Raw genomic sequence first — 576,716 nt, forward strand, 5'->3', positions numbered from 1 at the left:
AGAGAAAAAGAATCACTGTATGATTTCACTCATATGTGGAAGATAAATTAACACATGGACAAAAAAAACAGATTAGTGCTTACCAAAACGGAAGGAGGTTTGGGGGTGGGTATAAGGGGTAAAGGGGCACATTTATCTGGGGACTGAAAAACAATAATGTACAACTGAAATTTCACAATGTTATGAACTATTATGACCTAAATTAAAAAAAATTCCTTTTGAGAGATATTCTATTAGTTCCTAGTCTAAGTTCATTGGAAATAACATCTGAAGAAATCAAAAACACAGAGAACGCTAGTTCATTAACTGGAATTTTCTAGATTAAAAAATGTTCCACAGCATGTTACCTATATTAATCAGTTAACTTAATGGCTCTTACTGATAAACTGTATATTTTAAACAATGCTTCTGTTATTTTTTGCAAAACACCATTCAACATAAGCTTTACTGCAAAGTAGTTTTATCAGTTTGTCTCTTTCTCTCCATTACGTGTCCCAACTGCTTTTGGTTTTTTTTAAAGATTTTTATTTTTCCTTTTTCTCCCCAAAGCTCCCTGGTACAGTTGTATATTTTTAGTTGTGGGTCCTTCTAGTTGTGGCATGTGGGATGCCACCGCAGCATGACTTGATGAGCAGTGCCATGTCCACGCCCAGGATCCGAACCGGCAAAACCCCAGGCCACCGCAGCAGAGCACAAGAACACAACCACTCAGCCATGGGGCTGGTCCCTGTCCCAACCATTTTCAGGAAAAATTTTTAACCTTTAAAAAAATCCATTTGAGGGGCTGGCCCCGTGGCCGAGTGGTTAAGTTCGCGCGCTCCGCTGCAGGCGGCCCAGTGTTTCGTTGGTTCGAGTCCTGGGTGCGGACATGGCACTGCTCATCAGACCACGCTGAGGCAGCGTCCCACATGCCACAACTAGAAGAATCCACACCGAAGAATACACAACTATGTACTGGGGGGCTTTGGGGAGAAAAAGGAAAAAAATAAAAATCTTAAAAAAAAAAAAAAATCCATTTGAAACACTGTAACTTGTGACATTCTATTCTCTAAAAACTACCGTTTTAAATCCAGTCTTTTAGTCTTGGCCATGTTACTTACCTGGAATTTTGTTTCCCCATTTCCCTAACGATTTAAACCATGGCGACTGGTTGATGATTCTTCCATTATCATTAAGCATTACAAAAGGAAAACTGATGTTGGCATACTTATTCCAAATATAGATTTTAATGGCACCGGAGCGATATCTCTCTCTCATTACTTTTAATCTTTTATAGTCTGGAAATTTAAAATCAACCCTTAGATAGTACGAAAGTTAGAACAACACAATCTAATACAGAATCAATCACACTCAGCACACTCTGAATGCAGATACTGTTTTCATAATCCAGTTTTACAGTTTAACGGACATTGATTAGTATAAGAATCCCTCAGATCTGACATTATCTTGTTTCACTTAAATATTTGCCTCACGCTTCCATTTTACTTAAAGTTACCCTGTTGCCCACTCACCACAACACATATAAAATATTCTATTTTTCCTCTTAATAGTTTACAAACTGATGATTTTCATCATCAGTAGTGGATCTTTTTATTACTCACCCCACACCCCACTCCCAAAGTATACCAATAAGGATTAGATTAGGAAACTTAGTATCTTTTTAAAAAATGTGCTTTCTTCTCCCTGTATAAGAGCCCACTATACAATTTGTGAATGATACCTATTACACAGTATAGCACCTTTGTACCTGCCCCTGTGGGAATTCACCTTAGTCTTCCACGACCCTGCCCTGAACAGTTAGAAAAGTCAATAGCCAGAGTTTAAAGAAAAGCAGTTACCTTCATAAGACCAAATTATTGGATAAATGGTCTTATCATAATGGCTTAACATTAATATGGCTATAACATAGGGACCCATCCCTGTTTTCCTTTATTAACAATGTGACCTGATCACAACTTTTTAAAGTCTAGACTAGTTTTCCATATGTTTTACATATTTTATTCTGACATCATATCTTTTAAAAACAAAAGGACGCAAACATTTGCACTTTGTATCACTGACTTTTTCTTTAGATGTGGTTTGACTTCTTCTCTTCAGGCAAGATGTTTGTCACCAAAAAGCAAGGTCTCATTTTGATACTGCCCATTTGCTGTGAAAACCTCAGGTGTCATCTTCAAAGCAGTCCTCCAGTTGGGCTTATTCACTGATTAGCTGCATAATTTCTTCTAGGACATTTGTAACAGACACAACATATATAGATTTCAGTTTGGGTTTCTTTTCTGTATTTTCCTAGGTGTGATTCCTGCTTCTCGTTCATATTTTCTTTTCTTTGAATATATTGCACATATTTTATTTATTAAAAAAGGTTTTATGTCTCAGGCAAAAAGTTTTTCTCCTTCCCTTGGGAGGTGCTAATGTGTATTATTTTCTAAAAGAGGTAAGTGGTTGTCTGTGTGGCCATCCTCAAAGGGGACCTAAGGGAGAAAAAAAAGACCAAGCATTAATTTTATTCCTTACACTATTTCCTCTAAACATAATGCATTACTTTGGGCAATTTCTTTCTGGGCACCAAAGCTACTATTTAGATTTAACAAAGATAACATGACTTAGAGATCAGCACCATTTATACTATACCACTTACAGAACTGACGGGTTTGTAGGATGCAACTCTGAAACGACAGTAAATTATTTCAACAATAAATTTTCCAATTCCATGTAACATGCCTGTAATAAAAAATAAGTTTATGTTTATGTTTTTAATGAAACTATTTCCTAAATTGTTATGTAAGAATTAAAAACTCAACTAATTATAATGGAATAGATTAAGGAAGGAAACAAGGCAGCTTGCTTTATTCACTTCCACAGCTCAAAATAACAAGACACTGAATTTTAAAACAAATGGATTTCTTTTCAAAATTACAAAGCCACATAATTTATTACTTGACAAAGCAAAAGAGACTTAATACAACTCACACCCAGAAAATTTTGAAAAATAAATAATATCAGCACCACAAATTTAAATGAAGTTTAAATGAAGCAGTGATGAAGACTTTCATAAGAGAAGTTATTCATTCATTTGAAGAATATAATTCTAGGGCTCAGCCCCGTGGCCAAGTGGTTAAAGTTCCATGTGCTCTGCCTGGGCTCACATGATCCTACTCAACTCACCAGTCTTGCTGTGGAGGTGTCCCATATACAAAAAAAAACAGAAGAGGACTGGCACAGATGTTAGCTCAGGGCTAATCTTCCTCAAGCAAAAAAGAGGATTGGCAGCAGATGTTAGCTCAGGGAAAATCTTCCTCACCAAAAACATATATATATATAACATATATACATTTATATATATATATATAAAAACATATATATAATTCTAAGTATATAAACTACCCAGCTCCATGTAATACTGAATAAGGGTTGGGGATAAAGAAGAAACTGTTTCCTTTCTTTATCTACTGTACTTAACTCTCAAATTTTCATGATTACAATTCTGCAAGTTATCTTTGAGAGAATCCCGTGATCCCAGGGCAAAAAAGACCAAAAATCATAAAAACAACATTGACTGAAAAATTTGGTTTCATGTACTGCATAGTTCAAAGTACCATAAGATATGATTTATCATACTATACAGTTAAATTACCTTAAATGAAAAAGAAAATTTACATTCAAATGAAAAAGAAAATTTACATTGAAGTGTCTACTATTTCTAGGCATTTTCTCATCTAATCCTATAACACACTTACAAGTTAGATATTATTCCCATTTTTTTCTTTTTTTTTTTTATGAAGAAGATCAGTTCTGAGCTAACATCTGCTGCCAATCCTCCTCTTTTTGCTGAGGAAGCGTGGCCCTGAGCTAACATCCGTGCCCAGCTTCCTCTATTTTATACGTGGGACGCCTACCACAGCATGGCTTGCCAAGCAGTGCCATGTCTGCACCCAGGATCCAAACCGGCAAACCCCGGGCTAACGAAGTGGAATACTCAAACTTAACTGCTGCGCCACTGGGCTGGCCCCAATTATTCCCATTTTTATAGATGAGAAAACAATTTCAGAAAAGGCAGACAAGCTAATCAAGGTTACCACCATGCAAATGGCAGAATTTGGATTCAATTCTAGCATCTTTCTAGTTCACTAAGTAATTTCCCTTAAATCACTGAAGGCAGGAACTTAATTATGTTTAATGCTTAATCAATCCAATTGTGGAGGTTTGGAATTAAATCTTTTCACCCTGAGCTAACATCTGTTGCCAATCTTCCTTTTTGTATGTGAGCCGCCTCCACAGCCTGGCCACTGACAGACAGCAGGTCCGCGCCTGGGGAATTGAACCTGGGCCGCCGAACAGGTGCATGCTGAACTTAACCACTATGCCACCATGGCTGGCCCTGGAATTAAATCTCAAGGTAAAAGTTCTTTAAATATCAAAACATGAGAATGTGTATATTTCTTGCCTCTTTTAAATAAAAGCATCTGAATTTCAGGGTCAGGAAAACTTTTAGAAATTAGACAAAAAAGGAATGAATCTTAACCTGTTGTTGAGAAGATTCCTCCAACAATTCCACAGAGTCTTACAAAAAACTGCCAGAATGGCATATGCTCCTCAGTGACTGTCACCATAAGAGAACTGAGATCATATTTCATAAATATCCCAGAGACTCCATGGCTGCCTGCAGCATGGTTAATGACACGTTCCTAGAAGGAAGGCAAAAGGAAGGGGCGAGATAGGGGAGAGAAACAGGATTCACGCCATCTGGTTACTTGCACTCAGTCAATATGAAGCCCTACAGCCCTGACGCACGAGAGGGACATCCAAATCTCTTTATCAATTGTCCTATTAGACTAAGCTCTTCAGAGCAAATCAAATCATTCTGTATTCTTTGAATGGTTAGCTTTTGAAGCAATTAAAAGAGCAGAATCATTCTTTCCTATTTTCTTAAAAAGTTCCCTTCACATACAAGTTTTCTATTGAGCTCAAGAGCTTACAACCGTACGGCACATTCTTCGTTGACCAAATCAATAAAAACTTAAGTTCATATTTTGACATCATTTTTATAATATTTCTTTGCTAAGAATTTATAAAATATAATTGCATCTTGTCATTTAAATGGTCAGATTTAAAAACAAATCATTTCACTTTCTGTCCATTTTAAACTATATGAGATACAACACAGGAAGAAAACACAATGCATTAATTTGAAAGATATCAATATTTGAGCTACCGGTTCATTTTTTAAAAAAAATCTTTTTCTGAAAGGAATGTAGCTAAAATTATAAACCTACCAATGTGCACACTGAGTCAGAAAATATTCTATTTCATTCCATCCTGTTTAACACTTCAAAAATAAAGTTTGTAAACTTTCTAGTAAATTTCTATTATAGCTCAAAACACAAATGTAACAAAGCTACCACAGGGCTTTGTTAGGATTTTTGTGCCAGGCTCTATCTATTTTTGCTAAGACATCTAAACTGTAAGCTTTCAGAATAAAAATACGAGGGAAATTAAAACAATTTTATGTGGGGCATTACCAAACCTCTTTCCTTCTTAGTACCAAGAGCCTTGTAACCCACTGATCAAGTTTCCAATAAGGCAACTTCATTTTACAGCTCTGGTATGTTTGATATCATGCCAAAATTATAAACACATTGTCACCATCCATATGGGTGGAAGCTGTTTCAGGGATAAGAGTGCCTATGTAAGAAAAGACTAGCAAGGACTCACTTCGGGTTCCAGGACCAACGAAGGTCAGCTTTCCACCTCTCCATCCCCCTCATACTCCATTTTACCAACTCTAGTTACACTCCATTTTTTTTTAAAGTGAAACACAACTATTTTAGTCACTCTACTAGCACAAATACACCCTGCAAAGGTGAAATGCTCTTGGATTCTTTTTTGTCTTTTTGACTTAATTTTGTTATTTAAAATACATCCTAGAGACAATTTCATATCACTATATAGGTATCTCTCTTTTTTTTTTTAAGTTGCATGTTCCTCATCGTGTGGATGTGCCATTTGGGTTGCTTCTAATCTTCTACTATAACAAATACCACCACAGAGAATAGCTTCCTATGCACCTCATTTTTGTATTTTTTCCACTGTATCTTTGGATTCAATTTATAGCAGGAGGGTTGCCGGGCCAAAGGGTAAATACATATGTCATTTTTGCAGAGATTGCCAAACTCCCTTCCACAGAGAATATGCCATTTTGCATTCCCATAGCAATGTATGTGTTCCTCTTTTCTCCGAAGCCTTGCCACTCTGTAGACTGTCTGATGATCAGGTGTTGCCAAACTTAGTGAGAAATGGTAACTCTAAGATATGAAATGCTGAAAAGCACAATATATCCTTGTATACACATTACCTAGTTTCTCTCTCTCTGTTTATATACACACACAGTTACACATACTCGATCTTTCCCCTGAACCATTTGCAAAGTTATAAAAACATGACACTTCATTCCTAAAACTTCAGTATTTAATCTCCTAAGAATAACAAAAATCCTACAATTATTGAGGACATAGTAATCATAAGTTATAAGACTATCAAAAGAAAACTCCATATGAAAGAAAGCAAGTTTTTAAAAGCACTTAAGTTTTTCCTTGGAATTCTTCTGGATACTAGTATTTGAATATTCACTATTCTTCAATGCAATAATAAGAAAATATGACCCCAGAGTAGATGAGAAATCTGTCAAACTTTCCAATTCTAAAACTCTGCTCCTCATTGTCAGTATTTATTTCTAAGGCCACTCCATTCTGATGGAGCAGAACATTTGTTCTCTCAATTAGATGAATACGAAGCGCTAACTTAGGAAAGCAAACCCTCTAAACCTGCTAGCTGAGGCACAATAATCATGCATGTCCCAGGGTACATTAAATAAAAAATAAATAACACAGAAATCAGAGAGTCTGCTGGCACATAAGAACTGCTTATACCAATATATGAGGAAATGCTACAAAATTAAGATAATAAAAATAAAGTAATTAATAGTATCATAGTTTAATAATTTTGTCTTAATTGAATAGGATACATTCTCTATGTTAAAATGTTAAATACACACTTTTTAAAATTTTAAAAAATATTTCAAAAATATACTTTTCTTGCTCTAAAACATACTAATACCCATTTCTGATACTTTACTGTCTTAAAATAAAACATTAATACATTTCAAAACTTCCACAAATTCTAAATGGGGGAGGGCACCAAGCGAAACTCCATTCTTCTTCTGTAGCAGGACTAGAAAACACTGAAAACAATCATTTTGCCAGTTGGACTCAACTTACCCTTTCTGTCACAGAAAACTGATGGGTGTCTGCTGAAATTTTATACGTGTGTAGTTTTGTTGGCACAACTGTAATAAAATATTGGAACATCTGGTTGTCTAGAATAAAAACAAAATGTATTTTTTTCCTCAATCCGTAACAATTAAACTACTGCCAAGTAGATCCTCCTTCCAGTAAGTACAATTAACCTGAAATTTAATGGTACTTTTGATAACATCTAAAAAATAATAATTTTATAAGAATCAATGAAAACAATATACTCATACTTGGTAAAACAAGTTCTTAGTAAGCATAAAATAGTCGCACACACAGACATCTATTAGAAGATGTTTAAAAAGATGAACTAGTGACTTAGATATCCTTTATAATCACTTAATCACTATCATCCTTTTATCAAATATGGAAAAGAAAAGTAGCATTTCTACATACTACAGATATTAATAAGAATACAGTTATAGTAGTATAACCACCACAAGACAAATTTCAGTTTCTACTAATATCTTAAGATATATAAATAAACCAAAATTGAATTAGCCAGCCTTTGGATAAATATAAGGAATTGATACCCAAGCAGGAAGATAACTAAAGAAACTACTCGGGAATGGCCTGGGGTTACTGTGTCATCAAAAGGATCATATGTATATAGTCATTAGGCTTTTCTAGATTTAACACAAGTCATAAATATCATTATATTACCAATTATTAATTAATTTTAAACAAGTAACAGTTCACATAATACAAAACACGTTAATTCTCTAGAAGTAACTATATTCTAGAAAATTGAGAATTAGATATATCTATCTATAGTTTCAACTAGATAATAGGGCCTCATTACATTTGACCTGGAAAGACTTCACACCACATGGTAATAACTGGTTGTGAAAACTGTGTAAACAAATAAAATGCATCAACTTTAAACGTATGGTTTGACACATTTTGACAAATGTAATCACCCATTTGATCACAACAATCAAAATATAAAACATTTTCATCACCTCAAAAAGTTCCTTCGCACCCCTTTGCAGTCAATCCCTGCTATCTCTGGCCCTAGGCCAACCACCTATCTACCTCCTGTTGTCATAGACTAGTTCTGCCTAGCCTAGAATTTCCATTTATGGAAGTAGACAGTATGCGCTTGTGTGTATCTAGCTTCTTTTGTTCAGCATGAGTGAATTTTTATTTCCATCAATCCAGTTTCTCTCTTATTTCAGTGGAATTCAGAACAGGGGAAGGAGAGGTAAAACTGCAAACAGGAGGGAGAGAGCTAAGAGCCATGGTCTCTTCAAACACCAACATTAAACGACTTTCTAACAAAATAAAGCAAAGCCTGTTTCAGCTTCACAACTTCTTATTCCACCTACGACTTGCACAACTATAACTGTCAAAAACATGAACAGTTTTTGACTAGTTCTTCTACTAACTCCAACTAAATATCCTAACTATTATCACAGATAGTATTAGAGCAAAAGGGTGTTAACTTTGTCCACCACCAACAGACGGCTTGTTGGTTGAGAACGGGCTTCAGCGTTTTCCTTTGAGTTGCTCTTTGATGTAAGGTGAACTGCTTGATTCGTGCTTAGTTTTTAGGTGTTTTACAAATCAACTCTCCCTGTCATAAACAGAGAGAGAGAGCTGAAAGTGCTAGGAGAAAAAAGTATTCAAGTATTAAGTACTTACGAAAAAAAGATGAAAGTGAGAGTGGTGAAACAATAACCAATGCTGTACACACGGGCGGGATAATTACACTTGGGGGAAAAAACGAAGGACAAAGGCAATCTCACCACATATGACGACTGAGGTGTCAATGTAATAATAACTAACAAGGGTCAAAGAAACATAACAGGAAAAATGGGAAACCTTCTAAATGTGGCCAGAGAACTACTGAAGACTTATTTATTTAATGTTAATTCAAGAAAAGGCTGTAAGTTCATTAAGTAACTCAATGGCCAGGCCCAGGAAAATGCTACTGAATGAAATTTTGGTGCAAGCCACAAATTGTTCCAAAGGTTATAGGTCTGTCCAAATCTGCATAGCATTAAATATGTAACTGCTAAGTAATCCCCTCAAAACTTCTGGAAAGGGCTGGCCCAGTGGCCTAGCGATTAAATTCACACGCTTCACTTCAGTGGCCCAGGGTTCACAGGTTCAGATCCCAGGTGTGGACCTACCACACACCACTTGTCAAGCCATGCTGTGGCAGCATCCCACATACAAAATACAGAAAGACTGGCACAGATGTTAACTCAGGGCCCATCTTCCTCACCCAAAAAGAAAAAGAAAGGGTTCAGCCCCATGGCCAAGTGGTTAAAGTTCCGTGTATCTCACTTTGGTGACCCAGGTTCATGGGTTCAGATTCCGGGTGCAGACCGGCTAGGCTTGTCAGCCATGCTTTGGAGGCATCCCACACACAAAATAGAGGAAGACTGGCACAGATGTTAGCTCAGGGCTAATCTTCCTCACCACAAAAAAAAAAACTTCTGGAGAACATCAAGGAGTGGGTGGTTACCCGAACACAACAGATTCATAATGGTGATTTTCCTCTCTTTGGAAAAAAAGGCCTAATAGAACGTGTATTAGGAAGGAGAAGAGTATATCTGCTTTAAAGCTTTGAAAAACCTATTGACATTCATTTGGTGACTTTTTTTTTTTTTTTTGAGGAAGATTAGCCCTGAGCTAACTGCTGCCAATCCTCCTCTTTTTGCTGAGGAAGACTGGCCCTGAGCTAACATCCATGCCCATCTTCCTCTACTTTATATGTGGGACGCCTACCACAGCATGGCGTGCCAAGTGGTGCCATGTCCGCACCCGGGATCCAAACTGGTGAATCCCGGGCCACTGAAGCAGAACCTGTGCACTTAACCACTGCACCACCAGGTCAGCCCCATGGCGGCATTTTATAACATAACTCTAAATACATCTTAGTCTTTCGAATTTAGGAACAAGTAGCCTTAAAGGGAACCTTTTGAAAGATTAATCTGTTTATATTTAAAATTGCTTCTGTACAAATTTATAGCTCATTTTAGCATCCTGACACAAAGTATTAACCAATATGTTTTCAAACGAGCATCTCAAGTAATATTTAATGCATTTTGGTGTAAAATGAACATATACTTAGATTAAAGATGAGATTATACTGAATAAAGCTTATAATTCTCAGAATGTTTCTACTCACACATTTCCAAATTTAGTACACTCATGGTTCCCTAAGTGAAACATCCTCAAACAAACATAAAATATTCATGAATGTAAGTCAGTATTCCAAGTAAAACATCTTTAATGCATCTGATTACAACACTATGCTAAAAGAGTAAAATACTGAAAAGAATATTAATAAATCTATTTGAATTAATAAAAAAATAAAACCCTTAATTAAAGTTTTACAAAGGCTAGACTTCCTAGTAGCACAGGATGCTTTAGAGATCCTTAGAAGGTCCTACAGGCAGGGTGTATCGTACAATATGATTATTTAAGTAGAGGAAAGGCACTCAAAAACCTCCAGGAAGAAGGATTACAGATCTTCCTCAATTTTTGATGGGGTTATGTCATGAAAAACCCATGATAAGTTGAAAATATCATAATTCAAAAATGCATTTAATACACCTAACCTACCAAACATCACAGCTTAGCCCAGCCTACCTTAAATGTGCCCAGAACATTTATATCACCTACAATTGGGCAAAATCCTCTAACACAAGCCTATTTTATAATAAAGTGCTGAATAGCTCATGAAGTTTGTTAAATAATGTACTGAAAGTGAAAAACAATGGTAGTATGGGTACAAAATGGTTGTAAGGGTGTCAGTCATTTACCCTCGTGACCACGTGGCTGACTGGGAGCTGCAGCTGCTGCCACTGCCCAGCATCACGAGAGAGTACCGTACTGCAAGTCACCAGCTCAGGAAAAGATCAAAATTCAAAGTACAGTTTCTACTGAATGAGCACCACTTTCGCATCATTGTGAAGTCAAAAAATCATAAGTGAAACCGTCTTAAGTCAGGGACTGCCTGTACTTGCTACAAAAGTAAGAAAATAATCTATCCATATTTGGATAAACTGAGATTTTAAATGAAATGGTTAAAACAAACTGTGATAAAAGGTACCTGTGCTATCATGTACTGCTTCTGACTGTTAATAACCAAACCTTTCTAGAATAACTCTAGGTTTCTAATGTTTGTTAAGTTCTCCAGAGAGGTTTCTAAAATGGTAAATACACATTTTAGAACTTTGAACTGTACAAAGAACTATACAAAGAAGAATTCTTATAATGTTAAAACTTTCATTCTTAATTCTTTCTTTGGTGAATATGGAAAAGTAGTTATGCCCTATAAACACATTAACCTTTCATATATTTAGAGAGCTTTTAAATTCTACTTCTGCTTACTTTTACCTCTAATTTCTTATCCTGCTCTATGGCTCGTTTTTTAACATTTAAGTTTTATCTACCATTAGGACAAATTCTCTCCACATACAACTCTACCTAAAGATTAGCAACCACTTACACCACTTAAAGATTTATACGTTTGTCTGTTACAAGGGTGTGAGAAAGAGCATTATTAAAAATGCATTAATATTAAAGTTATAGGAACAATTGTCTACATCCAAATTCCAACAGTAATTATTAAACACTTACGATCTACAGCAATTTTTTCAGTTCCATCTAAAGGATTAATAATTCCTGGAACAAGCTCTCCAAAAGACAAATGATCTATTCTGTGAGAAAAGTTGTAAGCTAAGAGGCAAAAAATAAAACAGTTAAATTAAGTAGAGAAATTAAATTATTCAAAACTACGTTACAGATTGGTTCACATTCTTATCTATTCTCAAAGTACCTAAAATCTGCAGATATAATAGTATAATATTTAAAACATTATTTTGAGAAAAATGCATATAAATATGTGGGAATTAAATGTATAAAGATAAGTAAATTCTGATAAAAAGTAATATCTAACATTTTATAATTATACATAAATTAACTTCTAAGAAATAATATCACATCTAATCCTGATAACCAAAATAATAAGTCTTTCCTGGTCCAAATCATAACAGGATTGTGTTGTGATAACAACTGGGATGATGTCCATGTAGTCAAATAATGAAACTGATGAGATATATTTTTAATACACACCATTCCTAAATGTGACCAGATTTTTTTATAGAATTTATTACTTGGTTTTGTTCTCTAAAACAGACTTTAAAAACTAAGTTTTACGACAATTGTTATACAAAACTAACAAATACTTTATATGTACATGTCAATATTAGATTTACATATTGAAATAAATTTCAAATATATTTCCTTCATTATTGATAAAAACTAGCAGAAAGGTGTACAAATTGATATAAAGGACACCAAGGCTCTCCTCCCTAACCTCAGCAACTTCTGAGCTATTGACTAAATAGAAATACAGGTAGCTCAAAGAAAAGAGAAAAATGGATTAGAGGCAATAAATTCAATCATTTCTTTTCTCCTTTGGATATCTGTTTTTGAAATAGCCCACTTTCAAAGCACTACCTTGCACCTGTGCTAAAAATAAAAACACACAACACTTTTTTGAAGGATATCTTTAGGGAATAAATTTTCAGAAACTGCTTACAATCATGGTTGACAAGTGCTGCCAAATGTGCATGACCTCGAGGATGTGGAATTGCCCTGAAAGACGGAAAAAAAGATTAAAGTAATAATATTTAAATATACAGTAGTCTCCCCTTATCCGGGGTTTTGCTTTCCACAGTTTCAGTTACCTGTGGTCAATCATGGTCCAAAAACATTAAATGGAAAATTCCACAGTAAACAATTCATAAGTTTTAGATTGTGCACCATTCTGAGTATGGTGATGAAATCTTGCTCTGTCACACCTAGGATGTGAATAATTACTTTGTCCAGCTTATCCACAATGTATATGTTACTTGCCTGTCAGCCACTTAGTAGCCACCTCAGTTATCAGACTGCCGAGGTATCACAACGCTTGTGTTGAAGTAACCCTTATTTTACTTAATAATGGCCCCAAAGCACAAGAGTAGTGAAGCTGGCAATTCTCCTTTAAGTGAAAAGATGAAGTTCTTGACTTAGTAAGGAAAGAAAATAAATTGTATGCTGAGGTTGCTAAGATCTACAGTAACTTTTATTACAGTATGTTGTTATAATTGCTCTATTTTATTATTAGTTAATTTTTTAGTGTGCCTAATTTATAGATTAAAGATATCATAGGTATGTATGTATAGGAAAAACGATACAGTCATGCATCGCTTAACAAAGCAGATACATTGGATATGTTCCAAGAAATGCGTCACTTGGCGATTTCTTCTTTGTGCAAACGTCAGAGTGTACTGAAGGGGAACAAAATTTTCCACCCCAAAATGTGTCTCTTTAACATGAGGATTATTTCAGGCTGATTATTTTTAAGAAACAAAAGACTCAAAGTTTTTCTTGTTACCTCCCTGTTAACTGCCTAAAAGAATTCAGATTAAAAAAACCTGTCTCAGAAAGCAAGCTATCACCTTAGCATAACATGGACTAGGTGGTAGATAGGGAGGAATCTAGAAAAGCCTGTTTGTTGGACTCCCTTCTGCGTTCTTCTATTTGGCCAAACAAACTCTGGTTTTCCAAACATTTGCTCCTTTTCACTTACCTGTGAATTGCCTTCCTTTTCTTTGAAGTCTCTGACTTTCCTCTCCCCAACATTTTTTGCCTTTAGCAGAGGATGGTATTTAAGGTAAGGGCTTTGACCATTTTGGTGAGTTACTTAATTTTCCTGGGTTTCTCCCATGTATACATGTTATTAGACTTCCGTTTTTTTCCTGTTAAACTGTCTCATGTCAATTTAATTCTTAGACCAGCCAAAAGAACCCAGAAGAGTAGAGGAAAATTTCTTCCTCCCCTATAGTACTTACACAAACCTAGATGGTATAGCCTACTACACATCTAGGCCATATGGTACTAATCTTTGTAGTACTTTGTTGTAGTTTCAACACAACTAAATTTCCCAGGACACAGAGGGAACATTACACTTTGTTTTGTTTACAGTATTACAAACAGTTGTTCACTATTTCAGAATGTCATCTCATCAACAGAAATACTATTCATGATATCTGAGTGGCCAACACATCTGTTTCAGTCTGCATTTGCAGCTGGTGTATACCTAATGATTCTACATACAAGTGGCAAGCATCTGCTTACTTCGTTACCTTATCTAATGTATTCATGCTTAAATATCTGCATACTGAAATACATATTATTATGTCATAAATCATGCTCTTTTTATTTCTCCTTTGTATTACAGTTGAGAATGATATTTGTGCCTGAGAAGTAAAAGGAGATCTTCAAAAAGATCACTATTAAACTTGACAAAACTAAGACCAAAAAATTAGGAGTGGCTTTCTAGGATATCCCAGAGATGGTAAGGACAACATACAAACCAAATGCATTCCATTTGGCCTTTCTTATTTATGGAGAAAGAGGTATGGGCAGAGAAGTGAAACTGGGAACAAAGGCGACAATACAGACGCTTGTACAATAATTGTCAAAGTTTCCCTCTTTTGGTTAGTTTTGGAGTAGGATATTGTTTGGAGCCAAAGACGCAATAAAATCTTCTAAATTTCTTTGAGCCAACTATTATTTGTTGTCTGCATGATACCAAGAAAGCATAAGGTTCCCAGCTACAGGTTGGGGATGGAGAGAATGGGTCCTGGCAACAGTAACACATTAACAAAACACGAATGTTAAGAAGAGTAGGACAACAAAGACAAAGCAAATGTTTGATCTCACCACTGTAAACAGTGAAATAATTTTGCATAGAAGTCTAATGCTCTCTCTCTAATTATGAAAAAAAGAACTCCAGCCACACTCTTTCCTGCTTTATGCCCTTTCCCTCAGCCTGGATGCCTTCTCTCCTTTATATATAAAATTCCACTAATCATCCACTAGTGTTCAAAGGTTTCCTCAGTAAAGCCTTCACTGACTTGCAGAGTAGGTCAGGCACCTTGTTATATAGTTTCTTATCAGCCATACTTCTCCTTCATAGCTTCACTACAACTACAATTAAGTAATTATTAGTGTAATTCTCTGTTTAAAGTTTGGATTCTCTCATAGAATGTCAACACTGTAAGGGCAAAAACCCTTTCGTTTTCACTGTTTCATCCTTAGTATCTAGCATGGTAATTTGCATATAACAAGTACTCAAAAAATGTCTTTCACAATGAAGAATTGTTCAGCCCTGCAACTCTAGATGGAAGTGAGGGAGCGGGGTAGGGAGTGAGGGAAGAGGGAAGCTTTACTGATTCATTCAGAAATTTACCAAGTACTTATTGTACGACAGTTTCTGTGCTGGGTGCAGCTCATGAAGGAAGGTGGTCTGATATTTTTCCTTAACTTTTGCCTAATTTAACTTTATCCCAAACACTACTAATTTACAACCACATCAAAATAATTGTCTCAAATTAGTCAGGGATTACATTTTGATAAGGATCACCAAAAGGAAAAACAGAACCAAAACATAATGCCATCCAACAAAATGAACAAATTAATGAAATGTCTAGGGAAGAGCTTTATGGTTACTAAAACTTGGCAAGGAGGATGTTTTCATTCATATTTACCTACAGCTCTTTTACTTCAATATGTACAAAATATGACATGACTGTTTCACTTTTGTTTTGAAGTAGTTTTTAAAGTTAGTAGTCTTCTCTATCCTAAGATGGAAGCTCCAAGCAACAGTCTCAAGACATAAAAACACAACATTTTAAGAAGTCCTTTAGTCCTTAGTTATATATTATTTGATTAGCAAAGAATTTACTTTTAACCAAGCTGCCAACTTGTCTAAAGTATTTTCAGTAAGTGAAAAAGAACATACTTGCCCACAGTTATGTGAAAATTCCCTGCTACTTTATTGACATATAGATGACCACGGATTCTGCACGCGTCAGGGGGCTGCGATGAATCATCTTCCCTGTTACGACAAGATATGTTAGAACTGCTTACAGTGCATTCAATACAGCACCATTGTGTGGTGAGAAAATTTCATAGAGCGGAAAAAGAAAACCCCTAAAGATGAATTTTCAGGTAATGTTCTAAATGTCAAAAGTAGAACAGTAGTTTTTTGAAGTCTATATATTTATTAAAAAATCATACATCTGTAAAATGGAAAAAAATTACATAATTATTATATATATATATTATATTCACACAAATCCAAAATTCCACAGTTCTTCAAATCTAACCAGAGGACTAAGTCCGATGAGAGAAGAAAGATAAAAAGTAAGTAATTAATCCAACACAGATACACTTTCATGAACTGCTCCTGGCACTTGGTGGGGCAGGAGAGGACAGGAGTAGGAGTGAACTACGGGAAGGGCATGCCGTCCAAGCTCAAACAGACAAAGACCTCTCTTCTTGAGCAAATGGAAAACCTCTGCATGGCTTTAAACTTAAACGATCATTTTCATGATTAGAACATTTCCAAATATCTGCTATTCTAATCTATGAAAGAGAAAAAAGTGAAATAAAAGCACAAAATCCCTAACCAAACTCTACACATCCTTATTACAGTAAATGCAATTTATTTGTTCTTAAAACCTAATACGATTTTATATGGAGGTATGCCATACACATATAAAAGAGAAAAATTAAATGAAAATGAAATAATATTATTTGTGATAATTCTGAGCAATATCACAGGCTACAAATTTAAGAGTAAAATGACATCCTCATCACACATAATGATTACATTTCTCTAAGAAATATGAGATTCAGACAACTAAATCAATACTAAAATTATGTCAAAGTAAATTCATAATAAATACCTGTACCTCTAAAAAACACATCTCACCTTGGCGGAAGGGCTGTTGATGCACTTTTAAATGCACTTTTAAATATCACATCTTGAAGTGAATGTTCTTCTTGCAGTCTGCTCTGAATCACCTGCAGCATCCTAAACACAACACAAACAAACAATAGTTTAGAAATACAGTAAGGTATACAAAGAAAGTCAACACTTTAAAAAGAACAATGGATAGCTGACTTAGCTAAGCCATACATAACATTACAGGACTTTATTCTAAAATAAAGTACCAAGTTGTTTTTTGGTCATTTCCTTGAAAGCAGGGAATGTGAGGCAGGGTGGCTAGAGGTCTAAGAGCTGGGCTCCATAAGCCTGTCTGATTCCATCAATAACGGACATGCAGTCAGGGTCACCAAGAAGGAGCTTCTGCTCACGGGAGTATCTAATTTTATCTTTCATGTATACATGAAGCAATTACAAAATTCTTACTCTTTGTCAGCCGTTGAATAAAGCGTTACAGATACAAAGAATAAGACAAATAAGGGGCCACACAACAGACGTGGTAGACTTAACGTGGGAGATTACTGGGGTATAAACCCACACCACAAGCATCCAAATCTCACTACAAATTAAGCCACGATGCCATTTAATATCACCTGATGTCTCCTTTTCCAAAGAAACCTAACCTTATTCTACTGCAAGACCATTCTAAACAAAACATACTCTACCTATAATTTCTAAAAAGAATCCTAAGACATAGGATTATAAAGACCAAAGTATACATTTGAGAACCCACGCTTAGATTTTCTTTTTAAATATACCTAGCTACAAAGAACCAATCAGCTGTAGAAGATATTTTTTACAAAATTCTTATGTTCATGATAACTTATGAAATTATTTTTTCTGAAAAACAAAACCAAGAAAAAAAGCTTTTCTTCTCTCCAGCACTTCTACCATGTTATCTCCTACCATTTTCAGCAATAACTTTATATCTTTAGATATAATTCTATTTTACCTCCTTTAATCCTATATCTTTAAATAACATCCAAAGTCATCTGCATTAAAGTTTAAACTCAACAAGTACAAAAATTATACATAGAGGGGAAGGAGGGATGAACAGACAAAACAGAGGATTTTTAGGGCAGTGAAATTATTCTATAGATAATATAATGGTGGACAAATGTCATTACACATTTGTTAAAACTAATAGAATGTACAACACCAACAGTGAACCCTAACGTAAACTATGGACTTGGCATGATAATGATGTGGCCACGCAGGTTCATTGATTGTAAGAAATGCAACATACTGGTGCTAGAGGTGGATAATGGCAGGGGCTGAGCATGTCTGGGGGCAGGGGGTATTGGGGAATTCTGTACTTCTCTGTCAATTTTGTTGTGAACCTAAGACTACTCTTAAAAAATAAAGTCTTTTAAAATATATATATATATTTAGAAAAAATTATAAACAAATATGGGTACTTAAAAAAGGAAGCAAATGTAAATGTTAATATTTCACATCCCACCATAATGATAAAATAAACATTTTCTAGAAGTGCAAGTGAGAGATAAAACACTTAAGCACCATCCACCAAGAACACTGGTAAAACAGTCCTATTTAAAATAAAAAGTCATTTTTATACTGTAAATTTAGTTCAGAATAAATCTTAAATCTAGAAACAAAAAGCAGAAATCAGAAAGGCTATGTCCAGGGTTTGAGATTTACTACTATAGGAGAGAGATTAATTGGGGTCCTAAATATTTTAAGAAAGCAGAACACCAATTGAGAGAAAACTTTTAGCGAACTCTAAAGGTAAAGAGCATTTTGGTATGCATATTCTTCAGGATGTTAAGCTATGGGTATCTCTAGTCCATTCAAGAATATTTCTTCAGAAGCAGAACATGATAATCTAGGAAGTTTATGAAGCCAGATCTCATCTTCAGATTTATATGTCTAAATAGTTAAAATCTTTGGATCTAATGCCAGCAGAAATTCAAAGCTTCATATTTTTGTGTCTTCTATTTCCAGAGTTCAACTTTTAGTGTGGGGCAGTGGGAAAAGATGTTGATGAGACCAAATTGTGTGTGTGTGTGTGTGTGTGTGTGTGTGTGTGTGTGTGTGTAACTTCTGCCTCAAATATCCAGGCTTATATTCCATATATGAAGTTACACAGAAACTCTACTATGATGGAAAACATTGTCATTTAGTAGCAAAAATGCAATCTCTGCTCCCACTTATTACTAGTCTTGAACAACGAATAAGATTCCAGATGAAAGGAGACATCACTTTAATATTTCTGGATTTAAGTAACATATTTCATCTCTGGATAGCTTTCTACTAAAAGCACTAGAAGCCCAGAGACACCTAATATTCATTCTTTTGTTCAACTATATTTGATTTCAACTTTAATTTTAAAATCTCCCCAAATGGAGAAACTGGAAATTAAAAGAGAAAAGTCTGAAATGTACTTAGGAACTAGAAAGAGAAAAAAAAGAGATGTGTCGAAAAAAATTTTTTGGGGGGGCAACCCAGTGGTTAAGCACACACATTTCTGCTTCAGCAGCCTGGAGTTCGCCGGTTCAGATCCTGGGTGTGGACATAACACCGCTCAGAAGACCATGCTGTGGCAGGCATCCCACATATAAAGGAGAGGAAGATGGGTTCGGATGTTAGCTCAGGGCCAGTCTTCCTTAGTAAAAAGAGGAGGATTGGCAGCAGACGTTAGCTCAGGGATAATCTTCCTCAAAAAAAAAATTTTTTTTTGTAATAATCTTTACTTTTTTTTCTTCTTCTTCTCCCCAAGGCCCCCAGTAAATAGTTGTATATTCTAGTTGTAGATCCTTCTGGTTGTGTTATGTGGGATGCTGCCTCAGAGTGGCCTGACGAGTGGTGCCATGTCCATACACAGGATCTGAACTGGTGAAACCCCAGGCCACCTAAGTGGAGCAAGCAATCTTAACCACTCAGCCTCAGGGTGGGCCCCTGTAATAATCTTAAGTAAAGCCTTTCTAAGCACAAGACAGCCTGGAAACCAAAAACAAAAAAAGGGAATACATGGAAGTGGGGGTGGTGGAACCACTTATAACACAGGACTAATTTCCTTATTATAAAAAGGATTTATTTAAAGTTATTAAGAAAAAAACCCAACAACCAAGCAAAATAGGCATGGGGCATGAACAAGAGTTTAATAAAAAAAGAAATACAAATGAGAAAAAAAAATCCACAAAGATCTTTAATTGATTCACAAAAAAATGCTAATTAAAACAGTTCAATACCATTCTTCACCCATCAAATTGGCAAAAGTAAGAAAAGTCTGGTTATAGCCACTGTTGGTGAGGTTGCATAGAAACAAGTACTCTCATATAGTTTGGGAGTATAAGTGAAACTATTTTGGGAAGATATTTGGCATTATCTATCAAATTTTTTTCCAGTTTTACTGAGATATAACTGACATGTAACATTGTATAAGTTTCAGTTGTACAACATATGATTTGATATACGTATATATTATAAAATGATTACCACAATAAGTTTAGTTAACAAACATCACCTCGCATAGTTACACACTTTTTTCCTTGTGATGAGAACTTATCAAAATGTTAATTAAATATCCTTTGAAGGAGAAATTCCATTTCTAGAAACTTTCTTTCTCTATGTGTACATTCACATAAGTACATAAGGAATTAGGTTCAAGAATTTTGAATGAGCATTGTTTTTAATATTAGAATCTTAGAAGCAATCTAAATGCTCATTGATAAGGATCCAATTAAATAAACCACAGTTCATCCATAAAATGGACTACTGTATGTACTGAAATGAGATGTCCAAAATATCAGGTTAGGTGGAAAAAAGCAAGTTATAGAACAAATGTATGGAATGATCCCATTTGTATAACATACAGAAAATTACACACGAACAGGAAGTTTTTAGAAGGCCACATGAGAAATTTACCTCTGGGTATTACCGCCAGTCAGCAGCACTAGGTTTACGAAACGATGAGGAGGCTTTTACCTTCACTTTATATCTTTCTACTCAAACTGAATTTTAAACAATGATCATATATTCTTTTTAAAATCTTTAAATAGTTAATAAAATTTTAAATGAAAACTAAAATGCATTTACAATTCAAAGTGCACTAGAGAAAAGATTACACATAACTTCCTAAGACCTGACAAAATTTTTGAAATTGTAAAGATTATATTATATACTCTATTCTGCTAAGACTCCATCCAAAGAAATGCCTAGACAAACATGTTAATCTATGAATTCACAATAGACAAAATGTGTTCTAGATTTCTAAGGACCATAATACTTTGTTTACTTATTACCTCTGCCACTCTTTTTGCTGTGGTGAAAGATCAAATATTACCTGAAATAAAGGAAAATATAATTACTAGCACTGCCAATTTCCCCTGGCTTTTACATTATAATTTTTAAAATTTTTCTTTGAGCAAGAAACAAATTTATAGTGTTGTTAAAAACAAGTATTCATGATTTACATTTAATCTTCTGTAAGTCAAACTAAAAAATTTAAATATGATATTTTTACTCAAAAATAGTATAAAGAAATTCTTCTAACTGAAAATAATTTCCTGTTACAGTTATCTACATTTAGATAAATGGATACAAGTTGGCAATCTATCATATGACAAAACAGTATTTTAGGACTTAAAATCATTTAAATGATGCCAGCATAAAACTTACAAATATTTTAAAAAGATAAAAAAAAAAACACCTTAAGTGTAATATTCAAGCATCCAAAGCCCATATTCTTGTCGGGAAAACACTATGATGAAATCAACAATTTTTGAAATGAACTAAACAATGGCACTGTAATTCCCAAATGCAATAATCAATAAAGAATAAATCTAGAAATTTTATCTAGGGACCATCTTCATCAATTCAAGGTCAGACTTGGTTACTTGTAGAATCAGAGGAAAATATGCAAGTTTCTCAGGGTTTGTGACAATATCCATAATTTAATTTTGCAACAAAAAGTCCACTTTTGATTCTTATTAAGGCAACTCATAACAAAAGCATATTAATTCTACTTTCAAATTTATCAGCATTATTAATTATCCGTCCATAATCAGGCCCTAACCTACTCCTCTCTTCTTACAAATCCTTGTTCTTTATTCACAGTGGAAGAATCCCTCAGTCTATCAAAAGTTCTACCTCTGTGCCTTTGGTAATTTGATTATAGCAACCTAGAACCTCCCTCTCCTGTAACTGCGACCCCCATGTCTATCTGAATTCTATACACCATATGTTCCAGGATAAACTGCCTCATCTTTCTGATTACAATGAAATTACTTTGATTACTCCTCCCACTGAACTTGTCTATAGCATGTTTCCCAACCTTTTTCACACCATAGCCCACAAGGAAAATGCTAACATCTGTAAAACACACCACGGCAAACAGATGAGGCTGCATGCACCTGCTCCCCAGCTAGCTGTGAATAAAACTATTGACAGTAGGGACTACACGATTCTTCCTTTGACTTCCCCAAACTGCTTGGTATAGTGCTTAGCACAGGTGGTACGGAACTACCTTGAGCAGGCTACCTTGAGCTAGGCACTATACTACTTACTTCTTTACCTCACTTAACCTTCCTAACAACCTGGTCAGTCTGTTGTCATCCTCTCCTTTTTGCATATAAGGAAGGAGCTCCAAAAGTTAAAAACTTTTTTCAAAATCCCACATAATAAAGGTCAGTATATAAACCCAGCTCTGTCAGATTCACCACTTTCTCACATTTTTTAAAATAATTACTTCTTTAAGTAAAGAAATAGTAATAAAACGTAATAGTAAATAGCAAAATAGTAACTATCATAGCATACTGTGTGACCATGGTTTGGAAAGAAGTAAAGTTATTAGGGTTAAGTTTTTAATAGTCAGAGTGCATATTCAAACAGTAAGAATGAAAATTATAAACAAGCAAAAGTTATTTCTTAAATAATTTTACAGTAATAATAATTCTTATTTAAATATTTAATATAAATTAGGGCAAGGGAATGAATATTACTAGAAACACTGTTAAACAAAATTACTGATAAAAAGTATACAATTAAATATTTTTAAGTTCCTAACTTTCTGGCTAAGACATGACTTTTAATATTATATGACAGTTAAATTTAAACAAAACCTTCCTATTCCACAAATGATTAGAAGAGATGGCAGAAACTGTTTACAATGACATAATCAACGATCTTGTCACAACTATGTAATTCTAACATATTCATTGGTGTCTAAAGCTACAAGGCATTATGCTTTATATTTTGTGAACTATAAAGAAGAAAGAATAAAGTTAACGGTTCTTAGGAGCTTAAAATCTAGCTAGAGAGGCAAGCTTTCCAGAAAGAAAAATATATATATCAGGGAATCAATAAATGTGAAGAAAAAAGAGTGGGACTGACAGACATTCAGAATATAGACAGAATACTATAGAAACAACATAAATAAATTTTAGAGGATAAGTTCAAGATGATTAAGTCTCCTCATAACCAAATTCTCACAATGTTCAAAGAAACATAAAAATGAGGGCACAATCTACATCATCATATTATTTTATTTTGTTGTTGTGGAGGAAGATTCGCCCTGAGCTAACATCTGTTGTCAATCTTCCTCTTTTTTTCCCTTGAGGAAGATTAGCTCTGAGCTAACCCCTGTGCCCAGCTTCCTCTATTTCGTATGTGGGCTGCCACCAAAGCTTGGCTGATGAGTGGTGTGTAGGTCCGCACCTGGGATCCAAACCTGCAAAACTGGGCCACTGTAGCATAGTGCACTGAACTCAACCACTATGCCACGGGGCCGGCCCCTATATCATCATTTTAAACCATTTTAAATTAGCATCCACACGCTGGAAATTTTCAAGAACTTATGCCAGACAGCACATAAGGGAAACTAATTCAAGAAAAGAGCCCAACACACGTAGGCAGCAAGTAAAATCCCCAATTCGGAGTAACAGAGAAACAGGTGACAAAAGATAAGAAGACTTGAGGAAGAGGCAGGCTCCATCCCAGGAAGACTTTCAGGAATTCAATCAAGTGCCAGAGACCACACAGTGAGGGCATTCCACAGTAGTGTTACTGCCAGCTTATCTGTGGCTTAGATAGTCTTCTAAATTAAGCAAGAATACTGCCACAGTTGACTGCTAATGAGGACAGTCACATCAGTTAAAGAAAGGAGGAGTCACTCTAGCTAAATTTAGCCTGTCACCAAACACAGACAAGGAGATTTGTGGTGCCCCAGTGAGCCACTCTGCCATCCTGGACCCAATCATGACTTCCTCCTTTCTTCTCAAAAACATCTGAAGCTCTAATTTGACTTAGAAGAAATTCAGTATATCTAAACTAAATACCCTTCTCCTTTCATCTAGGTATGAAGAGAAAAAGGGCCGAGGGGAGAGAGAATAGGAACTGATACACTTCAATAGTCTATTTCAATTCCCAATCACTTAATGTGCCACTTATTTCCCCATCCTAAAGATGAAAGAGAAAATACATAAACAAATTGATACAGAAAAAGATTCATTAATTTGAAAGAAGAAGTCAATCTGAGGTCTAGGGCAAATTTTCCTCTATTTATGATACCATTGCTAAAAACAAAAAGAAAGTGTTAAGTTTTTCTAATTATTTCTCAATGAGATTTAACATCCTGAAGACAGAAAAAAAAAAAAAATGAAGTGATCTGCAATATATTAGAGGTGGAAAATATAATTACTGAATTTTAAAACATAATGAAGGCATTGAAAAGAAGATTGATCCTGCTAGATCAAGGTAATCTCCTTGAACTCAGGCAAAGTCCAAAAATATGCATCTAACGTAAGAATTGATAAAGATATTGAGAACTACTGGACAAAATTCAACATCATATTATGAGAATTTTAAAAAGTAGAGGTAAAAGCATTGTTCTGAACATCATTATAGCAAATAAGCAAGCCAAAAAGACTTAAGAACTCACATCATTCAGACCATCAAGAACCAAAAAAACTAACGGGGACCCACACTTGGATATATAGGATAAATATTTGAATTTCAAAAGGAAAAGAAAAAAAAAATTGAAGTAGATAAATATGTTACCTATGAAGAAAAAAATAACTGTGCCAGGAGACAACTGAAGGAATGTACTTAAAGTTTTGAGTGCAAAATACCATAAAGCAAGAATCCTATCTTTAGCGAACCTTAAATGAATGAAAAGCAGAATGATACAGTCAGTCATGCTAGAGTCTATAAAGCACAACCCACATATTCTTGCGGATAAAGAAGTCTCAAAAAGTCCCTTCACAAAATGATAAACAAATATAAAGAAACTAAGAATAGTAGAAAATAAAAGCACTAAAACAAAGTTAAAGCTGAATAATTATTATTAAAATAGTATGAATGTAATGCAAATTAAGTTAAAGTGTTTAATAACAATAATCTAGATCTAAATTTCCAGATAATAGTTTAATATGCAGTAACATGGTACCTGAACTTGCAAGGTTCTTAACCTCATAAAAAACTACTGTGAAATCAATTTTTTTGAGCAGGGATACAGGAGTTAGGAATTACAGACTTTCAGAGTGGCAATAACAAAGTTAATTTTTCTTTAGAAATTTCTATTCAAACAGTGTGCATCAAAAGGTATAAATATATTTTGTTTCTGTAAGCTAAAAGTAATTTGGGAATCAAAACTGACCTAAGGGCTTCCTTTTTTTCCTCCACACATTCAGTTACTTCTAATCCTCCTCCATCACCTTTAGTCTTCACTCTGCAATTGTGCTTACAGAAGGGTTCACAACTGTCAATGGTAAACAAAAGAACTCAAGAATGCACGGGTAAACATGAGTACCACTATGCCAACAGAGCAAGGAGCAACTCAAAGCAGCTGAGATTTCCATGCTTTATTCTCTATAGCTTCTCTAGAGCTAGTTCTGATCATGACTTGTTATCACATGCTCCTGTGATGTGATGCCTGCCCCTGTAATGTGAAGATGTTTTTGCATAAATCAGTTATACACAACTTGTGCTATGAAGACAATAAGAGAATGTATTTCCCTAGCTTTGGGAAATCGAGGTGTGAGGGAGAAAGAAGTAAATGCATATGAAATTTCTCCTCTTAGCTACTGCTTCATTCTTGATTATGATAAGAGAAATACAGCTCAAACATTTTTAAAGACTAAAATTTGATAAAAGCAGAATATAAATAGGACACAGAACTTCCAAATCATCACTACAGCAACTACAAGAAAAAAGAAAAGGAAACTATTAGGAAGTATTAACAAAAGATACAAAATAAGAATAAGGTTATAAAACAGGTTTTAGAGGCTTATCCAAAATGCTAAAAATGGTTAGCTCTAGGCGTTGGTATTAGATATAACTTCCCTCCTCTAAATTTTTTTAAAGAACATGGATTACTTTTGAATTAAGAAAATACATTAAAAATCTAGCTCTGACAAAACTAAAAGCAAATATCAAAACTGTCTTCAAGGGAACAACTCCTTAAAGCATACTATTTAAAAAATAACATGAATCAAACTTACTGGTTCATAAACTAGACCATCTGCAGATGCAACCATTGTTTCTGCTAAATCCAATACATCTGCTCCAACATCTGAAAAGAAAAATTAGAAGTTTTACATTCTATGTTCAGAGCTAAACTATATCTGATATAAATTAAGATGACAAACAGAAAACTCATAAATATGTAGGATCACTTTCCTATACTGCTTATTTGTTCAAAGGTTAAAAGAGTAGAATTTGGAGTTTTGGTGGAGATTTTTTGAAAAATTAATAATGCTCTTTTTACTTTTTTTTTCCTTGAGGAAGATTAGCCCTGAGCTAACATCTGCTGCCAATCCTCCTCTTTTTGCTGAGGAAGATTGGCCCTGAGCTAACATCCGTGCTCATCTTCCTCTACTCTATATGTGGGACGCCTACCACAGCATGTCTTGTCAAGGAGTGCCATGTCCGCACCCGGGATCCCAACCGGCAAACTCTGGGCCCCCAAAGTGGAATGTGCGCACTTAACTGCTGCGCCACCAGGCCAGCCCGTCTTTTTACTTCTTGCTCAGTAAAAAGGATGACGAAGAATCTCATGGTGAAAGCATAAACTTTACTGAACTGAAGAGCTTTGAAAAAATTGGCAAGAACCTAATCACAAGTACTAAATAGCAGCTAAAGAAAATATTAATTACAAGAATTATTTTTAGAGATTAAAAGAAATCTTAAGGCAAAGCTGACAACTTTTCAAAAATCAACAAATAGGAAAAGTTTATTTTGAAAAAGCTAAAATTTTAATGGTATTCAAACATGTAAAATAAAGCAAAATATGATATATTCAGTATTAACACTAACTCATAATTTAGATACAAAGTATTTCTTTTCTCTTAAAACCATCAACATAAGGAAAAATAAATGGAAAAGGAAGAGACTATTCCTTCTGAAATGAAATCTCCCAGAAATTAACCTCCTTAATTGGATAAAATTATTTCACACTTTAAAAAATTTTCTTTGAACTAGTGAATTCTCTACTTTTCAAGCAATAATTTAAAACATCTCTTTCTTGCAAAAGGGTCCTCAATTTTGAGAGCAGTATTAATTCAAACATTATCTATCTGGCATTTAACCTTTTTCCACTTCTACCAGTATAATCAAGAGAAGCCAGTGAAGAAACCAGAAAAGGGTAACATCACTATTAACTTCAAAGACTTGGATCTGTATGTTAATGAGCAAGAGTGAAAGCAAAGGGTGGTAAACCGAATCGGCGAAACCGGGCATGTCTGCGGAGCCTGGGAGGTAAAAACTGGTACTCCAAACAAAAACACACTAAAGGATATACCTCAGCTAGAACTCTGATTCACAACAACTTCCTCCAGCTTTCTTTTATTTTAACTGTACTAGTGTGAAAGTTAAATCTCTTCTCTTTATGGAAAAGAAATTTAAAGAATATAAGCTGAGGAGAAAAACAACATACATTATTAAATAACACTACAATAGCATCTTAAGATATCATAAAGGAAAAATAAAGTTAAAACATATCCAATGGTTTTACTAGCAATTGTTTAAACATAAACTATATATGGATTCATCAGGTTAAAGGTGTACTTACATTGACACTTCATGGCAACAGTAATATCTATATTGATTCTCAATTTGCTAAAAGACAAAAATGAAACAGTACCTGCCAATTAATCAACACAACATGAGGAATATAAATCAACTGATCCATGTAAAATTGATTTTAAACAGAATAAAATATGTCGACTAGAATTTGAATAGCATTTCTTATGGCCAAAACAAAGGTACTTTAAAAGTAAAAGTTCTATTTTGCAATTATTCCAAAACCCTTTCTGATTTCACAGGTTCTTAACACAGTATCTTTCAATTTAATAATGTCAACTCTAAATTAACAACTCCAAGCAACTCAGAAAAACGTCTTACCCTATTTACATAAACTTTATATAGAATATTCCTTTAAGAATGTAAAACTTTCAAAATCAAGAGTCAGGAATTACAAGTCTTTCTACTCTGTTTATCAAATAAATAGCAGACATCAGGCATTATGCCTGGTGCTGTACAAACACTATCTTCTTTATTCTTTACCACAGACCCATAAAGTGGACAGCTTCGCAGTTCTACAGACAAGCCAGTGGTGTTCAGGGGTGTGGAAACGCCTGGCTTAGGATCACAGAACCACTGAAGTGGCATATTCGAGACCAGGTCTGTGTGACTCAGGAGAAATGCAATCAAAGTGCCAAAAACATCCTCTGATACTTATAGTTTTCCACAGCCTTTCTAAAAGCCTAAATCAATACTTTATTTTCAAATGATTAGTCCAAATCAAATTAATTTTCAAATATCAGAATTAATTAAGCACCATGAATAACAGAATGAGTACAATTAATATCAGTCCTGTCGTGTGCTTCCTATCAAAATCTTTTTACTCTCACAATTTTCATCTAGTTTCAGAATACAAATTATTAGAGCTTCATAGGGTCCTGAAGTTGTCTAGAGTTCAAAGTGTGCTCCAAATAACCCTGGGGTTTGGGCTCAGGAGACACTGGAGGAAGCAGAGGAGGAGGCCAAGCAGACAAGCTTCTGGGCATCCCCACTACACTTATGAGGTGAACTACAGAAGACTTCATTTGGAAAACATAAAAAGTACTTCACTGTGCTAAAAACAAACCAAATAAGAAACAATAAATTCTTTGAAAACTAATGGTATCAAGAATAATATTCATGTTATAGCTGGAGAAACTGAGGCCCAAAAGAAGTCAGTTGTGTGACCTGCCCAAGATTACACAACAATTTACAAATGTTGACTGACTTAATTCTCATTAACCTTATGAAGAAGGTACTGTAATTATTACGTCCATTTTACAGAAAAGGAAACCGAAGCATCCGCAGAGTTAGATTTAGCAGTTTCCCCAAAGTCTCACAGCTAGTAGATGGCAAAGCTGCAACTGGAATTGAGAAGTGAATGTCTCCCCCTTATCTAGTGCCAATCTTAACATCACAAACCTGTTATCTTTCATCAATTAAAAAATCCAAATAATACAAATAAAATAAAGTATATTATGTCTCTTAATTATGGCACTATATTTTCAAAGGTTTAAAAGTGATGCTATTTACATTAAAATTTAGTTTAGATACAATTCATAAAAGTCAAGTTATAAATGTATAAAATGTATCTTTAAACAATTTATTTTCCAGCTCACACAGATCAGCAAGATATTTCAAAATCTAAAGTGTAAACAGTTTCAAAACACTAAATAATTTCCATCATTTCAACATCTAAGGAAAATATACTGTGTTCTCCTAACCTTTGTAAACAAGTGCATATTAAATCAGAAAACCTCTCTTTTAGAATTTACCCAGTATTCAAATGATTCTAATATGTTTCACTTACTAAGTGCAATTAATGAGAATTTTTCTGGACTATCTCTTCAAAACTAAAATAAACCAAGTATAAAAGGTTAGACTTTTTTGTTAAAGATATATTATCTTTTAAATAATTTGAATCTAAATGTATTTCAAAGAGAAAAAGATAGTTACCTAGAAAAATCCTTGTCTACTTCATATTCATACTTCATCCATGTATCTTGATATACTGAAAATTCCATTATGGTTAATAAAGCCATAGTGGTAAATGCTATTAGAGAAACTGAGAAATACAACAAAAACAAAATTAAAACAATTTTTAAAAAGTAAACAAGAAACTATTTTCAATGAGATTAAGATTAGCAAAGAATGCCCTAATATGATTGCCATGTGAATGAATACTCAAAAGATTTTTCTTAAAATGTTCATTATAGATTTTTTCTAAAACATCTTGAAAATGAAGATTTAATGGGCACAAACAGCTGAACTATTGAGAAAGCAGTTTATTTCTTCAATATTAAGAGCATCTCTCACTAAACAAATTTGCCAAAATTTTACAAAACACAAAACTTCTACTTTCTCATATATAGTAGTGTCACAGATATGATAAATGATGAAAGTAAGCACAAGTTTTACAATACAAATTTGAAAGTAGTATCCTCATAATTAAAAATGTATCCATGCCTGTAACCCAATTTGAAAAGAACAAGACTAGCCTAACTTCTTAGATCCTGAAAAGCACAAACAATCTATGTGCCAGAAACTCAAATAACATCTCCAAACCCCTAATAAAATGCTCATCTCCTTTGGAATCACCTAAATATATCACTTCATTTTATGAAAGCAAGTGAAAGATCTGACAAAAAGGAAAGAACTATTATATACTATGACAAAACACACTTAAAATGGATTGTGCAACAAGAACTTGCACTATTTTCATTAATAAAACAATCACAAATGATTATAAATAATAAGCAACCTATTACATACTCTAGCAAGTGAAATGTCAATCTTACGTGACAAATATATTATTTTATTAGCTCTTCATGGGGAAAGAAATAGTAAATATTGTTATAGTTGCCTATTTTTCCTATATATTTCACTATTTTTTTTATTTAACAAATACTTCTATCTGTACCAGGTACTGTTCTAAGCATCTCACAAATATTAACTTATTTAATTGCTACAGCAATCCTATTAGGCAAATACTGATTGATAGCATTCTCATTTCATGGAAAAAGAAATTAAAGCACAGATGAAGCGAGTACTTCTCAAGGTCAAATAGTGAGGAAGGGGCAGAGCTGGGATTTAAATCCAGACGGTCTGCTTCCAAAGTCTCACCTCTAAACTATTACCCCATGCTGCCTCTCTTCAATAATGTGAAACCTAAGAATTTTTATTATAATGTCTAAATTGATATATTCTTTTTTTTTTTGAGGAAGATTAGCCCTGAGGTAACTTCTTCCAATCCTCCTCTTTTTGCTGAGGAAGGCTGGCCCTGAGCTAACATCATGCCCATCTTCCTCTACTTTATACGTGGGATGCCTACCACAGCATGGCTTGACAAGCTGTGCCCTGTCTGGACCCGAGATCTGAACCAGTGAACCCTGGGCCGCCAAAAAGCAGAACGTGTGAACTTAACGGATATGCCACCAGGCCAGGCCCAAATTGATTTATTCTTAATTAAAATAAGACTGAGGCAGTTTCAACATCATTAAATAACTTCTTCCAAGTTTAATTCTATTTATATATAATCTTGTTAATATAATTATACAAAACTCAAGAGCACCAAAGCATTAAAATTGGATTAATTTGCACAGTAATGTTGTAATAAACACTGCTAAATGCACAGACTGCACTGGGTTAGATGCCAAAGAGAATACATATAAGAATACAATTAGAGGAAACAGTGTGACATGAGGACAGACCAGTTACAAAGTTACTGCACAATTCATTGATGAGTTCTTCCTCATGGCTACATTTCTGTACGTTGTTGACTATAGTACTCAGAAGTTGTACTTAGTGAAGGAGTTTTAACTTGAATTCACCTGTACCCCCACTGGCTGAAGTCTCTACATAGCTGTCAGGAACCTTCGGAAAGGCATCCAACTCTTTCACCAAATTCAAGGTTTTTTTCCGATTCAGTCGCCTCATCTTCAGGAAAACCTTCTTCTTCTTTCATATAGTCATGCTAAGGAATAAATAATAAATGAATCCTCTAAAAAGATTAAAAGGTTTCTTTTGTTTTTAGATAACTGACAAATGTCCTTGGAACAGCTTAACATTCTCATTCCTCCTTGAGAAAAAAACGTTAACGCTTATCCACACCTCTCCTTTCTCCACACCCACCCTGAAAGTACTACTGAAAAAAAAAAGAGTGAAAAGCAATTCAATCATATTCTTAATATTTAAATATACAAATTAAAATATGAAAATTTTTCTCCTATTAAATTAACAAATATCTAAAAATAATATATTCCTACTGAAGGAAGACAATGAAGTAAAACGGGCATGCTCACACACTGCTAACAAGAACATAAACATTCACCACTCCCCTTCTGACTAAGTCAATTCCTTTTTTAGGAATGTATCCTAAGGCAATAATCTGGGTTGCACACAAAAATTTGATTGTGAGGATATTTCTCAAACTGTTATTTTTAAATATTGAAGACAGAAACAAATTCCTGGTATCCAATATACAAATAAAGACAAATTAAAAGCTAGGAATCTATATAGGAACTGAAAACCTTACAGAAGAAAACAGTTAATGACATAAGAAAATACTTACGATACATTAAGAAAAGACTACAAGGCCATATGGGTCCAGTTTTAAGAAAGATGGGGAAAGATATACAAGAGATAAATTGAAAGTCTATACACAAAAATATTACAAGTAGATCACAGTTAGGATTTTAACTGTCTTCTCTAAAAAATTTTGGACATTTCAAATTATCTATTTTTACAATAAAAATATTATTTAAAAATTGACTGCTTGCTGTTCTTTTCTTGATTGCATGCCAAGTACACATGAAATGTTATAAAGCCATAAAAATAACTGAATCCTCAAATATTTATACACTTTTTATGACTGATTTAGATAAGTAATACTCTAGGTGATACTATAAAGCATTGCCAGAAATCAAAGTTGTATTAACAAAATCAACACCTAACAGCAGAATAAATCAAATGGCTGCAGAAGTTACTCAAAGAGAAAGAATGTCTCCAGAAGAAGGCAGAAAGACTTGTCTGAGATCCAACGGGTAGGATTAATACAGAAAGAATAGGCCATAGAAAGGGCATTCATGGAGAAAAAGGAGTCAGAGAAGTAAAAACTGGCAGCAAACATGAATGCTGTCCAAGAGAGCAGGCCCTAACCAGGGCACCACTAATTAGTCGGCGAAAGAGCCACTGCCCTAAAGTGAAGTTGGATGTATTAACAGGCTAATTTCATTTGCCATTAAAAACATCCAACTATCTCGCCTTGCTGATACCGTGCTCACAAAGTGGGCTTCAGATTCTAATTATGCTTCTCATGTGTATGGTTTCCCTAAGGAAAAAAGAACATATAGACAAAACACATGATAGCTTCTGATCCCCATGACAGTTATAAAACTGGTATTCTCATTTGTAAATTAAGCTTCTAACTTTTTGTTAGGCAAAAGCCATGCTCCCTAAGTTTGTTCAACTCAGAGTGTAATCAAATTTATTTTCTTTACCTACTTAGTAGTAACTGCATCAAGATTGATCTTTCTTCAATCTTTCAATTTCTATTCATTCTTTCCTATTGGAGTTAAATATCAAATATGTTCAAGCCTCTTCTCTTTAAAAGGAAACTCTCCACTTAAGCTCCAGTCCAACTATAGATCTCTAGCTGCATACCTATAGCCAAACTTAAAAGAATGAGCTGTCCTCATCCCTCCACTGTAACCACGTCCTCACCACAGGCTCACCTCTTAACTCAATTTGCTCTCAGCAAGGTCATTAGCAACTTCCTTAGTACTAAAGCCAATGGACACTTTTTAGTCCTTAACTAATTTTGCCTCTGAGAAACTACAGTTTATCACTTCTTTTTCTTCTTGAAACAGTCCTTTACCTTGGCTTAAGTAATACTAAACTCCTGATTTTCATTCTAGCTCTAAGACTTTCTTTGGCTTGCTTTGCAGACTTCTCAGATCCTCACTAGGCCCTCCTCCCAACCTCCACACTTTCCCCAAGTGATCTCCCATCCCTTCCATTTCCATCTACATGTTTATTCCTCCCAAATCTTTACTCCTACTCCAAAGCTTTCTGCAGACATGTCTATCTTCTTGCCTTCTACGCATTTTCATTGGGACATTCCAAACACAATTCAGATTCAACAAGTCCAAAAATGAATGCCTCACCCTACGAAACCTGCTTCTCCTCCTGTGTCCCTACCTCAGCTAATGATGACACTACGCACTCAAAAGCACAAACCAGAAACAAAGGTTCCATTCTTAGACTTGAGCTCTTCCTAAATTTCTCTTAAATCTGTCTTCTCTTTTCCAGGCCCATCGGGAAGTTCCTTATTTGGACCCTAGTCCCGCTGCCACAATCTATTTGCATTGCTTCGACAAACTCCAATCTTCAATCTTGCAATTCACTCCTCACACTACAACCAATAATCTTTTTAATAGTACATAAAACTGATCATATAAATTTTCTTTCAAAATCTTTGTATAGGTTCCCCTTACATTTAAAGAGTTTGGAATCTATCCCAACACAGTTTACAAAGTTGTCAAAAAACAGGTCCTGCTTATTTCTCTTCAAACCCAATCCCCCAAAGTCTTAAGTTCCAGCCAAACTAAATCACTTCCTATTCCTTAAATACACTGTTCTCTCAGCCAGAAATATGGTTGCTCCCCCCTCCCACCTCTACACTTGGCCAAGTCCTACTTACTCTTCAAGTCTCAGTCTAGACATCTCTCTTTTGAGGGGAAAAAAAAACCCTATGATCTCAAACATATTAGTTACAATATGTGCTCCTAGAACACTGTGCCTTTATCACACTATTTCTAATTCCTTGTTTAATTTCTATCTTCTCCACTGTTAATGTTAGGGCAAGAACCACGTCTAACTCGATCTTTTTATCTCCAATGCCTGGCACAGCAGGTATTTGATAAATACTTATGGAAGAAAGGAAAAAAGAAAGGGAAGGATAGAAAGAGGGAGGAAGGGAGGAAGGAAGGAAGTTTTCCCAAACAAGGAAGAAAGGAAGGAAATTTCCCCAGAAACACCCATGGTAGCACAGCTTTCCAACCAAAACAAACTGTCATACTTAGATAGGTAAATATATAAAAATATAAGATCCACCAGGACAAGAATTTTTCTGTTTTGTTCACTAGCACATAGAACGGTGGTTGGCACATAGTAGGTATAGCATTGTTGAGCAAATAAATAACATTGTGAATTTTACTTCCTAAACTTTCTATATTTTTATAAGCTTTATAAATGCTTTCTTTTTTTTTTAAAGATTTTATTTTTTCCTTTTTCTCCCCAAAGTTCCCCGATACATAGTTGTATATTCTTCGTTGTGGGTCCTTCTAGTTGTGGCATGTGGGATGCTGCCTCAGCATGGTTTGATGAGCAGTACCATGTCCGCACCCAGGATTCGAACCAACGAAACACTGGGCCGCCTGCAGCGGAGCACACGAACTCAACCACTTGGCCATGGGGCCAGCCCCTATAAATGCTTTCTTTTAAATTATATGTAAGTATAAGGATATGGCAAGCAGCTAGTTACTTTTACAAACCCTATAACAATTCATACAACCTATTCAGCATTCCTCCCTTAAAAGTGTAGCTAGTATATCCCATTTGGCTACCTCCCAGCCTTTAGCTTCTTCTTTCCCTATTTTCCACAATTATTATTCTAGAATGAGGCACCTTGCCACTCTGCTACTCCTCCTGTCCAATTCTTGTTAGCTCAGCACTAACCTACATCCAAGAAACCCTATCTCCACTACCTGCCACTCTACAGAGCCACTGTTCTGATACGAACAAGTTGTCCATAACTTCTAGCTTTTCTAAAAGCAATCCTTTTACCTGCTCTGTTTATGAAGCCTGACGTTCTCCTGGTGGTAATTCTCTTCGAGTCTTTACTTCATTTCTGAGACACACAGGTAAAGAAGTAGCATGTTTTATCATGATTTTTCAATCATCTTCCCTTTTCAAGTCTATCTTCTAATAATAATAATAAACACATATAGTACATAGAATTATAGCTTTCATATTATATGGTAAGTATTATTTGAAGCACTTTATATATTAATTCATTTAATCCTCTAAACGACTCTATGAAGTAGATAATATTTTTATTCTCATTTATACATAAGGAAACTGAGGCACATAACAGTCAAGTAATTTTCGCAGGGTCACACAGCAGGCAGTAGAACCTGGATTCGACCCCAGGCAGCTTGGCTCCAGAGTCCATGCTCCAAACCACAGTGTACACTGACTCTCACCTCAGTATTTATCATCTTCTCCTAACATCTGGATATATTTACAATTTCCTTAATGCCTTCAGCACCTGGATCATTCAGTATGCTTCTCTTCTTCCCCATCCCATCAGCATCCTTTGGAACTCACAACCCTATGACACTCATCCTGTGGCATTTATTCACAATGATAACCATTTTACCATGCAAGTGTAACAGATCTTCTACTCCTATGACTTCCAGCTTAATTCTACGCAAAGCCACACACAAGCAAAGCCATGTTTTGGCTCCTCTTAACTTTTTTTATTTTTGAGGAAGATTAGCCCTGAGCTCACATCCGTGCCCATCTTCCCCTACTTTACATGTAGGACACCTGCCACAGCATGGCTTGACAAGCGGTGCCATGTCCACACCCGGTATCTGAACTGGCGAACCTGGGCCGCCGAAGCAGAACGTGTGAATTTAACCGCTGCGCCACTGGGTCGGCTCCTCCTCTTAACTTTTAAAGGTGTTCCACTTGGGGCTGGCCTGATGGCACAGCAGTTAAGTTCGCACGTTCTGCTTCTCGGCGGCTGGGGGTTCACAGGTTTGGATCCCGGGTGCAGACATGGCACCACTTGGCAAAAAGCCATGCTGTGGTAGGCATCCCACCTATAAAAAAGTAGAGGAAGATGGGCATGGATGTTAGCGCAGGGCCGGTCTTCCTCAGCAAAAAGAGGAGGATTGGTGGTGGTTAGCTCAGGGCTGATCTTCCTCAACAAAACAAAAACATAAACAAAATAAAGGTGTTCCACCACTAAAATCCAAAACACTACTTTCCCTCTCTGAGAAGAGTCAATCATCCTTCCTGCACTTTAACTTCCTGAGGAGGACAGAATCTGCTCTGCCTTTTCCTTGGTCTCCTCTCAGTTACCCAGTTCCATTGCTCCCATTCCCACTCTACTTGGCTCTCCAAGCAACGTGGTCAGTGATTTTCAAAAATGCATTTAGAAATACCCTAGATCAGCAGTTTCCAGAAGTCACTGCCATTCCATTACAAAATTTTCTAGTCTGTACCTAAATTAAAAAACAAGGACAATGTAGGAATTTTTTTAAAAGCTAAATTTATTCAATTTAAAAACGTGTCCTTTATTCTGAGATTATTTCTCCCCTTTTTTGTGTGTCAAAATGTCCTTTCTTTTATGAAATAATAAAAGTAGAGAACAGAGGATTTTTGTTTGTGTTGTTTTTGAATGTCCTTCTTTAGGAAAATTAAAAACTGAAATTCGACATCAGTCCCTAAATACTGTCCCTTTCCCCGTTTTTTCTATATATTTTTTGTACTTGTCCACAAAAGCTAAAAATTTGGGAGCCACTGCATCAGATTCCTTTGCCCACTGGGTTGGTATTGCTCTTCATACTTTGACAATCTCCAGTACCATATCTGTTTTCTTTGATTTCTCTCCTAAATTGCTGTGTATATTAAAAAACAAGACAAAAAACTCCAGGAAGTCACTTGATAACAGCTGAGACTAAGACAAAGCTTCCAAAAACTGCATAAGACGTAAGAAATAATCTTTCATGCTGGAACACAGACACACATTATCACACCCAATCTAAGTCATGTCATACAGCCCATATTTCATCACTGTGTCCACTTGAATATAATGAGACTATCAGATGCTTTGCCAAAACTAAAATATAGAATTCATGATCCTTTTTACACTCTGCTCAATTAAGTTTAATTACTTCTCCAAACAAAAATGGAGACATAATTTATCTCCTGCTACCCACATTTTATGAGCTAACTTGTATTTTTAATATATATTTGGCAATATGAGAAATATTCAATTGGTTAATACATGTGGCCATGTTGTGGATTGACCTATGTTCCCCAAAAGGACATATTAAAGTCCTAACCCCTGGTATCTGTGAATGAGCCTTATTTGGAAATATTTGGTCTTTGAAGATACAATTTGTTAGGATGAGATCATACTGGATTAAGGTGGCACAAAATCCAATGACTGGTGTCCTTATAAGAGGGCCATGTGAAGACACACAGACACAGGGGAGAACGCCATGTCAAGACAGAGGCAGAGATCAAAATGATGCAAAGTCAAGATGCTCCCACATAGACCAAGGAGCGCTAAGGACTGCCCAGATGTTAGAAGAGGCATGGAAGGATTCTTTCCTAGAGCTATCAGAGGGAGCATGGCCCTGCCAACACCTTGAGTTCAGTCTACTAGACTTTAGAAATGTGAGAGAAGAAATCTCTCTTTTTTTAAGCCATCCAGTTTCTGGTGATTTGTTATGGCAGCCCTATGAAAGCAATACAAGCCATGAATAAGGATGAGAAAGGAGACAGGACAAATATTATCCAGGCCATCACTGAACTTCAGAAATGAAAAGCAAACTACAACTTAGCTGTAATTTTAAATTACTTAACTATACTGCATTAGGATACAATAAAAAAAATTTTATGAAAGATAACTTAGTTTCACTTTACAAACACTATATATCCAAAAGAAGCACTAATCCTTTTTTCTTTAAAACTTACTTTTTACAACAGTTAAATGTTTTTAAAATTGTTTATCCTAACATAATTCAAATAAATCTAATAACCTTCTGAGTGATAAAAAAGGTTTAGCTGGAAGCCAAATAAGAGTATAAATGTGAATTTTGTGATCAGAAGTACTTGGGTTACTATCTAGGCACTTACCAGCTGTGTGACAAATTTGGAAAGATCCTCAACTTCTCAGAATCCTTTCTTATAATTTTATTTTAAAAGAGGGGGGCCTGCCCCATGGCCGAGTGGTTAAGTTCGTGCGCTCCGCTGCAGCGGCCCAGGGTTTCACCAGTTCGGATCCCAGGCGCCAATATGGCACCGCTCATCAGGCCATGTTGATGCGGCGTCCCACATGCCACAACTAGAAGGACCCACAACTAAAAATATACAACTAGGTACCAGAGGGTTTTGAGGAGAAAAAGGAAAAATAAAATCTTTAAAAAAATAAAAATAAAAAGTAAAAGGAGGTGGGGCTGGCCCCGTGGCCGAGTGGTTGGGTTCGTGCGCTCTGCTGCAGGCAGCCCAGTGTTTCGTTGGTTCGAATCCTGGGCACAGACATGACACTGCTCATCAAACCACGCTGAGGCAGCGTCCCACATACCACAACTAGAAGGACCCACAACGAAGAATATACAACTATACAACAAAAGGAAAAAATAAAATCTTAAAAATAAATAAATAAATAAATAAAAGGAGGGGGGTATTAATGGTTATGTCATAGTTTTTAATCAAGAGAAAAATGATTCATTTGATAAATGTCTGTTTCTAATTCTGAAAAGAAATGCAAAGACTTGCAGGATATTTGAGATTTATGTTAAGGTCCTTGAGGATAGTGGGAGAGTATTGGAGGTTAGTTAATAATATCATGAATAGACCGAGGATGATATAAATTGATAGAATAAAAGTTAAGAGAAAAGACTGCAGAGCGATGGCAACACAACAATTTGGAAGCGCCTAGTAGCAATGTGAAGCAAGGACAAACACAATCCTCCTCAAAGAATGGCTTGACTATAGTAACTACTGGGGCCGGCCCGGTGGCACAGTGGTTAAGTGCGCACGTTCCGCTTTGGTGGCCTGGGGTTTGCCAGGTGGGATCCCGGGTGTGGACATGGCACTGCTTGGCAAGCCATGCTGTGGTAGGCATCCCACATATAAAATAGAGGAAAATGGGCACCGATGTTAGCTCAGGGCCAGTCTTCCTCAGCAAAAAGAGGAGGATTGGCAGCAGATGTTAGCTCAGGGCTAATCTTCTTCAAAAAAAAAAAAGCGTACAAAATTGAAGTAACAAGTATAAGGAACATGTGAGGAAAAGGTCCTGGACAAATGAAATATATTTACAAGAGAATGAACGTCCCCCAAAGCAAGGAGAATGGGATAACAAGGCATCTAGAGCAGTAGAACTGACGTAGACTGTGATAACACTACAGGGAGTAGTAGAAAGGAGGAATTTGTACCTTAGTAATTAAGACACGATAAAACGTTTAAGAAAGCAAGCACTTGGAAGATAGAGACTAAGGACTTATTAACCATACAGAACAAAGAGTGTTTAATCAATCTGGAGCCAGAAAGAAATTACTTTAAAAAGTGTCTTTTTCAGTCTATATTTTGACTGCGTAACAGGTCAACATTTTGTAACAACAGAAGTTAGAAAACAAAAATGATAAAATAAGAAGAGCTAACACTTACCGAATGCTAACTGTATGCCAGGCATGGTTCCAAGTACTCTGCATGTTTTAAATCATTTAATCTCACCAACCACCTTATGAGTTAGGTATTATTCTTATTCCAATTTTGCAGATAAGGAAACTAAGACACAAAGAGGTTAATGTGCCCATCATGACACCAAGGGGCAGAACCAAAATAAATATTGGAAAACTATGAAATAGAATTTGTAGCAGGCATAGACTGCCTAAAAGTAACTTCTGTTAAAAATAAGTGTCACTATTTTTTCCAATTAAATCACTAACCCCCAAAGAAAATCAATAATTTATGCTTTTTTCTAATTCTTTTGTTGTTGTTGTTGTTCCAGACTAGGCCTGAATTCTTTTGAGAGATCTTTTAAGCATGATATATTTTTATGATTTGCACCCACAAGCCATTACAACACTCAGTTGTGTACTAAAGTTTATTATTAAAAAGAAATTCCTCCCCCGCTCCCCTCCCATAAGTATGGAATTTCTTTTTCGCATGCTTTTCCTCTAACAGAAGTGGAGTAATCGCACGATTTAAATAACTTAAAGATATCGATAACCAAATTAAGCAGACAAGCATACCTCCCGAATTGTTCAGTGAACAACCCTGACTCATTTCTGTATAATGGCTGTACTGTGTACTAGAGTTCAATCTATCAGGCTAGGCAATTACTTGAAATACTTAAGTACAACTTCAAACAAATGAATAAATCCTGTTTTTAGTGTATGTTTAATTGCTTCTGAAAGCCAGTCTTGCAACATTTTAACAGACATTATGTAACCCTGCGTTAAGTCTCGGGGGCACTAAATCCTAAATACAAAAGTTACTTCAACGTGTCTTCTCAAGCACTGACCTATCCACTCTACACACTACCGTTACCCAAGGCTATGTGCTACCACGAGTCGACACGTTACCTTCTGAGGGTTTCTTAACCCTCGAGGGATTAGGAAAAGTCGCGACACTCGGAGCTGTCTCCTAAGCATCTCGCCCAGCCCTGCCCCTTTCTCAGCTTCCCAGGCGGCGTGCGAAACTCTCCTTCCCGGCGAGGCCAAGACCTCAGTCTTTCTTAAAAAGAGAGAGCAACTTGCTGCCAAGAATTTGGTGTTTGTATGAAGAGGGGTGGGGAGCCAGACGCCCGGGAGGATGGGGACACGATCCGGCTGCTCTGCACGCGGGACCCCCCTCGCCTGCGGACGGGAGGAGCCATCGGCCACTGTGAGAAGCAACGGGTCCGGGTCAGCAGCCGTCGGGGCAGCACCGAAACTCCTTCAAATTGCAAGACAGCGCACGGCCCGCAGAGACCGGGGCTCCCGGGCGCAGCGCTGCCCAGGGTCCTGCCAGTAACGCCCCCGGGGGAAGCGGAGCGGCTCCCGGGCCGGCCCGCTCTCCAAAGGAGAGCGATGAACACGGGGAACCAACGCCAGGACAGGCACTCAGTCCCCTTAACCACATTCATGCCCTGAACAGCCCTGGAACAACCAAGGGAACAGCACCCGGCGGGGTTTCAATATTTTACCTTGTGCTACGGTCCCAGCCGACCGCCATGTTTCACAGAAGCCCGGGTCGCCCGGGCTCCCGTTTGCCCAGAAATATCGCGAGAACAAAAGCGACTAACACCGCTGAAAACGTCAAATAGGAGACGATGCCGAGTTCTCGCGATAATTCCCTCTGCTGACGAAGTGCAAGTCAAGAGGTCAAGATGAAAGGGGCGTGGCTAAGCAGAACGGAGGTTGAAACTTACTTTAGGTGTAACCACGTGGCCGGTAAACAATCAGCTTCTCCAGGGAGGCCGAGGTTACTTTCCGACTCACACTTAGGAGGCCTTAGGATGAATCTCAACTCCTCATGCCGTACTTCATTACTAACGAGAGCCTTGGGCGCAGGAATTTATCGTTTACAACCCTAATACGTATCCTTCCACTCTGCACCACGTTTTGTGCCTTTTCTGTCTTTACACCCGTGTTTTCTCTTGTCCGAACATTTAAACTTCCTTTTCCAGGCATAGGTAACGCTCTTAATTATTTGTTCAATGTTTTTCTTGTCTTCCAGAGAGTAAGCTCCGTAAGAAAGCACGTCTGCCTTCCTCACCTTTATATCGCCAGCACCTACTGTGCGCTCAAGTATTTGTTGAGAGAGAAAATTAATACTTCATCTTTTCCAAACACTTCATAATATAAGTGATAGAAGGAACTTTGGAAAGAAGGGTTAAATGAGAACTGCTCAAGAATAAGCCCACCTGTCACCAGATTTTCCAAACATTTGAGATTTTAATTTTCTGATTTATTGACCAAAACAGTCTTAGAAAGGTATGACTATTGCTTATACAGTAAGCACTGTTTTAAATGCTTTACTTGCCTTATTTAATCCTTAAAACTGTAAGATAATACTATTACCTTCCTGTTTAATAAGTAAGCAAATTGAGTCAAATGGCAGCTAAGTAGATTTACCCAAAGGCACATAGCTGGGAGAGGCAAAGAAATCTTGACCACAACACTAAATTGTCCTTCAGAGGAGCAAACCACATCATTTTATTTAGTGAATTAATGTCTATTGAATATAAAATTTCACTAAATTGAAACTACCCTAGAAAATAAGGGCAGATGAAGAGTTTCCACTGATGCTATTTCATTTCCCGACTTTGATGTCAGGGTTAATCCAAAAACTTTAAAATGATTTAAACTTTCTACCTTCCTCACGTATTTAAGAAGCAGTATAGTGTAGTGGTTAAGATCGTAGACACTGGGCTAGGATTTCTTGGGTTAAAATTCCAGTTCCATCGTTTACTACCATGTGACCTTGGGCACATTATTTCATCTCTTTGTGTCGTTTCCTCATCTGTAAAATGTCATGATAATCTCATAACAATTAGGAGGACTGATATATATGAGTTAATACATATCTAAAGTGCTTCTTTATCTTAACCACAAAGACAGCAGCACCTCTTCCTGTTTTGTGGGTCTAGGATTGTATGGGCTCTTGCTTGGATGGAGGCTGGCTGTTCACTTAGTTCCACTTGACCTCTCAGCTCCAGAGTAGTCTACTTTCAGACTAACACCTATCCCACAAGAGTTGGATTTTCCAGTATTGTAGCAAAACTGACGAATTTGATCCTACTTATTTAAAAACAGCTCACCATCTTCCAGGCTACCAAATGAAGACTAAATTAATTTCCTCTCAAGGGTGAAACCCTGCTTAACTCTAAAGAGGGGTGAATACTTAATCCTATGTTATTGGTGATGTTATGTCTGGAAAACAATTTGCTTCCAAAAAAAATAAATAATAATCTGTTGCATTATGTATTATCTGCAGAAGAGAACCAGGAGATAGGTTTTAGATTGGGGATTAACAACTGGCGCTAAGCAACCTGTAGTTTGTACAGATGCTCAAAAGGTATTTTCAAGCTTTTTTTTCTTCTTCTCTATAGTTTGAGTAAAAGTTTTAGCAAATGAGGAGCAAAATTAAGATAAACAAATAAATTAATAGTTTTTGCTATATGAATGCCCCACAAACACCTCAAATTCAGTCTGTCCCAAGTGGATTTTATAGTTTACCCCAAAAATTTTATACGCAAAAATTATTTTTTCATATGCCAAGTTGGGACTTAAAAATCTTAAATCACTTTTTCACATGTCAAGTTTAGATTTTGTGTGTCAGCTTAATGGACCTTAAGTCTATGCATAATGGCACTATCTGCCATCTAACACCTCTGTGTCAGTAGAATTACCACCAGTGTCTGTAAGGCATTGTTTGTGCAGTATTTCAGTATGATTAATAAACGATCAAAAGGACCACAGATCAGTCAACTGAACCCGTGACCTGGCCATTCTTGTAACCAATATTCATTGAATACCTTCTATATGACAAGTGGTATTTAAGTATGGAGTATGACCTAGTAACAAAGTTGATAACCTTGCCCTCGTGGAATTTGTACTACATTGGGATAGACAGGCACCAAATAAGGAAACCCAAAAACAAATAAATGAGTGTGATTGGTGTCATTTATCTTAATAGTTATTAATACAGTAGTATCTTAATAGTTTGTTAATATACCAATATACAAATAGTTATTAATAATGTATTATTATATGTTTTCAATATGTCTTCCTATAGTCTCCAATAAATTTAAAAACAAAAACATTCAGCCTAAATACAGATCTTCCTCAACATGGGATCACATGCTGGTAAAGGCATCATAAGTTGAAAATATCCTAAGTTGAAAATGCATTTAATACACATAACGTATCAAACATCATAGATTAGCTAGCCTACCTTAAATGTGGTCAGAACACTTACATTAGCCTACAGTTGGGCAAAATCATCTAACACAAAGCCTATTTTATAATGAAGTGTTGAACATCTCATGTAATTTGTTGAATACTGTACTGAAAGTGAAAAACAGAATGGTCATATGGGTACAGAATATTGTAAGTATATTGGTTGTTTACCCTCATGATTACAAGGATGACTGGGAGCTGTAGTTTGCTGCTGCCCACCATCACCAGAGAGAATGGTACCATATATCGCTAGCCTGGGAAAAGATCAAAATTCAAAATTCAAAGTACGAATATCACTTTCACACCATCATAAAGTTGAAAAATTGTAAGTTGAACCATCTTAAGTCAGGTACCATCTGTATATATTTCTTACAATATTGTGTTCTACACTGGTTATAATATCTAAACCTGGTATTTTACTTTTCATTTCCAAATATTCTTTCATCAATATTCTCTATCCATCTTTGCATCACAGATGTATTGTTTCATCTGTTTGATTAACATTTTTATGAGCTCTCAATATTTTAAAATAAATTGTAGCTTTTTATATTTCTGAAAATTTATAAACACATTACTAATTTCATGCTAACAGTGGATGAAGTTCTTTAAATAAGTGCCCATGACATAATATAATAAATACTTTAATGGACTTACATTAAGTTAAAAAGAGACAGCCTATTTAACTCACATGCTGTAGGTAGTCAAATTTTAATTTCAATAATATGACAAATAGATGCTCACAAATGTCTACAAGTCTTATCACTTATCAAGGATCAGGGCCTTCAGGCATCAGGAAGATAGCATACGTGTCTCATCCAAAAGCTTTCAAATTCAAACTTCAAAACACGTGCTGGGGGCCAGTCCCATGGCATAATGGTTAAGTTTGCGCACTCAGCTTCAGCTGTTCACAGGTTTGGATCCTGGATGCAGACCTACACCACTCATCAAGGCATGCCATGGCGGCAACCCACATACAAAAAATAGAGGAAGATTGGCACAGATGTTAGCTCAGGGCTAATCTTCCTCAAGCCAAAAAAGAGGAAGATTAGCCATAGGTGTTAGCTCAAAGCGAATCTTCCTCACCTAAGCAAACAAACACTGTGCTGGCCTCTCAAGCCACAAATGTAGCCTCCCAGACCAACTGGCTGATAAGCCCTGGAACAATCACAACCTAATTTTCACTCGTTAATGTTAACATTCATAAATTCATAAACCCAGGTGAAGGTTGGAAGAGAATATTTTCCACACGGACATTTGTATGCCTTCATATTTGTGTGATTTTTATGTACATGACCAACTGTCATAATTACAAAGAAAGAAAAAAACAAGATACTATGAGAGAGAAAGAGAATCAACATTCAGCTAAGCAGAGGATATTTTTCCATTTTCTGATATGATTCTCTAACATTTGTATTGAGCTAAAAAGGTGAAATAATTTCCATCCCACATCTGGGATATGTCCCTACAAGTGATTTGTATCATGTAAAAAATACATAAATAACTAAATATATAAATAATATATGGTCAGAGTTCAGAAGCTTTGACTAAAAATTATGAATAAATAGATATCTTACTATTACTGTTCAACAAGACCTAATTTGACAAATCCTCTTATTTATTGAACTTGTTTTTCTAAGTGAAGGATAGTTAAGCCAACAATAGTGAGGTCTCCCTCCTCTCCGTCTGGGTCTTAGAAGGAGAGAAGCCAGTGAGACACAAGCATTCTCTCTTGCCCAACACACACTTTCTCATGAGCTAGGCTTTGAGGGAGTAAACTTGGTCAGGAGTTGATTTCCCTCTAATGGAGGTTGGGAGAAACCCCATTAAAGATCTGAGTCCTCAGCCCAGATTGGGGCTGCTGCTTTGGTATCACATCCATCCTATGAGGGTGATGCTCTATAACAAGTTGATCCCCTTTGGCACTCCCATAATAGTAGAGACGGGGGGCCAGCCCCGTGGCCGGGTGGTTAAGTTCACACGCTCCACTTGGGTGGCCCAGGGTTTCACCAGTTCGGATCCTGGGCGTGGACATGGCTCTCCTCTCGTCAGGCCATGTTGAGGTGGCGTCCCACATGCCACAACTAGAAGGACCCACAACTAAAAAAGAAAAAAAAAAAATATATATATATATATATACACACACACACACACACAGACAACTATGCACTGGGCAGGGGGTTGGGGAGAAATTGTGAAAAAAAAATAGTAGAGTTGGTGACTACTAAGCCTGAGTTAGGAGAAGCCATTAACATGATCTCTATCATAAACCAAGTCCATGCTGAAGGAACGCATAGGAACCCATTAAAGTCCTCCATTTAGAGACAAAAGGTGGAAAAATATGAGGCCGGGAAAGTAGTATCATTTCCATATTCTTCTTTTTGTCTAGGCACCAAGCAAATAGGCTTCAGTTAAGCTATGTAATTTGTCAAGGAAGAATTGAAAAGACTCTATTATTATAAAGTTTAAAAGGGCTATCAAAGGTCATAAAGGGCAGTGCAACTTCCCCGGCGTCGCTGTCTCTTAGATCATCCTTTGGCGAAATGCAGCTCTTCTGTCATGAACATACAAGAAACCCAGTGGAGAGGCCCACACAGCAAAACATCTGTTTGCTTTAAATATTCCTGATGAGAAGTCTAAAGCTACTCAGATTCCTGACCCATTGTATGTGACCTGTTTTTCTCTGGAATCTTATATCATTTTCTTGTCCCTCGTGCTCTTAAGTTCCACAGTGATGTCTCTGATATGGGTCTGTCTTCATTATTGTGCTGGGCATCCAGTGGCTCCTCTTGGCCTGGCAACTCATGCCCTTTGCTTTTAGGAAGGGTTCTTGATTGATTTCTCCCCTGTTTTCTCAGTCTGAAACTCATACAATTGTTATATGGGATCTCCTGGTCTATTAAAAATGTTAACTAGAGGAAATGGAAAAGGAGAGCAGTGAAATAAATAATTATACTTTTTGCTTTATACAAGCAAGGTATCATTTTTTAATTAGCCCTATTTCTTTTGCATTTATTTCTAGAAAAAATGACAAAAGTAAAATTAAAAGCAATGTATAATAATTAGGATGTGGGAGAGACTTCTGGTTGCCTATGGAAATATTCTTCGTTAGTACCAGAATCCCGGACAATAAGCCAAAGTGAAGAACCACACTCCCAGAATTGGCAGATGGGGTGGCCAGAGATGTAAGTAAAAGTCACTGAGTAGGGCTGCTATGAAAACCATTTATTCCCTTTTCTTCTTGCCCTCCCTCTTTTCCCTGCTTGGAATGTGAGTGTGATGGCCTGAGTCCAGCAGCCACTTTAAGACTGGACGACTGAGTTCATACACTGAGGATAGTGGAGGAGGAAGACAGAAAAAGCCTCAGGCCTTCATAACTCTGTAGAGCTGACTTCATTTAGGGAAGAGAATGAAATCCTAATTCCTTCAAACTACTGAAGTAACATCTTTTTAACCAGCAGCTGGCAAGTAATTCCTAATGGAGTCAAGGCAACTTATACTACTTTTTAAGCTCTCTGAAAACAGATCCTCCCTTATTACATATGTCTTATTTTTACCTCTGTACATTTTATTTTCATTCACATGTTCAACCGTGTGAATGAAGCTGGCGTACTTCCAATCTCTCCAAGCTTCCAGTCTTATCTTCCCAGTCCAAACTTCACATTTTTGCCTGTATTATTCTCTGAAAACACTCCTCAGCCATGGAGTATGGTGATTAATGTCTGTAATCAGAAAAACCTAAGTGCTGATTCTGCTCTGACTCCAGCTGTGTGATGTAAAACAAGTAGTTAACCTCTCTCTGCTTCCATCTCCTCATTGGTAAAACGGGCAAGATAATGCCTTTCTCATACAGTTGTGCTCAGAACTAAGGAAATCTCTGTAAAGTAATTGGCACATAGGAAGCTATTAAGGTAGCCTAATGGGATTGTCATTCCCCAATTAAATCCTTATGGACATTATGAAGAGAATTATTGAAAAAAAAATGGAGACATAAAGAACTAACTGGAAAGATACATTATATTCCTGAACAGCAAGACTTAATAAAATCAATCTTTCCCCAAGTAATGTGTGACTTAATCCTTGCCTCCCACATGTAACAGTTTATTGCTGGATTCTGACTACATTCAAATATCAGAGTTTAATCAGATTTTACCCGTCCTGATAAAAGTTCTGTTAGAGTAAGTAAAAACTCTAAAACTATTCCTAAAAAAAACTTTGTAGGTCTATAATTCAATGATTTTAGTCAATTTGTGGAGTCGCACAGTTATCACCATAATCCAATTTTAGAACATTTCCATCCCCCTCCTTTTGTTATTTCCTGCTCTTACCCATAGCCTTAGGTAACCACTGTTCTGCTTCCTGGCTCTATAATTTTGTCATTTTTAGACATTTTATATAAGTGGAATCATAAGATGTAGTCACTTGAAACTGGCTTCTTTCACTTAGCATGATTTTATCTTTCATTTAGCATGGTTTATCCATTTTTGTAACCGTTTTTAAACTGGTCTCTTTTTAAAAAAAAAAATAGAGTGGTTTTTCACTTTTCTGTTTTTTGAGGAAATTGGCCCTGAGCTAACATCTGTTGCCAATCTTCCTTTTTTCTCTCCCCAAAGTTGTAGGTCCTTCTAGTTCCTCTACTTGGGATGCCGCCACAGCATGGCTTGATGAGCGGGACATAGGTCTGCGCCCAGGATCCGAACCAGCGATCCCCAGGTTGCCAAAGTGGAGAACGTGAACTTAACCACCCAGCCACGGGGCCAGCCCCTTAACCATTCTCTTTTATCCAAAAAAGTTTTTAAAGGATTCAGGGTGGGGAGGAATTCTCCTTAAAAGCTTTATTTTAGGAAAAGGCACAAGATAATAAAAAAAAGTTTACTAGGTGCCAGCACTGTTTTAAGTGGTTTAAATTTATAAACTCCTTTAACTATAAGATATCTCTATGAATACCTTTCTCTTATTACTTCCACTTTATCGATGAGGAAATGGAAGTACAATGGGGCTAATTTGCCCAAAGTCATAAAGTTAGTTCATGATAGAGCTAGGATTTGAACCCAAGAAGTCCGGCTTCAGAAGCAACAATTTTAATCCCTATGCCCAGGGGTAATTAATATTACATTCAAAATATTTTCATAAGATTGGCTTTAATAATTAAATGAACTAACTGGAAATGTCAGGGATTATCTGGCACCTAGAACATATACAGACACATTTAAAATCCATTTCCCCTGGAAGAGAATGGATGGTAGGACGTGTAACTGCCAGTGTGAACTAAGCAAAGTTAATAAATAGGCTGATCGTTGCAAGTGACATCAGCAAATGCAAATCACAGTGACAATCTGAGCTTTCCAGGCAAAGGAAACTTGCATTCAAGGGTTTTTATTATAATTCTTCCCCTTTATTCTGCCTCTTGAAGAGTCTCTTAGATATCTTGGTCCCAGGAGTTGTTTATGTTGCCATTACTTGACAATTTGGTTAAAATTTAGTCTTATTTTATAAATATCTGTGGGGAATAGAAAAATAAAATAATGCTACTGATAATAATAAAGTTGAGACCAAGATGAAAAAAGCCGTTAATCTTTGGTGAGAATGAGATACTTATTAGACTTAAGTTGTTGACTATTTATTAAATTGACAAAGAACATGCATGAAATGTTGGAACTATATTATTGAAAATTGTACGAAAATGACAAGGTGGAGGATTAGAGTAAATGAAGTACCATAATTTTTTTTTTTAGTTTTTTTTCTTTTTCAGGAAGATTAGCCCTGAGCTAACTACTGCCAGTCCTCCTCTTTTTGCTGAGGAAGCCTGGCCCTGAACTAACATCCGTGCCCATCTTCCTCTACTTTATATGTGGGACGCCGACCACAGCATGGCTTGCCAAGCGGTGCCATGTCCACACCCAGGATCTGAACCGGCGAACCCCGCCGGGCCGCGGAGAAGCGGAACATGTGAACTTAACCGCTGTGCCACTGGGCCGGCCCTGAAGTACCATAATTTATGGTTTAAGAATGAACAAAAAAAATTTCCAATAATCCAGATGACAGGAGAAATTCACAGTATGTGAAGTTGTTGATAGGAAAATACCTTGCTATAGATTTCTTTAACATGAGAGATTGGTGTATAAAACATAAAAATCAAGTCAACTCATACTTGCACTTTAAAACTCAACTCAAATATTCCTTCTCCTGCAAAACCTTTATCCATGCCTGCAGAAAGTGTTGGTTGTTCCCTCCTAGGCTGCCAGCTCCCAGAGCATGTTGAATAGTTAATTATCTTTGTATATCGTTCTTCTCCACTAGAATGAAATTCTAAAGATGAGGGAAACTTCCTCTTTCTAGGTGCCTGTACCTCCCACACAGTAGGTGCTCAAGAAGGATATTTTTTAATACATGTATGAATAAGAAATTAGGTCATCAGGTCTCTAATTTCTTTAAGTTTGGTTATGTGATCCTTACATGTCAATTTACATGATTGATTGCAGTCTAATACACATAGAGCTTAACTTTGAAATGCAACGGAGAGTTCTTGAGAAGAAAATGTCAAAGCAAGAAATACAGCTTACATCCCTCCTCAACTGAATTGGTTTTCAACTAGAAGGGCAAGTAAAACAGTCTAACACAGTTGTATTCAATAGAGAAAAGATTAACTATAGAAGAATTTAAAAATTACTGCCTACTGGAGCCAAAACAGAGCACCCAATAGTCTCTTACACTCATAGGAAAATCAAGCATCTTCCCTAGATAGACTATGGAGGGCTAACCCTCCCTCCTTTGCTGACAGAGCCCCAAAGCATCACCAGCAGATCACTGTCCAGAAGGTCATGATGGAGACTGTGCCAGTACCAAAATTAACAGCCAGCAGATCATACAATGAAGAAAAAAACTTTAGACAGGCCTGACACTTTAATATACAGCCCCTCTTTGATCTCTTTTAATGTCATCTGATAAAGAAGATGAGAAAAATTTATTAAGAGACAAAGTAAAAATGGTCCAAAAGAGATTAAGACAAGAAATAGAGAATCCCTATTGCAAATTCCATTTTTCGTTTTACTTAGAGTCTCTATCAAAAAGTGTAATTTAAATCAATGAAAGCAGTTTAGACTAATATTCACGTAAGGGGTTTTTAGTAAATACTAGGATATTTATAACACTTTCCCTTTGTAGCACTTCCAAAAGAGAGGAGAGATTGAAAGAGAAAAAGAGAGGGGTGGGGACAGACAAGGGCATGAGAGAAAGGGAGAGCAGAGAAAGAGAAAAGTAAAATATTTCTGCCTACTTCTTTATGAGTTGCTCTTTCATTTGGTTACATGTGGGCTTACCTAAAGTTGATCTATACTCCCCTTGTGAATGCTGTCATCTTGGAAACCAAATGATAAATTTTGGTGGAAATGTATAAAATAAGAAAGAAAATAGTTGCCTCAGGCTCTTACTCATTGTATATTATATATTCCTGTGATGGACTTGGGCATTTAGTCTCTGGCCCGGGGCATCCTTAGCTCTTACTCCTTAATTCCTGGCTACAGCTTACAGAGATGAGGATATTGGTCAACCGAGGTTCAGATAAATGAAATGCTTTAAAGACAATTGAAATATCCTAAAATTGTATCAAAAATTTTCAAAATCAAGTGATATGCCTAATAATTTTTTTTTTGAAGATTGGCCCTGAGCTAACATCTGCTGCCAATCTTTATTTTTTTTCCTCCCCAAAGCTCCAGGACACAGTTGTATATCCCAGTTGTAGGTCATTCTAGTTCTTCTATGTGGGATGCCACCACGGTGTGGCTTAATGAGGGGTGTGTTGGTCCACAACCAGGATCCAAACTGGGGAACCCCAGGCCACTGAACGGAGCATGAGAACTTAACCACTCGGCCACAGGGCCAGCCCCAAATAATTGAACTGTTTATTGTGCATTGAAGTTGTGAAACTTACAGGGAGCTTTCCTACTTAAGTGTGCTCAGGGCATGGTTCTGGGTGAGTAAAATTAAGAATTTTATGGACTAAATAACATTTCCCTTCATATCTTCCAATGTTTACCAAACTAGAAAAAATAGTAAAAAGTGTATATGATGATGTTCAAATGGTACCCTAGGTATGAATTTAATGACATTCCAGATTGTAAATTCCCAGGAGGCATGAACCAACACTAACTTTCTGTGACTGATGTTTAATCTTGAATGTATGGACACACCAAATCCAAGCTCCTCAATGACAAGGGTTGGGGGAAGCACCACTGAGTTTTTTAGCACCGGCAAGAGATTTATTTTTCAGGTATAGTGCTGTGTATTTCCTTTCCCACTTATAAACACAGTTCCACAGTGCTGCTCTTTCAGTGATCATGCTTCTCCTCCAGTGACAGATGTGATCCAGTCCCTGTAGGCAGAAATTCTGGTGAAGACCGTTGGCGCGGTGGGATAGCAGTTACTGCTGCCCCAGCTCACGATACCGACGAGCTTGTACTGCCCGTCCCGGGTGCACTGCAGTGGTCCTCCAGAATCTCCCTGCAACCAGCAAAAAGAGAAGTTCTCCTGGCTGCATGAGTCATGGTTGACACTAACCCCAGCCTCAGAGGATGCTCAGACAATGCCTGAGTCACTCTCTCATCTCTAATTTCTGCTCCCAGCAGCATAGGGAAGTAGGGCCACTCAGGTAGTTGGCTGATGTTACAGATCTCTGAATCAGATCAAAATCTATATTTTCAGAGAGAGGCTGAAAGCTACATTTAGCATAAATTCATTTAATGCTGACAATACACTTTACCATGCAGAAGGTTTCCATCCTCTACTAAATATAAGTGATGGTTTTGAGTTATCTGAAAACGTTTTTACATTTTCAGTGCTACTAGAAGTAGGTACTTTGAGCTACCTAATTCAGCTGTGATGTTGAGCCACAAGAAATTATTTTTTTGTAGGTTGGAAACAGTTGAACAGCATCAATTTCACATAGTTCAACCGAGCATATGAATGAGTAATGCCTTTTGAGAATTGAGTCCACTTCAAGTATCAAATTAGCAATCGCAGTACATCAATTTAGCAAGGTGCTTCTTCTTCTCACTTTTCATTTTAAAACTACCATACATTTATACCTCGTTATGGTCAGCAAGCACCCATTCATGAGACACACCGAGAAGAAAACTCCTGTACTCATCCATGCCGTCCTTGAATTACCATGCATGAGGATGATCCTGCAGCCCCTCCACATATACTGGTGTTTTTAATATCCAGCCCCCAGTAGCTTCGACAAGATGTACTACTGATCAGTGGTACCTCTGCCTGCTGCACAATTTTAGGAAATTCATCTTCTAATAGAAAAGGCATAAAAACATATAACCTAGGCAAATGCTTTTAAAGGATAAAACAAAAATGCCCTGTATAAACAGACACCAAGGGTTCAATCCCACCCATTCTCCTCTCCTGGCACTGTAATGATGCTGTTGGGTGTTTGCCAAAAACTAATATTATTACTCCACAGTGCCTTTTATAACAGAAACAACAAAAAACTTTTTTTTTTTTTTTGAGGAAGATTAGCCCTGAGCTAACTGCTGCCCATCCTCCTCTTTTCGCTGAGGAACACTGGCCCTGAGCTAACATCCGTGCCCATCTTCCTCTACTTTATATGTGGGACACCTGGACAGCATGGCTTGTCAAGCGGTACCATGTCCACACCCGGGATCCAAACCAGCGAACCCCAGGCCACTGAAGTGGAACGTGCACACTTAACCACTGCACCACCAGGCCGGCCCCCAAAAAACATTTTATATGGATTCTTTTGCCCTTAGTACAGTCCCAAGAAGATAGAAAAATAATATCACTTTACAGAAGGAAAAAGACAAAGCTTACACCCAAATCAGCTGTTGTTACTCAAAGAATACAATCCATTTTTTACATGTTAAGTCTATACTTGATTCCATTGGTTTCATATTCTACTGGTTTCATGGTGCTCTCATTCTTTTGACTTCACTTTTGCTGAACAGACATCATGTTTAGGTGCTGACACTGTCTGGAGGCTGACAAATTGAAACTGCATTCTAACTTACTCTTTAGTTCATTGGATATTTGTAACTTGTTAACTCAGTTGTAGAAGACGGTGGAAGTGAGACCAGAGTCATGGGTTTGATCTTTATACGTATTATTTTCACATAATCTTTCTACCCATTTACCATTTATGCCAGCCTATTATTTCAGAAAAATGCCTCACATCTTTGGGGAATAGGCTCATATCTTCAAGTATGGGTTTTCCCAGTAGCAGCATCTATAGTGTTGTGAAAACAACTGTGTGTGTGAGTATGTGTGTTCACAGTGCAACTGTGGAGCAATTACATATAAAGGAGACAAACAGATATTTATTGGGTAATAAAATCACTAAATATTCTCCAACACAACTGTTTACAAGTATCAATGAACTAGAATTAATGAATATGATTGGCCTAAAACCCAAGTAGTCACCTTTAGATCTATTATGAAAAAAGACTCTTCCACTATCACTCCCATTAAAAAATGAAGAAAAAATGAAAATGAGTATACTCGGACTTCATATATATTTGGATTTTAATCTTGAAAGAGGTAGTAAATATACTCACGATGTGGTTCAGTTATTCCCCATCCAGCAGTCATACATTTGGAAAGTAAGTTTGTTTTCTCATCTTTCCTTGGCAAACAGATTGGAGATACAAATTCTCCTAATTAAAAGGATGAGAAAGGAAAAGGTAAATATCATTTATAGATTCATATTAACATTGTCTATATTGTTTGCTGTTCGGTGATAGCTTTAGAAATATCTACTTTGAACTGATAGTACCCTTTTTAACCCTGTAATTTAATAAGTATGGCTTCCAGAAGATTCTTTCTATTAATTACTCAGAAGGGATCATCCCGGTTTACATGTTACCTGTTTGCTCCAGGTATTTCCTTATCCCCTAGGACAATAGAGACACATGCCCTGCACCGAGATGTGGGGCTCCTGGTTTCTCATCATAACCATTTTTAAAAGTGCATTTGCTGGGGGCCAGCCCCGTGGCATAGTGGTTAAGTTTGCATGCTCTGCTTTGGCAGCCTGGGGTTCACAATTTCAGATCCCGGGCACAGACCTACACAGCGCTTATCAAGCCATTAGGTGGCAGCATCTCACATACAAAATAGAGGAAGATTGGCACAGATATTAGCTCAGGGACAATCTTCCTCGCAAAAAAAAAAAAAAAAAAAAAAAGCATCTGCCTTTTTGTCCATGCGCCTCCAGGACCTCGCCTTGTTGAATCTGAGATAGGTGTATTATAAAATATATTGATACATCATCCATTTAAATATTCGTATTTTTTCCTATCACTAGAATTTGTATATATATAAATATTGTGGGTTTATGGTGTAGGTGTGTCTATATACTACACACAGACACACACTGAACACAGTGCTCCTGTGTTTGTTTTCCCATACTGTTTCACTTCCTTTGTATCCAGACTTTTACATACTTAAATGCTTCAGCATATCTGCTATCCCAGACCATTTATTTCAAAGATTTGTTCTCTACTTTTACTGCTCTCTCTTAATAAAATCACATAAAACTCTTTGTAACCTGTCTATTCTTTTCCTACTCATCTCTCTACACAAGTACCAGCCGGTTCCAAATCTTATGTTATGCTACTTTCACAGATAATTATTGCTCAATCATATCATTTCCTGCCAGACTTTCTTGAGCTAAGACATTTTCCCCCACCAACATGTTTTTTTACTCAGTCATTTTCCTTGTTCTAATTTTCTTCATTTACTAGATTATGGTCATATCATTCACATCATTGCATACAGACCTACCACATCATTGTTTTGAATACCACACAGTATTCAGATAATGAATGTATCAAAATTTATTAATCCCATTGGGGAACATTTAGACTATCTTAATTTCTTTCCTCTATAAGATGCATCAAGCATCCCAGAAAACACATCTGTGCATCTGTGCCAGTATTTCTGGAAAAGCAAACTGGGGAACCATGAGGCACACACTTTAGAAATTGACAGATATTTCCACATTGCCTCTTCTGGGGAGAAAAAAAGGATGTATTGACTTGCACTCTACCCAGCCGTGTTTATAATTTTAAAGTATGTCAGGAATCTTGAAAATAGTTATGCCCTAAAGCCAGCAATTTTACTTCTAGGAAATTTATCTTAAGGAAATTCTAGACCTAAAAAAAAGTATACACAAGGATAGTCAATCCAACATTATTTAAATAAAAAAAGGAAACAATCTATTTTTATAAGAATTATAGAAAGCTACCATGTAGCCATTAAATTATATTTTAAAAGAATGTTTAATAATATGAAGCAATGCTGAGAATGATAAGTGAAAAAGCAGGATAAAATAAAACTTATAATAGGCATAACAATTATTTAAATACATACACACAGAGCAGTATAGGAAAGACAAAAAAGAAGTGGGCCCAAATGTTCACATGATGGTCATGGTGAAGTGGTGGGGATGAAACTCATAGGTGGAAAATTTACTGTCTCTAATGGGATAAAGGACATTTCTCACTGTTACTGTGAAAAGAAATGAATGGGTACAGATACAGATAAGCTACTAAATACTTAGGGGGAAGAGGATCAGAAAGTTTCATGTTGTTGTTGACATCAGGTGATGTTGAGTGGAAAGCAAGGTCCTCAGAGAACAGAAAAAGGAATAAAAGATGGAGGGTAAGTAGAGAAGGGCTGAAAAGAAGGGGGAATGTTGGTAATGACTCTTGTGGATACTGGAAGAAAGAAACATGCATGCATGCACACAAGGACTGCTGGATGGTACTGAAAATGGAAACCACAACTTTTTAAGGGCACCAAATCTCACCACTGGTCTTTTTCTAGAGCAGTGGTTCTCAACTTTGGCTGCACATTAAAATTTCCAGGGGAAGCTTATAAAATACTGCCCTAGATTTCGGAAAAGCCAGGGTACAAGACCAGCATACAGAAGTCAATGTCATTTCACATAGAATTAGAAATTAAAAACAATACTATTTGCAATCACTTTGAAGAAAATGCAATACTGAACTATTTATACACTTAGCAAAATATATACAGGATCTGTATGCTGAAAATTACAAAATTCTGGTGAAAGAAATGAGAGAAGACCTAAATAAGTACAGAGACATGTTGTGTTCGTGGACTGAAAGACTCAACATAGTAAAGATGTCAATTCTTTTTTTATAAAGATTGGCACCTGAGCTAAGAACTGTTGCCAATCTTTTTTTTTTTTTTTTCTGCTTTATCTCCCCAAATCCCCCAGCACATAGTTGTATTTCTTAGTTGTGGGTCCTTCTAGTTGTGGCACGTGGAATGCCTCCTCAACGTGGCTTAAGAAGCGGTGTCATGTCCACGCCCAGGATCCGAACCGGCGAAACCCTGGGCCGCTGCAGTGGAGTGCGGGAACTTAACCACTTGGCCACGGGGCCGGTCCCAAGATATCACTTCTTTAATGAGTGACAATGATCAATTAAACCCAAATTGATCTATAGGTTTAATGCAATTCCTAATCAAAATCACAGCAAGCGTTGTTGTAGACATAGACAAGCTTATTTTAAAATTTATCTGGAAAGGTACAGGCCTCAGAATCGCTAAAACAATTCTTGAAAAATAATACATTGGGAGGAATCACTTTCTGATATAAACCCTACTACATAGCTACAGTAATCCTGACAATATGGTATGGGAGACGGGATAGCCACAAGATCAACAGAATAGAGATCCCAGAAATAGACCCACACAAATATGCTCAGTGGATTTGGGGCAAAGGCACTAAAGCAGTTCAAAGGAGGGAAGACAGCCTTTTCAACAGAAGTTCTTGGCACAGTTGCACATCCTTAGGGGGGGAAAAAAAGAACCTTGAACTAAAGCTTAAACCTTATACAAAAATTAACTGAAAATGGGTCATGGAGTTAAATGTAAAATATATAACTTTTAGAAAAATAATAGGAAGAAATGTTCACATCTATGGCTAGGTGAAGAGTTCTTAGACTTGACACCAAAAGCACAATCTATAAAAGGAAAATGGAGAAATTAGACATCACTAAAACTAAAATTTTCACTTTGTGAAAGACCCTGTTAAGAACATGAAACACAAGCTACCGAATGGGAGAAAAATATTTGCACACCACATATCTGACAAAGGACCAGTATCTGGAATATTATACAGAATTCTCAAACTCCACAACAAGAAAAACAATTCAATTAGAACATAGGCAAAAGAGACATTTCACTGAAGAGGTTATAAAAAATGGTAAATAGGCACACGAAGAGATGTTCAATATTACTAGCCATTAGGGAGATTCAAATTAAAATTACAATAAGATATCACCACACACCTATCAGATTGACTGAAATAAAAGAAATAAGGACAACGGCAAATGCTAGTGAAGATGCAGAGAAACCAGATCACTCATACATTGCTGGTGGGATGTAAAAATGGAACCACCACTCTGGAAAAATAGTTTGGCAGTTTCTTATAAAACTAAATACACAACTACTGTATGACTCAGCAATTGTACTCTTGAACATTTATCCCACAGAAATGGAAACTCATTTCTGTACAATTTTTTTTACACAAAAAACCTTTACAAAAATGTTCATGGGAGCTTTATTGTAATATTCAAAGCTGGAAACAACCCAGAGTTCTTCAACAGATAAATGTTAAACAAACTGTTAATAAATGATTAAACATCCATACCACGGAATACTACTCAGCAATTAAAAGGAGTGATACATGCAACAACGTGAACAAATCTTCCAGGTGTTATGCTGAGTGAAAAAAAGTCAATCCCAAAAGTTTACATACCGTATGATTCCATTTATCTGACACTCTTGAAATGACAAAATTATAGAAATAGAGAACAGATTAGTGGTTGATAGAGTTCTTGGGGAGGAGGATGGAGTGGGGAGGAGGAAGACGGGTGTTGCTATGAAAGGGCAACAGCACAGATCCCTGTGGTGATAGAAATGTTTTGTATCTTGACTGTATCAATGTCAATATCCTGCATGATGCTACCATTGGTGAAACCTGGGTAAAAAGTACATTGGTGTCTCTGTATTCTTTCCTATAATTGCATGTGATTCTACAATTAACTCAACATAAAAAGTTTAACTAAAAATAATTTGAAAAAGCAGGATAAGGAGAAAAAAAATACTGATGTCAGTTCTCCACTCCTGAGATTGTGATTAATTGGTCCAAAATGCACCCTGGCCTACAGTTTTTTGTTTTCTGTTTTAAAAGCAACTCACAGAATTATAACGCACAGCCAAGGTTAAGAAGCACTGTTCTAGATGCTCTCACTGACTCAGTTATAAAAGCACAAAAAGCAAACTTTTGATTTGCTTGGGAGTTTGTAGGATGGATGCATTGTAAGGATATAAAAAGGGAGATGAGGTTATTGGCAGAGGAACAGTTGAACAAGGATAAACACAAGAGAGAGTTGCAGGAAGGCAGGAAACTGTCCAAGAGCCCTGTGATTCCATGGAAAGGTGCGGGCGTGAACGTGGGGGCCGTCCACAGGCATTCTTTGAAGTCTTCTCTAGACATCCATCAATTCAAAACACACAAAAGTCAAATATTTATGCAGGCACTTCAGCTTTTAGAGAAAGTATCTTAGCATATAAGAAAGTTTTGAAATAATTATTTAACTTCAAAAGTACATACAGTCCTTCTAAGCAAGATGGAAGATAACTATGGCAAAGGTTCAAAATATGGAAAGAAGTTATCCATACTGACCTAGTTCAACGGGTTTTTCCAGATGCAACAGGGCTAGATCCTCATTAGGAGGAAATTGTGTGAAGCCAGGGTGAGCGTATACAGCTTTCACTGGCATCAAATCACTGTTCCTTACGTTCGAGAGGTAACTTCTTCCTATTACCAGCTTGTCTGTGACAGTGCTTGTCATAAGAAAAGGGAGTGGAGAAATAGACACCACTTTTAATGAGGCCACGATTTTTCAAAATTACTAAAAATATATTCTTTAATGTTTCTAATTTACATTAAAATCTTCATTACCTCTGATTAGAAAATGGGAATTTCTCATTAATTCAATCTTTCTGAAAAATTTTAAAGTATCTACTTTCTTGCCTTCATAACATCAAACAAAATGATTTAGTATTTCTTTGATGATTAAGATTCATGGTGCCACAAGGTAATGATTCTATGTATTATTACAATCATAATATTATATATTATACGATGTACTTACATAAGTCACTGAAAGCTATTTTGAAAGTTATAGTTACTCCCTTTTTAAATATAGTGTTTCTCAAAGAAATGGTTAGGGACTACATGCATTAAATCTGGCATGTGCATTAAAAATGCAGAATCCTGGACATAACTCATCAAATCAAAATTCAGAATTAGGATTCTAAGATTCCATTTATACCAAACTCCGCAGTTAACTTTGAACATATGAAAGTCTGAAAACCATAGTAATAAGGATGCCTTCTTGTGATTTATCTATATCTAAAGTAAGAGTTGGGGGATGGTAAAGAAAATGCATTTTTGATTCATTGAAAGTTTCTGCTCACCAAGTTATTTGAGCAGATACTTTTATTATAAAACCATTTTAGATACACTGAAAACATTCTATCTACTCATTTAGCTATGGGACATGGTGCGATGGTGTCAACTGTCTCATGACTTCTGGGAGACCAATATTAAAAACCTCAAGCTAAGACTGCTCTGAGGAAGAAGTGTTCAGATATTTGCATTGAGCTCAAGATTCCCATGAAATCAAAGAAAAGTGTTTCTTTTAAACAACATTCTTCAAAATTCTTTACAACTTTAGATATTTATTTGGGGAGTGAGTATGATGATTAGACAGTCGGCAGAGTTGAGAAAGGAGGAAAGAAATCCACATTTGAGCAATCCTTGTGCTCTAGATATGGTGTTAAGAGACTCATGCAAAAATGTTAAGACATTATTATCTCCACTCTATAGATGAGGAAAGAGGAGAGAGTGTTGTTAGTTACTTATTAAATACCTAGAAGCAGGAAGCAGCTTTTAAAATTAAAAGCTATTAGTAGTGAGTGCATTCGTGAAGTACAGAAAGTTTCATCAACCTAATGTATTCATTCATTTGCAAGATGGACTGAATCAGTGGGAGCTTAAAGCTTAATGTTTCTTGTGGTGTGGGGAGAGTAGAAGGAGTCCACCCGCTGTGGGCCCTCGGACAGCTCCAGTGCCCCCTGCACCACACAGTACGTACCTAAAGTTATAGTGTGCCGCGGTTGGGACCCACTGTTTTGCAATCAGAGCACCTCCGCAGTAATGTTGTACTTGGTGCTGCAGACTGACCAGCCAGGGCCACGACATTGCAGGTGCAGCACGGCCACCAACCACCCTGGGCTCCCCAAGCTCGGCTGGCAGTACATTTGGATTTCTCTCAGACCCTTCCCTTAGAAATGGGTCAACAACTGGAATGCCACGTCTGTCTTGGGTTGGCTGTCTTCTTGTCTTGTTTCCTACTGTTACCCCTTAGAAAAGTAACAACAAAACATTAGATAGAAATACTTTTGAAAGTCTATTAAAATCTCAGGATGGAGGTGTTTATTTCTTTTTTAGGTTCAAAACTAGGATTCTTAGCAAAAGATGAGACATGTTTTCTTTCATGGCTTTCAAAATGAGCAAAAATTCAATAAAGTTAACTAAAAGATTAATACACACATATTTAGACAAATCAGAACATAAATTACTTTTTAAAAAGTAAATAAAAATATAGCACGTAATCAAGAAATTACTGGACGTTGTTCTTTCTGTGCTATTATTTGTGTTATCCCAATAACATATCTAGACATATCAAAATACTTTATACTACGTGTATTCAAAAACAATGTACACATAAAGAAAAAGCATAAGGAAAATTTCTAGCAATGTGTTTACTCCATTCTCAGATTTAAAAAGAAATCCACCAGCAAATAAAAACAAGAGACTCATTTAAATATTTCCTCAAATATACAGAAAATTAAGCCTCTCCATAGCCATATAATTTGGGAATTATAAAATATGCTCATTTGTTAAGTTCTCTACTTGAGATTTCATTTTTATGCCAGAAAGCTATTTAAAACCAAAAGTTTCTAGCACAGTGGATTTGTGTTTGTTTATTCAGTACTTATATCAAAACTCATTTCTACTTTCTCTTCAGATATGTATAAAACATGGATTCCCTCCTCCTTTTAAATACATATGCCAACAAATATGCACACTCTTCAAAGTTAAGACTATCCAAGATCTTAGAAAAGAAACCTACGAAAGGTAATTATTCAAACATGTTTTTAGTGCATTAAAGTTTACTACATTACTGTGTGTGTGTGGTTTTTTTGTTTTTTGGTTTTTTTGAGGAAGATTAGCCCGAGCTAACATCTGCCACCAATTCTCCTCTTATTGCTGAAGAAGACTGGTCCTGAGCTAACATTCATGCCCATCTTCCTCTGCATTACATGCAGGATGCCTGCCACAGTATGGCTTGCCAAGTGGTGCCATGTCTGCACCCGGGATGCGAACCGGCCAACCCCGGGCCACCAAAGTGGAACGTGTGAACTTTGCCACACCACTGGGCTGGCCCCACTGTGTATTTTTACTGCATTTGTAATCCACGTTACACATGGTAACTCTTAGACCCTTGGGCTGTTTGTATGCATGTATAACAGACATATTTTATTAGTATTCAACTTACTTAAAAAAAAGAAATACTTAAAAAAAGAAATGAAGCAGTCTAAGTATTTTAACCACAAGATTGAAGGGTCAGTTTAGAGTTGTAGAGATGGAAAGATAAAAGCAATGGAGTGAGAAGAAGGATCAATTAGGTGAGCATCCCTTAGACAATTAGCCATCACATCTATGGGATGATGTGGTTCACTGGTCTATGATTCAAATCAAGGACTCTGCAGAGAGCCCCTTCACTCCCCGAGCTTAAGAAAGACAGAGTGACATCAAAAAGAACTTTGCATTGCAGTTGATTATTAGAATTCTTCCTAGAATTACACTCCAATTGAGAATCTCCTAATAACAGATTCATTAGGTTTTTAAATCTTAAGCACAACTAATGAAATTCTGGCTTAAAAGTAGATTGGATAAGTAGAAAAATCATTACATTTGTTTCTACTTTATACAGAGAAGTTATTATACTTTCAGCTAAAATATTCTTTTTGGGGGTCTTTATAGGAGTGGGGGTGGTTACTTAATAAAAGAGATTTGGTTACAGAGACATGGAAACCCTCTGAACTCTGTTTCAGCTTGAATGTCCCCATTGGATCTTTTAAACAGCAACTGACTGACTTCTATGGTTACCATTATTTCTTAAATAAAAATAACACACACACATACAGACACAGACATGTATACACACACACCTGGATTCACTTTATTACCTCACATGCTCCAGCTAAATTACCAAAGTCTTACGCCTTAAGGAATGGTTTGAAGTGAAGATATGTTTTTAGTATTAGAGCAGGGTGACTACTGGTGACCCTTAAACCAGTGGTCCTCAGGTTCTCCTCTAAGGTATATGTGGTACCTGCTTTATTAAATATTTTTACTTACCACTGATAGGCAGTTGGGCCCCAACATTGCTTTCTTGTGATTGCTTCTGAATCGTATCTTCCAAAATAAGTTTAAAACCTCTTTCTCCCACAGATTCATCAGTCTTAAAATTCATGGTCAGGAAAGCACCACTGGATATCAACACAAATTCTTTCTTGGAGCCACAGAAGTGAGCTGCAACACTCAATAATTAAAATACTTGTCTTGTGCTGAATGGTATTAGTGCCCTTATAAGAGAGACCCCAGCTCTCTAGCCCCTTTTTCGCCATGTCAGGATGTAACAAGAAGATGGGTATGAATCAGGAAGCAAGCCCTTACCGGACACCGAATCTTGGAGTTCTCAGCCTCCAGAACTGTGAGAAATAAATATTTGTTGTTGAAGCCACCCAGTCTATGGTATTTTTGTTGTAGCAGCCCAAACTGACTAAGACGCACAGGCTGCCCAATCCAGACTAAAGATCATCCTTTCCTAATTCAGAAACACAAAAGCTCGCACAAAGGTGGTCCTGATGGTGATAAGACATTTGCTGTAATTTATGTATACATGCTGTAATTCAAATTCTCTCAAAATAAAAGAATGACATACTATCGATTTGTCTTAAAGGTAATGCTATCTCAGAAATCTGAGAAAGGACAATGGGGAATAGGGGAATAGTTAATCTCTACATCATTCGTATCCTCAAAGAATCTGGTGAACTGGATGTGATGGGGAACTTTTGGGATGCACCATGTCAAGTAAAGGGATTTGGGGTAGAGTCAAAAAACGCTCTACAAGTTTTAAAATAACGGAAGTGGGAAAATGTTACTTTGTTTTTCAAAAAGGAGATTTGGGGGTGGAGGGCGGTAGGAGACAGAAAAGAGAGGGTAGAGGACTTTCAAAGTCATCTATCAGTGAAGTAGTGTAGCTGAGTGCTTACAGGCACTGATTCTATAGCCAAACTGCTGGTTTGGACTAGCTCTGACATTTTTTAATTATGAGGCCCTGGGCAAGTTATCTAACATCTCTCTGTGCCTCAATTTTCTCATCTGTATAATCGAGATAAAAATAATAGTCACATGAAATGATATGAATTGATGTTTATAAAGTATAAGTGTTTACTAAATTAAAATAAACCTCAGCAATATTTTACAGCAAATTATAAGAAAGATGGTTTTTGAACACGTGGAGAGGGAATCAGTGGTCATGAGAAGGCAGTGTGGGATCTTTAACATGCCACATTAGATTAACCCAATTTAATTTTTTGAAAGAGCTAATTAGATGGAGGCTAGGGGCAATGAGATAAACTTAATGAATCTTGATTTCAGTGAAGCACTTAATAAAGTATCTTATAATGTCCCTGTGAACAGATATAAAATGTACGTGGATAATTATATGGCTAGGAAGTTTCACAGCTGATTAAATACCCATACAGTGTTAACCTGGAGGGAAGGTCTTAATGGTATGGAAATGGTTTTATCCTCGGTTCTGCCAAGTACAGTATTTGTATTAATGACTTAGACAGCAATACAGGTAACACATTTACAAAATGTGTAGGTTTAAGATGGGAGGCTGGATGAGAAGTAAGGGACTAGTTTAAATATAGACTCTTAGAGATCATTCAGTTCAATCTTTCATCTAACACTGAGTTCCTTCTAAAATAACCCCGGATGTATGATTACTAGCCTTGAAGTTATGACATGAAACTTATGAGCATTTTTTCTTTTTGAACAGTTTTAATTGCTAGACTGTTCTTCCTCATGTTGGATCAAAAGGCATCAATGTAATGACTACCACATGGTAGTGCTGTGGCCAAGAATGTGTGTTTGAATCAGAGTTCTTAGGTTTGAATTTCACTCTCTCTACTTATTAGTTATGTCACTGGGGATAAGTTACTCAATCTTTTTGTGACTTGGTTTCCTTATATTTAAAATGAGGATAATGTAACCTCCCTCGTAAAATTGTTAAGAAGATTCAGAGTTATAAGTTCTTAGGACTATGCCTGAATAATGGTAAATACTCAATAACTATTACATATTAGCAGAACAAGTTTCATGCACAGCCTGAGAGCCTCTGAGAATTCCATATATATTTGAAACGAAGAATTGTGATCCTTCTGTCTTCTCTCTTTTCCAAGGTAAACATGTGCAAGTGTTCACGCCCTTCAGCATCCTGGTCATTATGCTCTAGGGATGTGTTCCAGCTTGTCAATGTGCCTTAAAGCTGTTGCTCGACCAAGGATGATATTTAATAACCAGTATGACAGGAGCAACAGTCAGATAGATTGGACACTGACTGAACGTCTGTGAGACTGAGCTAGTGAATGCCAGCTAAGTGCCAACACTTAATTTGACCATACAAGGGAACCGATTCCCTTTATCTTGTAATTCTTTACTAACACTGCTCTGAAATTTTGTAATCATTTGACACCTCTGAAGTTTTTATTTCAAACATCCCACATTCTAAATCATCACTTTCTATCTATCCAACTCTATTACTATTTCCCTGCTATAACTGTTTGACCTCCTCATGACCTTCCCGCCATTAATCCCATGAACTTTCTAAATCCATCAGCCTATAAGTGAGAGATTTTGCTGTAAAGGAAAGTTGAGAAATGGGGCAATTGCTAAATTTCTTGTCCTACTTTGTTTTCAATGATGGGTAATACTACAACGTATTTGAAACTGATGAAAATGATAAAGGAGACTGATGATGTTGGAGTAAAGACAACTAAAGGAAATTTGTGAGAAGCTGATAACTCTCAAATTTATATCTGTAGCCCAAACTTTTCCTCTAGCTCAAGAGTTCTACCTCTAGCTATCTATTGCCAACTCAACCTGGACATATCATAGCATTAAAAATGTAACATGGCCCAAACAGGTCTCTCCCCAGCAATCTATTTTTCCCTTTAGTATTTCCCAACTCTGTAAATGCCACCACCTCCAACCTCTCACACTATAAACCTAAGAGTCATCCTTGATTTGCATGTTTAATTCCATATGCAATCCACATCCTATCAGTTCTTTCTCTGATCTGTCCACTTCACTTGCACTCCATTGTTGCCATCCTCTTGTAAGGCAACATCATTTATTGTCTGTAACAGTACTAATAGGACATTCTGCATTGATGGAACATTCTATATGAGTTCTGTCCAATATGGTAGTCACTCACTGCATATAGCAGTTGAGTGCTTAACTAATTTAAATTTAAATAACAACATGGATTGGGCAGTGTAAATGTAGATTACCACACCAGCCTCATAACTGTAGACATAAATCACCCTGTCACCCTAAAACCCACTCCCAACACAGAAGTCAGAGCAGCCTTCAAATTACTCGCTTGTCAAAAACCTTTAATGAGCTCCCCTTGGATTGGAATAAAATCCAACCTCATTACTATAGCCTGAGCTGCACAATTGGGCAAAGCCTCCATCTTCCACAACCTCACTTCATTCCAGTCTACGCTTGCTCAGTCTCCAGCCATTCTGACCTCCGACAGTTGACAGCTCCCCAAGTTACCAAGCTTTTCCCACATTCAAGGCCATTTTCTCACATTTTTCCATCAAATATTCACTAAGCGTTAGGTAGTACTCTAGACACTGGAGGTACAGCAATGAACAAGAGACTTAAGTCTTGCTCTCAGGAAATTTTCATTCTGGTGGAGGGAGACAGATGATAAACAAACAAATATATACTCTGCCAGGTCATGATAAATGCCAAAAAGAAAAGGTGGAGGGGGGTGACTTAGATCATTTGCTAGAGGGGGCCTTAGATAAGGTAACATTTGAATAGACTCCTGAATGAACTGAGGAAGTGAACTTTGAGGTCATCTTGGGGCAGAAGCAGGAATTGCTTGGTTAGTCTGAGGAAGTATCAGGAGGCCAGTGTGCCTGGTGTAGGGTGAAGGAGAGGGTGAATGGCAGGAGATGAGGTCAGACAGGTGTAGACACCTTTGCACCTGCTATCCTTGCCTTGCCTGGCTGTTTCCTTTTCATTCTTTGGGTCTCAAATGCTCCCCTTTGAAGAGGCCTTCCATGATCATCTTAACGAAAGCAGACGCCTACCCACTATTATCCATACCTCTGCAACTTATTTCCTTCAGATCACTTTTGACAATCAGTAATTATTTGATTATTATTTATTGTTAAATAATATGATTTTCTTATTTATTGTCTATCTTCTCAAGAAGTGGTAGCAATCATTTCCGACTTATTCACTGTTGTGTCTCCAATGAGCCTAACGTGTTAGGAAATGCTCAGTAATGAATGCGTTTAACCTGTACATTTAACATGGTGTTTACAAATTACTGATGTCTTACCTTCATGGGGTAAACGGAAGAAGAAAGTCCAGATGAAATTTAATTTTGCTAATTTATTTTCATTAAAATATTGTAAAAGCATTGGAAACTGTTTGGAGGCTATGTAGCTCTGCATTTACATTCACACACATAATTAAAAACTAGCTACAAACTGGCGAATTCTACTTAGGTAAACAAAAGATTTAGTAAGACAAGATAACTAAGTCAACATGGACAATATGGTTCCATATATGGGATAGGCCTTCTGGGAGAGTAGCAATGGGGCTCCATGTGCCATAGTTTAAAAATGCTTATAGAAATTGCAGGATTCATTGAAATAAACCTACATAAGTATATAAAATTGTATGAAATAAAATTGCATAAATTAGCAGAGAAATGGTAGTTTCCTCATTTTCATATAGAATTAGATAAGCTAATTATGTAAATATGAGTAGTCTCATTAGTAATCATTTGACACCTCTGAATTTTTGATTAATCAAAATTTTAAAGAGGAATAATGTTGCCAGGTTGAAGACTACAAAAGAGCGAGAAAGAGAAAAGCAGCCCCTGACATTCAGAAACCCGTCTGGTGCTTGCTGCTAGACCATGTTTTTCTCCTGTTGGACCTAAACAATTTCACAGAACATCAACATCAGACAGGACTCTCTGAGTCTGTGATGAGGTGAGACAAAAACAAGGTCATGTGCTGCCACCAAAATACCAAACTTCTCTCTTGGCTAAAATGAGGGATCGCTGCTTCTTACCAATTGCAGTTTTATCCTTACTCAAGTCAGACCTTCCTGTGATTGAGATACTCAATCATAAAATTGCCCTACTTCCTGACAGCAACCAATCTACAGCAAAGTCCATTTCCATAGACCCTCTCCAAAATTACCCAACCAAAGCCCAAATCCTACAGTAGCTTCCTTCTAACACTCTCTTACTGAGACTCTATGGTTTTCCATGATGTGTGTTCTCCCTCTCCACAATGAGTAATAAATCTAACCTGTTGAACTACAGGTGTGTTCCAGGGGTCTTTGGCTGAAGGTCATTGATGAGAGTTAGAGTTGCAGGGTCTGATGCTATAGATGACTCATTAATCTTAAGGAAAACAAATATCTCCCTCTCCCCATACTCTAATTGCTTTAGAATCCTTGATAGGAACCAAACTCATTGATAAGAAAAAGTTAGGTAACTATGGAATTTCAAAGCAAATTGCTGAACTTATTGGTGCTATAAATCCTGGAATATCACAGAAGAGATCAAGTTCCCTGGAACAAGATAGTATCAAAAACTCTTCTTGCCCTTTGTGATAGGTGGATTGTAATAGAGTCCGGAGTGGCAGAACTGGGAGGAGATTGGAGAAGGTGATGCAAGAGTGGATTACAAAATCTTTGGACAAGTTTCCTTCTATGAGTCAGTCTCAGAACATATTGCCTAACATCCAGGCATGATAGATACTATGTGGCCAACGAATCTTTAAAGATTATTCAAGCTAATTGGACTTCTCCTCTGTAATTTACCCTGGGTCTAAAAAGGGCCACTGTCACTATGAAGATGAAACCTGAGTAAACAAATTTTCAAAAGAGTTACCTAAAAATGCAGTTTAGAAAATGAAACCTCTTAAAACATATGACCTCTTGAGGAAAGCAAAATTAGAGTTCATCTTAATGGTAAAATGAGATAGGAATCACCGGACTAAAACCAAGAAGAGCTGGGATTGAAGGTCAATATCTAGTCAGTGTGGTCTCATCTCATGCTCATCTCACTTGGCTCAATAATACTCTGGGATTCTGATGAAGGATCTGATGGAAAACCACCAACAACAAATGATATTGTTCCTAAGGCAAATGTAGGTCACATTTTCCACACATATGCATTATATAAATGCCACTTAACGTGGGCCATTTAAGAAAGATCAGTTTACCAAGTAATCTTGATTGCTGATCTGGTCCATCATAAATATTGAAGTAATCCCATGCACAGTTCCAAGATTCTTCTGTTATAAAGTCTTTAATCACTGCCTTCATTTTATTTCCTGACATGCAATAAAAAGTCCAAGTGCAGTTCAGCATGTTGGGATAAATATTAGGGTAATTAGGAGATGTGATCTCAACAGAACAAACTGGAATCAAATCCAATACTGGACATCCTTGAGGCAAAAAGAAAAAAAAATTTAACACAATAATCAAGGAGCTGAGTTACTTCTTGAATCTAGTTTTAATGTCTACATCTAGGTCATTAAAATCTAATCTATAGTGTACTTTTATTAAATTCTGTTCCTTTGCATCCATAGTTCCGTATATATATGGACACATGGTTTAAATGACTTTTGTTTTGAAAACCTGACCACTCCCAAAAAAGACTCAAGTTCTTGACTTTAACTCACAAACTGTGAACCACTAGGTCACCCATATCTACATTTCACTGTAGTTTTGTTGCTCATATTAAATACACAATCTTATTTAGTGTTTACAATCATGAGAAATAAATTTTATCATCTTCAGTCTAGAAATGAGTGAACTAACACTTGACATTCAACAAATGTGTCCTAAGACTTTCAGGACTTCGTTAAATTTGCAAATACCACAGAAATATTTCATTTCCCCCACAAATGCAAAAAAAGATAACTTCATGTTTTTTAAAATAGCTAAGGGGGTTAAAATAGCTAGGGGGATTCCCATAAACAAAACAGATGCATTTCTAACCCATTAATCAGATAAGGTGCTACGTTCTTTCTCTCTACTCCCTAATCTGTCCCAGGAATCCGCTAACCTTAAAGTTTGACACTAAGAAAATTAATACGAGTCCATATTTCACTATAAAGCAACTAGAATCAGGACACAAACATCTGAAAGTTTTTGACAGAAGTCAGAGTACATTTCTCACTAAGCCATGGTTAGCAGCAAGGGTACTCCCCACTCTATTCCCATAATGTCATGTAACCAAGCCACGTCAACTAGATTCTTTACCATCTTTATGGTCTTACCTTTATCATTAACTTTGATCTTTCCTCTCATGGAATCTAGAAAAAGAGAATATTCAGGGTCAATATATCCAATTAAATGCCTTATCTTTCTTTATTCTTCTGATTATAAAAGTGATACATGCACATTGTCAAAAATTTTGAAAATACAGAGAGTTCAAGGAAGAAAAGAAAAAGTGTCCTGTAGTCCCATTCTGTAAGTTACCAATACTCATATTTTAATGTAAATCCTGCCAAGCCTTTTCCTATGCTATATGTACATTTTTAAAACAATTGTATGTCACTTTACACCATTATAACCTATTTTCCCCCACGTCGTTTATTTTTGACAATTTTCTCATATTAAAAAATTTCTCATATTCCAAATAAATTTTAATGGTTCTATATTTTTTGTTCACATAGATATAACATAATTTCTATTGATATATTTTAATTTGTAATCTCAAGAATATCAATGATGGGGCCGGCCCTGTGGCCAAGTGGTTAAGGTCACATGCCCTGCTTTGGCAGCCCGAGGTTTTGCTGGTTCAGATCCTGGCTGGAGACCTAGCACCATTCATCAAGCCATGCTGAGGCAGTGTCCCACATGCCACAACTAGAAGGACCCATAACTAAAATATACAACTATGTACTGGAGGGCTTTGGGGAGAAGAAGGAAAAATAAAAAAATTAAAACATCTTTAAAAAAAAGAATATGAATAATGAGTCAGATCTTTAAAAAACCATACACAAGAAGTGTAAATTTATTACATTCCTGCTGTCATTGGAAAAAGTCTCACTAAAGGGTCTTCATGTTTATCTGAAAACAGAAATTGAATATGGGTAACAATAGTCTTCTGAGTTGACTCTTACTTCTACTTTAGCTCGTGGCCAGGGGGATTCCCACAAGCAAAACAGATGCATTTCTTATCCATTTCTCAGATAAGGAGCTACCTTTTTACTCTCTACTCCCTAATCTACCCCAACAAGAATGTCGTTTCCTTTACTCAAACAATTATTGAGCACCAGCTATTTGCTAGGCATGGTTGTATGTTTGGGAAATAACAGCAGTGGGGCATAGTTGGTGTGACTGAGGAACAGCAAGAAGGCTGGCATGGCTGGTGTGGAGTGAGCGCTAGGGAAAATGGTAGAGGTAGTCAAGGAGGTAGCCGAGAGCTAGATCATATAGCATCTTGTAGGCCAATGTAAGGACTTTCACTAAGAGTGAGTTGGGAAAACATTGGAGGATTATAAGCAGTGGAGTAACGTTACCTGAATTAGTCACTTAAAAATGATCCCTCTGGTTGTATGAGTAAAATAAACTAAAGGAAGTCTTGCATCGGAATGTTATGGTGGAATTGTTGAGAAGTAGTTGGATTCTAAACATGTTTTGCTGAAAGGCCCCAAAATTAACTAAACCTGATGTGGAAGAAAAGCCAAGGATGACTAAGAAAATGGCTTGAGCAATTAATTAGTAAAATGGAATTGCCATCTACTGAGATGGGGAAAACCGATGGAGGAAGAATTTGGAGGCAGGAGTAGGAAATCAAGAGTTGAATTTTGGTCGTGTTAAGTTTGATCTGCTAAGTAGATATTCAAGTGGAAAGGGAAGCAATTGGATACATAGTGCTGGAGTTCAAAAAAGAAGCTGAGACAGGAGATATACATTTGGGAGTTACCTTTCTATAGATGATATTTAAAGCTAGGGATTCAGTGAGATAACTCAGGTAAAATATAAAAGAGAGTCAAGGACTGTGTCCTGGGACACTTCAACCTTTAGTGGTAGAGAAAATGAAGAGCAATCAGCCAAGAGACTCTGAAGGAGACCAGTGGGGTACGAGGAGAGTCAAGGGAAAGTGGTTTCCCGGAAGCCAAGACAAGTGAGATTCTGGAAGGAAAGAGAGCTCATCTGTGCCAAACACTGCTGTTAGGACTGAGAAGTGACTATGGGATCTGGACTTGTGGAGGTCATTGGTAGCTTTGGCAAGAACAAAGTCTTACGGGAATGGATTCAAGAAAAAATGAGAGTGCAAAAGGGGAGACAGTAAGTAGAAATACATTTTACGGAGTTTTGCTGTGAGAGAATAGAGAAATTAAAGTTTTCCTGGAATTCCATCCCCATCCTTTACCAAACTAGACGAAGTCCCTGTGTTTTGTATTCTCACTACACACCGTATTTTCCCTTCAAAACTTAATATAGTTATTTTCTTCACATATGTTTCTATATGATTATTTGGTTATTGACCATCTCCCACTAGACTGGAAACTTTACTAGGGCAGGGACTGTCTTGTTCATTGCTGAATCCTCAGTGCCTTAAACTAGGCCTGGCATAAGTGTAAACCATTTGTTGACAGTGTGAATAATTAAAGGCTTAACCATGAGATTTTATTCCATTTTGTTTATGTTAGTCCCCTATGGTAGACTTTGACTTAGATAATTTGAACTTGATGCAAATCTCCTTAGTTATCTCCTTGCAACACTTCTCACATTACGAGACTAAATGAAATAACATTTTTTGTAGAAATAGCTCTCCAATTGTATTCCAATTAACATTTATCTTAAGGACTGGAGCAATTCTAATAACTATTCAGAATTAAACATAATTGCAAATGTTTTCCCCATGATACCTAATCTCTATAACTTGCAATAGTTCTCAGTTTTCATAATGCTATCAGTGCCCTCACCCAAACTACAGGCAAAGCATATTTTTCAATAATGTGGTTACAATAATATTTATGAACTATCCATTAAATGAGTAAAAAAAGACAACTAATTACTCTTTTTTTTCCTAAAGATCGACACCTGAGCTAATAACTGTTGTCAATCCTTTTTTTTCCTTCTTTTTTCTCCCCAAATCCCCCCAATACACAGTTGTATATTTTAGTTGTAGGGCCTTCTAGTTGTGGCATGTGGGATGCTGCCTCAACATGGCCTAATGAGTGGTGCCATGTCCACGGCCAGGATCCGAACCCTGAGCTGCAGAAGCAGAGCATGCGAACTTAACCACTCAGCCATGGGGCTGGCCCCGAGAACTAATTACTCCTTATATTAATACATTAAGGAAATTAATTTCAAAAGAGAAAAACTTCTTGAAACTTTTTTATGCTAGGGATAAAAACTTCCTACTGTATTGTTATAATATGCCAATTATCCAGAAAAATAGTCAAAATTCTTAGGTGCTATAAGAAAAAATGAAAAATTTGATCAATCTTTTGCTTTATGTTGGTTTAGTTTGAGGCCTTTACAGATTATAGAAATCATAACCTTAAACATTCACTTTTTCTTCTTCCTTAAAGCTGACAAATGAAATAAAGAATTCCAATCTGTTTACTTATTTGATAACATGTATTTCCCAATAAAGCACAATAAAAACAAAAACATACACAAACACACATGAAAAAAAAAGCAACAGATTTACCAGAAATGTGAAAAGAATATCTCAGAGAAAATTCTTCCATGGGCAAACTCACATTGTATGTGAAAATCAACATCATAAGTGGACCACGAGATTTTAATGAAGGTAAATCTCCTTCACATAATTTTCCCAGCCAAAAAAAAAAAATTCTTAGTATTCATTGAGGCAAACATTATCAAGCAAAGAGGAAAAAATCCTATTTTTGAAACCGCAAATTTATATTGTTATCTACTCTCAACAATATAAAAATGGGAAAATTAGGCAGAATAAAACTCAACTAGAATTGAGAGACAGATGTTCCAGACTTCTGAGTCTGACCACTTCCAAGGAAGGGGTTCTTAACCAACCAGGAGACAGCATCCAGATCTTACAACGTCTGGAATACTTAGGGAGATCTTTTTAAAGCTATATATTATAAGAGAAGGTAACATGGTCTAGCTAGGTCCTTAGGGAACTAATAAACTACTCTTGCCACCAGACTGAAATAAAATAATCATGTAGAGGGAGTATATTTGAGCCTTAGCTATATATAACCTTCACTTATCCACAGCATAGCCCAAATGAAAAAGAGGCAAGCTGTAATAATGGGCATGAAAGTCATACCCATTAGCTGATCTAAGTGAAATTTTTTAGGCAATAATAGTTCTTAGAGGTCTCCTGTGACTCAGAATCCTAAGGCTAATTAGTAATGATTTTGTCCAACCTCACACTACCCCTGGATTTCTAAAGCATCTTTCAGAAGGCGATGGAGTCTAAACTCCTTCAGCGATGGTTCTCTCTCTTGTGAAGCCGACTGCTAATAGCCAGAACCATGAAGTTCTCTGTAGCTGCTGGCTTAATGGGTCTAGTTCAGCTTCTAGAACAGAACATGTTTCTTTCATCTCTTGCTTTTCACAGTTTTAATATGAGAATGTTTAATCATTCACTGGAGAAAATTTGGAGAATTTTAAAAAGTTACTCATAATCTTGCAATCTAGAAATAGCCACTTAAACATATTAGTATGTTTCCTTTTAGACCCTTATTTTAATCATATATAGCATTTTAAAAACATTAAATTACACTATGTAGTTTTTTATCCTGGTCTTCTCACTTATTAGATGTAGAATTTTCTTGTTTTATAAAAAAGTTATGTGAAAATATTTTATTTAGTGGCCACATAACATTTTATCCTATGAATTTACTATAATTTTCATAAGCAATTTCCCACTTATATTATTTTTGAATATTTTTTGGCCCTTATAAATAACACTAGCTAAATAAATACCTTGTATATAAATGTAATGCATATTTTTAATAAGTATGGCTAAAAGTAGAAACACTGAATAATAGGTTATGAATTTGTAGCTTTTGAAAAACATTTCTGTCTCCCTCCAGAAAGCATACTACATATTATACCTCAACAATAACATGAAAATATGTCACACTGCATTTTATTTACTAAGTGCAATCATTCTTCAAAATCTTTTCGTCAATTAAGTAGGTAAAATGTTTTTCTCATTTCTGTTTGAAACAGGCTAAGTAATTTTTCTCATATGTATTTATTTGTCTATGAATTGCTTGCTCAGGTCACTTACTCATTTTTCTATTAAGGTATATCTCGGAAAATTGTAATTCTGAATTGTATTTTAAAATTAATTGAACTCACTTTTTTTTTTAAGATTGGCACCTGAGCTAACAACTATTGCCAATCTTTTTTTTTTTTCCCCAAAGTCCCCCAGTACATAGTTGTGTATTTTCAGTTGTGGGTCCTTCTAGTTGTGGCATGTGGGACACTGCCTCAACGTGGCCTGACAAGCAGTGCCATGTCTGTGCCCAGGATTTGATCTGGCAAAACCCTGGGCCGCCAAAGCGGAGCATGAGAACTTATAATTGGTTAAACTCTTATTTACTGTATATTTAAAAATTTTTGTCATATTAGGGATCCTCTTAAATCTGAAAGAATACGCTTGTGCTTTATACTTGAGTCAATTAGTGGTACATTAAAAAAGTCAAAGTCAAGCATTAATTAACAGAAGGTTGATGATTCAAATCTGCTTCCCATGACAAACTATTTCTTTTTTTTTTTTTTTTTAAAGATTTTATTATTTCCTTTTTCTCCCCAAAGCCCCCCGGTACATAGTTGTATATTCTTCGTTGTGGGTTCTTCTAGTTGTGGTATGTGGGACGCTGCCTCAGCGTGGTCTGATGAGCAGTGCCATGTCCGCGCCCAGGATTCGAACCAACGAAACACTGGGCCGCCTGCAGCGGAGCGCGCGAACTTAACCACTCGGCCACGGGGCCAGCCCCCCATGACAAACTATTTCTAAGCTGAACTGTTTACGACACAAGTGGGGTTCTCCTACCTGATGTGCATTAAAAAAAAAAAAAGCCAATTATTAATGGCATCAGCTTTTGGGAAAAGAAATCAGCTTTATTGTGCGAGATTGATCTTCAGGGAGACAGAGGGCATGTGCCCTCAGCTCTGTCTCCCCGATCCAAGGCTTGGGGCAGAATTTATGGGATGAAAGGCAGGCTGGTCTGAAATGTGGAGAGAGATGATTGAAGGCAAGAAGAAGTGAGGTAATTGATGATGATCTGCACAAATGTAGTCAAGTTTCACGCCTCTTCACAGGACGCATGTTCACAAAATGGTGGTGTTACCATGATCTGAGGGTGGAGTTTTTAGCTCCTTGACATCAAAAAGATCATTTATCAAGCATCAGCACAGGCCCAGTTGAAGGGTTGGTGGCCTCAACTGGCCTGAACTGGACAAGCAGTCTCAGTTCCTGAAAAACCACTCTTAATGACTGTTAATAAGATGGGGTCAGGTGAACTGGTCCTGGAGGGCCCACGGTTACAGAACTCATCACACACAGTATTTTCTGAAACAAACATTCTAAGAAAGGTAGTTTGCTATAATGCTCATAGTTTCAGTTTCAAGTCAATCTTAGGAACTATTAAGCTTTTCACCATTACAGAAAAACGGCTCTTTTTAGTAAACAGATGGCCAGAGGATCAACTTCATTGTGACAAGAGACAAAATGAGAAGAGATTTTATTTAAATTGTAGAGTAAGTGATATGTAAATATTCATTAACCTTTCTTATCTATCAAAAGAGGCGAATGTTTAATCCAGTGCTCTGTGTTCTCAAAATCACTTGGGTTAATAGTTTGTCAGTCTCTTGGAAAATAAACAAAAAATCAAAAGCTTTGAGGACCCTGGTTTTAACATGAAATTTAATCAAAGCTGAGTCAAAGATATTGGGGCCTGTAGATTCATTTTTTATAGATTTGAGCTTTTCTAATACTGATTTATAAACATTCTCTATGTTAATTCTCTTAAACCTTTCTCAGAGTTGTTGAAAATCCCAAGTTTGTTAGCCACTTTTTAATTTTGTTTCTGTTGAAGAAAAGTTTTTAGTTAATATAGGAATTTATTGATAATTTTCTATTGGCTTCTATTGCTTTTATATGAGAAGGTCCTTCTCCATCCACAGTTAAGATAATTACCTATTTTTTTCCCACTTTAAATGGCTTAAGAAAAATACTTAACTCTTTAACCAACTGTTCTATGATGTGATGAAGAATATAATTTATACTTCCCCCCCGATTTGTAATGCAAATTTATCATGTACAAATGTCTTATATTTTCTGGAGTCCCTTCTGATCTATTTATTTCCACTCACGTATGTCTCTACTTGTACTGCTATTACTCTGTTTTAATTATCATTGTTTTAAAGTATGTTTTAATGTCTGATAATTTGCCTCGTCATCTGCTCATTTTTTTTCCCTAAAACATTTTCAGCTAGTTCTATTTATTTTAAGGATAAACTTTAGAGATATTATCAATTTCCTCCTCACTCTCTGAAAACAATTCCCATGGGGATTTTGCTGGGAAATACACTACATTTGTAAATTAATTTGAGGTGAGTTAATGTTAATTTTGTCTTCTAGTTTTAGGATATGGTACATTTCTCTATTCAGATCTGTGTGTGTGTAGTTTTACATTTGCATAATACATCTCATATTTCATTTAAAAGTTATTCCTAGTTATGTGGTTTTTGTTGCTAATTATTATTGAAATGAGTTTTTCATTGTATCTTTTAACCAATTTTTATTGGCATGGTTTTGAGGCTATGATTGTTGTATAATTAACATATCTATTTTTCCTAATTTGACCTTAGGTATATGACACATAATACATTTTTCAATATTAAACTATCTTTGCATTCTTGGGATAGATCATATTTGGTTGTGTTAAATACTCATTGAATAATCTGTTGACTTCAAGCATCGAATTAACCCCTAGAGCTTATGAGTCTTATTTGCACATAAAAAGAGTCACAAATTTTGGGGGGAAGGAAATAGTACATATGTTTTATGAACTAATTCTAAGAACAACAGATATATATTTCATTAACATTATAACTAACAAAGCTAAGGCACTCTTTCTCCCTTTTCCTTTATTTCTTTGTTCTTCCAAACTTTGTGTACTGTGACATCCCATTGATGGAGAGGCAATAGGGATACAATAGTCTAATCTTTTCTTCTAAGCAGCACAATTTTAAGAATAGGAATGAGGGGCTGACCCCACGGCCTAGTGGTTAAGTTCAGTGTGCTCCACTTTGGCAGCCCAGGTTCGTGGGTTTGGATCCTGGGCACAGACCTATGCCACTCATCAGCCATGCTGTGGCAATGACCCACATATAAAGTTGAGGAAGATTGGCACAGATGTTAGCTCAGGGCTAATCTGCCTCAGCTAAAAAAAAAAGGAAGGAGAAAGAAAAAAAGGAATGAAAATGTCTATTTCCAATACAAACACGCAGAAGCTTGGTTTCTTTTATGTTGATTAACATGAATTCTCTCATTTTGTTTTCAAAACAACCTCATGAGGCAGTGCAAGTACAGGTATTCTGTAAAGCAAGAAAGGAAGCAGCATAGATAATCTCCAAGGATACTGGGCTCAGATTCTACATTCTCCCCACAAGATGCTATGGCTTTGTTGACGCTAAATTGGCTCAGGAACCAGGAAAGTGCCATGTTTATTAACATTACCTTAAGCATAAATACAAAGATTGCTAGTTCACCTACTTCTGGGATAGTAATGGATGTCCAAAGAATAAAATAACAGTGGTTTAGCAAGACTCTACGTAAGTGGAGAGTGACTTTGGCATCTGGGTCCTTTTTAGGGAGTCAAAGGCAGCAAAATTTCACACGTCCTCTCCCTATGGGCAGTCATCCCATTTCATCAGGAATTTGTATCCTTGACTAAGTAATCTGGGAATTTAAAACACACATGGATGTGCGTGTGGTAGTGATGGTGGGGTATTTCTTCTTGTAAATCACATGAAGAGTAGATATTATTATCCTTATGTCACAAATAAGGACACTGAATCTCAAAAAGCTTTGGGACATTCCCAAAGTCACTGAACTACTATGTGGTAGAATTGAGATCTGGACCCAAGATCCTCAGATTCTGGAACTCTGGACTCCAATATCCCATCACAGTGGGTAATGTTGGTCAGCCAGCCCAGACTCTATTTCCATTTCTCTTTTCTCTAGTCATCTCCCAGTCCAGGGTGGCATGTGATAAATCTGGCCAAACAGACTCAAATCTGCTACAGCATTCTTGGAAATGTATATGATGATATATTATATATTAACATTATAACTAACAAAGCTAAGGCACTCTTTCTCCCTTTTCCTTTATTTCTTTGTTCTTCCAAACTTTGTGTACTGTGACATCCCATGATGATAATGATCCCAAGATGATGATAATCTTCCCTGTGCCTTTTCTTCCCTTTCTCCCCCAGTGTAATGCTAAGAGCTGACATAGCATTATGGAACCATCAGGAAAAGGCCAAGGGAATTTCAGTAACAGCTGTCTTGACAGAATTGAACTGTTGAACAAGGGTGCATCCACCCATCTCTGGATTTCTCTTTCTTTCAATATAATAAATTTAAGTCCCTGTCATCAGGTTTCTGGCTACTATCTAATTGATAAACCCATTCAATGCCTTTCCTATGAATATTATTTGGTCTGATTAATATTATAGTCTAAATTTTCTTGTGTTACATATGTCTAAAACTGCTTTATTTGTCTTTTATTTTTAGTGTTTCTGGGCAAGTTTAATTTAGATATGATCTAAGTAAGCAGCATATAGTTGGGTTTTGTTTTTAATGTAATCTGAGAGAATGTTAGGTTAATCTCGATTACAAATCTAAAAAAATAGTAACAGTAAGGCTGTTCCAGTATCACACAGAGACTAATTTATGTCATCTGTAAGTCACACAATGATTATAAAACATTCTAAGAATATTTCATAGAGGAAAATCAATAGCATAGTTCTTCATGGGAAATTAGTTACCTATTAATTTTTTGTCTGCTCCAAATCCTTCATAAACCCACAGGTGACCCTGACAGGCCAGGGGTGTTGGTTTCACCTGAAAGTTGATAATATCAAGGCGAATGGTGTGATTTAAAGGGGCTAATAACCTCCAGTGGCAGCTACGACACAGATGAAAGAAAGTCAGAAATGCTTTCCAAACAGCATATATTGTTATTTATTTTGTTCAGAATTTAATGTATCACTCAGTGAGTCACTGTTATTCACTCTCTCTTTGCTTCTTTGTGTTTACATGAAAGAAAGATTTTTACTTTAAATTATAACAGTTGAAAAATATTTTCTAATAGTTAATTTGTCAAAAGTTTTAACTAAGTTCATCCATTATGGTGAAGGTCAATCCCATATTATAGTCTAAATTATGATTGGCAATCTGTAAGAGTTAAGGACCTATTCTTGCCTGAATTTGCCCCAAACTCTTCCAAATCACATCAATTCAGTTAGGATTGATATTATGTAAATCTTCAGTTTTCATTTCTCACTTTAAATTTATTCTAACGTTTAATTCAGGGAAAGTCCTCTTTCCATTGTGGCATTTTAAGAACCATTTATTGAGTAACTACTATGTGCCAGAGGCTTTACAGAATTTATTTCAATCTCCGAAACTCTTTGATAGAGATTTGACTTTCCAATTTACCTAATAAATGGTCTCATTTGTTGAGAAAGTACAATTTATCAACAGGGATAATCTTACATTCAGTTTTTGGATATTGAAGGGATTATCTCAAAGTCTATTCTTTAAGGAGAAGAGATGGAAAATAATGCCTTAAGTAAAGTACCAAGCATTGCTGGTTGTCGAGTGATCATTCACAAACTTCTTTCATCATAATAAACATTCCTTCCTCACCTCATAGTGGTTCTGTGAAAATATCTTGGGATCTGTATGATTCCTGCTGGTTTGGTCAGAATAACATCCTCACAAGTGGCCACATGCACTTGGTTTGTACCCTGGAGAAGTTTGGTAGTTTTACTGCTTTTTGGACCTAGCAATAAAGAAAAAAAGGGAATAAGAATAAAACTAATTTTTAAGAGGCTTGTTATGTGTCTTTTCAGATCAGAGCAGTCTGCTTTCCTCCCTAACTGTTTTAGAAATAAGTTAAGAGGAAGTGGTTAGTTTCACTGAAAAGTCTCTATCTGAAACATTTAAAGACACAGAGAACCAACATCTCACCTCTCTCTTGGAATTATCTTTGGCAGAGCCTAGGGTCTAGGGAAGACCATGTGGGAATAACTATAGATGATGCCGATTCCCTGCATAATTCCATCTAAAATGCAACATTCTTAATACAGTTCTTCAGGAAAAAACTTTCATATGATAAGTGTGCTTTTCTTTATTACTCACTTAACATTTTTCAAAATATATCTCTGCAGTATTTCTCGGTGCCAAGGAGAGAAGCTAGCTTTTGGTTACCTATGCTCATCAAGAGTCAAAAAGCCTCACTAGCTATATGTTCTAAAGTGAAATCTGATAACTCTGAATTGCATAGAGTTTACATTTATGATGATAGCATCTAATATTTGCATAGTTTGTTTTCAAAACTCTTTCTAACCTTTTATTATTATAATATCACTTATAAAGAAAACCTGATAGAGAAATAATAAGTTGTCCAGAGTTAATCAGCCAGCTAAGATGTAGAAACCAAATCTTCCAATCCACAACAATTATGGCTGCAGAAAAAGCTCTCTGTGGAGTAAAATCACAATCACAGTCAAAAGCATTATCTTGTAATCAGCATATCTTAGCCATGTCTACAAGTCACAATTCTGGGTGATTTATAAGTCAATCAAGCTATCCACTGAGCAGTTTCTCTTTTGGACCTGACCAATCTCAGATCACTTAAATAGATTTTCCTTTCAAACATAAACTCATTCCCCACAGAAACAAAACTTCTTACAAAAGAATGTAAAAATTTTGAAATATTCCTTAAAAAACCATTGATTTTTAACTTTATAAGATGACCAAACATACCTTGGACTCTAAAGACAATATAACTTATGCCAAAAGCACCTTGCACAAGGGAGTGAAAAGACACCCTCACGAGTGGTCCAGAGCGCATGAAATCATTGGGTAAAGCCTTCTTCCACATAGTCCACCTAAGTTAAAAAAAATAAAATCTAATAAAAAACAAGACATTTGTTTTTCAGTAGTTTCTCTATTTTAGGCATAGCAATTAATGAAACCTATGAGGTAGAAATTTACTCTACCTTGCAAAATGAATAGGGCTCCAGAAGTCAAATGACTCACCCAAAGTCACAGAAAATGGAATGGGGAGTCAGGATCTGAACCCAGGTGCATGAATGCAACACCCATCACAATCTACTATGTCACACTACTCCCTTGAAAGACAGCAGGCAGCAAATTATTTTATCTTTAAAATGACACTAAAGTGCCATTTTTCTCCTAGAAAAGTAACCTACTTATTAAAAATATCTCACTGCGAAAATCCACAGTGGAAAACTTTCTGCTTGAAAGTTTATTCTTTCCCTACAATCAACCTTCTTTTTCTTTTTTTTGAGGAAGATTAGCCCTGAGCTAACACCTGCTGCCAACCTTCCTCTTTTTGCTGAGGAAGGCTGGCCCTGAGCTAACATCTGTGCCCATCATCCTCTACTTTATACGTGGGACACCTGCCACAGCGTGGCTTGACAAGCAGTGTGTAGGTCCACACTCAGTATCCGAATCTGTCAACCCTGGGCTGTTGAAGCAGAACGTGCAAACTTAACTGCTGCGCCACCAGGCTGCCCCCAACAGTCAACCTTCTTTTGATTGCTCTACTTTGAGAGCCGAAGTCAAAGATGAAAGGGAAAATTATAACCATAGTTCTAAAACAACTCAGAGGGTTTATTAAGAAGGTGTGGAAAGAACCTGTGAGTTTCTCAGAATCAAACTCATCTACTATCAAGAATAATTCAGGGAGTGACGTCAGCATCATGGTGGAGTGAGCTCTTCCCTTGGACTCTCCCCTCTAAGAAACAACCATAAGGACATTCATATGCCAACAGAGGACATACATATATCACAAAAGATGTCTGAGAGACCCAGGCAGCCATATCCCTGAAGGTGGTGGTGGGGCTGGATCCTCCAGAGGAAGTAAAAGCTGATTCACAGGAGCTCCGTGGAGAGAGACAGGCTGTGGTAGTGGTATGTACACAGGTGAAAAGGGCACCCGTCCCCACCCAGTACTCCAGCCCCAGAATCATCCAGAGCATGGTACGGTGTGTGTGGTAGTGGTGGTGGGGAAAGTGCACAGGTGAAGAGAGGTGCCCTGTCCCCACTCAGCTCCCCAGCCCCAGAATAGTCTGGAGTACAGTGCAGAGAGTATGGCAGCAGCAGCGGGGAAAGTACATAGGTGAGGGAAGTGCTCCATCCCCGCCCAGCACTCCAGCCCCAGGATTCCCTGGAGCAAGGTGCAGAGAGCTTGGTGGCAGTGGCGGCAGTGGTGGCAGGGAAAGTGCGCAGCCCTAGAATCTTCTGGAACATGGCACAGACCATATGGCAGCAGCAGAAGGGAAAGTGTACAGGTGAAGGAGGTGCCCTGTCCCTGCATGGCACTCCAGCCCCAGGATCGCCTGGAGCACAGCCCAGAAAGCTTGGCAGCAGTCGCGGTGCCAAAAGTTCACAGGTGAGGAGAGGTGCCCTGTCCCTGCCTAGCACTCCAGCCACACTATTGCCTGGAGCAGTGAGTGAGGAAGCAGCAGCTGGGGAAAGGGGAAGTGCAAAGTCCTGCAATAGCCCAGAGCTCCATACAGAGAGACAAGCAGGAGCTGGGGGAAGCACTGGTGAAAGTGAGTACACCTTCCCCTGCCTGGTGCTCCAGATCTGTCACTGATCAGTCACTCAGAGAGAAAACCAGTCAGTGGTCAGAGCTGGGGAGCCCCTGCTCATGCCAGGCCCAGAATACATAGTGCCTGATCCCCACCCAGTGGCGGTACATAGCAGTTGCAACCAGATAAGAGCACCATGAGGAAGCAAAAATCCACTCCATCAAGCAGTATGAGGAGGTATAGTAAATCTCCAGACCAGAAGGAAAGTGACAAGTACCCAGAAACCAACCCAGAAGGCACAGAAATCCATAACCTAAATGACAAAGAATTCCAAACAGCTATCATAAAAAAACTCAATGAGTTAGAAGAAAACAAATTAACAAAAAGACAAATTAACGAGTTCAGGAGCTTCTTCATAAAGGAGATTGAACCATAAAGAACCAATCAGATTTGTTGGAGATGAAAACCACAATGATGAAATAAAGAAAAATCTGGATTCCTTAAAAAACAGAGCTGATAACATGGAGGACAGAATAAGCCAGTTAGAGGATGGTACTATAGAAATGCTTCAGGGCTGGCCCCATGGCCGAGTGGTTAAGTTCTCGTGCTCCACTGCAGGTGGCCCAGTGTTTCGTTGGTTCGAATCCTGGGCGCAGACATGGCACTGCTCATCAGGCCATGGTTAGGCAGCATCCCACATGCCACAACTAGAAGGACCCACAACGAAGAATATATAACTATGTACCAGGGGGCTTTGGGGAGAAAAGGGAAAAAAATTTTTAAATCTTTAAAAAAAAAAGAAAGAAATGCTCCAGAGGGAGGAGAAGAGAGAACTAAGACTAAAAAGAAATGAAGAAGCTCTCAGAGAAATATCTGACTCAATCAGGAAGTGCAACATAAGGATTATAGGTATTCCAGAGGGAGAAGAGAAGGAGAATGGAGGAGGAACCTTGTTCAAAGAAATAATAGCTGAGAACTTCCCAAACCTGGGGAGGGAGCTGGAAATCCATGTGAAAGAGGCCTCCAGATCTCCTAACTTTGTCAGTGTAAAAAGACCCACTCCAAGGCATATAGTGGTGAGACTGGCAAAAGTCAAGGGCAAAGAAAATATACTAAGGACAGCAAGGCAGAAGAAAATAACTTACAAAGGAACCCCTATCAGGCTTTCAGTGGATTTCTCAGCAGAAACCTTACAGGCTAGGAGAGAATGGAATGATATATTCAAAATCCTGAAAGACAAAAACTTTCAGCCAAGAATACTCTATCTAGTGAAAATCTCCTTCAGATATGACAGAGAAATAAAAACTTTCACAGATAAACAAAAGCTAAGGGAGTTCATTGCCACAGGACCCCCACTACAAGAAATCCTCAAGAAGGCCCTCATATCTGGGAAAAAAAAAAAATAGGAAAGGGGCTACACAGCCCTGAGCAAGGAGATGAATAGGTATGCAATAATCGGAAAATGGAAGGTCTCTATCAGATCAGGTTAGTAAACACTTAACTTTAACATCAAGGATAAAGAAAAGGAAAACACCAAAACAAAAATGATGCCATAACTTTAACCACAAACTCACAAGATGGAAAAAGATATGACAAAAATAACTTAAAAGGGGAAAAGGAAAGGGATGGAATCAGTAGAGTCTAAGGAAAAAGAGGCTATCAGAAAATGGACTATCTCAACTATGAGATTCTTTACACGAATCTAAGGGCAACCACTAGACAAATAATTAGAACAAGAGACATGGAAGATAAACAAGGAGAAAACGAAGAAAACCAATGGAGAAAACCACCTTATCAAATTGGTAGTCTGAAAGACACAGGACAAGAAACAAAGAAATTTTATAAACTATTTAGACCAAAATAAAAAAATTTTTTAACAAGTAGAATTCAGTATCAGGGGCTAGCCCCATGGCCTAGTAGTTAAGTTCAGCTCACTCTGCTTCGGCGGCCCAGGTTCGGTTCCTGGGTGTGGACCTATGCTCCTTGGTGGCCATGCTGTGATGGCAGTCCACGTACTAAATAGAGGAAGATTGGCACAGATGTTAACTCAGGGCAAATCTTCCTCAGCAAATAAATAAATAAATAAATAATTCAGTATCACTCTATAACATTTATTTAAATGTCACCTGCTCAGAAAGACATTTGCTGGTTATCCTACATACAATTATATGGCACCTACATCACAGATACTTTTCCTCTCCCTTCTCATTTCATTTTCCCCCATAGCTGTTCTACCTAATATATTATATATTTTATTTTATCTTATTGTGTGTCCTCTCCCCAGTAGAATATAAGCTTGGTAAGGGAAAGGATATTTTGGTCCACTATATTCTCTACTGGATCCCCACAACCAAGAAGAGTTAATCTCTGGCCCATAATAGGCACTCCACAGACATTTGTAGGGAGGAAGGGGGGAGGAGATTATATCCAAGAAGAAGAAAAAACATTAGTTGGCATAACATATTAGGGTAAATGATGTTGAAATACTATTCGAAGAATGATCAAACATTTATTTGTAGCAAGTAGAGATGAATGCAGCTCTTGAATGAGTTCCTGGCTCCCACAGGGAAAAAGATAGCACTTTACAGTACAGAAAAATACTATCCGACTTGAGTAAGGGGTAATATTTCCATTACATCCTGCAGTTCTGCTAGCTGTCATCTGAAGTGACAGAACAATCTCGCAGGGTCAAGCTGACAAATTCAAATCAAAGAAATGCTAGGTTGGAAAATTATAGGGGTTCCCTAGTCAATCCACAACAAAGTCAAGCATGGTTTTCAACAGGTAATAATGAAAAAGGCAAATTTTCCCAGAAAATCATTCTTTCTATATGAGAATCTAGTATATGATAAAGATAATGCTATGAATTGGAGAGAAAGGAATTTTTTTTTAAAAGCAGGGATAAAGTCACTTTACCATATGAGAAAATACATTTCCACAAGATTAAAGCTTCATTTTAATTAAATTTTTTTTCTGACCTCAGAGTGGGCAATGGATTTTTAAAAATAAAAGCAGTGAGATAAATTGGAGATCAAAGATATGTATGGGTAGGTTTAAACCAACAAACTTAAAAATGTTTACATCAACATATAGTAAACAAAATTTAAGGGCAAATGACAATCTTATGAATAAGCACTTAACTTTTGACAAAGAAAAAAATTGTTATATATAAAGATCTTATAAACCAGTGAAAAGAACAATACTCAAATTTAAAAATGGGCGGTAATGAGAAGAAATAAAAAATATAAATAGCTAACTATGAAAAAAGTAATTATACCCCTTAACGATAAAAAAGTAAAAGTGCCTATCGAATTGAGCTATTGGGTTACAGGTGTGGTGAAAGAGGTCTCATGTACAGCTAACGGCCATGAAAACTAACCCAGTGTTCCTGAAGAGTAATTTAGTAGTGAGCACTCATGCAAAAAAAAAAGTTCTGAGTCGCTAGGCATTATCCCAATTTGGGGAGATACAGAGGGAACAAAACAGCAAGATCCCTGTTCTCCTGAAGCTATCATTTCAGTCAGGGAAATGAAGAAGATGGTTTCAAATACAGCCTGCGGCTACAAATGAAATAACCAGTGTCATCTGATAGAAAATGACAATGGGAGGGAATGGATGATGCTGCCGTAGACTGAGAAGGCCTCTCTAAGGAGGTGACCTCTCAGTCATTCACTCATTTATTAAATGCCTTCTATGTGTCAGGCACTGTTCTAGGCACTGGCAATTCTTGAAGTGAAGAGACAAAAGCTGCGGTCCTCATGAAGCTCGCATTCAACAGGGAGACACAGGCAAAGCAAACGTGAAAAAACCATCATACGTCAGCAGACGATAAGTGCCAAGAAAAGGGTGCCCGCCAAGAAGTACAGAGGCGGCAGTGGTGCAGTTTACATCCATCAAAGCAGTCCTCATGAAGAAGGTGATATTACCGTCAACACTAGAGGGAAGGGAGGGGCAAAGATGAGAAAGAGCTCCTTCAGGAGCTGAGAGAAGTAGATGGACACGGCCCCGAGGTGAGAATGATAGTGCCTGGAGTGTGGTGAGCTGATGGAGAGGGAGGCGAAAGGTCTGGCTAGGGAGTGTGGATTTTATTCCAGAGCCAAGGAAAAGACCTTGAACTGTTTTAGTCAACGCAGAAGGGGGAGGTGATCTGGTCATAGGGGGAAAATGTGCACCGTGGATAGGCCAGTTCATAGTTTTTTTCCGTAGCTAAATGAGATAGTATTTATAAAGAAAGAATCTTTAAATAAATATTTGTGCCTTCTAAGTCCATGATTTAATCTCTCAGAATTTATCCTAAGAAAATAATCCTACCCTTAAAGCAATTTTCCTGGCCTGCATATATTCCTGATTCAAACATGTGCGTATGTGCGTGTACCACACACACTCACAATAACATAAACTATTTTCCTTCCAGGTGTCCCCATCGACCAAATTACTTCCAATACCCACCTACCCACCACCTCCCTCTTTACTGAGAGCCAAAAGCCTGTATTACACTTATACAAACAAGAGATGGCAAGTTTGTTTTGTTGAACAAAAACTGATTTGCCCGTACCTGAAATGAAATGACAGCTGGCTTGGTATTAGCAAATCTTTTGCATTCTGTCATTTTAAAAGCCTTTAATGTATTTTGCTTTATTTTGAAATTCAACCCACTCCCCCCAAGCCCAATTTTTAACCATCTTAACTCCTCCTCTATCATATACACATTTCTGGCATTCTGGCATGGTTCTGGTATGTTTAAAGAAGTTTGGTCCTCTTGTCTTTTTTTTTTTCTGAATACACATACATACAAACTCACACACTCAACCTTTCATATACCTGTTCTTTAAATTTGAATTTTGAATATATTAAGTGTACCTAGAAAAAAAAGGCATGCCTATTACAGGATCAAGCCAGCCTGGTGGTCTAGTGGTTAAGTTTCAGTGCCCTCACAGCCACAGCCTAGGCTCGTTTGCCAGTCAAGAAACCACACTACTCATCTATCGGTTGTCTTAGTGCAGCAGCTGCATGTTGCTGTAATGCTGAAAGCTATGCCACTGGTAATTCAAATACCAGCAGGGTCACCCATGGTGGACAGGTTCCAGCAGAGTTTCCAGACTAGGACGAAGGACCTGGCTGCCCACTTCCAGAAACACTGGCAAGGAAAACTCTATGAAGAGCAGCCTAGCACTGTTTGATGCAGCTCCAGTGCAAAGAAGGACCAGGCAGCATTCAGCTCTGCTGTACACAGGATCACTAGGAGTCGGAATCAATTCAATGGCACTAACAACAAATTACGTGAATCAATAATTTGGTGATATTATTACCAAGTCAAACTCTCTCTTGATCATGAACTGCCTATTACAGAAAAGGCTCCCAGCACAAAGTTGAAATGCCAGTAAGATTACCTGCCATTCTTCTCTCACTGTGGCTTTCTTCATAAATAGTCAGAACTGAATCTCGACACATATAAGACCCAGGGAGTGACAGATACTCAACCGTAAATTTTGCCATACTACTTGGTGAAACTCTGAGCACCCAAGAACATTCCAGTTTTCCTCTATAATCCAGAGGATATCTTGGAGTTGAAAAGAAGCCTCTGGTTTCTTCCAGCTCCACTTCAGAGTAACAGCCTGCAATTCAGAACACGTGGACACCATAAACATATGTGGACCAGCATAAACAACGCAAAAAAAAAATGAGGTTCTATTACAAAGTTGAAAAATTTAGGCTTTCAAAAAGAAAATTAAAACTTCATTGCTATCAGTTACAAGTTCCTCGGTGAAAGAGATCACCCCATCCGATGTGTCCTATTTTCTTGAAATGAGATTGCAGGAGCAGAATTTAAATCATAATTATTTAAAATTACTTTTAACTGAATTTTTTAAATTTCTTAGAAAACACACAGAGGACTGCATTCGCTATGTCCAGCATGTTTTCATTTCGTTCCTTCTTTAAGATGTAACTGAAGATCTGTTCCTAAAAGCTTCACTAACTTGAGTGAGCATTTATCTTGCTGGGACAAATGATTACACACATGGGGTTTGTGACTGACGTCAAGAAAAGGAGAATTTGCTGAATACAACTGAATGTCTCTCACTTCTTCCGCTTGCTTTTAAGTCCAAGGGCAACTTGGACCTGCAGGGGCATCTGCAGAGCTTCAGATGCCAGTAGCTCTCTGGCCCTCTGACCCTGTAATCAGCTTCTCCTTCTTCAGATTACATCCTTGACTCTTTGTTCTTCCCCTATGTCAATTCCGTTGACAAAAATCTGAGCAATTACACATTGAAATACTCTATATTCAAATTAACTCATTTTAATGTATGAGTATTAGTTAATACATATATTATTATATATTCTCTCCCATAGAGAAATTAATAATCTAACCAAGGAGAAACATACGTAAATGTACTTTTATGAACAGTAGAGATGAAGAGTGGCAGAGGAAAATGAAATGCTACAAGAATTTGGATCCTACTTAATTGTCTAGTTCTTTGAAAATACTCCTTTTCATTTATATGGCTGCTATGATCTAATTTTGATATTTATTAGGTCTACATTGATTTAATAGTAACCTAACTGATTTCCCAGCCTCTAATCTTCCCCACAATGTCCTCTATTCTGGTGGTAGTATATGAAACAAAAGAATTAAATTCTTTCCTTGCTCAAAGCAACTAAAGCAGAGCAGCTTGCAAGGTCTTTCAGAGTCTGGCCCCAACATGTTTTTCCAATCTTCAATTTTTTTCCTCTCCATGTGAATCCTCCATGACAAGTCTGCCAGGAAAAGGAATTCCCAACCAGTCACTGCTTTTTCTAAATGGGGTAACAATCTCAAAAAAACTATTGCTAAGATTCATTAATTCCCTTGTGTAAAAAGCAAGCTGTGGGAGTGGGTGGGTATTAAATAAGGCATAGCCCTAACATTCTGTCTCATAGAATAGTCATAGAACTAAAACAAAACAATATCCTTTCATATGTAAAACTTTATCTGGCATGAATAAGTTTTTCTGAGTATATACAAATGAGAAATAGCTTCTCTACATTTTAATAACGTCCATTTTCTAATAGCCTTAATGCGACAGTTCAAAGACTACATTAGATGGTCATGACCACCATCATCTATAAACCCTTATGCATTGGTCATACCATCTCTATTCTAAGTGTTCTATATGCATTAACTTACTTAGATACTCACTGAAATTGTTCATTGAACTCAAACATTGAAATCATTAGGTTTTAGGATCTTAGACATAAGTCTGCTCTCCATCGCAATCTTGACTCCAGATTTACTTTTAATCTAAATATCACTCTTTGACTTTCATTTTGACTCACTGTTGTCCGACTATACCACCCACAACTGGTCCCTGAGTTACTTCTCCTTATTCCTAGAAGCTTCCTTAGCAGTCATTTTCTCTAACACTATTCCTGCCATAAATCTTGCTGATTTCAATAGCCATATAGATGATGATTCCATCCCTGAAGCTTCTCAATTTCTCAGCTTTACTGCACTGATCTTGTCCTCCACTCAACATCAACCATCATCCCAATAGCCAGTCCCTAGAGACGTGGTCTTTAGCAATAACTCTAAGCCTTTCATAATCTCAGTTTCAAGCACCACTCTCTCCAACCACAACCTTTTATCTTTTCAGCTTCCTTTAACACTCCTTCCACCTTTTGAAACTTGTACTTCATCTATCCTAGCACCTTTTCTTTGTCCCTAACTCATCTTTCATCCTTGCTTCACTCTTTTCCTAGCTTAAATTCCAACGATCCATCATTTTAATCCCTTCTTCACATACTCAATTCCATTATACTCTTACATACTTAGGAAAACCCACTCTCACTGAATCTACTCTCCACCTGCTCTGCATCTATGTGGTACTCCTCTGCGTCTCCAAACGAAAACATACAGCTAAGCTAACTGATTAGTCTCCTTCTAAATTCATGATCATTAATCTAAGAGGCTTTTATGCTGCCCAAGAATCCTACTACATTTTCCTAGTCCATGCACCTTGTCACTTTTTTAGAGAAGTATTTCATGCCTTCTTTTCTTAAAATACTCAAACCCTCTTCACAACCCCGTTTCATCTGCTGAGAAAATAGAAGCAATTAGAAGAGAACTGCCGGAAGCTCCTATCCTCACGTGTACCTGCATCAGTGCCTAAATACTCTGCCTTCCATCCAGCAACTATGGATGAACTGCACTTTGCTCCTATCCAAGACCAACCCCTCCAGCTAGGCACTAGATCTCATCCCCTCTCTTCGACTGAAGGTCATCACTCGGCAATTCTCCCTCTCTTGTGCATCCTCTTCAATTTTCCTCTACCTCTGCCTAGCTTTCTATTGGGGTTGAGTATATGTGGGAGTGGGTGAGGCAAAAATGAGTGAAAAGGGAAAGATCCTGATGATTTGGAAACCAAGACTTACGGTATCATAGAACTTTCATCTCCCTGCAAGTCTATCACCGACTTCCAATTCTCCAGTTGCTGCTCACTTTTAACTAGAAGTCAAGATCCTATTTGCAAACAGACACTGACAATTGTAGGAGAATTAAGAGAAACACTAACTCTGATGCTGGTCTTGGTCATCTCATATCCAGAGTCTTTACCTCACAAGATACCTTAAAGTCTAAGGATCTTTGTTCATATAGGAATAAATAGCTCAGAGGTCAGGATAATTCTATGCACTTCTCCAAAATTGAAGCACTTGTTTACAACCACAAGATTTTTTTTTTTTTTTTACCTGTAACAGCTGTATCTTTGGGACAGAAAAGATCCCCAGATAGTCACAATAATAACTCTCCTTTCTTTCAGCTTAAACTACCAGCCAGAATGAAAACAGAGTTTATAGTGCTCCAAAGAAAATTAGTGGATCCAGACATGCAGTGCTTTTTGATAAGTTCTTATTAGCTGTATTAATGGGATAACGTGGATATCTATTACCTGGCCTAGATGCACTGTCTGTTGAAGGTGTGGATGGTAGCAATTGTTGTCTTGTTAGGGTTTTACTTTCATTATCTATCTGAAGTGAAGCAGGACCTGTACCTGGAGAGAACATGTTAAAAATAAGTAGATAAAAGCCTGAGAACAAAATGTAGTCTGTACCAAAGCAGCTTTTGTCAAAAGAGAATGCAAATATAGGATTAAAACAGCCTCAGGAAAAGCGAGTTTTATCCAAACTCTGCCCAAGGGAGAACTTAGTCTTACTGAATTTTAATGTGCTTAGAAACTAAGATAAATGAAATACTACTTTATGGTCTTTGCTTTCATAATGCTGATTTCTATCACACTCAACTCTCCCAAACCCACTTAAAGAAAGAGGCATTGTTTCCATAGTATCTGAAAAACATTTACCTTTGATTTTGGATTGGATCCAGTCCAAGAAGACACTCACCCTGGCAAATACACCTGGCTTCCTTGGCTGGGCACAGCCGGCTCCCCAGCTGACGATGCCATAGAGGACAAAGGGAACTTTTTCATGTCTACATACAAATGGCCCACCAGAGTCTCCCTGAAACATCAAGAAAATGTGTTCTAGAAAATTGCTTTAATCAGAGCTCTTGCTTTCAGTTTTGGAACAGGAATAACCAATAACGTATTCATAGCACATTTCTTTAATTTAAAAAAAAATTATTCTTTGTCTATTTGTATACCTTAGAACAGGTAGGCTCAAATAAGTAAAATCACAAATCAAAGAGGAGACATTACAACTGATCTCACAGAAATACAAAGGATCATAAGAGATACACCTAAAAATTGGATAACCTAGAAGAAATAGATAAATTTCTAGAAACATACAAACTATCGAGACTATCAAGACTAAATTTCTAGAAACATACAAACTATCAAGACATAAGGAAATAGAAAATCTGAACAGATCAATACAAGTAAGGAGATTGAATCAGTAATCAAAAACATCAACAAAGAAAAGCCCAGGACATGGGGCCGGCCCCCTGGCCGAGTGGTTAAGTTTGCACGCTCTGCTTCTGCAGCCCAGGGTTCAGATCCTGGGCACAGACATGGCACCGCTCGTTAGGCCATGTCGAGTCGGCCTCCCACATGCCACAACTAGAAGGACCCACAATTAAAGTATACAACTATGTACGGGGGGGATTAGGGGAGGATAAAAAAGCAGGAAAAAAAAAAAAAGAAGAAGATTGGCAACAGTTGTTAGCCCAGGCGCCAATCTTTGAGGGAAAAAAAAAAGAAAAGAAAAGCCCAGGACAAGAAGCCTTCACTAGTGAATTCTACTAAACATTTAAAAGAGAATTAACTGCAATCCTTTTCAAACACTCCAAAAAATTACAGAGGAGGGAACACTCCAAAACTAACTTTACAAGACTAGCATTACCCTGATACCAAAGCAAGATAAGGACAATACAAGAAAAGAAAACCACAGGCCAATATCTCTGATGAACATAGATGCAAAAATCCACAATAAAATACTGGCAAACTGAATTCAAAAGCATATTAAAAGGATCATGCAGGGGGCTGGCCCTGTGGCCAAGTGGTTAAGTTCGCGCGCTCCATTGCAGGCAGCCCAGTGTTTCATTGGTTCGAATCCTGGGCGCGGACATGGCACTGCTCATCAAACCATGCTGAGGCAGGGTCCCACATGCCACAGCTAGAAGGACCCACAACAAAGAATATACAACTATGTACTGTGGGGCTTTGGGGAGAAAAAGGAAAAAAATAAAATCTTTAAAAAAAGAAAAAGGATCATGCACCATGATCAAGTGGGATTTATTCCAGTGATAAAGGATGGTCCAACATATGCAAATCAATACATGTGATACACCACATTAATAGAATGAAAGTTAAAAATCATATCATCCCAATAGAACAGAAAAAGCATTTGACAAAATGTAACATCCTTTCATGACAAAAATTCTCAACAAATTGAGCATAGATGGAACATATCTCAACATAATTAAGTCCTTATATAACAAATCCACAGCTAACATCATACTCAACAGTGAAAGGTTGAAAGCTTTTCCTCTAAGATCAGGAAAAAGAAAAGGCTGTGCACTCTCACCATTTCCATTCAATATAGTACTGGAAGTACTAGCTAGAGCAATCAGGCAAGAAAAGGAAATAAAAGGCATCCAAATCAGAGAGGAAGAAGTAAAACTGTATTTGCAGATGATATGATCTTATATACAGAAAATCCTAAAGACTCCACCAAAAAACTGTTAGAACTAATCAATGAATACAGTAAAATTTTAGGGTACAAAATGAACGCACAGAAATCAGGTGTGCCTCTATATATTAACAATGAAATATATATAAAAAAATAAATAAAACAATCCCATGTACAACAGCCTCAAGAAGAATAAAATACTTAGGAATAAATTTAACCAAGGAGGCAAAAGACCTCTACATTGAAAACTATAAGACTTTGATGAAAGAAATTGAAAACAACACAAATAAATGGAAAGATAACACATGTTGATGGATTGGAAGAGTTAATATTGTTAAAATGTCCATACTACTCAAAGCCATCTATAGATTCAATGCAGTCCATAATCAAAATTCCAATGGTAATTTTCACAGAAATAGAAAAACAATCATAAAATTCATATAGAACCACAAAAGACCCCAAATAGCTAAAGCATTCCTGAGAAAGAACAAAGTCAGAAGCACCACAATTCCTGATTTCAAAATACATTACAAATTTATAGTAATCAACACAGTGTTGTACTGACATAAAAATAAACACATAGACCAATGGGACGGAATCATGAGCCCAGAAAAAAACCCTCACATATACAGCCAACTAATATTTGAGAAGGGAGCAAAGAATACAGATCTTCATTGACTTATGGTGAGCTTACATCCTGATAAACCCATCATAAGTATAAAATATCATAAATCGAAAATGCATTCAATATGCCCAACCTACTGACCATCATTATTTAGCCTAGCCTACCTTAAACACGTTCAGAATACTTGCATTAGCCTACAGTTGGGCAAAATCATCTTAGACAAAGCTTATTTTATAATGAAGTGTTGAATATCTCATGTAATTATTAAATACTGTACTGAAAGTGAAAAACAGAATGGTTGCATGGGTACAGAATGGTTCTAAGTGTATAGGTTGTTTACCCTCATGATCACGTGGCTGACTGGGAGCTGTGGCTTGCTGCTGCTGCCCAGCATAATGAGAGAGTATCGTACCATATATAACTATCCCAGGAAAAGATCAGAATTCAAAATTTGAAGTACAATTTCTACTGAATGCATATTGCTTTTGGACCATCTTAAAGTAAAAAAATCGTAAGTTGAACCATTGTAATTTTGGGACCATCTATACTCAATGGGGAAAACATAGTCTCTTCAATAAACAGTGTTGGGAAAACTGGATAACATGTAGAAGAATGAAATTGGACCCCTGTCTTACACCATTCACAAAAATTAACTTGAAATGGATTAAAGACTTAAATGTAAGTCCCCAAACCATGGAACTCCTAGAAGAAAACATACAGGAAAAGATCTTTGATAGTGATCTTGGCAACAATTTTTTGGATATGAAACCAAAAGCACAAGCAACAAAAGCAAAAATCAGTAAGTAGGACTACATTAAACTAAAATTCTTCCACACATCAGAAGAAACAATCAACAAAATGAAAAGGCAACCTATGGAATGGGAGAAAATATTTGCAAACCATGTATCTGACAAGGGGCTAATATCTAATATATTAAAAGAATTCATACAACTCAATAACAAAAAACAACACAACTTGAAAATGAGTAGATGATCTGAATAGACATTTTTCCAAAGGAGACATACAGCTGGCTAACAGGTACATGAAAAGTGCTCAACATCACTAATCATCAGGGAATTACAAATCAAAACTACAATGAGATATCACCTCACACCTGTTAGAATGGCTGTCATCAAAAAAACAAGAGATAGGGGTCGGCCCCGTGGCCCAGTGGTTAAGTTTGCATGCTCTGCTTCGGCAGCCCAGGGTTTTGTGGGTTTGAATCGTAGGCATGGACCTAGCACCACTCATCAAGCCATGCTGAGGTAGCATCCCACATGCCAAAACTAGAAGGACCCACAACTAAAATATACAGCTATGTACTCTGGGGCTTTGGGGAGAAAAAGGAAAAGTAAAATCTAAAAAAACCCCAAAAAACAGATGAGAGATAAAAGGTGTTGGCAAAGATGTGGAGAAAGGGAAGAACCCTTTGCACTGTTGTTGGTGGGAATATAAATTGGTATGCCACTATGGAAAATAATATGGAGCTTCCTCAAAAAATTAAAAATAGGATGACCGTATGATCCAACAATTCCACTTCTAGGTATATAGCCAAAGGTAATCAAAACAGGATATAGAAGAGGTATCTGCACCTCCATATTTATTGCAGCTTTTACTCACAAGAGCCAAGATATGGAAACAATCTATTTTTCCATCAAAGTATGAATGGATAAAGAACTGGTGGTATATATACAAAATGGAATATTATTCAGCCATGAGAAAGAAGGAAATCTTGCCATTTGTGACAACATAGATGGTTCTTGAGGTTATTATGCTAAGTACAAAGTCAGACTGAGAAAGACAAATACTGTATATCACTTATTCGTGGAATATAAATAAGCTAAACTCACAGAAACAGAGAGCAGAATGATGGTTACCAGGGTTGGGCGATGGGGAAAATGAAGAGATGTTGCTCAAAGGGCACAAACTTCCAGTTATGAGATTAACAGGTTCTGGGGATCTAATGTATAGCATGGTGACTATAGTTAACAATACTGTACTATATACTTGAAAGTTGCTTAGAGAGTAGATCTTAAATGTTCTCAGCACAAGAAAGAAATAGTAATTATGTGAGGTGATGGAGGTGTTTACTAATCCCCACTGTGGAAAGCATCTCACAATACATAAGTGTATCAAATCATCACATTGTTCATCTTAAACTTACACAATGTCATATGTCAATTATATCTCAAAACTGAAAAAACCCAAACCTTACAACATAGGATTTGCAATTTTTTTAAGGTAGCCTTTCTGATTTTTAATCAGGCCTTTTTTTTTTTTTTTTGCACAAATGTATTTAGGACCCTAAAATTTAATTGTCTTCCTAAAAAATAAACTGAGCTGATGACATATTTGATATTGCTGTTTATTTTAAATGAGGAATTTCTCAGAAGAAATCCTCAATTTGGAGTAAGGAGATAGATTTCCTAGCCTGTAATATAGAACAATTAACACTTTCTCTGGGCTGAATTTCTTTCCACATAAAATAAGATTATATTTAAGACCCTCTTAGAGTTTGAAAATGGTCTGATGTATCAAATCAGGTTTTCCGAGTTTTTTAAAATCAATCATTCATTCAGCAACAACATAGCCAATATAGAATTTTCCAGGCAATTACAAACATTCCACAACAGTGAAAGAGCTTGTCTAATTTATCTTTTATTGCCTGTGTTTACCACAGAGCCTAGCATATGATAAATATTCAATAAACAAATTGTACCTATTAATTACTTTGAAAATTATTTAGTGCCTACCATGAGCTAGGAACTCTGAGAAAGAGTATAGATGGTGATAATCTCTATAAAGGAAATATTCAGAGTGAAAAGTAGAGAACAAAGGTAGGTGTGAGTGTACTTATATGCACATGTATGTGTGTGTAGTTTCAATAACATTTGAGCTGATGGATGAAGGATGAGAAGGAGCTAGATTTTCAAAAACCTGGAGGAATAGCATTTTATGCAGAATTGACATGTGGGCAAAGGCCCCAAGTTAGGCAAGGATATGATGAAGTGAGAGGTCAGGAGGCACTCAGTGTGGCTGAAATATAGTAAGCAAGAGGAGAGAAGTATGAAGTAGATTGGAAAAGTCAGCAGAATGGGAAATATATCACTGTGAAGATAGAGTTCACATTGTAGGTCAAAGAACTTGAAATTTAAAAAAAATCTAAAGTCTAAAATTTGTTGTGAGCAAAGAATCACAGGATTCTACATTGCATATCTGAAACTCCCACATCTCTGCAGTCCAACATTCTGATTTTCACCTTCTCGGATGAGAAATTACATTAGCAGGTCCATTACCTCTGAGCATTCACAGGAAGGGAAAACTCAATTACCTGATAGAAATATGAGAGTCCATTTTATCTAAGCAAGTTTCATAAGTCACCTTTTAGTAATTCAGTGTTCTTTGTAGAAGAAAGCTAGCCACATTTATTACTCAGAATCTCAACTCCTATTTTGCTTCCCTTGTACTGACTATAAATTTGGTCATGCTGCAGCCAAAGGGACAGCTGGATGCAGCTGAAATAAGAATAGGTGACAACCAAGATCACGATATTTGGGTCACCTCTGACACGGACCTCATCCCCCCTGTAGTTCTTCTTTGCTCTCTTGATACAAACTAAGGTCTTCCCTTAATGTTAGATGCTGTCAAATATGACAGAGACAGAGGTATTTGTGAGTTTCTTGATTCAAAGCGAGAAGAAAAACCATCCCTCAAAAGGGGAAGAATGAACACATCAGTTCAGAGTACTTTTCTACTGGTGTTTATAATAGAACATTTATGTCCTCTAGCAGACAATGTGAGTGCCATTCCCACCTTCCTCAGATCTTGCGGTCCACATCCTGCCTCTGCACCTAAGGGCTTTCCTCCCTCTACCCCACCTACCCAGGAGTTGGGCCAGAAGTGTGGGAAGTGCCCCGCCTGCAGCCCTGAAGCTATGACTCTGGAGAAATGGTGTATCAATATTCCAGCTCCCTCATCCCTCAGATGGGACAAATATGCTGCGTGTATTTTGCATCACTGCAGGATTAAGGGCAGTCCCTCCCTGTGGTAGCTGCCTTAACAGCACACTCTAGATTGGCTGCCTTCCCATCCCTATCCCACATCTTCACTGTGCTGCCAGTGACACCTGCACTTGCTTCACAGACCACTGCACTTGCATCCTTGTCTCAGGGTCTGCTTCTGGGGAATGCAAATCAAGATATGTAAAATAAAACAAATTTGAGCAGTGCCTGACGCCATGAAAGGGTTAAACTACAATAAATTTATATTCAGGGGACCTCTTTATTAAGAGGGGACCTCTTTCCTTCTCTCTTCATATTTTCACATGGAAAGACTTCTACCCAGATTAATGCCCAGTCTTCTCCACGTAGAGATGACATCCATTGGTTCATGTTCCTTAACTGAGTTGGGGTAAAAACTATCAAAAAGCTGCAAAGACTAGAAATTCATTCTTTCTTCCCTCTCTACTCTAGACCAGTACGAAATGATAAATCTGGAGAAGTTTGTCTGCTCTCAGACCCAAACTTTCCTCTACATGGGCTGCCTCAAATCCAGACTACATTAAAGGTGGGCTGCAGACTGTTAGAAACCCTTTTTGGTACTGCATTGTGCCTCTATAGGAACACTGAAATTAAACTATTGTTTTGTGATTTATTTTTCACTGCATATGAAAACCATTTTTTTTCAAAATTTTTCATCTTCTTCTTTGTGATAATTTTATTTTAAAAATTATTCCTGTGGAGGAAAATTAAGTGTGAGTACACAGGAGATAAACAGTTTAAAACAACAAAACTCAAGTCATAAGTAGGCTACACTAATTTAGAATCCTTACTTGCTCATTCCCCTTTACCCAAAGCCTTAAATATATCTGAACACATCTTCCCACCTGCAGGCCAATTTACTGGTGTTGCCATCTCCTACCTCCTCATGGGCTCCTCTATGCACCCAAGTTGCCCTGGCTGTATGGATGCTTCTGCCCCCTCTCCACCATCTCAGCAAGTTTGGATTAAGTAACTCACTGTTTCTGTTGTCCTACTGGCCTTCACGTAGGGGTAGGGTGGTGTGATGCTGAGAGGCACAGGCTACGGAGGTTGTCTGGCTTTGAGAGTGGTTTCCTCCTGTCTAAAGAGAATCTCCAGTAGATGACAACTTTCTCATCTTCCTCTGCAAAATCAGAATCCTCTCACCTGACAGAAATCTTTCCCTACAGACGCTGCAAAGCCAGCACAGATCATCTTCTCTGTGATCCCTCCTGGGTGAGCAGAATAGTAAGTGCGTTCGCAGACCTGTCTCTCTAACACGGGCACTTGAATCTGCTGTAAGCCACTGGCTAGGCCTCCACCTAATTAAGAAACAGATTCAGAAAGAGAGCTTGATAACAAAGCAGGGACCAAGTGATGTTAAGGGAATGTATTTAAGTTCAGACTTGCTTTGCACCAATATAATTGCAATCCTTCGGTTTTGTCTAAGCTGATGTAGAATACTGAACCAAAAATTACAAGTGTCTTATGTAGGATATCTTCATTTCCAGATGTGGCATCTTTGTAAAGGAAGTCCATCGGCAGGAGAACAGGACCAGAAACACTTCTTTCCTAGCTTATTTCTGATTTAAATGTTAGTGTTTCAAATACTGCTACATAAGAATTCAGAAAGAGAAACTCAGCAAGATATGAATTGGTATTATACATGACATATTATTAGAAATATATATGGTTATACATTTAAACACATAAATATTTTATGTAAATATATAAGTATGTAATAACAATACGTTTATATGATTTCCTAATATAAACCAAAATCATATTCCTCTGTCCTCTATTATCACTGAGGCCTAAATCTCAACACTGATTTAAGATGACACTAATGATGAACATTGAAGAATTTCTCCTCCTACCTGACCCTCAGGCAGGCCTATGTTAACATGTATTTTGCATGACTTATTCTATCACTTTAGACTTATGACTAATTAAAAAAGATAAATTTAGTATTTTATAGCCCTGTATCTTTTTGAAAAAATTAATAAAAATTACTTTACACTTATATAGTACCTTAATATTTATAAAGTCCTTTACTCCAGCCTAATAAGACTTACAACAACACTGTGAGGTGGGCTCTCACACTGATCTCAGGCATGAAAAGTCAGAGCTCTGAAAATGTGATCTCCCAGCACCTATGGGACAGAACCAGGACTCAAGCCTGGGTCGGACTTTAAATCTTGTCCTCTTTTTAATGTATTAATCTAATACATAAATAATTTAATGTATTTAAAATCCTCTTGGGGCCGCCCTGGTGGCACAGTGGTTGAGTTCACACGTTCCGCTTTGGCGGCCCGGGCTTCGCCAGTTCGAATCCCAGGTGCGGACATAGCACTGCTTGGCAAGCCATGCTGTGGTAGGCGTCCCATATATAAAGTAGAGGAGGATGGGCATGGATGTTAGCTCAGGGCCAGTCTTCCTCAGCAAAAAGAGGAAGATTGGCAGCAGATGTTAGCTCAGGGCTAATCTTCCTCAAAATAAATAAATAAAATAAAATAAAATCCCCTTTTCAGGGACTATCCCCATCAGTGTCGCTTCCTATGTCTCAAAATCAAGAACTCCTCTTCTCTCCGAGATTGAAAGGATGAGTTCACCTTTTGTAAGACTGCAACCACCTCTCAGTTGTCTGGTGGTCATGGAGTTGGTGAAGGTTGAAGGTGTTAGAGAACAAGGGCCTTGAAGCCAATCCGTCAATAAATGTTTACTGAGTATTTATTCTAAGTAGACTTCTACCCTCAGGGAGAGAGTGGTAAATTAGGTGGAGATCTGCCTCCCAGAGGCCCCCACTCTAACGGGTGAGATGTAGGACATTATTATATAAAATAACGTCAAGTACGTGTACGTGCAATGAGATGATAAAACTGGGTAGTGCAGAAAGTGATGGAAGGACAGTCCGGCTGCAGCAAAGTGGTCTGAGAAGATTTGATCTGAGAATGGAATGAGGAGGGGGCAGCTGTGAGAGGACTAGAATAAGAACATTCCACGTGGAAGGAAATAAAGTACAGAGCCTGAGAAAGCAGAACAAGTTTGGTGCTCAAGAGGAAGAACAAAGACCATGATGCCTGAAGGTTAGCCAACAAGAGGACAACAGGAGGAAATGAGGTTGGAGAGTTATGTGGAGGCCAAATCGCATACAGCTTTCAAAGTCAGGCTAGGAGTCCAGACTTTATTGGGAATGTAACAAAAAGCCACTCAAGGATTATCAGAGAAGCCACGCTGATTTTAAATCCTAGCTTTGATATTTATTAGCCATGGGATCTTAGCAAAATACTTAAATTAGGGGGCCATAATCTCCTCATTCACAAAATAGGGGGATAAAATCTCCTCATATGGTGGTTGTGAAGATTTTAGGAATATGCAATTTGGCTGCAGGTAGCACAGTAAACCAGGAACATAAACACTGAACACAGTCAAAGATAAATTCCCCTCTCCCTCAAGCTCACAGATTCTAAACAAATGAGACATAAACAGAAGGAAAATATAAAAGAAAATTATTTACACAGTGAAAAAGAGCAAAAACCAAACATCAGCCCATTCAGATCTTTCAATGCTTTGCCATGGCTTTAAGAACTCTATCCTCTAGCCCAGGGCTCAGCAAAGCCCAGCCAGTGGGCCAATTCCATGCCATCCCCACCGTCCCATCTTTGGACCTATTTAGTACAATCCATGAACTAATAATGGCTTGTACATTTTTAAATGGTTGAAAAGAAAATCCAAAGAAGAATAATATTTCATGGCACAAGAATATTTTATAAAATTTCAGTTTCATGAATGAAGTTCTTTTGGAACACAGCCACATTCATTCTGTTACATAATGTCTATGGCTGCTTTGCACTACAATGGCAGAGTTGAAGAGTTGTGAGATAGACTATATGGCCTACAAGGCCTAAGAAACATTATCTGGCCCTTTATAGATCTAGCCTACCTATAATTAAGTCACCCTGATGGAAAAATATTAAATAGCCCCTTCTGTAATTTGATGAGCTATTACAGCTAAATAAAACATGGTTTCTATCTCTCAGAAGGAAGAAGGGCTAAAGCAGATAATGCTTGATATCATTTCCATGACATATTCTCCAAAATATCAACCAGCAGTATTGTTTGCACAAAAGTAAAGTGTTTACCTTCACTAATGCATCCCCATCCAGTCACAGCACAGATCTCAGAGGAAAGCAGAGGCTCCACGCTGTGTGGGAGACATACTGGTCCCACCATGGAGATGAACTCCAGGGGAGAGCTCAGTTGTATAAGGGAGATGTCAGAGTCATAGGTCAGTCTATCAAAGTCTTCATGGACCATGATGTCCTTTACACGTCTCACCTGTATCATTGCCAAGCAATCGAATTACAAGATAAAGCCAATGAGTCAAACTACTTCCTTGCATAATCGTCCAAAATAATCTTAAATCTCTACATTTCCACACCTCAGCCATGAAGATGACTGAGGTTTTATTTTAAATTTTAAATTTTAAAGGGCAATCTATGTTTATTATTTGCAGGAGGCCAAGGACCACTTTCTGAAGAGTGGAAGTCCTGGAGAAAACAGATTATGTGTACTTGGGTACATGGACCTGAATTTGTATTTCCTGAGCAAACTCACCTAATTCTCACATTAAAATGTGATCTCAAATGGTATCTTTAAATGTTGGTATTATATGATAAAGTGTAGGGGGCACCAGGAGATTAATACATTATTATATATTTTAGCTAAAGGTATTCCCTGGGATGCGACAACACTCAGAGTACAGGCAGATGATCTTTAAAAACATTTCTCACTTGCTCAGTTGATTCTTTCAGGGTTCTGTCACGGTCCCCAGCAACAAGGGTCCAGAAAAGTGGATTATTTTTTCTGGAGAAAGAACAAGCAAAAGTTGACATGAAAACACATTTTTGGGGGCTGGCCCCATGGTCTAGTGGTTAAGTTCAGTGTGCTTTGCTTTGGCAGCCCAGGTTCAGTTCCCAGGTGTGGATCTATACCACTCATCAGCAGCCATGCTGTGGTGGTGACCTACATACAAAATAGAGGAAGACTGGCACAGATGTTAGCTCAAGGCTAATCTTCCTCAAGCAAAAATAAGAGTGGCAACAGATGTTAGCTCAGGGAGAATGTTCCTCAGCAAAAAAACCAAACATATTTTTCACCATTTGGTCTAACCCTGTCTGGCTCTAACAAAATGCACTGTTCAGTTCAGCCAGGTGCCACCCTGGTGCCTTTGTGTAATCTCCTACCTGGGAAGGCACATCACACCACCTGATCTACCTAGGGAGAAGTTCTTAATTGTGTATCTTGCCCCCTTCTTTTGGTAAAATGTCTTTGGAGCCCTTATCAAATATCACCAAAGGCTGTTTTTAAGTTGAGAAGGAAAAAAAGAATAATTAGAGCTTATTTTAATTTCACAGTGATATAAGAACATGTGAAAACAAATTACTTTCATAATGAGGTAGCTTCTAGTCTATGCTTTACTGTTAAAAATAGCCAAACATTATATTACAGGAATATATCTCAAACTGTCATCTTTTATCAATCACCAGGATTGGTGAAACTGAGGTTAAAAAAAATTTATCAGTTCAAAGATAGGTAAAATTCACCTATAGTGTTAGAAATAAGGGCACTGATTCCTTTGAGGGGAATGATGGTTGGAAGAGGCCTGAGGGCAGCTGCTGAGTGTCAGCAATATTTTTTTCTTGATCTAGGTGGTTACATGACTGTTCATTTTGTGAAAATTCCTCTAACTGTATACTTAAGATTTGCACACTTTTGACGTACTTCAAAAAGACGTTTAAAAACTTGAATCAATATCCATTAATTTGCCATCAAGATCTCCAGCTGAAAAAATATCCAAGGAAAGAGGCCCTCAATTGCCACAAATATACTGCCACTTTAGCTTGGAGATTAATTTTTCATTTTTCAAAACTGTTTCTTCAAGAAAAGTAAAGTTATTGAAATGATTTTTCAACACACTTTATTCAAAGGAGAAGTTCCGTAATTACACATAGGCATCTTCTCTCTAATCATAACCATGCTCATTTCAATTCCTTGCATGATGAGTCTGGCTTATTCATGGGTTTCAGTATGCCTTTATTAGGAGAGCTAACTCAAGCAAAGTGATTGGCAAGTACCTTACAGATGGAATGATTCATAATGGTAGCCATTATCATTGTTATTATCTGCCATCAACTCTAATGGAAGGATTAAACTTTATTCTCAAAGTCACCCTCTAAATTATTACTAGGTAGTAAAGAAACATTTCTTAAAGCCCCTCGACTTCTTTCTAGAGGGGATAGTGCCCATAACACAATCAAATAATAAAAATCATGGTACACTTGATAATGTAGATCACGATTTCTAGTGAAGTTTTATATGCACCGTCCTCCAATATCCTTTATTTTAATTTGGTAGAGAACACTGTGAAAAAAATCACATGATAAAGCACCATCCACTGTGAGGCAACGAAGCCTGAGATTTTTCCAATAGTGGGATTGTTACTGGTGCCCTGGGTTCTTGTCATCACCCAGGATAGAAATCAAGAGAGATAATGAGCAGGAGTGAGGAGTTAGAAAGTTTACCAGCTTGTGCACAAGGGAGCCAGTTGTGAAAAGTAGAAGAAGGGAGAGAGAGAGGCAAGTGGCTCCCTGAACAACCACACTATCAGGCTGTGGCAGAGGATGCATCTTCCATCATGGCATGTAGAGGTGGAGTTGTGTTTGTGCCTGCACTGTCTGGCAGCATGTCACTACATGTGTCACATGTATCATTAGCATGCTAGCTCTCCACCCCTGGGTGTGATTTTTACTATGGTAATAAGGCAAAAGATCCTTTCAGCCAACTCCTGGGTGCCAGGGCACATGCATAAGCCGAGGAAAGTCCCAAGGCTGCAGAATGTGGTCTTGGTGGTCGCTATCTGATCAGACAATTAAAGCATTCTTAATATTGATTACCTCCAGAGAGGAGGAACAGATCAGTGAAATAGAGAGAGTAGTTTAGATTTTACTTGATAACTTTCTTTAAATGCCTTTTTCCACAATCATTACTATTAGGGAAAAATTTTTAAAGAAATCAAGAAGAGTCACTGATGAAATTATATACAAATTCTTCTTGTGGTTAACTTCAAGGGCTCATAAACATTTACAGCTGTGTTTAATTCATCTCAATTGACTCATCAAGTTGAATATTCCACCTTGTGAAGAAAAGTTTTGGTATGGTCTATATTTCGCTGCAAGGCATCATGGCCCATCACATAAATTCAAGAATAGACTATACTATTTGACAAGGGAGTCTGCCAAAGCTTCTTCTGCAACTCTGGCATCAATATTAATATTTTTATTTTCCAATACATTAATTTTCACTAATTAGTCAGCTACTATTGAGGCTTATTTTCCATGGTACTTAAAAATGCACATTGATAGAATTCTTATAAAATGGACTTCTCCAAGAGAGGGTGGCTAGAATGAACAATGTCATACTGGATTGAGTTGGAAATATCCACATGAACTCATGTGTAGCTTAAAATACATACAAATAGATAAATATGCTTATATAAATGGGTTAGTATGCACACCTATATTTTCTAGCTGTCAGCTAAGACAGCCTAGAAGCAAGAACACCCTAGTAGCAACTAGTATACCCAGCACCCAGACCACTTAACTGAGGGGCAAATAGAAGGTGTTCAGGAAGCGACTACATGGCCAGAAGGGATTTGTATTTTAGGAAGACTAGCCTTGAGCTAACATCCGCCATCAATCCTCCTCCTTTTGCTGTGGAAGACTGGCCCTGAGCTAAGATCTGTGCCCAGCTTCCTCTACTTTATATGTGGGACACCTTCCACAGCATGGCTTGGTAAGTTTGCATAGGTCCATGCCTGGGATCCAAACCGGTGAACCTGGGTTGCCAAAGCGGAGCATGCAAACTTAACTGCTACACCACCAGGCCAGCCCTGGAAGGGATCATTTTTTTATACTCAGTAAATTGGAAGGTCAAAACTGACAGTATATTTTAAGTTTTAGTTCAAAAAATTAACTTTTAAGAATCAAGTAGAAATTACAGCTTTTGGTCACTTGTTTTGATTACTTTTCTTGGACGTAAGAATGAAAATATTAGCAACTGAATGGATTAATACAGGAAAAAAAGGAAGTTTAAAATTTTACTTCAAATAACTGCCAAAAATTTACTCAGTGTTACCATTTTTCTTGTCCCCGGGTCTCCCTTTTTACTTTTCAAGTATTCTGAAACATTCTTCAAATTTTGCATGTTTCTATTAAAAACTTTACCGGTGAATCAGTTGCTGGCTCGTGGGTTTTAAAGCTAAAGTTTTACAGCATTATGAGTTTCCAGTATAAGAAATTCACATCCTACTCTACACCTCATGTTACCCAATGAAGCCAGCCAATGCTGCAACTACTGTCATTCACCACATAATATTTCAGTCATATATGCATATACGATGGTGGTCCCATAAGATTAGTACCTTATAGCCTAAGTTTGTAGTGGACTATACCATGTAGGTTTGTGTAAGTATACTCTGAAGTTCACACGACGACAAAATGGCCTAATGATGCCTTTCTCAGAATGTATCCTCATCATTAAGTGACACATGGCTGTACTGTGGTTAGTGTCATTCTTTTCACATTAAGTTTAAAGGACAGAATGTTACCCACCTAACTCTTGCTCCTCTTCAGGATCACCATAAATCACGATGGCATCATAAATACAGTTTTCGTTAAATTCAATAGTAAGGTCCTCAAATGCCAACTGCACAAATTATAAACATAACCAGAAAAACGGTCAAGGAAGAGAAGAGAGAAACTTTAAAAGTTTTTCTCTGCACATTGAAAAGTTCTCAGTCACACTCTCATATTCCGTTGATAGAAGTGTAAACAATTGCAGCCTCTTTAGAGGGCAATTTGGCAATGAAGTCCAGGTTTAAATGCACAAACCCTTTGATCCAGAAAGTCCACTTCTGAGAATTACATACATTCACATGTGTGCAAAAACAGTGACAGAGGAACGTACCAGCATTGCTGGTATGAACAGACTGGAAACGCACTAAAAGTCTTTTAGTAGGGAACTGGTTTAAGAAATTGTGGAACATCACACAATGTAATTTTATGTAGTTGTTAAAAAGAAGCTCTGTGCGCTCATCTGGAAAGATCCTTGAGATTTTTAAATAGAAAAAGCACTGCCAAAAATGCTCAAAATATCTCTCTGGGGATATTCCAGAAACTTACCAAGTTTGCCTCCAGGAGGTAGGATGGGCATAGGAAGAGAAAAGGCTTACTTTTCATCGTATTCTCTTTTAAACTGCTGAAACTTTTTAAACCACAAACGAGGATCCCCTTTTAGAGAGGAAAAAAAGGCAAATAGAAGCTCCCAGTCTTAATGGCAATTTAACATTCCAGATGAAGCGTGTTCTGCCTTACTAACACAGCTAAGTTCTCCATGAGGTGAATAGCTTCCTTATTTGCTTACCTTTATAACGTGATTCCCTGGAGCATGAATGAACCAGCGACACCTTACATTCCTGGGATACAAGTCAGGATACTTGGCAGAATGAATCGTCCCTTCTTCCACCAATACAGCTGCACTCCCGCAACCTGAAACTACGGAAGTGTTGGGGAAATCCAAGGGGAATGGCTAAAGGCATTCCCTCTTCCTCACCCTCATATCAAAGAAAAACAGCAGGGAATTAAACATCTGAAATACTTGCCAGCTTCTGAGTTCTTCCGTACAGCAGTAAAGGTGAGCTCCAAGCCACTGTCGCTGTTTTCTGCATCAGACACAAATGTAACTACGGCCTCGTTGTTCTCTGTCAGCAGTGGTGAGGGTAATATGTCTCTACAGACCTTACCTGAAAAGCAAAAGAAGTTGAAATAAGATTACTAAAAAGTGGTGGAAACAAACTTATACACGTCTGTTTTCCTAATATTATCTTCCATGAACTCTCCGTTCTAAACACACCAAACTGTTTAGTGGTCCCTTTAGTCATTCCACACTCTCTGCTTCAGCGACTGTATATTCCATTCACTTTCTCATACTCAACCTCATGTGTCCAAATTCTACTCATCCTTCAGGGCCCAGCTCAGAGTCCAGCTCTCCAAGAACCTTCCCAGACACCCACTGGAAATAGGAGCTACCTTTTCTGAGTCACCGCAGCACATTTCCTATTCTACATCACCACCTACTCTGTGGTACACTTTTAGTAACCTCACCAAATGGTTCATTAGAGCAGAGACTGCTTTGACTCTATATATGTCCAGTGCTTGGTATGGTATCTGGTATCTGGTTGATTTTTAACAAATGATTGGCATAAAAAATGATTACTAGATAAATAGCAGGCCTGAAGCATGAAATCGTTTAGTCAATAAATATTATAACCCTTAGCACGATACCCTGTCTATAGCATCCTATCAAATATTTGTGAAGAGATATTTGTCCTAACCACCTGCCTCATGGAGACCTGCAGACCAAGACCTATACCAGCTCTACAGACTATTATGCTTAACACATAATATTTCAATTAAAGTAGATATATCAGTTATGCTTATATAGCTTATGAGGTACTCAACAAAATAAATGGCATGGAATAATCTATTGTCATAAGAAAAAAGAACATTACAAAACAATGTAAAGTTCCGTGTGTTCCTTTAATATATATAAATGAATATACAACAAAATGTTAACAGCATTTATCTCTAGGCGGTAGGATTAGGAATGGTTCATTTTCTTCCATTTGTTCATTTATCTTTACCAAATTTGGCAAACACGCACCCGCTTTTGTGATAAAAATGAAAAAAGAGACATTGCCTTGAAAGGAAGTTTCTGACAACTGAGATCAAGTTCACTCAATCCTGTTATTAAACTAGAGAAAGCTCAGTCAATATGCTGGTCATTGGTTTCACTCTTACCACACACACTCCCACCCCTGCAAGAAGGGCACAGTTTGTAAGATAAAATAATCATCCTGTGTGCAGAAATCTAATTTCAGATCTTTCAGCAGCTCTGGGGTCAATACTCTGAAATGACAGATGAAAATAAATGTAATGCACTTACTAATAAGCATTCCGTTGCTTGATTGTAAAGATACATAGTCATGGTCACATCCAACTTGATTTTCTATGTCTAAGCTTGTGAATTTTATCAGGATAATTTTATCTTCTGGTACCATTATTTTCCAGATACATAAGCTAGATAGAGGAAGGCGGGGAAAGTATAATAAATGGCAGAGTCGAGCGTGACAAATAAGGTCTAATATCTGGGCTTTAGCTCATAACTCACCAATAATAAACTTTCTACAGGATATTAGAAAATGAAAGGCAATGGAAATTCTCTATGTGAGAATAATTTGTTTATGTTCAAATAGCTGGCATTTATTCAACAAATAGAGGAGTATTAATTAGAGAATGGCCAGAGAACACCTTCTAAATTTCATTTAGTTATAAAATGCTAGAATTTTGATGTATAAATTGAATAAAACTAAGATTCATCTCTCTGTTCTAAGTTATTAGTGAAAACTGAAAATTCATAATATTCATCCAGAAGTTGAATTATGGATTATGGATTATAGATTGACCATGCAGCATATGTTAACCCTAACCAGCCAGATCCTCCAAGGTCAGCCTAAGTCATAGTCCCTGGGGTTGCAATGTCACCTCTCTAACGCCCAGGAAGATCAGCTGTGACCTCTTACTAACATCTTTAGAAACATGTCTAAACATTTTGAAAGTATTCTTACATAATTTAACACATAGTCCTTTACCTTTATTTTCCTCCATGAATTCATATTATTACTCAAGAAAAGAAATCCTAGTGGGCCATAAATCCCTAGCATCTTCCATGTCTCACATTCATCCGAGTGCAGAGCAATCTTATTTGGAATCTAACATGTGAGAATGACCTTCTTTCTAAGACTCAGTAGTCTTTATCAACAACCTCAGACCTGTTAACAGCCCCACTGCCCTCTAAGTAATAAATGTTCAGGACTGTAGGAATTATCCAGCTCTTTCATATCCAGTTTCCAAAAACCAAATGCAACAATTCTTACCAAACATCACCTTAACCAGAAACTCCTTGCTTTACTCTTTTCTATTCAAGTCCATCATCCTGAACATAGATGTAAAAATAGGCTGCCTAAAATATTATTAACATCACTTTCTAAGCACTTCAATTTAAATAGCAATACGCTGCCTAAAATATTATAAAGCTCACTTTTTTTAAGCACTTCAATTGAAAAAGCACTCCACATTCATCATCCTTCTGGAGACTCATCACATCTCTCTGAAATGGACAGGAGAGAAATTACTCGCCTTTCTCCAAATGGGAAAACTGGCGTTGATATTAAAGACTCATCACATCTCATATAATAGGAAATAGGGTTTAGGCTTTATGAATTCCAAGGCCAGTATTTTCTCCTGTTTTCATCAAGTTATTTTCTGCCTCAAGATCTCTAACTCAGAGATGGAAAATAGATTTCAAATCATATGCCAACCTTGATTTATTGGTAGCAATCGCTGCATTAAAAAGGATTCTGAGGTCTAGTCAAGCTAAGCGAATGAGGACTACCAAAATTAATCATTGACTTATTCATTCAAATAGCTATTGAGCATTTATGATATGCCAGGCACTGTTCTATGCTCCAAGAAACACAATGTCTTCCATGGGCCTGGAAGGAAGGAGGTCACCTGAGTGCCACGTATCTGCCATTTCTGAGAGTCTAGCTACCATCAGCCAGAATAAAGATAGGCTCGGAGGGACTGTATAACTGCCTGCTCCTTCTCTACGCTATCTCTTTCTCTCTTAGCATTAGCTAATTAACTCCATTTGGAATTTACAAGACCCTTCCACCATTCAAGGCTGCTTAGCATGCTGGAGAGTCACTAAGTATGCGAACTGGCTCCATACCTTATTAACATATCTAAAACACATGTCTTTTCACGTTTGAACACTCTAAAACCATAAGGATCTCACAATGGAGTCTTACAATTCTGTTAGACGTGGATTGAAAGAATTCTTTCAGAAGGGACTTGTATTTGCTTTGGCCAGTCACCTGGGGGCACTCTCAACTGCATACTGTTTAATTTTCTGCTTGAAGAGTTTGGGACTACACTGGTGGTGGGAATTTTAGACTGTAGACCCGCACGATTCAAATTTTCAGGGAGGATTTTTATCTCTCCCTACATCCAGTGCCAAGGTTGAGGCACGTAACTTCCCACGTGGGTGGGCTTAGGCATTGCTTAGCCTTACACTGAAGGTACAGCCTTTGGTGTGCCAGCTTTATATGGAGATCTCCCAATCTTGGGTATTTTGTTTTCTTTATTGGTGGTACATAAAATAATGATGGATTTTACAACCCATTTGTTCTAGACTTGTTGAAATATCATACATACAAATTCATACTAATATTGAGTTGTAATGTTGCCAAAAGTCTTATTCTCTCTAGTTGGCTTATTACTTTAGACTCTACAAGCTATTTAATACCTTCCTAACTATTTAATCTCAACTTCATGCCCTAAACTTGAAGCAATTGAAAACTTTTAATTACTAGAACAGCATCTAGTGTAAATTCCTTCAACTGTCCTATAGATTACCTTAACATTTTTGGTTGCTTTTCCACAAAAGAAATTATTCTTCCTTCTTTCCAAAGCTAAACCACCTTTATTTGTTGTGTTCTCATCAAACTTCCTTCACAGATGTCTTTTTTTTGACTTATCACTCTTATTCTCTCTTCTGCCCATAGGACAGTTACGCCTACCCTTCTACACAACAACAAAAACAAAGCCCTGCTTCTCTTGACCCTACTACCCTATTACCCTACTAGCCCTATTACCCTAAAGCCATGGTCTCATCATCTTCTTTCTCTTCACTGCTTAATTGTCTTCCTTGTGTCAAACAATGGCAGCTCCATCCTTCCCATAGGTCAGAAAGTCTCAAGTCAATCATAAGTCTCCCTCTCTTAAAACCTAAATTTTCAACTCATTAGTAAATCCTTTGGTTCTACCCCTTCTCACCACCTCTACTGTTACAAATCTGGTCAAAGGCATCATGCTTTCCTGGGTTATTGCAGTAGCTGGTCTCAGCTCTTGGTCTTGTCTGTCTACAGTCTATTTTAAACACAACAGGCAAAATGATCCTTTTAAAGTATGTTAGATCATGTTCCTCTTCTGCTCAAAGTTCTCCAGTGACTCCATATTCTACTCACAATAAAATCCAAAGTCCTTCTTATGTCCTTGAAGTTGGGCCACTACTAATCATGACCACTTCCCTTCTCTCTCACTTAGCTCTAGCTCTCTGATCTTGCTGTTCCTCAAATATACTGAGTTTCCCTGCCTTACACATGCTATTCCTTCTGCCAGATTGTCCCTTCCCAAGATGACCATCTGCTTCCCTCCCTCACATTATGCAAGTCTTTTTCAAATACCATTTTCATAGCGTGGTCTTCCCTGACCACCCTCTCTAATATTGCACAACCCAGCACTCTCTATCCCTCTTTCTTATTTTTCTGCATAGAACTTACCACTTTCTACTATTATATGTGACATTACTTATATTATCGCCACTCTCCACCTTCCAACTTGCCCCACAAAGGAAAGCATTTTTGTCTGTTTCATCCATTGCTATATTACAAGCACTTAAAATAGTGTCTGACACATCTTAAGGCCTCAATAAATTTTTTTGGATTATTTGGAGAAGAAGAGATACCAAATCTTCAACAATCACTTAACCATTATGAATATAACGTTCGATCCTACAATTCTACTGCATCAGCTCCCAAATTTTGAATTGCCATACTGTTGGCATTTTATCTGAACTCATTTTGACACTTGAAATATCTGATACTACTAACAGCCCCTTTGTCTTAAAAGTCTTTCTTGCTGAGATCTCTTCAATACTTCATTGTCTAAGCTGAATCACAGGTTCTCGGTGTTTGAGGATAAATTGCCTGTCATCTGCATGTCCCTTACCTGACATTTAAATGCTTTCTAGAATCTCACCCATAGCCATCCATGCTCTGCTCAAATACTCATTTATAAAGGAAATTCACTATCTTTTGAGGAAGGGCATTAAGTCTCAGAAATCTCTCAAATTGGAAACTACTTTACATTGGATTGTAATCTGCCTCCTCCTAACATCTACCCTCTGTTCCTTGTTCTCAACTCTGCCATTAATTCTGCTTCTCTAGTCGCCTTTCAGATAAATCAAGACAGTTCCTTTGTCTTCTCAAGTCTTTTCTGGACTGAAAATATTCCTAGGTCTTTCCACTATATCTCCCAAGACACTGTTTTGAATTTCTTTCCATCTTGGTCGTTATCCTTCAAGTAATTTCCAGGTTACCAATGTCCCTTTCTAAAGACTGTATGTACCTAGTGACCTCTTTCCTATTCACTCTGCCCATGACTCTAATAACACAGGACTTTCTCTCTTGTTCTGGATGCTATACTTCTCGAAGTTTAAGCAAAGATGACAAGGGCTTTATTGGTATTATATTATTACCAGGTTAACTCACAGAAAGTCAACTTAGACTCTTAAGCCTTTTAAATGTGGGCTGCAATTAAACCACATCATTTCCATCCTATACTCCTAACAAATATTTACATTCATTTTATATTAGTTTTGTAAATTACAACCCTTCCACCATTTTAGCTTCCAATTGCCTATGGTATAAAGTCTGAGCTTCTTCACATGGAATTCAAGGTCCTCTACAACTAAGGCCTTACATTCCTTTTTATGTTCATGGTCCACGGCTACCCCAGTTCTTATTTACATTAACATTGCTCTCCAGCTGCACTGGGATACACATTATCCAAACACCCCTGATAATCTCCACTTCCCTGACATTGCTTACGCACAATTCCCTCTGCCTGGAATGATCTGTAAAAATCTCTTAGATAGTACAGCTACAAAAGACTTAAGCTAAAAATCATAACTAGCCTTCAATGCCTAGTTTCAACACCACCCCCTTCACTAAATCATTCCTACTCCCTACCCCTCCCAACCACAGTACGCACCACCTCACAAACACTGCAATGGGAATTGGTCTCTCCATTTTCTGTAGTACCAACACACCTGGGTAGTGTGGATTATAAAGCTTATTTCTTCTTGTTTTATAGTATAGTTATTTTTGTCCTACTCTCTCCTCCTATAAACTCATTATGATCATAAACTCATAGAGCAGTCATCTGCCTTTGAATACCTTTCAATGTCCAATATAATTTTAAAAATGAATGTAGAACACTCAATGAAATGAAATACTTGCAAAAACTAATTTCTAAAGTTTAAAGATATCTTTAGCCATATAGAGAATGGGGTATGTAGACAAATGTCTAAAGATGCTGAGGCTTATAGATCATGAACTATTTTCCATCTTCCAGACAGCCCTTAAGAAAATATTACCATTATTATGAAAATAAGCGGGACAGGATTAACCACTAAATTCCCATAACAATCTCACTACCAGATGCTGTTAATGTTAGGTATTTGAACACGTCAATTCAGGTAAGCTCTAGCGGTGTTGATGTGTTGGTGGTTTGTATTAAGGGGTATCAGAAATACCAATTAGCAAATATTTGCCAACCAAAATATATCAGCTGAAATATATAGACTTTTATATTAGTCAAATAAAGTAACTGAGATACTAGATAAAATTGCCAAAACATAGCCCATTAAATGGTCTGATTTTGTGGGGGGCGGATCCCAGGAATCATTCCTACCTAGGATACATACCAATTATGAGAATAGTTGCCTGCTTAAGAATGGGGGTAATGAATCTTCCCACTTTCTCCAAACAACACTGTTCCCTGAGATCTACAATCTTCCAAAACATAGAAAAAAAGTTGATTATTTATGTCAGCTATGGAAAACATTTCAAGACATACAGTACAGAGTCAGCTGGATGCTATACAATTTATATTATGTAATTTATATTTATGGGAATGGATATATTTTTAGGTGTTCTGACCTAGACATTGTATTTGCAGACTTCATTAGGAAAATTTCTAAATCATGATGTTCTTTTCTTTCTCTCTTTCTTTTTTTCCTGAGGAAGTTTAGCCAACCCTGAGCTAACATCTGTGCCAATCTTCCTCCACTTTATATGAGGGCTGCTGCCACAGCATGGCTGATGAGTGGTGGAGGTCCGCGCTCGGGATCTGAACCCATGAACCTGGGCTGCCAACCTTAACCACTATCTTTTTTTTTTTTAATATATAGTTTTATTAATTAACCATCTGACATCCTTTTACAATACTTTTTCTCCTACTTTTTTTTTTTAATTTTTTTTTAAAGATTTTATTTTTTCCTTTTTCTCCCCAAAGCCCCCCGGTACATAGTTGTGTATTCTTCGTTGTGGGTTCCTCTAGTTGTGGCATGTGGGACGCTGCCTCTGTGTGGTCTGACGAGCAGTGCCATGTCTGCGCCCAGGATTCGAACCGACGAAACACTGGGCCGCCTGCAGCGGAGCGCGCGAACTTAACCACTCGGCCACGGGGCCAGCCCCTCTCCTACTTTTTTTTATTGAGGCATAATTGACATATAACATTATATTTGTTTCAGGTGTACAACATAATGATTCAATATTTGTATATATTGCAAAAGGATCACCACACTAAGTCTAGTTAACATCCATCACCATACATAATTACAATTTTTTTCCTTGTGATGAAGACTTTTAAGATCTACTCTTAACAACTCTTGCTACTCTTAGCAACTTTCAAATATGCAATACAGTATTATTAACTATAGTTACCTTGCTATACATTACATTCCCATGACTTATTTATTTTATAACTGGAAGTTTGTACCTTTGGACCCCCTTCACTCATTTTGCCCTCCCCTCAACACTACCTCTGGCAACCACCAATCTGTTCTCTATCTATGAGCTTGATTTGTTGTTGTTGTTTTTAATTCCATATATAAGTGAGATCTTACACTATTTGTCTTTCTCTGACTTATTTCATTCAGCATAATGCCCTCAACGTCCATCCATGTTGTTGCAATGGCAAGATTTCATTTTTTTTTAATGGCTGAATGGAATTCATAATGTTCTTTCCTTTATCTGAGTTCTTCCAGTTGAATATTTATCCAATTTTCTCAAACCATGAATCATGAAGCTGTCAAATTTTTAGTATGGAACTAATATGGTGTTTTCCCATCTCTAACTAGGATGTCCTGGGTTATAATAAAACACTTTTGTATAAAGATACTAAAGTAAACGTACACAAATTTTAGCAATGACATGGCAAGTCTCTAACATTCATTCAGAAATTCCAGATGCCAATGTCACACTTTAATTGTAGGAAGTTGGAATAAATAGGTAACTAGGGGATGAGAAACTTAGAAAGATGACCTTAAATGTATGTTATTTAAATAAATTACTTGTCACATTCTGATACTCATTTGACTGTGGAATTAAAGATTATTGCCTGATTTCACTGTCCTTTTAGAATATTATCATTAACCTTTTGTCCATGACTTGTTAACCTTTTTAACCTTCTCTTTTAGGTGATGAAAATTGAATAGAACGGCCACCAGGAGAGAATTTACCCTGCTGTAATGGCAATGAACAGAACACTTTTACTCTGAAGACCAAACGAAAGTGAGCTGAGAGCCTGCTCTAGTCTGAGATAACGCTGGTATTCAGCTGGACCAACAGCAGCAGTGCTTCTCAAATCATCAGCTAGGTGGCTGATCTTGGACCACAATGAAGGGGGATGGAGAGAACGCCGTGTTCTGTGCTCTAGCTCCCAGTCTTTAAAAAATTTGGTTCTTTTACTAAATTATTTATTCTTGTAACTTGTGTATCCTTATGCCTCTTTATTCTGCAGAGGCTGCCCCCTGTGCCCTTTTCTTATGAAGATGCTGCCCCTTGGCACAGCAAACCTTCTGGTCCCTCAGGACTGAGCCCTTTCGACCTCTCTCTGGTGCTCTTACAGCTCTCTGGCTTATCTGCACTTCACCTTTCCTCACAACTGTCCATTTGCTTCTCTGTCTCCCTGAGTAATTGGAAAGTTCCTCGAGGGCAAGTTTGGCATCTCCAGACTCATACTTGTCCAATCTAGATTTTAGTGCCACAAAATGAAAATAACTCTCCAAAGCCCCCCTTATTTTCCCACTGTCACCAAGTAAAATTATCCAGGGTGAATGGAAAAGGCAGAAGAGGAATGATTTATTCTTAGCGCTCTTAAGTAGTTTACAGGAAAAAAAATATGTCAACTGGATAAATGAAGAAAGAATCCTGTGATGAGTCTATTCTCAAAGGCTATTTTCAAATCTCATAAATACAAAAAAAATCTCAGAAAATCTACATGAACATAAACTTAAAGATCCAGTTAATGTTCAAATTAATAAATTCAAGATAAATTGACAGATATCAGTGCTCGTGAATTCTGAGATAGAAGTTTATATACATTGGTTTAGGAATTAGACACCAGCCATATTCTTACTTTGTTTAAAAGCTTAGTTCTGATTATATCTGTTACATATCAGAGAAACTCCTCTTTAAATAAGTATGATCAAGTTTTGACTTGGAATGAAACGAGGAAGAATTCACAGAAATTACACCCACTGTGAACATGTTCTGAGTGATAAAATCTGTCAACTCAAACACCTTGGAGAAAATGCCAGGCGATGCTCTTCTATGGTTATTTCTTAAAGGAGCGCAATTGCTAGCACAAGCTCCCCAGGAAGTTATCCCAACAAGGACCCAGATTCCATTGTCTCTTCTACAAACAAGTGGACTGCCAGAGTCCCACTTTTATAGCAGAGAAAGGGAGAAAATTTGTGAATATTCATAAGTTAAAAATATTTTAGCAGGTCCACAAATATCAGCATTCATCTCAAAGAGAGAAGAAAGAGCCCACTAGTCATTGTCCATCAACATTCTTTCTGTCCATCTTTTTGTTTCTTCACCATTAGTTTCAAGGTGCAGTCTTTTTACCCAGATGTAACTTTCTTCCACTATTGCTTGCAATCTTGTCAAGCTAACACTTAATTTCTCTCTCCCTCCTACTTTTTTGGGAACAACCATATAGATTCCAAAATCAGTGAAAGGAGAAGGGGAAATTTACAGATATATGCTTCCACTATAGCTGGTCACCCAGAATTGCTGGGAAAGACTGGGTCATATCCCAAGCCTACAGCATCAGTGAATAGAGTCCCCAAAGTCAATCAATGGCTCAAGGCTCAAGAATACCTGGTGTGGGAGCAATAGCCTGCGTGCCCTTTAACAGTCATCTGTCCTTGGGGCCCCTTGTCTAGGCTACGCACCAGCACTTACGATGATAAGAGTCCCGGACTTGGCCAACCCAGCTGTTTATCATGGGATAGTTAGCACAAAGACCGTCATGGTCTGAGGGAACATGGAGGCACTCCAAGGGGAACTCTGCTTCTTGGAATGCAGGTCATACAAGGACAATCCCCCTTGGCAAGCAAGCAGCCAGTTCCTCTGCCTACTTAAGCAAGCTTCTCTCAGGGGGCAGTAGTGGGTGCACACTTCCATCCAGCAGGCCACCACCACACATTCCCTCTAAGCAACTCTCAGTAAACCTATATGTCTTGTTTGCCATCTCCAGGTCTTTTTTTTGGTCTCTCTGCAACCTATCCTGCACTGTGCACTCAACCGGGCATGCGGCCAAACAACTGGGAAGCCTAATTTTGTCCCAGAAGCTATATGTAAAGGACTGTTGGCTCTCACACTAGAGGATAAGGAACCCACAATTTCAGGATCCTTTCTTTAATAATCTTTCCAAATATGCTGCTTTGAGAACATGTGTCAATTTTGTGTTGGATTAAACCCTCCTCAAAAGGCATAAAAGTGTTCGAGGGCTTCATCCAAAAAAGGATTGCTTGAAAAGGATGCAGACAAGCCAAAGCACCCTTGTCCTACTTGTGTTTCAATTTAGAAAGTGGTATAGGTGTAAATTTCTCTCTCCTCCCTCCCAAACTCCTCCTGCACCTTGTCCTGACACCCTAGAAGAAAAATCATAAATTTTTCCAACAGATAATTTCAGGGAGTTTCCCATAGCAGTTTCAAGTTGCTTGGCTTTCCAAGTAAATTATCTTCTCTACCTAAAACTTAAAATGCATGTCTTTCGCAAATTGGTCTCCCTTTCCTCTCTATATCTTCTAAAGGTTAGTCCTCTTTGTGACGTTGTTGTGTTAGACTTGGGAGGTCATTGTCATTCACAATATCTTTTACCCAACAGTTAGTATAGCTATGCAATCTTTGGTCAAACTTTGTGTAAGCACTGCATTCTGCACTAAAGACTGAAAAAAAAAAATAGCTCACAATGTTTAACAAAAGGTGGAATAAAAAATAACTCACAGCTGGACCTAATTAGCTTGCCAAAGTTGTCACCTTGCTTGATTGAATTGGGTTGGAAATGTTGAAATTTTCCTTGCCTCCTCTCCCCACAAAAAATGAGGTGTCAAAAAAAAGAATTCTCTCAGCCAGGTCAAGTGAACTTTTTCAGTAGAAGCCAGGTGGACAGACGCAGGAAATGGGAATTTTGAAGTAACTCCCCAAAAGCAACTCTTGGGGAAAGGCAGAATCCACCATCACCCACGTGTTACTGAGTAACAGCTGATTTATGCTTTTTTCCTGGCAGGCATGCTTTTCCCCATCAAGGAAACTGGCACACAGCGTGGTCCTTCCTACCGGAGGAAGGTTCATATCCTTGAGCACAGTATTACACGTTCTGTCATCCAGGATGGGAAGTTGCACTTCTTGTAGGACATTTGAATATTCTTTTGCTGTGGAGAAAGGACAGTAAGTGAGTCAACAGCTGTCCTTATTGAAACAAATCAATAAGAGACCAACAAGTTTAAAAACTATTTCAAACAGATATTTAACCAAAATGTAGAAGTCCTTATTTTTTTAGGTGTGAATTATATTCTTCCCCCAAATCACATATGAGATGAGGACATTTTTTAAAAATTCCGCAGATTTTTAACATAGGCAATGGTGATTTCTCTGAATATATCCTTGAATATTTCCTTAAGAGGAAAACTTTAGTCAACAAAGCAATATTTTGTAAAATTTCTTTACTTTAAAAAAAATTAAAGTATTAATGATAAAGAAGTTTAACTATGATGACTATTTCCTGACTTCCCTTCTGCTGTATTCTTCTTCATCTGTTATAGTCACCTCCAGTTCTTTTATCTGAGATGCCTAACCAAAAAGGCAGCAGGAGGTGTTTTATGTAAAACATTAAGTATAGACTTTTCTATGTTGAAAACAACCAGAAATCTTCACTGAGTCAGAACTCAGGGGTTAAAAAAAAAAAAGCCCAGGATAAATGTATTACTCATAGCCAAAAATAATTCCTGCTTCCACTGGGCATACAAAGGGGCCTGGAAGAAATATTATTATATTCTTTTGATGCCTCTTACTCTCTGAAATCCTGCCCCATCCACTGGCCATGCAAAGAATCCCTTCTTCAAATTGGTCATCTCTATGGGGAATACAGATCGGCTGAACAGCAATGCCTGAAAAAACAACAATAACAAAAAATCACAAGGTTCACAGACAAGTGATGCTAAAAATATTTGGAAAGTGATGTCTGCTTGATTTCATGGCTTCTACACTTTCTTCCTAAATGAAATATTGACATATATTTTCAAAGCTCTCCTCTCTCATAAAAAACTATTTCATATTTATAGGAATTTGAAAAAAAAATGCAAGAACAGTAAAATAAGGAAAAAAATAACCCATTGTTTCACATACCACAATGACTCCCACAAACTACTAACATTTTATGGTGTGCCCTTGCACTTAAGGGCCAGTTTTTCACTCAGTAATAATTGATCACTACTATAGAGCAAGCACTCTTCTAGATCTCAGTGAAAAAAAAAATCCCTGCCCTGGCAGAACTTACACTTGTGTTTGTGGGGAGAGGGAACACAAACAAGAAAAATATAATTTAGTTGTTAGGTAATATGTGGTCTGGAAAAATCAGAGCAGGGTAAAGAAGACGAGAAGTCTGGGGATTAGGCAGGATGCATAGGAGATGTAATTTTAAATATGGTAGACATGGTAAGTCTCACTGAGCAGATGACATTTGAGCAAAGCCTTGAAGAAGCTGAGGAAAGGAACCGTGCAGTTATCTGAGTGGAAAGCCTTTGAAGAAGAAGAAACAGAACAGAAAGTCCCATCAGTGGAATCATGTCACGCATGTCTGAGGAACAGTGGGGAGGCCAAGACGGCTGGAGCAAGTTAAACAAAAGAAGTTTAGTAACAAATGAACATAAAAGAGGTTAAACATATGGCTAGGAGGAGGGAGAAGTCAGTTGATAAGAATATTGATTTTCATCTGAGAGTAGTGGAAAACCACTGAAGTGTTTTGACCAGAGTGACAGAATCTGGCTTACATCTCAAAAAGTATTATTCTAGCTGCTGGGTTAAAAATTAACATTAGGGATGCAAAAGAGGAAGGTGGAGACAATTAAAGAGACCATTAAAATTAACTCAGGCAAGAAATGATGGTAGCCTGTAACGCGATGGTAAGAGTAGAGAGAGTGAGGCAGAAGCAATAGGATTTTTTGGATGGATTAGATGTATAGTGAGAGAGAAGAAGAGTGAAGAACAAGTGCAAAGTTTTTAGCTTAAACAACTGGAAGGGTAGAATGGTCATTAATCAAGATGGAAGGCTACGGGTAGGATGTCACGCATAATCAGGATTTTGCTTTAAACATGGTGAGATGCCTATTAGCTATCCACGTAGATGATCATTAGGCAGTTGGCTATATGACCCCTATTTATCACAGCAGTATATACAATACAAAGAAACCTGGGCTAGATACATAACATTTGGGGAAATCTTCAAGGAAATGATGTTTAAAGCCTTGATCCTGGATGAGGATCACTAAGGGAGTGAGTTCCAAGAGAGAAGAGGTCCAAGTGCTGAGACCTGGGACACTGGAATGATAAGAAGTCACGAAGAAGAGAAGGAACCATCATAGAAGACTAAGAAAGGGGGTAAAAGGTATAGGAGGGAAACCAAGGGACTCCTGGAACTCAAGTGAAGAAAATGTTTCCAGGACAATATGCACAGCTCTGTCAAAACCCTCATGAAGTAAGCTGAGGATTGAGAATTCACCTTTGAATTCAGCAACATGGAGGTCATAGCTGACTGTGACAAGAGCATATCTGGTGGGGGTGGGGGGGAGTAAAAGTCTAATAGACTCAGATATCCAACAAACATCTCAAACCTAATACATGTAATTACGAGAACTAAGCAGAGGAAACGGACATACCTAACATAGAGGGATCTTCAGAGTTTTTCTACGAAGGGGAGCAGAAAAAAAAAATCAATAGTTTCCTATGATATACAAATCTAGTTTGAGTTATTCTCTCTCAGTATTTTGATGATCTTGTTCCACTGTCTTTTGACTTTCATGACTGCTGTTGAAAAATTAGCTATCACTCTAATTATCATTCCTTTTTCAGTAATATAGTTTTTTCCTCTAGATGTTTCTTCCCCCCTGAGGAAGATTAGCCCTGAGCTAAAATCTGTTGCCAATCTTCCTCATTTTTTTTTTTAAATTTTTTCTTTTTGAGGAAGATTAGCCCTGAGCTAACTGCTGCCAATCCTCCTCTTTTTGCTGAGGAAGACTGGCCCTGAGCTAACATCCATGCCCATCTTCCTCTCCTTTATATGTGGGACGCCTACCACAGCATGGCATGCCAAGCAGTGCCATGTCCGCACCCGGGATCTGAACCGGCGAACCCGGGGCTGCTGAAGTGGAACCTGCACACTCAACCGCTGTGCCACTGGGCTGGCCCCTTCCTCATGTTTTTTCTTGAGGAAGATTAGCCCTAACATCTCTGCCAATCTTCCTCTACTTTATATGTGGGTCACCACGACAGCATGACTGATGAGTAGTTTAGGTCTGGGTCTTGGATCTGACCCTGCGAACCCAGGCCACCAAAGCAGAACGTGCCAAACTTAACCACTACGCCACAGGGCCGGTCCCTCCTCTAGATGCTTTTGAGATCCTCTTTTTGTTTTTAGCATGCTACCATTTCAGCGCAACATATGTAGATGTAAAATTATTTTTAGGGGCTGGCCCAGTGGTACAGCAGTTAAGTGCACACGTTCTGCTTTGGCGGCCCGGAGTTCCCTGGTTTGGATCCTGGATGCAGACATGGCACTGCTCATTAAGCCATGCTGTGGCAGGTGTCCCACATAGAAAGTAGAGGAAGATGGGCACGGATGTTAGCTCAGGGCTAGTCTTCCTCAGCAAAAATAGCAGGATTGGCAGAGCTTAGCTCAGGGCTGATCTTCCTCAAAAAAAAAATTATTTTTAATATCATAGTGTGAAATACTGGGTTTCTTAAATCTGAAGATTTGTGTTTCATCGGTTATGATTAACCCTCACCCACTTTCTCTTAAATTCTAGCCTCTCTATCTATATTCTTTCTAAAGCTCAAACTGGATATTTACTCTTTTAGTCTATCCCTGTCTCTTACTCTGTGTCTCTTGTAGATAATTATTTCAGATCCTCTAGTGCCCTATATCTGATCTAATCTGCTATCTAATTCATCTACTATCTAATTCCAATTATATGTTCATAGCTTTGTGTTTTATTGACTCCTTTTCACATCTTCCTCTTCAGTTAATAGTTTCTTCAGTCATTTTTGATAGACTTTTACTTACTTAAACTTAAGTAAAACATACTTTATATTATGTATCTCATCTTAACACCTGTAATCTTAGAAGATCTGGTTCTGGTTGTTGTTAATTTTTGACTCTCTCTCTTTGGTGGCAACTTTCGCTGCATAATTTCGATGTAAATGTGTGCTCATATTAATTAACACTTTATAGGAATACCTTGAAGCTGTGAGTCAAGGTTCATTTCTTCAGAGAGGATTTACTTTTGCTTCTGCCAGCAGCCCCAATTACCCACCTGGAAACACTTTCAAGTCTTGGCTTGGAGTCTGTGGTCACAGGTAACGGGAATTCCAGCACCAAAGCTGAATGAGGGCTTGCCCGTGATCACGGATTCTCCTGAGAACCCTCCCTCCAGAGCCGAGGTTCAAGTAGGCAAGTTTCCTTATTCCTTCACTTTGGTGGCATATTTCCCTCACTCTTTTCCTCTGTCTTTCAAAGCATCACCTTTCAGGAAGTCTCAGGTTACAGGGAGCCTCCAATCAGACTCTCCCATCCCCCATCCCTACTCCCATGCAGGCTCCTCACATGGGCACTTAAAGTTCTAGGTTCCCAAAGATAGTTAGACGCCTCAAGGGCAGTCCCTTTCTTCGGTGTCTGGCTAACGCCTTTGGATTTGCCTTCTTTCATTGTTTTTGGCCACTGAACACTTCCCTTTCCTGCATTTTTAAAAAAGCAAGTTTTTAATATTTTATCCAGAATGTTTAGATTACCTGTGCTGAATATGAGATATCTAGTCCACAATAATGACAGAAAGGAGAAGTCTCTGAGAACATTTTTAAATGTCCCAAACTCTTTGGCTAGAGTCGAGCATAGGTAGATGGTCTAGAATATAGCCTAGCCAAGACACTGGAGTAATTATAATGCTGACTCATTTAGCATACATAATTTGCAGCTGGGACTCCTAGCCTGTACAGTGCATTTTATATGTTGTAGATTAAATAAAATTATTTTTAAAATAAACAAAACTTCGAAATTCTAATATTACTATATACACACAGAATTTAAAGTGAACTGGTACAGAACTGATAAACACAGTTTTCTCCATTACATTTTTTGAATTCTCACTCTCCCTACTTACCAAACTTGACTTTGTGTTTTAAAAACAGCAGTGCAATATCAGAACTCCTATAGCCAAGCCTGCTGTATTCAGGATGGATAATTTTTGAGACAGGAATATTCTGCTCCTGCTCATCCTCTTGTCGGAGGTTGTACTCTCCAGCAGTCACAGTCAGACTCCTAATTTGCTTCCTAAAACCAAAGAAAAATGTTCCAATAAGTAACTGCGTCCCCCAGGAGAGACTCTTCGTTTCATGTAACTAAATGAAAAGTGATTAATGTACCTTTAAGGATTTCTAAGTCTTAAAAGAAGATATACCATTATTACTGATTACTATCAATTGTCATAATTCCCTGCAAATTATAGGGATCATAAAAAGTCATGGTTTTCAGTCAACGAGTGTTTAAATTTTGTGAACTCTTTCCGGTACCATCAACTGTCTTTCTGTGTAAAGCATTTAAGCGTGGCTTCCTTTTCTTCTTTTATTCATAAGCCAGTCTAAATATCCTCTACCATTTTTAAGATTTTTAATAAAAGTTGTCCCTGGAATTGTCCTTCTTTTCCTCCTTAGTACCCTTTTTAAATCTAGCCAAGTGTTTGTTATTTCCACAGTATATTTTCCCTCTTAATGAAACTCAGATTATTAAACTTTGGAGCACCCATGTAACGTTTGATGTTAATACTTTATTAGAATAAATAATTATTCTCCCCCACCACTAACTCCACAAAGTATAGATGATGTGTGGGGTCTCTGATTAGTAAGGCAGGAAGCACGGGAAATCCTGGGCCAGACACAAGTTTCTAGGGATCAAGAACGTCAGTGGGTGAGTAGACCAGATGTCAAAATTAAAAGGACTAGGATTTAATCTTACATAGTATCTCCCAGCCCTGTCACTATGAGTCAAAGTTTGACAAGCAATGAAAATCCACAACTTACTCATAGAGGCTAACCAGGCAGTGGGCTGCTGTAACCACCAGATCTTCTTGAATCAAGCTTCCTCCACAGAAGTGGCGCTCACCTAATTTTAGGGAGACCTGCTGCAAAAGAAAGTTACAAACACAACTAATATACATCTCCCCATAGATGTCATCTCCTTCAGAAACAATTGAAATCAACTCTTCAAATATGGTATAACATTCTTAAAATACTGATATAAATTGGTTAGTAAGATATTTCCTATGAAGTAAACTTTTTCTCAGAAAGGTCAAGTGGGGTCATGAGAAAAAATTACACGTTAACTTGGAGTTGAGATATTTGAAACAAAGGAAAAAATTCACCATTTTCTTAGTAAGACATCAATGCCCTCGTTATACTGACCTGCCATGGATGTCGACCAACTGCTGAATTCCTTCAGCGAAAGGTTCTAGAGAAGAACCCACATGCCAAGTCAGTTTCTGAACTGCTCAAATGGATGGCACGAACTCCACACTTCAGCCCTGCATGGGAGAGCACGTGTGCGCACACAGACACTTTACGTAAGGGTTCACTTTATCAAGAGGCCAAGTTCAGATTTTCCCGGCCTGGCACAGATGTTCTGATATCCCTCAGCTGCAGGCTATCCCGTTTCTTTTCTCAAGTTCTTACTGAGTAGATCACCACTCCCCTGCCCCTTTGCAGCCTGCGCTGCCTTAATTACAAAAGACCCGGGGCAGGATGAGCCAGCCCTCCCTCTAGCGACGGACTCCGGGCTTACTCTGGGAGGATGCACATTACATAATTTAGGTTGTATTAAAGATGCTGCAGAACAATACCTACTACTCCGAAAGAGAGATACTAGGCTCTAAGTTACTTCTACTTGCTTATTTTTCCTTGGAGGAGGTTCCTTAGCATAAGCACAGTTAGCAGATGTGCCTAAAACCTGAACTCTGGAATCTAAAGAATTTCATATAGAAAATCGCAGGCCCTCCTTTGGGCACGCCTGGGCCTGTGCTATGGCCCCCCTCACCCGTCCTTCCTCCCGGCCCAGGGAGGAATGAAGTGCTCAGCTCCAGCCTGCAGCCTGGGCGCCCAGGGGCCGGGCTCACCGAGTCTTTGCGGGAGGCCGATGGCGAGCCACAGCAGCAAGGGGGCCCTGGCCAGCGCCCCCATGGCGGCCGCGCGCGGGGACTCGTCCGTCCCCCTCGGTTGCAGGCTCGGAAACCAGGCGAGGTGGGCGGGCTCCGCGCCGCAGGTTCCCGCGCTCCCGGCAGCACCGCCGCCGCGCTCTTCGTTCCCGCCCGCGGCGCCGATGGGCCGCACCTGCCCCGCCGCCCGGCTCGCAGCTTTCCCTCCTCAGCATCATCCCGAGCCGCTGCAGCAATCTCGCCGCGCCGGGTGTCACAGCAACCCCACCAGCCACCCCTGGAGGCAGGCGCGCGGTGCCCCGCCGCTGGTGGGTCGTTCACACGTGTGCAGCGGGGTCCTAATGACAGATGCAGGGGGCAAGGCGATCAGCGGCCTAGAACGCTCAGCGCAGGTGACTTCTGTCCCAGAACTGGGAGTGTGCTTCAAGCCCAGGATCAAGGAAGCTGGTCACCCATACAAGACACAGGCAGGCTGACTTCTGGAAGGCAGACTCATGAAAGCTTAATGCGTACTTATTAGTACCTCCTCTGCTTGTGAGAAATTTCTGGAAGCCCTTGACACTCAGTTTTCAAATAGACCACATATGAAATATCAGGTTTATGCTGCTGCCATTTGTTTCTGGGTAGCAGTGTTATCAGCTTCAGTGGAGTGAACCAAAGCTGTATGATCCATCATTTTTTATCAAAATGAATTCATTGCTAAGATTATCGTGTCAGCATTTTTTTTCCCGTATTATTTTGTAATAAGTTAGCTTGAGATGGGGAGAGGAATAAAGCCAGAATTTGTAATGGATTTATATTTTATCAAAAAATTGGGGCAAGGCTCATTGGACATTCTATACATTCAACTAACTTGGACACCAATCCCCCAGGCCAAGTTGTCTCACTTGTGTAAAATAGAAATAAAAGCTCCTTGAGGTAGGAGGGTAAACAGACCCAGGAAGACAGGCAGGAGGTAAACAGGTAGACAGGAAAACAGAAGACAGTCAAGGCAGAGGGAATGCAGGTACAGGACCAGGTAGGTGACCCTCAGCTGGGGGCAATGACCCCCGTAACTGCAGAGGCAAGCAGAAGGTGAAGGGGCACCTTTTGGTGAAAAGCTTACCAAACGTGATTGTCACCCAGCCTTGAAACACACATCTCAAACTTTCTTGTCTCATGAACCTAAAAAGCATTTCTATGATTTTTTATGTCCCAAGTCTTACTACATTGAAAAGGTCTAGAGCTGCACTGTCCAATACAGTGGACACTGGCCATATGTGGTGATTTGAATTAAAATTAAATCAAATTAAAAATTTACTTCCTCAGTCACACTGGCTACATTTTAAGTGCTCAGTAGTCACCTGTGGCTAGTGGCTACCACATTGGATAGCACAAATAGAGAACGTTGCCATCATCAGAGATAGTTCTATTGGACTACACTGTTCTTGAAAGTAGCCCCATTTTTTTTCAAGTAATTATTTTAAATAAAGATATGTTAGATGACAGTTTCATTGAGTAGATGATTCCTGGGTTTCAAGCCTGGGTGTCTAGGGGAGAGTGGGAGGAGTCTTGGTAAGGTAGGCAGCTCTTCTGTGAAAATAAAGCATAGTACCTCCAGGCTTGAGCACTGCCCAGGAAATTTCCAGATATGGTGGCTGCCTGACCAATGGCATTCACCGCTCTCATCCCTGAGTTTTGTTTCAACTGTAGTGATCTCACAAAGATTACCATAACCATCCCGGGCCCCAGGGCACACTACTCTCCAGTAAAATCTCAGACCCTCCAAACGGACCCAAGCTCCACTTTCTTCTTAGCAAGAAGAGGTCAGATTAAGACCACTACCAAGCCTTTACCAAATAAAATGGGAGAAGGAAAGAAAAAATGAACACATGCTGTGCAAGTACAGTTGTGATGCGGGGTCGGTGAGCCGAGTCGAAAGAAAGATTTCTTAGACTCTTAAGATCTGGCAGTAGTGCTCTTTTATTTAGAGAATAGTGTAGCATGGGGACAGGACCCATGGGCAGTCAGAGCTTCTGCTGCCCCAAGTTGAGGGTTAGAGCTAAATTTAAGGCATAGGTATATGATTTATCTCTTTACAAGACAAAGGAAAGAACATGAAAAACAGTTAAAATGGTATCAGTGCAGGTGGGGTCTGGTCATTGGGTGATCCCATGACTTTTAGACAAGAATCAAATCGGATTAAGTAAAGGTTAGAAAGGTTAGACGCCACCACCCTAAACCAGTTACACAAGATTGCCAGACAGCAACCAACTTAAGTTCTTGCCTTACCCATTAAGAGTTTCTAGGGACAAGGTCATCTCTCCTCTTCTTCCTGGTACAGAGAGGGAGGCACGTTTTACAGGTAGAGATTTACCTTACAAATGTAAATGTGTCCCAACAAGGGCACGTTCCATTCCCCAGAGCCTCCTTCCCTGTCCCAGCCCATCAAAAGCAATCAGCCCCAAACAATCCCGATGCCAAAGAGACATATCCTGGGGTGGCCAATTTCAGGTCCCTACAAGGTCATCCCCCCTTCCTTCACAAACGCAAATGTCTCAAAAGGGCAAGCAAAATTCCAGTCCTCGGAGCCTGCTTCTCACCTGCAGTTTTAAAAGTAACCAGCCTAAAAATCCTCATCATAAACCGTTTTAAAATTAAGCAGCCTAAAAATCCTCATCAGTTGGACTCACAATGTTGCCGTTCATGGCTAGCCTTCTCAAGAGGCTCACAGAGCCAGTCCCCTTGCACTCTTCTGCATGTGCTGCACAGAACTTTGCAGGATCTTCAGTGGTTTGTCTCCCAGCTAGAAGTCTCCAGGGGGGTTGAGCACTGTCTCATTTCCTGTTGCAGCACAGCTCCCTTTGTTTCCAGAGTTCAACACTTGCAGCCTCAAGTGAGACCTTGTCTTCTACAGACGATTGGTCCCTTACAGGCCTAACAAAATAATGCCTTTCCATTAAATAGCAAGAGAGCCATTCAATATAAATTACATACATACCCAAGAGCCAGGTAGGTAGTTTTAGACTTAAATTTGCTAGTAAGGTGATGGTTTAACCACAAGTTAAGTTTGTGGTGATGCTGAAGTGTCCAAATGGAGGTATTCTCTTATTTAAAAAAAACAACTTTAGAAAAGGGAAGGATGGCAGGGAGGGGCAGGCTGGGCTGGACTACCCTAGATTGGAGCTCTGATGCACGGGAAATCTGCCTTTAATTTGAACACATTTTCATTAGGACAGGATAATAATGATCTGCTATCGGAGGCTATTAGAAGACTCTTGATGGAAACCCCAACTCTAAAAACAATTGTAGAATTAGGACTGTTAGGTGACTAACCCACAAGCAATGAGCAAATTATGGGCAAGTAATGCTTTGTGTAAAAAATAAATTTGTTTCCATCCCAGCTAAACCACTGTTCTAAACTCTAGAACCCTTTCTAAAGGCCCACAAGGCTTAAGATTCAGCACTAAAGGGATTACTGGTGACCTTAGAAACTGCAGTTTCATTTGAATACGTTTTGCTGGGAGGGTCAGCACTGTGATGCAGAGGGAATGTGAAGGATGTGGGTAGAAAGAAGGGGTGAAGACAATTCATTCAGAGTCTGGCTGCGAAGGACAGAAAGAGATGTGGCAACAGCTAGAGATGAAAAGAAATAAAGGACTTTTTTCAAATGGTTTTGATAGTGGTTACTTGCATATGTGTTCTAAAATAGAAGAGAATTGACAAGACCCAGCAAAAGGAAGAAGTTAAAGATGAAAAAGAGGTTATGGAATGGAATGAAGTTCTACAAGAGGCAAAATACAGAGTGTAGGGGGGTCTCCTTCAACAATAAGAGAGGGGGAAGAATTGGGTGCAGTAAGTTCGCAGATGAAGTGCAGGACACTGAGACAGCACCTGTTTCCTACCCTGTATTTACCCCATGAACAAAGAGGTGAAGGCATCTACTTAGCAAGATGAGGGAGGAAATCTGGACTGGGTAAGGACTCAAATAGTCATTGTGGAGTATGAGATGAGAGCAGATGAGAAGAACACAGAACAATGCAATGAAGGAAGGCAGATGGTCTTTTTTATTTTTAAAGCAGACACCTCCTGGTGATGTGGATTTCAATGGGTACTAATCATGGAGCACTTGAGAGATTGAAACAAGACATTATTTTCATCGTATTTTATATAAAATAGACATTTACATAAATTTTATTTTGGAAAGACAAGGCAAAGTATACATAATCAGACTTAAATGGGAGAAATACTTTATGGGATCTATTTCTAACTGGCACAGCAAAAGTAACAAAAATGTACATTTATATACAACTGATCAAAGGAGGAAATAAAAGCGTTATGAACAAAGAACATGATGCAAGTCATTTCCCCTGACAAAAGGCGGGATTGGTGTGAGTTACAGCAAGTCAAATGACTTCCACATTATAAAAGCAAGCCATGGCTTCTACAGGTATTTTCATTCCTTAGGAGAAAATTTTTTTAAATCTTTTTTCCCCTGCAAACATAACAAAATCATTAATTTTTATATGTACAGGCAGCAAAATGAATAGGTACCTCTGCCAGGTTAAACCACTTGGGCAGTTCTGTCCCTTTTAGGGTTGAGTATGTGTCTTGTGGTGGTGATTATCTTTTAAGAATTTCTAAAACAAAGGGCAACACTTAGTTATGTCTTTAGGTGCAGAGGGCTTTGAATCTGGATTCAGGAAACTCAGAGAGCTTAATGGTTCCATAGAACTACCCAGGCCTTTAAAGGGTAATAAATAGAACTGAGACATTTGGTAACTTGCCTAAAGTGAGGTGGCTCCTGGGTGGCAGAGACAGAACTAGAACCCAGATCTCATGATTCTCGGACTGGTGCACCGCCCGTTATGGACCAGCAAGACGACCCCGAAAGGACATTATCCACATTGGAAACTTCCACACATATACACCATGTGCACCACGGAAACTGGGAAGAAACTCTTGGATTTCTGGATATGGACATCTCTTTCCAGTCTGGCATAAATGGTGATCTAAACTCACAAATTAATAACGACTGTCTACTGTGATGGATGCTGATTTTATGAGATGTATACCCTAAAGGTTTTAATTGAAGGAATCCTTGGTGATAAAAATGGGACATTTTTATATGAACCAATTGACAAATATGAATATCACTGATTTTGTTGTGCTATTTTATTTTACTGATATTAAACCGTGCCTTCCAACACAGTTATTTTATTTCTTCTCTTTAAGTTGCATGGCTACTAAAAACACAAATAATGAGGAAGGGCTATTTTTGGAAGAATTGTTCAACATGTTTTTCTTTTACATCAAAAACTTCAATAATAATAAGAAAAAGTTATAATATTTCCCTATATATATATTTTTGGCATTGTAAGCTTTTGTCATAGTTGCAGCCTAAATGCAAGATTTGAAAGGTATCTGCTCTTTTAAAAAGTTGAAAGATGTCATTCAGACAGTTGTTTTGCTATTATTGGGAGATACCAACCTATAATTTAATCAAAGTAAATGTGATTTGAAAACCAGGAAAAAAATTAAAAACAAACCAACCACCTACAACTATGTCTGCTTTGAACGTTGTTACTAATATCCTATAGATTTATTAATCTAAGGTGCAAATCCACCACAAATCAGATCAAGTGTTTTTTTCCCCAAAAACTGATTTTAATGAGTACAATTAAGAAATAATTAACAAAAGGTGACATGTGTGTGACCCAAAGAGAGACACAGGTCTAAGCATAAACTATGTCATGGACACCTTCTATGAGTCATAAAAAAATATGAGTTTTATATACTGAGCACCTCATCTGGTACATGTGAATGGCAAGGCGATTCCTCTCCATCTGAGATCCAAGAATTCTAGAATTATAAGGTTAAATTATAATCCAGTTGCTACAAGTGCGCCAGCCCACCCAACCCACCTGTTTGTCAATGATTTGTTTGTTGGAATGACAGTCTCAACCAACCAATTGTACCATAAATCATTCTTTAGAACTCTTTGGCTCATTATAGTCTAGATTTAAAAGTAAAAATTGTGAAAGAGTATAAAGAGCTCTTTTGTGAGAGTCATAAACTCCCATTAAAGTTGTTAGCCTGCGGTGGCTCTCTAGTCTAGCTGCATATGAGAATCATAACACGGGCAGTCAGTGTCCAGGGATTTCCAAAGGTCCCCAGGTGGCCCTAGAGTCCAGCCAGAGAGGAGAGCCCCTCGGTGTGAAGGACTAGATCTCAACTGTCAGCAGAATGGGGCTCTTCAATCTGAGAGGCCTGGAATGCTTCATAAAGACAGTAAGAAACCGCACATTTGCTTTCTATTCCCCTCCAGATTACAGTGTTTGTAGGTTGGTTTGTGCACAATGGTTTGGATTTTCTCATTTAGTCTTGTTGAAAAGCAGTTGTACAGAAGCATTTGCACAACTGCTACAAGACCCTGCATCACAGAAGCACCACCTGTTACGAACGTCAGAATCCTATGCTGGGGCTGTGAAGCACGCTAGCGGGTTGGATTAAAGTGCTGCCAATCCTCTTTGTGATAGGCTTCAAAAGAAACAAACTCAAAAGGATATCTCTGAGGACTCCCTAAAATAAATTTCTTTTCCTCCAAGGTATGTGAATCTTTGGTTTAGTTCACCTATGTTATATCACTGAGCCATGTTTCATGAATACCGCGAACAGATTGAAAACATCTGCATCATTTAAAAAATCCTGAATAATTCTTAAGGTTGAAATAAGCTTGTAAAGCCATTCTCATGACTCCTATGTCAAAGGACAAGTTAAAGGATTGCCACTTATTTTGAAGGCAAGGAGAATTGGTCCTAGGTATGACTGAAGGACAGGTTAGACAGATTGGCAGGAGGAGGGGGGAGATATGTACACGAGAAACTCTAAATGTAGCTGAGAAGAAACAGCAAATGCTGCTCAGAGAAACACAGTCACAAATGAAACTCTGACCACTGGATCAAGTGTTCAGGCAGACTGAAGCACCTCCTGTCTTGTCCTTAGCAGTGTTCCCTTCCACCCAGGACCCACTACATATTTGAGAACCCAGTGCAAAATGAAATTGTGGGACCCCTTGTTCAAAAATTATCAAGAAATTTAACCAGAGTATTCAACCAAGCCTAAGGTGCTTGTGCGTGCAGGACCCTGAGGGACAACACAGCCTGCATATCAATGAAGCTGGCTCTGCAATGCCATCTCAGGAAGGGGCTTTCAACTCACATGCCAAGCATGCTTTCATTAAGGGCAACCCCGATGCATCTCCATGATTAGCCAGGGCACTCCATTTTTATTTTGATAACGATGAAATCCACATATGATTTCATGTTACAAGGACCAAATAAAAAATAGTTACAAAATACACTTAATATTTTTGAAAAAATAATATGTGGTTTATTTTTGTATAGGCACCATTTCAACTATGGAAACTATTTCATTGGCCACAGCTCAGTGAAGTAGTATTAACTCAGGAAAAACATCTGATGGAACAGTGGTTACTTTTAATGTTCAAAGAGATGCCAGTGTGGGCAGACAGAATGAGACAGTGAGAGAGAGAGAGAGAGAGAGAGAGGAATGGAAGGAGGGAAGGAATCACAGACAGGCAGGGGGTGGGAGGAGGGCAAGCACCCAAAGGAAGGCAGAAAAAGTCTCCTGAAGGCCATGTGACCCTTTTCTCTCAGAAATTTTCAGGCTGTAATTGTCATTTCAATTATTCTAACAAATGTACTCCCATTCCTTTAGCAGCGCTTCAAGTAGGGTATATGTGGTTTTCAAAATTTGGGGCTCAGTCTTTTCCATTAACTTTCTAAGGGTGAGTTTTGGTTATAGATTATTCTAAAAACTTGTGATTAAAGTCTTAGGTATTGTTTTTAGGTAGAGCTTCATATTATTCAGTTTGGGGTTGGGACGGTTATTTTACAATCAACACCGTAGTATATTTCTTGGCTTTAGGACTACAGAAGTATAATTTGGGGAAGAAAAATATTTTAAATAAAATTTTGAATAAATTTATGATATATAACCTTAAAAGACTACTAGAAGATCATTTGTAATATATACATTATTGGATTGTTGATGCACACACAGGGATGTATGCTAATGCAAAATCTGTAATCCTTTGCATTTAAAATATTCCTCGAATCATCTCTTTCCAAAGAAGTTTTTCTTCCTTTTATATATATTTACCTGGACAACAACAACAACAACCACAACAACAATATAGGGGCAGTGTTTCCTGATACTGAGTTGAAAAGAGGCAGAAGACGTTTTACTCTGCCCTGGCCTGAACATGTGGAATATGTGTGCCTTCAACCTACCCCATCTCTGTGATACCTGGCTCAGCACCATGAACAGCACTGCCCAGACTGTTTTGTTTTTGTTTTTTTAATTTTATGATGATGACCAAATTAGAATCAGGTGTTGAAATTTCAAAATATCTACCAAAATATATTACCACCCAAAAATATATTACCACCCAAACACTGAAGGCTCATCCCTAATTTCTTTAACTTCAGCAAGCAAATAGTCCATATAATTTTTTGGAGGGGATGTTAAAACTTAAGAACTTTGTAATTTAGATTTATAATTTTTGAATGATCAGTTTTGAAAGTTGTATGAACTATGTACAAAGAAAAACCTGTGTGTATACATATATTAAGTATTTTATAAGTTATGAAATAAATAACACTAAAAAACAAATGTCAAATCGTAAGTTCAATTTTGCCTTATCTTTTAAATATAAATATATATTTTTTTTAAATTATGAAGTTAGACTTTTTCCTGGATTTGTTGAGCATTCCCCATGAAATCTCCAAAATTACAAACAGAGAACCAAGAATTCTGGGTGTCTATCACTCACGTTCTAAGCACAGAATTCTCATTAAGCCTAGGTAGACAATCAATAGAGCTCTCCTTCCATCTAGTTAGAGTCTACGAAAATTTCTGTGATATATTGTAAATATTCCTCAATGGTTAAATATATTTTCCAAAAAAAATAATAAATCTCATGATGTCTGAATGTTAAGATAACAAAGCAGAACATTTCTCTCAGTTAATATCTTTAATATTTCTCATGTAGAATATACTATTTTTTCTCCACCAAAATAACAATATATTTGGAGGCAGAAACATTTATGACTTTAAAAGCACTTTTAAAATCTTAGAGCAGAACCACTACTCTAGCAATACTCGTAATAAAATTAAAATAATTTTTAAATCTCCATAAAGAATTAGGGGTACCAAGATCTGTGATGTTCCCCTAGAGATAGGACTATCCGTACACAATTCAAAAGCTTCTTTTTTGATATATTAGGCAATGGGCAAAGCTTGCATCAGAGAGGAATTTAATTTACTCCTCACTAGAGCTCCAGCAATGTCCTTAGGGGGATATGAGATCAGGCTCCTTTTCTCCATATATTCCAGAAGGTTCTACAAAAACCACTAGATACTCATTTCTGGTTCTGGAGAATTAAATGAGCCACCTCTTGGTCCAGTTTCCCAAATGGCTTATCTCAGAGGATTGATTTTCTTTGAAATATCTCATCTCATCAAGAAGAGATGCTCTTCATAGCATTTCAAGCTTCTATATTTCTGGGACATAAAAGTCTAAACTAAGAAGTCGAATCAGATCTCCAGATTGCAAAAGCAGAGAAATACATGAAGGGAAATCTGGAGTTAAAGCAAATAAAAATCTGTGAAACGTGTCTTTGTTGTTTTCCTCCAGCTCAGACCTCCCTGCCCTTGCTCGCTCTTTTTGTCTTTTTTCATGGAAACGCCAGTCCCACAGCACAGGGCTCCCAGCAGGTGTCTGCCAACGTGCCACCCTCAACTGGGAGTGACAGGAAAGCTTCACTGGCTGTGAGAGCAAGGCCTCCATTACTTCTTCCTCTTCCAGAGGCACCAGCACTGTCCTTCGAGACAGAGGCAAGTGCCGCTACGTATGATCCTTGTCTCGAATTTCTTGCAATCGTTTTTCGAGGCGATCCAATTTGGCGAGATTTTCCTGCAGCAGTTTGCTGTCTGGAACCAGCTGTAAGGCTCTCTCATAATAAGCTCTTGCAGACACATAGTTTCCCTGTTGAGAAAAAGAAAGAGAATAATTCTATTCTGAACCATCAGAACGTTCTGTTGGAGAAGGAGGAAACTAAGAAACAGACCTTCTCATCCAGTTTCATATCAATGGCCTCCTAAGGAAACCCTGTCTGCATGTGTAACTTTACCCTTATCTGTTGGTGCTTTTGGAGAATCCATTTGTTTTAAGTACCAGACCAGCTGGAGAATGTGAAGGATAAGAGTTATATCATAAGGGTAAATGGCAGAAAAACAGATTTTCAATTCTGCTAATGCAGGGTATGCAGCTATCATTTCAGAGTCTTCTCATAAGGTTAGCACTACTCTGTAATCAAATGGAGCCATGGCACTATAAGTTCCTATTGAGAGAGAGAGTGAGAGAAAGAGACAGAGGGAAAGAGAGAGAGAAAGAGAGGCGTGTGTGTGTGTTTTTGTGTAAGAAATGCTTTTGAACCTGTAAGAGTAATGATCAAAAAGTAAATAGTTTAGGAATCCACCATATCTACTTAGAGGGTAGGAGTTATTCTAATCTTCAACTTAAAACATAAAACCAACTTTTGCCTAACATAGGCTTTAATGCAAATGTAAGTTTTTATAAAATGGAAAAAACTGGTAAGAATATGGAGTCAAATTCATCCCATACTCAAGTTGTGTGACCTGCTGGATATTCTTAAAGCAGGAGGGAAGGTATGTCACTTCTGACCTGCCAAAGGCACCTGTCTCTACCCACTTTTGGCCCCAATCTGGTTTGTTCAATGCCTCCCTAACTGGCAACCACATGTGCCTGGCCCCATATGGTCCTTGGCAAGCTAGTCACAATTATTAACTTTTCCCAGCCCTTTTTCTGCTGCTAAATAACAGTTACCTTCCTTATTTGGTCTACCCTTTCTCAGATCTGTGTCCTGCCAAGTCTCAGAACTAAGATCGTTAGAGATCTCTCCATCCCCCAAAATACGAATTTGCTCTTTATTTTCTCCTTTATTCTTATGTGGATGAAACCGGTTACTGTCTAAATTTCCACCACAATTTAAAATAGTATCTCTTGGAGTGAAAGTATTATGTAGCAATAGCGACTAATATTTACTGAATGCTTAACTATCTTCCAAATTTCCATCACAATTTAAAACAGTATCTCTTGGAGTGAAAGTATTATGTAGCAATAGCGACTAATATTTACTGAATGCTTAACTATCTTCCAAGTGAGTTAATACGTGTCAAGAACTTAGATGCTGCTTGACACATAGTGAGCTCTCAGTCTGAGACTATGATTATTGTTATTATGAAATGACTATTCAGGCTCTAGGTAAACACTGCCTATTTCCTATAGTATTCACTGGTCATATTGCTGAAAAGGAGAGTAGAAACAGAACAGGGAATTGTACTTTGGGAATCCAGGCTCTGGCATGTGTACAAATGAAAATATTTCTGATTATTAACACTGATTCTGAGAAGGGGCTAAACAGAATTCTGAAGGAGTGAGAACTCAGATTTGCTATGTTAAATTATTATGGTTTTTTTCAATGCAAGCATTTATCTTCCAAGTGTCCTCTGATGTTTATTAAGCTTAGCACATCCATGCAGACAAATGAACATTTGCGGCTGTTAGAGTGCTTTCAAAATATGTTTCTATTATAGTTGATTCTGAAATTATTCTTCCAAGAGGTTTCTCTGAATTTAGGCCTTGGTATCTCCTTTTCTGATCACCAGCTTTCTCTGTCCTTTCAAACAAAATCTAATCATAGAGTTTTTTTTTCTCTCCCTCAAATTGCTCTTTTCTTGATTAAACAGGAAGCCTTATTTTTTTTTAAGTTATATCCCTTAATTCAATGTCTGCAATTCCTAGATGCTAGTTAGGGAATCTGAATTATCCAATTTCTAGAAATATGCTTTCTACTATGATAGCCACTAGTCACATGTGACTATTTAAATTAATTATGATTAATTAAGAATTCAGTTGCACAGTTGCACCAACCACATTTCAAGTGCTCAATAGCCACATGAGGGTGGCTAGCGGCTACTGCCTTGGGTAGTGCAGACATAGAACATTTCCATCATCTCTATCAGATAGTGCCATTCTAGAAAATGCATTAATGTCATAAGGCAGTATTGAAAACAGTACTTTGCGGAATGGCCCAGTTGATGCAATTCTTTGATTAGAAACAAGGTATTATAGCTTTTTTGGCCCATCCATTTCATCCTATATAAAAAACATTGTTTATTACCAAGTGGTACGAACAAGAGACAACTCCCTTCTCTTTGTGTCACCTTGCAAAGCCTTATTCCAACTCTCCCCTTACCACAGCCCTGGGTCCCTACTAAGCTGCCCGCAGGCTCAGGCAAAGAGTGAGGCCCACGAATGGGAAAACACTGCCTGAGGCACACACTACCCAGTGAGGCAAAAGACAGAAAGTTAATGATTGTTTTTGAAGGTCTCCTAATGATAATCCTGCATCTTAATGGTGCCATCAAGATGACCACAACCAAGCCATGTGCCTGCTCCATATATTTATATTGGACTGCATTACATGAATTCACTGATATTAGACCATTTTTAAACTATCAACATGGCAGTTTCATTGTTCAACCTAATACATGATGTCCACAAAGATGAAAAACAGGATGAACTAATTTTTAATCAGCGTGTTCATTACATTCTAAAATAATACACTTAATAGATCCTTCTTCAATCTCTGGACATCTTTTCAGGGGAAGTTATTCTAAATTTAAAGCAATGGGTTCACTTGTTAACTGAAAGAGTTCAATAAATGTACCATTTTCTTTGTATTTCCAGACTTTTTGGACACTCTTGAGTGTATTTATTATCCTTTTTCTAATTAGCAGTTGACCCCATTGCTTTAAATGCAGGTGCTCTCCATCCAAAAACATACGGAGTGTATTACTTGAAAATGTAACTATTTAAATATTTAAAATTTTGTTACTATTTTAAAGGTAAGTTCATTCTATGTTTCCCAACTGGATGTTGCTGGACACCCTAGAACATCACTGAGATCAGAGCTCGGGTTACTCAGCTCTGAGAAATGTCATGCTTGGATCTGCCATCTGTGTTCCTCTATTAGAACAAGGCTAATGGTCGTGGAGTAACTCATTGGCTCACCTTTTTTTTGTTGTGTTTCTGAGAGTGATCGGTTTCCACTTAATAGTAAACCCCATTAGGCCTTGTTGAAATTCTAATTACTATCTTGCCATTTATGAGGGTTAAGACTGATAAAAGCCTCCAAGTAAGTTAGTGACCCTTTAAAAACATATCAGACCATGGCATTTCTCTGCTCAAAGTCCTCCAAGGACCCCAACTCATTCAGCATAAAAGCCAAAGACCTTACAATCCCCTTCAAGGCCCTGCATGCTCTGGCCCTGTGACCTCTCTGACCCCAGCTTCTACTATTTCCTCTCAACTGCTTCCTTCCTATTCTTCAAAGATAGCAGGCACACTCGTACCTCAGGATCTTTGCACATGCTCTTTCCCTATTTTGCCATATGGCTCGTTCCCTTCAGGTCTCTGCTCAAACACCACTTTTTAACTAAGACTTTCCTTAACCACCTTAATTTAAAATTTGTGCCCTAATCTCCTGGTACTCTCTCTTTCTTTTCTTTTTTCCCCATAGCACTTATCACCATCTGATATATTTTATGTGTGTATACATGCATGTGTATGTTTATTTATGGATTGCCTGTCTCCTCCTACTGGAATGTTAATTAGCACAGAAATATTTGTCTCATTTATTCATTTCTGTATTCCCAGTGCTTAGAAGAGTACCTGGCACACAGGATGCTCTCTACAAATGCTTGTCAAATGAATGGATGAATGAATGAATGACCATGAATCTTTGAATCTATTAGCTGTAGACAATAATCCCCCCAAGGGTCATTTTCAACGATCTACCCAGAGGAAGCTTTTTCTTTTGGGAAAAACAAACAAACGAACAAACACAAACAACCAACTTTGTTTTTCAGTAAAAGATTAGGGAGTAAAAGATATATTAGGAAAAAGAAATAGTGAATTAATATTTAAAGTAACACTTTATCTTGATAGTGAGTTAAGCTGCAGGAGGATAAGCTAGACCAAACTCCAATAAGTTCACATAAGCAGATTTCATCTGCTCTATCATGATACTTCACTTAAGTACACATGATTTTTTTATGATAAATAAAATCATGGAATCTAACTTATAAAGATTTATTTAAAAGGGGCCGGCCCGGTGGCACAGCAGTTAAGTTCGCATCTTCCGCTTTGGCAGCCCGGGGTTTGCCAGTTCGGATCCCGGGTGCGGACATGGCACCATTTGGCACACCATACTGTGGTAGGTGTCCCACGTATAAAGTAGAGGAAGATGGGCACGGATGTTAGCTCAGGGCCAGTCTTCCTCAGCAAAAAGAGGAGGATTAGCAGCAGTTAGCTCAGGGCTAATCTTCCTCAAAAAAAAAAAAAAAAAGGCTTCATGACATTCAATATGTAGATAATACAAGAACATAAATTGTGCTCATTTCACTTTGAAACACCTATGTGTTCCGTATTCAAATAATTCAAAGAGGAAATTCACTATAGTTTCTCAATCTTATAAGAGAGAAGAAAGACAGAGAGAGAAAACACAACGGGAAATCCCAGTTCACAGGGAAGTGGATTATCTTCCTACCTTGATGTGTTGGATTCCACCCATGTTCATCCAGGCCTGCGCTTGATCTGGATTTAGTTCCACAGCTGCTTTATAGCTCTAAATATACAAGAAATATCTTCAGGTTGTGAAATGAGAACCCACCTTTAACGCTAGAGGATTGTGGAAACCGCTTTCTTTATATGTGAAAATTTAAATGGTTAATAAAATGAACAGCCACTTCTGGTTCACAGGTGTCCCGTTTACTTCCATTATGTTTCAAAGGCTCTGATTCTAAAGCGGAGGAAAGTAAAATGTGTAATTTCCCTGCAGAGCCAACCTCTGGACTTAAAGAGACTGAAGACGCCCGCAGGGAATCCAGGAGATTTCTATTATAGTGCATCATTTCCTGCTGGCTTTGACCTGCATGAAAATGGTGCTTTTCGGCCCTTTTCACCATAAATGGAGTTTGTAAGAAAATTTTTTCATAATCCCAGAATCTTAGAGTAGTTCCCTAAAGAGCTTAACCCTTGGGCAGTAACCCCTCTCACAACATCTACTCTGGTTATTCAGCCTGTGCTTGAGCTCTCACAGTGGCAGGATGATCCTGACTTCTTCAAGGACATCTATTTCCCTAGGGAATGGTTTTAATCATTAGAAAACCTTTCTTTTTCTTCTGCCATGTAAAAGGTCTTCAAATGTTTGAAGAGAGTTATTGATCCTTCAAACACTTTTATTTGTCTGAATAACATGTATCTCATTAAATGCAATATCCGTGAGGATTTTTTTTTTAAGATTTTATTTTTCCTTTTTCTCCCCGAAGGCCCCCCAGTACCTAGTTGTATATTTTTAGTTGTGGGTCCTTCTAGTTGTGGCATGTGGGACACTGCCTCAGCATGGCCTGATGAGCAATGCCACGTCCACACCCAGGATCTGAACCAGTGAAACCCTGGGCTGCCGAAGCGGAGCACTGAACTTAACCACTTGGCCACCCCCCTCATGAGGTATATTTTTAATATTTTGCCTGTTGTTTTGCATCAAAGGAATGCTCACCACTGAGTCTTGATTTTAAGAGTGATCACCTTAGACAGAACTAAAGGCTAAGAGTGTCACCTTCAGTTACACAAAGCTAAGTATCTGTGTGTATAATTTAATGCTCCTTGCAATTTTCATTAGCAAGAATCCACCCGAACGAATCCATAAATTAACTAGAATCTGTCCATCCCTTCTCTACTTCAGTTTTAGGAGAAAAAAGCAAATGTTAAGAAACTGTACTCTTGCAGCTGGTCCCGTGGCTGAGTGGTTAAGTTCGAGAGCTCCACTTTGGTGGCCCAGGGTTTCGCTGGTTCAGATCCCGGGCACAGACACGGCACCGCTCATCAGGCCACACTGAGGCAGCGTCCCACATGCCACAACCACAAGGACCTACAACTAGGATATAAAACTGTGTATTGGGAGGGCTTTGGGGAGAAGGAGGGAAAAAAAAGAAGATTGGCAACAGATGTTAGCTCAGGGCCAATCTTTAAAAAAAAAACAACTGTCCTCTTAAAAGCTCCTAAAATAAACTTGAAGGATGTGTCCCTTGGATTAATGTTTATCAGCAGAGATGGGATGCAGTATAGAAATCAAGAGCCTGGATTCAAACCCTGGCTCCATCTCTTCCCCTCTACGTGACCTTGAGCAAGTTACATAACCTCTGAGCCTCAGTTTATCCAACTGTAAAGTGGAGACAATGACCAGGCCTTTCTTATATGATTACTATGAAGATTAAATTACTTAATACATGTGAATCATACATAAAAATGCTAACACATTTTTTGCTTCTATTATTAGCCAATGGCTCTACTCCTACCCTTCATAAATCTAGCAACTCTGCAATGATTATTTGATCCATTGGCCAAGCAACTAGAGAATACTTTTGTTTTCAATACAATATATATTATTATATTACATATAATATATAATGTATATTCAATACAATATATATTATTATATTACATATAATATATAATATATATTCAATACAATATTATATATATTCAATATAATATATATGTAATATATTAATATATATTGCATATTATATACAGTATATAGAGATATAGAAACCACATAAATATTCGTAATTAAATAATTAATCATTCCAACTGTCATGCTAGTTATAAATAACCTAAGAATGATGGTATTGAAAATGTTCACAAGGCAGAGAAAAATGCACAATTTCTGCCTCAAATACGCCACTGTTTCTGTTTTAAGGGTTCATATTCAAATTAGTTTTTCCAAATATCCTTACATGTATTTTCCAACAATTTTTTAAAAACCACTCACTGTTTAGTTTCAAAAACAATTATATCACTTGAAAATTTACTTTTCCCATGATAGATTTAATGTAATTTTATACCTTCATTAATTCCAACTTGTGCCTTTACTGGATACAAGGAAAACGTATGGTATTTCTGTAACATTCTATTTATGTTTATAAATGTCTTTTTGATTCAAACTGTGTATCGATTGTATTCCAAAGCTGTAGATACTGAACATCCATAAGATGCAACATGCTTTGTTTTAGAACACAGAAGGAAGCAGTCCCTTTCCACATGGAAAAGTCCACTCTAACTGGGGAGCTAACCTGCATGCATGCACATGCACAGAGGCGTGGGAGACAGAAAGAGAAGGAGGAGAGAGAAAGAGACCTAACAATACAACGTGATAAGAAATTTTCAATATTGAGGTAAACAGGGTAGCTCTTCTGGTTTAAACCTGATTCAGCCTGAACTAAAGAAGCCTGACTTACGGCCTGTCAAACACCCTGTACACCTGCTTGAACCATTCAGGTAAGGATGCATCAAACATCATCTCACAGCAGAAGAATGCACTCTGAAGATAAGGATGCTTACTTCCTTCCCTCCAGTATGGTATGGACGCCAGTATGGGTAACGCCAGTATCGGTACTTCCTGGAAGATAAGTTTTCCTGTCCCGGACATCAGGTCATGTCGACCTGCTAATCTGTAACTGAGTATCTATTTGAAACTTTGATGAATATATATCCTGGGTATGTTTGATGTATGTTCTTTGTTCTAAAAAGCTATAAAACTGTATTGGAAATCATGCTTCTCCAGAATGCTTTCCTCCTTGGTGGAGACTGCCTTCCCAGGCTAGTCCTCAGCTCGGCTCAAGTAAATCTCACCTTCTCTCTCTTATTTATAAATGGTTATTGGTTATTTGCATTGACAAATGTAACATATGACACTTTCTAATGCCTGGTAGAAACAGTAAGTGTTTTAAGGGTTCGGAGGAAACAAGGTCAAGGGGAGAAAAAATGGTCCAGGGGCTTCCTGAGGGAGGAGGACACAGGCTGTGTGTTTGTGGATGGGGGACTCTGCAGGGGGTCAAGAGGCATGGTGGGAAGGATATTACAACAAGGACATGTGGGAATGCCCAGAGGCATTCAGGCACTAGTCCAGCTGGAATAAAGGATTATTGAGGGCAAACAGAGAGAAAAAGAGCGAGAGCGAGAGCAAGAGAGAGAGAGAGAGAGAGAGAGAGAAGCTGGTTTGAGGGCAAGGTGTGGAATGCTTCAAAGATTAAGATAAAGATGATAATTTAGGGGGTTGGCCCCAAGGCAGAGTGGTTAAGTGTGTGTGCTCCGCTTCAGCAGCCCAGGGGTTCACCAGTTCCAATCCTGGGCGCAGACCTGGTGCCACTCAACAGGCCATGCTGAGGTGGTGTCCCACATGCCAGAACTAGAAGGATCCACAACTAAAAATACACAACTATGTACTGGGGGGGCTTTGGGGAGAAAAAGGAAAAATAAAATCTTTTTTTTTAAAAAAAGATGATAATTCAAAAAATAATGCAGAGGTATTGCAGGACTCTGAACAGTCAAAAACAGAGGCTCAATTATAAAGAATAAACTTATAACATTACATCAATTAATGAGAAAATTCACTCCACAAACATGCCAATGATCTTAGGTTTTACTGTGCAATATATGCTTCATTAAAGATTGAGGGAATATTAATTTCAATCCATGAATTTAATAATATAATTTTATTAAGTGTTTATACCTCAAAAGCTTTGTCAAGAAGGTTCTGCTCTCTTAGTTGGTTTCCTTTTGTAAAAAAAAGTTCAGATATAACTTTTGGGTCCTTTGGTTTCAGCCGCAGAGCCTTGTCTATAGCATCAAGAGCCTGCACAAATGGGAAATTGAGATAGAAAAAACTACGTTAGATAAAGAAAAACTAACCTAAATGGTGACATTCACACTTTTTGTTCTTACGTATTAGCTAGCTTGGTGACTGACAATCAAAACACATTCTTCATTCTCTCTGAGGTTCTCAGTGAGAAATAATGCAGCCCTGACAAAATAATTTCCCTATACCGCCAGTTTCCCATTTATATTGGTGACACTGAAATGTCCTAATCACTTCACAGGGAGGTCGTGTGATATAGCTGAAAGAAAATAAGATGTGGGGTTGGATGTCTTGCCCTGCCCAAGTGTCCATCTGGACCACTCCAACAGCCTCCTCTTAGCTCCCTGGTGCCCACTCTGCTCCCATCACCCACTGCCCCACCGCCTGCCGCCAGAGATCCCTTCAAAGCATAAACCTCACAACATCGCTCTTCTTAAAACTCCAAAGCTTCCTCCAAGATACGGAACAAAACCAGGATAAGGACCGGACCGCAAGCCCTGAGGTCTAGTGCTCAGCAACCTCTGTAACCGCCATCTCACACTGCTCCCTGCTCCCTCATGCCCATCCCTCAGACAGGCCAATTTGCTGTTGCCACAGGGCCTTTGTGTGTGACTTTTCTTGTCTGAAATGCTCTTCACTGTCCTCTTATGCATAATAACTCCTATTCATTACTCAGCTCTCACCTCACATCACTCTACAGGGAACCTAACCCCCGAGACCACTCAGGTCCCATGATTATATGCTCGTTAGAGACCATGCCACTCTTTAGGACAGCACTGAGCATGGCTATAATTCTACATTAGTCTTGTGACTACTTGTTTAGCCTCTGTCTCCTCTTCAAAGGTAAAGTCCATGAGGACAAGGGCAATGATTTTTTATTTTTTTCACATCCCTTTAATCCTGGTGCCTACCACAGCATCTGGCAGATAGCAGGCATTCAGTAAATATTTTGTTGAGTCAGTTCATGAATTTACTGGTTAGATGACTTTTAAAATGGAAATAAACAGTAAGAGTTGCAACACAGGGTCACTGACTTGCCTTACCAGGTTGTTTTAAGGATTTTATAAAAAGTATATTTGAAAGAACATGGAAAATGATAAAGCATACAAATGTTAGTCTTTATACCACATAAAATCTTCAGAGCAAAGATGAGCCAAGAAAATACTATTTCAAGGGGACATCTTAGGAGTTCAAGGGATATCTGTGAAAGCGTCTGTAAGATAGGACATGCCAACTGATGACATCAAGACTGCTCAGTCTTGTAAATGTGCTGACTGGAGAGGCATCTGGGCTCCCCTCATTTTCTACCCGTGAATGCAAACAACTCCCAACAGTGTCCCCTCTACCTTGTCGTGGAGCTCCTGCTTGCTGTAAATTGCTGACAGCAGGCGATAGCATTCAAGGCAGCCAGCCTCCTCAGACACAATGTGGATGGTCATCTTTTCAGCTTCTTTGGTCTGACCCATCACGGCCAAAACCTGAGCCTGCAAAAGCACACTGACCTTGGCTTAGAAGATGCTTCGTTATTAGCTTATCAACTAAAGCATCCCTGAATGGAGGCCTTCCAGAAACATGCCTGACAAAAGTGTTCAGCCTCTATTTGTGACTCACAGAGAGGGCTGAATTAGCACAGTTTACAGACTTGAATTTTCGCTTGTTTGTTTCTTTATTGAGGTATGTGCACGCATTTATGTGTGAATGGTGGGAATATCAAAGATGGTCAGTGAAATGACTTGTGTCTTTTAAAAAAAAGTTGACCAAATATGGCAAAAGAGAAATTATTTCCTACAGTTTTGACAGAATACGGTGTTTATAACAACATAACGTATTTGATTTACTGCGAATCTAAGAAAAAGGAAGAGTGATGATCTAAAAATTGAAATAAAACATATTGTTGATATGAATTTTCCTTAAGTGGAACACCATACTGTGGTTATGTTAGAAAATGTCCTTGTTCTTAGGAACTATATGCCAAAATATTTAGAAATAAAGAGAATTACCTCTATCTCTCAGAGGGCTCAGGAAAAAAATAACATGCATTAATAACATGTATATGCACACATACACACTCAAATATGCACATACACACATACTTGGGAGGGTGATAAACACATGCATCAAAATGTTAAAAATTGATTAATCTGGGTGAAAGGGTATATAGAAGTTATTTAATATACCTGCCAATTTTTGTAAGTTGGAAATTATTTCAAAACAAAAACTTCAAAGTATTTTTAGCATCTACATCTTTGGTGAATGGCTCTCACACTGGTTATACGAATATTCATAAAATGGATATATTACAGCGTTCGAGTTCCAGTTTTGAGGCTCACTGACTACAGCTCCCGACTTTGCACACTGTGCAGAGGTGCATTGCCTCATTTTCTTTCGTCCCTCCACTCACCAGTGCCAGGCGGAGCTCCCTTTGAGAAGGCTGAAGGGCTGCAGCTTCCCGGTAAATCTGCAGAGCCTCTTCGTACCGGCCAGTGTTGTAATACAGGGCTCCCAAAGGTGATAGGATCTCAGCTTTGCGTGCCACCTGCAGGGCACTGAGTTTTAAGAAAGGGGAGGTCACAATTTTCTTCTAAGAGGTACATTTCCAAAGGTCGAAATTTAGATTTAGGGATGACTATCCATGGTTTGGAACTCTGCTCCAACATGGTCTTTTTTTTTTTTTTTAAAGATTTTATTTTTTCCTTTTTCTCCCCAAAGCTCCCCCCGGTACATAGTTGTACATTCTTCGTTGTGGGTCCTTCTAGTTGTGGCATGTGGGACGCCGCCTCAGCATGGTTTGATGAGCAGTGCCATGTCCACGCCCAGGATTCGAACCAATGAAACACTGGGCCGCCTGCAGCGGAATGCGGGAACTTAACCACTTGGCCATGGGGCCGGCCCCCATTGTTTTTGTTTTTATACCAAGAAGAATGCTGAAAACAAAAAGATCATGGTGCCACCCTCTGACTATAAGAATGTCTCTTGTGGCCCACCTCTATGGAAACTGAGCCCCAAGGATCTTTTCCATTAACGGCAATAGACTTGTCCTGACGGATGTACAGTCTTTCATTTATATCCATTTTGAAATTGCTGTCTGTGGTTTGGGTTGCAGTCCATAGCTTCAGAAAACAATGGACTAACTAAAGTGGGAATTAAATTCCAGCCTTGGTTTAGCACCACGTTCTAACCAGCAGGCAAAAAAATCATTAACTGGCATACCAATTATAGTGCTACATTATTCTCTTTGTTTTGTATTTTTCTCCCCAAAGCCCCAGTACATAGCTGTGTATCCTAGTTGTAGGTCATTCTAGCTCCCCTATGTGGGATGCCACCATGGCATGGCTTGATGAGTGGTGTGTAGGTCCACACCCAGGATCCAAACTGGCAAACCCTGGGCTGCCGAAGTGGAGTGTGCAAACTTAACCACTCGGCCACGGGGCCGGCCCCTGTTTTCTTTGGAGATGAGAATCTATTGTCTGCCTTGGCAAAATCTGCTAGTAGTCTGAGAACATGTCTATTCCCATAAACTAAAAACGTGATGGGACACTGCAGAGGTCTTTGGAGGGGTTAAAGTGAAGGAAAGGAACTTTACCGTTTGTACCATTCTTCAGCCACGCTGTTGTCCCCTAACGACCTGTAGAGCCTCCCCAGGTTCACCATGGCCACGTGATGACTTGGGCTAAGTCTGATGGCCTGTTGGTAATGGGCCACTGCCTTCTCTGGAGAGCCTGCAACCAGTAGTGGGTTGGTAAGAGCAGAACATGCCTTAATCATAAAATACATGACCTCTTTAATTTCTCTTCTGATGTACATCATTCACCTTATGGCACCATACCATCAATTATTCAGTTTATAAATTAGCTTGCATTTTGGGTTCTTCTCCTTACCACTGCCTAACTTGGGACCATTCCACTATTCATTCCTACTTCCAAGGAAAGTAATAATAAAAATGCAATAAGAACTAAGACCTATTTCTTTTATTATGTATATTCTTTTAGTCAAATGTTTTCTGGCCATTGCCCTAGCTAATATGACATTTTGAGATTATCAGTGATTGTTATCTATACAAGATATTGTTGCTTCTCATTATAAAAAAAAATAGAATAGGCTGTTATAGAAAGGAAACTATCCTGAAGCAATTCTAAGGGTTTGTCTCCATTACTACCCTGCAACATAGTAACTGAGGCCTGCTTTAAACAAGCATGTATCAGCTATGCCTTGAAAAATCTCTTCTTAAATCATACATTTGTATTTAAATGGTATTTGTTTAATGAGACTTTAAAAAATAATAATAATGCCACCTGGCATTTGACCAACGCACTATGAGCTTTAAAACACTTTCATTAAACGACCTCACATGTTTTGATACCATTTAGCTGCTCTGTCATAGCAGTTAGCTATCTCTTGGGATTTAAGAGATATTAAAAAATAAACAAAATTACCACTTTACGGATACAGAAACTAAAGTGTAACAACGTTAAGAAACTTGACAAAGATCACAGGGCAAGTGACGGTAAAGGGCAGAACTAGAATCAAGTCTCTAGTCTGATAAGGTTCCCCAAAGAAGTTTCCTAGTGAAATTCTATCTAAGAGACTGAACTGAAGAACGGTCCGAAGTTCTAAATGGAATGGAATGTTCATCACCTGCACAGACATCTTCTCAAGAAGCGCACCTTCTCTGAATGCAAGTTTGACTAGGAGGTGCCAAAAGAGACTATGTATGTACAGGTCTAAGTATAGGTCTCGTGGGATAGGGAGAATTTTCAAAGTATAAAAAGAAATACAGAGAGACTAGTAAGAAGATATATAGTGTGGTCAGTGAGATTTTGGGGTTGTAGGGGTTGGGGTAGGATTGTGTTGGAGTAGAGGAAAGAGGGTTAAACCAGGCCAACAGGAGGTTACTTCTGGTTTTTATATCTTATGATACCTAATTTATTATTATGTTGCTAATGAACCAGCAGATGGCACTATAAAACAATTTTACATGCAAAAATAAGGTGTATCAGAATATAAACTTACATTCTATAAAACAGAGGAGCTTCAACTATCATAGCAAATAAAACCCTTTCCAGCATTTGATATTGGCAAAATAATTAAAATTGAATTTTACTGCATGGCAGGTAGTCTAATAGTCATTGAGAACAAAGTGGTACTTTTGCATTAAATTCAAATTTCTTTCATTCTTTATAAGTATTCATAACATGCCAACAGTAAACGGGGCACAAATCACAAAAAGACAAACAGAATCCATGCCCAGTAAACTTTTGCGTTAAATAAGGAGTAAGTGCATTTTATATAGCACCTGTCATCTAAGAGTACTTCATCAATGATAATAATACAGTTTCTGTAATGTATAGTAAGTAAGGGACCATGAAACAATCCTAGAGGCTTTTTCATCAGTTGAAGAAAATTATTTACCTCTTGCCAGTAACTAGAATCAGAGGCAGGTTGTGCGCATCATTGTAGAGGGACATTTCATCATCACAGATTTACAAACTTGTGTAAGTGATACTCAAAGAAGACGGCTACTCATTAAATCATTAAGACTACTTCCTGCCACCTGGGGAGTTTTCATTAGAGATATGATTATAAGCACTGGGCAGATTTTACTGAACAGAGCTTGAAGATTTAAAGAAATGACAACCCCAAGGTACAATGTGACTGTCAACGGTGTGAGCTTCTTGCCCAGACCAGTGAATTTTACTTCTGAGGCATCCTTCGGGTTGTTGCTAATTTTGCTGGAGAGACAGTATTATCTAATCTCAACAGAACAGCTTCTCTTTAATTTTGCTTACCAGTATCAACTAAGAAAACCCCATAGTTGTTGTGTAAATCTGAGCTGTCTGGACAGTTCTTTATTCCAGCCTGGTATATGTCCTCAGCTTCCTTAAATCTCTCCTTTAAAAAGAGAACAAAGAAAAATGAAGGAGAAAGTCAAACAAAAAATCAACAATACACTGAATAATAGAAGTGGGAAAAGCAGAAAATAATTTCCTGAGCATCTACTATGCAACAGGTACTGAGATCCAACACTAGGTCCTCTGTCGGAAGGAAAGTCAGTGCTAACTGCACACAGACCTACGATTCATATCTGTGTTTAGCTCCTTTTGGGCAAACAAGCTGATGTTTACTAAGAAGGGACATTAAAACGATTTGCCCTACCGTTGGAAAAAGCCTCAAAATGGTTGTTTGAATGGGATGGCCTCCACCCCAGTAACTCTCTGGATGAAAATGGGTGATACACTGATAGAAGAATATTTTCAGAGGTGGCCTCTGACTGGGAGGCAGGGATGCCCGGGGTGTCTGTCTTACAGGGGTATCTGCATAGCTAGCACTCTTCTGGCTACACTGTATGGTCTATTTGGGGAGGTTTTTACGGGAAGTTGGGGGGAGGCTGATGCATATAATGGGAAGGCTTTGCCTTATCCTTTCTTCACTGGAAATATTTCTACAACTCACCAAACTACTACTTCCCTTATCCAACCTATGTTTCCCATCTCTGAGCTGTTCCCCCCAACAGGAATATACGTCTCCTCAAAGGCACACCTCCAACCCCTATCCTGTGGCAAAGCCCAGACCAACTGCCACATTGCCAACGGATCATTTTTCTAATTCCACTGAACATCTTCTACTCCAAAGATTCACTTTAACACACTTTCATAATTCTGAATTAGCTTTTAGGTACATTTTTCACAACCATCTGAGATTGCCATGTGACATTTTCTTCTACAAGATAGAAGGTAACATGTAATTCATGAATCAAAGCTACCTGGATTCTAACAATTGCTCCCAACTAAACGATGGCATAGTTTCCCGGTACGGCTGCGAAGGTCAGGTCAAAGGAAATGATTTGGCATAAAGCACATAGCAATATTTCTTTTCATGCGCTCTAAACACAGACATTTTCCCTAATTTCATCGCAGGTTACTACCACTAAGCATTCAACCAGACGCATGAAGAGGGAAGTGCAACACCAGTTTTCTCGGACATGACACCTTAAGCTTGTGAATAAAAACGCACTGAGTGCTGAGGAACAAGTCAAGAAGCTGGAACCCGATTCAACTCAGAAAGTTAAAGACACTTTACCAATGCCAATGGTAAAGACACATTTACCCATGGTAGAATGACCAATGCCCCCTCTCTGAATGCACACACTTAAGTACCACTTAGGAAACAAAGTGTGGTTTGAATTTGGCAAATCTCTTTATTTGAACTACAAATTCACGGTCCAGCAAAAATGGAGATCCATGTTCCTAAAAAATCTGTTTTCTAATTGCCACACTCAACAAATTGTCAAATTCAGAAAAGCTGAAGATGAACGAAAGTCACAAAATAATCTTTTCATCTATTGAAGAGAAGAATTTGATGAAGATATCATCCATTGAAGGACTGACAGATCTGTGTGTGTCTGTGTGTGTGTTAAATGGAGACAAGCAGAACACAAATTATATAAGATCAATCAAATTCAAAGCTACGGAGTACCATTGGATATTTACTCATTTATCCATTCATTCAGCACACATTTACTGCAATGGCTACGACAATATGGCACAGTGATCATGAATCAGGCTGCCAGTGCTTGACTACATGGATTGGAATCCCAGCTCCAGCACTTACCCTCTGTGTGACCTTACTTCCTCTCTACGTGACCACTAGTAAAATAAGAATAACAATAGTACTTATGTCATAGGGCTATTGTGAGGATTAAAGGGATTAAGACGTGTGAAGCCCTTAGAACAATGTTTAGCACACAGCCCTTATCCTTATTTGCGTGACTAATACCACTGGGAGACAGAGGCCAGAGACATGGAGATGAATAAAACAAAATACCTCTATTTAAGGAGCAGAGTATTAAAGAGGTCAGTAGAGCTGCTCTTGAGCTCAGGTGGCCTAGAGCTGTTACTAGGGCCACATCGGGCATCATGACCCTGTCCAGGTGGCATTTTAATCCACAGTTTCAAGTTCCTTTCCCAATGAACCTCTTTAACTGTATATGAGAAATAATTAACTAACTCTGGTGTTTTTCCTTTTAATTGGTCTTAACCATCTTCTGATACAGAGGTCAATAAATACTTAATACTTAGAGGCAACCAGAGAAGGAATACCTTGGCTAATCCCAAACTGGGTAGTCACTTCCTGAAAATCTTGAGTTTCTTGTGTTACTATTTGACCAGTGTTAGTGTTTGACTCCAATGCCATCTTTGTTTTAAAAGGATAAAATTTCCTATTATAAATGGCACTTTTACAACAAACTAACATAGTCATGGTAAAAATAAAAATCAAAAAACAATTATTAAAAACACGATGGGTGAGGGGCCAGCCTGGTGGCATAGTGGTTTAGTTTATGTGCTCTGCTTCAGTGGCCCAGGGTTTGTGGATTCAGATCCTGGGCATGGATCTATGCACTGCTCATCAAGCCATGCTGTGGCGGTGTCCCACATACAAAATAGAGGAGGTCTGGCCCAGATGTTAGCTCAGGGCTAATCTTCCTCACTAAATAAATAAACACAATGGGTGAGATTTTCAGCAGAGGAAATAAAAGAATATCGGAGCTGGAAAGAACATTAATAGACATTAATTCACCACCATTTTTAACAAATGAAGAGACGTGGGGACAAAGCAGTTAAGAGACTTGCCCCAAGTCTCACAGCTACATGGGACAGACGGCAGTAGCTAAGTTTTCAGTGGACATACAGGGAATTGGCAAGCTCTGAAAAAAAACAGTATTTCTGGAAATAAACAAGGGTGTCTCTGGCATCAAAAGAAACAATTACACTTTCAGGTGTCCATTCATCCATCCATCCATCCGTCCAACCCCTTAAATGTTTCGTGAGCAGCAGCCACACACCAAGTATATGGTGGAGAAAGAAGAGTGAACAAAAAACACACAATCCTGCCATCGCAATACTGTGGGATTCAGACAGGAAGGAGACATCGCAAGGTACCCCAACAGAGTCATGGGAAGAGAAGCATGAGGTGCTTGGGAGGCAACCAGAAGTGACACCAGACTTGGGGTTAGATAGATTCTCTACAGCTGTCATGATCCAAATCCTCGAGAATGCCGCTTACCATTAACTCCAACAGCTGGATAACAGAAAGATGTGCTTGGGAAAAACCTGTGGCTACTTAAGGATTTTTTTTTTTTGAGGAAGATTAGCCCTGAGCTAACATCTGCTGCCAATCCTCCTCTTTTTCCTGAGGAAAACTGGCCCTGAGCTCACATCTGTGCCCATCTTCCTCTACTTTTCATGTGGGACGCCTACCACGCATGGCTTTTTTGCCAAGTGGTGCCATGTCCGCACCCGGGATCTGAACTGGCGAATCCCACACCGCCGAAGTGGAACATGCGCAATTAAATGCTGCGCCACTGGGCCGGCCCCTTGAGGATCTTCAAAAGTATCATTATAACTAAACTGTGGGAGAGAGGAAAGGTGTTTTTTCCGAATGTCCTCACACTCTAACTTTCTGAAGTCCAATACAACAGTTAACAACAGATTTCAAGTGCAATTACTGTTTATCTGATTTAATTTTACTTTTCCCCCCACTTTCTTGCTGCTTCAAAATAGGCAAAGAGATCACCTTTTTCATCTAAAATTTCTCTTATTTGGGGGTTTATGAGCTGGGTTTCCACTAGAAATGCAATTTTCAAAGTCCAAAGCAGTAATGGGATTTAAAAGACCATGCATGTCGAGAGCAGGCAATCACATCCTGGTACCCTTGCTAACCCCGAGGGGAGTCTCGAGACTCAGGCTCTGTGAAAAACGTCTCCAATATCTGTACTTCTTTTCCTTTCACTTGACTGTAAATTTCAAGGAATGATTAACTCCACTTATTAAAAACCAAAAGGGAACCACCGCCTCAGGAGAAAAATACCTTCTAGGTGTTTGTTTAAAACAAATTCCACTTTCCCTGGAAAGGCGATGCATTTATCTTAAAAAGCATTTGTTCATCTCTGAAGCTCTGTTTTAAGCACTCGCTTCCATTCACCTCACCTGGCTAGATGTCCTGACCTGAGCTTGATCATTCCTCATCTCTACTGACTTGTGAAATCCAGAGGAAATGAAGATAAGCTATTTATAGGACCATTTTAATTAAAAAAGCTTGTGACCCAGAGAATGGGTCTGACAGATAATACCATTGGCTGTAGAGTGGAGTCCACAGCCAACTGCCGCCTCATCACGAAATCGGCCTTTGAGGGCAGGAATTAAAAATGGGCAGCACTGGGGCCGGCCCCGTGGCCGAGTGGTTAAGTTCGTGCACTCTGCTGCGGCAGCCCAGGGTTTCGCCGGTTTGGATCCTGGGTGCCGACTGAGCATCACTCATCTAAGCCACGCTGTGGTGGTGCCCCACATAGCACAGCTGGAAGGACCTGCAACTAGAATATACAACTATGTACTGGGGGGCTTTGGGGAGAAGAAGAAAAAGAAAAAGAGATTGACGACAGATGTTAGCTCAGGTGCCAATCTTTGAAAAAACAAAAGAGGGCAGCATGCAGCTTGGGCTCTTCTCCAAGGCTCAAAAGCCTTTTCAGTGGAGTGGAAAGAAAATGGGCCTTGGGGAAGTGAGAAAACAGCATCAGCATGTCCACTTTTTACATGCTGTAATTACCCAACATGGTTTGACCTCAAGGAAGGGAAAGTGAAAAGTAGATGTGAAAAAGGAACCCCTGACTGTAACTGACTGTCTTGGGCCAACCGATAGGCCTGGAAAACATTTCTTATAGTTCAAGTTGCAGGAACTGGGAGGGCAAATGGACATGGGCTTCACACAGCAATCCTCAAACTTCTTGGTTTTAGGAATGCTTTGCAGTCTAAAACTTACTGAGGATCCCAAAGAGCTTCGTTGATGTGGCTTACATCTCTCTCAATATTTACCGCAATAGAAATGAAGCTGAGAAATTTTAAAAATATTTATTTAAAATAATAATAATCTCAAACATAACCTATTTATATGAAAAATAGCTACATTTTTTCAAAGCAAAAACAAATTAGAGAGAAGAGTGGCATTATTTTATATTTTTGCAAATTTCTTTAATGTCTGGCTTCATAGAAGACAGCTGGATTCTCATATCTACTTTGGTGCTAATCTGTTTTTACATTTTTTAGTTGAAGTATGTGAAGAAAACCTGGTCTCACACAGACATTTAGTTGGAAAAGGGGAGAATATTTTAACAGTCTTTTCATAATTGTGGAAACATCATGTAGCCTCTAAAAAACTACTGACCACTCATGAAAGGCAAATTACTTGTTAGTAGTATTCCAAAACTGAACAGACTTTCTTGGATCTCAGGGGTCCTCAGTCAACACTTAATGGATGGCCTGTAAATGTGTACTTGCTGTATGGAAGGGGGAGGGTGTGGTATTCCACAGTCGTGAAGGACCTACAGAGATGGGGATGGAAAGTTGTGCTTGTGCCCTGACTTCACGGTCATGCATCCCAACTACCTTCTAGAAGGACTTCTACTCTGGTCAATGATATGAGCACAGAGAGTCATAAGGTATCTCCCATTAGCCAAATGACTTTATTTACTATTACAAACCTGGGAAGTTTAGGACCAATGAATGTTTAAACTCCCATCAATGACTTCTCTAAGAAACCCTTCAAGACACAGAGCTCAAAACATAAAGCAGGGATGCCTGCTTTCTCATTCTCTCCTTTTCTTTTCTTTTCTTTTCTTTGGTGAGGGAGATTGGCCCTGAGCTAAGCTCTGTTGCCAATCTTCCTCTTTTTGCTTGAGGAAGATTGTTGCTGAGCTAAAGTCTGTGCCAATCTTCCTCTATTTTGTATGCAGGATGCCACCACAGCATGGCTTGATGAGCAGTGCATAGGTCCATGCCTGGGATCCGAACCTGCAAACCCCAGGCCACCAAAGCAGAGCACATGAATTTAACCACTATGCCAGTGGGCTGGCCCCATAGCTTTTATTTTCTGCACAAAACAGTTCTTCCCACATCAGTCATCAATACGGACGTTTACGAGAAACGTGATGTTTAATTCTCTTTCTCATTCAACTGAAATGAATCAATTAACTTGGCATTCCTCCTCACCAAGGAAATGTTAGGTATTTCTAATTCTGCATTTTCTCATCACCCAGCAGACTGTGATCAACACTACACTGTGACAATTTAAATAAGAGAGAAATAATCACTTTAGGAGGAAATGCCAAGAATCATAAAATAAAAATTAAAGAGGAAGTATGACAAAAGTAAGCAATCACAGGTGTATAACAACACTGTCAGGCAGCCAGGAAAAGAGGGGAGAGAACCCACATTTGCATAGACTGGCAAACTCTTCCACCTTCCAACTCTTCTCATGTCATTTCATCCTCATTCTCTGCACTTCCAGAAATAAGACTTTCTTGCTATTACAGGAAGGGATCACACTGTTCCCTCCCCCAGAGTCCTCAACACAGTCTATTTCTTCTAGCCAGAAAGGGTTTCCCAATCATTTTTACCTTGTTGATATCTGTAAATTCTTCAGGGATCAGATTAAATAGCACTCTGCCTACTGCCCCTGCTTAACACACGCCCCTCCCCACTTTAGGTTAGGTCCCTATAACATTCGCACTGGAGCTTTCTCTTTGCCCATTTGTCACAATTGCGTTAGATATTGAGGAGATGGCTGGAATTCTTTGCTTAGGGGTAGCCTTTCCTCCAAGACTCTTACCTCCATGAGAATAAGACCTACACCTTGCTACTTCAACAATTTCTAATGCTTGGGGATACCTATGGATTCATTTACTTGAAGTCCTAAATCTATCTTTCCAGCCCTGATCTCTCTCACTGCCATCTGCACACATGCTATTTCCATGTAAATGTTCCACTAACATTCAAGACTTAAAGGTTCTACACTGCTGGTGGCAGAGCACATTTGTGCCACTCTTTTGGAAAGCAATTTTGTAATTTATCTCAAGAGTCGTGAAATATGCTAATGCTCTTTGATATGGGAATTCTGCTTATGGGAATCCAGCATTAGGAAATGATTCAAAATCTTGTTCTAAAAAAGCCATAAGGAAAAGAAATGTCCACTGCCACATACACACAAAAAAACCCAAATGACCAAAAGTTGGGTTATTACTATGTAAATTACAATGCATCATTTTCATAAACTAATAAACAGCCATTAAAATGCTATTTATGAAGGCCATTTAGCACCATGAAAATGCATATAATATTATGTATAGTTTAATGGCAAGTGAAAAAGAGAAGGATACAAACTATATGTGAATGTTAAGTATGAAAAAAACCCACTAACTTGAAAAATATATGCACCCCCATGTTCAGTACAGCATTATTTACAATAGCCAAGACATGGACACAACCTAAGTGCCCATCAATGGATGAATGGATAAAGAAAATGTAGTATAAAGAAAATAGTGGAATATTATTCACCCACAAAAAGAAAGAAATCTTGTCATTTGCAACATGGATGGACCTTGAGGGCATTATGCTAAGTGAAATAAGTCAGACAGAGAAGGACAAATACTGTATGATCTCACTCATATGTGAAGTAAATTTTTAAAAAAATGCAAAACAAGTTCATAGATACAGAGAATAGATTGGTGGCTGTCAGAGGCAGGGGGTAGGTGAAATGAGTGAAGGGGCTCAAAAGCTACAAGCTTCCAGTTATAAAATAAATAAGTCCTGGGGATCTAATGTGCAGCATGGTAACTATAGTTAATAATACTGTATTGGATATTTGAAAGTTGCTAAAAGAATAAGTCTTAGAATTTCTCATCACCAGAACAAAAAGATAATTTATATCTATGTACGGTGATGGATATTAACTAGACTTATTGTGATGATCATTTTGCAATATATATAAATATCAATTATTATGCTGTATCCTTGAAACTAACATAATGTTATATGTCAACTATACCTCAATTTAAAAAAGTATATTAAAAATACTTGCAGGATATTAAAAAAAGGATAATATTGTTGTTTCCAGATACTATGGGTGAAAGATGTATCTAATTTTCTCTGATTTTTTCCACACTTTCCATTACATTTTTGTTTTACTTGTAATTGAAAAAAAATGGTGGAACTGATTTCATTTCTTGCCTTCCTAAAATCTCGCTTCTCCCTGGCCTCCCCACGGCTGTCAGCGGCCATGTGTCTTCTCAGCCCTTTAGGCGTTCTGCTCTGGAGTTCTTAATTTTCTGTTTTTCTTTTCCTTTCAGCCTTCACATGCAGACAGTCCCTAAGTACAAAGGGATTCTTTTTCTGTAATAGAGTCTAATTATTCTCACTCTTTATTCCTGAAACAAAGCTCTCAACTACTCACACCAGAACGCATTTAAAAGCCTCCTCCAAAATACCCCACGTATTTCCACAAGATATTCTTCCTTACATGTTTTAAAACCCTTTCTTTGGACACTAACTTTGGCTTCCTATGATCTATCAACTTCAAACTTGGGCTCCACTGTGGGCCTTAACATGATCCACCACATAACGTCTTTTCAGCTTATTAACTTATTTTTCAAATTTCCGCTTCTCAAATTCTCCACTGTGCCCAAAGAGACGTACTTGCTGCCTTCAGGTTCCAGCAGAGGACGGAAGACAATGATTAATCCCAGAGAAATCCAAGGAGGGATCATTACACTCATGGTTCTACTGGCAGTGAGGACGGGAAATGGTGTCAGGAGACAGCAGCCTGCTTACAGTAAGTGCAGGGCACACCAAAGGAACCTTGTTTCCTTTTTTTTGATGGAATCTTAGAGCAGGGGAAGAATCTCAGCAGGAATCTGACAAAATGTCTCACAACATCCTTGTAGACAAGACAGAGAGGTGAGCCAGATGATAATGTAATTTGATAAATTAATCAAAAGTTGAATAACTGTACCTAAAGAGTCTTGGGTGAAATAGAGGCCAACCTGGAGAGAAGATTCTACAGGCAATGAAGGATTTTTTTACTGGTCGCTGATCTCTGCAACATTTTTTATCAAAAACATAAATGAGTAACTAAAGGCTATCCTTATTCATTTGCTAATTGAAATATCTGGAAAGGGTAGTTGACACAATGAATGGCAGAAAAAAAGACTTAAAAGTCCTAAAACACCTGAAATTTCAGACTGATACAAAGATACTGAAATTAAATACAGATAAAGATGAATCCTTTCATCCAGGTTTTAAAAACTTGCTTGCAAAATGGGTGAGACCTGGATTAAGAAACGTTCACAGTTTTTAGGGATTTCAGTTGACTGTATCTCCAATCTGAGCCAGAGCATCATGTGGATGATAAACTAATATTATTCATTTTAGAGTGTCAGGTAATAGATATATAGGGTCTCAAGCCAGGGAAGAGAGTATTTCTATTCTACCCTGAAATTACTGAAACTATAGTTCAAGAAGCCAGTTCAATTTGGGAGTCATATTCTCATAGAGAAAATCGACTATCCAGAGGCTATGCAAAGCAACAAGACCAGAAGGCAAGTATTTGGAAACCAGGGTAAATTAGAAACAAGTTGAAAGAAAAGAATTTGGCTTAGAAAAGTTTTTTAGAGAAGCGACAAGATAGTTGTGCTCATAAGCTGTGCTCAACAACCTCTCTGTTGGGCCAGGCCCAACAGGAGCAAATTACAGGACTGTGGATTTCAGCTCAGTATAGGAAAGAGTTTTCTTACATCAGATTGGCCCACAACCACAGTAAGCATGGGCCGAGCATGCACACAGATGACGGTACTGGAAGATGTTCTGTTAACTGAGGGGAGGGCTTCACAAGCATGTACAGACTGACCAAGGTTTGTAGAACATTGCTTTCACATATTCTGAGTATTTGAAATTCTGGAATGCTATTAAATAAGACTGGGCCACCAAGAAAGAAATGAACTCATTTGCACCAAAGAATGTGGAGCCAGGTGGATTTTTCTCTAACATTTCTCTCTCCCTTGCTTGTGCATCTGAAGCATTCTTTTAGTAAAGAATTCAAAACATGAAGATGTTGAAAGTCAGGGAGGGCAGGCAATCCTCCGTTGCAGCTGCTCTCTCTCTCTCTCTGATGTTAAAATCAATTGCCTAAAGGAGCAGAAGAAAGAACCTTTCAATCTTTCAATTACATTCCTAGGCTCATGGCATCTTACATTCAAAGCTGGAGCAGGAAAGGCTGGCAAAAGACGTGACCTTTGTATATAAGAAAGGATCACGGTTGTAGCCATAATTTGCTTTCTTAAAAATTGTTTGTAACTTCAATTGTGGGACACGCAATCACTTTACATCAACTTGCCAATGTGGCTCACAAAAATTAAATTTATCACATAATTGATTTTAAATTAGGCATCTGCCACTTCTTAAACATAACTGAGGAAAAAGTACGTATGTTGACCTTTTAAATCTTCTATCTTCTGTAAAATTTGTTAATAGTAAGATGCTGCAGAATGGACTAAAGTAAATTTCAAGGTCACTGAACATCTCAATCTTTTTTAAAATAGTAACTTTTCATGAACTTGGAGTTCATCAATTTAGAAAAGGAATATAAATAAAACTTTCGGCTATTTATTAAGGCAAATCACTTTTCATAATATTAATGAATTAATACTTCGTATAGAAACAATAGCAGTAATTACAGTGGAGCCTTAAGTTATTTATTAAGATATTCATTAGCACTTAGTTGATGTTAAAGGAGATAGTTTTAAACACTCTTAAAATGTCACAGCCATAAGATACAGTGACGATAATTTAGAATATTTATCAATTTTCAGATTTGGAAACTGAGGCCAAGAGAGGTAAGGTACGCTTTGCTCAAGTCTGCATATCAGGTTACTATAAAGTGAAGTCTAGAAATGGGTCTCCCAGTTCACATCAAATGCTCTTAACAGCACAGCACAGGGTAACTGAATCCCAAAGTAACTTGAGCCAAGAGATGCTGTATGAATGCCTGCATTCTACAGTGAACTAGCTAAACTCTAGAGACGGAATAGGTATACAAAGAAGACACTGCTTTTCTTCAAGAAACTTGCAGTCTTGCAAGAAAAATAAACCTGAAAACTATTTAAATTATAGTTTGAGATACAAATTCAAGAAATAAAAATATATGATTAATTTGCGAGCTGATGCGTGTTCACAAAAATGTTCTAGGAGCTCTTAAGAAATATAACTCAGCATGAGCTGGGGAGGTGGAAGAATGTTGGGGGATGAAGTGGAAGTTGAATTGGATCTTGAAAAATGGGGAGGATTTGGAGAGGGAGAAAGAAAAGATGGCATTCCAGGAAGATGGAACTGTGTGAATATCTGTAAAGAGCTCCTAAAAAACAACATGCTGCATTATCACTGCTATTAGGTGAGTGATACTGTCATTTACCTGAAGGGTAATTTTCATCAAGAAGAGCAATTTAATGTTTATTATCTGTCCTGGTGAGTTGTGAAAAAAAGATACGAATGGGAACTATTAACACAATGCTTTATTTATTTATTCACCTACTTATACCTCCTTATTCCACAAAGAAATTGAAGCAGCTTTCAAAAACAGAGAACATAAATTGAATAAAATAATTTATTAAGGAAAATGATAAACCCAGGAGTAAAAACAGCACACGCAGAAAAGCAGACTACAGAGTCCAGATGGTTGCCGGGTGGAGGTGGGGTGGAAATAGAGTTGATCTTTCTAGCATTTGCAAGATTTTTCATGGATTAGATTAAAAATTAAACAAAAATCTTATAATTCAGGAGAAGCCTAGCCTTTCCTAATACTGAGGTAGGAGAGAAATTTCTCCCTCGAGCCCTCATAAAGAAACCACAGAATGATACAGTAGGTGCTGGCCTCGACCCCATCCCTGACCCTATGGTTATGAGTAACCTCAGCCATCTCACATGGCTGTTCCTCATACTGTTCCTCAGTGTAGGACAAGAGCATCATGCTGAGGCACAGTTCAGTTACAAAATAGTGTGGCCCACGTCCCCAGCCCTACTTATAATGGAAGAGTAAAATTTAGAATAGGTACCGATTTGGAGGGACTACATGTTATTCAGTTCATATTAATTCATTTATTCATTCAAAATGTGTTGGTTGCATACAATGTGGCAGGCATGGGGATATAGCCATGAATAAAAGACACAGCCATTCTCACGGTGTTAAATATTCTACTGGTGGGAGAAAGACCATAGACAAATAAATGTATGTCAGATGGTGATAAATGCTATGGGGAAAAATAAGGCACGGCAGGGTGACAGAGAATGTGGTGGGCAGTGAGAGGTAGCTATTTTGAAAGGATAATCACAGACAACCCATTTGATATGGTAACGTTTGGGCAGAAACCAGCATGAGATGAGGAAGGAAACCCAAAGATATACAGGAGAAAAGTGTCGCAGATGGAGGGAACAGTTAGTGCAAAGGCCCTGGGAGAGAAGCAAGCGTGAGAGGCTGCAAGACACCCCACCAAGCAGAGGGAGGGAGGGTGACAGGGTCTTCTTACAAAAATGAAGGAGCCAGGATGAAGTGAGACAGGGAATAATGATGGAGTTAGTCTGTTCTCCAGAAAGTCCTACTGTTGAAAGCGGCAAACAGCCATTGACGATTAAGTATCTAGGTACTAAAGTTTTTCCTTTTTGCAATTACTGATTATAGCTTTTAGCTGTTTAACCCACCCATGGTTAACTGTGCTGCTTAGGCAATATGCTGTCTGACTCCCACTAGGCTCCTATAACGTCTCCCTGGAGCCTGGGTCATCATGGTAACGGGTGTGTGAGCTGTTTTTCAGGAATTACAACTCCTTGTCCACTTCAGGCCAGTTGAGACCTCCAACTCATCAACTGTGCCCATGCAGATGTCCGATAGGCGACCTTTTGACGTCAAGAGGCTAAAAACTCCACCCTCAGACCATGCTAACGCCACCATTTTGTGAACATGGGTCCTATAAAGAGGCATGAAGTCTCACCATGCTTGCGCAGATCATCAATTACCTCACCTCTCCTCACCTCCAGTGACCTCTCTCCACATTTCAGACCACCTTGCCCCATATCCCATAAATATCCTTGAGTCCCTATTTTCAGGGAAGCTAATTTGAGGCTCATGCTCTTGGTTCCTCATGTGGCTGCCTTGTGAGTAAACTCTCTCTCTGCTGTAATCTCGTCGTCTTGGTGTTTGGCTTTCTGGGCTACGGGGAAAAATGAACCTAGTTCGGTAACACTGTATCTGCTTCAACACAAGCCAAAGGCAGCTGGGGCCTGCCAGCACACACTGTAGAACATGACCATCATCATCATTTTAGCTTCAACACTGTGCTAAAATATGCATGAAAATCACCCCCCTGTAGACATTGGCTTTTGTGTAAAGCCCACCTACACTATATGGAGACTATTAGAGCAAGACAACTAGGCATGTCATTTCTGACACTTAAAATATCCATAAAATGTCCTAATTTTGTTTCCTGTGAAACCTCCAAAGTTTTTCGAGTGCAAATTGCACTGCTCTGTACCTGACATGTGGTATCAAATCATCCGTCACATTTAAGCCCAATGAACGCTGCAGGGCATCTTTCAAAGGTGCTGAGTTTGATTCTAAAGACAACCTGGCAGCTGTAGGACAGCAGAATCTACAGTCTATCAAGGGCACTCACGTGTGTCCACAAAACCAGAGCATCAATTTAGACAAGACAACTTATATTGTTCCCCCATAACAGGGGACAGACATGCTTCCAGGACATTGGAAAGCGGTATCAAACCATTTAGACATAAGGGAAAAGAAGGCAGGGAAGCAAAATACCCCTGTTTCATACCATGAGAAATGTCATCTCTTGGGAGCCAGCTCAATGAGCCTCTTTGATCTTCTGACAAGAATTAAGACACAGGATCTATAAGATTACTGGTAATTGATTCCATATTGAGTTCAGAGATCTTTAGCAATTCCCCAGAAAAATAACGATAACTAAGTAGTAATAAACCCAGCAACTATGGTGTATTGTTCTTGACAGATTTTGTCCCAAAGTGATAGAGAATATACCAATGGCCCATAACGGACCACCTTTGTCTAAAGACCACCTACACTATATAGAGAACACCAACATGAGAAAACTAGGCTTGGAATTTCTGTCAAGAAGAAAACTGACAAAGAGATTAGTTGTCTAATATGAACTCACAAATTAAACCATCAGTATCAAAATCTGTGTAATATTAACTTACATGTTCAACAGTAATATTTTTAACAAATATTATGTGAAATTAAATAGAAACAAGTACCTGTTCAGCTAATAATGAAGCTAAGCTTGAATATGCGTCTGCAAACTCTGGACCATATTTAATGGAATCCTTCAGTAAGATGATAGCCTCTTCCTTTTTGTCTTGGGACCTGTAGATTTTAAGACGGGGGAAAAACCATCTTTTAATAACACTTTGTTTAAATCCTCTGATTAGACTTTAAAATCTCATTTCTTTTAGTAAAGATTAAATTCACTCCAGATTTTATTGCAAACGAATGAAACTAGACTGTCTCAAGGTGCTAACAGTTTTTCTGTCTCTGAATTCTCAGCAGAAAGAGATGTTAAGATGTAAATGATGCTGCAAGTTATTCACTGATTTTTCTGCCTTCTCCTTCCTGCTGTGCACTTTTTGAGAGTTTATGTAATATTTTACAAGTTTGTTAACCAGGAAGTATGACCCTCAGAGGAGCAATTTTGGGGGCACCAGCTGGGTGGCATAGGAGCCAGTTTACAGGATGTGGAAGATAATCTGAGCCTTAGTACTAATAGCTGCACCACCACAGGCTAGGCTCCTAACAGAGGTTGAGCCACCTGACAGGGACAAACCAGCCCAACAGCCCATATTAATCTTGACTTTCTATCTAAGAGAGATATTTTATACATAATTTATGAAATTAGAAAATATTGTGACTACTGGCTGGCAAAGAATGATCAGCTATTTTATCATCATATTTTTATTAAAAATTGGGGCTGGTTCTGTCTTCTTCACTTTAATCTTCTCCCAGTGATTATACTTCTGGTTCAAAGAAGACTCAGGGTCTGAAAGTTATTACCCTTATTTTGGGTGACAGTTCTCTTTTCTTTTAGTGCCATGGAGAAACACTGGATCATCATCCTGATATCACTATCTTTGAAGCCAAAAATCTACACAAGCAGTGATCAACTTTGCTACTAATACAATTTCACAAACACTGATCAAGTGCCAAGTGCTAGACGTTGTAACTGCCAAAAGAAGTGGAATGAGGAATAGAGCCCCCGGAACTACAGAGAGCACACAGCCAAAGTGTCCCCCCATCTTTCCCAGTGACCAACACTGAATTGTGTGCTTATATTTTTACTATTTAAGGGCAATAATCGTCTATTCAGCAATGAATATGTACCATATGCTCTGATAAATTTCCCCATAATATTAATTTAATTCTCTCAACAATCCCATGAAGCAGGTATTATTGTCCTATCATACCCATTTTTCTAATGTGAAAATTTCGATTCAGAAAAGTCAAGTGTATCATCATGTTCATATAACGAGTCTTGTGAGTCAAGACCCAGTGCTCTTCCATCACACCCATATGCTTATTCTAACTACTTAGAAATCCACCTCTTACGACCTTGCTGCTCAAAGTGTGATTAATGGACCAGTATCATCAACATCACCTAGGAGCTTGTTAGAAATGCAGAGTCTCAGGCCCCATCCAGATATAATGAATCAGACCCTGCATTTTAAGAAAATTCTCAGGTAAATTGTGCACATATTGAGATTTCAGCGGACCTGCTCCATGAATTATCAAAGGCAGCTGAGAGTAGCTTCTTCTCTAAAGCCCCTATGGCTTCAGTCTCTGTAGGACGAAGATCTACAGTGGGAAAAGTAATACTGACTCCACAAGCTTGAGTTCCAAGTGCTAGAAGCAGCATGTTACAAGGCGATTTTACCTAGAAGATGAGTCTCCAACACAGACGTTGAACAAAAAGTCATGTTTCCAGCACAGACATTGCATTTAGCTCTTCAACTGAGCAAACCACTATCATTTTCTATCACGTGTTAGCTATTTCCCACGGCAGCTGGCCGTCCATGCTATCCTTTCCTCACTGGGGTCTAGCTAACTCCTCCTGGGCTCCTCCTGATGCAGTCTTGCCCTCGATATCAAGGTGTACCACCTGTGTCCTTAAGTGGCTTGTCCTTGGGACATGGCTTTAAAGTTGGATGGTTGTAAGAAATGTGCATTACAGCTCTCTTCATGCTACTTTCTCGTTGATTCATTCATTTAGTCAACAAACATTTAAGGCGTGTCTGTAGGACTCTGCCGAAGTCCACTATGTTTATGAACTCTTGGGTTTCTATTCCAAAATACACCTTGAAGTAATTCTTCCACGGGCACATGTTTTAAAATAAAAACTAATATTTAATCCTGGTAATTTGACTATTGATTTCATGGTTAGCAGAACTCTTCCTCTAAGGATTTCATAAATCTTTATTAACATTAATTTGGAGATCCTCCCAAAATCCAAAGGAAAGTATGGACTTAGGAAATTAAGGCTGAAAATTAAGTGAGTCCCTCAGGACATAATTTAGCTTGGAGGTTTTTCAAAATCAGCAGAAAAAATCCCACAACAATTTGATAGTAAAGATTTAATGGTTTTCACCTGGCAAGACTTACAACAGATAGAATGGCAACTTAAAACTTTTATAGATGGAACTCAGCGAGATTAATTACCACTTAATACGGTCTATGAATCTAAATACTTGAGGTCGTCCGTTAACATTCATGTGACACAATGGAAAAGTCAGCATCAAAGTCATTCACAGGAAACTCGGATTCTTTACAAAAAACTGTATCTCTATTAGTCTCTTGAGGGACTGAGGGACACACTTTCAGAAAAACATCTCATCAGGCAATTTTGTTTAGTATATGAGTATTGCGAGATGCAAAGACTCGGGCAGAGACATCTCTTCTTGGCTCTACGCTCCTGGATGACTCTGTTGTTTCCCTGGGAGCCTCTGAGAGTCATCAGACACCAACAGGGGTTGGCACATGCCACGTTAATGGATATTTCTAAATGATTTTAGGAAAGCCAAAAAAATTGCCAAGTGGAAATCTTGTAGTTGTTTTTGTTTCTGAAAGGGAGAGGAACAGAAGGGAAGACGTACTTTTCTGTAGTCTCTTTTTTGCTCACTGTTTGGTGAGAGTTTATGAAATAGGTGTGGTTTTGACACAATAACTTACGGCAGACAGTTCATCTAAATGGAACCTTCCTTGGTCACACAGTGACGTGATCACCACATGAGACCCAAACTGCATTTCAACGTGTTTCTGAATTCAGTAGCATTCCTTCTCATATCTACATTATGACCCAGGTTTCTCTGCTAATTACCATATTTAAAAAGAATTCTATCGGATTAGTGCAGCCTGGAGTGCACCTGACTCAGTTGTTTGCTAACACCTAAGTTCACACCCTTAGTTCACAATCTTTTTCTAGTTTCCTCTGTCTTTTCCTTCTACTACGTACATACAGCTGAAAGACACTCTTTTTCTAGAGCAATGCTTTCAACACATTCCCTTATATAAAAATCTTCATCAACGCCCTACTGCCTACAGATAGACTCTCAGCTTAAAACCCTCTACAATATGGTTCTGACCTACATTCCAAACACACCAGGTACCCACTAGTCAGCCAGACTGGGTGCCCTTTGGCATCTATTCTACAGAACCTAAGAGATCACCTGCTCCACTGCTTCTCTGCCCCCGCTGTACCTTAAAATCATGTGGGGTGCTTTTAAAAAGACCGGAGCGTTCTGAGGTTGGGCCTCTTAATAGGGAGCTCTCCCTAGGAATATGACAGCCATCCAGATTTGAGAATTATGGATATAATCCAATCTCCTCGGTTTAGTTGTGGAAACTGTCTCAGGGAGCCCCAGTGATGTGTCCTGTTCCCAAGCAAAAGAGGAAGGCCTCACCCCAGATCTTATGCCTCTCAGCCTGGCATTCTTGCCCTGTCACTTCACAGAGGGCTTTCTCCTCCTCCCCACTCAACTTCTGCCTCCCCATGAAGCCTTTCCTGATTCCTCCAGCTCAGAGCATGATCCCCTCTTCAGAGTTCCTAAACATATAACAAAATCAGAAACCAAATATATGCTACCTTTCTGTTTTGATTTTTTTTTTTGGATCTCCGTAAGAAAAAAGATGGTAGAGGAATCGCTGTTAGAAGCCCCGTTCTGGCCTCCAAAGGGGCAGCTGCCCTTTGTTCTTGAGCTTAACATTCTGTGGAGTAACTGGGCCCAAGCTTACTTCTCTTCTCCAAGGCTCTGGCATCGCACATGAAGGCCCCTCCACCACTGCCTCCTACGGGAGGGTGACAGTCTGTCTATCACTGAATGCGACATGCGGGCAAGTTTTTAAAGCTTCACGTTTTGCAATAGTTATTGGCTGAACATTTACTCTCTGCTAAGGACAGACTAAGTGATTCATTTGCATTATTTTAATTATTAAGCACTATAAAGTAGGCATAATCATCTCCATTTCAAAGATTTAGATAACAATACTAGCAACCACCACACCAACAAAAATCAAAAACTGAGATTTGGAGAGCTCAAGAGATTTGCCCCCAGCACACAGATACGACAACACCAGGATTCTAATTTAGAACTTCAGATCTAGCCAGTTCCATCCATAGGCCATGCTCGGCAGCCCTGAATCCACTCTCTTATATGTTATGCACCCTGTCTGTGACCATTACTAGGTTTTAAGCTCCTTCATAGGCAGGACTCATGTTTCAGTAATCTTACTTCTCTTATCCCAGAGACTAGTACAGTGACCTGCAAATAGTAGAAATGCAATAACTGCTGCATAATTTTTTAAAAAAAACTACGGGTTCACTATCTTCTTTATTCCTAGATCTTTGTAAACCTTCTTAAATAAGCTTTTCCATATTGTAATAAAATTTGACAGGGAGGGCAAAATAATTATCTATTTAATGTCTCTGTTTTTACAGCTCTTTCAAAATTATAGAAGTGATCTCAAGGAAGACAGAAGCATCCCAAGTCTTGGAGTCATAAGGAAATTCAAGTAGAATTTCCATTTATTGAGCACTTATTTATCAGGCACTGCTAAACAGCTTCTCTACCTTACACTACACCATAGTTAAAAGCACAGACTCAAAACCAGGACTGGATTCTGACTCTACCTCTGCCATTTATGAGCTGTGTCTCCTTAGACAAATTATCTGACCTCCCTGTGTCTCTGGCACTCAGCAGGTGTGTTTCCTTAGACAAATTATCTGACCTCCCCGTGTCTCTGGCACGCAGTAGGTGTGTCTCCCTTAGACAAATCATCTGACTTCCCCGTGTCTCTGGCACACAGTAGGTGTGTCTCCTTAGACAAATTATCTGACCTCCCCGTGTCTCTGGCACACAGCAGGTATGTTTCCTTAGACAAATTATCTGACCTCCCCGTGTCTCTGGCACACAGCAGGTGTGTCTCCCTTAGACAAATCATCTGACTTCCCCATGTCTCTGGCACACAGTAGGTGTGTCTCCTTAGACAAATTATATGACCTCCCTGTGTCTCTGGCACACAGTAGGTACTATATATATTTTGGCTTTTATTAGCTTGTGTAATGTTTATAAAACCACCCATTAAAACCTATATCCCCCCTCAAGCTGAGGAGGCCCAAATGGCAGACTGAAAGCTCAGAAGCCACTCTGCTGACATTAGAGCCACACAAAGGAGCGGACACAAAGGAGCAGGTCTGCATTTTCTACGGGTGATTGCTACAGGTGAATATTTAGGCAAGAAAGAATCAGGAGCAATTTTGAGCCTCTCCTTCAGCCAAGCCAGGGAAGCTTCTCAGAAAGGTTTAAGCAGTTATTTCCATGCAAAAAGGTATAACAAGAGACGCAGAAAATTTCAAATAGACATTATGAAATTCCTTAATAATGGGAATTACCCACGCACTCTGATTGTTCAGATCACCTCTGGGCCAGCATTAGACAGCATTAAAACTTCCTAATGCATTCATTTTGGCTCTATAATAAGCAATTTAGGAAAATCAGGAGCCTATTATCAATGTAAGCCCCATCTATAGAGGACTATTCTGTTAGCCATTTAGACTGCATTGACAGGTCAATTCAAAAGGGGAAAAATATGAAATAACATTTTCCTCTGAATTCACCAGGCATGTAATACAGGTATACAGGTAATCAAGTCTGCAGGTTGTTTCTCCGAATTACATAGAAAAAGCTTGAATTAAGTAGCTCATAATTGGTGAAAAAAATTGATAAAACCAAAGCTCAGTACATACACTATTAATTAACCTCGGGCACACCCTCAGTTGGAGTCACAGAAGGCACACTCTGAATCCCTCTGGAAGCTGATGTCATGCTAAGGACACTGAGGACTGGCAGAGCCTCTGTTAGGGGGTTCAACTGGCACTGAAGGGACTATTAGGGATCCCTGGAGAGGTGAGAGATGCAGGTAAGAACAAAATCACTCCAGGGTTAGGTAATATGTGTTGCCCCTCAGCATCCTGAACGTCCTTATCTGCCACCAGCTGATGACTGACGATCCTCCACGACTTAAAATGCTCTGTCTTCACTTTTCTCTTAGATCAACAGTTCTCAAATTTTAGTGCTTAAGAACTATTAAGTGTTTGGTAAAATACAGGATCCCAGGCCTCAAAAGATTCAGTAGGTCTGGGGTAGGGCCAGGAATCAATATTCTTTTTTATTTTATTTAATTAATTTTTTGTGGAAGATTAGCCCTGAGCTAACATCTACTGCCAATCCTCCTCTTTTTGCTGAGGAAGATTAGCCCTGAGCTAACATCCATGCCCATCTTCCTCTACTTTATATGTGGGACGCCTACCACAGCATGGCTTGCCAAGAGGTGCCATGTCCGCACCCGGGATCTGAAGCAGCGAACCCCGGGCCACCGAAGCCGGACATGCACACTTAACTGCTGCGCCACCGGGCCGGCCCCCCAATATTCTTAATAAGCCTCTAAGGCGATTCTGTTGCTGGTGGTCTTCAGCCTATTCTTTAAGAAACTCTGCCCCATTTACTATCTGGGATTTGCCTGGTCAATTGATCCTTGAGGTAAGACTAAATATAACAGAGTGTGGAAACCTAAATAAAAAGAGAAAGAAGACTTGCTGGAGTAATCCAAACCAAAGAGAAAGGTCACAGCGGCCGGGTGATTTGCCTGGACGATCAACACCTCTGGGTGCTGCGTGATGTGGGGAGGCTGGAGTAGGGGTGCGTGGAGGGGGACGCTGGGGAACTGCAATTGGAAGAGGCAGTTTTCTCTCTCACAGAAGCTCCGTTGCAAACGTCCTCTATTGTGCTTCTAAGTCCTAGCTCCTGGGATGCCATATAGGCATCAGAACATGAATAAAAATCTCCTAATATTCTGCAAGCACAACTCCACTCTCTTAAGTTTCCCCCAGGAACTTCCAAAAGGCTAAAATTCCTGAGAAGGGATTCCTGGGACCAATAACATCTTCATCATTGATTTCATAGGAGAAACGTTAAGTAGAAACTAGATCTTGTTCACAATGTGCAAATTTTGCCGTTAAATATTTGTAGTTTCACAGGGAATTTTCCCTTTGGTTATACAGCAGTGGGACTGTTTTTCTTGTGTGTTAAGTAACAACATTTGCATCATCTCACTTTCCTGGCTCTATCTCAATGACAGATCTTTAGCAAAAGCAAATAAGGCTTCGCCACATTTTCTTTTAGGAATTAAAGACCTGTGAAGTTTGTCAATTTACAAAACTTTTTGGATTGCTGTCTAAAAATCTCATGACACATTTAAACTGAAAGCAGATGCTTGCGTTAAAAACGTATTGACATTTTGGGAGAATTTAGGAAATGCCATAACAAAAATACATGGATTTGGCAATCCACTTGGCAGCAGTGAAATTTCCTATTAAACACAGCGTGAACCTGGAGTGTCGGGCAGCTCTATTCCTATTCCTTTGTTGGGGGATTTTGTTGCTGTTGGATCCAAAAATGATGTCTCTCATAGAGGAAAAAGATAATGTGGTTTTTTGCAGTGGGGAGGGGGGTGCTCAGAGACCTTACCAGCTCTTCTGAAAAACTGAATTGTGAAAGGCAAATGTCTGACTGAGATGATCTTTTCAGTGCACACATTTTTCTGTGGCTCTACTATCTTTAGTAGTAGAAGGAAAATAAGAAAATTGGATCCTATTCTGCGTAGCCTCCTTTATGTTCAAGTTTACCGAATACATTTCTGGGTGATGCGATAGAAATACAGCACCTAGTTTGTTGGCATTCATCCTAGTTTTTCTGCTTGACTTTTTACAGAAGCCACACAGAACTGTCTGGAGGACAGATTCATATTATTCAGTGGTGAAGAATGAGCTTTTTTCCCAACCCCAGAATCACAGTCAGTATAGTCAGCATTAAGAGAGCAGGTTGCCTGCACGCCCCATGGTGGGGCTGCAGTATCAGATTCAGGTCACTGCGGTAACAATGGAGGCAGCTGGGGCGCCCACCCTAGGTGGTGTGAGTGGTCAGGCTTTGGTTGCCTTTAACACCTCTCCCCCAGCTGAAAACAGGAATGGAATGATGGAAAGTGCTGATGCTGTCTAGTCACAGAGCGGCAGAGATGGAGACACGGCTCACACAAAGACCTCACACAGGGGCTGGCACAGAGTAAGCCCTGAGGAAATGTTCGTGTGGAGTCCCCTCCTCCTTCGCTCCTTTGGAACAGCTCTTGACGTCTTTATCATCAGCTCGGTGAGGTCACTGCCCTGAACCCGGGCAGTAGGGCGTTTGCCCCACAATGGCCTTGATCCTGCGCGTGTGGAGCCAGTTCTGTGCCACGAGTGCACGGAGGGGGTCTTGGAGGGCGGAAATAGTCCCAAGTCAGCATCACTTCAAAGCGCAGGTGAATATTTATGTTAAGCCCTTCCTCAGTTTGAAGGAAAGCAGGGAAACGATGCTCCCAGGTTGGGACACGGAGGGGAAGGCAGCTGAGAATAGCCTAATTTAGCCAGGATTCATCCATCCCATAGATAAAGGGCCACGTTGGTGATGCAGTTGAATGCATGTCACTGGTTTTAGGCTCAGGCTGACTGCTGTCTAAATCCTGGCTCTGCCCTCATCTGTGATATGACCTGGGTCAGATGCTCCACCTCCATGAGCCTCAGTGGCCAAATCTGTGAAATGTGCACATTAATCTCTGCCTCTCTAGGTTCCTCTAAGTGTGGAATAGACACACACCAACAGTGTGCTTGGCAGAGTGTCTGGCACATGGGACGGTGCAGTAAATGTTAGCTCTGCTCGCTCCTTCCCCACTCTCCAACTGGATTTCCATCTGGAATTTCTACCAGAAGCATCACTAGCTGATTTCTCAGCAAAGACAGGATGCTGTTCCAATGCAAGTATTGCCTCTAAAGAGAAAGGGGTTTTCAAGTTCCTTTCTGGTCTTCTACTTACATTTCAGTTAAGAGGTTAGAAACTTGGAGTCAGGTTAAAACCACAGATTCTCACAGCTAGCGACCATTACAGGATTACCCGGTCCCAGCTCTTATTCTGAAGAGGAGGAAACTGAGTCTCAAGGAGGTTGAGTATTGCCTGAAGCTCTTCAACTGCAGGAGTAGAAAATGCATTACCTAATTCTCATTCATCATTAATTTTAGACCAAGAAGTTGAGCTTCAAATTAGATGCAAGAAATTATGTTCCTGGGCTAGCAATAATAATAGCTAAAATGTATTTCATCCTCATTGGGGGCTGGGTCCTATGTTAAGTACTTACATGCATCCTCATGTTTAGTACTCATAAAGGACATAGTTAACAGTAGTATTTCCACTTTATAAGGCAGTAATTGAAGGCACTGCAAGATAAAATCGTTTCCCAAGGTCACACAATGCTAGGTGGTAGAGCTGAGATCCAAACTCACGAAGCTCTCCAGCTCCCAGTCCTGACGAGAGCACAGGAGAGATGGTTAGTGGGGCAGCATTATGTCACTGAGAGCGCGGCTCTGGAGGTCCCCCTTACAACTTCCTGCGGGTGATCCTCCCTCGCCCGTCAGTAATAGGGAGGGAGGGATGGCGTCCGCCCTCCACAAACCCTGAGTGGGCAGCTTCAGGAGACAGGAGGAAGCACTCTGCAATTTGTCATTCAAGTGTCAGTTACTATTGTTCTTTTCACTTGGAGGAGCAGAGGTGGCAGAATGGTTGGGGGCAGAGAGCCCCGCCATGCTGTTCAGCAGACAGGTGGCACAACATGGAAGCACCAGGCTGGGCCTGCTCGAGGAGAGGACAGGGGAGGGAGGTTGGCAGAGCTGGTAAGGAGTCACCAAGAATGGAAGGAGCTTTAAAAGCAAGCTTGACCTCCCCACATGCTTCCTGGGACAGATCCTGCAGGCATAGGCAAGCGCGGGCCAGAGTGACCCAGAGAACATGCATATTCCTCTTTCTGTCCTTTATAGTTCTCTTCCTGGCCTATAATGAGCATTTTTAGATTTGAAAGCCTTTTAATGATCTCTAACCACTTATATTCTAAATTTAGCCTCTGTGTCAAGGCAAAGTTGATCTACCGGGTTTAAGATAAAAAGTTGAGGTGCCTGGTCCCCTAAAGTAAGAAAATGTGTGCAAGAAGGAACTCCAATGATTACCCTCATTTCTCTAATTCTTTTCTTTTTCCCTTTGCTTTTTGGTGATGAAGATTGGCTCTGAGCTAACATCTGTTGCCAATTCTTTTCTCTTTTTTTTTCTCTCCCCAAAGCCCCAGTACATAGTTGTATATCCTAGTCATAGGTCATTCTAGTTCTTCTATGTGGGATGCTGCTATAGCACGGCTTGAGGAGTAGTGTGTAGGTCTACACCCAGGCTCCAAACCAGCAAACGCCAGGCCACAGAAGCAGAGCATGCGAACTTAACCACTTAGCCACAGGGCCAGCCCTGACTCTTATCCTTTTACTTGAACTGTACCTTCTTTAAGCTACATCTCCAGTCAAGAGTTCTTCCAAGTCATTCCCCAGCACAAGAGCTTAAGGGGATGAGATTCCAAATGCAGCTGGTTAAGATTATAGGGGTTAAGGGAGTGGGAACATGATTTTCAGGACAGAGGAGACAGCTGAAAACTCTTGGACTTGACAAAGCAGTCTGGCCTGTTTCGTTATCCTCTGTCAGAAATATTTACACAAGGAAAGAAAATGATGACATTCCAATTCCTTCAAGAGAATGTAAACAAAAGCAGGAGTTCCTTAAAGCTGGCTCTCCCCCACCGGGCTTCCTGTGCAGAAATGTCTTCTGGCCTCAGGAGTGTTTATTGCAGCTATCACGGCAAAAGAAAGGATTGAGAAAAGGGACATTTCCTTGCAAACCACACTATGGATTTAAAACAACTCACTCATGCTCAATTCATTAGTAATCACAGCATGAATGAGTAGAGCTTTGGTGGGAGAGAGAGATTTACAAAAATATTTCAACAATGAGCAATCTATTGATATAAAAATAACTCCCAAATCTTGAGGAAATATAGGTAAACATTCCCATCATTTCCCAGATAATTCAGTTTTGTACAGACATTGAATATAAGATGATAAAAAAGCAAATGAAACCATATGAGTTCTCACTTTAAAACTTTTGTAATATTCTCTCAAATGTAGTTTGCAGGTTTGTATTTCTCATTCATTGACAAGTGGCCAGTTTGGCTGGGTGTCTCGGCCTACACGGTATGGGAGAGTAGGAGAAAATAGAGGAAAGTGTCAGAATTATGGAAAGTGCTGAATGCTAAGCCTTTTGGACGTACATACAGATGTGTGTATGTAATGGATACTCTATGAATTTCTCAGGTGCTCCTAAATTTATGGGGGGAAGGGGCAGTGAAAGAAGAGTAGATGTTGGCAATAGAAGAGAAAAATAATGTGTTATAAGCAATGAAATAAAGAACTTCAAAAGCAGTGGGAGGTCAACAGAGTCATATTCTTCACTTCAGAGAAATCAAGGGGAATAAGAACTGAGAGAACCTTTGGAATTCACAGCTGATGTTCAAGAGAGCAGCTCCACCAGAGAGATGAATGAACAGGTGCAGAGGAGGGAGAAGCACTAAGTGCTAACCATTCTTCTTGCCAACTTGATCAGAGAAAGGAAGGAGTGAGGACAACAACTGGAGGGAACAGCTGAATTGAGAAAGATTCCCAAGGGCAATCTGGGTTATAGAGAAGTTTGTGGAATGGGAAGAATCTGAAGACCTAACAGAGAGCCCAAGATAATGGAAGGGGGAAAGGGAAAGAAACAGAATCAAGGACACACATGGAATGTACACTAATGCCCACTAATGGCTAAAATAAAAAGACTGACAACACCAAATGTTAGTGAGGGTGTGAGGCAAAAGCATCTCTCACCATTGCTGATGGAGTGACAAGTGGTACAATCACTTTGGAGAACTGTTTGGCAGTTTCTTAAAACACTAAAGATAGATCTACGCACAATTCTACTCCTAGATACTTACCCAAGAAAAATGAACATAGAAAGACTGAGGCATGAATATTCACAACATGAATATTCATAATAATTCAAACCTGTAAACAAACCAAGTATCCACCCACAGGAAAATGGATAAACAAATTACAGCATATTTATACAATGGAACACTACTCGGCAATAAAAAAAAATGCAGCATGTAACAACATGGATAAAACTCAAAAATTACAATAAGCAAAAATATCCAGGTGCCCAAAAAAGTACATAGTAAACGATTACCTTTAAATGAAGTTCTAAAACAGGCTAAAACTAGTTTATGGCAAAAAAAAATCAAAACAATGATTGCCTCAGGGGAGCAAGGAATTTACTTGGAAAAAGGCACGAGGCATCTTTCTGGGGTGATGGAAATGCTCTATATGTTATTTCGGGGTTAATTACAAGAGTATATAAAATTGTCAAAACTCATTGCACCGAATAGGTAAGATTAGTGTACTTTTTTCCATGTTAATTATGCCTCAATTTAAAAAACACATAAACACAAGTCTAAGCACTAGCTTTATTAAGGAGGCAAGACAATTCTTGCTCCCATGGAAAAGCAAAAGAAGTGGGAGTCTGTGAACATGCAGAAGATTTTGAGGTAGGATGAAGGGAAGCTGCAAAAATTCACCTTGAATGACTTGAATGTTCTTTGTAAAAGTAAGGGACGATGTCACCTTCAGGGTATGTGTGTGGGCACCAAGGAGGAGAACAAAGGATGATGTCTGATGAAAACATATGTGTATGTTTCAAACATGTATGATTAAAACAGAAAATATTTGGGAGATATTATAAGACCATTGAGATGAATCTAACAGCTCTGACTGCTGATCCCGTTTTGTTTCACAATGCTCTCTTCAGAGCTGTTAGGATCCCATTCAACTCAGATTTGTTTTTCACCTCCAGCACCTGATAGGAAGCGTGAGTCTAGGGCATACATTCTGGATAGAGGTGAACATTTCTCCTTGGAGTGGGGGTGGTGTGGTGAAAAATAATATTAGATTACATATAAAAATAAAATTAGATATTAAAGTGGTTTGCAGTCTCCCCGAGCTCAACACTACCTAACAAATTGCACTATTGAGTATTTAACTGGGAGAAGGGGTGATAAGGAAAAAATGCTTAAAAGGCTCTTGTGGTGGGGGTGGGAGGTTGATAATGAAAAAGAGTTGAGAAATACCAGTCTAGCCAAACCAAAATGCAGGCAATGAAGGATACTTTGGGGTGGGGGTCTGGTCAGGCAAGAAAATGATGGTCAAGGTGTTAAAAAGTCTAAATTGATGCATTACTGAAACAGATCAGATAAATCAGATAAGAGATTATAAGTTACGAACACAAAAATCAGAGAGAACAGAGATTCTAACAATGGTTAAGAGTAGGGCCAGCAGGAATGAGGAAGTAGAGAGTAAAAACACTTGTTTTGGAAGGCATGTCAACATTAAGGTCTTGAAATAAGACAACTGAGTACAGAGAAGAGCTAGGAGGTGGCAGGTCATGTTTACAACTCCGTCAAGGGGTCAGTAGGAATGACAGAGAGAGGGAAGGGAAGGGTGAAGGGTGGCCAGAGGTAAGAGGTTAAGGTCAAAGAGGAACATTTCACAATTCAGGTACTAGAGAATGAAAAGCTCGGCATAATTAAAGAGCCCATGGCATGGCCATGTTGGTGAATGCCCAAGGTACAGCAGAAATGGTGGGCCCTGGAGTGGAGGCGGCACAGGAAACAGGTGATGGATGTAATTGTTGAATTCACTAAAGATGGCAGCACAGGTTGGAAAGCAAAGGAAAGTCATTGCCTTGGTGCTCAAGTCCCTGAGGATAACGGAGGAATGTACAAAAGACTGTGAAATGGCAGTTATGAGGACAGAGATGGTGTTAATGAGATACTGATCGAGGCTTCAGAAGAGCTGGAGGAAGGAGACCTGGGGAGAGACAGGTATGAGTTGGACAAAGATGAGGTGGGAGAAATTGTCGCGGCCTTGAGACGACAGATAAGTAAAGTGGGAGGAAATCTGGATACTAATAGGTCACCATGGGGGTGGGGAGTAGGATTTCACTCCAGGGGGAGGATGCAGAACTTGCCTGCCCAAAATAGACAGCCTAATGTGGTGGGAAGCACCGCAAAAAGTTTTGCTTTATCCAGGGGACTGGCATTTTGGATTCTCTGGGGCTTCAGTTAAAAAGTACAGAAGAGGAGAACTACTATCCTGAGTATATAAACTTGCTTTTCATGGAATAAAAGGTGGTATGGCTAGTACCAAAAGCATAAGGAAATTTATCCCAAACATTTAAATTTGCTTCAAAGATAATGGGTACCCTTCTCTCCAGGTCCTTTTATTCCTGAGAAATTCAATTTTCTAAAGGATCGGACTAAAGAAAATCAAACGTATGCTGTTATCAAATTCATCTTCCATATAGTTCAATTATTGGACGTCCTATTTCATTTTTCTTCTGGGTTTTGATTATGAGATTTATTATAACAGCCATATAATACCCATATCCTATCAGGCGAATGGAAGGTAGTTTTGGCAATGAGGGAGGTGTGATATGATTCTTTAAGAGGTTCTTTTCATATTCTGTTTCAGCCGCAAAACCAGTAACTATTTTAGCCAAGCAGTCACAGAAAGATTTCCCCATACCTTGAATTTAAATATTCTATTATATTCTCTTGAGCCTTCAGAGACTTGTGCTCTTTTCAACCATAAAAAGTTTATGCTACTCTTGCCTGTTTTCTTTTACATTCTAGGTTCCAAGCAAAGCGAACAATAATTAGTAAAAATTAAGAATGCTGGCATGGAAAGCTGTCCCTTATCACTCTGTCACTCCGTCAAAGTGCTACGCAGAATCATAATAGATTCGCTTCAAAGTCCAGTGAAATGGGCATGGAAGAGGCCAAGGAGACGCGGATAACAGTGAAGTCTATTGCTATGAACACTTCTAAAGCTGTCTGTCATATAATCCCAAGAATTCAAATGAAATTTGTCCTCAGTGCTACAACTGAGATTCTCTGACAGAATCACATCTTATTTAGAGCTTCCGGCCTGGAGAAAGACGCATATTTCTCTCAAAGTCAAGGTCATTAACAAAGGTCTGTGCAGTCTAATACAGCAGCCACTAACCATATGTGGTACTGAACATGTGAAATATGACTGGTCTGAGATGTGCTGTAAGTATAAAACATACACTGGATTTCAAAGAGGAACTATAAAGAAAGAAGGCATACTATCTCATTAATATTTTTACATGTCGGATTTTAAAATTAATTTTTAATATTAATTACATGTCAGGATACTATTTGGGAGATACTGAGGTTAAATAAAATATATTATTAAAATTAACTATACCTTTTTTAATGTTTTGAATATGGCTACTTGAAACTTTTAAATTAGAGACCCTGGCTCATTATATTTCTGCTGGGCAGAGCTGCTCTAGGCTGTAGCCCGTTTTGAAGTGAGCCACAAGGAGGCAGTAGAGTGTGGTGATTAAGGGCAAGGGTACTTGGTCAGACAGATCTGGGTTCAATTCCCACATCTTCTATTTCCTCACTAAGGGACCTGAGCATGCTATTTCTCCAAATCTTAGCATTTTCATTCATAAAATAAGAATAATTACAGTGTTCCCCATCAGGGATGGTCAGACCTGAACTTCTCGTTTCTAAAGAGATAACTTAGATTCTTATAATGAGCATTAAGTTTTAAATTACAAAAAAAGGCACAATTTCTAAAAGTTAGTTGTCTAATGAGAAATAAATAGGGTATAATCAATAGGGCATATCTTAAATGAAAAGTAGAATGGACCAAATCAAACCAAATTTAAAATATTCTTATCCTTTTTTGCCATTGCTACTTAATAACAGAAATATATTAAGGAAAGCAGAAGTAAAACTCAGAGTCATCTAAATGTCAATTAGCTTGGCTGTTTTCCGGGTCACCCCTCTGCCACTGAGGGAATAATGTAAACAGACTTTATTGTTTCCTGAAGAAAAACAGGAAGGCACTTTTTCCCAGAAGGCAACTGCGTGTCATTAAATAGGCAAATATTAAGTAATTTTTGGATAGGAGAGTTATTTGGGCAACATGAGTAATGGAAAGTGAACAGGACAGGAGTCCAAGGGCAGTGATTCAATCCTGGGCCTGCCACAGCCTAGGGCAAGGTCACACGAGATCTCTGAACCTTGGTTTCCTCATCTGTAAAATGAGGATGAGGATGATAATACTTCTTGCAACACACTGTTTTAAAGATTAAATTAATTAACAGATATTAAAAAACACTTATCTGTAAACTGGAAAGTATTATGTAAATGTTAGCTATTATCATGATTTTATTCTACTGGATTCTAAGAATAATCTACATAGACATAGCCACTTTGCTCTCCGGTGTCATGTGAAAGAGAAGAAGTAAACAAGGGTGACTTTGTCTAAGGCATTTCACCTCTCAGGACCTTGGTTTCCTCTTCTGCCTCCTCAAGTTTAAAGAGTCATTGGGAGGGCCTCATAAAAAAAAAAAAAAGAAGAAAAGAAAAGCACTCAGAAAACTACAGTCTTATACAAATGGGAAGCATTATTGTTGGTTTGGATAATCATTAAGAACTGATTTTACTGAAAAAGAGAAAAAATCCTATGTTCGGCATCCAGGAGTCCCCCTTACTGGGAAAAGTAGCCATTGCAGTGGTCCAAACAATATTTCCTTGTTCTTGCAACTCACAGATTCAAGATAAGAGTCAGTGACAATAATACGTGAATTGAAAAAGGGAGGTTAGAGTGTGCACCTCTAGCTCAGGTCTTGGCAACATGAGATGTAACAGAATCTGTGCTGTCATTTTCAAGCAGAGCAGTATGCAGTACAATATGATAATCAGAACTGCAGGATATCACTCCTAACAAGAACCATCATTTTGTATACAGGCCACTAAAGCTGGCTTCATTGGGGAAAATACTCATCTACATGATCTGAAACCAGTGCTATAGAATCCAGGGACCCCAAAAGACATTGACAGGATTTCATCCAGCCATCAAGTTATCTGGGCTCCAAGTGAGGACATACACAGATGCAACAATGACTTTAAAAAGATGAGTCCTTAGAACTTCAGATAAAGAAATAAGAGCTCACAAAAATAGCAGAAGTAAAATAAAAGGACCCTGTCAACATATAACTATTTACATACAATAGTTAGAACTCATTTTCCCCAAATCTTTTGATTTGTTATTATTTTTAAAGGGAGCTCACTAGTACTAAAATGGCTTTTCTGCCACCGTGTGTACTACTTCATTCTATTGTTTTTCATCACTCTCAATTTTTATCAAATTTAACAATAAATCGCCTAATTTGAAAAATTACATTTATTTAGTTTTTGCTGATTTATACTTTTATTTCTTTCATTTTAATTGTGCTTTCCTTGCATTGATTTATTTGTGTGTAGTATTCCTTTGATTTCGTGTTCCAGTGTATGGATAAAGTCATTCCTAAATATAAAACTTCAGACTCAGGACGGTGCCTGTCACCTCACGCAATGTTAGATTGTTCACGTGTTCAAATGGGATTAGATAAAAACATGCATTAGGAAAAATAACTAATATTTATACGTATATGAGAAATTTAAGGAGTAAACAGGAAAGCGAAGAAGATGCATCATACTGAATTACTGATGCAATTAAGACAATCCTGTTAGGACGAGGATAAAAGAACAAAGCAAACCATTAGCCTAGAAGATACCAAATATGCTCTGTAGAAATTTAGAGACCTGGAAGCAATTCAGTAAGTGTGCAGACTGTCAGCATCCTAACGAGCACATATAAATATATCACTACAATCTGATTCCAACCATTATCACCTTTGTATTTCCATTTCTGATGTTTTCAACCTATTCCTTTAAGTTTAGAAGTTAAATTCCATAATCAGTACCATTTTCACTATTAGTGCCACTACTACCACTGCCAGTACCATCACCAACATGCTTAGGCTTTATTTATATTAATAAAGATACAAGATGCAAAAGTACCCCTTTGTTTTAGTCTTCAGTAACACTAGTCGCACTATCAACCTTTTATAGGGCAATGAGTGAAACGCTAACACCAGCGATTGTGCCTGGGAGGTTACCATTACTAATTCCAGCCGTGCCTCCCTTTCTGTCTTACCTCTAGTACAAACTCGGCATGAGTCGTGGTTGGTTATACCTTTAGAGCACACTGCTTTTCCTAGACCAGTGCTTTTTCCAAAGTACATTCACGGAATACTTGGGAAATGCTCTACCAAAACAAGATTGACTTGGGAAATGCTGTATTCTATATTCCCTTCTTGAGGATTCACCGGGCATTTACCATATTAAAGATCCTTGCAATAGAACTATCTTTGCTTAACTTAGCATTTCCTAAGTTTACTTGACCATGTAACCCCTCCCTATTCCCACTTGTCTACAGACCACCTATGAACATCTCCCAGAACTAATACTTCGAGAAAAACACTCTGGGAAATACTTTTTTTGACTGATAAGAGATAGAATTAATTCAGATGAATATTACAGCCTCCCAAAGCTGGAAAACCCTAATTATGCCACCATTGGAAGAGAAGACAACAGCACAACAAAATGAGTGTTGAGCAGAAAAGGAGTTCTTGAAATTACCAGGCCGCTGATGAAAGGTACACAGCCTACTTACTTAAGAAGATTCCCGAGATTGAAGAGAGCCCGGTTATGCTGTGGATTTAGCTGCAGAGCCCTCTGATAGTACATCTTTGCCTCTGCGGTGTCTCTCGTCAGTGTTCCAAGGTTGTTCAGGGCACTTGCGTGGCGCGGATACAACCTTAAAAATTAGAAATATTAACCCTTTACTGTTCAAAAACTTCTAAGTTGGGACAGTTCGCTTATTCTACCCCTCCGTGTCCCCAAGCCCCTGGCCCAGGTATGCCACAACCAAATGAAACAGTGAATTCTTCCTTTATTTTAATGGTATGTCTACATCACATCTCCCCCCCCTCCAATTTTATGGAGCTATAATTGACATATAGCACTGTATATGTTTAAGGTGTACAGCATAAGGATCTGACTTACATACATTGTGAAATGATTACCATAAGAAGTTTAGTTAACATCCATCACCTCACAGAGATACAAAAAGAAAAAAAAAGAAAATGGAAAAAAATGCTTTTTTCCTTGTGATGAGAACTCTTGGGATCTACTCTCTTAACAACTCTCCTATATACACACAGCAGTGTTAGCATTACATCATGTTGTACATTACATCTCTAGTACTTATTCACCTTATAACTGGAAGTTTGTACCTTTTGATTACCTTCATCCAATTCCCCAACTCTGGTAACCACAAATCTGATCTCTTTGTCTATGAGTTTGGTTTTTCTTTAGATTCCACATATAGGTGAGATCATACAGTATGTCTTTCTCTGTCTGATTTATTTCATTTGGCATAATGCCTCAAGGTCCATCTATGTTTTCACAAATGGCAGGATTTCCCTTTTTTATGGCTGCGTTACCTATCTATCTACCTACCTACCTATCTATCTACCTATGTATACCACAACTTCTTTATCCACTCGTCCATCGAAGGACATTTAGGTTGTTTCCATGTCTTGGCTATTGTAGATAATGCTGCCAATATGGAGGTACAGATATCTCTTTGACACAGTGTTTTCGTTTCCTTCAGATGTATTTCAAGAAGTGGAATTGCTGGCTCATATGGTAGTTCTACTTTTAATTTTTTGGGGAAGCTCTGTAGTTTTTTCCATAGTGGCTGCACCAATTTACATTCCCACCAACAGTGCACAAAGCTTCCCTTTTCTCCACATCCTTGCCAACACTTACTTCTTTTTTTTTATTTTTAGGAAGATTAGCCCTGAGCTAACATCCGCTGCCAATCTTCCTCTTTTTGTTGAGAAAGATTGGCCCTGAGCTAACATCTGTGCCCATCTTCTTCTATTTTTTAATATGTGGGACTCTGTCACAGCATGGCTTGATAAGCGGTGTGTAGATCTATGCCCAGGATCCAAAGCAGCAAACCCCAGGCCACTGAAGCAGAGCATGTGAACTTACCTGCTATGCCACCAGGCCAGCCCCTATTTCTTATCTTTTGATAATAGCCATTCTAACAGGGGTGAGGTGATATCTCATTGTGGTTTTGATTTGCATTTCCTTGATGATTAGTGATGCTGAACACCTTTTCATATGTCTGTTGGCCATCTGTATGTCTTCTTTGGAAAAATGTCTATTCAGATCTTCTGCCCATTTTTTAATTGAATTGTGTGCTTTTTGCTATTAAGTTGTAAGAGTTCTTTATATATTTTGGGTATTAACCCCTTATCACACATATGATTTGCAAATATTTTCTCCCATTCAGTAGGCTGCCTTTGCACTTTGCTGATGGTTTCCTTTGTTGTACAGAAGCTTTTTAGTTTGATGTAGTCCCACTTGTTTATTTTTACGTTTGTTGCCTTTGCTTTTGGTGTCAAAACCAAAAGAATCATGGCCAAGACTGATGCCAAGGAGCTTATAGCCTACATCTTCTTCTAGGAGTTTTATGGTTTTGCATTTAACTCTTGAATCTATTTTGAGTTAATTTTTGTGTGTGATGTAAGATAGTGGTCCAGTTTCATTCCTTTGCATGTGGCTGTCCAGTTTTCCCAACACCATTTATTGAAGAGACTATCCTTTCCCCACTGTACATTCTTGGCTCCTTTGTCATAAATTAGTTAACCGTATATGTATGGGTTTATTCTAGGCTCTCTATTCTATTCCATTTCTCTATGTGTCTGTTTTTATAACAATACTGTACTGTTTTGATTACTATAGCTTTGTAATATCATTTGAAATCAGGGAATGTGATGCCTCTAGCTTTGCTCTTCTTACGTCAAATCTTAATGGTCAATTATTTTTGCAGCTGCAGGCACATAAATAAGGCAAGGAAGCACATATCTGACACTTAGTGCTATAAGTAAATAACCCCCTAATAGTGCAAAAATAAATAGTATGTGAACACACCAGGGTTAAATAAATTTTAGTCCTTTGGAGCCTACCATTACTTTCCTTTGACAGCAAATCCTCATTGCTTCACATGCTGAGTTTCTGGCCTGGTGAGACTGCTGACCAGCTGCCTGGACAATGCGGTGCCCACTATTTACACAAGATTCTGGGCATTCCTTGGATGAGGAATCTTCATAAACATACTTGGACTGGAGCATCAGTTAGATCATTATGATTGAGAAATGACGATACATAGTATCTCCCTATAAAAATAAACTTTGTCCCCAAAATGGCTCTCCATCTTGACTCGCTTTCTCCATTTTATCTTATTTCCCCCTGCTACTGGCACCACCAGGCCAAATATAGTTGTCAGAATGAAGATCCTGACAAACACTTAAAAATCAAAAATTAAATAATGCACAATGAAGTGAAAATAGCATTCCTAATGTTCAAAAGCAAATGTAAAGGATTGGGTATATATCAGTAAACCAAATTTATGCTGATTAAGGAAGACAAGGAATCAATTTACTTCCTTAACTCAAAACTACAGAGAAGGCAAATCAGCACAACTACATAGGTTAGCAGTTGCTGCTACATTTACAGCGGACATATTTATCAGTCTAAGAGTTTTGCTCCATCTCTGTCACCCAGAGTACGTGGAATAAGCCTGTGGAGCTGGCTTTTAATGTAGAAAAGCCAAGATAATGCCTAAGTAATAAAAATAGGATCTGTGCTTGTCAAGTCTCTTGACAGTCAAATGCTGTGCTTGCCCCCTCCCACCGTTCTGTACCTTCTAAGAAGATCAATCTAATATTGAGACAAAAGGGGTTGCTACTAAAAGGCAAAAAAAGACCAGTTGAATAGCTTTTTTTCCCTTAATCGTTGCTTAACCCAGCATTTCCCAAGTTTATTTGACCATGTAATCCTCCTTGCTCAAGTCCCTTACAGAACAGCTATGAACATCTCTCAGAATTAGTATTTCCAGGAAGACATTCTGGGTAATGCTCCTCTTGACTGACACGGAATAGAATCAATTCAGATGAATGTTACATCCTCCCAAAACTTAAAAGCCTAATTATTCACAATAGCTTCGGAGGCTGTAGGGAGAGAGGTACTATGAGAGGAAGTTGGGAAAAAGAAAACACACCAGGCCAGGACATGCAGTGCTGTTGGCTTCTCTCTGGTCATCTTTAATTAGCAAAGACAACTTGAGGGTCCCTGGTACGAACCCAATCTCACAGTTTCTGAGGGACAGCAAGTCCTTGGTGCTCTCTCTGAGATGCCACCATGGGACATCAGAACTACGATGAGAGATTAAAAAATGCTCTTGTACCTGCCCATTCATTCCACGCCCAGAAAAGTCTCCTGGGAAGCTTGTGTGTAAGAGTTACTTTCGAAGTGGTTACTCTCTCACAGTCTTAGTCAACGTTTGTATTGTTTACGGGGGCTCTCTTGCTATTTATTATTATTATTTCGGTGAGTTAAATGTTTTAAATTTATTATAGAGAAAATGTGTTATATTATCAAATTGTTCTGAGGTATATCACAGCCAGGACTCAAATGCTTCTAAAGAAACTTTTATTTTTTGATGTTGAGCAAAGCTCTGACTTCCAAAAACTTGGAAGTGTCCGGTGAACATGATGAGAGCAACTTTCACTGTTTCTCTGACGACAAACAGTAACAAAGAGCATCCCGGGGACATCTGCCTTCTTGGAAGAGGTAATTTCTTAAAATTTGATCTTTTTTCTTATTTCTTTAAGGTTTGGAGCTCTCAAAAGCACTAACTATGGAAAAGGACTGTCTAAATCCACCAAGAGCTTCTGCAATGGGCCTACCTGTTTGTTAAAATTCGTGACCACATTGCCAAGTAGGGGTCCCTGTCCAGCTGGTTCTCAGCCCCCTTTCTGGACTTTATATTCATTCAGGATCCCACTGCCATTTACATGAATGGCATGTACTTTCAAAGTTCACTGACTACCATGTTTTCCTCTCTTTCTTTTTTAAATCAGAAATAGAACGTAATCCACCCTGAACTCTCAAAAACAGAAACAAACAGTGAGAAGGGAAGTAAAGAGAAACAAATATAAGCACTATGAGGGTAAGGCCTTGAGTGAACCTTGTGCTGCTAGGCTGCAAACCATGAAGCTGAAGAGAGGGCTTCCTGGCTCGCTCCGGCCAGGAAGGGCTTTGTGTCAATTCACAGCGTCCCAACCCGTGGAAGAAGAAGGCTGGCCATTAGATAGACTTACTGAATCCATTACCATGCACCGCCCTCCACCTGGAAAATGTGTAGATTCTGTTTATTCCTGGTCCAGCAAGGGTCTGCTAGCAATATCTTCTCTCACGGGTTATCTGATTAAGTTCCCCTAATCATAAGCAAGCATTGCATTATTTATGAAACAAAGCTTAATTTCATTAAAAGGATTCTTCAACGACCAGGTCAGGACAAAATATCACTTTTTATTTTGACTTTAATATAGATGTAGACATCTTCTTAAAACATATACTCTTCTCTTGTTTACTGAGGACCTATGCAAGGACAAAACTTATTTTGTGTGTTTACTTTTTAAATAAACTTGTGCTTGAATGAGCTCGGGTCTAATTCAATCCTGAAGCCTCCAGGAGGAGAATTTTCTATTGGAAAGATGAATAATTTAAGAGATGTCTGTGTTACTACATCGATGGTCAGAATAAATTAAGCCCGTCTTGACTTTGACTTCTATGGGTATGTTTTACAAAAGTTCTGTTAGCGATTACTCCCTTCCCCATGTAAAAAAACCTCAACAAAAGCTTCCCCGAACTGGAGCAAAGTGGTGATCTTTAGGCCTATTTTTTAAAGACCAGTGTGAACAGTTACTGGATTTTCTTTCTCACAGTCTTATTCAACGTTTGTATCGTTTATGGCGGCTCTCTTGTTATTTATTATTCTTATTATTTTTATTTAGATGAGTTAAATTTTTTAAATTTATTATAGAGAAAATGTGTTATATTGTTATAAGGCATTTCATTGTTCAAGAAATATTGAATCACGTGCTCCAGTCTGCAATTTCCTTCAGGAATATACACACCCTGATTTATTTGTCTGATTTTCATTCCAGACATTAATTTATTAGAGGTTAACTAAGCTAAGGTCAGATGTTTATTTTCTATTTCCTGTTGAGAAAAAAAAGAATCCAAAGGAAAAACACAACTGGGAAAAAATTCAACCATAAAACCTGAATTTCAGTGGACTAAAAAATACCCACAGTAAACTTCATTTCAGGAATCAGCAGCATATTTTCAATCATATTAATCTCTGGCACTTCTCAAGTGCCTGGTTCCATCATGTTATAAAATTGGAATCATCATGTCACTAAATTGCACCAAGGTGATAACTATTTATTGGTCTGTATATTTAATTGTTTGATATTGCCAGCAACACTCAGCAAATAAATCTTGCTCCTTTCTCTTTGTACTATACTCCTTCCCATCCATTACAGCCCTGGGAAAAAACCTCAAATGCAATTTAGGGAAATGTGACAAATTCTCCAATCAGGGCCAACTGAAATATCTGATATCTCACAATGGATGACCTCGAGCAATGATCCAGGATTCCGCTCAATTGATTTGCCAAGACAATCTAGGGTAAAACCACACTCTCAGGAAATGAGTCATTTTAAGTGGCTGAATTTTCCTGATTCCTGAGAACATACCTCTAGGAGTTAGGAAATGTATTGAATTAAATACTTCTTTGCTCTTTTTTTCAAATAGAAAATGATGAACATAATTTCACCTTTCGCAAAGGCATGGGGCAATCGTGGTGAACTTCTGTTTTTGTGACAGGTAGATGGGAAATTGCTTTGGTGGCGAAGAAAAATAACAGTCTTTGGAGTCAGAAGCCATGGGTGACTTTCTACCTATGTGATTTTGAATTTATGTCTGTGCTTTAGTCGCTTTCTCTAGAACAATAAAGGCAAAAACATATTGACCTTCCGTGTGAACAAGTGAGCTTCTACGTGCACAAATGAGATGGTGGGAATAAAAATACCCATCATCACACCTGTTACACTACATACATTTAATGCTTTGGGGTCAATTGCAGGACCTCTGGGCGGTTTTCTCGGCTCCCTCCACAGCCCTAATAAACCCATGCCAGGCTGAAGCTGCCAGCTCTCCTTCTCTCATACGGATTTCCCATCCTCCAAAAAATCGTTCTCTTCACTACAGTCGATGGCCTTTGACTTGCTCCATCAGTCAAAATAACATCCATTATTTCTTCATGGCGAACCCAGTAAACATTTAAGTCATCTTGTATCCATCTGTTTCCCTCATACTGTGGGTTCTCATATGCGAAGGATGCGTGACCCTCTCCATTTTAAGAATGTAGGAATGTTCTTTGTCAAGCACTCACTCCAAAGCCTGTCAATCCGTCATCATCTGAAGCAAATGATCCATCCCCACAGGCACTAGAGCAATTTCCTCTAAGCCTTTCTGATATGCTTAACACCAAATGGAATTCCAGACACGCGCAATTTTAAATGCTACATCTAAGGTTATAAGGAGACTCAAAGTCTGTGTGACAGATCAATGCACTCATGGAATTCTTACTGTAACCACGCTTGGTAGCATGAACAGCACCCTGGGTTGCTGGGTCAACTCAGAAAAAAGACAGCGGTGGACAGGAAAAGTGTGCCCATATTCCTAATCAAGAACTCCCAATCAAGGAGATCATGATGTGTTGCGGGGGAAGGGGTGCATATCCAAATATCCACCTCAGGAATTAGGGGTCACCACTGGCATATAACGGGCAGGAGCTAGGGGTGTTACACATCTTGCAATGCATAGGACAGTCCTGCAAATTGCTGACAGCTCTCCCATGGAGAAACACTGCTTGTCATTATGGAGTTGTCTTCTGACTCTACGAGGGCCTGTGATAGGAGACTTTTATGCATTATGTCCACCCAGTCTTTCTTCCAACAAATGTTTATCGAGCACTTACACAGTGCCAGGCCCTCTGCTAAGGGCCCACAGCAGAGGGAAGTATATTACAGGGTGATAAATGTAATGGAGAAAAATGAAGCCAAGAAGAGGAATGGGTATGTTAGGGGTGGCTGCACTTTCAAGGTAGGGTGATCAGGGAAGGTCACATTGACAAGATGACATATGTGAGGAGTCCTGAAGGAAGAGGTGGTGGGGGGCAGCAGAGAAGGAGGGAAAATGTTCTAGGAAGAGGGAATGGTAAACTCTGAGTCTCTGAAATATGAATGTGATGTGACTGGCCTGTCCCTGAAGCCCTATGTAGCTGGAGCTGAGTGAGCAAGGAGGAGAGGTGAGGTCTGAAGGTGCAGGGCGTCGAGACCACTGCAGGGGCTTTGACCTTCACCTCGAGTGAGATGGGAACCAGCCGAGCGTTCTGAGCACGAGACCTGCTACAAGTGGAACATCCCTGTGGCTGCTGTGTTGAGACAGACTGAAGGGAAGCAGGGGAGAGGAGAAAATGGGGAGAGTAGAGAACATTTGAGAAATATAGGTGAGAGATGATGGGCTTGGAGGTGGAGACAAGTGGTCATATTTTGGATTTACTAATAACATTCACTGAGTTTATCACTGCCAAATATTTAGACATTGCTTTAAGCCTTTCATGAATTTTCTTATCACATTCCAACACTATGAGGTCGATAACACCACTATTCTCATTGTAACAGAAAATCTAAATGGTATCTGTTAAAACTGTCCTGTTTACTTATATAAGAAATCATAAATTAAGCTGGGGGAGTGGATAGTCTTACACCACCCAGAGACCCCTCAAGCCTGAGGCGCTTGTCTCCCCAGCTGCAGACAGCTCACAGCCTGGTTCTTCTCTGGGCATTGCTCTCAGCCTCAGGGAGCTGCTCACCGGAGGTTACCCTCTCTGCCTGGAGTGGTGATGGGTGATAAAGGGTTATAAAAAGTCCATCTCTTGCCTCCATTCAAGAGGGGTCATCCCAGCTCCAGAGCTCCCTAAGGGGTCAGGTAAGGCCCCAGGACTGCACTGCATCTCAACTTCTCCCTCTGCCATCTTGCTTCCATGGTGTTCCAGAAAGTGCTCCTTAATGAAGTTCCTGAGCAAATCTCTGCCTTGGATTCTGTTTGCTGGCGAACCACACAGAGTTTTTGAAGTGGAAGAGTGGTACAAGGCAGAAAAAAGACAGAGAGAGTGAAACATTTTTGAATATAAATTGCAGAACTTTCATTTGGAAATTTAGCATATAAGTATGGCCACAATGTGACTAAAATTCTAGTTCTCTTCTAAACGAAATAATAGTTAATTTCTTGAATTTAATGACTAAAACTGCTAGACAATGCAAAATACATATAGTGAGAATTATAATTTCATCAACGAGAAGAAACAAAAACAACTTCAAGTGTCTACTTGTGATACTGGAGAGCATATTTCGACTTTTATAAATGGAAATACCACACCAGCGGAAGAACCCATCTCCACTTGTTAAACCTGGCTAACAAATGGTATTGGAATTTTAGTTCTTTCTAGAAATACACGGCAGCTGGTATTCAAGGCCACCCGTAGTCATGAGAGTTATTTTAAATGTTCATTCAAAATAGCCTGTGTAAACAGGGACTTTTTAAATAGTCATTAAATCCTGATTTAAAAAAAAAAAGTTCAAACTCTGCCAATTTTATAGACAGCATTTTTCAAAGGAATTATAATAAAGTGGTTTTATTGACAGACTCAGGACATCAATGAACAGTGGGTTAATTAGACGTGGCTAGATTTCTTTAGGCTCTAATGATATGGTGTTTCTTCAATACTCATTCCTTTATTAGTTCCTTTTCCCATATACATTTATGGCCGTCTAATGGAATCTCCTTGCAGAGTTCCAGCTATCCACATAGGAAGGGATATAAAGAATGACATCAATGGGCTCTATTTTCAGGACAAGTCTCCATTCTATGCATTAAAAAAATTTCCATCAGAAAGATTTCAGTTCTATCATTTCCCGGGTGTTAGCCGATTAAATAGCAGGCGGAGATTTCCTTTGTACAGGAGCAATAAAGGCACGTTCCTTCCCTTGTAGTTATGCCAACAGAAAAGAGCCTGGTCAGGGACTTCAACTCCCTTTGAACAGTTTTCTTTCCCTTCAGATTGTCTTCTCAAAACATCAATAACAGACACATTAGAAGGAGACAAGGCCACTCTAAGAGTCCCATGACTGCCCAAGCACACCTGAGTACCCTGAGCACCCTGCTTGACAGGATCATGGGAGGGGGTAAGTCTGAGATGATTTACTATGCATTTCATCTTGAAACTGTACAGCTGTGTGGCTGACTGAGGATCACAGCCCTTTTATCAGGATGGAATCCTGTACGTGGCTGACATCCAACCAAAAATATCCACAAATCTGGGTGTGCCGGGGCTTATTACAGTAGAGTGGGAGGAAGAGGGCATCTAAGCGAACAATGTTAGTGGAGCACAGGGCCATCTGCTGCTGACAGTGGAGAGACCTTCCTGACACCCGGACAAAGGCGAACTCTAGTCTCCTCCCCAGGTGCAGGGTTCTTGATGACAGCCCATTTCAACCAACCACTAACTGAGTCATGCAGGGAATTTAAATATAAGATGAAAAACAGACTCCATGACTCTATCACCTATAGTGAAAACTCTTTTAAAACAGTCTCTTAATTACATGATCAGATTTTCAAATATTCTCTATTCTCTGTAAAACGTATTGGTGGATACCCACACCTTAATAAACTTTCTCTCTAATGCTTAATGCCCTTCTGCTCCTGTGGGTTGAGTTGCATGACTGCTAAGAGTCAGTTGTGTTTATTAACAAATTCATTCCAGTTGTAGTTTTATTGTAATTGCATAATATAATGAAATAGTTTGCAAACTGATAAAATATAAATGTGAAGGAGACAACGGTTATTTCCATGAAAACTAAGTAAACACTCTGGTAATACTCAAAAAAGGGAAAGTTGCTCAAAAAAATTACTGTTGAATTAGATGTGAGTGAGAGAACTGTAAAATACTGGAGGAGAAAAATCAAAAATCTGTCTTTATATTTTGATTCTATTTTCAAGTATCAAAACTGATCATCATAGAAATGAATTATGGATGTGACTTTTGTAGATTCTAATCAGTAGACACTTACTCAAAGAAAAGGACTTGGTTTGACATTAGAAAATCGGTGTATGGATGTACATTTGAAATTTTAGGGTGAAATAAAATACTTAAGAGTGTGCATAATTTGTTTTATGATTCTCCACTTTTAGTTGACTTTTTTTTTTTGCTGAGAAAGATTAGCCCTGAGCTAACATCTGTGCCCATCTTCCTCTATTTTATACGTGGGACATCTGCCATAGCATGGCTTGATAAGTGGTGCACAGATCCACGCCTGGGATCCGAACCTGTGAACCCAGGGCCTCTGAAGTGGAGTGTGTGAACTTAACCACTACACCGCCAAGCTGGCCCCATAGCTTACTTTTTAAGCTAATCAACAAACCAGTGGCCAAGCACACATTCAGTATCTTCTGTACTTTATTCAGGCAGGGCCACTATCTCTCCTTTTAGGCTTACTGGATGAGTCTCTTCTTGGGAGTTTTTGTACATGAAGAGCTGAAAAGCTGGGTGATCTCTGGACTTTCTCCTCCCATCACACGATGTGGAATGGCAAACCTCCTCTAGGGTAACTCGAGGGGCAGGGGCAGAAAGCTTTAGAGGCATATGGCAGATCCAGCAGTGCTGCTCTGATTTTCCAGCACATAGAATCTCAAGCTTTACAGCACCCCAAACAGGTACAAACATGAGAGTTGCCTCTCACAGCAAAGCAAAGCCAACACCTACACATGCTGAAGATTTTAGGGAAGTGTTCTGACATTTTGCTTTGATGATCTGGGTCTTAAGCTGAATCAATAACCCCAGCTGCAGCATTTTCCAGGGAAGATCTCCCTTATACTGCAGAAATACAGTAAATGAGCACATCAAGAGGGAGGAGAAGTCAGTGGTACTTCTGCATTGTTTAAAAAATCGAATAAAGTTTAAAAGAAGCACAATATTCCTGTCATATATAATTACCAGTTTAATATAGTAGCGCTATTTTTAGAATTGTAAGCCAGCCAAAAAGAGATTCATATAGATATAACCCTAATGACTAATTTCACCATTGCCTTTGGGATCTATACAGTCACTACAACAGTAATGGATAATTGTTGGAACTGATTTCAGATAATATCACCTTAACCCTCTATTTCCTCAATCATTCTCTCTCTCACTGTGTGCAAATGCGGGAAACAGCCACTAACGTTGAAATAGGGATGGAGCAGTTGGGAGGGGGAGGAATCCCAAGTCCCAGCAACTTTCACAAAGAAACAGCAATATCAAAAAAAGGGCACTCTTCCAGTCATCTAGAATAAATAATCATCAAAATGATGAGCAGCCCTGGTATTTTCCTTTTCTCTCTAACACGAAGAGAGGCAATTTATTTAAATAAAAAAACCCACCCACATCCGTTGACAATTCACCACATTGGTAGCCACACAAAAACAATAATACTTTAAATCAGAAGTATTTTGGGCCTGGTCTGAGAGGATGAAATATTTCACTAATTACCATGTAGTGTATTTATAGCTTTAATTGTTTTTTCCCCATTTCTCAAGGGACGTGTTTCTTCCAGAAGCACAGTTGCTGAAGCAAACATTTATTTTTATTGTTTCATGGGAAAGAAGCGTAAGTACCCAACCAGCTGCTATAATTCTGTAAAATCAGCAGCCAGAGAATTTTGCTAATTTATACCTTTGCTCCAAACTATGCCTAAGGGTCTGCCTTATTTTTCTGTTTGAACTTGACAGAAAACAGTCTGTTAGAGTGAAACAAAATTCAAAAAGATCCTGATACACTTCCTTCCAACCAATATTTTTCAGGCAAACTTACTGCTCTTTTCTTCCCTTCAAGAATGCCAACTAAAATCGTGAAACGTTAATTAATTGTTGAAGCCAAAACACACTTTATTTGTACCCTTGAAGGAATATGCCATTTTAAAAACGACACTTCCTCATTGCAAAAATAATACATGTTCGTTGTGGACATCTGGAGCACAAAATAACGTATAAAGAAAAAAATTAAACCATCACCTCATCAACTAGAGAGAAGTATTGTTAAACATGTGGGTAAACTGGCTTCCAGTGAAAAAATATGATTCTTTATCAAATCTTAAAAAATACCTTCTATTCCTTAATAAAAACTCTTTTCCTCAATAAAAAGCTTTGTTACAATTATTCCTCTGGGACTTACATTTCTTGTAATCTTTGGAAAAGTATTTGATAGGGAACTTGATGTGTACAGGTTAAATTTTTTGCCAGGTTGAATATTAAATAATAGCTCTTAAAATCTAGAAAGATTTTGATTGATGAACAACATACTTATGTAGAACATTGTTCAACAGGATAATTTTTAAAAGTCAGATCAGTTACTTTAAGAACGACCAAGCTTTGGGACCCTCCCCTGGTAGGCGCTTCAGTGAAATGTATGATTTGTTTGGTATACTTATTTTAAGCACGTCCCAGAAAATTCAACCAAATGTGGGCCAATCTGTAGGGGCATGGAAACCCCTTCAAAAAGCTTCTGTGAGCCTCAGAGTATTCAATAAAAGAGAGGATTCACTTTGCTTTATTTTGCTCACATTTGGAGATTCCGAGGCTGTTTAGTTATCACGTCTCCACATGTTCCAAGTTAAATACATTTATTATCTGGAATCTTTTAGAGAAGATCATCCTGTAAGTCAGAGCTGCAATTTAAAAAATACCTAAGAGCAACACAGACTACTGCTGGTAAAACAGAACTTAAATTTTTCGTTTCTCTTAAAAGTCATATCTAAAGCCATGTTTGGTACTCTCTTCCAGTGGGTGAGTACAAGGAGAGTATCATGGTTGTCTACATGAAAAAAATACATGTATATATATTTGCATATACACACACTGAAACCAGCTCACTACAAGGTTGACATTAAGGGAAGCCATATTGTAAAAAGAGACCACGTTGTAACTTTGAATGACCTCTGACTAACTCACCCAGCTGGATTTGCACCCTCCAGGAGATCCACCTGTTCTGTAGATTTTATGACTCCCGTTAGTGCATATACCTCCCAGCTGTGACAAGACGATAACTCGTTCTTTCAAGTTCCTTAGGAATGTGATGACCCCCCAGACAGTCTATGCTGATAGCCATCATCAATGAAAACTGAAAGATCTGGTGTGGCAACTCCCAGTCTGTAACACCAGAGGGTAAACATTCCTAACCCCTTCCCCTATAACCCACTGGCCTATATAACTGCTTCAAGATTCTGTGCCCCCTTAAGACGGTTCTTTTGGACATTAGTCAGCCATCTTCCCTCTTGCTAGCAAGCTGTAATAAAATGCCCTTCCTCTGCCACCATCTTGCCTCTTGACGGTTGGCTTTTGTCTCACGGTGAGCAGACCGTGCCCTTTGTGTGGTAACAACACCTTATTAACATATTCCCAACATGGTAATCAAGCGTCTTCTCATTTTCTTTCTATTTAATACAACTATCAATTATTTCATTTCTATACTCAAATGTCTTCTGACAAATCCTTTCAGACAGTGGGAAGCATAGAGTGGGAAGAATTCATTTGAGGAAATACTCTGAGAATTTACAAGTATATTTTTGAGAAGCAATTCCTGTTTACCTGCATATATGTGTTCAACTGAGTGTCACTTTATTGCCTAATGTGTAGCAATGGAAACTTTTATGAGAAAACACCAAGAGTTAGAAGCAAGGTAGAGTTGCCACTTTTATAACAGACTTGAACACGGACCCAAAAGACTCGGAGTCCAAGATCAATACCACATCCAAGGAGATGTTCATTGTCAAGAGAAACAAACCAACCCCCCACATCCCGGGAGGGTGAGTGAAATAGACAAGGGCCTGAAAAGCACAACAGCGACACTGCCTGGCGCTTACCTGACGGCTGTTCTGTAGTGGTAGACGGCTTCCCTGTTCCGACCTTGGTCCTTCAGGAAATTGGCGTAGTTGTAGTGAACCTTGGCATTGTGGGGCAGAGTTTGAACTCCAGACCTAAAATTAACAAGTTGAAAAAAACAAAAAGAGTACTGTTTAGGAATGTTGTCAGTTTCCTTCACATTTTACTTACAGCTTCACGAACCTGCATTTGAAATGTTATTGCATCCATCTAAGTGAAGTCTTCCAAAATTTGTGAATTATGTGAGTTATAGAACATGCTTCTATGGAAAACAGTGAAGACGGTGCACAGCTGTGCACAACTAAACAAACATGCTAACTACATGTGAAGCAGAGGTGGGAGGACCCAGTGAAGGATGATTACTTGGAGAACAACCCTGAATGCTCAGGTTAATTAAGTTTTTTCCTTCATTCATTCACTTATAGACTTCTTTTTTTCAAAAAAAAATTGAGACTGTCTACAAAAATAAATCATTACAAGAAGGACAACTGTAGACTGGGCCCCTTACTAAGTTTTATTGGAATTTAATATTTCCCATATACTAAGCCTGGGCCATTTTTTAAAAAATAAATGCAGGTATAATTATTCTACAAGTTGCAGATAAGGAAATGAAGTTTTGCTCAGAAAGGTTAAAACTTTTGCTTAAATGGTCACTGTATTATTCTGCTGGGCTGCTATAATAAAATCCCTGGGGAGGCCCAAGGGGGTAACACCAAAGCTTTGAAGTTGATACAGGAGCAGGTGGGGGCACGAGGGGATCAGTCTGTCACTTGTAGCTGCCTCACTGACTTAACCTGCACAAGACCACACAGCTGGTAAGTGGCAGAGAGGAATCTGGTTCTAGAGTCCTTGCAAGGAGATGGTGGCAGGTGAAATGATGAGAGGAGATGGGTTTGAGGGCTACTTGGAAAGCGAACTCTTGGAACTTACATGGATTAAATGTGGGAGGGGGAACAGTTAACCAGACAGACAAAGGAGAAAGGATGACGACCTAGTTTTTCAGCAATTGTATTTTAATGCACTCTCTCTTCCAGATAACATATTTTCATTTAATTTTTAATTATTAATATATATAATTTAATTTTAAAGGTAAGATTAATAGGGGAATTTCATACAAAGTCTTAAGACCTTGGGGAAATATGTTAGGGCACTGTAACTCTTGTTGAACTTTTGATGAAATAACAGCCTCTAGGACCAGCAAAGACTGCCCCACGTAGAGTCCATTGGCTGGGCGCTTGAGGAACTCTGCAGGGGAGAAAATTTACCGGGAGTGCGGGAAGCTAGAGACCAACCCAAGGGCACCAGACTATCCAAAAGCAGCAGACTCCAAACTTCCATACAGCTGATTTGGTGATTTCAAAGATACCACAAGCAGCTGGGAACTTTTTTTTTTGGTACAGATTTTTTGTAAATCTGTATCAGGAGCTGTTACACCCCAGATCCCCTTTCCCATCTTGCACATCCAGGTGAATTTTTCAACTATTCCCCACCCCAGCAGAAGGCAAGAGGTTTACTCTCTAGAAAAGTTGAATCATAGAGATCCTGCACTCAGGAGCAACAGGTGCAGTTGAGGTCAGGGGCAAGAGCTGTGCCTCAGAAGCAGAGTAAGTGAAAATCTGTGTTCTGAACATTGGGATCCCCCCGGTTCCTTCCTCCCCTCTGAATATCAGCAGCCAGGATTGGACCTGCAAGGAGGCAATTGGAAGAATCCTCTTGGTGGAAACTGATGACCCAAGACAAAAGATTTACAACTGCTGACATTCGGGTGCTCCACTAAACCATCAGTTTCCATCAATCACCCCATGGTGAAGCACACTGGCCGACACATAAAACTAGGATTTTAATATAATATTTAAAAAGGATATTACCCACAGTGAATTTAGTCACAGGGGCAGGATTTGGGTCAGAGTGATAGCAATGGCTTAAAAAAAATCCAATTTCTATCCAGGAAAATTTCAGATTTTTCTATCCAGAACTAAATAGTGCATGGTAACTGGTGGGTTTTAAAGATGACTTTCATTTCAGCATGGATATAACTGGCATATTTATCGGAATTGATCCTTCCCTCTGTGTGATTAGCACAGTTGCTCTAATTTATGTTTCACCCAAGGAATAGACAATTATTCCCATGGAAACATGGTCCTCACTAAGACCAGGGCATTGTTCAGTGATGGCAAGAGGAAGTAATAATATTGCTAACAGGCAAGCAGAGGTGGGTGGAGTAACCGAATGCTAAGAACACGCTGGCTTTCCCATTGTTGTTTTTGACCTTTAGGTTCTCTCTGTGATATTTTTCTGCTATGTTTTTCCAGTCTCTCATTTTACAACGAACAGTTTGTGAAAAAAAGGAAAATAAACAACTGGCCAAAGGCAAACTTTCCGCGTAGCTGTAACTGGCCAGGTTGCTCTTCCCCTGGAGCCCGTCTCCTCAGTTTGCTTTCTCGTTGCTATGATTTAGTAATCCCAACTGTTTCAGTGGAAATGTGCAGCTTTTATACAGATTTACTCCACAAGGAATTGTAGTATTCATAAATTCTAGGCTGGATCCCAAACCCTATTAATAATTACAACAATGATTATGAATAAAAATCTCCCTTTCTACTCAGTGTCTTAATTCATACACTTCAAATTTCTCCCTCACATCTCTCATTTGCAGAAAACTTGAAAGATAATAGACATCATTTAACAAGCCACTTCTATAGGGTATATCTCCAAGTCTGTAGAACATCAATCTGTTTTGTTAACATCACTGACGACAGGTCAGGAGAACCATCCTCAAATTCCTGAATAGAAAACAAACATTTAAAAAAAAAAAAAGCAGTGTTCAGCCAGAGGTTAACGGGAAAGAAAAGTAAGAAGAATCTGTGGTTCTACTTGATTTTGACCCAGCCTTAACCTGAGGTTTCACAAGGCCACATTTAGGATGGCCAGGACTGCCGGTGCTTATTTTGAATCAAGTGGAGGCCTAAGAACCCATTTCCATGGATTATCTCATTTCAGTCCTTCACTAACCTCTCAGATGGGCAGTATTATTGTACCTCCCATATGACAGACGAGGAAATGGAAGCTCAGAGACACTCAGACCTTTTTCTCAGGTTACAGACCTCCTAAGCAGTGGAGCAGAGATTTCAACCAAGGTCAACATAGGGTCAGAATCATTCCTGAAGTTGATCAACATTTCCTGCTAAACAAAAAAGGTACCAGTGGATACCAGTAACATTAGAATTTCACCAACACAACATTTATCTCATTGGTAAGCAAACTACTGCCTTGTGGGCCACAGACGCGTCAATGTGTTTACTCCCTGTCTTTGGCCTCCTTCCCGAGACAATAGCAGAGTGGAGTAGTCACAAGAGACTGAATGGCCACAAAGCCTGAGATATTTACTCTCTGTCCCTTTACAAAAGAATTTGCCAATCCCTGGTTTATATTCTCTGCCCTGGAAGGTCTGCTGATCTCTCTGGTTCAGCAATTCAGAGAGGAGGGAAGAAACATGTGTTTCCTATGGAGGGGGAGCATGATCTAGGCCATAAATTCTTAATCAGCGGTCCATGGATCACTCAAACAGTTCATGAACAGATTCAGAGAGACCCTGAACTGGATGCAAAAGAAAACATGCTGTCTCTGTCTTTCTAGATTCTTTGAAGCTTTGGGGGAGGGGGCTGGTGGTGGAGATTTTATCAAGTTGTATTATTACAGTATTACTTACTCCAAACAAATGTGAGATGCTGGGCTGTTACCAGGCCCAGCTGGAGCCAGGCAGTTACCCTTCTCGGATTAGGATATCGGAATAGCTTCTTGCTATAAGAATTAAAGAAAATATACCTTGCAGCTATGATTATGAACATCTCTCTCCCTCTCTCTGTTTATATTTGGCTTAGCTTAAGTTGGAAAACATAAAGTAAAAAATAGGTGTGGCATAGTTTACATATTCTTTGCTTTTTATACCTGATTTGGGTTCAAATCCTGGCTCCTCCTCTTAACAGCTATTTCAGCTTGGACAAATTCCTCTCTTTGGGCCTCTGCTGAGACACAGTGCTGGGTTCTTGTGTCGTTGTGTGTAAGGTTTTTGCCAATAGAAGTAGAAAGCTGCGAGGGGGCCTTCCACTTGTGTCTCCTGAAAATACATCACACAGTGGGATGTTCTTTGTGACAGGAGGCCTCAGCTAGAAAGGATGGAACTTGACTGAAATTTGGATTTTCTCCAACACAAAGGTCTGTCTTAATATACTCTGTAAAACTGTTCATAGTATTGCCAAGCAAAACCACCCCACATACTTAGAGAGGCCTCAGTGAGACCATCTTCCTAGAGATGGTCAATGGGTTTATTGTTTGGAACAGAGGAGAAAACTGAAACAGGGCCTCCACCAACGACACCAGCTTCTGTAGAACTAGTGCAACTTTTTCTTTTTCTTTTCTTTTTTTTTTTTTATTGAGTTATTGATAGGTTACAATCTTGTGAAATTTCAGTTGTATATTAATGTTTGTCAGTCATGTTGTAGGTGCACCACTTCACCCTTTGTGCCCACCCCCCACCCCACCTTTCCCCTGGTATCCACTAAACTGTTCTTGGTCCATAATTTTAAATTCCTCATATGAGTGGAGTCATACACAGATTATCCTTCTCTCGCTGGCTTATTTCACTTAACATAATTCTCTCAAGGTCCATCCATGTTATTGCAAATGGAATGACTTTGTTCTGTTTTGCAGCTGAGTAGTATTCCATTGTATATATGTACCACAACTTCTTTATCCATTCGTCTGTTGCTGGACACTTAGGTTGCTTCCACGTCTTGGCTATTGTAAAGAGTGCTGCAATAAACATTGGGGTGTAGTGCAACTTTTTCTCACTCAATTTGGCCAGCTCCTGGTTTGGGCCATTATGGCTAATTTAGCTTTTTCTCACCCTTCCATACTCAGTTGAGGCCTACAAGAGAATAGTCCTTGAAGGCCTGGGTTGGTCTTAGTCACCTGCCTGCACTTACACAGCATCCTGTAGTCTCGCTCTGTCTACCACTTATATTATATTATATTATTATTACATTATATTAAAATGTGTGCATGTCTCACTCCCATGCACACTTCCAGCTCCTCTACAGACAGTCTCTCTTTCCCCCACTTCATTTCCCAGAACACAGTGCATAGCAATAATTGAAAACTTTACATAGTGTTTACCATTCACCAGACACTGTCCTATGCAGCTTTCACATACTCTTAATCTTACACTACATCCAGGAGATAAACACTTCAATTTTAAAGTGAAGAAACTAAGACATGGAGTGGTTAAGTAACTTGCTCAAGATCACGCAACTATTAAATGGTGGAACTTGCAGCGGAGCCAGGAAGTCTAACTCCAGACCCCACTAACCCTATCCTGCTTCATAGATTCTTGGTAAATGTTTGTTCAACTGATCCGAACACTACTCAGCACAGATGAATGTATACAAACATCTGGTCTTAAAGGGAAAAGAATATGCTTAAAGTCTCAGATTCTTAAAAGTTTTCTCAGGACATGGATAAATTATAACAAAGTTTTCCAAAAACTATCGATAACTTTGATTTGCATATTACACAAAATTCCATTTGATCATCAAAGGCCTCTCAGGGCACGAAATCTCTTTAAGCTCATATGCGAAATGGTTGTATTTTAGTAATCAACTATTCCTTACTACATACTTCCCTCTGAAAGAACAGAAGCTTCTGGACGCAAGGTCAAGGAGCTTTTTGTTTTCCTTTTTTTAAATTGCTGGCATCAGCTGCAGAAAGTTTGAACACTAACTTGTTATCCTTGAAATAAACTGCTGCCTGCCAAAACCCATCCCCATAGCTCTGATTAAGTAGTAAACATCATTAGAAGACAAAATCACTGTCAGTATCTTTATCCAAGGAAAGGGTTTAACACAGGGCAGAACCATTTTAAAGTTTCTCATAAAAGCACTGACTATTGAAAGCAAAAGAAAAAAAGTAAGCCAGCAGAGATTAGGAGGAAGTCACATTACTGAACTTCCATGCCCTGTGTCTACAAAATGACCCCAGCACTGGGTAGCAACAGGGAACAAGTCCATTGCAGTGTGCGAGAAATGCATCGAAGGTAGAGGGGTATGACAGAGACTGAACATAATCTGAAGCCTATGCATGAAAAAAAATCTACACAAAAAACCTTATATGGCAATTGGTCCCTACAGTACCCAATGAAATAATGATGACAATGATATAGTAATAATAAATAAACTAAAACAACATGCATGCCCAACTAATTTTTTTCTCTTAAAAAAGCATTAAATTGCTACGCAGCAAAACAAGATACATTGTTTTCAAATAGTAGAAGAGTGCAGAGAACATGTGTCTTATTTGTTCACTCATTCATTTTCGGCAGCCCCAGAGTCTGTACCCCTCCTACAGCACCTGGATTTCCCGTGGGAGTCCCCTCTAGCCTCCCTTTGTGAAGTCTCAGTGGAACCCCACGGGGCTCTGCCGGCCCCAAGCCCCACCACGGAAGTCAGAGGAGCCTCTCTGGCAGATCAGTCATCTCAGTGCCCTGGTGGGGACAAGCAGCAGGCACATGGTCTAAGCTCAAGCTCAGCCAGAGGACTTTATTTTTCCAGGACTTTGATGTGAAGATAGAAAAAGATTGGTGTAAGTTTCCCCATTTGTTCCTGTGACAGCACTCAAGCAGACTATCCAGACACCAGTTTCCTATGTGCGACATGCCAGGTTCTTCACCTGCCCTTTAATTCTGTGCACTTTCCTAGACTCTTCCAATATTTTCTCTTTTTTTCAAGTCATCCCAACTCTTCAGCTGTTTGCCTCTGGAGAATAAGTGTTGGGTACCAGCTGAGCAAGGAACCAAGGAAAACTCGTGTTGACCAAATTGGCCAGTTGGGTCACAAGTAAGGACAGAAGCTGGGCACAGACTGAAGATCCCTGGGAGATGAGGAAAACACTGTGGGGATGCCAGGGGTGGTAGTGTCAGGGGAGCCCAGGTGAAGGTTGCCACGGCTATGGCATTAGTGAGACAGGCTAAGCCCCAGAGACACAGCATGATAAGCCATGGGCCCAAAGAATGTTCATACTTTATGACAAGTTCAGGCTATAAGCTGATATTGCTGTATTCAGAGACAGCTTCTACTCCACAAAAAAAACCCTAGCAGGAGATGAAAAAGTCTTTCCTTGCCTCGTTCACAGTTAACGTTCAAAATAAAGCAACTAGATCAGAGATCACAACTTAATATCCTGGAATATTCTCAAGAAAATGTGATGTACTGCATTTTTCTGTTCCTTTTTGCTGTGTGCTCTCCTTTTCCATACACTTGTCTGAACAATGAAATTAGGCTTATTTTTTCATTTTGCTTACAGCTGATTTTATAGCCCAGCTCATCATTAATACTGTTTCATCTCAATCACAGACCGCAAAACCCTCCCATGAGCCCATTTTCATAAATTCACTTAGAACGAACTCCTGTGAAACTTTATATAATACCATTTAAAAAACTAAAGTTAAGATCCCAAATGAAATTACATCTTCCATTTAAAACTTTACTAAAAAGTTTTTCTGGATTAATGAATATTGCCACACCCATGCTTCTGCATTTATCTGGAAACAAACATGTAAGCAAAGAATCAAGAGAAAGAGATTCACTTTTTATCCATTTAATCATACCTGAATAGGGACTCTCTTGACAGCCATATTTCATTCTGTTTCACAGTTTTCCAAGAGAAAAGCAACAACAGCAGCACAGTGGACGCAGTCAGGGTGGCGGCCCCACATCGATGCAGCCAAGTGCAGAGCTTGCTCAGTCCATGCACAAAAAGGATGCAGTAGCCCATGCTGGGAAACAGGGTGGGAGAAGCAGGATTACTTTGGGGGGTACAATGGAGACACCCTGAGCATTTTATCCCATATTTAAAAGCTTGTCCTATGATAGAGAAACACATATAAACTCCCCTATCCTATGCAACATCTACACGTTAGTTCTTTAACAGGCTACACTAGCACACGGGCTAGCTCTTTGGCTTTAGTGTGGAGAATAACAGTTCATCTTGTAGGCTCAAACTGCCCTGGATTTCAACAGCTCAGGAATCATGAGAGGTCCCTGTTTGTTGCTGGGCCCTGAATGGACCCTCTGACCCATGCTCCCTTGTGTTACTGTCATTGTGTAGCCCTATTGGCACGATGTGTCCAAATGTGGATTCTGTGCTGCAGTAGGTCACATCACGGCTTTGTGGGAGACAGTCCTGGACGACTCCCTATCAGGTCCCTGGAGGGATGCTGGTTACTAAGGGGCATTGGTTTCTGTCTCTGGCAATGTGCCACCTAGTACATCCCTACTCTGGCCAAAGTCCCAATGCTGGAAAGAAATTTTACCCACAGGCCAACTCCGGAGACCTGCAGCTTGGAGCTTATCAGAGACCAGCTGTACTGATATGACTCTCTTGCTGATTCTGGCCCAGCTTTCCAAACAGACAGGAAGCACCCCTCACATTATCTGAGTGGGACTTTGGCATGTCGAGATCATGTCTCTAAAAGCCTTTGGCTTGGTGGATGGAACGTGGTCCCTTAGCATCATCTATACACTCACTGAGATGCCTCTTGCCTGCCAACTGGCCTCAGAAAATACAAACATCTAGTTGTAACCATTATTGCTGTGCGAATTTTAATCAAAACCTGCTTCCTTCCAAAGATGATAACTATGAATTATTACAGAATATTTTAAGAATGAAGCAAGCTTGTATAAAGAAATCCTACATTAGTCAGACACTAATGCTATAAGAAGCCCAAAATTAATAGTATCCCAGTTACTTATTCAATTATTTATTCATTTTCTCTCTATTCTGTGACGGGCAATATGCCAAGCACTAAAAATATGATTATGAATAAAACACAGTCCCTCCCCTCAAGGAACTCTGATCTAGTGAAGGTGGTTGGTTGTGTAAAAGGGGGGACCTGAATATTCTCATTTCTAGACATACTTCCTTCAAAAGAAATGTCTCTCTACTTTCCTTCTGATCACCTTCCTAAATATCTGTGCTTTTGGTATCAAGGGTAGAAAAACATGAGAGAAGCATTTGAAGATTCTGACTTGAAGACCTGGGAATCTTTTAAAATCAATTCAAGTTAGAGATCCAATTTCATACTTCAAGTCCCATAAGTCAGTTGGTCTAGCTCCCTCAAGTTTTAGGGTTCACTCTGCCCAAATGCAATCACCACCCTACTCACCACTGGGGTACGATGGTTTGAGCTAAGGAGGCCTGTGCCCCTGACCCCTCTATTCCAGTCACTGGCTTTCATTGCCACAACGGCCTTGCAGAAGCCTTGCATATGCCAGAACATAGAGTTGCTAGTGCAAAAAAATAAAAAACAAAAAAAAACCTCTTTCTAATTCCATAACTCTCCATGTTTGGCCTTAAAGATATTAAGATTTTTCTAAAAATTTCCTGTTATTATACAACTGACCATGCTGATGTCATTACTGGCCACCATGGTGGCTCAAGTTCATGAGGCTGCTGGCCATCTGCTCCTCTAGCCCCTGCTGGATCTCAACCCTCCTTGAGCAGGGTGCTTCTCTGGCCATATCAAGGCCTTCTGGGCTTCATTCTTCCATTCAACAGATATTTAATAAACACCAACTATGTACGTGGCACTGTGATAGCCACCAAGAACACATCAGTGAACAAGATGGACAGAAATTCCTATGCTCGTGAAACTCACATGGGTGGGGATAAACACCAATTAGCAGATAAAACAGAGTATATCACATAGAGTATGATATGTTAGGTGGGGAAAAATCAAGCTGGAAAGAGAAAGAGGGGAGCCAGCCTGGTGGCAGAGCAGTTAAGTTCACGTGTTCCTCTTCGGCGGCCTAGGAATTGCAGGTTTGGTGGTCGGGCGTGGACCTAGCACCACTTGTCAAGCAACGCTGTGGCAGCATCCCACATAAAATAGAGGAAGAGTGGCACAGATGTTAGCTCAGGGACAATCTTCCTCAAGCAAAAAGAGGAAGATTGGCAACAGATGTTAGCTCAGGGCCAGTCTTCCTGAAAAAAGAGAGAAAGAGGGCATCCAGGGTGCAGAGGAAATTGAAATTTAATATGGGTGGTCATGGAAGGCCTCATTGAAAACGTGGCATATGAACAAAGTTCTGAAATGCACAGACACCCACATCTCCAATGGCAGCTCTCTCTCATTCCTGCCTTCACAGAGCAGCATCACTAAGTGTTAATATTGACTGAGCACATCTTCTGTGCCAAGCACGTTCTATGTATGAGCTCAGTTCATATGAGCTCAGTGCCCTTCCTGTGGGGTACTGTTACTGGTATTTAACCCACGAAGACACTGAAGAAGAGAAAGGCAAAGTGATTTGCTGAATTAGGTCATACAGCTTGCACATAACAGAGCATATATATCCACCCAGGACCTTCAGCTTCCAGAGCCCATGCTCCACATGCTGTCCTGCTGTCGAGGTTTTGACCTAACTGGCTGATTCCTGTGTCCTCACACCTGATCACACAGCTTCACCTACTTCCTTCCCAACCCCTCCATTCATGAAATCTCAAAAGTCGTTTACTGTCTCCATGTAGGAAACAGAGCTGCCATCTGGCAGAGCAGTGGGGAAGGAAAATATTGAGATTCCAACAACTCCAGCACCATGGCCACAAAGTGGCAGAAGACAAGAATAAGGAAGATAGCAAAAATAACTAGCTATTTTATACATTTATATGTTTACTGATTGCTTTATATGGGCCTGTCCACAACATCTGTAGGGCCTGGGACAAGGACAGTACTGGCTTTAAATATGTTATCTAATTCAAAAACTTAATCTTCAGTATCTTCCATTTTGTAAATGAGGAAACTAAAGCTTACAAGAGTTAAATAAAAAGCTAGCAACAGAGTCAGATCAGAAGACCCACAGAGTGGCCCTAATACTCAGCTAAAATCCGGGAGCAGGGAAATGATTTCTAGAAGGGGCCAAGGAGTAAATATTTCAGGCATTTCAAGCCATAAGACTTCTGTCCTTCCTACTCGATTCTATCTTTGTAGCAGGAAAGCAGCCATCAACACTATGTAAACAAACGGGAGTGGCTATGTTCCAATAAGATTTATTTACAAAAACAGGCTGTGGGCCAGATTCCACTCACGGGCCACAATTCGTTGGCCCCTGCTGTAACCAGAATGAAGGAGAACACCATTCCTGTCCACTCAGCACAGGCGTCGGCATCAAGTGTCGTGATAATTTTTTTCAAAAGTCCTTGTATTGACATATTGTTTAACGAAATGTTAAGCCATATAAAATAATCTCCATTTAGGTTTGCAAATTTCTCAGAGAGTATCATATTCTTAAAAACTCGAACACAATATCACAGAGATTAAGATGCTTCTCTTCTATAACATTTCATGTTTTAACATCGGCTTTAATGCAGATCTTGGCAGGAGCAGGGAGAAGTGCTCTCTCTCCATCACTAGGGGCAGGCAAGTCCTCATTTTGAAAGTGGGGAATCACGCAAATGAGAAACTACATGCTTTCCTGGCTTCCACGAAGATGAAAGCAGACTCCAGTTTGCTCTGGTTAACCTGGTTAGGGAAAATCTGGGCTCTGAGCAGAGACCTCTAGACAGAGCACAGAACTCAGTGCATACCACTGACACTTGACAAAATGTTGACCTGGAGAGACAAACTCTGGCTGTCGAACGTTTAGCTGAGCTCAGGACTGAGATGTGTTTTCAAACCATGCTTGAGAAGCACCACTGCTGTCTAGGGGATGGGACAAATTCCTCGCACAGAGAGATGAGCTCTCATCCACAGGCTGATGGTACCCCCGATGCTGAATGCGATTTTACTGACAAGCTGCTCAGCATGCAGTGCACACAATAACTAATGATACTTCCAGCATCTCTCCTCGATACTTTTATGATGCACATCCAAAGGGAACTGAACAGCAAATGCAAATCAACTATGTTTGTCCTTTCACATTAGAATAAAAAATGTTTCAAACCTATGTCTGAGAACTTTGTGAGCAGTTAATCATTGTATAAATAGTACAAACGTACTTTCACGAACCTTGCCCAGAAGCTCTTAAGTGATAACAGAACACCGCTTCCCATTTACATCAACCTGAAAAGATGACGATGTTCTGCCTCTGGGCCAAGCATTTTATGATGTTTGCTCTGGTTTCACTTTTTATTTAATTATATGCAGCAATGAGAATCTTTCTGCTATTAAGTAGATCTGAAATTCTACCTTTTAACTTAACAAGCTCAAACAACCCACTGAGAGTATCTATAAATAACATTAATGATACAAGACAGATACAATCTTCCCATTTTACTACTATTTTAAAAACTGACAACTTTAGACAGTTTAAATGAAACATATTCCTAGTTAACTTCATTCTGATCTGTTGACTCACCACCTGGCAAATTATCTGAAGATAAGATCTTGTTTCAGTGTCCTGGATGTTGACCCCAAATGGTTAAATAATAAAGCCCTGGAAGCCTGAGCCCAGAACAGGCATTTGATGCTGCAACCCAGGAAGCACCAGGAAGTCAATGGTGGCTCTTCAGACCAGATTTAAACTGGAAGCTGCCAGCTTCTGTCAGCCAAGATTCATTAGTGTCCCCATTCCTGCCTTGTTCATTTTTTATCTCAAATATTCAATGGATGGGGAAATTTCCCAGAAGACTGAATGTATTTGGATGGGAGAGTTTATTCATACTCCAAGAAATGACTCCCAAAGACATTTTTGTGCATTTCTCTAGTTCCCCACCATAGGTGCTGGGCTCCTGGGGTAGGTAGGAAAAGCTTCTGGATATTTACTTCTCCATGAAATAGATTTCTTCTGTTCTTTTCTCAGCATAGCTATGGAACACCTGGGAGAAAAGCGCCATTGCCTTTACCTTCTGAGAACCTATCTAACTCTCTTTTACCTCTCTGAAGATGAGATGCTTCTTCTCAACCCCTTAGTTCACCAACCAGCTCTTAAATTTATGAGACCCCTAGTGGTAAAAAGACAGGGCTCCAGAGTCAGAAAAAAACCCTAGGTTGCATCTCAATTCTGACACTTACTGCTGTTTGATCTTGGACAAATTATTTAAACTCTCTAGTTCTTAATTTTCTTATTTTGTAAAAGGAAATAATAATTTTACACTGTGTACAATGCCTGATACACACTAAACAATAAATGATAACATTAATATTATGTTATAATATTATTATTACTAGGGAATTATCTTCTGCTAAATAGGGGTTGAGGCAGAAAATGTGTAAAGTCTGTACGTATTCCAGGTAGAAATGGATGTCTCAGTACAGACCAGGCTCCTGTAAATGCAGAAACTTCCTAAAGCCTCTAGGACACTATTAGGTGCACTAGGACAAAAGCGTTCCAGGGCAGACTCTAAGTTTAGGAGTCACAGTGCAGAAAAGGAATTCACTGGAGAAGAAAAAGTCTGGAACTGGGTCTTCTCTGCCACTCATGAGTTCTGTGGCCACAGGAAATTCGCTCTTCCTTACAGAGCCTTAGTTGTTTGTATTACAGGGGCTGAATATTGCCTGCCTTAAAGGCAGTTAAAATACAGCCACCTTACAGGGTCGTTGTGTGGAGTCACTAAGATAATGTATGCGGACGTGTTCCGCGAACTGAATACAAGGTATCCTGTTTTCGAGCGCAGTGTTTACTTGTTCGTGTGTATTTAGTATCCTATACTCTATTACATCAAGAAAATGTAGTCTATACAGCAATAAAATATGTGATTAGGTCTGTAAATACAACTCAAGAAATGTAGCTTATCAGAGTCCAGACTGACTGAAATGTCTAATTCACAGGACAATTATAAGTCTTTTAAGAGCATTCATGAAAAACGCCCTTAAAACTGCAGACTTCTTTGTACAAAATTGTTTGCTTCAGAAAGGTCTGATTCACAAAGCATTTTTATAGAACAAAATATTGCAGAAAGTAAGATACATTTGTAGTATGTGAAATATATACAGCCATGTATTTATGTTAATGTGCATTCACAGACCTCAAAGACAAAAAGCACTTAAGCAAATCTTCCGTTAGACCCCTTTCAAATCTTTCTCTACTCTATCTTTGTGAAAGGGAAGAAAATGCAGGGTATAATCTCTTTGGTGAATTAATGCATAATGAGGAAGCTTCTGTATTCAATTTTGATAAGAAAGCATTAACTGTTTGGAAGTTCAGGCCAGTTGTTTAAGGACAGTGTAACATTTTATTCGTCTTTGTGCCTTACGCACAGGACACATAACTGGGGCCGCTTCATAAGCATAGTTGAACATTGCCGTTGAAGGTATCAGAAATTAAGATGGAAACAATGATGAACTTAAAAATGAATCACTCCAAGTGCGGCCTGAAGATGCTAAGACCCTCAATGACATCACCAGGAGGACTGTCCACACTGAGGGTATGGGTGTTTCCTCCTTGCTGGTGCCTTCCACCCAGGGCTGGCTTCCTTTCCTCCCAGCTTGGTGCAAGTAGTCACAAAGGAATTTTCCATCTGGGCCTGAGAGGCCTTTTGGCCAAAGCCAAATACTTCCCAAGTAACTAAAACTACTTCTAAAAAGCTAGAAAAACCACCTTCTCTACCCTCCTACAGCATCCTCATCTCTAGGACCTGAATTCTGTCGCTTCTTCTGCCATAAACCACCATATTCTAGAGTGTGGCTTCTTCACTTGTAAAGCGTACTGGACAATCCACCAGTTGCTGCTGTCTCCTCCCCCACTCCCCTGTGTTCACGTAGACCTGACTGCATAGGCAGATGCTGTGTCATGTGTCCAGGGTTCTGTGATTCTCTCCAATTCTCTTTTATGAAGCATCTATTGTGCTGGGTGCTATGAGAAAACACAGACTTACAAAATGGTGGCCCCAACCCTCGTGAGAGCAAGACAATCCAGGTTTCCAAAAGACTGTGGAAGATATTTTAAGATTACTAAAATCTGAACAAGAAATCATGGGTTTGAGATGTAGTTCCCTGTGCAGAAGCCAAGAGAAAAGGAAAGAAATAGATTCACTAATAACAACAAGGGGTCTCGATGGAAGGGAGGTTGAAAAGGCAACGCTTAAGCCCACCCACACCCTCCAGGCAAAGCCACAGTCAACTGTGCAGGGCAGTGGCTATGTGACATCTGTGCTTTAGTCTCTCTCCTCCACTCTCAGAGGCACATTTCACATCCTCCTTCAATATTGTGTTCAGAACACTAACCCACTAAGCTAGGGGTGTTCACTTTTGAGCACGTGAGGTTAGAAAAGGAATGAAGAGGTTTGTAGAACCAATGGAGGAGGAGGAAAAGGGATGGGGAAGAAGGAGAGGCCACCCCTATGCCACTTTGATTTCCTTTGCCTTTGATTCACCTCATCTTCTCATCTGCACAGGGTACACTGAAATCATGACTTGCAATTACCTAGCACAGCTTACAATATTTTTCACTTATATTATTCCGTTTAGTCTCATCTGAATCCAAATTATACTCTCTAAATTTTACTTTCAAATTCTGGTTTCCAAGACATTTGCTGTTCACCATTTAGCACTTAACAGACATAAACATTCATCTTTTATAACTAACAGGGTTCTGTAATATTAAAGCCATGATTCCAGTCTAGTAAATAACTGTTCAAACTCTTCCTCACCTTTTGCCCTGGGCTGAGCACAATTAATTTAGCACAGCAGATTGGCCAATGGATCTTCAGCCCACGAGCACCTCGACCTCCTCCCAGCTCCCTTCATTCTCACCATTGCTCTGTTCTATGTTATTTCTGTCTGTGATCTACAATCTCTGGTTTTCTAACACATTCAATTAAGTGCCTCAGAAACTCCTGCTTCCCTTCCTGGTCATGACCTTCACACAGCACTCACCCCCATGATGCCTTGGTGACTGGCCACCTGTCTAGTGCAGCCCCAGGACCCTCCCTACCTGGTCACTGCCCTGGAGAGCAGCCCTCACTGGATAAGGTCTAGCTTCTAGATCTCACAACCTCATCTGAGTTCAGGTCTCAAAATTCTGGATGGAACAGTTTAAGCTGGCACAGCAAGAGCAAAGAGACAAACACACTGAAGTCAAATATTCCCATCCTTACCCCACGATATTCTGAAGAGTATAACTTTCATTGACTTCTGAAACCACATATAGGAAGCCTCTGACTGCGTGACACTGGAGGTTTCTCTGCTGAGGACTGAAGACATGGGGAGGAGAGGGAAAGGCTAACAGACTCAGCTTTCTTTTAAAATATTGTGAGTAACGTGGAAGACACCATATTTAACAGCAGTAGAATACTCATTAAGGTAAAAAGACTTCTTGACTTCTTTGCATTACCCGAACGTTGGATTTTCCCAGTTTCCCCTCCAAAGGCATCACTGATTCTTACTTTGCTCTTTCTCTTCAGATCATATGGTGACCTCACTTTATCGTTTCCTAGTGTAATGGTGCATAGCATTTCTCTTTCCTTTTGTCATTCTCTTTATGACAGAAGAGCACTTTGTTCTTTTAAGATGACCATGATAGAAATGCATAAAAAGTGAATTCAGATCTAACACTAAGTAAAAATTGAGTGGACCTGGGTAATTTAGCCAACACATACAACACACTTAGACACACATATGCTCAGAGGGCCAGTGCACTTGACCTTGCAACTGTGAAAACTACCTATCAATCTATCTCCTAGGTTTTTAGTTGAGTGGCTCTATGACAAGCCCAGGTTGCTTTTGCTGTCCCTCTAATGTATTATACAATGGGAATTTCAAACAAAGAATCAAACTAAAAAGCAAAGAGACTGAATATCTGGCTCTGCCTGGTTCCTGGCCTTTCTCTTATTCCTGTGATTTGGCCCCCTCAAAATCTAGTTACTTGTGTCCTCTTAGATGGCTCAACTTTGTCCCATACCTACCAGCCCTGGCCTTAGACAGAGGGACTCAACATGCTGAATCTAGTACCAGTCATTCTTGTGGGCAATCTTACCCATGCTTTCAGCCCCTGTTTAGATATTAGGCTTCAGCCCAATTCCTGAATGTCTCCCCATGACTTGATTATGGCTAGGCAAACTTCTGACCTGTTCTCATGGACCACACCCTCTCCTAATAAGTTGCCTGTACTAATGCCCCTTGAAGAGGGAGGTCTGGCATTGCTCTTGTTGTCAGGGTTCCATTTCCTCCTAACACACATACCTTGTTGCTGCTGACCCCCATGAACTTTGAAGCATCACCTGTTCCTGCTGCATATGAGGACACCCCAATAACTCATAGTACAGGCCCCCACACCAGTGCTTCCTGACCACTTCCTGGTGTCTCCGGTCAGGCCCTTCGGAGAGCCTGTCCTCATGGCAGATGTACTTCCTTCCTTTCTGCCTTCCCCCAGGGCACACAGTTCCCTTTCTCTCCCAGGCCCATCCTGCTGAAATGGAGCAGAGGTAGGTGGTCCCATCCAAAGCGTGACAAAGTCTTTGTTTAACATCTTAGGGGGAAAAAAATTCATGCTTCCCACATAGTTATTCTGAATCACAAAACAGTTGAATTCTGGCGCTGGAGGGACCTTAGAGATTATGTAGCACAGTGTTTACTGGAGTTTTAGATTTCCCAAACCGGTAAAATTTCCAAAAAGGGGAAATTGGGTAGGTGGGGAGGAACTGATGGAGGGTTGTGTGCCCCTTGCTGTTCTCATCATCATGTCATAAAAGAAACGCTATTTTAATACCAAAAATATAATAATGGTATAACTTCACAATTTAAAAAATGTGTAGATTAACTTTATGAAAAACTCACTACATTGCCTTTCTCCCCTCACCCTCCAACTTGGCCACAGACCAGGGAGATCCAAGCAATATTTGGGAACTTCTGAGTAAGGTCAACCCTCTGGTCTTACAGATAGGAAAATGATTCCCCCAAGACTGCCAGGCAGTGGGGGACAGACTGGGCTACGCTGATTCCTAGTCAGTCTGCTTCCGACTGGATTTGCAAAAGTAAGTTTTTGTTGATAGCAAACCATTTCTCTGCTGGTTTTAATATTTGGCAAAACTTTGATTTACTCTGAAATAATCATCACTCTCCTCCAGCAGCTCTGAAGAAGCCTATACATAGATGGCTCATCAGGATGGGTCGCCAAGATCAGATAACATAGGAAGTGTTACTTTAGAGAGAACATTTCCCACTTGGCACCCTGAGAAATAAATACTGCAGTGTTGTTTCAATAGCAACCTGCACAAGATTAAAAATTCCATTGACAGGTATGATTTGAAGATATTTCTCAAAAGTGAATGTGAGTCATCTTTTTTCCAATTTCCCATGTCTCATGTGTCTATAAGCTTAGGGACTATACACTATAAATGGCATTTCTTTCTAAGAACAGGGCAACTTTTTATTTTTCTTTCTTCCCTCAAATACATGTTATATAACTTCTCCTGTGGTCTCAATTATTCTCGACCAGTTCTATCCATAATATTGTTTCTGCCTTCAATTCTTCCTGTCTATTCTTTTCTCCTCTCCACTCACCTATGTTTTCTTAAAGTAGTTTAGGAATTTTCTCTTGGCGCTGAAGTGCATAAATCATCTTTAATCTGGCACATGAATGGCTATCTGATCACATTCGAAGACTTTACTTGAGAGCTTTCAACAACTATTTCTGCTTCGTTGATTCTAAGAAATTTTAGTCTTTTGAAACATTCTAATGTGGTTTGTATAAAATACAAAAAAAAAGCCATAAAATTATATGCTTCCCTTGAGGTAAGAATAAGAGACCAAAATTTTTGTGAAAGAATGATTTAAGCCCTGAACTCTCCTGCCTGTTCAAAAAGGACATCCACAAAATTGGCATTTACCACCAGAAGAAAAGATGATTCCGGTTTCTTTCGGTGGTAAAACCCTGACCTAAAGCCACGCAGTGCTAAATATATAGCCTATTTCTGTGCCTTTTATCCACAGACTTCAAAGTGCAAGTAAGAGGAAGGCAATATTTTGCATCTTTCTAGGTTAGGATGGAGGGAGAACAGAAGCCAGAAGATTTAAGTGGCTTGTTCATTGTTAGGCGTAAAGCAGAGAATGAAAGAGCTCCGTTGGTCTGACTCATTCTGGGCTTTTTTAACAAAATGGCAAATCAGCCCCCTGGGCCTGATGGGCCTTACCCAGGCTTCAATGAGAGTGGGCATGACTTTCGTAGTGTTCATGGATGAGCATCTATGGGCAGGATTTGGCTCCATGATAACCTGAAACAAGCATTTAAGGAGTAGGAAGTGCACCTTCCTCAGAAGGATAACCAACTGAGCTTTTGATTTCATTTTCCCATTGGCCAAAGATTTTGAGACAACACAGAATTTCTGCATAAAGATGATGACCTGTATTTTCAGGAATGTCATCGACTAAACTGTACATATGTTTTCCTCAAAGCACCTGGGTACTAATGCTGAGGAAAATGGCTGTTTTTGTCAAGGTCAATAATGGAAGAAGAGTCATACAGAGAAGATCTATAAGATCTGTGTGTCTAGAAGTCTATAAAAGGCTTGGGACATGTTCTTCATCATCATTAAAGCCAATGTGTAGGTTTATTAAATGCAACAGGTGCTCTGCCACCTTCCAAGGGATGGATGGCTGCAGCCTCTGAAAGATCCTCTGTGGCCCTGGGGGAGACTTCTGCAGCTCTCGGCCAACTGTCTACCATTCTCCACTGAGACAGGATGGCTGGTCATTGCTGAGTAAAATCTTTTCCAGAGAAAGTCCCTCATTTTCAAAGAAAACTGTCAGTGTTCATAAACTGGCCCTGAGGAAGTCATTAGAAACTCTCTGAAGCCACAGCACAGAAGTTTGCCCAAGCAGGCTTTAATTTCTGACTCAGCCTGAACCACCTCAGTTGCACAATTTTAGGTAACATGGAATCCAGTGCCATAGCGAACGAGCTTCCTTGTGTTAGTTACAATGATGTCTGTGAAGAGAGACTAGGATTCATGAGAGGTATGTCTCACTCAAAAAGTCCTAGGCTTCCTCCAACTCCAGCCTCCTCAAATATGAGTTAAACTCTCAGGTTTGTGCAGAGCTGTGGGCCTGGCCTAGTCATCTGACTTCTTCATCAGCCTCCAGGACCATCTCTAAGGGGTGGAAAGCACATGGCTTTGGCATCTACTGAGACTACAGCGCTGGAGGGGAAAGTGGCCTGGCTGGGCACAGTGATGATGTGGATATTAATCCAGGAGATATGGATATTAATCCAAGAGAAAGTCCTGGAAAATGATGACTTAGCGTCAATGCTACAGTGCATAGATGCAGGAACTTGGAAAGAACAGAACAATCATTTTTTAATGAAGACTAATTTACTGGAATTGATTTTGGATGACTCTGCACCCAGTTTGCCAAATGCAGCAAAATCCAGATTGGTTCTAAGAGGCAGGCACTTGCTCTTGCTAATACTGATGTTTTCTTCATATTCAGAACACTACTTTTAGTCCAAATCTGCTTATTCCTGGCAGAAAAAGGGCAGGGGCACTACTCTGTCTGTTTTAGAGAAAATGAAATGGAGTCAGAACATGGTCTATTTAGAATATGGCAGCACAGGAAGAGCCAGAGCTGGCACGACCCTGTGGGTGTTTGGAGAACACACATCCCTGGAGTCTTTAAATGAGACACCCCGCAAATGGCTGATGACAATATTATGGGCTTCCATTATGTCTCTTCCAGAAGAATGAAATTTTAACTTCTTGTTTAAAATTCCAGCCCTTTATCTCCTCATAAATTATTCTCCTGTATTTGGATTAGAAAAGCTTGCTACAGGACTCTCGGAAGTATCAAGTCTTGATCACCAGATGGAGTTGGGCTGAAAGTACTTTACTATGTTCAGATTTTCTCCTCCTTCTTTTTCAATTGAGAAGAATGCTAAGATGTTACTATCAGAGAAGCAACATAGTCTGGAAGACGAAAGATCTGTCGGTAGACAAGGATTTGCATCCCAACTCTGCCACCTAGTAGCTAGGTCACCTTGGGCATGTTACTTAACTTGTCGGAGCCCAAGTTTTATTTCTGTAAAACAGGGATGATGGTACCAGCTGCCCCAGCAAGCTGATATCAACAATAACAATATATAATATTTATTGATCATGTACAACGGAAAACACTTCCTAAGCTTTTTATACGATCAACTCATTTAATGCTCACAATCTCTTATTGAGTTGGGTGCTATTATCTTCATTTTATACAGATGAAAAAACTGACGCTTAGGGACCGCACACTCATGTCTAAGTCAGAATTCCAACACAGGCCCTCTGACCTCAGGGACATGCTGTGAACTACCAGCTACAGTGTCAATTAATTGATGAAATAAATACAACATGCTTAGCATAGTGATGGACATATTACGAAAGTTCAATAAAAGTTTGATACATTTAATGTTAAAATAGCATTAATGAGTATGATACCATTTTAAAGAATACTAGGACTCACTAAATGTTTAGAATGTAAGACTCCACTTTGTTAATCAGCAGTTAATAAACTCTTTGAGGGAAAAAACTGAGATTCATTTATTTTTGTAGCCTCAGATTCTAGTAGAACATGTCTGACAAAGGTGCTCTGTGAATATCTGTTAAATGACGAATGAATAGAGATTGCACTTGGAATCATCAGTATTACAGAGAAAACCTGACTGAAGCCACTTTCAAAGGGTCTAAGAAAATACAGCTAGAACAGACACTGATATTCCCTTTTGCCCTTCACATTATTGGCAAGGCCTCATGAGCCTGTTATCTTAAAACAATACAGGACACAAGGAATTTGTGTTGTATTTTTGTCCTTATTGAATAGTATTTATCAAGAAATAATCTCCTTCCAAAATTGTGCTGCAGAAACACAAAAAGAATTAAGGGTTGTCCTCTCCTTAACCAAATCAAAATAATACAGAATCAAGTCTTAAGAAAGCTGTTGGGGTCTTGGTTTGGGGGGAATTAAAGGATATGAAATTCATTTCCAATGATACATATTTCTAAATTTCTAACAATATCAACAAAGAAAAAATGATTTCCTTACAATATTTTGATTTATGATACTGCCTTTTAGAAAAGTTCATTCTTACATATCATTCATAAAATTACTTAATTTTAGGAAGTTTACTAAAATCCCAATTACTAAATCCCAATTAAGAATGAGAAAAACTGGGTACAAAAAACCTTCATGTCTTGCTCAAGGTCACAAAATGGATAAATGGCAGAACCATTTCAGGGACATTTCTGGGCATCAGAAAAGAAATGTGGCCTTGGAACGACGATATTTGAATAAGATAAGAGAACAGCAACCTTCAGCATAATTCAAATATTCAGAACCAAGTGGCATCGTGTAATCATATGCGTCTGAATGCCCTTTATAATTTTTAACCATTTTTTTTCTCAAGAACAAATTTTCTTGAGATTGTTCTTACTTTTAAAGAACAAAGAAAGAAAGAGAGACAGAGAGAGAAAGAAGGAAGAAGTTAATTGCAAACATGCTACTTAATTAATGATTTTATGCAAATCAACAAATATTTCTAGAAAGTTACTATCATTATGTTTAATAAAACACAGATACTGTGGTAACTGCTGCTAAAATCCTGCATATACTCTGGTCAGGATTTCACATTTAACTGTCCTGCTTTCACCTGGAGGAGAGCCATTGCAGACTAGAGTGAATGTGTGTGAACTCGACCTCATCCAGACTTCTCCGTGGCTGCTTTTAAAGCTGAGATAATAAACTCCTTAGCTCCACAAGGATCTAACTGCTACACATGCAAAGGACTGTCTCTCTGAAACTATCAGTGCTGGTGACAGAGGGCAGGTCTCGTAACGAGGAAATCATGAGCAATAATTACCTAGGCATGTAAAGGACTCTCTCGGCCACCACAAAACCCACCCTGAAGAAGAGATTGCTGGCTGGAATGAACGGGAAAACCAGGAACGACAAGCCCACTAAAACTTCCTTGTGCTCCAGTCTCTGAAACACACAACAGTGAAGGACAAATTAATTTTGGTTTAATTCCACTTCTGTCAGCATTTAACCATCTCTTTCATTTTTAAGTTCTCATTGAAGGAATGAATAAGTTAGACCAATGCAAACCTTTTGATCACTGCGCTGAATTCATGAGAGAAAGCCCTCAGGCTAAAACCTCTGGCATGTCACAATATTCACATGTCCCCCGACACACGTTTGCCACCCAGAAACGTTTGATAATTGCAGATCTGATCAGGGCCCATCACTCCTTGTTCTGGGCAGGCCCTACAGCAACCCCGCTTCTTGGTCTGGCTCCTTTCAGATTCCCTGTCCCCCCAGGCAACTCGTTTGCTGGAGAGAATCAAGCTCTCTAAAGCATCCTGGAGAATTATGGTCCTTTCAAAAATAGAACACATTGAAAAAAAGACCCTACACAAAGCCCACCAGGAGAAGCACAGCCTAGCACAAAGGAAATGAAATGCGAACGGTAAAATTGGGGGCGCCAATGAGGGAGATCATTTGCGCTGAAGGGTTTTCAGAACCTTTCAAATTAAGCCAGTAAGCAAATATTTGTTCCATGACATTTTTTGGAATCAAAATTCACTACAATAATCCATTAAATTGACAAAGCACTTTTCTCTAATATTGTATATATTAACTTGTAAAGATTTCTCCATCACTTATAATTAACAGAAAAAAAATCTGTTTATTGCTAATAATATGTTGTAATAGGCACTATAAAAAGTAGTTTGCATTTCCACTGAGTGTCTATGGTATGGATACCCTGGAAGAGAGGCCTATTTAAAACAAACTTCAACATATTGGGTGGTATTATTTTTTCTTTTTAAAAAATGTTTAAGAAGACAACCTAATCAAACTTTCCATATTACAGTTTTAAATGTTTCTTATGAACACTTTAGTTTATTACTTTTAATAATTATAAAAGACTAACTAAAAGAATTTCAAAAATATAAACAAGACTCCTAATATGAACTACTATACTTTAAGTATACAAAGTAAAATATTTCAAACATCTTGAGATATTTGTCACCTTGATTTTATTAAAATCTTTGTTTTGCTGACTCCCACATATAGAGGAATGAAATTTGTGAGAGCAATTCCATATGAACAAATGCGATTTGGAAAATTTCCCTTAAATAATTAATGGTTCTGTAAGCAATGATCTCATTTTTTACCTAAAGGAAACATACTCTTTAGAATTAAAAGATGATAGAAAAAGAAAATAAAGCTTGTATAACAAGGCTTCAACTCAAATGGATGCAATAATATATTTTCTATGACCCACTAAAATTGAGAAAAAAATAGGTGAGAAAAGCAACAAGTTCATAAAAGCTGCAAGCAAGCTTTGTAATTTAGATTATACTTTGAGTTTACAAAGTACATTTCAGTTCAAGAACTTAAAGTTCACATAATTTAAAGAAGAATAAACACCTTCATAAGAATCCTGTGACATCAAGAGCAAGTATTTCTTGCTAAAATTAAAAATAAATCCCAGAGAATGAGAGTCTTGTTGAGTGTTCCTCCTGAACTCTGAGCCTATTATTGAGTACGGGGTTGATCTTCTCTTTTTATAGGTGTACTTTTATTTTTTAGAGATAGTTAAAGACTTCTTTCAACTCTTTTCAAAAGCTGAAATGCTTTTTACAAAAGTATTCAAGTGTCTTCCCATAGACAGTTCTAAAGAGAATTTAATACTCCCTATTTCTTAATCCTATAGAATTAAGAACAATAAGGGTGTAAGCAGAACTCCAGTTGGGCCATTATCCATGTTCCCAGACAGTGTTTTATTCAATGAGTGTCCCCCTTGCCCCTCATCGAGGTTATCAGAGAACAGCCCTCACTGGGGATCTGAAGGAGGCATCGCCTCCACACCCCTAATATCACGCCTTCTCACCTGACCAAAGGCCTCACCATGGTGACCATATGTGTGTGTCCTTTACTCAACAGAAGGCTGAGCTCTTCAGGAGCCATTAGGTGGGGAGGAGGTGACAGCAAACACCCAACTCCTAGCCTGCCTCCTCCTCACTCACTGAGCCCCTGCGGTGGGCAGCATCCCCAAGGTGCTCACCACTGCTGGGCACATGGAGGTGGGTTCTTCAGGCTCCAGGAACGGTCTTTATTCCCTTCATGGCAATCATCCCAGTCATGGTTGTGTATTGATCTGAGTGTTTGCTGTTTATAATGTCTCCACTAGACTGTAAGTTCCATGAGGGGCTGGTCAGTTGTGCTCGCTGTGCATGATCTGTGCTTAGCTCAGTGACTGGTGCCTAGTGGCTGCTCAGAAATATTTGTTGAATAAATGATGAAGCAAGAGAAAAAACTGGGTGTGAGAAGGGAAAGAGGTAGAAAGGGCTTCCTGGTGGAGGTAACAATCTGGGTGTGAAAAATGAATGAATGCTTACAAGGCAAATTTGGTGGTGTTTGGGGGGGAGTGGTCACAGCTAGGCACAGAAGATACAGACTGTACAAAGTGGGGAATAAAAGTATACATGTTGGCGATACAAATCATGAGGGTGTTGTTGGAGGGGGATAAAGGTGGAGTTGACCTCTACTTAGAGGCAGCACGGAGCTACTAAATGGTGTCACGTGTTTAGGAAAAAAAAGCAAATCAGTGTCCAGAGTTGACGTCTAGATTCAAATGGTGGCCCTGCCATCAACACACTATCAGTCACCTTGAGTGGGCACGTAATTAGCCCTTTCGTGTCTCAACTGCACAATGAGACAGGAGAGGCTCAGGGCTCAGCGGGGCTGGATCATCACAAAGATTTCTTCATCAGTGAAAGTCCACATTATTGGAGTTGTGAGTTGTGAGCTTCGAGGCCACCACTCTGTGCTGCTTACCAGATGGGCTGTCTTACAGCATGTTTTTCTTTGTTTCCAAAACATTCAATTGAAGACGGTGGGACTGCACCCAAACTCAATGAACTTTTGTTATTTTATTTTATTTTGAGAAAAATAATAATTATGAAGAAATTTCTTATTCTCAAGTTAATTTGATGCTAATACCCTTTGTCTTCCCTCCTCCCCATTCAGTCAAAAGACATAGAAAATATTCAAGAACATATTTCTTTAAACTTCAAGTCGATCAGCCGAGCAGAAAGTTGTGAAGTTAGGGGAAAAAATGTCATGGATATGACTGAATTTCCCAGAACGAGAAAGACTGGGAGGGAATCCAACTTTGTATCCTGTGGATCAGAGATGTGACAAAATTGGCTAACTAATTTATAGCTTATATCAGCCAAACAGATTTAGGCGAAACTCAAACAAAATATGAGTGGGGGAAAAAGAGAAAATCTGTGGCATTTTCCAGTACACAAAGTGCATTCATTTCCAGGAAAAGAGGCAAATGGAAATTTACTTATTCCAAATTACACTAGGGGATGAAAAGATATGAGAATTAAAAGAGCTAATAATATGGCCATTAATAATACATGGTATTTGTCTGATTAACTGTGCGCTTCAGACAAATTAACTTACTTCTCTGAATTTTAAGTTGATCAATTAAACAAAAGAAAGAGTGATGAGGGGCCAGCCTAGTGGTGCAGTAGTTAAGTTCACACATTCTGTTTCAGTGGCCTGGGGTTCACAAGTTCGGATCCCAGGTGCAGACCTACGCACCGCTTATCAAGCCATGCTGTGGCAGGCATCCCACATATAAAGTGGAGGAAGATGGGCAGGGATGTTAGCTCAGGGCCAGTCTTCCTCAGCAAATAAGAGGAGGATTGGCAGCAGATTTTAGCTCAGGGCTAATCTTCCTCAAAAAAAAAAAAGTGTTGATACCTAGTTTATCTGTAGGGAAAACGTGTGATAGATTTACTGTGATAGGTGTTTGGTTTGATTTTTCTTTTCTGGTTTGGGAGGATAAAGAGAAGCATCTCCCTGAGCTGCAGAGGAAAAAAATCTCTTAACACCCCTCTTAGGGTGCCCAGAGAGTGGCTCAGCCACCATCAGCCCAGCCACATATCTGACTAAGCAGCTAATGGAAGAACAGTGGTTTTCTCAGAACCATAAATTCCCTCAGAGGAAATCGAGCTCCAGAACCTGAGTCTAGCTGGGTAGCTCCTGGTTTAGCCCCTCCCTTTGTTAGTCCCAGTTCACTTTTCAAAGCGCAGGGCCACAGAGGAGGACACACAGACAAACATACAGACATACACACACACACACACACGGATACACACACATGCACTGTGACCAGCAGGGTGTGAATGAGTGTTCATGAGACGAGGACTCTTTTCTGCCCGATTCAACATAGACAACATCCACTGCAGGCTGTTCCCTTCCAGAGAGGCAGAGAAGAGGCCTCATTATCATCATGGTTATCATCATCACTGTTATTATATTTTCTCTCACCTCTAAACAGGTACAGTGCATTTAGGGTGTGAGCAAGTTCTCACAGTTCTACATACAGCACAGCTATATTTCAATCCTAAGGATTTATTTGGCAGCTCTAGGTTCTAGCTGTCTGCATCTAATTTATTAGTCTTCAGGGAAGCTGATGGCAGTAAAGCTCCCCTCTTTGGCCCTGGGAGTAAGGCATTTGCCAAGCTGACAACTGGCATGGCTGAATACTTAGTAGGCCCTCCTTCCTTAGCTGTTTATGGGCCTACTTCCTCCATCAGACTATGGCTTCCTGGATGGGAGTCACCATCTCATTTAAATTGATCTGGATCCCTGACACATACATAATCATTATTCAACAAATATGTGCTGCCAGAGTAAAGATCAGTGACGGAAACTGCATATACACGGTGGGGTTCTCAAGCACCCCAATAGCCATTTTAGGGACTTACCACTAAGGAAATCTTGTACTTTTGGTAACCCTCTGAAACATAGTTTTTTGCAACATTAATGGGGTGGTGAAAAGCCCTCAGTCCTTGAGCATCCAAGGGTTTCTTCTAAGGCTCTGGCAGAGGTGACCAACAGTACTGAGATATTTTTAATCAGGATATATACATACCTTCTGCACCTCTCTAATTCCATTCACTGCTACTTATCCCTACTCAGTCTTGCATGGTCATATAACTTTTGTGCTCAGGAAAAGTGACATCTTTTACTTCATTGAAATTCAATTTTAACTTTTTGAATATTTCAATTTATTAAAATATTCAATAATTGATTACTATGATGATGACAATGGAAGTTCTTTTTAATTGAAGAAGACAAGGTATTTAATCAATTGAAATGCCCTGTTGCTTTATCCGACTGCCTCGTCTCTTAGGGTGGGTTGGTCCTGAATCCCAGTTATGGAGCTGGGCAGTGAGCTAGGCTCACTCTCTGGCTAAGTGAGTCCCGAATTGCAACCCTGCAGCAGGCAATCCAAATTTGTGCAAATTTAAATAAATTCTAATTTAATCTTCACATCAACTCTGTGGAGGTGAGAATTATTATCCCTGTGGTAAATTCTTTTATGCCTGAGACCTTTGGGTCCTTCACAAATAGCTGCAATGACGAATCAGCAAGAATGCCAGGGGTTATTGCATTCTTTCTGTGACAAATATTCCTCAAGGTTGCACAGGCTTCAGGTCTCCCTCCTGCACAACTCAGGAACCTGGCCTCTCCCTGTGATGCTCTGGTGCATTTTAAGAATTTTTTGCAGCCCATCACCCCTATTGCTGCCCACAGGAAATGCATCAGTGAGTCTCCATTTGACCAAATGAGAGGCTCAGGTTTATATTTTAACATCACGAACTTTGAATCTACAAAAGCCCTTAGGTTTACAGATGCTCTCAAGGATGGTGATAATAGAGACCGCACCAAATGGATAGAGAACCGGTTTTATCCTCAAAACACTACCTCAGAAGCCAAGCAGCATGCTTTCAAGACCAGAATGGGAAGTGCCAAGATAGAAGAAGGATAGAAAGAGCTTGGCTGTTTTGGGCAAGAGGATTCTTTCTGAGCTCTGCACAAAAGTACCTTGAACTTATTTCTCCTGGGCTGCCCCCTTGTCTGCCTGACCTTCATTGTTGTCTGTGTTTGTATTTGAATTTTACAGCCCTGCTCTCTCCTCCACACTCCTCTACCTCTGTTTGGCAGTGGCCCAGTTCACCTAGCTACAGACACAGTTCCTGTCTGGGGCTCCTCTCCATGGTGACAGTGCTGGTGACAATCCCCTCCTTTGCCACTTCAGGCCATCTGATAGGTGTTACTTTGCATATTGGCTCTACTAATCCTGCCCACATCACTGCAAATGGTTCCTTCAGAAGCTCTCTTCGATCACCTCATTGGCTATGCCATGTGTTTCCTGCGAGGACTGACTGATTGATCAGCTCAGAGTGAAAGAGCATGGTGACAGAAGCAGAGATGTGGATCCCAAAGAAAGGACAGAATTCTTGTGAGCTAGAAGGAGCTGGTTCCAGCCCCCTCCTGACTTGGTCCCTTCCTTACTTACATTGTTACATTTCCTTTACATTTCAGCCCTTGGGTAAACCATCCTTTTTAAGCTAGTAAGGCTACGGAACATTTAAAATGTTGTAGAAAAACAGTCAAGACACGGGCCAACCCAGTGGCATAGTGGTTAAGTTCGTGCTCTGCTTTGGCGGCCCGGGGTTTGTGGGTTCAGATCCCAGGTGTGGACCCACACATCACTCATCAAGCCATGCTGTGGTGGTGTCCCAAGTACAAAATGGAGGAAGACTGGCACAGATGTTAGCTCAAAACAAACAAACAAACAAATAAACAAACAAAGAAAACCAGTCAAGACAAACAGCAATCTGAGAGAGCTTTTTATCTGGCAAATGAGCTTGAGATCAATCTCTCAACAGTTGGAGAAGAGGGAAGTTTCGAATTTTTACTGCTATTATGATATCAAATGCAACAGACCACTTCTTAGGACTCAAACAAGATGTGGAATCTGAACTCCCTACCAGCAGTGCAGCAGGCAAGAGGAGCCTTGGGGCAGTCTTAGGGGTGTAGACAAAAAGAAAAACTAAAAGCTGATTTTCAGAGCCTCAGTCTCAGATGCCAAATTCCTTGCTGATCACATATTCCCCTGGGAGGACACAATGCCACACTACAAGAGGTTGAAAGAAAGTCCTGCCAGGACACGAGACCGATTCACATCTCAAATGTAGGTATGGAAAGGGACCACTTGCAATTTTTTTCTCCCTAGTCTGAGATCAACAGGATAAGCTGAGCTGGGACAGAAAACAGCTTAGATTCAGGATCTCAACAGCATAGCTGCCAACCCACACTCTACTTGGCTCGAGTTGGTGATATCATTTCCTTACTTTCATGTGCTCTAAAATTTACTCATGAATGTATGGGGAGAAAAATTTTAAAAGGGGAAATGAATGAAGAAATTATACCCCCTCAGAGACAAAAGTAGATTTGTACACTCTGTGTCTTCTCTGAGCCAAATTAAACACTGCTCGTTCCCATGCCAAACTTTCTTCACCGAGCGGCACTGCCAGATACACTAACGAACAGAGCCGCGGGCAGATTAAAATCAGAGCGTTCATAAACTGACATTTTCGATTTCTGGTCTTTGGTTCAGGACTTAACGTTTTTGCATAGAGATTTTGTTTGATTTGCTTTTAATCAACAGTCTGAATCTTCTTGCCAACGCTAGTTCCTGGCATTGAAACTTCTTATCTCGCAAGAGCACACAACTATGTTTCAAGCTTAATCGGACGGAGGAGTGAAGCTCTCAGATTGCTTTACTCTAATTAAGAATAAAGAAATAAAGTTGGAAATGTATGTTACATTCTGCATAAGTGTGTTCTAAATGTTTAAAGAAAAATAAAAATCTTTAAAAAGCCACTTTAGAAATAACAAGATTGGAAAATATAGCCTAGTGCAAAAAGATGCCACTCACTTAATCAAGCATCAGTCAGGAGTTGAGGGAATTGAGTAAATTAGGAAAATGTTGTTCAAAAAACACTTTCCCGATTAAAATGAAACTTTTACAGGAATTTATGGAGACATGGGAGAAGTCAGAGAAATGAGCTTTCTGCATCACTATCTGTGGTTCTGAACAAAAATGGGGAAGGCACTATGTATTAAAAATGGACTGAAGAAAACTAGAGGTGGAAGGCAAGGACAAGGACAAGGAAGGAAGAGAAGGACAAATATATATATACACATATCCCATGTGCCACGGGAGGGAGACATGCAGAGGGGGCTATAAAAGCCACCTGGTAAATTGCAAATGGTAGAGGATGTAGGAAAAACAAATACCACTCAAGTACATACCATATACCAGAAATCTGATTTAAATTGTTCCATTGAAATTTCCTGATAATATTACAGATTAGGTAATCATCCCTAGTTCTACAGACAAGGAAATTGAGGCTCAGAGGGCTTAAGACACTTATCTAAATTAATCCAATTAATGAGAAACAACAGTTTCAAACTGAGGTCTGGTTCACTCCAAAGCCAGTCCTTTCCCCACGGTCCATGTGGCTTTGGAGTCCAAAGCTAATGTCAAATGTATGCGTGTTGGGGGAGTTTCAGCCCTGGACTACCTTCCAATTTTGTAGCAGAAACAGACTGACAGCAGATGAGACCCAGCAAGCAATGTGGGCGTTGCCCACTAAGGCACTGCTAAGGTAGTCAAGAAAATATTACCCCTGAGGCCTGTGACAGAGGGCACCATTGATTTGCTTTGCCAGATAAATGCAAACACAAGTATTCTACAATCTCAGGGATGCAGTAGGATACGTGGCAAAGGATATGTGTTCCTTGTCTTGTATTCTCTTGAATGAATGGTTTCAGATGGTCCATCTACTCATTCTGACAACCAGCCTCTGGAAGAATGGACATATCCATGTCCACCAGCCACAATAGGGTAAGACATAATTGATTTGACTTAGTTATTGAATTGTAAGTCAAAACTATATTTAAGAGGACTTGAGAGGAGGACAATGATTGTTTGGATATAAAAAAATCACATACTATGATGAAATGGCCCTTCTTAGTAAGGAAAACAGGAGAACAATCACAATCGAGTGACACAGAGGCACAATAAATAAGCTAAGTGGACTGGTAAGTAGGACAAAGGCCTTCTGAAGTTTAATCTACACATGCTCTGTAAGTTGTTATTGCTCTAAGCTTCCATTTTTAATATTCGACTGTTTATCTATGAACTGTATACATATAAATCTTTCTGGAATGTAATACTGATAACCACTTTATCTTGTAACATATCTGTCATATTCATATACATACAGGTATTCACTCAGGAGGGTGGATTTGGAAAATCAAAATTGTGGTGTTGCTCTAAGAGATATGTTCATACACGTTGGGATCAAAGTTAGCTAGGTGGGCTCAGGAGAAAGGAGGAGCTGGGGGGAGCTACCGTCCAGGACCCCTGTCAAACACCCCTGGCTTCAGGGGAGGCCCTGTCCAGAGGAGGGTCAAAGGTCTACTAGGCAGGGCACCCGTGAGAACCAAGGAAAGAAAATGTCAGCAGAGCTCAGTCTTGTGCCTGGAGCCTGTCCAGGGAAGAGGGAGGAAGAGAGAGAGAGTCCACTGCTTAGCGGGTCTTGCATTGTGCTCACCACATCCAGCTCTCGGTGGCAAAATGGAGATAACACAAGTAATGCCACAGAATCCTAGGTCAAGAGCTATAACTTAATAAGGTGACCCAGCGCAGGAGGGAGGCAGGAATGATCAACCATATTTTATGCCCTCAGTAAGGATTCAATTAGAAACCAGGATGGATTTAACCATGCAAGTAAAGTCATGAGTAAATTTAGCTTTGATGAAGTGGGGGAAACAGAGAAGAAATTATGCATTTTCATAAATAGTTTTGTTCCTATGGAAATGTACATGCCGGGCAGAAGTAGTTTTGTACCCATGACTACTCCTCAAATATTTCTGTTAGGGAGATGTCCCTGTGTCAAAACCTTCCAAAGCAGGATGCTATAGACTTATTTTTTGTTAAGAAAGACACACGATATTTCACTTTTTCACACAGTGAGCACACTCACTGAAAAGGATGATTCATCTACCCACTAGGATTGTCACACAGAAGACAGTCCCTTCTTCCCTCTGTAATCTAAAATGAATAAGGAGAAGGAAACACAGAAATCCCACACAGTTTCACAGGGTAAAGATCCAGATATTTTAGAGCAGCAATCCTTAAAGTCAATAATTCATCATATTTTATGAAACAAATTGCACAGAAATGTTTTTTACTTCAAGGTTATGATATATGAATAATAAGAAATTTAGCAAGCTTGTCTCTTAAAGAAGTGAGCTTATCTCTTTTTTTTAAAAAAAGTGAGATTTACTTGTACACTTGAGCTTCTGGAAGGACTGCTATTAATAGTGGGTTTTGTTCCCGTTATCTGTCAATGTACTCATCCAAAATCAAAATATCTTCTATAATCAAAATACACTGCATCTCATTGGATAAGATTCACTTTCTTGCTTCTGAAACATATGGTGATGAAAGCTGGATGGATCACTTTGTTTCATCAGAAGTTGTTAAAAAGTGCTTTTTCCAAATAACTGGCATGATTAAATAATGCTCTTCCCTCACCTTTAACTGTGCATTCAAACAGCCTTCGTATCATAGCTTAAAAGGGCAAATTTAATGAACTAACGAATGCAGCAAAGGATGGAAACAAAGGCTCCCATGTTTTAAAATAGTATCAAATACTTGTAATTTTCCGACTTCAGACATTCAAACACCTGTTCTCATTGTTTCATTAGGACTGTTTTCTACCAAATAGCAACAGCATACATCTGAAAGTGTATCTAAGAGAGAAGCAGCTTAATACCATCTGTATGAAGCTTGACATAAAGATAAAAGTAAGAATTTGACCACATAATCCCTAATTGGGAGCCCTTTATTCCTTGGGAAATTTTTAACAAGGTAATAGAAAAAAATGTTTTAGATAGAAAAACAAAGAGTAAAAGCGTTTCTTCAGCAAGCCTTGGCATTGAGTTATTCCCAAGTGAAGACATTGTCATAGTGAGCACATTCTAAATCTACAACAGGCAGAAAACTAGAGTTTACTGGCCCAAGTCACCCAAATCAAAAGGGACTGCGGTGCCTTGGAATGGAGAGAATTTTCAAGGCAATGCCAGGGAGGCTGACATTAATAAATGTTATCCCCAATTAATCACTTTTTAATACCAAATGCCAGAGTCCTGGGTCACACACTGACTAAGCCAATTTGGCCATTTAAAGTTGTTAGGTCCTTCTGTAAATACTGGTGGCCTCCAACAATTACAGCCAGACGGGATACAAAAACGAAGGCATGTTTTGGATGAAATTCTGCCAAAAATGCCACCATTTACTAGCAAACAGTCACACAGTGGCTTATCACAAAGCTCAAGGAAGGCGTTTCCCTGTTCTCCAGCTCTCCTACAGGAGCCTTCCATGAAAGGAACTACATTCTGAAGCAAGAACAGCTCACTTTCTACTCACGTAACACACAGAGGACTGTGTCAAGTGCCTTCTTTTTAAATCGACAGCTAAGCAGGGGAAAAGGCGATTTTTAACTTTCTCCAGTTCCAAGGAAAACTGCATGTGGAGAGAGATATGCAGTGTCACTTTGGTCTTACTTTGGAAACTGCCGCTTCAAATATCGGTGAATCAGCTATTCTAGGTGATACCTGCTTCCCCAAACTATAACATTTTATGGATGGCCATGTAGTGTCCCTCACCCCATTAGGAGTCTTAGCAGTCACGGTCATCGTCTCAAATACCCACAAAGGCATTTCTAATTACAGCCTCACAACAATGGAAAACACGATTCCGTGGATCTGTTTCAAGATCTTACCTTTCACTTGCTGTTGACTGGCTGGAAACTCTAATTCTAAAAGAAATGGCTTCAAAGGAATTCTTCTTCAGGTGGTATTGCTAGTGGGATAATAGTATTAAAATTCTTTTGTTGATGTGGTGGTGGTCGCTGTTGTTCTTCAAGGTACAAACACGGCAGGCAGCAAAACGTTTAAATCCTGCCCAAGAATGGACTCTCAAAATTCACTTATCCACCCACCACGATATATGTAAGTCAATACTTTCCAAAGCACTGTGTTCCCAGAACACTGATCCTGCAAGAAGCCCCTAAAAAGGATTCCAGATTCAAATAAATTTGAGAAATGCCATTTACTATACATCTCATTTGGAAAGTCTCAAGGCTTAGAACACAGTAAAGAAATACGTTTAATTTTTTAAAACCTAGTATTTCTGAAATGCAGAATCTTTATTTAGAGTAACCTTACTTAAGGACCTGTGTGATGCTAGAACATATTTTGAGAAATGCTGGTATAAACTTCTCAAGCAGAATGAAGTTAAAAAGAAAAGTTTCCACCTTAGGAGTTTCTAGAACCTGTCCCCCAAAATCACCTCGCTGTCTGCCAAACAGAAAATTTTCCCTGCATCTCAGCTATAGCCTTCATGCTACAATGGAAACACATTTTCTGTTGTTTGTCCTTGATAGAGATGAAGAATAGCTGATCACCAGTTTCCATGTAAAAAAATCACTATATATTTAGAGAACTTTATTAAGTCATCCGTCTGTACCGTCTTGGCTCCAGCCGGGATAAGTCCTGAGAGCAGGAAGGTTTCTTGGCAGGTGAGAGGCATGTTTAGATGATATCGGTGTTTAGAAGGATAATTCTCTCAGAAGTGGGGGGACGGAATGGAAGTGGAAAAAACCACGCTCTCCAAGGCAGCTACCGAATTTTATTCTATCTTTATTCACCATACTTAGCATATTATTTGGAACCAGTGAGCGGTCAATAAATTAAATATCTAATATTTTATCTTATTGTTTTCCTCTTCAAAGGCACCGTCCTGTAGCTACATAGCCCCTACGAAGTTATTCTGCTTGTCCTAAATACTCTGACAGCTTTTAAGACCATTTTCCACTTTCATCACACAGCCATATACGTGGCTGCTAACTGTCACTGGTCATGTTGCTCAGACCCCTGGCCTCTGCCTATGAGAGACACAGAAAGTACAGGAGCATCCCGGTGCTATGGGACACTTATCCCCAAATCATTGGCTTTGTCAAAGTACTCTTGAAAACTTTCCCATCCTCAGCAATGGTAATATATGGTCAGTGATTATTCATTCATTCAACAAATATGTATCGTTGCTGTCTCTTTGTAGTCTCTGGGCATTCTGCTTGTAGGCAGCCATGTAAAAAACTTAGCAATCAATCACTTCCATCTCCTTTATATTTTCCAGGTACTATTCGGCTCCTTGTAATACATCAGTAAGCAAAACAGACAGCCCCCTCCCAAAAAAGAAAACTCCCTGCCCTTCCAGAGAGGGGGAAAAAAGAGAGAGAGACAGAGGATGATAAAGGGTAGTTGCAATATAAGGCGGGCAAGAAGTGGGTTGCAATTCTAGACATGGTGGACCAGGTAGGCCTTGTTGAGAAGGTGGCAATTAAGCAAAGACTTGCAGGAGATGAAGGAGCCAGGCATAGTGCTCATTTCATAGTAGGCCATGAGTTCACAGGATAATGGGGTGGGGCGGGGCCAGAGCACGCAGAACCGTTTAGGCCATTATGAAGGTTATGACTTTTACTTTGAGAGAAATAAGGAGCCACTGGAAGATTTTAAGCAGAAGAGGGAGATGATTTGACTTACTCTTCTAACGAATCATTCTGGTCGCTGTGTTGAGAAGAGACTGGACCACTGTCACAAGGGTAGAACTGGGGAGACTAACTGGGTGACTATGGCAATAATCCAGGTGAGAGACGACAATGGCTCGGCACAGGGGGATAGCAGTGAAGGTGGAGAGACGTGGTCAGACTCTAGACACATTTTGAAAGCAGAGCTGGCAGGATTTATTGGTGGATTGGGTAGGAAATTAAAAAAAGAGAGGAAACAAAGAAACCCCAAGAATTTTGGCTTGGGCCACTAGGAGAACGCACTAAGATGGAAAACACTGTCAGGGAAACAATGAATGGGTAAGTTCAGGGGTTAAATTTCAGAACGCTGAGCTTGAGACATCAAGTAGAAATGCATTTACATAGCACTCTCCTTTCTGAACCACCCCAGGTACCATATATATTATTTCATTTATTCTTATTATACTCCAGGTGAGAAAGAATTTTGAAGACTTTATTGTTAACATTTTGATATTTAATAATTTAGATATATAAATATTAAAGCTCATATTACAAACTTGCTTTTTTTCTAATACTCTATTCTGCCTCTTTAGGCAAAGCCTGTATAAAAAATAAAGAATTTTAAATTTTTTGTGGGGGGGGGTGTGATTCTCCCCAGGTTGTATTTATTAAAATTGCCACCCCTTTATAGGCTCTCTGGGCATAGAGCTCATTGTGAACCACTTGAAAAATCTGGTGATCAGGCACGTCCGTCTCCTTCGTATTTTCCAGCACAATAAGAAATTCCCAATGGGCTTTCTGTTCAGAAGGAGCTATTTTAGCTGCTTTTATCTCTGGAGTCCTAATTACACATTTCATGGTTTTCTTAGAATAAGATGGGAAAAGCTGTGCTCTTTTAAACAGAAATTTCATGTTTCAAATGGAAATAGAAAGGCCAGAATGGCTCCAGGAGTTACAAAGATGTCTTTTGACCTTTTTCAAGAGTTTAAAAACAATCGAGTATTTTCAGGCTAAGTGGTGATGAGCTGCTTTTATGAGAGTATGAGTCATTAAGTTAAGAGAAATAAAAAGTGTTAAAAAGTAAGATTATCACTCAAAAGGTGTCAATTATTCTGAGTAAAAGCAAATAATAAGATACACTATGAAATCTTGCTGAGAATCATAAAACATACAATCATGAAAAAGAAAGAACGCTGTTACTGATGTCTGAAAACTCCTTTTGCCATTATGCAACTATCTAATTCTTCTGTTAATAAATCCACTGGGTCTTCCAACCATGGTATAAACCTCAGAGGGGTGGGTATCATTTTCTTATTAAAGAGTGTGACTCGTGAAAATGAAATTGCCCTGTGAAGGCAAAAAATAAAACAAATCCATTTAATCATGTGGAAAAACTCCAACCAGGCTTAAATTAAAAGCCAAACAGAACACCAGGTACAATTGAATTGTGTATTACATACAAGAGGAGGAAGAAGGATTTGTCTAAGGTTCAGATCTAGCACAGGGAGAAGGACTTCACAGGTACTCTATTAATAATGGACAAAAAGAAACGCCTCAGGAAGATTTTGCTCAAGGGTCGCTGATTTTCAGGTAGCCACTGAATAAAAAATTGCATTTCTAGTGTCTCTTTTGTTCCAACACTCACCACTGAGCGGAATGGAGAAATCCACCAATGATAGTAAGAGGTTTTCAGAACAACAAAAATAAAAGAAAATGATTCCTTTCTTCTATCTTGCCTATTTTGCTAATTTCAAATACCTTTAAAGACATCTATAATATTTCTATAGTTTGGAGGTTTAGGTGATAACTCCAATGTTTGTTTGTAAATAAGTCACTGATATTTGTCACTATTTTCTTCACTTTTTTACTAACAGTAGTTTTATGTTAGGATTCTGCCCTTCTGTTACACTTGAATATACCTACTTCCAAACTCCAATATGCTTAAGCATTAAAAACCTGAAAATATGTTACTACCACTAGCTCTCAGGTCAAGAATTTAACCCCTGTTATCTAGGGTGGGGAATAAAGAGAGGTTGCAGTGGGGGTAGGATTAATCTTCAGCAGCATTACAAATATTTTTTGATCATGTAAAGCATGATTGCATATTGAAATATATAAAATCAAAATAGGCAGTCAACTGGATTATGTTTTTTCAAGTCTGTTATTCCTCCAGAATGGAAAACAGGAGCCCTTATTGTGCTCTTGACTTTGAGCTGTGACAATTTCATGATGATGGTGATAATAATGATGATGACACAAAGACTACAAAGATAGCTGACAGGTACTCAAGGCTTCCCACGTGCTGGCTGCTGTGATGAGTGTCTCACATGGCTTGCCCTGGTTCAACCTCATAACGACCGTACACTATGGTATGAGAACAAGGCCGAATGAGCTGAGCTCAGAGCTGATAAGTGGCAGGGCCTGGACTCGCACCCAGGTCAGTGCTAATCATTCCAGTCCACAGCCTCCTCTCCTCCTACCACCCAGACTTGATCTGGAACCTAGGGCAATGCTCCCCCACACGTACACTACAGTTACCTCCAACAGGGAGGGAACTGGCTTCCACTTGAGGCTGGTGGTCATGAACTTAAAGTAGACCACCAAATGACATTATAGTGACAGAACATAAGTCACAATTTGTATCACATATAGCAAAGCATTGACATAAAAGCAATGGATCTTCAAATATGTTCCATCTTAAAAAGAGGTAGAAACCTAACTTCTCTGTTTTCCAACACTGCATCTGATGAAGCAGTAAGTTCATTTTCCAACTCTCATCAGTAAAACGATAAAAACAAAAATCTCAGTTTTGAAGCATGGCCTAAGGGCCAAAGTTGAATACAGCTACTGACCTGGAAAACTGTGAGCCAAGTAGCAGGACGCTGTCACCATAGGTAAAGAGGTGACAGGTGGAGAAGTCAGCTGAGAGCAGTGATAAGAGGCTGGATCAGCTGGGCTGGTTGAAGCCGGGACTGAGAGGATCCCAGACCATAGCTGCTCCCATGGCACTGGTGGTCATGGGGAAGACATCATCAGGGCCTCTTCTATCAGTGACTACAATGGTCCCAAAGCAGGGCAAACTGGTTGTAAATGGACTAGCAAGCTTGGACCTGTAAGTGTATGAGGAGAATTTTCATGCACCGAGAATAGAAAATAGAGAATGCGGTGCTTGCAGAGAATGGGAACTGAAAAGAGAAATGTAGGCCAGGAGGAAAAAGAAAAATCAGCATCGGCATAGAACCATTCACCATTAAAGGCAATCTTCACTCCCCAAGTTCAATTTTATTTTACCATTTGCTATAGTAAAACTTGATGCTTATTTTACCAGGTTTCATAAAGACTATTTTGGAATTTAAAAGATGTACTCCATAGTGATCCATATGCCACAATAATACCATAACCTATTATCTGGCTGAGCTAAATGCAAAATAATTTCCAGAAATCTGAAATCACATTCAGTTCAACCATAAGGGTCTACAGTAGTACAGCGTCCTATCCACGGGTCAGCTAATTTATGCTACAATGGTGGAGCTCAATAGTTGAATAGCTGTGTATGACCAGCAAAGCTGCAAATATTTACTATCTGGTTCTGTGCAAAAAAAAAAAAAAAAGTTTGCCATCTCCTGTTCTATCCCCTTGTCCTGTATTTATTCCCTAAGCTGCTCCAAGTCCTTTTTGGAATGAGGTAAGAATGTCAATGAACAAATAATCACTTTCCAAGAGTGGCTCTCATTCTAGTTTTACCTCCTCGTTGAGATGCACGGGGGTTTTAATGAAAGAGAGACCTAAGGCTGGCAGTTTCTGTTTGTCCATCAGACATCTGGCTGCTCTTTTGTTGAGTATATTGATGCGGGTTGTGATCCGGACCAGCAGGGAGGTTAGTCGAGAGCAAGGCTGAGAACAGGCATGAAGGGAGATCTCTGAGACGAAGGCAGCCACCTCCCTAATGGAGGCAGTACACGTATCATCCCCACCCCTCCCCTCCATTTCCAGCAAGTTGTCACTGGTAGACACCTCCATTGGTCAGGCTGCAGATTCATCCCCACGCAGACCTGAGAATTTGGCTTGTTTTCTAGGGCACAGAGAGGTGGCCTACGATTTGTGGTTTCAAGGGAATGATGTGGAAGACTACCTGTGGATAGACAGACTGGTACACAACTGTGACCCCTACTAAAAATGAAAAAAACAAACCTTTAGGGATGGCCCCATGGCCGAGTGGTTAAGTTCACGAGCTCTGCTTCGGTGGCCCAGGGGTTCACTGGTTCAAATCCTGAGCACAGAGATGCCACCGCTCATCAAGCCATGCTGAGGCGGCATCCCACATGCCACAACTAGAAGGACTCACAACTAAAAATACACAACTATGTACCGGGGGGCTTTGGGGAGAAAAAGGAAAACCAAAATCTTTAAAAAAAAAAAAAAAACCAACCTTTAAAGCCCCATACTTGGGGGAGGGGACCTCCACTGTAATATCCATTCTCAAAAGACATCTCATTGTTGAGGTCGTTATTAGGAAAGTCAGGTAAAATTAGTAAAAATCATTAACCCTTCTCTTTTTCCCTCAAGTTTTACTTTTACAGATATTCCACAAGATTATAAAAGGTATAAAACATCTTAATATCTCAAGACATCCTGTGAGTATGTAATAAAGAACCAATGCCAAATAAATTACTCTTAAATATAATTCAGTGGTGCTTCCTCTGTAAGGCAGGGAAATCACATTAGAAGACATGGGAAAAGGGCAACTATAAAGAGCAGGACCAACAGTATCAACTCCTCTAAACAATCCAAATGAGACCGGCTACTTTCCACTTTTTATTGCAAGTCAACAATCTGACAGACAGTCTGTAAGAGTCATCAACCAAATCCCAAGTACCTTTTTAGCCTGTGGTTTTCCCGGTAGATACATATTCACTATTCTCCGAAAAGAATGGAATAATCAGCCTTCATGGCTTAAATACTCTTCATCTCTACTGTATGTACATTCCAACAGAGTGATTATCCTCATCACAAAGAGTGACAGCAAATTAGTTCACTTTAAAATTCACTGTTGGGGCCAGCCCAGTAGCACAGGGGTTAAGTTCGCACGTTCCGCTCTGGTGGCCCAGGATTCCCCAGTCCGGATACCAAGTGCAGACCTACATGTTTCTTGTCAAGCCATGCTGTGGCAGGCATCCCACATATAAAGTAGAGGAAGATGGGCATGGATGTTAGCTCAGGGCCAGTCTTCCTCAGCAAAAAGAGGAGGATTCGTGGCAGATGTTAGCTCAGGGCTAATCTTTCTCAAAATAAAATAAAAATTCATTGTTAAAAAAATTCAATCCAATAATGAATTTCTAGATTGTTCCCTACATTATGTGATATAAGATCAAATTTATTTCTAGTGAATAAAGGGTGTGAATAGGAGGAGAAAATGAAGGAGCAGCACAGAAAGACACAATTCTACATTTAACTTCTCAAAGATGCAAGTGAGCTCTTCTATGATAAATAATAAACTACTCATTGAAGTCTTAAATTTCTTATGCCATGAAAATGGGACAAACTGGAAACAATCTCTAAATTCATCCTGCAGTGATTTCTAGAGACAGGAAAGTCTTAGATGCTGTGTCCTAGTTCTTTCACTCAAGCCTGGATAAGATCTTGTCAAAAGTCAAACATCCATTCTTTGAGTTGCTTTCCTCCAGGGACACTCCAACTGGATGTGGAAGTGGCCTGGAGGAGCCTGCAATTTATAATGGTGTCTAACTTACTTTTACAAAAAAGAATTTGTTTTCGTTTTCAGTAAGTGTAAAAATGTACAAGAACAAATGTTCAAAGGAGGCCTACGGAGGATGGGATTTGAGGAGTGGGCAAGGACTGAAAAATAACACACCTGCTGTTTTACTTTTTACACGTGTTAATTTGTAGCTTTGTAAGGTCAAAATAATTTCCAGAAGAATTCAAGTAAGTGTAAATGCAACTGTAACAGGATAGATTATGTCCCCCTCTTCCAGTGCCCTGGTTGATAACAAGGTCGGATGACAGAAGAAGGTTTTGGTAAATTGGAGGAGAAACAAAGATTGTAGGCACATATATTGCCCCAAGATTATGGCCCCTCAAAAAAGGTTAATATTAGCAAAAGAAAGATGTGTATGTCTTTTGTAGATCCTTTATTAACTCTAAGGCTGCCCTTTTCTTTGAATCCCCACCTCCTACCCTCCACAGACACACACATAAGCATGTAAATTCTTGGAAGGACCTGAATTTTTTCCCCAGTCTTGTTCCCCTCCATGGCCTGGCCATATCAACAAGAAAACCAGACACAACCACCTGACTGCCAAGAGAGCCAGAAGCCAAGAGGAAGAAGCATTGGCAGGAGTGGGGAAAAGTAGGCAGAGGCTTAAAAGACCTAGGTTTGATCCTGTACCCACACACACACACACACACACACTCCACCATCTCTTTGACATCATTTCAGCTGTCTCTACCCTTGGCCCACTCTGCGTCAGCCACGTCAGTTTCAGTTTCCTTACTGTTCTGTGAACACCCCTGTACTTCTCTGTCTTAGGGTCTTAGCATCTGCTTTCCTTATACCTGAAATACTCTTCTCCAATAGTCATGTGCTCACTCCTTCACTTCCTTCATGTCTGCTGAAATGTCCTAACACCTGTGAGGCCAGCCCTGACCTCTTCACAGCCCTTATCAACACTTGGTCTATAACAACACATTTTAAGTGTTGAAGTGTAAGCGCCACGTAGACAAGACCTTCATTTATTCACTGTTCTAGTCCCAGCCATTAACAGCAGGCACTCACACAAAATTAGAGCATAAAAGAGGAAGGAGCAGTGAGGCTAAAGGCAACATAGTCTCCCCTGAATACAAACCAGAGTGGCTTTTGTATGACTGAGAATCAATCAAAGGGGAAAATAAAAGAAATATTTTCCATGATTCCATGGACTCAATGTCTATACTTGTTTATCCAATAATTTTTTTTCCTGACAATGTATTGTATGGTCTCACTATCTCAAAATTTAAGGACTTAGCCAGGGATTACAAAATAATTTCAATCCAACACTTACCAATATAGTACATATACCATTTGGAAATATTCTAGGTGAACAGAGCTGTATTTATTTTGCTGACATTATGACAAACATTTCATCTACTCGTCCTTTTTAGCACAGAAGAAGGTCCATAAAGCAGGACCTCTATTTTCACAAAAGCTTAATCCTACTTGTTTATTGTCTTGGAGTCAGAACCCTGAAGATTAAGTCCTTAGTAACTAATCATCTCACAGAAAACACAGGGCTGTCCCCACTGCCAGAGGTTTCTAACTAGCAGCAAAATCTGACTTTTGAGACCTTCTAGTGTTTAAGCAGATCAAGAACAGAGAGGCAAGGCCACACAAACATGAGTTTGACGCCAAACCTCCGTCTCCAAACTCTGAAAGAAAACAAATGTAGAAAGCGCAAGTGGCCTCCAGGAATTGCCAAGGCTTTAGTTAATCTTTGCAAAGGATTTTCAAGATGAAAGCCACTACAGCAAAGCTAAATTTTCCTATCACCACAACTGGAATGCTTTGCTAATTCTTTCCCTGACGCATTAAAGTGATTTTGGAGCAAACTCCATGAAAGAAAAGGATTAACAGCCTTCCAGGGAGGAAGTTTCCATTCATTCATCATGTTATTAAAGACACTCTGGGGAGGGCCAAGGTTTGCCCATGAGCAGGGTCGGCTGCCATCATGAAGGTCCATATTTAACACACCTGATGAAGATGACAGCCTGTGGGGACTCCCCACTCCCTTTAACTAGTTGGGAGGGAGTCAAGAAACACTTGTAGTGACATACCAATCCAGTGCTCTACTGCACTGCAGATCAATTACAATACAGCAGGCATGCCCAACCATGAGCGAAGGCCAGATCCTAATAAAACAAACATCATACTGACCCCCAAACATTTCATACTGCTATTGAGTACAGTCCTTGTATAGGCTTTAGATAATTTACCAAAAAACAGTTTCTGCATACCAAAATCTAATTGAGCAGAGAAACTAACTTTCTATAGTTTTATTCATTAGATGACACATCCTGAGTGGCAAACAATAAAATGTAGGTAATAAATATTGGACACAGCAAGCTCTTGAGGCTAGAAATAAGGAAGGGAACGAAATAGAAAAAAGTAATCTCTGTCCTCATGGGGCTTACCTCCTAGCCGGAGGAAACAGGCGTTGCATAAAATTACCAAATGATATAGCATTTTAGAAACTTGAAGTATAGTGAAGAAAAGTTAAAAAGTGAAAGGGAGATAAAAAGTAGAGTGGAAAGTATGTGATTGTATTTTAAATAGGGTAGTTATGGTAGGTCTTACCAAGAAAAAGAAATTTGAGCTTAAGTTTATGTAACTCATTGGCATGCCAGAGTCTCTTGAGGATGGTTAGTCATATCATTCTCCCTTCATAAAATTGATTTACAAAAAGATTAATGAGAAGATTACTTTAAAATAAGCTGTTTGGGGAAAGGAATGGTTTCTTCAAAAAATGGTGCAGAGACAACTGGATAACCACATGCAAAAGAATGAAGTTGGACTTCTACTCTATGCCATATAGAAAAATTAACTCAAAATGGATCAACGACCTAAATAAAAGCTAAAACTATAAAACTCTTCAAAGAAAACGTAGTCGTAAATCTTCATGACTTGGATTTGGCAATGGATTATTAGATTTGACACCAAAATCAATGAACAACAAAATACAAAAATAAATTGGGCTTCGGGGCTGGCCCCGTGGCCGAGTGGTTAAGTTCGCGCGCTCCGCTGCAGGCGGCCCAGTGTTTCGTTGGTTCGAATCCTGGGCGCGGACATGGCACTGCTCATCAGACCATGCTGAGGCAGCGTCCCACATGCCACAACTAGAAGGACCCACAATGAAGAATATACAACTATGTACCGGGGGGCTTTGGGGAGAAAAAGGAAAAATAAAATCTTAAAAAAAAAATTTAAAAAAAAAAATAAATAAATAAATAAATTGGGCTTCATTAAATTAAAAACTTCTGTGCATTAAAGGACAATATCAAGAATATGAAAAGATAACACAAAGAATGGGGAAAAATAGTTTAAAATCATCTATCTGTTCGGCATTTAATATCCTAAATACATAAAGAACTCTTATAACTCAACAACAAAAAAGACAACCTAATTAAAAAATGAGAAAAGGACTTTTGAATAGACATTTCTCCAAAGAAAACATACAGATGGCCAATAAGCATATGAAAAGACGTTCAGCACTGGTTGTCAAGGAAACGCAAATCAAAATCACAATGAGATACTTCTTCACACCCACTAGGATGGCTTTAAACAAAATAATGAAAAATAATAAGTGTTGGCAAAAATGTAAGGAAATGGAATCCTTTGTACATTCCCGGTAGGAATGTAAAATGGTGCAGCCACTGTGGAAAATAGTTCTTCAAAAAGTTAAACATACAATTACCATATGACTCAGCAATTTCACTCCTAGGTATATACCCAAAAGAAATGAAAACATATGTCCATGCAGAGACTTTTACAATAATGTGTATAGTAGCATTATTCATAACAGCCAAAAGGTGGAAACAACCCAATGTCCATCAATGAATGAATGGATAAACAGTTGTGGTATATACATCCAATGGAATAGTATTCAGCCATAAAAAGGAACGAAGTATTGATACATGCTACAACTTGGGAGAACTTCAAAAATATTATGCTACGTGAAAGAACTCAGACACTAAAAGCCATATAATTCCTTTTATATAATATATGCAGAGTAGGCAAATCCATAGAGACAGAAGGCAGATTAAAGGTTATCAGCAAGTGGGGGAGGGAAGAGGCAGGAGTGATGACTTATTGGTTAGGAGGTGTTTTTATGAGGTGATGAAAAAGCTTTGAAATTAGACAGAACTGGTAGCTACACAACATTGTGAACACACTAAGTACCACTAAATTGTACACTTTAAAATAGTCAATTGTATGTTTGTGAATTTCACTTCAATAAAAAAAGCTTTAATCATTCAAAAATTTTTTTCATCAAATTTTCAGGATCACATATTGTGTTTTATATTCAAATTTCAGTTCGGTATTCATTCCAGCCTTTAATCTATTTGTAACACTTAATCTTTTTTTAATAAATTTTTATTGAGATGCAGTTCACATACAAAAGAATCCACCCATTTTACGTGTACATTTTGGTGAGTTTTCATAAATGTGTATAGTTCCGCAACCACCACCACAATCAAATTTTTAAAAGCATTAAATACCTCAAAAAGTTCCCTCAGGTGTCTTTACAGTCAATCTCCATCCCCACATGTTGTCTGTCACTATAATGCTGCCTTTTCTAGAATTTCATATGAATGGAATCACACAGTGTATAGTCTTCTGTCTGCCTTCTCTCACTTAGCACACTGTGACTCAGTTTCATCTATGCTGTTTTATGTACCAGTAGTTTCCTCCTTTAAATTTCTGAATAATTTACCACGTTAAGTTTTTCCATTTACAAGTTGAGGTCATTAGTTGTTTCCATTTTCCAGCTACGATGAATAAAGCTTCTATAAACATTTACATACAAGACTTGTGTGTGGACGTAAGTTTCTATCTCTCTTCAGTAGATACTGAGGAATATAAATACTTTTTTCTGTTTAGCTTTTTAAGAAACTACAGAATTTTTCCAAAGTGGCTGAGCCATTTTCCATTCCCAGCAGCAATGTCTGAGGCTTCCAGTTGCTTCACAATTCTGGCCAACACCTCCTATTGTGAATCTTTAATTACAGTCATTCTAGCAAGTGTGTAGTAGTATCTCCTTGTGGCTGTAATTTGAATTACCCTAATGCCTAATGATGCTGAGCATCTTTTCATGTGTTTATTAACCTTCCTATATCTTCTTTTGTGAAGTGTCTATTTAAATCTTTTGCCCATTTTTAATGTTATTCGTCTTCTTATGATTGAGTGTTAATAGCTCTTTAAATATCCCAGATACAAGTCCTTTGCAGATATATGTTTTGCAAATATTTTCTCCCAACTTGTGGCTGGCCTCTCAAATTAATTAAAATTACCTTTTGATGAGCAAAATTTTTAATCTTGATGATATCTAATATACCAATTTTTTCTTACATAATTTGTACTTCCTGTGTCTCTACGAAATCTTTTCTTAACCCAAGTTCACAAAGCTTTTCTCCTGTTTTCTTTTGGAATTTTTTGTGTTATTTAATGTTTTTATGTAGTTATATAGAATTAACTTCTAAGTGTACAGTATGAGGTAAGCGTCAATGTACACTTTTTCCTTATAGATATTCCATTATTTCAGTATCTTTTTAAAAAAGACTATCCTTTCTCCATTGAATTACCTTGGCAACTTTGTGAAAAATCAATTGATGACGTAAGTGTGAGTTTGGCTCTGGAATCTCAATTCTACTCCATCTTCTATTGACTATTTTTTTCCCTGAGTTTGGATCTCTCTCTCTTGTTTCTTTACCTGTCCATTCTGATTAAAAACTAGGCATTGTATGTCATAACACTGTAGTGACTCTGATTCTATTTGGTTCTTTTGAAATTTGCTCGCTTTCCTGTTTTAATATATGATGAACTTGCCTAGACTCAAACTGAAAAATCTGTTTCTCTGCAGAGAGCTGAAATTTTTGCTCAGCGTTTTTTTTTCTTTTGCCTGGATCTCTGGGGATCTCTCTCGCGTCTGCATAGTTTCATAATCAGCCAATGATTTGAACTGAGGCTATATATAGACAACTCAAGTCAGCGATGCTTCCATCCTCTGCCGCGGGACCTATGTGTGGGTTGAAGAATTTCTTCAAACTTGCAACAAATAAGTCTCCCCAGGCTTTCAGTTTTGCTTGTGTTCCCTAGAAAACCCCAAGGGCACATGTTGCTCCTTAGCAGTCAGCCATGAATGCGTGGACAGTATGTTATCTCAGCCCTTCAATAGCACTCTTGCTTCCAAAATCTTCCCCCTTAAATTTCTCGCTGCTCTGCTGCTCTTCTGGACCAAATCAGCCATGTCTAGCCAGTAAACCTGTGGGCTTTTACCACCAGATCTGGGCGGATGGTAAGAGCTTCAGGTAGGAAGCATCTTACCCAATGCAGTAGCAGTTTTTCACAACTAAACATTTTCAAGTTCTTTGCTCTCTTTCATCATTTGTGAAATGGTTACATTTAATAATTTTTTCCAGTTTCACACTTCTACCATGTTTTTTTTTTTTTTTTGGACTGAGAATAAGCTAACCAACTCAGGCAGGCAGTCGCTAGTGGAAGTAGAGTCTTAACCATATTTTAAGCACTTGTGAATATATTATCATTATTTCATTTATCATTACATGAAAACAAATTACTTTAAAAATTAGCCAACTACAGCAGAAAACAACTTCTTGTTTGCAAAGATGAACTTCAGCTCCAATTTCTACAGGGTTGACAGAAACAGTAAAAGAAATCATATAATTAAGGTGGCCATGGTCTGTAACTCCACTAAGGTCTTTAAAATATATATTACCTATCAGGAAATTTTTTTTTTTTGAGGAAGATTAGCCCTGAGCTAACTACTGCCAGTCCTCCTCTGTTTTTGCTGAGGAAGACTGGCCCTAAGCTAACATCCACGCACATCTTCCTCTATTTTATCTGTGGGATGCCTACCACAGCATGGTGTGCCAAGCGGTGCCATGTCCACACCCGGGATCTGAACCAGCAAACCCCGGGCTGCCGAGAAGTGGAACGTGTGAACTTAACCGCTGCGCCACCGGGCCAGCCCCCATCAGGAAAATTTTAAATAAAGTTTTTTAGACAAAAGAGTAGGTTCAATTTAGACCCAGACCTCCTGTTGGAAAAAAAGCATTATTGAGTATAGAGTATCTCTTTTCAAACGCAGACAGTTCATTTGACTTTTAAGAAAATTACCTTGAAGGCTGCTAAACAATGAAGGCTCAATAAGGTCATCACAACTGCCAGAAGGATGGTGGCTAAGTTCCGCACGTCCCATATGGTCTCGACCAGAGGGATGCTGCCGACCTGCCAGTCATAGCACAGGGTAACAGGTGCAAGCAGAAGCCACACGTTGAAGGCCAAGAGGTAGGAATAGGTGAGGAATCTACAAAGAAAAGAAGAACCACTGAAACACAACTCAAGATCCATGACACTTTGCAAACATTCCTTCATCATGTTTCTATTAAATAGCATTTCTATTCTGTCAATCTTATCTTACAGGAAAAGACAAGTAAGATGGAAAACCATTCATTCGTTTAGTCATTAAATTGATCATTTTGGAATGTATCTACTGGCTCTAGTCACTGTGGTAGGTGCTGGTATTTCAATGGTGAACTATGTCAGTTTCCATGAGGTAGATTTAAAAATGATCATATAAATAAATACATGACAACCTAAGATAAATGCTATGAAGGAAAAGCGTGATGAAAGTATATGCCAGAAATGTTGCCCTGTTGCCACATGCAAAAGAATGAAAGTAGACCACTATCTTATACCATACACAACAATTAACTCAAAGTAGATTAAAGACTCGACTGTAAGACCCGAAATCATAAAACTCGTAGAAGAAAACATAGGCAGTATGCTCTTGAACATCAGTCGTAGTGGTGTCATTTTGAATACCATGACTCCCTAGGCAAGGGAAACCAAAGAAAAAATATACAAGTGGGACTACATCAAACTTAAAAGCTTCTGCACAGGAAAGGAAATCATCAAAAAAATGAAAAGATGATCTAAAAATTGGGAAAAGATATTTGAAATCATATATTGGATAAGGGGTTAATATCCAAAATAAACAAAGAACTCATACAACTCAACAACTAAAAAAACAAATAAACCCATCAAAAACTGGGCAGAGGATCTGAACACATATTTTTCCAAAGAAGATATACAGATGGCCAACAGGCACATGAAAAGATGTTCAACATCATTAATTATTATGGAAATGCAAATGAAAACCACAATGAGATATCACCTTACGCCCGTCAGAATGGCTATTATTAAAAAGACAAGAAATAACAAGTGCTGGAGAGGATGTGGAGAAAAGGGGAACCCCCGTATACTGCTGGTGGGAATGTAAACTGGTGCAGCCACTCTGGAAAACAGTATAGAGGTTCCTCGAAAAATTAAAAATAGAACTACCATATGATCTAGCCACTCCACTACTGGATATTTATCCAAAGAATATGAAATCAATAATTCAAAAAGATATATGCACCCCTATGTTCACTGTAGCATTATTTACAATAGCCAAGACATGAAAGCAACCTAAGTGTCCATCAAGGGATGAATGGATAAAGACGTGGTATGTATATACAGTGGAATACTACTCAGCCATAAAAAAGAGATGAAATCTTACCATTTGTGATAACATGGATGGACCTTCAGGGTATTATGCTAAGTGAAATAAGTCAGAGAGAGAAAGACAAATGATTTCACTCATAAGTAGAAGATAAAACAACAACAGAGACACACATAAATACAGAGAACAGATGGGTGGTTACTAGAGGGAAAAAGGGGTAAGGGGAGGACAAAAGTGGTAAATGGGTTCTCTTTTTTAATGCAGCAGCAAAACCAAAATGAATTATTTACCAATTTTCTATCATGAATTCTGCTAACAGGAGGAAAGCCACTAGAATATCTTGCCAACAAAATGGAATATATGGCATGGACAGCCAGGAGTTCAGCTTGATCAAATGAGTCATGTATTTTCATTGATAAGTCAGAAAAGTCTGAAGAGGTTTCACATGCAAATACGTGAAAGGGACAGGGAGGATGTAGCTGAGGGAGGAAGGGTCATGATGCAAATGGCACCTAATGAAACTGTATGGCTCTTTAAAGCTAAATCTTCATTTTTATCAAGAAAAAATAAGACATTTTTAAGTGCAAAAATATACATAGATTCTGTGCTCTGCCTTTGAAAATACCTTTTCAGCTAAGAAATAACATGAGCCTAACATATTCCCTTGTCCTAGAAAGATGCCTACGACAGGTACATATGAAAAAATCATGCACAGCAAGCAGAAACGTACAGTACTTGCTTGTTTTATATAAAAATGTTACTGCTCAAAGGATCCTTCTTTTTCTTTCATCTACAAAATCCTCCACCGTTTCATAAATACAGGACATTGGGGCCTCTGTACACACATTGTGTCCTCTCAGGACGGGCATCAGCTAACACTGTCAATATTAGTCAACACACAGCCTCCGTGCAAACCACCTTTACACCATCATGGAGCACCAACCCTGCCCTGACTCTACCTCTGTCTGAGTTTTAGTATCTGTCCTGTCCTGCCCCTAGGCTGTCCCCTATGTTCATCCTCACAATTCCTAAATTACCATTGATGGGTCGCCACAGCCTCACTGTGTGCCAGCAATGACAGGCCTTTGCAGGCATAACCTGCTTATTATCATCATTACCATCTTCTTCCCCTGCCTATCACCTCCTCCAGGACTAGCCAAAGAAAGCCACTTCCCGTGTGATCCTCCTCAGTAGACAGGCGCCCCTCACTGGGAGTCAATGAACCTTGAATAATGACCATGTATTTTTCTAGATGCTGAAGAGTAATAAGATCTAGCCCCCATCCTCCAAAAGGGCAGTTCACAGCATTGGTGGTGAGAACACGTACACACATTACATGGTTGTGTAATAGTGAAATAAAAACAACATCAAATTTCAATGGAGTTCTAAGAAATGACAGATTAATGAAAAATGGAGGATTAAGGAATGACCTCGTAAAATCTACACAGAATTTAACTAGGTGAAAAGATGGCAGATAGAGAGTTCAGGCAAGGCTAAAAAATAAAAATAGCTTCAATTGTATAGGAGCATGACACTTTCTGAGAACAGTTAAGACTATGGGTCATATGAGGGTACAGAATTTAAAACATGCAATATAAAAAAATAATAAAATGACTTCTGCTATAATGTCTGAAATGAAAAATACAGCATCAAGCATTGGTGAGGGATGTGGAGAAACGGGAACTTTGAAGCATTAGTGTTAACTGATTAAACCACTGTGGAGAAGTGTAGGCAGTTTCATGAAAGCAGAGTAAATGCAATTTCATGACCTACTCCTGTTTATGCCCAACAGCGTTGCACTGCATACCTATGTTTACCAAAAGACATCACAAGATTGTTCATGGCAGCACTAATCTTAACAGCTCCAAACTGGAAACAACCCAGATGTCCATCTACAATAAAATGGATACATAGATTGTAGTATATCCATTCAACGGAAATCTCTTCAGCAAGGAGAATGAATGCAACAACATGGATGAATGTCATCATGGTAATGTGGATCAAAAACAAGACACAAAAGAAAAGGAAATCAAGGAAAACCATCTATAGGCAAGGATGGGGTGAGTGGAAGCAGGATCTGATCCCCAGGACACAAGGCTGGGCAGAAAGTCCCAAGACAATCCCCGTCGAAGGTCCACCACCCTCATCTCCTTGCTCCTCCACGGCCACAGAGGAGAAGGTGCCAGACAATGCTGTGGCCCTGCCTTGGGGCATTCCAGGGCCAAGGCTCATCACCAGCACGGAACACTTGCTGCTTCAGCACCTGGGAATAGAGATGTTGGGACCATTTCCAAACAGTTATGAAAAAGGAAAAGAGATCCAAGGACTCTCTGGTCAACTTCTCTTTGCGTTTTGTTTTTAAAGTTCGTCTGGCTTATAAGGACTGAGGGTATAATTAAACCAGCTCAATTAAGGGTAGGGTTATTTTAAAAATTCCCACAAGCATCTGATGACAGGAAGTTAAGAGTGAAACCAGGCTTCTTAGGAACCAAACCCAGCAGCTACAACAAAGGAAGGTAGCACCTTCTCTGGGCTGTGGGTTGTCTTCACAGCTGCCCTGCTTCTCTCTGTATTTGCTCCTTTTCCCAGCTCTGTTCACGGGCTTCTCATCCATGCTTTTCATAACTGAGGCGGGAATGTGGGTCACTGGGGCTGCCCCAGCCTCTCCTCTTCTCTTGTATTCACACACCTGTCACTTCTGTCTTCCCGGCCAATTGCGTCACTCTCAGATTTCAAATTCCTGAGAGCAGCACCTCAGTGGTTCCCCTCATCTTTGCGAATCAATTCTCACAGGTCGCTGAACTCCCACTCCTCCTCATCCTTCAGGTCCAACATAGATACCACTTCCTCTGACAAGCCTTCACCGGCCTAGCTCCCTCCCTAGGCCAGGCTGGTGTCCCTCTGATGTGCTCCCGCAGCCTCGGGGTCACACACTGCCCTGTCCTGCCTGTCTTCACACCAAAACAGAAGCTCCTCGAGGACAGGGCTGTGTCTTGTGCTTAGTTATCTCCCAAGCACCCAGCTCATTAAATGGATGAATCTTTTGGGTTTTAAGAAATTAGACTGACATTAAAAGAATGCTTAAAAACCTGGAAATATTTGAATTTTATACTTTTCTTTTGGCCTGGCCTGAGGCAACCATGCATTTTTCTATAGTCCAATAAAAGACACTGGCTAGGTTTCCAGTTGTCCAGGAATGTAGCTGAAGGGCGCAGATGGAAGAGTCTGCTTTGCGGCCCCCACCCTCTCCCAGCACCTAGTGCCATGCTAGTTCGTGGCACGCTGTCAAACAGTGAGGAGTGTACGAGTAAGACACTCCCCCTCACGTCGTACAGCATCATTATAAAGCTATGCTTGGCTTACTTTTTCTTACTTTGCATTAAACTGCAATGAAACAGTTGAAATGAGTACTCTTGTTACCATGGGTAAACTATAAAGTGAATCCGAAATGTCATTAAGTCTCTCTGACCTTTTTAATGTGCCATTGATACAGCTATCTTATTAACAGAGACAGCTTCGTCAGAGTAGAAAAAAGGAATTTCAACATCTAAAACTGTCAGCAACAACTTCCTACTGGTATATCTACAACAAAGCAAATAATGCCTTCTGCAAAATAAAGACTTGGTTTATTTCTTACCTACAGTCTGTTTCCCTCTATAAAGCATTTAACAAGATCTTTATTTCAAACCCACATACTTTCATCAAGCACAGGTTTAGCTTCCATGGAGCAAATATGCACCGATTGGTTACAATGCATCAGGCATCGATTTCCCAATTTCTACACAAAGATCTTGTCTGCCTGCCAATGAACTACATCCAATAATATTAAAAATCCCTTCAACATGTACGACATTTTCTAGTTTACAAAGCATTTACATGTAAAGATTATTTATCCCAACAAAATCTCTGTGAAGTGGGTACTACCCTCATTCTTGCATAAGAAAAATAGCCTTAAAGAGGTTGTGACTTGTTCAGTGTCCCACAGCAAACCCGTAGCAGAGCCTGCCCACAGGATAGGGTTTCCTGGCCCCACATAGAGTTCTCCACCGAGCACACAGCCTTCCATTAGCATGTCTTTACTAATGTAGAGAACTGAAAGGAAATACGGTGGATCCAACATTGATATTTCATGGAGAAGCACCTGCCTGAGGCCCTGACCCATTCCTTGGACAACGCAGCCAGATGAACTTGAGCTTTTATACAGTTAAAGCAGGGCTGACATTAACTTAAAATCAGTGTGTGATCTCCTCCCCAGCACGGTAAACAGATGATTGCATGGATGAAAATGTTTGTTAGAGTACCACACAGCAAGAAATCGAATCCTTAAATAAAAGCTTGGGCTTGGCATTCATTCTTCATGAAAAGCAATTTTTGCCTTTATGTTCCAACCGTGGCAAAAAATAAAAGAAGTGCTTCTTTTAATTTTTCTCAGCTTCTCAGGGATTTAAGATTGCAACGGAAACGCAATATCCAGATTTAAATGATTATATAGTTTTCTTCAAGAAGTATCAGTAAGTGATCCAGAACAGTATTTTCTAACAAATAATCCCTAGTCCAAGGTAACATTTGCTCCTCCACCAGCTTCTTCCTGACTCCCTCCTCTTTCCTCTTCCTTGTATTTCTCCCCTTCATTTCCAGGATCCAAGACAAATTAGCTAAGTTACGATTACATAGTGTCATTTTAATCAGGAAAACTCTACTTGATGACTTTGATCATCTCTTTTGTTCCCAAGAAGCTATTTTTCTATGAACATAATACAAAATACATAATGGAAACACCCCCTGTGTAGAGAGCTCACAAGCCACAGAGGACACAGTTTATACCTGAGGGTTTCAAAAGGATGACACCTCCCTCCGCCATGCCCCAGAAACACTTAGGCTGCAGGTTAAATGAAGATTATCTCACCTAACCTTGCGACATATTCAATCAGAATTTCTGTGACATGAAGCAGGAAATCCTTAATTTTTTTTTTTTAAGGGGAAAGCACGAATGCAGTCCCTCACTACTACAAATTATGCAGTTGAGTTTCCCATATTTGGGGAAATCGCAGAGGTGAGCAAATCTGGAGTGCAATGGATAAGCCTCGCCCTAGGAAAACCACCTTCATGATTGTGGTATCTCCCCTGCCAGGTGAGTATAGGAAATCTTTAATTTTAACATGCTTCCCTAGGTGAGTCTGATATTCACTCTAGTTTGGTAATCACTGCTTTAAAAATCAGAATAACTTCAGTTTCATGCCAAAAAACACATGTATGGAGGACCCGGTGACGCAAGGCCCTTCTAGTTGCTAAAATAAGAACAGAGCAGCTCAGTTTGCATAGCTCTCTTTCCTTTTTTTTTTTTTTTTGAGGAAGATTAGCCCTGAGCTAACTACTGCCAATCCTCCTCTTTTTGCTGAAGAAGACTGGCCCTGAGCTAACATCCATGCCCATCTTCCTCTACTTTATACGTGGGACGCCTACCACAGCACGGCTTTTGCCAAGCGGTGCCATGTTCGCACCTGGATCCGAACTGGCAAACCCCAGGCCACTGAGAAGCGGAATGTGTGAATTTAACCGCTGCACCACCGGGCCGGCCCCTGCATAACTCTCTTTAAACACACAATGTATTTTTTCTTAAATTTTAACTCAATTTGTTCAGAATTTATTATGAGATAGCCTCCATGTTAGGGGCTTCAAGGGTTATAAATATTAGGACGACATAGCGCCCTAAGGCTGTAACAATCAAAACCTAAGGTTTTGAGGCCAGCCTGGCGTCATAGTGGTTAAATTTGCATGCTCTGCTTCAGCGGCCCAGGGTTCACAGGTTCAGATCCCAGGTGCAGACCTATGCACAACTCATCAAGCCATGTTGTGGTGGCATCCCACATATAAAATAGAGAAAGATTGGCACAGATGTTAGCTCAGGGCTCATCTTCCTCACATAAAAAAACCCTAAGGTTTGGCGTCTGTTTAAAACTGAAAATGGAAAGACAGAAAAAGAAGCTTCTTTAGAGGGAAGATGAGTTCCATCTTAATCTTATAATTTCATATCTTGATATTTTCCTGCAAAGTAATACAAGCCTTTGCCTGTATTTCTGAACAGCAGGAAGACATCTACCCATTTCAGCAGATCTATTCTACCTGCTTATCCAGGACCACCTCTCAAGAAAAACATGATGCTGATGGGGAGCCTTTATATTCTTTTGCTGACAATACTATTTTATCTATTTCCTGCATTTGAAAGACAACCATTTTCAATATTATAAAGGCAATACTTCTTTCATCAAGTATACACTGCTTTATGTTCTGTCCCCTTCAAATCTGGTGAGAAGAAAACCAATGACTAGGCAGCATGGAGGGGTCTTAATAGGGAAACATCCTCTTATCTCCTCTACAGGCTCCAGCTCTAGGCAGAAGCCATACTTAACTTGGGCCTTTGTTTTTAATTTAATCCAAGATTTACAAGATTGATTGTTGAAGTATCATATTTCTAAAGAGACTTATATAAACACATGAGTCAATCCTGGGCTAAATGACAATTCTCTGGCAGTACAAGTTGCACATAAACCTATTCTATCACTTCTCAAATGCAAATCCACTAAAACCACGGTAACAGAATCTTCAGAGTTTGGACCTCAGAATTGATACTTCAACGTGATTCCCAAGGGTTTTTGAGACCCACGCAGTTTTGGAAATCCGGTTGGAGTAAAATCTTAAGGGATGGCTGCAGTCAGGCCACAACTGTGGGTGGTAAATTACAAGAAGTGTCATAAGCACCCATGGTCTTGGACCCTAAAGGATATTTTTTTTTCAGATAAGACTCACATTCTAAATTAGTCTTCACACCAAAAGGTGGAGAGCAATAAAAACCCTCGCCCCACTCAGAATGCGCTGAGCAAAAGAGGAATTGGCAGATTAGAACAAACCCCCCAAACTAGAGGCAGGGGAAGTCTGCAGACTGTGCTGCAGCCACCATACACTCCTCACCAACCCACCCATCCTTCTCCCTTCTTCTGTCATAGAGTCAAGCCAAGAACCCCCGCGCTTGTTCTAGGCCAGTGTTGTCCAATAAAAATAGAACAAAAGTAAGCATAACTTCACCTTTAAAAAGAGTAAAATGAAACATGATAAATTAATAATAAATTTTGTTTCAATGAATATCCTCCAAATAGGATTTTGACATACAATCAAGATAAAAAATTATAGTATTAATGGACTATTTTACATTCTTTTTTCTCATAGGATTCCATCTTTGAAATCCTGTGTATACTTTATTTATACTTAACAGCACATCTCGGCTCAGACCAGCCACATTTGATGTGCTCAGCAGCCTCACGTGGCTTGTGGCTCCAGTGGTGGACGGCACAGATCAAACAATCACCCTGACCCTCAGCCTCATCCTCCACTTCTTCCAATACTAGCTTGTCCGTAGTTTTACCTTTTCAGTTCCGGACTCCTACTCCAAACTCATGCCTTAATCCTTGGCTCTATCCCCTTTCCACTCTCATATCCGATCTTAAATTTTTCCAATCTCAAATTTCCCAAAGTGCTATCCTGGTATTTCCTGGTCCCCTTATTTTAGGACGTGGTTTTTGTCTCTTTTCACTCCCTGTCACCTCTGGCGAAAACTTCTGTCCTGGCTCCTGTTTTTACAGAAATTCCATGTGGGGTGGGAGGGGCGGAGGGATTTGGACATATAGGGGCAAAATTTTCTTAATTGTAAAAAAAGTAATTTAATAAAATCTAATTTCAGAGAAATGACAAAGAAGATGATAGAGAATTCTTTGTGATTTATATAAACAGCAGCTACACCACAGCTATCCAGACATTCAAGTACAAGAAGTGTGAACAACACAGGTGGTGAGTAGCAGAGCCAAGATGACAAACAGGAGGCGGGGATAGATGGGTCCACACAGAGAAGAGTTCCCTTAGTCACCTCTGGCTAAGGGCTTCACCACCTTGCTAGAGAAGGAATTGGAAATTAATGCCATGAATACACTGTGCCATATTTGTAATTTGTTGTATATATAATTATGCGAGTTAACCAGATATTTCACAGCATAAATTCCATCATTCTCAAGGAAACACTTCCTTGCCTTTATGCAGTTACAAGTAAACAAACTCTTACAGACTTCTAAGACAGAACATTGGACACGGCATTGGGTTGGGAGGAAGTTGCAAGTGGTAATTACAATCACATTTCTGGTGTTCAGAGAGGAACACCAGGTGTGTGACAAACCACTCAGAAGAGGACTTCAATAAGGCTCACTCCTTTCCATGGGTGCTCATGTAACCAGGATCACTGGTCATTCATTCAACAATATTCTCAGGACTTATTGTGTGTCAGGCTCTGAGGTGAAGCCTGGTAAGACTCTGAGATAAAGTTAAGGGTCACCAGGACAGCTGTCACACAGCTATGAGCAAAATTATTCAATTCCCCAAGTCTGCTTCTAGAACACGCTCATACCCAACTTTCTGCCATCTACTTCTGTGAAGTGGTCCCTTCTCTTCTTGAGGGTAAGACACCCAGCCCTCAGGTCACCCCAACCACCTACCCTAGACCTGCTCCCTAGAGAAATGCTCACACTGCAAAACCAACAGGCTCCAGGCTCATGCTCCATTCCCAAGTCAAAACACCCATTGTTTCAGTGACTGGATCTTGGCTACATTTTAAGGAAAGAGCAATCTTACTGAAGCAATTCACACTCTGATGGAAATCACTAAGTATATAGGCCGTAAGAGGGGAGCAGTCACTATAAGTTTTATATCAAGGAAACCTTTCTGAAAGAGCTAGTACTTATCGGAGGCTTCATGAATGGGTAGGGCTTGGACTGGGAAATAGACGTTGTAGGTCAACAGAATGGATGGGGACCTGTGAGGGTCCCAAGATTCTGAGTGTTCTGTTTAGTGGATCATCGGGGTGAGAACATGTTATTTAAAAAGGAGACATGAATTTCTCTCAGGGAGAAACTATCTTTAGTTTTTTGTTGCTGTTGTTCTTTCTTTCCTTTTATTTTTTTTTTTAAAGAAAACACCATCATAGGCCATGTCATACACAAAGCTATATATTCATCAAGTCTGTTTAATTCTCCTCCTCCAGGGTACACAGGAGATTCCATTTCTCAGCCCCCTCACAGTCGGCTGGGGCACATGGTTACTTCTGGCCAACAGGTCTGGGCAGAGGTGCTGTGGGTCTCTTGAAGCTGAAACAACATTTATAAGGTGTGTGGTTGAATGAATACTTGATGATATTAAGGAATCACTGGCAGTTTTTTTAGGGTATCATGAAGATATGGTGACCATATTTTTAAAAGACATCCTTACCGGCATGGTCTGAATGTTTGTGCCCCCTGCCCAAATTCATATGTTGAAACCTAACCCCTAACATGAAGGTATTATGAGGTGGGGCCTTGAGGAAGTTATTAGGTCATGAGGGTGGAGTCCTCTTGAATGAGATTAGTGCCCTTATGAAAAAGATCCCACAGAGCTCCCTTGCCCCCTCTGCCATGTGAGGACGCAGTAAGAAGGCGCCAGCTATGAACCAGGAAGAGGGCTCTCACCACAATATGACCATGGCGCTAGTCTCCAGAACTCTGAGCAATAAATTTCTGTTGTTTGTAAGCCATCCAGTCTGTGGTATTTTGTTAGAGCAGCCTGAATGGACTACGACACTTACCTTTTAGAGATATTACATACTGAAATAATGATAATTGAATTGATATTATATCTGGGAAGGATCTCAAAACAGTTCAGAGGTGGTAGAGGAAAATGGAGAGGGGTTGGAAGTTGAGTGGGGGTATTGGTGACACAAGGTTGAACACAGCTGATAAATGCTGAAACTGGGTGATGGGAACAAATATGGGAGTTCATTATACTATTCTCTCCCCTTTTGTACCATGTATCTGAAAGTTTCAGCGTAAGAAGCATGGGCCCCTCCAGGTTTCTCTTCCTCTGCTATACTGACTTAGCCATTCCAGATGGCAGGACTATAAAATGCAGGCAGCTTAGAACTCAGGGTCACCACCAGGAAGAGTGGTTCCTTAGAGACTGGCAGGATACACAGCCTTCTTCCTGGGAACAAAAATTAAACCTTCTCACATTAAGCCATTTCTATTTCAGAGCTTACTATGACATCAGTATATTTTTAGATGCAATATATATATATATATTATTTAGTTTTAGAGATGATTTTAGTCTGAGATGGCCTGTACAATCTAGGCTTGTATCAGAAATTTGGAGGAAGGACAGAATAGGGAATAGTGGGCAAGAGGTGCGCCTAAGAAAATAACTGAGACCAGAGACCTGCTGAAAAAAGTCAGCCAATGAAACATCCCCAGGAGAAGAGGAGTTGAAGGATTTTGTAGTATGGTGATGTCTACCATAAATTATTTGTGGCATGGTTCTGCAATTAGTTCTGCTCCTTTGTTCCAAGATCTTGGTAAAATCTCTTAAACACAAAAGCCTTATATGAGAAGTATTTTAGGGGATATTAAGGTGAAAGGTCTATGCTCTGTATCTTGGTTGGCACAAGAGAAGGAAATGAGAATGGCCATGTGCAGTAAAATAGGGGTGAGATGGAAAGTTTCTCAGGAAAATGAAAATGAAATGGGAGATGCCCATGAGAATATGAGGCTCTAGGGAAGCATAAAAATCCTAGGGAGGGCTATGGACACCCCGCATGTGGGAAAAGATTTGAACCAATTTTCTTTAAGTCTCAAAGAAGAAGACGCAACACAATATTGGGGTTCCATAATCACATGCATCTTTAAACGTGTTACTGCATTCTGCGAGTCATTCTCATGATAGAGTAGAGTTATTCTGAGATGGTTTATGATGAGATGAGGAACACTTTCTCCACACTCGAGTGTACAGAGGCATGTCCAGTTGAAAATGTCCTAATGACAGAGAGAAAAGCAAGGATAGATCCAGAGGCGGTAGTCTGAAGTGGCCTTTAGAGACAGAAAGGTAAATGTAGGTTTCATGTCCATAGATGCAGGAGACATTGTGAGAATGGATTTAATCATCCATCTGTCCATCACACGGTAAACAACCATTGTCGCTCTGCCCTGGGCTCAGCACTGTATAACCGGCTGGAGACACAAAGGAATAAAAGATATGGTCTCTGCCCTTAAGAAGCTTACATCTAAACGGGAAAGAAAAAGTAGCAAATAGTCCATAACAATATAAGGGAATATGACAGAACAAAAATATATGGCCAAGATGGGAGGTAAGAAGGTTCTGGCAAGATCTTCTAGAAGCAGCGATGGCTCAAGAATGAAAGGCATATAGGACTGGAAAGCAGCAAGTGAAAAGGCTCTGAGGTGACAAGGCAGTGGTGTATTTAAGGAAGTGAAGCAAGTTAGGATGGCTAATGTTTAAGGTTAGGGAGGAAGGCAGGGAGGTGTCAAGAGATGAGCCTGAAGAGAAGAGCTGTGGCCAAAGTCCTTACTCTTATCCAAAAAGGTACAGGAAACCACTGAACTCTTAAATATTAAGCCAATGAGAAACATCACCTGGAAACAATGTGGAGGGTGGATGTGAGGAGAGCAAACTGTCAGGAGGGAACCAAAGGCTATTTCACGGATGCAGGTGAGAGACCACGAGGGCCTTAAGGAAGATGGTAGCAGTGGGGAAGCAGATAAGTGAACAAATTCTAGAGACATTGAGATCTAAAGTACAGGCCTGGGTGACTGCTTAGAGGAGGGGAATGAAAGAAACGTAATAGTCAGTCATGATGACTAGGTTATTTGGTTGAGACAGCTGGGCCTGGGGGAACTTGCTGGTCAAGAGAAAGTTGTGCAATCAAAATACAACATCTCTTCTGTTCTTTAACTTCCAATTATGCCCTTCTTCAAGTCAAAAGCAGAAACATTCACAATGCAATGAAACGTCATTCAACTGATTCACATAATCTCAATTAATTACAGGTGGGAAAAGTTATCGATCAGTCACAGAAAACTACTGACAGCTAATACAATCTGAATGTTTGGGTTAAAATGGAAAGGTAAAAGATTCGGGCCTCATGACCAGAGTATCCTGAACAATGATGACTGGCCCCCCCAATTCTGTATTGATCCACCTTGTGATCTGACATACCCAATGGTCAAGAATAAGAAGTCAAATTCTAAATGGCTTCCGCATTGCTGTTAATATAAACTGCATCAAAGTACAATTTAAAATATATTAAAAACATAAGCCTCATACAAATACACAGTGAAAACTAAAGGCTTATATACTCTATTAATAAGAGAACAGAAACTTGACAAAGCCAGTTTAAAAGAGGATGTGACTTAGGGAAAGCCTTCTTAGGTACGACACCAAAAGCACAAGCAACAACAACAGCGAAAATAGATAAATTGAACTTCACCAAAATCACAAACTTTGGTGCTTCAAAAGACACCATCAAGAAAGTGAAAGAACAACCTACAGAAAGGTAGAAAATGGTTATAAATCATATATCTGATAAGGAACTTACAGCTAGAATATGTAAAGAACTGTTACAATTCAATAATAAAAAGACAAATAATCCAATTAAAAACTGGACAAAGGATCCAAATAGACATTTCTACAAAGAAGGTATAGAAATGGCCAACATGCATATGAAAAGATGCTCAATATCATTAGCCATTAGGGAAATGCAAATCAAAACCACAATGAGATACCATTTTACACCCACTTGTATGGCTCTAATTAAAACAAAAAAAAAGATCGTCTAAAAGACAAGTGCTGATGAGGATAGAGAAAACCTGGAACCCTCATACAGAAATGAAAAATGGTGCCGTTGGTTTGGTAAACAGTCTGGCAGTTCCTAAAAAGTGAAATATAGAGTTAACATATATGACCGGGCAATTCCACTCCTAGGTACACATGAAAGAGAAATAAAAACACACATTGAGGGCCAGCCCAGTGGCGCAGCGGTGAAGTTCGCATGTTCTGCTTCAGCGGCCCGGGGTTCACCAGTTCGGATCCTGGGTGTGGACATGGCACCGCTTGTCAAAAGCCATGCTGTGGTAGGTGTCCCATGTATAAAGTAGAGGAAGATGGGCATGGATGTTAGCTCAGGGTCAGTCTTCCTCAGCAAAAAGAGGAGGATTGGCTGTAGTTAGCTCAGGGTTAACCTTCCTCAAAAAACAACAAAAAACAAAAAAAAAACCACACACATTCAAAAAAAATTATACATGAATGTTCATAGCAGCATTATCCATAATAATCAAAAAGTAGAAACAACCCAAATGACCATCAACAGATGAATGGAAAAATAAAAAGTGGCATATCCACTGGGGAATAAAAAAGAATGAAGTACTGACACATGTTAGGACATGGATGAATCTCGAAAACTTTATGCCAGTCACAAAAGATCACATATTCTATGATTCCATTTATAAGACATATATAGAGGTTAACTCTGTAGAGACAAAATGTAGATCAACGGTTGCCCAGGGCTGGGAGAATGGAATAAAATGGGGAGTGACTGCAAAAGGATATGAGGTTTCTTTTGGGGAAGCTTAAAATGTTCTAAAATTGTGATGATGGTTGCACAGCTCTGTAAGTATGCTAAAGACCACTGCATTGTACACTCTAACTAGGTGAACTGTATGGCACACAGATTATATCTCAATAAAGCTGTTACTAAATATACACATAAATTGAATATATATAATAAATATATAAATTAAATTTGAACAACTGAGGTCTTCACAGTTTATGAAAAAATGAAAAGGGATGAGATAGACAAATTAGACATAAATTTGCTTAATGTCCTGCAAGGCCATAAAACTGTAACATTTGACGTTTTATTTCCTACTAAATAGAAGAGAAATCTTCACACCTATCAGATTTCTATACGTTAAATTCTAAGCTGACAGAGTTGTAACCACAGTAAATGTAAGCAAGTCAACCAAAATTGCACTCCTCTAGGTTTGTTAGACAATTCTCTACATTACAGTGAAAGTCACACAGTCATCTTTTGCCTTATTCTCATGTCTTAGATAATTTTTCTTAACAAACGTTTCTCATGAGCATACCACAATGATTTTTCATTTCACTTTTGTTAAGCAGAAAATGACTGGGTATTTCCTCCTAGCTAAACACATGAAAATAGATAATCTAACAGAGAAGGAATCAGAGAATTTAAGGCACAAGAAATCATTTGAAACAAAGAAAAACTTGCCCAAGCTACTCTTAAAAGCTACTAAGGTTTTTTTTTTAACTACATGTAATTAAAAACTGTAGCAATTATGGGGCTGGCCCCGTGGCCAAGTGGTTAAGTTCGCGCACTCTGCTGCAGGCGGCCCAGTGTTTCATTGGTTCGAATCCTGGGCGTGGACATGGCACTGCTCATCAAACCACACTGAGGCAGCGTCCCACATGCCACAACTAGGACCCACAACCAAGAATATACAACTATGTACCGGGGGGCTTTGGGGAGAAAAAGGAAAAAAATTTAAAAAATCTTTAAAAAAAAAAAAAACTGTAGCAATTATTAAAGGGAGAAAGAGCTAGTCTGAAAATCTCATCTGGCAACAGAGTAATTTATTATACCTACTTTAAAAGAACATATAATACTTGCAAGGTAGAAGCAAAGATGCTATAAAAGTTGGAGTTTATAAATCCAATAAAAGAGGGGAAGCGTTAATGACACAGATCGACACAGATGAATGACAAATCTGTGATCAGTCAAGACAGACTCACAGAGACAACCAAATCACAGCTAAACGGCAGAACTGATGTGAAGGCAAGAAAAACCAACAGAACTAGGAAACAGACGAAGGTAATCCAGTGTAAGAATCAGGAGCATACCAGAGGTCAAGCAAGCATGCAAGCAGAGGAGAAACTTTACTCAGGAAAGGAATTAAAGACAATTTTCCGCACGCTCAAGAGTCTATTATAATGCAGCTATCTTAGAGGAACGTGAAAAGTCATAACTGTCACTGAAATGTCCCTGGGTATCTATGTATTTCAAGTATGAAACACAGGAACAGAAAGACACGTTTTTTACAAGAAAGGAGAGGAAGAATATAAAGGTGTGATTATTAGATATTTTGTTCCATCACTTTATATTGATAGACTTGCCTGAGAACAGTGACTCACATGAATTCAGAGACAAAGTTCTGGACGAAATGTGTATCAGACCCCTCTGAACAAGTGATATATATGCCTTGGAAGTGAAATGCAGAACCTGCCAAATGACTGGCTCAAGCTCCTGATTTTGCCAGAGGTTCCACCAAAGAATGTTTTTTTGGCCAAAAACAGGTGATGAAAATTCAACCTAATACCCAGGTAAGATGATAGACCTAGGAGGGCAGTGAGTGAGAGACCAAAGACCCTTGTCCTGACACCAAGGACCCTGGGGCAGGCACTTTACTATGACAGAAGATCTGAATGGAATAATTGATTGATGAGTTAAGAACAGTCTGTTCTTCTTGTCTGTCTCTTTTGACTGTGCATCTTGGCTTTTGGAGACTGCTAAGCTCAAGAAACAGGCTACATCTAACTACAAAGATAAGAATGAATGCTCAAGTTCAGGAGACAAGAAAGCTTGGAGGGAAACCAACCCAAAGCTAAAGGAAATGGAGCCAGTAAGCAAGAATAGGATCCAGCGAAGGTGGTTTTTCTCCTAAAGGCAGAAAGTAGCTATTTAAGGAGCAACCAAACCTGAAACAATTTATCAAGGAGCTAAAAATATCCAGACAAGGAGCCCTGGAGATTTTGAAAGCCAGAGATACAAAAAGGACAAGTAGATTGCAACATTAACAAAAGCTAGGTTAGAGATATCAAGCCTAATTAAAGGATTAATTAAACAATACTTTGAAAAGTGTAAGATATAAACAATTTATAAGGCTCTATACTACCTCAAAAGGATGAGCTGACACTAGAAGCTGGATACCATACGATTTCTGAAGGCACATTCAAGACTTTTTTAAATACAAACCTATGTTGTAAGTAATGAAAACAATTGTGACAATATTATCAAAATGGGTTAATCAAATTGGAAGGTGTCCTTTTTGAATGGGAAATAGTCTTACAAAAGGAAGAAAAGACTAGCAACAAGAAAGAAAAATACATAAGGCAAAGAAAGTAGAAATCTATCAATTAAAATATGTAAGATAAATAAGTGAAATAAAGCAAAGATCACTGCCTGGCATAAAAACAAAATCCAACAATCTCTTATCCTTGAGAGATACTAGTAAGCCAAAACATAATGTGCTATGGGTCAAGGTTTAATTCAAGATTTATCCTGTCTTTGCACACACAAAAAAGTGAAGATTACTACGATAAAAATGACAATAGATGTTAAAAAGTACTTAAAGCTATGAAAATGTAAGAAGAGTGTGTCTTAATATTTAAACATTATAGCAACAATATATCCTGAAGAAAAGTTATGAAAATGGTCAAATGTAATTATATCTGAAATCCTCAGCAGTCCATGACAGCAGATTGAACAGATAAGGAATTAAAACCCTTCTCAATGAACCAGATCCACTGATTAACATCACTTCTTGATCCAATTTCTCTAAATTTCTTAAGGACAAATGGTAAGATATAATTAGCTGTAGCTTAGCAAAAATTGTTGCTCATTTCTGTTTCCCACTTTCAACCTCCCCACTGATTTTAATCTTACAATAGATATGATGTCCAGTCAACCTCTATACACACCTCTCTGTGCATTGTTGTGTAACATTTGCCATACGGGCCACTCAATACATATTTATTATTGATGATATGTGCTCAATAAAATGTTTGTTGAATAAACAAATATATACCACTATCAGAACAATAGCAATAATTCTGACAAAAGAATATGTTGAAAAGAATTCCAAATGTATGAATAGTAGTTTCTTTGCTTCCTGCACTCTGAATACAACACAACTCTTCCTTCCTCTAAATGCAAAGCCAACATATTATTTAAGATTATCCAAACAATCTAATAACTACCAAGTAAAGTTAAAGCAACTTATTTCTACTGACCTTGTAAGAATGTAAGGCGAAAATGAAGCTGGATTATCCTGCTCTGAAAAGAGGGGCATAGATCCTCCCATCATCCACAGACGAAAGTACAACACAACAATCACCTTGAAAGAAAAGAAGATATGGTCAGAAAAGCATCCCTTGTTGGGGTAAGCCCCATCTTTTGGGAAGATACTTTCAGATGCTTTACAAATATTTTGTTTTGCAAGCACTTTTTCCAGTGAGCATTTCCATAAAATCCTAACATTCAAGAGGAGTAGGAAAGACGGAAATAGCTGAGTACGGAGAAGAGTAGACAATGAAGGTGATGAGGGAGAGGCAAGCACATTCTTACTAACAGCTGTTCAGTACCAAGCACTTCCTAGCTGTTACCCACTGTGTGAAAGGCTTTCTGTCTCATCTGAGGCCTCCCAACCCTAGAGGCAGATGAGGAAGCTGAGGCTAAAAGGTAATTTGCCCAGAATCCCATAGCTAGTAACTGCAAGATCCAGGAGTTGAACCCATGTCATTGGTCTCTAAGGCCCAATTTCTTAACCATTCCATTCACACAGCTCCATGAAACTTAATTTAAAATATGATAGATAATACTGCTGTGTCTTAAATGAATACATTTGGAAATATTCCAACGCTTGAATGCCATGAAGGAAAACACTCATGAAGGGTGATTTCAACAATCCTACAGAACATCTTATGTGTCACCCAATAGAATTTCATCACTGAATGGTACTATCCTGTTGCAAAGGTGGGTGAGAAAACCAATTCTCTAAACTACTGAAGGGGAGCAGAATAAGCCACCCCAAAATATGCAGTTTCAGTATGTGGATTGTTTTGAGCTGAAGGCAATCAAGACCCAGCAGACTCAGGAAAAGCTTTTCACCTCTCCCTTAACTGCCTAAAAGAATTTACTTAGGGGCCCTATACCAGGAAGAGAGATCAACAGAGATTACTTTTGATATTAGAAAGACTTACCTGCATGGCAGGGCAAACATTTGTTTACCAAACATTTGCTCTCCTCATCTTCCCATGAATTGTCTTCCTCCCCTTTGAAGCTCCAGACCTCGACTTCCTTCTCCTTAACTCAGGATGGTACATAAGCCTCAATTACATGACTGCCAGGGAGTCTCATGTCTTTGTGGGGTTCCCGTACATAAGAAACTAAATTTTATTTTCTCCCATTAATCTGTCTCATGTCAATTTAATTATTAGACCAGGCAATAAACCTAAAGGGGAAGAAGGGAAAGTTTTTCCTCCCCAATCATACTACAAAGAGGAAAAACACTGTGATAATTGAAACAAACAAAAAGAATAGGAAGATAACTACTAGAAAGGGTTTTGAGAATCAATTTTAAAAATAACAAAAGAATTGACATTTGACAACTTTCATCACAGCAATAATGTCAAATTACTGGCATTTCCAAATAATTCTAAGAAAATAGATCACCTCCAAAACAAGAGTTGAATCATCCCATTTCTATGCAAAGATCCTGCGGTATTCTTTAGAGAAATGCTTTGCCCCTTTTGCTGAAATTGCCAGTCAAGACTCTCTACCTTATTCAGTTTTTGCATATTCATCTTCTTCCATAAACACACTTTAGTAAAAAAAAAAAATCACATTAATTATTAACATTACTGGGGCCAGCCTGGTGGCACAGCAGTTAAGTGCGCACATTCCACTTCAGTGGCCTGGGCTTCGCTGGTTTGGATCCCAGGTGCAGACACAGCACCACTTGGCACACCATGCTGTGGCAGGCGTCCCACGTATAAAGTAGAGGAAGATGAGCATGGATGTTAGCTCAGGGCCAGTCTTCCTCAGCAAAAAGAGGAGGATTGGCAGCAGTTAGCCAGGGCTAATCTTCCTCCAAAAAAAAAACAAAATAAAATAAAATAAAATTGTTAACATTACAATTCAAAGACATTTTCATAAGTTTCCTATCAAAACTTATTACAAATTTGGACAGGGAATTTACAAAAAACAGTAACTGCATAAGAGACTGGTCTCTTAATCTTCTTGAATAGAAACATCCAACAACATAAGAGGATGAATAATGTGATAGTCACCAAAGATGGCCAACAAGAATTCCTACCCTCTTTGCATGTGCATTCTGCTCTTCCTATCAATAAATGGAGTCAACTGCCCACCCTTAAATCTAGTTTGGTCTTGTGACTTGCGTCAACCAACAGAATGTAGCAGAAGGTACACTGTGTCAAGATCTGGGCCTAACCCTCGAGAGATCCTGCAACTTTTGATTTGTTCTTTTAGAATCCAGCTGCCATGTTGTACAGACATCCTGGCTATTCTGCTAGAGAGAGAGGCCGCGGGGAGGGAGCCAAGAGGATAAGATATCACAGAGAGATGACCTAACCCAGCTGACAGCTGCATGAACCTGCTGGAGTAACCCCAGCCAAAAAGCATGATGAGCAGAAGAACCAGCCAGCTGGTCACTGCCCAAACTAAAGCATTTAGGGAAGATATATGGTGATTATTGTTTTACGCCACTACATTTTGGGGTGGTTTGTTATGCAGCAATAGATAACTGATACAGCCAGGTTTGTGCTGCTAAGACCACTCAGCATCAGCAACTTGAAAGGGACTCATAAATACTATAGTTCACACTGTCCGTGTCATTGAACTCATGAATCCCTAGAGTGCTTTCATACACCCCTTCCAACGCTCTGTAACATTTATGGCATGTAAACTCTTTGATCTTAAAATCGTGCTGTTAAAATCTCTTGGTGATTCTATTAAATAATCTGAATCATGTCTCTGAGCCAAGTTAAAATGAAATATTCTTTACTGGATATTTCAAAAGCATATATATACTTACATAACTTATGACCAAAATGGCCCTCTTTAAGAATGGCCTCATGGTAAGCAGGAAATTTCTATTGCTGCTCGCTGTCAGATACCTGAAACAGGGGAAAAAAATCTTGAATAAGTGTCAGAGTCTACCACACATAATGTTCTTCTTTCAATGTGAAGATGATGTAGCTTTAAAAAGGGCTAGAAAGGATCATAGCAAAGAGCACAGTTTCTGGAGCCAGACCACCTGGATTTCAATCCCTCAGCTCTGCTGCTGACTGTCTTGGGGACATTAGGTCCTTAACCTCTTTGCATATCTATTTTTATCACTTATAAAAGGGGACAATAGTGCTATCTACTTCACAGGAAACTTGTAAGGAATAAATGAGATAATATATGCAACAGGACATAGCACTGTTAGCTGTAAATATTACTATCCTATCTAATCCCAACTAACCGAGGCATTCTGGCAACTATATGGTCACACTGGTCATAGGGATGATCTTAAACAAAATGACAGTTTATTTACCCACTTAGTTTAGTGAGAGAGGTACTATATCTTCAACCCACAAAATGTCTCACAAATGTTTTACCCCTGAAAAATGAGGATGTCAAGGTTGTGTGAGGTTAAGAAATTTATCCAAAGTAACAAAGTTAGTAAGCATCAGTAGTGGGATCAGGGCTCAACCATATGCAATGGGCAATACTGTCACCTGCTTATGCCCTCTGGAACCAAACTAGATTACAAGAATGTAAACTTCTAGAAGGGCAGAAACTTGCGTGGACTCTGCTTCTGCCAGAGCTCGGTCACTTGTACAAAGTGGGAGCTCCATATATCCACATGTAAGACATGTGATTGGCTGGCTTTAATAAAGACAAAAGGAAGCAAGAGGAAGCTACCAACAAACCCCAAACAAAACCCTAAAGCAGGTCATTTTCACCTACATGCAAATTTCTATTTTTTAAATTACAGAGTGGAGGAACAAGTCAAATGATATCACATAATCTGGCAAGCATTTCCCACCTCATCCTTTTGTCTTCTACCCTTCTTCATTTTTTCCTTTTACTCTCTTTAATCCAATTTCTCCTCAAAGGATTTCTCCCTAGAATCTCTTAAAATTTGCATTTGAATGAGGTCTCTTTACACAATGGGAATATTCTATAGGAGAGAGATCCTTTTAAGACCTGAGTGTGTTAGTATCACAGAGAAACGTTCACCTTGAGGACTGTTTACAAAATATATGTGGTTCCTCTGTTCTGTAACAGTTAAGTGTCCAAATGGCACTGTAAGGAGGCGACAGTGTCACTCGGAGGCAGGTCCCTTCCTTCTTGCATCCCTTTTCCTCTTCCAGGCTCATAAACAACTGTGGATCTGACTTTTCAAGCATTTAATGAGCGGAGAAAATGAAACGAGCCCCCAAAACACTAAATATGAGTCAGCTTTTAGCAAGCTCTGGACTGGACCCATTCCCAAGCACTACATTGAAAGGCCTTCTTCTCCCTTAGCTCTCAAAAGAGAGTGTGGGGGCCGGCCCGGTGGCACAGCGGTTAAGTGCGCATGTTCCACTTTGGCGGCCTGGGGTTCGCCGGTTCGGATTCTGGGTGGAGACATGGCACCACTTGGCACGCCATGCTGTGGTAGACGTCCCACATATAAAGTAGAGGAAGATGGGCACAGATGTTAGTTCAAGGCCAGTCCTCCTCAGCGAAAAGGGGAGGATTGGCAGCAGTTAGCTCAGGGCTAATCTTCCTAATAAATAAATAAGAAAGAGAGTCTGGCAAGGAGGATAGCCAGGGATACCGCCAGCTCTCATGACACAGGAGCATCACTAACGTCCCAAAATAGTTTTAAGGGAGTCCAGCATTTCTTGAAACTGCACACAAGATTTTGTGTATATTTGCATCTGTGTATTTCTCTGAGGCGAAGTCCTTGGCCTTGATCTTCAGTGTCAACTAGGTCTGTGATTCCAAAAAGGTTACAGCATCTTCTCTCAGCTGTGCCTCTATCTACTATGACTATCATTTTCAGGATAACTCAACAAAGATCAACCCTGGATATTTCTGCTACGCCTTTACAGGATGCAAGACAAATGGCAACAGGAAGGGAATGACAGTGTGGGAAGGAAAAGGTGCTGAGGAGGGCTGGAGTTATAATACATCTGGATGACAAAGTACTCCTTGGGTTGGTCTAATTTTGGAAGCTTCATTTCTCAGGTTTCCTCAGTTGCTGGTTTATTTTAACACAGTGGAAAAATTAGAAGTGGTTTCCTTTCTATAAAACAACAAACCACTCCAAGGTTTAGGATTTTTTTTGAATGTGAAACTTAGGTAAATTCATATTTTGTTCCACTGAAAGCTCGCTATGATGGCTATTTCAGTGAGTTATATTTATAAAGTGTCCCTTTGTTTAGAAATTCTTCCTCCGTGAGACATTCCACTTCCTCAAGAAGTTAAGCTCCTTTAGGTACCAAATAATTTTACTCTTAAATTGTAGCATCCCAAAGCAATGAAAGACTAGAATGATAGAGAGAGCAATGGTTGAAAAAAATGACCTCTTTCAAGATTTCTATTTCTAGTTGTTGACCAATTTTAAATGAGAAAGTAAGGCAAAATGACAGGGCCCTCTTTTTGGTAAACACTAGGTCAGAGGCTGAGACTCCTAAGCTCATCCAGGGAACACCCCAAGGGCTGGATTCTCCTTCCCTTCCTCCGCCCCCTCCCACAACAAAATCAGACAGTTGGAATTTTTGCCATTAGTCTATGTCGTATGGTCTGTGAAGCAGAACCGAACAATAACAAATAATAACATTAATAATAAAAATAGCAAACAATTAATATGCCAGACAAAAATCTAAGTGATTTACACGTAGTAATTTCTTTACAATTTATAACAATTCCTTACGGAAGACCATTATAATTCCTTCTTAATAGAGACAGAGATCAAAAAACTAGAAGTAATACTGAACTATTTAGATTTTCTTAGCTACTCACTTCAATCACAAGCCAAAGTAGCTGAAAGTGCATTAAAAACACATGGTACTATGCAAATGCCATCATTGATAATTTTCAACTGAAGTCAAATTTTCTACTGTTTTCCCTGCAAAGCCAGAGAACATGCCAACAACAAAACCAAACCACTGAGGAAACCATTAGAACAAGAACCAAGGGTGTACGATTCTATTCTTCTGCTTCAACTCATTTGTTACATGACTCGGAACAAGTCCACATGTGCTTCCTTTTCTTTCTTTATCAATGAAAGTTGGACTAAATGGTTTCAGGGTCCCATTCAGGTCTAAACTATTGTGATCCTTGGATGTTCTCAGCAACTGATGACATCATAAATGATGACTAAGGAAAAACATACAGAAACTTACTGCAATTTTTAAAAAGGAACACCAAGGGATCAGGGGAAGCAAATATTAGTTGATTCCTACTTTGAGTATGTCGGAGAGGAAGAAATTTTTCCTCTCTCTTGCTCAGTTCTTCTGGCTGGTCTAAGAATTAAATTGACACGAGACAGACTGAAAGGAGAAAATCAAATTCAATTACACATGTACAGAAACCCTGAAGATACGAGGCTCCCTGATAGTCAGGAAATTGAGGTTTATACGCCATCCTGAGTTAAAGAGAAGGGGGCTGGGGTTCTGGGACTCCAAGGGGAAGGAAGACAATTTACAGGAACATGGGAAGAGCAAATATTTGATAAAAAGATGTTTGCCATGCTATTCAGAGACAATGGGACACAGAGAGGACTTTGATCAAACAGGCCTTGCTGAGTTCCCTCCAGTTGACCACACCTAGCTCATGTTCTTTGTTGATATCTCTGGTGATAGCTCTTCTTCCTGGAACAGGCCCTTTACCTAAATTCTTTTAGGCACTTAAGGAGGAGGTAGAAAATCTCTTCCCAAGTCTTTTGTTTCTTAAAAGTAATCAGCCTAAAATAACCCTCATGCCAAAGAGACACATTTTGGGGTGACAAAATCCGCTCCTCTACAAGTAGATCTTTCATAATTTGCAGATGCATTTAGAAAAAATATTTTAACATTAGTTTGGGGTACTAACTATCAAATTCTGCAAATTTAACAATTTCTGATTTTAGGCAAATAAAAGAAAAAGATCAAGATTATCTAAAATAAATTTCCTAACCTGTGCTCCCCTACAGCCCAAGTTTTCTGACCTCAAATTTTCTATTAACATCCACCTTCTCAGTTGATCATGTTCAAATATTCAGATCTAAATGTGACTTCTTCCTGAAGCTTACCCTCCATAACTACTCAGTCCGCAAACCCCATTAAGAGGTTACAGCTGAGATCAAGACAACCAGCCACTCTAAGTCACCCATCCATAATCTTGAGAGCTAAATGAGTGATTATTATTTTAAATCACTGAACTCTGTCACACAGAATTATTGTGTTGTAGGGATTCAGGACAAGTTGCCCCAAGATGTGCCACTCTGGCATGTAGATTATTTTGAGCTAAAAACAATCAAGGCCTAAAAGACTCAGGGAGAACCTTTGACCTTCCCCCAAATGCCTAAAAAGAATTTAGAGCTGTTTAAGGTCTAATTAGAGGACATGTTTAAGGAAGGAGCTATCACCATAGATAACTATAGAATAACGTGAACTATGTGTGGCAGACAGGGAGGAACCCAGCAAGGCCTATTTGATCAAAGTCCCCTCTGTGGTCCATCATCTTGGCAGGGCCCAGCAAACATTTGTTTACTAAACATTAACTGTTTTCATCTTCCTGTGAATTGTCTTCCCTCCCTTTGAAGTCCCAGATCTCTACTTTCTTCTCCTTCCTTTAGGATAACACATATATCTCATTTTACCTGATTGTCTTTGGAATTTTTCATGCTTATGTGAATTCCCTGTGCACACGTATTAAATCTGATTTTCTCCTGTGAATCTGCCTTATGTCATTTTAATTATTGGACCAGCCATAGGAACCACAAGAGGAAGGGGAGAAATTTTCCCCACTCCCACAACATTAATAGACAATTGATACATATAGCAAGATGATCAATAAATACTTATGGACTCAAATAGAATGTTAAAAATATTTATCTGCCTCCACTCAATCCCTTTTCTTTTTCTGTGTTTTCCTTACCCTCCAGTGCTAAACCTGGGTACAAAATAAGAACGTTCATAGTTTGGGATTTGCACAGCAAGTTGGAAGAGGAAAACCACTTGGATGGTACTACTTTCCTTACCTTAAAGCCTGGTGGTTTAAATGAAGACAATATATTTTCCAACCTTTCTCGGAATCTATAAAAACCTGATAATTTTTGCCTTAATACTAGCCCCATTGGCAAACATCTCAGCTACAATGAGCTGTTACTATTTAACATTATACTAATAAATTATAAAAAGCTATATATGAAATACCTTCTAGAACACCAGTCATACTAATTTAATTTCTCCTGCTCTTTCAAGGTAACAAAAGAGATTAATAAAGAAGAACATAGTATGACCAAAAAAAAAAGAATTTGAATTCAGAGCTTTTTAGAATAAGAATTTAGAAATCCTGCTTCTCTTTGAAACACAAGAAAAAAGACTTCTCACTTGACCAAAGAAGGAAAGACACAGCTCACATCAGAAAAGATTAAAAGCTTAACAAAAACAACAAAAGAAATTCAAGTGTCTTTGGGTTCTCTTTTTAATGCACTTTCCTTGAACCCATTAAGTGCTTCATCTAAATCTTAATAACCAGTGACATTCTACAGAGGAGCAGAACAACCTTTGATGTCTCCTTTGATATTCAAATACAGGTTCTGAAGGGAAGGCGCTAACTAGACTAAGAAGACAATGATGCATTTCTCAGTTCTGACTACTGAGAAATCCAAATGGACCTTCAACACCCCAGTCGGTGGCTGTGGTAAAATTTTCTTCCCCATATTTTAAACTCTTAACTCAGCATGTTACTTACAAAGAACTATTTACTTAGATTATCACACACAGAACTGTGGATATAAAGACAGAGAAGGCAGAAGGGAATATAATTTCAGCGCTCTTAGCCATTCTGAAAACCAAAGTTAGAACTGGAAGGGATAGAAAAAAAACAGTGAAGCCCAGAAATGTTAACTGATTTGCAAAAGGTCATGGTCCTTCAGTGTCAAAGGTCAATGAGTTTACGATTCATTAGTTTAGTCAGAGGGTCTAATTTATATTCTTTCTGCAATGAATTTAGTCAGAAGCCCCAGATTTTATTCCTTCTATAAACAACAGCAAAAATCCAGTTTTGGTGATATCATCCTTGCCTGTCATTAACTGTCTCAGGGAAATTTCAATTCATTAATAACAGGGGATACTTAATGTATTTAACATATGCCAGTTACTGTGCTAAGCAATTTACTTTTTTCATTTCATTTAATCCTCATACCAGCCTTGCGAATCCATACTTGTCCCCATTTTGTGAGCAAAGCTGAAAGAGGTACTTAGGGTCTCACAGCTAGCAAGTGGCAGAGGTGAGACCCAAGATGAAAGCCAAAGCATTCACTACTCTATACAGCATACAAGTAAAATGGAGCTGGTTTATTCAGCACACTTTCAACACAGATTATTTATTTATTTATTTATTTATTTATTTATTTATTTATTTAAAGATTTTATTTTTTTCCTTTTTCTCCCCAAAGCCCCCCAGTACATAGTTGTGTATTCTTCGGTGTGGGTTCTTCTAGTTGTGGCATGTGGGATGCTGCCTCAGCGTGGTCTGATGAGCAGTGCCATGTCCGCGCCCAGGACTCGAACCAACGAAACACTGGGCCGCCTGCAGCGGAGCGCGCGAACTTAACCACTCGGCCACGGGGCCAGCCCCAACACAGATTATTTATTAAATGGCACTTCTGCATTTTAACAACACAATGACTTGAATTTAATTAAAAATGACTAAATTCACCTTCAATATCTTCATGGGTTTGTATAGGTCTACAATAAAACCTTCAATGAAGGTTTTTCATACAAATAAATGAGCTGAGGCAGCACATAGTTCTTGAAGGGGTCTTTTAAGAAGTATTCTTTTAAAGGTTAATGTATGTAGTGGTCGCTGCAGGTTGAAATGCAAGCTCCATGTACAGTGGCTGACTCAGAAATTCTAAGTGAGAAAAGATGGCCAGAAGGAGTGTGTGAGCAGAGCCAGGAGAGTGTCACTGCACTATGAGATGAAGGACCAGCCAGCCCCATAGAGAGGAGCAGCAATGAAGCTGACACCTGAGGAGGGTGAGAAGTGAATTAGGTGAGGAGAGAAGGAATAAGACGCACATACAGAGGCCTAGGATAGAGAGAGGGCAAGCGGGATGAAGGCAACGAAAGGAGTTCCCTCTAGCTGCAGGATCTAATACTGGCAGAGAGGTGAGTGGGGAGCCTAGAGAGGCTGCCAGGGGCACCCTCACCGGGGCCTTCACATCCCATTATGGAGTTTGGATTTGATTCTGATGAGCAGCCATTTTCTGCATAAAAAATGGTAGGCGGTGATTATTTTGAAAGTTTCTGAGTTATCAGATTCAGAAACAGATGAGAGGTTCTAGTCCAAGCAGGTGGAGAGACCTTATTAAAAGGATAAGAGAGAAAAGCATGTGTTGTTCCATTTATTCAACAGTGTCATTTAGGTGCTGTCTTTTCTTAACGTACTTTAATTTTATGTTAATTGGTCATCAATTTGGAATTCATAGAATCTTTCCACTAACCAGAATATTTAATTTGCCAAAACAAATTAAAGATGCATCACAAGAAGATGCGTATTATGTACTCATATGGCATTTTCTATGTCAGAGGCATTTTCAGTCCATTCTAACATTAATCCTTGAAGGATCCATATGAGGTTGGCAGAACAGAGAGCACTAGCCCCATAGCACAGATCCAGAACTAGTGAGCAGTGGATCCCGAACCAGAAGTGAGTCTTCTGATGGCTGGTTCCATGCCTTTTCACTGTATCATATGGTCTCCCCACTGACCAGGCTGTAAGACAGCATTTGCTGTGGGTTTTCCTTTATTTCCATCAGTCCAAATTTACTGCACATCAGAGACTCTAAGGAGCCCATGCAAATGAGATCACTGCTACTTACAATACACATTTGTGCGGGTACACAAATAAACTTTACACTAAGAAAAACATTAAAAATAGCCAATGAGGGGCCAGCCCCATGGCCTAGTGGTTAAATTTGGTGCACTCCACTTCAGCAGACTGGGTTCAGTTTCTAGGCATGGACCTACACCACTTGTTGGCAGCCATGCTGTGGTGGTGACCCACTTACAAAATAGAGGAAGACTGGCACAGATGTTAGCTCAGCAACAATCTTCCTCAAGCAAAAAGAGGAAGATAGGCAACAGATATTAGCTCAGGGAGAATCCTTCTCAGCAAAAAAAAAAAATAGCCAATGATACAATAATTATATTTCTGAACCTCTTATTGGGATATACGGGTTGATAAATTCAAGTACAATTAAGCTAGTGAGAAAGAGTATTTGATACCGGGTCTGTCCTGGAAAATTGGGGAAACACTTTCTGTTAACAACGACAATAATAATAGCTACCATTTAGTCAATGCTTACTGTGCCCCAGGCACAGTTCTTATGTGCATACTCCTTTAAGATGTGCACTATTAATATCTTCATTTTATAAATGGGGAAATTGAGGCATTAATGCTCAAGTTACTTGTCCCAAGGCCCCACAGGTAGTAAGTGAGTGGAGTCAGAACATAAATCTAGCCTGTGCCCTTAACCATCAATGTTCTGCTACCTCTCACATCACTGTCAATCAAATCTCTGTCTTTACTTTGCCAAGAGGATGCCCGAATTTCAAACACTACCTTCAGAAGTACAAATACATCAATAACACATATTTAAAAGTATGATTATTCAGGACCCCAGTACATACCTGATCAATTTAAGAAATTAACAAAAAGGCTGCTACAACTTCATCCCTATGAAAAATGACAAGCTATTCCAACAGCCACACCCAATTTAACAGGCAAAATATTGGGCACTGAGTTAGGTCCTAGATTTTATTAATATATGAAAAGAACAAAAGCATATATTTAACACTTAAATATATTAAAATATATTAAAATATGTTAAAACAGCTAACATCTACTGAATGCACACTGTGGGCCAATAACTGTTCTAAGCACATGGATTAACTCTTTAAATACAAACACAACTATGAAGTAGGGTGCTATTTCTATCCCCATTTTACAGATGGGGAGAATGAGGCACAAAGAAATGAATGAAGTTTCCCAGGATCATACAGCCATAGTTAGCAGAACTGGGACTTGAACCTATGCATCTGGTTCCCAACCCCTCACTGTCCATGCTATACTACCCGGCCTTTCTGTACTTTCTGCACTGCCCCAAGGACGGGTGCACCTAACATAGGACTAAAGGAGTTCAGAGAAGGAAGAAATCAACATGGGCTGGAAAAGGAAGGGAAGCTGCAGGGAAGAGGTGAGACTGACCTGGGCCTGGAGGACAGAGAAGATGAGAGAGCAGAGGAAGGCAAGAAGGGCCAAGAGGAGAGGTGGCCAGGTGGCTGTACAGGGACTAGAGTGAGCACAGCCCGCCCTGGACAACGAGGGCTTCCCGCAAACCCAGCATGGGCAGCCCCTACTTCTGTACTCTGTGCACCCTCCACAGTGTTTCAAAGTCAAGTGTCTCAAATCAGAATAAGGGAATGTTACACTGGAGCTTCAAAACCCTGAAAGCTTGAACAGCAGGAGAGTATCTCTAAATATTGATGTTGATTCCATCTCCCTTTTGCTCAGCCACATGTGGACCAAGGATCTTACCCAGGCAGCTCCGTCCCCTGAGCCTGCCCCAGTCCTTACTTGGTGTCACCCTTGTCAGTAGGGCTCTTTAGGTACCCGAGCAGGACTGCCTCTCTCCATGGTCCCATCTCTGAACTGCTCCCTAGAAGTTTCAAACTTTACAGTCAGCACCCAGGACACAGACGGGGAAACCACTGCTAGTGAGAGGTGTCACCTTGTGCTACAGGTGGGCACCCTTTCTTGATCTCTCCTCCATTTGTTGCACCCATGTAGAAGGCAGCCAGGCTGGCCCAGCTGGGTCTCTCTGTAACCCTCTTTCAGGCTTGTAACTGGATGAGTAACTTATGCTAGAGTCTGTGCTACAGATCCAGAGAGCTTAGATCTAGGGCACAGAGGCGAAGAAGTCTCACTTAAACCTTTACAAAGCCACTTTCTCCCATCCAGCTTTTAGTCTAGGGCTCTCCCTCCATCCTCATGAACATGCTCTGAAGCAACTCTCATAACAACAGTAAATCCAGAAGCTCTCAAACACACATAGTTCCGTGCACTGAGTTCACACAGAGGCCAAAGAGGACATTTGACAGCCTGGGATTCCTGCAGACCACGGCTCCTCCTGAAACAGAGCACCTCCTGTAGCATCTGCCACGCTGTGGTCAAAGGCCTGCCGCAGAGTCGGCGGCCTAAGAAAACACAACACGTTCACAGGGAGGTAAGCAGAGTCGATGAGCAGGAAGAGAGGCCTTTTCTTGGTCCAAACAAACTCATTCAGAGAACAACCCACTGCCCCGGCCTAACCCCCAACATCCTTTATATTTAAGGACAGAGCTGAAGGGCCAGAAAGTGGGGACCAGTCCTTCCTGCACAATCTTGGTAAACACCTTTAAAATTCACTTTTCCTACGAGAATCTTACTTTGGGTGGATTCAAGTTTTATCCCACTTGGAACTCCATCTTTTACAGGGAGGACAAGTATGTTGTTTAAAAAGGTGAAAGTTTTAAGGCTTCAAGTCTAGGCAATTTGGTTTCATTTTTAAATTCCAATGCATGTACACATGGAGGGCTTCTGAAGAGAAGGTTATAACCAAGACTTCAGAGTAAACATAAGAATCACAGTGGCTCTTAGCACCAGCATACATAACACAGAAATGATCATCATTCAGAAAACTGTCAGGGTTTTCACGTTTACGTGAAATCTCTATCAGTATTACAGAGGTTAGGAATCCATAATAATTAGGTCTACACAATTGTTTTCAAATGCATGCTTCTTTTGGTTATATAATTTTTAAAACTTTCTCCTAATTTCCTTCTAGATCTAAAATAAAAGAGTTTCATTTTTAAAACATAATATAAAAAGCCTAAGTAGGAAAGTTGCCCAAGGAAGCAGAAATTTCAGTTCCAGCCATATTTTTCATATATATGTATTCACATATTGAATTATATTTATGTCTTACTTATATTTTTCAATGTAAACATTCAGAAAATAATGCTGTAATATCACAGCTTGCTAAGTTTCAATTATCTCTGATGCCTTGGTTGCCAGGGGGGTTCTCTGAGGGTCCCTCATGCTAAACTTTCAAAAGATGGTGCCCTTGATATTACAGGGGGAGCTGGGAATGGCGAAACCACCACAGGCCATGGAGTCACACAGAATCTTGGCTCATTCAGTTACAAACTAGGAGACTAGGCAGGCCCTTTAACATCTCTGGGGTCTCAGATGCCACAGCCGTAAAACAGTCATTGTCATTTCTGCCTGACACGCTTGCTGAAAGGATTTCAAGGAGATGAGATATGTCAGTGGCTCAACACAGTGTCCCGCATAGAAAGGCATGCAAAGTAGCCATTATTAGACTAGTGAGCACAACTCAGCTGAAAATACTAAAACACTATGGCTTATCCTTCATGGCCACCAGAAAAAACAAAAAAGGAACAAATAAGTAAGGAATTCAGCTGGGATAATGATAGAAAAAGGACTTCATCTCTTATGTTCAATCAGCTCTCTCCTTTCTGGAAGGAGAAAGGAAAGTGAACAAAATATTTTCCTAAAAGACAATGTTTGAATTTGGCTTTCAACATTCTTCCCGTTCATGGGACTCCTTTCATTCAGCTTGGGTACTAAAGTCAGATACCCAAATGTGTTGTGCAGGTTGTGCCTGCAGCCGGTGGAGGAGGTGGAATTGAGATGACCTCTGAGGGCTGAAATCCAGCCCGTGTTCTGTTCAACAACCCGTGCGCCCCAGCACTGACTGCGTCTGCCCTGAGAAACGGGGGCCTTTTCCTAATTCATCCAAAAAAGCAAAAGGTGTCCCGGCAAACGTGCACCCACTGTGCCACGTGCCCACAGCTTTTCCTGCTTCACATAAATAGCCGGTATTGGCCAGCAGCAGCCCTGCCATTATTATTTAATACCCACTAGACAGCTTTATTGTCCTAATGACTTTCACAGCAACTTGTTTAATCTAATGTTTCCATTTTCTTCACAGCCCATTTCATTTTCTCCCTGACATATTATCACAGTGTTGCTATATATCCAGTCACCAAACCAGGTGCAAAGGAACTTAATGTTCCACTGAAGACTGAGCATCTGTTTCTGTCTTACCGCCACTCAGTTTTCCTTCCAGATTCAGCACAAGTGTTTTGCACAGTGGGCATTTAATTCATCAAAGTGAATTTTTAAAAATCCTAATCATGTAAGTCTTAACACTACTTTGACCAACCCCACTGACATCAGGGCCCAATTTGAGACTATTATGTTAACAAACACCTTTCTCCTGTTCTAAACTGACCTCAAGCCCAACTAAAAGTCCTCTGAAAATTTTCCACTCTAAAGTTTCCAGATCCTAGAGATTTTCATACTCGAGGCTGGATTGTCATCAAGGGCGACCAGCGGGTCAGTCTGCTTAAGTACTGAGGAGCATGCTGGGACATGGGACTTTCACTGTTAAAACTGGGAAAGTCCTGGACAAACCAGGAGAAGATGGTCACGCTGTACACCATCTTCTAGCAGGTGGGTAGAGAACAACAGAATAAACTGCTAAGGAGTAAACCAAACCATAAGTTATGCAAAATTCAAAGAAAAAGACTTAATTTCTTATTCTTGTCCTAGATGCGTGCACACACACACATGTACCCTCTTGATCCATGACTTGCTATTCCTTGTGAATAAGAGTTTAAACAAAAACTACTGTGTCTCTGGTGGGAGATATCTACTAATTGGCTGAGCTTGTTAATTCTGAAAAGATGAGAACTAGAATTCTCTTGCCCACGCTTTCCAGCTGTCAGGTAAATGTTTTCTACTTGGATAAGCCCATATACAATATTCTTTATAGCATCATTTTATTAAAGTAACAAAAAGGAAGAGACAGTAGGAAGAAACAAGGATTTAATAGCTACTAAGACTGTACAGAGTTCCCTCTATGTGCAATCAATGGAACTGTAATGGCTTTATTTACTGGACTATAAAGCTGCCTGGTTGATTGTAGTAGAGGTTGATATTTAAAAAGCTAAACTTGAATCAAGCTTCCATCAGTAATTAAAAGGAATTGGACAGTCTTGATTTTAAAATACACCATGTCTATAAATCACAAATACAGTGGTACCTAAAATGATCAAGTTTAGCCATAAACAACCAAAATCAAACATTCAAACAAAACTAAAGTTTCAAAACCTTATAACCTGTAATTTTTACATTTATCTATTTATACTCTGCCATATTTAAATATCATATATTCATTTTTATTTTTAAATATTGGTAATACTTAGTTTAAAAGTTAACGAAAGTTTTCCTATCTTATACACCACACTTTCTTTTATTATCTTTTCCTTGTATGAAAGGTTTAATGACTACAGGATTATCTAAAATCATTTCCACTCTCTTTAAACACTAAGGTTCTAATTTCCTGGGCCCTATTAATGTAAGCACCATACTAAATAAAACTAAAAGTAGATTTTCCCTCTGTCCAGTGATCTCCTACTCAGATACAAGAACCACATTATGAAAGGTAAATGAATACTTTAGACTGACAAAAACAACAGATGTTCATCACGAGGAAAACAAACTCCAGAAGAATCTATTTGATATGCCCTTTGCCCAAGTAGGAAACCTGATGCCTGTCATAGTCAGCAATCGGTCTCCAGAGGTTCCATCGCACTCCACCTTCAAACCAAGAAAGGTGACCTCCAGGAGACTGGGGAGAGCCTCCATTCAAGACATGAGGATGTGGCAACCAGGGCTAATTCCATTAGGCAGGTGGTTAAGAACCACGCTTGATCCCAGATTCCCTAACAAGCACTTTAGCAGAAACTGATGGAAGGTGGGCATCCACAGGCGGCCAAATGAAGCATTTCCTGGACATGCTGCAAGGAGGCCTGAAGTTGGGCCTCACCAGTGTGGACAGCTTGGGAATCATTAACTCTGACAGAGCTGGCTGGTACACTAGAGTGTGTACAAAAGAAAAACATCTTGTCCTTGGATAATAGGATTTGGTTGAGGACAAAAACAAGCCAGTTCACATGACACCTTCAGGATGAGATGCACACAAAGATCTAAATCTGGTCCTTCTGTGGAAAGAGAGGTACAGTCAGGGAAACACATCCGTCTGCCTAAAATCATTTACCACTCTCAGCCCTTACAATTTTCAGTTCTACCTTCACAAAACGGCATGAATATATGAACTTGTCTCTACTTTTTCTGTGTTTTTCTTTTTTAACTAGTCAAGCTAATGGACTTCAAATTGGAGGTTATTGCAAATAAAAGTAAAATCAAATTTGTGGCATGAATAACCCTTTTCCTGCATATCTGTTTTGGGTACTGTGATTTTTCTAATGTTATTTTTGTAGTTACCAGATCTGAACAGCACCAGCGAGTCTATTCACTGACAGACACTTGCCCTGTAGTTATCCCCATACATAAAATGTGCCAGAAAATAGTCATAGGACTGCGCACAGTTCAAACAAGGCATGTGACTTAATCCATATTGTGTGAGCCATTTTCATGCAACTAAATGACTGAATTTTCCCTTTGCCAAAGACAACTACTTCTATCATTACACTACTCTAGAAATTTAACAAACCAGTATTTCTGCAATACTCAGAAACTCATCTACCAAACAACCATCTATTGGTTATACATACAAAAATTAGAGATGAACAAAAATTGCTTCTGAGCAGCCAAAACTAAAGTTTCCAACTTCCAATTTTCTGGTTTTCATCCCCAAAGCAAAATCAGACCGTGCAGAAGTGCTGCTGCAGACAAGGACGCTGTGGCAGCAACTACTTGCTGTCCCCAGACACCGTTTCTTCTTTTTCTTGAGCACGCAACTTCTCTGCTTCACTTACAGTTAGAACTCAGCCATGTGACTGCCTTCTAGACAAGGGAAGGTGAGGGGAAGTGACAGGCACCACTTCCAGGCCTGGCCCATTTAATCCTCCTTAACATTTGAACACCCAAGCTTTTTCCTCTTCCTTCTTGATGAAGACAAGCACAGAAACCTAAAGCTACTGCCTGAAGATACAGACCCACAGGATGGAGGGAACCATCTGGGTTCCTGAATCACAGTGTGGAGGTGGGCTAATCACTAATCATGAACATTTATTTTAGACTTTAGGCAAACAAGAGACAAACTTCTATTGCATGTGAACCACTGTTCATGGCTGGTGTTATAATCATTTATAAAGATGCCAATAGTAGTGAGAAATAGCATTTAAAACAAAGAGAGATCCACAAATTAATCTTTTGGAAACAAATGAGACTCTAACAATTTACATAAGGAACATTAGTCTCGTTATCTACAAATATTAAATTTTTAAAAACTATAATAGAATACAATGTTGGCATGGATTCCATAAGACAGACAAAATCATGGACTTCTCATGGGAGTGAAACTTTGTATAACTCTGTGTACTTTTTTTCTGAATAGCAATTTGGCATCAAGCATCAAAACCTAAAACATTTCCTCAAACTTTAGTAATCAGACTCAAATCAGAAATGCACAGAAAGAATTATGTGCGTATTAGTGAAAAATTGGAAGCAACCTAAATATCTAACTATAGGGGAATAATTAAATAAACTTTAGCATAACCATACAGTGAACAACACTATTTAGTCACTTAAAAATTATGTTTAGAAGAATATTTAAAGATGTGTAAATATTCATTATATATTGCTAAATAAAAATAAAAGAACACAACCACATTTGTGTCCACCAAAATTCATATGCTGAAATTCTAATCCCCAATGTGACAGTGTTAGGAGACGAGGCCTTTGGGAGGTAATTAGGTCATGAGCATGGAGCCTTCATGATGGGATTAGTGACCTCAGAAGAAGAGACATGAGAGAGCTTCTTCTCTCTCTGCTTTCTGTCACATGAGGATACAAATAACAGATGGCTGCCTGCAAATCAGGAAGACAGCCCTCATCAAGAACTGAACCTGGGGCCAGCCCAGTGGCGCAGGGGTTAAGTTCACACACTCCACTTTGCTGGCCCAGGCTTCGCCAGTTTGGATCCCAGGTGTGGACCTATGCACTGCTTATCAAGCCATGCTGTGGCAGCATCCCACATATAAAGTAGTGGAAGACAGGCACAGATGTTAGCTCAGGGCCAATCTTCCTCAGAAAAAAGAGGAGGATTAGTGGCAGATGTTAGCTCAGGGCTGATCTTCCTCAAAAAAAAAAAAAGGAACTGAATCTGCCAGCACCTTGATCTTGGACTCCCTAGTCCACAGAACTGTGAGAAATAAACGTTTGTTGTTTAAACCACTTAGTCTATGGTAATTTGTTATAACAGCCAAGCAGACCAACGCAGAACTAAAACATTGATACTGGTTACCTTTGGGTATTGATATTACACGTCTTTTAGTTTCTTCTTCGTAAATCTCTGTAGTTCAAAATCTTTCAGCAGTTAACATGAAATACTTTCATAATCAGAAAAAGAGTCAATGAATTTTATTATTTAAACAAAGTTTTTAAAAACAAATGTTAAAAGTAAGAAAAACTAGGGGGCAGCCGGGTGGCGCAGGGGTTAAGTGTGCACGTTCTGCTTTGGTGGCCCGGGGTTCGCCGGTTCAGATCCCGGGTGTGGACATGGCACCACTTGCACGCCATGCCTTGGTAGGCGTCCCACATATAAAGTAGAGGAAGGTGGGCATACATGTTAGCTCAGGGCCAGTCTTCCTCAGCAAAAAGAGGAGGATTGGCAGCAGTTAGCTCAGGGCTAATCTTCCTCAAAAAAAAAAAAAAAGAAGAAAAGATAAAATCTTTAAAAGCAGATATGATAATTAAAAGCCAAAGAGCAGATAAAAATGAAATCACTTGGGCCACACAGTGATCCTTAAGGAGCTGACTATTACAGTAACAGTCACTAACCACCATTCACAATGATGGCCCTAAAATATTGCTATGGAGTGATCTCTAGGATATTTTTTTTCAGTGAAAAAAAGCAGACAGAAGAAAAATGTGTATAATACGCTACTACCATTTATCTAAGATGAGAGGAGGGGAGTTGTATATTTTAAATTAAAGCTAAACCAACCTGACGAAGAGAAAGAAGAAGGGGCGGGGGGCAGGAGAGAAAGAAGAAAAGGCTATCTGTGGGTGGAGGGAGGCAACAGGCAGAGAGGACTGGGCTAGAGCTCTCTGAGTATACCTTGTGTGGTAGATTTATAAGCAGTGTTGATATGATTATAAAACAAAATTAAGTCCAGAAGAAAAGCAATTCCTAAAAATCAAAAGCAACATGAAACAAATGAGCCCTAACTACACAGAAAGGAACCATACCAAGTAAGTTTAAAACATAGTAACTTTACTGCATATACCTAGTACTATATACTTTAAAAACAAAAAGAATTATAAAAAATTCACAAACTACTCTTAAAAATCATATTGTTTCTGGTAATTTTTTATTGTTATTCTGAGACTGTTAGGTTTTAAGAAACTGTTAGGTTTCTGAGACTGTTTGTTTTAGCCGAAGGTGGGCTAAAACAAGTAGATGATTCCTGCTGGTGTCAGGAACCAGAATTTTCAGGGGTAGGAAAGGAGACGGAGATGCACCAACAATGAGGGTGGGTAAAAATCCTTGTAGTTTTGAATTTGAATTGAGAGTATTAGAATAAACTCATTAGCGATTTTCATTATTTTAAAGATAATTGTTTTCGATAGAACTTGCCACTGAAAAGGACTAGAAACAGTGAATTATCCAGTAGCAATGAGCACCACAAACGCCCTAATTTTGGTCCTAAAAATTATTCCCAAATAAAAGAAACCAAAAGCTCTCGGAGAAATGGCTGTTTCCAGGTCTGGGGCAGAAAATGGTTGGACGTGGAATATCTGGAATATAAAGGAAGACAAGGGAAGTCACATCAAAAGGACTTAGGGGCCCACCTGAAGAAAGCTTCTACTGCCAAAGATGGACATCTGAACATCAACAAGAGCAAAATTGGCAAATAAGGTGAAAGAATCAAGCATCTGCCCTGTGATGCCTACACAAACTGCATCCCCAAGGTACCCAAATATTTCATGAAGGGATGTTTCTTTTGATAGATATTCTAGCTAGTAAATGAAGAGAGAGTGATAGAATTAAAATAGCACAATTTTTCTCCTGAATAATGAATCTAGGCCTATGGCTACTCATGTCACAAAAAGAAAAACAACCAGAATTATTTCCTTTCTCCTGGAAATATACAACATCATCTAAGAAGTATTCTTGCCAAAACGAGAAAATCTGAGTGCATTCAAACTTCTAGATCTAACTATCAATTTACAGCAAATGTAGTGGATAGAATACATCAACCAATATCTCGGAAATGCAATCAGCAAAATGTAGACTGTGGAAAGCATCATAAGAGAAAACGAAAAAAAACCCAAAAACAGAAAACAAAAAAAGTCAAGGCAAAGGTGAGAACTGCAGAAACTCTCAGCATGAACGCTGCACGAAGAGACTGGACCAAACTTCATCATGGCTTCTAGCAGCCGAGAGCTATTTCCTGGAATGACCCAGCCCGCTTTTGAGTTCTAGTCAAAAGGATTTACTATTTGTTCTAATCAACACTGGAAGACAGGCCCCCAACCTCCCTTGCTCAGAGCATTGAGTAAAACGGGCTTATAATTGTGAATCCTGCCTCAGTCCTTTTGAGATGTATATATATCTCCAACAACCCAGGAGGGTTTTGCTCAAGGATTTGAAAGCCATTCCTTTGAAATGTAAACCAGAAAGGATGAGGCCTCTGTCTCCCAGCCTTTGTGGGAGTGTAAAATCCTTACCCGGGTAATTGCCAGCCAGCAGACACAACTAGCCTAATCACATTTCCATGGACCAACCCTTTGTAATTTTTCACTTGAATCTCCACTCTCTCCCCTCCCTACTCATTCTCCCTTTAAAAAGCCCAATCGCCTTTGCACAAATTGGAATGGAGTTCAGTTCTTTCCCCTCCCATCAGTAGTTACTGAATAAAATCTGTTTTCACCACTTTAATGTCTGGCTGTGTTTATCTTTGACAAAAGCAAAAAAGAAAGAAAAAAAATAGCATAAGAAGGGAGAACCTATGTATTAATAGGGACTTAAGAGGCAAATCAACCAACTACAATAAATAGACATTATTTGTATTCTTTCTAGAATAAACAAGTGAAAAACAGCAAAAGGTAATGACTAATTAGCTATTTGATATTAAAAAGTAGTGTTCTTTAAATACGACAGCGCTATTGATGTGGGCTCGGTGAGCTGAGGAGTCAAAAGAAAGATTTCTTGCACTCTCAAGGTCTGGCAGTAGTGCTCTTTTATTTAGAGAATAGTATGGAATAGCATGGGGACAGGACTCATGGGCAGTCAGAGCTGCTGCAAACATGGGTAAAGGGTAGGGCTAAATTTAAGGCACAGGTATATGAGTTATCTCTTTACAAAACAAAGGAAAGAATATGCAAAAAAAAGTGTTAAAATGGTATCAGTGCAGGTGGGGTCTGGTTATTGGGTGGTCCTATAACTTTTAGATGAGAATCAGACCAGATTAAGTCAGGATATCCTATGCTTCCCAGAGGATGTTGGTGGTGGGGGGAGTCAGCTACATGAGGTTACCAGACAAGCACAATAAACAAGACTTAAGTCCTTGCCATCCCCATTAAGAGTTTCTAGAGATAAAGTCATCCCCCCTTCCTCCTGGTGCAGAGAGGGAGACACCCCCACAGATGGGGACTTCCTTCACAAATGCAAATGTATCTCATCAAAGGGCAAGCAAATTCCACTCTTCAGAGCCTCCTTCCCAACTGCAGTTTTTTAAAAGTAACCAGCCCCAAATAATCCTCATCACTATTACAGTTGTGTTTAAGAGAAGAGTCCTTTTCTTTTAGAGTCCTATTGACATATGTATACATGAAATTATATGATATCTAGGATTTGCTTCAAAATAACTTGAGGGTGAAGAAGGGGCTGATTATTGTTGAAGGTCAAAGATGGGTAACATGAGGGTTCATTACACTGTTTTATCTAACTTTGTACATGTTTGGAATTTTCCATAATGAATAGTTTTTTTTAAATTAGGATAGTCATTTGACAAAGAACTAGTATCTATATTATAGTAAGAACTCTCTGATCTCAACAGTAAAAAAAAAAATTAAAAAAACCAAGTAATCCAATTAAAAAATGGGCAAAGGAGATGAAATGACATTATGATGAGGATTATTTTGGGCTGGTTACTTTTAAAAACTGCAGACGGGAAGGAGGTTCTGAGGAGTGGAATTTGCTTGCTCTTTGATGAGAGACATTTACACTAGTAAGGGAGGTCTCCATCTGTGGGGGTGTCTCCCTCTCTGCACCAGGAAGAGAGGGGGGATGACCTTATTTCTAGAAACTCTTAATGGGGAAGGCAAGGACATCCTGACTTAATCCCATCTGATTCTTATCTAAAGCTATAGGACCACCCAATAACCAGACCCCACCTGCACTGATACCATTTTAACGACTTTTTTACATTTTCTTTCCTTTGTCTTCTAAAGAGATAACTCACATATCTATGCCTTATAAATTTAGCTCTAACCCTCAACACACTGCAGCAGCTCTTTACTGCCCATGGGTCCTGTCCCCATGCTATTCCATACTATTCTCTAAATAAAAGAGCACTGCTGCCAGACCATGAGAATCCAAGAAATCTTTCTTTCGACTCCTTGGCTCACCGAGCCCGCATCAATTACACTATAGAATATATATGGATGGCAAACAAACACAGGAAAAGATGTTCAATGTCACCTGCTATTAGGGAAATGAAAATAAGACCACATGAGACAACACTGATATCGCTAACATATCTATTAGAACAGCTAAAATAAAAAGTAATGACAATGCCAAATGCTGGAGAGGATCCAGAGAAACTAGATCTCTCCTCCATTGCTGGAAGGAATATACAGTGGTACAGCCAGTCTGGACAATAGTTTGGTAGTTTCTTAAAAATCTAAACCATACTTAACCTTACAACACAATAATTGCACTCCTGAGCAATTATCCCAGAGAAATGAAAATTTATGTCCATACAAAACCTGTACATGAATGTTCACAGCAGCTTTATTTGTAATAGCCCAAAACTGGGATAAAAAACAAAAAATAAAAAACAAAAATGTCCCTCAATAGGTGATGGTTAAACAAACTGGTACATCCATTACCATGTAATACCACACTGCAATAAAAAGGAACAAACTACTGATATGCACACCGACTTGGATGGATATCAAAGACATTATGCTGCAAAAAAGCGCACCAATCTCAAAAGGCCACATACTGTATGATTCCATTGTCAACGAAAATAATCCATGACCAATCTATAAATCAAAATTTGAGTGAGTTTACTCTGAGCCACAATGTGAGGACCATAGGCCGGACCCTTCCTTCCCTAAGGAAGGACAGGCACCAAAGAAGTGGGGTGTACAGAGTGGTTATATACCCTCAAAGAGGATGTTTCACATGTGATTGAAATGTCCCATTTACAATAGTCAGGAGACTGCTCTGTTGGCACAGGGATTGATGGACACAGCAGGTAGTAGGTCACTGTCTTGGTGGACACAGCAGGGTGGCAGGTCTGTTGTCTAGAGCTGGGTGGTCACAAGTGAGCACAGCAATCACTTCCTAGGCTAAGGAAAGATGCTTATCCTTAAGGAAATGCCAATGTAGGGGGAAGTTGCACCTTCATCTTAAGGGCATTTTTTCTTGCCATAGTAAATGTTTAAAATAGATATACAATGCATGCTCAATGGCCATGTCAGGCCCTTCTGGAAAAACAAAGTCAGGCCAAATTAGGTTTACACCAAATAGCTTCCTCATATACTCCAATATATCCTATTGCTTGCCATTTCTATTTGTCACCATTAATATAATGTCCCCCAAATGGCAAAATTACAGAGATGGAAAACAGACTAGTGGTTGCCAGGGTTTAGAGTTGGTGGCACAGTAAAGGGTAGGTATAAACACAAAGAGACAGCATAAGGGACATCTTTATTGATAGAATAATTTGGTATCTTGACTGTGATGGTGCTTATATCAATCTAAAGGTATGACAAAATGGCTTTGAACCATACACACACATTGTGCCAATGTCAATGCTGATTGTTGTATATAACTATAGGCATATACAATGTAATCTTTGGGGGTAACCAGGTGAAAGATAAAGGGGACCTTTCTGTACTATCTTTGCATGTTCCTGTGAATTTCTGAGCATTTTAAAATAAAAAGTTTTTTAAAAATCAAGCGAATCTAATGTAAAGCCCAGTCTTTGTCTTGTGCCATGCTGCCTCATCACTGACGAACATTAAGCCCAAAGCATGAACAGGTGTTAACAACTCATCGATTCAGCATCTGCAGTTACCTTACTTTGAAAAGGAGCTCAGTATAAGCTGGATTCGGTTACTGTTGTCAGCAACTGAATTACCAGAACTCCTGGCTTCTTTCCTTTAATACACCAAGTTTGGGATTCAATTACCCAGAGGATTTCAAACTGCAGAGCGTTTACAAATGAAACCAGTGGAAACTTGACTTTTAAGAAGCAAAGTCAAACTTATTTACATCACTCTTCCCAAAAAAGCATCGAGAAACTTAATACAAGACTCCTCAAAATAGAAGAAAGAAGATGTGTAAAATTGGGATAAACACTGTTATCCTAAACCAGAGAGAAGTAATTTAAAGAAAACCCTCAAACATCTGAACCTAAATTATTCTCACCAAAACTCTACATAAAACTCAACAGCTAAAAATGTCCATATATTTTAGGACCTGTAGTCAATTGTTTGTAACATAAACACCAAATCATGATCTCTCTTGCCAGGGGGTCTCTGAAAAGCGCTGCTAAAGGTAACTGTACAATTTTCTCTTTTAGACAATTCAAAAGCTCATAAAAAGCAGTAAGTCCAACAAAAGAAGAGAAATAAGAAGAATTTAACATGCCTGAATGAAGGAGAGCTTGCAAACAGCACCTCCTAATTATTAAAGAGTCGAGATGTTTTCACTAACAGGGTAGCTTATAGGTAAACTGAAAATAATTTATTTCTTATCACTTCGAATAGGAAAAAAAAAACCCAGTATGCTGGGACAAAGTGGTTAAAAAATAAAGACCAGTGAATTTTTCATTTTTACTCTTCTGTGGGCAAAACATGGGATTTCCAGAGCAATTTTATTGATATTAACTAGTTAGAGAAAAGGAAAGTTAAAAAGATTTGAACTTCAGGGGCCGGCCCGGTGGCGCAGCGGTTAAGTTCGCACGTTCCGCTTCTCGGCGGCCCGGGGTTCGCTGGTTCGGATCCCAGGTGCGGACATGGCACTGCTTGGCAGCCATGCTGTGGTAGGCGTCCCACGTATAAACTAGAGGAAGATGGGCACGGATGTTAGCTCAGAGCCAGGCTTGCCTCAGCAAAAAGAGGAGGACTGGCAGTAGTTAGCTGAGGGCTAATCTTCCTCCAAAAAAAAAAAACCAAAAAAACAAAAAAAAAAGATTTGAACTTCAAATGTCTGTGAAACTCCTAACAGCTTGGGCAAAACTAACAGCAAACCATTTCAGACATATTTTCTCATATCAGAGGAAATATATGTAGTTGATCTCATTTGACTATACACATCACATCCAAAGATGACAATTAGAACAACAGCAAAAAGATGGCCTTCTCTTTCTTTTTAATCCTAAATTAGTCCTGCAGTGCTGTGACCAAATTCACATCTGATTCACTTCCTAAAATTAAGAAACAGCAGGAGCCAGCCCCACGGCATAGTGGTTAGAGTTCAGTGTGCTCCACTATAGCAGCCTGGGTTTGCAGGTTCAGATTCTGGCACGGACCTACACCTTTGTCAGCCGTGCTGTGGCAGCAACTCACATACCAAAGAGAGGAAGACTGGCATGGATGTTAGCTCAGGGCTGATCTTCCTCAAGCAAAGAAAAAAAAAAGAGGAAGATTGGCAATAGATTTTAGCTCAGGGCCAGTCTTCCTCAGCAAGAAAAGAAAAGAAGAAGAAGAAGAAGAAATAAAAAAAGAAACACCAGAACTAGGGTCCTTGGGAGATGTTTCTTTTCTTTCTTTCTTTTTTTTTTTTTGACCCTCTTTATCACTTTTCTGCAGATATACTGATCAGACCTGATATGAATGATGTACAGAATCTCTGGTTCCAGAGTTAGATAGACCTGGATTCAAATATTGACTCTGCTTCTCCCAGCAAGAGCTGTAAGCTGTAGTGAGGATTAAGAAAAAAAATGCAGTGAGAGCACTTAGCACAAGGCATGAGATACACACACACACACACACACACACACACAGAGTTGGATATCATCATTATTTTCTAACACTGTTATTGCAAATGACTGGTTACAGTGAACATAGAGAATTTTTCCAGCTCAGCAGTTACATAGAAAATGTGTTAACAAGTCCCTTGTTGTTCAGATATGCCATACTATTTTTAATAAAACTCTAAGAATTTTTTTCCTTTCTGTTACAAACAGTGCTTTCTATTGCCAATCTCAGAAACGACTCCTTAAAGAGTAATTGGGCAAAGGATGGTAAGATCATATCTTTCCAATACACAGTGTTATTTTTACAACTAAAATGCGTCCACAGACATTGTAAATACCTAGTTCGACTCTTAGAAAAGATTTTCCTAATTAGATAACAAGTATATCATTCAGCAGCAGCAAAGTACATCAACTAGTGCTATACTGTTGGCGCAAACATGCAAAGAACAAATTCGCAGGCAGGGTACAAAAAAGCCTACATCCCAGAATTTAAAACTGCCCTATTTATTTTGTAAAGATTGGCACCTGAGCTAATATCTGTTTCCAAACTTCCTCTTTTTTTTTTTTTTTGGTCCTTCTTCTTCTCCCCAAAGCCCCCAGTACATAGTTGTATATTCCAGTTGTGAGTGCCCCTGGCTGTGCTATGTGGGACGCCACCTCAGCATGGCCTGATGAGCAGCGCCATGTCTGCGCCCAGGATCCGAATTGGCAAAACCCTGGGCCCCCGAAGCAGAGGGCACAAACTTAACTGCTTGGCCACGGGCCGGCCCCTGCCCTATTTATTTTTATGTAATTTTTCATGTGCTTCTCTGTTCAAATGCAATAGTGTCCCTGGTTTCCAAATTTATTTCAAAAAGAAAAAACAACTTTCCAGGAAGGCATATAATAACCAATAAACTACTAATATTAAACACAATACATGGAGATTTTTGTGCTTAAAGATTCACTTTCACTTTGCTACCTAAATTAACATTACTTTTTTTAAAAAAGGCAAAAAGTAAAGAAACGAAATCACATTCAAGATACCTATGGTTCTAAAACAATTTTCACAAACCTGACCTAGGATTTTAAAACAGCTAATTACGCTTTTAAGAAGCATTATTTCCTATTGAAAACATAACTGTCAACCAGAAAAGACAAGGAGGCCTCCTTGTATGCAATACAGCAAGTAATATTACTGGGAAGCTTGGTAAACGAGTACAAGTATTTAGTGCAAACTGTTTTAAGGTGTTACGCCATATATCCTGACCAATAGACGGGGAGCCACAATACCAAGGTTGAAATCCAGCAAGTTCAAACTTTCCAAATGAGTTTCCTGCTTTAAAAGCAATGTAGGCTAGGGCATCTACAGAAGGTGAACAAACTCCTCTTTCAGTGTTTACTAAGGTCTAAAACTTTGGACTGTCTTATATAGTAGGATTTTTAAAAAAAAAGCGAACTTGGGACGCTCACTTTCCTTGGCCTGAAAGCTCCCTTATCATCCCTTCCTCACGCAACAGCTACTGAATTCCTACTATACTCAATCCTGCATCTGCTCAAGTCACTAAACTAAAACTTCTACTAAGGTCACCAAACAATCTAATACCCTGATCCACATTTAGTCTTTATCTTACAGAACATCTTGGCTACAGGTGACATTGTTCATCAAGTCTTCTTTCTTAGGAATCTCTGCTCTCTTGGGTTCTTTAAAAACCTTCACCTCTAGTTCCCCCCAAAAACTTCTCCAAATCTTCTGGAGCTCTTCTGTGGCTTTTCTTCTTCCACCCACCCCTAATGTCATCATTTCCAGATTTCTTTGATTAACATATTTTATTCTCATATTCAACATGATCACTAAATGATCTCATTCACTGTCGGGATTTTTACCGTCACAGACATGCCAATGCTTCCCAAACAGTGGTGTGCTGGTAAAGTGGCTCCAGGGAGGAGATGAGCAGTAGAGGGAACGACTTGATTTGTTTCATTTGCTGGTTTCTGTGGTGTAAACTCTCTCCATGGCTGATTTCAAGGCACCCACATAATGGCACTGAAGGTGGAGTTGGGAAGACATGTGCAAATTGGTTCTGTGAACCAGGAGGAGCCTATCCCAGCACACAGCTGCTCTTCAACCCACGTCTCCTGCCAGACACCATCCCTGAGCTTCAGTGTCACACACGAAATCATTTCTCCCTAGATCACGCTTTTCGTAATTTCAACTCATCGCTGTCCTCTCTAAATCCCCTCCTCTGGTGTCTTCTGTTACACCTAACGCAGAAGTGAGACAATCATCTTTGATTCCTCCTTTTTTGCCATCCACAAGATCAATTCTAGCTACAACAATCTTATCTCCATATTAATTAAAGTTCCTCTTTTTTTTTTTTTTTTTTGTCTTACTGCTGTCTCTCATGAAACACATGGATACATTTTCACCAAATTGAGAGAGTTTAGGTAGTATGACCAGAATTAAAATATGCATTATAGTATACTTCAATATATATGAGTCTTTTTTTTGTTATAAATAAATGAACAAATAAATAGGGGAGAAGGAAAGCTCTTCCAAACAGTAGCAAGCCAATAAATAAACGTATTAGGAATGACAGAATTACAAAATCACCACTTAGCAACCATAACAGTAGTAAGTGAATCAAGTAAGAAAACATTAGTTGGATTTTAAAACTAGTGGGCAGAAGGATATTTAGTCTCAAAGCCTGTTCCCACAATATATTTATTAATTACAAAAGGGGAAAAAATAGCTTCACAGTAGAGAAACCTGGTAGATACCACCTTAATTAAATGATCAAACTTAACATCATCAATAATGGGACAAATTGACACCCCAGGCCCCTTGATACAATATGCTGAGAAGGACACAACATCATTTCTGTTGTATTCTTGCCAAAAATATATAGCCTAAATCTAATGATGAGACAATATCAGACAAAGTCAATCAGAGAAATATTTTACAGAATAACTGGCTGTGTACTTACAAAAAGTGTCAATGTCATGAAGAGAAAGAAAGACTGATGAACTGTTCTAGATTAAAGGAGGCTAAGGGACATAGCAAGTGAATGCGACACCTGATCTGGGATTTCTTTTGCTGCAAAAGACATTATTAGGACAATTGATAAAATCTGAATTAGGCCTACAGATCAGAGAACAGTATTATTTCAGTGTTAATTTACTGATTTTGATCATTGTTCTGTGGTTACAGGAAAAGAATGCCCTTTTGTATTAGGCAGCTACGGATGCCATAACAAAATACCACAGACTTAAACAATCGAAATTTACTTTCTCACAGTTCTGGAGGGTGGAAGATCAAGGCGCCAAAAGGGCTGGTGTCTAATGAAACCTCTCTTCCTGGCTTGTCGATAGCTGCCTTCTCACTGTGTCCTCACATGGCTGTTTCTCTGTGCACTCAGGGAAAAAGAGAGAGCCCTCTGGTGTCTCTTCCTCTTCTTAGAAGGATATCGGTTCTACCAGATTAGGACCCCATCCTTATGACATTTAACCTGACTTATCTCCTTAAAGACCTAATCTCCAAATATTATCACATTGGGGGTTAGGGCTTCAAAATATGAATTTTGGGAGTGGGGACACAATTCAATCCATAACACCTTGCTTTCAGGAAAGATAAACTGGAACATCTAGGGAGGAGAGGGCATCATGTCTTCAATTCACTTTCCAATCACTCAGAAAAAATTACATAGATAAGTGGATTGATATAGACAGATAAAGTGATAAAGTAAAGGTGGCAAAATGCTAACATTTGAGGAACGTGGATAAATTGTATATGGAGCGTATTATTCTTGAATATTTGTGGTTTGTCAAAATAAAACATGTTAAAATCTGAGTTACAAAGCCTACACACAAGGCATTTTGAGAGCCTGGACCTTTAGAAAAACTGGAGTATAAGGAGAAAACTGCCAACTAAGAAAACATGCCAGGAACAAAAAAGCTAAACAGTGGTTTCAAGTATGAGCTCCTAGTCAAACCACATCAGGCAGGGTACCCCAGACTGCAGAGCTTATTTATGATGGCGCTGCTTGTCATCTGGAGAACTCCAAGTGATGCGCCCCAGAGGGCATAGGAGCAGGGATGGGATTATTTAAGGATGGCTAACAGTTTTTTTAAGAAACTCAGGGTAGGACAACAAATTCATAAAGTTCTCAAATTCCTTCCCTCCTCTCTGCATAGACATCTCAAAGACTGTATACTGACCTATACCGTATTTCTCAAATTAAGTTAGAACAAGTGGTGGGAAGTCCCATATCACACCCTTGAAACTCCCTCTGCCTTTCTGATTCTACCAAAAAACTTGGATGTTAGGTAACAACAATTAAAAAGAGATTGCCAGACATCTGCTTCCCACGGGGGAAGAGTCTGGCAATACGCCAGTCCCCAGTGCTATCTCTGCCACTATGGGGAAGCCCTGTGAGGGGTAGGTCCTCCATCAGACCAGCCAGGTCTCAGGTATCCACATCCCTGCCCAGGCAGTGTGGTCCCTTACAGTCAGGAAGCTCCACGTCTGGGCCTTCCTAATGCCAAATGCCCCAGTTGTGGGATAAAGCAGCTACCTGTTGATGCTTTACATATATTATCTCTTTTACTACTTACTCATAACAACCCTTTGAGGTTAAGATGGTCCCCATTTCCCAGATGAGAAAATTAAAACTCAGGTGCCGGCCCAGTGGCATAGTGGTTAAGTTCGCGTGCTCCACTGTGGTGGCCCAGCATTGGCCGATTCAGATCCTGGGTGCAGACCTACACGCCACTCATCAAGCTATGCTGTGGTGGCATCCCACATAGAATTAGAAGGACTTACAACTAGGATATACAACAATGTACTGGGACCTTGGGGAGAAAAAAAAAATACTGAAAATGTCTTAAAAAAAAAAAAAAGAAAACTAAGACTCAATCAGTTGACTAAACTGCTAAGTAAAAAACCAGGAAAATAATAGTTATATTTTACAACAGAGTCTGCCCTTCCCTCCAGTATCCATTCTCCCCATTTTCTTGGTAACAGACACACAGTTTTTAGCTGGACTCATCGCTGACAATGAGTAATATTTCCCATCCTCTCTTACAGCTATGTGAGGCATGTGACCAACGAGATAGGAGCAAAATGTCAGGTGAGCCTGCTAAGAAATCTTCTTAAAGAGTGGAGAAGAGCTCTACACGTGTCCTACCTCAATCCTATCTCCTGGAACTTGGATGTAATGGCCAGAGTGCTAGCAACTATTTTAGACTATAAGGGTGAGGGCTATAACCTAGGAGTGGAAGAACAGAAAAAATCTGGCAGAACAAAAAGAACTAGACAACTTTGTGAAGCCATCATGCCAATCCTATGTAATCTAGGCTATCTACTTCTAGACTTCATTTAAATGGAGAAAAATAAGCTAACATCTTGCTTAATCCACTGCTTTTTGTTTTATTTTTTTAATATAACAGCTGAAATTCTACCAAAGACACCCTTTTTCTAGTAAAATATATACAATGTGGCTGGTTCTGGACTCTGAACTTTACTCTCTAACTTTTATAACTTTTACCAGGTACACAGACAACACGACTGAGGCACAGAGCGTTTTAATACTTCCCTGAACATTTAGAGCTTAAATTTATTATGCAAGTCTGGATATTTTTAAATTAATAATAATTACCTTCCAGGATTCGCATGATGAATGAGTGAGTAAATGTGCCCCCTTCTGTGTTCCTATAATTTGTCCTCTCTCCTCCTCTGTGGAGGATCCCTTTCTTCCAGAAGGCACTCATTCACCAGTGGCTTGCTCACTTGTCACAATAAGTGGGATTACCCTGCTTGAATCGTCACATCTCTACTGCAGGGCAACAACTGTGTCCTCCTGAAAATGATGTTGATTAGACGGGACAGATCATTGTATATTTAACCAAGTCCTTTACTTGAACAAGACTGCATCTCCCAACAGCCACATCCACACTTACATGCAGTATCACTGCTGGACCTGTTGGAGAATCCAATAGATAATGGGATGAACGGCTATCTCTTGAAACCAACCCCTCCCATAAAACAATTTGCCAAAGTGAATATCATCACAACGCAAAACGACCTATCTCAACGTCTCTTAGAAAAATTTCTTTTGTAATAGGTGGTAAAAGGGCTTGGTACTAAAGTCTAGTGAAGAGAGTAATGGATTCAGAGGAAAGAACTGCTGCCATCAGTGCATTCTTTGTTTTAAACATATTGCTTTTCTTATGAGATGAGATGGAGGGAAAACGTGTTTGCATCTCAAAACAGGCTAAACCAAACACTAGGCAATATAGGAGATAGGAATCTCATTTTATTTATAAATCTCAATTACTAAGGCCTATTGCTCTTGCATCTTCTATATGAAGTGAGACAATAAAGTAATGAGATTAGTTTTTTTATTTGGTTCATAAACTAGCACTGATGGAAATTCCAAAATAAGATTGAGGAACTGCAAAATGGATGGAATAAGTTTATAGCCAAGATCATTCATTTCAAAATATCTAACACTCATTTACATATGTAAGCTCTGGTCTATTTATTAAAACTAAACTCATAGTACTTGATCTTCACAGTTCATCAAGTACATATACACACATATTAATTTGATGATAAACAGAATTAAACACTGAAAAGTGTGTGTGTTTTCCTATTCTTTGAGTTTTTCAAGAAAGTCTTTCACATGTGAATATACATTTTATTTTGCTACATTTTGGAAAAATCTTTCTGCTACCCCTTCAAACCAAGATTAAATAATTGGCTTAAGATGAAAACTCTGTTTTGGATTCTTTACCATGACTGTTAACTGACCATCCCCTGAAGCCAGAACTGAGGAAACAATTCTCAATCATTCAGGCATTAGCGTTCACAGGGAAAATATCTCAGAAGGTTTCACAAGACATTATGAGTACGTGTTATGTGTTAGCAACTGATGAGCCCAAAAGTAAAAAAAAAAACCTATCCCCCCACCCCCAAAATGGTGTACTCAGGTCTATGACGAAGAAGGCTGAGGCAGAGAAAGGGCAAGACTGAGTGCGCTGCACAGATGAGAGTCTGTTAGGAGGAAGAAAGGACATGAAATTCGGGATTACTCATGCTCAACGTTACAAGGCTCAGATGGACACCAATGACCACAGAAGTTCTGATGCTGTGTCCAGAAGGTGGCCGATCACTCAAGGAAAGGGAATAACAGAAGACCTCAATAAATCAAAGAAAGAAGCTATGAATAGGTGAGAATGCGCTCTTTTTGCAGAGACTAGACAAGTGTAATGGATAATAACTCCAAAGTACTCTCAGTTCATGAGTCCATTTTGATTTAAATTAATGACCTTAGTACACCTTGTCATTACTCTGGATAGAGAATGTTCAAATCGTTACCAAGGTTCTTAACGTACTCAGGTGTTTTTTATTTTCACTGATACCATTATAATATGATTTGGTTTTCTAAACAACACAATTTTTTACTTTTTAATAAGCTCTTTCTCCTCTCTTTCCCATAATCATGCATCTACTTTATTCTCATATCTTTCCCTCACCATCCTCTTTATTTCATTTTTCTCCTCGGTTCCTCTTACAACCTTTTCCTCTTCCTATTGTGTGTTCTATGCCATTCTTGGCTAGGAAAAAAAATATATGATTGAGTCTTGAAGGCCAATGACAAAAGGTAAGTGCCACAGTCCACCTGAACAGTCTCAAAGGACACAGTCAACGTCATTAGTCATTAGCCAAAATGAGATACCACTTCATACCTACTAAGATGGCCGTAATAAAAAAGACAGACAATAAGGAATATTGGTAAAGATGTGGCCTAACTGGAACCTTCATACACTACTGGTGGGAAATGTAAACTGGCACAGTCATTTTGGGAAATAGTTTGGCAAAAATGAAAATATGAACTTACTATATACCCAGTGATTTCCCTCCTAGGTATTTATCTGCTCCTCCAAAAGAATAAAGAAGTACATCCACACAAATATTTGTATGCAAATATCTGTAACAGGATTATTCATCATGGCCCAAAATGAAACCATTCAAATGTCCACTAACTGGTGAATGGATAAACAAAACATTTATAAACAAAATACAATTGAATACTATTCAGCAATAAAAAGAAATGAAATAATGATATATGCTATAACATGAATAAACCTCAAAAACATTATACTAAGTTAAAGAAGTCCAATACAAAAAAACTCCTATCACATTTATATGAAATGTCTGGAAAGGGTAAATCTACAATAAGAAAGCAGATGAGTGGTTGCCCAGGGCTGGGATTGGAGGTGAGAATTGATTGCAAATAACATGTGGGGTCTTTTTTGGGGTGGTAGGACTATTCTAATACTGGATTATTGCAATGCTTGCACAATTCTATAAATTTATTAAAAAGCATTGTATTGTATGCTTAAAATGGGTAAATTTTACAGTATGTAAATTATGCTTTGATAAAGCTTTAAAAATATATCATTTTTTATTTGGTAGTGATAAATATTAGTATGACAAGTATCTATTCAGTGGATTCCATTGTAAAAGTAAACATATATTTTCATGAGAGAAAAATCTGACAGCCTGGATTGAAAAAGGTGTTAAAATGCCCAGGCAGATTCAGAGCACATTAGATGTTATACCTTAGTTCTCTCAGTATTTATAGAGCAGAATGAAATAGCCCCTTCATGTAGCTTAAAAATTCATCAAATTCAAGCCTTTAGGGTACTGATAATATCCTTTTTATATTATTAATAGGTGTATTAAAAATAGCTTATTTCAGGGGCCAGCCTGGTTGCCTAGTGGTTGGGTTCGCACCCTCCACTTTGGCAGCCCGGGATTCGTGGGTTCGCATCCCAGGCATGGACCTACACACCACTCATCAAGCCATGCTGTGGTGGTGTCCCACAGACAAAATGGAGGAAGACTGACACAGATGTTAGCTCAGTGACAATCTTCCTCAAGCAAAAAGAGGAAGATTGGCAACAGATGTTAGCTCAGGGCCAATCTTCCTCACCAAAAAAAAAAAAAAAAAAAGCTCATTTTTACAAAAATGCTTTCATTTATAAATCAAGCATTGCTTGCAGCTGACCTAACATTGTATTTTTCAGAAAAATGTCAGTATTCTTTCCATGTTCTCATTGTTCATATATATCTATATACTTTGTAAAAAATCTTTTCATGTCATAGTGTAATGGTCCATCCCATATAACTCACTACACTGTGTAAGCTTCGTAAGGAGAAGCCATATCCTCAACGACTTGCATCACAGCTAACATATAAGTGCTACTCGGTGAATCTGGTTGAGCCCTACAGGTATTAGTTTCCTGTGGCTGCCATAACAAATTAGCGCAAACTTGCTGGCTTAAAACCGCAGAAATTTATTGTCTCACGTTTCTGGAGGCCAGAGCCTGAAACTGAGGTGTTGGCAAGTCCACACAACCTCTGGAGGCCCTCGGGGAGAACTCCTCCTCACATCTTCCAGCTTCTGGGGGCTGCTAACAGTCCTTGTCTTCCTTGGCTTGTAACCACATCACTCCAATCTCTGTCACTCCAACCTCAGATCACCTTTTCCTTTTCTGTCTCTTAGAAGGCCACTCATCACTGGATTTGGGGCCCACCTGGGTAGTCCAGGATGATCTCATCTCAAGATCCTTAACTTAGTTATATCTACAAAGTCTCTTTTTCCAAATAAAGTCACACTGACAGGTTCTAGGAGTTTGAACAAGGACGTATGTTTTGGGGATCCACCATTACACTCACTACACTACATAATTTAAAAGTATCTTAAAGAGATTGATAATATATTAAAATAAAGCAGTTTTGCCACCTTACTGATTTACTTTTGACTGAGAAAATAATTCCTTTTTTTACACCTATGTCTTCAACCTAAATTCTGAAAACAGATTTGTGATAGTGTTGACTACGGCCTAATGGGAAAATAGGAAGCAACTTTTTCCACAACTGAAATAAATATAACTCACTGAAGCATGAGCCAGCTGCATGTTACTCTCCCACGCTTTCAGATTTTTCCAACTTTTTCCTTTTGATTGATAGCAGTTATTTTCCATGGTTCCTAGAACCTTCCAACGGTGTTTTTCCATTCCATGTATGAATATATCTTGGAATGGAATTAAGCATTTTAATTAACTGTGAAACAATATAAAAAGAAATTTTGCTCTTTATCTCGACATTTTATCATAGACTTCAGTATCAGAAGCACTGTTATCGCAGTCTTTTATGTATGTATTAGTTTCTGTTTGGGGAAAGGACATGACCAGTCACACACATTTACATCTTCAGACCTGAGTCACTGCAGTTTAGGTGAGTACAGAGTTCTATTGCTTTAATGGAGAAGAAGAGAGGAAACAAAACAATAACAGATTATTCAATGTCTTTTAAATGAAAATAAATGGAAATGGCCAACAGCTTTTTAAACCTCACTTCTGGATGTGATTAGAACTCAAAAACAATCAACCTCGTCCAACCCACCTTTGAACTAGGAACCTTACCAATACTGTATTACATTTCTACGCTTTTTCATCTAAACCTTTAAAGACAAACTGAGAAACTCAAAAGAAAATGAAATCTTTTTGCCTGCAAAGATTTGAGGCAACTCCATGAACACCAATGTTATTCCCTTCCCCTCAAATATACCTGAGCTTACATCCATGTCACTACTTGTAGACCATCTCAAATCTTCTCATCGTACACATTTTCCAAGGAAACTAAAAGAAAAGGTAGTGGATACTAAATTATTTTTAGCGCTTCTGCCTCACTTTTTTCCAAGGATGAGTATATGGCCTCTTCCCAATTTGCATGATTCAAATACTGTAACATACATTAAGATGGAAGATTTAAATAAACCTAAGAATTAACAACCATCAGTGTTAAAGCCTAGCGTTTTTGTCTATTTTCTTATTAAAAAGGATGAAAACATAAGGTTTACTAGTGTTTTATCAACCTATAGCCTTAATTTTTAAATCTGAAGAAATACATATGTTATTTTCTTATGAGCATTCATATGCTAGGTTAGATACTTAAGTTCTGCTGGGGTGGGGTAGGATAACAAAAAGAAAAGAAAAAGAAATCCTTAATGTACGGAGAAGGCATTCTGTGCAAATAACATACTTATTTTTAAATATTTAAATTTTTCATTTCCTTATTTCTAATTTACCTTAGAATAAACTTGAACCTAAACAACTTATTAATAATTGACATAGAAGAAATACTATCCATACTTAAAGAAAAATTAAACGTGAGGATTTAAAGGATTTTTGAAAACCATGAAAGTCTACAGAAGTAGAATAAGTTTTCTTAGAAATCATCCTTTTCACTGTAAAAATTAGAACTATAAGTTCCATGAGAGCAGGAGACTTTACTATCTTTGTTTATCAATTTATTCCCAGAATCTCAAGCAATGCCTGGCATGTGGTAGGTTCTTACTATGTATTTGTCAAATGAAGGAAGGAAGACATGAAAGAAACAAGGAACATAGTCACATAGTCCTAAGTCTGAAGAGGGGTTCCACTACCTACCACCAACTGGTCGAGTAGGTGGTACTCACTTGGCATAGCACCTGTCTGGATAGGTCTTTTACCTTTATTTTATTTTATTTTTTTAATTTTTTTGAGGAAGATGGCCCTGAGCTAACTTCTGCCAATCCTCCTCTTTTTCCTGAGGAAGTCTAGTCCTGAGCTAACATCCATGCCCATCTTCCTCTACTTTATATGTGGGACGCCTACCACAGCATGGTGTGCCAAGCAGTGTCATGTCCGCACCCGGGATCCGAACCAGCGAACCCCGGGCCACCAAGAAGCGGAACGTGCGAACTTAACCGCTGCGCCACCTGGCCAGCCCCGGTCTTTTACCTTTATATGAGCACGTATGTCCAGCCTCCCTGGATTCTGTCGTAAGATTAGAACCTATTCTTCTAATTCCATTCTCTCTTTGCATTCCCAGCGTCCACCATGACACCCTCTCACCACTCAGATTATCTGAGGATGACGACAATGATGGGAGACTGTAAGGCCTTCTCTAACATTTAAGTGGAACAGCACCTAAAGGAACCACACCTTTACAAACGATCTCATATATGTGTCCCACCACACCTCCTCTGGAGATGTTTACAAATAAAGTGTCCTCTTTGTTCTCATGTTTCTAAGTTGTAGAAGAATTTCACAGGACACTAGTTTGTTCCTCACCTGTTTTAGTGTCTCATTTCATTGACCTCCCCCTCACCCCGCAAACACACACACACTTCAGTACCTCACTCCTGTGAAACACAAACCTCTGATATTAATCATCAGCACGTCATCAAATCCAAATCAACATCCACAGTCTTGCCAAAACACAAACAGAGCATCCCTATCATGAAAATCTGAATACTATCTCTGTTACCCATCCTTGGAGCTCAATTCCCATCTGTAAAGTCAAGAGGGAAATGGGGAAGGAGAGGGTTAAAAATCTCATCGCTGGAACCAACCCTACACCCTCCAGCTGTGAACAATTAGGCTTGTCAGCATTCCCTCCAGGAAACTCCTGCTGCTTTATTAGGATGAATGCGGAACAGAATTTTAACTTTTTGATAGGTGGGGTTATAAATCTACCATTAAGACTGGGAGGGGATCAGCTGGGTTTGTGTGCACAAGCTGAATCTTTAATTATGGACCCCACAAGATGTTCAACTTAGGAATGCCTTATTGTGTTCCAACGCACAAGTGGGAGGAGATGGAGAAAGTAAGTTTGTGACTAAGGAATTTCTTTCAGTAGAAGGGCAGGTAACAGCTGTGCAGAGCAAGCTTTCTGAATATCCATGGTGGGTCAATTTGGAATTATTTGCTCATACACAACTCTGCCTTTTTCATGGTTAGTGATGATTTATGAAGTTCTCTGGATTTCAAATCTAATTTTTAAATATTCTTTTTTTTTTAACAAGGTTTTTTTTTTAAGGTATGTGTTTTTTGGGTTGGTTTTTTATGTGTGTGTGAGGGAGACTGGCCATGAGCTAACATCTGTTGCCAATCTTCCTCCTTTCTTCTCCCCAAAGCCCTGGTACATAGTTGTATACCCTAGTTGTAAGACACTGCTTCTTCTAGGAGGGATGCCATCACAGCAAGGCCTGATGAGCAAGCGGTGTGTAGGTCCACGCCCAGAATCCGAACCTGCAAACCCAGGGCCACCGAAGTAGAGTGCACAAACTTGGCTGGCCGCGATCATTGACATAAAAATGAGTAATTGCAGCTCTGAGAAATAGGAAAGATGAAAATAAGTTAAATCGAGTTTTTCAAAAGAGGCAGATGTGCCAAGAACCCAGATTCACCTATAGATTAATTAGTAAACTTTTCCAATGTCTACCTCCATGGGACCGGGTCCTTCTATTTTTCCAACATGAAGAACAATTTTTCTAACATAAGTATTGCCTGCGCACCGCTTTTTGGCTTTGAAGACTTGGTCGTCTGATGACAGTAATATCCAGAACATAGCAATGCAGTGTCCTCCGAACGGTCGACATTAGTTATCTATCTGTGCACAACAAACCACTTCAAAACCAAACATTTATTATCTCACAGTTTCTGTGAGTCTGGGTATGACATAGATGGTGCCTGTGGCTCAAAGTCTCTCATGAGATTCCAGACAGGGTGTCAGCCAGGGTCGCAGTCCATCTGAAGGCTCAGATGGGAGAGAAGCACTTCCAAGCCCCCTCACGTGGTTGTTGGCTGAATTCAGTTCCTCCTGAGCTGTTGGACGTGGGCCTCACTTCCCCACTGGCTGTTCACTGGAGGCCTCCCTCACTGCCTGCCACGTGGGCCTCTGTGTGAGGCATCTGGCATTCCTCAGGGCAAGGGAGCAAGAGGGTGAGAGAGAACACCCAAGATGGAAGTTGCCGCTTCTCTAAACTAATCTCAGAGATAACATCCCATCACAAAAGTGAGTCACTAAATCCAGCCCACACTCAAGGAGGAGGAATTACAGAGGTCCAGGAATACTAGGAAGCAAGAATCACTGGGGGCAATCTTTGAGCGTGCCTACCACACCAAACGCTCATTTAAGAGTTATTTTCCTCCAATGCTGAAAGATTGGTTCATTGAAATAAATAACCAAAAAACCACACCAAGCAGCTAAGGATTGTGGCCCTTTTTAAATAAAAAATAAACATACAAACCAAACAAATAAGAATGCAGCCCTTTAGAAATTAAAAACAAACAAACTGAATAAATAGCCAGTGGTCCAGAATGCACAGGATGAATCGGTGAAAGCAGAAAAACCAAATAAGGAAAACCACATTTTGAAAGGATGAAAGTCATGTGAGGAGCTGAGAAACACAGTGCTTTAGTCATAGGTATTAACCTAGAAAGTCCTCTTTCAAAAGGGAAGAATTTTCTTTTAATTGCTTTAAGCCCCGAAAAAGCTTGATGTTTGTCATTATCAAGAGAATGGTTTTCGAAAAAGCAACTTATTTCACTGCCAATTTCCATGATTGGTTTAAAGATTCTTACAGCATTTTACTGTTGGTAGTATCTAATACTGTCTGCAAAATAAGGTAAATTTGCCTCTTTATGGATTTAAAATAATTTTGTAGAGAACTTGGTTGGTTTTTTAAAGGTAACACTAACGTGGATCAGATTTTGCTCAACCCCAAGCTGCAGTTTTTGCCAACAACCACCACAATGAGGCCATGAGAGCTGCAAAATTACAGGAACTCATTCTGCTGAGAAGGACGTTAGAAATCATCTGGTGCAGAGCCCCCTTGTTGTTCTACGCTCCTGGCTGTCGATCTTAAAGGGTACCTTCAGCACAGCTTCTTTGAAACTTTCATGGCTCGGTCATTCATAAATTTGCACAAACTCTTTGAAACCCTTTTATTTTTCCTGCCACTAAAACCTCTTGGGAGACATTAAATGTGAAGTTGCAATGACTTTTTTCCAAGATTCCTGACTTTACTCAGGTTGAGTTATTATTATAATTGTTAGCTGATGTCAGCTAAAACCAATTTTATATGTGTAAATTCATTCTTGGTATTCATAATATAACACCATGACAGTTTGATGAGAAAATAGTGATATGCTTTATTAATATATGACAGAAAGTTATGCCAAGTCTAGCTTTGTAGCATCAAAAAAAAAGTGGCTCAATTTCAAACCATGCACCTAGAAGGACTAATAAATAAATCAATAAATGAATTGATGATAGAAACTCAGAATGGAAAGAAAGGAATCTCAGGGGCCATAGGCAGATGAAGTCATGTCACAAGGAAATAGCCTACTGGTGACTTCAACATCCCCAGCTCTTAGAGATGATGCAACTTTGGGGGATGGGGAAGAGGTGGCTGGAATTACTATGATGAATGACAGAATCAAAACCCAAAGAATCTCAAACAGACAAGAACAAGAGGCCAAATCTAATACACTGAAACTTAATTGGACAATTTCTTTTTAGTATCTGAGGTTACGACTTTATAACTTCATAGGAAGAGGGCAGATGTGGAGAAAAATGAAGCTTAACAGGAATATAAGATCTTAGGGGGTTTGCTGACAGTATATTTACTATGACCCAAGAGTGATCTGCCTGCAGCACAAGACCTGATGCTAGGCTGTGAAGTATAACAGAATACGCCACCCCAAAATGTGCTGCTTTGGCATAAGGATTACTTTGAGCTGAAGGCAACTGAGAAGAAGCAGACACAAGGAAAGCTCCTTGCCCTCCCCCTACTTACCTAAAAGCAGGACGCAAATTTTCAAAGGTATCCCTTCTCCCTCTCTATCAGGAAGGACAAAATTAAATCACAACTTTAGACCCTCTCAGCCTGGAGAGGGCACCAGAGGAATGTATAGAACAAACTACTAACTAGCCTTTGTCTACCATTAGTTTCCTCCCAGATACTTAGCTTCTCAAGTTTGCCAGCCTTGGACATCTAAAACTGCTTTCCTTTTTCCTATCATTTCTCCACAAATTTATTGTTCTTTGTTGAAGATGCTATATAAGCTGGAGTTCTAGGCAACTGACTTGAGTTACTCATTTTTCTCCTAGGTATCTCTCACGAATACATGAGGTACATATGTCAATAACTTCTGTTTGTTTTTCTCTTGTTAATCTGTCTTTCATTATAGGGGTCCCAGCCAAGTACTCAAAGGGTAGAGGGAAAATTATTTTTCCTCCCCTATAGCTGCATGAACAGAACCCCAGTCCATAAGAAGGAAGGTGCAAGTTTTACTTCTCTTGGAGAAGATTCAACAGGCATCTTACTTTCTTAGAGACGTTGATTAATTACAGCATATCTAAGGAAGAAGTAACCAGAATAATAAGAAAATTTAAAACTGTGGTTTATAAAGAAAAGGCAAAGAATGTGAAGGTTTTATCCTGGAAAAGAAATGATTTAGGAGAAAATGTTGCCTGCAAACATCTGTAGGACTGCCGGTGGAAGAAGGGTCAGACAATTCTTCCTCATCTCAGAGTAATGGCAGCCTCAGGAAGTAGTGAGCACAAGGTTGCTCAAAGTTCGGAGTAGAGGCTAAACACAGACGATAGCACTCCAGTGGACAGGGTGCCGTGGGACGGGCTGACTCTATTGCCACCAAGGTCTCTCCAAATCTGGAGTGTCTACAGTTGGTCCATGGGTCAAGCCTACGGAACTCTTCTCTGGTCATTGGTTGCTAGGTCCAGCCTGCTCTAGAGAAACCTCAGGATGTGCATGCAGGTTGACTCCAAAGAATCACGTGGTCTACTTCTCACATTGCTGACACTTTCTAATCCCCAAGAAATGTCTGCTTTGGGCCAGAAAAAAAGCACCACACTATATGTGCTATAAAAAGCTATAGAAAGGAAATTCAAACTATAGTTTATCTCTATCGCAATCTCACTGCTTCCCCTGGGGCTGAGGATATGTTTCCTACACTTCTCCCTATTCTTCCTAGAAATAAAATCAATCTACTAGACACGTTGGCTCAAAGGGAGGCACCGAATTTTATCACAACACACATTGTCGGTATATGGCGCCCAAACAACAACGCCACCAGCATTCAGAAAAAGATGCAATAGGATAAACAGGAAGAGCTTCATGGAGAGAGTGAAATCTGACCTGGGTTCTGCAGGAAGAGAAAGGTTTCAATGGGGAGGGAGGTGTGCATTTTACGAAGGGCAAGAGCTGGAACAGCCAGGAATATCAAGGCAGAGACAAGAGTAAAAGTAACACAAACCCATACAACGCCTAGTGCTATTCCCTTTAGGTTAAGACGTAAAGGAATTGCATTTTCCTTCTACCCGACCACTGCACACTCATTTCGTCTTTGGTCTAAAGTAATGAAAAGTATATCCTGGCTCCTGAATGAGCCACAATGCTAATGAGCTAGCCACATTAGCAACAAGATTTAGTCTGAAGTAATTACTTCTATCTACATTTTGGCTTCCTTGTTGAAATGTGGGGATGTGAAGAGGTGGTTCTGGAAGTACTTTAACAGGGTTTGGAGCAGATGCTTTCATCTGGAACACTGACTCCAAGAATCTTAAAGTACTTGGGAACAGACATCCATAAGAATAATTCTTTTCACACTGTATGGTTGGAATCAGTTCCCTGGAGTTTACTGTTATTTCTGTCCATGATATTTGATGTAGGTATTTTTGGTAACCTTCCTTTTCTGTGCTGAGATTTCTCTTTCTACAACACCATTTAGTTGATAACGATGTGTGTGTGCGTACGTTTGTGTCCAAATAATACGGCTGACATGAGGAGGGGAACAGCAGAGAGAGAGGATTGAAAACAGCCAGTGAAACATATATTTCATTGTACGTGGAAAACAGGGAGCTAGGGGATGGCAGAAGAGAGCAAGAATCCTCAAACCCTACAGAAGAGAAGTAGTTTGGCCTGGAGGCCTTGGATCTTGTGCAGAAAGACAGACCTGGTAGCAAACGACTACTAACCAGGCAGAAGATTAACTTCCCGCAGAATTGTGCTTGTGTCTGTGGATGTTGAGAGGCGGCTTGGGAATATGTTGAGCATTGTTTTGGTTTTAGAACCAAAGCCCCTTGACATCTGCCACCCACCCGAAGCCCTGCGGTGAGCATGGTAATGCCCCTTCCTTGGACCTGCTTCTGCCCCAGCAATCATCACTTTGGTCCTCGTGAAGTTCCTGAGTCATGCATGTACTAGAATGACATATTCTGCATTTCCTTCTAGAAAAGTGCTTGCTTAGCTACAATACAATTACTTCCAGAATCTTGCCTTGTGCTATCTTCACTTCTGCTCCTCCACGTCCCCAGAGTCGTCTCCCCACATCACTCCCCCGACCCCTGCACGAGCACACACACAGCATCTCCCCCTCCTCTGCTCTTCGGCTGCAGGAATCCTGTGCTACAAGGCCAGGGATCAGAGGGCTGCCATTTCTCCCAGCACTTCTCTTTCTCCTTTTCAAAAACCGCTTCCCAACATAAATCAGCAAGAGCCGCTAGCCCTTCTTCACTGAAGCCCTGATTTCAAGAAAGAGGCGATGGAAGACAGCACTGTAATAAGGAAAACTCTGCAGACTCTTACGTTACCCTTGCGTTGGCCTCTGCACCAAGTGGCTATCCCACCTTTCTTGCTGACCCTGTCCTTCGGCTGGCCTTGAAGTATTCTCTCTGCAATTCTCCTGTCCTTCAGTCTCACCTTCATTCATAAACCTTCCTACCCTGCTACCCACTCCCTCTCCTTATTTTTCACCTTTCACAGCACTTCAAAACTGAGAGGTCTCACATATGGCCCTCTCTCCTCCTCTTCTGCACCACAAGCTCGTTGAAGTTGGAGATCACGCCATATTCTTTGTTTCTCTCTCCACAGCACACAAAACCAAGTCAAGCACTCAAATTCTGGGTGATTATTTATTCACAACTGATATGAAATGAACCCGTCAAGACACTGGGCACCCCGAGGAGACACAAAGATGACTTCATTCAACAAACATTGCCCCAGATCCCTTGATCTGCCAGGCAGCGTGCCCAGCACTGTGGGATACATCAGAGAGAAAACAGACATGGGCCCTGACCTCCGGAAGCTTCCAGTCTCCTGAGGGAGACGTCACACAAATATATAATTGCAACATGTGAAAGCAGTTTAAACAGAAAGGCACAGAAGTGCATAATGACTGTATAATGAGGCAACCTCATTTACTCCGAGGGGACAAGGCCTCTGCTTTTGTACTGTGCTTACACATTAAGGATTTCATAAATAAATGAGTGAATTAATGAGTACAGCTAAGCAGTGAGAAGTTAAAGTGAAGAAAGCTACCAAAAGCTTAATGTATTTTATTTACTAAATGAATATGAAAGGCACAGAGAACATCCAGTTCTAAGAGACAGTGAAAAATCAGAGGAATGAACTGAATTAGAAGTCACTTCAAGTGGTTGCTAACCACCAAGCCCCTCTGAAAATCTGAAAACAAACCAATGTTGCACACAGTTGCAATGGGACTCTCTAAAGCTCAAGGATCGCAGGTCAAGGACTCCTAATTTACAGGTATCTTACCCACAATGCCCACTTCAAGACAGGACCATATTGCACATTCCAAGATGGAGATCCAGTATACCCAGACTGGCGGGTCCTTTGGAAAACTTGAGTTTGTGCAATACCTTCTAAAGATAAGATATTTTCCATGTTAGAAACACATACACAAGCCCAAACATAAATCCAGAACCCATATCAAACAGCTTCAGTGCAACACCTGGTGTGTTAAGAAAGAAAAGAATGGGGCCAGGCTGGTGGCGTAGTGGTTAAATTCGAGTGCTCTGCTTTGGGGGCCCGGGGTTTGTGGGTTTGGATCCCGGGTGAGGACCTACACACTGCTCATCAAACCATGCTGTGGCAGCATCCCATATAGAAAATAAAGGAAGATTGGCACAGATGTTAGCTCAGGGACAATCTTCCTCATGAAAAAAAAAAAGAGAGAGAATGTAAGCCAGAGAGTGAAAAGGTAAAAAGGAAGAAAGGAGACAATATTTCAACATTAAACACAAAAAAGAACAGAATATATTTCCATGTTGCACATTTTTAAATACAATATACTCAAAAGAAAAGTCTGTGAATGAAAATTCACAGATTTTTCAAAAGAAAGAGAGAAAAAACTGGAAAAGAAATCAGAAATAATCTCCACTTGCCTGAGCCTATCTATCTTTTCTCCGCCCTTCTTGCCATTGTAGGAATCTATTGTCAGATGGCAAAGGAGCCAATCACAACTGGACGACACTTTGCCAAGTACACATCTGCCTTCCAAAACGTGTTTACAATTTCTACAATGCCTTTATATTTACAGGTTTAAAAAATGCTCTTATAAGTTGTCCTACTGTCCACTAACCCGGGAGATAGGTTTCCTGAGGCAGCTGCAGCGGTCTAATGAGACAGTGGAGGAGAAGTAAACTGAGGAGCCCAAAGTGCTCTCCAATGGCAGAATATGAGTCTCCCTGCCATGACAGAGAAGAAAATGATGACGAGACAATCTGTAGAGTGAGGGCCAAACACCTTGAAAGGCTATGAAGAGGAGAGCTGACAAAGGGACCCGAGCAGCCAATGACTGAATGCTTTGACTCTGCTGCGCCTTGTGACACTCACTGCTGTCAAGTGTCTCTCTCCAGTGCTGCGCAAACAAACAGCATTTTGAGTCCATTTCTGTTTTCTCATTTGTTTCCATCAGTTCCACTGAACAAAGTTCTTTAATCCAACAGCTGCCACACTGCCTACTGGCTTCCAGATTGAGCTACTCCGAGGGTAGCCCACACAACCTTGCCGGGGTCTACATAAAATCTTCAGGTCTGTTAGGACACAGCGGATCCCTTGTGAGTCATCTGGCTGCTCCAGCCCCTGCTGCATGCCAATTAGTCTGCCGGCTGCTCTTTCTCCGTTTCAGGGACGGCTCAGGAACCACGTGACTCAGAAAGCAAACGATGCTGCTGCCTAGTATTTGTCATCAACCTGGACCCCAAATGTCCTTGGCAAAACCTACCTGAACCCTTAGAAAGCCATTTTTTAGAGAAGGAAATACAGAAGATAAATATTTTACGAGGTAAAAAGGGAAAGTATTTACACAGGAACTACTTTTATATGATGCTTTGGAAAGGGAGAATCGAAAGGATTATTAACGTAAAATGGGTTTCTATAAGTTCAACATGTGCTTCAGCACCGTGCTTTCCTTTCCCCTCAACCATAGTGATCCTAGTTACATTATCCTCCACGTTCTAACTCCAAAAGTCAAGGGCCGGGAACTAGGATATGTTGTCACTGGTTTAACTCAAGCTGTCAACGGCAAATGGTGCCATATTTCCAACACTGCTATAATGAAGTGAGGAGGATTGAACAGTTGGAGCAGACATGGGAGATATTCAGGGATTTGGGGCCTAGACGCAAAATTTTAAGAGCTGTTAGAATTCTGCATGTGCTTAACAAAATGCTCTTAGAGCCACTTTACAAAGCAGTCTGTTTCAGCCAGCTCGTGCCTGGGGGACTTTGCATGCGAGGTCCCTCCTCTCCTACAGAATGTGAACTTCCCCTTGAACAAGTCCGACCTGGGAGAGAATCCTCCAATTAACCAGCCTGCTCATTTCAGACCGTTCATCTTACATCGGGTAGAAACACGGCCAACACTACTGTGGGCTGCGCAAGCCACCTTTATGTGAAGACACTCATTACAACATCCAGGCATTCGGACAGATTGACATCTCAAGAAAAAGTTTAACTCCAACATGTGCTGTCTTAATAAGAATCATTCTTTTCCCAACTTATTACCTCCTTTTTATTAAAGCAGCAATTATCAAACAATTTTCTTATCTAAGGACCCCTTGCATTCAAAAATTACTAAAGAAACCAAAGCATTTTTATGTGTGTTATATCTAAAAAAAGAGAAAAAGATTCATTCATTAGAAATAATAAATCCACTGCTACTAGTATATTGCATTTTAAAAATCTACATTTTTTGAAAACAAAAAAGAACTAGTGAAAAGAACAGAATTTTTTTTTAAAAAATCTCTTTAAATATCTGCCTCAACAGAAGGGAACAGCAACTAAATTCCTGTATTTCCTTCCACATTCAATCTGTTGCTATATACCGTTTTGGTGGAAGTATGGGAAGAAAATCTGTCCTTGCTTAGATGTAGCTGGGAAAAGGGGGAATATTTTAATAGCTTTTTAGAGAAATGTGGATATCCTTCTTTGATACCACATCAATTAACAAGTGGTAGTTTTGTAAAGCTTAGTTGCAACGTAGAATCCACTGTTCTACCTTGAACTTTGAATAAATCTTTTACTCATTATGATGGTTAATTTTATGTGTCCACTTGGCTAGGCTGTGATGTCCAGTTATTCGGTCAAACACCAGTGCAGATGTTGCTGTGAAGCTATTTTGTAGGTGTGACTAATATTTCAATCAGCAGACGATGAATAAAGCAGATGACCCTCCGTGATTTGGGTGGGCCTCATCCAATCAGTGGAAGCCCTTAAGAAGAAAAAGATTGAGGTCTCCAGAGAGAAAAGGAATTCTGTTTCCAGACTGCAAAAGAAAAATTCTTCCTGAGTTTCCAGCCTTTTTACTCAGAACTAAAACATCAACTGTTGCCCTAATTTTCAGCCTGCCAGACTGCCCTGAAGATTCAGACTTGCCAGCTCCTACAATTGAATGAGCAAACTCCTTAAAATAAATCTCTCTCTTTACATACATATTTATCCTATTTGTTCAGGGGCCAGCCCCATGGCTGAGTGGTTGGGTTCGTGTACTCCGCTTCAGCAGTCTGGGGTTTGCCAGTTGGGATCCTGGGCGCAGACCAACACACCACTGGTCAAGCCATGCTGTGGTGGCATCCCACATAGAAGAACTAGAAGGACCTACAACTAGGATATACAACTATGTACTGGGGCCTTGGGGAGAAGAAAAAAACAAAAGAGGAAGATTGGTAACAGATATTAGCTCAGGGCCAATCTTCCTCACCAAAAAGCATACCTTTAAAAAAAAAGAAAGAAATGCTCTCATATCCTGTTTGTTCAGTTCTCTGAAAAACTCTGGCTAATACACCCATGCACGATTTTATAACATCACGCATTGGTCATTTGGAAAATATTAGGTCCCTCAATTATATAAATTTTCCAAATGTTTATTTCATTGTACAATAGTTTGAAAATTCTATTTGCTAATCTCATCACTGATCTCATGAAAGGTCTTCTAGTACTGGAAAGTCTGTCAAGATCACAATAGCAGTTATAAGTTTTCCAAAATTCTAATTTCTGCTGGAAAACTTGAATTTTAGCACTAGAAATAAATACTGTCAGTTGTTTTCCTTGAAGTACCAGGCTCATTGCTCATTTTGGAGAAAATGCCTATTAAAAACCAAAGCCTGGAGGCCAGCCCCGTGGCTGAGTGGGTCAAGTTCCATGCATTCCGCTTCAGCAGCCCGGGGTTCACAGGTTTGGATCCCAGGTATGGACCTACTGCACTCATCAGCCATGCTGTGGAGGCATCTCACATACAAAGCAGCGGAAGACTGGCACAGATGTTAGCTCAGGGCTAACCTTCCTCAAGCAAACAAAAACCCCAAGTCTGAATAATCACAGTTTGCCAGTAAATCTTTCTACTAGAAATGACGTTTCACTTAAAAATAAAAAAAGTGACTAGTACAGCTTGCCACTCAAACAATCACACGAGTTCTTCTGCTCAAGACATTGTTTATGGTGGGCAGAAGTGCTTTTTGCATTTCATCACACACAACATTAAAAAGAGATACACTCAACTGTTGGGGTTGAATACAAAAATCATCGTTACTACTTCATCTAGGACGTTCTTAAGTGAAAATGCAACTTTTTAAAAACTGCAAGTGTGTAGCAGCATATACAACAACTACTAATACGGTTTGGTGCCACTGTCTGGATTTGTGCTAAGGGTCCAGTTATTGTACCCAGCACTGCCTTTGCATTGTCAGTGCAAATATCAACACAGCCAATAAGGCAGAGAATGTATTATTATGAGAATAGCTTTGACCTCACACCCTCTAAGAGGGTCAGGGGCATCCCATGGTTCCGTGGAGCACAATTTAAGAAACACAGAACTGACATGCTCTCTCCCAAGCTCACATACCAACAAGGTCCAGAAGAGAAAACTCAAACTGACAGATGCTGGGCATGGTATGTTCCTGGTTCATACTGACCAAGGAAAAGGGATGGCACCACGAGCCAGGATCTTTAAACTGGGGTACATGTACCGGGTACACAAAGACTTTCCAAAATTGATTTGCTTCAGGAGTGCAGTCCAGATGCCACTTCTAGTTCTGTTTCCACCTTCCCTTTCACATTAGTCCTGACTCCTCTTTATAAAAGAAATGATCTCTCTTACCCAACTTGTTTTACAAAAGTGCACTATCCTGGATGGTAAATCGTCTCAGGGAATCCAACAAAAGTATAATTAGAAATGTTGGTATCAGTACTGCAAAAGAAAATGACTACAAAGACTGGAGAAAAATCATTTTGCAAGTGAAGTGGTTTCCAATTGAATGCTTTCAACAAAAGTAAAGCAGGATCGAATGGAGTCACTCACTGAAAGATCATTTAAAATGATATTTGATAAAAGATCAGTAAGTGATTTTTTGGCACATAATCCAAAAGGAGTTCAAAGAATTGAGAAACTGTGTTATAACAAGACTCTTTTCATTCTCATCTACTCATCTGTATAAAACGTTTTCTCATTCAGAACATATAAATGAAAAATTGGGATAGCCATAATGCTGAACCCAGATTCATTCCAGTAATAAATAATATGTATCATTTAATGCATGAACTAACTGTAAAAGAAAAAGTTAAAAAAATACCTCCATCTCATTAAGAAATGCATTTCCAATAACATTTTACTTTTCATTTTTAATAAGTATGAACAGAAAATTAAAGCAAATACTTATATAGTATTTATTATGGGCCAGAAATTATTCTAAGCACTTTACATATATTAACTCAATCCTAATGACCTTCATATTAGGTTACGTATATATATAAGTATATAGATAAAAATATAATACATATAAATATAATACTTAAGAATATAAACAATATAAATACTTAATCCCCATCTTACAGATAAGGCAACTGAAACTATAGAGCAAGAGTTAGAGCCCAGATTTGAACTCAGACATTCAGGCTTCTGAGTCTGTGATTTTAACTACTATACTATGCTTTTTATACATTATTAAAAATATTCTGATAAACTGCATATTAATAATAATTATATTCATCACTAATCCAGAATAAATTTTAATACTTAGAGCCTAAGGACATGAGAAATAAGGGAAATTTAAAAATCATATTAATTTATTTGCAGATTTTATTGCAAAGAAAAATGATACAGAGATTAATAAAAACATAAAACTATATTACATTAGAATGAGATCCTATAAGCCCAATGGAACGGAAATATGAGTTCAAAGTGGGAAAGAATAATGTAAAATTCCAAGTGATAAAAAAGAAGTTTAACGATGTATTTTAAAAATGTATGATGGTAGGTAACAGATCACTTTTAATATTTATATTCCGTTGGATATATCTGAAACAGAGATGTAACAATTTTATTTTAAATTGTCAACATATATAATATATGGGAGATTACAGTCTTCGTAAGTACTGAACACTTATGATGACAAATTTTAGATGCCAACCTAAATGTAGACATTTGCCAGTAAATCAGTGGAAAGAGTCCATGGTTTTTCAAAATTAATTTAGAGAGAATGTGGATCAAAACGTTCAGAGTACTGTCCTAGATACGGGAAAAGTTTCAAGAACCATCTCCTTGACCTAAGGAATTTTCCTAGAATGGCTTGAAATCCACCAAGGCTGAAAAGAATGGAGCCTGTGGAACTCACCGAGAATGGCTCAGCCTTAGCTGCCAACATATCACCACTTGTTACTGATGGTCACTCCAAAGAAAATATATCTTTTCTCCATACTTACTAAGGGAAATAGCTTTATTATGCATAAAGTTGAACACATCTGTGTTTCTGAATAAAAACTAAATAAATTTAACAATTTCTAAGGGCCTGAAAGAGTTAGCAACTATATTCTTCATTTTAAATGCTTTATATTAGATATGAAGTAGCACTATCCTACAACATTCACTTGCAACTTGATAGCAGTGTAATCACTTAGTAATTATTATGGGATTCTTAAAGTTTTGTAGGACCTGTTATGTAAAGGCATGGTACCTTGAACTTATTATGTAATTGCCTGCTTACCTGCTGCACATGCGCCCTGATTGAGCACAGTTGTTACAGAATTGTGACATATCCTCTGCACTCTTGTATATAAAGTCTTCACTGGCACTAAGCTCCATGGCAACACTGCCATGGGAGCTATCCCCAGCGTTCTCCAGTGCTTGTGCAAGCAATAAATCTCTTCTTCTCCCATTTCACCCTTACTTGTGCTTTTCTGCTCCACACTCACCAAGTGACAAACTCACTCAGTTTGGTTACAATTCCATTCCAGGAGAGAGAGTTTAGAAGTTTGAGTTTAGCCAAGTTAACTGCCTACTAAAATGAAAAAATCAGGGGGCTGGCCCCGTGGCCGAGTGGTTAAGTTCACGCGCTCCGCTGCAGGTGGCCCAGTGTTTTGTTGGTTCGAATCCTGGGCGTGGACATGGCACTGCTCATCAGACCATACTGAGGCAGCGTCCCACATGCCACAACTAGAAGGACCCACAACGAAGAACATACAACTACGTACGGGGGGCTTTGGGGAGAAAAAGGAAAAAATAAAATAAAAATCTTTAAAAAAAAATAAAAAAATAAAAAAATGAAAAAATCAACCCTCTTCAGAGGAACAAAAAAGAATCCAGAATCTCTATAACGTTTCTTGAATAATATCCAGGATACCATACAGAATCTCTGGACATATGAAGAACAGAAAAATGTGACCCAAACTCAAGACAAATGGCAAACTATGGACAGGTGTTATCAGGGGACAAGAATTTTAAAGCAGTTATTATAATGATGGTACGAAAATATGCTCATAATGAATGAACAAACAGAAAATCTCAGCGTAAAATAGAAATTATATTAAAAACTACTAAACAGAAATCCTACAACTAAAAAATATATCTAAAATAAAAATTCACTAGATGAGCTTAACAGCATATTGGAGTCAATAAACTCTAAGACAGATCAAAAGAACTGATCTAATCTGAAGAAACAAAAATAAAATAAAAATGAACAGTATCTTGATGACAATATGGAACAGCATCCAACATTCTAACACACATGTAATTGAAGTCCCAGAGGGAGAGCAGAGAGAACAGAGTAGAATAAAAATATTTAAAGACATAATGACCAAGATATTCCCAAATTTTGTGAAAGGCATAAATTTAAGATTCAAAGAATTCGGCAAACTCCATAGTTTAAAGGCAAAGAAAACCACACCTGGAAGAAAATAACACATTAAACACAAGGGAACAACAATATCTGATGATCTGTTATTGGAAACAAAGGACAACATGAGACAGCAGACTATTACCGTGAAAATACTGAAACAAAACAAGTAGGGGGACCATCTAAAAGCTACTAAGTCTAAGAAATGGGAGTAGGACAAAATGATTTCATGAAGATGCACCTCTGTCCCACATGACATGGTAACCGTGGCCACTTCTATTAAAGGATCTGAGTAGAAGAGAAACAAGAGGGAGACTTATCTGACACTGAATGCCCTTTTTCATCTTTCATACTGACTTCTGAATACCATTTAGCTATTCAAAAACACTAAATATTTTTAAAGCCTAAATAACAGGAAAAAATTGTATCTTCTGTCTGTTATAAAACCTATGTTCCTTATTAATTTGCTATTTTATTCCCAATGATATGGTCAAAAGTTACTAAAATATACATTCATAAATCTAGAAGAAATGAAAATGGGCACCCAAGAGGGAAGTAAATGAAGTCAGTAAAAATGAAGAGAAAAATAGCCAAATGAGAAAAAACAAGACTGAGCTCCAGAAAAGGGAAAGAAGTGTTTCCATCTGTTATAAAAACTATGCTCTCCTTATGAATTTGTTTTTTCATTCCTTATGCAATGACTTCAAATTAAAACATGCTTTAATAAATCTAGAAGTAATGAAAAGAAGCACCCCACAGATAAGGAGAGTCAGCAAAACTAAGGGGGAAAAAAAAAGAGTAAAAACCAAGGCCAACCTTCCTAACAATAAGAGGTGGTCTGGCATTTGGGAGGAAAGCTCAATTTGCATTTAATCTTTACAGCAACTTTCATTTATAGGGTGTACGATAGAAAAAAAAAGATGATTTCATATTTAAAAGCCACAATTTAATTCCCTGTACTATTTTACAAGAGAAGCAGTAGCATGATGTTTGAAAGCACAGCTTTGAGCTGGCCTAAATGGCTTCATATTACAGTTGTCATTTCTCAGCTGTGCAACCCTGGATAAGTGAGTCAGCTTGCCCCTCCAGAAAATGGACACAGTAATAGTATTTATCTGATGTAGTTGTAAAGATCAAATGAAATAGCACAGTACTGAACTGCGCAGAACAGTATCTGACACACAACAAACATTCAAATGTTCATATATGTTTATAAATGCCACACAGTGCTTTAATTAAGTACTACCAGGGTTAATATAAACTAATCTGCCTTTGTGTAGAATGTCTTCAATAATTTTTATTATTCATTTGCATTTTATTAAAGTTGATAACTACAAGCTATTGGAATAGGTATAAAATTTTTTTAGTTTTATGGCTACGATCCGCTGCTCTGGAAAAATGAAGCTCCTCTGCCACAACCGTGTCATGTACACACTCCACCAGGACTTTTCTCAGACGTAAATAAGCACAAAGCATTTGAAAGAAAGAAAAATTAAATATTAAAAGTGGAATTGTGTGATACATGAATTATATCCCAATAAAGCTGTTTAAAAAGTACCCAAAGAAGCTCTTCCTTAACGGTTGGAGATTTTGCAATTCATTTTTCTTCTTGTACTCGCATTTTCATTATACTTTTCCCACAGAATTGGATCTGATATTGTATACTTTATTGGTCAAACTGTCATTCTGATCTAAGATAAAAATATGTATGTAACTTGAATTTAACTAAAAAAAAATATTTCCTGTTGGGGGTGTGGGAGGTGGATGATGACTTGATGGGACAGACACCTCATTCCAAAAATAAAAATGTTTCCCTGACAGAGAGATGCTTACTCAGTGTGGCCTACACATCTTCGCATCACTGTGATCATTTAACAACCTACAGAAAGGCAAGTACAGAAATAAGGGATGCGTTGTATGGCGACAGGACAACGTGACCCTGAAATTCCTGTGAACAACCAGGGCACGTCGTGCAGGTTCATTTCTAGACTGCGGGTGGGATTTCCAAGATGAGACTGTTCCTTAAGACGTGCAAGTGTGGTTCAAGCCACTAAGTTGTCACGTAAAGCAGCACAGGGCTCAGTCCACACCATATCTGTAGTTAGGAGCAGATGGAGGTGAATTTCTTGTTCTGATACTGTTTCAGCCTGCTACACCCATAGAAAAACAACATTGCTAGATAAAATATTTTTTAAATCCAGTTTGCAAATATACTGATGAACTGAGTCAGAACTTCTCAGAGACCAAAAGTCAGGTGAAAGTGGGACACCCAAAAGGTGAGAGGACTATGAAAGCATTTGCTCAGCAAGGTTGTAGTAGAGCTTTCTAGTCCTTGGCCTTGCAGACACTCGAGAATAAAAGAAAAAAGTCCAACGACCACCCAAGATGGGGAGTCAATAAGAGACACTCCCCCTACATAAAGCTGAGATTCTAAAGGGTTATGGTCTCATTGTAAAGGCAGTGAAAGGAAACTTAATTGTCCTAAAGATTGCCATTGGATGGGAGAAAAAATCTCCCTTGAGAATTTATAATCGCAAATTGGCCAGGACAGGGTTTTACAGCTTGAATTCGTACCACTATATTCTCCAAAAAACTTCAAGTTGAAATTTCAAGTACTCCTGCGTCTTGCACGGCCCCCCAAGCAAATGCAGATTATGCACCCCTGGCATCCAAGAATCTGTGCAGAAAATGTTTCAAGAAATATGGGCTCAGAGTTAATCATGAAAAAATACATACGTCAACAAAGCATCAACAAAGAGCCTGCAGAAAAAGAAAAACAGATGCCAAAGTCAGATCCACAAAGACTTCATAAACAGGAATTATCTGAAACAGAATATAAACCCCTATATTTTATCAAATCTAAAACGCCATCAATTTTCAAATGCATCATTATTTTACTTAACACAAAGAGAAAAAACACCACTGATAATTACAGTTGTAAGCTGCATCTCAATTTCAGAGATGGCAAAATGTGGGGGAAAAAATGTTTATCTTAGGAAGAATGATATGCAGTTAGTATGTTAATATGACTGAGTAGCAATAAGAATTATCTTGTGTAGGACTGATTCCCTGAAGTCTGGCTTCCTGCAAGGCTCCACGGAATCTTTCTACGGCTGAATGCTTTTCAGAATCAGTCCTGACAAAGTACTGAGGCAACCAATCCAACCAATGGTCTGCTACTGAGCCACAACCACAAGGCTTAGAGATCAGAATCTCCTCAGGCTAAGGGAGGGGCTGGTGCTCCCTTGACCATGAATACTGAGGTGGCAGAACAGAGGTGGGTGCCAAGGTTTTATGATGTCATACTGCTTCGACCCAAAGGTTTGAGCTCCATTCATTTATCAAGGTAGGGGAGATGTGGCACTACTCCAGTCTTGCAGCTTAAACATTCTACAGCCCGAGATCCATAGTCTTCCTCCCAGTGTCCTACCATAAGTCTCCATGCTAGACACTGAGCATCTCCCACGATACAATGGACGAGGGCAGATGAGCACACCTACATGAACTCCTGCTTCTGTGAATTTCCTCCAATAAATATGGTGCCAGATGGCCCAAGGTGTGTGCTCTCAAGTATTTTACATTTTCTCGCTTGGTAATGTCTATAGGATCTGTAAATATGAATACGAAGGGAAAGAATATTAAAGACTAAGAAGATTTGAATAAAAATCAAAGAGAACATCTAGAAATAAAAAGTATAACAGAATGTATAGTATACTTAAAATCTGCAAAGAGGATAGATGTTATGTTGTGTTCTTACCACGAAAAAATAATAATTATAATAAAGGAGGCGGGAGGAAATTTTGGGAGGAGATAGATAGGTCTATGGCCTTGATGGTGGTGATGGTTTCACAGGTATATACTTATCCCCAAACTCACTGAATTATACATTAAATATGTACACCTTTTTATATGTCAATTATATCTCAATAAAATGTTTTGTTTTTTTTTTAAAGTATAACTGAAATGTTAAACTCCATGGACAGGTCAGAAACACAACAAATCAAAATGACAAAAGAATTGGTGAAGTGGAATTATGCCTAATTAAATTACCCAGAATACAAAGAGACCAAAAGAATGAAAGCAAGGTGAATAGAAATGGAGGAAAGAGTGAGAAAGTTGAACACACTTCAATGGGAGATGCAGAAGGAAAGATAAGAAAAAATGAAGTAGAGGCAATATTTAAATAGATAATGGCTACAAATTTTCCAGACTGGTGAAAAGCCCAGTCGACAGGTTCAGGACTCCTAACATATCTCAAGCAGGATAAGTAAAAAGAAACCCACATCTCAACTACCAAGATGAAAATGCAGATGACCAAAGGAAAAATCTTACATCAGTCAAAAGGAAAACACAGATTATATTACAAAGAAGCAACAGACTGACGGGTGATATCTTGAAACCAACAATGCAAACTGGAAGTCAGAATATTATCTTCCATCTGCTGAGGAAAAAAAGAACTGTCAATCCAGAAAAATGGATGTATGGATAAATATACATATATAAAATACATAGATAAAAATTGTCTTTCAAAAATTAAAGTGAAATAGAGGCTGGTCTGGTGGTGTAGTGGTTGAGTTAGCCTGCTCCACCTCGGTGGTCCGGGGTTCACCAGTTCAGATCCCAGACACAGACCTACACACTGCTCATCCAGCCATGCTGTGGTGGCATCGCATGTACAAAGTAGAGAAAAGATTGGCACAGATGTTAGCTCAGGGCCACTCTCCCTAACCAAAAAAAAAAATTCAAGTGAAATAAAGACAGTTTAAATAAACAAAACTAAACAGGTATGCTACCATCATACACTTACTTAGGAAATCCTAAGAAATATTTTTCAGGTGGAAAAGTGATTATAAGGAGGACTGAGGTCAACAAGAAATAAAGAACTGACAATCAAACACTGGAGGGACGTATGTGCATCTGTTTATGTGGGGGGTGTGTGTGTGTGTGTGTGTGTGTAGACAGAGAAATTCATAAAAACAAGAAAGATGGAAATAAAATACAATAACAACATTATGTCATGAGAGGGTGACTATTTCTTGACACATTGAATAACTTTTAGATTTGTTTACAAGAATCACACCTGAAATATAAGGACTAAAAGTTTGAAAAGATAGAAAAATATATCAGGCAAACACTAACCCAAATAAAGCCAGTGTAGCTATAATAATTTTAGACATAATATACCTTAAGACCAAAACTATTACTACAAGACAATAAAGGATTTACATCATCAAGAAGAGATTACATTTCTGATGTGCTTATTCCCAACAGCACAGCTTGAACATATAGAGAGCAAAACTGACAGCACACCAAGGAGAAACAAACAAATCCACCTTAGTGGGAGAAATTCTAACACACTTCTTTCAGCAACTGATAGATCAAAACAACCAAAAGAAAAGTCAATAATAACATAAAAGAGTTGAATAACACAGGAAGAAGCTTGATCCCGTAAACCAGTGCATCCCAAAAATGTCGGTCTCAGACCTCCTTTACATTCCGAAAAATTACTGAGAATCCTAAAAAGCTTTTGTTTATATGAGTTATTTCTGTTGATATCTACTATATAAGAAATTAAAATTAAGAATTTAAGAAAATATTTCGATTAATAATTTAAAATAATAATAAGCCCATTATATGTTAGCATACATACCTTTTATGAAAAGTAACTATATTTTCAAAACCAAAAAAAATTTAGTTTTAGATAAAGGGACTTTTTTTTCATTTTTGCAAATCTCTTTAATATCTGGCTTAATAGATGACTTGCAATCTAATATCATCTTTTGCATTCATTTTGTTGCAATATCACACCATGTAGCCTCTGGAAAACTCCACCACACACTCATGAGAGTGAGAGAGAAAACGGCAAATTAAGTCTTAGTATTATTATAAAAACAGTTTTGAGCTCATGGACCCCTTGAAAGAGTGTTGGGGGTCCCCCCAAGGTCTCAAGACAATTCTTTGTAGAATATAATATGCAGTCATTTGCACCCACAAATAAAGAAAATACATAAAGCTTTTATAATTGTTGATGACATATTGGGCCATAAAATAAGTCTACATAAATTTTAAAGAATTTGTATGTTACAAACCATACTCCATGACCACAATACAATTAAGTTGGTAATCAATACTACAATCTCTGAAAAATCAGGAAACGACAGTGATGCCCTCTTTCACCATTTCTATTCAATAGTGTATTGTAGGTCTGAGACAGAGCCCTAAGACTGGGAAAATAAGTAAAAATTCTAAAGATTATAGAGGAAGAAGCAACTGGGAGATAATATGATTGTACATGTACAAGACCCAAAAGAGTCTACATATGAACTATTAGAACTAGAGAGTTTAGCATTGGGGCTAAATACAAAAAGTGATATACAAAAACGAAGATACAAAAATCAGTTTTATTTCTATACACTAGCATCAAAAGTTGGCAAATGTAATTTTTAAACAACACCTTTTATAGGAGTATCAAAAAACAAGGAGCCTAGGGAGAGAAGAGCTTTACATAGAAAATTATAAAACATTATGTAAAGACACTAAGAAGATCTCAATAACTGGATAAGTATACCAGTTAATGGATAAGAAAACATCATTAAGATGTCAATTCTCCCAAAATTGATCTATAGTCTCAATATAATTCCAGTCAAAAAATTCTAAAACTTTAATGGAACAGCAAAGGTTCGTAAAATTAACAAAGCCAACTATAAACAAGAGCTACAGAGCAGCTATTTTGGCATTATTAAGGCTACAATAATTAAGATTAGGTAGTAAAGCTTTGGGAAGACAAAAAAAAAAAAAAAACAGAGAAATCAGAAACAGATACACACATACGAAGAAATTTAATTTATGACAGTCCTGCCCCTGTAGATCAATGGTAAAGGGCTGGACTTTTCAACAAATCATACTGAGATACTTGGTTATTCACATGAAAAACAAGAAAGGAAAGAAGACTAAGGTAAAGTGAAGACAATATAAAAGTCAAAATTAGGTTTCAGAAATGTTTAGAAAACAACATAGGAGAACATCTTCATGACCTCAGGATAGAGAACATTTTTTCTGTTTCTTCAGAATAGAAGTTTTGCATAAAAGGTACAAACCATAAAGGAAAAGATTGGTAAATTGTACCACATTAATATTAACCACCCTGTAGAAAAAAGTTGGCAAAAGACTTGAAAAGGCACTTCACAGAAAACAAAACAAAAAAACCTAGTGGCCAAAAATAATCACATAAATATATGGATAATCTCATTAGTACTTAGAGGAAAAAATTAAAACACAGTGAGACAATATTGCACACACATCAATTTGGCAAAATGCGAAAGTGTGACAACATCAAGTATTGACAACGATATGGAGCATTATGACTATATATGCTCTGCTGAATGGAGTCTATACTGTTACAACCAACTTGGGGAAAAAATTGGCCTAATTAATAGTGATGAAGATACGTATGCCCTATGACCTAAAAAATGTCATTTACAGGAATACAACCTAGGCAAATCCATGTACATATATTTGCAGACATGTAAAGAATGTTTACAAAAGTACTATTTGCAATAGGAAAAACTGGAAACCCAAATTTCTTTCTATCATATTCTAGACAAATAGTGGTAGAGTCATTACACAGTTTAAACAGCATTATACAGAATATTATACAGTAATGTACATAAATAGACTCTAGCTACCAGCAATAGCAAGGATTAATCTCAGGAACATAATGTTGGGCGAAAAAGCCAAGTAATCAAATAATATACATTGTATGATGCAATTTACACAAATTTATTGTTTAGGGATAAAAACACGTGGTAAAACCATAAAGAAAAGAAAGGGAAAAGTAAACCCAAAATTCAGGCTAACATTATCTCTGAGGAAGTTGGGAAGAGAATGTGTTGGGGGAAGGACACCCGATTCATAGGAATGCCTGTACTATCAATTCTTTAAACTTTATATGAATTTTAACAAAATTCTTTATCTAATCAAAATTCAACTTTTAAAGTAAAACAACCAGGAAGATGATATAAAAGTGAACCAACAAACATGAGCTCAAGTGCCACATAGTTCACATTTTTTTACTACAAATAATCTAAAATTTATTATAAAACTGGGCTGTATCTCTGCCAAGTTCTTAATGCAGTAATTTCTCATTTTGAATTATCAGATTATCATGTAATAAAGGCAGAATTGAAACACTACCAGTGAATAATTGTGTTTATAAAACACAGAACCCAGATAAATGACAAAAGTACTATGAAATACATTATTTATGCCTGATTCATAATTAATTATATGCCCTAAAGAGACAAGATGCTCCAGTAATAAAGTTCTTGTCATTTCGGGAAAGATATTTAGTTGATCTGCTATTTCACAATAATCTATCATCTGCTACAGTATTCAATCTTCTGTAAACAGCATCTCAAAGTCAGCACCGGAGTTGACTTCCCGGGGGGAAAACGATGACATTGACGACCCCCAAGTGTTAAAATCCAATCTTCAAATTCGAAACTTTATTTTTTTCCTCTGCCAAGGATATTTCAAAGGAGTGCTTGTGAATCCAAAGAACAGGATGCCTGCTGGAAGAATTCCATTCTGGCGTCTCAACTTTTTAAGACCTAAGCTTTTATATACAGACCCACCTAGGCCCAGGATTCCACAGCCTGACGGAGCTGGTTGCCAAGTATTTGGCCTGAGCAGAATTAAAAAACAGACACCATGTTCTGGTCTGTCTAACACTGCTCTGGGAAACAACAATGCAGTCCCAGAGGACACCACCCAACCCCCAAGCCCGGGAGAGCTGCAGCCTGCACTGTGGGCTACTGAGCCAGAGATGCAGTTAAGGAGGGGGAGGAGAAGCAGACTGTCTCCTGAAAACATCCCAGATTTCCACCCTCATCTCTGCCTGTTCAAAGTCTCAAACCTGCTCACCAGCTGTACTTGATAGCTTTATTATAAGACACAAGCAGTTAACATGAAAACTGCTCTTTGTACACACCAGGCACATTCAAACACAGTATTTACTCCCTTAGTAACCGAGAATCCATGCCACCTCCCAATCTTAATATAATCCCGGAGAAACTCTCCCTAGATTCTTACTAAAGCCTTCTTCCACCTACACCTGATTCTGTGACCTCAAGAGGAAATAAGCCATGTGGCCAACAAGCATATAAACAGAGGTACAGCCCAACTGTATTCCCCCGGGAGAGCGGCCAGCCGTAGCCTCTCTTCAACTGTTCTGGAATACTCCCTGTCTTCTCTCCACACTCATCACAAGCTTTATAACAATATCTGACACTACCATACCTCTTATGCTTTAACAATCCAAAAATTCCATCCATGGTTAAGTGCTGGCCATACCTACATGATGCTCTCCAACCACGACAGGAAGAACCACTGGGTATCAACAGCACATAATAAAAGCATTCCTTAGAACAGACCAGAAAAAAATCAGAAAGCCAAGTAAGGCAACACTGCCAATATAGAGATTATTCTACAGTTATAGACTTGTTTATATTGAGAAATTAAATGGACACATAAAAGATTATCCCAAATACCTACATGACTTACAAGTAATGCTAGATGTAGTTAAGAGATAATGAATCAGGTAAACATGGCAACAGGACAGCAACATCCTTCTCCACAACCTTCCAGAAAGCAGTGCCGAGCACAGCAGGGGGATAATGCTGCTGCTCCAGCCCTCTTAGGCTGAGAGCATCATCAAATGCAATTAAATCACCCAAAATGTCAAAATACGGCAAGGAAACCATACACATAATATTGCAGGAGCTCTGCATCTGGAAAAATTCAAGGCGTGATTTATTGAGCGTGTGCTATAGCACTGCATGATGAAAGCAAAAAAGGGGAAGAAAAAGCAAGGCCCAGTATTGTGGACCTGCACTGTTTTTCTAAAACGTGAAGTCTGAGATTTTGCATACTATATATACAACTATGGATTACCATCAACAGGAGCCCCAAATCACAGGTAGGAAGCGTGGGAGCCTCAGGGAGCAAAACGCTGACAATTGTTTTGAATGTTTAGTAGTAAGAGGGTTGACCACTCCATTTGCAGGTGCTCTTGCTCTTGGCAGCGACAGAATTCTCCAGTTATTGCAAAAGGAAAAGAATTTAAAAACTATAAGCAACATGGTGTTAAATATCGTCTGCATGTTCAATAGGAGATACCCTTTTAAAAGAAGAAAACTTATTAAGATGCTAGAGGTTTCTTCACAGGCATATTACAGTTTGGGGCTGAAATTACAGGGCACAGCATCAATGACACAGGGTGGTACCTTGAGTATCAGGCTCTAGCTTTAGATCCAGCCCCCTAATAAGCGGTGACCGGGAATGAGAACCCACGAGGCAAAGGGAGCAGCGCCAGATGCTGGGCGACCTCGCAGTTTTGGAAGGAAACAGCTGATAACAGAGCAGCCCCTGTCCATCCAGAAGCTCAATGTTGTCATCTGAGCCCAGCCCGTGGGAAGGAGGCTGCCCACACCAGATCCCCCCCTAGGGCCTCCTAGACAGTCCTGTCCAGGAGAACTGCACCAACGACGGCGGAAAGGAGCCTCCCACCTCTGCAATCAGGGGGTGCAGGTTTTGCAAGCTTGGCTGGGCCTTAAAACTCATCCAGCCTACTCATATCACACATGGGGAACAGGAACAGCAAAGAGATGAACCGAACTGAGCTCCCCGGAGTCTTATCCTTAGGACTTGGACTCCACTTTTCTAACTCCAGGTCCTTGACCTCTTGCTACACAAAGCAGATCCACAGCATTTGGTAGAAATGGAGACTCTCAAGACCCATCACAGGTCAAATGAACCACGAACTATTTTTAAACAAGATCCCCAGAACATTCCCACACACATTAAGGTCTGCACAGAAAGCACGGCTCTATACCACACTGTTAAAGTCTTCCAATCCAGCAAAGCTCATCTAGAGACCAATTTCCTGGGTCCCAATCTCAACTCTTTCACTTACTAGCCATGGGACCCGAGGTAAATTCCTTAAACTCTCTACCAGTTTCCTTCTGTAAAAATGATCGCAATACCTCACCTCTCATAGGGTTCCTGTGAGGGTATTCAATAATTTTTAATTATTATTCTAACTATGTTAAAACGTCTGCTTACTCCTCCGTCTCCCTGATAGATTGGGAGCTCCTTAGTGGCAGGGAATTTCATCTGTATATTCCAGATCTCTGCTGTTGGCCCATATGGTCTACATCAAGGAGCTGCCCTACCCTCTAGTTCACCATGGGGAGCCCTGCATTAAGAAGAAAGGGGGATCAGGGTATTTATTGCCCAGACTCCCTCCCTGTCAGGTCACCTCAGGTGGGTTGGTACCCCCAACTAAAGGCTCCTCCTTCAAGGTGACCTTTCCTGCAAGATTCTCTCATCCTAGGTTCTGGGTGATAATGGCTCCTCCACTGTTACTGCCCTCACTTGCATAAACAGTCCCTTTGCAAATAACCCTTGTCCTATGATCCTAATTTGAATGTGCCATCTCTTAGCTCTTGTTACTCTGACCAACACACTGTCTCTTTCCATTCATCCAATAAATATTCCTGCGAGTCAACTCTGCCAGACACTGTGATAGTTGTTTAAAATATAGACATAAAAATGACAAAATCCCTGTGCATGTGGAACTTACATTCTGGACCTAAAGCTATGTTTGGCACAGAGAAGACACACTTCTAAATGGAGAAATATAATTTCCTCTTTTCATTACAATTTTCCTTAATCCTGTATCAAAAGTGTTTGCCACAGGGTGTGCCAAGAGTCTGCTGGTCACATACAGCAGACATGCCTACAAGGACTAAGACAAAGGGCAGGGGAATAAGCCACACAGTGAAGTGGAGCCTTGTGGAAGGGCACAGCTGAAACAAGTGCTATATGGATTTGAATCCAAATCTACCTATTTTCACTTAATAAAATCAAAGCCTTTGAAAATATTTTCCCTGAGAAAGTGAGATTTAAAAATAAACATAGGAAGGTGAGTTTTGCAGCTTCTCTGTCAGATCAAATCACTTTAAGTAACATAACTCCCATCATCTGCCAAAGAAGGATCCCGCACACTAATATCCTGCTGGTGCTTTCTTTCAAAAAACGTATTTTGTGGAAAACAGCCACATTTCGTAGGAGACAGATGGATAAAGCTAAATGTCTTATTAGTTATATGTGCCACTTAAAATTCTGAGCTTGAGGCTTTGCAAAATCATCTTTCCACATCTGCTTGGAAGTTTCATCAAAATAATACCCATGCCTTAGAGAGCAGGAGACGCTATCGATTCTCTTCTCCCGCTCTCCCTTCCCCTAAACGTCAAATTTAACTGCAAGCAGGCAGAAACTCTGCAATGAGAACCATCTCTGAGACGAATCACCAGAGGATGACAGCATTGCCATCTGCAGCTGAGGATGGTGGGTATCGGCACTAAGATGATGTAATTACTTCCTGATGCTAATAAAGGTTTTCACCTGCTCTTCCTCCAGCTCTACTCAATTTGAGCAAGGTCTGGTAAATCTGTAGTAATAGTTCTTAGGTTCCAAAATCTTAATGGTCAACTTAGTACTGATTTATTTGGGATATAAAGAGGAGAAGGATCACAATGAGAAATTCCACTAAGTATTTGTTCAAAAAGGGGGAAGGCTCTCACTTTGTTGGTATTTTTGTTACAATTTGTTAGTATTAAGCATCTCTATAACACTCAATGAAACAGGAGTGGATTCTACATATTCTTGAGGAAGGTCATGAATTGGAATTTGGAGGAAAAAGCAAGTAGTGAATTTGTTGTTAGCACTGTCCAGATGATTCCGATTCCTAGTGATCCTGTGTACAACAGAGCAGAACCCTGCTGTATCTTTTGGGTCATCCTCTCACCCTCCAGTGCTGTATCAGACAATACTCAGCTATTATTCACAGGGTTTTCATGGTCAGTTTTTTCGGAAGTGAGTAGCCAGGTCCTCCTTCCTAATCTGTCTTACCGGAAGCTCCGCCGAAACCTGTCCACCATGGGCGACCCTGGTGGTATGTGAAATCCCAGTGGCGTAGCTTTCAGCATCACAGCAATAAGCAGCCACCACCATATGACAACCGACAGACAGATGGTGTGGGTCCCTCACTGGGAACCGAACCAGTGCCGCAGCAGTGAGCGCAGCGAATCTTAACCCCAAGACCACCAGGGCTGGCAACTAGTAAATAATGAAAATCTATTTTCTGCAGTTTTCTGTCAGAAAACTCTATTTCTTACTAAAACAGAACTTAATTCAACAAAGAAATGGGCTGAACAATAGTCTACAAGTCTAGCAAAGTGAATTCTTAACAACATATTAGCAAAGCAGCAGAGAGTAAAGTTTATATTCTGGGAACAAATAAATAAGGAAAATATTTAGAAACTGCTCCCTTTAAACCAAGTACTACAAAAAAGTATAGAAAAGTTTCTGAATCTAATATTAGTTTTATTTTCTCATTTACTTGAAAGAAGACAACCAAATAATATCAATATATAAAAAATATTCATGTTCTGAATCCATTAAAATACAAAAAAAAAGAGAAATAAATGGAAGACTGCTCTATGGCTATACAAATGTACACAGATTTTTCCAGTCACTTGAGCTGCTGCTTTTTGTTACACATTTAAAGATTTCTGGCACACAGCTGACCTAATTCTCCTAAACCGGAATATCAATTCCCATGAGGTTCCAGAATATTATTTCCATTACTATACAGTTTTTCTTGGCTACTGTTTTCTTCTGCTCTTTCCTTTTTCTCTACTACAACATTCAAGCAATTTTATTCTAATTCCCATAAATTAGGATGGGTACCATGATTATTTCATTTTATCAGAATATTCTTTTCCTAAAATTAGCCAATTGAAGAATATTTACTCAGTATAAATTATGTGTAAGAGATGGTGTTAAACTTTGTTGGGAGTTAAAAAAAAAAAAAAAAGACACACCACAGAGGCTTTACAATCATTTTGAAAAAGGTACACATAATAAAAGTTACAAATACATGGTCACAAGTGATAGTTGCAAAATCAATAAAGCAATACCAAGTGCAACGGGCCTGAGGACAAGAGACAACCAGACTGGGCTGCATGCTCAGGAAGGAGTATTCAAAGGCAGGAAGAAATTATTGAGTGAGTGGAAAAGGAGAAGGGATGGTGGTGAATGACAAGAAAGGAAAACGATGGCAACCAGAAACACAAGTTGCATTTCAGTGGAAATGAGGAGAGCCATTTGGCTGGAGCAAGCTTCCAGTAGTAAGCACTTCCAGTAGGAAAGCACTGGGAGATGAAGATAAACAGATGGGCTGGAAGCCAATCCGTCTATGAAAGCAAAGAGAAAGGCACTATGGGAAATTCAGATGGCCTCCAAGGCCAGACAAATCCTGTTCTAAACCTGGTTCTGCTACCTGCCACCCTGGGTTTCCATGCCCATAAAATGTCCATAATAACAGCACCTAGCTCAAAGAGATTCTCTAAGCAATAAAGAATAAAGCTCTTATCACAGTGCTTAGCACATGTCAAGGGATAAAGAAAAAATATTTTTTTGCTTGTTCCTATTATTAGCCACACTGAGGGGTCTGGATCTTGTTGCATCACCATTAAAGGGGTCTTGGTGTAGAGCGACATGATGAATTGCTCATCTGGCAAACAATGCCCATTGTCCTGACCAGAGGCAGGAGGCCACTCTTCCTACATCCCCTTTAGGCAGCTTTCTCAATACAGTTCAAAGTCAATCCAACAACACGGATTTGAACTAACTTGCTACCCAGACACATCATTCCATTATACCCAAGGATCTCCAGAACCAAGCTACCACCTCAGTGCTCAGCTGCAGGTTCCCAGTAATGGTCCAGTATCTGCTCTTATAGATGCTAAGCTTCACAGTACAGCGAACACAGACGTCAAGACCTGGATTCAAATGCTGACCACGTGTGTTACTCCCAACAAGCTATTTTCTCCGAGCTCAATTTTCTTACATGTAAAACACGGAAATAATAAAACTAACCTGGGTATGATTTTATGAGGCTTAAAGGAGGTAAGTAAAGAAAAAGCAATGAGCACATCATTTAACACAGAATGCTAGGCACTAATTATTATCTAGCTAACTCTGGAAATAACTCTGTGAGGTACATGCTTATTATTACTCACATTTTACAGAGGAAGCTGAGGCATAAATAGATTAACTAATTTGCCAAATCTCAGACAGCATGAGCGGGAGAGCTGCACCCGAACCAGGTCGTCTGACTCCAGCACCACTTCACTCTCTCTTTCCCGCCTTCTCAGAACCCCAAGAGGATAACTACACTGACCAGTGTCAGCTTTGCCAGGCCCAGGGCCCACCGAGCTCACGGAATCACTTGGGAGAATGTCTTTGGCTGACATAGCAATAATTAAAGGAAAATCCTTAATATCCTCTAGGAACTTGTTTACTTATTATCACATATTTTTATCCCTAATGCCAAACACTAATAGCCATTTTGATGGCATAGAGAGGTCTCAAGAGTTAGGCTAAGGTCCCAGCTGTTACCATACTCATGTCTCTTTTTCTTCCAGAATTAACACATTTCGATAAAAATTTCCATCTTCTGAACACATTCTGCCTTCTCTCTCTCCTAGCAGCAACCTGACAAAATTTGCAATCAGGCTGGCTTTATGCCTCATTGTGAGCTTGAATTTCTTATGAGCTCCTTCTCTATTCACTCCTTATCAGGCTCCCCCTCCATTTCTGCGCCATAAATCATTTTTCTGTACTCAACACATCATGTTCTTTTCCTCACCTGTTTCAATATTGCTCCGCTCACTCTATTATTTTTCCTGGGAAGCTTCCCATCTCTTTGTTTTGACAACACACGGCCATTTTTTTCACTGCAGTTTCCACAGAACATTAATGCACATGAAGCTGTTTACTTATTTTTCTTTGAAGACATATCCCCAACACTTCACTGGAGAAAATAACTTGCTTCTGATATTATTCCTGGAGTCTTGGTACCTTTTCATAATGCAATGATCCCCGGTTCTCTTTCACTCCACCCAGGAACTTAATGTGCCCTAAAATATATGTTGGTACATCTGCTTTCTCACTGAACAGACAAAAGGTATCTATTTAACCTATGATTCATTCTTTTATAATCCAACACTGCCTTTTGTCTTCTCGCATTTTCAAATGTCTCTTAAACTTCAGGAAAGTTCAAGTGTGATATCCACAGAGGTGATTTATTTCTTCTGAACACCCTGTTGAGTTTGCCTCATGCCTTTTCTAACCTGAAGAATAACTGCTCTGATTTTTTCAAATGGGTTCTAGGAGACCTAAGTCTTTTTCATATGGATGAACCCCTGTCCAGAATATCAGTCTTTCTCTTTGCATTTCCTCCCATTTGGCATGCCCTTCCTTTGGGCTGCCTCAACAAGCAGATGGGTGTCTGAGCCAATAAGCCAGAAGATCATAAGTTATCTTGACAGTTCTACAAACCAAACAGAATATATATATACACACACAGAATGTACACACACACACACACACACACACACACACACATATAATGAATCACATTATGGAAATATCTGAGCAAAAGATTTTAGGAATATATAATATTTCCCATGCTTTTCACATTGGACTGCCACTAGCAATTTTTCATAAAGCTCATTTTTTTTAATGTAAGTTAATTTTATCTTAATTCCAGTAATTGGTTATTTGGAGTTTTTATTATCTTCTTTGCTTTTTACAACAGATGCCGTTACGGTAGATATTTCTGAGAGGCATGAATCGTTCTGTCTCCAGACATCTATTTCCACTTTAAACTGTACTATGATTAAGGGGATTACCTGGGACCTCTGGGGCTATTCCAGCTCTGTGTAAACACAGAGCATAATTTGGTAGATCTGTTTGTGTGAGTTCTGCTTCTCAACAGTATTCCACTTCTGTCATAAGAATTAGCCTATCCCAGGCTAGTTAAAAATATCTATTAGTTAAACAATCAATCATATCTTCCCAATAAACTCCAGAACTAAGCTGAGCCTGGATGAGGTGAGCAGAGATGACAAGTCTGGACCCCCATGAAGACATATAACCCTCAGTGTTCTGTGAGGAGGAGCCATCCTTAAACTGACAACCTGATCATGTTTCGAAGTTACAAGATTTCTCACCAAAACCAGCTTTCTCTTTGTAGAGGAAATATATAGTGAGTTGGTTTTAAGAGCAAAGACTCAGAAGCCAGGCTGCAGGGGTGTGATTAGCTTATTAGCTGCCTCATGCAAGGCAAGTTACTTAGCCTCCCTGGGTCTCCATCGACGCATCAGTAAAATGTGGATAATAACGGCATCTAATTATAGAGCTGTTACGAGGATTAAGTGAGTTAACATATGCAAATCTCTTAAAATAGTGTGTGAATATAGTAAATAATAAATGTTTGCTATTATTACTAATTATACTCAATATATTCTGGAGGATTAGTTATTGGAATTCAGTATTATATCCAATAAGAAAACTGTCACCTCACCATTTAGCAGGTGTTTAATAAGTATTTGTGAAATACATTCATTGAAGTGATGATATTTCATAAACACTCTAGCATAAAAGTTGATGGGCACGGAAGAAAGTAGAGTACACTTGTAATTCAGGTGCAAAGCCTCAAAAGGTGAGGTAAGTATTGCTAAGAGTCCCTGTTGGCTCAGATGGACCAGAGAATCAGAGGGTCTCAAGGTCAGGGGCCAGAAGAGCTGTATCCACTTATGCTGGGCTGAGGTCAGGTGTACAGCAGATGTTGTTCCAGGGGACAAGAAAGCAGGAGAAAAGAAAATAAATCTCTGAGTTAGCCTCATGTAATTTAGGGCTTTTTCAGATTAGAGCTTTCTAAATAATTCCAGATCCAAAGATAGTCCTCAGGTCTATTATAGACTAAAGGTTAAGGAGATCAAGGTAAAGTGAAATCTGGAGATTCCTATGGGTACCTTTTCCTTCCAGTCACACAGATCTTCCAATCCATTTTCTACATGGAAATTCACTGTATGAGGAGATTAACCAGAGGCTGAAGCATAATTGAGGTGGGATACATAAATATGGTAACAGAAAATAGCCTATATATACAAAACCTAGGACAGTCATTGCCCCTGAGGAGACAGCAAAGTGAATGGCACCCAAGGCAATGTTAAAGTACACTGCAGCTGTACCAACACTGTTTCAATCCTTAAGGAAAGCAAAAGAAAAAGAGGGTGGAAATAAATATGACCAAATGTAATACAAGTGCATGTTATATGATTTATTCATTCTCACTTGAATATTTTAAATGTCTCACACCATAAAAAGCAGACTTTTCCTTACTTAAATTGTCTTCCTAAAAAATCAAAATAAAAAACTAATGACATGAGAAACAGACATCATCGTTTATGTAGAAAATCCAAAGGAATCAACCAAAAAAACCTCCCAGAACTAATAGGTAATCATAGCATAATCACCAGGTTAATATACAAAAGTCAATTGCTTTCTATATACCATCAATGAACAAGCGGAATTTTAAATTAAAAACACAATACTATTTACATTAGCACCCCAAAAAATGAAATACTTTGTTATAAATCTAACAAAATATGTACAAGATCTATATGAGGAAAACTGCAAAACTCTGATGAACCAAATCAAAAGAACTAAATAGAGAGAGATTCCATGTCTATGGACAGGAAAACTCAATATCATCAAGACGTCAGTTCTTCCCAATTTCATCTATAGATGCAATGGAATCCCAATCTAAATCTCAGCAAGTTATTTTGTGGACATTGACAAACTAATCCTAAAGTTTATGGAGAGGCAAAAGATACAGAATACTCAACATGACGTTGAAGGAGAAAAATAAAATTAGAGGACTAACACTATTCTCAAGACTTAGCTATAAAGCTACAGTGATCAAGACAGTATAATATTGGTGAAAGAATGGACAAATAGATCAATGGACCAGAATAGAGAGCCCAGAAATAGACCTGCAAATATCGTCAACTGATTTTTGACAAAAGAACAAAGGTAATACAATGGAGCAAAGAGTTTTTTCAACAAATTATGCTGGAACAACTGGATACCCATATGCAAAAAAGTGAATCTAGATACAGACCTTACACTCTCCACAAAAATTAATTCAAAATGGATCACCGACTTAAATGTACAACAGAAAACTACAAAACTCGTGGATAACATAGGAGAAAACCTAAACGACTTTGGGTATGGTGATGACTTTTTAGATAAAACACCAAAGGCATGACCCATGAAGGAAATAATTGGTAATCTGGACTTCATTAAAATTAAAAACTGCCCTGTGAAAAAATAACATCAAAAGAATGAAAAGACAAGACACAGACTGGGAGAAAATATTTGCAAAAGACACATCTGATAGAGGACTCATATCCAAAATATACAGAGAATTCTTAAATCTCAACAATAAGAAAACAAACAATCCAATTTAAAAATGGGCCAAAGAGCTTAACAGAGACCTCACCAAACAAAACATACAGATGGCAAATAAGCATATGAAAAGATGCTCTGCGTCTACATCATTATGTTAACAGGGAAATGAAAATTAAAACAACAAGACACCTCTACACACCTATTAAAGTGGCCCAAATCCAAAACACTGACAACACCAAATGCTGATGAGGATGTGGAGCAATAGAAACTCTCATTCATTGTTGATGGGAATACAAAATGTACAGCCACTTCGAAAGACGGCTTGGCAATTTCTTACAAAAGTAAATATACTCTCACTATATGACCCAGCAATTGCACTCCTTGGTGTTTATCCAAAGGAGTTAAAAACTCACATCCACACAAAAACCTGCACACAGATATTTATAGCAGCTTTATTCATAACTGCCAAAATTTGGAAGCAACCAAGATGTCCTTTAGTAGGTGAATGGATAAATAAACTGTGGTGCATCCAGACAAAGGAATGTTATTCAGCACTAAAAAGAAATGAGCTGTCAAGCCATGAAAAAAACATGGAGGAACCTTAAATGCATATTACTAAGTGAAAAAAGCTGACCTAAAAAGGCTACATACTATATGATTTCAACTATACGACATCCTGGAAAAGGCAAAACTATGGAGATAGTAAAAAGATCACTGATTGCCAGGGGTTGGGGAAGAGGGGAGAGATTAACAGGCAGAGCGCAGAGGACTTTCAGGGCAGTGAAGATACTCTGTATGATATTATAATGATGGATACATGCTTTTATACATTTATGCAACCCCCTAGAATGTACATCACCAAGAATGAACCTGATGTAAACTATGACCTGTGGGAGATACGATGTGTCAGTATAGGCTCATCCTTGGTAACAAAGGTACCATTCCAGTAAGTGATGTTTATAATGGGGGAGGCTACGCATATGTCGGGTAAGGGGTATATGGGAAAGCTCTGTACCTTCCTCTCGACTTGGCTATGAACCTAAAACTGCTCCAAAAAGTTAAAAAAAAATGACTGACTAAGTGTACCCCATGACCACAATGAAACATTGCTTTGACATGCCCACAGTGAATGCTTTCACAGATATGCATTGAGTTCTAATCAAAAGTCCACAAAGCAATACTACCTCTCCCACACACACTCTCACACACACAAACACATAATCCATCTTTCAGAAATGTCACACGTAAAGACATGTCACTGCAGAGCAACACAACTATCCAACATAAAACTCAGCAGATGCAATAATCTGGGGGCAAGGATTGCATCGATCACTGAACAGCTAGCTCACTGTCACTTTAGAGAACTTCTGAAAAATGGTATTTAACGACTGCTTACAGATGAAATGTGACACATCCTACCCAGTATTTCACTTTAAGATGAAGAATGTCCTTCTAAAAAGTGCTGAGCTGGGTGCTCTACACAGAGAAATCCCCCTGATCTTCAGAGTGATGATGACACGGCCAAGAGCCAAGCAGAGCATCAGCATCCAACATGTAAAATGGGGTAAAGCCACACAGACTCTGTGAGATGCAGAGAAAAGAGGAACAGATTGATGCTCTCAGGATACTTCATTCCCCACAACAGTCCGTTCTAGAAGTTTCTCATAAATCTTTCCGGCAAACATTATAAAGGACTTGGCCCTCTACAGCCTGGGGCAGCCTATATAGCGGAATGAGATGCATGTGGGTTTAAATCCTAGATCTTCCATTTTCTATCTGGGTAATGCTGTGCAAATTATGTACCCTTCCTGAGCCTTGCCTTTCACATATGTAACTGTGGCGGGAAGACCTACTTCCCATGGACACGGTCACAGTTAAATGAGTTGATCCACAGTCATCTCCTGGCTTATAATAGGCATTCCATTTTGGCTTCCTTTTCCCTCCCAATGGGAAAGAGGTAATGAATAATTAAGCCAAAACTCTCAAGACATTGAAAAGTAGCACCACAGATATACTAGACAGACAGCTTATCTCTTTCATGCCCAACTGCAGAAAGACTGGACATCTTCAGGTTAGCGCACAATAAGTGCAATTGGGTGCTTGTGCTGTACTGGGCCCCATGCTAAACTCTTCACTTACTTCATGCCATTTATAATTATTACTAATTATTCATATTTTACAGATGCGGCAATCAATCCAAGTTTATACTGCTACTAAATGAGAAATCTGGGACTTAAATCCACTTCGTGTGACTCACCAGTGAGCACCCCATGGCTCCATCAATATTAAAGGTAAACAAGGGAGGAAATTCTAGAATCACTTCTGGGGAAAATTGCATCAATAGAGGCCTTCAAGTCAACATACCATTTTCCTTATGTGAAAACAAAACTCTGTTTCTTATATTCAAGCTCTAAAACTATGAGTCTGATATACAGACTTGGTCAGAATTTATCTCGGCCAAAGTGAATTCCTGGAAGTTAACAGCCGCAGTCTGACATGGAGCTGCACTTGCCACGTCACTTAAGAAAATGTAGTCAACACTAGGTTGCAAAGCTTCCAATTGATCATGCCGGAAAAAGACATTTATTTTGCATCTGCTCATTTTCTTTGCCAAATAGAAAAGCAATTATGTGTGCCAATACAAAATACAACAGCTGCTTGGACACAATACATCTAAGAAGAAATGATGATTTTAATCGGAAACTGGAAATCAAAATTATAAACTTAGCATGCTGAATGCATAATAGGAAGGGATTAGCACCTCCGTGAAGTTTCCATTAATTTCTGTTCTTTGCAAGAAAACCAGAAATTGAAAAGGCTTAATTCAATTAACAGGTATGGATAAACCCATAGCTTCTTCCTATCATGGGCAAATGCACTCTCACATCTCCTATTAGCTTTTCTTACATACGAGAATTCTTCCAAAATTACAAAAATGTATAAAGAAAATTTTATATGAGATGCAATCTTTAAAAACAAAGATAAAATACTAAGCTTTCACAAATATAAAGATTCGATTATGATAAAAATCTTAGAACTACTGCTTCTTCATTCTCAAAAATATAATAATTAATACCAAATGGTTTCAATTTTTTAGTCCTCACACTTAAATAATATTCCATCTGGCTTTATGATCAGACTTTTCCTCGATACGAATCTAAAACAAACATTAGCATCCCCTTGCACTTGGTCCCCTTCACCTACAGGAATCCATGTCCCTTGGCATCTCTCCCAAGTTCTTCCATGACAGGGCTGGCTTCTCAGCTTTGTCTCCCATTACGGTGTCCTGAGCTGCTTGTAGTTACACACACACACAAACGCACACTTCACAGGTGCACACTTCTGTGTCCTCCCTCATGCTGTGCTTTCTGCCTGGGGGGACCGGCCCGCCCTTCTTCAGTTCATTGTCTCACCCCTTAAGACTCAGCTTAAGGCACACTTCCCAGGCTGGCTAAGCTATCCTTTCCTGTGTATCCCACAACTCAATGTATACACACCCATCATTGCACTTGCCACTCCTATGAGTCTCTTTTTACTTGTGTGACTTCCCCAAGGGGATGAAAGCTAATCCATGTTGGGCCAATTAGAGTCTCTTTTTCCAGAATTTGGAGTCAGGACACAGTCATTGTAGTCCATCCTTTACAGAGAATTGAACTGAGAGGCTATCTTAAGCTACGATTGAGGCAGCCCTACACTTACCAAATTAAGAAAAGTCAGTCTTTAAAAAGAGGGGAAAAGGGGAACAACATGGATTTTACAAAGGCAAAAGAGGTACCATGAAGCCCCAAAGAGGCAAAAAATAAATGTTTTAACTTTGGCAGTCCCTGTGTCCAGAAACCAAGCTCAACGCCCATGCCAGGGGTGCTGTTAGAGTCTAGTCTATCCTTCTAATAAATACCTCAATTTGCTTAAAGAAGTTTTTAAAAAGCTTTGTTCTTTGCAAGAAAATGATCCCTAAGATATCTGTAAATAGTAAGTGTTTAATAAATGTTTATTAATCAAATGAATCAACAAACCATTTCTGAAGAGTCAACAGGAGTCAGTTCGCAAATGCACAGCATCTACGATGTCTATGATGATTGAAGGCAAAATATGTAGAAGGTAAAATTTAATCTTTGTTTTAATATCAACAATTTCCATCAATACATTTAAGTTCCAAAGACTCAGGCAGTCAAGAATCCAGGATGGAAAAAGAAATGAGAAAATAACAAAATGCCCATTATCAAAATGTCCCACCCAATCTTTAGTCACTTAAGAGAGACTCATTATGGCATCTCATTTTAGGGTCAACCTCCAATTCCCACACAACTTCAAACTCCACATATGCCAAGGGAGTACAGTGACTAAGAAAGAAGAGGAAAAGTGCAGCACAGTTTCATGAGAGTTTGACCACAATAGACCTTAGAAAGAGTATCAAATGACATGAGACCACCCCATCTTGTCTCCCTTGCATCACTTCATGGATAAGAAAAACAGAAATACATGGAAGTAAAATAACTGGCCCAAGGACCACAGCAAATCAGAATCAGATTAGAACACAGTTTTCCCACCAACCAGGTCATGGCTCCTCACACTGCCCCACGTTGCCTCTCGTTTCTTTACATCCAGCATAACCCAGAAAATAGCTCTTCTCTTTCAAAAAAATAATCAGCAACACTACCTTGTTCAGATTTTTCATTAATAGCAGTAGAGACAATGACGAGCGCTTTACTGTTCAAGACATGATGTTTTCTTAGACATCAAGCATTATCACACCTGTACTTTCTGCTTAAAAATATCTGGAGATTGGTACCCAATCTTGACTTACCTGAAAGGTTTACCTATTCTTTGCGGCTATAAATTATGTGCTGTAAAGAAGAGAAAAACAAATTGCATTGAGGATATGTGCACAGTCTCTCACTGACTTGCATGAAAACCAAAACTACAGTTTTATAACTAAATATGCACCTTTTTTTAATCAAAACTTTTTTATCATAATTACAGTATTCCTTTCACAAAGTTACACTCCTTTCACAGTCACAAAGGAAAATTACTTAAGAGAGCCAAATGCAAAGTATGAAAAAAAATCTATGATAAAGACTTAACTGTCAGGAACCAAAAGCTCTCCCACCCAAAAACTGAAATGTACTGGTTATTCATTAGGTGTTGAGGGCATGTCTAACTCTTAACGTTAAGACATAAACATTATTCCTCACCTACATTCAACTCTAGCTGGTTGCTTGGCTTTGGTTGTTTTATTTTTTTCTGAATTATGATATATGAATTGCCTTCATCCCCTAAAATATCCATACTTATGTTCCCTTTAAACACTTTACCAATACTTTCAGAGGTCAAATCGTTAAGAGCAAATCTTTAATGCCAGGCTCCTCATGGAAACTGCTGCTAAGGGTGATTTCAAAATCAATATGCATTTTCTAGATTATATATAAAGTAATAAAGATCATGGTTTGAATAATATGAATAGCATTAAACACTCATAAATCTACAACATGACATACATCTTCCTATACGGTTATAAACCATCTGAAAAACTAGCAAATTAAGTCTTTATTATTTGATTTTTGACCTAATGATTTGTTTCTTAAAGTCGTGTTTTATTCAATACTCATTCTAAATACATCAAAAAATTTTAATAAAAAGGTCAACTATTAGTCTCAGAAACTAAGAATAACTCTAAGCATATCTTTTGAGACAACTTATAGAGGATAGCATTCACTGGTAAGAATAAGTGTTAACAGAGGCATTCTATTCTCCTGCTAAACTTCAATGAACTTTCCATCATTGCTACAAGAATATTTTTCCTTTACAATCATTTCCCTCTAAAATATTGTAAGCTCATAAAAAGAGAGAAAATAACTAGATATCATAAACAAGTCAAATCAAGACTATATGACTTTCTTTCATAAATGCAGCAAAGAAAAGGCAAATGCTATAAAGAAAAGATTTCTAAACAGTAACTCTTCTATATGGGCTTTGGCAAAAATAAGCATGGTGGTGGGGAAAGCTAAATCCTAGGACTACCATTTATGAAAAGCCACAATTAAAAGCTATGTTAAGTTCTTTACATGTGTTAACTCCTATTTTCCTCAGAATGCCTGGTATTGCAGCCATCGACACTGGGGAAACAGAGAGTTGAAGTACTTTGCCAAAGATCATATACCTGGTAAACAGTGGAGCGGAATTAGACCCAGGCGCTCTGGTATGAGTCCATGCTCTTTACTGCTAGGTACACTGTCCACCTCATAAGTTTTCGTAAGAATTAAAATTGTAGGCTGGACCTAAATCCTGTAACATGATTCCTGGTGATTGGTAACTGCCCACTCCATGGGGGCTACAGTGGTACCCACAATGTTGATACTGATGAAAATCATGATCGTGATGCTTGCTTCTGAATCATAAGAGAATCTTCAAATCATTTATTTTTCCACAATTCTTTTTCCTTCTGCTGGACAAAATGTCCCTCCAAACTCTTGCTGAATTTTTAAAAATGTTTTTTTTTCAAGCAGGTATATTTTTAAGACTCTGTCACATTCAATCTACAAAACAGCACCAGATCAAAACATGTGGCAGACAATTTTCAGAGTAACAAACTAGAAATCCCCCCAAATTATCTGAAGCTACCATGATTTATTGCCTGGCGTAGAATAATGTTCCCGTGAAAGAATTATTTATATACACCCTGAGTGTTTACAATGCTAAGATGAACTGATACTGCTTTTATTACAATCACTCCACAACCTCTCAGCAGGCTACATTAAAAAAGAGAAATAGAAAAAAAATTAAGCTGGATGACAGTAGTATTAACAAAAAGAGCAAAGAAATCAGGACCAAACTCCCTCCAACACCCTAAGAGCACTAGCTGTATTCTGCAAAAGAGGGGAGAGATGTCCTGTGACCTCGAAGTCACCTAGCCATGCAAGACAGAGGTTGAGTATTCCATATGGTGACTGTTGAACTGATGGAAAAGCATGAAGCCTGAGATCTTCTAAGAGCCAAGTGTGGCAGTGACAAAACTGCACGCCAGCAAGAAATGCCTACATTCTGATGGTTTTCTCTTTCAACATATGTCCCTGTGCATCCAGTTGGAAGGCAGATCCCTAAGCTTGATTGCTCTACACTGAAAAGGAAAGAACTTATCATCCATTGACTGAAATTCACAGAGGATCGAAGATTGCCAAGAATCGGTACCCAATCAAGGTTAAGCAGAATAACGAGGGGCTGTGAGCAGTTAGAAACTCTACCAACTGCTATCCATAAATTAATAGAAATTTCGCCTCCTTAGCTTGTGATTTATTTGGAAGAAGCTTTTAGTGCTCAGTTCTGAATGAAGCCAAGGAACACTTTATTGAAATGATCCATTTTAGTGCTGAACTCAGTTCAAGAACCAAAGCGGATTTCAATAAGCTTTCAGACAAACCCATCAAAGTAATTCTTGCTTCACCACATACCCTTGGGCTGGTTCAGAAGGAATAACATCACTCTCAACTAATGGTTAGGAAATAGAAAAAAAAAAAAAAACTCTCTTCTAATTCTCTATCAGAAGAGAAGATTTTTCTGGTAAGTTCCATATTTGGGAAAAGCTACTTTTAAGGAACTTGGGAGCACAGGCTGGGTATCAATCCACCAAAGAACATTAAAGGCACATTGATGACACTATCCCAATAAATATAGTTCATAATTAAGACGCCTGGTAACTCTCATTGACACAAGCGATTTTTGAAAATAACTTTTTTATTTAAATTTTTACTTTTTAAAATAAATTTCCCAATATTTCCATCATTCCTAAAGCAAACCACAACCATTTGTTCACCCTTCCCAATAAAATATTTCCTTCTCCAGTGGAGGACAAATGCCTGCAGCAATTACCCACCTCCCTTCTCCAGTGCCTTCGTATTTACTAAGCATGTCTGCAGTTCAGTAACAATGAAGGGGACAGGGTCCTGGCAAAAGCTATTGTCAATTCACTATATTCAAAAGAAATGGACAAGCTATGAAAAGGCTTGGGGCATGTATGGGACAAAGATCAGAAGAGGATATCATTCGGATATTGTATCCAAATGATAGGATCATGTAAACAGTGATAAAGTTGCTTAATAATAAATAATTTTAACAATAATTATGCTAGTTGGTTTGGTCAGTGTCATCATAAAATGCAGCCTGAAAGTTACTGCTTTCTTGGGTTCACCACCATCATGCACCTACCTCCCACAAATAAGTCACAGGGATCTGGATGCAGCCATCTAAGAACTACATCTAAAGACCAATGTATTTATGCCATGGAAGAAGAGAGAGAATTCCATAGCAAAATGAGGCCCAGCTCTTCTTTAAACAAAGCAAAGAAAGTGAGGAAAACTGATCAGCAGCAACTAAAGAATTTGCAAAGTCTGTTTAAAATGAGATCTTAATTAATATCTACTTCCATGAGGTGGTTTGTGTTCTTAACGTGGATTCATCATTGAGGTTTACACTTGCATTAAGAGATTTTAAAGTAGTGGAGGGGTTTATGATGATGAACCCACAAACGTCACTTTTAACTGCCGGATGTATTTTCTGCGGAAACCTATTGGTTAATTCCACACCTCTTTCATTGGGTCATTTCATTTTTGAAAGCAGCAGCTGAATGAGATTGAAAATGGCTCATCTGAGATCAGTCCATGGGAAAAGTGTGTAAAATGGTTGGTTGGGGAAAAGAGGGGCACAAGAGAACTCAGTTATTCATCAGTATATAGGCTTTCAACAGATTTTTTTCTTATCACCTGCAATTCTCACTTCACTAGCTCACTAAGTTTCTCTCAAAGCTGATAAGAGGCTGCTAATAATGACCTGAAACACTTCTGCCCTACTCCCAGGATCATAAGTGTAGCAGAAAAGTTCAAAATCCCACCTCAGGAGTTTAATCTGCACAGCATTTCTCACTTTGGGGAAAAAGAGTGTAATGCAAGGTCTACAGAAATAAAGCATTAGCATTAAAACACTTAAAAGATCAGTTACTCATTCCATCAGTGAAGGTCAAAATATGTATACGCCTCCCCAAGTCCCTGAATTTAATTGCCTCACGATTTCACTTTAGTACCAAAGTGTTCCCTAGTCCTAAACCTGTCTTAGTTTCTTGATTTGCATGCCTACGTGCAAGGGATTTAGAAGAAAAACTTTTAAGACCCACTGAAGTGAAAAATCTAACCAGTGTCTTGCCCACAAAAGTAGAAAATGAGCTTCTATTAAGTAAAAACACCATGATCATCATCCAACTGAGCTCCATGAGGGGAAGGCTTTGTTATTTCACTGCCACGTTCCTAGCACCAAAAATGGTGCCTGGCCCATTGTGGGTGCTCAGAAAATACTGTTGAATGAATGAGTGATCCATGAGAGACCTTGGAAGGTAGCAGAAAAAAGAGGAAATGAGCAAGAATTTATTGAGTCAAAAACTGTCTTCAACGCCCATTGTAATCGTCATTTAAACATGAAATCATTCCAGCATATAAATAAAAAATGACTACATACAATTATACATATAGATATGAGTTATGAAGATAGGATTTCATGTAGAATTCACTGAGCTTTCTAATGTGAAAGGGAAAGTGTGCCCATGTGTGAATGAACTTGATGTAATAAGGAGGGTAGGGAGAAGGAATGTTTACATACAAAACATTTCTCATTTCACAAGGAGTAATTCAGTAAAAAGGTAATACCAACTGAAATTTTATCTCATTCCAGAGTGTATATTCTAGGTCCTAGGTTTTTTATTGCACTTTCTACCTATAAGCCAATCGCCAAATCACAGAAAAACAGGAGGCTAAATAAATGACTTGCAGTAGGATTTTTCCCTGGGTTGAGGATTTGTGCCTGTGCTTGCTAACTTCTGAAAACATTTGAACTGGTAGTGTTTAGCCCAATTTTTTGTCAGCCTAATGCCATGCATACAATACAAATATGTACTAGCAAACAGTCTCTAAGTTCAACCAAGAAAAAAATCCCACAGGAACTCCTCATTCCCTGCCTGCATCCTGGAGGATCACCATTTCACGATGCATCCTGGGGTTCACAAAGCCACACAGGAATAATAATATTCATAACACTAACCTTCTAATAACAATGCTGCTTGCTGCCACGTGCTGAATGTCCACTGTGTGCCAGGAACCTATTCACATGTTTATTACACGTAGTACTGCTTTTAGTTCTGACAACGAATCTGAGGATAAGGTGCTACTGTTCCTATTAGATGAGAAAATCGAGGCTCATAGAGATAAAATAACTTGTCCAGGATCAAGGAGGCGAAGGAGCCGTGTTTAAATGCTGTCTGCAGAGATCTTAAGAACCAGGGAAACACTGCCTCTTCGAACTCTGATTTGCTTTACCTCATCACCTTCTGACAAAAGTTCAAGCATACTTTTCAAAAGTAATTTTAACACGAATCAAATTTATACCCAAATATATAACACCATTCCTCTCCAAGAGGGAAAATATATGACAAGCTATCTTTCCAAGGAGGGAAAATGGTCCTTCTTGCCCACAAACATGTTAACTTAGTAAGATTCTGTGCTGTATACGGCTCTCTGGGCATCATTTTTTTCTAAAATACATAGCCTGGTGCTCTGGGTAAAAAAAAAAAAAAAACACCAAAGTATAAGCTACAAAAGCATGTCATCTAATTCAACATATTAGCGCCAATCCCCTATAAAGAAGGCAAGAGGGGCCTCATTTGTGGACCCAAGGATGATTGCAAGAATCTTCCTACCCATGAGAGTTCAACAGGGAGGCCAGCTCCACAGAGAATGCCTCCCTAAAGCTAGGTCCTTGCCCGGGACTCTGGACTTTAGAGCATGGCAAATGGTCAAAGCACACGTTTAGGGATCAAGCAGCTGGAGCCCCAATCTTGATCTTACCACTTACGAACTAGGTAAATATGGACAAGGTTTATTAACCTCTGAGATCTTCCATTTCCTCCTGGCAATGGGAACTATAACATCTACCCTAAACGGATATTGTGACAGTTGCATGGGATAACATATGGGAAGTGCTTGCCCACTGCCTGGTACACAGTAGATGGATAACAGATACAAAATTTTCTTGCCCCAGCAGGACCTTCTTCACTGGTGTGCTGGAGCTGGTTCACACTGGCTTGCAAGAAATGACTAGTAAATTTTCATGAATTTTGCAAGCCCATTATTAAAAACAGCCATTCTTGAAAATTAAATTATATAAACTTAAAATTAAATACAGTCATGCACTGCACAACGACTTTCGGTCAACGACAAACTGCATATACAATGGTGGTCCCATAAGATTAATACCATACAGCCTAGGTGTGCAGTAAGCTATACCATCTAGGTTTGTGTAAATATACTCTGTGACGTTCGCACAACAACAAAATCACCTAACCACACATTTCTCAGAATGTAGCCCATCATTAAGTGATGTATGACCGTAAATCATATTAAAAACAAAGGTAATAAATCCTCAAAGCTCATCACTTCCTAATTAGCTTACTTCATTTTATTGTTGTCTATGCTCTTGAGGTTATTTATGTCTATTGTCTCTTGGTAGTGGAAATACTGCATGACAATGGGCCACTGCACATCTCTCCCAACTCCACGTTCAGTGATGTCACATTTGTAGCTTGAAAACAGCCATGGCTGGAGTATTTACATGGAAATTGGTAAGCACTACAAGTCAGGATTTCCTTTCTTGGGAGAGCCAGTTATTAAACATTTATCAGCACATCACTGGTATTCCTATTTCATCTTATTCCTTTCTGTTCCATCATCTTTTGCCTCTCCTCTCTACAAGTTATCTACGTATACACACACAGGTTCACTAAATTTAAAATAAAAATGAAAACAAAAACTTATCCCTCCAGTGAACATCCTTTTTCCCCCATTCCTTCAGTATCAAATTCACTAAAAACGTTACATCTATGCTTAATTCCAACACTTCCTTACCATCCACTCATTAATTTACTCATTTCACAAATGTTTGAGCAACTACAAATAGACAGACAGAATAAAAGGAATTGGGGCTACAAATGTGAGTGACAAGGTCCCTGTCCTCACGGAATTCAAGGTCTCTATAGCCTGACTTCTGTCCCACCTTGAAAGTCTTCAATGCTCTATTAATTTCTCTTTTTCTCCTCCTTTGCCTTCCTTTAAAAAATTTACAAGTTCCCTAAATGTTTTGTCTTCTTTTCCTCCACAGCCTTCTACAACGTTAAGATTTCCTCAGTGTTTTGACTATTTATCTCTCTTCTTTCTTCCTCAGGAATTTTATGCATTATGGCGATTTTATCTTCCCCCAACTCTCAGAAAATCTATTTCTCCCCTAGCCTTTCACCTCAGTAACTGACACCAACATCCACCCAACTTTTTAAGCCAGAAATCCAAAAACTCTTGTTTTCTTCCTTTCCCTCACCCCCTCACCCCAAACATCAGTAAGTCCTGTTGGATCTGTATCTGAAAGATACCCCAAATCCACCACATCTCTTCCTCCCAGTCTCTATCACCCTTGGCCAAGCCCCGTTCTTTCTCACTCTGATGTAGGGGCCTCCTAGCCCCTCTCCCTGTTCCACTCCTGCCCCCTAACATCACGCCCTACAAAAAGCCAGTGTGAACATTTTCAAAAAGAAATGTAATCATTTCTCTCCACACTTAAAAAAAAAAAAAAAGCTCCAAAGTCTTCCCATTCCACTCAGAATAAAATCCAAACTTGCTTCTATGGCCAACATGGTCCTTCAGCATTCGGGCCTGCCCACCCACTGACTGCACCCTTTCCCATCCCCACTCGCTCATGACCCCAAGTCTGGAAGCCTCTGCCCAGATCTTTGCAGAGCTTTGCACGGCTGGTTCTTTCTCTCATTCACGAGGATTCAGGAGGCCTTCCCTCACCAACCAATCCGAATTTGCCCAGGCCAGACAGACCCATCACTCTCCATCACACTGTTCACTCATTGTTCATTATTCAGTGTCTGTCTTGCTCCACAGAAAGGGAAGCCACACAAGAGCAAAGACGTTGTCTTCCTTATTCACCAGGACATCCCTGGGGCCTAGAACAGTGCCTAGCACATGGTGGATGCTCAGCAGACATTTGTTGGTGAACAGATGAATGGAGAAAGATGCAAAAGACAGGCAAAGGAGGTAATAATTGGAAACAAAGACCCTGAACAGGGAGTTTTCCAGGACTGCACAGAGTAATAGGAACAGCAATCGGAAGTGGTAAAGCGCTAATCATATGAACTGAATTTCCATCTTTATTAAATTCTGACTTTCCCATGGCTTGAGCTATTTTAGAGGCAATCTAATTTAGTGAGCACCTATTCTGATAAACACATGTTAATTTTCATGGCTAGGTCAAAATATTAAAAAAAGAAAGAAAATAGCATGCTGTGAAGATTTTCCTGCATCCTCAGAAACATTTGTGAAAGGCAGAGTCTCCTGGGCTTCCTCCCACCCTTGTGCTGTGATAAATTCCCATCACACACAGGGTGCAGGGAGAGGCAGCGCAGGGGGAGGGCAGAGCGCGTTCCTCCCCCAGAAAACTGAGGGCGCCTCCTCTCCGATGCAGGGCTCTTCCACCAGGGAAGCAGTAAAATGTCTGCTCTTCTTAACTGAGGCTTCACAGCTACACAACTCACCCCCTGCTCCCAAGTAACAGCAGACAGCAGGGCTCCTACTTGCTTCTGCTAGCTACTCCCTTCTTATCTGATCTAATAGAAGGAAGGAAGGGAAGGAGGGAGAAAAGAAAGGAAGCGGGAGAGAGAGCAGGAAAGAAGGGAGGGAGGGAGAGTGGGAGGTCACAAAGAACCAACGCAGGGCTTCCCTTCGCCAGTCATCCTACTTTGTAAGAGGTGATGCGGGATGGTGAAAACGCGCACAGGCGAGGAGCCCAGCCCAGTACCTCATCATGGACCACACAGCTCGAGGAGACACCGGGAATCCACTGCTCTTGGGTTCTGGTGGCAATGGGGAGTGGCAGCCACCCCAAGCTCCTTTGTGAGGGAACCGCTGCTGCTTCCCGTTCTCCCGGAGAGGGTGCGCTGGCAGTGAGGAGGGCTGGGGGCTCCGGGGCTGCTGCGGGCTGCGATGAGGGATGACCCCATTGCTCCTAATTGTGCACGGAATTGAGGGGAAACAAAGTCAAACAGAATGACAAGGCTTGCAACAAGAAACAGCAGTCCCCTGTTCCATCCCCAAGTCCTGCTCCTTGGAAGCAACCATTCTCAAGTCTTTTAGCTCTTCCGTTTCTGGTATTTACCACAATATTTGCAAAATTACATACTTATATCTTTTTTTTCAGTTTTAGAACTTATCATATTGACTTCCTACTATAGAAGACTAGGACCCAGTCCCTCTTACATGGTCACCAACACACACACACACACTCTCTCTCTTCATCCCTCACCCTCCAAATACATTTCTCTCATAATAAATATGATTTGAATTCTCATAATTTGGTTGAAGTGGTATTTGGGATTTACATTATTACGATCTTATAAAATACCGTTCATAGCTGATCCACCCAACGTACTCTCACATTTTTCTTTCATGAATCCTCTGAGGTATAACTCATAACCACTAGCTGGGGAAAAATTTAAAAGTCTGATACTGGGGCCACCTGGGTGGTGTAACGGTCAAGTTCACGCACTCTACTTCAGTGGCCCAGGGTGCACAGGTTAGGATCCTGGGCACAGAGCTGCACACCGCTCATCAAGCCGTGCTATGACGATGTCCCACATACAAAATAGAGCAAGACTGGCACAGATGTTAGCTCAGGGACAATCTTCCTCACCAAAAAGAGAAAAAAAATAAAGTCTGATACTACCAAGTGATGGTAAGAATGTGAAACAGAGGGAATTCTCATACACTGCTACAATCATTTCCAGAGCAATGTCTCAGCATGTAACACTGAACAAGCATCTCTCTGTGGTCCCAGCAACTCCACTTCTATGGCCGTGCCCTAGAAAAACTGACATGTATGTGCACATAAAAACCCACTGCAGCACAGTTTATAACAAAAAGCGGGAAAGTAATTCCAAATCCAGGAAAATGGATAAATTGTGATAATTAAATACTATACATCAGTTAAAATAAATGAACTAGAGTTACATGTATCAACATTGATCTATCTCAAAAGTCCAATGTTAAATGAAAAGCAAGTGATGCCATTTATATAAAGTTTGCAAGCATGTAAAACAATATTATTTGACATTCACTGGTATATACACATGAAGCAATGGCACGCAAACAATCATAGGAATGAAAAGTGCCAAATTCAGGATGGTGGTTACTTCTACAGAGAGAGGGTGAGGACTGGGATCGGGGAATGTTATTCTCTGCATGTTGGAAATTATATCCTAATGTTATAAAAAGAAAGAAAAGCAAAAAGAAATTTAACTTTCAGGAGCTGATCTTTCACTGAAAATGTTTCTTCCTAAAGGTGATGTCCAATAAAAGAAATGACACTCCACTCATGTGGCCCAATCTGAAAATTTAGGAATAAATTGTTCTTCACGTAGGAAAATGCTTCCAATGCTTGTTTCTGTCATTTCTTTCCTGCTGCCTGGACCATACAATGAAAGACCTCAAGAACAATTTAGATGTTTACTCTAAATTAGCAGATAAAGTGGGGGGGGGGGGGTAGACCCCGAAGAGTTTGTGAAAACCTATGAGTATGTACATTATTCTAGGAAATGGAGACACAATTTTGTGAGATTCACAAAGGGATTATGACCTCCACTACCCTCAGACCCTCTGAGCTAGTCTCAGGATACCACTGTGAGCCCAGACCCTGGGAGGTCTCCAGATCCCCGTCCTGTGTGTCTTTCATGGAGGTAGAGCACCGAGGGGTAACCCTGTGGCTCTGGAGTCACACAGACAAGGGTCCAAGTTCTGGCTCCACCTGGGGTTGGATGACTTTGGAGAGGTTACTTTCTATGCCTCTCTTTTCTCCTCTGTAAAGCAAAGTAACAACTGTTGTGAGCATTGACTTCACACCTGTAGATGGCATGGCACTGCGCCTGGCACATGGCGTGCACTCCAGAGATATTAACCATTATTGGCCAGGTCTTCCCATCACGTGCTCTCAGTTCCTTCTGTAATCAGTTCCTCATGAGATTACTTATGTGATGTCTGTTTCCCCCCATATCATATATGCTCCATGGGGGAAGGAATCTTATCTGTCTTGTTTTTGACCAGGCACAGAATGAGCATGTGTCGAAATGGGTGGATAAAAGGATGAAGGAAAGAATGAGTCTCCACTGAGGCAGAGCTGCTGGCTATGACAGCTGAAAGTTACTAAAAAAAAAAAAAAAAAAAAAATTACAGTCTATGAGCCATCCAGCTTCTGAGCTACATGTCAGCAGTATTATTCCTAACACAGGACTTGTAGCAGTTTAGTACAAAGAAGGTCAAGAACGATTAGTAAAGGAATCAAAGAGACAATTACTCCCTTTGAAAAAAGCCTAGCTCAAAAGGGCCCAGATGAAGAAGAAAGGAGTGTGGGCAATAGTGGGCTGGAGAGTCCCAAGACCAGAGGAGACAGGACCTTAATGATGAGGTTAAAATAGCTCTGGACTGGACCAAAGGGGAGGGCCTGCAGTCAGTTGTCACATCCTTCTGCTGTCGTTGAGAAAGATGTTAGGTGGCAGACGAGGATGCAAGAAGGAAGTGGGAAGCAAGAGAGGTTGATAGGTTGCTCTCTAGAAAGTAAAGAAGGCAATGTGATTACTCCCGTCGGTTGAGAGGACACAGGAAAGTCATTCTCATACAAGCCAAGGGGAGGTCCTCTGGCTCACAGCTTTCTTGGCACGAGCTTGGGTCAAAATGATAACTGGCCTCCTTCTTTATACACGCCTCTGAGATTTACCGAGCGCCAACAGAGCACTAAAATCTATTTAAATTATCTCCAAGTACACCCAGGCAGGAAGGTGATCAGAACTTAATGACTCATCTCAGCTTGTTGCCACTCAACAGCGCTGCTCTTATCTTTATGTCAAGAAGCATAAGGAGGTAGGGAATGGGATAAAAAGGCAGGATTTTTTTTAAAGATAAAATTCTTCATCGGACAAGGCAGGAGAAGAAATCAACCACATTTTTTTCAAAGTTCAAAAGTAAGGGCCTAATAACTACTGAAAAATGGGGTCTGCATGTCAAACGGTTAGTAATTATGGATTTGATAGAGGCAGAAAATTATAGTATTGCTTGAACTTTTAATACGCCTTAATCACTCTTATCATCTAAAACTGAATGTGCCTTAAATGAATGTGCCTTAAAATTTTTAAATGGAAAAGGGCAACTAAATAAATTTGCTCTTTAATTTGAATACAATGTGAGAGAGATCTTGTATGGTTTAGGCTGGCTCTGTGTGGAATCTCAAAAGATGCCTCCCAAAACTCTTAGGTAACAGCACCACCCCTCGAGCAAGTAAACAGACTCCTGTGTTCTTTGATGGATAACACTCAACTGGAATGAAGAGACTCAAAGCAAGCTGTTAACAAACTGTTAACCATTTGCAACCACTCCTCTGTGAATCAAGATTTCTCAGTAGTATGCAACCAAAACAATCTAGCTATATAAACCTGCAATTAGCATAGACACTTTTCAATTCCAAATTCCGGGCTCACAAAAACGTTATAATCCTCATTCATTTTTATAAAAGTGTGAAGAGTTTGAACATATATAATGCATTTATCTTAATGAAATAACTTTATTATATTACAGTTTAAGGTGAGCTTACATTTAACAAAATGTTATACTTCTATTTTTTTAATGAAAGCTTAAAAACTACTGATTTAAGTAATTCTTCTCTGTACCTGCACTGCTTGATATCCAAAATTTAAAATGACTTACGATTTCTCTTGCTTGTGGGATAGCGAAAAGAGATCATAGACCAAGCACACACCGAACACGGTGATGCCTGTCTCTTTCACCAGCATTGCGCAGGTCCCCAGAAACAAACTGAGCAGCAAGAAGAAGGGAGAAGCCGTGGGAGGGAAACATTCCCCAACACAACACTGGTCCACACTCCTGAAAAGCAAGATCGAGTTTCTTTTAATCTAAGAAGAAATGTGGGTGGCTAAGAAATATCACCTTTTAAAGATAAGGTCTAACATCAATTTCATTGTATTCTAAGTAAGTCGGTGAGCCAAGATTTCCTCAAGAATGCTCATCATAGAATTATCTAAAATTGAAAAGTTGGAAAACAAAAATGCCCAGCAATACTGAATTTGGTATTTAAGGTCTATATAAATGATGGTAAACTATGGGGCATAAGAACTGAACACTAAAAAGCCATTGAAAGTGCCACCATAGAGATGTATTTAGTGACATGGAAAGATACTTAAGTGAATATATTTTAAGTGAATAATACAGATTACTAAGCCATATGCATGAACTCTGGAGCTAGGTTTCCTGGGTTCCAATCACAACTCTGCAGGTAACTCACAGGATAATAAGGGGCAAGTTCCTTTGCCTCTCTGTGCCTCAGTTTCCTTATGTGTGAAACGGGATCGCAGTGTTGTAGGGAGGATTCAATAAATGACATTACATGCCAAGTGTTTAGCATCATTATCATTATTTTAGTGAAGCTGTTTTCTATGCTTCTGTACACAAAACAAAGAAATCGGTGGAGAGATATATACCAAAATATAATCATCATTTCTCTCCGTGATGAAAATACAGATGTTTTAGCCTTTTTCTTTTCTTCTGGCTAATCTGCATCTTTAAATTTATGTTCCACGAGGATGCATTAGGTAAAGTTTATTTTTTTCTCAGTATTATTTCCAGCAGGAATTTTCAAAAACCCTCCAGCACTGTAAAGTCTTTTTTCACCTCACAGAATAGAATCAGCCCGACACCACGAAACATCGCTGTTCCTTCAACAGGTGCCACACCCAGCCACTCCTACTTCTTTGAAGGGCAAAGGCCAACATTTCTGTAGTTGTGTCATCTTACCCTTATTGTTATGTCTGGAACAATCGCCTAAAATTATACACCAAATCTGCAGTAGATAAGCTTTTTCTCTGAAGCTGGTCAATAGCTTAAATTGCTAAAAATGAGAATGGCGTGTGCAACAGAAATCTGTAGTACAATGGCTCATTATCATACAGATATGGATATGTTGCAGGCTGAATCATGTTCCTAAATATATCAACCACACAGAAAAAGCCTGAAAGAACAAGTTTAAACTAAAAAGCAATTATTAATCTTGTTCTGACACCAGAGGAAACAGGAAACAATTGTTAAATATGGGTCTATATTTTCAAGATTTTCACAACACCGTTTTATATGACTAGCAATGCAGTGGGAGGTCACAAAGCCAGCATCACAGGACTGGTACTATACTAAGAAGAGGCTCCACTCCTTAAACCAAAACCTCGTAAGACGGAATTCACTTCATTCTTGATCCAAGTTCTAAACTGGTTTATAACAGGGTTTCTCAATTTCAGCACTATTGGCAGATGGGGCAAGAGGATTCTTTGTTGTAAAGCCTGTCCTGTACACTGTAGGATCCTTGGCCTCTACTCGTTAAATGCCAGTAGCGCCTTTCCAGTTGTGACAAGCAAAAATATCTCCAAACATTGCCAAATGTTCCGGGGTGAGGGGTAAATTTGCCCCATATTAAGAACCGCTAGTTTAGAACAGTCTTCTTCAGAATCACTGGGCTTCGTGAGATTATAGGTCAATGAACCAATCCAAAAGTCAAGATTCACAAATCCCTAATGAGGCATTCCTCCACGAAATAGGGCAACATGGCTCACCAACCCCCTTTTCCTGGGCTGTGCTGAGCCATCTGCCCCCATTCACACTCTCTTTTCAACCTGCCCCTTTCCCTATGTGGATATGTCACAACCCAGGAGAGAATCTGTGAGGGGCGGGGCGGGGGGGGGGTGAGGGAAGGGGCAATATAATGGGAAACTGTTTTATTGCTTTTCAGTCTCCCAAAGCAAGGAGCTTCTGTATACTGATGAAAGGATGTGTAAATTGGAAAACCACAGTTGGGAAATACTACTTTCAACTCAGCCTTATTATTTTAAGCTCTGAGCTACTTTAGCGAGGATAATACAGAGGGAAAAAATTTATAACCAAAATGAAAAGGAGAAATGACACAAATCATAGGAAACAGAAGAGAGGACTACACCCAGTATATTCTGGCTCAGAGCTAAGATTCCAAATTCCAGTCTCAGTAAGAAACTACAAGTAAGAGGAATCAAGAAGCAAGAGCTTGCCATCCCAGCACTGGGAGAGCAGTGCTTCTGCTAAAAGTCTATGACATGGTTCAGAATGTGGCTGGAAGAGAGAAGAGCCTAGTATTTGGTAAGGAGCAGTTTCCTATCCCAGGTCTCTTGGAAGCTCACTGAGTATCTGACTGCCAGGAAGCTCCCCTCTCTCTCAGGCAGATACTCAAAGTGTACACACAGACACACACACACACACACACACACACACGGCAGAAATTCCCAGGAGACAGCATGACTGTAGTCACACAGAATGGCACTCTCAGCCCCACATACCTATTGTAGGAGAGAAAGGCCAACAGGAACAGCAGGCACGCTAACACGTCAGCTCTGCCAACAATTCCAGCCACCTAGGAAGCGTGAAAAAATAAAAAATAAAAACCTCAGAAAATTACATGCAGAGAACCATTATGGAAATGTATTCATTTTTAAGGGAATGAAAGGTATAATAAGATAGAAGATATATTGTTCTTCAAACTTTGATACATGACATATGAACCACCTCTGGTTATCATATATATTTAACAGTAAGTTTCTAGAAGGAGGAAAAGAGGAAAAAAAGGGCAAGATTTTCATGTTTAACTTTATTTTTAACCTTTCGACTATAGAAGGTCCACTCACAGCATCAAAGATTATTCATTTATTGGTTTATTCAAAAATACTTTTAACAATGACTGAATGTTAGATACTATGCTAGTCTTTGGGTACTGGAGTGCTAACGGAGCAGAGGATGTTTACAGAATACTAGAAAAAAGTAAGTTGAAGAATCAGTAATTCTTCAGAGTATGAACTCATGATCACTATATGTGAGTGTATGTGCATGTGTGTGTTTCTTAGCTCTGTCATTGAAAGGGCCTAAAAGTAAGACACTCCAGGAGTAAAGAGTCATCCTGGCACTAACCACAAGCCATCCCGCCACTAAAGAGAACATGGGCTCCCTGGAGAGGTAGCTGACTCCAGGGCTGAAGCTGAGGAGATACAAGAGGGTCTAGGATCATCTTCTCATGTTAGAAAGTAAGAAAGTGCTCAAAAAATGACAGGTACATGTCAAAAGGACAGAGAAGCCAGTGACAGGGAGCTCCCACTGACCAAATATGAGACGATTTGAACATCAAAATAAATAGGACAGTAATAAATTATAAACCATTGAAAAAAACAGACATCCATGAGTGCACAGTGATAATAAATATACGGATGGATGAATGAATAAGTGAATGAATGCATATATAAGTTCACACATGCAGACAGTAAGCAAGTGAATGGGTAGAACGGAGAGCTCTTCCTTACATTAAAAAGCCAGTTAATGAATGCAGACGGAGTAGCACAGTTGGAAAATAGCCACTTTGCTTCCAGAAGAGTAAAGATTGGATTGGGCAAGAAACATCACAAGACATGAATAGATGCTAAATCTGGGGTGTGAAGGCTTGATGAGGTGCAGAGTATTCGCAGGGCTTCAAACCATTTCCTCACCAATTACTTACTAGCTGGAAAAAGAAAAAGAAAAAGAAAAACTATACTATGGAGAGAATGCATTACATTGCATTACACCTTGACTGGGGAATCAAACTTAACCTCACCAATAAAGGGCAAACGGATGTGGCAGGCTCTGCACGTGCTACCCTGAGAAGGAAGGACACAGCATCACTGGAGCAGTACTCCAGCCAGGGATACATAATCTGAACATAATCACGGGAAAATGCCAGACAAACCCGAGATGAGGGCTGGTATATGAAAATACATAAATAAATATATATTTTATATTAATAAAGTATAATAATTCTAATATTCCTATTTTATAACATTTAAATTTTATTATATTTTAATACCTTCTAATTTATATCATGATTTACTAATTATATTACAATTCATATTATAATCTATCATAATATAACTGCACATAATATAATCTAATATATCATAATATAATTGCATATATTATTATATATTATAGATACAATATATTATACTTACATAATGTACTCTATATGAATTCACGTTTTTATATATTTTATATTTTTACATATCTCCATATCATGTATTTACATATAATATATTCATATTATTTTTATATATTATAAAGTTTTAATATACATGTAAGTCATATGTGATAAATTATATGTATTACACAATTATAATTTTATAATATAGCATATATTATATAACATTACCAATTGCAATATTATAATAAATATATTAATAACATTTTATATTATATACATTCTAATATAAATTTTAAATTATTTTTAAAGCTATAAATTATATTATAGAAAGACAACGAAGATTGGTAACTGTTGTAACCTTAAGGAGACTAAAGAGAAACGATGACTAATGGCCTTGGTTGTAGAAAATATACAACTAAATTATTAAGGTGTAAAGGGGCATGAATTATGCACCCCACTCTCAAGTCCTTCAGAAAACAAATGATATTCTTATACACTGAGGGAGAGAGAGAGGAAGAATGATACAACAAATGCAGAAAATGTTAAAAAATGGTGAATCTGGATAAAGAGTATATGGTCATTATACTTTTTAAGTTTAAAATTATTTTTTTTCCAATGTGTTACTTCAGAAAGGGACTGAAATGGAGGAGGGGTGGAGGGCAGAATCTATTCATAAATCTTTGTATTATTTTACTACTTGAAAAGGGTGCATATTTCTCTTAATTTTTTGAAATCCAAGAAATAAAACTGTAAAGAAAAAAATAGGGTATGGAGGGGCTGGCCCCGTGGCCGAGTGGTTAAGTTCGCGCGCTCCGCTGCAGGCGGCCCAGTGTTTCGTTGGTTCGAATCCTGGGCGCGGACATGGCACTGCTCATCAAACCACGCTGAGGCAGCGTCCCACATGCCACAACTAGAAGGACCCACAACGAAGAATATACACCTATGTACCGGGGGGCTTTGGGGAGAAAAAGGAAAAATAAAATCTTTAAAAAAAAATAGGGTATGGGTCAAAGAATGCTTCAAACAAAAGGTCATGTCTGAGCTGGATCTTAAAGATGAGAAGGGGTTCACAAGGGAAATGAACAGAGATCACATTTCAGGCACAGAAAACACCACCACCCAAATCACAGAGGACCGGGAGTCCATGGTATGTTAGCGAATCCATCAACAATTAATAGCAGAAAATAGTTTTCTGAGAAATTTACCTATAAATGCCCCCACATAATGAGCACCCTTTGCAGTCATAAAGGAGAGGCAATGACACACGCACGGAGCTAGACCATCCAAGGCTTGAATACAGATTCCTTCTCTTGCCATCTGAGTGGGACTCAATTGCGTTATCTTTAATTTCTGAGATTTGGTTTTGTCATCTTTAAAATGAGCGTAATGCCTCATGTTACTGGAATAATGTAATCAATGTAAATTAATAATGTAATTAATGAGATGATATATATGAAGTGCCCCTCAACATTGGTGTACTGCTTCCTTCTGGAGAGAAAGAGAGTGTGCCTCAGCACTGCCACAGGTTTTCTTGTGTGGCTTACTGAAGTCATCCTTTTACTCAAAGGTTTACATGTATGATATTTTAATTTAACTTTATTAGACAATCTAATATATCTATTAATTAAAAATCAAAATAAAAAGTAATTCAATTATATACCCATATATGGGCTGATAGCAAGTCACATATTGAGAAAAATTCTAGTCCAATATATACCAAGAGAAATCTGGACAAGGCCAAAGAATGTCATTGGCAGTACAGAGGTGAAAGCTATTCCCTAATGGGGCTGCTCAGACCACACACTGTTCATTGATCCATTAATCTCTAAGGAACTTGAGTGCCACTCACGAAGACTGCATGACTCAAGGGCGGTAGGCAGTGACAATGTGATGTCACCTCAGCATCAAGGCTCAGCTCAGACTCACAGTCTGTAAAGCAACAACTGCACATGGTTCACTTGTGAAGCCCAGATCTGCTCAGTCTACACTGCCGACTCTTTGAGCACTGAACTCGGCAACACCTGCAAGACCTCTGAAAGGTTAAACAGAGAGGCCAGCTCGCCAGCAACAAAGTCTTGGCATAAGGCCAGGCATCTGGGCCCAGGGGCACACTCATCACAGCACAAGTGATGTGGCCAACTTGGACAACAGCAAGACATGCAAGCCGATATTGGGTGTAGCAAGTTGGAATGAGGCAATCACAAGCTAGGCGAGCATAACTAATGCGTTAAAGGCGCCTGCAGCCCAACTTCTCGAATTGCGGCTGGTTAGTGCTGCTGGGAAACAGCAGCAGCAGCAGGAGAATGTGCCAGCTGGATGTGCCCAGATATAAAGAATGTAGTTTCCCTTGGAGCAGAAGCTCAGAGGAGGTGTTGAAATGTTAGTGCTCACACTGACAGACTCTGCTGCCAGTTAAAAACCACCAAGCACTCATTGAACACCTACTCTATATCCTGGTTGAGCTGGGGTCACTGGGGCAAAAGCGCCAGATGTCTTAAAAACAAGGTGCTTGTCATCAACTACTCTATGTCTACTTCAGTCATTCACCAATTCAATTAGTCAATATCATCATGTTCAGTAATTGCATGATTTATTCCAGTCAACATGCATTTTCCAAGGGCCTCCCCTTTGCCAGGTTTTGTGCCAGCTGGAGGGATATAACTTGCCTCGAGGAGTTTAACATCTGGTAGGGAGTCAAAAAATATGATATAAGGAAACTGCACGTATCATAAAGAGGAGAGACCATCGCCATGAGAAGACGAAAGGGACTAATGTTGAGACTGTGGGATCTGGGAAGGCTTCATGGGCAGGCTGGGCTTATACACTGAAACTTAAAGGACAGGCAAGCAGGCCTTCAGGAAGCTCCAGACAGGCAAATATGAATCCTGGGCCAGAGCGGGAATGCAGAAGCATTCCAGGCAGAAGTAGGAGAGGTCTTAAACATGTGGGGTGTTTCTGGAAGGGAAGGCATAAAGTGACAAAGAGCACAGAGTAAATGAAAAGGGAGCGAGAGTGGGCAATGGGAAGCAAAGATGAATGTTAAGTTGGAGGCCCTTGAGCTTGATTCCATGGCAGTGTAAGCTGAACTCAGGGTGCTGGGAAGCACAAAAGGACTTGACCAAAAACACATGCAGATAGACAGCATGTATTTCTGTTTCAAGTTGCAGGTTTCCATCACCAATGGGGTAGTTGTAACTTGGGAACTGTCTCCTCTAACCAATATTCTAACAGTAGAAAAAATCAGTGAACATAACAGGATAGAATTTAAATAATGTAACATTCAGATCTCCTAGCCAGCTCAACAGAATCACATGTGGAAATTGCCAATTAAGGACAATTTGTCCCCAAACCTTGTTATTTCTTGGAATACCAATCATAGGATTTGTATAAAGTATACTATATGTTATGAATTATTTTATCTGCAAGAATGAGTTCCATTAGTGTCAGATGGGGCCAGCAACACATACTTAATACATGGCAATGGCTGAAAGTCAGACTGACTGATTAGCCAGACTGACCAATTCTCTTCTATGTGCTCTGTTCTGGTTCTGGAAACAGTGACCTTAACCTTCAACTCCATGTGTCAGCATTTCCTGCTCTTGCTTTTGACTGGACATAAGCGCATTCCTTCAGACCAGTAATGTCTCTATGATGATTGTCAAGTTTTAATTCTCATAGGAGAATTACAGATTTTCCCCATCTTCCCAATTTATCTACTGATTTTTCTCATGATTCATGATTCAGAAAAACATACAAATTTCCCAAGAAATATACTGTCAGGAAACTCTTCCCAAAATCACAAGGCCTTCCATGAGGAAAGGTCTGGGTCTACCTTCTTCACTGAGTGACTATATTATAGTTACTCAAAAATTTGTTGAAAGATTGAATAAATAAATGAACTTGCTCCTGTCTACTTAAATAGGAAATAACTTAACCCTCCACTGGGATTCTTGTTTTATTACCACATATTGCTTTGTTTTCTATGTATTTATATGTATGATCTTGGCTTTTCTAGGAGCTTGAGAACAAATGTGAGTAGGGACCCCACTATCCACCCACATACCCCCTTGGCACCTAGCAGAGTGTCTGCACCAAGCAAGAAGTCATCAACTATTTGTTGATTACATAATTGAGAGAGAAAATCCTCAATCACATCAGCATGTTTAAATTAAACCTCTCCCCCCCAAAATGTAAATCCTCCATCCTTCCTGGGAGAAATTACAGTCCCATTTTTGTTCTCGTTTTACAAGGGGGAGAATATCCCACTAACTCCCTCTCCCCTGACTCTGTGGTCTATTTTTCTTTTTTTAAATAATTTATCACTGTCTTCTACAATGCACATCTCTTTTTTCTATTTCTCTGTCCTCCTCCTTAGAAACCTGAACTAATACCTATAATTAAGTAACAGTCTCTTGATTTTACTCTGTAGTATAGATTGTTACGTAGGTCATATTTCTTTGCCTCTTTCTTACACCTCTCTCATCTCCTTGTGAACGCAGTTTCTCTAACATTTTTCCCTAAATAAATGTCCAGCTCTCAGACTCCTTTGCCCCTATAATTGTGTTACCATGGATTTTTTTTTCAATTAGTACAAAAGCTTGTTGAAAACCTTTCTTAAAGGTCATTTGCTAATAGAATTTTCCTTTTTTCTTAGAATTCAACCTAACTCTATCAGCTCATGATCACATTATCCAAGGTTACCTGCATTTTATGCTCTCCCTCTCTGCAAGCATAGGATTCAGACTGTTACTGTCCTACTCATTTGCTCTTTCTTGTAAAATATTCCCCAAGACGCTCTAAGCACAGATTTTCAACTGTGCTTCAACTGTGACGATTTAAAAATTGTCAGAAATGTAATATTGTCTATGGGCTTAGATTACAACATTGCCATCGACCCAGCATCATATATTCTACATGGCTAGAGTAGCAGTCCTTGATTATTTCTCTTCACGTGATATCCAAAAAGAATATTAAAAACTTATGTATCTCTGCCATCTTTTAAAATTCACATCTAAAATTTTTCATCATAATTTTAAATATTTGAAAGGATCTAACTTCCCATGCATTGTAAATACTGACAATTTAAAATAAGGCCATAACGTTACTTTTTACATGTACTAAATGGAGTCTAAAATGTACCACAGCAATTTGAAGCACGTCACTTTCCATTTACACAAACATGAACCGGCTCTTCTTTAACTGGCAGACATTTTACACCCTTTCCCCTTGAACTCATATTTCCATTTTATTTCCCCCTTGGCATTTTTCCTTAACATATTATACAGTTATGCTTAGAAACATTCTATTTATCATCTTGTCTCTCTGTAATAAAAATACACACATTATTAAATTTATTATTTTAATTTCCTGTGATAAGCTTCTAAATGTTAAATTTTCAATGTTGTATTATTATTCCAATTAGTATTAATACACAATTGTTCAATACATCATAAATTAGAAAAAATGATAAATAACTATTAAATATAAAAACATGCCTCTTAATAACACTGGTATGGCAGGTTTCTTTTTAATAAGTTCAGTTATCTATGGCTGAATATCACTTTTTGTTAGAATAAGAAAGCATGTAGCATCAATTCTATTCCTAGCTTTCATCTTTATAGACTCTTCACATAAATAAGTGAGAAGAGAAGTAGCCATGTTGTAGCAGTGACTTAGCTCTCTGAACACCAAAGTTATCTGCAAAATCATAGCGCTCTATCATCTGACACAATGTTTAGTGATCTACCAGCTGACAACTCAATCAAGTCCTCCTTTAACTTGGTTGAAAGCAAATAATTTAAGCACACCCATCGCTAGAGTTACCTGTCAACACAGTCATTTGCTTTCACAGTTTGTCAAAAGTACAAGAAGGCTTTACCAAGACTTTCCAAAGAACTACTGCTCACGGCTCACAGTGTTGCACTTACAGGCACCTGTTTAGTCTAAAACACTCAGAAGGGGCTGTGAAAATTACCTCTAACAATGTAATTTGTTTTATAAAATGATTCTTTTTTTTGTCACTCACTCTAAATATATTTGTGTCAAAACCCTGGGCTTATAGATTTATAATTTTGTTTGTGGAAAATGTCCATCACAGAGTCTAACTGGCAAAACCAGTTCTCATTATCAAACCAATTGGCCAAATCAGACTTCTTGCGTCAGTCCAAACGAACATATTATTATGCGTCCCCATGACAACCATCTCACATCTGAATTGAGAACGTCAACCAGGTCACCAGACCCTACTTCCAGTGCCATGCTGTATTCTTCCCAGAAATATGCATAAGATAGAGAAAGAGGTGAAGAAACCATACTTCCGGTTTATGACACCTTAATCGAAGGAGGCTTTGCTGACACCAACATATCAAATTGTTTCTTTGTAAAGTAAGTTAGAGGTCTGTACACATGGAGCAATTAAGATTCTGATGCATGTGAGACATTCCTTATGTTTTTTAAAGAAGAGAAGGGCAACTGAAGGAGGAGGGAGAGGAGAGCCATCTCGAGACCTTTAGCCAGAGGTGTTCCCAGGCAGCTGAACTGGAGGAAAGGGCCCTGATATAACCTGATATCAGCTCTGGAAACAATTCTTTCGAAACTGTGGTGACCCCCGACCCCTTGGTAAGTCCTCATCTATCTCTAGCAATATAAAAAAGTAAACCAACTGTGCTTACTGAGATGTGAAACAAGGTAGCTTGATAATGCCATCTCAGTGCATGGTGAAGTCAATTTTGTAAAGAGGACCATAGATCTAAACTATCTAAATAAATAATTCGAATAAATTTCTAAACAAATTTATCACCACCCACCAAATAACTATACCACATACTAAATAACTTGGAAAACTACATTTAAGTCTCCTAAATCTGCTTTTCTAACTTGAAGAATGTCAGCCTAACTTTTCATAGTCTCCCCTTTAGCACTTAGAGTTCTGCATCATAAATATTATAAAGTAGAGTGAGAAAAGGTAAAATATATACGTAGAGCAGGAACAATGACTCAGCATAAGTATTTCAAAATGCCCCTTGGTGTTTAAAACACGTTAGAACTTAAATTTTCTGCAAATAAAGAACCGTGGCCATTTATTACTACCTACAATAATAACAGTGGTTATTTAGAAAAGCAATTAAATCCTGGAGCTGCAATAAAGGCCTTTTCTTTTGAATATTCAGAAAGAAAAGCTGTCAAGCAGAATGATTTATATATAAAGATAAACACTTCAGTAGAGCTTTGAGTTCACGTGGTTTTGAAAGGGGAAAAAAAGATCAGTTTAGTTGAGGTTTTTTTCTGGTTCATTATTTCATTGTGTGCCAATGATACTCACCGCCTCAGTGTGAATAGGATGCACAGCAAAAAGCAAGGCCGTCACAAAAGCAAGCCCACGATTCTTGAAGACAGTTTTGTCACAGGTGTACATCAGCACAAGAGTCACGAGGCAGTGTAAAATTACATTTACTGCGTGAAAGTAGAATGGGTTCATGCCAGTCAAAAATATGTTGAGCCTGTAAAAAAAAGACAAAAACAAAAACTGAATTAGCTGCAAACAGAACATAAGCACAAGGAAAGCAGAGGGAATCCATCATTTCGAAAGATAAGCTATTGGATGAGTTATTTTTAAATGACTCCCAACATTGGGTTACTCTATCAATTTGAGTGTCACTTTTTGCCTATCTCAGAATTTTCCTATCTGCAGATATCACTGCATATCCAAAACAACATTATTTCAGAAAATTCTGTGGTCTCTCTAAGAAGGCAGGCAGACAGGTGCTGAATCTGTTTTCCCCTCAGTCCGTGGCTAATGCAAACCAGTTCCCCAGTATTCTTGCTTTCACTGCTGGCTCTTCCCAAGCAGCTGAGTGTTCCCAGGCAAGTCCACAGGGCTGTGGGTCAGAGCACAGCCGCTGCAGATGAGAAAGAAACCATGAGACTGTGTGGGACAAACCAGGCCCGAACAACATGTCCTCTCATCCATGGTGCCACCAGGAACCAAATTTCCAGATTATGCACCCAGAATCGCTGTTAATTACCACCCCACAGGAGATCTTCAGGGCGCCTACATGCCATTAGCAGCTGCAGCTGAAATTAAAAGGATGAGCGAAAGCATTGCTTTTCAGAATCTGGATTAACTATTATCTAACATAAATTCCCACAGATCTCAGAATCTGAATTCTAAGATTATGACAAAGAAACTAAAAAGAGAACCACAAAGAGAAAAGAAATTTGTTGTTCGGCATCTTAAAAATACTTTCCTGATAGAAATGCAGAACAGAGAGACTTCGGAAGGTTGCCTTAAATTTAATAACGGGACATAATGTCCCCAACTGAGTCTGTGGGGTTAGAGAAAAAATACAGTTGTATAGGGTAGGGTTCTTTTGGGGGAGCATACACACCCTAAGTGGTATTCCCTATAGTCATCTTTATTTCAGCCTATTTTATCAAAACAGTAATCCCAGTTCTTTATTCTCATGCCCTTGAGCTGCTTCTCTTACAGAAACACCTCCTCTTTGCCAAAACAATTGAGAATGTAAAAGTCAACTTCAGCGATGGCATGTGCATATTCTAAATACTTGGCTTGATTCATGCACAGCTTTAACCTACAGAATTTTAAACATCTCAAGTTTTATTTGGACACATGAATCTAAATGTCACAGTCACTAATCGACTCCATTTTCACTCCCACTGAACTAATCACAGTCCTAACCAAGTCTAGAAAAATGAACTGCTGTGTGGGAAACTCCAGGACTCCAACGCTAGATTCAAGCCAGCTGCGTGTTGGCCAACCCATGAGTCTACACACATCCCAAAGTCCTGGTGTGAAATAACTCATCCAGAGGGAAAGAGGAACAGGCAGTGAACTAGGGGACTGGCAGGTCCAGCTGGAGAAGGGAGGACAGCATCCTATTCCAGCACAGGAGGTCCCTCACGTGGTGAGAGAGCGCCTGGAAGTCAGACAGCTCAGGATGGTGGAAACGTGAGAAGGGCAAGACCAAGTCCCTATCCTTGGAGAACTTGGGTGCAGTCCCCGGAGAGCCAATCCCCCTGATGTTGATTTTACACTGTCTTCCAGTTCATTGGGCTGAGTTTTCCAGACCAACTAAGTGATTCATTTAAACTTGATACACACCCTTGACAATGAGAGAAACAGGCAACCTGCATCCCATAGGTGGGTGTCCAAATCGGCAGGTCTCTAGGTTGTCAATATGTATCAAAGGCTTTAAAAAGTGCATATTCTTTGACCAAAAATTCCACTTCTGGGAATTTTCCATAAGGAAATAACCAGAAAAGTGTTTATACACACACACACACACAAAATATGCTAAGAAATATATATTTCGGTCTTCATCCCAACTCTTGGTCAGAGATCCTAAAACCTTTCTAATTTCCTAAGGAATAAAGGTGCTAGGAGCACTTTTTTTGCTCTAATATTTGGTCTCTGCCTCCGGTTCCTGGCACAGAGCTCTTAAATCCCTTGGAATTTCCTAAGTGATAAGAGCACTAGGAGCATCTTTGTTCTAATATTTGGTATTCGGCCCTGGTTCCTGACACAGGGCTCCTCAGTTCTTAGGAATTTCCTGGGTGATAGAAGTGTCTTTTGTTCCAATGAGGTGACTCTTGGTGGGCTCCTGGATGGAGGCAGGTCACCAGAAAGACCAAGCCATGATTAGAAGCTTGGAACTTTCAGCCCCAGGCCCCATCCTCCCAGGAGAGGAGAGGTGAGAGAGATTGAGTTAACAATCGGTCATGCCTATGCGATGAAGCCTGCATAAAAATCCCTGAACTATGGAGTTAGAAGAACTTCCAGGTTGGAGAACACATCCACGTGTGGGGAGGGTGGCGCACTTCAAATCCACGGGGACAGAAGCTCCTGCACTCAGGACCCTCCAGACCTCACCCTATGCATCTCTTCATCCAGCTATTCATCTGTCTCCTTTATTACCCTTCATTAGATAATAAACCAGTAAACATAAGTGTTTCCCTGAGTTCTGTGTGCCATTACAGCAAATTATTGAACGCTGAGGAGGGGCTCGTGGGAACCCCCAATTTGTAGGCAAGTTGGACATAAGTGTGAATAACGTAAGGACCCAGTACTTGCAACTGGCACCTGAGATGGGGGGCAGTCTTGGAGGACTGAGCCCTTAACTGGGGGATCTGACGCTAACTCCAGGTAGACCGCATCAGAAGTGAATTGAACCGTAGGACACCCAGCAGATGTCAGAGAATTGTTCCATGTGGGAATAAACCCACACATCTGGTGTGAGGAGTGTTCTGAGGGTGAGCAGAGGAAGAAACAAGAGCTTTCTTTTCAATGTACAAGGATGCAACTCACTGTGCTAATTATAAAAATGGCAATAAAGAGAAGGCAAGACATCTAATAAGCTAAACCCCTGATGGATTTCACTATTCCACAGATGTTATACATTAGATCCTAACTTGGGATTACATATAATAGAACTGTTTTTAAAACGAGGACAAAATACTTGTTATTTTTCCAAAGTATTTGTTATTCCACTACTTGAAAAGTAAAAAGCACCATTAGAGACGATGTTATTGCTATATTACTACACTTTTATGAGGTACTTAACATATATTCCTTTCTCCTCCCGAAAATGATATAAAATGGTAGGCATGAGTCATCTTTGTGGCCCATATGTATCATATCTGAAAACGTGTAAGTGTTCTTCATATAGATTATTATTTCTGGAAATTGGTTAGGACAGAGTACCTGGTATTTTAAGTGAATTCAATTAGATCCCAAAATATAAAAATAAATTGTTAATGGAAACCACTGCAGTAATCAGTAACGATGTGAAAGTCCCTCCTATGGTACCTGAAAGATGAAGCTAAGCTTTGAGGAATCATCAAGAATCGAGAGTTAGGAGAGTTTCCCAAATGTCTAAAAAGATGGAGAAGGAATGCTCCAAACTATAGACAAGTGAGTTTGATATGAAATAATAACATTTTAGAACTTATCCTATTTGTAAGCACTGGAAAAAGAATCTCTGATTCTGGGGGCCAATATGAGTTCACAAAAAGAGGACTGAACTGATTAACTTCACATTTTAATAGAAGAGGGGATGTAACAGACACATCACATCTTTATTTTAACAAAAGCATTTATCAATCTCTCTCAGAATCTCCTTGCATTCAAGATAGAGGAAAATGGATTTGAAGCAAACACAAAGAGAGGTGAGTAATAAATCAATGTCTCCTTGGATAGAGACCTCCAGTGTATGTCACAGGATTCTGATATTATCTCTGGTCTGTCGAATATATTCATCAAAGACTTAAATGAATCTTTAGCGTATGCTAACCAAGTCTGCAGAAGGCTTGTATCTGGGAAGGAGAGCTACGGTACTGGGAGACTGATGGAGATTCACAGAGTTTAAATGCCTGAAATTATTAGTTAATTCAAACAGGATTAGCTAGAATATTGGTAAGAGTAAAGACTCACATTTGGACATAAAAGGGAACAAAACTCCTGCAACGCAGGTTAAAACTCTACACATGGTATATTGTCCAAGGGCTGTTAGTTTAATCTAAATTCAAAGAGTTATTGTACCCTGGCTGTCAAAAGAGACCAAACCACCACCAGACAGACAGACAGACAAGGAACTGCATAAGTCAAACTATTTTTCATTTCAATGCACTCCAATAGATATTATTGAGGACCTACTGCAGATCAGGTATGATGTCAGGCCCAGAGATACAAAGAAAAGACATAGCACCTGCTACCAAAAAGTTATCACGATAGAAGGAGAAAGAGAGGCACTTAAAACAGATAATTAATAGCTAGTGAAAGAATTCTAGCAATGGGAGAATGCACCAGGTGCAGAGACAGGGAAGAGGGAGGTATTCTAGCTGCAGATGTGAGAGGGAAGGTGGGTGGTATCCAATGCTGGGCAGCAGCCCCTTAGGGTGCTACTTAAACACTGGAGCACCTTCCAGGATGCTGGGGGCATAGGGAGTCTCAAAGTGCTGTCTCAGGAAAGCAGGTTTGAGGAAATGGGGGATGCTCAGCCAAGAGAAAGATGACAGTCAGAAATGACATAAAGTTCTCCACGGGAAAGGATCTTTGCCATATTTATGGCTATAACCCCAGTGTCTAGCACAATGCCCGGTTCATGGTTGTCACACAACAAATGGAGGAAAGGATAGACATATGAATGAATGAATGAAATACTGAAGCCATGGACTTACTCTAAGCAGCTCCCAGAGGGGAAACTAAGATCCAACAACAATGTTGCAGACAGGCTGTCCAAGGGCCAAGCTCAGCCTGCAAATTATTTTGTTTCACCTGTATACCTTTTCTTTTTGAATTTACCAATATTTTAAAAACAGGTGATATCATATAAAAATTTCCAGCTTCTCTTGAAACATTAGAAGACCTGGCAATTCTGGGCCTCCCTAGCTACATGGAAATATCTGGGTGCCCATTTAGATGGTACAAGAACTCACAATTTGCTACAGTGCCTGCCAACTACTAGGAGGCAGACTTCAGCTCAGAGAAAGAAGTAAGATTCAAAACTAGAATCAGTGTTTGGATAACCAGAAATGTCTGTGTAGAATCATGGTAAAAGCCCATCTTAAATACCATCTGAAAAGAACAGTCTCACAGGTTCCACGTCACCCTGAGCATATCTCCATTATGACATTTATCTATTTTTTTTTTTTTTGAGGAAGATTAGCCCTGAGCCAACATCCACTACCAATCCTCCTCTTTTTGCTGAGGAAGATTGGCCCTGAGCTAACATCTGTACCCATCTTCCTCTATTTTATATGTGAGACATCTGCCACAGCATGGCTTGATAAGCAGTGGGTAGGTCTGCACCCTGGATCCGAACCAGCGAACCCCAAGCTGCTGAAGCAGAGTACACGAACTTGAACACTGTGCCACCAGGCTGGCCTCAGCATTTATCAATTTTTAAAAATGCTTTTACTATATTCCTCAAATATTATGAACATATTTTCATGCACTGTAAGAAATTAATTTCTTTCTTTTCATCATTGCTTCCATCTCAGTACAGAGTAGATTCTAAATAAAAGTTTACTGAATGAGCAAATAAATTTATGTTAAGTTGGAAGTCGGAAAAGATCAACTCTAAGAATGTCTAATTTTATTGGATTTACCCTTCATTTCTCACTTAAAGCTAAGCCAGGCAACAGGAGATAAGAAAATTGTTTTTTTCTTTTTTTTTCTTTAAAGATTGGCACCTGAGCTAACAACTGTTGCCAATCTTCTTTCTTTTCTTTTTTTTCCTGCTTTTTTCCTCCCCAAATTCCCCAAGTATATAGTTGTATATTCTAGTTGTGGGTCCTTCTAGCTGTGGCATGTGGGATGCCGCCTCAGCATGGCCTGATGAGCCGTGCCATGTCCGCGCCCAGGATCCAAACCAGCGAAACCCTGGGCCGCTGAAGCAGAGTGCGCGAACTTAACCACTTGGCCACGGGGCCAGCCCCTGTTTTTTTCTGAAATAATCTTAATAGTCATTCTGATTGGCTGAAAGCCTTCCAGATTTTGGCAAATATGAACGCAAATAGCTCCTTCTCCATCTATACTCCTCTGCGTCCTTATAAAACTGCCCAGAAAGGTGGGGCCATAATGAGCTCACAGCCATCAGGGCACCGGTCCCCAGGAAAGGTCACAGGGTCACACAGTTTGGCACCAAAAAGTCACAGGAGAGGGGTGGGAGGGGAGAAGAAAGAGCCGTGGGCTGCCCCTCCATCTCCTCACACTCTCACAGCCTGGAGCTCTCGATAAAGCCCATTACTCTCTTTTAATTTTCTTCTTTGAAAAATAGCTCTGGTTTAGAAAAACAAAAAGAGCCTGTATCTCTGGAAGAGACTTCTACTAGAGAACACTGGGATCCTTCCTCAAGGGGCCCCAACTCCACTTCAGTCAAACAGCTACCTCAGCCAAGTGGCGGAGGTATGGAAATTGCATAAAGGTGTCGTGACTCTCTCCTGTGGTGACTCAAGTCTAGGTTTTGGAGTTTTGAACTTGGAGTTTTCCTGGTATATAAATCAAGCAACATTCAAGAGGGTTGTCCATCTACTTCATTCCTAGGGACAACGTGATTAATTAGCCTCCATCAATGATCTCTGTGGTCAAAACATTCTGATTACCTCTGCGTCCGTGCTGCCTGTCATGGTAAATGCACTCACCTGTCTTTGGCAGCTAAGCTCTGCCACTTGGCCTCTGGTACCCCAGGCTCCCATCACCCTGCTGAAATCAGAAAGCCCACCTCAATGACAGCATCTCCCACGTCACACTCGGCCTACAGAAAAGAGCCAACACAGAGCTTGTCAAAGTTGCAGAGGCTCCTTCACTAATGTATTCTTCAAGGTCTCAGTGAAGGGAAAATCATCTGGCCCTCTCCGGAAATGCAGGAGAGGGGTGGGAGGGAGGTGTGTGCAGGCAGCATGTGGTAAACGCATCCCAACATTCCTATCTTGATTAGCTTTTGAATTCCTTTCTCTACATTATGCTGGGGAGACTCTGGCATCTCAACCTCATTAAACATGGGCTCGCATTGAGGCCTTGTGGCTCCCAGGATTCTGAATCACCTGGAGTGCCAGCTACAATTATTGATTCTCTGATCCCATCCCAAGATATTCTAAGTCAGTAGATCTGAAATGGGGCCCAGTGATCTGCCCCCAAGCAACTCAGTGACTCAAGACAGGTGATACTCAGAAGAATGAGAGACACGGATCTCAAAGCTTAAGGAAAGGCTGTATATGGTTGCTACGCCTACCAAGAAAACCCAGTTTTCTCAGCAATAACACAACATACATTCTTTTCCAATAAGAACTACAAACCACAGAAAAGAAAAACTTAAATGTACCCCTTATTGTGTTTCTGCTGCCTCAAATGACGCGTTCTCCAACACTTTCCTGGTGAGTTCCCACAGCCCAATACTAAACACACAGTATATTCTCCTGTCTTCTTCCATCGCCATTCATTTTTCTTCCTTCCCACTTCTTGCCATCATTACAGCTCTCAAATGCTTGTAAGTGGTTCCATAGTCTTCTTAGATCATTCAACCAATAAATAACAACATCTGGTTCTTCTCATTTTTCCTCTAAGGCAAATCCCTCTGGTCCTTAATCATTTTGGTTGCTCTTCTTCTGCATTCCCTCCAGCACCAGGAATAAATCAGTAAATCATCATCACTTAATGTGTCTAAAGAACCAAGGGATGTGATTCACAGGCACCAATGCAAACAACAGTGCAGAGGGGAGTCTGGTGCGCTGAGACAAACGCAAAATTCATAGTTTCGGTTTGAGCTGAAGGCATCACAACCTCAGGTGGCTATGAGGAAGCTATAGGGAGGGAACAGAAGAAGGGGAGGTGGTCAGGAGGAGCCCGCACTCCATACAAGGGGCAGTTATAGTCACTATTGTCACACAAGTACTCACAGTAGTGACTACAGCAAAGAAAGGGTGAGGAAATTGAGGACCAGAAGATCAGTGACCATATTTAGAAGGCAGCAAGTCCCAGAAGAAAAATCTTCAGAGAGACAGCAAATAACAAAAATTAACAGATCAACACCAAATACAATATAGTAGTTATAACTATAACTGAGTGGTCAATTTTTAGCAAATTTTTTATTTTAAAGGCTTGTGTTTGGTGGAGCTCCTGGATGCAACGCAATTCTGACATTGACCCCCTGGAGTTTACGTGAGGACAAAGTCCTGCACGAGACTCCCCTCACTTCAGATACCAGATGCAAGTTCAATGGGCCTCACGCCACCTGCACATCTGAGCAAATGACCACAAATTCGGGGGTCCCCATCACTCCCTCAGATTAGCTAATCTGCAAGAACGACTCAGAGAATTCAAGGAAGCACTAAACTTACGATTACAGTTTTATTACAAAGGATACAAATCGAAACCAGTCAAAAGAAAAGACCCACGGGGAGACATCTGGGAAGGTCCTAAACACGCACCTTCTATGTCTTCACGACGCATCACCCTCTTGGCACACTGATGTATGGCTACCAACCAAGGGAGTTCAATCAAGCTTCAGTGTCAAGTTTTTAATTGCAGACATAGACTGACTGATTCAATCACTGGCCATGTGAGTAAAGTCAGTCTCTAGCACCCTCCTCCCACCCTGGAGGTTGAAAGGTAGGGCTGATACCACGTGGCTCAAAGTCCAGCTCTCTAGTCATATCATCAGTCTTTCCAGCATGGCCAGTCTCCATTCTGAAACTATCTGGGGGTGCACCAGGAGTCACCCCCTCCTTAGCATAAACTCAAGTGGTCCCAGGGGCCCACCATGAGCAACAGAGACACTCATCATTCAGGAAATTCCAAAGGCTTAGAAGCTCCCTCCCAGGAACCTGAGACAAAGACCAGACAAATTCTTTACTGTACGACACTCAAGGAGAGGAAGTCACAGTCATTAGAGTCCCTTTGAGGAAGTATTTTCAGGTCCTTATACTCCATTTGATCCAACCGGAAATGATATTTCATGTCTACCTCACTGCCTGGGAAAAAAAAATGACCATTCCTTTTAGACAGCAGGACACTGGCATGGATGAAGTTTAGTCCCCTGAGAGCAGGATGTGAAGAGAATCCCATGGAATTCTGGAGTTTGCCTCAGAAGGTACAGCTGCCATGTGCAGCCTTAAAGTTTACAGCAAGCATTCATCAATCATCACATTTCAAAATGCCAAGCAAGAGAAGAATGATCCAAAAGTGCTCAAGATCCTCATTCTCCATGGAGAGTCCCAGGCCCAGCAGGCTACAACAGAGAGCCACACATGCCCCTTTCACAGTCAGAGCTGCCCCTTAACCTCCCAGGAAGCAGGACCCACTGGAAATGCCTTCTCTGCCTCTGCTTTTCTCTTTGACAGGGGAAGAAAAAAGGTATATAAGCCAAGAAATAAGTCACGCAGACTTTTCCCTGTACCTACCTAAATACCTGTACCTGTTGCCCTACCTAAATATTTACCTGAAAAAGTCGAGCATTCACAGAAATGATGGACTGAGTCATTCTTTCAACAGTCATTTATTGAGCCCCTGCTTTGCACACCAGACACCGTTCTAGGTGCTAAAGATCCACCTCATGGAGCTTACACGGTAGCGAGAGAGGATAAAAACCAACAATACATATATGATGCCAGAGAGCAATGAGGGCTCCTAAGGCAAAGAGGGTATGTGAGTAAGAGTAAGGATGAACACGGAGGAGCATCTGATATTGTACATAGGGTAGCCAGAAAAGGCCTCTGTGATGAAGTGACATTTGAGCAGAGACTGAAGGCGATGAGAGCAAGCAATGCACAGATCTGGAAGCCTTCCAGAAAGAGCATTCCAGGAAGAAGAAACAATAAGTGACGGCCCTCAGTAGCAGCGGGTCTGGCCTGTACAGGGAACAGGGACTCTAGAATGCTGACATAGATACACTGAGGTGATTGACAGACCAGAGGTCAGAGAGGTGGCCAGGGGTCAGATCAAACAGGGCCTCGCAGAACAGAAGCCACTTCTTATCATTCGGAAAAGGAACACTGCCGTTACTTTGGCATGACCAAGCATTCCTCACCCCCTCCCCCTACCATTTTAAGTGGGATGACTATATATTCAAAGTTAGGAAAAATACGAATATGGCTCCAAAGGAAGATAGAAAAGACATTTGTTGATTTAAAAAAAAAAAAAAAGACTATTTCAGAAGATGATTTCCAAGCCTTCAGTCAGGGACTCACCTATAAAAAGCCTCAGGATTCAAAAATATTTCTTTCATTTTCCACCCCTCCTACACTACCAGACTGTAGTCTGAAGCCTGTCTTACATCTAAAGCACATTCTAACAGGCAACACTCATGAGCTCTTTTTCTTGGGGTTTCTAAGATGACCTCAGTTTGGCATGAAGTTTTCAGAGGTCATTTTTTCCTTTTTCTCTATAAAATTTTTATTGCCTCCAATCATATTTTTCCTTGGCTATATCCATCATTGAACATCCCATACAATCTAATTAAACACCCTAAAGAATTCTCACTTGTCTCCTATCACAGGCTTAGAAACAAACATCAGTCTTGTAGCAATAGACTATGTCAAAATGACTTCCCACAAAGGTCAGATCAAAAGGAAGAGAACCAAAAGGAGCATGCCACAATTTGCTTTAGGTTTGGGGCATAGAGGCGAGGGCTGATTTCCATGGTTGGCGTATCATTTGTGACTAAAAGATGCAAAGTGCTGCCAAAAACTCTCAAGATGCAAACATTAAAACATTGCAAATCCTTACAGCTGCACATATTCAGATATTCTATTTTTTAACTCTGACATTTTAAACCACCTACTTTTACTCTTATGGTTTATACTACCATCAGAAGCCTTCTGTAAAATAACACTTTACAGCAAACTAGTAGAACACCAGGATCTAATAGCCTAAACAGGAAGAGAAAGAAGAGTTTCAGGTCCTCTAATTTGCCTTAGTTTCCCCATCTTCAACACAGAAAAACCACTGGTTCTTCCTTGTTGAAAGAAGCTTCTGCTTGCTTCCTGATAGGGAATGGCACTGCTAACCATCCTACAAGAGCTTCTTCCTAAGAGGAAGGGGGTACGGAGAAAACAAAACTTTAAGCTCCCTGGGCCCGGTGGCGTGGTGGTTAAGTTTGCACGCTCTGCTTTGGCGGCCCCGGGGTTCGCAGGTTTGGATCCCAGGTGCAGACCTATGTACTGCTCGTCATGCCATGCTGTGGCAGTGTCCTACATACAAAAAACAGAGGAAGACTGGCACAGATATTAGTTCAGCGACAATCTTCCTCAAGCAAAAAGAGAAAGATTGGCAACAGATGTTAGCTCAGGGCCAACCTTCCTCACACACGACAAAACTAAACTAAACTCCTTTTAAATCAATCAGGGTCACTTCTCAAGTGGGGGTTATGGGCATGATGGGGTTTGGTTCTGTGTCCATTCAATGTCTACAGGGTGAGTTAATGTGTTTCTCCTGACTCCAGAGGTAAAAACAGGTCATGGCCAGTGAAGGATAAAGAAGCAAAATAAAAAAGGTGACTGCTGCAGATTAAGTTTTCACAGATGTTTTGATTCTGCTCTATAATGGTCCAAAAATATTCCTGCGTGCCCTTGGAAATGATCTTACAAAAACACCGAACGTAAGATTTGACTGGAAACAGAGATTCATTAGAATTCTCAATTCACTTCAAGGAACACAAAGAGATGACTATTTGTCTCAGTTAGGGTTTGACCAGAGAAGTGGAATCACCCGGAATGATAGAACAGAAGGGATTTACCACAGACGTTTCACCTTTCACAATGGCGGGAGGTGGGTAAATAGCCTCAGTAAGGCTGTGCTGCTGTGACCGTAAGAGAAGTTGAAAGCCAGCAGGGCAGGCATTCAGGACAGGAGGATGGATGGCCTTGAAGCAGGGGAAAGGAAGGTCGAGCTGGAACCCACGAGGAGGAACTAGAATGACCTCTGCTTCTCACAGCCTCCAAGGCTCCAAATTTAATGATGCAACTGGCTTACAAAGAGGCTGCCACTGGTCCCCACAGAGCTGCACACACCTGCCCCACGTTTCCAAGTAGCTAAAGGAGCTCTGGAGAGTTCTAGTGGAGCTGCTGCTCTTGCACACCAGCGGCAAGTTAGCCAGCACGTCTGTGACAACTGGCATGAGCTGTGACAGCACCAAAACCTACACTGACCTTCTGAGTGGGGACACGGCCACTTCACTTTCACTTTTGAAATCTCGAAGAAATTTCTCTTGTGTCAACTCTAACCCAGTACAATATGGGGAAGGAATTTCCAAGAAACACAGTTCCAGTTGAGCTAAACCGACAGAGTACAAAGCCACCACATCTTGGTAAGCTGCCTTCAGTTTCCATTGTGCCCTGCCCCCTAAACTGGTAAAAGTGGAGACTGTGAAAATCTATTTCCTCATTTCGACTTCAGCTCCTCTCTTTCAATTTTTTTCCAGCCCATTTCTTATTTGAGAAAAACTGATTAGCATCTTTCTATACATGCAAGCACCTTTATAGTAAGAAGCATTACATTTTTATTCATTACTTAATTTATTGATTTATTAATTATTCTTAAGGGAATTTCTAGTTCTCAGTATGGGTGACATTCATTCGAAGACTCAAAGATAATAAACTACTTTAATAAAAAAAAAGATTGAGTTTTACACTGGGAAAGACCCTGTGGAGAGGATGAAAAGATAAGCTACAGAGTGGGAGATATATTTGCCAACCACACACCTGACCAAGGACTTGAACCTACAATATATAAAGAAATCTCAAAACTCAACATTAAAAAATAAAAATCCACTTAGAAAATGGACAAAAGACAGGAAGAGATATTTTAACAAAGAGGGCAAATAAGCACACGAAAAGATATTTAACACAATCAGCCATTAGGAAAACGCAAATTAAAATCACAATGAATGTCACTACACATCTATAAGAATGACTACAATAAAATACAGTGACAGTCCCAAATCCTAGTGAGGGAGCAGAGAAACTGGATTACTCATGCACTACTGATGGAAAGGTCTGGAAAATAGTTTGTCGGTTTCTTAAAAAACTAAACATGCAACCATCACATGACCCAGCAATTGCAATCCTGGGCATCTATCCCAAAGAAATAAAAACTTATGTTGACATAAAAACCTGTAAATGAATGTTTATAGCAACTTTATTTGTAACAGCCAAAAACTGGAAACAACCCAGATGCCCTTGGATGGGTGAATGACTAACCTGTGGTACATCCATTCAATGGAATACTACTTAGCAACAGAATGAATGAAGAATTGATATGCAACAACCTGAATAAACTCCAAGGAATTATGCTAAGTGCAAAAAAAAAGCCAGTCTCAACAGGTTACATACTACATGATTCTACATAGAAATTCTTGAAAAGACAAAATTATAGACATGGAGAACACATTAGTGGTTGCTATGGATTAGGGTGGGGGTGTTATGGATTAGGGGGTTTGTTATAAATTAGGTGTCTATAAATATGAGAGAAGTAGGATGGATGCTTTTGATGGAACTGTTCTGCATCTTGACTATGGTGGTAATTTTGAAAATCTACACGTGATAAAACTGAATAGAACAAAAGACACACTTAGCAAAAATAAAAATAGTACGTGTAAAACTGGTAAAATCTGAATAAAAGCTATGGATTGTATCAATGTCAATTTCCTGGTTGTGATATTGTACTATAGTTATTCAAGATGTTACCACTGGGGGAAAATAGATGAAGGGTATAAGAGATCTCTATATTATTACTTACAACTGCATGGGAATGTACAATTATCTCAAAATTAAAAGTTAAAAAAAAATAAAGCATTTGCAAAGCCAGACAAAGCCAATACAAAAAAAGAAAACTACAGGCCAATATTTCTGATGAACATAGATGCAGAAGTCTTCAACAAAACACTAGCAAACCAAATTCAACAGCACGTTAAAAGGAACATACACCATGATCAAGTGAGTTTCAACCCTGGGATGCAAGGATGGATCAACATACATAAATCAATTAATGTTACACTCCACATTAACAAAACGGAGGATAAAAATCACACAATCACATCAATAGATGCCGAAAAAACATCTGACAAAACCCAACAACCGTTCATGGTGAAACTCTCAACAAAGTAGGTTTAGAAGGAATTTATCTCAATATAATAAAGGACATATACAAAAAGCCCACAACTAACATCATAGTATTTCTCTAAGATCAACAATGAGGTGAGGATGCCCACTCTTGCCACTTCTATTCAGCACAGTACTGGAAGTCCTAGCCAGAGCAACCAGGCAAGAAAAAGAAATAAAAGGCATCTAAATCAGAAAGGAAGAAGTAAAATTTTCTGTTTGCAGATGATATGATCTCATATGTAGAAAATGCTAAAGACTCCAACAAAAAACTGTTAGAACTAATATCCAAATTCAGTAAAGTTACAGGATACAAAATCAACAAAGAAAAATCAGCTGCATTTCTATGAACTAATAACAAACTATCTGAAATTTTAAAAACACTCCCATTTACAATAGTATTAAAAAGAATAAAATACTTAGGAATAAACTTAACCAAAAAGGTAAAAAACCTGTACAATCAAAACTACAAATCAGGGGCCGGCTCCATGGCCGAGTGGTTAAGGTCATGCGCTCCGCTGCGGTGGCCCAGGGTTCAGATCCTGGGTGCGGACATGGCACCACTCGCCAGGCCACGTTGAGGTGGCGTCCCACATCCCACAACTAGAAGGTCCTGCAACTAAGATATACAACTGTGAACAGGGGGAGTTTGGGGAGATAAAGCAGAAAAAAAAAATGATTGGCAACAGTTGTTAGCCCAGGTGCCAATCTTTAAAAAAAAAACTACAAATCATTGATGAAAAAAATTAAAGAGGAGAGAAATCAATGGACAGACATCCCATGATCATGGATTGGAAAACTTAATATTGTTAAACGGTCCATACTACTCAAAACCATCTACAGATTCAATGTATTCTATAGCAAAATCCTGATAGCATTTTTTACAGAAATGGAAAAGAAATCATAAAATTCACATGGAACCACAAAAGATCCTGAATATACAAAGTAATTTTGAGAAAGAACAAAGCTAGAGGCATCACACTTCCTGATTTTAGACTATTACAAAGGTACAGTAATTAAGACAGTATGGTACTAGCATAAAAACAAACATACAGACCCATGGAAAAGAACAGATAGCCCAGAAATTAACCTATACCTATATGGTTAAATGATCTTCAACAAAAGGGTCAAGAATACACAATGAGGAAAGGATAGTCTCTTTAACAAATGGTGTTGGGAAAACTGGATATCCACACGCAAAAGAATGAAAATAGACCCTTATCTTACATCATACAGAGAAATCAACTTAAAATGTATTAAAAATTTAAACTTAAGATCCGAAACTGTAAAACTCCTAGAAGAAAAACCTAGAAGGAAAAACTTCATATTAGGTTTAGCAATGATTTTTTAGATATGACACCAAAAGTATGAGCAATAAAAGCAAAATTAGACAAGTGGGATGACATCAAACTAAAAAGTTTCTGCACAGCAAAGTAGGCAATCAACAGAGTGAAAAGGCAACCTATGGAAAAGGAGAAAATATTTACAAACTATATATCTGATGTTATTAACATCCAAAATGTATAAGAAACTCCTACAACTCAAGGTAAAAAAAATAATAATAATACTATCTTGATTAAAAAATGGGCAAAGGAGGGGCTGGCTCCGTGGCCGAGTGGTTAAGTTCGCACAATCCACTGCAGGCGGCCCAGTGTTTCATTGGTTCCAATCCTGGTCGCGGACATGGCACTGCTCACCAAACCACGCTGAGGCAGCATCCCACATGCCACAACTAGAAGGACCCACAATGAAGAATATACAACTATGTACCGGGGGGCTTTGGGGAGAAAAAGGAAAAAAATAAAATCTTTTAAAAAAAAAAAAGACAAAAATCCTGGCCTCTGTGGAGCTTTAAAAAAAAAACAAAAATGGGCAAAGGAATTGAATAGACATTTCTCCAAAGAAAACATACAAATGGCTAACAGGTACAACAGATGCTCAACATCACTAATCATCAGGGAAATGCAAATCAAAACCACAAGTTATCACCTTGCATCTGTTAAAACGGCAATTATCAAAAACATAAGAGATAAGTATTGGTGAGGATGTGAAGAAAATGGAGCCCTTGTGCACTGTTGTGGGAATGTAAGTTGTACCGGCATTATAAAAAACAGTATGGAGGTTGCTCAAAAAACTAAAAATATACGGGCCAGCCCCGTGGCTGAGCGGTTAAGTTCACACACTCTGCTTTGGTGGCCCAGGGTTTCGCCGGTTTGAATCCTGGGCACAGACATGGCACTGCTCGTCAGACCATGCTGAGGCGGTGTCCCACATGCCACAGCTGGAAGGACCCACAACTGAAAAATGCACAACTATGTACCAAGGAGCTTTAGGAGAAAAAGGAAAAAAATAAAATCTTTAAAAGAAAAATTAAAAATAGAACTACCTTATGATCCAGCAATCCCACTTCCAGGTATATATCCAAAAGAATTAAAAGCAGGGTCTTGAAGAGATATACGCACTCCCATGTTCACTGTATTCATAATAACTAAGATACAGACACAACCTAAATGCCCATTGTCAAATGAACGGATAAAGAAAAGTAGTATATATATACAATGGAATATTACTCAGCCTTTAAAAAGGAGGAAGTCCTGGGGCCGGCCCCATAGCTGAGTGGTTGAGTTCACGTGCTCCGCTTCGGCGGCCCAGGGTTTCGCCAGTTCGAATCCTGGGCGTGGACATGGCACTGCTCATGAGGCCATGCTGAGGAGGCATCCCACATGACACAACTAGAAGGACCCACAACTAAAAATACACAACTATATACTGGGGGGCTTTGGAGAGAAAAAGGAAAAATAAAATCTAAAAAAAAAAAAAAGGAGGAAGTCCTGTCATACGCAATAACACAGACAGACCTGGAGAATATTATGCTAAGTGAAAAAAGCCAGTCACAGAAGGACAAATACTGCATGATTGCACTTACATGAGGTATCTAAAATAGTCAAACTCATAGAAACAGATAGTAGAATGGTGGTTGCCAAGGGTGGGGTGGGGGTGGGGTTGCTGTTCAACAAGTACACGGTTTCAGTTATGCAAGAGCAGTAAGTGCTAGAGATCTGCTGTCCAACATTGTGCCTATAGTTAATGATACTTTATTGTACACTTAAAAAATTAATATGGTAAATCTCATGTTAAATGTTCTTACCACAATAAAAATAAATAAGAATGGTTTTGAATTCTCAAAGACTTTTATTCAAACAAGCCTAACTTAACATGCAGTTAAGATAGTTTGCGTATATTTAAAAGGCCACTTTGTGTTTTCACCAATTACCTAAAATAAAAATCATAAAGACATAATCTGTGTGAAGTGCCTAGGTCAATGCTTGGTTCACACCGAGCAGTTAATAATGAATGATTCTCTGTCCTTCCTTGCAACAATCTTTAGAGCTGTGTGGGTCTAGCATCATCGATGTCATCCCTTACACATGCCCAGCTTTGTGCTATTGCACTGGAAGATGCAGTTTTAACTCCGGTGACTGTGGAAAGAAAGCCTCCAGGTCTTATTTAAACCAATGCCTGCGAGCACAGAAAGATTAGTTAACTTTCTCTTTCTGAAGAGGCACCTATCTCTTTGTAATTAGTGCTGTGTTGCTCTCTAGATTTGCAACGCAATCTTCTCAAAAACAAATGTATATCTGACATAGGCAGTAAAAGACAATATAGAAAGAGCAATGCATCTTTCCATAATCAGATTACCACAGGGAAGAGTTGCATCTGGTGCCCCCAACTCTCCTTTTCCTTTGCCCCTGTTCTGCCAAACTCCTGGTAACCTGCCTCTTCATCAATGGCCTCGCCTCACTGTCTGCTCCCATCCTCCACTGCCCTCTCTTCTGCCCATGCCTTCTCCTGCACGAATAAAGAAATTATAGAAAGTCAAGAAGTGAAAGCCCTCTCCCCAACCCTCCACCAACTAGGGCACAGGCATTTGACCTTGACTTTTTAAAATGCAAAATGCCCAGACCAGAGATGAAGACGGTCTCCGTGGCTGTCAAAAGTCCAGCACATCTCATGCTGTGAGTTTCCACCCTTAAATTAAACATCAACCAACCCTCTCTGTAACAAATGAAAACGCAGGTCACCCTAGAAGATAAACGTTTATATTTGTGCCAACGGAGGAGATTTTAAGAAACATTTTGAAAAATACTGAGCAACTCAGTAGCTGAGGTTATCTTTCAGCTGAAAACCAAAACCACTTTCCAAGAGGACAAATATTCATAAAATATTCTCTTTAGAGTCAAATGTGCAATTTCCCCACCCTCCTTAAAACATTAAACTTTCAATGGAAGAATTAAGTCAAAAGCCCATGAATTGTTGCCAATTGCTACGCTTTCCTTTTGTAAGTCGTCAGAGACACCTGTCAAGAGACCTTGGCCTCCCTGCCAGGGGCAGGCTTTTCAAGCTGCCTACCACGTCTCGAATGATCATTACCATAAAGACGGGTTCATATTACACTCATTGGAAAAGGCTTAAAATGCTGATGATATTGAACCAATATTATTTCAACAGTTTTTATCTGGCATATCATAAGCTTGAATGCTGAGGCAATTTATAAGGGCTCAAGAGTCAAGCCCATGATGTACGAGATAGCACTTCCCTCCTATCAGTCCCTCTCTCCTTCCAGCTGAAGCTAAGCCCTCTTTCAAATTCAAGAAAATACTCCACCCTACAAGAACCTGGCGTTCTCTCGGGTCCGTTTAGACTTTATCCACACCAGAAATGCTGAATCATGACTCCTCCGGGGTTGTAAAAGAAAAACTATTTCGACTGGGACGCCAGGATCCCCAGAGGACCCCACTTTTCTACATTCCTTTGCTTTGCACCTTTTAAAGTCTAAATCCAGAGTCCTTTTGGCAGATTGGAAAGGCTTCGGGCGCAAGGTGGGAGACGATACTCTGCTCCCTCCTCTGTTCCTCCCCAAAACCCACGCAGCCCTGGCAGTGCGCTGCCGCCTCCTCTCCGCGGAACGCGACCCCTACGGGACTGATACGCTTCGCATCTGCAAAGCTGCCCAACAGCCTCTGAGAAATTCCCAACTTGGAAGCATCACCACCACAGCCATCCGTCCGGAGCTCCTTGGGCTCCGTCGGTGTCTCCTGTACACCGTGCGGCAGGGGTGGGGGGAGAAGAGGCAGCTCTACCGGCCCCCTCCCAGCCCTTGCCCCAGAGGCAGCCCGCCGAGAGCGCAGACTCTTGAGAAACTCGATCCCAACTCCCCAGACCGCGCCTCCCCAACCGCCCGGGAGCCCAGAGAAGCGGAGCCGAGGACCACGGAGCAGAGTGCCCTGGACGTCCGGGAGAGGTGGGAGGCGTGGAAGGGAGGGGGCGGCAAGAAAAGAAAAGCCCCCCAAGCCAGTCCCGCAACTTCTCCCAGCCGGGGTGAGGGAGTAAAGAGAAACAGCAGCGGCTGCGATCGCGCGGCGAGGGACTCACTTGAAGGTGAGGACGCAGAGCGGCCGGTAGGACTTGTGGCTGGTGTTCTCGGCCATGCCCTTGCCCCAGAAGTCGTTGGTGAAGATGCCCCAGCGCAGCGGGGCGCCGGGCCGCACGTCGGGGTTGTTCACGATCGCCCACACGTCGTCGTGCACGAACTCGCCCTGCAGGGAGCGGCCGTAGCACAGGCAGCTCGCCCCGGCCAGCAGCGCCGCAGCCCCGGCCGGCGCGAGTCCGCAGCCCCGCTGCCGGGAGGGCGCGCGGTCCCCGCCGCCGCCTCGGGCAGAGCTGGTCACCACCATCGCGCCGCCGCCGCCGCCGCTGCCCTGGCCTCTCCCGGGCGTCTGGCATCCTCCCCGGCCGGGGCCCCGGCGGCGCGCGGCGGCTGCCCGGAGGCGGGCTCGGGCATGGTGCGGCGGCCGCTGGACCCGCCGCTGGCGCCCCGCGCTCCGCCGCCGCCTGCGCCGCCGAGTTGGCCCAGCTGCAAATAAACAGCAGTCCCCCCGCCTCCCCCGGCCATCGCCACCTCCTCCGCCCCACTGCGCATGCCCCGCGCGCTCTTTCCTCCACCCCCCCAATCCCGGGACGCTGGCCGCTCTCTCCACGCACCCGGCACCCTGCGCCCCTGCCCGGCTCCCGCCGCCCTCAGCCCGCGGGCGCCCGAGTCCCCCGGCGGCCCGAGTCCGCGCGCAGGTGGAGCGGAGGGCGCGGCGCGGGGCGGCCCGAGGGCCGGGGTAGGGGCGCCCGGGGTCCGGTCTGGGGCGCCCGGCGATGCGCAGCGCCCCCCATCCACCTCCTCCCCCTGAACCGGGCCGGGGAGGCCGCATCTGGCCGGCGCCTCCGGGCCCGGGGCCAGGACGGGCTGAGCAGGTGCGCACCCTGGACCCCCACCCCACGCGCCGAGGGAGGAAAGTGGCCGCTGCTCCCGGGAAGTTCCCGGCTCTTCAGCACCCGGGACAACAGCAGCGGCGTCGCCCGGGGACACGCTCTCGGCCCGGCCCCCGCGCTCGCGTCCCGTCGCCGTCCCCGCGGTCTCCTTCCCGGGCCTTTCTGTCCCCCACCCGCCTGCGTCCTGCAGTGGCGGCCTCCGGGTGGAGGAGCCCGCGGGGAAAGGGCGCTTCCAGCAGCTTTCCAAAAGCCCATAGGAGGGGCCTCCCCGGCCCAGGGCTCCTGCCCGCCGGCCCGGTTCGGTCAGAGGCGCCCGGCTCTTTCCCGTCACCACCCGCCGCTCTGCTCGCGCCTAGGAAAAGTCCCGGGTTCGATTTTGGTTTGGGGCTGGGGGCTGAACACGCTGCTGAAACGTTTCTCGTTCTACTTTTTACTGAAACTATTAAGACAATCTGGGAAATGCCGAGCAAACTACTTTTTCTTCCCATCTAAAGATCACTTGGGTCTGATTATTGCTTCCTGGGCTGTGTTTGAACTGTTCCTATGATGTAATACGATTGGAAAAAAAAAAAAAAAACTGCGTTAAGGGCTCTGGCTTTGGCTATCCGTCTTCCCGTTTTTTCTGAAAGGTTTTTTTTAAAGTACTAATTGTAATACGTAAATAAATTAGGTATCCCGGAGTCATGATTACCAGAATTTCTCCAGGTTTGAAAACTCGGTAACTCTGAGGCGCCGTATAAATTTCTACTGCTGTGTGTTATTGAAGTTACCTAGAATTTGACATATCCAGATAGGAAAATTTAAAATACAAAATTCGCTACTTTATTCCCAACCTTTCAAAGTCCTTAAAAGTTTCGTTAATCTAAAAAGAACTGTAAAATAAAAGGCAGAAATTGTTCTTATACTGACTGAGCATTTGTGTGACTCTCTACTACACCAATTTTTATTTTTATTTTTTAAAGAGTTTATTTTTCCTTTTTCTCCCAACCCCGCCCCCCGTACTTAGTTTTGTACTTTTAGTTGTGGGTCCCTCCGGCTGTGGCATGTAGGACGCTGCCAGCATGGCTCAACGAGCGGTACCACGTCTGCGCCCAGGACCCAAACCAGCAAAATCCTGGGCCGCTGAAGCAGTGCGCGAGAACTCACCCACTCGGTCACGGTCACGGGCTGGCCCCTACACCAATTAATTTTTAAAAAATTTTAAGATCTATCTGAGCCATTGAAAACTCAATAAATTAAGACAAACGTATTCCAAGTCACGATGCATTTCATCCCATTCACTTTGTGTTTTTTTCGTGAGGTGAAAATTAGTGACTGAGAAATGAAACTGAAAAACCCAAGCATCGATGTTTTCATCCTTGCCTCAAAACTTTTTGAGCCTTGATCGCTTTAATATCCAGACCGCACACACACCTGAGTCTACAGTCCGCCCACAGAACACATGACAGCCTTGCCTCTTCACCTGCACATCAATTTAATAAAACATATTAAGGGTATACTTTGGGCTACAATGTGCTAAGGACTGGGCTGGATGACCAAAGCTGCTCAGATTGTGTGTGTGTTTGTGTAAGGTTAACACGGTAAAAGTCTAACTTTCTAAGTTCACAGCTGACAGGATAGTGAAATTGTCCTTGCTGAACTGATAGTAGGTATAATAGGCCAATGTATCAATCCTTACCTATAATTAATAGAGGCTTCCTTGAGACAATGTCTTAATCCAGAGAGTGACTCTAATTACACATTTTTATCGAGAGTAGACCTTTTCTTCCTCAAATCACCCGCATAGGAGGTACAGCCCTGCCCACCCCCTTCTCATGTGTTTTCTTTTTTAGGTGAAAAGTTATCCGAATTCACAATGACAATGGAGAGAAGTGAAAAAGGACCAGAGCTGGAAAATAGAAGACAATAGACAATAGGAAAAGGGGAGACAATAGAAAGGGGAGGAGATAAAAGAAATCTCTAAGTGGGATTCCAGGTTTCTGAGCACAGAGCGTTTCATTAAGCTGGGTTCCTTGGCATCTCGATTCTGTTTAGTTCAGATGATGAATTTGGGATTAATTTACTCTAAAATAGTGGGGTATCTCGAGTCCTCTCAAGGACAAACCAATAAGTAAATGATCTTTTTAATTACACAGTTCCTTTGCAGCTCGATCATTTCCTGATTCAATGCTATTCTGTGTTAAGGAAAGTAGTATAAGAGTGTTAATGTCAGAGAGAGAAGGACACAACTGAAAATAAATTGAGGGCAAGTAGACAGTTTAATAAAACAAATTCTGAATTACTGCCCACTGTGCTTTCCCAGCCTAATACACCCTGTTCAGGTAAGCCCCACAGAAAGGGACAAATCCAATGTTAGAAAGGCAGAAATTCAGGAAAAGAACTGATAACATAATTTACATTAAAAAAATAGATTTTGTTGTCTAGTTATTAACTATTACCTTTTCTTGAATAAAATACAAAAAATACAGAAAAGGACAAGAAAATCAGAATAAGCCTGTTCCCAGGAAAAAAATTGGGATTCTCTTGCCCAATATGCATAAACAGCCAATTGATTACAGCATCAGTTTTTGGGGGAGAAATCAGCTTTATTCTGTAAGATTGATCTGCAGGGAGACAGGGGGTATGTGCCCTCAGATCTGTCTCTGTGATTCAGGATTTGGGACGAAATTTAAGAGGTTAGGGAGAGCAGGCTGGCACTTGGAAACACTGGATGGACAAGTTTTGCTTGGTGGGCTTCAAGCATTTATGATAAAGTTTTAAACTTTAATGACAGGGTTCTAAACATTTATGATGAGGTGGGGAAGGAATTTTAACGCCGCTCTTCCTGCATGAGGGACCCCTTGTTCTGATAAGAGTCCAACTTTCAAGTTGCGGTCGTGTCCTGGTCCTTTGATTCTGTGGAGAGGAGGATCGTTGGTTCCATAATCATTTCAGGTCAAGATTTCTTCTTCTGCTCATGCTCTGGCTACTTGACTTTGCACATTTTCTGAAAGGCAATCCTTAATCACTCTATTGATAAGAGATGGGGTCAGTTGAACTGGTCCTGGAGGGCCCACTGTTACTTACCTACCCCGCCACCCTGTGGGCCTATGGTAGAAGGCAACATGCACCCTAATAAGCTGGCTCAGCACCAGCCAGGGCAAGTGTGGGACAGTCTGGGGTGCCACATGGTCTGCGGAACAACTGTACCCAGACTGATGGCAGGAATGGCACCAGCAGAAGCCGCAGTGGTGGCTGCAGCCCCACGAGAGAAGCAAGACTCTCCAGGGAGGTAAACTGGCTTCCCTTCCATCCATGGAACCCATCTGTGTGGCATCTGCACAGAATTAACATGAAAGAATATAAAAAACTATCTGTGATCTTGCAGTTTCTGGCTCTCAGGCAATAAGCTTTGCCAGCAAATCACTACAAGATAAAAGCATACACATGTACATTGTAATAAAGTATATCAAGTACTAGACTTCTTCAAAGAGTTTAGAATCTTTGGTTTTGAAAACTTTAGCAACATTGCAAAGCAAATGTCCACAGTCTTAGAAATAGAAATGAAATTTTAAGATTATCGTATACAACAGAAAAACAGTATGTTCATATGAATGAAATTTTAATTACATACATTTTTATTTTACATTTTAATTATATACAAATCAAAAAGCCACTTTTAGTTTCTTCTACAACCTCCACAATTTAAAGGAAATGTCAAAGGGAAACACCAAAATATCATTGTATAAATTTACATTAAAATTAAATTCAGACTTACAACAAACTGATTTGTATGGAGTTAAATCTTTTTAGAAAAATTATTCCATCAGAATCATCAGCTCTAGAAGTACTATTTATCAGAAATTTTAAATAATAATTTATTAGAAATGTATCCCAACATTGTCACAGCCTATAAAATACTCTTCACGGCTCTAGTAACAGTTGGGTCCACAGAAATATGCTTCTCAAAATTAAAGAGTATCAAAAAATATCCTGATTCATAGCATTTGTTGAATTTCTTGGTGTAAATATCCTGACCATGGTTGATTTCATGCTGCCAGTGTGATATCATTGAACACGGAGATGGAAAGAGCTGCACGGTACCATAACTCTCTATAGAGTTTTCATCATACAGATACAGTAGATGTAAATAAGATCAAGAGTATATTAATAGTAAAATAATCATAAAATGATGAGTTTTGAACATTTAGTATCTTTTGTTTTTAATCTAATTTATGTAATTATAAAGTCATGCATCACTTAACAAGGGAGATACGTTCTGAGAAATGTGTTGTTAGGTGATTTCATCATTGTGTTAGCATCATAGAGTGTACTGACACAAACCTAGATGGGATAGCCGACTGCACACTAGTCCGTATGGTACTAATCTTAAGGGATCACCATTGTATATGCGGTCCATCGTTGAGCAAAACATCATTATGTGGTGCAAAATGTCATTATTCAGTGCATAACTGTAAGTTTGTGTAACCAAATTTTTTAGAACAGCTGCATTTAACAACCAGCTTACAAAATTGCTAAATATTTAACAATCAGTTCCTGTGAACTAGTATGAGTTGACTCTGGCACACTATCAGATGAAACAAGATTGGCTGTTATTGGTATTATAATTTTGAATTTAAATGATAAGTATAGGCAGAAGCTTGGGCGGGGGTGGTTATTGTACTTGTGTAGTGGAGAATTAACCTTACCTAAAGACAGGTCTGGCTTTTGCTCTTGGCTACTGGGAGATCATCTTTGGTCCCCTGGAGTATCCCGACTGTGTCTTTGTTTACTGGGGGCTTTGGCCACTGTACCATATCACAATGTGGTTTATGATGGGAGCATTGGGCCACACAGCGTCAGTTCTGACCCCTGAGGGGAACTGGAAACTAGCCTGACCTCTGGGAGGGGCTGATGACTAAAGGTCAGTCATGCAGGCAGCATGTGATGAGCCCCAGTAAAAAATCAGGACACCAAAGGCTCAGGCGAGTTTCCTCAGCTGCCAGTACTCTGTGTGAACTGTCACGCATTAATGGCAAGAGAGTGCTGTGTCCTGACCTCATGGAGAGAGGACAACGGCTTCTCTGTGTTTGGTACTTCTTTTGGACTCTGCCCTGTGCACCTCTTTCCTTGGCTCACTTTCATCTGTATCTTTTTGCTGAAATAATCCATAACTGTGAATATAACAGCGTTCAGTGAGCTCTGGGAATCTTTCTGGCAAATTATCAAAACTGAGCACGGCTTCAGGAGCCCACTAAACTTACAATTGGTGTTGGAAGTGAGAGCACTCTTGAGGAGACTGTGCCCAAATGCTCCTTAATACTAATTTTTCTACTTTCAAATTTTTCTATAATACAAAATTTTTTCTTTTAAAAAACTAGATAGCTACCCCCTAAGAAGAATGGAAGAATTAATAGGCACCTCCAAAGCTGTAATGTTAAATAAACTCTCCTCTTTTTTCCTCATTTAAAGTCTTCAAGAAAGCCTACAAAAACAAAACAAAACAAAACAAAACAAAACAAATAGAAAGAAGGAAGGAAGACAGGGAGGGGTGAAAAGGAGGGAAAAAAGAAGGAAGGGAAAGAGGGAGGGAGGGAAAAAAGGAATAAAGAAAACCATAAAAACCTAATGCCACTGCATAAATGCTTCTGGGGAGTTAACTTCAGAAACTCATTTGTGATTGTTGGTTTGTAGATATGAGGCTCAAAACCGACTATTTTAGGAGAGAAAAGCAATGAGAAAAATCTGAAAGTTTGGTTGGTCTGTATAAAATATTTATTGTGGCCATCAGTATTAAGGGTTTTACATTCTATGCCATAGAGTAACACTTTATTTTAATGTGTTTAATTGAATGTGTCACATTTATTTCTGTTTTATTGAAATATAAAAATTAATTTGCTAAGGAATTCTCCACCTCACCTCACAGATGGTCCTGAGGTCCACACCCCCTTCTCTTTAGAAAGTCTGGGGACAGCCAAAATTAGCAGTCTCAGGGCACAAGGGACCTCACAAGATACCTGCCAAAAGCCAAGGACGTTGTTTGCATCCTATGTTATTAAAGAAGTTAGAGAGCCCACCTTGCCAGTTTTTCTTTGCTAAGTACAGTGTTCCCCTATTAGCCCCCTTATCATGGTTTCAACTCTCTGCAGTTTCAGTTGACCATGGTCAACCATGGTCCGAAAACATTAAATGAAAAATTCTAGAAATAAACAATTTATGAGTTTTAAATTGCACGCCGTTCTGAGTAGCATGATGAAATCTCCAGCCTTCCCTTCCCGTCCCACCTGCAGGTGAATCATCCCTTTGTCCAGGTATCCACACTGTATATGCTGCCCACCTGTTAGTCACTTTGTAGCCACTGTGATTACCAGATCGACTGGAGGGGTATTGTGTTCAAGAAACCCTTATTTTTCTTAATAATGGCCCCAAAGTACAAGACTAATGATGCTGGCAATTCAGATATGCCAAAGAGAAGCTGTAAAGTGCTTCCTTTAAGTGAAAAGTTGAAAGTTCTCAATAAGGAAAGAAAAAAAATCCTATATGGAGGTTGCTAAGATCTTTACAGTAACTTTTATTACAGGATATTGTTATAGTTGTTCTATTGTGTTAGTAGTTATTGTTGTTAATTTCTTACTGTGCCTAGTTTATAAATTAAGCTTTATCATAGGTATGTATGCATAGGAAAAAGCATAGTATATATGCAAGGCTCAATACTATCCACAGTTTCAAGCATTCACTGGGGGTCTTGGAATTCATCCTCCATGGATAAACGGGGACTACTGTAAAGATTATATCTGGAGATCACCAATTCCCCTTGAGAAATATCTGGAGGTAAATGGTTTCCCTTGAGAAATAACAATCTCCCATCTCTTCTCACTGTGCTGCTGTCTTAGTTCTTGGCCTATTTTTCAATGTGTTAGTTAATCTAGAAGGAAACAAGTGGATCTTTTCAGGCTCCGCTGAAACTTATAAAAACATGAAAAATGTCTTTTGGATCTTGATTTTTGGCCATGTTTCTGTGAATGAGACAGCCAGGGTGTTTTTTTTGTTTTTTTTGTGTGTGGTGGTGGTGGTTGTTTTTAAGTAATTTGTCTTCTTTGCACATCTTGGATTAGCGCTGAATAGTGTGGCCTTTTCCGTTACACAGAAGGCAAAGTGGAAGCAGATTCTTGCTTCACAGTCTGTTTCACATACTCTGTCTCTTTCATTTCCCATTTGCTCAGTGATTTTATTCTTTCCCTCTTATGGAGTTTGAAGGATTAGGAGAGTGTTTTATCCATACGACCACCTTTTTTAAGAGAAGGAGCATTATACCTACCTTCTAAGAATCAGAGAGTCCTGGCAATGCTGTCGTTGCTCACCGATTTGTATTTATGGAAAGACCCCAGTTTTGTTTTTCCTTCATACTTGGATGAAAATTCAGATACCAGCTACTGAGAGGTGATATCATGAGTGACAGTGATGGCAAACCCAGGAAACGTGCCATAAACCCTCTTCTTTTCTATGCTCATAAAAACTTGACTAATCACGTGTGATAGTCTTGCACGTTAGCTCCAGATGCAATCTTAGAATTCGTCTCAACACAGCCCTCCAGGCTGCCACTCTCTGCTGATAGGTTGGCCTGTGAATTGATACCTCTCTACTCTCCTCGAGCCACTGGAACACAGATGCTGGGAGGCATGGGTACTAAAGCAATAATGCTTTCCATAAAAATAAAAGTTTAGCGTTAAAGTGTTTTCATATATATATGAACCTGAATATATGAATATGTTTTATATATCTCATATATAAAATAAATATATCTAAATTTTTTAGCTTTCAATGTTATCACTTCTAGTTGAATAAATGTATTTCTGATAAATTTTTAAGCAGGTCTAAGAAGATTATGCCTCTTGTATTTTGCGGTGCTTTTTAGGAGGTTTCCGTAAGAGTTTTCACTATTCTGCAAATGTATTATCAGATAAGTGAAATTACCACAAAGGGATTAAATTGCCATATTAGAGTCTTTCTATGAATAAGATGCCTAGAAAATGTGAAAAATCCATGAAAAATGTTATTAAGAGCCATTTATAAAGAAAATCAATAGTTTAGGCATAAATAAATGCCCTGATGGCTAATGTATAGTTTTAGCTATAATTTATCGTCGCTAAATCTAATCCTGAGTTTCGTTGTCTGCCCCCAAATTGAAAATTACTTGTTTGTGAATAAAGGAGGATTCCATTTAATCTGTGTTCACTAGAAGTAGCAGAATTTGGATACCCCAACCACTCACATTTATTTCTCTCCATTATGGAAAAATGAAAAATCTGCTATCAAGCAAGCAACTATTAGATATCTGCTTCCCAGTTCCTGACCATTCATTCATTCATTCATTCTGAGAAGGTGGCTATCAGCTTAACCTGGATTTACCCTAGATAACCGTAGTTTGTTTTGTTCATCATTGTGTCATGCTGGTGTGGGATGGAAATTATAAACTGTCTCAATTCCCGGTGCCAGAGAATGTCTCCATCACCAATGAGTCACGAGCTGTTCTGTTGTTTCTAATTTGACCGCCCAGTCAAATTGCTTCTCCAAGAAACTTTAATAATTTTTCTCTCCAAAACTTTAAACTTTAACATCACATGACATAAATTTTTAGCAATTACTTCATAGGAAATTTTTTATATTTTCCCATGGTTGCAAAGGAATTACTAGCAAAGTTATTCAGCTATTTTATCACTAATGTTTATTCCTTTCCTCAATCTGCTTTAAAAAAGATTTTTTAAAAATTTCCTTTTGAAGTTGAGTTTCTCTTGAAACGACATAGCAAAAAATAGGAAGGTAACCAAAAGACCTATTTTTCCAAGGTTATTCTTTTTTTTAGGATTTTCAAGGAAATCTTGGGTCTCTTTCCTTTAAAGGTGCAGGTCTGGAGCTTAAGCTTTTTACTTTATTTGCTTTGTTTTATTTGTTGTAACTCTAAGGTAGGAGATAGTAAACTGATGTCCCTGTATGAACCCTGGAGAAAATAGGAATGTCATGGGTATAAAAAGAGTGGGAGGGACTTTCCGTCCTATATTGGGGAATTAGATGATTCCAATTGACTCTCCTTCTGAGGATACATAGAAAACCAGACTAAGCAACAACAACATTTACCTCAGATCCTTAACAGCAGAGAAGCGTCAAGCTAGGAGAAGATAAAGGGAGAGCCCAACACTTGGGGCCCTTTTTGCCCCCAGGGTGAGTGAGAGACTGAGCACAGCACTGACACCCTCCAGGGACCCAGGAAGGATAATATACCTGGAGTTCATCTGTGATAACATGGATGGACCTAGAGGTATTATGCTAAGTGAAGTAAGTCAGATAAAGAAAGACAAATGCTGTAGGATTTCACTTATATGTGGAATCTAAAAAACAAAACAGATGAGCAAACAAAACAAAACAGAAACAGACTCTTAGATACAGAGAACAAACTGGTGTTCGCCAGAGAGAAGGGGATGGGGGGGTTGGGCAAAGCAGGTGAAGGAAATTAAGAGGTACAAGCTTCCAGTTATAAGATAAATAAGTCGTGGGGATGTAATGTACAGCATAGAGAATATAGTCAATAATATTGTAATAACTTTGTATGGTGACAGATGGTTACTAGACTTGCCATGGTGATCATTTCGTAATGTATATAAATGTCAAATCACTGTGTTGTACACCTGAAACTAATATAATATTGTATGTCAACTACACTTCAATTAAAAAAAAAAACACTTGGAGTCCAAGGTCAATGAAGGAGAGGTGCCTTGGTAACCCTGTGCATGGGAGTGGGACCCTGAAGAAGGCGCCCCAGAAATAAGGAGGAACTGGAAGTTGACCACCACTTCTGACTCCAGCCCAGCTCCCGGGTAACTGGATCATCTCAGTAAAGATGAAAGACAGACTTTTCCTAAGAAAAACGGAAAGAGTTTATCACTCGAAGACCCGGACTAAAAGAAATGCTGATGGCTGGTCTTCCAACAGAATGAAAATGAATATAGAGACAGAGGAAGGAAAAGAATGCAGTTTAAATGGTAAATATGGCAGTCTGTGATTAAATCTAGTTGAAAATTGCCTGCTTACAAATCTGTAGAGACAGCAAGTAGATTACGGGTTGCCAGGGGCTGGGGAGAGGGGTAATGGGGAGTGGTTGCTGGTGAGCACAGGATTTCTTTTTAGAGTCATGAAAATGTTCTAAAATTATATTGTGGCAATAGTTGCACGATTCTTTTTTTTTTTGAGGAAGACTAGCCCCGAGCTAACTGCTGCCAATCCTCTTTTTGCTGAGGAAGGCTGGCCCTGAGCTAACATCCATGCCCATCCTCCACTACTTTATATGCAGGATGCCTACCACAGCATGAAGTGCCAAGCGGTGCCATGTCTGCACTCGGGATCTGAACCGGTGAACCCCGGGCCACCGGAGTGGAATGTGCGAACTTAACCACTGCGCCACCGGGCCGGCCCTGGTTGCACGATTCTGAGAGTACACTAAGATCCATTCAATTGTACCCTTTAAACTGGTGAATTTTATGGTGTGTGAATGATCTCAATGAAGCTTTTTTTTTTTAAAAAAAAAAAAGAAGAGAAAAATGTATGACTTCAACAGCATGTAAATTAAGAGGAGGCACATGGACTTAGGTGTTCTGAGAATATTGAACTGTCTGGAAAGAGGACAAATCAGGAATCAGTCATTAGGCTTTACCATTATGTTTTATGCACATTCTATAGGTGTGTCGTGTCATATCAAACACACACATACACGAACAGAAACACATACTTTGTAAAAAAGAATAAGAAGCAACTAGGCCAAAAAGGTTAAAAGGTTAAAATGCTTCGTTTTTCCAGTCCATTCCTTCTTAAAGAACCCCTAACAAAACAGTGATGTGATTTCCAAGTAGACAGAGAATGGAAAGAGAAAACTTTTCTCTTATATTTTCTTCCTAAAATGGTATATGTCAGGCAGCAGTGGAGTGAAGAAGATGAATAAACTTAGCAAACACAACGGATATAAATCACCGCAGGCAGTGAAAATAGAAAGCTTTAAGTAACACAACTGACTTATAGTAGGAAGTCGACGACTTTACAAATATTTTTCTGCTTTGTGCGTGCTTTACTCTTGTAAACCGCACACTAACAAAGCGTATATTCGTTAACTGACGGCGTGAATAAATGTTTGAATGCAGTCATAAATGGAGAGAAGACAGGATTTCTAGAAGCTAGATGTTGAGGATTTCCTGGAGGCAGGAGGGGAAATTCACTTTTTTGTTTTTCTATTACAATGTATAAATATCTTCAAGGCTTAAATAAAAAAAGGTAATACATGTACAGAATTTTATAAACTTCGGTGTGAAATTGAATACGTTCACACTCTGGAGGCAGCAAGAGGTGTGATTAGATGTAGGATTCGCTTTCGACATTGTTCCTTCTACTGAGTGATGGGAATTCTGACTTCTGACTTAGAACCATTTCACTTGGTTTCAAGGTCAGTGCTCTTTTTCCAGACAGCTTTGTCTAAAACTACTGCACATCCTCTAAAACCTCTGAAGAAGGAAAGTTCACAACTTCTTACTCTAAAGTTCTCTTCCCTGTTTTTCTTTTTTGTTTTTGAGGAAGATTAGCCCTGAGCTAACTACTGCCAGTCCTCCTCTTTTTTTTGCTGAGGAAGTCTGGCCCTGAGCTAACATCCATGCCCATCTTCCTCTACTTTATATGTGGGACGCCTACCACAGCATTGCTTGCCAAGCAGTGCCATGGCCGCACCCGGGATCCGAACTGGCGAACCCCAGGCCACCGAGAAGCAGAACGTGTGAACTTAACAGCTGCACCACCAGGCTGGCCCCGACTCTTCCCTGTTTTTCTTTTGCCTAACATTAATAGTTACAATTTAAGATTGTTTCTCTTTATTCTTCAAGTGTGAATAGAGAATGATTCCTAATATAATTTTTTGTTGTTTTCCTAACTACTGTTAAATGGTATGTTACTTTCATGTCAAAATGAACTGGGTTCTTTCAAAATTCACTTTACCAAGCTGTCGGCCCAGCTTCAACTTGAGTAGTTTGAACTCAGCAAAAGCTTTATGGTATCTAAATTACATCTAAGAAGAAACTAGCTCAGAGGACGCCATTTCTGCCCCATAGAGCTTGGCAAAAATGGAGTCTAGGCCTGGTTGGGTCAATGATGGGAGCTGCCAAGAGGCGGGGTCTGCAGCAGAGAGAGGAATGGGGGAATTAAAACAGGGAATGGATCAGCAGCCAGAGTTCATAGGAGGAAATGCCAGTGGTTATTCAAATTCAAGAGCCAGAAAATCAGAGTCCTAGAATAAACCAGTTTGGGAGCATGAGGGGAATTGGGTGTTTGTGCAGACAGACGAGAGGAGAAGGGACTCCGGTACCCGCCACCAGGCCAAACCTCACCTTCCCAGGGCTGTGGTGAGAGCAGCCTTTGCTGGTCTGCCAGCTCCATGCAGGCAGACTCTGGTCCTGGGGCATCTCAAAGATGCTCAGCAGCTTCTGATAAGCTACAAGACACAGTTCAGAGATGGACAGGGAAATTGTTCTAAACAGGAAAATCTGCACCAGAAATAAGAGTCATAAAAGTGAGATTTCCTTCCCCTGAAAAATTTGGATTCAGATGGTTGGTATTAAAACAAATTAAGCAGAAATGCCTAATTTTATCATCCTTCAGAAGTGACTAGGAAAGCCACGTCAGCATGATATCACCAATGGAAAATTAGCTGTGGCTGGTGATGAGAAAAGGGGTTTAGAAAAACATAAAAAGAGTTTATTAGAAAAGAGTGATATCATGTGTTTACTTTTAAAAACTATCGTTTCTATATTCTGATATGGGTTTATTTATTACAGTATGAAGTGTGAATTAATGTTATTTAAAATAATAGTTTACATAAATAATATTGATATTGTATATTCCTAGAGCCAAGATCTAAAAGGTTCATGTCTGAGATGATCTTTAAAATTCCATATCTGATGACTTGAGAGGCATAGGCATTGGCCAACAAGGACCAGCCAGAACAGAGCCCAGCCCTGGTTCTTGAGCTGGCTTCTGGAAGCCCTCCTCTGTGCTGGTCATTAACTCTTTATTGTTAGGGAGTTAGGAGAGCTCCCAAGGGAGGGGCCAGCCTAAGGCAGCAGAAGGAAACTATTTACCGATCCCTTACAGAGTATTTCAATATTTTAACAACCTGTTTTACAGTGCACACTGATATATCAGCTCTGGTTACGCTCATGTGCTAACTGACCAGAGGGTCTGAAGGCACAGTGGTGAAACGCATGGCTCTGTAGTCAGACTGCTAGGGACTGAATCCCAGCCTCACCACTTACTAGCTGTGTGCCCTTGGGCAGGGTTATATAATCTGCAAAAAGCATTGATGTGAGGATTATAGGAGTAATTCTTATAAAGTACTTAGAAGATTGTCTGGCACTCGGTAAGTGCTCAATTTAACCAATATTATCTGTTGACATTGGTTATCTGAAACGCTGTACAAAGCAGAAAAAGAAGTGATTGTGATTGATCAGCAATGTATTCCATGGGCTAGGGAAAGGGTCGTGGCAATAATAAGTGCCATAGGTTTATCAGCTTTACTCTAATCCAGCCCCCAAAACCAACCTTACGTCGGTGTGTTGACCATACTACTTGTCAGTAGCCTCAGCACATCAGTGAGAAACAAGAGGGAGGATGCTTACAGCCGCTGTAGTTAAGTCCCAATCTAAAATCACTGATGTGAACACTGGTCACTATTTTTCAGTACTGGCTGTGATGGCTGACAATTTCAAGGCCTTGTCAGGCCAGCGTCCTTCAAAGAATAAACATTGCTTTGGATCACCATCTGCAAACCTTACAAATTCTATTTTTTTCTCTGTCCCATGTTTGTGTTCCTGAGAGTTGAATAGGGAGGTGAAATTTCCAAAAACTCCCTCTGCAGAAGGATGACAATCAGCAAGTCTGAAGACACAGATGGCTGAATTCTGATTGGGGGTTTGAGACCAGAGGTGGGAAAGCAACACCTGTGACTTATTTTGCAGACTCTAATATGATCATCCCATACCATATTAACATCTCGCAGGCCAAAGGTCTTCATCTGATTTGGATTCTCATTATAACCTAAATTTGGGGGGCATATCTTACAAAATAGTGAAATTTCACCAAAGGCAATTTGGAATGTAAATGGCCACTTTAGTGATTTTTTTTTTTTTTTTTTTTTTGCTGGGGAAGATTCACCCTGAGCTAACATCTGTTGCCAATCTTCCTCTTTTTTTTTTTTTTTTATGTGAGCCACTGCCACAGCATGGCCACTGACAGACGTGTGGTGTAGTTCCACACCCAGGAATCAAACCCAGGCTGCTGAAGTGGAGTGCCCTGAACTTTAATTACTAGGCCATCAGGGCTGGCCCTGGTGAACTCCTTTTTTTTTTTTTTTTTTTTAATTTTCTTTTCTTTTCTTTTCTTTGTAAGATTGGTACCTGGGCTAACAACTGTTGCCAATCGTCCTTTTTTTTTTAAGGATTGGCACCTGGGCTAACAACTGTTGCCAATCTTTTTTTTTTTTCTGCTTTATCTCCTCAAACCTCCCCCCCCCCGCCCCCCACCACTGTACACAGTTGTATATCTTAGTTGCAGATCCTTCTAGTTGTGGGATGTGGGACGCCGCCTCAACGTAGCCTGATGAGCGGTGCCATGTCCACACCCAGGATCCCAACCCTGGGCCACCACAGTGGAGCGCACAAACTCAACCACTCGGCCACGGAGCCGGCCCCCTGGTGAACTCTTAATATGATTAAAATTGTTCATTCTAGTGATAACAGAGCAAAAAGGCAAAACAATTTCTAATATTCAATGCTTTGTGTTTTTCTTAGTGGTAAGAATCTTCTAACCAAAATTCTGACTTCAAAATAACTTCGTTGAAGGATTTTTTTTTGTCCAAAGCTAATAAAAATGTGAAAAAGCTTAAGGCCTCTTGATCCCACTAAAATCTTGTCATTTCTTACACCCCAACCTAATTCTTCTTCCTTTGAATACTGCCCTCAGCTACCAACTTCTATTTCTCACTCTGTCCAGGATCCTCTTCTGTTTCCTCCAAAACTCCCTATCATGACATATCCTTCTGCTCTACTCCCATCACCAAAGTACAAGTTCCTCTAAAAATAAGTCTGCCAAAACAGGATGAGGAGAAGGCAGATTTTAAGCAAAAGGTTTTCCCCAGTTCCCGAGAATAGGTGAAAATTTACCAAGAATTTATAATACTATGGGAGCTAGGAATCCCAGCCTCCCTGAACTAAATCGACTTGAACACAGTAGGTTCTTTAGATGCTAAAGTTTGGCTCTAAAATGTTGAGTGGAAGGTTCAGAAAAGGATCTCGCTATTCCTTATTCCTTCTAACAGAACAGGGAAAATAGAAAACATAAAATGTTGGGACAAGGGTTGTTTGCTGGGGCCATACTTGTTACATATCCAGTAAAGAATGAGTTGATATTAATCCAGTTTATAAGCAAAGAAAGGGTAAATCCATGGGAGATTTTGAAAATCATCTTTTCATTTCCTTCTAACAACATTCTGGGTAGATCCACAGACAGTTACTTCTGCTGCATTACCCTAATTTTTGTGCACAGCCTTAAGCTAGAAATAAGGGATTTGGTTTATACGCAAGGGCTAGAATTGGAAATTGCTTCTCTAATACACCCACTGGATTTGGCCAAACATTTTGAGATGTTCTTCTAACAAAAGCAAAATGAGGTAGAGGCTTTGCAAATTAAGTAAGGTAGCACCTGATTTTTATTTTTTTCTCTTAAACTTACTGGAATTATCATTAGCTATTAAGGACAAATTCACAGTTTTCTTATAGCTATGACTACTACACTATTGATAATAAACGCTACTACTATGTTCACTCAAAATCAATCAAAGGCCCCAATGTTCAGCGTCTCTAACTGCCCTCACACATCCCAGTCTCCCATATTATTAACTCTACCCTCCAACCATATAAATACTGGATCCTTACCCAAAACAGCAAAATTCTGTGGAAAATAATTACAGTGCTATCCCTGGGGCTAGGGACAACACAGAAATAGGAATACATATTGGGTCTATCTGTTCTGCATAACTATTTTTCTACATAACATTTTGCATAACAAGATCCTCAGAGAGTTTTTCAACTTTAGCCAAAACTTTGGCTTCCTCTAGGGCCAGATAGCTGGCAAAATTCTCTCCTGTTAAGCAACCTTGTATCCCTAACCGTGTCCATACCCCTCCAGAGTACTATTTCTTATGTTGACACTAAGCCTTTACTTGTTTACCACACACAAACCTGATTTATGACTATGGGTAATTTTTGGAAACTTTCATATATTCCAGATCCCTCCACCTTCTATGGGCCATATCTCATTGAAGTGTGTGTCCTGTAATTTACAAATAAAGAATGAGCTATACTCTGGAGATTTACCCCCTTTTTATGAATACCATCCTACAGTGGAAGGTGATACAACTGGGAAAGTTGTCAAAAATTTATTGTTTATCTTGGCCAAAGTTATAAAAGATACTTCCACAGCTAAACAGTACTGGACAATCTACCACTTTCTATTTCCTATTAGCTAACCTAGACAGTGTCTGTGCCGTTGCTGACAGCTTGTGATACACTGATCAGGTGGAACAATCCATCTCTAAGCTAATGTGTCTGGGTCTCAAAGTGAGACCCAAATGAATACTGGGAGACGTGTTCTTGCCTTGGGTTCGCTAGTTTGGGATTATGTCTTCAAATCACTCTACAGAGACTCATCATCCTCTTGCCCTTACTCCTCATGTGGATTGCATTGCCTAGTGTCGACTTCCAGAATTTTAAGTGCTGCCATGCAGCCACTGTCATTTGATGACAGGAGCAACAAAGCCAGATTCTGTTCTATCTCCAAACTCTCATTTTGAGATGATGGAATCATCTAGAAATCATGACAGTAGTATAGATCTGCAATCATTGCTTTTGTGACCACCCTCTGGACAGGTCAGAGGATGGCTAAAAGTGGGGCTCTGAGAACTACAATACTATCTCTATTAGTTATGCAATTGCAATCTCAGGATGTCTTGTGACTCACATAACACTTCTTCTGTCTTCACTCAGAACCTCATCTTGCCTGCGTTAATCCTTGCCTTAGGAAATGACCTAAAATGAAGACTCAGCCTGTTTCTGCTATCCTGCCCTAAGAAGTTCTCAGCCAAACTCATAAGCAAATTGAGACCTAAGTTAGTAGATAGAAAGAAATAATAAATATAAGAGCTGAAATCAATGAAATAAATTGAATTGATTGAATTGAATTGAATTTATAATTAAAAACATTCTCAGGGCTGGCCCCATGGCATTGAGATTAAGTTTGGTGCATTCTGCCTCAGTGGCCCAGGTTGGCGGGTTTGGATCCCAGGTGCAGACCTATACCACTCTTCAGCCGTGCTGTGGTGATGACCCATGTATAAAGTGGAGGAAGACTGGCACAGACATTAGCTCAGCATTAATCTTCTTCAAGCAAAAAAAGAGGAAGATTGGCAACAGATGTTAGCTCAGGGCTAATCTTCCTCAGGAAAAAGAAAAATCATTCTCATAAAGAAAACTCTAGGCCCAGAGGATTTTACTAGTGAATGCTATCAAATACTTATGGAAGACATAATAGCAACACTGTATAAGATCTTTCAGAAAATAGAAGAGGAAGGAACACTTCTCAACTTTTCTTTAAGTCCAGAATTGTGCTATCACCAAAACCAGACCAAGACATTACATGAAAAGAAAACTAGAGGCCAAAATCTCACATGTACACAGATGAAAAAATTCCAACTAAAGTATTTTAAAATCGGTTTTCTCTCTATATAAGAAAGTAAGATATCATGATCTTGTAGTGTTTATTCCAGAATGCAAGGTGAACTTAACATTAGAAATAAATCATTCAATTAGTGTAATTCACTACATTAACAGAAAAGAAGAAAAGTATGATCATCTCAAAGGTACAGAAGTAGTATCTGAAAAATTTAACACTAATTCAAGATAAGAAATTCTCAGTAAACTAGAAGTAGAAGAGAACTTTCTCACCTGGTAAAGCAGCCTGTATAGAAACTATGGTTAACATCATATTCAATGATTAATGATTATTTTCTGCCAAAGACTGGGCACAATTCGTGAATGTTCTCTCTCATGACTTCTTTTTAACATCGTCTTATCCGTGCAATAAGGCAACAAAAAGAAGTGACATAAATATGCGTTGGAGAGGAAGAAGTGCAAGTGTCTTTATTAGGAGTTTACATGGTTTTGTATACAGAAAATCCTGAGGAACTTAGAAAAAGCTGCTAAGTGGTAAGTGGATTTAGCAAGATCATGTTATACAGAGCCATATTTTAAAAAATTATTTCTAAATACTAGCAACAAAAAACTGAAAAAAAGAAAAAAAAGAAGAAAAATAGTAGTTTCAATGACATCAAAAACCAAGAAATACTTAAGGATAAATTTATCTCAATATATTCCCGATCTGTACAAACAAGGAAACACACAAACAAACCCCAAAATATCCAGAAAACATTGCTAAAAGCAATTAACAACCTAAATAAATGGAGATATGTATCATGTTCATGTATTGGTAGATTCAACAGGCTAAGATGGAAATTCTTCACAAGTTGATCAATAAGTTCAACATAATTTCAATCAACCCATCAGAAGACTTTCTTTTTTTGAGGGAGAGGGTAAGATTTGACAAACTGATTTTAAAATTTACAAGCAAATATAAAGGACTTAGAAAAATCAAACAATTTTGAAAAGATGAACAAAGTTGTGGGAATTCTACTTCCTGAATTTAAGACGTATCATGACGCAACTGTTATTAAGATGCAGTGTCATATCGGCCTATAGATAAATATATGGATCAGTGGAACAAACTAAAGAATTCAGAACTAGACCCAAACATGTACGGTCAATTGATCTCTGACGACAGTACTGACATCGTTTAATGGGAAAACATAGTCTTTTTAACAAATGGCGCAGGAAGAGCTTGAGACCCAGAGGGGAGGAAAATGAACCTCAACTCTTACTTTACACCATACACAAAAATGAAACTCAAATGGATCATAGACCTAAGCATAAAGCTAAAACTATAAAAGTCTAGAAGAAAACAAAAGAGAAAATCTTTGTGACCTTGGATTATATGAAGATTTTTTAGAACACAAAAAATATGAATCATAAAAGAAAAAAATTTGATAAATTAGACTTCATCAAAATTAAGAACTCTCGCTCTTGAGAAGACACATTAAAAAAATGAAAAGACCGGTTACAAACTGGAAATAAACACTTTCAGGACATATAGTGACCAGGTACTCCTTTATAAATTATATAAGGAAGTTATAATGATACGACAGTCAATCCAATTAAAAGTTGGAAAAAATATTTTAACACACATTTCACTAAGGAAAGTTTATGAATGGCCAGTAAGCACATGGAAAAGTCCTTAAAATCACTGAGTCATTAGACAATTCAAATTAAAACCTCAGTGAAATACCTCAATACACTCACTAGAAAGGCTAAAATGAAAAAGTGTTTCATTAAGTGTGGCAAGAATATAGAGCATGAGAAACTCTCACACATTGCTGATGGGAGTGTAAAATAATACAAACACTTGGAAAAATAGTTTGACAGTTTCTTATGAAAAATATGACCGAGCAATTCCAGTCCTATTTTCCCAACTGAAATGAAAATATATTCATACAAAGATTTGACACAAATATTTATAGCATATTCATAACAGACTCAAACTGGAAGCAATTCCAATATCTATCAATAGGTTATTTGGTAAACAAATTGTGGTATATTCATACAATTCAATACCATTCAGCAACAAAAAGGAATGAAATACTGATAAACGCAACAATGTGGATGAATATCAAACATATTATTCTGTGTAAAAGAGGCTAGACACAAAAAGTACATACTTTATTATTCAATTTATATAAAATTTTAGAAAAGACAAACCTAGTCCATAGTAATTGAAAAGTAAAGCAGTGGTTGCCTAGGTGAGGGTGTGGGAATTCGAGATTAACCAGAAAGGGGCACAAGGAAATTTTTAGGGTAATGAAAATGTTTTATATCTTGATTGTAGTAGTAATTACATAGATATGTACATTTGTCTTTGTACTCAAAACAAGTGCATTTTATAGTATCTCAATGAATTTAGTTTTAAAAAATAATTATTTGACTGAACTATATGACAAATTACGGATTTCAGCCAATCTGACCTATAAACATGTCAATTTTACAGATGGTTTAATCTAATTTATGAATGAATGAAGATACTATCTTGAATTAATTCAAATTGAATTTTTAAAGAAGTTTTTATTATAAGTAGCATTTGTGTCATATTGGAGAGACTTTAAAAAATGACAAATATATGCATCCCTCCCTTAAGAATCACTGTTATAAGGCCACTATTTGTTTTTGGTGGGGGTTTTTTTGGTGGTGAAGATTGGCCCTGAGCTAACATCCATTGCCAATCTTCCTCTTTTTGCTTAGGGAAAATTGGCCCTGAGCTAACATCTGTGCCACTCTCCCTCCATTCTGTATGTGGGACACTGCGTGATCCAAACCTGTGAACCCCAGGCTACTGAAGCAGAGTACACAAACCCAATCACTATGAAGGCAACTATTTTTGATGGATAATTGAAACTAGTAAGAAAAAGAAATTATTGAATGCTATTTTTACTTTAAGTTTTAGGATCTCATCTCTAGTTACTTTTGATCAACTCTACTCAAGAATGATACAGCCCCACCTACCACAGATTTAACTCAACAAACATAACACCCTCAAAAAGATGTTAGAAGGTGGTTTAAAAAATAGCAATAATTTCACAAGTCAAAAATATATTTTTACTTTCTTTTTAGTAGAAAACTAGAAATATTAATTTCTTAAGATGAAGATAATCTTCAGAAAACTTCGTAACAAGAGTTATAAAAAGCATTTAAAAATCAAATTCAAGATACCCTCCTTGACATTGAATGAAACAATGTCACTTGTCTAATTTAGAAATGTTATTTTTAAAAAAACACAAATTTTCAGACACAATTACAACAATGTAGTCAATTTCAAATATCAGCATGAAATTCTTGTTTCTCATATGTTTTTTCCTATATGTGTTCGTGTTTCTACTTTAGAGTGATTAAAAAATTTACTGTAGTCAAGAAATCCTTCTGGGGAAAAAACCTATCAAGGTACATTAAGGTGCATCAAGGTACATTACAAAAATAGAATAAAGAATAAAGAGCAGAAAATTGACTGTGACAACCTGGAAAACCAATGACAATATAGTCAGCCTTCGTTCTTTTTCAGTTCCCTCTTAATATTTTCCTTGCTGACATCCAAGTGGTTAGATCAATTGTCAAGAAGTGGTTAGTTTCTAAAGGGCAGGCCAGGGTGTTTGATACATACTATGTAAAACATACACTAGAAGTATTTCAGGTGAAATTGGTCTCTTGGTAAGATTGCCAGATAAAATACAGCATAGCCAATTACACTTGTATTTCAGATAAAAATTTTTTACTGTAAGTGTGTCCTGTGCAATCTTTGTTGATTATATTACAAATTATTTGTTATTTATCTAAAAATCAAAATTAACTGGGTGTCCTCTATTTTTACTTGCTTTATCTATCAACCCTGTCTCTTGCTGTTGTAATGATTAGTATAATTCAGTGAAATAATGGTTCATAATTCATTAGGGGTTACCTAAAATAAAAAGGAATTGAACAAGCTAGCACGGTTCCTTTCTTATCTTTCACTTAAGTTATCGATGTTGTTTTCTGGATAACAAATGTTGCTCAACTGTTGTATGGATAAAAAAGTAAGTAATAAAGTAATAAAACTCATTTTGATATGGAGAAATATCCAATATCCCATTACTTTAGTAAGGACTGTAATGATTCTAGATTGCATATAGTCCAATTTCCAGAAGAAAGAATGGCTTCTCTGAGAAAGGTTGACAGGACCTACATTTTAATTTCCTTTGGAAAATTCCCCATGCATTTGGCTCTGACACTATCCTGTGTGTGTGTGTACATACACACACACACACTTTCTGTTTGTTTCTGTTGCTATAGAGTTCCATGCTATTTTTATCTGAAAGAAGAAATTGGAAGGTAACATCTAGGCATGAAGATTTGGTGTTTACATGGACCATGCCATTTACATTTCCAACCTGTTGAGTGGTTTCCATGTTTCTCAGAGGTCCTCACCCCATAAAAGCTGATGGATGGGCTGACAGAGCCTTCCAAGCTTCGTTTGGGGTAATGTGAGCTCAGTGCCTGGAAACAATAAAACAGCAATTTTCTGAGAGATTTACCTGCAAAAGAGCCAGGAACATAAAAGCCTTTTTCAGTTTCCCACCCTAAGCCTCCTCTTTTCTCTCAGTCCCAGGAGGGGTTTGAGAGCACTGTATCCTGTCAGGTTAATTGAGGGTGACATTCAATGTAATCTCGGCGGCAGCTGCTGTAATGCTCCCAGGGAAGGACCACGGGAGCAGGAATCAGAAGAGCTGGGCTCTGGTGTGGCCAGAGTGGAGGCTTCACGTCATGAACAGCAGAAACAAAGGCTGCTGGGGTTAGGAAATGTCAGATCTGTTCTCCTGAAAGCTGGACAGGCCATCCAGTCATGATTTGACAAGCAACGGTTCTGGCTCCAGTAGCAGCTATGAACCAAGAGAAGGTTCCTCCCCACTTAAGTCCATTAGAGTGGGGCCAGACTGTCTAAAATTCATTTTAGGTTGGAGCCGGCCCCGTGCTGAGTGGTTAAGTTTGCACGCTCCACTTCAGCAGCCCAGGGTTTTGCCAGTTCGGATTCTAGGCACAGACATGGCATCGCTCATCAGGCCATGCTGAGGCGGCATCCCACATAGCACAGCCAGAGGCACTCACAACTAGAATCTACAACTATGTACTGGGGGGGTTTGGGGAGAAGAAGAAGGAAAAAAAAAACAAAGAAGAGTGGCAAAAGATGTTAGCTCAGGAGCCAATCTTTAAAAAAAAATTCATCTTAGGGGGCTGTGCCTTGAAACTGGGTCTTTTTACATTACAAGACAAAAAGGGATGTGCTTCCTGGACTCAGTACCCTAAAGAGAGATTCAAGGTAAGGAGGTGTGGACTAAAGTGATGTGAGGGGCTACCAGTGGCATCTGCTGCGGGATCTTGGTTACCCAAGTCAGTTTCCTAACAGTAATCAATTAACCCTAACCCTGAAAAAGCCTAGATTCTGGGTTCCCTATACAAATTCACAGCCCATTGAAGGCTTTCTGATCTAAAATGCATCAAATTATGACAGTTCTGCCTACCATTGCCATTTCTTATTTGGTAATCTAACAATCAAATAGTAGTTTCACTTCCTGGTTCACCCAGTAATCCATAACTATTCCAAATATTAAATAACTATAACTCAAAATATAAACTCTGGATTGCTTGAAAAAATAACGTCTCTTTTGAAGGATTGTTTGGCTCTCATGAGGAAGCAACCTATATTTTTAAGGTTTAAAAACTTAAGGTGAGGTTACCTTACATAATGTGGTGCTACGATAGAGAAATTGGCTGTGTCTTAATGCCCTAAAGGGATAGGACTATCATTAAAGATGGAAAAAGATTATTAGTCCGGGAGGTCTGAGCTCTCTTTACCTGAGGGCAAGGTTAGGAGCCTGTATTAAGCTCTTACTCAAGACAGCGAAGAAGAGATGAGAGATAGCAATGTAGCCAGACCCTGAGGAGTGAGTTGGGTTCTCCTGAGACTGGAGGAACCTGGTGACTGAAACCAGGCCTTTTAAAATCATAGGTTTTCACTGGTGGACACTTACATTCTCCCATCCTACACAGCATCTCAGAAGGTCACAGGACAGTGAAGGGGTGTATATAGACGCCAAGGAAATGGACTCAAAGTGCTGTAGCCTTGAAAGCCTCAGCAGGTCCTGTGGCCACATATATGAAGTGACAGAAGCAGCAGATGCCATGGGCAGCAGGACTGTGAATAGAACGCACACCCATCTTAGAATGGAATTATGGGCCAGAGATGAAGACAACATTTCCTGATCCAAACTGCAACACTAGCCAATCTTCCATACTGATGCTGGACCCACACCTCTGGCTTGTCCCAGTTATTGCCCTCAAAGGAACGAGTTGGATGTTGTCAACTTTGCCTCACTGAAATCAATGGGGTGGGAAGCCCATCTGGAGCTATCTTTCCCAGCCAGAACTAGAAAGTCAGAAGACAGGCTGGCCACCAGGCAGAAGCAGAGTGGACTTCAGAGGCTCTGGCTTGGTATCAGGAGCAGTGGGAAGCACATAGACACTGGCCAAATGTCTTGAGGTCTTTCCAGAGAGATGCTCTGATCATACTGGCTCAGCCTCCCACCTCCTGTCTGACCTTCTTCCTGGCATCACCTCCAGGCCTCTGCTAGTAGTGGTGGTTTTTGGACTAACTGGTCCCCTTAAAAGAGTTTCAAGTGGTGCTTTTCTGTTTAAAGGATGAGAGAGCATTTCCATAGGATGCATCTCATTTTACTAACATCACTAATTTCTTTGCTTTCTTGCATGTGAACAATCATTCCACTTCATCTGTGGATTTCATTAATGAGCCATTGACTCCCTTCTCCGGATCATTAGTGAAGATGTCAAATTCTGACCGGACCTAATACCAATTCCCATGGCTCAATGCTGGCTTCCATGAGAACTCCCTGAGGAGGCATTCATCATTCTCATCCATGTGCCTTCATTATCTCAAACCAATTTGAACCTATTTTGCAAGAAACGCTTAGGATGTTGTAAAAATTAATACTTTCTCTAGGAACTCCTAATCTTCACAGGATCAGAACAGATGGTCGCATGATACAGCTGCTGAATCCTGGCCCCCACTAACCAGATAGTGCAGGCTCATTTATCCATTCTCTTCTGTCTCTGAAAGAACAGAAGGATTACATCCGTCTGCTATAATCCTTTATGCTGTTTATGCCTTTCCAGCACCACACTTTTCTACTGCTTTGCCTTTTCTATTTGACAGAAGCTTCTGATTTCAGTCCATCTTCTTGGTCACTCTTAGGGTGCTTTATGCAAATCAGCAGGTGACTGGATGGCTGTGAGGCTGACACAGGCAGCTAAAATTTAAGTTTAGAGAAGATGACATTCCCGATGGCTTGGAGAGCAGGTATTATTTCTTGGGGTTTCTTGAACTTTCTTTACCCGCTCCCAGTGTAAATCAGGTTCTAATTATGTGCACTGAATTAAAGAAAATGATCTAGTAGATGAGATCAGCTTGCTTTGATTTTTATGCCTAGGTGCTGGTTACACAGAGTATTCAAGTTTCAACACCAACTTTTTATTTTTTGCCTTGGCATTTCCTTCTGAAATTCAAGAAAAGACGAGGACTTTTCTCTCCTCTATTAAAATACTTTTTTTTAATTGATGAAAGGAGAATATAAAATTATATCTCTACTATCACTATAAGTTGCAAAAAAATGCTTATGGAGGCATTCTGAAAACTATAAAACAAAATGTTTGGTTTGATGGAGTGGTAAAATTGAAGATAGGGGCTGGCCCAGTGGCACAGCAGTTAAGTGTGCACGTTCCACTTCGGCAGCCGGAGGTTTGCTGGTTCAGACCCTCGGTGAGGACATGGCACCACTTGGGACGCCATGCTGTGGTAGGCGTCCCACATATAAAGTGGAGGAAGATGGGCACAGATGTTAGCTCACAGCCAGTCTTCCTCAGCAAAAAGAGGAGGATTGGCAGCAGTTAGCTCAGGGCTAATCTTCCTCAAAAAAAAAAAATTGAAGATAAATTTTTCTTTATTTTATTATAATTTTAGTGTGATTAGTATAATATAGTCTTATATTTTGTCCCATTGAGTGGATTCTGACTCCTAGCGACCCTGTGTACAAGAGAGCAGAACCCTGCCCTATCTTTTGTGCCATCCTCTCATCTTCTGGTGCTGTATCAGACAATGCTCCACTGTTCTTCATAATGTTTTCATGGCCATTTTTTTCAGAAGTGGGTGGCCAGGTCCTTCTCCCTAGTCTGTCTAGTCAGGAGCTCTACTGAAACCTGTCCACCATGGGTGACCCTGCTGGTATTTGAAATACCAGTGGCAGAGCTTTCAGCCTCATAGCAACACGCAGCCACCACAGTATGACAATGACAGACAGGTGGTATAGTTCCTTGACTGGGAAATGAACCTGGGCTGCGACGGGGACAGTACTGAATCTTAACCACTAGACTACCAGATCTCTTATATAGCCAAATAAGTGTTTTTTCAGAGCTGTGAAGAGGAATGATGTTTAAAACCTTTGGGGAAATAGGTTTTTTCTGCTTGGCATCCAAGCTGAAAATGGATCTCCCATTAGCCAAGTGATGTGGCATTTTCTGAGCAACACATTAAACATTTCCAGGCAACAGGATCTCTGATATGACTGTTTAGTTGCTTCATGCCAAATAGCATGTGGTTTGTATCACGTAACTCAAAAACTATTCTGGAAGGTAAGACGCCACTGGGTTTTTGGATGCACGTCCAAGTTTTAGGGAGGATTATTTGATTTTGTATTGTAATATAGTACAGCATAGCACAGCACTGCAGAGCAAATATGTAGCATAACAGTTAAAGCATTGGCTTTGGAAACAGCATAGGTTCAAATCCCAGTCCTGCCACATATTAGCTGTATGATCTTGGGGATATTACTTAATCTCTTTGAGCCTCAGTTTTACCTTATGAAAATGTGATAATACCTACCAATTGTGAGGATTAAATGAGTGTAGAGAGAGAGAGATTTAGTTTAAAGAACTGGCTCGCGTGATTGTGGACGATTGGAGAGTCCAAAGTTGGTCATAGGGCAGCCTGAGAGGCTGGGAAGAGCTGTAGTTTGAATCCAAAGGCAGTCTGCTGGCAGAATTCCTTCTTTCTTGGGAGAGGTCAGTCTTTGCCCTATTAAGGCCTCCAGCTAATTGGGTGAGGCCCACCCACATTATGGAAGGTCATCTGCTTTACTCAAAGACTACAGATTTAAATATTAATTTTATTCAAAAAACACCTTCATAAAAATGTCCACAAGACTGTTTGAACAGATATTTGGGCACTGTGGCCCAGCTAAGTTGACATTTTAAGATGAACCATCTCAGTGAGGTAAGGCTTGTAAACAGGGAGAAGCAGACAGCAATAAGCATTTAATACAAATTTCTCATTATTTCATGTATCCCAGTGGCATAGGGGATGAGGATGAAGTTGCTGGTTTTAAGAGAAGTTCTTTGCTGAAAGTTTCTGAGAAGAATCGGCTGGTATATGGTTCAGGAGAGGTGGAGTGATTGCCAGCTCACTGCTTAAGCCTAGAGTTGTTTGCGACCCTGCAAACTGGCTACTCTATTTCACAAAGAAAGGAGAAGAGGGGCTGGCCCCGTGGCTGAGTGGTTAAGTTTGCATGCTCCACTTCCACGGCCTGGGGTTCACCAGTTTGGATCCTGAGTGTGGACCTACGCGTGGCTCATCAAGCCATGCTGAGGCAGTGTCCCACATAGAAGAACTAGAATGACTTAAAACTAGGATATACTGGGGCTGGCCCCGTGGCCGAGTGGTTAAGCTCATGCGCTCCGCTGCAGGCGGCCCAGTGTTTCGTTGGTTTGAATCCTGGGCGCAGACATGGCACTGCTCATCAAACCACGCTGAGGCAGCGTCCCACATGCCACAACTAGAAGGACTCACAACAAAGAATATACAACTATGTACTGGGGGGGCTTTGGGGAGAAAAAGGAAAAAATAAAATCTTTAAAAAAATAAATAAATAAAAAATAAATAAATTAAAAAAAACTAGGATATACAACTGTGTACTGGGACTTTGGGGAGAGAAAAAAAGGATGATTGGCAACAGATGTTAGCTCAGGGCCAATTTTCCTCACCAAAAAGCATGCTTTAAAAAATTTTTCTTTTAATTAAAAAAAAAAAGAGAGAGAAAGGAGAAGACCCTGAAAGGATGTGGAACTACAAATTCTCACAACACTAAGGTAAAACAAAACAGAAGATTCTTAGGGTGATTCATCAGTGATAAATAGCTGCACTCTCTAACCTCTGGGGTAATGCAAGGCCAACAGTGTAGTACCAAATAAGTGCATACTCTTTGTTTTGTATTTGTCTCTTCCAAACCATACACAAAGTACAGAACCAGATGTTCTAAAAGATATGCCCCCAAAATAGTGCAAGTAGAGAATAGAGAGTACTACAATAAAAATGTAAATATTCTGATTAATACTATGAGAAACAAACTTTTAAGACATTAAAGTTTTTTGGAAGTTAATTCAATACAGATTTCATTCTGACTTAACTACTGATAATGACCTTTCCTAGACCTGATGTGTTTCAGACTCAGAAGAGCTCACCAAAGATATGTGCATCCTACACATTCCCCCCACTCCTCGGAAAATAAAACCATGGATAAAAGTACAAATAGGGGTCAATAGGACACAGGCAGTGGAAGGAAAAGAGACTACAGGTGTTATAAATGTAGGATTAACTTCAAACATTTTTTAAATAAGCTTTAATGAAAAGTACATTGAAATGGAGACAGGATCAACAACTGGTTAGGTATTTCCTTTTAGAAATGTTTTCCTCCTTCTATTGGGAAATGTTTTAAGCCAAGTTTCCTATCTCGTAACACAGAGAAAATAATGTGACCTGTCCTACTTTCCAGAGGAGTTGTGCTTGTCACAGACAGCAGGAGGATATGTGAAGGCACTTTGAAAAATGAAATGATGTAAGTGGAGTTATTATTTTTAGTATTAAAAAGAAGAGAGAGAGACAGTGTAGGAAAATGGGAAGGGAAGAGCTTTAGAATCAGCCAGTCTGGAGGCTGAATATCAACTGCTTCTGTCTACGTGTGTGACTATGCGAAAGTCTCTTAACCTCTCTGAGCGAAAAATGTCAGGGTTTATATAGGAAAGTTTCCAGGTGTGTGTGTACTTATGAGTATATATGTGAATCTCTACGTTTGAGTATGTAAGAATAAGGCAGAGGTGAAATTGCTGCACTAATAGGATATTGAATGGAAGCATTTTATTTAACATAGGAGATGCTAAAAAGAAGGTTTTCATTTTTCAAGGCCAAGAATAAATACTTTTGTGGAAGGGAATTACAATGAATCAGGGAAAGTGGGGAGAAAAATCAAGGAGAAAAGCTGGGATGGGCTAAGCTTAGACTAGAGGTGAAACTAGAAAGAGGTTTCAGGTAGCCAGCTCAAATCCACAGTGTTGAGCTCCCAGCAACTCTTAGGAGACAGATCTCAGGGCAGTGAAACCACATTAGTTGGAAGCATGATAGGCTTTCTCAAACAAATCTCAGAATTAGGAAAACAAAACAAAACAGAAGTAAAGTAGTAATGACTCTTGGGACTCACTCTGGGATCAAAGAGAAGACATGCTTGAGTCTAAACAACCCATAGGTGTACTTCTTGGGTGCCTGTTATTAAGCTATTGTCTCTTGGCTCCAAACCCACCCATCTATAGTGAGCCTTGTGATTTTGGATTTGGGGCTCTGTTTTGTCAACTGATTCTATGTTAGGCTCTGTTTGCCAATAGGGGACACTAGAGGGAGACTGGAAGGATGAGGAGGAAGGAAGGATTGCTCCTTTCTGTTTCCTTCCTGTGGGCTTCCTACCTATTTTCCTGTTCCTGGAAGTATCACGGTGGCTTCTTCTTGTAATTTCTGTAACACTTGCAGATCGAGATTCCTGATACTTTCTTGGAGATACCTGCACCAGCCAGTCAGCACCCAGCCTCCTTGAAAGTCTGGGTCCCAGACCCCTTCTCTGAGCTCAGAGATGCTAGACCCAACTAAGCAGTGCAGAGTGCGCCATCCTCAAAGGATGCTCACTCTCACCTCTTCTCTTCAGCATCGCACTGGAGTCTTGGCCATTGCAATAAGGCAAAAAAAAAAAAAAAAAGAGAGAGAGAGAGAAAAGAAATAAAGAAATGCAAAAGAAAAATGCTCAGGAAGAGAAAAGTAAAACTTTCTCTTTGCAGATAACCTGACTATTTCTATAGAAATTTCTAAAAATCTATAAAACAACTACTAGAAGTAATAAACTCATCAAAATCACAGGACCAAGGTTAATGTACTAAAATCAGTTGTACTTTTATACACCACAGCAAACAACATGAAAATTAAATTTTTTAAAACTCCTGTATACAGTAGCATCAAAACCCAGAAAACCCTGGGAAGATATGATTCTGTCATACAGGATTTAGTATATACTTTTGATTAGGTAATAGTAGATGGTGCTGTCTCTCCCATAGCTAGAACACATGGACAATCTAGGAATCAGCGGGTTGAAGTGGAAATGGCTCCTGTCATTATCACACCAAATAACCCACTTACAGAGTTCTTATATCCATAGCTACAACTTTAAGTTCTGCTGTTTGGAGGTCTTGGTTTCTAAGAGAGAAATCCTTCGAACAATGGTTCCATGGAACTGGAGTTGGAGACTGCTGTTTTGAGTTCCTCATACCACAACCAACAGGAAAAGAAAAAGGTTGCTCTGCTGGCTGGTCGATCCTGAGAAGTAATTGAATTGACGCTAGAAAATGTGAACAAGAAGGACTATTTCTGGAACCCAGGGGACTCTCTGTGATGACTCTTAATACCATCATTTCCAATGGTAATGGTAACTTCAGAAAAAGTTAACTGAAAACTACATCAACCAATCAAGGAAAGAGCCAGAGAAGATTCAGACTTTGAGGTAAAGAACCCTGACCAGCTGAGGTTCTGGCTGATGGAAAGGAAACATGGAAGGTGCAAGGAAAGAAGAAAATTATGACTGTCAGTCACAGCCTGTGATGGGTTACAGAAATGAGTTCTGTAGCATCTCCGTGTAGTTTCTTGTTTGTTTGCTGTTGTTGTTGTGTGTGTATGTGTAAATTAACTATTCTATTCTTCTCTTTCTTTTCCTTATTATTTAATATGTTTTACTGAAGGTTCAATCTATGATTTGATATTTAGGAAACAATATATAGATGGGATTGGAATTGACAGTGGGATATAAGGAACATACTCCAGAGAGGACTAGAAATTATTTACTGTATGGATTTTACCCACCCTGTTGTGTGCAGAAGGAAACCATTACATATCTATTTATATTTATTTTTATCTTATCCTTCTAAATTTCTACTTTGTAAGTATATTAAGTATTAGTAAAATAATACATATATAACATATAAATAGATAAATAGACCTACATCAGGGGGGATGCTAAAAAAGCATGATAGGAGTACATGATCAAAAAAAGTTTGGAGATTGTGAGCTTAGGGAAGAGTGGTTTAGAGATCAGGAATACAGGTTTGCTCCCTACGTGTGGGCTACTTAGTTCTGCAAATAGGAACACTCCATTCCAAAGTCACGGGCCGTGCTCACTCATCCATTCAATACCATCTGACACACGGCACCAGGTCGGGCATTGAAGGTGCCCTACTGGAACACATCTTTCCTGCTTAAACAGTGAGTCCACATCATTGGCATCAGACCCGAAGGCCAGTGCTTACACATCCTGAATAAATGGATCTATTGAGGTCACCCAACTTGGTTGGCAAGCTCCTAGAGGACAGCAATCTAGTTTGTTGATGGTTAACTCTTAAACCACACTCTATCTGGCAGAAATATCTACAAATGACACTGGAGCGTTCCACCAGTATAGTGATGACTGATGTTCACCAAGATCCTGAAGGATTATGCGATCAAACTCTGCCTCCTCAATCAAACTGTAAGACTGCAGATTTCTTCACATTGCTCACTTTTGTGTATCCTTGGAACACGGTAGCACCTCATAGAAAAAATATTTCATTAACTTGAGGACTTCCTCTAGGCAGGCCTGACAAATAGTTCTGTATTCCTTTCGTTCCACCATCCATCCAATTTCTCAACCCACGTCCTCACTCACTGCACATGTATTTACTGAACACCTGTTGAGAGCACAGGCAAAGCTTGTAGAGGAATAGAATGTCAGAGTCCTCACTTTCCTTATCTATAAAAGGAGGGAACCGACCTAGAATGACCTCTCAGATTCTCAGACAGAGTTACAGATCTGCCCCAAGTAGTCATCCTAGGCATCCGAAGTCGCCTTCAGATAGATCGAGTTAGCTAAACTCCCAAATTAAAAAAAAAAAAAAAAAAAGGTAGAGCCCCCTTCCTCTCAACCTATTTTTTTCTTCCTGTCCAAGTCTCCTTTTTAAATATTACTGGATCCAGATCCTGAAATAGTCTAACGATCATCATCTATTAATGACCAAGACACCAAGACAATGCAAAGCTGCTTTGTCTCCAGAGCTGACCACCAGCTGCCTGGCACATCATGTCTAGGGAAGAAGGACCCCCTTTATTTCTACAGACAAAATTTTTCTATCAGAAATAATGGATATTATTGACAGGCTGCAGCTTATAAAGGCATCGCTCAGTAGGAAAGCTCTTGGGGGGAAAAGCACTCATTTCTGGATCAGAAATTATCTCCATATATAATATATGGAGAAAACATATCCAATATTATCTCTATTGGATAATAGAGATCAGAAATTTTTAGGGCAACCAAAAAATGTTTCAGGTGACTCCCAATGATTGAGGAGCTTTCCTTGTTGATAAAGACAAGCCACATTCACCTAAACGGCTGCCAGCACACAAACACATCCACACAGTTATAGGCCCTAACATTTATCTTACTAATTAGACAGCAACCTCACATCCGAGAAGCCGCTCAGCATGGAACATTTCCCAAGTCTTTTAAATACATCTTGCTCTGTTTCATATTTCCAAAATAAAGAAATAAAGAATGCTACTACATCTTTGTCATATATCCATCAATTTAATTAATTTTCAGTCTCCTAGTTCACCAGTTCCAGTATTCTTCCTGATCTCCAAGCCAGGTATAAAACCTCTTAAATCTTTCATCTTATATTAACACGGTTACCAGTGACTAATCGCTTAAATGTACTCACAGATTAACCAGTACTTCCTTAAACGTTTACTCTTTCGATCACGGCAATTGCCCACGTGGAGGTCTCTTGCATGTGAATATCTGTAGAAAGGCCATGGAGTTTCTTCACCTGAATCAAGAATCAGGGAAGAAAGATTGAGGAAAGAAGGGCATGGATTACGGGGCAAAGCCGTTTCAACGCCTGTGCTTATAGCAGACAGCTTCCCCAGTGATTTTCTTTTTATTTTAAGAGAGGGTTGTTTTCTTTTACATTTGAAAAGAAAAAGAGTATGGGTGGGATAAGATTTTGATGGATATTTATGGTTTCTAGTTAAAATGGATTATGTCATACTGAGACCCCTTATCACCTCTAAACAGGCAGTATGAGAACATTCTTTTAAACAGGATGAAAAATAAATAGTTATGTGAGCGTTGCCATCTGGGTAGGCTCTGGTGATAACTCTCCAGCTCCTCTTAGCATCCTCTGAAAGATACTTTAAATACATTCAGCTGGTTCTGAGTAAGTGCTGTGGGAGTTTAAGGCTGTTCTTCCTCTCTCAGTCAGCAAGAATTTTCTGCTTAAGATCTCCAATTACTTTAGTGCTTTGCAAACACTAGCGAAGGAAAGTACATCAGCACTACCCACAAGCAAGCTGCTTTCAGCAAACTTCCTCAGCTGGCACTGGCCAGTTGCTCACTAGGAGCACAGTCTGGAAGGGGCAGAGATGGCTTCGATGGACGTGAGCAGGGGAGCTGGCACTAGAGTGGTTCTGGCTTCGGTCACTGACCCAGAGTTCAAAGATTGGTTATAGAAATGTCACCTGAATGAGAAAGCAGCCAAATGGCTTCATAGAGAGCTTTTGGTGATTAGAGATCTCTAAAAGCAACAACAGATCCAGTTCAGTTCACAAAGCGAACCACTGAAATTCATTGGGGGATGCCCTGATTTAAAAACACCAAGACAGTTCTGAAGAATTAGGTCCTTTCGTACACAGCCAGTAGGAGAGTAAATTGGCACAATTATTTTGATAAAATGTATCAAAAATTTGATCATGCATGTCATCTGACTAAACAATTTCTCTTCTGGGAATTTGTTCTAAGAGTTAAATAAGAAAAGCATGCAGAGATATATGTATAGAACTTTTTACTGTGATATTGTCATTGGAAGCAACCTGAACGTTCATATGAGATATTTTATTAAATAAATTATGCTTCATATTTACAAGGGATTGTTAACCATTAAAAATGGATAAGCTCCTCACATGGAACTAGATGTTCATCACACATTTTTAGGTGATAAATGTAGATTATGTAATTATATGTATAGGTTGAGCCCATTTTTTTAAGAAAATATTTTTTCTTTCTTTCTTTCTTTTTTTTTTTTTTTTGCTGAGGAGGATTCATCCTGAGCTAACATCCACTGCCAATCTTCCTCTTTTTGTACATGAGCCGCCACCATAGCATGGCACTGGCAGACTAGTGGTATAGGTCTGCACTCGGGAACTGAACCCAGGTTGCCAAAGTGGAGTGTGCTGAACTTAACCACTAGGCCACCAGGTCCAGCCCAGCTTAAGTCCATTTTTGAGTGAATGGATAAATAATTGAATGAGTTCTTCTTGGCTTCCCCACTCCTGGTACCAAATTTTGTGTGAGTCACAGCTGAACAAGAGAAGTAGAATCAGTAGGATATATCTATATCAACATTGATACCTATCTATCTATCTATTATCTATCTATCTATCTATCTATCTATCTATCTTCTATAAATAAAGGGGTTTGTTATAGGGGATTGGTCTATGCAATTCTGGGGACTGCTTATACGGTCTCTGTAAGGCTGTGTACCTGTGTCGGGCGCTGGAGCTTGAAGTTTTCAGGAAAGACAGTCAGGAAGGGAAGCTCACAAGCGGGCTGGAATCCCACAAGGATGAACTGAAACCTGTGTCTGTTCTTGTTGCCTCTGTCCTTAGGGATGAGGATATCCTGCAGAAGCTGGGGCCTTTTGTCATGGAACTGAATACACACACCCTCAGAAAAACTGAAGGAGGATTCAGAGGTCCAGCTGCTGCCTCACTCGAATGAGAGGAGTCAACAGATTAGCAACAATGTGTGTCAACTACAAAATGGCAGCTGCCTGCCTTCTGCCTGCTAAAAATCTTACAAGAATCTCCCTGTGACTTTCTCTATCCAGAAATATACAAGAAGAATTCTTGGATGGGGCCGGCTCCATGGCCAAGTGGTTAAGTTCGCACGCTCCGCTGCGGCGGCCCAGGGTTCGGATCCTGGGCGCTGACATGGCACTGCTCATCAGCCCACGTTGAGGCAGCGTCCCACATCCCACAACTAGAAGGATGTGCAACTAAGATATACAACTGTGTACAGGAGGGGTTTGGGGAGATAAAGCAGAAAAAAAAAAAAAGATTGGCAACAGTTGTTAGCCCAGGTGCCAATCCTTAAAAAAAAAGAAAAAAGGGAAGATTGGCAACAGTTGTTAGCCCAGGTGCCAATCTTTAAAAAGAAAAAATTCGGGGTCTTTTGTCGTTCCATATAAATTTTAGGGTTCTTTGTTCTATTTCTGTAAAAAATGTTGTTGGAACTTTGATAGGGATTGCATTTGATAGGGATTGAATCTATAGATTGCTTTAGGAAGTATGGACATTTTAACAATGTTAATTCTTCCAATCTAAGAGCACGGAATATCTTTCCATTTCTTTGTGTCTTCTTCGATTTCTTTCAACAATGTTTTATAGTTTTTGGTGTACAGATCTTTCACCTCTTTCGTTAAGTTTATTCCTAGGTATTTTATTCTTTTTGTTGCAATTGTAAATGGGATTGTGTTCTTAATTTCTCTTTCTGCTACTTTGTTGTTAATGTATAGAAATGCAATGGATTTTTGTACATTGATTTTGTATCCCACAACTTGACTGTATTCCTTTATTATTTCTAAAAGTTTTTTAGTGGACTCTTTAGGGTTTTCTAGATATAAAATCATGTCATCTGCAAAGAGTGACAGTTTCACTTCTTCTTTTCCAATGTGGATCCCTTTTATTTCTTTTTCTTGCCTGATTGTTCTGGCTAAGACTTCCAATACTATGTTAAATAAGAGTGGTGACAGTGGGCATCCTTGTCTGGTTCCTGTTCTTAGAGGGATAGCTTTCAGTTTTTCTCCATTGGGAATGATATTTACTGTGGCTTTGTCATATATGGCCTTTATTATGTTGAGATATTTGCCTTCTACGCCCAATTTATTTAGAGTTTTTATCATAAATGGATGCTGTATCTTGTCAAATGCTTTCTCTGCATCTATTGAGATGATCATGTGATTTTTATCCTTCATTTTGTTAATGTGGTGTATCACGCTGATAGATTTGCAGATGTTGAACCATCCCTGCATCCCCGGAATGAAACCCACTTGATCATGATGTATGATCTTTTTAATGTATTGTTGTATTCGATTTGCTAGTATTTTGTTCAGGATTTTTGCATCGATGTTCATCAGTGATATTGGCCTGTATCAGATAAGGGGTTAATATCCAAAATATACAAAGAACTCATACAGCTCAACAACAAAAAAACCAACAATCCAATTAGAAAATGGGCAAAAGATCTGAACAGAGATTTCTCCAAAGAAGATATACAGATGGCCAACAGGCATATGAAAAGATGCTCAACATCATTAGCTATCAGGGAAATGCAAATCAAAACTACAATGAGGTATCACCTCATTCAGGTCAGAATGGCTATAATTAACAAGACAGGAAACAACAAATGTTGGAGAGGGTGTGGAGAGAAGGGAACCCTTGTTCACTGCTGGTGGCAGTGCAAACTGGTGCAGCCACTATGGAAAGCAGTTTGGAGTATCCTCAGAAAATTAAGGATAGATCTACCGTATGATCCAGCTATTCCACTGCTGGGTATTTATCCAAAGAACTTTGAAAACACAAAGGTATAAAGATCCTTGCACCCCTATGTTCATTGCGGCATTATACACAATAGCCAAGACTTGGAAGCAACCTAGGTGCCCATCAAGGGATGAATGGATAAAGAAGATGTGGTATTTATACACGATGGACTACTACTCAGCCATAAGAAATGACGAAATCAGGCCATTTGTGACAATATGGATGGACCTTGAGGGTATTATGCTGAGTGAAATAAGCCAGAGGGAGAAAGTCAAATACCATATGATCTCACGCATAAGTAGAAGATAAAAACAACAAAAAAGAAAAAAAAACACATAGTATTGGAGATTGGACTGGTGGTTACCATTGGGGAAGGGAGAAGGGGGGAGGGCAAAAGGGGTGATTAGGGTCACATGTGAGGGGATGCACTATAATTAGTGTTCGGGCGGTGAACATGATGTAATGTATCCAGAATTTGAAATATGATGTACATCCGAAAAAAATAAACATTAATAAAATAAAGTAAAATAAAATAAATAAATAAAATAAAATAAAACAAAATAAAAAAGAATTCTTGGAAATGTAGTCCAGATTAGCCAAGTTGACCCATCGCAAAGCCATCACAGAGGCCAAGTTGGGAATGTAGCTTGGGATGAGCACCCAAGGGCTGTCTGCTCACTGAACCCCAGATTCAGGCACACTCGTTCACCCGGCCCTGGGTAGGAAAGAATTGCCTATACAGTTTAAATGGTTTTCTCTCTGCCCACGACAAGACTGAGCATTCAGAAGTTAAAAACATCTATGGTGCTTGATAAGACGCCACTATTTTTGAGAATGACAATACGAATCACAATACAGCAGTGTGTGATTGTCCCAAGTGCTTTACATATTTGTGTTCATTTAATTCTCACATCAGACTTATATTAAAGATGAAGAAACTGAAATACAAAGGGGCTAAGTAAGTGGCCAGAAGACAGCTGTTAAGGGGCAGAGTCAGAATTTCAAACTGAGCGCTTTGGTTCCAAACCCAATGCGCTTAATCATTACGCTATACTTGTTTCTCCTAGATAGAAGCGTAACTGCGAATCGGTGTCTGTCATGAAAACCCTCAGCCACTGCAAAATCCTTAAAAATCTACAAAGTATACTATATTCTATTTACTAAAGATAGAAAAACAGTTAATGGATTTTAAACAACTTATCCAGAACAAAGTGGTATTAAAGTACAGTTTTCAAAATGGCCAAATCATAATTCTCATGCAAATACAAAATGAATACGTTAAATATTTGATTTAATTCATTGATCAATGAGGAAACCAGTAAGAGATTAAAACTGAGTCAAATGAGAAATTGACTTACAAATTTTGTGTTCTCTACTGGACAAAATTTATTTGTATCACTATGAACAGAAATCTTTTGCTTTGCTATGGACAAGAAATATTTGCATTATCATCAGTTTTCTACATGAATAAAACTATCGCTACAGATTTGTGAACGACCTTGTCAAAGACAATCAAAGGTCTACACCCCATACAATCAGATAACCCCTGGACATTCTGCTAGACAATCCCATGTTCGCTTAATGGACATCTTGGTAATCTCTCTTGCTCATTTCCAAGGCTTTGACAACTTTTCCTGACAAATGAAATAAAACTTCTTTACTGAATTAAAATGAGCCATTCATAAAACTCTAGTTAACCCCAAATTGTATTTTAACTGTCAAATTTTCTAAGGCTCGTTCCTATTCTAAAACTCTATGATTCTAAAAAATGGATCTTCCCAGAGTTAGATATTGTAAAAATAAGATGATGGTAATTTTATTTCCTTGTTTTAGTTGGTATTTTAATTTTGGGGGTAGTGGGAGACCTTTTTTGACAACAAAGTTTTATCAGGGGAAACAAAAGGAGAATTAAGTTAAAAACTGAGAAAACGAGAATACGAAAGACAGATGAGTCAGGGAGTAAAAACAGATATCTGAATAATATAGAAAAAGGTCATGTGGTAGACTGTGGGCTACAGGTGTTCCGAGAAGACACTGATTATATTTGTTTCCTCACTGAGAATCTCAAAACCATCGACTCAGTGTTGCTGAGTCCTGAGTAACTGAGCCAGCGAAGTTCACCCCCTCCTCTGGGGTAAGTGGGAAAGTAAACATTCTAAGATTTCAATTAGGCCGCTTAAGAGGAATGCTTAGTTTCTGCTTAGTGTGCTTAGTGGTGCTTAGTTTGCTTAGTAATGCTTAGTGTGATCATAAAAAGGCAAAGAAGAATATATTATGCTAAAAAAAAAAACAAAAACAAAAGAAAACACCAATTCTAGAAGGAAGAATCCCTCTGATAGATTCCTTCTGAAACTTCTGAAATGACATCCCTCACACATTGGGAGAAACTGGACAGAGACACACATTAGAAAGCAACCTCTCCACCAGGCAGTGGGACGCAGGTTTCCATGTTTTGCGATGATGCTGAGCTCACAGGAGGCTGTGTGAACTGAGAAGACTAGAAAGCCCATTGTCCCTCTGAGCCTCAGGAAGGGGGAAGGGCCTTTTGGAAGTGCTCACCTGAGTACACGGAGTACCCTAACCATGTTCTTGCAGCCCTGGAATTGCCCAAGGAGGGTTAGATGATTATTTTAAAAAGACTTTCAACTCCTGGTAAGATGCTCATTAGAGAAAGTATGAATCGTTAAGGGTGCTTTCATCTCTCTCTTTCTATGGAGAGCAGGAATTGAAAATGGTTTAGCCCATAAATTCATTTAACCTAATCTGTAGCATAAAGCATCAGAATTCATTTCCACATTACCACTGGGGCAGTAGAGATGTACAAAGCTTCTGGCTGAGCATTGGACCAATGACCAGAAGGAGGCCACATCTTCAAGTTGCTTACATTTTAGTTAAGCAGATGCAACAAGCCTGCCCAGCAGGAGGCTGGTAACTCAGGGCCTCGTGGCCAGGGCTTTAGACATGGATCTAGCGCCCAGGAACTGTTGGGGCCTCCACAAGTCCCCTCCCCAGTGTGGTGCATGTATTTCTAAATCTCTAAGTAAGGGGATTAGACAAGATGATTCTGGACATCTCTCCCAGCTCCCAAATTGTTTAATTCTGTTTTATGAATATGAATTAAACTGGAGTAAATATAGCTGAAGGCATAAAAACCGAGGTGTTGTGGATGAACAGGAGAGACTCAGCTGTAGGATGAGAAGTCGCAGTAGTGCACTGACTAACGCTGATTGTGCCCTTACTATGGGCCAAGCGCTGAGCTTAAACCTTTAAAGTGTATCTCATTTAAACCTTAAAACAATTCTGTGAAGCAGGTTATGTTGGTAGGCTCACTTTACAGATGAAGAAATTGAGGCATGGAGGGGTAAAGGCCTCTCCATAGGTTACACAGAGTGGTGGGTCATGCATCTAGTAGCGATTTTTTTAAGTGGAACTTGGATGTAAGTTCCGGGACACAATTATTGAATGTCTAGAAAGTCACATTCAGTAGGAATAGGGGATCCACAACCCTTGAACAGATTGCAAAACTGATTTTTTCAGTCCAGCTCCGCTATCATCATCTCCTGCCAGGGTTCCTGCACTAGCCCCTAACAGACGACCCCATGGGGTCTCTCACCACCACCACCTCAAGGCAATTTTCACACTGTAGTCTTCGATAAATCTTTACTCAATGAATACACAAAGAGTACAGTGGAGACCATCCATGTTGGAGAACTTGATTGTTGGTGAAAAGAAGAGGGGAAAGAGAGAGAAAGAGAACAAATAGCAGAGGCAGAGCCGGGAAATGGCATGATAAAAACTGTCTGAGCAAAAGTAGTTCCAGAAGTTGTGCGAAGAACACTTGGCAAAGGGAGGCAGAGATGGTGGCTGCCTTCCAGGGTGGGGCTGGTGGGAGTGGCCACGGTGGAGCCGTGCAGCTTGACAGAAGGGCTCAAGCCAGAAACATTCTCGGGGAAACAATCCAGGATTTGAGGAAGGGCTGAATGAAAGGAAAAGGGAAATAGAAAGATTAACCATGATTTCCTGAGCCTTAGGGACCATTGCTGATGGTGGAACAAAAGCAAATAGGTCTTGGTGTATTATTTCTTTAACACCTTAACTAGCAGGAATTTCAGAAGAAATCTACTTGTGACAAGCCCAATTTGATCCAGCTCTTCTACATTTATGATGTTTCTAATATAAACCAAACTTTTATCTAGAAATCTTTTCCAGCAAATAAATTTTAAAGATAAAATTTCTAGAGCTCATGGATGATGACAATCTTTGAAGAATCTATTTATCACGTTTAATTATTTCAGTAGGCTCAGGTTATATCCGTCATTCTACGTTTATACTATACACAACCTCAGGATATAAATCTTTGCTTTTATTTAATCCTCATAATATAATATTTAACTATGGCAGTATGAATGATCACTTTGCCTTAACTTAAAACTGCCGAATTATAAGAAGTGTTGGAGAAATACTTCTAATATACGAAGCATATTCTTTTAATTCCCAACTTACTGGGCTCAGGAAGGAAATGGGTAATGTTTTGCTCACTACAGCTGTCTATTTTAGGTCAGGAGATGGCTCAGAAAAACAAATATGACTTGAATCTCACATCTGACTAGGCAAATCTACACTTTCCAATATGGATTATTTTTGGTCCAGTGAGTTTTGTTTCAATTCTTTCTCTGCTGTATCTAGGTTCACAATAATGATTAATGAATGAACTTTCCTTGTCTTCCCCACAGTTGCTGTAAGAATTTGTAGTACAATATTAGGTTTATTCATTTACTATAAGGGCAAAACAAATATGAAATTGTCAATGTAAATATTGCTGGTAAAAATACACAGGTGGGGCCTGCATGGTGGCTTAGTGATTAAGTTCATGTGCTCCTCTTTGGCGGCCTGGGGTTTGTGGTTTTGGCTTCCAGATGCAGACCTACACACCTCTCATCAAGCCATGCTGTGGCGGCATCCCACATACAAAATAGAGGAAGATTGGCGTGGATGTTAGCTCAGGGCCAATCTTCCTCACTGAACAAAACAAAACAAAACAAAAAACCTAGAAAAACACAGATATTCATCATTAACTTTAATTTAATTGTTTTAATTGTTTCAGCTCTATATGGTATACATGCTTTATACCTATACTTTTGAGATAAAAATACTGCTTGTGAAAAGTATCAGATTAACATTACAAATTAAACCCTCTCTCTAGATTAAAGACACCAGAATGACAGAATATGATCCTCTTTCTGATATGTAGTCTCAGTTCTCAGAGAGGCCACTCTAAAAATGAGAATAATTTTCGTAGAGGAATAAAACATTAACTAGAACTTCAATTTTAAAATAGTCGCTTATGCAGTGAACATCGACAGCAAGTTGTTTCAAATGATCCACCTGAGAAAACAGCAGACATTTCCCCTCTGAATTCCCTTACAACCCACTGGAATCTTCTCTGAATCTTAAAGCATAGCTGCTCATGGAAAGTCCTGACTCTTAACTCTGGTAGAGTTAGCATATTCAAAAACTCATTCTTGCCATTCAAAACTACAGACATGCGCAATGGGACTATACCGTCATCCTGAAACAAGAAATCCATTTCTTTCTGGCTTTTGGGACATCTGAAAGTGGCAGTTTAATCTAGATTCTTTACAAGCTTCCATAGGCTTTGGTGAGCGGTGTCAAGAGCAGGCATGTGCGTCCAACAGGCCTAAATTCTAATCCTGGCTCAGTAACTTACTGGCTCAGCTGGACCCACTCTCTTCTTCTAATACTATGATCAAATACACAGAACATTTTTCAAATCCTTTCATCAGCCAGGTCCTCTCTCATTTCCAAGTTTGCAGACATGTTTTTCAATGTATTTGCCTGGAATACGCTTTCTGTTCCCTTTCAACTGAGCTCATACCACTTGTCCTTCAAGTCTCCGGTAAAGGTCACTTATTTCTTCAGCAAATCTTTCTCTGCCCACCAGATTAGACTCCCCCTGATATATATGTCCCCAGTATGATAACAAGCGTCATACTGTACTGTAATTCATTTCTCGAATGTCTTCATTCCCCTTGAGATTGTAAGCATTGCCAGGGCAGTGACTAACCCTGAAGCCTAGGACAGTACCTGGGTAGCAATGGGTACTTAATAAGCATCTTTTGGGTGAATGGATGAATGGAAGGTTATCTGTGTCATCTATACCAGTTACTCATCGCTTTGAGACTTTGTGCTGACTACTCCAAGAATTAAAAGAGATAATGTATGTAGAGTGTATAGCTCCAAAAACTACGAGTTTAACCAATGGAAGCTGTCTTTAGCAGAGTAGTTAAGACACTTGGGGCCATGGTGTGAAAGATAATAGTGAGTCTAAGAAGCTGTTGGAGTCAAACAGAGGCCACCTCAGAATGCCCTAGCTCAGAGTGTTAAGTGCACATTTTCCCGGGAAATGACAAGCTCAATTGCCATGGCAACCAATGAAAATAAATGTGGCCTTATCATTTTTAGGAACACTTTCTGATGTTGTCTTTAGTGTAGAATCCTACTTTTCAGTTAAAAAATGTTAAGAAACACAAACCTAAGCCTAATGTCAGAGGCTTCTTAGTATTGTGGTGATGCATTTTCTTGTCACATCCCCCCAGCGGAAGGGGAGCGGCTAAAAGGCAGGAATTGTATCCTTCTTTGTATTGACAGAACACCTAGTCCAGACCTTTCCATTTAGTAAAGACTCAACACATCTGTATTAAATAAAATTGTCAAAATAGTGTTGGCTTTCCAAAATAAGCCTTCAGATTTTACCTGAAATCCAGGTGACATTTCTAGGTATCTACTGATCATCTCCATTCGGGTTCTCTGCCTTCTCCTGAAGTTCAACACGTCAAAAATGAAGTTTGTTATTCCCACCAACCCAAACCAGACTGGCTCCCTTCCCTACCATCCAATATATTCCAGCGGTAGCGCTATGATTATAGAAACCTCAAAGTTATTTTTTCATTTCTTTTTGCTTGAAATAATAGAGCTTCTATATCCAATCTGTCACAAGACCAGTAATTTCTATCTATTGTTTCAGGGACTTGTCTCTGGGCTCGATTGCTAACTTCCCAGATAAACATCTCCATGGCCAATTTCCTTACCTTTGCAATTGCTAATCTTCCTAAACTCATTTTTGTGTCCTTCCCTTGCTCAAGTACCTATACAGCTCCCTATTCACTAATACACTCAGAACAGACTCCTCTGCCTGTTTCTTGGGGTTCCCATAGTCTGCCTCCAATAATTTCCTCATCTTTATCTACTCTTTTCTCACTGTTCCAGTAAGGACCGTTTGCAACCTGATTGTTTCCCTCCACCCCTCACATCAACACATAAACTGTGCTTATTTCTCTAATGCTTTCTCTCTTCCTCCCCGCTCAATTAAATCTTATTCAATTGTTCTTGGAGGCCCAGTTAAAGTCCTATCCCTTCCACGATCTCTCTAAATCCCACACTGTTCTTCCTTTCTCTGAGTTTGCATTGCAGTTATAGCCCTCTCCTCATAATTTAGCAATTAAATATTCCCTGTTTTTTCTATATTTCTCTAGTCTACATACACTTACAAATCCACATGTACGTGTGCCCCTGGGCTGGACCTTAGATGAATGCAGATAGATAAGATCAACAAGACAAAGATCCCGATCTTAAGAAACACTGACATGGGGCCCAGCCCTGTGGCCAAGTGGTTAAGTTCGTGTGCTCCACTTCGGCGGCCTGGGGTTTCACTGGTTTGCTTCCCGGGCGCGGACATGGCACCTCTCATCAAGCCATGCTGAGGCAGTGCCCCACATAGCACAACCAGAGGGACCTACAACTAGAATATACAGCTATGTACTGGGGAGCTTTGGGGAGAAGAAAAAGGAAAAGAAAAAAAAAGAAGATTGGCGACAGATGTTAGCTCAGGTACCAATCTTTAAAAAAGAAAAGAAACACTGACATGGACATATGCTGTATAATCTGCTTAGAATAATGTCCTCCTCACACAAACTCCTTCTTATGGGAAATGTCGCTTTATATGTTGACTGAATCAAATGGAGAAGGGACATTTGAACCTGCTCTCTCATAGCGTCTGCTGATTGTCCCTGGAGTACGTAACAGATCCAAGGTCGGACAGTCAGAGTAAAGAAGCTTAAATCTCTAGCCACAGTTAATTGGAACTGGGTAGAAACCTTACTCAAGCTTGATCAGTTGGAGCCCTTCTTGGATGTTTTGAATCTCACCATAGAGAACAAGTTTCAGTCCATTCTGACTGTCATGTTGTGTGATGAAAGGCCAAGTGCCACAAGCCATTGGCAGCCATGTTTCTCAATGATGGAGTATGTAGGCTAATCAAAGATTGCTCTTTTGATGGTGTGTCCCCAGGACCAATTGCTGTTTTTGGTGCCTGGTATCCAATAAATGCTGAATGGATGATGCCTGATCTTTACTTAATATCCATTGTACTTCAGGCATTGTGATAAGGAAACAGAAGAAATGGGATGGGAATCAACATAGAGTAACATATTGGATAATCATGTAATGACTGTTTTCTCTATTTTCTGAGGAAGAAACAGAGGTTCAGATGGTTAAGTAACTCGCCTGAGTTTAACACACGTAGTAAGCGGCAGAGCATGGAGCATGGACTCACACTCAAGTCTGTCTGGCTCCTAAATTTATGCTTTTTCCACTACACCATCGTTCCTGTCTTCTCAAAGCTTACAAATTTGTTGGGGAGATGAAACATACAAACATTAATTAACTCGAGAATTGGGTATGCCCTCTGGATATTTACTGATCAAACAGATGCCAGTTAAGTTTAGGGTAACTTGGATGGAAAGTCAGCATATCCCAGGACCTACCACAATTGCAGACTGTAACTTGATCAGATTTGGGGTTAGATGATTGATTTTGGCAGTGCTAATGAACAAAGTCTGCCAGAAAATATAATGGTAAACAGAAACAAGGTCTGACTATAATACCAAAAGAAAGTAATGTAATACATCCCAGTATTCACTCAGAGTTTAACTGTTTCTGTGATGGCCAGAAAAGTGATTATGAAGAGATGTTCATTATAGCCAGGGTTTCTGGTAAAACTGTCACCACATTTCTCTCTGGAACACATTATATTGTTTTTTGTCTCCTATGGTATATTCTTACTTCATTACCAAGCTTTGTAGATAGCATGTGTGTATGTCTAATTTTGTCTCATTTACAAATTCAGTTCAATTTACATTCAAATGATTTTCAGCCTCTCCCTTTTCTGCTGTGGCCTAAGCCACAACATGTGGGAAAAGAGTGAGTAGCGGCTTGAAGAGAATCAGTGTCAGAGGAGAAAGAATTGCTTTAATACTAACATCAGAGGGAAAAGGGAGCACGCGCTCACATCCTTCTGTTCTCCAGGCTTCCTTAAGGGAAGTAGACATTGGGTTTGGGAGGATGAAAGAGGACCACTTTCTGGTCCACTTCTTGGCATTGTGGTTGGGTCAATCAGGGTTCTTTGGTTGCAAGCAACAGAACCAACTCTGACTATTATGCAGGAAAGAAATATATTGATAGCACAGTGGGAGCTCTTGGGATAATCAGAGAGGGTAGAGAGGGAGTCTTATGAAGAAGCAGGAGCCAGGTGCCAGGACAGCCCCAGGAGTCCAGCACAGCAATGATTGAACATCAGCTTTTTTTTTTCTTTCTATCTTTGTAACACTGCGTTCAAGTTTCAAAATCCCAGGAAAAAAATCACACTGTTCTGTATGAGTCATTCTTCCACCCTTGGCTAGGTAAGGGTTAGGCACTTTTATTTAAAAGACCATTGGTGTTATCAAAAGAAGAAAATGCATGCTGCGCAGCAGGAAAGTGGTAAATACTTACTACATCCCCTCTCTAACCCAGTCTTCCTAACGACCCAGCTCAGAGCTGCTGTTCCCAGAGGCATCTCCCAGTGCCCAGAACCTGTCATGCCAAACCTGAAGTTAATAGCTCCTGGTCTGCCTTTTCCTCTGTGCCTAGATCTGAGAAGTCCTGAGGACCCCATAGATCTCTCACCGCCCCATGACTGTCCTGGTTCTGTGGAATAAGAGTAAGAGTCTCTGAATTTTTTTTTTTTCTTTTAAAGATTTTATTTTTTCCTTTTTCTCCCCAAAGCCCCCCGGTACATAGTTGTGTATTCTTCGTTGTGGGTTCCTCTAGTTGTGGCATGTGGGACGCTGCCTCAGCGTGGTCTGACGAGCAGTGCCATGTCCGCGCCCAGGATTCGAACCGACGAAACACTGGGCCGCCTGCAGCGGAGCGCGCAAACTGAACCACTCAGCCACGGGGCCAGCCCCAAGAGTCTCTGAATTTTTTCTGTCTCCCACAAGCAATGCATCTACTCAAAATGTCTGTTGTAGATAGTCAATACAAATAGTAATTTCTAGTTTACGATTCCGTTGTCCTACTATAGGACCTGCATGTGATGATCAGTGTAGCTGTGTACCAAGCACAGATACACTCAATCCAATAAAGGTGACAGCTTTGAATTGATATTCAAGACATGCAATAATTGTGCCCTAATGTACTGAAGACAAGGATTAAAAGCTTCTCTCTGCAGATATCAGAGACATTCTACCAAGCATAATGTTTTCTTGGTGCTCAAATTCTTTGCTCTTCCTGCAACATTTGGCATTGCTGATAATTTTCTCTTTGAAATTGTTTTCTCTCTTCATTCTAATCTATCCTTCTCCTACCTTTCTGATTGGGTCTCTTCTGTCTTTTCCACTTATTCATGCACTTAATATGCTCTAAATAAAAGAGAAAAATTATTTCTAATAATGGTTTGAATATGGTTCTCAGTAGAAACAGTGAGTATCCCAATAGGAAGGCAGAATATAGTTGTAGGCCACTGGGGTTGGCTAATGTTCAGAAATGTTGGCAAGCAGATGCTGGCATCTCACAGTTTACCACTGGGTACTAGGTCTTCTTTCACCAGAAGATCAGGAGAGAGGTTCCAAAAGCCCAGAAAGATCCTAGAAAGACACAGAGGCAGGAGAAGACAGGCTTTAGGTGAATGACTGGAACAGGAAATAGAATCAAAGCAGAAAAACAAGTATCTTCTGGTACATGAAGAACCTTGGGTCTTGGGCATGAGGTGGGAGTTCAGAATGGGTAAGAGTGACTTGCCATCCAGCAACAGAATGTGAGGCTGGAACAGCTTAGGTGCCGTCTGCCTCAAAAGCCTCAGGTGAAAGAATGGTGGTCAGAAGAGGGGAGGAAGGAAGGTTATGGATGAAAATAACAAAAGAATTTTACAACATCTGAAGCTGACACAAATCTACAAAGGACAGAAACTGATATAAGGCTCAAGCACCTGAGTGCAGGGAATTTTGGTCCAAAGTGCCAATTGTCCAATTATGTGATGTAGTATGGCTAACAACAGTCCTCGTGACAATGACTTTGGGGATTTAATTCATGGTAAGCTCAATATAAATCAATATTATGTTTTGACTTTTCACAAATGTTAATTCAACCATAGATTGCATTGATGAAAGTAGAATAGCTTAAAGATTAGAGGTGATGATTTTGCTCTACTCTATACTGGTCAGAATATTGCACAGTTCTGATTTGGAGGAATATAAAACAATCAAAACAAAACAAAACTGAGACATTCAAAGAAGAGTGAGACTTCTTATAACAACACTGTATAAGAAACAGTTGAAGAAATTGGTGGCTTTTAATTAAGAACAGAGAAAACACAAGTGTAATAATAGCTGCCTTCAAATATTTGAGGGGCTGTCACATGGTAGAAGAATTAAATTTCTTCTGTGTTGCTTAATCTATAAATAAGAAATGTATAGAATTTTCAAGGAGGTAGATTTCCGTTCAATATCAGAGAGAATTTTCAAAGAAACATAAACATCCAAACATGAAATGTGTTGTTCAGGAGGACAGCAATTTATGTCACTAGTGCTGTTCAACATAAATATTTGAGCATTTCATGGGTATATTAGGACTCTTTCGGTTGTGACAGAAAACTGATTCAGGCTAACTCAAGCAAAAAAGAAAATATAAACATATTAATTGTTTTAGTAAACATTTCTTGAGCTCCTACCAAGTACTAGGCATGGTTCTAAATACTGGGGATATAGTAGTTAACGAAACATAAAAAAGAAAAATCAAATATCTCTGATCTCATGGAGTATACATTCTTGTGGGGAAACAGACAACAAAAGATACAAGCTGATATATATACATATATATGTGTGTGTATGTACATATATGCACATATTGCACAGTTTGTACAATGCCCAAATAGCACCCGTATGAGAGGGCAGGTGGGGCTGAAGTCAGATCTCAACTCCATAGCCAAATCTTGGATCCCAGTGGGCTGCACGGTTAGCCTGGAGGAAAGGTCATTGTTCTGTAATTTGTAGCAAGGCACCAAATGTTTCTTTTAAGACAAAAGAATAAAATATAGACTATGTTAGATCACAACAGTGCTGTGACTAACGCTAAGGCATGAGGCAACATGGATGGCATCTAAATGAAATAAATCCCTGAAGGATGGGAAGTCAGAAAGGTAAGAGGCAGGGGAGAACCACTGATATAGGGCCCTCTGGACCACTGCAAAGGCTCTGTCTTTGACTCTGAGTATGAAAGGGAGACAAAGGAGGAGTGATGTGATCTGAGTTACACTTCGAGAATATTGTCCTGGCTGCTGGGCTAAGAGTGGAGTGAAGAGAGGCAATGGCGGAAGCAGGAAGTCCAGGTAACAGGCTGCCAAGGTAGCCCATGGAGACGACTGTGGACTGGACTGGGGAGTAGCAGTGCAGTGGTTGGTTTCTGGATATATTTTGAAAGTAAAGCTAACAGGATGTGTTGATGGATTAAACATGGAACTTGTTTAATTAGAAAGACCAGGAATAGGACAGACATCAGGCACAGCTCAGTCCAGGAGCTAAAATAATAAAGTCAGGCTCCATCACTCTTGGTTTGTCAGATGGCTCATTATACAGAGCAGGCATCATGCTCCCTAAAGCCCTACTTTCATATGCCACCAGCTTAAAGAGAACATCTTCTCCCATGGCTCTGCCAGAGAACCTTATGTTTATGTCTTGTGTTTATCCCTGGGTCAGCAACTATGGCCACGTTTGGGATGTATGCCCACTCCCTGCAGGAGTAGGAGGATGGGTGGGGACAGGCAGTGTCAGCCCCAATCGAACTTCAAGTGACACCAAAGTTTCCTGACTAGTCAAGAGCCAAGCCAATAGATGAGAATAGATTAGGGAAAAGCCTGTATGGATAGGCAGGAAAGTGACAGATAAATTATGCCCAGTATGGAATGAAGATGAATTAATCTATAATTCCCTCTGAAACTATTTTTTATAAGCAGGAGATGTTTTTAGAGAGAATGTTTTGAGGACCTATTAGTTTCCTATTGCTTCTATAACAAATTACCAACAACTTAATGGCTTAAAATAACACAAATTTATCATCTTATAGTTGTGGAGATCAGAAGTCTGACATGGTCTAACTGGGTTAAAATCAAGGTGTCAGTAAGGTTGTGTTCCTCTGCAGGCTGTAGAGGTGAATACATTCCCTTGTCTTTTCCAGCTTCTAGAACTGACTTGCATTCCTTGGCTCATGGGCCCTCCCTCCATCCTCAAAGCCAGCAGGGTAGTATTTTTAAATTTCTCTGTCTCTCTCATTGGGCCCACTCAGATAATCCAGTATAATCTCCTCATCCCAAGATCCTTATCCTAATCAAATCTGCAAGCTCCCCTTTGCCATATAAGGTAACATATTCATAAATTCTGGGAATTAGGATGTGGTCATCTTCAGGGGACATTAGTCTGCTTGCCACAGCCTGCCATGCGCTTAGCCACATTTTTGAAGATAGTTGCCATATTCACAACTTTCTCGAGAATGTAAAAGTATCCGTAGGTGGTTTTTATCATGATAAATGTGGCCACACCCACTCACACAGGAAGGGGCCTCCTGAGGCAATGGTTGGCCATCCAAAGTGCTGCTTCTAGAGTTCTTCCCGGGGAGACATTGTATCCAAGAGGGAGAGAGGTCAAACCAATCAGTCTTGTCCTTTGAGGTGATTGAATTGCAGACATACAAAGAGTATGGCCTATTGGTAGAGTGGTAAAGATGTAGAGAGACAAGAGGAGAAAGCTGTAAACAGAAGCCATGACTTTGAGAGAAGAGTGGCCAGAGTCAGTTACGGGTAGTCCACAAGAAAGCAAAGTAGGAGATGCAGGGTCAGAGACTCAAGAACTTGTCAGAGAGACAGGAGACATCCACACCTTGAGCTGGCTCCCTTCCACTCCCTGCCCCAAAGTGGCTGTTGGAAAATTAGATCTACCGTTGCAAATGAACAACTACAAATGAGATTCTGGTTCCTATGTATGCAGCAGCTTAGATTTTTTTCCTTGTTATTTCCATCTATTCCCACAACAAATCTCCCTAACTGAGAGCCTGACCATGTCTCTCTTCCCAGCAAACTGGGAAAATCTGACATAAGAGTAAGGCATGAAATCTGCCTAGCAAAGACGTTAAATGAGAGACGCTTGGATCAAATTGCAAACAGTATAGATTATCCCTTTAAAAGTTTACCATTCCTTCCCCATAAACTCCCTCTTTGGTGACCTGACTCTATGAGAGAATTCTTATGTGATCACATGGTAGTACAGAGCTTGCTTATGACACTTTGTTTTTTAGGGTGAAAACTCTGCCACACTACGAAAAGAATTAAAACAGAGGGGAAGCCAACAAAATAAAAGAAGGTGGAGTTTCGTATATGAAGAAAGAAAAGAAGAGAAAGGGTTTAGAACAAGAGTAACTTAAATTTTATGTGTGTATATATGTCCTTATGTAGATTTTTTCAAAGGCAGAATCTAAAGCCTGTTGTCATCCACAGAGGCCATGGAAGCAAGATGATGGATCTGGAATGAGGCCAGTAGAATTTGTAACCCCACCCTCTTAAGCCAAAACAATACTGACAGGCATGAAATTACTATTTATGAGGTTATAAGTCCTAAAAGGATATATTGTATATACAAAGAAAAATGCCACCCACGGAGCTAATTCTTTTCCATGTCTGAATTTAGGCTGAGAAGCCCTGGGATAAGAAAGCCAATCTTTTTGGTTTTCAAGTTGTATTTAACATTTTGCCGGAGTTCAGTAACCACCCTCTTCATACAGTGGGCCTTAACCTTTTTTGAGCCATGGACCCTTTTGAATATCTTACGAAAACTATTGACCCTCTCCTCCGAAAAATGAACATACGCCATTTCGCATAAAATTTCAAGGAGCTCATCATGTCCCTGAACCACCATGGACCCAAATTAACAAAACAAAACAAAAACTCCAGGATAGGAAAGGTTAAGGTGTATGCTGTGGGTGATTGTACAGTACCACTCTCGCGGATTCTTTAATTGTTTTTCATTTCCTAAAGCTGCTCATAAAACATTTATGGATCTTTGCATACTTTGTGCATTTTAGAGAGGTTTTCTAAGGAAAGAGCCTGGCTATAAATGGTTTACAGGACGCTTCTTGAGATGCGGGGCAGGGAAATGCTAGATGGAATTGAGCTTACAGTGCCTCCCGCATTTTTCTCCTTGCTGTGCTAGCATGGAGGCTGCCTCAGTCTAGCTCTTCCTCTTTGCTTCATTTTAATCAAAACATTGAAGTTTAGATATTCAAGGTCATCTCATTCAAAACTTCTCAAACTTTTGTGCATCAGAATCATGTGGAAGGCTTGCTTAAATGCAGATTTTAAAGCTCTATGGCCACAGTTTCTGATTCAGCAAGTATGGGGTATGGCCTAAGGATCTGTATTTCTAACAGCTTTCAGGTGGTCCTGTTGTTACAGGTCCTAGGATGACATTAGAAAGGCACTGATTTCTTCTATTTGAAAGACGGGTGACTGAGATCTGCTCAGATTCTGCTGTCTTTCCTCACTTCTACCCTGAAGATGGACGGGTCCACTTAACCCTTAGTGAATGAGATGAGGTTGGCAAACGCATCAAGCCCATTCCTGCTTCAGAAACTTGTACTTGCTGCTTCTTTAGCCAAAAAAAACGCTCTTCTCTTATCGTCACATGATTCTGTCTCACTTCGTTCAGACCTCTGATCAAATTCTTTCTACTCTACCTACCTTTTCCGACCAGCCTGTATAAAATAGATCCCATCACTCTCTGTCTTCTTACATCATATTAATTTTATTTCCAGCATTCACCTAAGCTGCATGTGCTCCTTGGTTCATTGTCTGTGGATGTAGGTCCACAAAGACAGGACCACCATGACTCCAGCTTCTAGAACTGTGTCTGGAACACTATTGGCTCTCAGTAAATATTTTTTGCGTTAATGAATAAAAATGGTTTTTTATAGTATAAATTTTATTCTGCTTTATGTGTTTATAGCCTTCCTTGAAATTATTAACGTTTTCTATAATTTTGATATTTTCCAAACTTCTATTTCAGCAGTTGTGATTGTACCAATAAAGTTGGGTAACAATGTTTAGACATAAGAGAAGTCAAACAGTATTTATTTTAATTTATTTAAAATAAATTAATTTGAAGAATAAATTGACAAAGTAATTTATCTTAATGCAATGCAAATGCTGCTCATTAGTCAACGTGATTGGTAGACTAGAGTAATCAAACAGAGAAGGCCATAAATGAGAGGGGGAATCTTTTTAGAGAACTAGGGGAAATTGGTATTCCACTTGATTGCTCTCATTCATTTTTGCAATAAATATACATTTATGGGTGACCTGCTACATGCCAAGTACTGTTCTAGGCTGGGGAAATAGAAGATAATAAAATAGAAAAAAAAAATCACTGCCCTCAGAGAGCTTTCATAGTAGTGGAAGGAAGGTAGAGGAAAAATATACACTAAAAAAGATATTATATTAGCAGGTAATAAAAGGCTTTGGGGGAAAAAGCATGGAAGGAAGGATAAGGAGTGTGTCTGTGTGCAATTCTAAATAGGATAGTCAGGAAAGACCTCACTGAGAGGGTAGCACTGAGAGAATCCTAGCTGAGAGAAGGGAGAGAGCTATGTAGATATCTCAGAGAAGAGTTATTATGGGCAGAGAAAAGGCAGTGCAAAGGCCCTGGGGCAGAACCACACCTAGCATGTTGAGGAACATCAAATTGGTCAGAATTGTTGGGGCAGACTGGGAAAGAGGGTGACAAAAAGGAAGAGAGGTTGGAGATGGTGGGGGTCCAAATCATGTAGGGCCCTGTCGGCACTGTAAGGATTTATGGCCATTGCTGGGTTCTGTGGCTAAAACTCAAATGTGATCTGCCTAAAACTGTGATTTAAACAGCATCACAGGACTGCTGTGTTGAGAAGAGCACGTGTCTCCTATCCAGGCTCTGGATGCCCCAAAGAGAAAAATCTGAGTCCAGAAATATTTTTTAAATACCTAACTGTTTCCAATTTCTCTCTAATAAGTTTTGCCACAGTACATTCTTTATTTAAAATATTTATTGATCATGTACTAAAAGCCAGGCATTGTGGCTAACTGTTTTTTAATGACAGAGGAGAAAGAAGGGAAAGCCATTATTTAGCCAGGTCCTGTGAGTGCTGGCCAGGCAAAGTGCCAGGCGCATGGCCCCTGCCATCTCAGACTGTGCCCTCCGAGAGCTGTGGGCTGGCTGGGAATGGGAACACTATGTGCAGAGAACAGTGAGGGCTCTAGGAGAGGACCCCGAGCTTGCAGATGAAACACCACTGGCTTCGTGAAGCAGGACCGGTCACTGCTGACCCGGCTCTGTCCTGGCTGCAGGGAATGGCTCACAAAGGAGCGGGAATGCTGTGCCCTGGGTCCCCCGCACAAGCAAGGACAGCGCAGGGGCAAAAGTGGGGACGCTAATGAGGAGAGGGGAACGGCAGGAAGCCAGGGGGGTTGGCGGGATCCAGATCCTCACGGGGTCTTACAGCCTTAGGGGTGGGCACGAGGAGCCACTGACATCAATCGGAAAGGGACAGCACTGCAAAGCCACAGATGCCTGCAGGCGGGAGGAGGACGAAGCTCCTGGTTGGGGAAAAGCAAGAAAACGAAGGATCAAGATGATGTCTTTGGGCAACTCTAGTCTGAAATGAGTTTGTATTGGGACAAAGCATTTCAGGCTAACTTTTAAGCATAAGCTAACTTTTAAGTTTCATCTGCATGCTCCAACTTCTGCCTAGAAAGGGACAGCCAAGTGGGAATTTTTACATTGGCATTAAGGCTGTGATTAGGGGAAAATTCCCTAGGGCAGACAGTGACGTCAGCATATTTTTCTAATTTATATTTTAAATAGTACAAGTGTTCCCAGAGGGCTGGTGACAGACACAGCTTCTATAAATATATTAAAGTCAAACAATCAGCACACAACTGCCAGCCTGCTGAAGACTCCCACCCGCGGCCAGATTTAGCCAATTTTTAAAGGTAATTACACTTGGAAATTTTAAACTTGCAGCTACTCAATCTAAGGAAAAACAGAGTTTTCTCCAATAACATTGCAAAGGAGCATTTCCCCCACCCCTTGTTTCTTCAGCATTAGAGACTGGGAGATTGTTCATGTCACCGAGGATGTGGAGGAAAACATAGAACGTTGTAAGAAGCGGGCAGACAGGGTGGTGTAGGCTAATAGACAGAGCGTGGGTCTGCAGAGAGGCCCTGCTACAAACGCCAGTGCCTACCCGACTCCCTTCCCAGAGGTGGACACACACACGCACATGTATGTATATACACACATATACAAACACACATGCATACATATGTATACAGTAACACATACATATATTTTTTTATATATATTTTTCTCTCTCTCTCTATATATATATTAAAAACCGTGACCTCATTCCAATATCTGTAATTTTAATCCTAAGCCACAGGGTCTTACATTTTTTAATTTGTCACTTCTTTCTCTGATAGTGTGAAACTAGCTCACATTATCCACAATATAGTTACTTACTTCTTCAGTCCTCATGGACACATAAGTGGGTTCTGAATTGCTAACCCTCCTCCCTTCGAGAAATCAATTTACCAGCTCCTGTACAATATTTACATACAGTTCCAGTTCTTTGTGCTTTTTGTTTTACAGTAAGCAGTCAAAATACTGTTTTCCAAAGTTGCTTAGGTTAGTTCTTTTTGCTCCCATCCCCTTCAGTGTCATTATGTTATTCATTTGTAATAGAGGTAAGTTTGATTTTTTAGTGTTTGTATTCCATTTCGAGCCCCCCTGTATCCTCGCGGATTTTAATGATGCATGTATTCTCTGAGTATGTGAAACATTCTCATAATTCAAAGTCAGACCTATGTAGATGGTTATAATCAGAAAGATGTCTCTCCCTCAACCCCTATGGCCTTGTTCTCATTCCCCCAATCTTTCCACCCCATTCTTCCTGTTTCCTGTGGGTATTCTCATTGGTTTTCAGTTTATCCTTCCTGTGTGTTGGTTGCATAAGTGAGCAATTACATGTATAATTTCTTATATCCCCTTTTTTCTGACAATGAAGGGTAGCATACTAGACACACTCTTTGTACTTTGGTCAATTGATGTTTGACAAGTTGCCAGGGTAACTCAACAGGAAAGGAATAGTCTTGTCAACACGGGGTACTAGAACAACTAGATATCCATTAGGAAAATAGAAATGGACCTTGTCCTTTACCATGCCATACCATCACCTCACACTGTACACAAAAATCAACTTAAAATGGATCATGGGTCTAAATATAAAAATGAAAATTTCAAAACTTCTAGAAGAAAGCCTATGAGAAAATATTTATGACCTCGGAGGAGACAAAAAATTCATAGGTAGAACACAAAATTTTTATTTGAACTGCTGAGGTTGAGGTAATTTGTTATGGCAGCAACAGAAGACTAATACAGAGGGAATAGTGAACAAATGAGTGAAAAAATCACCAGAGAAGTCCTGAAGAAGCTACTGGTCTTGCTCATGTTTTGCGTTGGGATCTGAGGGAAACTAATAAATTACAATCTTTTTCTCAGTTGAGTTCCGAACAAAGTTAGACATAGAAGTCAGGCAGATGGAAACTAAAAATATAAGGAGATGAAAATATTACTGTAACATGTTACTTGTGAAGTAGATATTGGAGAACATGGCTTGGATCTGTGAGCAAGGTGGACTTGCTATTACTCCCTTGCTAAACTTGAAGGTTTTCTGAAACCTTGGCAGAGCCCACCCAAAGAAAATATTCTGTCCTTAAGAGCAGAGAACCGTTTCATGCTAGGAGAAGAGGAAGACAGAAGAGATGAGGAAGAAGAAGTCAGAGAGATTGGAAACATGAGAAAGATTCAATGTGCTGGGTCTGAGATGTAGGGACCACATGAAAGGACCAGAGAGAAGTCTCCAGAAGCTGAGGCTGGCCCCAGCTTTCCAGCCCTGAGGACAAGTGAATTGCGGGCCAGTGGAAAACTCAGTAAAACCTCTAATGAGATCAGCGCCTGATGTTTATGCGGCTGAAACTTGGTGCAATAAAATCAAACACAACGTGGAAAGGATTTTGTTTTTAAGACTCATTTGAGTGAAAGTTATTAGTGACTATAGAAAAGATGGTGGAAAAAATATTATACTGTGTGAAAATAAAAGTGGTTTCAGAGTGGAAAATACTGGGTGATCTTTCTAACTCCGCTGCTTGCTCTGGCTGTGAGAACAGGAGGAAGTCCTTTCTCTGAGTCCCCATCTTAAAATGGGAATTACACTCTATGCCTAAGCCTGGTTTTCTGCAATGACATAACGCAATAATACATGTGAAAATGCTTGGGAAATTTAAGAATGCTGTTTAAAGGTATTATTTTCATTAGTATTAATATCCTACCATTATTAAGTTCCTGGGGTCTGATGTAGGTGCCTTTAGACACATCTCGGCTCTTCACTGACACTTGGGTATCATTTATCATGTCTAGAAAACAGTTTTCTAAATGAGAGAGACTTTCTCTTTTCCCTGGTCACCGGCCGTGGCATGTGTACAAAGAACTCTATTTCAATTGCACAGTTGATGTGAATCGTGCCTAAGGAAATGAAAGCACCTTAAGGAGGAAAATACTGTCACATACAAGGCCAAAATGAAATGCAGCAAAAGATTAGAAAAGCTGTCTCAACTTCTACCTGTGAATCCGTTGCAAAAACATGAATAAGCTGTTAAGGTTCATTTGCAGGTCTTGTTTTTCAAACTCCTGAGAACATTGTGAGTTACACAGAGGGGTTCACAGAGGTTAGCAATTACTAATCTGCCAAGTTGATGGTGCAAAGTTGAGACACAGAGAGACTCAGCTCAGTATAGCTAAATCTTTTTCACCAATGATCTGGAAGAGAGATTCTGTTCGTTATTATCAACGGCCATTAAGGTATAGAAGGAGCACAGTAAAGTTTAGAACTAGAATTTCAAATTACATGTATCTATTAGAGAAAATATAGAGATAAAATTTGCTTTCTTCTCAACAAGTTGACTTTGAGTCTTGGAAGCTGGAGGGAGAAGATAAGAGTACACAAATATAAGATGGATGAATGCTGGGGCCCCAAAGACAAGCAGCTGACTAAGAGATCACTGTTGAGTTCAAGAATGAAAAATCACAGAGCAGAGATGACAGAGCCTTCTGTTCCCCCTGTCATGATTGGACCCTTTCTAGAACACTCTGTGTGATTCTTTACTCCGTGTATAAGTAGAGAGGTTGGAAAGATGATTATAGTGTTGAGGACTAAAATTATGACAGAAAGATGAAAAGAAGTACTGAGACTTGGTCTAAAGTAGAGGGTGATGGAAGACGAGAAATTAACACTCTTCACATGAGTAAAGGGTTCTTGCCCTGTGAATAGGGCCTGGGGGTTTTTCATGGGAAAGTCTTGAAAGGGAATGGTTTAAATTTTTATTTTTTAATGTCATAAGGAAGAATGTAACTGACATGGTAAACGACAAACACGTATCAAGTGGCTAGAATGTGACAGAGCCTCTGACCTCTCCCTTCAAGGTGCTCACCATCTGTCCAGGTAGGTGGTGAGTACAGTGTGGTTAGTGCTGGGGGTGGACCAAACATTCTTCTATGGGAAGAAAAGGGGAACACATCTAACCCAGGAAAGGTGACACCTTAGCCAAATTTTGAAGGCTGCATGAGCCTAGGAAGGGCATTCCAGGCAGAGGGAATAGCACGAAGGCTTGAGATGCCATGGAACTAAAAACTAGTTCAAAAGTGCAGGTTTGTAGAATATAAAATAGAATAAAGTTTAAGTGGTATAATTTATTTATTGCGTTGATTTGTATGACCTATGATATTTGCTTTTGTATATTATCTTGGTTAATCCTACAATAACCCTTGTGGGTAGTTTTGTTAGTCAAGGTTGATATACAAACCCTGAACTCTCAGTGGCTTAGCACAATAAAAGTCTATTTTCCATCTCATAAGGTCCAATGTGGACCAGGCAGCCTACTTACATCTACAAGCCATGACATCTGGAACATGTGGCCTCCACGGCCGCCAGAGCAGAGGACAAGACATAGAGAAGATACTCTGGTTCCTCACTGCTTATAGTTACCTCTGCTCTCAGTCTATGGGCCAGAACTAGTCACATATCCCCAACTTTAACGCAAGTGAGGCTGCAAAATGCAGAGAAGCACATGGATATTTGGTGGGCACTAACTGTCCCTGCTCTGGGAAAGTACTCATATGAGTTATTTATCACTGCATAGCAATTACCAACCTAGTAGCTTAAAACAACACACATTTATTATCTCACTTGTTGTGGGTCAGGAGTCTAGGCACAGCTTGCCTTGATCTTCTGTTTCCAAGTGTCAGAAGGCTGCAATCAAGGTGTTGGCTGGGGCTGGAGTCGCATCTGAGGCTCGATTACAGTCTGTTTCCAAGCTCACATGTTTGTTGGCAGCCTTCAGTTCCTTGTGGGCTGTTGGACTGAGGTCCTCAGTTTCCTCCTGGCTGTCAACAGGAGACTCACCTTAGTTCCTTACCACATAGGCCTTCATAGCATGGCAGCTTCCCTCCTCTGAGTGAGTAAGGGATAGTCTCTCAGCAAGGCAGATGTTGCAATCCTACGTAATGTAATCATGGGCGTGACATCCTGTCACCTTTGCCGTATCTATCGATTAGAAGTGTTAAAGGTCCCACCCATGTTCAAAGGGAGTAGATTACACAAGGATGGGAGTAACAAGAGGTGGGAACAATTGGAACAATCTTCGAGTCTGTTCACCACAATACTATCATTATATCCCTGTTTATCAGAGAAGGAAATTGGGCCAGAGTGAGGTTAAATGATACATCCACATCCTCACAAGTAAGGGGTAGGGTAGGACTTCTGGGCCAATGGATTCTAAAATCCATAATTTTAACCATTACACTGTACTACCAGATTATGATGAGCTTTCTGTTATGAGAAGAAAGTTGGGTTTAATATCTTATCGATAATGGAAAGTAGTAGGGTCAAATTTTCATTTTAGATAGATCAGTTGACTATTGGGATTGGATTTGAAAAGGTAAGACTAACGGCAAGAGGCAGTTTAGGAGGTTCTGACAAGGGTTTTGATGAGAGATGATGAGGGCTTTCAGTAGGACAAGGATAGAAGGATGGAGTCGAGGCGACATATTTGAGAAATATTGGAGATTTGCGTAAAATTGGCAGGACTTGATGATTCAGGGTTGGTGGTGAGGAAGGGAGACTACTCAAGGATGAGTCCCCAGATACTGACAAGCTGGAACCATATGTCATCTCAGCCTCCTGTCATAGCACCCGTCCATTGTACTCCAAATATCTTGCCTTATTTCTATTTTTAGGGCCCATCAAGCTTATTCCACTTCACAGCCTTTGCACTTGCTGGTCTCACTTCCTGGACTTCTCTTTCCCCAAATCTTATTGCTGACTATACCTCCTTTCTTAGCCCTCATCATCCTCTCCACCGTATCACTGAGTCTGCATAGCATATACTATTAGCTAAAAATAATATGGTATTTAAGTATTGGTTTATTTGCTTTCTTTCCTTGTTAGTAATGTGAACTCCTTGCGTACAGGGGACTCATATGTATTGTTCATCTCTGTGAGCCCAGTGCCGAGAACAGTGTAGTAACGAGTCAGTGCATTAGACTGAATAAATGGATGATAGACTAGGCATACATGAAGAGAAAAGATTGTTGAGGCACCTTAGAGGTCAAATGGTGGGTGAAGTGGGATAAAGGTGGAAGAGATCTGGGAGAAGAAAACGTGGTAGACTGAGAGGGACTATTGGAATTCAAATTTTCAGAGGGAAGGATCTGGTAAATTAAAATGTCCACAGTGTGACTGCAGGAGTGGAGAGCTGACATGAAGCAGAGGTGAGTGTCACCAGAATGGAAGAGACCAAGGGACTGTAAGGCCAGGCTATTGGCTCAGAGCTCTGTATGGCAGGCAAAATATTACGTCAGGAGAGAAGACCTGACAGGACTATGAACATGGTGCTCAAGTCCCTGACAGTTGGGAGAAAGGCACGTGGGTCTGACTGAGGGAAAAGAAGAAAACAGTGATTGGGTGGGCTGGTAATTGCTCCAAATGGGCAGGAGATTTTCATGATGGTAGACATTCCAAATACTTTTAATAATAACCCTACAAGGTCAGCTCTGTTGTTATCCCTATCTGTAGGTGAGAAAACTGAAGGATGAAGGAGTAAAGTAACTTGCCCCAAGTCATAGAGCTGATAAATGGGTCAGTGGGTCCTGGATTCAAGCCAGACAACCTGAGACTGGAGCTTACTCTCTAACTCCCATACACTCGGCCTCAAGAGCTGATCTCAGTTTAGAACTCATGGCTCTTGACTCCTAGTGCCAGATTTACTTCAAAGAATTAAAAAATTCTGTAGCTTAGAGAACAACAGGGGTAATCCACTCCTATAGTTCATACACTCATTCATTCATCCTCAAATATTTATTGAGCTCCTTCTCTATATCAGGTACTGTATTTATCATTTACATTCATTATCCTTTTTAATCCTCTCAATCACCTTATTAGGGCATTGTTAAGAAGTATTATTGTCCCCAATTTATAAAGAAAAAACTATTTCAGCATGGCCCACAGTGCTGGGGATAAAGTGAATCTTTCATAATTCTAGCTGAACTTACTTGACTTGAACCCGTTTACAGCAAGATTGGTTGAATTGAAGGATGCTACCAGCACAGGTCCTCAGCCTAAGGCCTTTGCTCCCTTAGCACTTTCTTTTTTAATTCTAAATACTTCTATTTGAGCACCACCTGTGAAGAAACTGCAAAATTCATTCAAATAGAACCAAAAAAATGATGATTCAGCAGCTTCTGGTCCAAAAAAGTTACATTTCTCCACCCATCAAATAGAAAGACAGATGCCAAACTTTTATGGATTTTTAGTGCAGCCAAATCAGCTTCTCTTCTCTGTGCTTGCTGAACACAAGGCAGACTCTCTTTACCCCAGTGAAAACTTTATTATTACAGGGATCAGTCAAACCCCTGAAGATTCCCTGAAATCTTTGTGACCTCAGCAACTTCTGTCCCCTGAACACCCTTTCCACATTGATCCTGTGAAAGCACCTCATTCGCATCGCTCCCTTTAGCATCTATAGCACCTTCTGGGCCATGTATAAGGAACTATGCAAATCACTGAGGCACGAAGCTTTCAGGGACAGGGACAGGGTAGCTCAATTCTATCACGTCATTGCTAGAACCTGATTTCTAGTAGAAACGTAATATTAACTCGTAGCTTGCCTGTTCTTCATGCAACCATTCTCTGTGGGATAGGATAAAAATGACAATGTAGTTGAAGGTTCTCAGCTTTTCTCTCAGCTAAATAAGTTAGGCTCTGTTTCGCCACTGTTCATTTCTGCCCCGTCCACCTGCCCCTGAGAAGGATTCACTAATTGGTCCTGTGTTTATTGTCAGCCAGCATCAGGATATGGGCTGAGGGATAAACATCCCATTCCTATGACACAGGAGTGAATGAGAATGCGAAGCTTTCTCTCCCAGAGGCTCTTGAGTGTGGGGAGCTGACTTGGGGAGTGTGGAGGGATGTGATGATGAAGGGCTTGCGGCAGAGGTTAGGGAGGGCAGGGCAAGAGAGAGCAATGACTGGGAAGGGTCATGAGGATGAAGGAAAGCAGGCAAGCAACCGGCCCTGAGATGTGGGTGTTAAATCACAGGAGAGGGAGGAAATTTTAGGAAGAGTTACGTTTGAGTTTTACCTTCATCAAGAAACATGAATGAAGCTTTAAATTCCTGTTGGACTTCCCTTGTTTGAATGTGGTGTCCCTCCCAAGTAACCTGTGTGGATCAGGGTTCTAACACAGTGACATATGCAACAAGCATTTACTAAACTGGTCTGGTGATCCCAAACATTATCATGCAGGACAGGGGATAAATATAAGTAAGTGACAGTATTAGAAATACTTATAGTTTAGCGAAGGAATGAAACAATCGTATTTGTACGTTAGCTTATGGCTTACAAAATTGTTGATTATTTTAATTGATAGAGGTGCTGTGTAGTACTGGTCGTATAGAGATAATCTTTGTTTTCAATATAAGGAATCTGAAGGTCAGAGAAGACTCAGTAAGTAGCAGAGTTAGAAATAGATCTCAAGTCTGGGCACTACCAAAGCTTGTCCCCTTTCTGCTTTCTCATACTCTCTCAGGTATGAGAAGGAAAATGGAACATTAGACAGAGACCCTGATGAGAGGTCTAATAGCTGATGTATAGAGTAGATTTTTTACGATTACAAGAAAGAAAGATGCCCAAGTTACCTTTGAGATAAGCGTTGTGACGCCGGGCGTGTTAGGTCGCACAGGCTATCGTCTCCTTCTTGGCTGTACAGTCCCCTTTGGTCCCACATACCTCAGCACTCAGCTAGAGAGAAGGCCTCATGGAGAGGAAGAACAATATCTCTCCAAGCTTTGGGATATACCCTGCATCCTTGCGCACTCTAGGAATTCCTTCTTTATAAGAAAGAGGATCTGATTGAGTCCATTTGTCACTATTCCATATGGAGTGCCCTAAAGGGCAGAGTTTGGCCAAAGCCCAGTGGAGGTTTCTGGACTTCCTCATGTCCAGCCTGCCTTGTGGGTGAGTCTGGTTCAGGCAACAATCTTTGGTCAATCAACAGTGACCAGGATAGCAGGGTTGGCTTCACTCCCCAAACTTGGCTCAAGCGAGTAGCTTCGTGCACAGAGAACTGGAGCTGTTTTCTTCAGAAGAGGGCTTGGAGTGCACCATGCAGATGGCCTCATGGACCTTTCTCTAGGGGCCATTCCAATACGGTGCAGAGACGGAAAGACTGTGACTCACAGGCTGATGGGCACCCAGGGGCCCTGCCACAAGGCCATACTTCACAAAATAATAAATGTGTTATCCTCAGTGCTTACTAGGCACAATAGAAACTCACAATCTCGTGTCCTCTTTTATGTTTTCCTTCCAAGCAGCACTTATTTCTGGCCTTTATTCCCATTTCTCTGTCCCTCTGTTTTGCTACTCACAATGTGTTGATACAGATTCCATTTAATAAGGGAAGAGAGATATTTATGCTATTTAATTTTAAATGATTATAGATGCAATTGAAAAGGAGCACATAAAAATGGATCACCATTAAGGAGTGACAAATGTCCCTGGAAAAAAAATGTTTAGAAACTTCCACCATCTGCCTCACTAGTATATTGTTTTATTTCCTATATTTCAGGTTTATATGAGAAAATGCAAAGCAATCTGGTCTGTATCTCAAGGTTTGATTGCTTTCAAAATAAAAAATATATCTTAAAAAATTAACACAGTACAAACAAATGAACAGTCACTAGTACACTCAGGGTAATTTAATATAATTCAATTCAATTAAATATCATTGCTGTAAAGAGGGATTAAAGGCTAGACAGCTGCACTCTAAGTATAGCAATTAATGTAGCTGGAATTCAGGAATCTAAAAACTACCCCATTACATTTCACTAAATCAAAAGCTCTAAAGAGCAGTTGTTGAATCATTATTGGATTAACGGAGGATTGTTGATGTTACATCACTTAAACCATAGGTTTTAATCCCTATAATAAAGTCAAGCCTTACAGTGTTTGCAAAGCAGATCAAGGTCCCAGGACTGGGGAGATCCGTTTCAGCTGCTCTTCCCTGCTGCCCATATTGACGCCCACTCACAGTGGTCTGTGGAATGTGTTAATAATCTATCTGGCCAGGGATGTAATGTTATTAGGGGCCAGACTTAGAGGCAGAAAGTGAGTGGACAACCACTTAACTGTGCTTTGTATTCTGGAAAGAGTCTCTTGACCAAAATAACATCCTCTGCCCTCTGTTGGGAAGTCTGAAATCCAGCCACTGGGGTTATGGTCCTTCAGGTCTTAAGGGTTTTCCAGACTTCCCAACATTTCTGCTGCTAATGAAAGTGGTTGGTTCTTTCTTTAAGGCACAAGACTTGGAGTTCTGACCATTGTCACTAGACAGATGGTGATTCAGCTAAGCATAGTCAATGCAATGATTTCAGAGTGGATAACCCAGAGGTGTGATGAGATTGACAGTCCAGGAGCTTAAGTTTTTCCCACAATCATATGATACTAAAAAATGGCGAACTAGCTAAATGCAAGAGCTACTTCATTTAGCAAGATTTAAATGAATAACATGATACCTCTTTACGTTAAATTTTCTTATCAATTGCCATTTGACTTACTCTTGGTTTCCAAAATTAAGGTGAAATTTTTCTTAAGATTGTGCAGCTCTGAAACCATATTTCTGAACCAAATTCTATGTAATTGCTTTTTGTCTGAGGGAGTTTTTTTTTCATTCTGGCTGCATTGAGGCTCAGAACCCAGTCTCCTTGGCACCTTTTATACCCTTTCACAGGCTTAATGGCAAAGTTTCAGTGCGTTCTCTCTTTCTCTGCTCTTTTGAGTTTTCTCCTGATTAACTGAGGAAAATCACTAAGAAATCATGATAATCGTGTACCAAATTTGGTCCTGTGAAAGTGTTTGCCCATTCCTTCTCACTATTCTATTTAGCCATGCCCATTCAATTCCTGCTACACCAGTCTGCTCCCAAACCCTCAAGAATACAGTTGACTGAGATGCACACAAGTCAGTCATATCTGCCTCAAACTTCAGGCCTAATTTGTTTTTCACATCTGTCTTTCTTCTTCTTCTTTTTATGTGAGGAAGATTGGCCCTGAGCTGACATCTGTTGACAATCTTCCTCTTTTTGCTTGAGGAAGATTGTCCCTGAGCTAAATCTGTGCCAATGTTCCTCTATTTTGTGTGTGGGACACCACCACAGCATGGCTTGATGAGCAATGTGTAGGACCGTGCCTAGGATCTGAACTGGCAAACCCCTGGCTGCCAAAGCAGAGCATGTGAACCCAACCACCATGCCATTGGGCCAGCCCCTTTCACATATTTTTTTGAAAGATTGAAATTTTGAAGAGAATACAATGTCAGTGTTTGGTTGTTTTTCATTTTTAAACACAGTTGTAGAACTTTTGGTAGGGACGTGATGTCAGCTTAATTCTGAATCTTGCTTCAACTCCTCTTGGAAACCACACAGAGAAACAGAGGATTTTTTGAAAAGTCATAAAATTTGTTGACAGTGAAGCCAGGAGACAGAGAAAACCTGTTAACTCCATTTACATTTAAGAACAGCTAAGGCCAGTGAAACTCTACAGGAAGCCAGATGGGAAGCATCGGGAATAATGGAAAGTACGGAGGGGTTAGCGGTGGTGCACCTCCGAAATCGCTAGAGGATTACTCCTTCAAAAGAGGAATGTTTCCCCCTACAAGGGAAGTGCTTCAGTGAGGGTTAGATCAAAGAGGTTAAAAGGACTGGGAAAGGATGAGAAGAAAGATGTGGAAGGTGTCTGGGAGATCTAGAGTTCGCATATTTCAGAAAGCATCAACAAAATACATACCCGAAAGGTGTGGGCATTACCTTGGAAGGCAAGTTCTGTCTCCTGGTTGCAGTAATTGGTAAAGCACTAGAGGAGTGCAGGGCTGGCTGGAGAAACCACCTTGAATCAGGGATGAACTTGGAAAAGCAGCCTTACGGGGCTGACAGTGAGATCTTCGAGGAGGAAGCAGTGCTCCATCGGTGCAGGCATCTCTGACCCAGAGGAGAGGGCTCCCTCGAGCTCTGGCCCAGGCCTCTGAGAAGCGGGTGGCTGCCTCTGGGGAGGTGGTTTTACCAAACTGGTTCTGCAAGGGATGGAAAACTACAAGCTGGATTCACCTGCTGCCACAGGAATGAAGTGCCACTGCTCCTGTGAAGAAAGATTCCTTCGCAGGGGATCACAGGGACAGAAAACAGAAAGCCAAGAGGAGGAGCAAGTCCCTTCTTCCTCCTCTAGTGCCGAACCTCCTCTAGTGCTTCCTATTGCCAAAACTTTGAACAGAGCCAGCTGGCAAAGCACAAATGTGAGCTGCAGTCTCTCATGCCTATATCACAAAGCAGATTATCGAAGAGTGAATTTGAAGCTGAGGGACAATATCTTAGCCGGCTCAATGACTAATAAAAAAAAATTCTGCCAAGTAAGCTTTCTGAGATGTTACAAGAAAAACTGCACAAGTTAGAATAGAGGAAATATGGTAAATTGCTGATTGGTTCATATTGTTGGATTTAGCTGTAGATCATTCATTTTGACTACTACATAATATTCATTCCATTGTGGAAATGTACTGCTATTCGTCTATTGTTTTGTTGAATAGCTTTTGCATTTGTTGAAAAGGTTTTGCTACTGCAACAATCCTATTATGAATCTTTTTATGCATGTCCTCTAATTATTTGTCATAATTGTTGGTGTAGAATTGGTGGCTCTTAGAGTGTGTAAATGTTCAATCTTAAAATGTGTTACCAAACTATTTTCCACAGTAATTGTACCAATTTACATTGTAACCAGTGATTGATAGATCCTGTTGTTAGACATTCTCTCCAGGACTTGATATTACAGATAGTTTTGAACATGTGAGAACCAAGGGAATATTATTCACATGAACCTGAGACCCAATGGAAAAATTACTCTTCGTCAAGGAAACTACAAGAGGACATACTCCAGCCAATGAATAGATGCCTGGGGAAATTTTGGCAAAAGACTAATAGTGAGAACTCCAGTTTCACATATCGGATTATGTACATGACATCTTGGATATCTAATAGCCATCTCAAACTTATGGTTAAAAATCAACTCCTGCTACCCCCACCAAATCTGTTTCTCTGCTTGTCTTCCCCATCTTAGTTAGTGCTAACTTTATCTTCGTAGTTGCTAAGATGAAAAACCTTGGAGTCACCTTGACTCTTTTTTTCTCATATTCCTTACCCAAATTATCAGCAAAACCTTTGGGATCTACCTTCAAAACGAGTCATGAGTCCAGTCACTTCTCATGATCTCCACAGCATTAACCCCACTGGTCCGAGCCGCCATCACTTTCCGCTTGTTTATAGTGATTGCCTCCTAGCCATTTTCCCTGATTCTATCTTGTCTTCCTTCAGTCTTTCTCCATCAAGGAGCTTCAGTGATCCTTTAAATATGCAAGCCATGTCATGTTATTCTTCTGCACAAAATGCTCTGATGGATCACCATGTCACTTGGATTAAATGTGAAAATCCTTATAATCTCAGAGTACCTCCTTACAGTCTCCTACAGGGTCCGGTGTGAGCTAGTCCCAATTAACTTTCAAGCTCATCTCCTCCTACTCTACCCCTTGCTCATTCCACTCCAGTCATATGACCTCCTTGCTATTTCTCAAATAAGCCAGGTATGCTCCTGTTTAGGGCCTTTGCACTAGCTGTGCACTCTGCCTGGAATATTCTTTTTTCAGCTGTCTGCACAGCTCGATCTTTCTTCAAGTCTTATTTAAACGTCGCTTTCTTGGTGGGCTTCCTTGCCTACCTTGATTCAAACTGCAAACTGTCCTACTCCACGGGATTCCCTACTTGCCTTCCTATGTCTTAGTGTTCTCTGAAGCATTTATTACTATCTCACATACAAACATATTTCCTCACATCTCAGAAACCATCAGTTACAAAAAACTCCATAATTTTATGTACCACTAAGAAATTAATTAAATTAAAAATTGCTGCCAATATGATTGACACATTGCTTTCTTATTACTTCAAAATTATTTTATACTCCCTGAAAGAGCTATTTAAGACTTATCTAGACATTGGTTTTTGTTACATATCACTATGGTGCAAACTCAAGAGGAAAATATCAGCAAAATAAATTTTTAAGATATTCCTAAAACGGCATCATATTCAGGGTTCAGCTGTTCTGGATGCTGTAACTCAGACTCACGGACACGGTTTCTCCGGACAACACCATCCCTGGTGCCATCAGGAGGTGTGGTGACGCATTTCTCAGGAGCGCTCTACTGGTGTCTCCAGGATTTTGCTCCAAACTGCTGACTTCACTCTACAGTTTTGATGCATGTGAACCACTACATCTTGATTGACACCAGGCCAACAGCAACTATAAGACACAAACAAGTCTCTGAGGTGGTAAAATGTGCAAAAACGTGTATCTTAAAGTAAATAATTTATGACAATATGGTTATCTGTTTATTGCCTGTCTCCTTGTACAACAAGGTAAATTTGAAAAGGGCAGGATTTTTGTCTGTTTTGTTTTCTGCTGTAGCCCTGGGGCCTAATACAATCCTTAGTACTTAGTTGTTAATTTATTCTGCTGTACTAAGAACCATTAAATTAGAAGAATGAATCACGCTTTCTAGGCTCCAGTAACCCCTGTGAGATTACATTGAATGAATGAATCCGCATTGCTCTGAGTGACTCTTTCTTTTTAAAATTGGCCACAATTTACGACTCTTTCTTTGACCTCTACTGGGGTTCTGATTCTGAATTAGACATTTTCCACTCATGTGTTTTATAATTTCTAACAAGAGTAGGAAAAGTTGTAGTAAAGCTAATGGCTGGATGAATGTACTCTGAAATTGTACGCCTTTGATGATGTTCTGCCTGAGAATACACCATTGCTTAAGCGAGCGGATCAAAAACATTTATAAATTGCAATTGTCATTCATCAGATCTGGGAAGAAGGAGAAATATTGCTCAGATGAATCACTGGAAATTTTCTTGTGTCAGAATGAACCAAACCAAACTGACCTGATGTGATGTCGTTTGATTTTATTTTATTGTCAAAGGAGCACATACTCAAACGGCACCTATTCTATGAAGAACACAGCGAGACAATTTCTAGCCTGATTCCTTCACTTGCTGCCTTTCACATCTTGATACATTCAATCAGCATTTATTGAGAACCCACAGCTCCATGATGCCTAAGAACTCATGGAGTGAAGGAAATAGGGACCAGATAAAACCAGCATGCCTAGAGGGAAGATCATTCCTGATCATTAGTTAGGTCCCCATATGCTGAGACCACTCCCTCTACGAATGGTGCATGGGACCTAAACTAGTAATAAGAAAGCTTAATTCTGAACTTAAACGGCAAAAACCTTCCAGTGTAATTACACAATAATTATGGTAACTTCATTTTTCTTTTTAACTAAATTAAGCTTTAAAAAGATTTATTTTTTGGCAATTATATCATTGCCTTTAACTTGATTTGCACAGTTTATGTGAAATTTGGAACCGTAGATATTCTGTTGAGTTCCGTTGTATCAGTGAGCAGAGTGAAGAGGAGAGTGAGCTCCCAAAGGAATAAAAGCAATTTGACTTATTACTCTTTAAGACTTTACCCTCAACAATTTTTGTCATCTGAAATAGTTAAATTAATACTAATAAAAAAGAAACCCCGTGGCAGTTCTAACATGCTCATCATGCACAAAACTTCCATCCTTTCACCCTCCAGTTTCTTTTCATCTTCAAAAAGAGTTGGTGCATAAGGAATGGATGATGAAGTCAATTACATTTTTATGCCCTTCAGGGAAACAGAAATTACCACTTTCTTGGCTGTGTTCTATAGCTGCTGAGGAAAGTAAACAGAATTGAAGACTCAAAAGTCAGCAAGTACTGACTAAATACTTAGAGTGTGTGCTGGCCCAATGTTAAATATTAGAGTAGAGGGTAGAGTGGGGGAGAGAAGAAGATTTTATATATAAATATAAATGCCAGCTGTATATATATCTTAAAGATATATTTATATCGTCAAGGTACTTTACTATTGAATTCTCAGCATCAGTATCATTTTCCAATCAATGAATATCCAATGTGATAAGTAATTATATAGCACAGCATGCCTGATTTTAGAACCAAAAACATGCACAACTTTGGAAATTAAGTTATCTTTTTTAAAGATTTTGACATTGTTCCTCATCTCTTAATGGTGTGTTCATAATTTTCACCATAACATCTTTGTTTCCACACTTACTTTTCTCTCTTGATCTTTTCCCCTGCTTTATATTTAAAGTGCAAATATTCAGAATGTATCAGATTAAGAAATTTTCCATTTCTAAAGGTCTAAGATGTTTAATGAGTTTGGGACAGATGGCTAGTCTGCTATTAATACAAACCAAGTTTTCAAAGAATGGAGTAAGTTGAAGAAAAGAGGTACCCAAAGATGCCTCAGAAATATGAGGGGAAATAGATGACGATGAACTCTGATTTTTACCAAAAATAGTGTTAATAGCCTTCACAGTGGCATGGTACCCCAGAGACATACCTCTTTTTATAGACAGGAGGGAACACAACAAGAGTTAGAGCCCACCTAAAGTTTTACAGCAGCCAGCCCTGGTGGCCTAGTGGTTAAGATCAGCATGCTCCACTTTGGCAGCCCAGGTTTGACTCCCAGGCGTGGACCTACACCGCTTTGTTAGCAGCCATGCTGTGCTGGTGGCCCACATACTAAAAAATAGGGGAAGATTGGCATGGATGTTAGCTCAAGGCGAATTTCCCTCAACAAAAAAAAAGTTTTACTAGGTAACAAGAAATATGTGCCAGTAAAAGTACTTTCTTAGGATTCCGGGGATGAGAAATCCACCTTCCTCTGTCCTGAGTTGGTAACAGAATCTGAAGGTGGCCTCTGAGTGTCGAAGGTGCTCACCCACAGTGTCCACAGGCAAAGGGCAGAATCTGGAACAGCCACGCTCACTTCCAAATTCTTATTTAGTAACTCTTGTACATTCTTCCTTAATAAATGAATCTCTATATAGGTGACGTTTGTTCATTTTCACACATTTGAAAAGCAAGTGAGTTAAGCAAAAATAATTCATTCCAAGATCTTCCCTTATGACTTGATTTTTTTTGTTTGGTAAGCAAATATTTTAAAATCCAGCACTTAAAGTTTTCTGGAAGAGCATCATGGAGTTAAATACTTTCCCATGGGATCAGGTTTACAACCTTATGAAGGTACGCAGTGGGAAAATAGAGCCATTATGAAAAATTGCGCTTTATAGCATTCTCATCTATTCGGTTTTTAAGGGATGCAAGGTTACATGGAGTCTAATTGAAGGTACAATCCATTACTCTAATTTAGTGGTTCTCTGTATGACAGAATAAAATTAATCATGTGACCAAATGACTATCACAAAGTGACAGCTTAGTGAAAGACCTGGGGAGTCAAAAGCCTGGTTATTATTTTACAAGAACAATCCTGTTCTTTTATTTAAACCCACAGCCTATTTTAAACCCAGGCATTTATGAAAATTAGATTTCAAGTTGAATATAAACATGAGATGTTGAAAATAGAACCCAACAGCAGAAAGGCATGTCCTGACTTATGAATACTCTGGCATGATTCTGAGGGACATTTTTGCAGTAATGCAAGTCCTTCATGCATATTAAACTGATCTATTGAGCAACTGCCTTTGCTCCACGTTTATAACCTTTTGCCGTTACCAAACTCGGTCACCTGTGGTGGTAGAGCTGACCCATTGAGTAAAGAACAAACTCATCTGTTACCATAAATGAGCACATTAACAAGTATTAACTCGAGATAATGCCTGAATATGTTTAAAAAAGAGTCACGCAGGGTTCTAAATAGGGCTTTATGGCCATATAAGTGTAACCTATAAATTCGATCATGCCTTCTTACTCATAGAAAGTTTTGTGTTAAAAATGTAGGTGATTTGATAAAAAAAAAAAAGTGGCAGGGGTGGGGAGAAGAATAGTCCCTGAGATCAGATGCTTAACAGATATAAACCTGAATGTGAGGTCTCTGAGTTCACATCATTGCTATTTTTAAGCAGAATAGTTTGAAAATATACAAGTTACACTATTCTAGGAAAATTCAGTTATCATTTGCTCCTCATAGTCAACCTCTCATAGTATCTTAGGAAGAGGAAGAAGCTTGAAGATGATCTCTTTCCTTTTCACGTCTGATGCTGACTTTTCCTCTCTTTGCTCCTGTGTGGGAATACCTATGTTTATTAATAGCTTGGGGTTTGTATGTCTTTATTTATGTTTCAAAGTGTAGGACAGATTATGTGACCTTAATTAAGAAGGACACCATTGCAAGCAATGCAAGCTACCCTTCTATTGTTCTCAAACAAGTAGAATAAGAAGTAACACTCCTGTCTCTCTTATCAAATTGAAAACCATGCTAGTCATCCATAGAATGTACAATTTATCATTTGTTTTTTGTTCAATTTCTGTTTCTAAGGGTCTTTGTCACACTTCCCTCTTTCAAAAGAAAATAATCTGACCCCTTGTGTTTCTCATATGGAAGCCTCTGTATTTCTCACAGATTTCCACATTTCCACAGATTACTGAAGAAAATGTGGAAAACTTCAGAATTTCACAAGGTATCTTACACGATGCCACAGCTCATTAACACTGAATAGAGTCCTTAAAGTAGGTCATTTCTAAAGGAAAATAAACAGCAGTGATAGAGGCAGGAAAATACCAGAAGGCGTTTGAACTTTTGTTTATTATAGATTATATCCCAGGAAATGGGGGGGAAATAAGAAGGCAGTTTTCCTAAAACTAAGGTCTGGGAAGCAGTCTCACAGGTTGACTGGAGCACCAGCCCCCAGTATGATTCCTACACTGGGTGTTGGGGGTGAGGATAGAGGGGACTGTGATGTTAGCAGGTTTTGAGAACTGTCTACTCAGTCCCCACCCCCACTCCTCCTTCCTGAGGTCACGGCTCAGTGGGCAGTTGGAACATTAAGTTCAGAGCACCAGCTCCCATGCCGGAGACCAGACACATTCGGAACCACGTGAACCTGGTTTCCTGTATTCCATCTACACAGAGATGTAGTGAAAGAGAATGAACTTTGGAGTCATTCTCCACCACACATGAGTTGCATGACTTTATGTAAGTACCATAATTTCTCTGAGCTTCTGTAAAATGGAAATAATAATGCTTTCTTCACACAATGAATGGAGGAATTAAGCAGACATGTGACAACATCTAACAAAGGGCTTGTTTTATGGTAGGTCTTCAATAAATTCCAGGTGTTCTTAAATTGTCAGATAGACCAGTCTCTGCAATAAATAGTCTGGCCCAACTGAAAGAGAATGGTTCGATCTTGTTCTTTACTTTAAGCTTGGCATGCGTAACTAATTGCTCCTCAGAGCCACGAAAAGGAGAAAATGCTTCCGCCTTGTCTCACTTCAAATTGAGTTTGTGAACAGAGAATAATAATTCATCTGGGACCACCCATCCAGGAGCAAAGTACCAGCTTGTTTCCTGTATCAGTTAGCATTCTTGATTGCAAGCAACAGAAACCAACTCTGGCTATTGTAAACAGAAAAGGAATTTATTGGAAAGATTTGAAATTTACTCACAGAACTGAAAGGAAGGCGGGAAACCAGGCTTGGGAAATGTCACGAGGCGAGAGAGCTGGGTAGCAGGAACCAGCATTGAAACTGTGCCCCAGGACACCCCTGGAGGTGCTCACTCCCCTGCTGCCATTGGAGATCACTGCCACAGGGCCCTTGATACTGCCCTGCACTCACTACTGCCTTCTCTAGATTCTGCTGCTTGACTGCTGCTGCTGCTACCACCATGATTAATTTCTAATGAGTTTTGAATTTTTGATACATTCCCTTGAGATTCAGATTTCCTGGTTGTCTAAATGGCAAACATTAACTACATCCGCTCAGTGGCTTTCACAGCAACAATTAACCAAGTTTTGAAATATCAGTTTTGTGGCCCGCCCCAGGGCTGAGTGGTTAAGTTCATGTGCTCTGCTTTCGCAGCCTGGGGTTTGCTGGTCGGGATCCTGGGCGCAGACCTACACACCACTCATCAGGCCATGCTGTGGTGGCATCCCACATAGAAGAACAAGAATGACCTACAGCTAGGACACACAACTATGTACTGGGGCTTTGCAGGAAAAAAAAAAAAAAGAGGAAGATTGGCGACAGACGTTAGCTCAGGGCCAATCTTCCTCACTGAAAAGCATACCTTAAAAAAAAATACCAGTTTTAAGGGGATTTCCTTGGATAAGGAGAAACCTGCTGTCACTGCTGTTTCATCTAAAGAGGAAAGTCACTAATTTAAATGATCAGCTCTATCAGATTTCTCCAACTAGAACATCACTCCTGTTTCCACGCATGATCCCAAGTCCAGACAGGCTAGACTTGTGAAGAATCCCTTTTTCACCTGAATACAGTGGTTCTCAAATTTGGTTAGATGGTGGAGCACCTGGATGTCAGCTCCCTGAATAGATAAAATGCTTCAGGGTAGGCACAGTGTCTGTTTAGTTCAAAACGGTACTTTCAGTTTCTAAATAGTGCTTAGCAAAGAGTGAGACTCAATAAATATTTGTTGAATAGTACACTAACTTTGAAATACAACAGGACATTTTTGGTATATTAAGCAAGTACTACTCATGATAGATGCTCAAAATGCAATTTTAAGTTTACTTCCCAATGTCCCTTTAACATGTATTTATCCCTTTCCATCGGGTAAAATCTCTGGCAGGCTCATTGACCATCCTGGTCACTCTTAAGTAGTAGTAAATCACTTTAAACTTTAAGTTGCAAAACATGATCTTGATTCAGCAATTAGAATATTGGGTCCAATGTATTAACCAATACTTCAGGCTTTATTTAAAGGCAAGACATCCCATCTTACCAAGGCCTGTAGTATAGTAGCATGCAGAGGATATCCACTGGTGAGGAGAAATGGCGGGTGGAATCAGGAAAGAGCAATAAGGGAAAAGAGCGCCACCTTTAGGCGTGGCTGGTTTAGGACATCCCACATTCTGGGTAGAAAGAATGAGTAGAAAAAGGAGGCTGTATCCTTTTCAGGTGTAGGCACGCCTGAAAGTATGTAAGTACGCTGTTCATTTCATTGTTTCTGCCTTCAGAAATGGTGTACTGCCTCTTAATGATGAAGGTTTTTAAGGTCGACCACAGCCCAATTATAAGGCTGGCCAACTGGGGCGTGACCTGCGGCATCAACCGGTAAGTCTAAAACCTGTTTTTTCCTTCACTTTAGAAATATGCTGCTAGTTAACTCTGGTTTGCCTAGTTCGTTGACTTCTGTGTCCTTCACTGTCTCCTTTTGTTTCCACTATTTCATTAACTATGATCGCGTCCTAAAAATCCAGATCTTGGGAAGCAGAAATTCTCACACCACCTGCAGCTTCCGTGTCTCTCCTGTGCACAGAACTCTCAAAATCAGTGCCGTTAGGTCAAACCTTCCTCTAAGGCTACTGAACTTTTCCGATTGGATAATATACCTCAGACTCAACGCATCTAAACCCAGGTTTAACATTTTACCTAAAAAAATCCTCTTTTTCTCCCCATTTCCATCACTAGTTCTATCATTCTCGCAAGCAACCAATCGAAACTTTTTGCATCTCTAGCAACGTCCTCCACATAATCATTTGTCTTGATTTTTAAAACGTCTTCCTCCTATGTATTTATTTCTAGCTCTCAACTGCTGAGTCTATCTCCCTTTAGCTCCTCTTGCATGTAATTGCCTGATAACATCCCTGGTAACACTCTCAAGTGCATGAGGTCACCATCCTCAACGAAAAACATAGAACAATACTCTCTTGGATTGGCATGAGGTCACCTTTCATCAGAATTTAAGCCTGCTACAATCTCTCCTCAGGATTGGGTTTCCAGACCAATTCTATTTTATTCTTTTACAAGAACCCATCCATGGCTGACTACCTAAGAAGCTCCTGAGATTGTTTTTTTAAAAAAATACGTATTTTCAGGCCTCAACCAAAATCTAGAACTTTTCTAGGTGATTCCAATGTTTGTAATCCACCATCTTCTGAGGCACATTCCTTAATCCCATATCCATACTTAAGCTTGTATTTTCTCCATGTTCTAGAGTATACTTCCTTTTCCTTTCTGCCTTTAATGTACATCTGTCCTGTCCTTCAAAAACTGGATTAAGGCTGGCTTGTTGCCTAATCTTCCCCCAATCATCCAAGCCATAAAAATCTCTCTCAGTTTTTGACTCCTATAGTACATATTCTATGACTCATTTGATATTTACATACAACACTATACTAAGCTGTCTTTGCTTTTTTTAAAGCTCTTTTTCTTCTTCTTTCTTCTCCTCCTCCTCTTCTTCCTCCTACTTCGACTTTTTTAAATTGCATTATCATTGGTTTATAACATTATGTGAATTTCAGGTGAAAATCATTATCTTTTGATTTCTGTGTAGATTACATCAGGTCCACCACCCAAAGACTAATTACCATCCATCACCAGACACGTGTACCTAATCACCCCTTTCACCCTCCACCCTCCTCCCTTACCCTCTGGTAAGTACCAATCCAGTATCTGTTTCTATGTGTGTGTTTGCCATTGTTTTTATCTTCTATTTATGAGTGAGATCACACAGTATTTGACTTTCTCCCTCTGACTTATTTTACTTAGCCTAATACCATCAAGGTCCATCCATGTTGTCACAAATGGCAAGATTTCGTCATTTTTATGGCTGAGTAGTATTCTGTTGTGTATATATCCACATCTTCTTTATCCATTCGTCTCTTGCTGGGCACTTAGGTTGCTTCCAAGGCTTGGCTATTGTGAATAATGTTGCAATGAACATAGGGGTGTATATATCCTTACCCATTCATGTTCTTTGGACAGATACCCAGCAGTGGAATAGCTGGATGGTATGATAGTTCTAGTCTTAATTTTCTGAGGAATCTCTATACTGTTTTCCACAGTGGCTGTACCAGTGGGCGCTCCTACCAGCAATGTATGGGAGTTCCCTTCTTTCCACATCCTCTCCAACACTTGTTATTTCTTGTCTTGTTAATTATAGCCATTTTGACAGGCATGAGGTGATATCTGATTGAAGTTTTGATTTGCACTTCCCTGATAACTAGTGATGTTGAACATCTTTTCATGTGCCTGTTGGCCATCTGTATATCTTCTTTGGAAAAATGTCTGTTCAGATCTTTTGCCCATTTTTTAATCAGGTAATTAGCTTTTTTGTTGTTGAGATGTATGAGTTCTTTACATATTTTGGATATTAACCCCTTATCAGATATATAGTTTGCAAATATCTTCTCCCAATTGTTAGGTTGTCTTTTCACTTTGTTGATGGTTTCCTTTGCTGTGCAGAAGATTTTTAGTTTGATGTAGTCCCATTTGTTTATTTTTTCTATTTTTTCCCTTGCCTGGTCAGACATGGTACTTGAAAATATGTTGTTAAGACTGATGTCAAAGAGCATACTGTCTATGTTTCCTTCTAGAAATTTCATGGTTTCAGGTCTTACATTCAAGTCTTTAATCTATTTTGAATTAATTTTTGTGTATGGTGTAAGATAATGGCCTACTTTCATTCTTTTATATGTGGCTGTCTAGTTTCCCCAACAACATTTTTTAAAGAGAATTTCCTTCTCCATAGTATATTCTTGGCTCCCTTGTTGAAAATTAGCTGTTCATAGATGTGTAGGTTTATTTCTGGGCTCTTGATTCTATTCCATTGATCTGTGTGTCTGTTTTTGTGCCAGTACCATGCTCTTTTGGTAACTATAGCTTTGTACCATACTTTGAAATCATGGAGTGTGATACCTCCAGCTTTGTTCTTTTTTCTCAGGATTCCTTTGGCTATTCAGGGTCTTTTGTTGTTTCATATAAATTTTAGGATTCTTTGTTCTATTTCTGTGAAAAATGTCGTTGGAACTTTGATAAGGATTGCATTGAATCTGTAGATTGCTTTAGGAAGTATGGACATTTTAACTATGTTAATTCTTCAATCCAAGAGCACAGAATATCTTTCCATTTCCTTGTGTCTTGTTTAATTTCCTTCAACAATGTTTTATAGTTTTAAGTGTACAGATCTTTCACCTCTTTGGTTAAATTTATTCCTAGATATTTTATTTTTTGCTTGCAATTGTGAATGAGACTGTATTCTTAATTTCTCTTTCTGCTACTTCATTGTTAGTGTATAGAAACGCCACTGATTTTTGTATGTTGATTTTGTATCCTGCAACTTTACCACATTCATTTATTATTTCTAAAAGTATTTTGGTGAATTTTTTAGGGTTTTCTATATATAAAATCCTGTCATCTGCAAGTAGTGACAGTTTCACTTCTTCCTTTTCAGTTTGGATCCCTTTTATTTCTTTTCCTTACCTGATTGCTCTGTCTAGGACTTCCAATACTCTGTTAAATAAGAGTGGTGAAAGTGAGCATCCTTGTCTGGTTCCTGTTCTTAGAGGGATAGCTTTCAGTTTTTCTCCATTGAGAATGATATTAGCTGTAAGTTTGTCATATATGGCCTTTATTATGTTGAGGTACTTCTATACTCATTTTATTCAGAATTTTTATCATAAGTGGATGCTGTATCTTGTCAAATGCTCTCTCTGCATCTATTGAGATGATCATGTGATTTTAATTCTTCATTTTGTTAATGCGGTGCATCACATTGATTGATTTGTGGATGTTGAACCATCCATGCATCCCTGGAATGAATCCCACTTGATCATGTTGTATGATTTTTTTTAATGTATTGTTGTATTCGATTTGCTAATATTTCATTGAGGATTTTTGTGCCAATATTCATCAGTGATATTGACCTGTAATTTTCTTTTTTTGTGTTGTCTCTATCTAGTTTTGGTATCAGGGTAATATTGCTTTCATAGAGTGAGTTGGGAACTTTCTCTTCCTCTTCAATTTGTTGGAAGAGTTTGAGAAGGATAGGTATTAAGTCTTCTTTGAATGTTTGGTAGAATTCACCAGGGAAGCCGTCTAGTCTGGACTTTTATTTTATTTTAATTTTTGTTTTGGTGAGGAAGATTGTCCCTGAGTTAAGATCTGTGCTAATCTTCCTCTATTTTGTATGTGGGATACCACCACAGCATGGATTGATGAGCAGTATGTAGGTCCATGCCCAGGATCTGAATCCATGAACCCTGGGCCACCGAAGTGGAGCACATGAACTTAACCACTATGCCACTGGGCTGGCCTCTGGACTTGTATTTTTGGGGAGGATTTTGTCTACTCTTTTGATGTCCTTACTGGTGATTGGTCTATTCAAAGTCTCTATTTCTTCTTGATTCAGTTTTGGAAGATTATATGATTCTAAAAATTTATCTATTTCTTCTAGATCATCCAATTTGTTGGCCTATATCTTTTCATTGTATTCTCTTATCTTTTGTATTTCTGAGATGTCTGTTGTAATTTCTCCTCTTTCATTTCTGATTTTATTTATTTGAGCCTTCTCTCCCTTTTTCTTGATGAGTCTAGCTACGAGTTTTCAATTTTGTTTATCTTTTCAAATAACCAGCTCTTAGTTTCATTGGTTTTTTTTCTATTGTTTTTTTAGTCTGTATTTCATTTATTTCTGCTCTGAGTTTTATTATCTTGCCTTCTGCTGATTTGGGGTCTTGTTTGTTCTTCTTTTTCCAGTTCCTTTATGTTCACTGTTAGATTGTTTATTTGAGATTTTTCTTGTTTGTTTAAGTAGGACTGTATTGCTATAAATGTCCCTCTTAGAACTGCTTTTGCTATCTCCTAAATTTTGGCGTGTCATATATTCATTTTCATTTGTCTCCAGATATTTTTTGATTTCTCCTTTGAGTTCTTCATTGACCCAATTGTTGTTCAGTAGCATTTGGTTTAATCTCTGCATTTTTGTGGCTTTTCTGATTTTCTTCCTGTAGATGATTTCTAGTTTCATGCCATTGTGGTCACAGAAGATGCTTGGTATTATTCCAATCTTCTTAAATTTATTGAGACTGGTTTTGTGGCCTAAAATGTGATTTATCCTGGAGAACATTCCATGTGCATTTGAAAAGAATACACATTCTGCAGTTTTTGGATGGAATGTTTTGTATATATCTACTAAGTCCATCTGGTCTAATGTGTCATTTAAGGTCAATGTTTCCTTATTAATCTTCTGTTTGGATGTTCTAGTCATTGGTGTGAGTGGAGTGTTAAAGTCCCCTACTATTATTGTGTTGTGTCTATTTCTCCTTTTATGTCTGTTAATAATTGCTTTCCATATTTAGATGCTCCATGTTGGGTGCATAGATATTTACAAGTGTTATATCCTCTTGTTGGATTGTTCCCTTTATCATTGTGTAGTGCCCTTTTTTGTCCTTGTTACAGTTTTTGTTTTAAAGTCTTTCGTTTGATATAAGAATTGCTACCCCAGCTTTCTTTTCATTGCCGTTTGCATGGAGTATCTTTTTTCATCCCTTCACTTTCAGTTTGTGACTGTCTTTATGACTTAAGTGTGTCTCTTGTATGCAGCATATATATGAATCTTGTACTTTTACCCAATTTGCCACACTATGCCTTTTGATTGAAGCATCTAGTCCATTGACATTTAAAGTAGTTATTGATAACAATCTACTTACTGCCATTTTGTTACTTTTTCTCTGAGTGTTTTAGTAGTTCTTCTCTGTTCCTTTCCTCTTCTCTTGGCCTTTTCCCTTGTGGTTAGATGGCTTTCTGTAGTATTATGTTTGGGTTCCTTTCTCTTAATTTTTGTATATTTATTATAGGTTTCTGGTTTGTGATTACCATGAGGTTTGTATATAATAACCTACGTGTGTAGCAATCTATATTAAGTTGATGGTCTCTTAAGTTTGACCTCTTGCTAAAAGCTCCATGCTTTTACTCCCCTCCTCCCACATTTTATGTTTCTCATATCATACCTAACCTCTTTTGTGTGTGTGTGTAGCCATTGCCCTCTTATTATGGAAATAAATAATTTTAGGACTTTTGTGTCTTTTGACCTTCATATTATCTTCATAGTTGGTTGATCTACTACCTTTACAAAAGACCCTGAATGCTAAAAGCAATCTTGAGAAAGAACAAAGCTGGAGGCATAACACTTCTTGATTTCAAACTGTATCATAAGTTTATAGTAATCAGATCAGTACAGTACCGGCATTAAAAACAGACACAGACCAATGGAACAGAATGGAGAGCCCAGACATAAACCCATGCACATATGGTCAACTAACATTTAATGAGGGAGTCAAGCATACTCAACAGGGAAATGATAGTCTCTTCAATAAATGATGTTGGGAAAACTGGATATACACATGCAAAAGAATAAAACTGGACCCCTATCTTATACCACTCACAAAAATTAATTCAAAAATGGATTAAGCACTTAAATGTAAGACTTGAAACTGTGAAATTCTTAGGAGAAAACAGAGGAAAAGCTTCTTGACATTTGTCTTGTCAATGACTTTTTGGATATAACACCAAAAGCATAAGCAACAAAAGTAAATACCAAAAAGTGTGACATCAAACTAAAAAGCTTCTGCGCAGCAAAGGAAGCAATTAACAAAATGAACAGCAACCTAAGGAATGAGAGAAAGTATTTGTCATCTCTATTTCTGATACGGAGTTAATATCCAAAACATAAAAAGAACTCATATAACTCAGTAGCATAAAAATGAATAGACCAATTAAAAAATAAGTAAAGGACCTAAATAAACGTTTTCCCAAAGACACGCAAATGGCCACCAGCTACATGGAAAGGTGCTTAACATCACTAATCATCAGGAAAATGCAAATCAAAATCTCAATGAGATATCACCTCACACCTGTTAGAATGGCTGTCATCACGTAACTATTGCATGTTAACTGATTACACCACTGGAGCTCTGAGAATGGCTATCATCAAAAAAATGACATAACAAGTGTTGGTGAAGATGTGGAGAAATGGGAACTTTGTGTAGTGTGGATGGGAATGTAAACTGGTGCAGCCACTATGGAAAATAGTATGGAGGTTCCTCAAAAAATTAAAAATAGAACTTCCATATGATCCAGAAATCTCACTTCTGGGTATGTATCTAATGGAAATGAAATCACTGTGTTGAAGAGGTATCTGCACCCCCATGTTCATTGCAGCAGTATTCATAATAGTGAAGACAAGGAAACAACATAAGTGTCCGCTGATGGATGAATGGAAAAAGAAAATAGAAAGACACAAACACACAATGGAATATTATTCAGCCATAAAAAGAAGGAAATCCTGCCATTTACAACAACATAGATGAATCTCGAGGGCTTTATGGTCACAGAAACAGAGAATTGTTTGGTGGCTGACAGGGGCCAGGGCATGGGGGAAATGAGGTAGTACTTGCCAAAGGTACAAACTTCCAGTTATAAGGTGAATAAGTTCTGGGGATCTAATGTACAGTGTGGTGACTATAGTTAGCAATGCAGTACTGTATACTTGACAGTTGCTAAGAGAGTAGCTCTTAAATGTTTTCATCACCACCACAACAAAATGGCAATTATGTGAAGTAAAGGATGTGTTAGCTACCCTTATTATGCTAATCACTAGCAATATATACCTGCCTCAAATCATCACATTGTACATCTTAAACTTACACAATGTTGTATGTCAATTATATCTCAATAAACCTGGAAAAAAAGATATAGTATATATGTATATATATATATATATTCCCTATATATAAAAACATATTTTAAAATATATTTTATACATAAAATATCTATCCAGAAATGTTCACTTTATATTCCCTCCCCCAGAAAACTACATAGGTGGCTTTGATGTCTTTGTTTCCCTTATTGGTGATTTAATTTGATCATCTGTCAAGGTGTTGTGGATGTCTCCAATATATAGTGACTTTTTTCTCTCTTATAACTAATAATAAGTCCGTGGAGAGACACTTTAAGACTATGGAAATATTACGCTTATTAAAATTTCCCCTTGGTTTAACATCCATTGATAATTCTTGCCTAATCCAAGCTTCACTATGATGGTAGCAAAATAATGATTTTTGAACTCTAGCACTCTCTTCACATTCACCATTGCCATGTGGTATTCTACGGTGCACAAGAGTCTCCCAGGGCCAGCCCTGGTGGCCTAGTGGTTAAGTTCAGCGTGCTCTGCTTTGGTGGCCTGGGGTTGGTTCCCAGGAATGGACCTACACCACTCTGTTAGTGGCCATGCTGTGCTGGCGGCTCACATACTAAAAAATAGAGGAAGATTGGCACAGATGTTACCACAGGGCAAACCTTCTTCAGGAAAAAAAAAAAGGGAATCCCCCATCCTCATCTTCCTCCTCCTCCTCCCTCTCTCATAAGTATAGACTCATGAATTTTAATTTTCTCAATAGTTTATAACTTATTACTATACCAAATTATTTTGATGTTCAAGTTGTTGCATATTTGGCCAGTGAGAGCCCCTTTAAGATGGATCTTTTCTACTTATGACATTTCCCATCAGCTTATTGAATATGTCTTTCCTTTCTGGTATAACAAAATGTTCCAGGCTTATCTTACACCTACCCTTCTCCAGTCTTGGATCAGCCACTTTTATGAGGAGCCATGAAAGCCAATGTTAGAAATTCAGATCTGAGAAAAACAATGTTGAATTTGGTGATTATGAAAACTTCCAAGAAGACAGTTCTAACAGAAGGTTGGAGTAAGAGTCAAATTTCATAGAAAGAAATAATGAGCAGTTGATTTTTCCCAAGTGACTGGTAAAGGCAATAAGAGCTATCAATTCCAAAGAGAAAAAATTATTGGGAATGGATTCTCCAAGAAGGTTTATGGAGAAGGAATTTAAGCTACGCCTATAGAGTTGGAAGAACTTAGATCAGCGCCCCTTAGGCAGTGTAGATTATTCCTGGGCACCACTGTTACCAGCCCTCACGGGGTTCATTCTAGTTTTCCCCATTTCTGTATTTATAACTCCTTCCCAAACAGTGAGCAAGGCATATTCTCTGTTGTCAAGGTATCATGTTTGATATGAATGCAAAAGATTTGTCCTATTAGTTAAGTTTTTTAGATCTTTTATATCTATACTTATTTTTTATTCACCTGATAAATCGTGTTTTCAGGTCTCCTATTATTAGTGCATGCATTCTGCATCTTTTCCTATTTCTCTAGTCAACGTCTGCAGTAGGGACTATAATTTAGCCCAGCTGGCAGTGGGATTATCTACAGTCTAAACTAGACTTTATGTGAAGCATTTGTCGCACACATTCTTAGCTAAAGGAATCACGGATTTGCTTGCTTTGCAAATTTGCCTTGCCAATCCAAAGGAGGAAGATCAAAATAAACAAAGTCCATCTACCCTCTCTATCTACTCCAATCCCATATCAATGAACAACAATAATTCACTTCTCTGTCTTTGGAACAATGAAGTGGCCTATATCAACTCATTGTTCAAATAACTAACATTTTCTCTTTGAGGAAAAAATTCTCCACTTGGTTTTGAAAGTTATTCATCTAAAGTTTATAAAAAATGATATGAAACCAAATTAACCTCCTATTCAAACAATGACAATCACTTAATTTTTCTGATTCTTTTAACTCCTTGTTCATATGTACATATTTTTTTGGTAAAGGTAAACGTCATTTAATATTCTCTACTTTTTGATTAAAAATATCTTCCCCACTTTATCATATGGGCTTTCTGATCATTTTAGATTATATAATATTGTAATAGGCGAATACTGAACATTCTAGACAATTTCCTTATTGTTAGATCTTTGCACTGCTATAAACAACATGCAATGAACATCTTCATGTATAAAACTTGGAAAAGCAGTTATCGCCTTATACTAGATGTCCCAGAATAGAGACTAATATATTAGAGCTTGATTGTATTTGAAATTAAGGAAGACTACAAAGTTAATGGGCTAAAAGTCCAAGTCAAGAAGTTAGAACAATAGAATTAACTCAAAGAAATGAGAAATGAAGACGAGAACAGAAATTAATAAAATAGAAAAAATTACACAATAGGATCAAACCAAAAGCTAGTTTTTTGAATCAAGGTTAATGAAGACTAATGTTGTCTACCAAAATAATTTTTAAAATACAAAGAAACAATATCAGGAATGAAATCAGAGACATAACTATAGGCATGGTTTACACTATAATATTTTTATTGTACAATTATGCTATCTTTTTCCTCCCAAATAACTATTTATTGGAGGGGAAACATATGATGTTAAAAGCCCTTTGAAACAATAGAAGAGAAACAAAATTCTAGTGATACTTGTAATAAACTTAAAATAAGTCTAAATATTTCTGTAAAGAATTAGTGATACCAAGCTCTTTGATATTTCCTAGGGGCAAAGACATCCATCTATGACTTTGGAGTTTCCCTTTGATATATTGGGATAGTGGAAAAGCTTGTATCAGAGTGAAATTTAGTTCACTTCTTAACAAGGCCCTAATAATATACTCCTGGCTCAATTAATATTATCCCTTTTCCCCACATCATCTTAAAGGCTCTGCAAAGACTATAGACACTCTACTTCTGGTTCTGGAGAATTGCATGCACCTCCTCTTGGTAGCATTCCCCAAATGACTTACCCCTGGAGGATTGGCCACTTTTGAAATATCTTACTCCATAAAGAGCAGAGGCTCTGCTTCCATAGACATCTAAGCTTTTGCATTTTTGGACAGAAATGACTCAGAAATGGAATTATATCACCCAATTGCAAGTGCAGAGCAAGATATGGTGGTAAAGCAGGAGCTAAAAGGAAGCATAAATCGATGGGGCTAAAAGATTTTGTTTCTTTCTTCCCTCCTTCCTTTATCTTTTCTTGCATTTTGTATTTTCTTCCATGGAAATGTAAATCTCTCAGCATCAGGCACATGTTCCAAAATATGCCATTCTGAACTCAGAATGAGAAGAAATCCTCATTGGTTTTGCCCCAACCGATATCAGAATTAGGTCTTCCATGCCTTTGTTCTCTTCTAGAAGCACCAGCTTTGTCTCATGGGACTGGATACAGGTGTTGCTATGTCTGACCCTTTTCTTGAATTTCCTGCAAGTGTTTTTTCCTAGGAATTCCAGTTTGGCAAGATTTTCTTTTAGTAATCTGCTCTCTGAAACCAATGGTGAGATTTTCTCATAATGATCCCTTGCAGACCCCCAGTCCTTTATGGGAAAAAAGGAAGAGAACAGTTATATTCTGATCCATCAGACTGCTCTGGGATTGGAACAGGGTAAACTAAGGAAACACTGCCTGGATGAGTTATGTTGTCCCTGCCAGTTTACGTCTCAAAGAATGCATTGTTAGTTTTATGTATCTGACCAGCTGGAGAATGTGAAGGAAAAGAGTTGTATCACAAAGTTAAACAGCAAAAGAGCAGATTTTTCAATTATGTTTATGAAAGGTATGAGGACATCAGTTGAACCTTCTGGAAGTAACAGCTGGGCTAACGTTTCATAGTGCTCTCATCAACTAGAGTTTTGGCTAGAGATTAATATTAATGGAAGGAAGGGGAGAGGGAGGAAGGGTGGGAAGGAGGGAGGGAAAAAGGAAGAAAGGAAGAAGGAAGTGGTTTTCTGAAACTGCAGGAGTGATGATGAAAGAGTTTAAGTGTATCGTACCTACTGCATGGAGTTATTCTAATCTTCAACTTAAAACTATGCACATACAAGTAACTTTTACATGGTATAGGTTAAGTGAAAATGATAGCTTTTTAAAATTAAAAGAACAGACAAGAATAACAGTATCAAACTTGCCCAGTCCCCGAGATTTGTGACAGTACATCTCCACTGCACACTTGATGCTCTAGCCCCACCTGTCCATCTCCTGACCTGCTGAACACACTGTCCCCACCTCTGTTGGTCCCATCTCTTCTGTTTAATGTCCCCTAACTAGCATCCTCGGGTCTGCCTGGTCCTAGTTCATTGCGAATCAGTGCCAACTACTACTTTTCTCCAGACCCTTTCTAGCTATCAATCCATTTTCTTCCTTATCTGTTTCACCCTCCTTTCCAATCTATTTCCTGCAAAGTCTCAGAGCTAACATCTTTTCATTTTCCCTATTCCAAAAAAGTATGAGCTCTCTCTGCTTTATTCTCTGTTTAAAGCTCACACATGGATGAGAAATGCTTCCTTCCTATATTCAATCGTAGATTAAAACAGCGTCTCTTGAAGTGAAAGTACTTTGTGCGACTAAGGACTAACATTTGCTGATGCTTGTTGTGCTTCAAAGGAGGGACCATATGTGAGGAGCCAGAACAGAGCCTGACTCACAGAAAGCACTCAGTGTTCTGCTGTCATTACTGGTACCATTATTCCCACCCAGGCAGTGTCCGTTCCTTAAGGCATCATTTGTCAAGAAGGTGAAGAGAATGGGAATGAATGAGCAAAGAACTGCCCTTTATATTTGAGTGGAATCCCCAGGCTCCCTATGGGCCCAGGCACATTTAAAACTTATTCTTATTATTAATATTGACTCTGATGAGGAGGATTAACAAAATTCTGAATAAGCGAGAACTTGGCACTGCTACATTTCATTAATTTTTTTCAACCCCAACATTTGTCTTACAAGCACCTTCTGATATTTATTATGGTTTGCACGCATGTGCAGTCAACTGAGAATTTTCAAAACACATTTCCACTGCAAGTGGTCATCCAATTGTTTTTCCAAGAAGTTTCCCTGAATGGAAGGATCCAGTGTGGGGCCTTGGAATCTCCATCTCCAGGATTCTCTCTCTTCTGACCCTTCTCTCAAAACCCAGGCTGAATGTGGTAATACTTAATTTCCCAAATTTCCCTTTTATTTTTCCTCTCTCAAAATTCCCTAACAGAAGCCATTAAAAATAGGCTCGAAACATTTGATTTAAAATCTTTATCCCCTACATCCTAAGGAATTAAACATTGCAGTTTCTACATAATATTATTGCTGTTACAGGACATTTTTCTAAAGAAAATATAGCTTATGACATGGCCAGGTTGGTGCTAACATGCATTCATGGAGAATGTCGGTGCTGCTTTTTTAATCCAGAATTTAACCTCATTCCAAACTGTAAAATACTTCCTTTTACTACCAATTATTTTGAACCAGAGACATCCACACTCCCCACCATTCTCACCTCACCTCTTGGCTTCATGTCCTCTCAGAGTGGCATTCCATCTTGCCTCCGTACCGCCTCACCATGGCCCTTAGCCCATCCTAAGCCTCATCCAGTCTCAGGGGAGGAGTGAGGCTGAGGACAGGGTCAAGACAGCTGGGCACAATGTACCCAGCAGTGACCCTTTAGGATCATTCCCATCCATTGGTAGCATCAACAGGGCCACATCAGATGCAGGGCACCTGGCCTGCAGGTTTACTATCATTAAGACCAGGGTTTGAGTCTTCTGGTCCGATGAAGGCTCTGCTCACGTGCATCATTATGTTTTCTATTTGATCAAGGTCTGCCAGTTCACAGGGTCACAACCACATCACCCCCCGCATCCCCAGTGCCATGGATCACCTTTCCAGTCTGGGTGTTGTGTTGTGTTGTGTTCTTCAGACTGGTCCAGTTTCTGCACATTAATAATAAGCTCTGTTGTCCTGGGAGCACTGTGTTCATCACAGCTGAAAGACAAGGCTAACATTATCATCTCTACCCTGCCATTTCATCCATTTACATTTTCTGGCTATGAACTGAAGAGCACACAGGCTGATAGAGACAAAGCCTGAGAATAGCTCACTTGAACCGGAGTGGTCCTGGTCAAAGTCCTCCAAAGGTCTCTAACTCATCTGACATAAAAGCCAAAGTCCCTATACTCACCTTCAGGGCCTCACGTGATCTGGCCCCTGTGATGTCTGACTCACTCTCTCCCATTGCCCTTCATTTGCTCTGCCTCAGCCATGTGGCGCTTTGCTGTAACACAGGGCCTTTGCACTTGCTGTCTTGTTGTTTACCTTGTAATGCTTTTCTCCTAGAATGTTGTATGGCTTGCTCCCTTATGACCTTTGCGTCTGTACTCCAATGGACTTTTCACTGAGGCCTTCCTTGACCACCCTAATTAGTAACCGCAACCTCCTCCTCCAGCACTCTCCACTCCCCTTCCCTACTTTATGTTTCTTTACAGCATTCACTTATGTATCTCTGTACGAATGTCCATCTGTGTATGGATTGATCGATGGGTCCTCTTCTATTAAATCAAAGCCCCATGAAGTCAAGAGTTTTTTCTTTGCTATATTCTCAGTACCTTGAAGAGGACCTAACACTTAGGATACCTTTCATAAATATTAGTTGAATAAATGGGTGAACAAATGAATTATGGTGAATCTTGGCTTTTGTTAGATATAACCAATAAGGTCCCCTTGTTTTCCGTTCTCCTGAACAGGAAGATTTATCAAGGGTAGCTTTTACTATTGAATAAAGCAAGCTTCTTTACCAGTAAGAACAAGTATTCTACACATAAGAAATAGGAAAGTACTATTTCAAGCAACTCTTAAGTGAGGCTGTGAATAAAAAGGGCCACACTAATCTCTAACACAGGGTTTCTCAACGTTGGCCATATTGATTTTGGGGGCTGATAAGTCTTTTTCTGGGGGCTGTCCTGTGTGATTTAGGATGCTTAGCAGCATCCCTATTCTCTACCCATTAGAATCCAGTAGCACTCCCAAGTTGTGACAACCAAAAACGTCTCTGAACATCAACGAATGTTCCCCGGGGGACAAAATCCTCTTATTTGGGAACCACTACTCTAACAGGCCTTTAGTTCAATAAAATGGATCTTAACTGATGTTCAATGATACTTCCTGCAAGTATACACGATTCTATGAATGGTAAAATCATGGTACCCAATTTACACAAATTTATCGAAAACAAGACAAGACAAGGGGGTCATGATATTCAGGATCTAGTTAAAATACAGCAAAACATAAACTGTACTGAATTCACCTTTTAGAAATCTCTCCTTTTGTTTTAAAATAATTCAAACAGAAAATAACCTATTGCTTTCAATTATTTGAGAGAAGAAAGGTATAAGGAGAAAAACCAGGAAAACTCTGTCCATATAAAATTATTTCTGCCTCATACCCTGATGTGTTGGAGTCCACCCACATGCATTCAAGTCTCAGCTTGGTCTTGATTTATTTCCGTGACTGCTTTATAGGTCCAAATAAATTTTTAAAAACATAAATATCTTCATGCCAAAAAACTAGATCCCTACTGGTTTGTAGAAAGAATTCCCTTCAGACTCAAGAATTTAAACAATGAATGCAATAATGATCATCATGGAACAAGTCACTACTGGCTCGCACAATGACCCATTTTCTTTCTATTGTTTTCTGAAGGTTGCTGCTTCCAAAGTGGAGGAAACTGAACTGTGTAATTTCCCTGCAGAGCTAACCTCGTGGATGAAAAGAGGCTGAAGATGCCTGCAGGGAATCCAGTTGATTTCTATTATAGTGCATCATTTCCCACTGGCTTTGACCTGTGAGAAAAATGTGGTTTTCATTATAAACGGAGTTGGTAATAGAAATTTCTTATTACCATAGAATCTTAGAGCAGTTGCCTAACCCAGCTCAGCATTCAATAAAGTTGTGCCTTTTCCGCTATCACTGATGTGGTTATCCAGTCCATGCTCGAGTATCACCATGTCCACGTGCTCGTTGCTCCTTAGGAAGTCTATCTCACTGGCAGAGAGTCTTAATTACTAGCATATCTTTATTTTAAGCCACTATTTCCTGCTTAGTCTAGAGCAACCCATGATGAATTTCTCCTGCCATATGAAAGGTCTTCAAATGTTTGACATGCGTTATAGCTTCCTCTTAAATTTTTCTTTTTATCTGAAGAACAAATATTGTATTGAATGCAATGTCTGTGAGGATTTTAAAAAAATATTTGTGTGTGATTTGCAGTAAAGAAATTCTCCCCAGCTATTTTCAGCTTTAATAGCATGATCACCGTTAACATGTTAATTCAGCTTAAAGACAGTGGCTAATAGTTTCTGTCAATTAGATATAGATTGCATGTTTAAAAATTGGTAATACGCTTTAGAGCTCTGTATTATTTTAATTATCAAAAATACAACTAAACAGATGCATCAACAAAATCAAGTCCATCCCCTTTCACTTTAGTTTCAAATAAAACAGTCAAATGAGAAAATATTCTCTTAAAAGTCACTGTTAAAATAGATCGTAGAGTGTGTATTTTTTGATTAACTAACATTGAACAGGGATGGGGTAGGGTATAGTAGGCAAAACTTGGATTGAAATCTTGGCTGTGTGACCTGGGACAAGTTATTTATCTATAAGTCGACTTATCTTTAAGATGAGATAACAGCAATATCTATCTTATAGGATTGTTGTGAAGATTAAATGAATTAAGGCATGTAAGAGTCTTAGAATAACGCCTGACGTAGTAAGTGCTCAACACGCTTTGTTATTAATCGTCCGATATTCTAATCTTTATATATCTGTCCTCTATATAATGATCATTGATACCTTTGTTTTCAAAGCCATGTATTATGCATTTATCAATATGTGTATATAGACACGTATGTATGCACATATTTATAAAGAAAATTATGCTATTAGTTATAGAACATAAGAAGGTGGTGTTCAAGGGATTTTTCAGGTGGGAAATATTCAGATAATTTCTGTTTCAAGTCTGAAGCCTGTCGTGGTTTCTTTCTTTCTTTTTTTTCCCTCCCCAAAGCCCCAGCACATAGTTGTATGTCCTAGTTGTATGTCCTTCTAGTTCTTCTATGTGGGACGCTGCCTCAGCGTGGCTTGATAAGCGATGTGTAGGTCCATGCCCAGGATCGGAGCTGGCAAACCTCAAGCTGCTGAAGTGGAGCACGTGAACTTAACCACTCGGCCCCGGGGCCAGCCCCTTGTCATGGTTTTCCGTGTTGAGGATTCAAGCTCAGATCCGTTTCTCCAAACGTCCTTGTACTTGCTTTCTAATAATATTTTAAAAGTAGCTCAGTATTTAATTTTATGATACGGTTTTGTCATTTGGAATTTTACTTGCTCACAATATAAGTGTGTGTTCTTGGGACTCCTACTAGTTGCTTTACCAGAAGAAAAGGAAAAGGCATAGTGTTTGATGATATTTATATTTATTTGTAAATGTCATATTAATGTGCAAGCTGTGTATGAATTTTATTTCAATGCTGTATATGTTGAATGCTGAGCTACAAGATGCAAGACACAATGATGTAAACATAGAAAGAAGTAGCCTTTCTCGAGACTCAAGGAGCTTCCAGTCCTGTTTAGGGGATTATGTACGTTATTTAGGAGACTGACAAAAATATATATACACATACACATATATATTCCTGTTTATATATTTATATATAGTCTTGTTTATATTATATATATTAGGAGATTATATTGATATAATCTCCTAATATATAAAATCTTCTAATATGTAAAATCAAGTAGCTGGCATGGTGTGTGAACTAAGTGCAGTGGGGTCAGAATTGAAACACTCCTATTGTTCCTGACTTTCTCATTGAGGAAAAAATGTGGTCTTGACAATGTCACAGATTTTCCATCTATCAATTAGCAACAATGAAATGTCCCTGGTCACTTTACTGGGAGGTCACATGATAAAGTTGAAAGAAAACAAGATCTAGGCCAGACGTCTTGCTCTGACCACATGTCCATCTGGATCACTCCAACCGCCTTCTCTCGGATCCTGGTGCCCATTCTGCCCCCAGCACCCACTGCCCTTCTGCAGCCAGAGATCCCTTCCAAGCACAAGTCCAATCAAATTCCTCTTCTCCTTAAAACTCCCAAACTCTCCATTATTCCCAGGATAACAACTTACCTACTTGATGTGGCCCTGGGTTTGCATCTCACCTCATGCTCCTGCTGCCTCAGTCTCAGTTCCTCAAATAGACCACATTCTCTCCTTCACAGGGCATTGTGTGCACTCTTTCTTTGTCTGGAATGTTCTACTCCTGCCTCTGCTCTTTTGAAATCATGTCATTCTTCATGTCCTGACGGAGCACAGTTATAAGTTACGTGTGATTGTTTGGTCAATGTCTGTCTCCTTCTGGACTGAAAGTTCCATGAGGACAAGAGCAATGCCTTTTGTTCTGTTGCTGTTGTTAACACTGCTGTATTCTTATTGCTTCCCACAATATCTAGCACAGAGATGGCATTCAAGAAACATTCCTTGAATTAATTCATGAACTTAATGGTTGTGTGACCTTTAAAATAGAAATAATGATAATAGCTGCTACACAGGGTGGTTCATCTGCCTCACAGGGATTTTACAAGGAAAAAATGAGAGAGTATATAGGAAAAGCATGGAAAAAATAAAGCACACAAATGTGAGAATTCCTTGTAATAGAAATAGCTACAAACAGAAATAATAATCCATAAAATTCTTATGACAAACATGAGCCAAGAAGATTTTATCTCAAGATGAAAGTCCAAGCAATTAAGTGAGTATCTGTGAAAGCGTCCGTAAGATAGGACATGCCAACTGATGACATCAAGACTGCTCAGCCTTGCAGATGTGCTGACTGGAGAGTCATCTGGGCTTCCCCAATTTTCTACTGATGAATCCAAACAACTCCAAACAGTGTCCCCTCTACCTTGTCATGGAGCTCCTACTTGCTGTGGGTTGCTGACAGCAGACGATAGCATTCAAGGCAACCAGTCTCCTCGGACACAATGTGGATGGTCATCTTTTCAGCTTCTTTGGTCTGACCCATCACAGCCAAAGGCTGAGCCTACAAAAACACACTGACCTTGGCTTAGAAGACACTTTGTTATTAGCTTATCAACTAAAGCATCCCTGAATAGATGATGCCTTCCAGAAACATGCCTGACAAAAGTGCTCAGCATCTATTTGTGACTCATAGAGAGGGCTGAATTAGCACAGTTTACGGTTCTGTGTGTGTGTGTGTGTGTGTGTGTGTGAATGACTAGCAAAGATGCCCAAAGGGAACTCAGAGAAATAACATGTGCTTTTTAATAAAAAATTGACTAAATATGCCAAATAATGACTCAGAGCCAAAGTGCTGAATGATTTCACATGCTTTAAAGAGAAGAGCATGCTTCTGGAAAAAATTTCATTGACTGTGTATTTAATGAGAAGGAAATACATGACATTGAAAGTTGAGATAAAAAAGCAACTTCGGTGCCTATGATTTTGGCCAATGGATCTAATACCGGTGTCACATCAATATTTATAAAATAGATATACTATGGATATTCTGGTTCCAGCTTTGAGTCTCATCAAAGCCTTCCCCTGCTGCTCATCATACTCATTTTCTGAGCTTTATTGTTTCCAGTCTTCTACTTGCCCATGCCAGACAAAAGTCCCATGGGCTGCAACTTCCTAGTAAATCCGCAAACCTTCTTCACACTGCCAGTGTTGTAATATAGTGCTCCCAAAGATAATATCACCCTTTATGTGCCACCTGCAGTGCACTAAATTTCAAGAATCAGTACTTCTATTTCAGAAAATACATTTCTAAATGCTGCTAAAGATTTGAGGAGGAGTATCCTTAGTCTGAAACTATGCTTTAACCTGATATTTGAGTTTATATCAAGAAAAAGGTAAAAAATCAAATAGTCATGTCACTATCCTCTAGCTATAAGGATGCCTCCCTCTACTGACATACTATTATGGGACCAAGGGTCTTTCCCATCAACGGTGATAGACTTGTCCATAATGCACAGTCTTTCATCTACTTCCATTTTAAAAATTGTTAGTTTTTGTCAGGGGTGTAGAAAACAATGAGCTTATATGAAATATAGAAAAATGAATTCCAATTTGAGCTTCATTTTAACACCATGTTGTAATCAGCAAGCTGGCCAGTCATTAATTAGGATAGTATTTATAATGTTTTATTATTCTTTTTGGGGAAGAGAGTCAATGCCACCTAAATGTTTGAAATTTGCTAATACTTAAAGAGTTGGTTTCTTCCAACTAGCTAAAAAGTTACTGAGTAATAAGTAGGTTTCTGAGCAACCAGCAAAGTGAAGAAAAGGAACTTCACCATTTTTGGCCACGCCTTTCTCTCCCACTAGCCTGGAGTCTCCCTGGTTCACTATGGCCACGTGATGACTTGACCTAAGTTTGATGACGCATTGATAATGGGCCACTACCTTCTCTGGAAACTCTATACCAATGGATATTTGGTAACACCAGAGCTTTCTTAATGATCAAACCCTTTCCTCTTCAATCTCTCTTCTGACTTATATGAAGCTTCCTTGTTATTAGAGGGTCATACCATCAATTTCTTTTCCTTGCCAATGGCTAACTTCAGACCATTCACTATCTATTCCAATCATCAAAGAAGATAACAACAAAAAAATGAAACAAAACAAAAAACACACCTCATGTCTCTTTATTTGTGGAAGTTTAATAAAAGTGTTTGCTTGTCAATATTCTAGCAAATATAATGTTGTGAAATTATCGGTGGCTGTTATTTATCTAAATCATTCTGGTCTTATTAAGATAAATAACAGACTAGGATAGGAAGAAACTCATCCTGCAGCAAATTCTAAGGGTCTATCTCAATTACCAAGCTGGGACATAGTAATTGATACATTGCTCTAAATAAGTGTATATAAATCGAAGCTTGAAATTTTCTTTTCCAATCATACATTTTTGCTTTGCCAGTGTTTACTTTTATAGGACTTTTAGCCATATCGTAAGGCCATCTTGCATTTGTCTAGTGAAGTATATGGATTAAAAAACTCACTTGCATGATCCTCTTTTTTTTTTTTAAATCACTTAGCTGCCTAAAATTCTTCTTGGGATTTAAGAGATATAAATAAATAGACAAAATTACCAGTTTACAAACACAGATCCAAAGCACAAAGAACTTAAATGCCTTGACAAAGATCTCAGGGCAAGTGAGGTTCAGGGGAAGAAGAATTGGGTCTCTCTAGTTCAGATGACTTTCTCCACAGTGGCAGCCAATTGAGATTAGATGTAGATCGTTGAACTTGGTGTACATTTTACCTAGTGGAATGTTTATTCTCTGCCCAGTAGCCATGTCAGGCATGCCATTTTAGAATGCAAGTGTGACTACCGGATGACGAGAGACAAATCTATACACAATAGACAGCAGATGACAGGGGAGGGGATTAGGAGAACGTTACAAGTATGAAAACACAATGGCAAAGAGAAAGAATATTGTTGGCAAAATAAGTAGAACAGTCAGTGGACTGCTTTAGGCGTTGGTTGGTTTGTTACTGAAGTAGAAGAGGGCTAAGCCAGTCATTCTCTTGAATGCTCTTCTGGTTTTTTGTTAATGCGTTAATTTTGTCAATTTCTTAATGTGTGTAGTTCCTAATTTGTCTTGTGTTGCTAATGGTCAACACATAGGGACACACAACAATTTCAAATGTAAATTAATCAAACTTCTTAGGCAGATCAATACTAAATAAACCCAAGATATAAGTTTACATTCTTGAAAACAAGAGAGCTTCCAATTTACCAGGAAATAAAAACCCTTGTGTGCATTTCAGGTTGGAAAAATAATTAAAATAAAATTTTACTGCAGTGCAGGCAGTCTACTGGGCAATGATAATGCTGTTAGGCTTTTGCATTAAACCTAAAATTTTTCTTTTCATTATTTATGAACATTCATTATATGCCAAGAGTATATGTGGTTCTGCCCAGATCATAAAGAAAATAGGATCCCTTCTTATACAGCGTTGCTTTAAATAAACTGCAGTAAGAGCATTTTGTAGAGCGCCTGCTACATGAGAACATTCTATGAATTAAAGGGTGTAGTTAAGTGTGGTGACATAATGCTCATTAAATAAGGAAGGAAACAACAATACTGGTAGCTTGTATCATCTGTAGAAAGTAGTGTCTAGCCTCAGCCCATGTCTAGATTTAGTCAAAGTTTCTGCATCACTGTAGACAAACATTTCCTCGTTGTGGATTTACAAAAGCTTGTATAAATAATGTAAAAAGAAGTGTGCTGTTCAATAAATCATCAATACTACTACCTGCAGCCTGCAGAGTTTTCCTTGGAGATATGATTATAAGAACTGGGCAGATTTTACTGAGCTGAACTTGGAGAGCTGGAGAAATCACGGTCCCGAGGTACAATATGGCTGTCAACGTTTCAAGCTTCCTGCCAAGCTCAGTGAATTTTATTTCTGGGGCATTATTTGGGTTCCTGCCATTTGCATGATAGATAGACCCCATCAGCATCATCTAATCTCAGCAGAACAGGTTCTCCTCAATCTCCCTCGCCAGTGTCAACTAAGCAACCCCAGACTTGTATAAGTCTGACCTCTCTAGACAATCCTGTATTCCGGTCTAATTCATTTTTTCATCTTCCTTAAATTACTTCTTTAGAAAAAAATAACAAAGAAAAATACATGAGAGATTTTAAAAAATTAACGCTATAATCTCCACTGAGGGAGAGCTAGAGAAGGAGGGTAAGTGGGAAAAGAACTAACATTACTGAACATCTACTATATGTCAGGCACCGCAATTCCCTCTTTAAATATTTGGATACAATGATGTCAATATTACCCATGCAAAAATGTCTACAATTCGTACCCATGTATATTTACTCCAGACTTAGTAAAGCCCTTAGGTAACTTCCGGTTTCAGCTGGAAGATATAGAGGGCTGGAAAGAACATCACTCTCATTCTTACAATGGGAAAAAGCTGGACAACCTGCCAATTAATGACTTTTCTTGAACCTATCAGATAACTGAGGTTGTAGGGCAAACAACCAACCCAAGAGACAGATGCTTACAGGGAGAAACAGGACCTGAGCATTTGTTTATCTGTGGCAGACACTACCAAATGCCATATAAACCAGTAGGAAGATTAAAGCAGAAATGTTAACAAATTGGTAAAGGCGGAGTGAGGGCTAGCTGGGAGAATGTGCAGGCCCTGGGGACCGCAGACCTGGGGACTGTCTCATGTCCTCGCTGGATTTCCTCCAGGAACCCCATAAGGCTCTAGGATGACCAAATGTCCTCTCCTGGTTTACCCGGGACTGAAGTGGACCCAGGATGTGGGATTTTCAGTTTTATAACCAGGACAAGGTGGCGATGCTTCTAGGATTTCACAGGAAAGATGGTGGAGAACCCTGAGACAGCTTCTGTAAGCTGCTACCGGTGGGGAGAAGAGCAGCAGCCACTGCCCATATCTGCCCAGGCCAACTAGAAGGAGGGAGGTGCCACCAAACTCCTCCAAGACCCATCTTCCCTTCTGTCCCGCACTGATCCCAAGACCACGTGTAGTATAAATGCATACGTGCTTTAAAATTCCATGGACACTTTGGATCTCAAAAAACCCCATTATAAGCAAACTCAGGGGAAGTGTTTTTCCCGAAAATGGTAAAATCAGTTCCCTTCTGAGGTAACTTCTTGCAACAGAATATGACAGTAAACAATAGTGCAATTACTATCTTACCTGAATTAATTTTACTTCCCTGACTTTTTTGCTGCTCTAAAATAGTCAGAGCGCAGTTTTTCATCTAAAACCTCTCCTTCTTATTCAGGGTTACTCAGCTGGGTTTTAACTAGAAATGCAAATGTTGAAGTCTACAATTTTAACAAGGGAATTCAAATTAGCACACACATCAAGATCGTATAATTTCACCTCTATCTTCCTTAGCCCCGAAGAACAGTCTTAAGATTCTGGTTCAATGGAAAATGTCCTCGATATTTGTCTGTCTTTTCCTTTCACCCATGACTCTGAATATCAAGGAGGAATTAAGTCTCCAATTTTAAAGATAGGAAGAGAAATCATTACAGAAGGAAAATACATGACATGCAATGTAATTAAAATCCATTTATTGCTTTGTTCTCTGGACAGGCAGCAGATTTATCTTCAATAATAGTATTATCTATGTATTGAAAGTTAATTTCAGGAAGTTCCTCATCCATTTAATTTACCAAGTTAGAATTTCCTGGACTAAATCTGGCCATTCTTGGTCTCTACAGGCATTGTGAGTCGAGGAGAAAAAGAAGATAAAATATTTACGAGTCACCTTTAATTAAAAATGCATGTGACGCAGAGAACGGTTCTCACAGTAATACTGTCTGTCTATTGATAGTGGTGTGCTGGATCCAGTTGGGCATATCTCTTTCAACTTTGTGTTCAGTGACATCACACAGGAAACTTGAAATTAGCCACATTGAGAGCACTTACACCATGGAAATTGGCAAATGCTACACCCAGAAATGTTAACAGGTAAACATTGCTTAATGGATAATCTCTAATAACATATGCTTCCTGCCTAGAAGGGTAGGGGTGGTATTTCCAAGTCGTAAAGGAGCCATAGAGAGAGAGCTGGACTTGGGGTGCCACTGCTGGAAAGCTGTTCTAGTGCTGAGCCACTTTATGGAAGTATTTTTCACCCTAGTCAATGATGAGTCACAAATTATCTCCCGTAGACCAATTTCTTTTCTAAAATAGTATATCTCTGATGAGTTAAGGACTGTAGCCCCACCCCACCCCAAAAGATATGTCCATATCCAAATTCCTAGAATCTATGAATATGTCCTTATTTGGGAAAAGAGTGTTTGCTGATGTAATTGGTTAAGAAACTTGGGTTGAGAACATTCCGGATTACTTGGGTGAGCCCTAAACCCAACGACAAGTATCCTTAGAAGAGACAGAAGAAAAGAAGACACAGTTGAGAAGTTCATGTTAAGATGGAGGCAGAGGTTGGAGCCAAGGAAGCCAAGAAATGCATGGAGCCATCAGAAGCAAGGGAGGCTTCTCTCCTGGAGTCTCCAGTGGGAGCATGGCCTTGCCCACACCTTATTTCAGACTCTGGCTTCCGGAACTGTGTGAGAATAAATTTCTAAGCCATCGATTTGTAGTAATTTATTGTGGCAGCCACAGGAAACTAGGATAAGGACCAACAGGAATCAAGATTTATTCTAATTATTTCCTTCAGACGCATCCTATCAAGATCCACTAATTCAAAAGGTACGGTAGACGTGCATCTTCTTTCATTCTCTACCTTTGTACTTACTTTCTCTGCAAAATAGCTCTCACACTCCTCTGTCGTCAATATGGGCATTTTGTGAGCAACTCACTTTCCTATCTGCTCTCTGTTCATCTTTCACATAGGGCTGAAATGAGTCATTTAATCTGGCATTCTCCCCACCCCCCTACTCAGCAAATGTTGGTTCTTTTCTAACCTGGGGTTTTCTCAGCAGCTAGCAGGGTGTGATCAATATCAAACTATAACAATTTAAGCAAGAGAGAAATATCACTTTAAAGAGAAAATGACAAACATTATCAAATAAAAACTAAAGAAAAAGTGTGACGTGAGCCAGCAGCCAAAAGGCTACAACACTGACAGGAGACCATGAAAAGGGAAAAAACCGAAGCTGCTTTCTATATTTTGCATACAATTGTGGTTCCTACTGCCCCACACTCATCTCATGGCATCTTCACTCTCATTCTCTCTACATCCAGGCTCGGTGACTGTTTGTATTCCTGGATACCTTCAGCTAAGAAGTAGTTTAGATTGACTTGACCATTCATATAATGATGTGAGTGGTTATGAAATACCTCTTACCTTTTGACCCAGGAATTCTACTAGGAATCTGTCTTAAGACAATTGTCCCAAATCCATTTTTAAGAATTTGTATGGGGGCCAGACCTGTGGCATAGTGGTTGAGTTTAGCGTGCTTGGCTTCTGTGGCCTGGGTTCACAGGTTCAGATCCCTGGACCTATACCACTCATCAGCCATGCTGTGGTGGCAACCCGCATATGAAATAGAAGAAGATTGGCACAGATATTAGCTTGGGGCTAATCTTCCTCAAGCAAAAGAAGAGGAAGATTGGCAACAGATGTTAGCTTAGGGCAAATCCTCCTCAGCCAAAAAAGAAATCACATGCATAAAGATACTCATTTCCACAAAAAATAGGAATCTAAATGACAAACAACAGGGAAATTATTAAGTGATCTCTAATACATGAATTTGGTAACTACTAAGCAACCACAAAGCTGGTATGTATGAAGGCTATGTAATAATATACAAGATGTGCAATATTTTATATAATGTAGTGACAAGTGAATAAGAGCAAGAGATAGACTTGTAAACAATTTAATATGTCTGTGTATGCATATAGAAAGAAAGAATATTAGTTTTATATTGGACTGTGACTAATTAGCACAAATTTAGCAGGTTAAAACACTCATTTATTATCTCACAGTTCTATTGGTCTCAAGTGTGGGGCTCAACTGGGTTTTCTGCTTAGAGTCTCATGAGGCCAAAGTCAATATGTTGGCTGTGCCAGTTTCTTATTTAGGATCTAGGGAGGAATTTGCTCACAACTTCGCTTAGGCTGTTGGCAGAATTTAGTTCCTTTCATTTATAGGACTGATGTCCCGATTTCCTTGCTCTCTGCAGATCATCCACATTCCTTCTCGTGTGACCCCTTCCATCCTCAAACCAGTAATAGTTCATGGAATCCTTCTCATGTTCCAATCTCTCTGATTTTGCCTTTTGCCTTTCTCTTCTGCCTTTTAAAGATCTCCTATGATTAGATCAGGTTCATCCAGATAATCTCTGTATTTCAAGGTCAATTGACTTGGGACTTTAATTAAATCTCCAAAACCCCTTCACAGCAGCAGTACTTAAATTAGTGTTGGACTGAATACCAGGGGATGGAACTCTGAGCAGGGCCATCTTTAGAATTCTGCTATCTATCTATCTATCTATCTATCTATCTGTGATGGTTAATTTTATGTGTCAACTTGGCTAGGCTAAGGGATGCCCAGAGAGCCAGTTAGAGATTATTTCTGGGTGTGTCTTTGAGGATGTTTCTGGAAGACATTAGGATTTGAATTGGTGGACTGAGTAAAGCAGACAGCCCTCCCTAATGTGGGTTGGTCTGATCTAATCCATTTGAGGGCCTGAACAGAACAAAAAGGTGGAGGAGGGTTGGACTTGCTCTGTCTCTCTCTGCTTGACTGTTTGAGCTGGAACACTCATCTCCTCCTGCCCTTCATGCTCCTGATTCTCAGACCTTCAGACCTGGATTGGAATCTACACCATCAACTCTCTGGCTCCCAGGCCTTCCAACTGTACCACTGGCATCCTTGAGTGTCCAGCTTGCAGAGGGCAGATTGTGGGACTTCTCAGCCTCCATAATCATGTGAGCCAGTATCCTATAATAAATCTATCTATTTATAAATATCCTATTGGTTCTATTTCTTTGGAGAACGCTGACTATCTTTCTGTCAATCTATATTTCTCCACAAAGGGAGGATGGACTCCCCATGCAAAATTTGATTCAGATGGCAGGACTAAGGATACCACACATACCTAAATTCTATAGGAAAGACGCCCAAATAACTTTTATATATGTATATTGTGTTTGGTAGGGGGGTTATTTATTCATTCTTGCTTTTCTCTTTTTTCAAATATTCCATTATATTTTTATATTACTTATGTAAATGAAAGACTAATCTGATTTTATTTCATCTTTTCCTAAAACCTTCCCTCTCCGCTGTGTCCCCGTCAGTGACATCAGTGTCTATTCTTCTTCTCTGTCCTCTAGTCGCTCTGTCTTAGGGTCTTTAATTTTCTATTTCTCTTACTCCTTCTTTCCTCACATTCAAACTGTCCCCAAGTGCAACTAAATCCTCTTCGTGATGGATTCTATCCATTCCAACACTCTCTGCCCAACTCCAGGCTTTCAGCCATTCTCCCCAGAATCTATTGAACACATGCCACAGAGTCTAAATATTTCCATAAGAGTCTTCTTTCTCACTTGTTCCTTCAAAATTCCCTTCTTAAAACATAATGTTTGCTTTTTGTTTTCTACTAATTCAAATTTGGACTCCATTGTGTGTCTTACTACCCCCTTTATATAATCTTTCTTCAACTTCTTACCTTATTTTAAAAATTTCCCCATTTCAAACTCTCTGCTTGGGCCAAGCAAGCTTTGCTGGGTTCCCCTCCATGCTCTGTACCCATCCATCTCTCTGCTTCTTCCCTCTTGTTCAAACCTATCAATCTGATTGATGCCTTTCTCTAGTACTTCTTGGTACTTATTTCCACGAAATTTCTAAATGTATTAGTAGGGATCAGTGAGAGATGGTATTTGAAGATATGCAGCTATTACGTAAGATATTGTTATAGGATAGCATAATCATTAATAAATTATGGTTAATGGAAAGGTCCCAGAACACTTAAACCTAATATTTTTCCAATTTTTAATAATTGTAAAGGCAAGTTCTAGAAATATCAGATCAGTGAACATAACATGGGTCACAGGCAAAATAATAGAAGGGATTATGACACCCATAGTTTGCCACTAAGAAAAGGAAACATGATCAGTGGAAGCAATGAGAACATCTTTTCAAACTAGCCAATTTTTGTTCAGCTTTATTGAGGTTTAACTGACAGAACGAACCATATTTTTGATAGACTTCATTAGCCTCAATCAGGCAAATGCTTTCAGCAGGGCACCTTACAAAGAATCTCATGATATCATTGTAGATGAGACTGAGAACTGTGAGCCGGATGATAACAAAGTGGATAAATTCATAGCTACTGGAATAACTGCAGCCAAGAATCTGGATTAAGACAAGGGTTGACTTGAAGAGACGGTCCTACAGATATGCCACAAGCATAACATCAGTTCTGCTCTCACTTAACACTTTTATCAATGATCTGAGTAAACATTCAGAAGGCATTCTTATGAAATTTGTCTGTTAAAATAGCTGAAAAATTTATTATGGCAATGAATAGCAGAAATCAATCAAGAAGCTCCAGGAAATCTAAAATTTCAGGTTGATATCAAGAAGGTGAAACTAAATACAGACAAATATGTATCCTTTCATTAGGGTTTATTTCTCCAATGGGTGAGACATAACAAAAGTTCACATTAAAAAAACAACAATAAAAACAGAGATTTATATTGACTCCATCTCAAGTCTGAGCCATCAAGTCATGTAAATGCAAAAAATATGTATTATTTTAGGGTAGGTTACAGATATGTGGGATCAATCCAGTGCCAGGCAAGTAAATATTCTCTCTCTACCCTGAACTTCCTGAACTATAGTTCAAAAAGCCGTTTCAGATTCTGGGTGCCATGTTTTAATGGGGGAAAATGATAATCTGGAGACTAGTCAAGACAATATTATCAGAAAGATAACTGAATGAAAACCCTGGGAAATGAAGGGCATATTGAAAAGAATGGGGTGTTTGACTCAGAAAAGACATGATTAGAGAAGGAACTTAGTAGCCGTGGTCATACACTTCTCAAGCTCTCAAATGGAAGGACAGGGCCCGTCAGGTGCAAATTTGAGCTCAGTGTAGAGAAGAACTTTCTAACTATTCAAATGTCCCCAAATTAAAATATGTCTTCTTATGTAAGTGCAAGATGCTTCTTCCTGGTTTTCAGGCAGATGCTGGAAAATTCCCTTTGGGGTGTGTTGTATCTGAGGATTCCTGTATTTTGTAGGATGTTGGGTTGAGAAAAAGGAGATAAGAGCTAATGTGTGCTGCTGCTCATATAATCCTCTTTCTTGCCCATAACCGGGTATGCACATCTACAAAAAATGTGGGCCGTACGTGTGGACAGATGGTGTCCCTGAAAAATGACAGGTGGTTTGACAGAGGGTTTCACAAGTTGTGACAGACTGACGAAGGTTTGTAGACAATGATTTCATATCATGTGGGTGTCTAGAATGCTGAGATGATAAACAAAGTGGTATCACTACAAACAAAATTTGTTTGCTGTTAAAGAATGTTGAGTCGAGTGGGTTCTTTGTTAGCAGAGTCTCTGTGCTTTGCATGGGGATAGGAGCATGCTCTTGTTATTACTGAATTGCTATTATCGCTAATAATAATTGTATTAGTTTGTTATTATAGAACTCAAAACATGGTGATAAGATCATGAAAGTCAGAGAGGGGTGGACAATCCTGAGTCATGCCCAGTAGCTTCCAGCTTCTCTGCCTCTTTGATGCTAAAATCAATTACCCAAAAAGCTGAACAAAGAAACTTTCAAACGTTCAATTTATTTCTCAGATGTCATAGCAGTTTAGAATCACATTTAATGTACAAAAGACTGGCAAAGGATGTAACCTTTGGATATAGGACAAAATCATGGTTTTATTAATACTTTGTTTTTCTCAAAACCTCAGATATGTGAAATTCAATAATTTTACATCATTTTACCCTTGAGGTTCACTCAGATTAAATCTATCATATTATTTATTCTAAAATATGGCATCTGTCATTTCTTAAACGTAAATGAAGACATATATATACATATATTCGTTACCTTTTTTTAAACCTCAATCTTCTATAAAAACTGTCAATAGTAAGGAGGTATGCAAAGGTCAGCAGAAAGACACTGAAATCAATTTTGAGGTCACTAAACAACTCAAACATTTAGAAATAGTAACTTTTTATGAATTTGGAGTTGACCAATTTAGAATCTGTAATCATTCCAGGGCCGAGTGTTCAATTAGAACTTCAGACTGTTGTTAAATATAAACTCTTTTAAAATATTAACACATTTGCATTGGGATAACAGTATTGATCACAGTGGAGATTTAAATTATTCATTACCATATTGGTTAGTAGTTTATGGATATTGAAGGCAATAGTACTAGACACAGGAAATTTTAGAACTAGAAGAGAAAGATGATTGAGAATATTTTTTAGCTTTTAGATTTGGAAACTGAGACTCAGAAGGGTCTAACCCTGGCAAAGCCCATGCAGCTGGTTACTGTGGAGTGAGGTCCAGAACCCGGGACTCCTGGTTCACAGTCAAACGCTCTTTATATCACACGGAGGGTAAATGAAACCCAAAGTAAATTAAGTCAAGAGATACCGTAATGAGTGCCTGGTTTATACAGTGAACTACACTAATCTTGTGGGAGAAGTGGGTATACGAAAAAGCTTAGCATTTTTCTTAAAGAAATAGACAGCCCTAGTTCAGGAGACAAGCCTGAAAACCTAAAAACCAGCGCAAGGTTTAAATCATGGTTCAAGGTACTAATCCAGGAAATAAAAGTACACGATTAGTTTGTTTGTCAAGTGTGTACCATAAAGTGTTACAGGAATACTGAGGAAAGATGGGAGGTGTAAGCATGCTCTTGGGAGAAAGGGGAAGTTGAAATGGATCTTGGAGAATGGCGGGATTCAAAGAGAAAACCGGGAAGATGACTTGCAGGAAGATGGAACCGTATGCGTAAATATAAATCACATTCACATCTGCAAAGTACTCCCCCAGATAATGAGTGTGTTATCATTTGTGTTAGGGAAGAGATACCGTCCCTAAGAATGATTTTCATTTAGGGAGAGCAATTATATGTTTAGTATCTATCCTGGTTGAGTTCAGGAGGAACAAACAGATAAACTAGGAACTATAACTCAATGCTTTACTTGGTTATTTTTTACCCTTATGTCTTTCTTTCTACAAAGTAATTGAGGCAGCTTGTGAAAATATATACAAAATCATATAAAATAAATTACCGAGGGAAAATTATAAACCCGGGAGTGAGAAGACGACTAGCCAACAGAAAAGCACAGGGTACAAGGCCGAACGGCTGCTCACCAGGGGCACAGATTTGACAAGCAAAGATACTCATCTATCAATTAAAAACAAATCTGTAATTCAGGAAAGGATTTGCTCATGTGTTTGCATGAAGAAGTCACCCAATGATATGTGGGTGATAGCCTCGACTCCATCTCCAAACTTATAAAGAATAATTGCACATGGCTGTTATTATAATGTCCCTTAGTGTAGGACAAGAACATTATGTTGCGGCACAACCTGCTAAAAGCAATTCTATGAGGGGCCTCATATGGTGTGCCCTACATGCTCCAGATCTCTGACAATATGAACATCTTGACACGAGAGTATCATTTCTAATATATACAGGAATGGAGGAACTACATATTCTTTGGTTTATGCTCATTCAAGCATTCCACAAATTGTATTGAGCACTTATTATGTGACAGTCACTAGGCAGATAGCCGTGGATACTATTCCGTTGAGGGAATGCAGATAACGAATAAATAAACGAACAAATAAGATAAATGCTATGTCATGAATGCTATGGAAAAATCTAAACCAGGGGGAGGTGATAGAGAGCATGAGAGGGCTAGGCATTGCTTCACTAGAAAGAGTCCTCATGAAAGGCTTTTCCAATATGTTAATATTTGAATAGAGACATGATTGAGATGAGGAAGGAAGCTATGGGGATATCAGGGAGTAAAATGGGCATAAGAAACAATACAAAAACTCTAAAATGAGTCTTTTTAAATAATAGTAGGAAGACCAACAGGTTGACCTCTACATAAACATTATGTCTCAGAACTGGGTTTGAGATGAAACTTTGGTAGAAGAGAGTTACAAGGTTATCGTGTCTGGTGAGAACTTATAGTGGAAATATGCTCAGTTCCAGGCTGAAGAACATTCCATGTTCTTGATAATCAGCCAGGTAGAGGGCAGAGTGAGGGTCTTTTAAAAATGAAAGAATGAGCGTTAGGTGGGCCTAGTGACACTGATGGTCAGAGCCATATCTTCTTAAGAAAGAAGTTCTGTGTCTGCTTCAATACAGGGATAAATGGGTGGGGTACTGCTGGTGATGTACACCATAGAGCATGGCCAACACTATTTTAGTCAAAATATTAAAAACAAAAAACCTCATACTTTGTAATCACATACAGTCATAGATAAATCTCCTAAAATATCCAGACTGTCCCAGTTTTGCTTCCTGGTGAATCTTCCAGGATTAACTAACCACAAATTGCAGCCTGTAGTAACCGACCTGCAGGATAGAACAATTTACTGGATATAAGCTGATTGAATGCTGTGGAGCATCTGTCAAAAATGTTGTTTGATTTTAAAGATATTCTCTGGCCAAAAAAAAAATAGAGGACCTCTTGTCTGTTTTGGACATTTCTAGGTATTAACAAAACTATATAATTATTTTAGAGAAGACAATTTATCCTTTTAATTTCAATAGCAGAGGGCATATATCCAGGACATTGAAAAAGAGTATCAAATCATTTAGATAAAAGCGAAAAAGAACGAGGAGGGGCAAACTACATCTGTGTTTTGTGCCATTAGAAATATTCTGTCTAAAGAGGCCATCATCACAACTGTCCTGGATCTTCTAAGAGGTATTAAGATGGAGATTCCGTAAGATTATCAGTGATTGGATCCATTTGAGTTGTGACATAACCAATTCCTAAGCAAAGCCTGAAGAAAGATTAATAAAAGTTGCAAAACAATCCTATATTGTTCCTGAAATATTTTTCCCCAAGCGGATAAAGAAAATATCAATATAATGGATTATCCTGGCCTAAAACCTACCTACCTGGCAGTAGCAAATATGTGTGTAAGAAAACTAGAAGAAACCAATCATGGAGATGTCAATTATGAGCTTACAAATTAAAGTCATTCAATGAAAAGTGGTGCAATCTTAATTTATAAATTTGACAATGAGTTAAAAAATATCGTGTGAAATTAAATGGAAGCAATTGCTTGCTCAGCCAATAAAGAAGCAAAGCTTGACTATCCACTTGCCAACTCTGGACCATATTTAGTGGCATCTTTCAGTAAAATGATGGCATCTTTTTTCTCCCGGGATCTATAGATTATGGGAAGGAGAGAAAGAACACCTCTTAAAAAGACTTTGCCCAAATACTTTGTTTATATTTTAATATCTAATTTATTTGAGCAAAGATTAAGTGATTTACTTTGGATTTTTACTGAAAGTTGGTTAAACCAGGCTCTCTCAAGGTAACAAACAGATTCCATGTCTCTGAATCCTCACTAGAAAAAGACATTGAGGTTTAAGTGAGCTGCAGGCAAATTTCTGGTTTTTCTATCTGCATTCCTGCCATGCTGCTTGAGAGTTTTTTTCGCTACTTTACAAGATGTTCACAAAACTCCCACTTCACCTTCAGCAGAGCATCCTTCAGGGCAATACGAGTGGGTGTCTTGGCACTGGAGTTGTTACTGGCTCTTGGTTAATATCAGCCCTGATATTGGTTCCCCTACAGGGAAACCAGCATATATGGGATAAAAACCAAAAGCATACATTCCCAGTTCCCTGCTTGTTTAGTGACACTCACATGTTAATGTTTGTTTCTTTAACTTCTGACTCCCCGAGCTTTACAACCAAATAGAACTCACAAATTGTTAAAGTCCAGATGGCCTCAAGCTGGGCTCCCACTAAAGTTGTGGCTGATCCCAGGACCTTGAAGTTCTTTTCCAGAGAAACTAATGTCCAGAGAACATCAAGAAACCAAAGCTTCCAGGCCCAACTCTTCGGCTTCCTGACGTCAGAGTCTACCGTCCACCATGGAGGTAAGCAGCCAGGGACGCTCATCTGAGAAATCCTTTGTCTCCTCTGCTGGAAGCAGCCCCAGACACAGGCCGATGGGAAAACACGGACCAAGAAGGCCACGGCCCTCCTCCCCTCCTAAAACCCCAAATAAAAACCCCTACCTGTTTCTTAATGGGGAGCTAACAATTCTTGAGGCACTAGCCCTTGCTTTGCTCCCTCTGCCTGGCAAAGTAAAGCTTTTCCTTTTTCCCTCAAGACTCTGTTCTCACTATTTGGATTGGCATTGGGATCAGAGAAGGAACTTTCAGAGTCACAGCGATCTGGAGGATGACTTGGGTCTCTAAGGTCCTAATCACACCCCTGTAGGCTGCACCCCCAGGGTGGCTGAGCCACTTGCCTGGGACAGGCCTGGCTATATATCAAAGGCCATATATTGATACACAATTTATGTTGAAGCATGTGAAAGTTCAGCAGATAAGTTCAACTATCCTAGCACCGTATTTTTATTGCAAGGAGCTGGTTCTGTCTCCCACTGTCTCAGAGGACTCTGGAAGTTACCCAAGGCCTCAAAGTTACGGCTTTCTTGGTGAAGCTTCTCTCTTGTTGGCACCACAGGGAGCCATTGTCTGGGTATTACTGGCTTTATAGGCATCGACCTGCTTTGCTAATGAACAAATGCTGCCTGAGTCCCTGCTCACTGCTGGGCAGCGTCCTCTGAACCTCAGAGAGCACATAACCTGTGCTTACCATTCAGAATCAGTGAGCATTTACTGAATAATGGCTATGTATGGAGCACGCTCCCAGATTTTTATATTAAGTTATTCATTAATTCTCACAAGGATCCCATGAGATGGGTATTATCATTCTATTACTATTATACCCACTTTCTCCATGAGATAATTTGGATTCAGAGAAATTAAGTGATTCATCTGTGGTCACATAACCAACCAGCCTTCAGACTCCAGGTTCAGTGCCTTCCCTGGCTCCATATCTGCTTATTCTGCCCAGCTATTCAGGAATCCCCTCTTCCTCTATGACCTTGCAGTGTAGCCCATGGACCCCATCTCAGCATCATCTGGGAGCTTGTTAGAAATGCAAAGTTTTGGGCCCCACCCAGACCTACTGAATCAGACCTCAGATTTTAATAAGCCCTCCAGACAGTCTGTCTGCATGCTGAGAATTCCTCTATGGATCTTCAAAAGCAGCTGAGAGCAGCTCCTGCTACAGAACCCCTCTGGCTCCTGTCTCTGCAGGATGAAGTTCTGTAGAGGGAAAACTAATGTGACTCCATAAATTTTGCTTTGTAAGTGCCAGAGCAGCTTATTACAAGGCAATTTCACGTAGAAGGCAATTTCCTATCACGGACGTTGAAAGAAATTATATTTCCCGCACAGACCTTACGTTCAACGATACAGTTTAGCAAACATTTATTGTCGTCTGATATCTGCCCGGCACTGAGTGAGGTGCAGTCTTAGTGATTTCCCATAAGAGATGGTCATTCATGCTACTTTCCACTAATTGTGATTCAGCCAATTCCTGGTGTTAAAGTTGCATGTTTATGATAAAATTGCATCTGCAACTCTCTTATTGCTGCTCTCTTGTTGATTCATTCATTTAGTCAACAAACATTTAAAGAGTGTGTGCAAGACACCATAGAAGTCCGTTATGCTTACAAATACTCAGCTTTTAGACTAAAGTATCCCTTGAAGTAATTCCTTAATGGGCATTTTTTTTTTAACAAAGTTCTGTTGTTGTTTTTAAAGCGCTGGTAAATTTATCATGGATTTTATGGCTAATAGAGTTCTTCCAGTTTAAGGATTTTAAAACTTTTAACCAATTTTTTTTCCATGGAAATCTGTCCCAAGGAAGAGTCGACTTGGAAACAAAGGCTGAAAATTACTAGATTTATTGTCTCCATAATAATATAACTTGGATGCTTTTCAAAACCAGCAGAAAAAAAAGAAAGACAGCAATTTGATGGTAAAGATTTAGTAGTGTTTAATTATTTGATTTTATCCCAGGACTGACCTTTTATATAATGATTCTATTAGATTACCTGGCACTAAACACAGGCAACAGATTTAAACACTTCAGGTCCCCCTTTCACGTTCATTGGCCAAATCAAAGGTGTCATTATAGACATTCACTGAAAACTCTGCTTCTTTACGGGAAGCTAAACCTCTAAAAATCCCATGAGGGACTGATCCCCACAAAGAAAACCATCTTATCACATAATTTAATTTAGTATATGTATTAGTCAGCCTTTTTCAGAGAAAGAAACCAAGAGGATATGTATATGTAAAGTAGGAAATTTGTTATAAGGAATTGGCTCGTGCAATTATGAGGCTGGCAAGTCCAAAATCTGCAGGGTTGGCCAGACGCTGGAGACTCAAGAGAGCTGATGTTCCACCTCAAGTCAAAGGTAGTCTGCTGGAGGATTCTCTCTTGCTTGGTCTTCTTGTTCTGTTCAGGCCTTAAACTGATTGGATGAGACCCATCCACGTTATGGAAAGCAATTTGCTTTACTCAGAGTTCACCAATTTAAATGTTCATCTCATCCAAAAATACCCTCCAAGCTGACACATGAAATTAACTCTCACAGTGTAGGAGTGTTACAAGATGCAAAGCTTGGAGGCACAGAGCATATTTCCTCTTAGCTCTGCGCTGTAGGATGGCTCCACCTTGGCTTGGAAACTACTGGAGAGTCATTAGATACCGAACACTCAGGCCAGCAAGGTTGGTTCACGCCATTTTGAAAGATGTTTAAAATTACTTTCATGAAAAGAAGATCATCAGGACCAAGCAGCTTGTAAGAGGTAATTGATTATTTTTAAAATCAAATTTATTTAGGTAAGTTACATACAATTAAATGCAAATAAGTATACAGGTCAATGTATTTTGATAAGTGTATGTACTCATGTAACCATCACCTCAATTGTTTCCATCACTCCAGAAATTTCCTTATTTATTGACCATTGTCTTTCTGCCAGGTATCACGTTTAGTGGTGCATAAGTTTTGATTCTCATTAAACATTCTGAAGTAGGCAAAATTATTTCTATGCTAAAATAAAGCAGGAAATATTTAGGAGGTAGTAGCATTTGCCCACTCACCCAGCTACTTACTCAGTGATAATGCTGGGATTCAAACTGGGCATGCTTGACCTCAATTCCTTAACTACTGCAAGGCACTAACTCCCTAAATACTTCGGCACCACAATTCTCATTTGCACATCAGATCTAGCAGTTCTGTGGGCAGGGACACTCAGCATTCTCCTTCCTCCGTTTACTCTCTTACATAGTTATGCACTAGGCTGTGATCCTTGCTAGGTTATCAGCTCTGACAAAGGTGTATCATATTCATATCTTCTACCTCCTTGACCCCAGAGACTACTCCAGTGACGTACACAGTGGCAATTCAATAAATATTTGATAAGTACATAAAGCACAGAGTTATAATTTTATATATTTCTAGCTTTTTGTAAATCTCCCTATGTAAGTTTTCCTCTTTGCAAATGATATTGATAAACTCTTTAGTTACTCTTTTCATGTGTCTGAATTGGTGCAGCACTGCAAATCAGAGAGATATGTTCCTAAAGAAAACAGAACAATCCCAAGCCTCACTTGGAATAATAAGAAAATAACAATTAGAACCTCCAATTATTGAGCATTTACTACCTAACAGGCTCTGCTAAGTGATTTATTTGCCCATCCCCATTTAGCGGTCAAAAGCACAGTCTCTAAAATCTGACTTCCTGGGTTCAAATCCTACCTCTACTTCTTATTAGCTGTGTTTCTTGGGAAAATTATTTTATACCCACGTGTTTCAGTTTCTTCATCTTTGAAATGGGGTAATAATGGCACCTACATAATTCATGACAATTAAGCAACTGAAAATGCTTAGAAAAATGCCTGGTACATACAAAGCAATTTTGTTATTATTTCTCATTTAAATTTTTAAAAATCACCGATTAAAACCTAGCTCTCCTTTTCCTCAATTAATTTATAAAATCAAGGAGAATATTGTGGTTCATACTATCCCACAGAAAATTTAAGTGAGACTTTAGAATGATTTTCCCCTGAACAGACTATTGGCAGAATCATCCTATGATATCCATGTATAAAATGCATCTCTGAATTACAGAACTGCACTAAATGTAAAATGATGCAACAAACAGAGTCATTAACTCTGGAAAGCTTATTCCAAGGCATGCACTAAGGTGAGGAAAGCTGAATGGCAGACCAATAGTTCAGAATCCACTCAGCTGACATGAGGGACAAACAAAGGAGTGGATATGCATTTTGTGGGGTTATTACTAAAGGTGAATATTTAGCCACTAAAAAAACAGGATGATGAAAGACTGAATGCTTTTCCCCTAAAATCAGTAGCAAGACAAGGTTGTCTCCTCTCACCACTTCTATTCAACATTTTACTAGAGATGGTAGCCAAGACAATTAGGCAAGAAAGTGAAATAAAAGGCATTCGTATTGGAAAGGAGGAAGTAAAACTATCTCTATTCTAAAGTGACATGCTCTTGTACACAGAAAATCCTAAAGTAACTATCAAAAACTGTTAGAACTATAAATGAGTTCAGAAAGTTTGCAGGATACCAAAATCAATATAAAAAAATCAATTGTTTCTATACAATAGCAATGAGCAAACTGAAAATGAAATTCAGAAAACAATACCATTTAAAATGGCATAAAAAAGAATAAAATAGACAGAAATAAACTTAACAAATGAAGCGATAAATTTATACTCTGAAAATTCCAAAACATTGTTGAAAGAAATTAAAGAATATTTAAATAAATGAAAAGATATCCCATGTTCATGGATCAGAAGATTCAATATTGTTAAGATGGCAGTACTCCTCAAATTGTTCTGTAGATTCATTGCAGACCCTATCAAAATTTCAGCTGAATTCTTTGCACAGATTGACAAACTGAACCTAAAATCCATATGGAAACTCAACATACCCAAAGTAACCAAAACAATGACGAACAGGGAGAGCAAGGCTGGGGAACTCACAATTCCCAATTTCAAAACTTACTGCAAAGCAACAGTAATCAAGACAATGTGGTACTGGCATAAGAATAGACATAGAGATCAATGGAATACAATAGGAAGTCCAGAAATAAACCCTCACACTTATAGTTCATTGATTTTTAACAAAGGTGCCAAAACAAGTAAGTGGGGAAAGAATCATCTTTTCAACAAGTGATGCTGGGACAACTGGATAGTCACATGCAAAAGAATGAATTTGACCCTTATCTCACATCATATACCAAAAAGTTAACTCAAAATGGACTAAAAAAATTGGGGGAAAAATGGATCAAAGACCCAAATGCAACCTAAAACTACAAAACTCTTAGAAAAACATAGCTAGAAATCTTCATGATCTTGGATTTGGCAATGGTTTCTTAGATATGACAGCAAAAGCATAAGCACCAAAGAAATGGATAAATTGGACTTCACCAAAATTAAAACTTTTGGGGCCAGCCCTGTGGCCAAGTGGTTAAAATTCTATGTGCTCTGCTTTGGCAGCCCAGGTTCGTGGGTTTGGATCCTGGGTGCAGATCTACTCACTCACCAGCCATGGTGCAGAAGCATCCCACATACAAAATAGAGGAAGACTGGCCCAGATGTTAGCTCAGGGCTAATTTTCCTGAAGCAAAGAAAGAGGAAGAACGGCAATGGATGTTAGCTCAGGGTGAATCTTCCTCACCAAAAAAGTGAATAAGTAAAACTTTTGTGCATCCAAGAATACTATCAAGAAAGTAAAAAGGTAACTAACAGAAGGGGAGAAAAGTTTTGCAAAACATCTGATAAGGGACTTGTATCTAGCATATAAAAAGACCTCTTACAACTCAATAATAAAAAGACAAAGAATCCAATTAAAAATGGGCAAAGGATCTGAACATATTTTTCCAAAGAAGATAAACAAATAGCCAATAAGCACATGAAAGGATGCTCAACATCATCAGTCAACAGGGCAATGCAAATCAAAACCATAATGAGAGGGGCTGGCCTGGTGGCACAGGGGTTAAGTGTGCATGTTCCACTTGGGTGGCCTGGGGTTTGCCGGTTCGGATTGGGGGTGGAGACCTATGCACCGCTTGTCAAGCCATGCTGTGGCAGGCATCCCACATATAAAGTAGAGGAAGATGGGCAGGGATGTTAGCTCAGGGCCAGTCTCCCTCAGCAAAAAGAGGAAGATTGGCAGCAGATGTTAGCTCAGAGCTAAACTTCCTCAAAAAAAAAAAAAAACACCATAAGGAGATACCACTTCATACCCACTAGTATGGCTATAATGAATAAGTCAGATAACGACAAGTGGTGACAAGGATATGAAGAAATCAAATTCATACACTGTACGGATTCATACACAAATTCATGGTGGGAATGTAAAACGGTGCAGTCACTTTGAAAAATAGTCTGGCAGTTCCTAAAAAAGTTAAACATAGTTATCATTTGACCCAGCAGTTCTATTCCTAGGAGTATACCCAAAAGAAATAAAAACATACATCCACACAAAATCTTGTCCATGAATGCTCATAGAAGCATATTGTAAGATAACATTTATATGAAATGTCCAGAATAGGCAAATCTGTAGAAACAGAAAGTAAATGAGACATTGGCTAGGGCTAGGAAGGATGACGGTCAACGGAGGGTGACAACTAAAGGGTGTGGGGTTTCATTCTGAGCTAATGAAAATATTCTAAAATAGATTGTGGTTACGGTCGCGCAACTCTGAGAATACACTGGAAGTATTGACTTTCATACTTTAAATGGCTGAATCATATAGTATGTAAACTATATCTCAATAAAACTGTTACAAAAGAACAGAACTGTAAGGGCATAGAAAGTTTGAAAGTAAAAGAATAGAAAAATATATATTTTATACACGTGAACCACAAGAAAGGTGACATGGCTAGACCAAAATCAGGCGAAGCAGACTTTAAAGCAAGGTGTGTTACTAGAGATAAAGAGGGACAATTAAATATGATAAAGGGATAAAGGGCATCAATCTTCCTGATGATATCACAGTTCTAATCTGTATGCAACCAGTAATACAGCTTCAAAATATACAAAGGAAAAACTGAAACAAGTGAAAGGAGAAACAGACCCTTCACATCAAAATGAGATTTTAACACACTTCTCTCAATAGTTGATAGAATAAGCTTGCACACACACAATTGGGAAGCATATAAATAATCAGAATAACACATTAATAAATTTACCAAACTGACATTATAGTACACTGCGACCAACAATGGTGGGAAATATTCTTTTCAAGTACAGAAGAGAACATTTACCAAAACTATCCACGTTAGGCCATAATGCAAGCATCAACAAATTTCAAAAAATTGACACCTTTTAAAGTATTTTTTCTGACCACAATGGAATTAATGTAGGTATCATTAACAGAATCATAATCGGAAGTCTCCAAATGATTGGAAATTAAGCATACACACCTAAATTTCACTATTGGCTCACGTAAGAATCACACTGGGAATTAGTAAACATTCTTAAGTAAGTGAAAATGGAGGTATGACATATTTTAAAAAGTTCAGGTGCTGCTAAAGAAGTGCTCAGAGGGAATTTTAGCTTTAAACTCATGTCAGAAAAGAAGACCTAAAATTGGTGGTTTGAATTTTCATCTCAAGAAAATGAAAAAGGTACAGAAGGAAATAATAAAATAATAAATAATAAAAATGCCTGCATCCTAAAAATATCATAAGTACTAAAAAAGAATGAATGTAAAATGTTTGCCTCAGTGCCAAAAACATAGTTAAGATGCAAATAGGCATTATTTATTTATTTTCATTATCAGCACAGGGACGAGAAGAACTGGAAGATCCATCTCATTTCTCTTGAGGAGCAACATTTGCATTTGGCAATGTCTGTCTTCATTGTAATAGCCTCCTCATTTTGGGGGAGGAAATCAGCTAGTGACACTTCTGGTAGAAATTCCAGATGGAAATCCAGCTCAAGAGTGGGAAAGGAGCGAGTAGAGCTAACATTTACTGCATCGTCCCATGTGCCAGACACTCCGCTAAGCACACTGCCGGCATGGGGCTATTCCACACTAACAGGAACCTGGAGAGGTGGAGATTAACGCGCACATTTTACACATTCAGCCACTGACCGTCATGGAGGTGGAGCATCTGACCCAAATCAGACAGCTAGTGAGGGCAGAGCCAGGACTTAGAAATCAGCCTGAATCTAAAACCAGGGACATGCATTCAACTGCATCACCAAAGTGGCCCTTATCTATGGGATGGATGAATTCTGGCTAAATCAGGCGGTTCTCAGCTGCCTTCTCCTCCGCGTCCCAACCTGGGAGCATCATTTCCCTGCTTTCCTTCAAATCGGGGAAGGGCTTAGCATAAATATTTGCCTGCGCTTTGAAGTGATGCTGGCTTGGGACTATTTCCCCCTCCCAGATCCCCTCCGTGCACTTGTGGCACAGAACTGGCTCCACACGCGCAGGATCAAGGTCGTCGTGGGGCAAACGCCCTACTGCCCGGGTTCAGGGCAGTGACCTCACCGAGCTGACGATAAAGACGTCAAGAGCTGTTCCAAAGGAGCGAAGGAGGCAGGGCGCAGCACGAACATTTCCTCAGGGCTTACTCTGTGCCAGCCCCTGTGTGAGGTCTTTGTGTGAGCCGTGTCTCCATCTCTGCCGCTCTGTGACTAGACAGCATCAGCACTTTCCATCATTCCATTCCTGTTTTCAGCTGGGGGAGAGGTGTTAAAGGCAACCAAAGCCTGACCACTCACACCACCTAGGGTGGGCGCCCCAGCTGCCTCCATTGTTACCGCAGCGACCTGAATCTGATACTGCAGCCCCACCATGGGGCGTGCAGGCAACCTGTTCTCTTAATGCTGATTATACTGACTTTGATTTTGGGGTTGAAAAAATCCTGATTCTTCACCACCACATAATATGAATCTGTCCTCCAGACAGTTCTGTGTGGCTTCTGTAAAAAGTCAAGCAGAAAAACTAGAGTGAATGCCAATAAACTCACATCGCCCAGAAATTTCAGTAAACTCAGCAAATTTGAACCTGAAGGAAGCTACACAGAATATTATCCAATTTTCCTCTTTCTGTATGGGAGAACATACTCAGATTGTGTGGTAGAGGTATAGAAAAATGGATGCTTTAAAAAGATATTCTTTGTCAGACTATTTAGAATTCAATTCTTAAAGTTTGGTGTTTGAGAAAAGTGATAATGTCTAGTTTTATATATAACTTAGTCTATCAGACAAAAGAAAACAATAATGTGGGGCCAGCCTGGTGGCATAGTGGTTAAGTTTGCATGCTCTGCTTTGGTGGCCCGGGGTTCACGGGTTCAGATCCCAAGCACAGACCTGCACACCACTTGTCAAGCCATGCTGTGGCAGTGTCCCACATACAAAATAGACAAAGATTGGCATAGATGTTAGCTCAGGGCCAATCTTCCTTACCAAAAAAAAAAGAAAGAAAGAAAGAAAAGAAAACAATAATCTTGTTCAATTGAGAAAGATGTTGTTTTGAAATTCAACCAAAAAAAAAAAAATCAACCAAGGCATAGTAATTAAGGGGGTTCCCAGGACTCCAGGATTGCTGCTTCTAAGTGGATCATGAAATCCCTTTATTTCTGCTACTGGCATTTATAAATTCTCCCCAAATGTCAATATTTTTACCAAACAAGCATCTCCTTTCACTTTAAAAAATGTGTCAGAAACTTGAGCCAGAAAGCTAAAAAGTTGATCTAAATTATAAACTAAGTCCTTCATTACTGAAAGACAATGTGGTGAAGAACCTTTCTTTGCTTTCACTAAATTTCTTGTCTTTAAGATGGAGCCAGCAAACTGGGATGGTGCAAATGGTTTTATTCAACACCTGGGAAGAAGCGTCCGTGCTGAGAACCAAGGGGAAAATTCCCTCTGAACCAGGATGTTTACCGGGAAAAGTGCACCCTTTGAACGTAGTCTAGTTGCTGGTAAATGTTCCTCTTAAAAAAAATCTGTGATGAAGTTGTTCCTGGTCCCAGTATCCTTCTTTCAGAGATGTGACTTAGGGACGTTCTTGTAGAGCGTGAGATGTGGGGTATTGCTTATGAAACATTGGGAATTTTTGTTCATGTTGTGTTAGAAATTTGGATCCAGGGGAGCTAGGGCCTGGCTGTTCTCACTTGACTCAAAGTGCACAGTCAAACAGAATTTTTATGAGAAAGAGAAATGTCTCTTGTCATTGTGAGCTTTCCCAGTGCCATCCCATCCCCAGCCTTCTCACCTCACCAAGTGACCTCAGTTGTTATGATTATGGAAAGTGTGCCACTGTGACCTTGGCTCAAATTGTCCCAGGGAAGTCTTCTATTTTGATTTGTTTGCTCTTACCATATTGATGCGTTTAGTCTGATGTCCAGCATTAAGTGATCAGGAAGATCCCACATACTAGTATTTTTCAAAATGTGGCCTAAACACTACTTCTATCAGCATCACCTATGGTGCTTGTTATGAATGCTGACTCCTGGGCCCTGCCCCAGGCCCACTCTAGCATCGAAGGGCCTGGGGCTATGCATTGTAATAAGTACTCTAAGTACTACTTATGACGCTAAAATTTAATCACTGCTGATCCAGGGGAAAGGCCGTAGAAAATTCTAGATCCTTGCTTATCTATACTATTAGATAAGGAAGTCCAGATTTCTAGAGGGAAATAATACTGCTTTATCCTAGAGTAATTTTTGCTCTGTTCCTCTCATTTAACCAGTGTTTTAGTCCATCCAGACTGCTGTAACAGAAAAACACAGACTGGGGGCTTATATACAACAGAAATTTATTTCTCACAGTTCTGGACGCTGAAAGTCCAAGATCAGGGTGCCAGGATGGTCTGGTGAAGGCCCTCGTCTGGGTGGCAGACTTCTCATTGTGTCCTCACATGGTGGAAGGGGCTGGGTGTCTCTCTTGGGACTCTTTTCTAAGGATATTAACCTCATTCATGACCTAATCACCTCCAGAAGGCCCCGTCTACTAATACCATCATACAGAGCATTAGAATTGCAACATAAGAATTTCAGGGGGACATGAACATTCAGACCATAGCAACCAGAATTCCCTGGTTCCATCCAGTGCCAACCACACACCCTTAACAGAAGTTCTGAGAGTCATTTGTGTGTTGCCCTCAATATCATGTGATTTTCAAAAGGGATTCAAACATTTTTTTATCTGACTCCAGACTAAAGTGGACCCATGGCTAATTGGACAGAATATGCGCAGAGGTGTACTTACTTGTACAGCTGACTCAACCATTTTTATTTTATCCTTTTGTTCAATGCACGTGCCTAGGGATTTCAGGCTTTGTCATAATACGGGAAAACAACCTGCAGACTTTGTTACAGAAGACACTTGCCTGGCCAATTCAGAGGATTCTTTTTCCTTAATTTTTTTCTTTCTGAATACACCTATCAATCCAGTTCAAATGGTTACCGTGATTCTTCTTTACAGATGGGGCCTAAGTAAATACTTGGCTTCTGGTTTCCTTAAATTATTTATTACACAGTCAAAATAAATGCATTAGGAAGTTTTAATATTGTCTGATGCCATCTCGGGGTGATCTGTGTTGTCAGAGTAAATAGGTCGTTCACATTAAGAAAGAGAATAATAACTATCTGAAATTTCCTGTATGTCTTTTTGGTATCCTTTCTTATTTTTACATTTAAGTAACTCCTGAAAAAGCTAATCATCTAGGAAGCCCGCTTGTCTTTCTAAAATGGAAGTTTCTTGTGGCTCCTCTTTTTTCTTTCTTTTCAACCTTTTTTTTTTTTTTTTTTTTGGTGTGTGGTGAGAACATTTAAGATCTACTCTCTTAGCAAATTTCAAGTGTATAATACAGCATTGTTAACTGTAGTCGCCATGCTGTACATTATATTTCTAAAACATATTCATCTTATGCCTGAAAGTTTTTACCCTTTGATCAGCATCTTCCCAGTTGCCCCACCTCCAGCCCCTGGTAACCAGCATTCTACTCTGTTTCTCTGAGTGCGATTTTTTTAGATTTCACATATAAGTGAGATCACACAGTGTCTGTCCTTCTCTGTCTGACATTTCACTTAGCATAAGGCCCTCAAGGTTCATCCATGTTGTTGCAAACACAAGATTTCCTTCTTTTTTATGGCTAAATAATATTCTATTGTGTATGTGTGTGTGTGTATACACCACATGTTCTTTATCCATTCACTCACTGATGGATGCTTAGGTTGTTTGCTGTATCTCTTAAGTTCATCTGGTCCCTGGGTGTGATGGGACTGTCTCTAGTACCCTGTTCAGTAGGGTTGCTGTGGGACAAAGGTCCACTTCAGGGTCCACAGTTGGGTTCTTAGAGAGTGGACCTATTACCCGATGTGCAGCCAGTGTGGCTCCCACCAGGTCCCTGAGAGGGCTCTTGATGGGTCACAGAGTAGGTCCCTAGGTGGACAGGATTAGTCCTGGACCATGGCTGAGAGATGCTGGAACTGAGCCTTAGGGCTACTTCAGGATCCACAGCCAAGACTGAGGTCTGTATGCCTATTACTTGGGTGGGTATGACTCCTTCCGGGTTCCTTGGTGTCTGGTGGTGGTGTCAGAACTAAGCAAAATGGAGCTGCAGCTGAGTCCTCAGGGATATGGAGCTGTTTCCGTTTTTGTAGCTGGGAGCAGTCTATGACCCTGCCACCTGAGCAAGGTCCTGGCTTCTTAAAACAGGTCTCCTTGGTCTTGGATTCCACCAGCGTTTTACAGTCTCATACCTGGATCCCAAAGCTCCCACAAAAGCACTTTTGTCTGTGGATGGCTGTCAAATTATTGTTGCTGAAGAGGGATACAAGCAGGGGACTCTTATTCAGCCATCTTGCTGATCATTTTTCTTTATTCTTATATGGCTCTATTGAGATATAATTCACATGCCACACAATTCACCCTTTTAAAGTGCACAATTGAATGGCTATCAGCATATCAACAGAATTGTCACCACAATCGATTTTAGAATATTTTCATTACCTCCCCTAAAATACCCCACAATTCCTAGACATCATACCCCAATTCTCCATCCCCCACGCCCTAGACAACCACTAATCTATTTTCTGTCTCTATAGACTTGTGTATTCTGGACATTTCATATAAATGGAATCTTTCAACATATGGTGAATATGTTTTCAGCATCATGTTTTCAGTATTCGCCCATATTGTAGCATGTATATTGATATTCCATTTCTTTTTACTGCCAAATCACATTCCATTGCATGGGTATACCACATATTGTTTATCCATACATCAATTGATGGGCATTTCGGTTGTTTCCACCTTTTGGCTACTATGAAAAATGCTTCTGAGGCCGGCCCCACCGCCGAGTGTTTAAGTTCACACACTCTACTTCGGTGGCCCAGGGTTTTGCCGGTTTGGATCCTGGGCATGGACCTAGCACTGCTCATCAGGCCACACTGAGGCAGCATCCCACATAGCACAACCAGAAGGACCCACAACTAGAATACACAACTATGTGCTGGGGGGCTTTGGGGAGAAGAAAAGAAGAAAAAAGTGTTTCTATGAGCATTTGTGGACAAGTTTTTGAGTGAACATATGGGATAATGGGTAAGCATTCTCATTCTTCTATAGATAGCTCAGGCTTAGAGAAAAATCCGAATATGAGTAAGCAAAAAATTTAAATGGAAACACATTTTACGTGAACCAGAAGAGTTCTCATTTTAAAGAAACTCTTGGCTGATTTGCTTTGTAGCATTTCCTCAAGTTGAATTTTGGTAGATTTGTGTATCCCATCCACTGTCAAATGTTTAGTTTGGCTGGAGGACTGTGTTTATGTGGTGTAGGAGAGAGTGAAAAAATTGCCGTGGAAAGTGGCTGGATCATCGAAAGCCCTTTATAAACGTTAAGGCTTTTTATGGGCGTAGGCAATGGGTAATCATGGATTAGCTCTGATGGCCCTAAATTTAGAGGGGGAAGAGGAATAGTAGCTACTAGATGCGCAGGTTGCAGAACAATAGCACAGAAGCAAAGGAAGAGAGAACTGCAAAATGAAGGGACGTCAACAGTGTCAGCTTCTTCATTCCAGAAAACTCAAGGATACCGTGGGCTGAAAGAAGAACTTAGGAATTCACAGATGACATTGAAGAGAGCAGCTTGAACTGAATGGGTAGGAGGAAGGAGAAGCAACAAGTACCAGCCCCTCTTTGTGTCAGGATGGCAACTTAAGACTGTCTTGAACATTTGAAGGTAGGAAGGGAGTCAACCTGAAGACCTAAGAAAGAGACAACCATAATAGATGCTGAGGTTGGGGGGAGGAACAGAATAAAGAACACAGGTGGAAATGCAGCCTTAGAAAGGTCAGATGATTTGTCTTCCCAAAGAAGAGCAAAAGAGAGAATCTTCAAAACAGGGAGACTTTGAGGCAGAGTAGTGGCAAAATGCGATTATTCCGTTTGGATGACCTCAGTATTTTTAGTCAAAGAAAAGGATGTTTCCTTCTCCTGCACCACGTATATATATGGGACAGTGGGAAGGGGAAGCAGAAACATATGTAAGTATGCTGGGCATATTTGGTAGGTATTATAATAAGTGCACAAAATGTGAATTGATGAGTCCTAAACCAAATTTTTATTTTTTATTGTTTTTTTTTTCAGGGCATTGTAAAGATCCCATTCACCTCAAATTTGTGATTTTTCTTCGTCAATACTTGGCAGCCTGGGTGACAGCTTAGGAAAAGCAGAAAGCAGGCAGTGGAGTATCCCACTAGAGTTGGGGACTGCAAAGCTATTGCGAGCACAAGTATGATCCAGTGTAAGGGAGCACCACATGCGTGTGTTACCCACTGGTCAGGTAAGGGTAGAGGTGGACGTAGAGGTTGTGAACATAAAGAGAAGTTCAGACCAGCGGTCTAGACAATTGAAAAGAGCATGGTAAAGAGCAGGGATGATGGAGTGAGGGGAAAAAACACTGGTGTTTCAGAAAATAAGGAGGAAGTGCAGGATTAGGGTCTGGGAAGAGGAAAAATGACCACAGAGCAGTTTGGAAGCTGTAGATCTGTGTGTGCGTGTGTGTGTGTGTGTGTGTGTGTGTGTGTTTGATTAGTAATTTATTAAATTTACCAGTCAATTGATCCATTCTGTAAGGAGCTTCTGAAACGACGTTTTGAGAGTTTATTTACAATCACTGAAAGCAGATGTTTCTATAAATTATATTATAGTAATTATAGGCTCCTTAAACTCACAACATACATATATTTCAACATTTAAATACAAGCTCATTTTCTTCAAAAGTAGTTTTCTAGTACTTTCTCATAAAAATATAAAAAGACAATATTCTTAGTTTCAAAAACCTACAGTTAACCCAAATCAATGTTTTTCTACAAATACTACTTCTTTGCAAAAAGTTTAAAAGACATCACAGAATACTGTGATGTCAAACCAAATCATCTCACCACAACAGAAATATTGTGCAGTATTTCAGTTAACCTTTCATGCTAGATTTCAACTGTGTATGTGCTATGTAAATACACCAGGTTAATCCATGTCATTCACGTTTGTGCAGTAGACTGTCATACATGACCAGTCACCATGTAAACTATTATACTGTAATTACAAAAATGGCAAAGGGCAAACTTTATGAAAGCTTAAAAAGATCTTAATAGAAGGCAACCAGTGGTCCTGCCCCATGGTGTAGTGGTTAAGTCCGGCATGCTCCACTTCAGTGGCCTGAGTTCATGGATTCGGATCCCAGGCATGGACCTATGCCACTCATCAGCCATGCTGTGGTGGCATCCCACAAGCAAAATAGAGGAAGATTGGCACAGATGTTAGCTCAGGGACAATCTTCCTCAAGCAAAAGAAAGAGGAAGATTGGCAACGGAAGTGAGCTCAGAGCAAGTCTTCCTCAGCACAAAGAAGAAAAAAAAAGGCAATCAGCATCCTCCTAGTTTTCTGTGAAAATTACTTCCCCTCCTTCTGTTTTCCCCTCTCCCCCCCTTTTTTTTATGGTGAGGAAGATTGGCCCTGAGCTAATATCTGTTGCCAATCTTCCTCTTTTTGCTTGAGGAAGATTGTTGCTGAGCTAACATCTGTGCCAATCTTCCTCTATTTTGCTTGTGGGATGCCACCACAGTATGGCTTGATGAGCACTGTGTAGGTCCATGCCCAGGATCCGAACCTGTGAACTCTGGGCCACGGAAGCAGAGCACGCAAACTTAACCACTGTGCCACCAGGCTGGCCCCTCTTTTTCCCTTTAAATAGTACCTTTCATAGTATGTTAATACACAGATATTTATATCACTTTTACTTAAGTTAGCGTTTTACATGACTTTTCTTTTGATACACTGAATTCATCAAAGGCACCAAGATTAGACTCCTAAGTAGTTTCAGGTTTTTGTTCCTTTTTAGGCTCCTCTAGAATGATTTTCCTCAGAAAATCTACGAGCCAGAATAAAATGAATGGTACAACAGAGCAACCTCACACTTGTACTCTCCAAAAGGTATAAACATATTAATGGGTTCTTTGAACTTTTCATTTAGGACAAGAATCCAGAATAACTTTCTGAATATAAACATAAAAACAGAGCACATTTATTAACAGTAGGAAAATTCCTAAACTTATAGCAACAATGTATTAAATCTTATGTAATAACACACAGCCAAAGACATTAGAAATTCACTGCCACATATTCTGATGCATTATCCTTGAAATATGTCTGATATATACCACTAACATGTGACAAAGTGTGGCATTTATTTCACAAGGAGAAAAGAAAAGTTTCGTCACAAAAACAGCTTTACCACTAGATTTCCACTTTGATTAAATTCTAGAGATAGATTTTAAAGATAAAAAGGAAAAATAAGATTCACCCTTAATATAAAAGCCTCTATATTAATACTCTTTATGGTCGTACAATGTCGTACGTTGAGAAAGTTTTGAACTCCTGAAATGTTGGCCAGTTAATCTATTTGGCCTTAACATCTTCTAAATTCCCTTTTGGGAATCACATTAATGTTTTTGGCCCATCAGCCCAATGTGGATGGAGTAATCCTTTTTCTTTTTCTTCTTTGGTGGTTCATCCTTGGAGCTGCTCTCTATGCTGCTGCTGCTGCTGCTGCTGCTAGAAGCGCTGGAATCTGAGTCTGAATCAGAGAAGAAGGAAGAGCTTGTAGAGGAGGCTGAAGGTGACGACCTAGGGGACATTTCATGGGCGTCACTGTCCTCTGAGGAGGATGAGGTAGACGTTTCTTCACTCTCTGATGAAGAATCAGTAACTCAGCTGTCACTGCCACTGCTCCTGGAACTGGCTACACTCAGACCCATTTTTCTCCAATGCTTTGTTGTCATAATAACCTATTTTCTTTTTCTTGTAAAGCTTTCTTTAGTTCTGCTGTTCTTAAAGGTTTACGTAGGCATTTTTTCCCTGTGCATTCTTAAGCTCGCTGTCCAAATTCCAAGCATGTCTGACATCTTACATGTGGCTCATTTGCTTCAGCTTAACTCCAGGCTCTGGGAGGTCGCCATCTTAGCCGGCTGAGGCCTTCCAGGCTGGTGGAGGATGCAGGTCTTAAGCATGACCTCTCCCAAGATCGGGGTTGATAGAATAGAGCTGGGGGTGAGCGGGAAGGAAAGAGTGGGAGAGATAAGCAGGTCAGGTCAGAGAGGAACATTTCAATATTCAGGTGTTAAAGGAAGAAAAGATCTCCATAATGAAGAGGCCAGTGGCTTGGCCATGCTGGTGAGTGCTGGAAGTGGAAGAGAAATGAAAGACCCCATTGGGAAGGGAGCAGAGTTGTTGGGAGACTAGGATTGATTGTCACTAAGGGCAACAGCATAAGATGGATAGCAACAGAAAACTGTGGCCCTAGTGCTCAAGTCTTTGAGGATATGGAAGAAAGTTCCAGACGCTGTGAGAAGACATTGATGAGGGTGGCGAATGTGCTGTGAAGTGATGGATTGATCTTCAAAAACTTGGGCAAAGAGCCCTGGAAAGGGCCACATATAGCTTGGACAAGGAAGAGATGAGAACATAATGAGGGTGAGAGAAAGGATAAGGAAGGTTGGAGGCAGCCTGAATGTTTTTTTTAACTTTTTATTGAGCTTATGATAGTTTACAACCTTGTGAAATTTCAGTTGTACGTTATTGTTTGTCAGTCGTGTTGTAGGTGCACCCCTTCACCCTTTGTGCCCTCCCCCGACCCCTTTCCCCTGGTAACCACTAATCTGTTCTCTTTGTCTACATGTTTATCTTCCACATATGAGTGGAGTCATACAGAGATTGTCTTTCTCTATCTGGCTTATTTCACTTAACATAATACCCTCAAGGTCCATCCATGTTGTTGTGAATGGGGCAATTCTACCCTTTTTATGGCTGAGTAGTATTCCATTGTATATATATACCACATCTTCTTTATCCAATCATCAGTTGATGTGCATTTAGGTTGCTTCCACATCTTGGATATTGTAAATAATGCTGCAATGAACATTGGGGTGCATGGGACTTTTGGAATTGCTGATTTCAAGTTCTTTGGAAAGATACCCAGTAGTGGAATGGATGGGTCATATGGTATTTCTATTTTTAATTTTTTGAGAAATCTCCATACTGTTTTCCATAGTGGCTGCACCAGTTTGCATTCCCATCAGCAGTGTATGAGGGTATGATTTTCTCCTCAACCTCTCCAACATTTGTCACTCTTTGTTTTGTTTATTTTTGCCATTCTAATGGGTATAAGGTGATATCTTAGTGTAGTTTTGATTTGCATTTCCCTGATGAGCAGTGATGATGAACATCTTTTCAGTGCATATTGGCCATCCATATATCTTCTTTGGAGAAATGTTTTTTCATGTCCCCTGCCCATTTTTTGATCGGGTCATTTGATTTTTTGTTGTTGAGTTGTGTGAGTTCTTTATGTAGTATGGAGATTAACCCTTTGTCAGATATATGACTTGAAAATATTTTTTCCCAATTGGTGGGTTGTTTTTTTGTTTCAATCCTGTTTTCCCTTGCCTTGGAGAAGCTCTTTAGTCTGATGAACTCCCATTTGTTTATTCTTTCTGTTGTTTCCCTTCTCTGAGAAGACATGGCGTCTGAAAAGATCCTTTTAAGACTGATGTCAAAGAGTGTACTGCCTATATTTTCTTCTAGAAGCCTTATGGTTTCAGGTCTTACCTTTAGGTCTTTGATCCATTTTGAGTTTATTTTCGTGAATAGTAAAAAAGAATGGTCAATTTTCATTCTTTTACATGTGGCTGTCCAGTTTTCCCAGCACCATTTGTTAAAGAGACTTACTGTTCTCCATTGTATGCCCTCAGCTCCTTTGTCAAAGATTAGCTGTCCGTAGATGTGTGGTTTTATTTCTGGGCTTTCAATTCTGTTCCATTGATCTGTGCACCTGTTTTTGTACCAGTAGGAGGTAGCCTGAATTTTAATGTGTCACCATCAAGGGGCTGGTGTGTGTGCAGAAGTTGCCAGCCCCAGAGATCTAACTGGAATATCAGCATTACAACGTGGTCATATCCGTTGGCCCTGGAGTTTTAAAATCTTTGTGACTTCAGGAAGAGAGCCAGGAAGGAGAGTTCTGTTATCTGGACCCTCTGAACTTCCATTTTTGAAATGAAATATTGCGTGCCTTGTCCCAAAGTTATAAAGAAACGTATTCCCCCAAATATTTAAATTGATTTAAAAAATAATGGTTACCATCGTTTTCGTAACCCTTTGTTTTTTTTGTTTTTCATGAGGAAGATTGGCCCCAAGCTAACATCTGTTGCCAATCTTCCCCTTTATGCTTGAGGAAGATTATCCCTGAGCCAAAATCTGTGCCAATCTTCCTCTATTTTGTATGTGGGATGCCACCACAGCATGGCTTGATGAGCAGTGTTTGGGTCTGTGCCCAGGATCCAAACCCACTAACCCCAGGCCGCAGAAGCAGAGTGCGTGAACTTAACCACTATACCACCAGGCCTGCCCCCTTAATCCTTTATTCTCTTGAAAATCAACTTATTCAAGAATGAGGCTGTTGCTAGTGCCATTGAGTGATTTCAACTCCTAGCGACCCTGTGGACAGCAGAGCAGAACCCTGCTGGGTCTTTTTACGCCCTCCTCTCACATTCCAGCGCTGTATCAGACAATGCTCTGCTGCTCTTCATAGGGTTTTCATAGCTAGTTTTTTGGAACTGAGGGGCCAGGTCCTTCTTCCTAGTCTATCTAGCCTGGAAGCTCTGCTGAAACCTGTCCATCAGGCGTGACCCTGCTGGTATTTGAAATCCTGTTGGCATAGCTTTCAGCATCACAGCAACACACAGCTGCCACTGTTTGACAACTGACAGATGGGTGATGTGGTTCCCAACCTGGGCTGCGGCAGTGAGAGCGCTGAATCTTAACCCCTAGATCACCAGGGCTGGTGGAATGAGATTAAGAAACATTAAACATATTTCATCTTCAAATCAATTTTCTATGCTTCTTGGTTATTAAACTACATTGCATTGACCTATGCCTTTATGGATTTCTGCTCATCCATAAAAACTAATTTTAATTTTGCCTATTTTCAGCAAAATATAATTTCTTTATATTTCAATTTCTAAGCAAAGCCAGTAGTAATTAATATAAATTAAGAATATAAACATGAAAGCTATTCTTTATAAACCTTTCATGTTGGAAGTATGCTATACAGAATCTTGCCTAATTTCCTTCTAGGTTTGTGGAAGAACAGAAATGTTTGTGGAAGAAGTCAAAGTGTTAAGATGATTTTCAGAGAGTTCTTTCACCGTGGAAAGATTCAAACATAGTGAGCTGTCATATGGTTCCAAGGATCCAAATAAAATGTGTCCCCTGCACAGTAGCATTTTTCCTACAGGAATGGAATGTTCTGCTAGACCCCATTTTTAGAGCATCTAGTCTGTTCATATTTATTTTGGTAAAAGTCCTTAACAAAGGATCCTGGGGAATATTCCAGCTTTGAGGTGGCCCCGGGGAAGCAGTGGAATGCGGTCTGAACCGTCAGAGTGAACAGATCTAGATTCTATTCCCAGGTCCTCTTTCTGGGGCCTTGGCACACGGTTTCCTCACTTATGAAATAAGAATAAGGACAGACTCTCCCTCGTCGAGGTGCCCAAATCTAATCTAAGTTGCTCACATCAAAAGAGCTAATTTTGGTTCTTGAAATGAACATTGTTTCAAATTTTTTTTAAAAAGAGGACAATAATTTTAAAGGACATAATTTAAAGAAAAAAACCAATAGGCTCTCATAAGTCAGAGAGACAAAATAAATCTAAAGCAAATCAAGTCAAAATCAAATTTAAAATATTGTTTTCTGCTTCCAGACTTTGACCCTCTGCTACTTAGAAGCACAACTATCTTAAGGAAAGTGGAAACAGAGCTCAGACTTGTCTAAACGTGGATTGGTCCTGCTGTTTTCTGGGTCACCTCTCTCTGCACTCAGAGATATGGCTCAGGGGAATGTAAACTAAATTTAATATCTCCTTCAGAAAGACGCAGAAGGGTGCTTTTCTCCAATGAGGAAAACACAAATCATTAAATTTGAACACAAACAATTTTCAGATTGGAGAGGTGTCGGGGCAGCATGGGTAACGGAAAGTGAACAGGACAGGAGTCCAAGGGCAGCAATTCAATCCTGGGTCTGCCACAGCCTAGGCCAAGGTCACGTGAGATCTCCGAACCTTGGTTTCCTCATCTGTAAAATGGGAGGGAGGATGATAAAAATGGCTATGGCTAAAGTTACCCTAAAAATTAGATACAGAACATGAAATAACACTGGAAAGTAGAAAGTATTATACAGATGTTAACTGTTATCATTATTCTAAACTGCTGAATTGAATTAGCTACACTGAATACAGTCATTCTGCTTGCAAAAAGCAAACAAACAAAAAACCCAGACTGTAAACCAGGGTGACAGTCCAGGTCCTGTCATCAATTCGTTGTGTGACCTCCTACAAGTCACCGCATCTCTCAGGGACTCAGTTTCTCCTCACCCTGATCTACTTTGCACACTCATTGTGAAGTTCTCATGAAATAAAGAGAAGACCACACTTTGAAAACTGCAAAGTACTATACAAATGTAAGGCACAGTCGTTAACTGGCATAGGCGTCAAGAGTTGACTTTCCTGCGGTGGAATTAGAGAAAAGAATTCCTATGTTGGTTTTTCTTGAATTCCTTTTATTGTGAAAAGGAGCCATTTCCGTTCTTCTAAATGAAATTTAGCTCTAAATTGAACTCATACATACTAATTCAAGAAAACAGTTCCTGGCAATTTATGTGAATGGAAAAGGGAAGATTACAGTATCGATCTCTTGCTTAGGTCTTGGCAAAATGAAATTTAAAGAACCTCTGCCATCCTTCTTGTACGGAGCCACATTGAGCACAATGTTATCACATAACCGCAGGGTATCTTTCATAAGAATGAAATGTCATTTCGAAGCCAGGCCATTAAAGCTGGTTTTTTGGGAAAGAATTAGCCCAAAAAAAACCCTCCCTGATACTTGAAATCAATTTTTCATTGTATTATATGATCCAGGGACCCAAAAAAATATAAGAAGGAATTCTTCCAGCTTTCCTGTGATTTGGGCTTTAAGTGGAACATATTGAGAACTTAAAAAAGAGTCCTTAGAACCACATGTGAAGAAATAAGTGGCCATAAAATCTGAAAGTAGTAGAATAAGATAATAAGCATCATATATAGTCCTGTATTCTCAATAAATACTATAATAAGTACACTCTTTTTCTTTCATCTTTTGATTTCCTTTGATATCCTCAGAAGCTTCTTGGTGCTAAAATGGCGGCTCTGCCTTGGGATGTATTCTTCAATCAACCTCAGTGCTCATTCTTTTCAGTTTCTACCAAAGAGTGCCTGGTTTTCAAATTAAGGTTTTAAAAAAAGTTTTACTGATTTATACTTTTTAAACCTTCTTCAATAGTACAGTAATGGCATTTATTTTTCGGGCTGTCTGCCCGCTTCATTTTAGATTCCCTTATGAGATCTAAGGCCATTTTTGCACATACTTCACACCCATGGCGAGTGTTGTCACCATATGTTATATTAAAATTATTCCATAATTGACCAACACCTGGGCTTCCAGTTAAAGGGACTAAAGAAAAATGTAAACACACACACATATAAAAGCACAAGTCTTCCTTTGAATATGACCCCAAGATTCAGGGGTAAACGGGCAGGTGCATTACGCTGCAGTGACCAAGGCGATTATGTCATTTCTGCAATGAAGAGGCCAGAGGAACACAAGCGGCCCATTAACTTTAAGGGCGATCTGGAGAGAGCCCTTGACAAGCATTAACAAGAGACAGGACCTCAAGCAACCATGTCAATCAATGTAGATATATGGTCAGCTGGGCGACCTGACTATAGAAGAAAGAATGTGGTAAGATTACGTCTGCTTAGAATAACCAGAATTTTGAGACTAATTATTCATTCTGATAGGACATAGACATTTTTATAGACGAAAAGTAAAAGCTAGTCTTAATGTCTCATTAAAATTAGGTTGGTACATTTCAAATTGTAAAAGAAAACCCCTCAAATTATTTTTATTTTTATTTCTGAAGCTTTAACCTCTGAATACTTTTATTTATGGTTAATTTTGGGTTTTCATCTTTGTGGACAAAGCAGGACGTCCCAATGGCATGATGTGTGATTGAATTTCTGATGAGTTGTTTGAATTCGGTTAGAAGCATCATCAATTATCTATTAAATACAAGGGCCCACTGTAGGATGCACAAACATGAATAAGCATATTCTCTGCCATCCAGTAATTTATAAATACAGAGACTATTTCTGCAAATTCTCAGCTTCTCGAAAGACATATAGAAATATTTCATTACTTTTCTTTGAGTCCAACCATTTTTTAAAACATTTTGAATCTTACTGTTGTTTTTATTCTGACCAGTTTGGAAGTAAAACATCACCACCGCTACTAGCATCATTAACAACATCATCTCCATGTCTGAGGTTTATATTAATAAATGCACAAGATTCATCCAATTCTAATCCAGTCTGCACGACCTAATTACATTAGCAACTCATAACATGCCAGTAAGCAAGAACCAAATATTATTCATAAGAGAGAAGGTTCCCACTACTGATCCCAACTAATTTTGTTTCTCATTTATGGTATAAACTAGGCATTATAACTGAATTATAATCCTGTGTGTTTTTCCCCAAATTATATTCCTTGGAATGCTGGTCTTGAGAAATGCCTTTCCCTGAAAATCCCTCCTTAGGTAATGCTGTATGCATATTTCCTTCTCAAAGTTTCACAGGATACATTAGTATATTAAAAACTCCTGCCATAAAGAAATCTATTTTTGCTTAACCCAGCCTTTCCTAAGTTTATTTGACTAGGAAACTCCCCGCTCCCACCTCGCCCATTTAACAACTATGGACATCCTTCAGAACTAGTATTTTCAGGAAATCACTTTAAGAAAGGTTGTTGTTGACTGGCAAGGGAAAGAAAGAATTCAATTGGATATTACATCCTTCTAAAGCTTGAAAACCCTAATTATTCTGCCCCAGGAAGAGGCTGTGGTACGATAACAAAAACAGTGCTTAAATTACAGTGCACCTTGATGTTCCGCTTCCTTAAAGATCTTTTCAAGATTTAAAATGGCCCGGTTATGCTATGGATCTAGCTGCTGAACCCTCTGATAGCACATCTTTTTCTCTGCTGTAAAAAAGTGAAAATGTTAAGCCATTTGATTGTACCAGTAAGTTGGGCAGTTTCTTGTTCTTTAGTCTGCAGATATTCTGCTATCAAAACCAACAATAGAAAATCTTCCTTCAATAAGAAAACCGTTGACACAGAGTATTAAAATAAACACTCAAGAACGCACGATTTGGAGCAAGTAGGCAAAAGCTACCAGCATTAAATAAATTTTAGCTCACTTGGGGCTAAAATTACTTTTAAGTTCTTGCATTAGAAAACCCTCCTTGTCTGTGGTGCTGAGTTTCCGGCCCGGTGAGGCCCCCGCCCACCCGCTTATACAGCGCTCTCTATTTGCACAAGATGGCGGAAATTCCTTGGGTAAAGGATCTACATTATGGAGAAAGGAAAGTGTGCAAAATTTCTGCCCAAATGGTTTTTTCTCTTGATTTCCTTCTGTGTTTTGTTTCATTTACCCCCTTCTGGCACTAGGCTCTGCCCGGCATGATAATACTGTTTAGTGTTGAAATCCACAAAACACTATTAAAAAGATTTAAGCCATGCACAATTATGTGGAAAACAGAACAAAGCAAAAATGAGGTCAACAGTCCCAGCATTCAGAAGCAGATGCAGAGGAGGACTGGCTGTATGTGCATCAGTATAAACCAAGTCTGCACCAGCTAAGAAAGTAAGAGAATTAGCTTATTTCCTTAACTCAAAACTATAACGAAGCCATATCGGCATCCCTACGTGACTTAGCTGTTTTCCCTACATTTAGAGCAGGCGTATTTGACATTTAGTAGGTTCTCTCCATCTCTGTCACCCAAGGTATTAAAAATAAGCCTATGGGGCTGGCTTTTAACGTCAAAAAGCCAAGATAATGCGCAAGTAATAAAAACAGGATCAGTGCTTGTCAAGTCTCTGGACAATTAAATGCCAAGCCTACTCCCATGTACTGCCCCTTCTAAGAAGATCAATTTAATATGGGCCAGAGCAGTTTCTACTGAAAGGCCAAGGAAGACAGATTGAATTCCCGAAGACCCACACAAGAGCTTAGGAACCTGTTTTGAGAGATGTATGAGAGGCAGCTGGACACTGAGCCTCAGAATGCCCCCACTGCTTCTCTCTGGACATTTTTAATTAGCAAAGACAGTTCAAGGGTCCTCTTGTCCCCCCAACCACACAGTAGCCAGTAACTAGGGGACAGCAAATCCCAGGTGTCATCTCTGAGAGGCAGCTAGCGGGTATTATAGTGACGGCTGCAGCATAAAATACCCTTGTGCCTGCCCACCCAGGCCTTACCCTAGAAACTCTCCTGGACAACTGTGTCTGCTTTGCTGCTTTGTGGAAGTTGTTATAAGAGCACATCGCAGCCAGGACTGTAATTCAAAGGTTTGTTCTCTCCGTCTATCTATCTATCTTCCTGTCTCAGCTAAGCTGTCTGACCACTGACAGATTTAAGGAATGTCCAGCGAGGTAATCGCCATGCTGTTGTTTCTTTGATGACAAGCAGTCGTGGAAACCATAGCTAGGATCTTTTCCTCCCTTCATCACAGAAGTAATTTCTTAAAGCTTGATCCTTTCCTTAGGAGAGAGAAACAAATATAAACTGTGAGCAGAGAAGCCCTTCCATATATCTTCTGCACAAAGATTGTCTGCAGCTGCAGAATCGTGAAGTTTCCAGGGAGAGGACTTCAGCACGGCCACAATCAGAGCTGGGACTTGGCTTGGCTTTTACAAACAGCCCCAAACTGTCAAAGAATGGGATTGCTAGTATTTCTAGCAACTTACTGATTCTATTACCAAGCACAGCCCTCCATATGGATAATGTGCAGATATTTTTTGTTCCTGGTGATAGCAAACGTCTGGAAGCAATATCCTCTCTTACCAGGTATCTGATTAGATGAAAATTCCTTTGGGGTTCATCTCATCACAGGCAAGCATTGCATTCGTTATGAAACAAAGCTCAATTTCATTACAAGGATTCTTCAACAATCAGCTCAGGGAAAGTATCACGTTTTATTTTGATTTTCTATAAAGCCAATGCTTTCTTAAAACGTATACATACATTTTTTATTTACCGCAGAAACAATACACACTTTGGATATTTCCCCTTTAAACATGTGTTTGAAGTGGATTGGGGCTTGAGGTCTCCAGAAGAGTCAAGTACGAGTATTTTCTTTAGGAAAAATGAATAATTCAAGAGATGTCTGTCTGAATAAATTTCAGCTCATCTTGAATTTGACTTCTAGAGGTGTGTCATACAAAACTCCTGTTGGTAATCATTCCCTGCTCCATCTCAAAACAGAGTCCCATTGACATAACTCAATAAAACCCTCACCAAACCAGAGCGGAATAGTGCTTTTCGGGCTCTCCTTTGAAGACCAGTGTGAACAGCCACTGTGGGTTCTTTCTCACAGTCTGTTCAACATTTGCATTGTTCATGGGGACTCTTGTGCTATTGCTTTTTCATTTTTTTCTGTCAATTGAATTTTTAAAATTGATTATAAGGTCCCGTGTCTGTCTTAAGTAGTTCTGAGGTGAAAGAAAGTTTGTTTTCATTTAAAAGACAAACTAAATACAGTTTAATGTGCTGGAGGGTAAAGGAAAAAATTAGTTGCCATGGAAATAATCTCTAATCCACTGAGAATTTTAATCCTTTTAATTAAAACATTAGGAAACAAATGCTTAATAAAGACAACAACTATTTGATCATTTAAAGGGTCGTTAATTTCCACCTAACAGCATTTCCTTAAACACAACTAGTAAGATTGGTAGGCAAGGACATGTTATTCCCTCCACCCTAACCATTGTACCTGTGACAGGTGAATAGGACATAGTCTTTGGGAGGGAGGATGTGCCTAAGAGAAAAATGGAAGGCAGGGATAACAGCAACAACAAAATAGGTCCAAATAACCTATGTTGATAGAGCTCATACTTGATATTTTTATTATATTTTATAGTTTATAAAGTGTTTTCCATTCGTTAGATCATGTTATCATAACAATTTAACGGTAAAATTATTATTGTCCCTACTTTACAATTGAGGAAACCACTATGGATTATTTAAAAATGTATAAATAATTATTACTTCGATTATATTATTAAGAACTGATGTTCTTAAAAGAAAATGCAAGGCCCATGTCTCCTGACAATCTATGAGCTTTCAAAAAAGACAATTCAGTTAAACTTTCAGGATAATAGCCCACTAAGAAAATGGTAAGTGGGTAGCAACTAATTAAACCTTCCATTGGGATAATGACTTCATTTTGTTTCATTGACCAATCTATTCTGCTTTTAGGGACCAGTTCTCAAAGATAGAAGTCAAATAAACCCAATTTTTGGAAAACTGAGCTACTGAGATTTCTTTTTTTTTTACTGTTTATTTTATTTACTGTTATACAAAATAAACATTACGTTCCTGAAAAGTGTGGCATTATGGAATAGATGACATTCAAAAAGTGTATAAAACTTAGCTTCCAAGTTTTATAGAAAAATAAAAATTAAAATATAACATGCATTTAGCTCTAGTATTCTTTTTTTTTTCCTTAAAGATTGGCACCTGAGCTAACAACTGTTGCCAATCTTTTTTTTTTTTTTCTGCTTTATCTCCCCAAATCCCCCCTGGTACATGGTTGTATATCTTAGATGCAGGTCCTTCTAATTGTGGCATGTGGGTTACTGCCTCAGCGTGGCCTGACGAGCGGTGCCATGTTCGTGCCCAGGATCTGAACCAGCGAAATCCTGGGCCGCTGAAGCAGAGCGCGGGAATTTAACCACTCGGTCACGGGGCCAGCCCCACAGCTGCAGTATTCTTAATTAACGACAATCAGAGCTCCACAGGTGAAGTCTGGAAAGCAATAAAATGGGACTATAATCCAGACAATACACAAAGATTAATTATTGATGAAATTTATATGCTTAAGTTTTAATTTTGTATTTGATTTCAGTCATTTCCTTTAGATTTTGTTATAGTCTGTTCAAAACTCAAAGATTTGGACCCATGTTTTATTATTTCTGTAATTTTCTTACTGTAGCATATGCACTTCTTTGCAATTTTGTTTCTGAATGTAAACACCATTATTACTTGTCAGATTGCCATTCTCACACTTTAACTTACTTAAAGTTAATGATGCTTAAGGTAAGACATTTATTTGCTACCTCATATTTAGAAAAGATTCAAAAGGAAAATATGACCAAAAATTCATAAACCTGAGTTTCACGGGACTAAAAAAATGCCCAAAGAAACTCTATTTCACTCATGTTAGTCTCTGCCATTCGTTAAATGCCTAGATATTTTCCTTTCCCCGGGTAGCATTTGGCCTGTGATTTTAACCTGAACTTAATTCCTGTCATTATATTTGAATTATCAGGTCAATAAATTGTCATTGATAAAAGTAGCTAACCTACTGGCCTGCTTCTTTCACTCTTCGAGATGGTTATGAGCAATTCAGATCGTCACTTTCTGCTCTAATCGGACTGCTTCTGATTCATAATGCATAGATCTGAAAAAATCGAAGGTAAATCAGGAAAACGTGACATATCCTCAAACGAAGTGTCTACTAGGTAACCTGACCTCACACAAGGAGTACAGATGACTTCTAGGAAGGACTTAGAAGGACTCCGCCCTATTTGTTTTCCAAGACATTTTACAATAAGACCATTGTGTCTATTTCCTCAGGAAATGAGTCTTGGTAAATGACTGAATTGGCTGGATAGTGGGATTTCATCCTTTAATTGCCAGTGGGTAGGGATTTCACAGAATGAAACTCTTTCTAAATCGCACTATTACACTTCTCTGCTCTTTTAAACAGATGACAGTGACCATAATTTAACCTTTTCTTGCTGGCTTAGATGAGGATAATGAGCCTCAGTTTTTGTGACGGGGTGGATGGGAAACTGCTTCGGTCAAAAGGAAATAGAACTGAATTTGGATTGAGAAGCCCTAAGTGACTTTTCTGACTATGACAGTTTGTAGCTGCATGATTTTGGATTTACGTCTGTGTTTTAGTCTCTCTCCCTGAAAAATAGGACCAATAACATCTTACTGGGCTGCTATGTGAAAAACTGAAATGATTTGTGTAAAACCACCCACTGCTACACATTTACAGTATGCGCATTTAATACGGTTGTCTCCATTCTGAACTTACCTCCTGGAGGAGGACCCTTGGCTCTGTCACCCAGAGGTGCAGTGGAGCCTGTGCCATTGCAGGACATCTGGGCAGTGGTGCTCAGCTGGCTCCACAGCCTGAATGAACCCATGCCAGGCTGAAGCACCTGGCTCTGCTTCTCTCCTATTCGTTTTTATTTTCTCCGAAACCAGTTCCTTCACTGCTGTCAGTGGCCTTCTACTTGCTCCCATTGGTCAAGATGTTACTGAAACCAAAGTGAGTTCCCTCCTGGCGAGTTGGATCAAACTCTCCACCAGAAGTAGTTGTCTCACAAAGTAAAGTATATTTGCAGTGAACAGGAGACCATGAGGAATCATTTCCAAAGTCATGATGTCCCCGAACAAAGGGAAGCAGGGACATTTATTTTGGATGGGGAATGAATATGCAAAAGGGAGAGGTGGGGATCCTCTTGCGCAGGCTCAGTTGGAAAACATGCTTGCACATACACTGCAGGTTACGGTAATGAGGCCTAAGCTCGTCCTGGAGAGATCCTAGCATTGAAAATAAGGCAGAGGTTATAGGCGGAGCTCTGGTGATGAGGCTTGGTCTGGTTCAGGGTGGCTGGTGATTGCATTACCTTAACATAACGAAAGGAAAAAACAATTCAGAAAAATAGTTACATGCTTCCAAACCAACCCTTGAGTTCCCACAGGTAACTAGTCAGTGACACAGCTATCATTCATTATTTCTCCATCCTAATGCAGTGACACTCAAGACGACTCGCTCGTACACTGAGTGCTTTCGGGTGTGAAGGATGACGACTGTCTCTGTTCCAAGACTGTAAGAAAGTGTGTGTTGAAAGCTCAGTCCAAAGCTTGTCAATCCTTCCTTATCCAGAGCAGATGATCTTACAGACACCTGAGCAGTTTTTCTTGAAGCCTCTCTGAAATGCCAACGTCAAGTGGAATCCCAGGCACGCTCAATTTAAAAGTCTGCATCAAAGGTTATAATAATACTCAAAGTTCTGTGAGGTGCCCGTGTGACAGACCAACACACGCATGGAATCCCTCTTGCTATAATACTTTGTGGCATGAAAGCACTCTTGTCGGTGGATAGACTCAGGGAAGAGACAGCGGTGGCAGGAAAAGTGCATACCTATTTGATAGCTGTCCTCTGAGGAGATCGGGGGAGGGGCGCATGGCCTGCATTCCCCCTCCAGGAATTGGGGCAGGACATGGATTCCATTTGTAGGGGCCACATTAGGCCTCCTGTGAGGAACTCCAAAGAGAAAGATAGAGCACTTATAATGCTCACTGAAACCTCGAGTTCTGGAAATTTATTTTATAGGGGGAAAAAAAAGAAGATGAGAGAATCAGCCAGAAGAAAGTCTTTGTGCATCCAAATACCTCTGTAAAAAGTGTGAACATGATAACGTCTTTGAATATTCTGGGATAATAACATTTTCAATCACCAAATGTTACCCTGTGTGAGAGCCCAGAATGTTAGAACATAGAGGAACATACAGTCTCTTCTTATGTTTCTTACCTCCTGGAGAACTTGATTCACCGGCAGGCAGATATTGGCTAAACCCATTCCAAAGTGGACTGGTTCTAGCAGGAGTTAGACTCTGTTAAGAAATAAATTTTTGAAAAGCTCTGAATTTTTTTGTAGTCATGGTCACACATTTTCAACACTGTGAATTCGAAATGCTAAAACCACCATTCCCAAAGTTAATATGCCCAAATTAACATTATCAACCTTTTGTGCTCTCAAGAAACAAAGAGGCAGAAATCAGAATCTCTCTTGAGATCCACTCACAGAGAATACGGTCCAGGTCAACAGTTCTCAAAGCGGGGTGCTTAAGAATCTCTTAGAAGGCTTGTGAAAATGACGAGGGGCCCCATTCTCAGAGCTAGTCAAGCGGTGGGTGTGGAACGGCATCCAGGAATCTGAATTCTTAAGAAGCTCTCCAGCTGCAGTCTGGATCTCACTCTTCTGTGATCGCTGATTCTGATTCAGTGTTTGGGGCTGTGTCACACTCCAGTGACTCAAAGTCAGCAAAGCACAATCGCAGAGGTGTTTTCTGAGGCTGGGTGTTAGGAAGGTAGCATGTCCTAATGAACTGACTCAGAAACAGTTTAGTGCCCTCATCTGTTTCTAGTGCAGACCCACATTTTTCCCGTAAGCATTAGCCTTCTGATTTTCAGTAGAGCAGTGGGATCTATATAATTGGATAGTTTTCGTGAAAGGCCTGCTTTTCTTTGATTCCCCAAGTATTCCCACTGTGGAGACCACCTCCAGCACCAATCTTAGCCCAGAGATTCCCAGCCCAAGGCAAGCTGTCTCCATAAGAAGCTTCTAGAAATGTGTGTCTATGGCGGGGGGAGGTATTTCTGGTTGTTACAGTGAGTGGGGGCACCGCTGGAGTAGGGATGGTGCTAACCATCTTGCAAGGCACGGGACAGTCTACCAAACAAAGAGGTTTTCCACCACAAATGCCAAAAGTTCTCCCACCGAGAAACTCTACTTAACATCGACTTACCCTCTGTCCTAAGGGCCCTGTAGCCCTTACGTATTTGTGTTCCTTCGATCTTTCTTTCAACAAACAACTATTAAGCACCTACAAAATGGCAGGTCTTCTGCTAAGTGCAGAGGACACAGAGGGAAAGAGAATGCTGTCCTTATTCTCGAGAAGCTTGCATGGTGAAAGAGAGATGAGAAACCCAATTTATTTCAATACAGTGAGATGAGGGCTGAGACAGAGAGGAGCAGCGGATGCGAGGAGCACTGCTGAGGACCAGGCACTTACTGAGGTCTTGGCAGAGGAGATGAAACTTGACTAGGAGAGGCAGAATGATTGGAGTCTGGAGTGAGGGTGGGGTGGGGGGGCGTGAAAGGAAGAAGAGGAGGGAAGGCTTTCCCAAGAGAGAAAGCAACACCCAAACAAACCTCAGGCAACTGAAAACATTTCACTCTGATGAGGCACAGGGTAGGTGTGAGGAGAATAAAAGACAAGGAACAGGCTTTGGAGAGAAGATGATGAGCTTGGTTTCAATATCCTCAGGTTGATGTGCAGAAGGCAATGGAAATGTCCTTTAGATAGTTGGGTAGATGGCTCTGACATTTGGGGAGCTATGGAGTGAAAATATAGATTTGAGAGTTAGCACATAGATTGTAACTGAAGCTGTTCAAACTAAAGAGATCTCTTAAGACAAAGCAAGGTTGAGAGAAGGGTTTTAGAGCAGAAGAGGATTAGCAGAGCAGCTGAGAAAGAGGGTTAAGAGTAGTTGAAGACATTGTGATGTACCTTAACCTAAGAGAAGAGAGAGTCTGAAGGAGGTGAGAGTGGTCAACAATGTTAAGTGCTGCTGAGAGGTCAAGGAGGATAACGCCTAAGTGGTGTCAACTGGATGCAGCCACGCTGGTGACCTTGAGGAGAGCAGTTTCAGTGACAGGGTGGGAACAGGAGTGAGACTGCAGATGGCTAAGCAGTGAGCGAGGCACAAGGAAAAGGACACTGCAACTCTCTCAAGACAGAGTGGACCACCGCTACAGGGAGTATAAATATTGAAGGTCCCTGAGAACCCAGAGGCTTGGAATCCCAGCACTGGAGGGAGGAGGGAAGGAAGTAGTGAGGATAGCTGGTGCTTGTGTGGAACTGCTGCCAGGGAGTGGAGGAGCTCCTCCTACAATGACTTTGATTTCCTTACACTTCAGTTACATAGTTTTTCTTTCAGACAATTCACATGTTAAAAAACACACACACACACACAAACCCCCAGCATGATTAGTATGTGTATACGTGCAGCATTCATTCATTCAGCAAATATTCACTGTAGGCCTGCCACGTGCCAGACGCTGTCCTGTGTGCTGGGATATCAACAAAAATATCTGGTCTTCTAGTCGAGGGAGACAAAGAATTAATAAAACAATTAGTAAATCTATCAGGGGGGATGAAGCTGTGGTGCAAAACAAACCAGGAGAGAGGGAGAGGAAGTGCTGGGGGTGCGGGCGTCCTGAGTTTATGTAGGATGGTCGGGGGAGGCGTCATGGAGAAGGTGGCGTATGGCAGGAAGGAGGCAGGGAGGTGAGCCATGCAGATATGAGGGGACAAGCAGTCTGGACAGTGGAACGCAAGTGAAAAAGCCCAGACTCAGGGCTGTGCCCACCAAGCTCCAGGAGCAGCAAGGAGTCAGATGGGGCTGGAGCTGAGGGAGCAAGAAGCCAGCAGTAGGTGATGGGGACAGAAAAGGATGGGCCAGACTGTGCCGTGTGTGGACTGTGTGAGGCTGTGACTTTCAGTCCAGGTGGGGGGAAGCCCCTGCCAGGGTCTGAGTAGAGGCTTGAACTAAGGATCCACGAATCCTGAGGCTGCAGAGGGTGGGGAGTGAGGGAGTGTTGGCGGGGGGGGGGGTAATGAGAATTAATGGAGCAGAGACAAAGGTGGAGGCAGAGGACCAGCGGCAGTTAAGGCAGGATCTAGGCTAGAGAAAATGGCGGGGCCAATGGGACTGGGGTCGGGTAGCGGTGGAGTGCTGAGACCAGGTCAGAATTTAAATGAAATGAGAGTTAACACAGAGAACTGACCAGTTAGCACCAGCCACTGTTCTAAGTTCTTAACATGAATTAGCTCATTGAATTCTCACTAGAACTCTGCGAGATAGGTACCACTGCTAACTCCATTTTAGCAGTCTAAAGCACGCCCTGCCCAAACGACGGTATTGACTCATTTAATAGTCTATCAATTTAACTATTTTTCAAGTTCAGGAGAGGTATGAGGCCACAAACTAACACCACCCTTTTTAGATAAAAAAAATATTGTGTTTTGATTTTGAAATTCAGTTTACAAGTGTGACCACTATGACCTGAAACTCTAGGACACTTTTTAAGTTAGATAAGATGCAAGTGCTTTGATTTAATGAGCATCCATTTGTTACTTTGCCAGACTTCACACAGTTCATATAGTGAGAGTGTAATTTCATTAAGAAGAAGAGACAGATAATTTCAAGTCTCTAATCGTCACATCAAAGGATGTTTGGGGGCCTCTGTAGGAAAGTCCCCAAATAGTAACAGCACTCCAGCAGAGGAACCTCTGTCAGCTTGTTAAACCCCAGGTAACAAATGGTGTTGGTATTTTAATTCCTCCAGAAATACACAGCAGCTGGCATCCACAGCCACCTGTAGCCAGGAGGAAGGTATTTTAAATGTTCTTTCAAATAAGCAATGTAAAGAAGCGTGGGGGTTTTGAGGAATGTTCAGTGAATTCTAATTTTTACTTTATTTTTACTTTTATTGACCACCTTTTTCATGTGGAATTAAAATAAAATCATCTTATTAAATGATATCATAAGATATCATTGAACTGTAGGTTTATTTATAACTGAGATTAGATTTTTTCGGGATTTCATTATAATGCAAACAATATGGTGTTTCTTCAATATCCATTCATTGGTTACGTTGTTGACTCAATCTACATTTATTGGTGTCTAATAGAGTTTCCATACAAGAAGGATGACGAAGAAGTGTATTAGTGACACCATTCTCATGACAAGTCTCCACCTTCTGTATTAAATGAATTTTAATCAAAACTATTTGAACCTTTTCCTTTACCATGTGTTAGCAAATCAAAGACTGAGTGAGGATTCCTTCTGTACAGGAGCATTAAAAGCACATTGCTTAGTTCCTTTCAGCTTACCAATAGAAAGTCAAGAACTTCAAACTCTTGAAACACCTTTTCCTTTCAGTTTGAACTCTCTATTCAAAACATCAGGAACAGATACATTGGAAATTGACCACACATTTCCAGAAGTCCTATGACAATAAGTACATTTGAATTTCCTTCAGGACATGGCAACATATCTCTTGTTTGTCCAAAACAGCAGAAAGAAAATAAATCTTATTTGATTTACACATTTTTATACTGAAACCAATACTTTTGCAGAAGAAAATGGCCTTCAAATCTAACTCAGGATCACAGCCCTCATTATGTTGGAATCCTGCACACAGCTGAGAACCGGACACCTGGGGCACATCAGCAAATCTTAGCCCCCTGGGGGCAGCAGGGCCTTCTGGGAGGGGAGTTTGAGAAAGGCCATCTAGGTGAACAAATGATCAATGGAACATGGCTAATTTTCTGATGACAGCACTCAGACCTTCCAAATCACCAGGCAATATAGAACTTTATTTTACATTCTTAGATGCAGAGTTTTTGATGGCCAGCCCACACTAATCAACTGATGATTGATTCATGCAGGGAGTTTGAATAATAGTAAAATTCATAGTTGGTACTAATTTACCTATGATAGATATATTTCACCTATAGTAGAAACTCTTTTAAACAATCTCCACTTCCTCATGTCACCAGATTAGTAGACGTCCCCATTTCCTCTGTAAAACGTATTAGTGGATACCCACAACCAAACATTCTTTGGTAAGCCTGTGCACTTCTGCATCCATTGTATCGAATGGCACAACTGCTAAGAGTCAGCTGAATTTATTCCCAAATCTATGCCTTTTGTACTTTTTGTCAAACTTGCATAAATTAAAGTATTTGTCAATTGATAAAATATAAGTGTACAACGGACTAGTTGCTATTTGTATGAAAACTGTGTAAGCGATGTGGAAAGATAATGTCATGATGAGGAAGTTGCTCAAATAGCTATTGAATAAGATATGGGTGAGACGACTGGAAGAGACTGGAAGGAGAGATAAAAATCTCAGATTCTCTAAACAGATGGATATGCAACTGTGTTTATGTTTTCAAAGCTATCAAGGTTGATAATCATTGGTGGGTTTATACAAGAAAGATGAAATGGTATTCCAATCAGTGGGCTCTTACTCAAAGAAAAGCCTGGAGTCTGACTTTAAAATATTGGGGAATGAGTGCACATTTGCTCATTTTAGGTTAAAATGAAATGTGTAAGGTTATGTATAACTTGTTTTATGATTCATTTTTAACTGACTTTTAAAATTAATCAGCCAAGTATTGGCCAAGTACTCATTCACTTAGAAGGTTTCTTCTGTACTTTATTCAGGCAGGTTCACTGTATTTTTTTTGTTTTTTTGTTTTTTGGTGAGGAAGATTGGCCCTGAGCTAACATCTGCACCAATCTTCCTCTATTTTGTATGTGGGACCCTGCCACAGCATAACTTGATGAGTGGTGTGTATGTCTGCACCCAGGATCTGAACCCATGAACCCCAGGTCGCCAAAATGGAGCATGAACTTAACCACTGTGTCACTGGGCCAGGCCCAGGTTCACTGTGTTTTTCTGTGTTTTTATTGGATGACTACTTTGAAGTTCTTGTGTGGGAATAGTGAGCTGATTTTGGATGGTCACTGGAGGAGGAAAATTTGTATAATTTATTATGTGCATCCACTGTAATGGAATGATAGAAACATGCATCAGGATAGCTGGGGTTTATTTACAAAATGGCCTCAAATGAGTCACTCCTCCCTGACTTCATACCCTCGAGTACCACCCTCCAATATTAATTTCTTGCACTGACAGAATTTGGCAGAAATGATGCTGTACAACTACTGGGTTGGCCCTCTGAAGCCCCAGACCGTTTGCTTTTGTTCTCTTGCTGCCACGAGAGGCCATGCAAGGAAGCCCAAGCCAGCCTCCTCAGGGTTTACAAGCCGTGTAAAGAGAAAGCTGGGAAGATGAAAGACCACTCTGAAGAAAGAGAGGCCAAACCAGCACCTAACTGTTCCAACCATCATAGATGATGTGCAAGATATATGAATAAGTCCATCTTGGATGCTCCAGACCCAGTTATGACACCAGCTGACTGCAGATACGTGAGTTAGCCCAGCTGAACCGCGTGGGGCAGACACAAGCTGCCCAGCGGAGGCCAGCCTGTTTGCAGAATTTTGTGCACATAAATGATTGTGATTTTAGGCCACTAATTTGGGGGGTAGTTTGTTACACAATCATAAATACCTGTCACAAGGCTAAATGGTCACAGAGCTTTAGAAGCCTGTGGCAGCTGTTCCAGTGGTTTTCTGATGTCTGGAAATATGTAATCACAAGCTTTAATGCACCAGCAATAGTAAAAATAAGAAGCTGCCTCACAGAAAAAAGGAAGCCAGCACTCCTGTCTGTTGAAGCTTTAAGAAAAGGATTCTGACAGTTTTCTTTGATTCAGGTTTTCAATGAAATCCATAACGTTAGAAGCAGCATTTTCCAGGGGCGATTTTGCTCAGACCGCAGAAATAAAATATGCTATGCTAAAAAGAGAAAGGACAGTGGTCCTTGTACAATATTTTAAAAATAAAACAAAAAGTCGAAGAAGCAGAACAGTCATGTCATCGATGAATACCAATTTAATATCGTGCTAATTTGAAAAATATAAGCCAGACAAAACAGATTGGTTGTTATAGACACGTACACCCCTAATGACATATGTAACCATTGCCTCTGGAATCAGTGTGCTCATTGCAGCGGTCACAGACAGTTGTTGGAACCAATGTCTGATGCTATCAACTCATCTCGGCATTATCCCAGCTCTTCCCCTCCCCGCTGTGTGCAAATATGGAGAACCTCAGAAATCTTGCTCTCAGTGGGATCTGGACAAATGCGAGAGGAGGACAAATTCCTCCCTCAGGAACTCCTACAGTCTCAAAGCAAAACAATCTTCCAATCACGTGTGTAAATAATCATTAAAATGCAAAGCATCCTCACATTTTCTCCTTTCTCTCCAGTGCACGTTAAAAAGTGCCAATTTATTTCAAAAATGACCGACATCACTTGAATATTGGCAACGAGGGGCTCCATGCAAACATGATCATAGCTTTAAAGCAGAAAGTGTTTTCCCCCTGTATGAAAAGAGAACATATTTCAAAAATTACTATGCAGTGTGTGTGTAGATTTTTTTTTTCATTTCTCAAGAGACATGTTTCTTCCAGAAGCACAGTGGATAAAACATGATTTATTTTTATAATTTCACCAGAGAGAAGCTGAAAGTACCTAACCAGCTTCGATAATCCTGTGAATTAACTGCCAGTGATTTTTGCTCATCTTAGGTCCTTCTTCCAAGCTTTGCTTTAAGGACTGCTTTATTTTTCTGTTTGAATCTGACAGAAAAATAGGCTTTTCGAATAAAAAGAAATTACTCAAAATTTCTTTCCATCCTATAGTTTTCAGATAAACTTAGCACTTTTTTTTCTTCGCTCTGGGATTCCATTTAAAATTACTAAATGTTAGTTTATCGTTACAGTCAACATCACCTCATCTGTGTCCTTTCGGTTTAAAATGACACTTTCTAATAGCTAAGGTAATAAGACACTCATTATAGAACATTTGGCAAATGAGAAAATCTTAAAAATAAAATAAAAATCAAGGATAATCTTGGGGCTGGCCCGGTGGCGCAGCAGTTAAAAAAAAAATCTAGGTGGCTGACAAAAACAAAGCGTTATAACAGGGGAAATACAGAAAAAGAGGTCAGAGCAGAAGTGGCTCAAGGAAAAATCTGAGTAAATGGCCAAGATTTGCCTCTAGAAATAGTTCTGAGATCTCCAACACCAACAAAGGAGTGATTTCTATGCTTTACTCACCGTCATGGTGATTTTACTCTGGAAAATGTTCAGGGAAGTGTTACCACTCACCTTTGGTAGCCCGATAGAAAAATCTCTGTAATTACCCAGAAAGCATCTAGTTTTAAACAATGTAACTTCCAGGTGATATCTCCAAGATACATTACCACATTTCCTCAATTCTAAAATGCACATTTCTCCACATTATGTCCCTGAAATCAGAATGGATGAGGACATTTAATGTAGCGTCTATTCTTTTTTTTCCTCTCAAAAGCTGTTTTCAACTGATAAAGTCTTACCACTAAGGGTACGTGGTAACTGTGGAATGTCCTTCAAATAACTAACGAGCTGTTCTCCTAGACTGGGTTGTTGGTATTATAAAGTTTCTGTCAACACTGAATATAATTATTTTAGATTAATTGATCTAAAGTCAGTTATAATAGGCTGAATAATGACCCACAAAGATATCAGTTCGCATCCTTAGAACCTGCGAATACTCCTTTATGTGGCAAAGTCTTGCAGATGTGATTATCAGGGAGATTATGCTGGATTATCAGGGTGGGCCCTAAAGGCAGTCCCAGGTATTGTTGTAGGAGGGAGATCTGACGAACACAGAGGGGAGTGATGCGAAGACAGAGCAGAGAGAGATTTGAAGATGCTGACCTTGAAGATTAGAGTGACACAGCCACGGGCCAAGGAATGCCAGCAGCCACCAGAAGTTGAAAAATGTAAGAAACAGGTTCTCTCCTTGAGCTTCCAGAGAGAGTGTGGCTCTGCTGACAACCTTGATTTGGTCCAGATACTGATTTTGGACTTCCAGTCTACAGAGCTATGAAGAAATAAATTTCTCTTGTTTTAAGCCACCAAGTTTGGTGTAATTTGTTAGGGGAGCCCCAGGAAACCAACACAACAGTTTTTCTGACAGTGATCATGCAGCAGGACCAGCTGTTTGTTCCGGACAGTCCTGTCTCTATCTGGCGACAATAAACAATTCCATGGTAAGCTAGGAGAATGGTTTTCTGTTCAATCTTAATTAAGCAAACTGGACTCTTTTTTTGAACACTTCAGTGATTACGGTGAACTTTCTGGTTGTCTCTCTCGCAAATAGCCCACTGCTCCCCATTATGTAATAGGCACATAATCTGGGCAGGAAAGTGGACCCCACCCCTAACTCTAGGGTGGGCTCTGCTTGATCTAGCCGGGTTAAAAACCCATTTCTCCAACCACAGTGATTGTCCTACTAAGACAGACAATGTTAATAAGCAAATGGCATTCCCTTTGCCATAGGTGGTGGTATAGACCCAAATCAGACCAACGAGCTGTGACATCTTTGAGAAAGATGGTTCCTCGTTCTTCTGGGAGAGAAACTAGAAATAAGGAGGAAGCTAACAACATGGTAGGCAGAATAGAAAGATGCAAACATATGGATTCCGGATGACAACATTGATGTGCCAAATTATGGAGCTTCTATTATGAGCTAGAAGCTATTTTATGCACTTCAGACGATTAACTTATTTAATTTCTATAACGATCCTGTCAGGTACGTTATCAATCTTGAATTCTCTTACAAAACCCAACAAATTCCTTCTGTTATTTGAGGCAGTTTGAGTTTTTTGTCACCTACAATCACATACATTCACACTGATACAGCTAGATAGCTTTATCTGGGGTGGCCACAGGGAGATACATAACACCACCTAAAACCACCAAACACTGAAATCACCCAGTGTAGCATGCGCAGAAAACTCCTGCCTGATCTGCAGCACGAGCCTGACGAGTCCCCAACTCTGAATCAGCCCAAGTCTCTGCTTTCTCCTGGATTGTCCAACATTGTTGGTGAAAACCACATAATTGAATAGCATGACGCTCCATAATCTCAAATTTCATTTCATTTTAGACATCCGTGTTGCTTAGATATTCCTTCATTTGTTACTTATCAGCTCTCTTTTGCATTCTCCAGTGGAATAATTCCAAGTGTGTATTGTTTTCCTGTTGGGCCCTAGTTCACCTCGTTTTCCTGCTCTCAGCAGAGGAACTTGCTTATCCTGTCATTGAGATGGGGGACATCACCTCTGGACATCCTCAACTATACCACTCCAGCCTCCTGTCTCACTCCTTCATGGGTTACACCGGGATACAGCTGTCCCATGCCCTCCAGCTGGAGATGAGTTCCTCTGGCTGTCTGTTAGCCCAACCTCCAGACATCCCGCTGGGACGATGCACATAACAAGGGAAAGCTGAACTCATTAATACCCTCTTCCCCTCATCAAAACCTTGCTTTTCTCCCTGTATTCCATATTATTGTGGTAATTAGAACATGAAGAAAAAGGGAAGTGGGAGTGGATGGAGGTACGGGGCAAAGCTTTGACATAGCTAAATCAGAATTTTCTGTCTAGCAAGCCTCAGGAAGATATGGGATTGTACTAATTTCTCCAACTGCATTAGGAAGGGCTTGATGTAGACACGGACACTGACAGAGCCAAGTCAGCTCCCTCACTGACATCTCACATAAGGGGAAATTATTATGGGTGGACTTAGAAGTCTATAGTCTCGTACACGCATAGAAACACTCCTGAGCACGATACAGGAAACCCCCCTTAACTGTGCTGAGACTAGTAAATTGTAACAGGTTGGCAACCACTTTGCATGGAGAGTGTCAAAAAACAAGAAGGCCGGCATCACGTATTTTTTCCAGTCCCCTAACTTGCGAATGTCCCTTATATTCTTCCCCCTCCCTAGGCCTTGTCCACTGGTTACCTCCCCCCAAATCATTATTCAACCACTGCTCCTCCTCTGGATGCTACTGGAGATGGTAGTCCCAATAGCCCTTTGGTAGCTGGTAGTACCTTCTCCCATCTCCAATTCATGAAATCCAGTGCTCATCTTTCAAAGCCCAATTCAAACATTATTGCCTCTGTGAATACTACAATAACGTCTCCTTTCTGCTTGTCCTATGAGAGATGGTTGCTCATCCTGGTTGCTCATCCTGGTCTCCGGCCCAGTGTTCATCCTCCAATATATCTTTGCATGAATAGTTATGTATTGGCAGACGACTCTTATTCAACATTGTGCTCTATGGCAGTGGGGGGGGGGGGGAAGGGCTGGGAGGGGTGGGGAACAGAGGTGTGATATTTTCTTCATCTTTTTCGTTTGTTTGTTTGAGGAAGATCAGCCCTGAGCTAACATCTGCCATTCTCCTCTTTTTGCTGAGGAAGACTAGGCCTGAGCTAACATCCATGCTTATCTTCCTCTACTTTTTTATATGTGGGACGCCTGCCACAGTATGGCTTGATGAGCGGTGCCGTGTCTGCACCTGGGATCCGAACCAGCGAACCCCGTGCTGCCAAAGCAGAATGTGCGAACTTAACCACTGCACCACTGGGCTGGCCCCCTATCTTCTTCATCTTTAGATCTTATGCTCCCAACACTGCTGTTGATGCTATTTGGTTGAACTGAGTTTCCTGAATACAAAAATACATGTACAGATATACTGCTAAAAGGCATAATTCCCGGGAAACACAGCAAGCACAGGCTCTGGGATCGTTGTGTTGCATAACTCCAAATTGCAATACATTTTGGGGAGCGGGAAGTTGCGAGTGGGGAAGGGCAGAGGTGCCACACACTCCTGCCTAAGGAAACTGCCTAAGTCCTGCACCAGCCCTATTGCAATCCCTTCAAGTCAGTCCTGAAATGACCTGGGTGAAGAGCGCCAGACAGACAGAGTTGTAAATTGGCTCATCTCTGCTGGAGACCAGGAGTGCCCTGGGCTGAGACAGATACATGAAAAGGACATAGAGATGATTACTTTTCAAAGGGATATAAAACACCTGAATGGTGTAGTACATGAATATTTCAGTATCACTAAGTTCCTTACCGCATTAGAATCTGCCATGCAGACAGAAATAGATGGTTTTGAACTTATCACCCTCCTATTTCCAAACCAACAAATGTAAAAATGGTTCTGCATGCATCTTTGGGCAAAACTTTGCAAACAACAGCACAGAACGTATGGTTTGTAGACTGTTTACTTGAAAGGTTGGAAATTGCCTCCTGTTACTATCACTTCCCGTGTGCCAGACACTGTGCCAAGCCATTGTCTAAAGGCAGGTACGGTTATCCCTTGAGTTGCAGGTAAGGAAAGGGAGGTTTCTCTCAGAGTGGTTTAATGGCTCATTCAAGGGCACCATGCAGCCAATGAGAAACCAGGATATGCACTTCAATCCGAAGGACTTCAAAGCCCATGCACTTAACTGCTAGGAAGAGTGTAATGCTCTCTAATCAGGTGCAGGAGGTACAGCCACCCAAATGCCACCAGAGGCTGCTGCTAGCCAAAGGGGGGTACGAAGCCCTCCCCACATGAAGGAACCCCTCTTCTCCAGGCCTTCTCAAGTCACGCAGAACCAAGTGCTCCATTTTCGTCTTGTTTCCTGTGGAGTTTTTCATCAGGAAGGATGAAAGAGATGGGAACAAAATGGGAGGCTAAAGTTTTTTCTCTCTGCTCCTCCACGCTGAGGCCACCTGCCAGGGACCCTAATATTTTCGAGGCAACACAACGGAGGCCTGTTGGTCATTTAGAGCTGCATCAGCTTGGAGGACCCTGTTGGCCTTTTCCTGGGGATCAAGCTGCATAATTTGTACTTCCCAGGATGCCCCCTCCACATCCCTCTCATCGTCTTCAGGTCTCCAATGTCACCTCCGTGAAGTTGTTTCCTTCCGTAGCTTCCTGTCCTCACCCCAGTCAGAGTCTCTACATTGTATCTAAATCTCTGGTTTGTTTGTCTCCCTCCATAGACTGGAAGTTCCTTGGGGACATGAACTCTGGCTTCTCCATTCTTCTTTCTTTAGCACCTAGCAGAGTGCCCGGCACTTAGGAGCTCTATAAATAATCTTTGCTCAGTGAATGAATGATTCTTTCGTATTATCTGTTATCAGCTATCAAGGATCTGAGGAACTGAGGATCAGAACTGGTAGGCCTTATTTTATGGAATAGGGTGAGGATGGTGATGAGGGAAGATTCAGAACACAAATTGCTATTAAGGCAGGGACCAAGGAGGAGCACTGGGTAGGGTTGGGATAGATGGGGGGCTGCCTTGGTGCAGAGAATGGGGTATTCCCCATCACCATGGGATACTGGGCACCTGCTGTGATGGGGAGGAGGCAGCATGGGAAGAGCAGAGAACAGAAAGGGAGAAGAAAATACTAGTAAGAAGTTTATCAGTTCTCGGTGTTGCCTTAGGACAATCTTGGGGCCCTTCTTTGGGTTTTAGAAAATGATGAGAAAAGGGAAGTTTTAAAATTTTCAATCAGGGACTCCCATTTGGCCTAGTTATGTTGTTTGGGAGCTTTGCACATTTCAAAGATTTTATTTAACTCAATAATTAATGAAGGTACCAGTAAGACAAAAACAGCTTCAAAGGAGAATTCAATGAACACACACACATACGTATACAATCAGGAATGAGGAAATATATTTGCTAATAGATGCAAAAGTGCTTGATACCAGATAGGGCAGGAAAACGCAATGTTTGGAGGTTATCTTTCCATAGGGTGGAAATCAATTGTATCTCCATAAGACAAAATTTCTTTCCTTTTTTTAGGACAAAGATCATTTGCATTACTATGAGTTCCCTGTAACTTCTATCCATGCAAAATTGTAAAATGGTCTAATCAATGCAAAGACTATCAAAGGTGTCCACAGCTATAGGCTCAGAGAATCCCCGGAGGGTCCACTGGACAAGACCCCAACACTCCGCTGAAAGGACAGCCAGCAAGGTTTGTTCGCCCGCTTCTGTGTCTCGGTTAATTTTCCTGATGAAATGAATTGAAAAGGAAAATGACTATGAGTAGGCAATCAATAAGAGTGTAGTTCTTAGACTTTTTATAATAGGCTAAGGACAATAGCACCTTATATGTGTCATGCATAATTCTAAGTAATTTTTATGTATTATCTACCTTCTTTAATCTCTATAACCATGTGTACTATGTACTATCATTCTCAAATTACAGATTGAAAACTGAGCACAGAGAAGTTAAGTTATTTGCCTGAGGTCACACAGCTGGTAAGCAGCAGAGCTGGAATTCCAACCCAAGGAGTTTGGCTCTACAGTCTCTTCTCTGGCCTGGACTGAGGTAGTGACAGTGGGGAAACATGAAAGTAGATAATTTTGAAAGCTGTTTTGGAGGAAACAGCTTGGAACTGCTGTTGATTAGATGGGAGCCGGGGTGGGGTGATCCGCAAGGTGAAGAGGGCAGCCAGGAGGGAAAGAGAGGCAATAAAATAGAGGAAAGAATTGAGGATGTTTTATTTCATGTTTATCTGGTATTTTGAAGATTAGAGAAAAGTTTATCAAATTATATTGTTATGGTGTTATTTTACTGCAAACAAACATAAGGTAGTATAAACTGTAATTGTCCCCGGCTGGAGACGGAGTCATCTCTGTTTCCAGGAGATAACACTGTTCTCATTAATAGAAATTACATTTCCTTGCAGCTATAATTACAAACTCCTCTTCTCATTTACATTGGGCATAGATTAGGTTGGAAAAGGCCCTCCTCCCCCAAACAAAAAAGTAGTGAAGTTGAACGTCTTTCATCTTTTAAATCAGAAGTGGGTTCAAATCTTGGCTTCTTGCTTTCCCAGCTTTGTTAATTTGGACATATTAGTTACCCTCATTGATTAAATACTATGTGCAAATCATCGAGTACAATGCTGGCATGCAGCAAGCACCTCCATAAGTGGGCTCTGTCATTAGCATTACCCAGCTGGATGAAACCCCCGTGCTGTGTTCTTGGGGTCCTCACGGTTCTTGCCAGTGGAGGCACATCACCCACAAAGCTGAGGGGACCTTGTATTTATCTCCTGAAAATGCATCAGACAATGGCATCTCTTTTGTGCAAAGAAGCTCATTTGAAAAAGGCTGGAACTTGACCAAAATTTGGATTTTCTCCAACACAAAGGCCTATGCTAAGATATTCTGTAAGATTTGCTTCTAGTACGGAACCATCCTAGATGCAAAATCAGTGAGCTATCATTGGATTATTGGCATCATCTGTGGAGGGTTTGAATGCCAACCCTTAATCCTTGAAATAAACTGCTGTCTGCCAAAGATCCAGTCCCCGAGGCACGGTTGCTGTTAGACTGCGGGTACCTTCAATCAGGCAAGAACCTATCACGAGACACAACCATCTTAAAGTTTCTTATAAAAGCACCAATATTTAAAAGAGGGAAGAAAAACTTAAGCAGAGGCTAAGAGGAAGCTGAAGTACTGAATGTCAGCGGCCCCGTGTTTCCCGAATGACCTCGGTGCTGGATAGTCCGAGAGAACAAGGACATTAGAGTCTGTGAGAACTGTGCTGAATGGGCACTTACAGGGTGATGAGACTGGACAGAACCCCCAGCAAAGGGCTGGCTGAGTTGTCTTGGATGCTGTGCTCATTCCAGCTCATATCACACCACTTCCCTCACTGCCTTCCTAAAGACTCCGTCTGTGTAACCTGGCATCTGACAACACAGGAGTGAGGGAAGGAGCTGGTTTCCCACCCAATTCAGAGAAATGCGTGCATGTCACACCCATTCTGTGACAGAAGACAACGAGGATGACAATAATGGCGATGATGGTGGCTAGTTTTTACTGAGTGCTTACCAGATGTCAGTCACTACCTTAACACATTCTCACTCTCACCACCTGTGGGGTCCAGGCAAGAGTACAAATGGAGGTCATATGGCCTGTGTTTGCATACGTAAAAATTATTAACCAAGCTAAACACTTAAATAATATACATCTGTTCTCTTATTTGACAAATGTTCCTTCATAACAACCTGGGAGCCACGAATCTGGGAATTTAGCATTCTCGGTCTCCCTGACATTCTGTGTAGCCATGTGCAAGCCCAGGAAAAGGGAGCCCCCTGCTCACCTCCTTCTCTCCCCACTCACTCTGTGTGACTCTGCAAGGGGCCACAGGTGTGCACACGTGAACAACCCAGACTGCAAATCCACGCTCCCCCTACGGCCTTGCCAACTGCCACTCCCTGGCCACCCCTCAGGAGGGGAGACGTTGACACTGGCAGGCAGGTTGGCCTTCGGGAGGGTGGATGCAAAAAAGAAGTCTGTAAAGGCCCTGCAAATGGACTAGGGGACATTTGGGCAGGGATCTGGAGTTCCTGGTGCCCAGAATGTGTTCTAGAAGAGGAAGCACGAACTGGAGACCGGGGCGGTGGTAGTGGTGGTGGACGCTTCCTTGCCACCCCCCCCCCCCACCCCTTCCTGATTCCTTGCTTTGTAGGAAAGAACACTGCTATAGGAGGGTCAGAGTAGAGTCCTCTGACGTCCAGGGCCCAGGATGAAAATCATGTGCCTGGGTCTGAGGTATAATAGCTTTAAATGCATCACTTAATTCAAAATTTTTGTTGCTGCTAGTGCCGTTGAGTAGATTCTGACTCCTAGCAACCCTGTGTACAGCAGAACAGAACGGAGCCCTGCCCAGTCTTTCTGCACCATCCTCTCACCTTCTGGTCCTGTATCAGATAATGTTCCACTGCTATTCATAGGCTTTTCATGGCCAATTTTTTGGAAGTGGGTGGCCAGGTCCTTCTTCCTAGTCTGTCTTAGTCTGGAAGCTCTGCTGAAACCTGTCCACCATGGGAGACCCTGCTCGCATTTGAAATACCAGTGGCATAGCTTTCAGCATCACAGCAACATACAGCTGCCACAGTGGAGCAACTGACAGACAAGCGGAGTGGTTCCCTGACTGGCAAATGAACTCGAGCTGTGGCAAGGAGAGTGCTGAATTTTAACCACTAGGCCACCAGGGCTTGCTAATTCAAAATTTTACAACTCCTGAAATCTCATCAAGTCACTACTATTACAATCCTCTTTTATAGGTGAGGAAACTGAGACTTAGATGGTTCAATCATGTGAAAATTAACAAAGGGAAAGTTCATTTAAAATAGAGTCGGGGGCCGGCCCGATGGTGCAGCAGTTAAGTTTGCACATTTTGCTTCTGGGCGGCCCGGGGTTTCCCGATTCAGATCCCGGGTGCGGACATGGCACCGCTTGGCAAAAGCCGTGATGTGGTAGGTGTCACATGTATAAAGTAAAGGAAGATGGGCATGGATGTTAGCTCAGGGCCAGTCTTCCTCAGCAAAAAGAAGAGGATTGGCAGTAGTTAGCTCAGGGCTAATCTTCCTCAAAAAAAATAAACTAAAATAAAAAAAAAATAAAATGGAGTCAGGAGGCCAGAAGGGGGCACTCCCATGTAATACCGCTTGGAGGTCAATTACAAGAAAGATTGTCAATTATAGATGCCAACAGGAAGAAGTCCTTAACAGGAAGATAGTCAATTACATGCCCCAAGGGAAGTGCTCAACAGGAAAGAATCATCAATTACAGGAAGAAATGTACTTTGCATCCTAAACATAAATCTACTACCCCAGCAACTCAGCCAGTGAGGACCATCCCCACACTGAGCGCTTGCTTTTCTCCAGTGAACTTTCATACGAAACAACCCCTCTCAATTTCCTCCTTTTTCTCTAGAAAATAATGTTCCTCTCCCTTGTTTGTTGGATTTGCCTGTGGTCCGCCATAGCGTGCACATCCCAAATTGCAATTTTCATCTATTCCTGAATAAACTCACTTTGCTGGTAAAATAACTGGCTTTTTTTTTTTTTTTTTTTTTAAGATTGGCACCTGAGCACCTGAGCTAACGACTGTTACCAATCTTTTTTTTTTCCTTTTCCTTATCCTTAAAGTCCCCCGGTACATAATTGTATACTCTAGTTGTGAGTGCCTCTGGTTGTGCGATGTGGGACGCTGCCTCAGCATGGCCTGATGAGCCGTACCATGTCTGCACCCAGGAAGCGAAACAGTGAAACCCCAGGCCGCCAAAGCGAATGAGTGAACTCAACCGCTTGGCCACGGGGCCGGCCCCAAATAACTGGCTGTTTTATTTTTAAGGTTGACAGTAACTTGCTCACTCGTGATGGAATGCAATCAGGGCAGTCTTGCTTCTAGAGCCTGCCCCTTATGTGATTCAGTAACCAAAGATGCCTAGATAAAGTAAAACTGAGATAATTTTTTCAAAACCACTGAAATGAGATGCGGTTTAGAGAAGTCATAATTCATCTAAAATAATCTCTATTCAGATTTGAAACTATCTTGACAAGTGTCACATTGCTTAAAATCCTAATACAAGTATTACAGAGATTAAGATGCTTCTCTAATACAAAAGATCTTTCAATGTCTGATTTAATCCAGGCCTCATCAATCAAGGTATTGAAAGAGGCACTCTCTCTCCATCTCTAGGAGTGGGGCAAGGCCACTTTTTGAAAATGGAAATTCAAGTGAATAAGAAAACAATGTGCTTTTCTGGTTCTTCAGGGAGATGAAATCAGAGTTCAGCTGGTCTGGGTTGTGAGGAAAGCTCTGAGCTCTGATCAGAGATCTGTATACCAAGCACAAAGGAACCAGTGCTAGCCACTGACATGCAAGAAATAAAGATAAACACTGGTTGCCAAAAGTTTGGTTTTGTTCCATCCTAAGAATGGGCATTTACGAAGCATTTTCGAAACATGTTTGAGAAACAACACTTTAGTCTCAGGGAATACAGCTCATCCTTGGCACATAAACGTGATCATTCATTTACAGGCTAATGGTGCCTCCAATTTGGAACAGGATTTTATTGACAGGCTGTTCAGAATTCAGCACTTAAAATAAGTAGATACTGTGCTTCTCTCACTGATGCTTTTATAGTGCCTGTCCGGAGGGGATTTCTCAGACCAGGCAAATTAGCGGTATTTGGCTGTTCAAGTTAGAATAAAACAAATTTTCTAGCTAAGCTTTAAAACTTGTGATTTTAGAACATTGTGAGCATTTAATTTCCATGTAAGTTGTACAAATTCACTTTCATTCATCACTCCCAGAAGGTTTCAAGTGATAAAAGAACAATATTTTCCATTCTAACTGACGTAAACAACTTTCTAATTTTTGGTCAAGCATTTTACGGTGTTGCTGTGGCTTTAGTTTTTTATTTAATTACATGCTGCTTAAAGATCTTCCTTTCTGCTACAAAGTATAGAAATCCTGCCTTTGTGTGTGTGTGAGTGTGAGGAAGATTGGGCTAACATTTGTTGCCTATCTTCCTCTTTTTGCTTGAGGAAGATTGTCACTGAGCTAACAACTGTGCCAATCTTCCTCTATTTTATGTGGGACACTGCCACAGTATGGCTTGACCAGTGGTGTGTAGGTCCCCTGCGATCCAAACTGGTGAACCCTGGGCTGCTAAAGCAGAGTGTGTGAAGTTAACCACTATGCCACCCGGCTGGCCCGAAATCCTACCTTTTTGCATGTTAATTAGTTCACAATCTGTTAAATAACATTAATGATAGGAGATGGAAACAGTTTTATCATTTTATTGTTTAAAACAAATCACAATTAGGAACTGTTCCAGATTAAAGGAGACCAAAGAGACTCTACAATATATGAAATACTTGAAGCTATACTGAATCCTGTACTAGAGGGGGAAAAATGCTATAAAGGACATTATTGGGTCAATTGACAAGATTGGAGTACAGATGTCATGTTAAGTTATCCTGTGTGTGTAGAGAAAGAGAGAGCATGCAAATGATAAAGAAGACGAAGTGTTAGGTGTCAGCAAGAGGTGAATCTGGGTGAGAGGTATATGGGTTTTCCTTTTACTATTCATATTTTTGAAACTTTTTGGTAAGTTAGGGATTACTTCCTAATAAGTTTTTTAAAAAGGCATGTTACAAAAATAAAAAAAGTCTCCTTAGGACTTTTTTCCCTGGAAAATTCTTTCGTGCCTTATTCACAAGCTTAGCTGGGTAACCATGAATAAATACTTAATATTCACTTTCCTTGCCTTATTACAATCCTGTTGGTTCCAGCTGAGTCTGGGGAAGCCTGGCTAAGAGTCATTGTGGCAGCAGACAACAGAGCTAGAGAAGTCAAGGAGAAGCTGTGCTTGGGAGAAGGAGGCCAGGCCGTGGCTCCCCTTCTTCCTGGAGCTGCTCCTCCTGCCCAAAGGGTTGAAGTCCTAAGGCTTCCTGTACTGTGAGGTAGTAAGTGGCCAGCACTCAGCCAGCACTCCTACATGAATGAGTGAGTAAGCAAATCAATGAGAAACTGCAAGAGGAATGATGGGTCTTTTAAATAGTTTCATGTAAAATGTAGGCAGTTGACCTCCACTTTTGGGAAAATGGATTATACATACTTTTCCCTATTCAACCTGCTAAGTACAATTCAAAACCCTGGACCTTATGAATAAAACAAACCGAAGAAGTCTCTGAAAGGTGGTGAGAAGAAGGCAGACTGGCTAGGGACTTTGTGACCCAAGGAGTGACACAGTGGTGAGTTCCCTGGCTTCTCTCTCTGTCTTATATAGCCCAGATTTGGAAGTGCGAAAGCCAGCAACTCAAAAATGCCGACCAGTACAGACAAAAAAAGGCCCACTGAAACCTGCTCTCTCCAGCCAAAGGACCAGGAAAGGGGCAGCCCAGGAAGACAGGAAACTTTTAGACAATAACCTCTCTACTCCAGCCAAACTCCACAGAAAACACTATGGCCCCATTCTCACTATGCCAGCAAATCGCCAGTGGGGAGCTGAACTTCCCAACTGTAACAAAGTGCCTCGATTCTCTTCCCTCCCCAATTGGGGTAGTGTCAGATGAGGTCAAGTAGGGAGCTGGGACTTTTATCATCACTGAGTAGTAACAAACCCTGCACCAGCTGATACTGACCCTGATATCAGTTTCCCTACATTAAACCCAGCACATATGGGGTTAAAACCAAAACACTCATTCCCTGCTTACTCCCTGGCTTCCTGGCTCCAGAATCCACTATCCTCCAAGGAGACAGACACCACCAAGGACAAGAACCTGGATTCACTATCTCCACACCACAAAGAGATACAGGCTGATGGGAAAGCTGTTGACCAGCAAGGTCACTGGCTCCCTCCTCTCTGCAAGTAGTCTCAAGGCCAAAGACAGGCTGGTGGGAAAGCTCAGACCAGCAAGGCCGTATGCTCTCCCCACCCCCCCCGACCTAAAACGCCAAATAAAAATCCTTCCTTTTAGCTTTTCTGGGAGTTTGGGATTTCAGCGTTAGCTGACCTCTCTCCTTGCTCAGCACTGTGCAGTAATAAAATTCCTACTTTCTTCCACTACACCTGGTATCAGAAATTGGCTTGCTGTGCAATGGGTGAGTGAACTCACTTCAGGTTCAATATCACAGCCTCCACTCCCAGTGTCAGTGGAGACCACCTGGCAAGCCTATACTCCCCCCCCCCAACAGTAATGAGGCATCCCTTCCCCTCCCATCAGGGAGTACAAGAGGAGGCTCATTGGAGAATCAGGACTTTACCACCTAGTGGTTATGAGACAGGCTCTACTCTCTTGGTGTCAGCGGGTGTCATGGATGTCACAGGGGAGCAGTAACCAGGCACACTTAACCCTCCACCAGGGAAGTGTTAGTGGAGGCCTAGTGAGGAGCCGTAAGTCCCACTCCTGCCCAGCAGTAACCAGGGGCCCTGCCACCACCACCTTGATGTCAACAGAAGCCACAGGGTGAACCTGGGATTCTAATCCCACTTGGCAGTAACAAGTTGGGACTCCACTGCTCTTGCCAGAGGTTTCAAAGAGAGACAGTTAAATCAAAAGGTTTAAATAAGATCCAGAGTCTCACAACATAAAACCCCAAATATCTAGATTTTAGCTGAAAATCACACATCGTACCAAGAATTGGGAAGATCTCAAAATGAATGGAAAATGACAATCAATAGATGCCAACACTGAGATAACAGAGATATTAGAAATATCTGACAAAGATTTTAAAGCAGCCATCATTAAAATGCTTCAGTGAGCAATTATGAACATGCTCAGAACAAATAAAAAAATAGAATGTCTCAGCAAAGAAATAGAGAGTTTCAGAAAGGAAATAATAAGATACAAAAAAGGACCAAATGGACATTTTAGAACTGAGAAATACAATAACCAAAATAAAAAGCTCAGTGGATGGGCTCAGTAGCAGAACAGAGGTAACAGAGGAAAGAGTCAGTGAACTGAAAGATAGAACACTATAAATTATCAGATTTGAACAACAGAGAGAAAATAGACTGAAAAAAGATGAACCAAGCCTCAGTGATCTGGACTATAACAAAAGTCTAATAATCACGTCATTGGAGTCCCAGAAAGAGAGTTGAAAGAGGGCATGGCTGAAAAGGTATTAGAAGAAACTATGGCTGAAAACTAGCTAAATTTGACAAAAGACATAAACTTACAGATTCAAAAGCTGAGCAAATGCCTAACAGGAAAATCCCCCCAAAACCCATATCAAAGTACATGATAAAATTCAGAAAACATTCTGTCACTGAAAAATGTGGAGAGAAAGGACTGCCAATCCAGAATTCTATATCTGGTGAAAATATCCTTCACGAGTAAAGGGGAAATCAAGACATTCTCAGATGAAGAAAACCTAAGAGAATCTGTCACCGGCAGACCTACCCTAAAAGAGAGACTAAAGGAAGTCCCCTAAACAGAAAGGAAGTGATTGAAGAAAGAAATTTGGAATATCAAGAAGAAAGAAAGAACCTAGTAAGCAAAAATATGGGTAAATAAACAGGCTTTCCTTTTCCTCTTGAGTTTTCTAAATTACTTTTGAGAATTGAAGCAAAAATTATAACACTGTCTGATTTGGTTCCAAATATAGTCATGCACCATATAACGACCTTTTGGTCAACAATGGACCACATATATGATGGTAGTCCTATAGGATTAGTACTATACAGCCTAAGTGTGTAGCAGGCTATACCATCTAGATTGGTCTAAGTACATTTTATCATGTTCACACAACAACAAAATTGCCCAATGATGCATTTCTCAGAATGTGTCTGCATCGTTAAGCGATGCATGACTGTATACATAGCCTTAAGACCTAAGGCTTATCAGCATCTATGTAGGAGAACACATAGGGAAGCATTAAGGAGTCTGAGGAATTTAGCTATACACGTACGCACAGGCCACACAGATACAGAAGATGATGCAGGAGACCTCAGAACTATGAAAAATGTATATCAAGCTATTTACTGGTGTTCTCAGTAGAATGGCTTTTTGAGAAGCCCGGGTTGCTTTTTCTGTCCCTTTAATGAATGGTTCTGTGAGATGTAAAACAAAGGCATCTGCCTGATTCCTGGGCTCTATACTATGCCTGCGGCCTGGCTCCTTTTAAATCCAGAACTTCTTCAGTCATCTCAACAGGTTCAATCCTGTCCACCCTCGCCAAGTTTATCTGACACAGAGGAACTTAAGTTGTCTAAGTCAACACTCTGGATGGCACCAGTCATCCTGGGGCCGTCTTGCTCTGCCCTGGAGCCTCTGCTTAGATATTCGATTTCAGCTCATTCCTGAGACCCACCTCATGAATGCAGGTAGATTGGCAAACACCTGACCTGTTCTTATGGACTGCAAACTCTCTGGTAAGCCGCCTGTATTATTGCCCCTTGAAGAGCAGGGTCTGGCATTGCTCTTGTCACCCCACCTCAGTGGCCAGTGCCCCACTGTCTCCTGATACACATTCCTTGTTGCTGTTTGCCCATGTGAACTTCTAAGCAACACCAGCTCCTGCCACATGTGAGGATACCCAGTTACCTCTCAGAGGAGGCCCCACACCAGTGATTCTGGACCACTGCCTGGTGTGGATGGCAGATGCTCTTCCTCCTTTTTTGCCTCACCCCAAGGGCTCCATAAGATTCTGGATCCGCACCTTTCTCTTCAGGGTCCATCCTGCTGAATCTAACCAAACATAGGCAGACACACCCCAATGTATGAAAAAAAAAAAAAGAAACATTGTATAAAGGTTTAAGGGGGAACCTCCTCCACTTATTCTCTACAGCATTATGTTGGATCACACACACACACATACACACACACACACACACACGCACGCGCAAATGGAACTGTGGAGGTGGAAGGGGCCTTAGAAATTATGCAGAATAGTGGTTTCCAGATTTTCAATGACTAAGAATATTGCAAAAAAGGGAGACGACAAGGGAGAATTTGGTTTGCCCTAAAAGAGACATCTGCTTTTGCTGTTATTTAATAAGAGAAAGGGCATTTTGACAACAATAATATAGGATAAGCAGTCACAGAGTTTAAAAATGACACAGATTAGGTTTATAAAAAAAATTAGTCTTTTTCAAAATTCTTGCTTTTTTGTTTTACTTGGTCTCATAGTTGTGGAAACCCTTTCACAGGCCGACAGTGTTGGGGTATTCAGGAGCCTCTGGGAAGGGCTGAGCCTCTTGTTTTACAGATCAGAAAATAATTCATTCACCCAAAGTTACTGAGCAATCAGTGGCAGACCGGGGCATACTGATTTCCAGTTCAACGTTCTTTTTACTACATTTGCTAAGTTTCTGATCATGTTAAATGATTTCCCTGTTGGCAGTAATGTTGGCGACAGCTATATTTAATGTCAATGAAGCATCCTTTTCCTCCAATGACTCTGAAGAATCAGGGGTTCATATTCATAGATGTCTCGCCAGAAGGGATCTCGTATGTCAGATAACAAAAGTAGTATGACTTGAATCGTAACATCCAGTATTCCGAGAAATAAATACAGCAGCATTGCTTCCGTCAAGATTCTTATTTGGTGAAAATTTGCTTTTTAAATTGCTTGCCCTGATTTGAAGGTTTTACTCAAAACTGAAAATAACACAGATCACGCTTTTCAAATTTTTCCAGGTCTCATGTATGCTCAAGCTTAGGGACTGAGCAGGCAAACAGTGTCTCTTTGTCAGCTTAGAGCAATTTTTAATTTTCTCTTTCCCGAACAACACTACCCAATTTCTACTCCCATATTCTGTGTTATTTTTGATCAATTCTATCCAAAGATATTAATTCAGCTTTTCTCATGCCAGTCTATTTTTCCACACTCATCTTATTCAGGTTGTCCTAAAGTAGTTTAGGAATTTGCTCTTTGGCACTAGAGTAAATAAATCACCCTTAATCTGGCATGTGAATGAATATCTGACCACATTCTATGACTTTATTTTGAAAGCTCTCATCAACAATTTCCACTTCATTAATCCTAAGAAATTTTAGACATTTGACCCATTCTAACGCGGGTTTTATAAAAGACAAAAAGGAGCATAAATGTATAACTTTCTCTTAGGATAAGAATAAGAGATCAAAAGGTTTAGAAAGAATAATTCAAGCCACAAAGACTCCTGCCCATTCAAAAAGGGTACCCCTAATCCGTCTCCATTGTCTGCCTTTCTTTTTTTCTCACAAACTATTTTCTCAGTTCTGGAAACTGGATGAGAAAAAGAGTTTGTTCCCACACAAATCTTTGCCACACAAAACCAGACAATTTGGGATTTTGACCCCAGGTTTCTTGGAAATATCAAGTTTTCATCACTTAACTGAATTGAAAGAACTGAAATATTTTACTAAGTTTTATCATTTTAACTATTAGGCAGAAACATAGTTTGGAAGTTAAGAAATTTGACATTAAACAATTAACATTCCAACTCTGCAGCTTAAGAGCTGTGTGACCGGGCAAGTGACTTTACTCTTCAAACCACGCTTGTCTCTTCTGCGTTTCCTACCTAATAGAGCTGATGGGGACAATAATCATTATAAATAGTTAACATTTATTGAACATTACTCTTCCAGGTGTTGTGTTAAGTTTTTTACGTGATTATCTCATTTAATCCTTAAATCCTCAATACCCTGAGGGTTGAGGGCATCACAGCTAGTGGTTAAGAGGGAATTCAAATCAAGAACCTCTGACTGTGGAAGCCATGCCAAAAAAGATGCCTTAAAATGAGTACTGTATGAGACAATGAAGATAAAGTGCACAGTGGGGGGCTGGCCCGGTGGCCGAGTGGTTAAGTTCTCGAGTTCCGCTGCAGGTGGCCCAGGTTTTCGTTGGTTCAAATCCTGGGCGCGGACATGGCACTGCTCATCAAACCACGCCAACGCAGTGTCCCACAAGCCACAACTAGAAGGACCCACAACGGAGAATATACAACTATGTATTGGGGGGCTTTGGGGAGAAAAAGGAAAAACAATAAAATCTTTAAAAAAAATTTAAAAAAGATAAAGTGCGTAGCATAGCTGATATATTGTAAGGGATCAGTAAAAGATGGCCATTATTTTTTGTTAATATCACAAAAATGTTTCAAGTAATACAAAAGAGAATATAATAACATTTTAGGGCTATTATAGCTTATGGAGTGTTCTGGGTAAATGCTGAGACTCTGACAGCCACTAGATTCCTTGAGGACACGTGCTGAGTGACCTTTACTTCTTTTGCTGAGATTCTAACACTAAGCACCTACTTTAGAGTAGGTGGCCTATAAATATCAGTTAAATTAAAAGGTGGTTAGAATGGTCATGAATATTTAATGAAGTCTTTATTTAATCTATCACAATAATCAAAACTCCCAAAGAAAACCTTGGCATTAGCAACTGGCCCAAAACAAAGGTCCCTGCCTCGTTTTACCTATCTGTCATATGGGCTCAGCCCTCATCATTGGCAAGGCTTCATCACACTGTTGTTTCAAGACCTATTCAAGGTGAAAAGAACTTTGTCCTATTTTGCCCTTAACGAACAGTGTTTGTGAAGTAACCATCTGCTTCTCAAATTGTGATGAAGTCATATAAAGCCAGCGAAGGGCTGATTGCTCCCTTAATCAATTCTAGATAAGATCCTGACATGTCTCAAGAAAGCTTGAATAATTGGTTGCTAGGAAATAAAAGATTTTGAAGAGCATTTCTAAGGAAAATATATGGTTTTGATCATCTCTAGTTACTAGTTCAACATCAGAAAAAGAATAATTTCTTCATATTATTTTGTTCTATTCTACTCCATTTCAGTAAATGTATTTTTCATATATAATTCATAAAGTAAATGATTTTAGAGATTGTTTAGTCAAATACCTCCATTTTACAAATGAGGTGCAAACAAGTTTTGCATCTTGCTTGTGATCACACAACTGATTAGTGGCAAAGCCACTAGAGGCTTAATCTCCTTATTTAGGGATTTCTCCAGGCATCTGAAAAGAAACCCAGCCTCAGAATGTTTCAGGTTGAATATGACGAAAGACAGGCTTCAGAACACTTCAAAAATCCAAAACCTAAGTGGCATTCGGTAGTCACAAATATCTGAATACTGTTAAAATTTTTAAACTTTATATTTTTTTCTCAAGGCCAAATTCTTATGAGATTTTCCTCATCCTTAATTTTTTTTTTTTAAAAACGGAAAAGGCATGGGGCTGGCCCCGTGGCTGAGTGGTTAAGTTCACGCGCTCCGCTGCAGGCGGCCCAGTGTTTCGTTGGTTCGAATCCTGGGCGCGGACATGGCACTGCTCATCAGACCACACTGAGGCAGCATCCCACATGCCACAACTAGAAGGACCCACAACGAAGAATATACAACTATGTATGGGGGGCTTTGGGGAGAAAAAGGAAAAAATAAAATCTTTAAAAAAAAACAGAAAAGGCTAATTAAAATTAAGCTGGTTAAACACAATAAATTAATAATTTTATGCAAATCAACACATTCTTAGATAACTACTTAAATTTTATTCCAGAAAACATAGATGTGTTTGGTCAAAGACTTTGGGTAAATTGTTGCTGTTAAAAATCTATATAGGGGCCAGCTCCATGGCTGAATGGTTAAAGTCCTGCATGCTCCGCTTTGGCGGCTCGGGTTTGTGGGTTCGGATCCTGGGCACAGACATACTACACTTGTCAAACCATGCTGTGGTGGTGACCCACATACAAAATAGAGGAAGTTTGGAATGGATGTTAGCTCAGGGACAATCGTCCTCAAGAGAAAAAAAGAAAGAAATGAGGAAGGTTGGTAATGGATGTTAGCTCAGGGAGAATCTTCCTCAGCAAAAAAAAAAACCTATATATACTCAAATCAATATGTCAAATTTCCTGTAAATCTTTCAATTGTACACAAAACATTATAAGCTAACGTGGACAGGCTTGAATTTAATCTTCTACAATAGTTCGTGAGGTTGTTTTTAAAACTGTTGTAATGAAAACCTTAGATCCACGTAGACCTAATTGTCATATGCACAAAAGTTATTCTCACTGGACAAATAGATGCTGGTGATGGAGGGCAGGTCTCATTAAAAAAGAAACCAAATACAATAATCACTTAGGCATGTAAAAAACTTTCTTGCCCACCACAAAACCCACCCTCAAGAGGAGTTTTCTGGCTGGAATGAGTGGGAAAACCAGGAATAATAAGTGAATTAAAATCTCTTCATGCTCCAGTGTAACATATTGTACCCTCCAAAAATAGCCATAGCAATATTTCTGGTCCCATGCGTTCTTTCTTGAATGTGAGCAGAGCTTTGTGGCTGCCAGGATGAATGGAATATGCCAGAAATGATTCTGCATAATTTCCTAGGCTAGGTCATAGAGGAGATATGGCTTCTGCCTAACTTCTTTTCTCAGGACGTTCACCTTGAGACCCAGCTGCAGTGCTGTGAGGAAGCAGAGCCACAGGCAGAGGCCACCTGTGGGGAACCTGGTTGAGCTCTCAGCAGACAGCCAACATTGGGTATCATCAGCCTGACAGGTGAGGGAGCCTTCGGATAACTCAAACCCAGCCTTTGAACTGCCCCAGCTGATGCCAAGTGGAGCAGAGATGAGCTAGCCCCAAAGAGCCCAGCCAAAATTCAGATTCCTGAGCAAAATAAATATCATTGTAAGCCACTACTTTTGTGCCCTGCTACTCAGCAATAGATAAGCAGAACATCCAGTTTTTGAAAGGCAAAATCATGAAGGATAAATGAATTTTCATTTAATTCTATTCTATTGGCTTTTAACCATCTCCCTCATTGTCAAATTCTCATTGAAGGAATGACTAAATTAGACCACTGTAAACATTTTGATCAGTCTGCTGAATTTAACAGAGAAAGCCCACAGGAGAGAACTTGGCACATCAAAACATTCACAAGTTGTATCTCTGGCAATGAATTGCCACCCAGAAACAGCTGATAGTTGCGTGGTGGGGTCACTGGGCTGGGTCTAAGCAAAACCTTAATCAGAAAGGACTACCTTCAGCAGCCTCTGTTCTTTCCTTCCTGCCCCTTACAGCATCCCTGTCCCCAGGCACCTAGTTCCTGGGCAGCAAAGTCACTGGAAAACTCAATGGCACTCAAGTATCAATGGAATTTTAAGCTGAGATCTTTTCAGAGAGGAATTATGGGAGGAAACAGCAGAGCTGATTCTTAGGGGAATTGATGGTGGTGTTTTAGGCACCCGTGTGAGAGGTTGTTTAAGCTGGAGCGTTTTCTTGGCGCCTCTCAAATTACACCAGTAGCTAGGAGCATTCTACACCGAAGGTACAGAAAGAGCAAAGACGGGAAGATGTAAAATGCCACAGTGTGTTTACGAGCCATTCCCTGTTTCTTGTGTGTGTGAAGTGGCAAGAGAGGAATGGCAGTAAATCAGATGAGACATGTGGGCAGGAAACAGAAGGTGAGGGTCTCACATGCCCTCCTTTGGAATCAGCCCTCACCTGGTAGCCATTAGGAAGCTACTGAAGAAGAGCACTGGAGGAAAACGCCCGGATGCGGAGTCAACAGGCCTGGAATCAAGTCGTGGCTCTTTCTGTCTTTAGGTGCCTGACGAAGCTCAGGGCTCAGTGGGGCTGAGAGATTGGAAAGAATCTCCAGCTCTAAGGTCCACATTGTCTGAGTGATGTCACCCTGAGACATAAGGCCATCATGGGGTGAGGAAGGCAGAGATCCCATAGCATGAGCTGTGAGCTATGAGGGCATCACTCCCTCCTTCTTCCAGGGCACCGGCCTGAAGACACAAGGAGGGGATCTGTGCTTTTCCTTATTTTTAAAATATTCAATTAAAGACCGTGACAAAATATTCACACTCTATGGGGTTAATTTAGAAACAATAACATTCACCAAACCTTCTTTAACTTCAAGTTCTACTGTTCCTGAGATTGTTTTCCCTCCCTCCTCCCAAATCAGCCAAGTTGGATTTAAAATACCTCAGATGATATTACTTTAAATTGCACACGCATCTGCCAAGCAGAAAGTTGAAAAATTAGGCAAAAATATGTCACTGAGATAGGTCTGAATTTCCCAGGACAAGGAAGACTGGGAGAGGAGCCCAATTTTGAAACTGGGGATCAAAAATTGACTCGATGTTTTTATGGTTGATTTGAAAAAATTGCCTAAAAAATTGTAGCTGATTTCAGCCAAATAAATTCAGATGGAACTCAAACACAACACAAAGACCAGAAAGAAGGCATTTGTGGCATTTTCCAAAGTAAACATAGTGCACTCATTTCTGGGAAATTAAGCCAATGGAGAGGTACATATTCCTAATTATGCAAGGCACGGGAGAGACACGAGAATTAAACCAGCTAATGATACGGCCATTGATAACACACGGTATTTCTGCCTCTGATTAACCATGTGACTTAAGACTTCTCTGTACTTTCATCTGTTACATACATGTAAAAAAGGTGGTGATTTCAATCTATCTTCCCTCATAGCAAAGCTGTGAAATAATCGGTGGGACATTAATAGATTCCCTGCAGCAGATCCTACCGAGCTTGAATTTCGTTTTCTGGCTTGGACAGGTCTTCCTGAGCTACAAGGAGGTAAATAGCTTTTCTCAGCACTCCTGTTAGAGTCTCTGAGGTGACCGAGTGTAAGACCAGATTGTCACTTAGCTGCTATCAACACAGCTACACGTCTGGCCAAGCAGCCAATGGAATAGCAGTGGCGTTTCGCAGTGCTATCAATCACCACAGAGGAAATCCAGCCTGGGGCTCAAGTGTAACCTGGAAGCTTGGCTTCCAGAACATGGGGCACTGGGGGGAAACACACATACACGCACACACAAGGGCAGTCAGACACACAGACATACACGTATGCCCACAAATGTATGTAATGACACACACACAGAAATTCACACGGTCCTTCACACATATACACAGACAAGACAGATGTAGACAGACAGACACAGAATACCTACACACCCACACATGTGTGTGGAGACAGATACACGCGCATGCCCTTGTACACATGTACACAAAGATGGACACACACAAATACACACAGATACGTACACACACAAAAACAAGACAGACATGGACGTTCAGGTGGACACATACACATATGCACACACACACACATGTGTACACAGATACACACACACCCACATACTCCTACCCAAAGGCAGAGACAGAGACACAAATCCACGTATACACCCACATTACACACTCTCCCCAGACAAACCTGTTGTGGCCAGCAGTGTGGGGGTGAGTGTGCATGAGAGTAAGAGGCCCCCCTGCCCACACAGCACAGATTCCATCCACTGCAGTCTGTCGCCTTCCCACAGAGGCAGAAAATAGGCCTCATGTTATTTATTATTATTATCATCTCTAATATAACATGTTCTAGCTCTAAACAGGATCCCGATGTGCTTGGGGTATGTGGGCGTTTCTCAGAGCTCTGCATTTAGAGGTTATATTTCAATCCTAAAGATCTACTTGGCAGCCCTAGACTCTAGCTGTCTGCACCCAATTTATCAATCTTTGGGGAAGCTGATGACAGTCAGGTTCCCTCCTTCAGCCCTAGATTAAGACACTCGCGAGCTGACAACTGACATGACTGCATCCCTGCTTACTAGACTTTTTACTGGATTCACAGCAAAGTCCACATATTCTGAAAATTCATAATCTTTCCCACCAATGACTATTAGACACAACCGGCCAGAATGGAGCCACCCACCAGATTGGAGGGCAACCCCAGTAAATAGCCAAGAGTGAAATTAGAGGGTCCCAGCATCCCTCTTTGGGGTGTCCTCTCCTTTCTGCCTCTCCTCCTAGAGTAAAGATACTGCCTCTTTCCTCCATGCTTTCAGTTACAATCCAGAGAGTGAAACTTGGGAAATACAGATGGAAACATCCAGTTGTTTTCTCTCAGTGATTTATTTATGCTGTAGGAAGATAGAAGGACTTATGACTAGGATATACAACCAGGTACTGGGGCTTTGGAGAGAAAAATAAACAAGAGGAAGATTGGCAATAGATGTTAGCTCAGGGTCAATCTTCCTCACCAAAAAAAAAGAGAGAGAGAAAGAAAAAAAGAAATAGGAAAGGAGGTAGAAAAGTGTGTGTGTGTGTGTGTGTTTTAAGAGTAAAGTGGAAAAAGAAGATGGAAGGAAGAGGTTGGCCTAGATGACCTGTACGATCTCTTCCAAATTATAAATTCTGTGTATGCTATAAGAGGTATACATGTCAAAGAAAAAACAGTGAAAGGCAAGGCCGGCTTTCAGTCTGACATTTGGCTGACTCCAAAACCTGTCCTCTTCCCACAGCTCATCTGGCTTCGAACCCCAAATCTATTTTCAAATATAGAAGCAATTCCAGCCTGTCCTCTGCTTGACTCCTATATACTCTGCTGGCAGATGAGATGCGGTCATCTGAGGCTGCCACGTAAGACCACCATGGGGTTTTAGGACTATCTCGACCCTGTGGGTCTCTAACAAGGGGCATCACTGCTTCACTTGGCCAGCTGAATTGAAACACAGCTATTCCATAACCTCAAGAGATGCAGCTCCAGAATAGGAGATACCAAGTAGTCCGTCCTATTATTTTATATATTTTCTGTGGACCACCTACTTACACTAGCACCCAGCATCTGGAAGAATAGACTCATGGTAGACACTAGCAACCTTCAAATTAAAAATAATATAATAATATCCATCTCTCCCTGTTTATTTTAACACAAGCATTCAAATACTTTGTTAAAATTACCGTTCTCAGTAAGAAAAGCTAGACAGGGCTGGAGAACATTCACATTTCAGGGACCACAGAGGGCCCATCAACCAACAGCACAGTTGAAAATCAGCCGGGTGGGACAAAGCTCTTCTTAAACTCTAAGTCCACACGTACTCTATTCCTTGTCATCACAACCACAATGTCTCTCTGTAGTACACAATTCTTCACTCCACAAAATATTCTATTAACTTCTCAGTAGTGTAATTTTATCATGACCTCTCAACCTTGTAACATATTTGCTACAGGAAATCACATTTTCCACTAAAGTAATATGACATTTGCTATAGGATTCTGACTTCGTTGAGATGAAGCAGTACATAAACTCAGAAGCCTTGTGTTAATTGTTCTACTGTTATATAGAACATTCATTCACTCAACACATACTTCCCAAACGTGAAGTCTGTGCAAGTCTTTGTCCTGGCATTGGGGATGGGGCGGTGAATAAAGCAAAGTCACATGGACTTCACATGCTAGTGGAGAGCTAGACAACAAGGAAATTAACGCATGCATAATAACGTCATGTAATTGTAAGGGCTGTGAAGAAAGATCCATTAAGGTAAGACTATGTGGGGTGACGGATGGTGTTATTTTAGATGGTGTATGGGAAAGGCTTCTTTGAGAAGGGGCATTTGAGTATAGACCTAAATCAAAATGCAGAAATAAACAACCCTTAAGGGGAAGAGCATTCCAGACAGAAGAACAGCAACTGCAAAGGGTTGAGGCCTTTTGTTAGAAGGCTTTTTGGCTGACTCTTTCCCGTGACTATAGAAAATAAAATCGCTTATTAGAGCTCTGATCCAAAGTCAACATGAAACCCACAGTAGATACGTGTGTATATGCAGAGGCAAATATAAACCCATAGACTTATGACAGTGTTGTAGTTTGAGATACTACAACACAAGGCGGTGTATTAATCAGGGTTCCCCAGAGAAGCAGAACCAATAGGATGTGCACATATACACAAAGAGATTTATTATAAAGAATTGGCTCATGCAGTTATGGAGGCTGGCGAGTCCAAATCTGCAGTGTAGGCGTGTAGGCTGGTAGGCTCAAGACGCAGGAGAGCTGACAGTGCAGTTCCAGTTCAAAGGCTGGCAGGCAGAGACCCAGGAGAGCCAATGGCAGTCTGCTGGAGAATTCCCTCTTGCTTTGGGGGCTGGTCTTTTTTTCTAATCAGATGTTCAACAGATTAGATGAGGCCCATCCACATTATGGAGGACGATCTCATCCCAAAACACTCGCTAAGTAGACTCAGAAAATTGACCATTACAGGCAGTATGGTTCCTAAGGCCACAGGAAGCTGCCGTGGGAGGGCAGGATGCACTGAGACCAGGCAGATGTGGGGAGGGATATCCACTCAGCTACAAACGCTCACTTGGGTGAAAGGTGACTGGGTTTTTCGTCCCACTTCAGAGCATTGAGTGCTGGGTATTCACACAGTGGGCAGAGTTGGAAAAATCTAAGCAGTGGTAGTGCTCTAAGAGAGATATGTTCCCATGGCCTGACCAAAGCCAGTTGAGTAAACTGAGAGTCAAGCAGGAGATTGGGTGAAGTGCCAGGACCCCCATCAGACCCACCTGGCTTCTGGGAAGGCTATGGCACGAAGATGGGCACTAGGTAGGGCACTAGACAGGGCAATCCAGGAGAACCAAGGAGAGAAAACCTAGGTAAAACCCCATTCCTAGGCTCAGAGCCAATCCACAGCCAAGAGGGAAAAGGAGGGCGTACAACATTTCAAGAGCTGCTCAGGGGCCGCGCCTTGCATCTCCTTCACCACACCCCTGTCCTGGTTGGAGTTGAGTGTGGCTCAGGTAATGTCTTGACCATGGAATCCTAGGTCCAGAACACTTCAACTGGCAAGTGGAGTCATCCGCAAAGCTAACCTTGATGAAGTGGGGAAAACAGAGGTGGAGAAAATGAGAAGGTAGCCACCATCTGTCTGTGTAAATTAGATGCATGCATTTGCGTTCACGGTTTGGTTTTGTTTTTACAATTGGCACCTGAGCTAACAACTGTTGCCAATCTTTTTTTTTTCTTTTTTTCTTTCTGCTTTTTCTCCCCAAATCCCCTCAGTACATAGTTGTATATATTTTAGTTGTGGGTCTTTCTAGTTGTGGCACGTGGGACACCACCTCGACATGGCCTGATGAGTGGTGCCATGTCTGCACCCAGGATCTGAACCAGCAAAACCCTGGGCCACCATCGCGGAGCGTGCGAACTTAACCACTCGGCCACGGGCCGGCCCCTCATGGTTTTGTCTCCATGGAAATGTATATACCCGGACACGTAGCCTTCCACCGGTGCCCAGCACTGCTTTAGGAAAACATTTGTCAACAAAATCTTCCATGTCATCCTCCCTCAAGGAATGCTTCTCATTCATGTCACTCATTTTGACACAGAAAGGGGTGCCTTCATTCTGTAATCCAAAATAAACAAAAAGAAAGCGCCCAAAATCCCAGTTTTACTCACTTAGTGAAGCTCCAAATGGTTTAGAGTAACATTTCCTGAAGGCAGATAAGAATTCACCACGCTTTATCAAACAAACTTGCAGAGAAATTCTTGGCTTCCTTCAAGGCCACATTACATGAAAGGAGTGATAAATCTAGTAAGCATCTATCACAGTGGCTAAAAAAGACGTGAAGGTTTTATTTGTTTATGGGAACTTTGGGGGAGCTGCTATTAACAGTGCCGTTGATTCCTGCTATCAATGTATTCGTCCCAAAGCAAAGTATCTTCTAAGTCAAAATACAGTGCATCTCTCTGGACAAGATCCACTTCACTGTCCTCCTTCTGAGTGGGTGATAAAGCTTGATGGATTAGTTGGCTCCTTAAGGGGTGGTTTAAAAGCTATTTTTAGAGAAAACTCACTTGATCGAATAGGCCCCTTTCTCCACTTTTAACTGTGCAAACACCTACCTTCCGTAGCTTAAAAGGGGAACGTTAATGGGCTTATAAAATGCAGTAAAGGTCATACATTTTAAAATTGTTCAAATATCTGTATTTTTCTGACTTCAAACACTCATACATCTGTTTGCACTGTTTCATGGTATGGAAAATGCATTCGTAAAAGGACTGCTTTCCATCAAATGACATCAACCTGCATCTCTTAAGTGTATCTAAGAAAGAGGAAGCTGTGTGTGATTCATATGAGGCTTAAAATTACATTAAAGATAAATGGGGAAATCCACCACATTAATAATTAATTGAGAGTTATTTCTTCCCTGCAGAATTCTTTTAAGAATTGTAAGAGTGTCAAACAGGGGGGAAAAAGAGTACAATTATTTCTCCAACAACCCTCAGCATTCACTTATTCCTACATGAAGACGCTACCATAGTGAGGACCTCAGCCTGTAGGAGGCAGCAGGCTAGAGCTCACTGACCGCAGTGACTTGAATCGAAAAGGACTGCAGTTGACCAGAGTGGAGAGGAAATCCCAGTGTTGCTCTCAGTGGATTGCTTTTTAATAATAAATTCCAAAATCCTCCTACTGTGAACTAAGCTAAGCCAATGTGGCCATCTAAACACAGCCAAAACCTTTGTAAGAGCCCCCAGTGATAAGAGCCAGATGGGATGGAACAATGAAGAAAGTGTTCGACAAAGTCCTGCGGAAATACAAAGTTTTCTTTATTGAGATACAGTTGACTTACAACACTGTGTAAGTTTAAGGGGTACAGTACATTGGTTTGCTACATTTGTATATTGCAATCTGCTTGCTACAGGAGCCTTAGCTAGTGCCTTTATCATGTCATAGACTTATCATTTCTTTTTTGTGTTGAGAACAGTTACGATTTAGTCTACTAGCAATTTTGAAGTTTATAACAGTACCGTTAATTATAATCACTATGATGTGCATTAGATCTTCAGAATTTATTTATCTACTACTTGTAAGTTTGTTCCCTCAAACAGCATCTCCCCAACTCCCCCACACTCCAGCCCCTGGTGACCACCATTCTACTGTCTGCTTTTTTAGATTCCACATAAAAGTGACACCATACAGTATTTGTCCTTCTCTGTCTGACTTGTATCACTTAGCACAATGCCTTCAAGGTGTGTGTTGTCACAAATGACAGGATTTCCTTCTTTCTCATGGCAGAATAATATTCCATTATATAATATATATTATATAATATATTATTTTATATATATCCAATTATATATGTATCCAATATATATAATCCATATAATTCCATGAAAGATATATATGTATATATGTATATATATGCATAAATATATGTGTATACACATATATATCTATATATCTCACAACTTCTTTATCCACTTATCTATTGACAGACACTTAAGATGTTCCATAACTTGGTCATTGTGAATAATGCTGCAAAATGAACATGAATATGCAGATATCTCTTCAAGATACTGCTTTGAGTTCCTTCGGATATATACCCAGGAGTGGGATTGCTGGATCATACAGTAGTCCAATTTTCAATTTTTTGAGGAACCACCATACTGTTTTCCATAATGGCTGTACCAATTTACATTCCCACCAACAGTGTATGAGGGTCTGTTTTCTCGACATTCTCACCAACATTTGTTGTTTCTTGTCTTTTTGATAAAAGGCATCCTAACAGGTGTGAGGTGATATCTCATTGCAGTTTTGATTTGTGGAATGCAAACAATTACAAGCAAGTAGATACCAAGAGTCAACACCACCTGCTCTTGGAAGCTCAGGATGGCGCCCTCTGTCTTCGGGTCCTCTTAAGAGAACCCTACCTGCCAGATGCACCCTGAGGATGCTGACCAATTCTCTGAGGTAGGATCAGCTCACCTTCTAGTCAACTCTGTGGACAGACTCTTTTCTGCAGGAACACACAACCAAACAGAGCTCGGGTTCTAGCTTCATAAGGCTGCTGGGCTTGCCAGGGTTGGATCTTTTTCACTTAAAGGCAATAGTACCTGTAAATTCTTTCTGGTCAGACACTTAGTTTGATCACTACTTATTTCAATGATATAAGATTATTTTCTAATAATCCTCATACTGAAGAACAAACCTCTGGTATAGATTTTGACAACAATATTGAAAGTGCTTGTATAGACTCAGTGATGGTTTAATTTTAAGTGTCAACGTGGCTAAGCTATGGTGTCCAGTTGTTTGGTTAAAAACCAGTCTAGATGTTGCTGTGAAGTTATTTTTTTAGATGTGATTAACATTTACAATCACTAGACTCTAAGTAAAGGAGATTACCCTCCAGAATGTGGGTGGGCCTCATCCAATCAGTTGAAGGCCTTAAGAGCAAAGACTAAGGTTTCCTGAGGAAGAGGCAATTCTGCCTCAAGACTGCAACATAGAAACCCTGCCTGTTTCATTTCCAGTCTGCCCTCCAAATTTCAAGTTTGCCAGCCCCCATGTTCACATGAGCCAATTCCTTAAAATAAACTTCTCTCATATATATATAGTTTCTCTGGAGAACCCAAACTAATATAGATAGCTAAGGAGCATAGGCTCCTGATTTGGGTACTTCAAATGCTAACTAACCACCTTTACAGTGTACCTTAAATTTCACTTAATCTCGCACACATTCAACACAATGTTAAATTACCACCCAAACAATACGTCACCTGATTCTGTGAGTCCCTTCCCTCATTGTCCCTTCTATTTATTTATTTTTGCCTCATTTCAAATTAACAGTTAAGTAGATGCAGAGATAACTTCTCCAGTGCATCTTGCCAGTTAAGTATATATAGCTCCTGAAAGATTCATTCAAGAACTTGAGAACTTCCTCCAGTAACTATTAAGTATGTGAGTTATCTGAGTTGATGCTTTCTCTTTTCTTGGGTAAGCTGGCATGTAAAATAGTGATGAGTAAGTTGTTCTAGGTGCAATTCTCCTCCCCAAATTATACCATCTCATGCACGGCCTTGTACTTACCTCTCATTTCATTAGGAGCCTTCAGAGTCGCACTCATCACTGTAGCAAAAACCAACATGCACCTTGTAATTATAGCCTCTACCTCTACTGTTAGTGTCAAAAATACTGTGTTCAGAAACCAGAATGAGGACTAAGATGCTATGAATCTCTTTCTGGTTCTGAATACTCATTGTTGTGACTCCACTATGGCTTGCTGAACAATATCTAAAGCTATAAAAGAAACTATTTCAAAGGGATCCGTATTTAGGTGGTTTTGAAAAAGGGATATTTCTGTGGAGGCCTTTGTTCTTGTTTTTAAAAGTAGGAATGTGATGAGTGAGACAGTTTTTCAACCTTGCATGAAAGCCCACTAATTTACTTACCACTTGCAAATATCTGAATCGGTATATCTCCAAAAAAGTAACACAGAACACAATCCTAAAAAAAGCCTCTAAAAAGTGGCTTATACGGGCCGGCCCTGTGGCCAAGCAGTTAAGTTCGTGCACTCCACTTTTTGGCCCGGGGTTTCGCCGGTTTGGATTCTGGGTGTGGACCTAGCAGTGCTCATCAAGCCATGCTGAGGTGGTGTCCCACATAGCACAACCAGTAGGACCCACAACTAGAATATACAACTATATACTGGGGGATTTGGGGGAGAAGAAGAAGAAAAAAAGAAGAAAATTGGCAACAGATATTAGCTCAGGTTTTTAAAAAAATATCTTTAAAACAAGGGTTATATGATCAAATAAATTTTAGAAATGCATTTTACTATACATGCCCCTACTCTCCACAAGAAACTCACAGAGCATAGAGCAGAGTGAAAGCCCGTGAAGCCCTTTAGTAAAGACGTCTGTTTAACTTTGTTAAACCTAGTGTTTCTGAAATCCGTTTGATAACAAAATCTTTATTTTGAATAACTTTCCTTAACAATCCATAAAATGCTAGAACACACTTTGAAAAAATGTTGATATAAACTATTCCAGACAGAATGAGGTTAAAAAGAAAAGTTTCCACATTAGGAGATTCTATAACTTCTCTCAAGAAGTCATCTCAGCGTCTGGCAAACAGAAATCTTTCTGTATCTCAGATAAATCCTTCACGCTACGTTTTAAACATTTCCTGCTGTTGTGTACTCAGTGGAGTAGAACAGCTGGTCACCATTTTCCATGTAAGAAATCATTATTCATTTAGAGACCTTTATCAGTCTGTCCATCCACGTTCTTTGCCACAACAGGAATAAGTACAATGACTAAATCTTTCTCACATATTCATCTTCTGTGTTAACTATCATTGCGGCTCTATTTGAAATCATCTACTTTTTCCATTACCTCTTTATGCTAGAAGACCATAAATTCAGTTACTCTATTAGAAATACAGCCTGTACTTAGTATCGTAGTGCTTACAGATTACTGTGGAGTGATTCTGTGTGCAGGAGCTGGGTTCAAAAGCCAGCAAATGAAGCAAAATCACGTAGAATCGAAATTACTCTTGAAAACCTATTGGAAAGGCTTGGTGGTGGAGAGGACCAAGCTGTCTCTAAAGATGCCCCGAAGAGATGGGTTTTCCTCCAGATCTGGGAGAGATGGCTGTACCAAATAAAGAAGTTGGCTTCCTCTCGGAGGCCATGTTATATGAAAAATGCATAGCTTTAGGCACTAGAATCCTGTTCACCACAACAAGATGCTCACCCCGTGAGGGCCCACAGGAAGTGGAACTGAAACTGACTGAGAGAAGGACAAACCCATGTTTCTCATCTCCTGCTCTCTCCCTCGACTGTGCTCAATGAGGGCAATAGTGAGAAATTTATCCACATTATTTTTTTGTTTTTTGGAGGAAGATTAGCCCTGAGCTAACTACTGCCAATCCCCCTCTTTTTGCTGAGGAAGACTGGCCCTGAGCTAACATCCATGCCCATCTTCCTCTACTTTATACGTGGGACGCCCACCACACCATGGCTTTTGCCAAACGGTGCCATGTCCGCACCCGCTGAACTGGCAAACCCAGGGCCGCCGAGAAGCAGAACGTGTGCACTTAACTGCCGTGCCACCGGGCCGGCCCCAGCCACATTATTTAAGTTGTCGTTTTCACTCTCTCTTTCTCTTTTTATTTTTGCTTTTGCTTTTTTAAAATTGATCTGGTATAGCTCAATTTGTGTTAATGTACCTATAATGCAAATAACTATATGTCAAATGTATTTGATTACCGTAGTAGTTAAATTCTTAAAAAATCTATTCAATTTCTCCTAAGTACAAGGGAAGAGGAATCATTATTTTTTATTTAATTTCAATGAACATGCAACAAGCAATTGCTATATGCAAAGTGTGAAGGAACTGTTAGGCAAAAAGATAAATAACACCCTATCCCTGGTCTCAGACTTCATACTTGATGGAGATAAGTATAAACAAAACTAAAATCCAGATAAGACTATATTAAGTATCATAATAGTATAGGAAGGGAAAAAGGCATTCTGCTGAATTCGTGGAAGAACGTTGCGCTGAGAAGCAACCTCTGAGTCAGGATTGTATAAGCAGGACTTTACTAAATATGGAAAGGTGTGTGCGTTCGTGTGTGTAAATGTATAGTGTGTGTGTGTGTGTGTTGAGGGGAGATTTTATACCAATGGAGCAAAAGAAAAGGCAAATAGACCTGAAATGAAAAGTCTGTGAAAGGAACAGCCCACAACCTGGAACTTTGGTCCTTGTGTTGCTGGAAGATTGGACCAACGAGGGGAACTAACAAGGATTGAAACTGGAAAGATG

At 39.5% G+C, this 576,716-nt stretch overlaps 4 protein-coding genes, 1 long non-coding RNA gene and 1 other non-coding gene across 9 annotated transcripts; 1 reads left to right on the plus strand and 5 right to left on the minus strand.

Moving 5' to 3' along the window:
• Nucleotides 1–1,975: 1,975 nt before the first annotated feature.
• Nucleotides 1,976–42,262, minus strand: ERGIC2 (ERGIC and golgi 2). The gene is made up of 14 exons (XM_014843834.3): nucleotides 42,122–42,262; nucleotides 31,962–32,104; nucleotides 30,088–30,196; nucleotides 28,142–28,188; nucleotides 26,574–26,644; nucleotides 21,378–21,418; nucleotides 17,098–17,199; nucleotides 16,123–16,218; nucleotides 12,871–12,926; nucleotides 11,907–12,005; nucleotides 7,278–7,375; nucleotides 4,526–4,688; nucleotides 2,642–2,724; nucleotides 1,976–2,474 (listed from the first exon to the last, which is right to left on the minus strand). The coding sequence occupies exons 2-14, from the start codon at nucleotides 32,065–32,067 to the stop codon at nucleotides 2,412–2,414; spliced, it is 1,134 nt and encodes a 377-aa protein (XP_014699320.3). The 5' UTR covers nucleotides 32,068–32,104; nucleotides 42,122–42,262; the 3' UTR covers nucleotides 1,976–2,411.
• Nucleotides 42,263–44,608: 2,346 nt separating this feature from the next.
• Nucleotides 44,609–70,841, minus strand: LOC139041504 (chymotrypsin B-like). 2 transcript variants are annotated; one of them, XM_070493888.1, is made up of 5 exons: nucleotides 64,426–70,841; nucleotides 62,093–62,360; nucleotides 60,616–60,776; nucleotides 55,454–55,552; nucleotides 44,609–46,976 (listed from the first exon to the last, which is right to left on the minus strand). In XM_070493888.1, exons 1-5 carry the CDS (start codon nucleotides 64,538–64,540, stop codon nucleotides 46,678–46,680), a joined length of 942 nt encoding a protein of 313 aa, XP_070349989.1. In that variant the 5' UTR covers nucleotides 64,541–70,841; the 3' UTR covers nucleotides 44,609–46,677. The 2 variants fall into 2 exon arrangements, with proteins under 2 accessions (XP_070349989.1, XP_070349990.1); XM_070493889.1 differs by lacking the exon at nucleotides 44,609–46,976 and adding an exon at nucleotides 51,638–53,375.
• A 10,430-nt stretch (nucleotides 70,842–81,271) lies between these two features.
• Nucleotides 81,272–130,070, minus strand: OVCH1 (ovochymase 1). Its single transcript, XM_070495176.1, is given in 24 exon segments — nucleotides 81,272–81,279; nucleotides 81,427–81,566; nucleotides 82,310–82,445; nucleotides 83,432–83,524; nucleotides 83,527–83,556; nucleotides 90,618–90,842; nucleotides 94,152–94,253; nucleotides 94,563–94,719; nucleotides 102,160–102,314; nucleotides 105,135–105,330; nucleotides 105,786–105,919; nucleotides 109,665–109,758; nucleotides 110,476–110,606; nucleotides 110,714–110,854; nucleotides 112,057–112,190; nucleotides 117,724–117,811; nucleotides 118,826–118,866; nucleotides 120,477–120,747; nucleotides 122,596–122,748; nucleotides 123,388–123,483; nucleotides 127,747–127,916; nucleotides 128,663–128,763; nucleotides 129,044–129,162; nucleotides 129,751–130,070. Coding segments are annotated over 24 exon segments (2,979 nt in total). The 5' UTR covers nucleotides 129,815–130,070.
• An 8,737-nt stretch (nucleotides 130,071–138,807) lies between these two features.
• TMTC1 (transmembrane O-mannosyltransferase targeting cadherins 1) lies at nucleotides 138,808–393,836 on the minus strand. 3 transcript variants are annotated; one of them, XM_014843846.3, is made up of 20 exons: nucleotides 392,901–393,834; nucleotides 373,177–373,354; nucleotides 364,192–364,265; nucleotides 361,529–361,705; nucleotides 357,579–357,785; nucleotides 272,527–272,608; nucleotides 269,702–269,805; nucleotides 251,365–251,554; nucleotides 224,780–224,901; nucleotides 209,629–209,796; nucleotides 201,950–202,063; nucleotides 187,678–187,821; nucleotides 168,803–168,911; nucleotides 154,427–154,529; nucleotides 152,224–152,359; nucleotides 151,042–151,186; nucleotides 149,987–150,124; nucleotides 148,515–148,637; nucleotides 144,489–144,566; nucleotides 138,808–139,840 (listed from the first exon to the last, which is right to left on the minus strand). In XM_014843846.3, exons 1-20 carry the CDS (start codon nucleotides 393,725–393,727, stop codon nucleotides 139,700–139,702), a joined length of 3,360 nt encoding a protein of 1,119 aa, XP_014699332.3. In that variant the 5' UTR covers nucleotides 393,728–393,834; the 3' UTR covers nucleotides 138,808–139,699. The 3 variants fall into 3 exon arrangements, with proteins under 3 accessions (XP_014699332.3, XP_044631218.2, XP_044631217.2); XM_044775283.2 differs by lacking the exon at nucleotides 357,579–357,785 and having other exon boundaries at nucleotides 392,901–393,836; XM_044775282.2 differs by lacking the exon at nucleotides 209,629–209,796 and having other exon boundaries at nucleotides 392,901–393,836.
• LOC123288484 (U1 spliceosomal RNA) lies at nucleotides 257,727–257,890 on the minus strand. Its single transcript, XR_006532183.2, has one exon. It is a non-coding gene; the product is annotated as a U1 spliceosomal RNA (small nuclear RNA).
• A 75,984-nt stretch (nucleotides 393,837–469,820) lies between the features above and the next one.
• On the plus strand, nucleotides 469,821–485,241 carry LOC139041531 (uncharacterized). The gene is made up of 3 exons (XR_011496837.1): nucleotides 469,821–469,926; nucleotides 471,149–471,248; nucleotides 484,980–485,241. It is a non-coding gene; the product is annotated as an uncharacterized lncRNA (long non-coding RNA).
• Nucleotides 485,242–576,716: the final 91,475 nt, after the last annotated feature.

The sequence above is a fragment of the Equus asinus genome, chromosome 22 (assembly GCF_041296235.1).
Source record: "Equus asinus isolate D_3611 breed Donkey chromosome 22, EquAss-T2T_v2, whole genome shotgun sequence".
NCBI classification, from domain to species: Eukaryota; Metazoa; Chordata; class Mammalia; order Perissodactyla; family Equidae; genus Equus; species Equus asinus.

Coding starts and splice junctions, on each gene's coding strand:
- ERGIC2 (XM_014843834.3), bottom strand. CDS start 32,067: ATGAGGCGACTGAATCGGAAAAAAACCTTGAATTTGGTGAAAGAGTTG. Junction 26,645..28,141: donor TGTTGCCATGAAGTGTCAAT/GTAAGTACACCT, acceptor TTTTCTTTTCAG/ATGTTGGAGCAGATGTATTG. Junction 17,200..21,377: donor CAGCAAAAAGAGTGGCAGAG/GTAATAAGTAAA, acceptor TGTTGTGTTTAG/GATGCTGCAGGTGATTCAGA.
- LOC139041504 (XM_070493888.1), bottom strand. CDS start 64,540: ATGAATTTTAAGACTGATGAATCTGTGGGAGAAAGAGGTTTTAAACTT. Junction 62,361..64,425: donor GGCCCAACTGCCTATCAGTG/GTAAGTAAAAAT, acceptor TACTTTTCTAAG/GGGTAACAGTAGGAAACAAG. Junction 55,553..60,615: donor GGAAAAACCCGTTGAACTAG/GTCAGTATGGAT, acceptor CCTTTTAATTAG/GAGAATTTGTATCTCCAATC.
- TMTC1 (XM_014843846.3), bottom strand. CDS start 393,727: ATGCGGCCTCCCCGGCCCGGTTCAGGGGGAGGAGGTGGATGGGGGGCG. Junction 224,902..251,364: donor ATTGTTTAGCAGCCTTCAAG/GTAATTTTCTTA, acceptor TGTGTGTTTCAG/AGACTGGAGCACAAGGAAGT. Junction 152,360..154,426: donor GGTTTTCTTAGTTGATACTG/GTAAGCAAAATT, acceptor TACTGGTTGCAG/GCTCTCCAGAGAAGGCAGTG.